Source organism: Rattus norvegicus, chromosome 5, assembly GCF_036323735.1.
Source record: "Rattus norvegicus strain BN/NHsdMcwi chromosome 5, GRCr8, whole genome shotgun sequence".
Lineage (NCBI taxonomy): Eukaryota > Metazoa > Chordata > Mammalia > Rodentia > Muridae > Rattus > Rattus norvegicus.
Genome location: NC_086023.1, coordinates 142865302 through 143442017, shown reverse-complemented (window position 1 = coordinate 143442017; position 576716 = coordinate 142865302). Strand labels below are relative to the sequence as shown.

At 49.5% G+C, this 576716-nt stretch overlaps 1 protein-coding gene, 5 long non-coding RNA genes and 3 pseudogenes across 9 annotated transcripts; 4 read left to right on the top strand and 5 right to left on the bottom strand.

Annotated features, from left to right (window-relative positions):
• The window catches only part of LOC108351107 (U1 small nuclear ribonucleoprotein C pseudogene), a 3660-nt pseudogene extending 3061 nt beyond the window's left edge, over nt 1–599 (top strand).
• Nucleotides 600–24138: 23539 nt separating this feature from the next.
• Hsp90aa1-ps17 (heat shock protein 90 alpha family class A member 1, pseudogene 17) lies at nt 24139–25473 on the top strand (annotated as a pseudogene). The gene has a single exon (NR_176835.1). The product of NR_176835.1 is annotated as a heat shock protein 90 alpha family class A member 1, pseudogene 17 (transcript).
• A 36109-nt stretch (nt 25474–61582) lies between these two features.
• LOC103692478 (ATP synthase subunit g, mitochondrial pseudogene) lies at nt 61583–63590 on the top strand (annotated as a pseudogene).
• A 109554-nt stretch (nt 63591–173144) lies between these two features.
• On the bottom strand, nt 173145–389576 carry Grik3 (glutamate ionotropic receptor kainate type subunit 3). Of its 2 annotated transcripts, none has more exons than NM_181373.3 (16): nt 389331–389576; nt 257140–257316; nt 245720–245977; nt 238695–238876; nt 236685–236738; nt 227962–228135; nt 226892–227035; nt 222227–222334; nt 218956–219069; nt 210736–210939; nt 195204–195427; nt 190424–190542; nt 187994–188211; nt 177345–177567; nt 176651–176941; nt 173145–174042 (listed from the first exon to the last, which is right to left on the bottom strand). In NM_181373.3, the coding sequence occupies exons 1-16, from the start codon at nt 389443–389445 to the stop codon at nt 173915–173917; spliced, it is 2733 nt and encodes a 910-aa protein (NP_852038.2). In that variant the 5' UTR covers nt 389446–389576; the 3' UTR covers nt 173145–173914. The 2 variants fall into 2 exon arrangements, with proteins under 2 accessions (NP_852038.2, NP_001106187.1); NM_001112716.1 differs by having other exon boundaries at nt 176691–176941.
• LOC108351031 (uncharacterized) lies at nt 320771–373889 on the bottom strand. Of its 2 annotated transcripts, none has more exons than XR_010066630.1 (4): nt 372858–373889; nt 372725–372771; nt 324055–372210; nt 320771–323955 (listed from the first exon to the last, which is right to left on the bottom strand). It is a non-coding gene; the product is annotated as an uncharacterized LOC108351031 (long non-coding RNA). The 2 variants fall into 2 exon arrangements; XR_001838069.3 differs by having other exon boundaries at nt 320771–330252; nt 335066–372210.
• Nucleotides 372700–375658, top strand: LOC134486989 (uncharacterized). The gene is made up of 3 exons (XR_010066631.1): nt 372700–372940; nt 373375–373447; nt 373568–375658. It is a non-coding gene; the product is annotated as an uncharacterized LOC134486989 (long non-coding RNA).
• An 11874-nt stretch (nt 389577–401450) lies between the features above and the next one.
• Nucleotides 401451–402987, bottom strand: LOC120103129 (uncharacterized). Its single transcript, XR_005505216.2, has 2 exons — nt 402621–402987; nt 401451–402328 (listed from the first exon to the last, which is right to left on the bottom strand). It is a non-coding gene; the product is annotated as an uncharacterized LOC120103129 (long non-coding RNA).
• Nucleotides 402988–460641: 57654 nt separating this feature from the next.
• On the bottom strand, nt 460642–465030 carry LOC120103128 (uncharacterized). Its single transcript, XR_005505215.2, has 2 exons — nt 464622–465030; nt 460642–463951 (listed from the first exon to the last, which is right to left on the bottom strand). It is a non-coding gene; the product is annotated as an uncharacterized LOC120103128 (long non-coding RNA).
• Nucleotides 465031–487982: 22952 nt separating this feature from the next.
• LOC120103127 (uncharacterized) lies at nt 487983–576302 on the bottom strand. The gene is made up of 3 exons (XR_005505214.2): nt 576095–576302; nt 533214–533297; nt 487983–488429 (listed from the first exon to the last, which is right to left on the bottom strand). It is a non-coding gene; the product is annotated as an uncharacterized LOC120103127 (long non-coding RNA).
• Between the last annotated feature and the right edge of the window lie 414 nt (nt 576303–576716).

Sequence of the window (576716 nt, the reverse complement as noted above, 5' to 3'; positions counted from 1 at the left end):
CACTGCAGTGGTCGGGAACACAGAGAGAATGTGAAAGACTCTTACTGGAAATGGATGGAAGAGCGGGCCCAGGCTGCATTTCAGCAAGCAAAGATCCCTCCAGCTCCATTCTCTGCTCCTCCGCCTGCCGGGGCCATGATCCCACCTCCCCCCAGTCCCCCGGGTTCTCCTCGGCTTGGCACGATGCCTGCACCCCACATGGGAGGCCCTCTCATGACGCCAGTGATGGGCCCTCCTCCTCCTGGGATGATGCCTGTGGGACCAGCTCCTGGGATGAGACCACCCATGGGAGGTCACATGCCCATGATGCCCGGGCCTCCAATGATGAGGCCTCCGTCTGCCCTAAGACGGTGCCCACACAGCCTGGCATGACCCCGCCAGGCAGATAAGAGCAGACACACTCTTTATCCTTTTGTATTTCCTGTTGTTTCACCATGAGATCGTGGCGCTGAGCCTGAGTGTTTCCTAGATGCACGACAAGGAACTTCCCTTCCTAACAGAGAGAACACTTCTGGACGGAGAAGTGATGCAAAAAGTGCGGTTTTCACTTGTATTGTGAAATGTGAAAATAAAATCTTCAGCTCTTTTAGTTAAAAAAATCTTATTATATATATTTTCTTTTCTTTCTTTTTTTTTTAAACAAAGTTCACCGCCACTAGCTAACTTGACACTTCTGCCACCTCACAAACACCCCTGCATTCACCAGCAACCAGTCTTCCCTCCTTGATCTACAACCCACACAACCACTGACCTGTTTTCTCCATGGATCTGCCTGTTTGAGTTACTTCATTTACATGAAGTCACACACAGGCAATTTGTGTTAGCATACACACACACACACACACACACACACACACACACACACACACACACACACACACACACTGTTTTCAGACACACCAGAAGGTTGTGAACCAACACATGGTTGCTGGGAATTGAACTTAGGACCTCTAGAAGAGCAGTCAGTGCTCTTAAGCACTGAGCCATCTCTCCAGCCCCATGTTTGCTTTCTTTAATGTGTTTAAAGTTTATCCAGATTGTAGCATGTGTATGTACTTTGTTTTATTCGTTTTCCTTGCAAAATAATGTTCCATTGCCTGGGTATACCACACTTGGTTTATCCATTCAACAGTAGATATTTTGTTTCTATGTTTTTACTATTGTGAATATTGTGAATATTTATGTACAAGTTTTGTGTGAATACTTTTTTTCTTATAAAACAACGTGAACATGTTTCTAATTTGAGTGTATGCTTAGGGAAACCTGGCTAGGTCCTCTCCTCATTCCTTGAATGTCTTCTTGCTGTCTTGTGGTATAATACACTCTGTCCTGACTTAAGGGATCGCCTGTTAATGGATGTTTCATTCATCCTAACCATTCTTTCAACTTTCAAGCTCACCAGTTCCCAAGTTTGTTTCTCTTGTGGGTGAAGTTAGCTGTCCTTCCTGCTCCAGATCTGTTTTCTGTGCTTCAGATCCTTCATATGCTCTCTGCCGGTATTTCTATTGAGTTATTGATTTTTTTTTGAAAGAGTCAAACTATTTACTCCAAGCTGATCTTGAACTCATGGTGCTCCTCCTGCCTCACCCTTCTGAATGCTGAGATTAGGTGCACACTACTATGTCTGGCAATTTATCGGTTCATAAGAGCTTTTCATGTTGAAAAACATGGACTGAAAAACGTTTCAACCAGATGCAGCTTCCAATTTTTTGTCTTTTACTTATCTTTTAGGCTTATGTATTTCTATTTTATCTGGATGAATATTTATTTTGCCTGCAGGTTTGCATTATGCACCATGTGTGTGTAGTGTCAATAGAGAACAGAAGAGGGCATTGGATTCCCTGGAACTCCAGTTACTGATGGTTGTGAGCCACTGAGCATTCTGGAACCTGAACTTGGGTCCTCTGCCAGAGCAGTCAGTTCTCTTAACATTGGAACCACCTCTCTGGCTCTATTATTTGACTTTTAACTTTGCTGATGTTCACTTCTGTCTTAAAGAAGTTCTCTATTTCTATAAAGCCAAATTAGCCTCCCCTTCCCCCTTCTGAGGGCTTTGTCTGAGGACTTTTCACAGAGTAAAATTATTGTTTAAAATGTATCTGCGGTTCCTTTCGGGCCAATTATTTCATTAAAAATGTTTCAATCTTTGACCCACCTAGAATTTGCTTTCATATAAAGTATGACAGGTGGATCTAATTTTACGTTTTCTCAATGGCTAATTGAATGTCCTAATGACATTAATAAGTAGTTCATCCTCTCCTCAATGATTTTGTTTTCCTTCCCAACTTTATCAAGGTACAACTGATAAATAAACATTATACATTTGGGATGCATAATATATTTTGATTTATGCATACATTATGAAAATGTTAGATCAAGTCAATCCATGTATCCATCACCTAATTATTATTATGATTTAAATATTAAATGTCCCTCACAGAATCATACTTTGAAATGCTTGGCCTCTTGTTGGTGGTTCTGGAAATTAGGAGGCAGGGCCTATGGTCACCCGGACATGTTTTTGTGAGTCTATTCTCTTGCTTCTTCTAATCTTTCACTGTGCTCCCCATTTGTTGGGATGTAAGCAGTGGTCCCCTACCACACACTCCTGCTACCATGATGTTCTGTTTAAGCATGTAGGGCCATTAAGTGTGTAGGGCCATGTGTGTTTATGTTCATGTGTGGCCTGAACTCTCTGGAACCCTGAGCCAGAATCCATTCTTCCTTCTGTAGCTACAGTGTAGATTTAGTGGGGTGTGTCTCTCAGATATTTTGTCAAAGCAATGAGAGGAACAGCTTTATGATTTAAATGTGAAATGTGCCTTGCAGGTGCATGTGTTTGAACACTGGGTCCCTGGATAGCGGTGCTGTTTTCTTTTGGAAGGCTGTGGAAACTTTAGGAGGTAGAGCCTCCATGTTGGTGATGGACCACTGAGGGGCCAGCCTTGAGGATAATTGTCTGGGTCTCGGGTTGAGCTCTTAGCTTTCCTATTCTAGCAGATGTGAGCAAGCTGAGACAACAGAGAGAGCTGTTCAGCACGCTCCTGCCTCCACAGACAGGGGCCGGTTCCACTGCTGTGTCTTCCCCTATATGACCTAAACAAGTCCTTTCTTCCCTGAGTTGCTTCTCGAAACTGTCTTAGGCATTTGGCCACAGCAACAGAGGACTGAATACAGCTACTGATACACTTACACATGATTTTGTGGTAAGATCATTTATAATCTAACCTGGTGTATTCCAGGTGACCAAAGAAATCAGTTCATCCATATCCAGGTTGGTAAAGCCATGAGTTAACTGGGGTTTCTTCTGGAGCATGGAAAACACTGCAGGCAGATGCATCACGGAACAGCCCCACCCCGGCACAGATGGGAGCTCCCTCAGGCTATCTGCATTTCCGATTCCCCATACAGCTTATGAGCGGTGGTCCCACCAGAGCCCCTCCGTCCACCTTCACCATCAGTCACTGATTATGTGACTTCCTGGTGGGGTCTCTGGACTCTCGTCTCAAGAACCTCATGAACTTTCTCCCTAATATCCAGGATCCAATGTTTCCTTCTGGAAGAAACAGTTCCACAATACATGAATTATTATTAACTACAGTCACCAGACTGCGAGACAGGAAATGGTTGCTCATCATGCCTGACAGAAGCGTTGCCTCCTTTCCCTGTAGCCCCTGTACCCCTCAGTCTGCTCTCTGCCTCTGTGAGTAAAACTCTTTTAGAGGCTAGGTGTAAGTGAAACCACAGAAAGGTTTCCACACCTGGCTTATTTTACTTGACATAATGCCTTCAGGTTCATCCATGTTGCAAATGACAGGATTCCCAGACTATTCTCCAGCTTCTTAAAGTAAGGGAGGTCTTACTGCAGGGTGCTGTGGATTAAATATGGAGTTGCAAAATATTTGGTGAGAGTAAAAACATTTCTGAATCTGTGGAGACCAACACTGATTCAAAATCAAATGTGTGATGAGGTATGCAGGCGGGGCTGGAGAGATGGCTCAGCGGTTAAGAGCACTGACTGCTCTTCCAGAGGTCCTGAGTTCAAATTCCAGCTACCACATGGTGGCTCACGACCATCTTTAATGAGATCAGATGCCCTCTTCTGGTGTGTCTGAGGACAGTTGATAATGTGCTCACATTGCTAAAGTAAATAAAACACCTTAAAAAAAAAAAGAGGTATGCAGACTGTGCTCGCTTGTTGTGTCATGTGACCTCTCTGTAGCCGTGGTTCAGCACACTGGACATGGGCTTTTTGCACTGTGCAGACCATCGTAGCACAGGACCCCAACAGAGACTGCCTGAGACACCTTGGCTCATCGTGGAGACTAGTCCGTGTTATGAACTGCAGTGTTCTTTACTGTTCGCACAGAGCTCTCTGCTCTTGTGCAAAGAGAATGGTTTCATTATAGAAAACAGGCTTTTAATATTTTCCTACTCCCCTTCTTCAGCATGTAAGTATCAAGTTGGTATAGCTTCGGATTATATTGTGTTTGAATATTTGACTTTAAAAATTGCTGTTTGAGTTGCTGACTCTAATTTCATAAAAAAAAATCAAATCATAAATGAAGTTTGGCTTGAGGCTGGGACAGACTTTCCAACAGTCTCTGAAGTGGCCCTTCATATACTTCTGCCATTTTGTGCTAAGCACAAAATGCAAAGCAATGTTCTCAGCATTGGTAATTATAGATCAATAATCAATAATCAATAATCATTGATACCAATCAACTCTGGAGATCCTCATGATGCTCTGTGTCCTCCAGCATCAACCTTCTTCTTTAATGAGAATAACCGAGCACACCCAACTCAGTTGTGTGCATGCTTGCATTTGTTTTTTAATGAGACGGTAAAATTCTGTACATAGTAAGGAATTGTTTTTTAAATAAACTTCTTTATGATTTATTCTCAGTAAACTTTGATTTATATACCTGTTTTATATCCCTGTATACCTAGAGTCTTGTAAAAAGTTCTTAGGTGGAAGGAGGTTGTACGTGGGAGAGAAATTCAGAAACCCTGCTCTGTTTAAAGGCTGAGAAGTGGGCTGGGAGACGGCTCAGTTGGTCATCGCTTGCAATGTGTGACTGAAGAGGATCATCAGCGCCCATACACAGTCAGACCTGCTGGTGTGCATTTGCAATCTCAGTGCTGGAGACGTAGACATAGGTAGATTCCTGGGGCTTGCTGGTCAACTGGCCTAATCAGGAACTGGCCTCTCAGGTCTGGGTTTGAGACTATCTCAAAAAACACGGTGGACAGCTCCTGAGGAATGGTGATATCCAGGGATGACCTCTGGCTTCCTCACTGACACACACACACATACATGCACACCTACACACACATGTGCACCTGCACATGCATGTAAAAGCTGCATGTTTTCCATCCTGTGTACATTCCACATTTTATTTACCCATTCATCCACTGATGGCCACTCTGTATGACTCTACCTCGTGGCTACTTTAATCAGTGTGAGGGTGCAGCTATTGCTTTGAGACTCTGGTTTCAATTCTGTTAGATGGAGAAATACCAGCTCAAACGGTAGTTCTTTTTAAAATTTTCTAGGGGTTGGGGATTTGGCTCAGTGGTAGAGCGCTTGCCTAGGAAGCGCAAGGCCCTGGGTTCGGTCCCCAGCTCCGAAAAAAAGAACCAAAAAAAAAATTTTTTTTTTCTGAAGAACTTCTGTAACTTTAATTTTTCAACCCTTATTTTTAAGGATGGTTCTTAAATGCTTTAACCTCCTTCTCAGCCCACCACCCACCAGAGGTAGTGGGAAAGAAAGGATACGGGGGAAGTGGACCTGTTTAGAAATGGTTCTTGGGAGCAACTCTCTTCTGTGTTGTCGGGAATTAGGCAGTTAAGTTCACAGGTCAGCAGGGGCAGCTCGATCCACTTGCAAACACCTCATGGATACACCAGCAGTCCAGTCTGGTAGAGTCGGGACAGTAAATAGCAATCAGCAGTGGTGGCACTACCTAGCAGGGACTGCCAGGCCTTCAGCCTCAGCACGAGTCAGCAGGAGGGACCAGGAGGAGTTCTCTCTGTGCTTTCTCAGGGAAGCGAAGATCAGCGAAGACTCGAGACCCACCAGCGTTGCACAGGTAGCTCTATAGGCAAGCCTGGCTCAGCCTCCGTCACTGTCTGTCGAGCCCTATTTATCCCCTCCAAATATCACCTATGCCTCAGCACGAGTCTGAGTCTGTGGAAGCCGCGGAAAGCTGCAGTTAGCCGCAGCACACCACCAGAAGGTTTTGGTGTGTCCCTCTCTATGGAGTCCCGACAAATGCAGCTCAACTATGGAATGTAAGGCAGACTAATACATGTGTGTCATTAGCAAAGAATCCTTAATCACATGCCCTTTCACGTGCTTGCTTTTAGCAAGAACATCCTTTCACCTGTGTCTGCTTCAGCTAAATGGTCCTTCACGTGTTCACCCCAGCAAAACACCATCCAACCGACTTCAAACTTCTGTACTCTTTTCCATTCTGATTGTACCGGCTACACTCCCCTAGTGTACGTGTATGTGTGTGTGTGCGTGTGCGTGAGTGTGTGTGTGTGATGTGCACGAGAGAGAGAGAAAGAGAGAGAGAAAGAGAGAAAGAGAGAGAGAGAGAAAGAGATAAAGAGAGAGAGAGAGAGAGAGAGAGAGAGAGGAGAGAGAGATTACTGAGGGTCGAACCCCAGACCTTGAGCATGTTAAGTGCTCTACCACTGAGTTCCTTCACCCAGTCCCTCCTCAATGATTCTCAGTGCCAGCTTCATCATCAAGGACCCTGTCACATGATTTTAGATTTTCCCATGTTTCTCATTGTGTTCTACTGATACGCTGCTACTGCGAATCTACAAGCCACCGCCCTATTTCTGTTCATTATTAAAGTTTCAGATAAATTTGAATACCTCATAGGGCTGGCCTCCCTTCCAGTCTCTTCCTTTCAAACATGCCCTGCCTGTGTTTGCACACTTGTGTTTTCCTATGAACTTCAGTGATATCTCCCGTTATTAAAATTTCCTGTCTGTGTTTTTACTAACAGAGAAAGGCTGTAGGTTAACTGGAAAAACAGCTTCCTAATGCTAATACTCTTCAGTCAAGATGTGAGATGTCTTTCCAATTGCTTGACTAATATATATCATACACATCCATATATATATATATATATATATATATATATATATATATATATATATACCCATGTTTCAGGTATTTTATCTTTTTGGTTGCAATTGTAAATGTCATCTGTTTTTCCCATTACATGCTCCAGCTGGTTGTCACTGTAAAAAATGGCGGCCGTTGGCTTTTGCATATTAATTTTGCAGCTGGTCACATCACTAAATTTCCATACTCTCGGTAGTCATGTACAGCTCATTCTTTTGGTATGGCGTGGATATGTTCCTGTGTTCTGGAGATAACGTTAATTTCACTTTCCTAGTTTTCCTGTGGCCTTTCCCCCAAGGCTTGGTGGTTAGTTAGACACATGGTCCTCCGTTGGTGATCTACAGATAGGTGGTGGGTGCTGCGGGATGCAGGGCCTGCTTCGGGGAAGTGGTTCCTTGAAGCGCGTCCTTGATGGGCCTGCTGGGATTCCTGTCCCCTGCTTTCTTCCTAGCCACTGTGACATAAGCATCTCTTACCCTGCCGTACACGTCTGTGGAGATGTCCTGCTTGCCACATCCACAATGGGACCAAGTGGTCACACACTGAAGTCTCTGAAATCCCAAGACACGATCGTCCCTCCTTATAAGTTAATCATCCCTAGTGATTGCCCAGGAGCTGGGAAGCTGACGGACACCACTGAGCCATCTCAATACAGATGCTTCTCAACCTACATCTTGATAAGCTCACTGTAACTTGAAAATAGATATGTAAAAATTGATTTATTGTACCATACCTAGGGTATCTCCTATCATAATTCAGCAGCATAAACATTGTAGAGTGTGAGTTATTACTCTTGTGATCACGTGACTAACCGGGAGCTGCAGCTCAGGACGCTGCCTAGCGTTGTAAGAAAATATCCTGTCACAATTGCTTGTCTAGGAGCTCTAAACATATAATCTATATACAGTTTCTATGGGTCTCACATGGCCATTGCTAGCCATGAAGTCAAAAGCCCTAAACTAAACTATTAAGAGTGGGTTGGTATGCGGTCCAATGGTTTTTCTTATCTTATTGCTCCAGCCAGTGATTACGGTGTAGACTGAATGCTGGATGCTCTAGGCTTGTCCTAACTTTAATGGAAATTCTTTTACTATTTCCTGATTTTATATATATATCATATCATATGTATATGTATACACATGTATATGATATGTATCATATCAGAAGTAGCTATTTTTTAGTAGTTTTTATTTCATTGAGAGGTTAAAAAGTTAAGAGTGGCTACTGTATGTAGATGAATTGTGCTTAAATCCTTGAATGCAAGTTAACAACTTTCCTGACACCTTCCGGTCTTCCTTTCTTCCTTCTTTTCTCCCTTCCTCCTTCCTTTCTTCCCTCCCTCCCTCCCTCCTTCCTTCCTTCTTTCCTTCCTCCCTTCCCTCTTTCCCTCCCTTCCTCCCTCCCTCCTTCTCTCCCTCCCTCTGTCTTCCTTCCTTCCTTCCCTCCTTCCTTGGCAGGGTCTCATGTAACCCAGGCTTGCCTTGAGCTCCATATATAGTCAAGAATGACCTTGAACTTCTTATCCTCCTGCCTCTGCTTCCCAAGTGCTGGGATTACAGGCATGTAGCACAATGCCCGGTTTATGTGGTATTGGGAAATGAACCCAGCTCCCCCCCACCCCCCCAACCCCATGCATAATGGACACACCCTCTAGCCACTGGGTTAAGTCCTCAGGCCTGCAGAGCATTGCTATGGCTCATGATGTATTTTCTTCTGTGCTGCAGGATTCTGTTACTATTTCATTTAGATTTGTTCCAATAAAATTCATAAGTCGGATTGCTATCCGACCCCTCTCCTTCCCTGTGTGTGAGACACACACACACACACACACTGGGCGGGGCAGGGGAGAGAGAGAGAGAGAGAGAGAGAGAGAGAGAGAGAGCGAGCGCGAGCGAGCTAGCCTGTTCTTGCAGTTGGGAATTGCTATTAGTGTTAATACTGTGCACACCTGGGGTTGGGGATTTAGCTCAGCGGTAGAGCGCTTGCCTAAGAAGCACAAGGCCCTGGGTTCGGTCCCCAGCTCCGAAAAAAAGAACCAAAAAAAAAAAAAAAAATACTGTGCACACCTTAGGAACAGAATCTAGAAACTTCCCTTCTTTTTCAATGCCTTGTAACATTTTAAACAGTGCTGGAGAGATCCACTTGACAGTCCCAACCTCACCCTGCCACTGCCATTTGGGGAGAGGGCTCAGTGGTAGTTGTCCAGTAGGGAAATTTACCACAGTCCTCTGAGCCAGGGCATCCCAGGTCCTTCCTCTCCAAATCCTGGGACTGTATGCTAGGCAGCCTGCCAGCCTTCCAAGTGAAAAGGTCAGCGCTAAGCTGCACGCAAGCCTACAGTCAGGGAACAAAGGCCTGGGCTTGTCAGGTTAGGCTTCGAGGTAGGCTGCTGAGGCTCCATTTGACACTGTTTCTCCTCCCTCTCTGGGTAGCTGGGCAGTCCAAGCCACCCCTACAACAGCAGCCTGATATTCCTTCTGTTTTGGGTCTCTAGATGGCCACAGGGCCTGTCTGGTCACTTCACCTTCTGTTGGGACAGTCTATGTCTAGTGACCAGTGGCAGGCGAGCAATGTCTAATCTTATCTATTTTGCCCAAGGACGCTTCTTGCCGACACTCCATAAACCCCACCTCATAAGCTGCAGGTATCTCTTCCCTCCTGCCCCCTCCTCCCTCCTGCTCCCGCCCCTTCAAGCCTGCTGGCACAGTTTAATTTCCAGCCCTGGTATTTCTTCCTAGCCCGTGACAACCTCAGGTGGAAGCAATTTCACCGTCTTGTAACTCACCAGGTCATTATAATTAGTATCCGGGCACCTGGGGCGAGGGCGGAAGGAACAGAAGAAAGAGTTGATCCAGCCAGGCAGAGAGCAGCCTCACTGGACGGGGAGGGGAGGTGTGGGCGCACCCTCCTCTGCTTCAGCTTGTTGGTAGGAGTTTCTCAGGGTCCTGAGTTTTCTGACTCTCTTTGCCTGGTAAGCGGGAAGTATACACCATCAGGAGGGGCAAGCATGGCCTTAGGCCCCCATAGCAGTTGTCTACGACTTGGTAGTGGGGCTCTAGGAACCCACCTCTGAGGCCTGGGTCAGGTGAAGGGCTTGGGAAGAAGAGGCTTAGTCCCTCTTCCTTCTTCCCCCAAGGTCCACTCTCCAAGGATGTGCCCTCTCTGGCCCTGGGTTACTGCATCTCAGAGCCTGAGCCCCACCAGGGCTGCTGGTGGCAACAGTGAAGTCAGGCTAGGGACACCTGGGGTATGGCAAGGTGTAAGTGGGTGGGTGTGACTCCAAGACAGACTGCATGTGCATATGTGTGTATGCATTTGAGAGGGACAGGGAGAGGGAGGGGGAGGGGGAGGGGGGAGGGGAGGGGAGGGGAGGGGGAGGGGGAGGGGGAGGGGGAGGGGGGAGAGAGAGAGAGAGAGAGAGAGAGAGAGAGAGAGAGAGAGAGAGAACGAGAGAACGAGAACACATCAGCCCATCAGGAAGCAAAACTACTCCTTATCCTGGGGAAAAGTTTGGGTTAATGGGTTATGACAGAAATGGGCTTAGAGAAGAAAGGAGCTTAGGGTTAAGATGTTGGGCCAGTGCCTCAGAGTTCAGAAGACTCCCTCAGAGGGATGGAAGTAACCCCAAGAAGCCTGGGATTGGAAGGGTGGGTCTCTTTCCCAGCTCAAAAGCCCAGTTCATTTTCACAACTCCCTGTCTGAGTCTCTAGGCTAAATATTTCAAATTCGGCTAGAGAGAGGCTGGGAGACTTCTGAGCCTCTGAGAGTGGGAGGAGGGTAAGGGAGCAAGACAGACTTGATCCCTGAGGGGGGGGGGGGCTGGTCGAACATGGGATGTGGGTTGTAGATACAAAGCGGATAAAAACACTGTTCTTCCAAACGGCTTCAGTCCCATTTCCAGCATCAACAGCAGCTCACAGCTATTTGTAACCCCAGTCCCTGGGGATCTGTCATGCCCTTCTGGTCTCCCTGGGCACTGCATACACAGATATACACATAAACAAAACACCCACCCGCATAAAATAAAAATAAAGGAAAACATTTAAATTCCAAATCCTTCAGAGACTCGCTCCGCCATTCACTCATCCATTTGATATTTACTGAGCCCTTGCTGTGTGGCAGGCGGAATTCCAGCACTGCGGATACAGCAGTCATCCAAGGAGACAGCATTTCTTCTCCATCTAACGTGGTAGGGGCCGGATCATCATGGCCTCCTCTGAGTTATGTGTCTAATCGGCTGTAGTTCAGGGTGGGATGGGGTTGTGAACCAGCCCATAGTGCTCTATGACAATAATCAACACAGTCCATAAAATACACCTGAGTTCTTGGTGGACACCACAGAAAGCACATAGGCAGTAAGCATTTGACCTGAATAGACTGGGTATCCTCAAGGAGGGGCCGGTCTATCCCTCATCTCCTGGTCTCTGTGCCTCCTTCCCACCCAGCAACAGAAGCGGAACTTACGGCTGAGTCACAGGGCCTGGGCTAAGGTGAAGGGTGGACCTGCTCCCACTCTGCTCCCTTCTGCTCTGGCTGGAAGCTCCTTCTGCTATCTGTTGTGGCGGGAGCCAGCCCAGCACTTGGGCAGCCTAGGTAAGCGCTGTGATATATCAGCAGCCCACATCCCATCTTAACCGGCCCTCCTCTCAGGGCTCAGGTCTGTCTGTCTCTTGTCCTCCAACTATTCTGTAGCTCAGAAAGCTCCCAGCCTTCCTCCTATCCCCTCCTCTTCTATCTTGTAAAAATTTTTTCCCAGTACTCCGAGGTCCCTGGGAGTATTCCCTAAGAAACTCTCTGATCAGTCGTGGAGGAATTGCTACTTGGTTTGGTCCACACTCAATTCGAGAGGCCTGGGCCACCATCCCTCCCAGGCAGAGCCTTGTAAGGGGACCACTTAGAATAATACCATTCATTGTTCTCTGTAGCCCCAGGGAGGGAGTGGAGGGGGGCAGGCTGAGCCCCCCCACTGGAGCAGGTCTGCCATTAGAACCCTGCAGAAACAAAGTAATAGTCTGTACAGAGAGCCATTTGTAATGTTGCTGTAATTCCCATGATTCATTAAACAGGAATGGAAAATGATAACATTTCCCCTGGAAAGAACCCTCTTCGAGGAGCTGCACGCTGCGTTCATTTGGCTCAGCTATTTGATTGACTAAGCATCTTGTTGTGCTGATGTGAAGAAGGCTCATGCCCAGCGCCATTTGCTTTTACATAGGCTGAAAGGAAGCAGGAGATGGGTCGTTGTCCCCGTCCCCCCTGTCCTCCCCCCCCGGGGGGGGGGAATGGAGGCAGGGTTTGACTTTGGAAGTGGATTTCCTGTCCCACCTTGGGTGGCTCAGTCAGGCATCTTCTACAGGATGAGGCCATTCAGGGCTTAAGGTCCACTGGGCCAAGACCTGTTCAGCATCCTCTCCTCCAGGAAGGGAGTACCAGGCCTGGCTTGGATCTGCCTGTGTCGGAGTCCCATGTTGACCCTACTCAGTCTTAGTGGGGCATTCACGTTAGGTCTCACAGCATCTAGCCCTCCTCAGCACAAGCTCTGGGAACCCTGTCTGCTTACTCATATCCCCCTTTGCTTCATGTGGCCTCAGGCTGCCCACTATCCAGTGTCCACTCTGGAACCCAGGTGTGGCCTTGCCTCCTTCTTTCTAAGTAGCAGCCAGGCGCTGGGGAGTCTTGGGATAGAGCCCTCCAGTGCCTGTTCTGTCTTAGCCTACCATCTCCTACCCTCCAGCCACCCCATACATCACTCCCATACTTGTGTGACCAGCAAGGCCTCTGCAGGTACCAGAGCCACTGACCTGGAAGGCCACCTCATAAACTCCCTGTTCCTCATAGGCTCACTCCAGATACTACTGGGTATGTTCAGGGACTTTTTCTTTCCAATGCATCTTCAGCCCCCACCCCCACCCCCCATACTGGTTTCCCTCTCCCATGTACCCCAGGGCTGTCCTATGGCCCACTCACGTTTTCTCTCTACATGCCCCCAGACAGAACTGCTTCTGCCTTCCTTTGTCCCCTGGAAGTCCCTCCAGCTTCCTGCCTGCATGGTCTCTGTGAGCACAGGGTGTGAACCACACTTCTGGCTTCACCGCCGGAAGTTGATTGGGTGTGTGGCGGTTTCTCAAGAGAGACTTAAGAGACTTCTGTTGCCACACTGTTCCCACTCTCTAGTCTTGCAGGGCCCGTCACCAGGACTGTCCTCTCAGGAAACTGAGACTTGCTAAGAGTCAGTGATACAGCTTGGGTGTATCTCCAGATTTCTCAGGTGACAGACATGGTCCCTGCTGTGGTGGTAGGGGGCAGATCACCCACCGACTCCTCAGATGACTTCTCCTGAGCTGGTCACTGTTCAGTACTGAAGCCATAATATAACCCAGCTTTCTGACTCAGAACTGCTCTGAAGCTTTCTACCACCCCACTCTATAGAGTGACCTTCCTAGAAATGCCATTGACCAGAAGCTGGGCAGGACAGAGACCAGCTGGCAGCCCCTCCTCCCAAGTGTGATACCAGGAGTAGAGCTGCTCGCTGGGAGTGGAGAGCAGGACTCAAGAGTGGGACTCTAGACCTGGTAGATCCAAGAGTATCGAGACTGTAAGGTCTCTCCCCACTCTTCTCCCATCCCCCGTTCTCTTTGGGCATCAGCACTGCCCAGAGAATGTCCAGCATCCTGAATCTACTCTAGTTGTGAACCCAGACAGGGGTGTAGGAGCTAGGCTCTCGCTAGCAGCACAGATAAACCCATCCTGGCTAGGTCTTTGGAAGTGTTTGATGGATTTACAAGGGTAAGGGCCGGTCTTTGTCCAGAGCTCCAGTGAGCCCTTCTTTATGGTGGGGAGGTCCAGCCCTGAGTTCTGGATCCCAACACCATATCCAAGGGCAAGTAGTTTATTGTAGAGGTGATCGGGAAATGTGATGGGGATGGGACAGTGAGGCAAGGTGGCACAGAAAGCTATAGAGTGTCACATGTTTACACTGTGGGAAAGTGTAATTCTGCAGGTGACAGTGTGGTCTTGCTCATGAGGCTGGCCAATTGGAGTTAAGAGCAGCCCAGATGGAACATAGCAGTTATAACTCGGGGTTATTGATGGGGAAGTAGACATAATAGCGTAGAGGGTTGATGTCTGCCCAGCTCTAGTTCATTAAAGGCTTATTGTGAATATAAAGGTGGTGTGTCTTTTATCTGGGAACTGAATGATCAAAGGCGGTGTGGAAACCCCCCACTGAGATTAAATAATTACTACAACGAAGGACTGTGGCAGGCATCTCCTTGGTGGTAGGGATGTGCAGCCAGAACACTTTTGGTGGAAGAGTAGAGTGGACGTGAAGTAGCCTGGGCTAAAAAACCCCTGAGCCTGTCCCAGCGCCCCACTTCCTCAAGTCTCCATAACCTTTTAAAGTAGGGAACCAAGTGTTTAAACACACAAGCCTTGCAGGGGTGGGATGGGGTGGGGCGTGCATTTTATATCTAAAATGTGACCTTTGGGGACCAAGGCTACAGCATATGGCCTCAGTGGGATGTTTAAGGGCTGCACCATCCCAGAAGGCACCCAATACACACTGACTGGTCTGAACCAGCAGTGAGACCCTGGTGCCATCTCTCTCTGCTCCGCAGTCTTCCTGGCTCTCTAGTGCCTCGACAGGAGGCCTGTACTCACCACGCCAAATGCACGCAGCAGGCTCTGTCTCTGAGGACCTCATCTCTCCCAGGTCTCCATCTGCCCATGCGGGAGCCCTATGCATCCCTTCCTGGGATCTAGAAGAGTAACAGTCTTAAAGGCTGAGGGCCAGGCTAGCAGGGAAGGGGTGAGGCAGACTAGAACGGCAGCATGGAGAGAGCAACAGTGGGAGACCAAGAAGGGCCACAAGCTAACCACAGCCCTTTGTATGCCAGTGCTCAGAACACCCGGGATGTGTTGGTCTCATTGGGGTTCGGCTGGAGGAATGCAGCCTGCCTTGCATTCCCCATATCACCTCCTCCGGGAAGCCTGCAAGGATTCTGCTTGCAGGACAGACCCTTGTCTTCTTTGAGGTCTTAGCGTTTTGGATTCCTGCTGGACATTTTGTGTTCTCTTAGGAAACGAACACTTAACAACATTCAAGCTTGCAAACCAGGAGACATCTGCATACTGTACCTCATTTAATGGCTGTGTTATTTCCATATTTCTATGTTGCCGAGTGACATAAGACAAGTCCATAAAACATAACAAGTAATTAGAAAGGAGACATGAACATAAACAACAGTCTGGTAAAAACAGAACTTTGTAATTGACGTGGTAACAGAGAAATAAAGCGATTCACTCTTCGTCACACAGGACCTGAGTAGAACAGGAATTTGAACTCAAGACTGACTGGCTTAGGTATGTGATCCCATCGCCCAATAGCTACCAAATAAAAATACTCAGTGATCGGTTTAATGTGAATTTCAGGTAAACTACATATATCTTTCTAACCAGCTTATCCGAAGTCCACACTTAACTGAGCACTATGGTGTAGGTATGTGTCACCCAAAGACTCCCATATTAAAGGCTGGGTGCCCAGGGTGGCATTACTGGGTGTGTGTTGTAGAACCTTTAGGAGGTAGAACTAGTAGGGGTCCTTAGGACATTGGGTGTGTGCCTTTGATGGGGATCGTGGAACCCTGGGCTGTTCCTCTCTTCTGTGTCCTCCAACTGTGATACCTGGCCTCATCTGATGTGCAAAGTCAGGGGACCACTGAGTCGCAAACTGAAACTTTCCAAACTGTGAGCCATGGGAAACCTTTCTTCTTGTGTAATTCTCTCAGGCATTCTGTTATAGTCACAGAAATAAGCCAGTAGGTGGCGCATCCTATGTTGGCAGGTGTTCATAACCTTCCAGCTTGATGACTGAACCTGGGTCTCTCATTTCTCTTCAGGGTGACCATATAGGAAACACCTTTGCCTTGTTCATATCAACTCCCCCCCAGACACCCCAGACCAGGCCTAGATGGTGCTCAGGGAATGCTACATGTGTGTGCTGGGTTCCAGGAAGACTCTGGCCAGTTTTGACTGACTTTGGTCTGACTTCTTTCCTTAGCAGACCCTGTGTGTTTTCAGAGATAATAGGCCCTTGCCTCTTCTTCACTGTGACTCTGATCTGTTCCAGCTCCGATAGCTATCGAGATCAGATCTCATCTCATAGGGCTAGCTGGGGCAGAGCTCTGGCCCTGATCTGAAAGTGGCCTTATGCCCCAGGGGCACGGGAGGACTGTGAGGGAGGACTCTGCAGTAAGGCATGTTACTTCCATTTTTATAGACAAGGAAGCTGAGCTCTCAAGGCACACGACTCAAATGTTTGGACATTGCAAAGGGATATTCGCACCATGGTGGGAGTGGAGCTCGGATCTCGGTCTTTCTGATTCAGAGGCCCCCTCCCTAGCTCTGGACTGTGGGCTCCTCTACCCTGAGCTAAGGAAGGGATGAGGCTGGGTAGGTGAAGGGTGGGTAGTGTCGGGAAGGGTCTAGGCAATATCCCAGCCAAAGACACTACTGGGAGAACACTCTAGGGGCCAAACTGTGCTCCACAAAGCCTCACAAATCTGCCATCATGGGTCAGGGATGGGGCTTTTTAGGCTCCTTAGCTGGCAGACTCCAGGCCGGTCTGGCACCGCTTTGGGCTTCTTTCACCTTATTGGCCGAAAACAAACCACGCAAACCAAAATAAAACAAAACCCCAAGTCATTCATCAGCCACCAGGTTAATTACAACTGAATTCTTGGTGCTTGGCTTTGAATTTCTGCTGGAGGCCCTTGGGGGAGTTTATCTGTGGTGCTTAGATATGTTTCAGTTCTTCCAGTTTCTAGATTCAGTTCAAGGTCAACTTGTTTAAGACCCAAGGTTAACTAAAGCCTTCCCTACTTCCAGCTCTAACTCTAATCTCTATTCCCATCTGCAGACTCCTGGGGTCTGAAGGCCACAGTAACCCACGGGCCCTGGCTCAGCCTTGGCTTCTCTTGGGCTCCCCTGAAGACAGGCCCTTCAGTCCTGCCACAGAGGCAGACATTCAAAGTCAAGCAACAAGGACCTGGCTGTGATTGGCCCAGTTCTGCTTGAAACTTGTCTGTAGATGGGAGACTATCTGTGTCCGAGCTAACTCTAAAGAGCTAGCCTGGACACTTGAGACTGCTTCCTATCAGCTTTGCCTATGAGGCTTCAGATCCTCTGAACTAGTTTGGGAAATCCCAGCACAGGGTTGGTTCTCCTCTGTGTACTTGGGTGGCATACAGGTACATATGTGTGGCCTAAACAAGTCATGTGTCTCTCTGGTGTGTTTTGGGTACCTCTACATCTTTAGACCACACTGGGAGTGCGTCCACGTCTGAGCCTTCCACAGGAGGGACCTGCATAAACTGGAGTATGTCCAGAGGAGCTACTGAGGAAATGGAGGGATTTATGAGTCCCTTTACTGAGAAAGGCTCTCGGGGAAGGTGAGCAGCAAATCTACTTCCCACTATGGTTGCAGAGGGCAGGACAGAAGCTCTCTATACCTGTCAGGATTCTGTGCCCTCAGATCCAACTCACTGCTGATTAAAAATGCCCGGAAAAGATTTGCATCCGTAACGAACACATACAAAATCTCCCTTGTTACTATTCCCTGAACAGGATGGTATGACAATTCTTTACATAGCATGCACATTGCATTAGGTATCTGCAGCAATCTAGAGACGCCTTCAAGCCTGCAGGGGCATGCATAGGTTACATAGGATGTGGTGCCATTTCCTGTGAGGCCCTCGAACATCATGGGTTATGGGGGATGTCTCAGAGCCAAACCCCATGATGTGGCAGGGCAACTGTACTCTATGTCAGGGTTGGGGGTCATGACAAAAGCATGCCCTGGCCCATCCTCTCCCATCCTGGGCTCTCCTCCGATAACCAGAAGCCATGAAATGATGTGTTTCAGTTCCCTGAGTCAGAAATGGACAGGCTGCTGGGAAAGTAATCTGCCTCTCGCCAACAGCTGCTCTGACTGGAGGCTCCCTCTCCCCTGCCTTCCCCTCAGAACACTGTGGTTTGACCTGAGGCAGGCCAGGCAGGCTTGGGGACACAGCCTCCTTTTCTTTGTTTTCCCTGGGGATAAAGGGGAAGAAAACCCCATCTCTCTCTTTCTGGAGACCCCGGGACCCTGTGGCCTCCTGCAGCTGGCTGTATCTGTACCCTTGTGCCACACTGCCTGTCCCTCCTCAGCTCAGCTTACTTCAAAAACAAGCTTATTTATTCATTTATTTATAAATAATATCTTTCTACATTGCCCAGGTCCATTTTGAACTCCTGAGCTCAGATGCTCCTCCTCCCTCAGCCTCCCAAGCAGCTGGGACTGTAGACATTCATGATCGTGCCCAGCTTTAACAAGAGGTATCTCTCTATGTGTTGTTGAGCACGGCATAGGAAAATCACCTTCCTCCACAGCCACCGTCTGGGAGGCATGGGAGATGACGCACCCACTAGGAAGTGAAATCAGTTTGTCAGATGTGCTGAGTTTCATGGGGAAAGACGAAGCTCTCATGCCCATGGTGAGAAGATCCCTCACCGTGAGCTTGGAGCTGGGGCAGCGTCTACAGCCGTGCACAGTAACCTCACCATTTTGCTTCCACTTCCTGTGCCCCATCACCCACCAAGTTCAGTCCTGGCTGTCCCCACAGTGTCATTCCCATAATCTCACAAAGACCCTGGGAGTTTGACACCTATTTCTACTGAATAGACCAGGAAGCTGAGGCTGGAGAGCTCAGGACACTGTCCAGAGTGACACAGACCACAGTGCTACGACTTAGGCTAGTTAGAATCGCCCCTCACCATACCCTTAATCTTCCAATGTCTGTAAAGCGGGGAAGACAAAGCCACCATTTATCTTTGTTCTATCCCCACGTCAGGGTAGATTTGAATTCAGGCCCCTAGGAGCCTCCCGGAAGGTAGCCCTAAGATCAGAGCTTCTACTTGGGTGTGGTGGTGGTACCTGCAATCCCAGCATCCAGATGTGGAGGCAGGGGAATCATGACATGAGCTCAAGGCCAGCTCAGATCAAATGAATCAAAAACCAAAATGAAACCTATCAGCCCTCCTCAAGCTTCTCTTGAAGTTCCTTGTCTTCACAGTTAGGTTTTCTCTGTTTTCCAGGGTCTAGGCACTCTAGGGGTGTTTGGAGTCTCCATGGGACCATACCGATTTCTGCCTACCATCTTGCCTCCCACCCCAAGAAATCTTTCCTGATTGAGTCCTTGATAACAGCCTGTCTGTCTCTCTACCTCATCATCAAAGAGTGCCTTCATCCCATTTCTTCAATTGTCTCCTATATGAGGTTGAATGTGGCCCCTCTACCAAAGCCATAGGCTGATGTTGCCACCCCCGGTTCCTCAGAATGTGACAGTGTTTGGAGACAGCATTTTGATAATTAAGTGAAATTTGGTTCTTATTTGTTTGGGGCCAGGGTCTCTCTGACAGTATATTCCTGACTGTCTTGGAACTCCCTGTCTACACAGGGCCTTGAACTCACAGAGAACTGCCTATCTCTGCCTCCCAAGTGCTGGGATTAAAGGCATGGCCCACCCAACCTGAAAAGCAGATCTTAGGATGGGCCCTAATCCGACGTGGTGGCTTCAGACTGAAAGTGTAGAGGGTTGGGAATAGAGCTCAGTGGTAGAATGTTTGCCCAATGTGCAGGAGGTGCTAGCTTCAATCAGAGAACGTAGGGAAGGAAATAAGGCAGGAAGGCAAGAAAGAAAAAAAGAAGGAAGGAAGGAAGGAAGCCAGCCAGCCAGCCAGGAAGGGAGGAAGACAGGCAGGCAGGGAGGGAGGGAGATGGAGAGATTAGGATACATACACCTATAGAGGTACAGTCTAGTGGAGACAGGAGGAAGGAGGAAGACAGTCCTCTACCAGCCAAAGAGAGGGACCCTAGGAGTCCTGTGGGTTCCTTGACCTGCAGTTCCAGCCTCAAGAACGGTAGGGAAATACGAAATGGCCGTTTAAGCCATTCTGCTGTCAGTACTGTTATGGCGGCCATAGAAACTCTACCTCTACACTTCCCTCTCCCACATCTGTGGGCCACCTCTCCTTAGATGGGGGTTCAGCTCCTGACTTCTATGCTGCTTGGCCAGGTCTTGGGAATAGAGGTCATGGCTTGCCGACATCCCATCTGCCAATGGCCTGTCAGAGCTGTGTTCCCTGGCTGACACTTCAATATGCAACCCTTCCGCCACGCCGCCCTCACCACATAGGCATTCTGCGCCCTGTCACTCCAATCTGCCTGCAGTCAGCAGCACAGTTTGCTCCGGCAAGATTCCACAGAGCTGACACGGAGAAACACCGACTTTGGCCGAGACAGCTACATTCCACCACTCTGACATCTCTCAGGCCCTGTGGACATCCCCAGAACCCTGGTTCACCAGCCCCTTCTTCTGCTGACCTTCCTGGCCAGTTGGGAAGTCTGGCTAGATTTCTTCTCCATCCCCTCCCGGCTAACGTGTCACCAGCAACCTGCTCACCACCACGGGCTCTTGGTGCTCATCTTCATACAGGACCCTCCTCGCTGTCCCTGCTCCATCCCACCTGCCCCTCCCCCTGTGCCCTATGCTAACTGCCTCTGCTCAGCCTTAAGACCCTTGGTGAGTGTTCAGCCACTCCCACAACACCTGCTCTCCACCTGATGTGTGCATTGCCCTTTTCTAACTGAGCGCATGTGGCCACACCCTGGCAAGGGAGGTCTCTCCACAGGTTGGCCAGGGCCCCACTGAACTGGTTATGTTCACGACACTCTGATTCCAGGAACACAGAATCTCCAGACATCATGACTGATTTTCTGCTTCTCTGGACATCAAGTGGGTATTCAGCCAACCAGCTCAACCCTGATGCTGTCAGCCTGGAGTAAGTGTCAGACCCTACACATTTAGGGATTCAGTCCTCGGGACTTGCACCTATGTCTGACACCAGGTTTAAGTTCCAGGCCTGTTGTGGGTTGAGGATACCCCTGATCTTCACCACACACTCTATAATGTGCTTGAATGGCTTTGCACGGCTTTGAGGGAGGGACATTTTACTTATGACAGAACAGCTCACTGTTAAGAATGCAACTCAGGGGCTGGGGAAAGGACTCCATCAGTAAAGTGTCTGTTGTATAAACTTGGGGACTAGACCCCCAGAATCCACATAAAGCTGGGCATGACAGCATGTGCCTGTAACCCCTGCCCCCACCATGCTGGGGAGATGAATGTAGGAGGGTCCCTGGATCTTGGTGGTCAGCCAGTCTAGCCAAAACGGAGCTCTGCCTTAAGTGAGAGACCCTGTCTCAAAGAACAAGGTGGAAAATATCTGAGGAAGGCTGTAGTGATGATTCTCAAATTTTGGTTTCTTAAAAAAACCACAACTATTGTAAGAATGCTTTCGATTTAATCCCAGGTACGGGGCTGCGGGGCTGCTCCCGACTGCCCACGCAGCCATGGATTTGCCTCGTGCTCTAGGAGAGCTGTGGTTTTGCCAGCTGTAGATAGTTTTGGTGACTGTGTGATGTGGGATTCTGGGAACTTTTCAGGGTCTATAAATGGTAGAGCCCTGCTGGGCGGGTTTGGTGGCGGTTGGCTGTGCTTCGTTACTAGTTGTGCTCAAAGGAGAAACAAAGGGAAAAAGAATTTAGATTCAGGGATTATTTTTTTTTCTAATTTCTCTCTCCCTGCTCTCCTTGTTTCTCCCCTATCTGGTGTTAGCAGTGAGTGAAACTGTGGGGTAAAGGGTGGGAAAAAGAAGCCACAGAAGATACTGGATGTCAGCCTCTCTCACCTCAACAAGCATGACACGTATGTGTGTGCACGCACAGACACACAGACACACACACACACACACACACACACACACAGATACACAGGGGCGGGGCAAGGAGGGAGGGAGGGGAAAGAGAGAGGGGGAGAATATAGCTTAAGTACGGCAGTCAAATCCAGAAGATGCACAGGATAAGGTATTGAGAAGGTCATACCAGGCTTTCCTACCCTCTCTGGATGCTGTGTCATCTTCCAGCATCTCCAGGCACCTCTTGCTCACCAGCCCCTCCCCCTCATTCAGCAGTTTGTGGAGATAGACAGCCATTGGCAGGCAGTTCCCACTCTGGTGTTAGTCATCTGTGATAACCTGATGATATATCTCTCTTCCCCTTTCCCTGGACGATGGGCTGTGGGGCTGCCATTTTCCAGTCCCTCTCATCAGGTCCTCTCCTGAAGCAACTTAGGGGTCCTCAGTTACTGGTAATCTTAGTATCAAGCAAAAGGCATTCTTATCACCCTGGAGAGACAAGGGTTTTAGGGGCTGTGTGCCAGGAATTGGGGGCAGAGGCAGAATAGGATATTTTTTATTATTCTACATACCTGTGCACCTATGTAATTTCAACAAATCTTCCTTTCCCCAAAGTAATGAATGAGTCAGCTTGTTGACACCAAATGTCGCCCCAGTGATCCTTTTGCCTGCACCAATTTCTTCTTTCGTCACTCCAACCCCTGCCACCCTCAAGTCCTGGAATCTAAATTCAGCCATTGATATTAGCTGTATGACCTTGACCCAGTCCAACTTGCAGTCTAAGCCTCAGTTTCTTCATCTAGGAACTAGAAGCAGCAAGATGGACACAGCATCAAAGCGTTGATGTGCGGAGCAGTGGAAGGCTGTATTAGAGTGAGTGCTTGGGAAACCTGGACATGGTTGGGCTCTGGAGTCCAACTACCTTGGTTTAGACCTAGGTACTGAACCTTACTAGCTGGACGGCCTCAGGAAGGTTGCTAAACATCTCAAGGTGTTACCTACAAACATGGAATTTCCGATGTATTTACTAGCTAGAATTATTCTGAGAATTAAGTGTCTTAGAAAGATTGGAGCCCCAATTAGACTACGGCACAGAACAAGTTCTATTTGAGCATTAGCTGCTAGTCTTAATGCAGGTAACCCATATGTTGCCAGCGATTACACACACCGCTGGTTCCATTTTTAATCTATGCTAGTAACCGTTAGTCCACATAGTTGTAGTTTGAGTTGAAACTTTGACTGTGATAGGATGTTCTCACCAGCCTTAGCACATGTTATCTTAAGCCCCGACCTCAATGTCCCTTCGGTGTCTCACCCATGTGTCCACAAAGCATAGACTGTATTGGGAGGAGAAACCCACCCTCCATGAGAACCAGTCTCCTTGTATTAGTTATACAATGGAAGCCCACCCACACCTGATTGCACCCAACCTTAGGAAGTAGAGTCTCAGAGAAGTGAAGCCATGTGCTCCAGGTCACATAGTGGGTGGGTTAACAGCCACAGTTCAAACCCCTGACTGACTGTAGTATTTGTATAAGGTCAACCCTGCTTGTGACTTGAGTTGTTCTGTTTCCAAGGTTTGGGGTTCTGCAAGCCCCCTTGCAACGCAAAGCCTTTCCTCTCAACACTCTCTTCCTGGAGACCCTCTCCCACATAGCCCCTCCCACATTCCTGAGTCATTCAACCTCGAGGCTTTTCTGCTGCCTACCCAATGTTGTTGTAAGTTAAGTAGAAAAGGGGTTGGAGGAGTAGCTCAGTGATTAACAGCACTGGCTGCTCTTCCAGAGCTCCCAGGTTTGTGTCCCACCACCCACATGGTAGCCATAACCATCTGTTACTCTAGTTTCTGGGAATCTGATGCTCTCTACTGGTTTTCGAGGGTACTAGGCATATACATGGTGTCCTAGTTCGGCTACTATTGCTGTGATGGAACACCACGGCCAAAGCAACTTGGGGAGGGAAGGGTTTATTTCAGCTTATACTTCCAGGAAAAAGTCCATTGCTGAGGGAAGTCAGGGCCGGAACTCAAATAGGAGGCAGGAGCTGATGCAGAGACCTTGGAGGAGTGCTGCCTACTGACTTGCTCCTCAGGGCTTGTTCAGCCTGCTTTCTTACAGAACCCAGGGCCACCAGTTTAGGGATGGCATCACTTGAAATTGACTGGACCCTCTCCTATTAGCCACTGATTAAGAAAATGCCCTACGGATGAGATGGTTTCTCTGAAGGACTACTGCACCAGAATGAAGGAAAACCAGAAGCACATCTATTTTATCACAGGTGAGACCAAGGACCAGGTTGCTAACTCAGCCTTTGTGGAACGTCTCCGAAAGCATGGCTTAGAAGTAATCTATATGATTGAGCCCATTGATGAGTATTGTGTGCAACAGCTGAAGGAATTTGAGGGCAAGACCTTGGTGTCAGTTACCAAAGAAGGACTGGAACTTCCAGAAGATGAAGAGGAAAAGAAGAAACAGGAAGAGAAAAAGACAAAATTTGAGAACCTCTGCAAAATTATGAAGGATATTTTAGAGAAAAAGGTTGAAAAGGTGGTTGTGTCAAACCGATTGGTGACATCCCCATGCTGTATTGTCACAAGCACATATGGCTGGACAGCAAACATGGAGAGAATCATGAAAGCTCAAGCCCTCAGAGACAACTCAACAATGGGTTACATGGCAGCAAAGAAACACCTGGAGATAAACCCTGATCACTCCATTATTGAAACCTTAAGGCAAAAGGCAGAGGCTGACAAGAATGACAAGTCTGTGAAAGATCTGGTCATCTTGCTGTACGAAACAGCACTCCTGTCTTCCGGCTTCAGTCTGGAAGATCCCCAGACCCATGCTAACAGGATCTACAGGATGATCAAGCTTGGTCTAGGTATTGATGAGGATGATCCTACTGTGGATGATACCAGTGCTGCTGTAACTGAAGAAATGCCACCCCTGGAAGGAGATGATGACACATCACGCATGGAAGAAGTAGACTAGGCTTCACCAGAACTATGTGTTTGATGCTTACCTTCATTCCTTCTGATAATATATTTTCCATGATTTTTGTTTATTTTTGTTAACATTTAAAACATCTGTGTGGCATGAAAACTAGGGGAAGGTAAAAATTTCTACATGTGATACTGTGATACTATAGGTTTGACTCAAGAGGTTGATAGAACGTTTGTTGTAAGACGTAATGTAACCTACTGTTACTGTTAACTATGTGGTCTGAAGTGTTTAGCTGTTGAGCTGGATTCCTTTAGTAGACCAAATTAAGATGACTTAAGTTTCATCTTAAATTTTTTTCATTCCCTGTAGTTAATTCTGCATGTACTAGTCTTAGAAGTAAACACAAGCTAAAACAACTTGACAGGAATTCCCCAAGTGGCTTGTTTTCCAAAGTACTGAGAACAAAACCCTAAGTTCCCCTAGGTCTTGTAACTCAGCAAGGCTTGTGAATGTGAAAATAACAGTGCCCAATCACATTCTGCTTTAAAAAGGTAAATACAGATGAGATAAAAAGAAAAAAAAAAAAAAAAAAAAGAAAATGCCCTACAGGTTTGCCTACAACCCAATATTATGAAGGTGTTTTCATAATTGTGGTTCCTCTCCTCTCAGATGACTTTAGCTTGTGTCAGGTTGAAATAAAACCATCCAGCACATCTGATACCCAGACATGAGAACAAACACTCATACTTATAAATTTTTTTTTTTGAAAAAGAGATTAGCAGAACAAAGCTAGACGATGTGGTTTGATTGTAATTCTAGCAGTTGGGAGACTGAGGCAGGAGGACTGAGTTCAAAGCCAGCCTGGGCTATATACCAAGACACTGTCTCTAAAACCAAAACAAAACTGAGACATCCCCTAAGATTTGCCACCTTAGTGGATCTCTGGTCCACAGTCTGGGATCTTTCACTCCTCCCCCCTCTCCCCCAGGCAGAAGGGAAGTCCTGGAGCTAGTGAGAACGAGAACCTAACAGTCAGGTTTGAATTCCACCCCTTGCTCTGGGGCTGCTTGGCCTTGGGTGTATTGGCTAGTCTTATATTACGAACTAGAGTCCTCTGAAAGGAGGGAACCTCAGTTGAGAGGTTGCCTCCATATGATCCGGCTGTAAAGGCATTTTAACAATTAGTGATTGATGGGGGAGAGCCCAGCCCATTATGGGTAGTGCTGTCCTTGGGCTGGAAGTCCTGGTTCCATAAGAAAGCAGGCTGAGCAAGCCATGGGGAGCAAGCCAGTAAGCAGCATCCCTCCATGGCCTCTGTATCAGCTCCTGTGTCTAGGTTCCTGTCCTGTTTGAGTTCCTATCCTGATTTCTTTTGAGGACGAACAGTAATATGGAAGTTTAAGCTAAATAAACCCTTTTTTTCACAACTTGCTTTTTGGTAATGGTGTTTTGTCAAAACAATTGAAACCCTAAGACAGATGGTTTGACAGATAATGAGCAGAAGGTGCTTTATAGAAGGCACCGTGTGTGAGGTGGCCCTGCTATGTGAATGGCACAGTCACATGATTCTACCTCTTGCTGGTAAGGCAGTTCCTCCATGTTGCATGTCCTTGGGCTGTAAGCTCCGGGGGGACAGAGCTATTTCTGAGACCCTTGTACCCATCCCCTTTACATAGGGTCTGACATGGACCTGTGGAACAAGCAGGTTTGGGTTTCAGCTCTGGCACTACTTCTGGATCCTTGGACAGTCACATGACCTCACCACATCATTGTGTAGCAATTTCCTCTGAATTGAATATTTCATTCCAGAGGGAAGCTCCCTAAGACTCATGAAGTTGTAAGGAAGGCTCCTTAAGGCTCAGGAAATAAACAGTCCACAAGGTTTAGGAAGTCCCTGAAACTTAGCACAAGTCCCCACCCTTCACAAAGTTATATAAGTAGTAAAGACTGCTGAGAAGAGGAGATCTTCTTCCTGTTGAGCTGTCTGTAGGTTGTGCAGAGGGTTGCAGCTTTCACAGTCTGTCACCCAGACTGGGGTGGTCTTTTAATGATGCATCTGTTTATGCATCTTCCATGCTCCTATGAGTAACCTCTTTCCCATACTTTGGAAAGTGACTCTAATATACTCAAGAGTTTACCAGTTTGGTGGTATTATTATTTTGGTCTGTTGTTGAGCCCTCGACAGTAGATATCTGTTCTTGTCTCCCCAGGTACAGCATCACACAGCACACACCTGACTGCTTTGTCTACACCCATTTCATGGTTTGCTGGGAGGACATACCAAGCAACTTGTAGAAATCATTTGACCCCATCTGCATCCAGCTTGGTACTTGTCCTCAGGTCAGCTAACCAGCATACCATCCCCTTCTCTCTCTCTTCTGGGCTTGTCTATCCTCCAGATCCAGGATTCTCCTCTCTGTCACCTGAGCCCCGCGCCCCCTGCACATCTTATAGGCAGCCTTTGACCTACAATGGTTCAACTTCTGACTATTAACTTAACGGTGGTGCAAAAGCGATTCTCAGTCAGTAGCAGCCACACTTCTGTAGAGAATCTTGATTTTCTCCACCTAGCAGTTTGCAGCACGCTTTTCTTCCTTCATACCAGCGAGCAGCAGTGAGCACAGCGTCAGGCAGCCACACACTCATGAGGGAAGACAGCTGATGTTCTGCAGTGTCTGCATCCCGAGCTGTGACACTCAGCAGGACAGGTGCGTTCCTGTATAAGATCCGTTTTTGGCCTCTGATCATGTCCACCTATGACAGGCTGAAATTCCCACTGTACGTGGAGGGACTCCTGTGTATATAACACATTCTTAGGAAACTATATCCCCACCCATGAGAGCCATGAATGTAGCCCATCACCCCCCACCCCCATTTTCTTACTTTCTCTTGGAGTCAAATTTTTAGAAGTAATAGTCTAGACACAGTTCATTCAAATCCCGCCTTTGCAGCTGCTCACCTTGGCAAGTTTCTTTCTTCTCTGTGCCTTGACTTCTTCACCCGTAGAGTAGCTTAATAATCTTCACCTCCCCAGTGCCTGAGATGGATGGAAGGAGTTCATGCTTGCTATGCACACAGCAGCCTGGCACAATGACAGCTGGAAGCAGAAGCCATTGCCGTTCTTGTTGCTTCGGTTCTATCGAAGGAGTCTCACCTCCCATGCGGTCCTTACCTGGCTGCAACCTGGTCCCTTCCACCACCTACCAAATGCTCTACAGTTTGGGTCACCCACTACCCCCCAGTGGCCACTCCAGCCACCTTCTGGGTATTGACTTCTCTGCAGTATTTGAGAAGGGTTGTGGCTGCAGAAGCCCCAGGGGTACATAAGCCCAGGGTCAAGAGAGCTCAAGGGACAGCCCTACAGTGAAAAGGGCACATGAGACAGGATATTTCAGTACTCAGTATGTGGCTAGCATACTAAGGGCAGCTCAGGGGCTGGTGACTAGATTTCTGTTAACTACCCCAGAGTAGCATCTGGGGTTCTCTGATGGATGACCAGCAGGACTGGGAGAGTGCTCACTGGGAAACAGCACCTTGTTGTGTGTGCAGCTGGGTAAAGGTGGCAGGAGGTGTGTGGGTTGGGAGGAGGGGTTGTTAACCCTCCATATTCAGTCCCTAGTCCCCAGGAGGAGGCCTTTCCCTTTTAGCTCCAGCAGCCTGACTCCCGAGTTGCACAGACTTGCCTGGTTTGATCTCTTATTTATTACAGAGAATATTCTCTGTCATGGTGAGTGGAGGGGAAGGAGTCTCGGGAGCCTCAGTTTTCACGGCTGACCTCATAGCTGGCCTGCTGCGGACCCTGGGCCTCTGATGGAGCCCCAACACTTGTTCTGTTCTCCATCCATTGTTTTCATTCATTAAGTGCATCAAGCACTCTGTGCACCGAGTCCCGATCCAGGTGGATCACTCGAGCAAGCCTGGAAACTTCCTGTGTCAGGTTGGAGGACATTCCTGAAAGCTTGATCCTCACCTGAATCTCAGCACCTGTGTCTCTTCCCTTAGATGGCAGTGTAGACCATGCCGACCACTTAAAGGATCTTGAGAGTAGAGGGGAGGGGGTGCCTCTCAGCCTGGTCAGATAAAACCAATCAATGTCTTCACAGGCTTCTTGGAGGTGAAGGTGGCAGGAGCTTTGGCACAGAGGAGGCGAGCGAAGCAAGCAGAATGAATGACACCAGAGTTCTTTGGCCTCGGAAGAGGGGTCTGCACACCAAGGAATGCACACAGCCATTAGATGCTGAGAAGGTCAAGAAACAGAACTTCTTTTGGGAGGTTCCAGGAGGAACTAGCCTGATGTACTTCCCCTTAGCCTGGTGGGACTGACTGAACTTCTGGCCTCAGAACTGTAGCAAGCACGTTAATGCTTTAAGTCATAGTCTGTTTAGGGTTTTGTTGCTGGGACGAGACTCTGAGTGACCAGGGCAACTCTTAAAAAAGGAAAACATTTAATTGGGGCTAACTTACAGTTTCAGACGGTTGGCTCGTTAAGGTCATGGAGGGAAGCCTGGTGGCATGCAGGCAGACATGGTGCTAGCGAGGAGCTGAGAGTTCTACAACCAGATCTGAAGGCAGCAGGAAGAGAGAGTGACACTGGGCTTGGCTTGAACATCTGAGACCTTAAAGTCTGCCACCATGACACACTTCCTCCAACAAGGTCACACCTTCTCCTGCAATAATGCCACTCCCTGTGAGTCTATGGGGGGTGGGCATTTTCATTCAAACTACCACATTCCACTTCCTGCCTGCCATAGGTTGTAGCCATATAATAATTTGAAATGCATTTAGTCCAACTTCAAACATCCTCGTAGCCTATTACAGTCTCAACTCTGTTTAAAAGTCCACAATTTCTGCCATGTCTCATGCAATCTCTTAACTGTAATCTTCTATTAAAAAAAATCAAAATGAAAAAACAGATCACATACTCCCAACATACAACATCACAGGATATACATTACCATTCCTAGGCAGGGAGGAGAACAGTGAGGAAATACTGGATCAAGGCAAGACTGAAAACCAGCTGAGCAAACTCCAAACCGTGCATCTCCATGTCTGATGTCAAAGCACTTTTCAAATCTCCAACTCCTTTCAGCTGTGTTGACGGCAACACACTTCTTTCTCTGGGGCTGGTTCCACTCCCTGTTAACAGCTATTCACAGCAGGTATCGCATGCCTCTGACATCTCCAACATCTCGGGTTCTCCAAGGCAATCCAGGCTTCATCTCCCCAGCTTCACATGATGGTCTCTCTAGGCCTCCATGCTGGACACCCCTGACACACACCTGGCCTCACTGGCTTTTCTTACTTGCAGAAGGAGATTCTATAACCCCTTTCTTGTATCCCTGCCTCTAAATCCAGAACCATGTACCTGAAACTGCTAAATTCTCCTGCTTTCTGGGACTAGAACATGGCACCCTTGTTCAAATACATATTTCTTTTTTTACCATCTTTCTGTTTTTGATGGTTTCCTTCACTGGCTAAACTTGGCTGTCCTGTCCTGGTATTTGCTTTACAGACCAAGCTGTCCTCAAATGCAGAGATCTGCTTGCCTTTGCCTCTGCCTCTGCCTCTGCCTCTGCCTCTGCCTCTGCCTCTGCCTCTGCCTCTGCCTCTGCCTCTGCCTCTGCCTCTGCCTCTGCCTCTGCCTCTGCCTCTACAGTGCTGGATTAAAGGTGGGTACTACCTAACCCTAAATTTTCTTTAATTCCTTTTCACAGACTGGAAGCTTAGCTGGGTTGGGTCTTGCCATCAGGTCTCCATTTCCTTTGTTCCATTTTATATCAGGCTTTAAAAAAATTGTTTAAAGATTTATTTATTTATTTATTTATTTATTTATTCTATATAAGTACACTGTAGCTCTCTTCGGACACACCAGAAGAGGGCATCAGATCTCATTTCAGTGCTCTTAACCATTGAGCCATCTCTCCAGCCCCAGGCTTTTTTTTTTAAGTCTGTTTATCTCCTTGAACACAGGATTTAGCTCCATTTCATCTCCTGGTCTCCCCATCCCCCTTTTCCCTCAAGCTGTACATTTTGTATCTTCCCTTGCCCAGCTTGCTCCTTTTCATTATAGATCTTCATAAGAGTGAACATTAATAACCACACGACAGAGTCGATACTAGGCTGTTCTGAGATTTTCTCTGCCAACTTTGTAATTAATCCAAAACTCTTCTTCAATTTAGCCTCAGGCAGACTCTTCAGGCAAGAGCAAAAAGAAAAAAAAAAAAAAAATCAGCCACATTCTTGGCCAAACTATCACAAGAGCAGTCTTTAGGCCACATACTAAGATTCTTCTCCTCTGAAACCTCTTGACCTGGATCCCCAGAGTTCAAATCACCCTCAGTACCGCTGTCTTCCATGTTCCTACTGGGATGGGCCATTAAGCCCCCATTAGATCATTCTACTGCTTTCCTAATCCAAAGCTCTAAAGTCCACATCTCTCAAAAATAAAATAAGATAAAATAAAATAAAATAAAAAAAAAATCATGGTCTGGCCTATTATAGCAATACCTCACTCCTGCTATCAATGTCTGTCTTAATTAGGATTTTATTGCTGTGAAGAGACGCCATGACCATGGCAACTCCTATGAAAGAGAACATTGAATACGGGCTTGCTTGCAGTTTTAGAGGTTCAGTCGCCATGGCAGGAAGCACAGCAGCAAGCAGGCAGACATAGTGCTGGAGAAATAGCTGAGACTTCTACATCTGGATGTGCAGGCAGCAGGCAGAGAGAGAGAGAGAGAGAGAGAGAGAGAGAGAGAGAGAGAGAGAGAGAGAGAGAGAGAGAGAAAGAGAGAGAGAGAGAGACAGTGGGCCTGGGGTTGAGCAGCTGAAATCCACTCCCAGTGACACACTTCCTTCAACAAGGCCACGCCTCCAATAATGCCACTCCCTCTGAGTCTGTGGGAGCCATTTTCATTCAAACCGACACAGTCACTAAGTACCCAGGTTCTCACAGTGGCAATGTCGTACAAAATTACTGCCCTCGGGCACTTCACCAGCTGTTAACAAATGGACATTTTTTGTGAGGATGTGACTGTACTGGCTGGTTTTGTGTGTCAATTTGATACAAGCTGGAGTTATCGCAGAAAAAGGAGCCTCAGTTGAGGAAATGCCTCCATGAGACCCAGCTGTAAGGCATTTTCTCAACTAGTGATCAAGAGGGGAGGACCCAGCCCATTGTGGGTGGTGCCGTTTCTGGGCTGGTGGTCTTGGGTTCTATAAGAGAGCAAGCTGAGCACACCAGGGGAAGCAAGCCAGTAAGTAACATCCCCCCATGGCCTCTGCATCAGCTCCTGCTTCCTGACCTGCTTGAGTTCCAGTCCTGACTCCTTTGGTGATGAACAGCAATGTGGAAGTAAACTGAATAAACCCTTTCCTCCCCACCTTGCTTCTTGGTCATGATGTTTGTTCAGGAATAGAAACCCTAGCTTAGTCAGTGACCCACCCCGCTGGGTTGTAGGAGCGACTTGGAAAGCTCCCTAGGGAGTTCTTTAAGAGCTAGATCTTAAAGAATGTTAATGAAGTGAAATGGCCTTGGGACCAAAGAGGAGGTTTGTGCAGAGGCAAACCTGGTCTGTGAAGTGAGAGGAAACATTTGGCTAGCTTGGTAAGCTAGTGAGCAGAGGCTCAGAGCCGCAGAGAAGAGGCAGGAAAGGTGGCTGCAGCCAGGGCACTTCCTGTGAGAAGGTTGCGATAATAATTAACCCCACAGAGAATGGGAAGCTATTCTAGTGAGTTACATGAATGGCTTAAAATCTCAGGTCTGCCCCAGACTTGTTGCTAGGTGACTTGTAGATCTTTCCACCAAGGTCTCAGTATGTTTTCCCAACTTTAAGATACTAGTTCAGTTGCACATATTGTCTGGGATACCAATTGTGTAAATTAACTGTGTGTCAGTTCTGAGCCTGAGTCTTGAGAGACCTCACACATTCTGAGATGAAGATGTGCCCAGACCATGAGTGGGTTTCCCCCAGACCATGAGTGACCAGCTCAAGCCCAACTAATCTTAACCAACACACAGACGCATATACTACGATGACAGTGATTCTGAGCCCTGCAGCCTTGGGGCGGTTTGTTATGTAGCAATAAAAAGTTAATATCTCAATTAGAGAAAGAGATAGAGAAGGGGTGGCTCAAAAGACACAAGAGAACCAAGGAGGGCCACAGCTATCCAGAGACCCAAGGGAGATCCAGGACATTGAGTAGAGCTTAGATCTGGCCACAGAACAGTTTTGAATCACACTGAGACAGAGCTGTACTGACTGCTGGGGTCCTGGGGGCAATGGAACAGAGAAAATGAGAGAAGAGGCAAGTCCTTTAAAGATGGTGGTTGTGGGGGAGCAGGGAGAGGGTCAGGTGTCCTGTAGGTGTTTTTTTCCAAGGATGGAGATACTAGCTGGGTTTGTTGATGGTTCTGAAACAGTCTGATAGACTGTTAAAACAATTAGAGGGGTTGGGGATTTAGCTCAGTGGTAGAGCGCTTGCCTAGGAAGCGCAAGGCCCTGGGTTCGGTCCCCAGCTCCGAAAAATAGAACCAAAAAAAAAAAAAAAAACAATTAGAGCCAGGCATGATGGTCCGTGGCCCGTAATCACAGCACTCAGGGGCTGAAGCCAAAGGGTAGCTCTAAACTCAAGGCTATCCTGGAACACACGGTGGGTTGAGCAGGTGAATGGCTGGAAGAGCTGGTCTATTTGGAATATGAGCTCTCTATCCCCTTTTTTTCCACCATTGAGACCAAAAGGCCTTGGCAATGGACTGGACTGTGTGAGCATGCTTACGTGGAGTGAAGGGAGAACAGCTTCACTTCCAGGATTTTCCCCGGAAGCGGGTGAGCGGTGAGCCTTCGCAGAGGGCTATAGTATGGACTCATTTTGCTTCAGGGATGCTGGGTCAGATACTTGTTAGAAATCCACAAGCAGACTCGAGGGAGGTCATTGAGAGTATGGGACAGGCAGCAGGGGTGAGGTCTCAGCTGGAGACACAAACTCAGAGGCCTCAGTGAACCAGGAACATTTAAATGCATGGCGCCTGCTGAGAGTGGTGTGGAGAGGGGAAGGCTGGCAGGTGGGTGGGTAGAGGTCAAACTAATACCAGGACAGTGGCCTTAGCTCTCTCCCTTTGCATGGTTGTGGGCCAGAGCTAGGAGGCATGCCCGGCATGTAGAAGATGTTTCACAGCATCAGAAGAATGTCCGAGGTCTGGGTGGGCCAAGGGCTGAGCATAGGAGGTTAGCATCCTGTAGCCTTTGCTCATCTACTTCCTCTGTCTGACATGGCCAGGAATACCCAGGACGGAGACTCTCAGCAAATCTCGATGTTCCTTCTACCAAGCCATTGGCCACTGTGTCTGAACCACCTGCGGCCAGCCTCTTTTGAGCTCTTGTCTACTGGAAGGCTGAGAGATTGCTTTAAATCTTCGTAGGATCCTTGGGCAGAAAGAGGACTGAGAGGGTATCTCACGAGTGTGGTTTGAACCCTGGGAAATTAATTGCTCCCCAACCTGCACCTTTCCTATTCACAAAAGGGAGACACCTGCTGGCAGGTTGCCCCACCCCCACCCCCACCCCCATCCCCACTCCCATCCCCACCCCTCCCCACATCTGGCTCTCCAGGATTTCTTGGACTGTTTTGCATGCCTTATGAGAATTTTCCTCCAGCGTCTGGAGATGTATGCCTGGCTTTTCTTCTTTGTGATCCAATCCCATTGGCTTTTTTTGGCAGCCCGGCAACTCGGAGCTTTGATGGTTCCCATGGGGCTGTAACTCTGCCCCAGCCGGTGCTGTTTTTCTGGACAGACTTTCCAGTAAGTCACTCCAGGGGAAGCAGAAGCAAGAGGCACTGAGGGAGCTGGCCCTGCCAGGAAGGGACAAAGCAGACCCCAGAGAATTCCCAACAGGAAGGCAAGAAAGTCTAGGGAATCCTGGAGAGAGGAGGGGTGGGAAACCTACCAGCAAGCACAAAGTCTTCACTTTGTAAAACAGTTTGAAAAGTGTACCAAAATGACCCGCCTTTGATCCCACCACACTGGTAACCGCCATGGGAACCTCAGGCTTTCTTATTGCTGCCCCGCTAGGACTCCCCAGGTGTTGGCTGTCTCTCCCATTCCCCTCCAAAGCCCTGGCCGAAAACTGGCAGCAGTCTATGAAGAAACTGCTTTCAAAGCCACCTTTCCCCATGGGATAGTCACCTGTGGTTTGTTTTGGCTTGTCCTGGCACAGCCAGGCCTCTAGATGCCCCTCCTCTTTCTTCCTTACAGGGAAGCCTGTCCAGAAACCATATTCTCACCACTCCATCATCCTGCCTACCTCAGCTCTGACTTCTTATTGGCATATAAGATCTCAGCAGCCCCTCACTGCTGAGGCTGTTCAAAGATTAGATGAGGGTGCTGGAGAGAGGCCAGAGGACCCTGGTTTGGTTTCCGGCACCCACATAGCAGCTCACTGCAGATCTAGCTGATCCAAATGCCTTCCTCTGATCTCTGTGGCACTGGGCATGGATGTGGTACCCATCCTTACAGGTAGGCAAAGGGCATATATATATATATATATATATATATATATATATATATATATGAATAAAAGCTAAAAAAGATGACATGAGATAGATAGCATGTCCCAGAGGTCCCAGCTCAGTGAGCCTGTAAGCCCTAGCTGACCATTGTCTCCGTCCAGCTTCCTTTCTTTCTTGCTATTCCTTTCTCTCTTTTCTACCTTTAGGCCATGAACCCTCAGGAGTACCACGCCGAGGCATGAGCTCCCTGTGGAAGATGGAAGGCTGCCGTTCTCATCCAAGCCCAGCTCCAGCTCATCTCTAGAGGGCCAGCCATCTGGTTTTTACCTAGAATGGAAGGGTTCTTGATTCACAGGCTTTCAGGGATGAACCCTGGAAAGTGCCAGGCAGACCAGCCCTCATTGTCACCTTGCTCAGTGGGTCTCTGTGGGCACTCTGTGGCCAGGATCAGGCTCCGCCCATGCTGTCTCTGACTTACCTGGGACAATGGGCAAGGACCTTTTCATGGCTGAAGGTTACAGCCCCGGGCCAGGGCCACTGATATGTAGGTTCATGCCTCACTCATTCTGGGGCCTCCTAGCTCCAACCCCTTGCGGGTAATCAGGGGTGCGCAGGCGGCCTTAAAACCATCAAAGCTGTCAGCAGTGGTTCTTTCACACCGATGGTCACTGATAGGCCCAGTCATTTCCCATCAGCCGGCTTACCTGATGCCACAGTGCCATATGCAAGTCAATTACCGTGCATTTCTCCAGGGACACATATCCAATCTGGGTCAGATACTATAGTATGCAGAAACTTCTAGGATTCACCTGACAGCTCCTGGCTGCCTGGGAAGCAGGGTCCAAGAGGTCTTTTTACTTTTGCTGTGCCAGCAGAATCTGGGCCTGGGCTCCAGGAAGCAGGCTCCTGTCCCCAGGACACTGGATGGCGGGAAAGGGCTTATGTGAATGCGTCCTTGGGTTCCCCTGGACACACATGACCTATGGGCTTTGAGGTCTTTGATTCAGGAAGATCTGGTGCTTATTCCTAAACTCTCCATTCACTTGCTATGCAGCTTCGGGGATAGTAACCACCTGCTCTGACCCTGCACCTTTTATAACCAGTAGTGTTGATCTCTGGTCAACATGACATCACTGCAGATGTGGTTCTCTTCTGTGGCCTGGGGGTGGATCTGGGGCTTCAGACATGTTAGGCAAGACCTCTACCACTGAGCCACACTCTTCAGCCTCTTTTTACTTTTTATTTTGAGACAGGGTCTCACTAGGTTGCCTAAGCTAGCCTTGAAGTCACTCTGGGGTCCAGCCAAGTCTTGAAATTGCAATCCTCCTGCCTTAGTTGCTGGGATTACTGGCCTGAATCACCATACCCTGCTCCCTGGGCTGCCCTCAGCTTCCTTTGGTTATCTGTGAGCTGGGCCATGAATGTCTACCTCACAGGAGGTTGGGATAGGTCCAGTGGGGACACCAGACACAATATCACTGTATATGCGGAGCACTGAGCACCCTGCAGCAGCGACGGGACGGTCTTGATGAGGAGGCTTTTAGGAGATAAGGCAGTTCTCTGTTTTCCTTTAATACCATGGCGGGGGAGAGAGAGGCAGACCTGGAGAAGGTAATCTGCATGCTTCATGATGGAGCTGGGATAAGAACTATGCATGATAAAGGCCCACTGTCCAATCGGCTGGGCTACTGGGTTCTTTTCACCGCGCCCTTCCACCCTGCCTGGCTGCATTGATTTACTTGAAAGTTTTAATGGGTTATAATTGGAAAAGGCCTGGGTGAGATTTGCATATTGATTTGACATTTAAGTATATGATTAAATAAAAGCTGACTGAGGTCATCACTTGACTAAATTGGCTTAATGAGTGTTGATTACCCTGTGCATGTTAATTTCATTTACTCTGATTACTCCATCTATCTTTCCCAGAGATCTATCAACACCTTTGACTCAATTGGACTTGATGGGACGCGAAGGAGGGTTGGGGTCAGCGGGTGTGGGGAGTTCTTAGTCTATCTGCCTGGTTACCCAGCTGTCCCTAGAGCCTGGGAGGCTCTCACCCACTGCTGTGTTCTCTTTCTCCCCGACTCCCACCCTCTCTTTCCCTCATAATCACACAAGCTTATCGCCAACCTCCTTTCTAACCAGGAGTACTGCCACTTTGCTGCCAGAGAGGAATCAGGCGTTGGCAGGGAGCAGAATGGGGGAATCTGTGACGCCCATGAGAAGTGTTTCTAGTTCCCCACATCATACCTTCCCTTCCTGACGTATACAGGAATCTGCCTCAGATGGCTGAGCCTTCCGGTGGCCCCCATGAGTCTTCTCTTCTTTACTGGTAAGGCAGTGTCTGCAAGAAAAAATCCCCACAGTGGGGCTGCATTCTCTGTTCTAGTCTTGTGTTTGCCCCTTCCAGATCCACTCTCTGGCTTAGTCCAGCCCATTCTGTTTCCTGTGCTGACCTGCAGGGACCCATAACTATGGGCTCTATTGCCTTCTGGCTTCCTGTGGGTGTTCAGCCAATGGGAGGCCAGCAGGAGATTGAAGGGAGGGAGGAGAACACGGCTGGATGTTTGTTTATTTCTGGTGTTCATCCCTGTTGGCTGAACAAAGGTCTCCATCAGCCACCAGGCGCTCTCGTGGTTCCTCTCAGTCTCTTCAGCTCTAGTGAGATAACGTAGTAACAGCTCCCTCCAGCTCTCCACAAGCCCGAGGGAGCCTCGCTGTTGACGCAGCTCCAGCTCCGTACACCCTGCCCACACCTTTGTAAATAGACCTCTCACTAGCTCTCCTTAAATCACCCAATTTGAGTGTGCCATCTGTTTCCCACTGAGACCCTAACTGATACAGCAGGCGACATATTTTTCCTTTCAGAAACCAGGACACACAGTCTGACAGTCAGAGAGCGATCGCAGAACACACCAACGAGCCCAGACTGGCAGAGTGCCTCCCCTGCCCTCATCCTGCCCCCACTGCCCCCGCCTGATAGAAGCATCACCATCCAGGACCCTTTTGCCCGCTCCATTCTCCTCACTGTCTAGACCAGCCATCTGGTCCTTCTGGAGTCCCTGGCCCCTACCTGGCCTCTCTCAGCAGCCACACTCCGCTCTATTAGAACAGCCATGGGATGGGGTGGAGTCAGGGAGTTCCTCGGTACAAGCTTTCTCACCCTGCCATGGTTTGTCTCCAAGATCATGTCTTCTGGATCCTTCTGTCCAACACTGCTCTCTCCTCCTTGGCCTGTCTTCCCAGCCACTCCAGATGCTGAGGCAGGAGGATTGAAAGGCTAAGACCTATCTGGGCTATAGAGTGAATTTAAAGCCAGCCCCGGCAACTTAGAGAGTCTCTTACAAAACGGAAAGTAAACAGGCCTGGAGAGATGGCTTAGTGGTTAACAGTACTGGCTGCTTCCTCAGAGGATCCAGCTTCCTTCCTCAGCACCCATATAGCAGCTTACAACTGTCTGTAGCTCCAGTCCCAGGAGATCCAGTGCCTCTTCTGGCCTCCCTGGGCATCACACATACTTACAGTGCATAGATATACATGCAGACAGACACCCATACATAAAACAATCAAAATATACTTACAGAATAAACAAAAACAAAGCAACAATCATAACTCACATTCAAATAATGCCACACTCACAGGTACTAGGGAATCAGACTTTAACATATTTCTTATATGGGGGAGGAGGGAGGGTGCCATTCAGTCCTTTGCAGCTGATATGAGATAACACACAGGAAAAAGGGTGAAACTGAGGCCAGGGGGGAAAAGACCTGCCTTCCTGGAACTGGACCCAGGGGGACACCAGCTCTTGCCTGGAGCCTTGAATAGAGGGAAGAGGTTTGGGTAATAGTTTGTGCAGGTCTCTCAAAAGCCGATGTTGGTTGCTGTGTGTCATGGCCCATGCCTGTAATCCTGGGACTCTGGAGGAAGGAACTGCAGGACTGTGACTCTGGATGGGGTTTGAGGTCATTGGGGGCTGCACTTGGAAAGGATTAAAGTTGTTTCCAAGAGGGAGTTGCTATGAGTGAGCCTGCACTTGAAGCTGCTCTCTGGATCCCACTTCAAGCTGTGATCTCTCCTCTCTGCTGCCCACCAGCCCCTGGCAGGAGGTAAGCCAACAAGAGAGGCCTTACCAGAACCAATACCACGCTGTTTGGACTTTCGGTGCAGCCAACGGAAGTAAGTAAACATGTTTTCTTTCTAAAGTTAGTTTGCCTCAGGTACTTACTCTAGTAGTAAAACATGTATTAAGACAACACAAACACGTACACTCTCACCATGGTATCTACTCTCTTATTTTATATAGCCCTATGAGGCCGGGCTTTGCCTATTTTACAGAAGGGAAAACTGAGGTCCAGAGAGATTAGATCACATACATAAGATTCTATGGCTGGGAACTAGGGTGTTTTTGGATGCATTTGTGAGTAAAGATTTTCTGTCAGGACGCTATAAAGCTCTCAGTTCCATCTAGACCCAGTTCCATAACAACTACCTCTTGGAAACAACTTCAATCCTTTGGCCTTCCGATGTTGTATTTTGTACCATGTAAGGCGGATATGAATGTCTTCGGCCTTGGGAAGCCAGCTGGGAATGCTAGGGCACTTTGGAGCTCTGGAAGGATCAGGCAGGTGCTGTGGTTTGGATCCCTCATGTCCCTGGCAGGCCCAGATGCTGCAGACTTGGTCCCCCCCTGGTGGCACTGGGATATGGCACAACATTAAGTTCGGACATTTTAAGGTGTGGCCTTAAAAGGGACAGTGTGATTTTCAAGATGACTGTCTTTTAAAAATTGGTTTTATAAACTTAAAAAAAAAACCTTGCAAATAAAGACATGACCTGGCAAAAATTAACCAGACCTAAAGTCTGTATAACGCAGTGAACTGCTATACAGTCAGAATTGGCATCTGGAATGGAAGCCGAGAGGCTTCACGTCAAATTTTACACCTTCAGTTTCGAATATATTTTATGCACTCATCTACTGCTCAGCCCAAAAAACCCAGGACAGAATTAGCACTGGAAAAACCATGAACTTTTCATCCTCTTCATATTCCTCTCCCTTGACTACACTTGGTTCTTCCTCAGCCCCTAACCTTCAACCCACTTGGTTGTCTTTTCTGCATATTATACTCAGCCCATGTGTACATTTCTTTACGTATGTACATATATGATGGGCCGGATTGCACACATGAGAGAGAACATGGCGTGCCTTTCTTGGTGAGATTGTGTAACCTCACTGAATATCATACATCCCAAGTTCATAATTTCCCTGCCAATTTTCACTTCATCTTTCTTTAGAGTTAACTGGTTCTAGTATACACTTATATAAATATATTGATGTATTCAAATATGTTTCTATTTGATAATATTCGTAAATACATAGTCTCAAATTTTCATTATCCATTTATCTGTTGATCCAGAAAGAAAAGAAGGAAGGAAAAAAGAAAGAAGAAACAAATGGGAAAAGGGGAGAGAGAAAGAGAGGGGGAGAGAGAGAGAGGGAGAGGGAGAGAGGGAGAGAGAGAGAGAGAGAGAGAGGAGAGAGAGAGAGAGAGAGAGAGAGATTGATTAGGACCCTGGCCCATTCCTCTCTGTCTCTGTGTCCCTGCTTCTTGGCTGCTATTGGATAAGCACCACACACTCATAGCCACTCCTCCCAGTTAGGTCCCAAGCGATGGGGCCAAGTGACTATTGACAGAAACTTCTAAAACTGAGAGCAAAACTGGATCCTGTTCACTTTTTAAGTTGTTTAGCTCGGGTATTTTGTCATAGCAAGGGAGAACTGAGCAGTGCAGGCATGAGAAGATTCTTGGGGGTGTTTGAGAATGTGGGATAAGAAACAAGAAATTGGGTGATGGGCAGGGCCTTGAGGCCATGGGGAAGGCAGCTGGAAAGGGGTAACCCGAGGACCATGTGGCCTCCACAGGCAGGAGGCTGGTGCTGGCTAATATGTGTGAGATTGGGCTGGGAAGGATTGAAATAGAGGTCCAATGAAGCCTAAAGAGGACTGGGTCTCTGTGGCTTTTGGAAACGTAAGACAGGGAACGAGTGTTATCCAGGAGGAAGCCAGATACCAGACCTAGAAAGAGAGTTGAGTCCCTACAGATCCCCGACCCTGAGCGCATGTTTGTCCCAGACCTGGCCACCCATGCCCATCTCATCTGTGAGCTCTGGAGTCAGCTCCTTCAGCTTCTGTTCGTTACTGAGAATTCCTGTAGCATCTCTAGGGCTTATGATGGGGGTGCGCCTGACTCTTGCTTACTAGGTGTCTCTACCGTCTGACCTGGCAGGGACTCACACAGATGACTCTTCTCTGGGTCTGTGACTCCCTCCTCTCTGGCCCTCCTGCCAAGGTTCACAGTCAAGGGGTGGGGTGGCGGTGGTGGTGGTGGTGGAACCCTTCCTCCATGAGGAAGAGGCTGTTTCCCAGGCAACTGATGGGGAGCAGGAGGGGTGGTTTGGAAGAAGCAAATGTCACCCTGGCTGCGCTGTGAATAATTCACAGCAGTGAGAACTGACTCACCCTCCAGTCTGCCATCTTCTGGAACCCTCTCGTGGACTCCTCCTTGGCAAGCCCCCTCACTGTAGTCTGCAGGGCTTCACTGATTCCTTGCCTTGGGCCTCTCTCCCTCATCCTTTATGAGCTTCCTCACCTCTTTCTCCCCGTATTTGGCTGTTTCCTCTCTACCACCTACTGTGTTGAGTGTACAGGGTGACTCAGGGCAGGGAGATAGCGTGTCCCAGGTCACATGGTTTTGAAGTGGGAGGAGTCTCTCCAGCCTGTGTCCTGGAAGTGGTCCTTGCGGTGGTGGCCGAGACTGTCGGTTTGAGACCTCCCTGAGGCTGCCTTGGGGTGGGAGAGAGGTATGGGGCTGGAGCAAATGATGTGGAAACAGAGAATTGTTCATTCTGGCTGTGTGCTGCCCTGCTTGCCCACCCATCAGGCATAGGGCTGGGTCAGTTTTCTCACCCAAAGACTACTGTATATCTGCCCAGAGCCATGGTTCCTCAGAGACTGCTATCCTTCTGGGACTTCAGGCCGCGTCTGAGGGAGCACAGGCCTCACTGGGGGCCTGCTGCTCTCTCTCCCCCACATGCCACAGTCTTGAGGGAGAAAACCCAGTTCTGGGCTGGGGCCCCAGAGCCTGAGGCTGCTCAAGAAGTCAGTGAGAGGCTGATGGACCCTGGGCGGCCATCAAACACGGTCACGTTGGTCTAGCTCTCTGGGTCAGGCCAGAGACAGGGATTCGGAGGCGCTTATAGACAAACTGTGCTGCGAGGCTGGAGGAGGCTGCCTATTCCTCAGTTCGCTGGCTTTGACCCAGACACACGCTGCTGTTTCAGAGTTGGATCATGGGATATCCAGGAACCAGGGAGGTCTTCCTGAGAGACAGTGTGTGGGGTGTAAGACTCCTGGGTAGTGCCCTCTCGTAGTGAGAATTTTGGGTCCAGTTACCACGTGGAAGATGGGGCTTTGAACCCCTGATAGCATCCACATAGAAAGTGATGTCCAGGAATCCTACAGCTTCGCATTCCAGAGAGCTCTGGCTGGAGCCCGGTTTAGATTTACAGCTGGAGGGGTTGAGGATTTAGCTCAGTGGTAGAGCGCTTGCCTAGCAGATGCAAAGCCCTGGGTTCGTCCTCAGCTCCGGGGGTGGGGGGGGTGGGGGGAATTTACAACTAGATGAGGGAAGGTGCTGGGGCAGGTACTGTGAGGCAGAGAGGATCGGCTGAGATAGGTGAGCTATTTCCTCCTTTCCATGCGTCCATGCCAGGGAGACACGTGATTGGGTTAGCTGAAACCAGGAACTGGGTTTCCTCTGTCTTCTTTCTCTCATTGGCCAATTTTCTGCATTTCCGATCCCTTTTGGACCCCTCTGAAACGCCACCCGCACCTGCCCACTGCCGTCTGGCTTCTCAGCTGACTTCCTGGAGCTGTGATTCCCGGCCTAGGTTCTCACCATCGCCCCTTTACTTCTCGCACCCAACCAGGGTCTCATTCTAAATCTGGGTGGTCTCTAACCCCAGCATAGTCACCTAGACCTCCCGGGCCTCCAAGAACCCACCAGAATTGCTGCAAGTAGTCATCCTGATGGTGCCCTCTTGATCCCCCAACATGGGACTGAGCCCTCCCCTGTAATCAGCCTGCTTACCATTCCAGCTTTAGAAGCGGTTGGGTTTTGCTAGGCCGTGATGAATGCAATTTTGTTAGCTGCCACTAGGTGGACTGGAGAGTCCGGGCTCGGTAATTAGAGACATTAAATAACAAGTCTGTGCATCAACAATGAAACAAACAGGAACCACCCCCAACATACACACACACACACACACACACACACACACACACACACACACACACACACACACACACACTCTCTCTCTCTCTCTCTCTCTCTCTCTCTCTCTCTCTCTCACACACACACGCACATGCACATGTAGCAGGATTTATTAAATAGCATATAGTAACCAATTTAATAACTGCATATAAAACGTGAAGGCTAATTTGGAGCAAGATGTAGAAATAGCCAACTGCTTAGGTAAATCAGGCATCCTCATTATCCCTTAACTGCTAATAATTAAGCTTAATTTTACTTTTACTCCTCACTCCTTTGAGCAATTTAATTTTGGCTTCTTTGAGCCATGTCTGAGCCCCCTGAGACCTCTGGTCAGCCATTCAAGGTGTTAAGCCATCTTCCTCCACCTTCCCCTCCTGTAGCTTTAACTGCCCCATGAAAGAACCTTATCTATGATTGCTTTCTGCAAATCCCTGGAAAGGCCTTTGGTCTCCTTTGTCTGAGCTTCCAGCCCCTACGTCTTCTGCGTTCAGAGTGCAAAACCGCAGAGCAAGGGAGCATGCGACACGCGTGCTCTATTTTCCCGGGGCTGTCTTTTTTTCTTTTTTCTTTTTTTCCAATTAAGAAAAGCGTTTCTTCTCTTGATCTCATCTCCTGGCCAAACCCTCCACCTTTGGAGCCATGTCTTGTCTAGAGACTGTTTGCGTCTAAATCTCGAGCTCCTCAGCCGACCTTGGTCTTTGTAGCGTGTTGGGTGCACGACCCCGTCACTGTGGCAAGCTGTTCTCTGTGATCAAGGTTTAGAGCTAGGGCCATTCCACATCATCTCGAATGGAGTCTTTTAAACTGTGGAGGAAAAACCTTGCAATGACATTTCGGACCGAGAGCCTGTGGGTTCCTCATGGGGGGCTGAGGGGGGAGGTGACCAGAGAAGATCGCAGGGACAGCAGGATGCAAAACACAGCCTCCCTCTTCCCTTCTGCCCTAGGAAAATCCCCAGGTGTTGTTCTTCTTGCTGTTTGACCCAGAGTCCTGACAGCCTTTGAGACCCAGGTCAGGAGCAAACCAGGGGAACTGGAGAGAAGGGAGGGGGCAGAAGCCCAATGCTCCATTTGAAGTTCCAGGCTTAGTTGAGAGCCAGCCATCTGGGTAGGCCATGCACACACTGTGCAGGGTACAATGTAAAATGAAAACATGGGAGTTCCTTGTTCAAGATTAAAAATGTCAAGATGGTCACAGCAGAGCTTCTGCTCCAACGGGAATGGGATGGGAGAGAGGCCAGAGCTTCCCAAGATGCCCTGGGGTTCAGAGGAACACCCTCTGAAAATCACCGGAAGTGGAACTGAATACAGGCAGAATATAGGTCACTGAATATAGGCAGGGTTTTCTAGGGAGTATAAGGATTTGGGGACAAGAGAAGGGAAGTCAGACAGGGAAGGAGAAGTCTGCAGAACAACTGGGCCTGGGGCTGGAGAGATGGCTCAGTGGTTAAGAGCGCTGACTGTTCTTCCAGAGGATCCAGGTTCAATTCTCAGCACCCACATGGCAGCTCACAACAACTAGTAACTTCCAGTCCCACCCGCCCTCTTTCTGGTCTCTTCAGGTGCCAGGCAAGCTCGGGGTGCACAGACATACATGCATGCAGATAAGACACTCACACATGTAGGTAAACTAAGTAGTCCTTGATGCTTCTGTGGACAGTGGGACCACAGACCTGCTGACAGGCCCGGTCTCTCTGCAGAGGCAGGATGCTCACTCTCTGGCAATAACACCCAGATGAAGTTTCTGGCTGAGGAGATCCGAGGCTCCTTGGTCCTGAGGAAGAAGTAGGAAGACACAGAAAGGCAGTCGAAGTATGATTGTCAGTACAAGACAGGTCTGAGGGCTGGGGAGGAAATGGTTTCTGCACCCCAGGAAGATGGGACAGGAGCCTCCTCTGGACCCCGACTTCCCCTCCCTGCACTAATTAGCTCCAGGTTTTAGTCCTCTTGAGGCCTAGTTATTTCCTGCTGCCACAGCGATCAGGGGTCTGGTCTGGGCTGATGAGATCTCTGGGGCCGTGGAGTGCGTTGTACGGAAGTTGCCGCCTAAGCATCTTGACGCCCTCCCATTTGTCACTGGCATTAGTCCTCACACAATGACCTGTCCGCTGCAGACGAGGGGCTCAGAGTTCTGGAGAACGGGTCCCGGATGGCCAATGCGGATATCCAATTTAGAATTTCCGTCCATTTACCAGTGAATTGCCCCAAAAGAACACCATTTACGGAGTTGACAAAGGCCAAATTAGATTTCAGAGCCTGGTGTGCGTGGGTGACAGCCGAGGGATGAAGCGAAGAAGTGCGCCAAAAGCTGCAAGCTCCGACTTTGCAAGTTTGCAAGTTTGCGCAGGAGCCTCGGCTTGCCCCACCCTCATCTCTCCTGCAGCCCCCTGGTGGGTTGGACCGCTTAGTGGCTCAGTGACTCATCTGTATAGCCATGGGCACTTACTCTGTGGCTCCTTCCCATTGAACCCGTGGCCTCTGTCTCATCCCATTCTCAGCACCTCTCCTTACCTCTCCCCCCTCCTTCTCTTTGGTTGTATTTCCTGGCCTCTAATTACCTCTGTCTGTTTTCTTGGGGTTCTGCCCTAATCTCTGTTCATTTTGGCAGGCTGCCTTAGCAGACAGGGATCCTTATTCTGTTTGATTGGAGGGTGGGGGTAGAGAGAATGTGATATGCTCACCAAATCCTATTTTATTCTTTCTCTGGGCAGATTGCAAGACTACTTTTTCCAGCCTCTAAACAGAGATGATGCTGGGGGCTGGTGAGATGGCTCAGCTCATAAAGGTGCTTGCAGCCAAGGCTAATGGCTTGAGCTCAATCCCTGGGACCCAAGTGGTAGAAGAAGAGAAGAAACTTCCACAGTTGTCCTTTGACCTCCACATGAACTTCGAGGTGGCTGTCTTAGGGTTCCTATTGCTGTGATAAAATGCCATGACCAAAAGCAACTTTTGGGGGGAGCAAAGAGTTTATTTCTTTTACACTTCTACATCATGGTCCATCATGGAAGGAGGATGATGCAGGAGGTAAAAGCAGGAACCTAGAGGCAGGAACTGAAGCAGAGGCCACGGAGGAATGCTAATTCCTAGGTTGCTTTTCTAGTTTGCCTAGCACCTAGTATCACCATTCCCAGGGGTTGTGCCACCCACAATAAGCTAGACTCTCATCAGTCACTAGTGAAGAAGAAGCACTATAGACTTGCCCACAGGCAAACTTTATGGGGGCACTTCTCAAATGAGAGTCCCCTTTCCCAGATGACTCTAACTTGTGTCAAACTGACACAGAGCTAGCCAGGACAGCATGTGAAGGCCCATACATACGCATCTGCACAGGCACACATGCAATAAAAACTAGGAAGAAGATGTTTAAGATTTAAAAGATGGAGACAGGTGTATGATGCTGGCACGAATGGATACTTGGACGAATGGATTTAGGAGAGGGAGTAATGGATGGTGTCCCGGTTAGTTCTTTGTTAACATGACACAGGAGGGAACCTCCTGTTCTGACTGTAGGCAAGCCTTTGGGGCATTTTCTTAATTAGTGATCCATGTGGGAGGGTTAAGCCCCTTGTGGGTGGAGCTATTCCTAGGCTAATGGTCCTGGGTTCTATAAGAAAGCAGACTGAGCAACCCATGGGGAACAAGCAAGTAAGCAGCATGCCTCCATGGCTTCTACTTGGGCTCTAGGCTCTGCTCTTGGTTCCTGGCCAGTTTGAGTTTCTGTCCTGACTTCCCTTGATGATGAACTGTGATGTGGAAGCATAAGTAAGATAAACCCTTCCCTCCCAAGTTGCTTTGGTCATGGCATTTCATCACAGCCAGAGTAAACCTAACCGGGACAGATGCCAAGTCTGCACTCCTCTGTGACTGCATCACATGCCCACGTACTTGCCACAGTCTCATGGTGTTGGGAGCATATTTATCACGCAACCTGCCTTGCCCAGCAGGATGTCAAGTAGACATTTTGAAATGTTCCATTTGTACATACTCTGCCACTGCTAAGAGCAAGGCACGCCTAACAATGCCCCAGACTCTCAGTGTCCCAGAAGAATAAGACACTTGGGTGGGAGACCAAAACTCAAATATATGGGTAGTAGTCAAGAGCAGTTAGAGCAGTCGAAACCCAGTCAATTGACAGACACAGAGTTAGGGGAGAGATGGTTGCCTGGGATTATCATGGCTCTAGGGATGATGGCACTGATGGCTGGAATGATGAGCAGGACCAGTTTATGCAGGCTGGGTGGGAATCTGGATGGGGCATCTTTGGAGAATGCTATGTCTAGGTATAGGGGTAGAAGGGTGACTGGTGCCATTCTGCAGATGAAAGAGAATGAGGCACAAAGGATTTAAGCTGCTTGATCGATATCATAATGACAGAGGGAATCAGATTCCAGTTCACTAAGGAGCATCCTGAATTCTGCCCAGCCTTCCCTTTCCTGGTCTCATCTCCAGGCTCTTGGATGATGCTTCCCTCTGCCTGTGCTGTCCCTTGTATAACTTTAGCTTTCTCTGCTGTCCTAATCCATCTCAGTCCTCCAGCATCTATTCTGTCTCCTTGTTAGCCAGAGCCTGACCACTATTCTCTGGATCTCATCAGTCTACCATCCCATGATCCTCCTGGTCAACGCCATCCTAAGGCCTGGGCAGATCCCACACCATTGTCTTCTTTCTGGGCTGACAGGTAGTGCTGAAGACAATGACAGGGTGTGGTTCACAAGTCGTTGTTAAGGGCACGAGAGTTGGTACCCGACAGACTCGGAGGCTCCCCTCCAAGGCTTGGCATCGGTGCACTGTATGTTAACATTGCTTATGGCCTTGTATCTTATGTTCTAAGTTACTCAGTTTTGCTGTGGCTCAGTTTCTTGGCCTATATGTGAGAGATAAAGAAGTTTCTCTCTGGGCTTTTAGTTGCTTATGGACAGATGCTTAACTAATGGACACTGATAATGACTTCCAACTGCTCTGTGACCCCAATTCCCCACCTCTCTCACCTTCACCTTCTTTACACCATGGTCACATTCTGAACATTGCTTCAGCCTTTGCCCTTTACTGTGTAGGTCAAAGACATCAACTATGAGTTCCTTCTATTTCTGGGGCTCCCCACTGGGCTTCTGGTTTTGAGGGCTCCCATGCCCTCCTCATCAGGTCTCTGCTCTTTTGTTCGTCTGTCTGTCCATCCATATATCCATCCATCCATGTACCCACACATCCATACATGCATCCATCTGTGCATGCATCCAGGCATCCATTTATCCATCTATCTATCTATCCATCCATCCATCCATCCATCCATCCATCTATCCATGCATTATCCATGCATCCATTCATCTACCATGCATTCATCCAGGCATGCATGCATGCATCTGTCTATCCATCCGTCCATAAATGCACCCATGCATCCATGAATCCATTTATCCATTCATCCATGCACCCACACATCTATCCATCCATCCATCCATGCACCCACGCATCCATCCATATATCCATCTATGCATTCATCCATGAATCCATCCATCCATCCATCCATCCATCCATCCATCCATCCATCCATCCACTCGAAGTCCCTGGCCTTTCTCCAGTGGTACAAGGCTCAGGCCTTTCCAGTCTCAGATTAGGCTTGGCAGAGCCGCCTCAGCAATTGCCCCATTTCTTCTCCTCACCTCATACTGCCATTCTGAGAAGCTTCCTTCCTGTTTCCTGTTTCCTCCGTGCTTCCTCCTCCTCCTTCCCACCCACTCTATTCTCCCTGCTGGCCCCACTTACACCACATTCTCATCAAGGCCACCAGTGACCCACTTATCCAATCTAGAGACACTTCTGAGTGTCTTATCCTAGTGGATCTCCTGGCAGCACCCGACAAGGTCAACTGCGCTGTTCTGCTGACTCTCTTCTCTAGGTCGGAAACACTGGCTTTTTCTGGATTCCACCTGTCACCTCTCTCCTCAGTCCTTTCTCTGGTTGCTGTGGCTCCTTTGAAGAACAGTTCTTGGCCCTTTGATCTCTTTCCTGGAGGAGTGTCTTACTCTTTTAACCCCGAGTTTTCAGTCCAGATGGGGCTCCCATGTACCATGCCTATCTAGACAGCGATTCACAGGTGCCTGGGTCCATGGTCCTTCCTCTAAATCCCTACTGCTATTTCATCTTCCCCTGTAGGTTAGTGGTACATCCCATCATATTCCCTGGCCTTGTCATTTTCACCTCCACCATGTGACCAGATGCTGTGTCCTGGCAAATCTACCTTCCCTAAGAGACCCTGAATGTGGCTGAGACTCTGAGTTCCCTTCCCCTTTCTCCCAGGAGCCTCCTCTGATTGTCACACACACACACACACACACACACACACACACACACACACACACACACAAACACCCCTCACTCTACTGCTTTCTTGTAGCAACACAGCACCCCAGCTGTGACATCATTGTCACACTTTCTGCCTGACTACAAGTTCTGTCAGGACCTGTTTCTGGCCTGGCTCTCTGTAGCCGAGGAACATAGCATGGTGACTGCCACATATCAGTGGCTTCACAGATCCCCGAGAACATGGTAGCAAGGGAAAGAGGGTGGGAATGAGGCCTACCTGGCCCATCTACTCGTCAGAACGAAGCACAGACTACCGAGCCCCTTTGCACACACCTCCCTCCAAGCCTCCTAAGTTCCTCAAAGGCTACTGAGTCTTTTGTTCTGTTGACAGGAGGCGAAGCAGCTACGAGCTCCTTAATCACCTCTCCACAAACACAGGGAAGCCTCATTAATCCCAGTGACTGATGATCTATTGTCCTCTGCTCAGGTCTCCTCTGTAGCTGGCCTTCCTCTGCAGAGGCCGATGCTCCCTAGGCTAGAGTGCTGCCCCTTCGCTCCTGCAGGAAGAAGCCTTGCACCTTTAGGGATGGTGCTCTGACCGAGTCTCCCTGCCCAGGGGAGGTCTGTGGTCTGCACTGGGGCTAGGGTGGGTCTTCCACCAGGTACGGGACAGTAGAGTTTGCAGAATCACAAGAGAAATAAGTTCACAGGGTAGGTGTGTGTGTGTGTGTGTGTGTGTGTGTGTGTGTGTGTGTTGTAAGGGATTTGCTCCATCAACTCTGGAGTCAATGGAGTTTGAAACTATGTGGCTGCAGACAAGTCACTTGTTTTTCCACGTCTTAGTTTCCGGGTGGGAAAAGAGAGGCAGCCTCGATACCCACTCATAAGGCTTTTCATTAACTAATGAATGGTCTTGACTTTGGCTTTGGTGCATCCTTTGCCTGCAATGGAATGCTTCGCACGTCCCATTTCCCATCCTCATCACAAACTAGGGTGAACCAGAGATTTGCTATGGCAACCGTGGGTTAGAGGATCAGGGTTCTCATTGGCTGCTCTCCGTTTGGTGCTTTGGGATCCTTAGAATCCAGACCCAGTGCCCTCCCAACCCAGGTCAGCCCCATGATATGGCTACAATGCTTTGCCCTCATGCCTGGGGTCAGAAGCCAGGAACTCTGGGTTCTCTTTCTGGGTTTGTTTCTGACTTGTGTGAATATGGGCCATTTGCTTTTTCTTTGGGACTCTATCTATAGAAAGAAGGAGCTGGTATAGAAGGGAAATCGATTTGGTTTCCTATACTACTCTTATGGTAGTAGCTGAGTTCAGGCTCAGTAGGACAGACTATCTGCTATCGATTATTGATGTCTGCAGTGGGTGTGGGATGGAGAAGAGGTACTCTGTGCATCTTGCCTTTGCTGGTTGCTTGATTTTGGAGGGGTTCACATACTTGATCTAGAAACTTCTCAGTGCTGTAAGTGTTCACAATGATACTAATCATCTAGACAAAATCTAGGCATTAATTCTAGGAAGCCCCATTCCCTGCACTTCATTATTACTCAGATTGGTGGGAAACAACATCTACTATAGATCCGTGGTATAGAGCATGTGGCCACCATGAAGATCAGCCTTTTACTAGGAGGGGAAGTGTATGATGTGACCATGACTAGCTGGGCAGGGGGCAGGCCTGTAAATGTCACAAAGTGCCAGAAGCAGGCAGGCCTATGAACTGAGGCCTGGAGTCAGAGGGGTTTTAGTCAATGAAACCAAGGGAGCCCTTCTCACGGGTGGCTCTTCCCATTTTCTAGGTGGTGGGGCTGGGACACAGCAAGCCTTTGTACTGGGAACTTCTGTTTCTGGACTGTAGCCCAAACCCTCAGCCATATTGGCCTAGTTTCTGCCGCAGCTGCCTCCTGAACATAGACTGCAGGTAAGATACAAAGGCCGAGATGACGTGGCCTGTGCGTGAGAAGTTCTAAAATCGCAGAGACATGAGGTCCTTCCAGACTGCAGGATTGAATGTAGCTAGAGCCAAGGGTAAGAGGGAAGGGGGTGCCATCCTGAAGAAGATACCATCCTGGAGGTGTTTTGAGAGATTATATGTCACAGACACAAGGGTCCCTGGCACGGAGGCTGCTGGAGGATTGATCAAGTTCATGAGCACAGAGCCCAGTCAACAATTAAGTTCATGTAACCATCTTTCTCTGCAAATTCATGGGAAGGCAGGAGAATGGATTTCCTTCTACTCTGAATTTATTATGTGCTAACTCAATCAGGATTCTTTTAGCCACTTAATTTCATTGCTATCGAAGAAGCCCTAACTCAACAAAAGTGTCAAGAAATAGAGTGGATAGTTTAAAAAAAAACTATTTTATATCCAGAAAGTGGCTTTTCCTACCTCCGCACCCAGAGTCTGCACTAGGATCCTACAATAATGAACATGTGTCAAGATCATGGATCAAGGTCATGGTTACGCCATCACTGTGACAGCTGGTCAGACAGTCCTGGGCTCCAGGTTTTTCTGGATGCCCTTGGGCAAGTAACAGCCTACCCATACCTCAGTTTCTCTATCTATAAAATGGGTACAGTTCCAATAGCCTTGCAGAAGTGTTGGAAGATTTAGCGAGGTGGTTGTTTGTGAAGCTGATAGCAAAAGAGAATAAAACAGAAGGGGTGCAGGAGCCACCTATTTCCACCTCTCCCCGAGCCCTGGGGTCATAGACATGTGTCAGCACACCCAGGGTTTTTGTTGTTGTGTTTTGTTTTTATTTTTGTTGTTTTTTATTTTATGTGCGTCCTGAAGATCTGAAATCAGGACCTCATGCTTCTGCAGGAATCACAGGGCGCACTGAGCTGTGGCCCCAGCCCCAGAAGGTGCGTGACTAACCATAGTTGACTATTTTGTCATCGGTGTGAGTGCCAACCCACAGCAACACCTATTGTGTTGCAGAAAACGGAGCTTGGGGATGAACTGTCAACAACACTCAAGATGCAGTCACAGAACCATGAGGGCCACAGCTATGGGGACACGAGGAGAGACCTGCACACAGATACTTGCGTTGTGTGGATTCGTCAACATGCAGATGTAGGAATGTCATCGCTGTAACATGCAGCCGTGGCTGCCCGCATGCAGAAGACCTGGAGCTATACCACAGTGGATAAACAGCCAGGGAACAGAGCTAGAGCGGGAACGTGCAGTGCCACACAGCTATGGCAATATATGTGCCGTGTTCGTGGAAGGAAATATCAGAGTGAAAATAGACGCCATCCGTCACAGTTAGGCTGACAGTTCCTACGAGGAACAGATAACAGGAAATCATGGGTCATATAATCTGGTTACAATTTCTTAGCGGGATGACAATACAGATGCCCAACCACATGTAGGCAGAGTAATAGATGTGTATTGGTCTGTGGGGACGCTGCCGCACACGGGCCAGGCAAGGCTGTTTCTGGCAGCCTATCCTGCCTGCACTTGGACTTCTTACCTGGGTGTTTAAGAGCGTGTGCCTGGACTTCATCGACAGCAGTGGATGTTCTTCAAGGGGGGAAATCCCAACAAAGGCATTTTTTTATGCAGGGCAAGATTCTGTATCCATGTGGCCTCTCCTCTTGTCTGAGAGTTAATGTCCAGGTATCCTGGGTTTAAACACTTGAGAATCAGAGCAAGGAGGAACAAGCAGAGATCAGACTTCAGTCTACAGTCGCCCCAATCCAGGCTGCAGCCTCCGTTCTCTTTCTATTAGCTGAACTCCAATTTGATGTGGCTTTTAGGTGACCTTGTTCTCCAAGCTATTGGAACAAATTTGATCATCTCTGTCCATCTTTTTCTTCCTCCTCTCTTCCTCCCTCCCTCCCTCCCTCCCTCCCTCCCTCCCTCCCTCCCTCCCTCCTTTCCTCTGTCAATTCCCCTGTCTCACTGTGGTATTGATATCTGAAAGCTTTTATTTTGGGTGAGCAAAGGCCCATTTTTACCAATGTCCTCTGAAGGTCATAAAGTCACTTGCAGGCGGCCTGTGCACAGGTCAGAAGTTCTGTCACATGGGGATGCTGGTGACATTTGTAGCCCAGCTCGTGCAGGCTGCAGTAGAAGAGAAGTAACTCCTTAGGGAGGTTGGTGTCCACTGAAGTTAAACTGATGAACTGACTTCTTCGTGGTCACGCTTTTGTGGACAAGCCTGGGACCCAGTCCTGTACCAGAATGTGTACCATAGTCAGCTATTGCTGTGTAACAAAATGTCCCAATGTTTGTTTATGGCAACAGTTTGTTACTGCTCATGGCTCTGCAGGTCAGATAGTTGGCTTTTCTGCCATGGAGGAGGCTCGACTGGTTTGGGCTGGGAACACTCAGGCCTTGATAGTTAGCTGGCTGCTCTGTGGTAGTGCTATGACCAGTGCTATAATCATGTGTCTCTCACATTCTTAGAGACAATTTGTTCCCAAGGCAGCATCAGGAAAAGGTGGGGGGGGCAGAGGGAAGTAGGGAGGGAGGAAGCAGGAGAATCTAGAGTTCAAAGCCAGCCAGAAACAGAGTGAGGTCCTGTCTCAATAAACCATGGATTGAGAAAGTACCTCCAAGGCAGGTGGTTGCCTGGCATGGGCAAGGGGTGGAGGGAGAGGAGGAGGGAAGAGGGCCCTTAAACCAGTCTTCTCTTTCATTGCTTGCAGTTGCTAGGAAGCTCGCTCCCAACCTTACCACTCAGACACTTGCATACATTTCCTAACATCTAGGCTTCCTGTGCCTGGAAGTTTGAAGTTCCCCGGCTGAGGGAAACATTGCTTTAGAGCCTTTAACTCATGAAAGAAGGAGAGTAAATGGATGAGGAACCAACACAGCATCAGTGCCCTCGCGTAAATACGGCTGTGTGGTGTGTGCGCGTGTATCCATGGGCTTCTTATTGCCATTGTAACGATTCACCACGAATTTAATGGTTCGGAACAGCACACACTTGTTATTTCATAATTCTGGAGGTCAGAAGTCTAAAATGAGTCTTGCAGGGGAGGATGAAGGTGTTTACAGATCTGTGCTCCTCCACAAATGCCCTAAGGAGGAATCCATTTCCTTGCCTTTTCCAGCTTCCAGAAGCATCCTGCCTTCATTGGCTCCTGACTCCTCTTGTCTTTAAATCCAGTAATAACACTTTTTCCAGTCCTCTGTGATTCTCTTTCTCATATTTTGTTGCTCAGGCCTCCCTCTCAGATGAACATTTTAATTGTCCTGAGATTATCCCTTAGATAATCCACGAGAATCTTCCCCTCTCAAGATCTGTGATTTTGTCTTTTGAGATGGGGTGTCATTTTGTAGTTCAGGCTGGCCTTGAACTCTAGATCTTCCTGCATCAGCCTACTGAGGACTTGGGTTATGGGCACACACTATACTGCCCAGTCATACCATGAGGTTCTTAATCAAATCTGCAAAGTCTCTCTTAGCACATAAAAGATGCCCACAGGCTCTGGGGATGGGATACAGATTTCGGGTGTGGGCGCTTACTCATAGCAGTAACCCACTCAGGGACTCTTTCCTCTCCCCTCCACATCCATTTCCCCTTGTCCTTTTGGACATGAGTGCAGCCTAGGCTATCTTGGAACTCGAGGCAACTCTTCTGCCTTAGCTTTGCTTTCCCTGCTTATGTCTCCATTTTCTCACATGATCTTGGGGATCTCATCTCAGGTAAAGCATTTACGCCCTTGGTGTTAGGGTCTATTTGGAAGAAACATGAGCAGTATCAGAAGCCTGTGAGTCTGAGTTACGGGTGTGTTCTATCTTTCTCACAGTCCTTTGAGCAACCAACTTTCCTACCTGCCTGCCTTCCTCCCTCCCTCCCTCCCTTCCTTTTTTTCTGTGAGTGTGAGAATATGTGGGGGGTGTGTGTGTGTGTGTGTGTGTGTGTGTGTGTGTGTGTGTGTGTTCAGGCATATAGGTTGATATCTGGTGTCTTCCTTGATCAGTCTATTTATTCTTTGAGGCTCAGCCTCTCAGTTGAATCCAGAGCCTGCTGACAGACCAGTCTAGCTAGCTAGCTTGCTCAGGGAATTCTTTCTCTGTCTTTCAAACGTTAGAGTTAGAGGTGGGCTGCCACACGGCCTGGCGTTTAGGTGGGTGCTGGGGAATCTAAACTCCAGCACACTCGCATGACCTGCTGCATCATCTCTCCAGCCCCTGTGAGCTTTCTATATTTTTATGATTATATTATTAAAAAAAAAAGAAACCAGTAACAACATGGTGCAGGAAAAGTACATGTATTTTAGAGCACAAATTCAGATGCAAACTCAATTCCTTATGAAGAATGTGTCTCAAAGCACCCCTGAGTCTCTGTAGTTTTTCTCTGTTATCCAAAGCATCCCCCCTGGCTAGTGTGGTGTTAGAGAGAAGTTTTTCCTGTCACCAGGGTATGCTGAATATTGGCTTCAGCACAGCGTTGGTGTCAGCACGGGGTGGGATACTCCAGACTTCTGGGATTATTTTGCTTAATAAGACCCCTTAGCTTTGCATTCCCGGGGCTTGTGGATTTCCTCTAAAAAAGTTCTCAGGTTCCAGGTGCAGTGGCTCCCATCACACGCTGACTGGGAGGAGTCAGAGATGGCTTCTCCTTGGTTAGTTCTGGAGGTCCTGTCCGTGGTCCTGACGCAGGCCCCAGACCTACAGCAGCAGCTGTCTGTCTGCCAAGAGGGCTGTTTAAGAAATTCTCTGGAGATGGAAAGAAAACAGAGTCCGTGGTTGGTACTGACTGGCCTACTTTAAAGATCAAGTTCGGCTTTGCTATTTAACACGTGGATTAATATCGGTGTTTTGTCATCTGTTGGGCAGTTGCTGCGCATGAGGTGGGGCGAAGTGCGTCCAGGGCACGGTTAGAAAGTCAAATTCCAGGGTTGACAGTGGCCACTGATCTCACATAGCTTCTCCGTCTTTGTTTCCAGTTTATTGGTGGTGAGATCTATGCATTACACATCCTACTTCAAATTAAACTTCTGATTGAAATGTAATCTAGATACAAGAAACACATAACAGATTTTAGGGATGCAGGCCAATGAGTTTCATGACACAAACCTGTCCATATGGTCAGGATCCAGATCAAGAAAAAAAATTGGGGCTGGAGAGATGGCTCAATGGTTTGGTTTCCAGAACCCACGTGGCAGCTCACAAGTGCCTGTGTCCAGTTCTAAGGGGCCTGACGGATGCACTCCTCTGGCCTCTGGGAGCATGCATACGTGTGGTGCATAGACGTACATGTAGGCAAAATACCCCTGCACATAAAATCGAAGAGAAAAGGAAAGGAGAGAGAAAACTCCTGATATGCTAGAAGCCAGTGCCTTACAGTCACTGTCTACCCCAAGTAGCCCCCATCCTCGTTTTGGGGGCCAGCTATGATTTTCACATGTCTTATTTCGAGTTTCATGTAGATGAACTAGTACACAGAACAGTTTCCTTCAGCAAACTGTGCAGCAGTGAGGCTGGTCTGTATCAAATTTAGTGTGGTTTTCTCTTTGTCCAATAGTCCATTGCACACACCTCTCCTATAAATAAATGGACAGTTTTTGGCTTTCATAGTTAGGGGACTGTAGTGGTTTATATTGTCACCTTGGCGGGATCTAGGAGCATCTCCGAGATACATCTATCTGTGCATGTCTGTGAGGGATTTAGGCTAATTAAGGTAAATTAATGTTGGGGGAGTGGGAGCACCATTCCATGGATTGTGGTCCTAGATCGTGTGAAATGGGGGAAAGGGGGCTGAACGCACACATTCCTCTCTCTGTGTCTCCCGGCTGCCTCATCTCCTGCTCTGGTGCCTTCTCTGCTATGATGAACTGAACCTCTGCATTGTGAGTCAAAATGAAATTCCCCCCTTAACCTGCTGCTGGCAGGTGTTTAGTCAGTGTGACGAGGAAAGGGACAGAGAGTGGTTCCAAGCAGAGACACCAAGAACATTCAAATGCACGTCATTAGGAAACAATTTGGTTTGAACCAGTCCTCTACATAATGCTCATGTGGCCTTACTACGATACCATTAATCCCACCAACTGAGAGGAAAGACCACCACTCAGATTAGCCAAATTTATAGCAAGCTTTATTATATATGCATGGTGTAGCGTATAATATATCAACGGCCTCTTCCTAAATGTGGAGTTTGAGAGGTCAATCCTGAGCACAAGAAAAGCCATGTTTTTACAGCCTCAAAATTGGGGTGGGGGATTCCCAGAGGAGTCTTGGATAGGAAGAAGCTTTCGGAACATGCCAACATCATTTGGCAGAACAACTTATGAGGTAGATGTAGGTCAAGGCTCAGTTGGGTGTAAATCAAGCTGAATTCCAGGATGGTTCAAATTCCAGGTCAGGTCAAATTCTAAGACACAGAAAGTTATGTTTTATAGAAAACAGAAACAAACTAATCTTGACCTGTAACAGGTTGGCTACTGATCTTAAGACAGGGTCAGGCCGTCATCGTGCAGTGGACTGAAGGCAGTGGCTGCAAACAGACGGGAGTTCAGCAAGCAGTTAGGAATTTGCAGGCTGGCACTTCTACTCTGAGCAAATGATGGTTTAATCAGATCCAACAGAACACTAGGTGAAGGGGACGATTTTGTTCTGGAAGATGTTATTCTGTGTGCCTGGATCCTAGAATGATCCCCACACAGCTGACCTATGACGTCACATAGTGTTTGGTACACACATATGGCACTGAGCCACACATGGGAGTGTTTGTTATCAGAACATAATGTAGCCTTCCCTGACCGATACAAAATCATTAACAATGAAGCATTCAGATCACAGAGGCAAATTGTTACTCCCTGACTGATACACTATCATCGATCATTAGGATTACAGAGGCGAGCTCCTACTCCCTCACTCCTAGTCATGTCTGAAGTCGTGTGGTGCCCCATCTGGTTCCTTACATGAGTTCTTACAGTTTGTGACAAGTGTTTAGATGATTCTTTTGAGAGTATTTCTTACTTAATAGTGACAGATAAAAAGCCTCATACCCTCAAGAAAGCACTTGTTCTCCCTGCCTTGGGAAAAAAAAATAGATGAAATAACTCACAGGAAACAATCCAGGCACAAACTTAAATGCATCTCTTTGTCAGCATGTGCAGCTGGAGACGAGGACTCTGCTGAAGATGGGGAGGCCCGAGGACCGGATGAAACTGGGCAGCCTATGGGATTTCCCAGGCACCCAATGTGGCTTCTGGGCTGAGGCTACCGGCTGGATTTGGGTCTCAATAATGAAACACACAAAGAATTACCTTTTTTTTATGAATTGTACCGGGGAAGATTTAGTTTCAATAATCAGCGACTTATTTAATGAAAACAATGTTTTATGGAAAAACAGTATCAGTGTCACTCTGAGAGGTTGGCCGCTTAACTGTGGTGCATGAAGGGTTTGGAGCTGAGTTACCACAGATTATCATAGACATGACAATCCCTTCAGGAGCAGCTGTGGAGACAAAGGAGTCGAGGGTGGGAGAGCAAAGTGACAATAAGAACAGGATGTCATTGATGTGGGTTAATATAAAATAAGACCGTTGGCATGGCAGACTTCTCAGTGTTTTATAACAAGTGTGTATACAGCTTTGGCAGTTACTTTGCAAAATAATGAAAAGGGGACTTGAAAATGAATCACACAGTCTTTTTCAAGCTGAGAAGTGAGTTGAGCTTTTTGGCTATTTTTTTTTAATGACAATTTTTATGCTTGAAATGTATGTGATAGAATCAAAAACTTTTTTGGTTGTTTGTTTATGAGACAGGGTCTCTCTATGTAGCCCTGGCTAGCCTGGCACACTCACTATGTAGACCAGGATGGCCACAAACTCACAGAGATCCTTTTGTGTCCCCTTCTCAAGTGCTGGATTACAGGTGTGTTCCACCATCCCAGCTAAAAACCGTTTAAATACATTAATTTTGTTTTTAAATGAGACCTTGAAGTCCTGATCCTCTCGCTCAATCTCCTAGTCCTAGAATTGTAGGCATGTGTCAAGTGTGACAGCACCTAAGAATCTCACAGTGGGAATCAGGTCTTTCTGTCCACCATGAGGTTTCCAGGGCTTGAACTTTCGTCCTCAGGTGAGTGCGGCTTGGTAAGTACCTTTACCCGCTGAGCCTCTTGAAGACCCCCTAGTGCAACTTTTTGTGTGGCCATGGTAGGTTTGTGAAAGCTAAGAATCAACACTGTGATAATCCCAGCCCTCGAGGCACTGAGGCTTATGAGTCGGTCCTAGACAAGCCTGAATGCACAGTGAGATCCTGTTCCAAAAAAAACTGAAAAAAAATGTTCTTGATGTATTTATTATTAACAAATCTCCACCAGCTTTTCCACTAACATCTCTCTTCTGTCCCGTGGTCCAATCCAGGCACACCCCCATTGCATTTAGGTAACTGAGATTTTTGAAAAGAAAGGAAAAAAAAGGACATTTTTCTCTGCTTCCCTCCAGTACGTCTGATATGTAAATAATAACCAAAAGAGAAATTATTTTCCAACAGGAACCAGTAGAGAGTATTTTTAAAACAAACATTTGGACGTGTTTCCATTGTTGTGTGAGTCTCTCTGACGGGAAGCATTTCGTGCATGTCACCTATTACAGCTCCTCTATATGTAAACTTTAAGAACTTGGAAGCAGAATAATTTAACCTGATTTATATATAAAAAAATCTTCCCAAGTGTTCCCGAACCTGTTTGCTAAAAATATAAAAATGTAACACCTTTTGATTAGTTTGTAAGAACTGCTGATTGACATTGGAGAAGATGGAAATCTGCTTGCTGAATTTCAACAAAAAACTTTGCATAATTGGTGGATAGGAAGGAAAAAGAACTGAGGATATAGTAAGCCCAGCCTGGCACTGCTGCCTTCCTATTTGGATCAGCACATCTTCGCCAGGGTATCCTTCTCTCTGTTTTTTGTTTTTTTTGTTTTGTTTTTTTTTCTTTTCTTCTCCCAGCCATAACATCAATTAAAACCAAGTATAAAAATAATCTGAATTAAGGAGCAGACCGTTGAGTTGTTGTATCATAAAGCTTTGCTTTGGAAAACTAGAGCATTTCCAATCACATGGTTTGCACAAATTTTTTCTTTTTTTGCGAGAGCAGAAAAAGTGCTTTGAGCCATTAGATGTATGCAATAATTTAAAATATTTTATCTTATCACTTTGATTCTGAGTAATTTCAATTATATCTTATAATGAATATAAAGAACCAGCGCAGCAGCATGGGAATATGATTTATAAGTGAGTGTACCAAACGCAGGCGCGCACTCATTTCGAAAGGACTGATGGGGGTGCCTGAGAGATGGCTCGGTGAGGAAGCGTGCTTGCTGCCTTTGCAGAGGACTGAGTTTGTACAGCAGCTCACAAACACCCGGGACTCCAGCTCCAGGGGATCTTACGCCCTCTTCTGGCCTCTGCAGGCACCTGCATACATATGCACACACATATTAAGTTCAACTAAGTTTTTTTTTTTAATCTGACATCAACATTCCATGCCCAGGAAGCAGGAGGACTGGGAGAAGAGCAGAACCCCCTTTTATTCCATCTTCAGCCCCAGAGCTTGGTCGAATATCCCCTAAAGTCCACCTACTAAAAGCATGGTCAGCAGTGTGTGGGGCTACTTAGAGATGGCAGAAGCTTTAGGAGGTGGGGCCCAGTGGGAGGAAGTGAGGTCATTGGGGGCGTGTCCTTGAAAGATACTGAGACCTCCACCCACTTCCTGTGATTCATGAGGTGGTCAGCTTTGTACCACTGAACTCTTCCTCACCACGGGCCCCACATCGGCAGAGCTAACTGGCTGTGGACTGGACCCTCTGATGCTGTGAACCAAAAGAAACCTTTTTTTTCTTTTCTTTTATGTATGTGAGTACACTGTTGCTCTCTTCATACACACCAGAAGAGGGCATCAGATCCCATTACAGATGGTTGGGAGCCACCATGTGGTTGCTGGGATTTGAACTCAGGACCTCTGGAAGAGCAGTCAGTGCTCTTAACCACTGAGCCATCTCTCCAGTCCCCCCCCCACCCCTTTTCTTTTAAGTTGGTCTGCCTCCAGCATTTTGCCACGGTGATGTAAAGCTGAGGTTCCCTTTAGAAGGCAACCATTCCACATGCAGTGGAGATGTGGGCACCCCGCTGATCTTGCTGCTGATATCCAAGGCTGTCTGGGTGCTGGCACTCTAGGCTGCTTGCCTCTCTCTGGTCTCACTTTCCTTAGATCAGGCAAGCGCCTCTCCTGCCCTGAAACCCTTCCTAGTAGTCGTTTTCATTGTCTTTTAGTGTCTTCAGTGATCTGAGGCCACGGCTGGCTTCCTCTTGCCTGGAAGGGCATCACTATGACAGATAATTGATAACCCATAAAAATGAATGTCATTTCTTCACCCCCAGGACTGGTTAGTGTGAACTTATCTGGAACAGAAGGTCTCTGCAAACATAGTTGAATGAAGGGTATTGAGAAAAGACTGGATCGCCCCCGTGGGCCCTGCCTCTGGTGAGAACTGCCTTTATAATGGACGAGAGAGGACATGTGCGTCCAGAGTAGAGGGTCTGTGGAGCCAGGCAGACTGAATGGGCATGGTCACCAGGGGTTCTGACTGCTGTCTGCATCTGGGCAAAGCAAGGATAGCTGGACTCCTAGAACATTCGGAGGGACTCTGCCTACACATGGTTTTACTTCTGGTCTCAGGGGCTGTGAGGGAACAGGGTCTTTGGTGGTAACCCTCTCAGCTTGTGGGCAACCTTGGGAAACCAGTACGTTCTCTAGCATTTGAGCCTTGGCTCTGGGAAGCCCTTCCCTCTCTGTCTGGGGTCACAACCCCCCTCCTTTTGTCACGTAGCTCAGGGGCTGGGATGGAATTCACCTGTCACGTAGCTGCTGAGTCTGACTTTGGATCCTCCTTTCTCTGTTTCCCAAATGCTAGGCTCACAGGTGTGCACCACCACGTCCAGTTGTATACATTGCTGGGGTGTAAACCAAGAGGCTCACCCATAGGTGCTAGGCAAACACTCTACCAGCAGACTTGCATTCCCAGATTTCTTTCCCTTGGGCTTCTGACTTCTGTATGGGCAATCAAGATGATATGTGATTTTCTATTAGATAGATTCCATGCATTAGCAATAGAGCCAGTCTGTCTGACAGATACTTCTCTGGGCAGAACTATGCTGATACGCATGGTAAAAATGACGACAATCCCACTCGTTGGAGAACTCACAGAGTATAAGGCTGTGTTTTAAGAGCACCATGCATTGGACATTCAGCCGGTGGTTCGGGGAGACGTACCTTCCACCTTAGACATTGGCCAAGTTCATCCGTGATTTTGTGAAGAAGGCACTGTCAATGGTGGCCGCTGCTGTGACTTACTTGTAGCCTTGATTGGCCACATTTTGGCACTACACCAAGGTTGAGCTGGTTCCCCCAACCCCTGGTGAAATCCCTACAGCTATTCAGAGCATGAAAAAATAATTCACAGGGCTAAAACTGGCAGCTTCAGACACCTTACAGTGAAGGAAGCTGTGCTGAACGGTTTGGTGGCCACTGAGGTGTGGATGTGGTTTTATGTCGGAGAGATCATAGGCAAACATGGCGTTGTTGGCTATGATGTTTGAAGACCAATCTTTAACTTCCAGTTTGAGTTCTTATTTGAATGTTCCTGGACCATGTGTAATGAGACTGCTCTCTGACTAAAATACTAGCTGTGGGGGAAAAAAAGAGCACCGAGCACACGGACTCTTCATCCCTTGCCCCATCACCATGGAGAGAAGGGATCATGATTAGTTCCGTTTATAGAGGGGGATAATTGAGTCTGTAATAGGTGATAGGATCTGCATCCCATCGAGAGCAGCAGAGCTGCGGTTTGAACTCAGACCTCTGATTTCCAAGCTTGCGTGCTTCACCTCTGTCCCCCAGCTTAGTAAGTCCCCAGTATCAGTTTGATTTGCTGAATGAATAAACCCTCTTGGTCCAGGCTCCGTGGCAAGAATCCATTTAGCACACGAGTCTCGTGAGCATGATGATTTAGCTTCACAGCCCAGAGCAGAGAGTGACCCCCAGAGCCGCTGAGGAGGCTGCAGGGGCAGTCATCTGGTGACAGGCAGAGGCTTGCTGGGAGGTAGCCCCATGGTCCCTGCCTTTGCCAGCTCCAGGGCAATGTCAGGCTCCTCTTGCCTCTGCTCTGTGTCTTCGTCCGTGAGCACAATGTACAGGCCGAGTTCAATCCATTTCCATCAGCCTCACTGAGTGTGTATCTGTGGTGGGGAGAGAGTGACAGAGGACAGATGGATGAAGGAGTGACTCGATCTACATGTTATTATTTTTTTAATTGGAACCAGTTGAAACTGAAACAACATTTTGGAGCCTAAAGGGTGTTAGAAAAAAATATCTTCAATTACCTTGAAATTTTCCTTCTGAGGGGGAAAAAAAAAAAACCAAACCGTTGCTGATAAACAATGGAGTTGTTAAACAAATGGAGTGTTATCATATTAATATTGTCAATACTAACAAATATTTGCACAGTGTTTTGCAGGCTACCAGACTGATTCATTGATACACCTTTCACTCAGTCACCGGCCGCCCACAAGCATGTGAATATCTAAGTAGAAGTGGCTTGGGCACAGTGGATAGGCTGTCAAGGAACACATTTCTGGGACGTCCCAGAGTTGGTTACCGCCTCCCTGCCGCCCCTCCACAGCCCTTGGTGGTAGCATCCCACTGATGCTTACCATTTGGCTAAGTTCTCTGCCATCCCCTGTGCCTCCACTACCCAAGAGCGGGATCAATGACCCCAGCAGCTCCCCTCATGTGTCTTCGGAAACCCTTCCCAGGAGCCTCAGCAGTTCCCCTTTGTATGCCACTGGCTGGAAATGAGTCACATGTCCAGTTCTGTGTGCTCCAGGTGTTCTGATCCAGGAGGTGTAATTGCCCACCTGGATTGGGCTCTGAGAGCAAGAAGGAGGGCAGAACGATGGCTGGGGGATGGGGGACACATCGTTTCTTTCTTCTGCAGACATGTTTCCTGTGCTGTCCTGTCTTGATGACAAAGGATGCACAGATAAGGGGAGATAGCTCGGCTGTAAGAGCACCTGCTAAGGACCCGAGGTAGAATCCCAGCACCTGTGTAAAAGCCAAGTGTAGCTAGGCACTTACGTGTAAACCAGTGTGCATGTGTGTGCATGTGCATGTGTGTGTGAGAGTGTGCACATGTGTGTGCGTGTGTGTGTGTGTGTCTGCATGTGCATGTGTGTGTGAGAGTGTGTGTATGTGTGTGCAGGTGTGTGCATATGCATGCAGGTGCGTGTGTGAGTGTGTGTGCATGTGTGTGTGAGAGTGTGCATGTGTGTGCATGCATGTGCGTGTGTGTATGTGCATGTGTGTGTAGGTATATGTGTGCATGTGCATGTGCTCATACATGCATGCTACAGGCACATGCATTCGCATGACAAAGATTGGATCCTCCACCATCACCCAAGGTTCAATGAGATACCTGTCTGTCTCTAAGGAATAAGGTAAAAAGTGATGCACCAGGACACCTGGCAGTTGTGGGAACAGATAAGTGTACCCCTCTCCATGCATACACAGGACACACACACACACACACACACACACACACACACACGGGCATGCATGTCTGCATAAATAATTCACATGGGGTTCTGGTGACATCTGTCTTATATTCCCTTCACATATGGAGAGAAAAACTGGCTCCTGTGCTTGGATAACTGGGCCCACTTGTCCAGAGTCCCTGCAGCGAAAGTAGATCCACAGTTCCATCCCACATCATCCCGAAGGCCTGCCCACTCCCTTCACACGAATCGCCTCTTTGCACAGATCTTACTGGAGCACCCCCAAGGAGCAGGGCCCGTGCTTTCCCTGGCAGGACACCAACAGGACTGTGTATTACGCCCTGGCAGTCCTGAGAACTATGGCGTGCCAGGCTGCTCCCCCAGGGTGCAGATGGGAGATGTGCCCCCTCTCTAGTGGGCAGGCAGGCTCCTGCAGATGGGCCCCAGATGGTGGCATTAGCTGAGCAGTGGATGGAGCCAGGAGAGGGGTGTTGGAAGAGAATAGAGAGAGCTTGGCCAGCCACAGGCTGGATGGAGAAGACGGTGAGGTAGAAGGATGGTACCTGGGAGTTGCGGAATTGCTCGCCCAAGATGGCTTGAGCTGGGGTTACTATGTGGCCCTGACCGTGTGCACTTCCCTCTCTGTGTAGATTAGCATGGTTCACTGTATAGCAGACACCAGTGAAGACACAGAATCCATCAGAGCCCCCTGCCTTCCCAAGAGGTGTTGAGTGAAGGGTCAAGGATATGACCTATGACCTCAAATGTCCCCCAAAGGCCTATTTGCTTGGTACAATGGTGAGGGGGTGGGAACTTCCATAGGTGGGGCCTAGTAAGAAGTTAAGTCATTGGGGGTGTGTCCTTGGAGAGACTATTGGGACCTTAGTGTCTCCCTCTTTCTACCTCCCACCCCACTCTATTCCCCCCTCCCCCCTCTCTCTCCTTGCTGGCTGCCTTGGGATGAATGGCTTTACTGCAATGTGCCTCGGCCTTGGTATGCTACTTCACCACAGGACCCAACCCAAAGCGAAGAGCTGCTGTCTACCTGTGGACCAAGATCTCCATGACCATTGCCCAAGTGAGCCTTTCCTCCTTCGTGTTGATTTTTCTCAATCCCGGTCTCATGGGATCTGGAGTGTGAAGGTTGCTTCCCATCCACCCACCCAGACTGGAGCATAGGCAGAGAGGGGCAGGGCATAGTCCTAGGGTACGGTGGATTCAGCCGGGAAAGCCTAGTACAGGGACTTCTACCTGGATAACAGGTCTGGGTGCCACAGAGAAGATTCTGTACTCACAACCTTCCCAAATCCCTTTGCCACCCCTGGAACCAGAGGGCCAGGGCCGTATGCCTCAAAGACCAGCTCTGCACAGCCTGCAGGATCAGGCTGAGAGATTATGGGCAGTCCTTTCTGTCTCTGGGCTTGCTCTCCATGCATGGAGACCTGGATGCTCTACCAGAATTCTCTTCTTCTTGTTAGGAAACTGCTGGGTTGGGGGGGGGGCACTGGGACCTTGTGTGGACACACTTGCCCTGGGATAGATGGGGAGCATGTGGGGGAGGACCTCTTCATGGGCCATGGTTTCCCACTTTCTGCTGGTTGGCCTTGCTTCCCTGCTCCAGTCTCAGCTTCTAACTCCCTGTCCCCTGCCCATCCCCCACTTCTCTGTGAGGTGCTCCTCTCTCCCAGTCTGCCTCTCCTTTCCCTAAACCGTTCTCTCTGTCACTCTCTCCGGCATCCTGGCCACCAGCACATGCCGACAGCTGCTCCTATGGGAGGTGTGAAGGAGCTGGCAGCTGAGTTTCTATAGCGGTTCTGAGCCAGGAGTCCCTGAGGCTGCTCTGCACTGAGGACGGGGGTGGCTGTGTCCTTGAGGGGAGAGAATCCCTTTGAAGGTGAAAAGAGGAAGGAGAAGGAACTTCCATTGGGGAGGGCCACTGCTAGGGAAGGTCAAAGCCTGTGGAGAGTTGGAAGCTAGTATGGATGAGGGACGGAGCACTGAGGGTGGAGGGCGTGTGCGCATGTGTGTGAAAAGACTAGAATGGCTCAGAGAGGAAGAGCCAGCTGCTCTAAGGCTCATCCTGCCTCCTCTGTCCCAGCATGGTCCCAGGCATCCACACAGGGCCACAGCAGTGGTACAAGCAGCCGGCCCCTGAGAGCCAAGCTGTAGATCTGGAAGGGTCCTCTGCCTTGATAGCTGGTGTCCAGAGCACATCTCTGCCCTGCCAAGGATGGTGAGGGACTGTGGAAGAAGGAGGGAGTCAGGGAGTGGGAGCCAGTATTCTCCAAGTCCATGGATGGAGCTGCTAGGCTGGGAAAGTGACCTGAATATCAAGGTCCTCAGAGTCTCCATGACACTGTAGGCTAGGAGCTCATGGTCCATTCTGTTTCAGAAACCAGTGCCTCCTAGAAAGAATAAACAAGGTACTAACTCCTACTCATCCCTCAAAGCCCTAATCAGATGTCCCCTTGTTACGAAAGTCCTTCATGACTCTGTCTTCCAGGGCATGCCCCTGCCTCATACCTACTTCGTCATAGCACCTCATTCCAATTGGGCCCCCATAATGTCTGTGGACCTATGGGCCTTCCTCATGACACTTGGAGTTCCCTGGTGGGGGGGAACTACCTGATTTAGTTTTCTGGTGTCCAGCATGAGGGACCCTGAGTGGGTTTCTCAGTCAGGCTCAGACCTTGGTGGCTTTGCAGGACAAAATACAGCAGGTCACGAACCATTCAGCTCAGTGGTCTTCTCTGAATACCCTAGAGTGGGTCGGGTTGGCCAAAGCTGCTGCTGCCCCTTCCTGGATCCAGGGCTTGATCAGGTGGTGCACAAACACCATGGAAAGGGGCTGCTTTGGGGACAGCTGGCCTTAGGACAATGGGATAGAAACAATATGAAGACGAGACGTCCCAGGACCCCTGCCCCTAGACCAGAGAGGGAGGATGTGACCCGAGGTGGGGGTGTCTCCCCATCTTTCAGCTGGCTTGTCACCAGCAGTCTGATGATGTGTCTGTCTGTCCCATCTTTAATTCTGCTAAAATGCAATTCCTCCACCCCCGGTCCCGTGTCTAATGAACTTGACATTCAGAGAAAATGTCTTCAGAAAAGGTCACAAGAGGGAGGTGGTATCTCCCTGACAGCACCTGCCCTTCCCGCTCCAGCTTTCTCCTTCAAGACAAGGAACCAGGACTCATGTCCCTTGGGGCGCCTGCACCCTCCACCTGCCACCAGTCACCACTTCCAGAGACTTTCCCCAGCCTCTCATTCTGCCTCCATTCTCACAGACACAGCCCAGGTCCTGTCTCATTTCCATGTTGTCATCCCCATTGGCCACGGAGGACAAAGCACATGGTTCCCAGCTCTCTCTTGAGGAGGTGGGTTGGGAACCTTGGGGACAGCTACCCCAACATTATCATGGCAGGCGTCTGCGTAGATGGGAAGAAAGGAAAGACTGTGCCCTGTGACTTTAACCTGATAGCGTAAGCCCCGAAGGTTGGCCTTGACCTTGAGAAATCAGTGAGTCACTGAAGAGCTTGAACAGAAGATGTGGCCAAGGATAACTTGTCAGACATCTCTGACTGAAGAATGGAGGGGGTGCGTGTGCATACAGGCCAGAGAGGCTCAGTTGGCAAAGGGCGGGGAGAGGAAGGAGTGGGAGCTAGCCACTGAATTCGCTGAGCTAAGAGAGGCAAGTAGGGGCAGAGGTGGGGAGGACAACAGTCACACACTGGTTGTAGCATACTGTAGCGTTCTGTCTACAGTGCTCTTGAGATGGAGGTATGCTACTAGGAAGGGCATCCAAGTCTCAGGCACAAGACTGTGCAAGGGCAGGTCGCCTTGGCTTGCCCCTGTAGCTGACGTAGGTTGCTGAAACGGGAAATGGTGTGCATGCAGTCTCCAAGGACAGGGTGAAGACTGAGCTACCACAGTGCCAGGGTTCGTTGAGGATGCTGGCTGGTGCTGAGAGCTGGAGGTCAAATAGAATCTGTACAGAAACAGAGGACTTCTAGGGAGATTGGCTGGCCCCTGCCCTCCTTGTTGGACAGGCAATAAGGATGCATCACCCACTCAGGGCACAGCGGAGAGCCTTCCTCGAATCCTGAAGATCACACGGTGGTTCACCCGCAAAGGCTTGCCTGCAGCTAGACCTTGGCCAGTGGTTGTACAAGGACTAGGTCCTTGTGGGGGTGGGAGCTCCTCACTAGATATAGCACCCGTCCTGGATATGCCTCAGTGGACCGTATACCTAATGGGTATATGGGACCATATACTCACCCCTCACCCTTCGGATAATCACTGCTTACAAACCTCAGGTCTTTGGGGGAAAGAGGTGTCATGTTCTTCTAAAGTGGAAGCTAAAGATGCTCTCATCCAAGGCCTGGACTTGGCACACATCAGCGAGACAGGGCGGTCCTGTCTGCCCCATTGGAGGTTTGCGTGTTTCCCAGAACATGGGAAGAAATAGGAAGAGGCTTTGGGAGATGGGAATCTGAACAACGTGGCGGGAAGATGGGAGATGAGCAAAAGGCGGCCTTAGCTGAGGCTGAGAGTTCCTGTTCGGTGTTCAGTGACATGCCAGGTTGTCTCCCTCTGAAACCTTTAGTAACGCTCTTTCGTAAGGAGCATTGTAGTGTCCGTGGTAAATAAGGCGGAGTCGAGCACAGGGCAGAGAGAAGGTTCTAGTTGCAGACATGAGCAAGTTCAACCAAGGAAGAAAACCCATACAGGCCACACCGAAGAGAACTACGGTTTCTGGGCCTTGTTGGGATAGCGGGTTTTTTGGTCACATGGGAGAAATGCATGCTGGGATCGTTTTATTCAATAAAGAGGGGATGAATCTCAGGGCTGGGGAGATTGCTTGGTGGGTAGGTGTCTGATGAACAGGCATGAAAACCTGAGTTTAGGTCCTCAGTGCCCTTGTAAGAGCAGGCGTGGTGGCTGGCATCTGTAACCCCAGCACTGGGAGCATGGAGAAAAATGGGACCAGCCACCCTGGTGGCATCAGTGAACTCCAGGTTCATGGAGAGATCCAGTCTCAAAGACCAAGGTGGAGAGCAACTAAAGAAGTCACCTGATGTCAACCTCTGGCTTCTCCACTTTCATGCACACAAGTATACATGCACCTGCACACACATAAAACCACTCATACACACACACTCACACACACTCACACACACACACACACACCACTCATACATATACACAGCACACACACCACTCATACACACACACACACACACACACACACACACACCACTCATACATATACACAGCACACACACCACTCATACACATACACAGCACACACACACACACACTCATATACACCACACATTACTCATAAATACACACCACATACACACACACAAACACACACCACTTATACACACACACTCATACACACACATCACTCATACACATACACACCACACACCACTCATAAATACACACCACATACACACACACAAACACAGACCACTTATACACACATACACACACACACACACCTCTCATATACATACACACACCACTCACACACACACATCGCTCTCACACACCCCCTCCCCCGCTATGAGAACAGTCAATGCCTGGTTGCCACTGCTAGCCTGGAGTGGGAGAGAAACCCCTTCTGAGAGGGGAGTCTCTGGGCTAAGCCAGGCACTCTTAAGGGGATGGAACACGGTCTCCAAAGCTGGATCGCAGTTAGGTGCTACCTTGGCCTCAGGAGTCCCTCCAGGGTTCCCGGTCCTTTATTGAGCAGGGAACTCCTGGGCAGCCTACCTGTTCCTTTGGCCAATTTCCTGGGTAACTTTTTCAGAGTTTTCCAAACCTTAGATTGCTAAGAGCAACATGATTGTCTAGTTGCTAAATGATCTGGAAGGAACTGGTTTCTTCATTAGTTTGGTTTTGTGGGGTTTGATTTTTTTTTTTTTTTTTTTTTTTTTTTTTGCTTTTCCTCTCTCTGTGATGTGGTTGGAACATTTTTCCCATCACAAGGCCTTTGCATAGGCTGCTTCTCCCTCTAGTCCGAATACCATTCCCTGACTCCCTTCTAGCCAATCCCCATCTATTTTTCAGGCTTCAGTGGGTTTGGCTTACCAAGAAACCACGTCTCAATTCCAGATTTCTTTCTCACAGGGCTGGATTCTTTTCCTTCAAATCCTCACCTAAGGGATTATGTGAACGGGTTCCGTGTGACTCAGTGGACTATGGCAGTGCTATGTCAGAGTTATTTCATTCCACGGCCAGCACCAGAGTAACTGGCCCAGATGATATGTTTGCTAGATATCTTCTAAAGTAAACAAAATTGTTCTTGTTTCCTAGAGGAAACAGATGATCCCACCTATGGGTTCTAGGATAAATGGGGCCCTCAGCTCTTGGGTCCCCAGTCCTGGCTTGCACCCCACCCCCAATAGTTGTCACACAGGAACAACAGTGGGAAGGTATTACTGAGACAAATAGAGCCTGGGACACAGTCTTAGAGACTGTGAGCCTTCCTCTCTGTAGCGTTCGAGATCTAACAGCCCAGGCACACAGTGAATCTCCCAGAGGAAGGGGAGGCCCTGCAGGCCTCCGATGCATTTATCTTGGGACTTATTGATTTATTGATTTTTGCAGAGCAAAAGCAGGTCTCGTGTTTATAGGTAATTCTTGGGGGGGGGAAATGCTGACCTACAGAATAAAAGTCGGAGTGTTTAGCTCTCCGTTTACGTTGGTGAAGACTGGTGCCCCGCACCTCTCCGCTTCCGCGTCCATGATTGGCTCCAGCCTCCCACTGAAGCACTCTCACCCAATCACCTTTTGTCTCAGCCCCTCTTTTGAGGTGTCAGTCCTGTTATTGGCTGAACACCCAGTAATTCCTCGAGGCTTTGACCGAAATTGCTTCTCCTGTGAGGTTTTCTTTGATCCTTTGGAGTTCCTGGAGCCCCCGTGTGAAGTTTTCTATCAGGACATGGCCACAGCGTGAGAAGAGTCGCTGACACGTCCCCTTCTGCTCTCCCGTAAACGTCCCAGTCAAAGAAGTATCTTGGTCGTGGCCAGTTCTTTAGTGATTAACACAGGACTTAAATAGTCATATATCCTAGATCGTGACACGAAAAGGAGCATGAAAAGACTTTCATCCTTAAAAACCAACAGTAAGAGCAGTGAACCACCCTCTCCTGCTCAGCCTATTGTAAAGCCCTCTGCCTTTCTCCGTGTGGGCCCTCTGCTCCTGCAGTGGACCCATCCTGACGCCTGGAGGTGGTGTACATGAAACAGGCGCAGGGTGCGTCTGGCTTTGGAGTCTTCAAACTCCAAGATCTTTGGCTTTCTTTTTCTCAAAATTGCAGTGTATGAGCTTAGTGTGGTGGTGCATGGCCTACACCCCCAGTAATCAGGAGGCTGAGAAAGGAAAATTTCAAGTTCAAGGCCCATCTGAACTATATAACAAGACTCTGTTTCAGAGGGAAAACTTTTTTTTTTTTTTTTTGAGGAAAGTTCTCACTATGTAGTCCAGTCTGGCCTTGAACTCAGAGATCAGTCTGCCTCTGCCTCCCAAGTGCTGGGATGTGCCACCATTCCTATCAGAAAAAAAATTTATGAAGGGATAAGGGATGGGGTAGAAATGGGCACCTATCTAGGCACAGGGGTAGGTGTTGCATATAGTGTGTGCTCTAATCAAGGTCACTGCCCCAGACTTCACTGGTCAATTTCTGGCCTTCCTCACACTCAGCCTCTCACAACACTGTCTCCATGACACCTCACTTCCCCTTGGTTTCCAGGACCCACATTGTGGCTAACAGATGCCTCATCTTCTCCCCTATAGGGTCTCAATGCTGCAGGAGAGGGTAACGCATGGTCCTGGACCACTTCTTCTCTAGGACACTCCACATAACTCCTGTCTTCTATGCTCTGCCTCTCACCTGAATCTAGACACATCTGCCCAGATCTCTCTCTATACATTCCCCCTCGAGGATCTAACAGGCTCCAAAGCCCAGAAGGGCCAAGGCAGATCTCTGACTCTGCTCTCCCTGAAGCCTCTTCTCATTTCAGAGAAGGAAGCATTTCTCACTTAGCTGCTCAAACTGAAAGCCTGTTGGTGCCTCACCACTTCAACTACAGCTGTAAGCCAGCCTCATCAATAGAGCCAGAGTCTGCCCTTACTGCCCATCATTTCTGCTAGTGTGCCACCATGGCCTCTCATGGGGACCATCACCAAGCCTCTTCACTGACCTCTTTGTCTTCTTGGCCTCCACCGACCTCCCAAAGGTCACTGACTATTCATCCCAACTTCTGTGTGACCTTAAAGCAATCAACTTATCTCAAAGATCAGAGGTACCCAAGGTCTTTCTTTTTCTGGTTGGATGGATATGGTGAAGTTCTGGGGTAGATCTAAGTTTGAGCTCACCAGGAAGCCACAGGCTCAAAAGAACCCTATGGAGTAAATGTATTTGGAAAACTAAATGTGTTAAACTCAGTGCCCATTATAATCAGATGTAGTAAATGTCAACTCTGCCTTAGATGAATTACATAGCTGATGACTTTCAAAACAGCCCGTGAGATGGACTCTTGGGGAAGACTCAGGGCGGTTAAGCGGCTCGCTCAAAGTCACAGCCACAGGGTCAACATCTTCAACCGTGGCTCCTCCTATCCTCCAGACAAGCCCCACACTTTTTCACTTTGCATGGCTAGATCCACAAAGAGCAGAACTCTGCCTGTGCAAAGAGTGTCCTTTAGCAGGAAGCCTTGGACTTGGGGCTGCACGGGGCTTTGGATCCCGGGCTCTTCTGTTTATAAAGGACTTGTCTTCACAAGCTGCTGAATTCCTTTCTTTGACTTGAAAAGTTGGCGGAGAGGGTAGCCGCTACCTCACCAGGTGGTGTGAAATCAAGTGCAGTATTATTTGCTAAAGTGTTCTGTCAACAATAACCACACACGAGCTCTACCCTACCACTGTGCTGTGGGGCACACAGGCCCAAAGAGGGCCCAAGTCCTGCCCCTTTGTATCCAGAATCACTGCATGTCCTTGTGGGTCTTATTTTTCACTTGTTTTCTCCCCAGACTCCCTCCCTCAGGGCTCTGTCTCTGTGTCCCACTACTCCTGCCTCATGGGAAAGCTGTTTAAATGTTCTCACTTGGAGGGAAATCTCTGCCAGGCAACTCCCATTGTATATTACTATTATTCTCACCCTAGGGAAGGCAGGAGAATTCTCAGCCTATGTGTATGACGAAGTTGGCTTTTTTGTTGTTTTGTTTTGTTTTGTTTTGTTGTTTGTTTTTAATGCACTCTTTTGTCTGGAGATAAGAGTTTCTATTGGGACTCTTCTGTGAGACCCAAGGCTTCTGTTTGTTTTCCTTTCTCTCCTTTATTTCCCCTCCCCTCCCCTCCCCCTCCTCCCTCCCCCTCCCCTCCCTCTTTCTTTCTTTCTTTCTTTCTTTCTTTCTTTCTTTCTTTCTTTCTTATGTGTGTGTGTTTTCCAAACAGGGTCTCTCTGTAGCTTTGGCTGTCCTGGAACTCTCTTCTGTAGTCCAGGCTTGCTTCCAACTCACAGAGATCTATCTGCTTCTGCCTCCCAACTGCTGGATGCACCACCAATTCTGGTCCTTGTGGTGCAGTCCCCAACCTGTCCTAGGATGTGAGGCTGGCACAGTGGCTACCTGTGGTCAGTAGGGAGCAGCAGAGAGCAGAAAAGAGAGCCACAAGGGCTAGTGGAGGTGAGGTGCTGCACCCTATATGGGGGTGAGTTGGGTGGAAGGGTGTGGTCACCGAGTCCACTCGTCCCTGCTTTCCAGGTCACATCCTCCAGACATGGCTGGATTAGACAGCAAAGGTGAGGGGATTGCCTCCATGATGGAGAGAGCGAGTGTGTAGCTGTGGAACTGACACGGAGACTCAGTTCAAGGCAATTAAGGCAAAATGAATGTACCAGCTCATACTGTGGATTCCAGGAACTCCAACGCTGGTGGACTGGTTCCCTCCTCCCTGAGTTGACAGTTTTCCTTTCTTTCTGCAGATTTGCTCCTTCTATGACCTCAGCCATGACCACAGAGCCAAGGTAGTTTCTGACTGCTGTGCTCCCTGATTCCTTGTCTTCCCCAAGTCTTAACTGGATCACCCTCAGAGGAGGACCTTTTATTGTCCTGGATCCTCCAGTGGCCAGGGGTTCTGTGGCCTCAGGCAGCTGTGACTGTGTCTCCTCTCAGGGTAGGAACAGCTGGGGACAGTGGGCAGACAATAACACAGCCTATAGCTGAATGACACTTTCTCTTTGGCCCAAAGGGCTCACTTCTCAGTGCTCCCCGACCCCAGTCTGCCTCCCTGGAGGACCATAGCATTTTTCCTCATTTTAGACTCTTGCCTCCTGGCCTTTGTCCTGTGAAGACAGGCCTGAGTATGAGGTCACCGTGAAATAAGTCTGCTCTCTGGGCAGGGGAGGAGAGAGGTCTGAGCTCCTTGGGAAGCTTCAATTAGAGTCAGCAAATGAGAGATCACTGCAAGCATTTTGCTGGAGACACTGTAAAAAGTGATTCACTTTGTGTCTGACATTTCCACAAAGCCTGAGAGCTAAGCACACGCTGTCTATACTGCCATAAATGTCACCATTTGAGTGTTATTAGTGGTGGCTTCTGACCTGTGGGGTCACCTGGTGAATCACAGACAGCAGGGGGATTATGAAGGCCTTAGGAACCTTGAGCAGTGTACTGGAGTCCCATGAAGAACTCTGGTGTCCTCTAGATGGGGAAGCAGTAGGGATGGAAGGTGGTGGCCTTTGGCAGTAGGATTTGCCAAGGTCTGGTGGGGAGGGAGACAAATGTTCCTTAGGGGGCAGGACAGAGACAGCTTGTGAGGAGAGAGAGAGAAGGTGGCTGATCAGTTGCCACGGTGCCCAGAGGATGGAGTCCCAGCCAGAAGACTGAGCCTGGTCAGACTTTTCGACCCCCTATTGGGGATTCAAGAATGTTCTGTGAAGAGGTCCTGGGATTCCTGTACTAATAATTCCCCATGAGCAAATGGTTATATGGCAATGTTTCCTGTGGGTGGCTGCATTCCTCTTCCGCTTCTGTACATCCAGAGTTCTTTCTTGAGCGTCCGGTCTGCTTTTGCCTAAGGGACACCCCCAACCCCACCTATTGGAAGGACCACAGGCCTCTCAGTCACCCCAGAGTGTGAGCCGCTAGTTCTTCATCTAGGCTCTGTTGCCCGAGTGTATGGCATTTCTCCCAAATCACGCAAGTCAAAAATATGAGCATCACCTTCAACTTCCACGACCGCCCACATCTGATCAGACTTCCAGTCCTCAGGCTTCCTCTTCTTAATGTCCGTCAAACACTTCTGGTATAGGTCTTGCCTCATGTCAGAAAAACCAAACCATGCATCCTCTCAGAAGGTGACAGGATGTCGGGGGGGCAGAGGTGGGGCATCTCCACACACGGGCATGTGGTGGAGACAATGGGAGACACGCCCACCGAGGGAGGGTGGCCGTCGCTGCACTCCTCTGGAGAGGGAAAGTGGGCATGGAACAGAACTGTTGACAGACTCCAGGCTGCTATATCGGGAAGATTTGACAACACACACAAGGAGAGAGTGAGGGCGCGTTGACGGCTGGCGAGAGGCGCGGGGGCTGGCTGGGGACGTGTCGCTGCCACCCACGCAGGAGGAAGTTGGGAACATATTGCTTGGGACTGGTGCCAGCCTCCTGAAGAGCCATCCGCTTTCCTTCCCTCTCTTGTCTCGGGCACTTGCTGAGCAACTGAGGAAGGGGCTGCCTGGTACAGCCAGGCTAGTAGAGGACACAGGCTTCAAAGGTACCAATGAGACGAGAGCCGGGATGTGTACAGAGAACTCTTCCTACCAGTCAGGATGACGGTCTTATCCATCCCATCCCATCCCACACAGTCCATTCTATCCCAATCAATCCTTTAATAACACCCTCCCACACATTTATATTTTGATCTCACGCTCAACCTAGCTCCAGACCCCTCCCCCCATCTTACCCTCCCTACGTGTATCACCCCAGTATTTTTCTTCCAGTTCTTCACCTTGAAGGGACAGGAGACAAGGGTGAGTTTGTATATTTGCTTTCCAATGCCCGGGATGGTAATTAATCACACTCTTCCCGCCAAGCTGGTGTAGAACCAACTGAGCAGCAGACACAGAAGCTGAGCAGATGGAGGTGAGGCTATCACGCGTGCTTCTTTTTTTTTTTTTTGGTTCTTTTTTTTCGGAGCTGGGGTCACGCGTGCTTCTGATGAGTCTGTGAAGGGTGAGGCCTGGAAGTGCGGCCACACTGGGCCCTAAGACCTTCTTCTTTATCCTCCCTTACCTTCTGGGCAAGGGTGGGACATCTGCGAGTTTCTCCCCAGATGAATCATTCCTTTTGGAGTCAGCAGGGTTATTTTAATTCCGTACCTCTGGGAATAAGGTGCGTTTCCAGTACCCGTGTAGAGTAAGACCTGCTGGGGATTAACCTGGAAGCGATTGCTGTACCGAGTCCACTTCCTCTGTCATGAGATCGGGAGAAGTAGAGAGCCTTGATTAGACATTCTCATCACTGATTAGGTGTTAGGAAGAAATGAGGAAAGGTGAAATAGCCTCCACTTAAGGTGCTCGATGCCTGCGCTCAGTTCATTGAATAAATGCTAGGGGATGAGAATTGAATCTGTCATCTTTAACTTCTCCAGTTACCCGGAGGCTCCTGCGACGTCACTTTACTCACTCTAAGGATCTCCCGGAGTCCTCTTGACATGGAGTCCCCATTCCCAGGGGATCTGTTGTCCTCTGGAGCAGAGGGTTAGGGGGCACCATGGCAGACCCTGACATCTAGAGGGTATGTATGGGGGAGAGGCCCTTGATGAGCTCTTCTCCCACCTCCCTAGCTCCTGTATGACCCCTCTGTCCTCCACATTACACCCCACCCCACCCCACCCCATTCTGGCTGGAACCAGGCTGTGTTTGCCCACTCACCCATTCTCTGGAAAATGGCTGTTTTGAGGGGTTGGCTGTCATGACCTTTGTGACCAGACAGCTCATTGCTCTCTGTGCCTTCAAAGGACAAGGGGATCTTAAATGCCTGAGGAAAAGCCCAGGAATTCCTGAGTTCTAGGGAGGATTTCAGGGTCTGTGATTCAATGTGTTTATGTTTGTGTTCTATATGTCTGTGTGTGGGTGTGGGGGTGAGGGTGGGAGTGGGTCACAGTCTGAAGGCCCTGGAGCAGATCTGTAGTAGGATCTGGAAACTTCCAGGCCATGAGGGGGAGACTTCTGCATATAAACTCAGATATCCACTCATGTTTTGTCACTTGCCACTTGTAACCACGGGGCAGCTCCTTGGGCTAGCTCTATGGCCCTGTACATTGGGTGCCTGAGGCCTGTGTGATTCCCTGCTGGGGTGATCAGTGAACTGATGTCACCGTCATCACCAAGGACAATTCTCACCAGTTATCACACGTGACTGACAGGCTGGGAGACAGCTGAGTTATGGGCTCAGGGCAAGGACAGGTCTTCTGGCAGGGGATGCCCTAGAAAGTTAAGGTGAGAAACTCTACCCACTAGGCCCCTGCCCCAAGAATTTCAATAACTATTGATAGAAGGTATATCACAGAGAGAAAAGACGCATGCAGAGAGCACACAGTTAAGGGGGCACTACCTAGTGGTAGGGATTTGTGCTGGCTAGTTTTATGTCAGCTTGACACAAGCTATAGTCATGGGAGAGGAGGGAGCCTCAATTGAGAAAATGCTGCCACAAGACTGGGCTGCAGGCAAGCCTATAGAGGATTTCCTTTCTTTCTTTTTAAAAAAAGATTATTTATTTAATGTATATAAGTACACGGTCGCTGTCTTCAGACTCACCAGAAGAGAGCATCAGATCCCATTACAGATGGTTGTAAGCCACTGTGTAATTGCTGGGATTTGAACTCAGGCCCTTTGGATGAGCAGTCAGTGCTCTTAACTGCTGAGCCATCTCTCCAGCCCCTATAGAGGATTTTCTTTTCCACCTCCTCCTCTCTCCTCTTCTTCCTCTTCCTCTTCTTTTCTCCCTCCTCTCCCTCCTCATCTTCTTCCTCTTTTTCTTTCTCTTCTTCCTCCTCTTCCTTTTCTTTGAGACAGGCTTTCTCAGTGTAACCCTGGCTGCCCTGTCACTCACTTGAGACCAGGCAGGCCTCAAACTCATAGAGACCCCACTGACTTTGCCTGTGTTGGGATCAAAATGTGAGCAGTAGGATTAAAGGATTAAAGGTGCAAACCACCACGGACTGGACAGAGAATTTTCTTAATTGGTGGTTGATGGGGAGGACCCAGCCTATTGTGGGTAAGAGAGTTGGAAAGCTCAGCCTGCCCACTGAGTCTCTGTAAGCATGGGCAAAGGGAGTCTCAAGGAGAAGGGCCACTTAAAGACGGGTTTGGACATCTCAGAGATGAGATCTAAGTTTCCAGATTCCTCCGAGTCCAGAGGTCTTCAATGCCCAGCTAAGACATTGGATTTGATCCCCAACCCCAGGAAGCCACTGATACCCTTGGACTGTGACAGTACAACAGCGAAATAACTGTGGGTGGCAGCTGGAGACTTTTAATCTTGCTGCTTCTGAACGGTGATACAGACAAACCCAGGTCTTCAGGGTGTTGTGCTGAATTGGAGTCTCTCTATACTGGGCCAGATCACTAGCCTGCGTGTGGATAGGAGGCCCCCAGTGGCCTGCAGGTCAGAGTCACCTAGAGAGTGGGATAAAAGAAAGTCAACCTCACTTTGGTCTCTGACACCCATTCCCCACAGGGGATCTCCTTCAGCCAGTGGGATCCTCTTGGCTCCACAGGGATACCCCAAATTGCTTTGGGAGGTGGAGTCTGAGACCTGGCTTTTCCTAAGAGTACTTGAAATATAATTTGCCATAATAATATTTTTCCCAGGTCCTTGGATGACGGCAGAGATGGAGGATCACGTGCCCAGCGTTCCGTTCTGAACTCATGTTTCCTGAATCGCATTTCTCTAGCCAGTCAGAAGCAGACACTCAGGCCAATTGTAATGATAAAGCCACCCTGCCACCACCATTGGACATGGCTTCTCGGCCATCCTGTTTCTAGTACGTCATTAAAACTCAATGTTCAAGTTCCCCATATCCATCACGGTGCTCATCAGCAACCTGGATTTGCCTGCTGCCACCTCGCTTGGGTGGGAGTGGGAGGTGGGCTCCCTGGCCTGGCTCCTCTGCCCAAAGAGGTTGGGGGACCAAAGGGGACAGTCCAGCTTGTTAAATCTAATTACCTGGCTGCAGAAGGCAGCCATAGCTCTTCAGAGAACCAGATCAACCCACCTTAATCCTCTGACTGCCTTTCCACCATAACGAGGGGCTGCTACCAGCTGCCTCGGCTAGATGGGCCTGAGTTTAATTGCTACCAAAATGTCAGCCCTTTCAAACCCACAGTATTTCATCACTTACCTTTAAAGAAGAGGGGAGAAAAAAAATCAATTTGGACCGTGAGTTCGGCAGCAAAGCCGGCAGAAAGGGCTGCCCAGTTCTTCAGGGGAGCTGTTCTTTTCATTAAAATAGCTATTTTTAAAACTCTCTCCCCCCCTCTCTCTCTTTAACACAAGATGAAAAATCCCAGCTACAAGAAGAAACCCTTTCAAGAGGGAATAATAATATAAAAAAAGAGTTTAAAAAAGCCCACTTCTAAAATGGGTTCCCTTTTTTTCCCCCCTCTCAAAGGTTAAAAAAAGGAAAAGAGAAAGGTTTTATTCTCAAAGGGCTCTCACATGTGTGATCTCATGTCACCACAGATGCGTGGGGTGGTGGGAGGGCAGATGTCACTGTCCCCATTCTATGGATGAAGGACGGAGGCCCGAGAGGCCAAAGACTCCTTGCTATGGGCAGAATGCACATCTGGTTAGAGGGCTGGACAAAGGTTGGTGATTTCTGCTGCCCTGATTGGTCTCCTCTTCTGGAACCTCGTAGCCAGATCCTAAACAACACCCTCCCTCCCTCCTCCTCCCCCTCCCCTCCTCCTTTTCTACCTCTTCCTCCTCTTCCTCCTCCCCACTCTTCCTCCCCCCTCCTCCTCTTCCACTTCCTCTTCCTCTTCCTCCTCCTCCTCTCAAGTCCAAGCTATTTACTCATTAACTCAGGAAGGCAATAAAAATGGGGGGCGGGCATTAAAAAGTAAAAACCAACCCACAGAGGCTCATTGGAGTTGAACACTCATTTAATTCTCCGTGAGATCAGAGCCATCCTTTCTTCCCCGGGGAGACTTTTTCCTCTCTTCCTTAGAAGAAAGGAATATAATTCTTTTGGAGATTGCATTCCAAGGAAACTGGTTTCTTAAGCTCCTGCCTGAAGAGGCGTTCCAAAGTCGGCAGACTAATTAACCCCATTGTTTAGAATTAATCACTTCAGGAATATGGGGAGTCAACAAGAAATGTATCAATTGGGGCTCTTAATAACCCCAAAGAAATGCCTCCATATAAAGACTTTTTCAAAACTACCACCAGCCACCAACTTCCCGGGGCTGGACAGCACACTTGATCCTAATTGACAGTTTATTAGCACCATGCATTGCCATCAGTTGTGACAATCCCCTCACCTCGCCTGCTGAAATGACACACTCTTTTATTGCCGGGGCAGGGGCTTGGAGGTTTTCATGAATGGAGATGGAGGGAAAGTGTCTACCGTATCCTGGTTTACGCTAGAGGCCAGTGGATATGGGGGCTCTGTGGCCGCATCTTCCTGTGAGCTGAGGATCAGTCAGGGATGCACGCCTGGGAGCTGCTGCCTCCCAGGATGGGTGCTCTGGAGTGCCCGGGGCAGGGAGTCGGGCGTGCGTGGATATGGTCGTAGAGCTTGAGAATTCGCTTGGACTCCATGTTGAGAACCATCTCTAATCCTTCATCCTCAAGATCCTTCCTTCCTTCCTTCCTCTCTCTCTCTCTCTCTCTCTCTCTCTCTCTCTCTCTCTCTCTCTCGTTTCCCTGTATAGCTCTGGCTGTATGGAAGTTGTTCTGTTGACCAGGCTGGCCTTGAACTCAGAGATCCGCCTGCCCTTGCCTGGGACTAAAGCTGTGTGCCACCACCACTGAGCTTAGACTTCTAATAATAATTTTGTCCAGAGACTGAGATGAATGTCAAGAGGCTCTCCCCAATTCTCCCTGGCAATCTCCAAACACCACTCTGTCTATGACTGCTCTGATGTGGCCTCCAGTCTGTCCTTCCATCTCTGTCTCTCTTCTGTAATTGCTAGGGACATGGTTTTGGTTCGGCTCTGCTAGGTGAGGTGGTGGCACACTTTCTGGAGTCACTCTTGTGCAGACAGAGAGGAGGAGAACTTTGGAAGGACATGGTACAGTCATGGAATGGGTGCTGCAGCTGTGGTGTGGCCTCTGAAGGTGGGGGAGACGGAGGCAGCTTGGCATGTTGCAGACTAAGGGAAGTACACGGCAACGTAACCTCACTTCATCAGTCTGTATTAGAGTCCCACACTGGGCAGCTAGTTTGGGCACAGGTCAGAGTGACATTGGGTGTCTCTGATAACAGGACAATAACAGTGACTTCTGAAAGGATTTTTAAAAATTATTTTACTTGTATGGCTGTTCTGCCTACACCTATGCCTATTCATGTAGTGCCAGTGGGTGCCAGAAGAGGGCGTCAGATCCCCTGGAGGTGGAGCCACAGATGGTTCTGAGCCAGCCTGGGAAAGCTGGGAACAGAACCCAGGTCCTATGGAAGGGCAGCCAGTGCTCTTACTGATGAGTCCAGCCCCTTAAAAGGAATTTTTAAACAGCGACTCCATTCTATAAAGTTCTAAGAACAGTAGAAGAGCCACAGAAGTGCCTAACCGCTCACTAATTGAAAAAGAAACCGAAGAAAGGAGTCAAGTTATTGATTATTCTCTCTCTGTGCAGTGTCACAAAAGGCCCAAGCCGGAAAGCAGTGTGAAAGGAAGAGAGAAGAGGGTCAGACCCTCCATATTGTTAGGGTGCTGCCATGACTGTGCGTCTGCTGGGATCTGACGACTTAAGGATAATCAAGCCACACAGAGTCTTACACACTTCACAGGCACTGAGTAATTTCATCCTCACAGAGGCTCAGAAGAGGGCCCGAAGGTTTGAGTGTGGCTGCTCTCCCAGGTTTCCTATGTTGGGAACTTGGTCAAGAGCATAGCTGCTCTGTTCTTTTAGCAGACTAAGACTTAGTAGTTCCCAGTACCCACATTGGGCAACTTACAACCACCTGTACCTCCAGCCCTTATGCTTTCTTCTGGCTTCCTCAGGCATCTACACATACACACACACACACACACACACACACACACACACACACACACGCATGCATGCATGCACACACCGATTAAAAACTAAGAAATCTTTTAAAATAACCTACAGAACAGTAGAAGATATTTGTAAATTATATAGCTTATGCAAATCTAGGATCTTGAATATATAAAGGGTTCTTGTAATTCAACAATAGTACGAAAACTCACTATTTTTTTTTTAAATCACCCCACCTGGGTGTGTGAAAACTCTACAAATTAAGGTTGAAGTCTACTACTGACCACATAGTCTTCTGGGGCTTGGCGTTCAGTGACCTCGTCTGGGAAATTCACATCCCCTTCCTGATGCCTCTACCTGTGGACTGTCATGTAGCCTCAGTTAGATTATAGGACCAACTTCTTTTCCCCATGCTACTGGGGCATTTCATTACCCTGAGCCCTCAGCCAATGACCTTTGCCCATCCTGGATGTTCTTACCCTCAGCCCCCTAAAGCTTTATAAAGCCTTGAATCACCCAAAGTAAAGTTGACCTACCTCCTTACAGCTAGTCCCAGTGTCTTACTCACAGGGCTTCTGAACCCCCATTCGTCATCGTCTCTTCTCCCTTTGTCTCCATGGACCTTGTTGACTAAAGATCTATGAGGGCTGGGGGAACCACAGTGAGGTCAACAGGGCAATGTGTAGCAGCCTGGAGCTTGCAAAGAGGCAGACTTAGTTCCTGAATAGGCCACCCAGCCACACGAGACCACCACTACCACCACCACCACCACCTTCCTCCTCTTCCTCCTCCTCCTCCTCTTCCTCCTCTTCCTCCTCCTCCTCCTCTTCCTCCTCTTCCTCCTCCTCCTCCTCCTCCTCCTCCTCCTCTTCCTCCTCCTCCTCCTCCTCCTCCTCCTCCTCCTCTTCTTCTTCTTCTTCTTCTTCTTCTTCTTCTTCTTCTTCTTCTTCTTCTTCTTCTTCTTCTTCTTCTTCTTCTTCTCCTTCTCCTTCTCCTTCTCCTTCTCCTCCTCCTCCTCCTCCTCCTCCTCCTCCTCCTCCTTCTCCTTCTCCTTCTTCTTCTTCTCCACCCCCAGCCCACCCCCACCCCCACCCAACTCTAGACCATGATGAAAGCCTGAGATGAACTGTTCACCTTCTGGATTAGACCTTCTCAAAGGACCACCTTGGTTCGTGATGCTGCTGAGGGCCGTATGTGAGTCAGTGGTCCTAATGTGGCCGGGGACTGGGTCAGTGTCCATGGCCCATGCTACTACCTAACACCAGGCGGTGTCTGTGGTCTATGCTGCAATCTGCAATATGTTGATGTCGATGTCTGTGGGCCATGCTGCCCCCAGGGGCCTTATTGATGTGCATGGCTTGCACTTCTACCAGAGGCCATGGTGGTGTCCATGGTCCAGGCTGCCTCTGAGGGCCATGTCTGGGTCTGCGGTCCTACTGCAGCCAAGAGTCAGATCCTTGGCCTGTGCTCAGGAACCATGAGGAAGCCTAGAGTCAGAGATCCCGCTCTGAAGAGAAAGGGAGCTACGTTGGCAGTGATATTGATGCCTGCAGATGCACACTTGAGAAAGGGACATGGAAGGCTTCTGTGACAACCCCTACCCCCACCCCAAACTCCACCCCATCAAAAAGTAGGAGGTCATCAAACGGGACTCTTAGAAGTTGTGCTAGGGATGCTGAGGTGTAGCTCGCCACAACTGATGGCTTCCAGTGGGGCTGCAGGGGAAGAGGGGCTCACTCTTTGTAGGAGGTGGGCTGCTGAGAGCTTGACCATGCTTCAGTGAGTTTACGGACAACACAAATTGAACTTTAAAAAAATTATTTATTTATTTTGTTGGGGAAAGGTAAGGGAGGGCAGACATGGGAGTGCTGGGAAGGAAGTATGATTGGGGTAAATGATATGAAATTCCCAAAGAATAAATAAGAACACTTACTTAAAAAAAATAAAAACAAGGAAGGGATGTGAATTTCAAATTAACAAAATTTTTAAATTTCAAATCTAAGTGAACATGTCTCAAGAGGCCAATGAGCTTATGATATATAAAACGGTAAGCTTAACACCACAACTCATTAGGGAAATTAAAGTAAAAGCCACAGTGAGATCCCACTTTGCAGCCAGTAGGATGGCTTTCTGAGAAACAAAATGGAAATACCAAGGGCTGGCAAACACGGGAAGACTCTGAAACCCTCACACATGGCTGGTGGGGATGGAAAACGGGGCCATCGATGTGGAAAGCGCGTTGGCGGCACTCCACAAAGTTAAACATGGGACTTGCTACCTCGACCACCCATTCCACTCAGAGATGTTTATCCGGGAAAGTTGAAAACATAGGCACCCGCAAGACGTGTGCTTGTTCACAGCAGCGGAATATCCTAGAAGCGGCAACAGCCCAGTTGTCTGTCCATCAGTGGGCGTGAGAATAAATGTGTTACGTGGGGTATATTCCTGTGTGGGGGGTGCTACATGATCCCAAGAAGGGAGGAGGTGGCGGTCCCTGATGAGCCTGGAAGAGAGAATGCTCAGCGAGAGAAACAGTATATAAAAGATCGTATGTGACAAAATCCCACACGTATAAAATTGTCTAGGGGTGGGGATGCCATGCAGACAAAAAGTAGATTAGAGGTTGCCAGGGGCTTGAAAGAGACGGGGGTTGCGTGGGCTTACTGTTGTGGACTGTGGAGATGTTCTGGGGTTAGATGGTGATGAGAAAACATGGAAAGGGAAGATTATACGATCTACAGTGTTAAGCTTTATGCCACGTGTGTTTTATTTCTATATTCTTACTTTCTCATCGGTATGACAAAACTCCTGACAGAAGCAGTGTAAGGGAGTGTGTTGGTTAGGGTCTATGACCTCGAAGAGACACCGTGACCGAGGCAACTCATAAGGAAAACACTTCATTGGGGCTGGCTTACGGTTTCAGAGGCTCTGTTCATTATCATCATGGCGGGAAGCATGGCAGTGTCAAGGACAGACATGGTGTTGGAGAAGGAGCTGAGAGGTCTACATCTTGACGTGAAGGGAGTCAGGAGGAGAGTAAGTCTTCCTCACTGGGCGGACCCTGAGCACTAGCAGTCCTCAAAGCCTGCCCACACCGTGATGCACTTCCTCCCACAAGGCCACACCTCCTCATGGTGCCGCTTCCCGTGGGCCAAGCATGTTCAAACCACCACAGGGAGGAAGGACTTGGTTTGGGCTCACAGCTCCAAGGGTCTTCAATTCAAGATGCCAGGCCAGGCATGGAGGGAGGAACGGCTCAACCTGTGTTCATACAAGTGTGAAGTAGACCAAACAGGGGCAGAGAATGTGACAGGAAGGAGGCAGGGGTGACACGCCCTTAAGGACACACCCAGTGACCTACTTCCTCCTCTGAGGCAGCACCTCCTAAAGATTTTACAGCCTCTCCAAGAGACCAGCAGCCAGGGAGCAAGTGTTCAAACACATGAGCCAGTGGGGAACATTAAAAACTCAAGTCATAAATGTTTCAATAAAAAAATAAAACCACTGCAAAAAGAAATTACAAAGCAGACCACGTTAGTCCCCAGCCTGGAACCTCTTCCAGGCTTTTCCGTTGTTCCTGAGGCTGCCCGGGTTGCTGTGTGCCATTTCCTCAGCCTGCCTGAGGCCTCTTGGTTCCTCCTTTCTGGTTTCCAGAATTTTCTCTTCTTCTTCCTTAAAGGGAATGTGTCTGTCTCCTCCCACTCGAGGGCTGACCCTTTGCACAGACTGTCCCCACTACCTGAAACACTCTGGTCTCACTCTCTGTATCACTCAAGTTTCCATGGCCTTCCAAACACATCAGGATACTTCAAAAGATTATAGATCTTTGCTTTTTCATTCTGCGCCACCTCTGTTTGTGTGTGTGCATGCACATAGGTGCAAGCATACACTCACGTAGACACACATATGCAAGTACACACATATATGTACCCATGGGGATTATTGACACATGGCTCCCTTCCCCACTTGACTCCAAGCCTTACTCACCAAACACCCTTATCCCCAGCTTCTTTCTGAGTGGGTTAACTTTCCCATGCAGATTTAGGAGTCAATGCTGAACTGGGTGTTATTCCTCCAGCTCAGACGGATTCATCAGAAATGAGGCTTAAAATGGGACAGGCTAGGCTGCAGCTGGACAGTACCACGGTAGTTTCTGCTTGCGGCTGAGGCAAGGGTTATGTCCAAGCTTCTCAGGTGCCTTGGTGTCCAGTCAGAGGGGAAGCTACCCACCCAGCACCACTGCCTTGCCTCCTAACCACGCTGGGCTGGAGAGGAGAGGCTGCTCAGCTCAAGCCACCAACGGAGTGTGGGGGGGAGGGGCGGGGCCAGGGGCGGGACCAGGGGCGGGACCAGGGGCGGGGCCAGGGGCTTGGGCAGGGGTGGGGTGGGTTCTGTGTCTCTGAACGTGGTTGTGGCATCCCCAGTGGGGGTATCCCCAGTCTTCACCCAGTTCCTTCCTCCTCTGTGGTGAATCGACCACACACGTCTCCAGTGTTCGTTTCGTGCTAGTATTGGTTGTGTGAAATAGGATAGCAGAGCGCCCTGGCCTGTTCAGATGTTCACGTTCAGGCACGTTTGAAACTCCAACCTGATTCCGCGTGGGCAGAGGGGTGCAGAAGCCAGGGAGGCCCTAGTGTCTGTTTCCCAGAGGGGAAGTGGGGAAACATTGGAAATAGACTGGGGTCGGCCGGGGATTGAAGTTGTAGGTATGTGGTGAGGAAGGAGAGACTGGACCTGGTGGCTCGTACCAGTAATCCTAGAACCTAGCAGGCTGAGGCAGAAGGATTGTTGTGAGTTAAGTAAGTGAGAACTCCAGTCTCGAAACACAAAAGCATGCCAGTGAGATGGTGGGGCAGGGGACTGTCTGGGCAGGTGACAGTAAGATAGCCGGGTAGGTAATCCCCAGACCCACACATAAAGGTAGAAAGAGAAAAGCAACAACATGGAGTTTATCCTCTGATCCTACAGGCACGATATGGCATGCATGCCTTTCCTTCATCATGCATGAACACACACACACACACACACACACACACACACACACACACACACACACACCCCACCCCCACCCCCACCCCCACCACCCATCACCACAATAGTCATAAAGTAAAAAAACCCACTCCAAGCCAAACCCAGCAAAACAAGAAACTATGGAAACTATCTTGTTTACCTTGGTTGCACGTCATAGATCAAATTAGAAAGGATATTATAATGATGACTCTGTAAGTTATACAGAATTGAGAAATATTGCTTTTCCATGTCAAAGGATGTGATTGCATTTGTTATTCTTTTCTTCAGCCTGTCTCTTTGTCTCTGCCTCTCTGTCACTCTGTCTCTGTCTTTCTGACTCTGTCTCTCTGTCTCTGTTTCTCTGACTCTCTGTCTCTCTGTCTCTTTCTGTCTCTGTCTTTCTGACTCTCTGTCTCTCTGTCTTTCCATGTCTCTGTATCTCTCTCTCTCTCTGTCTCTCTCTCTCTCTCTCTCTCTCTCTCTCTCTGTTTGTGTGTGTGTGTGTGTGTGTGTGTGTGTGTGCGTGTCTTGCTCTGTGGAAGGCCCTCTGGAGAAGTGTCTCCAGTCTTCCCAGGACACTATTTCTCTGCTGTGTGGTCTCAGAGTGAGGGAAAACCCGAATCCTCTTACATCTGTACATAGACTTTGCAAGGAACTGCAGTACATTTCCATTCTGCTGCTGACTCCCTGGATGGGCTAACCTCTGCTTCTTTCTATCTATCTATCAAGTGGGAACGGTAACACAACCTGGGTTCGGAAATACTCAGGGAGCTGACAGGTGGAAAGCACTTAGCGCTGTGCCTGCACAGAGCACACTCTCAAGAAAGTTCATCAAAACTAACCTTATGAGGGTGGTAAGATGGATCTATGGGTAAAGGAGCGTGCCGCCAAGCTTGATGACCCGAGTTCAAGTCTCAGAACCAACAAGGCAGAAAATACCTCCATATTAAAAAAAAACTTAGCTGTATGAACTACAAGATCGATCTCCCCACCCTCATAACTGTAAAAGCCACAACCCCTCCCCACCACTACCATGTGTGTCTATTCGAGGCCCAGGAAGCACATTCCTGGGTCTGCCCCTGAGGCACCACATCATCTAACACACATAATCTCATAAAAAATGGAAGAAAGTTGGGCATTAATATTTAACCTGTGCTCTGCATTGCTGATATTTTACAACGTGGGCTCGATTTCGAAATTATTGTTTTGGATTTTAAATAACAGGATGGTAACCTTTGTATAAGTGGCCCACACTCGTTTTATGCATTCACCCCGATGTGCAGCCACCTGGGTAGGCAGCTTGGGAAAGATCTGGACTGTTCGCAGCTCAGAACAGAGGCACGGGGGAGTGGGAACCTGCCTTACATCTCTCGCAGCTGCTGAGTTCACAATCACTGTGGATGAAGGCGGCGAGTGCTCAGAGATGTGGAGTATAATGGGCAAGATTGAGCACAGCCCTTGTCAGGGATGTCTGGGTCTCTCAGTTCTGCCACATAACAGCCCATGGGGAGGCTATGGGCCCTCAGCAGAATGCATAGCTGGTGCCTAGCACTGGGTAGCACGTTATGCAAGGCTGCAATGGTCAGCATTAATAGGTTTGGGCAGGGTTTTGTTTTTTCCATCTAGGATCAGTATTTGCAAACATCACCAAGTAACCCAGCATCCTGCCTACACAGAGGCCACACTGCCTCCCAGGTGGAGGGCTGAGGCTCTAGAACAAGGCCCCCTCCCCCTTCCCTCAGCTGTTAGTCACCCTCCCGCCCCCGAGACCTTAGAGAACATGTGTTTCTTTGTCTTCTTCCCACAGGACCATCCTAGGGCTGTACTGTCGCTTGGCTGGCAATTGAGCACTTTGGGCCTCAGTTTCCCCTTCAGTGCTTTGAGAATAATCATGAGATCTCACTTGTGTTGCTGTGAGGTTTAGAATTTGTCAGGCAGCGCAGAGAGACACACCCCACACCCCATGTGTTCAAGTCCATTCCTGGCAGCTGGAAAATCTGATTCCATTGTAGAGAGCAGAATGAGGTCCCCAGAGGCCAGTGGGGTAGGAGACGGCGAGAGGGAGGTCAGGCATAGACTTCACAGCAACTTATTAAACGGTTTGAAAGAAGCTGAGAAGTGCTTGTGCAGCCCTGGGACGAGGTGATAAATGTTCAAGGAGATGAAACACTGATGACCTGATCTGTTCAATATGTGTGTGTGTGTGTGTGTGTGTGTGTGTGTGTGTATCTGTGTGCATGTACATGTGTGCATGCACTTATGTGTGCATGCACTTATGTGTGCACCTGTGTACACCTGTGTGTGCACCCATGTATACCTGTGTGTATGTGCATCTCTGTGTGTGTGTATGCACATTAGTGTGTGTATGTGCCTCTGTGTGTTTGTGTGCACCTGTGTGTGTGCATGTGTGTGCACCTGGGTATGTACCTATGTGTGTGCATGTATGTGTGCATAGGTGTGTGGAGGTCAGAGGTTGCGTTGCGTGTCTTCTTCAATCACACCTCGCCTTGCTTTTTGAGACAGAGCTGGGGATCATCAATTTGGAGAGGTCGGTGAGCTCCAGAGACCCTCACTTTTCGCCCACTGGGGTTACAGCTGTGTGCCGCTGCACCCAGCTTTTCTATATGGGTTCTGGGATCCAAACTCACGCTTGTGCTGTAGGCACTTTAGGGATCATGTCATCCTCCAGCCCCACGTGTGTACATTTTAAACAATCACATCTGTGCTCTGTAAATATGCACAAGGATTATGTGCCATTAAAATATTCATTAGGAAAGCTCTCATGTCAACTGCTCCCTGTGTACTTGACAGGTGTCAGTTATGATTCTGACTTGTGCAAACAGGGTAAGCATTCCCTGCCCTTTTACTCCTACCTGAAGTAGTATGCGGGGGCCGAGGCTTGTCCGTCTTCATCATCCAAGAGCCTGCGGCAGGCGCCTAAACGACGGCAAATCCTCAACCAGACCTGTAGGGTTGAGACTGTGAGTCCTGCTCTGGAGAGGGAAACGGCTCAAGGAGGGGACCTAAGCCACACGGGTTTCTGGGACTGGATCTGGGCTTTTGTCGAGATAGCCTGCTCTTTCCTCTCTATCAGAAGCATGACTGAAGCCTTTCCAGCTCAGGGCCAGCTCCACCCAGCCCCAGAGCTCCTCACTGCAAGGGCTTCCTGCTCACACCAGGGAAAGCGGTCTTGCCAGGGCCATCCCTGTTCCAGGACCTCGATGGCAATTCTATAATTACCAGACAGTGATGCTTGGGATGGGACACTGACCAGGGGACTGGAAAGTGCAAGGGAGACCCTCCTATGGGGGAAGGGTGGCAGCAGCTCCCTGTATGAGAAGGCAAGTCATAAGGGAAAGTGCAGATTCAGAGGGAGGTCTGTGAGGGACGTTCCTGGCTGTGTTCCTATTACTTTTTTTCTTTCTAGAATGCTGTACAAATAGGACCAGCAGATTGGAATCTTGAACTTGAAGTATTTCAGGATCCTCCATAGTACTGTATCAACAGTCCCTATTCTTTGCTGAGTAATACTCCACTGTATTGTTGGGTCCCATTTCTCTGTCTATTCAGCTGATCAAGAACAAATAGCTTAGCACCCTTGATGGAGGTGTGAAAGCTGCACTTGTCTTAGTCACTGTCACTATTGCTGTGACGAAACACCATGACCAAAAGCATCTTGGGGAGGGAAAATATTACTTGGCTTACTCTCTACATCACTGTTCATCATGAGGAGGTCAGGACAGGAACTTGAGCAAGGCAGGAGCTTATGCAGAGGCCATGGAGGAGTGCAGCTCACTGCCTTGCTCTCCATGGCTTACTCAGCCTGTTTTCCTATAGAATCCAGGACCATCAGTTTAGGGATGGCCCCGCCCACAATGGGCTGAGCCCTCCCACATCAATCACTAATTAAGGAAATACCTCACATGTTAACCTTCAGCAGATCTCATGGAGACATTTTCTCAACTGACGTTCCCTCCTCTCAGATGACTCTAGCTTGAGTCAAGTTGACATAAAAACAAGCCAGTTTGACACTTCTCTGTGGGAACAAGGATAAACATTTAAAATGTGGTTAGCATGGACAACAATGGTCATGCTAAAGTGCATGGGAGAGCCAAGGAGGCCTACACAAAGAACTACAGGCAGCTAAGGAAGGCTAGAGAAATCTTCCCTGGGGAGGAGCACACTGTTTATTCAGTGCCAAATAGTCAGCGTAGAAGACATGCAAGTAACAGTAAACAGACCGAGTAGGATATAATTAGAACATATGTATGGTGTGTATGCATGTATGTATGCATGTATGTGTGTATGCATGTGTGTATGTGTGTATGCATGTATGTATGTGTGTATGTGTATATGTGTATGTATGTATGTGTGTATGCATGTATGTATGTGTGTATGTGTATGTATGTATGTGTATGCATGTGTGTATGGTATGCATGGTGTGTGTAACAATGATTAATGAAAAAAAGAAGGTCCCAATTTTGAAGGAGAACAGGGAAGGGTACATGGGAGAATTTGGAGGAAGGAAAGGGAGGGAGGAGAGGATGCTACTGTGTTGCAATCTTGGAAAATAGAAGAAATAATTTAAAATAAGAAGCCAGATGTGGTGGTGTACGCTTTTAATTCCAATATTCAGGAGGCAGAGACAGGAAAATCTCTTTGAGGCTAACCTGGTCTACAAAGGAAGTCCAGGGCAGCCAGGGCTGGCTACACTGAGAAACCCTGTCTTGAAAAACAAAACAAACAAACAAAAGGAAAGAAAAGAAAAGAATATGTATGGAGACTGTTAGGAAAGTATACGTGGCGTGCCAATGGACATCTGAGTATGCATTTTTGTATAAAGGTGAATTTTCATTTTTCTGCTAAGGAAAGACCTAGGACTGAGGTGGTTGTAATGTGTAAGGGAACAAGCTTCTTAGGAAACTATGGGTGTGGGGTGTGGGACGGCTCAGCTCTTAAGGACACACTCTGCTCTTGCAATAGTTTGATTCCCAGCACCCCTGTCAGGTGGCTAACACAGGTTTGTAGCTCCATCTCTGGGAGACCTGGGTGCCCTCTTCTGGCCTCTGTGAGCATAAGCATGTAAGTGCACAAACCCCCGCACATGGGCACACACAGCCGTATGTATTATACAAATAAAAATACATCTTGAAAAGAGAAACCGTCAGAGCGTCTTCCTGGGATAGGTGTACGTCTTCCGCATTCCCAATGCAGTACAGGAGATGCCCGTCCGCTCTGCATCCTGCAGGAACTGGTGATTATCACAGTTTACTGTTGTAAATAAGTTTGCACTCCGTGGATTGGATGGTGTCACAAAGCTTTATAAATGGGGTCGTTTCCACAGAAACTAGAGAAAGCTACCAATATTCCCTGGAGGGAATAACTGCATCCAAGACATCAGAACCCAGTGTTTAAAGGTTCTGGGTGTGGTGGGGGACTAGGGGGTAGGAGTGGAAACAACCCTCAAACCCACCCTCCATGTCAGAGTGCAGGGAGCCTCAGACCCCATCTGGCTTTCTTTTTTCATTCCACTTATGAGGAGACGGAGAGGAGACAAAAAGTTTGGTCCCCAGGGAATGGCCTTGCCTAAAGCTGGATTCCCAACAGAGAAGGAGTAAGGTGGGAGAGTCTTTTTTTTTTTTTTTTTTTTTGGTTCTTTTTTTTCCGGAGCTGGGGACCGAACCCAGGGCCTTGCGCTTCCTAGGTAAGCGCTCTACCACTGAGCTAAATCCCCAGCCCCAAGGTGGGAGAGTCTTTTTCGTGCCTCTGAGGCTGCGTCACAGTGCCAGAGGCTGATCTGGAGGCGGGTGGGCAGGGGCACGCATTTACCTCTTCTGGTTCCTTTGAAGAGAGGGGCTGTGGGATGAGGAACAGCTCTGTGTGGCCTGGAGACCGCAGAAGGATGGCAGGCTCTGGGGATGAGAGGGAAGCACTGGGGACTGCCATGCACTGATCATGTGACACTATTCACTTAACTGTTTGCAGGAAAACCCGCCATTTTCCATGGGCAGCAAAGTAATGACTAGGAGGGGCCCAGCCTGGAGTTCCCTCTGTCCAGAGGCTAGGGATAAATGAAAGTTACTGCCCATGGGGTTACAGTAAACAGGGCCTCCCAGGCCACGCACCCAGAGCTCCATTTCTACTCCGACTACGGCGCCCCAGCAAGAAAGTCTTCAGGATGATTGGCTGTTCCACTAGCCCGGATTCTGTGAAGGGCTGACAGTCATCTTGAGGGGTAGGGCTAGGTGTGAGCTGCCCTTTGTTGAGCTCCTTTGGGGCTATGGAGGAGGTCTCTGATTGCATCACTAGAAAGAAAGGGGAACAGAGAGGATACCTGCAGGGAGTTCAAGGCCACGCCCACCAGCACGGGAGAGCCCAGTTTACTGAGACCATATGGGCAGCAACTTCCACTCATCCCTAACCTCCTTGCACAACCCATCCCTTCCTGTCTTCCTGGCCCTGCATCTGGGTCATTCCTCTGACGGAAAGTGTGAGTCTGGAGGAGCCCAGGGTGAACACCCACCTCCTGGCCGGGAAGGGCGATGCCACTGAAGCATCTGCTGTCACTCATGTCAGTGAGGGTTGGAACCAGAGGGAGGTGCTGGGAAGAAAGAGCGAGGGTGGCAGTCTGAGCAGAAAGGGTGGCTCCATTGCCATAGGTAAGGGTGACACAAGTTGGGGAAGAGGCTGGGGAGCAGTGTGATCATGGATCCTCGAGGGGCAGAGGGACAGGCTCTGGAGGAGAGGGGCTTCAGTTTGAACCATCTCCTATTTATTTAGTGAAACACATCCAGAGAAGTCATTATGTTCCCCAGACCTCCAATGGTGTCTTCAGGCTGCGGTTGTGGCTTCCAGGCATCCTCTGGGACCATGACTATTCTCTCTCACCTTCCAGCACAGCAGGGCTGGTTCTTAGAGCCAAAGGTTGGGAGGATGGGGTTTGCTTCTTGGCTCCTCTCTGTCTTAGTTAGGGTTTTACTGCTGTGAACAGACACCATGACCAAGGCAACTCTTATAAGGACAACACCTACTTGGGGCTGGCTTACAAGTTCAGAGGTTCAGGCCATTAAAGTGGGAACATGGCAGCATCCAGGCAGGCATGGTGCAGGAGGAGATGAGAGTTCTACATCTTCATCTGAAGACTGCTAGAAGACCGGCTCCTCAGGCAGCTAGGAGAGGGTCGCAAAGCCCAACCCTCACAGTGACACACTTCCTCTAACAAGGCCATACCTCCTAATACTACCATTCCCTGGGCCAAGCATATTTAAACCACCACACCTCTCTGGCAACATTAGAAAGGATATTTGGACAGAGAAGATCGGTGCGGATCCCATCTGTAATCAGCAATGATAACAATGGTATCTTGGTGCTGTTTTTTGAGTGTTCGCTTCCCATCAGGCACTGTGTGAACCTTTCATAGAGAGCCCAGTTCCCAGACAGGGTGGAGGCACGGCTTGCTGAGGTAGGAATGATGAGGAAAGAAGATGTTAAGATGAGGAAGAATGGTTTAGCTGAGTCACAGTGTGAGTGGGATACAGGCCATCATGGCAGGAAGTCATGCAGGAATATGAAGTTAGATTCCTCATATCCTGATAGAACAGGAAATAGAAAGGAGATAGGAAGTGGGGGGCATGCCTCTGGTGACCTACTTCCTCCCGGCCTCACCTCCCAGGGTTCCACAGCCTCCCAAAACACCACTGGCCAAATGGTTAACCACGTTAGCCAAGTGTCAGGTTTAAACCATAACAAGGTAGCAACAGTGTAAGAATTGTGGCAGTGCCTCCTGCTGGGCTGACCACGGGCACAGACATTTCCAGGAAGTAAGTCTCTCCAAGGAATCCCTGGATGTATAAGTCTCCACATCCAGCAGCCACCTGGCCCTGGCCCTAGGAGCAGTCACTTGCTGCTGCTGCTGAACAGACAACAGATCTGTCACTGGACAAGTCCCTGAGCCAGAACAGCTGTCAGCAGAGAGGAGTGGCTACGTACCACGGCCATAGCAAGTTTGCCCTTGATTGTGACAGGCATAAATGGAGACCTCAGAATTTGTGGCTCTTCTCCCTGGATGATGGATGGGCTCTCCAGGCTCTGTTCCACCCCTTGCTGCCAGGGGAGGTGAATCTGGCTCGAGAGGTCTGGGTCAGAGGGCACTAATGCACCCTCCATGTGATCTGGGGACTACTTCTGTTAGTGGGCAGGGCCGGCCAAGACAAGGGCTGGCAGGTTTGAACCTGATGTCCACTGCGCCTATAGACTCCCCCTAGACAGCACCCTTTCCCTGCTTGATAAGCATTAACAGGACACAACTCTCCCTTCCTTGCCTCCTTCCAGCAGTGCATCCATCTAGTCAGTATTGGTGGAATGTCCGCCATTTGCAGGCACGAACTAGTGCTAGAGAAAGAACAGCAGACAAGTCCTCTGAGACCTGTGCCCAGCGGGGCTGAGGGACAGACGCTGACAAGCACAACAAAGGAACAAAAGCTTTGGGGAATTAGAGCATGGCCAAGAGTGACCAAGGACAAGTCCCTTAAGTGGTGACAGTACAGCGCTGGTCCTTTGCGTTTTAGAGTAAAAGTGGGGTAGGCCCAGGGAAGAGGAGATGTGAAGGACCAGAGGCAGGGGTGGTGCTGGTGGTGGTGATGGTGGTGGTGATGATGATGATGGTGATGATGATGGTGGTGGTGGTGATAGTGATGATGGTGGTGGTGGTGATGATGGTGATGATGGTGGTGGTGGTGGTGATGATGATGGTGGTGATGATGGTGATGGTGATGATGGTGGTGGTGATGATGATGATGGGGATGGGGAAGGAGATGGGAATGGGGATGGAGATGATGCATGCATTTCACATTGAAGAGCAAAGGCCTTCTGGCTGGGATGAATGTATGTGTGGAGGGGTGTCAGAGGTATCTGTGGAGGTACACCTTCCTGGGGCTTCTTCACAATGCAGGGAGCTAGAGGTTAATCCCACTTCTTGGAGAACAGGAAGCTACTGAGGAGAAGAGAGCAGGATGGTTTTGTCAGAGCAGAGGCCACCAGCAACATCCAAACCGACAGGAGTTTCCCAGCTGCCAACACACACCCAAGCCTGGAAAACTCAATGTGGCTTCTCGGGGATGTGGGGGGGGGTATGCTGGCCAATTAGAGCACACTAGGTCTGAGATCATTTTAAACATGTAAAGCTCTGAGGTAGTCTCATTACACACAGACCCATCCTTGTGAGCGTTCCTTTATGAGACATGTCAACAAGATCCAGTCTAGTCCAGGGAAAAACAGGCCACCACAAAGCCTCGGGGGCCTGTCCATCTGAAAACTACAGATGGTGAATGTGACGTGAGCGACAGAAGTAGATACAGGAACCTCCGAAGCCTGGGCGCGTTGGCCCAAAGGAATATTAACATCACTCTGGGTGGTGATGTTTCCTGAGGTTTGAGCAGCAGCCTAATTTAACACTGGGCTAGTGACAGTTAGCAGGGTTTGTGGAACGGGAGATAGGCATGTCACCTATAGAAGGGAGAAGAGCTAGCTGGAACTGAGGAAGGCAAGGGAGATTTTTTTTAAAATATTTTATTTATTTATTATATCTGAGTACACAGTAGCTGTACTTCAGACACAGCAGAAGAGGGCATCAGATCTCATTACAGATGGTTGTGAGCCACCATGTGGTTGCTGGGATTTGAACTCAGGACCTCAGGAAGAGCATTCGGTGCTCTTAACCACTGAGCCATCTCTCCAGCCCCGGCAAGGGAGATTTAAACTGTGAGAAATGTGTGAGAAACCTGATAGGAGCACGAAACAGCATGGACTTCCCACTCTGGAGCTGTGCTCAGTCCCTACAGTAACCTCTGCTGCCTCTGGGTGGGTACCCCGAAGTCCTATTGATGATGGATTCGCCCTTTAGATCATTTTGTGCAAGGAAGCAAGGGTTCTCTGGAGACAAAGCTGAGCTGGGTCTTGGAGTGGACATACCTTCAGGTTGGAAGTCGAAGAGGCAGGCTTTCAGAGATGCCAGCCCACCAAGGATCTCCTCCAGCTCCTGCTGGGATGACCAAACAGTGACAATCTAAAAGTAAAAGCTAGTGATCAAGAGGGACCAACGAAGTCTGTAGGCAGGCTCAGCTCCAGAAGACTACTGATAAATAGAACCGTATGAGGATTGTGCTAGCTTCCCCACCATCGCCGTCCCTGTGGTTTACAGAAGGATTCGGGCCAAGTCACATGGCTAGAGGCACAGACACATCTAAATTGCAGCCAGCCACTCAGGTCTCCTATGCAAACTTGGGTTGATTTGCTCAAATTGTTTGCTTGATGGAAGGAAGACAGTGCACACAGAGCCAAGCGACCCAGGGAAGGTTTATTGGTCCTAGTCAGATAGTCTGTGATGAATGAACGGTGGGATACAATGGCCCGCAGGACTTGCTAGCGCACAGGCATGAAGTGTCTTGAGACTAGGTGAAGGTCTAGGACGGTGTCACTATCCCAGAGCATGAACATCTCACACCCCAGGGTCTCATTCCTCAAATAGAACCATTCATGCTGAGCTGTGCAAATATCCACTTTGACGGGCTTTTTAAAAAAAAGAATTATGGCAAACTTGAAATTACAGAGGTTTGATATATAGTCCCAGTTTTCATTATATTTTAAAATGGAGACAATCTCCCCCAAAGGCCAGAATTGGACAGCAATCTCCCTCTGCAGCTAAGGTGCAGCCCTCACCTCCCACTCCCAGTCCCCACCACTCCCAGTCACTCACCTCGTTAACGCTCTTGAGCTCTGTGGTGTATGATTTTACACTGCCAGTGTTCACACCAGCGAGGGCAAGGAAGGGTGATTACCATTATCTGCAGGTTAGAAAGCCAAGGCCGGGAAGGCTCAGGGGGCTTGCCTCAGGTAACGGGCAAGGAAAGGCATAGTAGTAGCTTATTTCACCATCTTGTCTTCTTCCTCAAAACAAACAGCCCTTATTTTATTTGACCCGTGTCTTAGGGTTTCTACTGCTATGATGAAACACCGTGACCAAAGCAACTTGAGGAGTCAAAGGCTCATTCGGCTCCTACTTCTACTTCACTGTTCATCATCAAAGGGAATCCTGACAGGAACTCAAACAAAGCAGGAACCTGGAGGCAGGAGCTGATGCAGAGGTCATGGAGGGATGCTGCTCACTGACTTGCTCCTCTCGGTTTGCTCAGCCTACTTTCGTAGAGAATCCAGGACTATCAACCCAGGGTTGGCTCCACCCATAGTAGTCTGGGCCCTCCCCATTGATCCCCATTGATTATGGATGTATGGGTTTTTCCCCCTATTTGAGGCTCTCTCTGCTCTGATGACTCTAACATATGTCAGGCTGGCATAAAACTAGTTAGCGAAACCTAGTAACTGCTCAGATAAGAGTCCTTGCTGCTACATAGGGCTTTGTTATTAAATTGCCAGTGATTAAGTTGGCAAAAGTGTTATAATGACCTTAAAAAAAACTTTTTATAGAGTCTTTGTGAGTTTCACATGCACCCCAGTTCCATTCCTCTCCCCGCCCGTTTGTATCTACCCTCCACCCTTGCAACCTCCCCCCAAAATAAAATAAATAAATAAACCTCCCCAGCGTGGAAGCTGCATGTGTCACACAGGATAACCTTTTGTCTACACATCTTTATTTGCAAATGTTCATTGGTCTGATCCGAGGCCTCTGGCTTCTGCTACACTGTCAATACCGGATCCTCCTGGGGCTCCTCTAGGGTATTCTATTGTTACTTTGTGTCAAGGAACCTGAAGCTCTGGCTCTGCCGGACTTGTCCCTTCACATGCTCCAGCAGTTCATAGATGGGGTAAATGTTAGGGTGGGCCAACTCAAGCCCTAGATTTGGGCCTAGGTGGTAACTGCATTGCTCAGCTTGCCAGACCTCCTGTACCCACACCAGCAGCGTGAGCTCTCTCTTGCTACCCTGGCTAGTTCACCAAATGCCACAGCCAGCAAGGGACAGGGCAAGCTTTCATGCTTTCATGCCCTCAGTCTGACTCACCCATGCCCCTGCCACCAGGGCTGGTCTACTCTGCTTCCTAGGCAAGGTGCGAAGACCACTCTCCCAAGTGCTGTACCCAGCGAGGGGCAGGGCCATCTCTGCGTAGCCCTTAAACATGAACAAGGTCCCAGGAGATGTCCACATGGCCTTTGGTGGCAGCATGGGCCATGGACATTGACACAGACTCCTCCTGCTGCATGGCCACGATCCCAGACATGGCCCTCAGTGGACCAGAACGGTATTTTTAAAGCATCATTAAGAAGATGGTCTGTCTCTTGTTTCCCCCACTTGTCTTCATTCCTCATGCCCAGAATGCAGCTGTAGTGGATGGTGCTTTTTTTTCCAGCCGTATTGGGTCACAAAGAGACCTGAAGCTTGAAGGTGTGCTTGTCAACACGGCGCGATAAGAGCTGGATTTCCTGATGAATGCATTTATCTGCAATATCAGCCCTGGCTCACATCCTAAAAGGCTTCTTTTCTGATCACCAGGAAGGCGCAGATGTGTAAATCAGGCCTCAATCTCCACAGCAGATGCAGCGTTGAGGCCAGGATTCACACTCGGTCTTCCTGGATTAACAGAGCCCGGGTACATAATTTATTCCTCTGTCCAGCCTTCTGCTCAGAATTGCGATGGCATCAAATCTCAGGATTTGCCCTTGCCTGGGCACAGTACCCCTCGTTGGCAAGGACAAATAAGCCACCTGCATGCCTTGGCTATGGAGCCAGATGCAGACTTCTAGTCCCCCGCAAACTACCAGGCTGACCCAAACAAGGGCAATTTGGGAGTCACACATGTGGGATCTGAAGTCCCCGTGTCACCTTGCCGTACAACAGTGGACTCTAAGATTTGGTTCTGGGATGCACTCCAAGGCTGAATGACAGACAAAGCGTGGCTGTAACAATGCCCAACAGTAGGACACCTTCAGGCAGATCCCAATAGCCTGCTGAGGCCGCTGCCAGCTGCCACTGTTTTAACTCATGTAGGGTGTTCCCGTAGTTGACAAGTGTCCTTTTAGTTCACAGTAATGGATCTCTCTTGTTTAAGTGGTTGGGGCGATCAATTTTACTGTTGGCAGAAGGAAACCCACACGGGCAAGATATTGAGATGTCTCCAGGGGCCGTGAATGGATACAGCCTTCTGGCTGGAAAAATCTCCAGGTCTGCGCTCAACTGCCTCCAATCTTAAAAACAATCACAACGAAATTAATAGCGTCACCCGCAGATGCCGCGCCATCTTTCTTCTTGCTTTCTCCTCTTCCAAGTACGACCTAAGACGTCTCTGTTATCCACACTTACAGCTGCTCTGGTATCACGTCCCTCTTCGCCACCATCTCTGGGGACTGCTCTGGTTAAAGTCACCGGCTATGTCCTTTTGTGAAAACTATCAGGACTTTTGTTTCTGTTTCATACTCTTGAAGCTCTCTCTAGCTCAGTGGCTCTCGACCTTCTAACTCTGTGACCTTCTACAGTTCCTCACGTTGTGGTGACCCCTAACCATATACATATTTTCTTTGCTACTTCATAATTGTGATTTTGCTACTGTTATGAGTCATAATATAAGTATCTTATGTGTAGATGGTCTAAGGTGACCCCTGAGAAAGGGTCATTCTACCCCCAAAACGTCGAGACCCACAGGTTGAGACCCATTATTCTAGAGTCCGATGCTATTAGTTAACTACTCCTTCAGTGAAGTGTTTGGCTTTCTGACAAAAGGATCTTATGGTTTTCTCCTGTCTCTCAGGTCAACTGGCCTCTGTCTGAATCCTGGCTCTGCAGAAGTTCATCTTTGGTCTCTGCTCGCCTCCTCCCTTCCTCCTCTCTTCTTCAACTGTATTTGCTGGTCCGCAAGCCATCTCCTTGGGTCCCTATATTTCTCTGACGGATGCCTTCTTGGTCAATTTCCTCCATCTGTGAACATCCCCCTTTGAGATGGAGATTTGATGACAGAAAGTCTATCTGGGGTGCTTCTGTATTCGGAGGGGCAGAAGGACCAGCACTGCTCACAGCCCAGTTCTCAGTGTTATGATAGCCACAAAGACTTCCGTTGGCCCTGAAACCCGCCTTGGACCTGTGATGGCTCTTTAGGGTTATCCCGAGTGGTGGCCAAGGGAGCACAGGTTACTGGTAGGAGCTGCCCTTGGAGAGCCAGTGTCAGCTAGGGTGATGGAGTTTTCTTCTGTCAAAGGTAGCTTCACTTCTAAGATCTGCGCACTTAGAGTCGCCAGCAGGAGCCATGCTTGCCGAGGGTTTGGCGCTGATGAGGAAATCTGGGAGACCTTGTGGCACTCACAGTTCAGTCTCCAGTTGACAAGTGCAGTGCTATTGCAGGTTAGTGGCATGGCTGGACGGCTTCCATTGCAGCCCATCATTTGCACTATGGCTCTGGAACCTTCTCTGCACCACACCTAGCCCATGATTCTGGTAACTCTGCTCATTAATTCTACTCTGTTCCTGAGGGCCTGCCGACTCTGGGGAGCCACTGGGCATGGGCTACCTCAGAAGAGCTTGTTGAAAAATCAGCCCTTGGGCATGATGTCAATCTACCAAGTCCAGAGAGGCCAATCAGACTTCCCTGGCAACAGAGGGCACAACAGGCAACACAGAGACTACCAGGTCCCAGGAAGGCCACACTTAACAACCTGGAGATCTCCTTGTCAACCCACTGTCAGTTGGAGGGGGGAGGACTAGGTACTGGGGAGTTGGAGCCTAGAGGCCTGGGGTGAGAGCCCACATGTTAGGCTGTTGTATAGAGTGACCCCCCCATCACATGTAATCCCTGCAAGATCCATGGAGATCCTACTTCCTTACTGCAAGAATGAGCCTGCATCCTTCATGACTCAGCTCAATGAAAATCACACTCATCTGTTCATGCTTCTTCCACAGGCACAGGCACAGATATAGGTCCGGGGAGCATAGACACAGGCACAGACACAGAACAGACACAGTCAAATAACTAACAAATACTTGTGGGCCTGTGTTCTTACCCATAATCTATCTGCCCATGTCCAGGAAGGAAACTTCCTTCTGAAGTCACACACACACATGGACACGGACACGGACACAGACATGGACAAGGACACGGACACGAACACGTGTGGGTGCTCTCATGGGTGGTGCGGACACCTGTGCACAGCCATTTGGAGACCCCGAGTGAGGCCGTTAAAATAGCATCTGTGGGCACTTAACAAAGCAGTCCTGCTGGAGGGCAGAAGAACTAGGGCTGAGGGCTGTTCCTGCCTCATCGGGAGGGAGGGGTAAGCTTTCGCTCTTTCTTCTCTTTGGGGGCTGGCCTTCTGAAGCAGTAAGTATTCCTTCCCTGGTTCCCCAGAGACAGGACGGTTCTCTAAATACCAAGGCAAGCGAATGGAGGCTTCAAAAGGTCATTACCAAGCATTGAGAGGGTGGTATTTAGCTAAGAAGTGGCTCCTGGGAGCGGAACATCAGGCCTCGGTGGGAAGCCTTTGTTACTAGCCTTCTTTGCCACCTGGGTCCTTATAGATAGAGACTGGAGGACTGTGGCAGGCTCTGGCTGAGAGGAACAGAAATCCCTGCCCTTCAGGTCAGAACTGTCCCTGAATCTCCAGGCACAGTTTCCAGATGAGGAGGAGAAAGAGGAGGAGGAGGAGGAGGAGGAAGTGGAAGAGGAGGAAGAAGAGGAAGAGGAGGAGGAGGAGGCTAAGGAAGAGGAAGAGAAGAAGGGAGATAAGGAAGAGGAGGAGGAGGAAGAGGAAGAAGAGGAGGAAGAGGAGGAAGAGGAGAAAGAGGAGGAAGAGGAGCTACTGTAACCCTGGATAGCTCTGAACTGGAAGCAGTAATCTTATGAATTTACTGGGAAAGTAGCCCAGGGGCGTGCCCTATGTTTCCTTGGGGAATAAATGTGAAGAGTTGAGTTTCAGCTGCCAGCCAGGCTGACAGGATCCTGACAGGAGCCTGACAGGAGCCAAAAGGCCCATCTTTCTGTTTCCAGACCTGACCAGAGGATTCTGGGAAGGGCTGGCTATCCCTTCCTTAGGGCACACTTCTCTCCCTCCTTCATTGGTAGCCAGATGGTAATAAACACACAGACCAATGCAAGCACACCATGAGGCAGATGAGTTACCAGCTTGACAGATCCCTCTGAGGTCTTTCTTTGGGGCTATCTGGCCTGGGGGATGCAATCTCAAGGGCAGGGTGCTGGCAGAAGCCATGCCCGTGAGTGCTGCCTGCTGGTACAACTCCTTTGAAAGAGGAAATGGATCAGTTTCCTTATAGCCTGTGAGGACAGAGCACAAGCAAGGAGACAGGGCAAACATGGGCTGGGTAGATGGCTGTTCTTCATGTGTCTGTCCAGTGCTCTGACCTCCAAGGGAGCCCCTGCCTCTGGCTTTTCCTTTTGAATGGCTTCTGGGTACACAGACTAGGAAGATAGAAGGCAGAAGCAAATAGGGGGCCAGGAGTATGCTGGCAGGTTCCTTCCCTGCCTGGGTGTAGCCATAGGTCTCTAGAGGCCCCTCCATTACGGCTATGAATACAGTGCTATTTCTTCCTCCTGGCTCAGCCAGACGGCTGGGGTCTTAAGGTTAGCTAGAGGAGAGGAGAGGCAGTGAGCACTGGCATTTCATGCTCCTGCTCACACACCTGTGATCTCAGTCCTTGGGAAGCTGAGTCAGGAGGATTGCCAGAAATTTGAGGTTAGCTTAGGTTCCACAGTGAGTTCTAGACCAGCCAGCCTCCACTGAATTCTCAAAACCTACCAAGAACAGCAAGAGGAGAGGTTCATGGTCACGAAGCAGATGAAACCTTCCATTTGAGGAAAACTCGGGGTGACTGGGCTCCATGTCTCTGACCATGTGGCTCCCATTCCTAGGTGCTGCCAGGAGTAAGGGTGCCCTTAGCAGCTGTGCTCAGATGTGAGGTTGTTTTTCTGGGTCCTGTAAGACAGCAAGGGAGAGGTGCTGTTCAGGAAGCTCGCACACACGCGGACACACACACACACACACACACACACACACACACACACACACTCTCTCTCTCTCTCTCTCTCTATTCTCCACTGATGACGCATAATGCAATCAGATGACATTTAAATATTCATGTCATAGAAAAAGCATGCAGCTGCAAGTGTGAGACTCGTGGGCTGGGAGCTACACGCTGCACCCCCACAGAGCCGCAGAATCTTTAAGTGACCAAAGAGTTGTCGCTGATTTGCATCCTTCATTGTGGCGTCCTCAGTGGAAGATCTGTCCATTTCCACCACGCTGTCTCCACTCTAGTCCATCCTATGGGCAGGCATCCTTGCTACAGAACAATTAAAGTCTCCATCACCGCCCCAGGGAGTCTCCACCTGGTTTTAGCTTTGGCTCAGGGAGCATTGAGGATGACACCTCTGCCGATGTTTCCAGAGCTTTTCACCCAGGGTTTCCCTAAGACTCACTTAAAAAGACTCCAGGAAGGAGGTCTCGTTGTCCTTGGACTGGTGATCTTTGGACAAGTCTTTGACTGTGATTTCTTTTCTAAAATATTGATTTTTGTTTCATTTAAAACTTTTATAAGTATAGGCGTTTTGTCTCCATGGATACCCGCGCACCACACATAGGCCTGGTGTACACGTGTTATAATAGACCATTGGATCCCCTGGAACTGGAGTTGCAGGTGGCCGTGAGCACCATGTGGGTGCTGGGAATTGAACCGAGGTCCCCTGGAAGAGCAGCCAGAGCTCTTAACTGCTGAGCCATCTGTCTGCCCAACCTTTGGTTTGAAGTCAGCCCATTCTCCTGTGTCTCTACCCACTGTGCTACCCGCTCTTCCGGTTTTCCTTCAGACAAATCTCTTTGGCATCACTGCTTTTTCTTTCTGCCCACGAAGTGACCACAATTTCTACCTGTGCTACCCTTGACTCTTTCCAGCTTAGGCCTCTCCCCTGAACACTCGCCTGCCCTGCTGTCCTCTGTACATCTCTCCCAGGATGCCTTTCACACTCACCATGCCCTTCGAACTTATCATCTTCCTTCATGGTTTGTTCTCTGAGCCAGAGGATGCCTCCCTCTAAGAGCCATCCAAGCCAAAGAACTAAGACCCCTCCTTATTCCCTTCGACTCTCTTGTCTTTCCACTCATCATCCAGTCTATGAGACCCATATGCTCCTTTTGAATTTGTCTTGCCTTTCTGCTTGTGGCTTTTGAGACAAGGGCTCACTATGCTGCCCAGGCTGGCCTTGAACTCACAACTTTCCTACCTTAGCCTCCCAGGTGCTATGATTACAGTGTCATCTATGGTTTTTTATTTTCTTGGTGGGGCAGTCAAATGCCCCACAGCTGTAACACCAGCCTTTCTGTGTACGAATACAAGGACTCTAGGCCAGCATGGCACCATCTAGAACCCTGACAAAGCTTATAGTGTTGTCCTCGTTCCAACCCAGTCCTCAGTTCTCAGTCATACCTCAGGTAGTGCTCTGCTCCAGGGAGACCGCCCTCTGTTCCGTCCATCCATCAGAAGGAGCTGAACCTGAGCACATCTGGACGCCTAGGTTTCTTCTTTTTTGTCAATGGGAGTCAGTGGGGGAAAGGGACACATTACATATATGCGCGAGTGTATGAGAGTGAGTGTGTGCTGTGTGGGTATCATGTGTACATGTGAGTGTGCACGGGCTGGAGAGCCAGAATGATCAAGGAGAGACTCATGTCCCCCAGTGACACTTCCCAAGAGCCCGTCTCCTGCTGTGGTCCTCCCACTCCAGAGAACAAAGACTTTCCAGTTGGCTGCCGCCAGTGTTAGCTGAGACAAGGGTTGTACATCTCAATTTTTATCACGCGAAAATGAAATCAAGAATGTGGGAACAGACCCGGGAAAGAGGAGCGGGGAGATGAACGCTTCTCCACAGTGCAGACCCCTCTTCCCCCCCTGCACCTCCCACAAGAGCCACCTCTGTTGAGACAGCAAGCATTCCCTTTGGGGAACCTTCAAAGAAGGTGGCATTTACTTTCTGAAACACAGGGAGAGTTAAACGCTGTGACAGCAGCAAGAAAAGCACCCGGGAAAGGAAGCCTGTGGTGTGCTGCCAGCTCACGCGCTCCGCCTGCACAAACCTGCCTTGATGTTGCTGCCTTGACTAGACAGAAGATGTTTGCCTTCTCAATTAGGAAAGATCCACAGCTTCACGCCTGCCTGGGAGGAGGCAGAAGCACTGGGATTAGCACGGGGGAAGGACAAGGGAGGTGACAGAGTCAACAAATGTCTCCTCGTCTTGCTTCAGCCCCTGCCTGACCCAGAAAACATTTTTGGTTTCCTGGTGGGTCTTGCCCTTCTGCCCTCTCCTCCACCTTTTCACTCAATAAACTTGAACTCGGGGACTACTTCTCACGTCATGCAGGCTCTGTGGGTAGATCTAGGGTCACAGAAGAATAAAACAAGGTCCCTACCCTGGGGAACTCAGAGCTAGTCAGAGACTTATGGGAAAATAGATGAACCCAGAAATAGCCAGGCCTCTCCTGCCCCTGAAGGTGCAGGCCAAAGGACATAAAAAAATGTCCCCAAGGTTCCCACAGATTCCTGGGGGTTGTACCTGTCACGATTGGGCACAGACTGGACTCAACTCTGCTCTATGCTAGAGCCGCAGAATCTCGTTCTGCTTTTCCAAGGCTACGCCCACAGCAGATGGATGGATACGGTCCCCCATTGGTAGGGCTAGTTGAATGAGCTGCTTCCTGCTTGGGGCAGAGTGTCAATCACGGTCATTTTTGTCTCTTTGTCATTTGGAGCTGAGCATGGGCCTGCTTGCATTGAATTAACTCCATTTGCACATCTTCTTACCCCCCGCTGGCTCGACCCCCACCCCCAGTCGGCCCAGATGTGGACCTCAATTCTTTTCTTTATGCTCCATTAAAAAAAATTTGGCCTCACCCCTAAAACAAAACGTGGCTGGGCACACAAAATCTCAGTGGGTAGCGATATTTTCAAAGGATAGAAGAGGAAGGGATTTATATATTTGCAGAAAGCCACATGCAAAAGCCCATCAGCCACCATGCCCTCCGCGCCCCTTCTCAGGGCATTGTTTTCTTACTCCCCCCTCTGCTCTCTCTATTCGCCTTCTCCTGTTCATGGTCCCCCCATTCCCACCCCCCAACCCGGCAGAACAGTTTAACCGTCTCCTGCTTCCTTGTCTCTCATCAAATCAAGCCCTCAGGATCTTATCTCCCTCCCAGGGCCTTATCAAGGTATTTTCCTATACAAAGACACTCTCTTTTTTAAGAGGGATTGGAGTGTCAGATGGTTGTGTCAGTTAGGATCCGACTAGGGAAGGGGAAATCTTTAATGTGGGGCACTGGTTGCAGGCAGTGGAAGGGTAGCAGGGCCTTGGGGCTCTTTCACTGGACGATGCAGTAAGATAATACATGTGGATGTAGAGACTCTTCTCCGGGCCCGTACCTTGCAACCCTGCACTCCAATATCTGCACTGAGCATTTTTGTCCTTGTTAAATATTTATATGGTCACCATTAGGTGAGGAGGTCACTAGGTGAGGAGGTTACCTGGGGACAGCAGATGGGAAAGAGAGGTAGACTAAAGGCCAAGAGGCTGTGGTTGACCAGGGAAACAACGTGAACTTGGCTGGCTTCCGGGAAGGCCATCACATCTTGGCCCAAGATGTGATGGATTGGGGACGTGTTGGCTCTGTGTTTCTACTGATGGGGAAACTGGGTTCAGTGGGAAGCAGAGCTCTGCCTACACTTAGCAAACAAGAGCTGTAGCTGGGGCTCTGCTCCAGCCCGGTTGGTCATACCGGCAGCACATTATAGTAAGGATGATTCAAGAAGAACAGAGAGGATGAAGGGGCCCCTGAACCCACTGGAGGGAGACCCCAGAGGGTGATAAGTTCAGCTGGACAGAGCAGAACTGGAAAAAGCCTTGGAAGGACGGACCAACCAACAAGGGAGGCCACATCCGAACAGTTAGGGATGGGGATGTGGTGCCTCTACTTTTGTGGCAGAGAAAGTGGGGCAATTACTATGGAAAGAATGACTGTCAGGGTAGCTATGGGGTAGGAGGGGCCAATCTGTTCTCTAAACAAACCTGGTGGCACACATGCCTGTTATCCCAGAGCTTCAGAGGAGAGGCAGGTGATTCATGAGTTCAAGGACAGCCTGGACTACAGATCCAGACGCTGTGGCCAAAACAAACAACAAACAAAGCAGAAACAAACCTTAAGTGAGAGCCTATCCCTTACCCATTGATGGACCTTAACTAAGCTAGCCCCCTTGCCACAAGGAAAGGAGTACAGGCAATTGAAATAGCCAGTTTTAAGCTGGCGGTGGTGATGCACACCTTTAATCCCAGCACTTGGGAGGCAGAGGTGGGTGGACCTCTGTGAGTTCGAGGCCAGCCTGGTCTACAGGGTCTTCCAGGACAGAGAAACCCTGTCAAAAACAAAAACAAGGGGGAGAGAGAGAGAGAGAGAGAGAGAGAGAGAGAGAGAGAGCGCCAGCCCCCAGGTTAGCCTTGATCTTGTTTTATTGTTATGAAAGGGTCTCACTATGTAGCCTTTGCTGGCCTGGAACTCACTATGTAGACCAGGCTGGCCTTCAAGGCACAGAGATCTGTTTGCCACCATATCTAGCTACCTGGTTCTTGTTAAAAAAAATAACTAGATAATAAATGAATGCCAGTCAGAAGATGGGCACTGCCCTGAAGTCTGTGCGGTCTCCCAAACTTCGGGGAAGACATAAACCTGGCCTTGAGCGACGGTGGGCGCTCAGATGGTGGGTGAATGGACTGTGGCCTCCAGGTTGCAATGGTTTGGAGGTTTGATTCGCAGCCTAGCCTCGAGCGACTTTCTACCACACCTTCCTCTGTGCCATCCTTCTAGGGCACCACGGAAGGCATGCAAGGGCAGAAGGAAGAAAAGCTCAATTCCTGACCAGAATTGAGGCCACCTGGAATTTTCCTTCAGCTCAATAAAGGAGAGGTAACTCCTTGTCTTCCCAAGCCCAAGACAGAGTAATATTTTTTTTTAAAAAAGGATCTTGGTGAATTATTTCCCCACAGATACTAACAGACTGGGGTTTTGATCTCCCCTCAGATCCCCAGGGATCCCCTCTTGCGTCTCAGGTCCCTGTCCTGGTGCCGAGGCTTCCCTTGCTCCCTCAGGCTCTTCTGGGAACATGGTTTTTCATTTACGAGGCCGCAATATCTGTGCAGACAATCATCTCCCTCCCTCCGTTTTCCTTGGGCAGCTCGCTCCTGTTCATTCTGCAGCCAGGGCCTATTTAAAAGAAAGAAACTTTAAATTAACTTTGGGAGACCCGAAATGAAAGAAAACAAGCCCCTTCCATTCTTTCAGGGAAGGAGAGGGCTCCGGTGGCCTCGGGCCATCCTTCATTCCAGCTGGGGAGAAAGTGACAGAGTTCTCCTTGACCCCAGATGCCAGGGGCCACCAGAGTGCAGGGCTAACTGAAGGAAGGGGAAGGGAGAGGGATGGCTTAGGGGCTCTGCAGGGCTACAGGCACCCTGCATTCTCCATTCAAGGGTGACTACAGTGTCTTGTTAGCATCCCAAATTGAAAGAGGAGGGTAAGGAGGAAGAGAAGGAGACTAGCTAAGGCTGCTAACCTGGGAGCTCCTGGGAGGACACTGGCCTTCCTTGTTCTGATCTCAGTCCTGGCGCAAGGTCTCCCGTGAAGTCCCTTCCTGAAGACCTGTTCCTGGAGCTGCAGAGGAGAGACCTGGGTTGTGAAGCTCGTCCTATCCAATCCTCCACCCACTGCCATCCTGTATCTGGGTAGGCTAGGGTAGAGATAAAGACACTCAACAGATGCTGTGCTGGGCACAGGGCTTCACCAAGCAGAGGCAGAGCTTCAGCCCCTGCCTCCTGCTTTGAGGATCTTAGGAATGCATAGCTCTCTCTATCCCTGGTGACCATCTCTGGACATGCTATGATGCAGGATGGGTCAGCTGCCCCTGGCACAGGGAACCTTCCTTCCCAGGGAGGGTGACAGTGGATGGCCAGGTTGGGTCTTCTGTGGATGGGAGCAAACATTTCTTCTCCTTTCTTTCCTTGCCTGTGGTGAGATGTGGGAGGGAGCAGGCAGGCTTTGGAGGTACAGGTGTGGAGAAAAGCATCAGAGAAGCGCTGAGCCTGTTGACTCCTTTCAGTCTCCTGTCTGTTCTAGGTGAGAACTTGACCTCCCTAGGTCCTGCGTGGTCCTCAGTCCTTGCTCCATGGCTAAAGTATCCTGTTTAGGAAAGCCCCTATATGCATGACATATGTTACCAGGTGGGTGTTGAGGTAGGATGGCTGACCTTGACTGGATTGGAAAATACCCAGAAAACTAAGAAAGGATCCTTCTGGATGTGCATGTACAGCATCAACAATCACAAGAGACAGACTTCTGACAGTCAGAGACAACTGACTCGTGGTACAGTCTTTGAGGGTGAAACCTACGGTGAGTATGGGTGGCGCCATCCCTTAGGCTGACGATTCAGATGCAAGAAGGGGAGGGAAGGCTGCCAGCTTGGGCTCGCTTGGTCTGCCTCCCTGTCCAGCCCCACATCTCCACCGTGAATGTGTGTGGTGAGCAGCCTCCTCCTCCACAGGCTTCCGCCATGATGTTCTTTTCCATCTCAGGCCTAAAGCCAGGGAGCCCATGTTCCCTGAAATTGTTTTCTCAGCAGTCTCGTCATGGCGTGAAAAGTTGTCTAGACATGAGAGTTTTTAGGTAACATTCCTATCAGCAGCAACATCAGTTCCCATCCCACTTGCTAGGGGGCATGTTCATGACTACCAGTTCCATTGACATTCTCTCTCTCTCTCTCTCTCTCTCTCTCTCTCTCTCTCTCTCTCTCTTCAATTATTTTTATTGTGGCAAAATATACATACTATAAGGCTAACATTTTAATCATTTTCTGGCATATAATTCAGTGGCACGAAACATACCCGTTAATTATTTACTTCTCCCCTGTTTTCCAACATTCATATCTCCCCATTCCCAATACGCAGTGACTCCAAGTTCCTTCTTCCCCATCCCTGGCATTTGCTGGAATGCCTTCTGTGTTTATGGATCTACCTACTCAAGATATTTCCTATTAAAGGAAACATACAATCTGTTCAATTGCTCGTGCCTGGCTTCTTTCACTTAGCACAGTGCTTTCAAGGTTCATCCAGGTAGTAGCGTGCCGTGGTGCTCCTTTACAACAGCTCAGTAACAGACACGGGATAGTCCACACTGCTACCCATTTATCACTTGAGGGCAACCTGGGTTATCAATGCTTTTTGGTTATTGTAAATACTGTTGCTTTGAACATTTATCTGCAAGTCTTTGAACACCCTTTAAAAAGCATATCTTCTAGGAATAGTCTCAGGAACAGAATTGCTAGTCATATGGTAACTCTATGTCGGACTGTCTGAGGAACCCCCAGACTGTTTTCTTCAGTGATGGCATGTTACATGCTCACTAGCAGTGTACGGGAGGTCAGATTTCTCCATAGCCTTGTTTTGGGTTTTGTTTGTTTGGAGACAGGGTCTCGCTATATATGCCAAGGCTGGCCTTGAACTTGTGTCTTCTGGGACATGATTTATGGGTAAGACACTTGCCATACAAATGTGAAGGCTCGAGGTCAAATCCTCCATGCCCATGTAAATACCTGGCAGATGTGACAGCCCACCTAAAATTCCAACACTTGGGAAGCAGAGACAGGAGACCCTGGAACAAACTAGCCAGTAAGACTAGAAATATCAGCAAGCTCTGGGTTCAAGGGAGAGACTCTGATCCAACATATAAGGTAGACAGTGATTGGGGAAGCCACCCAGGGTTGGCCTCAGCCCCTCCTCCTGTAGACACATGTGTGTCCACACATATGTAAACATGCATATATACATCCACACACATCACATACACACACACACACACACACACACACACACACACACACACACGCACGCGCACGCGCACGCGCAAAGAAACCATTAGAGTTGTCTTAGTGGGTACAGAGTGAATGGTAGTGTTTCCTCCTCACCGTCACTTGGTAGACCAAGCATTTCCAACCATCCCCATTCTGCTGCACAAACAGACATGGCTCTCCTGGGCATGCAGTATTGACTTTCACTCAGGAACATCTGGCTTGATCCCTGACGGCTTTAGGATGATGCTGGAGACTGAGGGCTGAAGCCTCATGATGCAGTAATAGACCACTCCTGTAAAGAAGGCTGGACACTTATTAGATTGCCAGAAACGTGTCTCATGGGGAACTATTAGAAGTTGATTACAAAAGCCCGGGAGCAGAGGGGCAAGGTGAGGCTGAGCACAGACTGGGGATCCTAACTTGGGCTTTCCTCTGTTCCAGGCCGGTGGATTCCTGTGCATATGACCCTGAGAGGAGGAAGAACGCTGAGGCAAAAGCAGTGGGTTGATGGAAACCTTTGTGGATATCAGGATAGCAGGAGCACTAGCCCCTCCCCTAGCAGCCTCTCCCCAAGCACCCCCCTCTCCCCTCCCCTTCCATAAGACTTGCCTGACTGACCCTGTGTCCTTATTGAAATCTTCAATTTCATTGCCATGGTTTTAATTTGATTATTTAAAAACATCTTTTTCGGGGTTGGGGATTTGGCTCAGTGGCAGAGCGCTTGCCTAAGAAGCGCAAGGCCCTGGGTTCGGTCCCCAGCTCCGAAAAAAAGAACCAATAAAATAAAATAAAATAAAATAAATAAAAATATTTTTTTAGACAGGGTCTCACTATGTAACCCTGGCTGACTTGGAACTCACTCTGTAGACCAGGCAGGCTTCACATTCACAGAGATCCACCTACCTCTGCCTCCCAAGTGCTGGGATTGAAGTTGTGTGGCACCACACTCGGCTATTTTAAAATTTTTTGAGACAGGGTCTCATATAACCCAGGCTAGCTTTGAACTTTATGTAGGCAAAGATGACATCCTGATCCTCCTGCCTGCACCTCCTAAGTATTAGGATTAGAGATACGAGTTACCATGCCCAGTTTTATGAGATGTTGGTGTTACGGGTGTTATTAAGGGTCAGAGGCTAAGGATTTCCCAGGACGGCACTCATGCTAGGCAGGCTCTCTACCAACTGAGCCACACTCGCAGCCCATCCTAACGTAAATGGAGCTGCCAGTCATAGACAGTATTCATTGATCTAGGCACTCAGAGGGCAAATAAAGTTATAATCAATCAGAAACTCCCCGGAAACCATTAGATTGGGATTAGATGAAAAGGAGACAGTTTTCTGAAGTCAGCACAGCCACAGAAGCAGAGGAGGGATGGAGACAGGTTTGCAGGATATCTGAACCCCTGGATTTGGTCGTTTCTGTAGTCCTGGTTTCCACAACTATTTCCTGCGGCATGGTCATGTGACCCCAGGGTCTCTTCCTAGATGATCTTATCCGTGCTGACCATGGAAGCCTCTAGGGGCCACAGTGCCTGTGGAAGGGGCAGTGCCTGGGCAAAGGTGGTACTGCAGGGGAGGGATGACAGAGGTGTCTGGGAGGGAGAGCCACGCTGGGAAGACGAACAGCTCCCCTCGGAGGCAGCAAGGAGCGGGGGCAGCAGGTGGGAGGAGGCCAGGAGTAGAATTGAGCAGACTTATTTGTGAATCCATCAGGGAGCGATCGATGCTGTCGGAGCATTCTTTTTATTTCCACCCGACTTTACACCTTAGGCACTTTCCCCTCGAAGTCAAATGTGGTTTGGGAGAGATTTTTAATGACTGCATAGCAATCCATCATATTGAATCTACTACAATCTGCTCATAACCAATCCCCCAGGGCTAAGTGTTGTCAACAAATTGTTTACATTACTTATTTATTTATTATTCTACATCACGCAGAACCTCGTTGGAAATAAAAATCTGTGCATAATTCTAATTATATATCCTTGGAGGAGGGGATGTTATAGATGGAATTGTCTCATCAAAGACTGTGGGCATCCTAAAGCGTCTGAATAAATGGCCTTGCCGAATGCTTATGACAAGTCTTCCTCCCACAGTAGGAGAGAAGTTTCTTTGGCTCTGAACCCTTGCCAGCCCTCAGCACTATGATTTTAAAAAGCTTGGCTAAAATGACAGGCAAAATATATATCTCAGTGTTTTAATTTCAATTTCTTTTATTACTGGCGACGTTGAATTTTTCCCCCATCTATTTATTGCCTATTCATAGTCTCCCACTGTAAATGTCTTATTTATGTCCTTTGCTCCTCTTTCTAATGGGCTTCCGAGGTCCCCTCATTGATCTGTTACTTATTCCCCTTACTTGCTGAAGGTGTTACAGACCCCGGCTCGTTTGATTCTCAATTTTGTCTGTGAGAGTTTAATCGACACGACGGTTTGATTTTTACGGTTTAGATTTGCTGTTGTTTCCTTTTTGCCTTGTTAAATGAGTAAGTAAGTAAATAAATAAAACCACCAAATAAATATGTGTGTTGCATAGAAATACCTGCCTCCTTCAAAGCCAGGCAAATCTCCATTCCTATTGTCTTCTAGTTCTAAAATCTAGCAATTGGAATTTCCTCATTCCTCTGCCGTTCCTCTTGGTTAAGGTCAGTCGAGGATCAAGTTATTTCCCCTCTTTGAGCAATCACTTATTCTCCCCAACATCATGTGTTCGATTCTCACTCTCAACACCCACTGAGGTGTTGCCTTTTGGGTTGTTTGAGGTCCTGTGGGTTGAACTCTAGCAGGTGTCAGCCCACTGAACTCTGCTCCTCGGCCCTGGTTGGATTGTTTGAGGGGCTGACACGTGTTTCCAGGCTCTCTGATGTGTTCCCCCAGGTTCTAGTCAGACCTCCATTTTCACAGGTTTTGTACAGAGGACTCGAGCAACCTAGCTTGACTGTGACAGGCTGGTGTGCCTGGGCGGATCATGAACAGATTTTCGGCCACTGCTTCCTAAGCAGTGTAGCATCTCAGACGTCCATGTAGCATTAACATCGCAGTCATTGTGCTAAGTGGTGGAGCGAGGACTTAAAGCACGTGAGCACGTTGCCTGGAACCACCATGCCGTTTAGCAACATGAGCAGCGAACAGATTCCAGTGTCTGGAAGGAATCCTGGAAACTTCTCCTCCCCGCCCCACAACCCCAAATACCGAAGAATGACTGTATTTGACTTTTCTTCAACCAGAATATAGTTAGATGGTTTTTCTTTTTAACCTAAGGCCAGAATCTTTGTTTTCCAGTGTGGAGATTTTAGGCAGTGATATTGGTTACAAAATTGGTCATATAATTTTGCATTCTAGTTACACGGTATCTTTTGTAAAAGTCTTTCTTTTCTCTTCTGTTTGCCTTCTGTTGTTGTCATTTGTTCGACTCTTTTGGTAACAGGGTTTCACTCTGTAGCCCAGGCTGGCCTTGGATTTGTGCCAATTCTCCTGCCCCTGACTCGAAAGTGCCTAGATTACCTGAGCCACCATGCTCGGCTGTCTTTTGACTTATCTTACTCAATGTCAGGTCCCTAGAACTCAACGGACAGACTAGCCTATCTGGAGAGCTCCAAGCAAGTCAGAGACCGTATCTCAAAAGACAAAGTAGAGGACACCCTGAGGAACAACACCAGAGTAACCTGTGGCCTTGTGCTGGCGAGTTTATGTCAACTTCACTCAGGCTAGAGTCACTGAAGATGAGGGATCCCTAACTAAGAAAAGGCCTGCATAGGGTTGGGCTGAAGGCATTTTTTAAATTAGTGATTGATGGGGAGGGCTCAAAATGTCGTGGATGTTACCCCATTCCTTAGGCTGGTAGTCCTGGGTTCAATAAGAAAGCAGGCTGAGCAAGCGAGGGGAAGCAAGCCAGTAAGCAGCAATCCCCATGGCCTCTGCATCAGCTCCTGCCTGCAGGGTCCTGCCCGGCTTGCATTCCTGCCCTGACCTCCTTTGACAATGAACTGTAATAAGGAAGAATAAGCCAGATAAACCCTTTCTTCTCAGGCTGCTTTGATCATGGTGTCTCATCACAGCAATAGTAACCCTGACTAATGACGGAGGCCTCTACACGCATGTTCACACGTGCACACAGGTGCACCCACGTGAACACAAACACACAGAAGTCTACAGAAACCCCTCAGCTTCTGCAGCACACTAAGAGAAGCCAGAGGTCTACACCAGGGGAGCAGACAAGGCACAAACGGCACAGAAGAAAAGATCCACCACTCTGTCTGCTTGCAAACTGAGAGCATCTGAGACAGGAGTGGAGGAAAGAAACAAGCTCGACCTTTGTGATGACAGGAATAGGTTCTGGGATGAATTAAAGAGAAGAGCCCAATTGGTACAAAAACACATGGGTTGGTGATTCAGATGGAGGGAAATGGTTAAGAAATGCATGTGGGAGCCAACGGGCCGTCTGTCTGTTTGCTGCACCTCTGTTGCTTGCTGATGAAGTAGACACGTTCAGGAAACCTGGAGAAAGGTTCTGGTCCTGGCAGGAGGCTGCGCCCAAAGCAAAGCCGTCCTCATGAAGACCATGACAACAGCATCTCAGACAGCCCCTGTACCTATGCTCTCATGGCTGGAATTGACCATGTCCAAAAAGTGACCGCTACCAGGGATAGGAGGAAAATTGTCAAGAGGTCAAAGGTTAAATCTTTCACGAAACTTTATCTACCCACAATCACCCCAGGCCCACAAGGTACTCTCTGGCTCTATCCTTGGGGAGAACTTTTGTCAGTGAGAACATCGTGAGAGGCTGTCTCAGTTAGGGTCTTATTGCTGTGAACAGGCACTGTGACCGATGTAAGTTTTATAAAGGACAACATCTAATTGGGGCTGGCTTACAGGTTCAGAGATTCAGTCCAGTATCATCAAGGCAGGAGCATGGCAGCATCCAGGCAGGCCTGGTGCAGGAGGAGCTGAGTTCTACATCTTCACCCGAAGGAAGCCAGGAACAGACTGAGCATCCTCGAGCAGCTAGGAGGAGGGTCTCCAAGCCCACCCCACAGTGACACACTTCCTCCAACAAGGCCCCACCTTCTAATAGTGCCACTCCCTGGGCCAAGCATATGCAAACCATCACAGAGGCTCAGCTCCTAAATGCAAGGCCAGACAGAGGCTGAGGTCAAGTTAGAGGAGCAGTACAAGAATGGCCAGAGCAAATGGTTCTCCCCGAAGCTTCGTAGCTCTCCTTTTTGTTTCTGCCATTAAAAATTGAAAAAAGAAAGAAGTAATACATTTTTAAAATTAATTAATTTTGTAATTTTCGATGACATGTATGCATGTCTCTGTATGTGTGTTTGTGTGGCAATGTACACACGTGTACAGGTGTCTGTAGAGGCCAACCTCTCCAGGGCCAGAGTTATACAGAGCTGTGAGTCCCTTGTCTTGGGTGCCGAGACTCAAATTCAGGTCCTCTGCAAGAGGTGTTCATGCTCTTAGCTGCTGAGGCATCTCTCCGGCCCCGGGAAATACATTTAAAACCTTCTAACAGGCAAGGCTGACAAGGAGATAATTTTCCCTTGTTAGGTCTGGGAACATCAAGTGGTGGGTGGATGGGGGAGAGGAGGAGGGGCAGTGCTCACACAGCACAGGTGTTATCGAAGGCTTGGGGCCGAATCCGTGAAAACAAATAATAGTGTACCCTCTGACCCAGCTTGGCATTTGTCCTCCAAGAACACCTCTCGTGGGTCCGAAAGAAGCCAATGTAAAGATGTTACTTTTATCCTGGGGTGATAAGATAGCTGTAAAATTCTTTATTAGCTTTCTGTAGAGGGACAATCAAATAAACCAGGGGCCGCGCCACATCGTGGGTTCTTATGGTATTTGTGCCATCAAACTGAGCTCCCGGTCCAGCAGAGCACATGGGCATAGGGGTGACACCTGACCTGGCCAACTGAGCTCCACTCCCAGAACCCGTGGAAAGATGGAGGGAAGGAGAGAACCAATTCCACAGAGCTGTTGTTCTCTGACAGATGCCCCTACCCCCCAATTAAAAAGAGATATAGGACGGCAAGGTGAATTGTCTAATGATGAGGCCATTAAAAATCTGATAGGGTGCTGGAGGCCAACACTCATTATTATACATAATATTAATAGCTAGGTGTTTGTTGACTATCAAATGAAGGTCTGAGGATGACCAGAAGCAATGTTTTGAGGTCCCTGAAACAACAGAGGTGAGATTTGATTGGGGACAAGGTGCACTTGCTATTTATTTATTTATTTATTTATTTATTTATTTATTTATTCATTCATTCATTCATTCATTCATTTAGCCTGACCTATCGCTGCTGTGACAGAGGACAACAAACTTGAGTTTGAGGGTTTAGAAGTCAAAGCCAGCAGTGAAGGATAATGCCAGGGTGTTTGTGGGCCTGCATTCTTTTAGGAGTCTCTAGGAGAGGGTCTTCCCTTGTTTCTCCCACCTGCCAGGGTCTGCTGGCACTCCATGGGCACCTACCTGGGCCTCTGCCTCCAGCATCATGGCTTCTTCTCAGACTCTGACTGTTCTGCCTTCTTCTGGAAGGCCATTGTGATCGTACTGGGCCACTGCGACCGTCCAGGATCGTCTCTCCGTCTCGGTTCCCTCTATTCAATCACATCTGCGAAGTGATTACAGATCTTACTAAGTCTCACATGCCTAGATTGATGCAGGTCTCAGACAGGTCTGATGCAGACCTGGGTCTAGTTGAAGTCAATGCCACATTCCTGACCAAGGGGAACTGCGACTTCAGTTAGAATGAGTAAAAGCAAAGGTAACTAATTTCCCCACCCATGAGCCCTAGAGCCCACCTGGGAACTCTAGCGCTGCCATGCGATCTGATCATCAGCAATCTAACCGAGGCTATGTGACATTCTGCAGGTAGAGGGTCTGGGGGTTTCAACCTCCCCAGACAAGGTGAGAGAAGGAGAAGCTCTGCTGGCAAAGGGAGTCCGCCATTTGGCCCTGAGCCTGGGGCTTTTCTGTAATGTTAGAGTTTGACCTTAGCAGCAGGGTTTCCTGACACAGGCTTGTAATCCCAGCCCTTGGGAAGGTGAAGCAGGGTGGTCACAGGTTCTAAAGCCATGCTTTAGTGAAGAATGAATTTAAGGCCATCCTGGGCGTCAGAAGTAAACCCATGGGGATAAGCTAGTGTCAAGGTCCTAAGTTTAGTGCCCATTCTACCAAAAGAAAAGTAGGAAAGAAGGGAGAGAGAGAAGTAAAACCCCACCCCATGCCACCCCACCCTCGGCCCAACCATAAAATCTCATAACCGAGACTCTGACTGTTGTGATGTTATAGGACTTTTTAATCTCAAACCCAGCTTGCAGCTCTCGCTTCGTCCTTCAGTGTTTGTGGCTCCGGGCAGAGGCTGGCACACTCTGTGACCAACTAAGTGACACACATTTCCCACCGTTGGCCTCCACTGCAGCTTGTCCATTGTGCCATCAACACGTGACCAGAGCTACAGGCAATATTTGTTCCCGTGAATGAGCATGGCGGTGTCCCAGTGGAGGTGTGTTTGTGAAGCAGGTGGTGAGCTGATTTGATCTCCAACTCCCAGTTTGCCAAGCCCTTTTCAGAGCATCGCTGTCTGCTAAACACACAACGTGGGCCACATACATAATCTAAAATGCTCTTGTGCCCGCAGTTAAAGAAAAAAAAAGGGGGTGTGCGCACAGGAAACAGATGAAATCAACATATTTGATTAGATTCAACATATTCAAATATTATTGTTTCAGCATTTAACTGGTGTGGAAATGAGCGAGCTACCTCACAGCGGGGGCGGGGCCACAGTCACAATATCATTGTATTATCACATTCTCTTTCAGAGCAGACTGCCACCCAGCAAGTAATCAGTGACCCTCCATCGGTGGCTGCTCTATGAAATAGTTTCTTTGAAGCAACCGCTTTTTTTTCTTTTTTTTTCTTTTTTTTTTCTTTTTTTCAGAGCTGGGGACCGAACCCAGGGCCTTGCGCTCGCTAGGCAAGCGCTCTACCACTGAGCTAAATCCCCAACCCCCACTTTTTTTTAATTAAAAATTTAAATGTGGATGGTGGTGCTGGAGGGATGGTTCAGTAACCACTTGCAGAAGACCTGAACTCACTTCCTAGCACCCATATCAGGGAGTTCACAATTGCTGAAATTCCAGTTCTAAAGGAATCCTCTGATCTCCTCAGGCACACACACACACACACACACACACACACACACACACACACACACACACAAAGAGAAAGAGAGAGAGACAGAGACAGAGACAGACAGACAGACAGACATGGACACACAGACACACACAAAGAGAGAGAGACAGACAGACACACATGGACACACAGACACAGAGAGAGAGAGGGGAGAGAGAGAGAGAGAGAGAGAGAGAGAGAGAGAGAGAGAGAGAGAGAGAGAGAGGAGGGAAAGAGAACGTACACACAAATCTTAGCATGTGTGAGAGTGAGCACCCAAAAGAAGGAGAGAGAGCTGGGATATATTTAAATCTAAATACTATAGTTTTCAGTATTTTTTGACTGTTATTTAGTGGTTCATTTCAAACTGTGGATCTGTCTTTTTTAAAGATTTATTTCTACTTTAAAATTATGTGTAACTGTGCATGTGTGAGTGCAGGTGCCTAAGGCAGACAGAGGAGGGCATTGGGTCCCTGGGAACTGGAGCTACAGGTGGTTGCAAGCCGTCGGATACAGGTTCTGGGACCAGATTTCAGGCTCTCTGCAACAGCAGCACGTTTCTTAAACAGGGGGCCGGCTCTCCATCCCTGGGAGCTATTTTTTTTAAATACATGACACATTTCTTCTATTATATCTTTGATTGTTGCTTTGGTTTGATCTTTGGATGCGCCTTAGAAGTACTAATTATTTGCAGATGGATCTCAGCCATCTGTCACCCTTTTCCCCCACTTCTCCGTTGTTCTTCTTTTGCATTTTAATCTCTCTCTCTCTCTCTCTCTCTCTCTCTCTCTCTCTCTCTGTGTGTGTGTGTGTGTGTGTGTGTGTGTGTGTGTGTATCTGTATCTGTGTGTCTGGTGTGTGCATCTGTCTGTCTGTCTGTCTGTGTGTGTGTGTGTGTGTGTATCTGTATCTGTGTGTTTGATGTGTGTGTCTGTCTGTCTCCACAAGTCTGTCTATCTCTGTTTGCCTCTCTCTCTCTCTCTCTCTCTCTCTCTCTCTCTCTCTCTCTCTCTTTCTGTGTGTGTGTGTGTATGTGTGTGTGTGTGTTCTTCTGTGCATGAGTGTGCCACAGCCTGCATGTGGTGGTGAAAAGATAACCCCAAGTCTCAGTGTTTTTTCCTTTCCTTCATTTTTGCATGAGACGAGACATACAGTTGTGTATGCCAGGAGAGCTGTCCCCAGCTCCCTTCTTTAGGTAGGGTGCAGGATTCTGGAAATGCAGTTGTACTCAGCTTTATGAAGGTTTTAGGGGGTCCTCACACTCACAAGTGCTTTGCCTGTTTTTGTTGTTTTAATATCTTTCTATTTTGTGCTCTGGGGCAACTTTTAAGGTCTAACCTCCACATCACTAATTTCATATTTCTGTACTACATTATTTGGCTGATCCTGTAGGCTTAAAATGAAGATGTATTATTACAATATTCCCATACCTAGCCCTCTGCTTTATTGTTGCTGGTCTTTCTAATCTAAATCTCTTGTTTGGCACTGACTTTCTTCCATTTTAAATTCTGTTTATTGAGTGTAGAAATAATCCTATCCATTAAACTCATTAAAATACAATTTTGAAAGTTATGAGCTTTCTGGTGTATTAGTTAACTGCTGCCACAGAAAAGCCGTGTAAAAAACAGCCAGAACGTCATGAGAAGCATAGGCAGTCTGAGTCTGAGGCTCACAGTGTGGATTGCCTGGGGTGCTTTCCCCTCAGGCTGTGTGTTAATTGGAGTGGCTCCCTGTCTCTTTCTGAGACAGTGCCATCCATATAGTCTCTTGACAGAGGTCAGAGGTCAAAGGTCAAAGGTCACTGACAGGCAAGAAGAAACACTATGACAAGAAACCTGAGGTTCAAAACTCAGGTGGTCACTGAGGCCTCAAATCCACTGACCAGAGCTCATGTGACCATGTGACCACCCTCAAAATCAAGTTACCACTTCATCATCTATCTTTTGTTTTAAAGGGACACTTTGTAAAACCACTGTAGTAGACTGCACCAAACCTACTAGGTCTCCAAGGTTATAAAAAGAAAATAAAACTGATAACATTGTGTGCTGGTGAAGATGCAGAAAACCTGGTACAGTGCTGCTCAGAGACCAACAATGGTATGGCCCCTTTTACAAAGAGTGTGGGGGAATTTTATGAAGTTAAATATTCATCTGTGATAGCACCCAGCAAGTCCACCCCTAGGGCAGTCCCCCCCGAGGGGAGTGAAGATTTGCAGGATTCAAACGGCATTCTGGGGAAGGAAAGGCAGAGACAGAGAAAAGATGAGTCAATTCAAAAAACAAGCCAATGCAAAATTGAAGGCCACTCTTTAAAAAAAAAAAAAGCCTTCTGCTTCCTTTGGGACACTGTTTTCATGGTGGACTCTTCTCAGGATGCAGCAACATGGCCGCCATTTTGTATCACAGCGCCTAAACTGTGTGTGGCTGAATTTTCCCATCTCCAGATTCGCTGTTATATTTTTGAGACAGGTTCTTGCTAAGTAGCCCAGCCTAGTCTCCAATTCACTACAGCCCTGCCTATGTTTGGAGAACTGGATTAACAGCGATGTGCCACCATGACAGATTTTTTTTCCTCTCCAGCTTTGGCTAAAAAGAATTTCTACATAAACCAGGTGTTTAGCTATAATCAAAGTGGGTACTATTCAGTCCATCTGGTGGCCTATTTTCTACCTGACTTCAACCAAGGACAGTCATGTTCTACCCTACTTTTTGTGTCATTCCTGGCTGGGCCTGGCCAGCTAGCATCTCTGAGGCCTACTCAAGTCAGCACAAGGAACAACATGAGGGGATTTTGTCTAGGTATCCACCGGGAGCAGTTCCCAGCCTTGGGGAATCTCGTGGAAGAGATAACCTGTGTCTTTTGAGAACCTGGAAAAGAAACACTACTCTGGAAAAAAAAAGGTCGGGCTTCCAGATGTTGAGCACCAGGCCTCCAGATGTTGAGCTCACTAACACTGTTCCTGTCAAGGACAGAGGGGACAGGACCGAAGAAGTCCAAACAGGGACATTTCATACGTTCATCTTGCCCTACAGTGAGGCTAGGAATGCATTGGAGGTAGGAAGTATGGGTATTTTTTCCAGAGTGCCAGCCCCAGAGACCCCACTCTGCCCATTTCTTCCTTACTCCAAGCCTTCCTTGCCTTTCTGTACCAGCCCAACTCTGGTCCCCACAGATCAAGTGCACACGAGGAATCGGCAGAGCCTTGGCCAAGAAGGCTGCACCATTCTGCAGAGACAAGCACCGCAAAGCAAGTTGATGGGGTTGGCTAGTGCTGTCCATTCCTGAAATTATCTCCAGGCAGCCAGGAACTTCCTGCCGCTGCAGGTCTGTGCAGCACAGACGAGCACCCTGCTGGTCTCCTTGAGCCCACCTTTGGGGGAGGATGCCACAGGGCAGTGCTAGCATCAGGGCTTGGATAGGGCTAGAGCTAGAGTGGAGCCTGAATCACCCTACCTGGCATGTTGTAAGTCTTCCTGCAGGTATAGTCTCATCTGCCTTCGTTGCAAGCCCTTCAGTTTGGCCTGGTTGGTGTGTGATCTTGGCAAAGTCCTTCTCCTACTTCTCTGCTCTCCCTTCTTAACTATCCTGGAAAGTAACCAAGCCTAGGAGGGGAAACAAGGATTGGATTAGTAGGAGGGAGGGTCCCTTTTCTTCTCTGTGCCTCTCTCTGTTAAGCTTTGCCTGAGTTGAGCTGACCTCTGCCTTGTGGAGCAGGCAGAAGCCAGACAGGAGACCTTCTCAAGGTCACGTTCATGTGTCTCCTGGGATTCTATGTCAGGGAGGCCCCAACTCATGGTGGTTGAAGTGTACCCTTTGGGGTTTCCTTTGCTGTCCTCCAGTCTCCAATAACTTTGTTCACTATCCCACTATCCCAGGAAGACAGTGAAGGGTGAGTGGAAGTTGGGAGAGGGTGTAGGGGGAGATGGGGACAGGAAGAGTGGACTCACATGTCTGAGAATTTAATCAAAAGGATGCAGCAGTGGAGTACCCTGCTTTCTAGAGGCTCCTCGGTGGTCTCTGCTTGCCAGAAGGAGCTGGCACCTCTAGCAGAGCGAGGAGGTGAGGTGGTATAGCTCCACAGGGAAGGGACTTGGGAAGACATCAGTGGGTATATTTGGAGCAAACACTTGGAGGTGTCCTAGGCTCTTGTGCTAAAATATTATGGTGGTTCATCCAACTTACTGTAATTACTATTACCTGGCCATGTGACCTCCTTTTGCAGTAAGCAGCTGACAAGCAGAATTATGCTGATGACAGAGGCTATGGGGGGAGGTGTCTCAGTTAGGATTTCTATAGCTGTGATGAAACACCATGACCAAAAAGCAAGTTGGGGAAGAAACGGCTTATTTGCCTTACTCTTCCGAGTTACCATTCATCATTGAAGGAAGTCAGGACAGGAACTCAAACAAGGCAGAAACATGGAGATAGGAATTGATGAAGAGGCCATGGAGGGTGTTGCTTGCTGGCCTGCTTTCCATGGTTTGCCCAGTCTGCTTTCTTACAGAACCCAGAATGACCGACCAGCCCCTCCTCCATCTGTAGGTACTTTAGGAAATGCCTTACAGCCAGATCTTATAAAGGCATTTTCTCGATTAAGGTTCATTCCTTTCAGATGACTCTGGTTTGTGTGTCAAGTTGACATAAGAACAGCCAGCACAGGAGGAGACATGAGAAACAAGGGAAGATCACTTTATTCTATCTGGAGAGGAAAGATCTGCAGAGAGCCATGGTTTGAGCTAAGAGGCCATATCAATGTCCATCTTTGGGATTTTCCTCAGGACATATTTCTACAAATGAAATTTCTTTGTCAGAGGAGAGGCATCAGCCACTATTCTTTGGGCTGTATGTAAGAAGCCCCTCACTCAAGTCAGCTTTCCAAAGCAAGACATGCGATGGGGGCCTTTGAAAGCTCACTCTACTCACTGCCACCCCAAAATGGTGCAGGTCTACCTCAGGCCAGTTCTAACCTTCTCCTCATTAATGTCTCCGTGGCTGGGGAGGAAGTTATGGGGGCAGACACTCAACAGCTTGCTCACTCTAGGCAGACTCATGGATCTGACACACAGGCTTTGGAAGCCATGGTCTGCTACTGGCTGTTGAGCACCCAGATGGAGAATAAACCCAAGGGCCAGATGACAAAACAGTGGCCCCACTGTGGCTAGTTTCCAAGAATTTCCAATCCCTGTAGGAGAGCACATGTGTAGACAGAGTCGACACTGGGGTTGGCAGGTCAGAGCATCAATGTCTCCTACTGAGGCCACCTGGAAGATCTTTGGAAATGAGGAGCTTGAGACAGGAAGGGTGTCTGGGACCCTAGGGAAATGCTCAGAAGTAGATGTCCCTAAGAGGAGATGGTTGAAGGAACAAAGAGTGGTTGGTAACTTCCCATGCACAGATAGACACGAGGCTGAGAGTCTCCATGGGGATAAGCAATGGGGAGGGATGGTGTTTATGAGGCCTAAGGAGTTGGTTAAGAAGAACTATAGGGGGTGAGAGCCCCTGGTCAGGAGAGACTTAGACTTGATTTATGTGGTAAGAAGCCAGTTGAGAGGTCTTCGTGGCTCCCTCATAGTGTTGTCAGATAACTGAGGCCACTCAGATGAGGGTTTGCACTTAGCAGATGGAGGGACCAGGTGAGTCATGACAGGTAGCACAGGGTAACACCTTTCTTTTCCTGTGCCTTTCCCCCCTGGCTATCTTCCATTTCCCTCTCCCCCTTTGCTCTATTTCCTCTTCCCCCTTGTCTCCTTGGAGGATGGAGCTGCCTTCCCAGAAATAGAAGTTGAATGGGAAAGTTTTATCCTTGGCACGAGAGATATCTGCCTCACTCCAGAAAACCCAGTGTAAGATAAATCTAATTAAATCTGTTACTGTTCACAGAGACTAGTTTTGTGGGCAATTGACCTGTTTTATTTATTATGTAAACCATCATGAAAACCAAGCTCCATATTATTTATGCTAATGGAGGGAATAGGTAATAAATCCCGGGTGAGGATGTGGGTAGACCAGATGGTGCTGGTGGCACTTTGATGGCTGGTGCTGGAGGAGCCCATTTCAGAAGTTGCTCCCAACCCCAGAAGAAAGGCTGGGAGGTATTAGAAGAAGGTGGGGTAGAGTCTGGATGGGCAGCATCACTTACAGCAAATTGAAGAATGCTAATGAGATGAGGGGACCTTTCTGGGTCGTCCCTCCCCTTGAGGAAGCTCCAAGCCTGTGTCATGCGCCTTGGGAAGATGGGACTGGAATTAGATGATATGCTTCTAGTGTGCTGTATCCCAAGCAAGACTTCCACCTACACAGTGGCACTGGATTCCCATGACAATCCTGAGAAGTAGGTCTGCTCTGCCTCTGGTTTATAGCAAATGGAGCCAGCAAGAATTGGGGCATGTGAGTCTCGGGTCCCCTTTTGGGACTCCAAGGACCCGGTAATGGGGGAGATGATTTGATGGACAAGAACCATGACTTGTGTTCGGATGCCCAGCATACTTACTTGTAAAGCTGGTTGTGACCATGCAGGCCTGTGACCCTAGCATTAGGCAGTGGAGGAGGGGGATGTGCGCCCATATGTGAGGATGGAGATAAGAGGATTGCTGGCTAATTAGCCTAGCTGGAAAATCATGAGTTCCAGTGAGAGACCTTGCCTCAAGGGAACAAGGCAGAGAGAACACAACACTGGATATCTGTCTGCCCAGGGCTTCTGCAAACACACACACACACACACACACACACACACACACATACACACACACACACACGACAAAGAAAGAAGGGAATGGAACAGGAGGAAAGAAAGGAAGAAAGAGTTGAAAGAAGGGTGAAGCTGTGTGTGTGTGTGTGTGTGTGTCTGTGGTTTGTGTGTGTGTGGTGTGCATGTGCATATGTGGTGTGCATGTGTTTGTATGTATGTATAGTGTGTGTGAAGTACGTGTAGTGTGTGCATGTATGATGAATGTGTGCATGTGTGTGCATGTATGCATATGTGTGTACATGTATGTGCATGTGTGTACAGTGCATGTAGTGTGTGCATATATATGTGAGTGTACGTGTGTATGGTGTGGTGTGTGTGTGTGTGTGTGTGTGTGTAGGAGGTGAATAAGAATTGGAGGAGGGGCAGGGATGAGATGGAAAGACAAGGTGAGGAGGATAGAACAAAGGGGAAAGAGGACAGGAAGGAAGGAGGGAAAGAAGGAAGGAAGGAGGGAAGGAAGGAGGGAAGGAAGGAAGGAGGGAAGGAAGGAGGGAAGGAAGGAAGGAAGGAAGGAAGAGACATCTTGCTTTCCCCTTGAGAACAGCTGGCCCTAGATCTTCAAGGGGAAATGAGAATTAAGTGCAAGCCGGGATGGTCACACGAGGGCAGGAGCTGCTCCTCGTTATGACTGCAGTGAATGCAGAGAAGTAGCTAGCTCACCTCTTCTTCCCTCCAAGAAAGAGAAACACAGTTTGGGGGGTCAGAGTGAAGGATCTGAGTTTACAGTCACCTTGAGTGCAAGTAAGAAGGCGATCAGCCTGCAGCTGCCTTCCCAGCCCGCTCTACCCTTGTTGGCAAACCAGGCAGACACCTTTGCTTACCTCTGAATGTCGGGGGCAAATGCTTCCATTTTCTTGCCTATTTCAGGTCAAAGAGTCCAAGAGGGGAGACATTTAATGTCCAATGCTTTATTTTCAAGACAGATAAAGAATAGTTAGAGAAAGTATAGAGGGGAAAATTTACTAGCAAGGGTGTAATGAGGTATTTAGAGGACCTGAGGGTTTGGTCAAGAAGCTTCCCTTCCCAGATATTCCTTCCTGCAAAAGGTATTTAATGTCTAGTCTACCCTGAGGAGATGATATTCACCCATTTCCCACAATGAACAATCAATAAACAGTTTGGTACCAAGGACTGTCTCATCAAGAACCTTCATGAGGAGCAGGAAGAAGGTGTTTGTCTACATGGCTGCACTGCCTAAGCCTCCTGTAGAAGGCCTCTCTGTGCTCCTAGACTTGACACTGCTAAGCTAAGTCTCAGCTCCCCATAGCCCCAGCCCTGGGCTTGTCCTCAACCTGTGGCCTCCTCCATTCTCAGTTCCTCCACAACTTCCAGCGGCATCAAGATGTCCAGAAGTTTGGAATCCCCTGACTCTGGGCTCCTCATCATAGCCTATGGACTCCCAATCCCTGTTCCTGACTCCTCTGTGCAGTTTTCCAGCAGCAACAGGCTCCCCAGAAGTCAGGGAACCCCAGCTTTGGCCCCTCCTATCTTAGACTGCATTTTCCCACCCCCCCCTGAGTGGTGTCTCAATAGAAGTGGGGGGGGGGGTAAATGCAGTCTAGTGCTCTGCGCTCCGCCCACCCCAACATCGTTCCCATACCCCAGGCTGGATGTGGATCCACAGGGAGTGTCCTACAAATCCTCACCCTGCCTCATTGAAGGATGGACTTTTCATTCTTCAGGGTCTGTGTTGGGGAACTAGGGGGTCCCCATGACAGGTTAGTCTCTGGGGACATGAGCTTGGGACGGTAGGATTCATGAGGTTGTCTAGGAGGGGTCATCTTGCTTTCCTCCCTATCTCCTTTCTTTGGTCCAGGAGTCCCAGGCTCCTTCACTCCAATAAGTAAAGTGCTCATAACACAAATAGTAACAGTTGAGGTGATAGACAGAGTGTCAGCCATGGTTCTAAGAGCTTTGTATGGAATCGATCATGTCAACTCATGGCTCAAGACCGAGTGCTCCATGAGGGAAGGAGGTGAGGGTGGGGTTTTGTTGTTGTTGCTGTTGTTTGTTTTGTTTTGTTTTTGTTTTTCTGGTCAGAAATATCACCTAGTCCTTACCAAAGCAAGAAAGAATATAGACTTCACCTCCCAACAGGGTGCACACCAAAGAACTGGATGCTGTCTTAAATGAACCAGGAGAGCAGCCTGTCTATCCTGAGAGTCCCTGGTGCTTATATCGCACACCTTTCTGCCCTCCTCTCAAGCTTTCTCTTTCCTTGAGAATTCCAGTTCAGAAGACCAGTCACAGGGGCTTCTCTGTCCCACAGCCTCAGAACCCGAAGAACAGGGAGCTGCTGTTCAGTTCCCTCAACCCACTGTTCTACCAGCCGTCTCTCGCCTCTTTCCCCTTGTTCTCCACCCAGACTCTGGGCCTGTGGCTTCGTCCTGACTCAACAGAGGGCCAAGCAGAGGCTGTACAGACCTGGGGGCCTACACAGTGGTTAGAGGAGAGACCTACCAGGGAGGGCTGTAGTTCAGGTGGCGAGCGTCTGGCAGACTCAGTCTGGGTCCATGATAATGGTAGCAAGAAGTACTATTGGCTGTGGGGGCTCAAATACAATCAGATCACTCCCTGATGAAAATGTCCCATGGCCCTCCATTCCCCTTGTGACCTGGATGGAGCCATGCCGGAAGCTTCATTAGTATCTTGTTCTTCAGTCATTTGAACCATGTGCTGTCCGAGACCTTGAGGGTTTCTGTTCTTTGTAACAAAAGAGTCCCAGAAATGCTAGGATTTTTGAGACACAGTCTGGATCTTCAGCCTTGGGGCTCCTCTGAGACAAAAAGTACAACTTCACTCTTTGCTAAAAGGCCTCACTTGTCATTGTACAGCTAGGGAAACTAAGCCTTGGAGAGACAAGTTCATACAGGTTGTAGGCAAGCCTGTAGGGTGTTTTCTTAATTAGTGATCGATGCGGGAGGGCTGGTGGTCCTGGGTTCTTTAAGAAAGCAGGCTAAGCAAGCCATGAGGAACAAGCCAGTAAGTACTCCCCCTTCATGGCTTCTGCATCAGTTCCTGCCTCCAGGTTCCTGTCCTGCTTGAGTTCCTGGCTTCCTTTGATGATCAATTGTGATGTAGAAGCATAAACTAGATAAACCCTTCCTCCCCAAATGCTTTGGTCATGATGTTTCATCACAGCAATAGAAACCCTGGTTAAGTCAGGGAGGGAGTCAGGCCTCTGAGCCCCAATCTAGTGGTCCTCACCCACTGCAGATGCCTAAGAAGGGTGATTTTCCACTGAGAACTGCGACTTCCCTGCGTTCAGTGTGATGCTTAGGTAAGTCTTACACAGATAGGCTCAGCTCATGAATGGGGTTAATGCTTGCATCTGTCATAGAGAGGGTGGGAACCAGGGCTTCTCAGACCATCCCTGGCATTCCTGTTCTTTGTAGCACAATGACACTGCAGTACCCAGGGTCAGAAGCCATCGACGGGGAGGGCACCTGACATAGCCTCAGGACAGCACAGCCAGGGAGGTTGCAAGGCTCCCTTGTGTCTCCTCACTGTAGTGTGGGCTCACTGGGTCTTAGCCACATGAACCTACTCTGTTTCTGGACTGTGCCCAGCAGTGCCCAGCAGGGGCTATGCACAAAGTCCTCTCCATTCCTGCTCAGCCTTGTCATCCCTCCTCATGACTCAGGCCTCAGCCAATTACCATCTTCAGCAAGTGCTTCCTTACCTATCTTCAATAATTCAACAAATGTTACCTGGCCACAAATACATACAGCTTTCCTTTATGAGAATAACTGGAGCTTATAACGTCCCTGACACAGGGTAGATGGCTCTCTCTCTCTCTCTCTCTCTCTCTCTCTCTCTCTCTCTCTTGCTCTCTCTGACATATATGGCCATGGGTACAGAAAGACATTTGGATGCAGATCTAAGACACACATGTGCATACGCACACACACACACACACACACACACACACACACACACACACACTCACACAATGTCAGAGAAGCCTAAGTGTGTAGAAGACATAACCTGGACCAGTGCTGTTGAACTTGGGAAACCCAGAGCCTCAGGCTGCCCAAAGGGAACACCCATGAACATCCTTGTGAGCAAACACTGAAAACCAAGAGGGACAGAGGCCCCTGGAGGTCTGCAGAGAGTTCCAGGCAGCGAATGCTACAGATCTGGGGAGAGGAGCCAGGGGTAGTGGGAGGAAAGAGCTGGGTTGCAGGAGCTCTGGCTTGTGAGGAACAGTGTGTGGCTGAGAGCTGGAGTCCCAGGTGAGGGTTAGGATGTGGAATGGCCTCGTCTTTTAGGTCCCTGTGGGGACTTAGAATTTATTGAGGATATATATATATATATATATATATATATATATATATACATATACATATACATATACATATATATGTGTGTGTGTGTGTATACTGAGGATATGTGTGTGTGTATGTGTGTGTGTGTGTTATGTTTCTCAGACTGCATCTGTCTTATCATGTAGCTCAGGCTGGCCCTTGTACTAGCAGCAATCCTCCTATCTCAACTCTCTACATGCTGGGATTATAGGTGTATGCCACCACATCTGACTCTCATTGGATTTTGCAGTGAGACACCATTAATGCCTCTCAGGGTGTGGTACAATTCCACTCACGTTTTTGGCAGCTTCCGCTCGCCTCCATAGGGAGAATGGAGAGTGGAGTGCGTAGAAAAGTTTGGAAGCCAGGGAAACCAGGCAGTAGCCCAGGCAGCCTCAATGGAAGCCATCACCAGAGCCAGCACAGTGGCTGCCACAGTGGGGGAAGGGATGGTCTGAATATGGCATCAGTAGGGTTTGCCAGGGGCCTAGGGACAGGGGCCTTTGCTCATGGCCTAGGAACCTGGCTAGGGCTCCTGAGCAGCATGCATTGAACCAGGGAGGACCGGGGAGAGGGACTGGAAGGCAGCCCAGGGGGGTTCACATAGGCAGTAGAGAATCTAAGATGCTTCAGCCCATAGACCTGCCTAGGCAGGTTCCTAACTAAGTTCAAGGTCCAGAGAGGGGACTAGGGGCTGCATATCTTTGGTTTATAGAGGGTGCCTAGTGGCATATTCCTGGATGCGGCTCTCTATGTGGAGAGAGAACATGGAAGTGTCAGTCCCGAGCCCCATAAATTGTTCCCATTAGCCTCTGGGCTGTCAATCATCTCTTTTGGTTTCCCAGCTCTTTCAAAGGTCAGAATGAGTAGAGGGCTTGGGTCAGGTTTCTAAGAGCTGCTGTAACAAATGACTTCAAACCAGTGGCTTAAAACATGTTTATTCTGCAAGAGGAGCTTGAGGCCAAAATCAAGATGTCTGCAGGGATGCATGCAGCCAGGTTTAGAGGAGACTGTGCCTCCTGGGCTCTGGGACAAGAATGTGACCATGACGTTGGTGGAAGGACACCGTGCAGAGAGAACTAAGGGCCAGGGGGAGCTGGGAGCCTCCTCCTTCTATAGGAAGCTCATTCTCAATGCTGTTCTAGCACCTGGGAGTGCTCCCCACCTTCTCCAGCCAGAGGTGCCAAATGCTGATCCTGGTCTGGGCCCTGCTAAGCTGCTGTTTAAATAGTCAAAGATTAGTTTTCAAATTGACAAACAGAGCCCATCTGGAATGCTTGGAGCCTACTCCTCTAGGGCCTGGCTGAGCAAACCCAATTTAATTAGGACTGGTGCTTGGTCCAGGGCAGAGAGGTAAGGGGGAGGGGCCGCCACCTTCTAGCATGGTGGCTAGGCTGGCTGCCAGTTTGTATGTCTGGTCTGTTTGTCTCTCTGACCCAGCCCTTCTACCAAGTAGAAAGGATAGAATCAGGGCCTCATGCTGTCTCTTGAGCTCTGAATCCACACTCTTCCCAGAACCCTTTGGTTGCTCACGGATTCCCTCACTGCCTCAGACTTTATCTGTGTGAGCGCATGTCATCCTGTCTGTCTGTTCATCCATACATCCATCCACCTATCAAATAACTATTGGGACCCACTGTTGACCGGGTACAGTTTCAGGCACAAAAGGCCCTGCCCTCTGAAGCTTTCCCTGGGTGGGCACCAGATGTTGGCCCAACAGTTTGGGGAATGGATATTTAATTATAGTCTGTGAGATGTGCTCAGAAGATGTGCTGTTCTGAGTGAGCAGGGTCTTCATGTGGTTTCTGAAGGTGGGGTGCGGGCAGTCAAGGAAGGCTCCCCAGGAACTGGTATCTGGACTGAGATGTGAAGTGAGATGGGAGACAGCCAGGTGAAGAGAACGTGCTTGAATGTAAATGTGTGTTTTGTACATACGTGTAGAGGTATGACGCTCCAGGCAGAGGGAGTCCAGGGTGGAGGTGGGAGGAGAGAAGGAAACCAGCACTGGATACCAGTGGGAGGCTTCATACCTGGGCACCAGTACCAGCTGAGGCCAAACCCAGACTGGCCAGATGGATAATCAGGATCTCCTTGGTGTCTAGTCCATCGAAGTCCGGAAAATGCTAGAAGGCCTTGCAGGACTTGGAGAAGATTTACATTCTAAAGATATCAGAGGAGATGGCTCAGTGATTAAGGGCACTGACTGCTCTTCCAGAGGTCCTGAGTTCAATTCCCAGCAACCACATGGTGGCTCACAACCATCTGTGATGGGATCCAATGCCCTTTTCTGGTATGTCTGAAGACAGCGACAGTGTACTCACATACATTAAAGCTATCAGAGCTCCATCTGCTGCAGTGCTGTCCCCAACCCTCCCCCCCCCCATCACCTTCTGGGATTCCTTTGGTACTGTGTGACCTAACTCAGTTGTGTATTATGAATGTGCAAATGGATGTATGGAAGGCCTTTGGGCTCATGCATTACCCTGTGATACTGAGGATCCTGACAGAGTTTGGGTCTCAGATTTCCCAAGTCCTCCCCTTTGTTCAGACACCTGACTTCTCCTGGACCCCAGGGCCAGTAGTGTGCTGGCAAACAGTTAACACTGGGTTCTCCAGATGAGAAAAGGCCCCTAAAAGGCCCCCTTGTTTTGTGGGCCAATTCACTCACCAGGCCCACATAGCCAAAAATGCTACACACCTGACAAGGTAGAATACAGATCTGGGAGGAGCAACACAGCCATTTTCTGAGAGCCATTTAGGTCAACCCCAGCACCCTAATCCCTAAAATGCTCCAGTGTGGCCAGAGCTAGAACTGGGACCCACAGTCAGGTCAGTGCCATATTTGACCTAAGTTAGGGCTACTGGTTGGGAGAAGTGATGCAGGTTCACGCTGAGAGCTAAGACTCCAGTGTGCAGGCTCCTGGGATGGAATCCTGGTCTGCTATTACTGGCTGTGTGACTGTGGCAAGTCGCATCTCTGTCCTGTGCCTCGTGTCGTCATTTGTGCTGGAGGGACAGAAACGATAACCATGTCTCCATCCTGGAAGTGCCAGGGAGGTGGAATCAGACCAGCTTATACAGTCTTGGGATGGTGTCCCCCACACAGGAAGTGTCACATACCACCAGCTGAGACCTTGAGAACAACCATCCCTCATGGCCAGTGTGCCACGCCTACACTCTGGACATTCACCCACAGGTCCATCCCTTCCTGAGCTCAACCAACCACCCTGACTCCTTAGGTCTCTAGAATGGCCCTCTGGGACTCCTGGGCACCCTTAAGTCTATGTCTAGCAGCTAGCACACCTCCATTCCCTGTGTCCAGATCTGGACCCCGGATATGGTTCTTCAAAGACAGAGCCTTGGAAATCTTCAAACAGCTCGGATCTCAAAAACTCCGATTCTTTCAGAACGGAGGGGTAATTTATTATTTTATTTTTCTTGGATATTTTATGTATTTACATTTCAAATGTTATCCCCTTCCCCCCTCTCCCATAACCCCTTCCACTGTTTCTATGAGGATGCTCCCACCTCAACGCCCTGACATTCCCCTACACTGTGGCATCAAACCTTCACAGGACCAAGGGCCTCTCCTCCCATTGATGCCTGACAAGACCATTCTTTGCTACATACATGGCTGGAGTCATGGGTCCCTCCATGTGTACTCTTTGGTTGGTGGTTTAGTCCCCAGGAGCTCTGGGGGACCTGGATGGTTGGTATTATTGTCCTTCCTATGGGGTTGCAAACCCCTTCAGCTCCTTCAGTCTTTTCTTTCACTCCTCCATTGGGGTCCCTTTGCAGAACAGGGGTTTTATAATACATAGCTCAAGAACTTTTAGTTGGAGGGCTGTTGAGATGTTCAGCAGGTTGTGGTACTTGCCACTGAAACCTGACAACCTAAGTTCGATTCCCTAGAACCCATATAAAGGTAAGAGACGATCAACTCCATAAAGTCCTCTGACCATAGATATTACACACAAGTAACAATGATGATGATAAATTTAAAAATTAGTTGTCACATATTTGTTCAGTCTAATGAGATGGACAACTTTCCCAAACTACTGGGAAAATCTAGATATACTTAAGAACAGAGAAAGGAAGAGAGAAAGAAAGAAAGAGAGAAAGAAAGAAAGAGAGAGAGAGAGAGAGAAAGAAAGAAAGAAAGAAAGAAAGAAAGAAAGAAAGAAAGGAGAAAGCCAGCCCACGGAGCTTCAAGCGATAGGACGGAGAGATCAGTGAGTGTCTATATCATGTACTCATTGTTCACTGGGTTAATTCTCTTTGGAGAGTCCAATGATAGAGAAGATCTTGGATGTTTAGAAGAAATTAAAAGGGCTTAGCATTTAATATTTCTTCTTTTACCGTAGATTTTACTAAGGCCCTGTGTGAGGTCTTAGTCAGTCACAGATAGGACACTCAAGCTTTTGTAAGGATTTGGATGTGGTAGGGGAACCATAGAGTTGGTGAGAGGGGCTTACGGCCACCCCCAGGCTCCAAGGAGCAGTTATTTGGGTCATATGGTTGCTGTAGCCAGTCTCCCAGACACATATTCTCACTCAGACACAGAACTGAGGGTTGAGGGTGTCCCGAGTCATGGGGTCCTTATTCCACTTGTTCCTCCAAGAGAACTGCAAGTGCCAGGGAGGTGGAGGAGCTCTCTGGGGTGATGTCTCAAGTTCAAATCTCTGAAAGAAGTTTCTGAGGCGGCAGCTGAGCTTGGCCGTGTACCAGTCACTCTGCCATCCTTCAGGACACAGACGGAGTTGGCCGCAGACTGAGAAGGTGGCAGTTGGCACAACAGAGGTGCGGCTGGCTGGGCGGAGGCCAGGCTCCCTGACGGGTTTGCTTTCTGCCTGGTGATTACCCATTACTCCCGTCAGTGCCTGATAAACCGTTATCACAGAATTATCCGCTGCAGGCTCCGCATCAGTATGAAATCCATTACTGTCCGTCAAGCCCTGTGGCTAATGGGAAAAACCCGGCAGCTGCCCGGTGCGAAGGCGGGGCTCACACAGATCCACTATCTGTCCATTACTTCAGCAATCACACCTCGTAATGGAATCTCGGATGGGAAATGACAAGAAGTCCCAAGACGTGTCATTCTGATGGGCAGCTGGTGGGTGGAGCCATCTGACTAGTTCTCGAGTGTGGCAAGGAGGTGACCCAAGGGTCACCCAGCCCCCAACACCTACCCCATCAACTACAGGAGAGCTTTTCATTATGGCCTGTGAGCAGATTCTCACTGTGAGCCGATTCTCAGTAAAGAGCCAGGCAAACATGTGAATGGATAGAAGGATGGAATGATGGATGGATAGACGGACAAATGGATGGATGGACAAATGGGTTGATGGCTTGACAGATGAATGAATGAGTGAGTGAATGAATGAATGGGTGGACATATAGATGGATAGATGAACAGATATATGCATATGTGAATGGATGGAAGGATGGTTAGACGGACAACTAGATATGAAAATATAGATGGCTAGACAGATGGATGAACCAATGGATGGATGGATGGACAGATGGACAGACAGACAGAGTGACAGGTGGATGGATAAGTGAATGGCAAATGGAAAGATGGATAGGCAAATAGATGAATGAGTTAGACAGATGTATAGATGGATGGACAGTTGGACAGATGGTTAGATGGATCCCTAAGATAAATCCCAGCACAAGACCATCGGGAGGCTACCTCATTCCTGCTAGCCCTTTTCCTGGCCTGAGACCCTCCTTCATTCTCCTGAGGTCATCAGCTACCATGGGACCTAGAGTGAGTCTGGGTGCTGGGATTGGGTAGAACCTTTCATGAAGCCCAGCTCTGTAGCAGCCCTGCCTTAGGCAATGCACTCAGCTCTCTGACCTGTAACCTGGGAAACACCAGAGTCATAGCTCTTGACTGACACTCTGCTGTGCTGGGTGGCCTGGGAGGCATCTCCCATCTTGTCCCTTCCTGTTTGGGACCCCATGGTGATGACAGCAATATGTATTTCCTAGATGAACTGGCCAACCCTCGGCCACACCACGGACCAGACATCAGGAAAGGCTGAGGCTTCAGATACTTGCAGGGCTGGCACCTGGCAGGGCCAGCTCTGTGGCCATTACAGTGGGAAAGCGTTGGATATTTTTTAATTAGGAAGGGGAGGTAGACATTGGTTAGCCTTTTAGGAAACCCACTCTGCCTGCTATACGGAGGACAGAGAACGTGGGGTGATCTTTCCCCATGTTCCATCGTGAAACAGGCAAACAGTGAGAACCAGTGATATGGCTGGATTCAAGTAGCCGCCATGTTTACCTCATTTCCAAGCCTCTCCTCTTGCTCAGTCTGTTCCAGCCCCATGAGGCACTTTGCTTTGTAAGCACGCTAGGCTCTCCCTGCAACCTCGGGGCTTCACACCTGCTGTTCCCTCTACCTAGAATGCCTTTCCCCAGAAAGGTTCCTTCAGAAAATATGGATCTTCACCTTATGTCCCCATTTCTGTGAGCCTTTCCTGGCTGTCTGTTTTAAAGTGACAACCCCCTTCTTTATCTTCACTCACCTGCCTTTCTGTCTGTCCTCTCAGCTCTGGCTTCCTGTTTTTACCTTTTATAGGATGGGGAGCTTTGTCTCTTTGGTTGGATGCTGGGTCCTCGGCAATCTCTGGGTCATAGTAGACGCTGATTACTAATGAATGAACAAGCAGCATGGACATAGAGCACATAGGTAAACGCCGGAATTTGCAGCCTCTTAGTGCTCATGAGTCTTTCAAATTTAGCATCTCCTTCTTCCATTCCACTGCCCCTTGTCCCAGATAGCGCCTCTCTGTCCCCTGGGCAGGCCAGTGCATGCTCACTGCCAGCTCTGCCTTCTCTGCTTACCCTGTTGTACAGGACTGTCCCCAAACCAAATTACCACCATCTTCATGAGGCCATCTGTGTGCAAAAGAGCATCATAGCTGGAACTGATGGCTGCTGACCTTTCCTTATAGGAGATTATGAGACCCTCACCCAAGTACGGCTGAAGGTATAGACTAGGAAGACTGGAGAAGGGTTCCACTTACATCTCTCCCATGGAGTATCATCATTTACGCTGTGTGCTGACCTTCCAACATGGTCGTTTTAAAGACACCCACTCTCCTGCCTGCAACCCCTCACCCACTGCTCTGTAAATAAGATTAACAAACTCATTGGTACCCCAGGGTGAAATTTGGTAGAAGAGTACTTTGGGTTGTCATTGGGACCTTGCGAGGAGGGAGGTAGATGTTGCTTAGTACTTTCCAAGAACAAACTTCCTAAGACACCCCCTTCGGTCACTCAGCAGGTAGGGTGGGTTTCCTAAAAAGGGATCTTAAAAGGAAATCAACACTCTACCCTTCTTTCCTGATTAAAACCCCCCTGTGCATTCCCACTGTGATGGCCGTTGATCTGGCTCTGACGGATACCAACCCTGGAAACCATCAAGCCCTCCTGCCCTGAGTTCCCTTCCCAGAAGCCTTCTCTGACAACAGTGTCCTCTCCTGTGCCCATGATGCTCTCCCTGCAGGTTCTCATAAGGTTGGCTCCTTCCCCTAGCTGCACCTTAAGCAGGAGAAACTTCCTTAGGCATTGAGTTTGAGCACGTTCTCTTGTCTTTGTGGACTGAACTCAAATGAAATTATTTTTGTTGTCTTGCTTTCTTTCATATTGTGCCTCGCCCACTTCTACTGTATATATGTTCTTTGGTGGGAGGGGCTGGTGCGTCTGGCTATGGGTAGAACCTTGGTGCCTGATTAAAATGCCGAGTGACTGAAGGAGAATAAGAGAAAAGAAGGCAGGGAGGAAGGCAATAAAAGAGGGAGGGAGGGAGGGAGGGAGGGGTGGTGGGAAGGAGGGAGGACAATCACCACCAGGGCCTCAGCAGCTCTGTGTCCAGTCTTTCCAGCACCCCAGCCTCTGGGTCCATGAACCGCCCGCGTCTCACTTTAGATCTTCTAGTTGTTCAGAACCAATGCAGCCTTGAGAGCTTAGCTGCTCAGCCCTTCTGTCTGTGTCACCTGTCCTTTCTGTGCCCTTTCTAGTCCCTCAGCAGAAGTAATGAGCAGTGTGATTCTGCGTGGGTCGCCTGACCCTTCTGAGCTCACTTCCTTCCCTCTGCAGGGGTCTGAGGATGCCTGCCTTGTGGGGGGGTGGCGGCGGCAAGGCTGAACCTGTTAGTGAAGAGCTTTGCTGAGGACAGCTGCTCAGCATGGCATCCTAGAGATGCCACCTTCCTGGCTCATGGTCCTGTGTCCTCCAAGTTGTCACCTCTCCTCACTCAGCCTAAAGCCATGAAGCATGTCACCTGGCCACCTGCTCACTGCTCTGCTTCTCTTTGTCTCTTCTATGCTGGTGGGGCCCGGTCCCAGTGGATTCCTGTGCCCTCTACCTGTCACCCAGTGGCTCCACTACTCGACAAGATTATCCAGTGCCCACCCCCAACACTTACCTGTGTAATCCTGAGTCTCACTGGGACCATAGGGGCAAGCTTTAGGCTCCTGTCAGTGCCAGTTCATGGTTCTCCAACAGTTGGCAGGGGTGGGGGTTCAGAAGCTCCGTGAGTTCGTATGGTAAAATGATGACACTCGGACCAGCTGCTGGGGGGCTGGGGTAGAAATATCCAGGATGGGCAAAGGTCATTGGCTGAAGGCTTAAGGTACCGAGATAACTAGCTCATTAGCATGGGGAAGCATTCCAGGAATCTCAGGTGCTGCTGGACAGGTTCCTATGGGGGTGGAAGGGAAGGAAGTTGAACGTGTTATCTTAGCCAGGGCTATGTGACATCCTGCAGGTAGAGGCATGTAGGGGGTTTGAACCCCCCAATCAAGGTCAAAGAAGCCCTGCTAGTGAAGGGAGTCCTTCATTTTACTCCGAGCCCAGAAGGCTACCAGGACAGGGGTAGACTTTGACCTTAAGTAGCAGGACAACAGTTCTCTGGTTGTACTTTGGGGATGCTGGACTTTTCTCTGCTTGAGCAGAGGCACAGGAGATCGACATCTGCTCTCTGCCCCTACATCCTGGCACCCCCTTACCCTCCTTTGCCTTTCCGGTGACAGACACTGCTCATCAGGGTCCTTCATAGATACTTCCTGCTAAGTTGAAGTGTAGGGTGGTATTTACACGGTAAGTCCTTCTTCTATTGCCAGATCTCTGCCAGCATTTTCTCTTGTGTGTGTGTGTGTGTGTGTGTGTGTGTGTTTAAGATCTATTTATTTATTATATATTAAGTACACTCTGGCTATCTTCAGACACACCAGAAGAGGGCATCGGATCCCATTACAGATGGTTGTGAGCCAACATATGGTTGCTAGGATTTGAACTCAGGACTTCTGAAGAGCAGTCAGTGCTCTTAACCACTGAGCCATCTCTCCAGCCCATATTTTCTCTTGTTCCAGCACCTGTCCTGCCTCACCTTCCTTGTGTGTGCTCGGTGCACCATCTCCTGCCCAGCAGAGTGGCTCTGTCCTCGGCCACCCTGGCCAGCCCACACTCTGTGGTGGCTGTCTTCTTTCCAGTCTGTGTCTGCTACCAGGCCAACCTCCAACCCCGTAGTCATCTCCTTGGCCGTTCCCTATACACATTCATGGATCAAATAGACCCAGATGCAAGAGATATCCACGGCAACAGTCTTCAGTGTGGGACAGGAGACGGAGTGTAATGAGCAGGAGGGAGACTGAAGTCAGGGTTAGCAGCTCAGGGGCTGAAGGTCTTGTGTCCCAGGGGAGAAACCGGCTTCTTTGCCTCTGGGGCTGGGAGCCCAGAGTTACCCAGAGGGCCCAATTGGGCCAGCGATTAGTTGGGGTACACAGCTCCAGTGCAGAGCCTAGCCTGCTTGGGAAAGCCTATAACTTGCCCAGAGACAGCGGTAGGGAGCTGCCAGTAAGATCTGGAAGAGGCAGGGCTAAGGACGTGAAGGTTTGAGCCTAGCACATCCTTGTTAGGACACACTGAGGCCCAGGACCATGCCTGGGCATCGTCAGGTAGGTGCTTGTGGCTAAGTTTTGATGTGAGTGATCTAGTTGCCCTTCGCCCCAGTATGAGGCTGGGGATCACCCATCGTCTCATTTTACAGATGAGGGAACTAGAGCCTTGGAGTGAAAGCAGTGTAAGGTACAGAAGAATCATGATTCCACCCAAGGAGGCTGGCTCTAGAACACACCCGTCCGTCCACCTAGAGGCAGACCTGTGGGTGTGTAAATCCACCCCGGCAGCCAGAGACATACCTATGCCTCCTCCCCACACCCCAGAATGCACTTGTGAGTGCCTAAGCCCACCTGGGCTCAGGCCTGCCCATCCACGAAGCATCTTGGCTCTGATGCGCCTCTGTGTTCCTTGGAATGTCAAGTTGGGTGAAGTCAAGGCAGCAGAGGAGGGACCGCGGGTGGGGTTGCCCAAGAGCCAGTGAACAGCCTGCTGGCTTGGCCAGGCCCCATGGAGATCCCCATGCCAATTAGCAGTTTCATTAAAGACAATTGGATTAGAGGCGGCTGCTGTGCGTGTTGACTTAGCTCAATGGGAACAGGGGGAAGGAAGCTGAATCCTTCATCCACCCTTGCTCCAGTCTCAGTCAGGCATCCTTGGCTCTCACACAGGCTCTGCCTGCAGCCTTTCCTCTTCTGCCGCTCACACACGTTCTCTCCCTGGCTCTAGGACAGTACAGTGCCTTGCCTCTTAGCCCCTACCCAGGAGTCAAGGATCCCAGGAGGCTGGAGTCTAAACCCAGAAAAGCAGGACTGCGGAAGACTGAGGCTAGAGGCTAATGAACTAGGTTCTCCCTTCATCCATTGACCTCCAGGCTGAAGTGGGGATGCCCTAGATCTCCCGTCTCCTATTTCCTTCAGGGATGGCGCGGCAGGCTCCATGACCGGCTCTCTTATAATCTCTCTTCTCTTACTTCTGCACTTGCAGATACTTTGGTGACACCGTCTTCCACAGCCCTTGGCCTGATGGCATCTTCCACCCTCTGTCTGTTCGTCAGCGCCATCTACTTACCCTTTCAGTGTACCCGCCACGGGAGCCTTCCCACGTTACCCCTTAGATCATAACCCTGCTTGTTTCCCACTTAGCCGAGCATGGATACCGCCATGCTCAGCAAGTGCTGGGTGAGTCAGCGATCTCCACAACACTGTGGTTCTGTTACACCAGCCCAACTGTGCAGACTGGGAAACTGAAGCACAGAGCGGTTAAGCAGCTTTCCACGGTCACGGTCACATGGAGGGTTGGCGGTAGAGTTGGGTGTGAGCTGACTGGATGTCGTTTCACAGCCCCTGTGTGTTTGTTCGTTTGTTTTCTCTGTCGTCTTGAAGAGCACCCTCTTTAAGGACGTGGGAGGCCCCACAGGCCCTGTGCTCAGCAACCTCATTCAGACTCAGCCCATACTGCCCTGCTTTCAAGCCTAAAAAACAAAGGTCAGCCTGCTCCGACCCAGGCACAGCAGGGCAGCGGGGAGACTTCCCCAAAACCAGCAGCAGTATATTCCCACCCACTGCAGATATTAATTTGGGGGTTTATAGAAAAATCCATATGGTGTAAGTTATCGAGGGCGGCAGTTGTGGGGAGAGCCACAAAATCAATAGTGAGAGATGGTCCTATTTCACAGCTTCTGTAAACGGTGCTGCGGGGCCACACTGGGGCAGGTTCAGACTGGGGAAGGTCAGTAAACTACCAGGCCCCACACTGCTGGGGCCTCACCACAGCCCTGGGGAGGCCAGTCCGGTGCCTGCTGGGTCTGATTTGTCTTCTCCCTGGGCACTGTCAAAGGGCTCGGTAAATATTTATTAACACTTCTCTGAGGTGAGATTGCCTTCTTGGCAGCAGCTCCTCAGGCAGCCTGGCGGGGGCAGAGATGCTCCAACAGCAAAGGGCCTACCCAGCAAGGGTCACGTGGTCCGGGACTGAGCCCTTGGCCCTGTTGGGGACAGAGGGCGATCCGAGGTCTGGAAAGGAATCCGAGGCTTCGGCCTGCTCCTCCCCAGCTCAGAGCTGAACAGAGGCTTCCAGGCATACTCACTGCCATGCTAATGGCCTAGGGTCAGAGGTGGTGGGTTGAGCAGCGCTGTCCTGACAGAAATACAGTGTGGGCCACTAAGGCAAGCCATATGTGACACTTTTACATTAAAAAAAAAGTCCTCTCAGCCCACGACTGAACGTAGTAACAGCCCTCCTTTAACTCCCTGCATCCCACGTGTTATTTCACTGTAGTACACTGTGGTTTTCGGTCACCAAATGCCCCAAGTCTCAGCTTATCAAGATTTGGTTTGGGCCTGGGGATGAGGCTCAGTTAGCAGAGTGTTTGCCTAACGTGAACAAAACCTTGGGTTCCATCCACAACATCCCATAAAACGGGTGTGGTGGGGGCATCACTGTGACCCCAATACTTGGGAGGCGAAGGCAGAAGTATCAAAAGTTCAAAGCCATCCTTGGTTACAGTGAATCTGAGACATGGGATCCTGATAACAACAAAGGAAAGAAATGACAAGAGGAAGGAAGGACACCAAAAAGGGTTGTTTTGACTCTGTTTCCCGAGGTGGTAGATGTGGTGCACTAGGTCTTCTTAGGCCTGTGGTGAGCTGTGCCAGGCCTTCATGTCGGTAAGCATGTGAGAGAGAAAAGCTCCTTCCCAAATGGCCTGAAGTAAAAAGAGAGAAATTAAAAGAAGGAAGGTCCCACCATCCCCTGTGAGGACACGCCCCCTCCCCAATGACCTAAAGATCTCTCGTGAGGCTCCACCTCTTACCATTTCTACCACTTCCCAATGTCACTGTGCTGGGGAGCAAGCCTTCACCATGTGAGCCTGGGAGGGACATTTATAATCCAGACTCTCGTATGTGCACTAGCAAAATCAAACATCATGCAATGAGCTGGAGAAGCGGCTCAGCAGTTAAGAGCGCTTGCTGCTCTTGCAGAGGACCTGGGTTAGGTTCCCAGAACCCACACAGTGGCTTATAACTATCTGTAGCTTCAGTCCTAGGGAATCCAGCACCCTCTTCTGGCTTCTGCAAGGTACCAGGCATGCACATGCTGCACTTACATACATGCAGGCAAAACATGTATACACATAAAAATGGAATCTTTACAAACCATGAAGATATTTCACGACCCCTTTTGTTATGCTAATCTTTAAGCTTTGCTTCTTCAACCACATCCAAATTCAATCAAGCCACATTGTCAGTGTTCAGGAGCCACCCACAGCTCTCCTGTCTGACATACAGGATCTGCAAAGTCCTCTCAGGAAGTCCTCCCAGGAAGTTCTCTCAGGAAGTCCTCCCAGGTAGTCCTCCCAGGTAGTCCTCCCAGGAAATCATGTTTGTGCACAAGGCCAAGCAATGGCCTGGCTCAGGGAGGGAGTGAAAGGTGGCATGGCATTGTTGCCTACTGCAGACTTCTGTTCTCCAGGGCACAAAGCAGGATGGTGCTTGCCCAGAGCCTGCTCTAGGGGTAGTCACATGACTCTGTCTAGTCCCAAGAAAGGTCTGTGATAGCTATTCTTTTGGTTCTGAATGAGTGAGATTATTGTGTACACAGCGAACAAAATACAAGAACAGGTGGTGAATGGCAGACAGAAGCAGGGGACAGACAGCTAAACATAGTCTGCTCAGATGAAGAGCTAAACGTCATCTGCTTGGGTGCTCAGAAATCTAGAGATGACCAAGGAGCAAACGAAAGCTTGTGGCATCAGATCAGGAGCAAACACCCAGCAGAATCTGACTGTCCCTACAAAAGGGGTCTTAGAGAGCACTGGAAAAAAAAACATGTTCACGTTGGAAGTGTGTGGGGTCTCCTGAGCCAGCTTCTTGTTGAGCTCAGACAACACATGGCAATTTACCAGTGTGAGCATTGGAGCAGGGATGGGGACGTGAAGCTCTGTGTGTGTGTGTGTGTGTGTGTGTGTGTGTGTGTGTGTGTGCAGGTGCGTGTGTGTGTGTGTGTGCGAGCGCACATGTATATGGGCACACACTCATGTATGTAGAGGCCAGAATTTGACACTGTTTCTTCAACTACTATTTTGTACCTCTTTTTTTTTTTTTTGAAACAATGTATTGCTCTGAGTTTGGAGCTGGCTGATTTGGCTACATGAGTTGGCCAGCAAGCCTGGGAGAGCTTGTTCCCACCTTTCCATTAAAAGATCATGTTACAGTGTCCAGCCTTATTATGTGTGTGCTGGGAATCTCAACTCAGGTCTTCATGATTGCCTAGCAAGCCCTTTACCAGCTGATGCACATTCGCCTGAAAGGTGAAACTATGAGGCAGTGTGCCATTGACTATGTTGATCTTTGGTTGCCCCAGAGAGCTTGTTCCCACCTTTCCATTAAAAGATCATGTTACAGTGTCCAGCCTTATTATGTGTGTGCTGGGATTCTCAACTCAGGTCTTCATGATTGCCTAGCAAGCCCTTTACCAGCTGATGCACATTCGGCTGGAAGGTGAAACTATGAGGCGGTGTGCCATTGACTATGTTGATCTTTGGTTTGCCATAGGTGCCAGCAGTGGTCTAGACAGTTGCTGCACAGCAACCTGAGTTCAGAGGGTGACAGTGGCATAAACAGGTCATTGGTGGTTTAGCTTCCTGAGACCCTGAAGTTGCTTGCCACCACCTATAACTTGGCCTCTGTTCACTATTGTGAACTTATAGTTGAACCAAAGACTGTCCACCTATCACCCAGAGGTACTCAATGGTACCTCCTAAAGCCAGTCCCCTAAGTTCCCTGAATGAGGATAGACCTTGCCATATGGTCCCTCAGTCCTAGTGGGGGGTCCTGATACCAAGTTTCTGGCCTTTCTGATGATGTGGATCATGGTGATGGAGTATGGGATGGCCATGTAGCACCTGGCATGGGAAACAGGAGCTACTTGGCCCCAAGGGTTTCGAGCTGGGTGCCAAGGATGGATTGGAGCCCAGTGTGTCAAGTTGCTGAGGTAGGAAGGGAATCAGGATGAACCCTAGTATCCTGTTCTTATGCTTCCAAGAAATGTCCTCTTTGGGAAAGGTCCTTGTCACTCTGTCCCCATCTCTAACCCTTTCTGAGCAATGTCTGCATGGGTTTGGGAGATTGAGCTTGCTTTGTTTGAGTCCCCCAAACCCCAAGACAGGCTTTCTCTATATAACAGCCTTGACTGACCTGAAACTCACTGTAGACCAGGCTGGCCTTGAACTCAAAGAGATCCACCTGCCTCTGCCTCCTGAGTGCTGGGATTAAAGGTATGCACCACTACCATCTGGCTTTCTTCTCTCCAGATGTTTTAGGAATCCAGGGCCTGAACTCAGAAAGCCAGAGGCCACTGTGTACCTTTCCCTCAAAGCTGGGATTCAAGAGGCTTCCTATGACCCAGGGTAGGCCAGATGGTGAGGTGGGGGTGGGGTAGCCAGAGAGTGGTTAAGTTCAGAAAAGTTTTAAAACATGCTAGGTTTATGGCTTTACGTAGAGGGATCTGGAAGGAAGGTAGGTTGGAAGACAAGGACAGAGGACGGGAAAGCAGTTAGGAGGTGGCAGTTGGCAGGGTCTTGGGAGAAGATGGCTGAGGAGTAGGAAGAAGGGCAGGGCAATCTGAGAGAGGCGTTACAACTTGGTGGAGGAGTAGCGTGAGGGGCTAAGGGTCTCTGTCCTCCCGGGACCCCATTTGATACTCCTGCCTTGCCCTCAGTCTGTCCTAAAACTCTGGTCAGCTCATGTTTGTGAAGGCTCTACATCCTCCTGACATAGCCACGAGGCAGCCATCACTAATGGAGTGGCAGTGGCACAGAGGCCTGCTGTATTTGTCACCCTGGAGCTGGGTCAGTGCCTCTCTGAACCAAGGAAGTATGTGGGTGGCTGTTAGGACGTCTTGGTGGCTGTTTTTCATGCAACCTGGATCTCAGTCTGTTGCACTTCCATAAGAAAACAACAAATGGGAGGTCTGTGAAGATCAGATACTTAGTTCTCTCAGTTCTGGACTCTGGGGGTTCAAAGTCGAGGGACTGGCATTGTCTAGAAGAGCTGTTCTCTGCTTCCGAGGTGACACTTGAGGCATTGTATCTTCAAACGGTGGAAGGCAGAGGGCATGGTGGGGAGTCTCTGCAGTGAGGACCTAAATCCAGGCACCAGGGCTCTCCCAAGACGTTTTCACCTCCTCATAACTGGCCACACTGACTGTTAAGTTTCAGCACACATATGGTGGAGAGAGAAGCCCACCATTCACCACAGCATCGGTAATCATGTGTTCTAGGGTCCTAGGGTGTCAGCCCCAGGGTCCTAGAGTCTCAAGACAGACTGCAGATATGTGGGAGCCTCCCAAGGGGAGGGGCCATGGACTTCAGTGCAGAGTAGGAAGCTCTGACCTTTAATGGAATGCTAACCCCCTGTCATTAATGAACACTGTCCTCTGAGTCTCCAGGTATGTGTACACTTTTCAAAGCCACCTCTGTCCTCAGACTTTCCCAGTATCTTGGTTATTTCCAGCCAAAGTCATCCTCAGGCCAGGCACGAAGCTGTAGCAGTGTGCACCTCGGAAGGATCAACTGAGGCCAGTGTGGGTGAACCTCTAATTGCTGGGGACTCCAATGACGGCCACCGAGCGGTCTGTTACCACTCCTTATGAAAGAGCCTGCTTCCACAGGGGAGGGGAGGGTCATTGTGGAAGAGCTTCTGTGCCATGGAGCCTCTCTCAGCTGCTGGATATAGTCAAGATGGCTCTGGACTCGCCTAGAAAGTCTCACGGCAGCTGACCCGAAGGCTGTATGTGTGGCCACCATACAGAGGGGCCAAGAGAGGGTGTATGGTGGATGGCCAAGAAAATGGTTCCTTCTAGTCTCTCTCTCTCTCTCTCTCTCTCTCTCTCTCTCTCTCTCTCTCTCTCCTCCTACCCCTCCCTCTCTCTCCTTCTTCACCTCCCCCCCCCCTTTTCTTCAGTTTGTGGTGGGAGGAACTTTTGTGCACCACCACCACTGGTTTCCAGGGAGAATTGTTGCACAGCAAGAATGGCGTGGGTGGACCCGCATCTGTACTCCCTCACCTTCAAATCCACTTGGGAAGAGGAGGTGGGTTTGGGAGAAAGCATTGGGAAGGCACAGCTCAGTGCCCACTCCTCTGGGCTCCACCCGCCTGCTAGAGAGGTTTCTGCCTTCTTTTCTTCTTCCTTTGGGGTGTATTTCACAAGAGGGAGAGTTTGGTTTCAGTGAGGCTAAGCCTAAAGACAGGAGTCTCTTATTCCTGGATTATATTTACCTCTGTGCTAATGTGGGAATTTTCATCTTCTTTGATGTGGTTCTCTTTGGAAGGGAAGGGTGTTTTGATTAATTAATTTTATTGTGTTCTCTTACGAAGCGTTGGTGTTAGGGGATGGGGAGAAGACAACTCAATAAAATGCTTGCTGTGCAAGCATGGGCCCTACCTGAGTTTGATCCCCAAACTCACATAAAAGTTGGGCATGGTAGTACCAGGGTCTGTTACCTCAGTGCTTGGGGAGTGGACAGGAGGATCCCCGAAGTTCCCTGATCAGATGGCCTAGACAATGAGTAAGTTCTGCTTTCCTGCCTCAGAAAATAAGGTAGAAAGCAATCAAGGAAAGCATCCGGAGTTGGCCTGGGCCTCTCCATGAATGTGCACATATGTGTACCCATTTATATGCATGAGGGAGTGCGCTCGTGTGCGCACACACACACACACACACACACACACACACACACACACACACATACACACACACACACAGACACCTCATGTACATAAAATCATTGATATTGAAAGGTTTTTCATTACAAAAAAGAATATGGTTCGTGTTTTTAAGTGAGGGATTTTTCCAAGTGTTTGGCTTCCCATCCAGTGTCAGATATTCTGTCAAGAATTGACAGTGGTCAGACTCTATCACTAGGTCCTAGGTGACAGGGAAAAACCAAACCAAACCAAACCAAACCACCACCACCAACAACAACGAAAACAAAAACCCAAAGCAAACACAGGAAGAATCTTCTACCCTAGATGTGGTTAGGTAGCAAGGTCAAACATGTCCCCCAGCTGATAGGAAGCCTGTAGCCATTCACTACCACACGACCTCAGATCGGGCACGTCAACAAGCTGGGGTGCACTGGGGAATCCCATTCTTGAGGTTGAGTCTGTTTTTCTTGCTTGCTGTGCAATTTTAGGACACTCACTTAACCTCTCTGAGCCTCGGCCATCAAGTTTTCCTACCCATCAGTTCGTAAAGATCTCCATGAATCTGGCAACGCTGAGATTGCCTTAGGGTAGGTAGTGACCCGTGCGTGCCTGCTGGAGTCACTTGGATGAAGTGGTCATCTCACCGAGGCACAGGCTGAGGGAAACACCAGGAGTCCTGGATATGGCTGCCTTCCCCTCCTCCTTTCTTTCCATCGTCTGCTTGCACTACATGCAAAAGCCCACCCTACCACCCACCACCGTGGCCCCGAATGTGCTCCGTGGAGAGCATTCAAGTCCCAGCTCCGTGTTTGTAGGAGATTTCACGCCAACGCGGCTTACCGTTTTGACACCGCCAGATCGCGCCTCTTTATTTCGTTGCGGATTTGTGGGTTTTTCCTCATAAAGTGTTTACTGCGTATGTGAAATATAATCACGGCTTTATGAATATGAACTAGATTATTTTAATGATTGCAGGTAATTTGAAACTTAAGGGCAATCACATTTCCCAGACATCTACAGCGTTTTTGGAGACACGAGTGAGCGGTTCTGAACAGCCGCGGTCGCGCACGTCTGCCCCTCTGTGGTCTCCCCGCTCCAGCCCTGTGTTACGGTGATCTGATTATTGTAATTGATGACATTAGGAACCAGGAATCGCACAGAATAATGCGGGCGCCTGTCATGCCAGAGCGCTTTTATTCATTGTCAGCGAAGTTCATAAAGTTGAAAGGGAGCATCTCCGTGGGCTGCGACAGCACAGAGAGCTGCATTCAGTCTGTAACTCACCAATAAAAAGACGAAAATGCAGAGGCCCACTTGAATGGGCAATTGAAACCAGTCCTTGGCGCCCCTCCCCCTGCCCTGGACCCCTGGGTGTTGTATTCTGCCAACCCCAGTCAACCTCAGCGGGAATCCCCTTGCCCTGGGGCCTAAGCATTATCCACAGGGACCTGACTACTTTTGTTCCTGTCCCCAGATTTCAGCTGCTCTTTTCCAAGCGGATCCCCTCCCACACTGTTGTGGGAGACCCTCCTCAGTCTGCCTCTAGGCTGGGGAATTTTGTTTGTGACCGTTGAGGACACATGACTGGAACCTCTTCTAAGTCACTTCCAGAATCCTGGATCTTGCTTTTAAGGTGCAACTGAGATCTCTGTGGATTTTAAGTGGTCCCACTTTTCTCTCTCCCACTTCTTCATGTATGTGTGTGTATGCAGGCGTGTGTATTCACAGGCGTGTGTGGGAAGCCAGAGATCAACCTTGGGTGTCATCAACCATCCACTTTGCTTTTTGAAATAGGATTTCTCACAAGGACCTAGCGCTCTCCAACTGGGCTAGCAGACCAGTGAGATCCAGAGATCCGACCGACCCAACCTTCTGTGTCCCATTATTTTTGTCTTTTTACATGGGGGGTGGAGGATGGGAGATCGGAACTCAGATCCTCAAGTTGGTACACGACACACTTTACCAATCAAGCCATCTCCCCTCCATCCCCACCTCTCTCCTTTGGCTCTTCCTCTCTTTTGGGTGCTGAGATGTAACCTAAGCTCTTGTACTGAGCTCTGAACTCAGCCCCATCTCTCATTTTTGTCTTACAGCTGAGCATAATAGCCAGGCATCAATTACCGACTGCCCAGCGTGCAGGTGTGGCATTAACCCGCTCACCTAATGGATCCCTCCAAGTCACTTCCTACTGTGGCTTCCGGTATTCCCATTTTCCAGACAGAGACACTGCGGTTCTGTAGGGTTAAACCACTTGCTAAGGATTCAAACCCAGATTTGTGTGGTTCCAAATGGCCACAAAGTAGCTTCCCTCAGAAGGGCAGGAGGCAGAAAGGAAGCATTCCAGAACTTGCAGGTGCACGGTGTGGACCGGAGAAACCTGGAGAGCCTCCTGAGGAGTGGACCTAGGAGCTGGGCTTCACAGACAGACTGGAGATTTACCCAGAGCAGAGGAATTCTGCAGTGTGCGGAGGAGGGGGTAGGAAATTGTTCATCAGAAGCCCAGAATCCAGGGGTGTGCTAGGATGTTTAAGAATGGGACAGACCCCACCCCCCCAGCTACATAACATGTGACCTCGACTAGTAGTCACTGTGAGAGAAGACAGGAAGAAGGTATCAGGTTACCTCTCGGTCCCCCAGGCCGGGGAACAGAAGCTCTTACAGGGCAGTCCACTAACTATAGGGAGCCCCCCCCCAGACTGCTCTCCCCCACTTCCCCTCCCCCACTGCACCATCTGCCCAGAGCCTTGTTCTGCAAGGTAACTGCAGCTCTCCAGCTCTGGGAATACGGTGAAGGCAGGATGATTTTCTTCTCCTTCCTGCTAATTTGCTGCTTCTGCTTAAGCTTGTAAAAAGTTTCTGAGCAAAACCACCATGGCCTGCTGGAGCCCGCTGAGCCGCTGTAATTAAGCTTTGATTAGCCAGCTATAAACTCCCCTTTGGAGGCCAGCTTTGCCCTTGGAGGCCTTCTGTGGCATGACCTGGTCCTCAGGCCCCAGGACTCTGAGAACTTTCCCAGCCATCATGGCCCATGGGTGTGTATCCTCAGGAGTGGGGGTTCCCTCTCAGTATGCTCAGTCTTCTGAGACAGGCATAGCAGGGAAGAAATCCAGCCCCTCCCCACTTCCAGGAAACAAGGTGGGCAGGGGGACTGGAAGTGGGAGGAAGCCCCTGGCCTCTGTTTTATGACTGCAAACAATAGTTCTTGACCAAATCTATTTTTTCTACCGTCACAAGCTTGTTGCAAAGTCGGTTTTATGGGCGCACTAACCCGCCTTTTAAATTATCACCAAGTGTAATAAAAAGGCAGAAAATCATCAATTTTCCTGAGAATGTGAGTAAAGTGAAAGTTAGTTACATGGTGGCCTGGGAGCTGTGGTCCAGCTGTGTCTGTAATCAGAATTAAGGCCTGCAAGCCTCGGGGAAGAGCTGTGTTCCGGGCTCTCACTTGGGGGAGGTGAAACGGAGCAGTCCCCGCAGGGAGATGGCCAACTGAGGACTCACCTAGAGAGCAGCTAGAAGGGAGTAAGAAGGGCTCAGCGCTGAAGCCTCCAGCTCCCTGCAGCCTCACAGCTTTGAGGAGAGCCGGCTAAGATGGGCCCGGCTCTGCACCGGGAACAGGTGGTAACGTGCTGTAAATGTTTAGTAACTGGCTCTCCAAGCAAAGGCTGATGTGTAGTGTCTGCCAGGTTCTAGGCAGTAAACACTTGGAATTTCAAAGTAGCAAGTGGTGACGCCACCGAGCACAGGGAGCTGGGAAGAGGTGCAAAGCTGTGCAGGTGACATGTTTATTCCAGCCCGCACGCACACACAGAAGCACACAACCTCAAGGGCACTGGTAACGGGACAGGAGAGCGTCACAATTAAGACACTGTCCTGGATTTGAGCTTTTTTTCCCTTACCTTTGTTTCTGATACAATGTATTTAACTGTAAATGAATGTAATTGGATTTTTAATCATGGCCCTGTCCAACAGCTGGCTTGAAAATTCTGGGGCAATTAATGATGGACTCCCATGGGTTCGTGTGTGCCTGCTCCTGCAGCCCCCAGAGGGGGTCTGGGAGCCACCTGCAAGACCAGCTCAGTCTGTCTTGGTAGAGTTCAACACTCAGTAAATTTGTCTGGAATTTATGAATAACAGGTGGCAGGAAATGTCTCTTGCAATTTATTTTTCCTGATGGCAGGCCTGGTTCAAAGCCAAGCAGCATTGTCTGCCTGATGGCCAGAGCTGCAGGGACTGGGCCAGGTCATCCCCACCTAAGAAGAGGGAAGGAGCAGAATGGGAAGGGGTGGAGTTAGGGGTGGGGTTAGGGGTGGGGTTAGGGGTAAAGAAGGGAGGGGCGGGAGGGATTAGGAGAGGTGGAGAGAGGCAGAAATAGATACAGAGTACCCAAACACTAGACTTTAGCTCTGGGAAGCTGACTTGGGATGTTTGGCGTTGAGAACTGTAAGATACAATGTGAGTGACTGTGTACGTGTGTCCGTGGCTTAAGGAAAGGAGCACCCCTATGTCATTAAAACTTGCATTGTTTTGTGGAGCCTGGTAGTCCAAGCTCCTGGAAAGGCTTAGATAGGAGGATTTTCAAGGCCTGCGGGAGCTATTTAGACAGCGCCAATACCTTTTAAAAAGCAAAATAGGGCTGAGGGGGAAAATTTTATATATATATATGGCTCCTTGGTAGGTCACTTGCCCAGCTCACACAAGGTCCTGGATTCATCATCCAGTATCAGACCTAAAAGGTGGGGAAATTGTTTTAAAGTGAGTAAACCTGTGGTCATTCACCACAGCAGTGAGAGAAGCTATCACACTCCTGAGACAGGCCCAGTCCCTTGTCAAGCTCTAGCCTGACTCTGACCTACATCAGCGGACCTCGTTTGGGGTGAGAGTGGGGTGGTTTGAAGCTCTTGTTTTAGCCTTCACCTCTAGAGGTTTACCTCTCACCCCTTGAGTATTGGCTTGGTACCCCTAAAATTCAGCTCTGCTTCTTATCTCTTGAGGTTCACTTCCAAATCCCAACCAACCACCCTCTGTCTCCCCCCCCCCCACAGACCTCTTCCAGACATTCGAGGCCAGTGTGGCAGAATGATGGGCTCTGATTTCCCAAGTTTTATGGGGTCTCAGAGCCACATAGCCCCTCACACCTTATACTGGCCCTGGGAAAAGCCTGCTATTGTCATCCCTGGGAACAGAGAATGGGTGAGCTCTTTGACCACGTTCTCTAATGATTCCCACCAAGAGGGATGGAAGTACTGAACTGACCTGAACAATTCACCAATAGTGAAAGGCACTATCTGTCAAGCACCCAATGTCTGAACAGCAGTATGTTTCCATCTAAGGCACAGGGAAGACATCTCTTCCGCTTCATCTATCTATCTATCTACCTATCTATCTCCTTTCTTTGCCTTTTGTCCTCTCTCTTCTCCTCTCTCCCTCCCTTTATCTCTCTCTATCTCGGCCCCACTTTTCAGACAGGTGTGTCCAATCTGGCTTGGAATACATGATATAGCCCAGACATGCCTCAAACCCCACTTCTGGTACCTCTTCTGTCTTAGTGTTTCCATTGCTGTGAAGAGACACCATGACCATAGCAACTCTTCTAAGGACAACATTTAATTGGGGCTGACTTATAGGTTCAGAAGTTCAGTCCATTATCATCATGGCGGGAAGCCTGGCAGTGTCCAGGCAGGGATGGTGCAGGAGGAGATGAGAGTTCTATACCTTATTCCGAGAGCAAACAGGAGAAGACTGGCTTCCAGGCAGCTAGGATGAGGGTCTTAAAGCCCACCTTCACAGTGACACTTCCTCCATCAAGGCCACACCTCCTAATAGTGCCACTCCCTGGGCCAAGCGTATTCATACCACCACATTCATGCTGAACCCCTTGCCCCAGTCTTTTGAGTACTGAAATCATGGATGTATACCACCATGCCCAATTTATCAGTTTATTTCTCTTGTATCACTGGAGAGAAAATGAGGTGAGAAAGACTATGGGAGTCAGCACAGAAGAAGACAGAGAAAGATGATTTGAACCAGACTGTTGTCCAGTTCCCCTCTTCCCCATCCCTACCTCCCTCTCTCCCTCCCTCTCCCACGCTTTTCTACTTCTTGAAATAAGATCTCACTATATAGCTTAGAGCTTATCTCACTAGATAGCCTCAAAATTCTCACCCTCCCACCTCAGCCTCCCAAGGTTTTGGATTACAGATGGGAGCATCACCCCTAGCAGCACCAACCTGCTTTCCCCATAGTCTTTACCCCTTTCCTTCCCTCAAGCCTCACTTTGCCCCTCTGTGGGCTCAGGGCTGCAGGATTTCTCTGAGGCTCTGGAAATGCCAAGGTGTCCAAACACTAATCCTGACTAGTGTCCAAACACTAATCATTCTGACGCCAGTCTGAATGAGTACCAGCTGCCTGAGAATCCACTGGGACTTCCCGTTCCCAGGGTGTAGCAACCTCTTGCCAAGGAGCTCCCCTTGTTCTCTTCCATATCTGGAAACTTCTCCTGGTTCCTCAGGAGATGCCATGCGTCTGGGAGTACGGAGAGCTGGACATCATCAGGGACTGGCACCACCCATAATCCGGCCCCCAGCATTTCTTAGGAATGCCTTTTAAGTAGCATAGGTACCTATGTCTCCCCCGCACCAGCGCAGTGTCAGGATGATTGCTTCCAACACTGTTGGCTAGGGGGCAATCAAAAGTGCCTCATGGGCTCTGGGAGGTGAAAATATTCAGCATGGTAGTCTCGATATAGGGACAGACATGGAATTCTCAGAGAATCACTGTTGACTCCTCAGGGACCCATTCCCTGTAACCTGCTCTCCTGGTGGCCTGGGTAAAGGTTCTGCCTTCTTTATCTCGGCTGCCCTCTCAGGAAATAAAACACCATGCTCTTTCGATACAATTCTGTGCTATTTTGCTTTTTACAAACGTTTCCTTTTAAATGTGTTTAGTTTTAAGCTCCTCAAATCCTGTTTAAGTACATGGGGATAAGCCTTCCATGAATAAAGCAATAAACAGAAGAATCAGAGAGCTGTGTGCTTCCTTATCCTCTGTCTTTCCCCCCCCTCCATGAAGCTCTGACCCACAGCAGCTGGGGCGAGGCCCTCAGTCAGGGTGAGAGTTCACTACAGACCTCAGCCTCTGGGCATCAGGCCCATCTACTGCTCGGCAAGTGCAGCCTTGAATCACAGCTGGACTTTAGGGTCACCTGTAGGCATTTGTACCCATTCTTGGTGTCTCATTCAGTTCTCTAGATGCCAGATGGTGAGCCTGAGATGGTCAGCGTGGCTGCTGTGACTGAGTGAGCACTCCCGGGAAGAAGGGACTGGGGGAACCCCAGGAGGCTGGTCCAGAGGCTAAGCAAGGAGGACGTTACAACAGAAGAGTAGATTCAGGCTGACTCTACCCATCGGGCTCCAGAACAATGGTTTTCGACCTCTGGGTTACAGTCCTTTGGGGGTAGAATGACTCTTTCATAGGGGTCGCCTAAGACCATCGGAAATCACAGGTATTTACATTATGATCCACAACAGTACAAAATTACAGTTACAAAGTTGCAACGAAAAGAATTTTACTGTTGGGGGTCGCCACAACAGGAGGAACTGTATTAAAGGGTCGCAGCGTTAGGAAGGTGGAGAGCCATGGCTCTAGAATAAAGAGTCTATCATGTCTCATCTCAGGAAACAGGAGCCTTGCTGAGGCTTCCTTACTGGCAACTGGCTGAGCTTCCTCCAGTGACGCAGATAGGGAGAGAGAAGTATAACCTCATGGGGATGAAGGTGTCTGTGAGGATGAGGCTAGCTCATGCCCCAGAGCACTGGAGGGATAAGCTTGCTGTGGATCAGGTAGGGGGATAGCCTGGTCTGCCATGGTGGTTCTGCGCCTATGGAAAGGAACTTTCCTGCCTCTCCCCCCAGGGTGATGAGCCTGTAAGTTAAAGCAAACGCATCTCCCTGCACATCAGCAGCTCCCAAGGTTTCTCCATTAAGGTATTCAGAAAGTGAACAGATCTTAGCTGCCAGATGCTGCTTTACCTGTGGACTGAGGCTCCGTGGTACACACGTTCCTCACAGGAAGGAACCCCCTTTTTACTCAACGAGGCTTTATCCATCCACCAGGAGCATCAACTGCCCAAGTTGTTTATGGGGGCACACTGAGGGGCAGAGGCCTATGTCCTCTCTGAGGTATCTGCCAACACCTCCCCCACGTGCATCCTTCTGGCTATGACAGACATCTGTTCCTGAGTCTCAGAGGCCATACTACAATCAGAGACTGGAGGCATGCTTGCTAGGATGTCACCAAATTAACGACAGCCTCTTCAGTCACAGAACAGGAGCCAAAGGGGAGACTTCGGGAACACCTACCTCCCCAGGTTGGGCACAGTGGTGGCTTGTATTTCCTCTGTTGTACCTTGGGAGAGCATAGGACAGAAGCCAAGAAAGGAATGTAGAAATCTGAGTCAGGTTGAGAGCCAACTGTGGGTCTTGGGCACAGGAAAGGGCATGTGTCAGTGAGCATGAGGGAAGGGTCCGCTGAGGCCCATTCATGGCCAGCCTCTTCGCCTTCCAGACCTGCTAGTTTAGTCAGCTCTTGTCTCTGAGGCCAGGGTGGAAGGACTGTCTCTGCTGAGCAGAGGTAGAAAGAAGCACGGCTCTTCAGCCCATTTACTTCAGCTCAGGTTAGGCAGCAATGAGGAAGGCTCCCTGTTGTGGTAGAATCTCAAGACTGCCTTAACCCTGCAACCCCGCCATGACTGCTTTTCACAATAGAGAACAGAAGGATAAATTCATGGGAGAAATAAAGATGTCTATGCCAAGTCACTACAGGGACCGGTTGTGGTCTCAGCATAGCCTACCCTATCCCAATTAACGCAATTACTGTTTATTAATCACTTACCATGTGCCAGGTTCAGTCAGCCCTCCTCACCCATGGGTTTACCCAATTACAGGTTGAAAAATTAGAAAACAGTAGTGTCTGGACCTAACATGTAGACGGTTCCCCAGACAATACAATATCAGGATTATTGACATAGAATTTGCATAATGTATTAGATATTGTAAGTCATGTCAAGATGATTTAAAGTCAAGAGGGGATGCATGCCAAGTCCGTGCAGACACTGTGCAACTTCACATGAGGGGTGTTGAGCATCTGCGGGTTAGACTGGGAGAATCCTGAAGGCATGACCATGAGCCCCAGGAATGACTGCATCATGTTTAAATGCTTACCACACATCATCTCCCAAGTCCTTGGAGCAACATTCCAACAGGACCTATTGTCACAGAAGAGGAAACTGAGGCTCAGGGATGAAGCACCTTCCACAAGTTGTCACGTAGAGAGTCAGTAGTGGAACTGGCTCCAGACCTGTCAATTTTACTGCATCAATTCTAGAGAAGCCTGCTGGATTTTCTGCCCCATCAGGTACCCATGAGCACATGAAAGTTGTTCATAGAGTGTCCCAAACCTGAGTAAAGTCCCTGTGCTGTATTTAGTTCAAGGAGGAAGAATCAAGGGCTATCGGCACATAATGAGTCTCTGCTCAGTGGAGTTGACTTGCTGGTAGAGGACACAGCTGAGCACAGATGTGAAGGTGGGATTGCATGGTGCAGGTGCATGGTACAGGTGCATGGTGCAGATGTATGGTGCAGGTGCATGGTGCAGGTGTATAGTGCAGGTGCATGGTGCAGGTGTATGGTACAGGTGCATAGTGCAGGTGTATGATGCAGGTGCAGGTGTATGGTGCAGGTGCAGATAGGTACAGGTACATGGTGCAGGTGTATGTGGACACAAACATGTACGTGTGAAAGAGTGTAGCAGAGATGGTCAGCAAGGAGACAGAATAAGCTTGGAAGGGAGGAGAAGAGGACCAGGCAGAAAAAGCAAATACTTCTCCAGTAGAGATGTTGAGTATGACTGGTTTTCTTTATCCATTCAAAAGCCTCCCCCTCCCCATAGGTCAGGAGGACCCCACCCACTGCTACCCTGGCCACGAGCATAGCAGCATTCCTGGACTTAGTTTTGATTTTTGCTAATCCAAGGGCTGAGTCCCAAGTTGAGCCAAATAGGCAGACAGACACGTGTTCAATTCCAGATTTAACCAGTTCCCCATGGTGACCTTGAGCACGTCTTGGCTGTATGTCTTCATTTGATAAATGAAACAATCACGTTTCCCTGGAAAGCCACTTGTGAGGACTCCTGGTGAGTCCTCCCTGCCTTCCCACACTGTGACTGCTCCTGTGACGGTCCTGCTCCCTGTTGACAAGGGCAGCCTTAGGCCTCTGCCTTTGAAAAGACCCTTATGGGACCCGTTCCTGAATCCAGAAAGAGGTCCTGCGTGAGGGGGACTCAGGGGCCATCTGTGGGTGGCCCTGCCTTCATCTGGAAAAGAAAGAACCACTTGAGCATGAAGCTCCCCCAGCCTCTCCCAGCACCACATCCCCGGAGGGAGTCACAGACCCAGTAATGTATGGCTCCATTTTTAGATGTTGCCGAATTCCATTTGCTGGAGATCTGTGTTTTATTGCCGTATCAGTGTTTCTAAATTGCACTATATTTTCTTAGCTTGATGGGAATTTACAGCACCCGGATTGGAGCAAAATTGGGCTCTCCCCGAGGCTCGGAAATCACTGGGGTCGATTGCTATGGTTGCCGTCTCCCCCTCTGAGTGTTTCTGCTAATTATTCATATTAAGAAGGAATCTGAGTCTGAGAAGGGAGGCTGGCAGGCCCACTTGGGGGAGACATCCATCAGGACTAGGAGTCGGTGGCTGTTTCCTGCAGGATCTGGGCCACCCAGGAGGAGGTGGGAGGGCCAATGTGTGGGGTGCGCAAACAAAGATGGATTCCAGGCTGGAGAGCTGGGAGAGACCCATCTAAGAGCCAGCCACCGGCCTGGCACATCCGAGGGAATGTTAGACATCAGAATGCCAGGCTTAGTAACTGGAGCGGAAGGATTCTTGCCAGAGGACCCCTTGGGTGGTCTCCAAGCGCTTCCCCATCTTCTTCATTTGCCTGCAAGGAAAAGAGGCCAAGGGACACCAACTCCATTTTACAGATGAGGAAGCTGAAGACCTAGGGGATGAAGTCACGTGGTAGAGCTGAGCTTGCGAGCAGGCTGTCTGACTACAGAGGCGCTTGCTTCACCCCCATAGGTGGCTGTCTCTGCCTTTGGTTACTGTACAGAGAAAGGGAAGGACTGCTCTTATTTAAAGAGCTTCACTCCGCATGCGCCAGACATTGCACCAAAAGTTCCAGGCATTATCGTTTTAGAGGTGGGTGCTGGCCCATTTTATGGGCCAGGCTCAGGATGCTCCTCAAATTTGCATAGTCACACACGACTCCTATGTGGGAAAGCTGAGATTCAGCCTCAGGTGTATCTGCTCAGAACCACTCTGAGCCACCGTGTGCTCTCCTGCATCTGGTGACAAGGGCTCTTCCAATGTCTGCTGAGGTAGAACGAGCTGCCTGTCTCTGGGTGGCAGTCCTGGTGCATTCTGGGAGTCAGATGGAGCTGTCTGCGGCTGACATCCAGCAGACCGCAGGTTCGCACACTGATGGCCGGGTGCTTGGGCTGCACCTGTGTTTCGAAGTCACCGTCTTTCTGGCTCCCTTCTTCCAAGGTAGCATAATATGACTACCCGGGACATCGGACAGTGAGAGGAGAGAGTACCGGAAGTCCCAGCTGAGGCCCATCCCTCTGGCAAGTCCGGGCAGTTTATCTCACTTGGCAGTGATGCTCTGTCTAGAAGCACGTCTGACGTTCTGCGCAATAAAGTTAATGGACTTCTCCGTCGCGGAGCAGCAGCTGAATTCTCTTGGAGCAGATGCTGAGGGTTATGGATGTTCTAATTAGGAAGCTGCCTTTGGCATCGGGGGAAGGGATGGGAGGCCGGGGATGAGGCTGCACACCCTGCAAAGACCCCCTGCTGAGGCGCGCTCCTGGAGCTCCTAGAGCCAGACCCAACCTGCTTTTTCTTCTTCTTTCATCTTCTACTTCCTTTCCAGCCTCCGAGGATCCTCCATGAGCTGGACGGGCTGGACCAGGCCGGGTGACCACAGCCTCTCGGCTTAGAGCAACCAGCAAATGGGGTTTAGTGTCAGTGGTCAAATAAAACTTGCAACCAAGTTAATCTGACACATTTATTGATGTGCATAATTGTTATTGGGTTGCACTGCAATTAGGAGTAAATGGTAGGTCGTTCCTGTGAGCGACTGTAATTAGTAATTCACATTTTGGGGCCCAATCAAGTTTGGATCCCCACCCCCTCCCCTCCCCGTGTGGTGTCTAAATAGTTTGGCTGTGGCCTGCTCTCCAGTTCACTCCTTTGTTCGGTTAGCTTTTCATTCGCCACGTCTACAGACGAGAGGCTTCAGACCGGAGTCTCCTTCTGCTGCCTACTGGATCAATGTGGGTGATTCCTCTCTCCCACTTCCTACATCTGCAGAATGGGGAGAGGATCCCAGAGCTCAGAGAGTGGTGTGAGGTGAATCTTGTGAGCAGGAGAGGCATGCAGGGGTCCCAACTGACATTTTCTTATTTGTTATTACTATTTATGACAAGTCCCCTTGCTAAAGCGTCAGGCACCAAGACCTCTTAGATCAACCCTCAGACGGGAGGGGATGGGGATTCTGAGTGTCCTCTGGACACCTAGGGCTAGAAGGTCATGCAGGAGGGCACAGAGCTGGTGACACTGGGTCCTGAGACTGCTGGAACCTCATCCTCATCCTCATCCTCAGCTGGTGGATCTTGGGAAATACTTGGCCATCCTCCTCTTTCAGGAGATGAGTTGCTGGAGTTTTGAGACTGTGAGTTATGGGGAAGGAGGGTGCTATGTCTTGGATGTGTTTTAAGAGGTTCGTGTGTTGGGAGTCGGGGTTTTGGTGACTAGGTTTGAGAGTGCATATGTGGAGAATTTAAGAGCTAAGTCTGTGGTAGGAGAGATGGCTCAGTGGTTAAGAACACTGGCTACTCGTCCAGAAGTCCTGAGTTCAACTCTTAGCACTCACATGGCAGCTCACAACTGTCTGTAACTCCTGTTTTCAGGGATCTGACACCTTCACATAGACATACCTGCAGTTAAATCACCAACACTCATAAAATAAAAACACACAGATTATTTTTAAAAAGAGCTAAGTCTTTAGATCAGTTGGGGGAAGGGTTTACCCCTGAGAAGTCCCTGTAGGAAGATTGTTGTCAGAGCTCTCTCTGTTCCTTGGTGTTCAATGTGACATCTTGCCACCCCCTGAGCCCCAGTGCAAGTCCTGCCAGTGTTGTCAACCATGCTATGACATACCTGGATGGCCCTCACTAAAGCCAGATGAGGCACCCAGGAAGCCTCTGAGCCTCCAGACTATGAGATCCAATAAACCTCTGTTCTTTATAAAGCTCAGTCATGTTAACCTGGCTAATACACAGAGGAAACTGGTCTTTGCAGGGAAGTAAAAGGCTTCAGACACACACAGAGACTGACTGGATAAGTGGCTCCTGGGCTCTTGAAGAAAACTTTCTCTGCACACAGAAGCAGAGAATTCTCTGGGGAGAACATGTGCTCTGTTCTCATGACAGGAGCATTCCAGATGCGAGTGGGAAGGGGGCTTCTGTACCCCTTGTCCACTCGGACTCACAGACAAATTCTCTTAGAGCCCTTTAATACAGTCCTTCATGTTGTGGTGACTCCCAACCACAAAATTATTTTCATTGCTACCTCATAACTTTAATTTTGATACACAGGATTGTGAATCTAACATACATGTCAGATATGCAGGATATTTGACATGGGATCCCTGTGGAAAGGTCATTCAAATCCCCTCCAAGAGGGTCATGGCCCCCTAGTTGAGAACCACTGACTTCCCTCAGATTTTTCCAGAACTTTCCATGTTGCACTATGACACAATCAGCAAACAGCCGGTAGAGGTTGAGGATTTTTCACTAGGCAGGTCTGCCCTCAACTTTCCCAACGGGCAGGCCTATGCTAAGCTCTCAAGCCTGTGTAATTGTAATTCCCAGGGCAGTGAAGTGGCTTGGCTCTGACCACCACTTGTCTAATCAAGTGTGACTTGAGGAAAGAGAGCAGTCACTAAATATAATGGTGAGACACAGGCTCGGGAATCCCAGAGTCTGTGTGAACCGTCAGCGTCCTGAAATACTTATCTTCCTCTCCTATTACCTAGCAATGGTCAGGCAAGATCCCAACAGCCAGTAGAAGGAGAGGCACCCACAACTCTAAGGGCTACAGTGTCGGCCTTTTGTTTAACGTGGAGCCACAGCCAGGTAAGGAGGAACAGAAAGGTGTTGGATTGAAAGATAGCTGTCCATCATTGGGAGAAGAAGTCCTGGGGGGTGAGCATACCGGGCTTTACTCTAGGACCAGCAGAGAGTAAGGAGAAAGGAGGCCATGATAGGGGTGAGGTAGAGCCAAGGAAGCCATGGTAGGGGTGAAGTAGAGGGGTGCTGCTCATCTATCCATCCATCCATCCATCCATCCATCCATCCATCCATCCATCCATCCATCCATCCCTTCATTGAAGACATTAGTATTTTATGCAAGAATTCCAGCTCCATCACCTTGAACAATCTACTGTCTATCCTCAGCCTCAGTTACCTCATCTGTGGAACATGTGATTGTGAGGACTGTCCACTCGGATGGCGTAAACTGCTTGTTTAGGTCTGGCCTGTCAGAAGTCAACAATATATAAGCCATCTCCAAGGCAACCAGGACAGATGATGGGGACTCGGAGCAGGGGCTTAAGTATCAAATCCTCTCACTTCTGCCTTGATTTTGGCAGGTGACTCTGCACACCCCACAGGATTGGGGTGCTTCTCCTGTGTGATGGGAACACCCCCTCTGCTGCCTTGGGGCGTTCACATGGACAGGAAGGAAGAAATCCAAAAGCCATGTTCTGACCCTCAGCTGGGCTCCTGTCCCTTGCTTCTGTGCCCAGCAGCGGGCCTAGGAGAGGAAGTCAGGGCTGGGGGATAGGATAGGATGGCAGGCTGGACTAGATCCTGCCCCTGGGGACTTCCTCTGGAAAACAGAAGCTAAGTATTTAAGAAGCATCTGTCATTGTGGAAACAAAGTTGCCAGGCCATTTTTTTTCTATTCCTATTTTTACTGCGGGTTCATTATCTTATGCAAATGAGGCCGCTGATGAGGCCTTTCTGCTGGGTGGCCCATGCTGGGACCAGCTCCACTGAGGGGATTTATTGCCTGCCTCAGCCCCACACAGGATCCAGGATGTGGAGACCCCACAGAGATGGCTTCCAGAGCAGCAGCCCCGGCCTGAAACAAACCTTCATCTGGATTGGAAACAAGGCCCTAACACCTTGAGGTCTTTCACTTCCAAAGGCCCAACTGTCAACTCCGCAGGAGTCAGGCCTCTATCTCAGATTCCCCTATATCCAGAGCCTAGCAGACTGAGTGGCCATGCCAAACACGATCTAAGGGAAACAAAGTGCAGGAAGAAACAGGCAGTGTGAGCCTGTGTCTGAGACAGTCTCGGGCAGACCTGTGTGACGCAAGAGTTCTCGACTAAAGGTCAAGAGGGCTGGGGTGTGCAGCCATCAAGTCTTCAACGTCTTTGGTTGGACCCCTGCACCAGAGCAAAGCTTCAGGCAAAGCACTGGTCTGGTAATGGTTAGATAGTGCTGACAGTGTCTGCTGTGGGACTGCTTGATCGATGAGGAAACTGGGGTTCAAAGAGACCAACAACTTGCCTGGGGTCTGAAGGAAGAGATTCAGAGCCTCACTCAGGACCCTAGGCCTCTCCTACTCTAGAAACCAATACACCTTGCCCCCTTTTAGTCTCCCTGCTGTTCACAGCTCACCATCAGATTCCCTCCATCCCCCTGCAGCTCAGGCTTACTGACATTTCCCCCACCACCCCAGCTGGCTCTAGGCTGTCTCCCGGGCTGTCTCCTCTGTGATAAACATGTTGACAGAGCACATGTTCTCCCCAGGGAATTCTCTGCTTCCGTGTGCAGAGAAAGTTTTCTTCAAGGGCCCAGGAGCCACTTATCCAGTCTCCGTGTGTGTCTGAAGCCTTTTACTTCCCTGCAAAGACCAGTTTCCTCTGTGTATTAGCCAGGTTAACATGACTGAGCTTTATAAAGAACAGAGGTTTATTGGATCTCATAGTTTGGAGGCTCAGAGGCTTCCTGGGTGCCTTATCTGGCTTTAGTGAGGGCCATATAATGGTCGACGACACTGGCAGGACTTGCGTTGGGGCTCAGGGGGTGGCAAGATGTCACATTGAACACCAAGGCACAGAGAGAGCTTTGACAACAATCTTCCTACAGGAATTTCTGAGGGGTACACCCTTCTCCCAACTGATCTAAAGACTTAGCTTTTTTAAAAAAATAATCTATGTGTTTTTATTTTATGAGTGTTGGTGATTTAACTGCAGGTATGTCTGTGTGAGGGTGTCAGATCCCTGAAAACAGGAGTTACAGACAGTTGTGAGTGCTAAGAGTTGAACTCAGGACCTCTGGAAGAGTAGCCAGTGCTCTTAACCGCTGAGCCATCTCTCCTACTACAGACTTAGCTCTTAAATGCTCCACATAGGCACTCTCAAACCTAGCCACCAAAACCCCGACTCCCAACACACGAACCTCTTAAAACACATCCAAGACATAGCAACATTCACATCCAGCTTCCTGGACAATGAGACACAATTATGACAGGGGTTGTGGTTGGTAGCCGCTTTTCAATCTAGACTTCTAGACTCTTGGATTGCAACTCCCGTGTCTCTCCTTCCAAGTTCTTGTGCCAGGCTCAAGGGAAGGAGGCGACTCTCACTGCAACAGTCTGTGTTGTCTCAGGAGCCATTCCTCAGCCACCCAGGTTGGCTTGGCTTTCTCATTTCTTCCGATGACAGCCAAGTCTTCCTGCCTGAAATAATCACCCTGAACTGGGACATCAAATGTCCATCTCCAGAGAGTCACCCGCAGGGCCTTTTCCCTCCCAGCCGAGAATAGCTTAGGTGAGATACAATTAACCCCATCAGCTAAGACCAAAGGGACCGGATCACCTAGGGTCACAGCAGCTCAGAACCTGTGACGATGGTGTGTTATTGAGGTACATTATCCAAGAGAGGACAGGACAGAGATCAGCCAGTCTCGAGGTGACACTGGCACCCTGATGTCTGAAATGGAATCAGGAGCCTGAAGTAGCTACCCTGCTCAGAACAGGGTGTCCTTCTCTGGAGACCTGTCATCCCTGGGAAGAAGATGGCCAGCAGGGACCGCCTGTGACCTCTGGTTCTGAAGGGAGATGAGGGACAGAAAACACACCTCCGGAAGGGACCAATTTTCTAAAAACATTTATTTAAAATTTAAAACCATATTACTTCATACAGCAAACTGTGCACTTTGATATATCACAGTGTCTTAAAAAGGAAAATAATCAGATTTGTTTGGAAATTTATTTACATCAGCTTAGAATGATTGGCAAGTAACACAGTTACTATGAAACCCAAATTGTTACAAAATGTTTACAAAAAACTATATTCATAGAAATTCTGCATGTCCACAAAGGGCACCCCCTGAATGGCCCAGAGACCAGTGTGTGGGAACCTTGTTGAGTGGGAGGTGGGGGAGGGGGCGTCCAGGCACTCTGGTCTGGGTAGTGGGACAGGCCAGGGCTCTTGGAGTCCCATGGTGCTGTCTTGGGGCTCAGCCCAAGAGCTGGGAGCTGAGGTCCCCACCACGGAGGCCCAGCCAGGAAGTCAGCCCAGGCGGGATAAACTAGGGTTTCAGAGCACAGTGGCGTGAGGGCTCTTGGAGCCTCTGGTCTCTGTGGAGCCAGGACAGGACCCTCATCAGCGGCAGCTGGAGATTTAGATGCGCTTGGCCGTGGCTTGCAGGAGCAGGCCTGGCTTTTAAGTGCAGATGGCCTGAGGGCTGGGGTTGAAGCAAAGGGCAGACTGCAGACCACACAAAAGCAAAGCCCAGGTCTCCTCTCCCAGCACACTCTAGAGATGCTTGGACCCAGGAAGGGGCTGAAGGCCTCTGGCAACAGACAGATCCAGGTGTGGCAGGGACAGAGGTCTGTGACCTACCTGACAGGGGCTCTCTACCAGCTGTCCTGTTGGGAGACGAGCAATGAGGACTGGCAGACAGTAAGGGCTGTGCAAGGCCAGGCTCTGCCATCTTGAATCTCTCCGGTTCCTTGATAGCTCCCTCCCACCTTGTACCTGTCTCAGAATGAACTGGGGCAGACTCTTGGCTAGCATCTGAATCTATGGCTCTTCCTATCCTGGGAGCCTCTATTCTAGAAGGCGAGAGTAGAAGAACTAGATTCATAACTCGGTTATCATGATGCTGGATGAGCTTGTTGGAAGTGCCCTCAGGCCTTTCTCTTCAAAAGAGACACTCTAGCCATGATGTGTGGGCACCTTGCATAGGTGAGGCCTCTGCCACCCAGGATCCTCTGACATCTGGGCGATTTCAGATGCAACTTGACACCTTCTAGGTCACTCTCAGGAGGGATAAGGACAGGCCTGGGGAATATGCCTCCCTTTCCCTCCATCTTCTCTCTAGCACTAGATACTGGGATTAGATTGTGATGTTGGCTCAGGGATCAAGGACTAGCAAGGCCATGTTTCCCAGATATGCCCACTGTCCTGCCTTAGACAAACTCCTAGGTGGAGACTCCTCACCCATGGCGGTCCCTTCCCTGGTTCACCTGTCAGCTCCATGCTATTTTGCCTTCTTTGACATGGTCCATAGTGTTGATGCTGGCAAGGCCCAGCTTATTCTAGAGGGCTGTGTAAACCTGACCTTTCTGCTGCAGCCCCCGTCTCTCACTGGGTCCCCACCCATACTGGCTGGGTTCTGTACACTTTGTGTGCAGACGTGCAGGTAAGGGTTGTATACACAGGGGTTGTGGGTCATATATACACTGTGCATATATATAAGCATATATATATCTTACATTCATATATATATATATATATATAGTACAGAACATTAGCCTTCTATCTAAAACAATTCTGTGACTTCATGTATACCTCAGCTCTAAAATTTCAACTCCAGAACATGGAGACAAGAGGGCAAGGCCCCTTCCACAATGGCAAGTGATTAGGCCTATTCCAGATGTGCACCCTGCCCCAACAACCTGGGACATCCAGATGTATCTTACTCAGAGTTACACAGGACTGGACCCGATTTTCAAATCTGTCCACTGGACTGGGTGGATCCCGGATGTTAACTCCATATAGCTGTTTGTCCATGACATGAAGGCCCTTCCAGGTGGGCATCCACGCAGGGCAATTCCAGAGGTGGACCATGGAGCTTGTCGCGTTCAGGTGCTGGTGCCTACAGTAGAGAATGGCTTTGGTGTGTGTGTGTGTGTGTGTGTGTGTGTGTGTGTGTGTGTGTGTGTGTTTGTGGCATGGCCTCATGTGGCATGAAGGAGCAGCAGCAGCTGCACCCCACTTTCAGCCCTCCCTGCACCAGAAAGGAAGGTAGGTAGGAAGGGACAGATGGTTCTTGGTGAACAAGGGCCTGGTCTGACTTCGGCTTTCTCTTGGAGATATTTAATCAGCATGCCCCTCCCCCCACTGCATGCCACAAGGACAGGGCCCAGGATGTGCTCTTCCAGCTGTGACAGTCCAGGCTGAGGTGGGGCAGTCTCCTACCTCAGGAATTCTAAGTCCAACTCACTGGCCAACACCTCATTTTCCCTCGAGGGGAGCCACCTCGAGCCCCCACAGAGTGCTCAAATTTCACCATCTCTCTATAGCAGAGAAACCAGATGCAGAAGGTAGAGGCAGAAGGAGGCTCATTGTCCAGTAGCCCCCCCACCAGAGCCTGGACAGGGTGAGTGCTGCCCCTCCACAGGGCTAGTATATGTAGGTGGAGCTCGAACCCAGGCATCGTGGTGTGAGGCATCCTTCTATTCAGGACTGGCCTTATAGGATTAGACAGAGCTGGCCAGCCAGGCACCTGCTCAGGAATGCCCCTTCTGCCCCATCCAAACCAACCTCTGTTATTTCCCATTTGCTCTTCAGAGCATCTGTCTGCTCAGGTCTCAGCTCTGTGCACCCCTTAGGGCGTTGGGACAGGTTTCCATTTGAATGCTCTATCCCCCTCTTGATTAACTTCCCTACCTACCCTGGCAGAGACACAGCTCAGCTGGGCAGGGTGGTCTCCAGGGTGCTTGGCACTGGGTTGGTCTCTAGGACAAACACAGGACTTCAGCCAGAAGGCAAGCATTAGTCACACCTCTGGATATAAGGCTCGGGTGGGAGGGGAGATCCTGCAGCACACCACCCCTCTTCCAGGAAAACGTCTATAAACCATCCCCCTGACTGCTGTCATCCAGTCCCCCCACTGCTGTCACCCAACCCTCATTACCTCTATGAACATCTTTCCCACCGACCACGCCCCGCCTCTTCTCTCATCACAGTCTACATATGTGCATAGCCTTAGAAGAACATGACACGTCTGCAGTGTCATGCACAAAAGCACACGTGTGATATGGACACGGATGTGGGTGTGTATTATAAAACGGTTTTGGACAACAGAAGACAATGGTTAAGGACTACAGTGGATGAGAACGGAGTGGACAATGGTTTCATTAGAATCCTGTCAGCAGGGGTGATTTAAGAAAGGAAGGAAGGAAGAAGAAGGTTTCCCCTCTCAACAGGACACTCTATGAACAGCAAAGGAGAAGGCATCACCCCAGAAGGTGAGCCCCAGAAGGTGTCTCCCCATGCATTTTCCCATGAAGCCTTGGGAAAGCTGTGGCAAATGATTCCTCCCATAGCAGGCATGCAAACAAACCCTGGTACCCTGCCTCACTGATTGCTCTGCTGCCTCAACTCAGGATGCAAATTGGAATTTAGGTACATGTCTGCACATATATGGGTATGAGTACACGCACCCACGCAAGCACGCATACACTCACATGCACGCACGCTCCATTTTTACGACTCCTCCTGTACAGTACAAACATTAATGGGCACAGCAGTCTGGTCTGCCCTCCCGTGCTGTCTTCAGGGCTCACAAGCCTGCATAGGAGTGTGTGTGCACAGGCACTCACACAAGGACCTCTGATGACATGGCTTCTCCTTTTACAAGTATTTGGCTATACTGCAGGTTGTGTATTGGCCCCCATCCTCTGCCATTCAGTACATAGGTGCCCCCCCCACACTCTCACATAGACACACACTCACACACACATGCTCTCACACACGTACACATTCACACACACCTTCACACACTCATACACATATTCACACATTCACACTCATACACACATTTATTCATGCTTATATCCATCATATACTCACCAGAGCCCCATGTCCACATGGCTTCTCTCGTTTTTACATAGATGAGACTCTGTTGCAGGTCCTGACTGAGCTCTTTTCCTATTACACACACATACACACACACACACACACACACACACACACACACACACACACGTACGTCCTAAAGGGGGCCCTTAGTATTGCCTGCTATGGTGTCCATTAAAACCAGCTCCTGAAACTCTCACACAGAAAGCAAACACACAGATTGTGCGGCTCCTCTCTCCAGCCAGCATGGCTTTTCCTATCATTGTGTGCCCTGGGCTTGACTGCAAGTCTCTCTTTCCCCCCTCCCCCAGTGCAGCCAGTCAGCCAGAGCTCCTGAGAACCAGCGTGGTGGGAAAGATCACGTGTGCCCACATGGGGGTCCCGTGATTGACTGAAGGGGTTCCTTCATCTCTGCTGAGAAGACTTTAGATTTAGATGTAACTCATCCAAGCCTGGACCCCCTGGCAGCACCAGAAAAGTGAGGGAGTGTGGGTGACTGGTGTCCTCAGTTCTCAGTTCTCAACCCATATTGCCCACCCTGGTCCCTGATCAGAGATCAGCATCCACCCTTAGCTGTGGGGGCCCCAATGGCCCTGTCATGCTCTCTGTAAGGACACTTTTTGCCTAACCCCTCACATCTGAATCTTTCTATGACCATTACAGTTTCTAACTCCCAGAGATGGAACCAATGGGTCATCTGCTCACCCCTTTGGCTGTCCCCTCCCTTGGCTTCTCCTCTGGGTCTCCCTTAAATCTCCTAAGACCATAGCTGCTCCAGAAAAGAGACCAGGACCAGGATGGCCTTGTGTCTCTGTGTTGGGTCTTTGGTTAATCTTCCAGGAGGCAGCTACTCCTTCACTATCCTGGGGGCCTCTGGACGTCTCATATCCTGCCCCTGAAGGCTTTCTTTAGGGGGATCATTAGGTTGGGCATAACCAAAAAGTTCTTTGGGTCCCATCTGCCTTCTCCCACCTACCCCAAAGTTAGTCTGTGCAGTGGGGGGTGGGTGTGGGGACAGCAATTCCTCTTTTGAGGAGCTGTGGCTTGGCTCACATTTCAGCTGAGGCCGGTCTTCTCTTTTCAAGATGACAAAGGGAGGCCAAACTCAAATGGCCGGGACAGGAAATCACCAATGAGTAGATGGTAGAGAACCCAGGGTCCCTATTGCTGGCAAAGAAGTTGTCCTATTGGTTCAAGGGCCTGTGGGGTTTTCATGGAGCCCACATTTCTTCTGCAGACTTTCCAATGTCAACTGAGTCTTCGGACATTCCTTATGAAGGAGGGCACCTTCTTTGCTCTGTGCAGATGTGGAGAATTCGCTGTGACTACGACTTTCGTTCGCATTCCTGGGGACTCTCTAAACGCTCGTGGCTCAGGGACACTGACCCGAAGCATCTGAGACGGCAGTCTCCGTCCGAGTGTCCCCTTCTCCCATGCCAACCCCCCTCCTTCCCACACCTCTTTTCGTGTTGCCGAGGGGCTGCTGTCGGCGAAGCCACGTTGGGGAGGGCAGACCCAGGTGAATAGCCCTTAAGGGCTGAAGCTTTGCTTCTGTCCAGGTATGGATGGCTGCCTTGGGGCTCCCACTGGTGGCCTCCTCAGAACACCCTCAAGGCGTTCTGAGCTGGAGTCTCTGCTCTCATGGGTGCGTGCTAGAAGGCCTGGACTTGAGGGGAGGGAGGGAGGTGTAAGAGCTATCTCTGGTGTTCCGAGGCCTCTGCAGAGCCCTGGCCGAAGTAGCTGGCTATGGAGATGGTCGGTGAGTGCAGCCTGAGAGGCGTGTGCTTCCGCTGGCCTTCACAGCTTCAGAAAGCCACAAAAAAGACAAGAGGAGATGAAGCCCAAGCAGCTGCTGAGGGCCCATGGGTTTCCCCGGTAGGTAAGAGCTGATGGTTCACAGCCGGATGCGGGCAGCAGCTCCATCCCCAAGGCCAGCATGAGATGAGGATGTCCTTTCGGGTCTCCTTTGCCTTCCTCTGCGTGGACCGGGCCTGAAGTCCCCGCTGGACCCAAGTCTAAGGGAAGACAGGGGCTAGCGAGGTGCTGCAGCTCATGCTGTCCTTGCCTGGAAGCCTTCGGTCATTAAAGGTGTGCATGTTGATAACCGCATCTGTCTTGACCATCATAGGAGGCTGTGGCTTGTGCTTGAGACGCCGCTGGCAGGTGAGGGAGAAGCGGATCTCGTCGGCCACTGTGCTGCAGAAAGAGCGCTGCGGAGGGACAAGAGGTAGGGTGAGACAGATCCTCTCCTCCTCCTGATACTACCACAACGCCACCCGCGCCTTTTTACACCTACATCCCAACATCTCGAGCCTCAGAAAGATGACTGGGAAGTCCTCTGTAGACTAAGGGGGAGGGGCAGATGGTATCATCTTTGTGCTTCACAGAGAAGTCCACAGCAGCCTGAATGGCCTGCACTCAGAGCCTAAGGAGCTCTTATGAGCCTGCTGGGGGATTCCACTAGACTCTAAGGTTTTCCTCCCATGAATCCAACCTCTCTTACACTAGGCCTGACCTGGAATTGGGGCTGCAGAAGCCCTTGAGACACACCTTGGGTGACCTGTTCCGGTGGGCCTTCCAACTACTGTCTCCTGCTCAGCCTGTGTCTAAGGCGGGGGCCTGGTGAATAGGTCTACTTGAGGGCTTTCTGAACATGGTTCCTGAAGCTAGCAGAGGGACAGTAGGAGTGTGGCATCCCCACAGGGGTTTAATGGCCATAGCTCCTAAGATCAACTACTGGGGTCACCTGGACTGAGATGGTGCCCAGTGGGGCAGGATGATGGCCCAACTCAGACAGTAAGGCTATGAAGCATCATCGATGGGGTATGTAGGTTATGGTCCAGGGGAATGGAGGCCTCTTGTTAGTGATGACAAGCCCCCTCCCTTTCCTGCTCTATGTAGGACACTGGTCTCTTTAGCCTGCCTTTTTGCATTTTGTGTTTCCTACATACAAGGCTACATGCTGGGCATGAGGCAGGGAGTGGTGTCGAAGAAGGTGAGGACTCCAGGATCTGGGAACTGTCATCTAGCAATGGGACGGGAACAGACAGCAAGCATGTGCATAAGGAAATCCTCCAGCCAGTCATGGCTATTATGAAGAGGCTAAAGCCATGGGGCTGGAGAACACTGGCTGCCCTTTCAAGGACCCAGGTCCAATTCCCAGCATCCGTAAGTCAGCTCACAACTGTCTGTAAATCCATTTCTAGGGGACCCGATACCCCCACACAGACATAAATGCAGGCGAAACACCAATGAACATGAAATTAAAGAAGAAAAGGCTACAGTCATGATGTGGAAGAGACGAGTGGGGATGAGAAAAGGCTATTTAAGGAGGTGATATGAGTTAAAATCTACATGCCAGATGCAGCTAAGAATATGGTGTAGTTCAGGCCCAGGTAGGTGAACCGACATGTGCAAAGGTCCTGAGGCAGAAACATGCCGGGTATGTCATGGACTCAAAAGGAGTCGTGTGAGACGAGGTGAGGGAGAGGGATGGGAAAGAGCCTGTAATTTAGAATTCGGTTCAGTCTTAACAGGGATTCCTAAAGACTCTGGCAACTGCTCTTTCTCAACGTATCCTAAGTTTTAACTGTTCCCCGTTGGACATTTAGGCATTTACCCAGTCTTTTATGTTGTGGTTCATACCTAAACAAACATCCTTGCGAATTAAACAACCCATATCCTTGGCCACTTCAGACAACAGCTAGTCAGCCGCAGAGCCGGTTTCAGAGACTCAGTTTCCCCTGGAGTGGCCTTCTGGGATTGTACCTTTTCAAGCTCCCCTTAGGCGGTGGCTAACTCACATAGCCAGAGCTGTCTCTCCCTTCTCTTGGTTGACTTAGCCTTGCTGGTTGTTAAACAACTCCAGTCCATTTTGATGGATCTATCAGGCACTGATTGTAATGAGCCCTCTGCCTGTGACCCAGCGGCAGCCACACTGGGCTGGGATGCTTTTGAACTTCTGCCGGGAGAGGCGACTCCCTAACCCAAAGGCTCTTGGCTCAGGTGCACGTTTAAATCACCCCGTGGGCCTTCTTCAAACTCTAGAGTTAGGCTCTACCATGGGCCAATTAAAACAGACTCTCTGGGAGCGAGGCCAGGGTATTAGCACTTAAAACTCTCTCTCCATGCTTCTAATTTGCCACGGGACCCGGGGCTCCTGCCCCAACCGACCACGCTTGAATTAATCAGGCAGGGAAAGGCTAGCTTTACTGTTTGCACACTTGGGCCATCCCTCAGAACTTTGCTTTTTTAAAACTTTTCATTATGGAAATTTCTCAATATATGCAAAAGCAGACTGTACAATATAATGAACTCCTGGGCCTCTGTCACCCAGCTTCGACAATTACCCTGGGGGTTTTTAAGAGGGGAGCTGACATGGTTTGAATTAAGTTTGAAACAGGGGACTGGCTGCTCTGGAGCTCAGAGATGGTGGTAGAGAACCGTGGCAGGCAGGAGGCACCGTAGGCTGGGAGTCAGCCTGGGGGTAGCGGGGGCGGGGGCAGCCAATGTAGAGAGAAACGATAGAGGCTTAGGAGGCCACGTGGATAAAAGGCATGGAATTAGGCTCCTTCCACCTCCAGGTTGGATTGACAGAAAAGGTGTGTCAGCAGTGTGGAGGCTGGGGCATAGCTTGGGCTGCACACTGGCCTGGGTCGGAGTGGAGTAGGGGCTGATGGGAAAACATGCGCTGTCAGGACAGAGGAGAGCTGGCTGGATCCTGGTGGACTGGATGCAGGGGGGTGGACAGGATGGTGAGATGAGACAGTCGGAGTGCATGCCCTCAGGAGGACGAAACCAGCTTAGTCTTGTCCTTGCCTTCCTTCCCTGTCCAACGCAGCCTCCTCCAGGGCCTCACCTGCTCCCGTTCCGCTGTCTTGCGGAGTTTGTATATAAACTCGCCCACTGCCACCAACACGGACAGGACTAAGCCGGCAGCCAGGACGATGAAGATGCCGCCAATCTTCTGGATGCCCAGTGCGCTGGCCTCCTTGTTCTCCTCCTCGGGGCACCCGCTGCCTCGCCACCACTTCTCCTTCATGATGTGCAGCTTGTCCTCCTCCTGCAGCTGCAGAATGGCGATGGTGATTTTGTCCCTGTAGGGGGAGCCTGTGGAGGGGGAGGGGCGGTCAGTGGGGGGCGGTTTACCAGAGTTGCCTCTGAAGCTTAAAAAGGGGATTCCTTTCTATAAGGCCCCCTGTCCACGTCCAGGTAAGGTATTTTGGTGGGGAGGCCTGTGTGTGTGTGTGTGTGTGTGTGTGTGTGTGTGTGTGTGTGTGTGTGTGTGTTGCATCAACAGGGAGAGGGCAAGGGAAGGCTAGGCTGTCTCTGTCCTCAAGGCCAGGCCTGATCATGCCAGGGTTGTGTCTCTATCCCTCTGCTCCTGGCTGAGGAAACATCACCTTCCCAAGTTCAGTGACACCACTCTGGGGAGCCATTGTAAGCAGAGGGTGGAGGGGCTCAAGATCCTGTGTCTGCAGTGCAGCCCTCTCCCCTCGCCCAGCTCGCTCACCCATGGGCGTGCCGATGCCGTAGCCCTTGGAATCGATGAGGCCGCCGATCTGGGTGAGATTGCAGTTCCTTTGTGTGATGTACTCTATGGTCGTGGACTCCATGAGCAGAGCGTAGTCAGCTGTGAGTGTCCGCTGGATGCCCTCCTCATTGTTCTTCACCAGAGCCGAGGGCTTGCTGCTCATGAAGGCCCACATCTTCTCAAAGGTGGAGATCTTGGATTTCTGGGTGGCGAGAGAGGGGAACATTTAAACCAAGAGTAATGGAGCCCCTCCCCCATGCTCCACTCCCTTTGGTCACTCAGCATGGCTCCTGCCATCCAACTCTGGGTGTATTCTGTAGGGTGGGGGAGCACCACCATTGCATGGGTATAGAGGTGAGGTGGTGCTGGGCACAGTTGCAAGGCACTAAAGCTGGGGTTCAGACTCTGGCTTCCTTCCTAGTAGCCCTTTGGAACTAATTAATTAAACTTTGAGACAGGTTTGAGGCTAGCCCAGGCTGGCCTCACACACCTTAGGTAGCTGAGGGTGCCTTTAAACTTTTGATCCCCCTGCCTCTGCTTTCCAAGTGCTGGGATTAGAGGTGCGTGCCACCACATCTGGTTCGTGTGGTGCTGGGGATTGAACAGCGCTTCATGTATACGAGGCGGACATTCTGCCAACCTAGCTACAGTCTCTGTTCTCAGACTGACTTCTTCAACATGAGTTTTCTCCAACATCTGTCAGGGAATTAACAAGCAGAGACCTTGTTCTAAGGGCCTTATCTGTATGAACTCATCGATCGATCGCCGGGATCACATGAAGCACGTGTTATTAGTCCCATTTTGCAGATGGGGAAGCTGAGACACTGTTAAGTAATTCACCCAAGGCTATCCAGAGTTGAAATGGTAGAGCCGTGTTTCAAATCCAGACCCTCTGGAGACAATCCCTGTGCCTACCCATACAGCTGCATTGCATCCAAGTAACCACTAGGGGGCACACGTGAAGGTTAAGCTCAGTGGATTTTGATTCCCCATGTTACTTCAGGCAAAGCTGGCCCTCCAGCTTTTTTTTTTTTTTTTTTTTTTTTTTTTTTTTTTTGCACTCTGTGTCAGGAGAGGACTGAAGCATGGTTCTGGTCTGTTCTTAGTACTGAGAGAGACGCAGTGGGAGCTGCTAGCAGAGAAAAAGGCAGGTTCCTGGGAGTAGTGGCCTGCAGATCCCTGTGCTGGCTTCATGCCTGAGACCACAGGCGGGGTAGCAGCCTGGTGGGTGGGTTGCAGTGTCTGCTCTGGGAAGATTCAGGAAGGTCCTTGGGACCAGGAGAGAGGAGAGAGGGGTGTGCATAAGTGTACCTGCTGTCTGGTTGTGCACAAACCTTCCTGGGAACTTGATGTATGCCAGCTGCCTGGTCTCAATAGACACCAGCCCTGCCTTAGTCCCAGGGGAAGAGGTGGCTCTGAGAGCCCCATTGTATCGGCTGTTTCCAAGTCTGGCTGTGGCTTTCTGTGATGTCAGCCTGTCTGATTGGCACCCAGCCCAGCTCTGGTACACGTGACAAGATGGGTGCCCTCCCACAGGCTGGCACAGGCCTGGGGGAAGGGTAGGGGATCAGGCCATGGCTGCCAGAGCGGGCAGGGAGCCCGAGAGGAATATATACTTTCTCCTCTCTGGGTGCTTCTGGGCTCTGGAAGGGATGGGCGCCCTGAAACTGGCGGTCAAAGTCTACAGCACGCCCCAGGGAAGGAGGCCACAGATAGGAATGACTATCAGAGCAGCATTGAACCACTGAGTACTACAGAGCATGGAATCTTTCACAAAGTCGTTGCTCCCTGCCTGCAAACTCACGTGCCTCAAAGCCAGTGCACAAAGGGTTCTGATGCACCAGATCTCTAGGCTTCACCCAACCTTTCTTCGCTGCAACCATTCCTGTTCTCTCTCAGCTGCCCCACCCCCACAGCCACCTGCCTTCACCCAACTCTGCAACTGGCCAACTTCCAGTCTTCTTTCCACCTCAGCTCCTCCCCAAGTGCTCCCCTGCTAACACCTCTCCCCTCAGAGAGGATTCTCATCTCTGGTTTTTTCTGAGGCTCCAGATGTTTCTCATTTTCCAGATAATTTCTGATATGCAGATTCTCCTCTGGCAGCTTCTCCGGCCCCTCTTCCTGCTTGGCACGCGCCTTCCTTAGCACTGCCCAGTTTCTAACGACTCCTGTCTCCCGGGGGTCACACCCTTGTTCATTCTCCTCCTGAGCGTGGGCTAGACCTCTTGGCCTGCTTTCGATCACTCTCTGGTAGGGGTGGAGTGGCACCCCTGAGTGACAAGACTTTGTCTTCATCTCCTCAGCTCTTCTCCCAGGTGGTGGTGACAGTACTGTCACACAGAATCGATTAAGAGATCCCCATGCAAGCGACAGAGGACGGCATCTCAACTCAGTACACAGTACTTCTCTTGCTCAGTCCAGCGACCAGAGGGGAACTGAGCATGCACTCATGCCATGGGCTTAGAGGCCATGCCTCGAATGACTGCAGCCTTGGCTGACGGCTGGATCACAGCCCCGTGTGGAACCTCGGGCCAGAGGGCTCTCAAAACTCCACTGGATTCCTGGCCACCGAGCTGCCAAGTGACAGATGTTGTTTTAAGATGTGAAGTTTGGGGTAATTTGGTAAGCAGTATAACTAATACCCTCTTACACGCATGTTCCCAAGAGCTGCACCGTTCCTGATAGAGCTGTGTGTATAGATAACCACAAACGTCCATCCTGTAGCCAAATCATTCAAGTCCAACCAACCATCCCCACTTGGCCAGACACGCGCTCCTCAGATCCACGTGCATGCTGGTTGTTCCGACCTGACTGCTTTTCTCCTTTCAAAGACTCCCGCTCCTCAGCTGCCTCCCGTTCCTGCCTCCTGCTCCCCAAACTGTTTTCTACAGAGGTGGGAACCAGGGTTGAATGAGGCATCCAGACTCTCTTTTACCTCCTAAGGCTTTTACCTGTTATTTCATCCACTGTTAATCCATGCACGTACACATGCATCCAATAGTCTCATGCCCCCACCATGCCTGCATCAGTCCAGCCAGTCCGCTAATCCACTCATACACATATCCATCCCTTTCCTCTTCTTCTGGGCCATCTGCTCATTTCCCCTCCCCGACACTGTCCACATACTAGATATTGAGCTCTGACTCCTCATCTAACTTGTCACCTCTATTTGCCTGTTCCTTTTACACGTGTCCATCTACTCATCCTCTTCCTCACCGAGCCATCAGCTACCCATCCTCTCTCCCCACCTTACACCCAGCATGTCCACTTGCTGCCCCATGAAACTAGTCATCTAGAGCTTCTTAGTCTTGGCAAATGTGACCAGTGGCCCTTTCTGTGAGCCTGCCATACTCCTGTGCCTGAGAGTGTGGTCAGAACACCGATCTGTGCCAACCCCACTGTCTACTCTCCCTTCCCTCCTATCCACAGCCCCTGGGGAGGCCAACAGACATACTTCTTTAGATCGTAGTCCAAGGCAGGGAGCTCAGTTGAGTCTGGAGGATGTACTGAGGCGGATAGATGAACAAGGAAGGACATGGGAGAGCGTGGGACAGTTAAGACAGGAGATGACACCAGGAAGGAGCCTGCTGTGACAATGCCCTTCAAGAATTCCACCTTCCAGTTTCAGGGTTCTGTTTTTGGCTTTTTGTCACAGAAATTCTACAACCTGCTTCCCTTAGCTGTTCTTGACCCAGACCCTGGGTCCCATGGTCAAATACACGTGCCCACAGTCTCCTGGGACAGTTCAGTGATTCTGGAGCACAACCCTGACCCCCCTGATGACATGTCCACCGTAGAAAGAAGCAAAGCTCCTCTCATCTCTGTGGGCCCCCATCACCACTGCCGTCACCTCCTTGGGGAGTGGAGTCCCACATGCGATGGCCCCAGAGTCATCTGTCTGTTCTGGCTCTGGTGGGAGCCTTAATAAGGATTACTGCAGAGCCAGTCACCTAAATCAATTAATGGAATCGTTTGGAGCAGCCAACACAGGGCAATCTGCCAGGATGAAGATGCGTTTTTTTTTATCAGGAAAAATTGGCAAGAAAGGAAGTTCCAGGCTCACGACTCTCCCATTTCAGCCTCCTCAAAGAAGTGAATTGATTTTCTCCAACTGAAGACACTTAATCTTGAGAATTTAACATTTCTGTACAAGAGAATGTATATGGGGCTATATGTGCATATATAAACACGTATCTATCAGCTTTGAACGCAACCAAGTCTCAGAGAATGTGTGTAGAGAGGCAGCTGCAGTGTGATTCCAGGCGAGACTCTGGGTATTTTCCATTCTGAAGAAGAGACCTTTTCTTAGATTAATTAGCTTGCCTGTCCCAGGATGGGGAGTCTTTGGCCCCACCAGAGCCATGTCCTGGAGCAGTTAATCACTTCTCCTGGTTTATTTCTGTGGGCACCAGGAGGCCTCTCTGAATGCCCTGCCCCTGCTATTATAGTCCTAAGAGGAGCTGTGGCTTTTTCTTCAGAGGGGACCTAGAGATGAGGACTGCAGGTGTGGGTGGAAGATCACAAAGGGGTCAGCTCTACTGCATGGACCCCAGTGTCACACTAGCTTGTCTTCAAATGCCAGCTCTTTGTGCCAACCACATCTCTGGGCCTCACCCTTCCATGTCTGTAAAATGGGGCCTTTAAGGATGCTATTGCACCTGCCTGTCATCAAACTCAGCAAAGGAAGGGCTGCAATGAGCACAAAGTTCTGACCCTAAGGCTCTCTATGTGGCTGGAATTATTATTCCTCAAGGCTCCTCAATTCTCCTTAAAGCCTAGTTTTCCTACTTAGAAAGAGGAAATAATCTTCATAGTGCAGAACAGTTACGGAAAATAAGTGACACAAAATGGAGGAGGAGGTGGCTCAGTTGGTAAAGGACCTGAGTTTGATGCCCAGAGCCCACATAAAAAAAATTCAGGTATGGTGACACATGGCTTATAGTCCAATGCTAGGGAATCAAACAGGCGGATCCCTGGGGCTCACTGGCCCCAGCCTAGCCTATGTGGCAAGGTCCAGGCTAGCAAGAAATTCGATCTCCAAACAATGGAGCCTTAGGAAGGATGCCTGTGCTGTGCCTGCACACATATGCACATAAGATTCATGCCCTTGAACTCAAGGACCACATAAGCTCACTCACATAGACACACTCACATGCACACATACGTACACTCACACTCACACAGACACACACACTCAAAACAAGCACACACATCCATAAACACACACACACACATGCACATGTGTACACACATACACAAACACAAGCACACACACATGCACACACGCGTGTGCACACATGCACATACACGCACACATGGATCGGAACCTCAAGTGCTGACAGGCCAGCCCTAGCACGGGAGATGGTTTGAGTCTGGGCGAGACTGGAAGCCAGAGCCAGCCATCGCCTCTGTGTTCCAGGAGCGGTTCTGCAGGAGTGCCAACTTGAAGATGCCAGATCGTTCACATGTTCAAGAGACTGGAGTTGTGAATATTTCCAATGCAAAAGTCTCAAGATTCCAAAATGCTGACAACCGGCTTAAAATTTTTTTTCTACATCAAAGCAAGCAAAGGGTGGCCTCAGAATCATGTCTCTGAGGTGGATGGGCCTGCGCCACCAGTTGTGTTAGTAAATAGTAAGACTATTTATTCAATGTCATGAGATGTGTCCTATAGAACAGAAAGCCCTCTAAGCTGTGTCGAGGAATCCCCTTGTTAATCATCTCAGGAACTCTGTGGCATTGAGGACATCATTTATACCCAGTTTACAGAAGGTGAAACTGAGGTCCAGGGAAGTCTTCTGAAGCTTAGGCATTTTCAGGGACTTCCTTACCATCCTTGAACCTTGGCTGTACCTGCTCCTTCCTTTCTGCAATCTCCTAGAATCCTTTCTTTTGTTTTGGAGTCAGGGTCTCACAATGTAGCCCTCGCTGACCTGGAACTCTGTGTAGACCAGGCTAGCCCAGAACTCATAGAAATTCACCTGCTTCTGCATCCCCAGTGAAAGAATCCTTCTAAGACCTGACTCCCTGTCTCCTCAGCTCTCTCTGTGTAAATGGTCCTGCACATGGTCGGATAAGAGGCAAACATTCTACCACAAAACTCAGAGACCCTGGAGAAAGGAGAATCCAGGTGTCAAAGGTGCTTTCTGCTTGAGTCATCTGCCTCAGGAGGCGGAACTGGGGACAAGATATTCCCTGGCCCTGATGCTCGCTGAAGGCCTAGGAGCTCACTGACTCCTGGTAAATGGTCACAGGTAGGAACCAGTATCTACTTTGTCTAGGTGAGCAACTTGGGGGTTGAAGCAGTGAAACAACTTGCTCAGAGACACCTATCGGAGACACCACCCAGGACACATCCTGGTTGCTCTGACTTGAAAGCATGGTGCTTGATTGCATCGGGCTAGACCGTACTGGCGACTGCCTGGCTTTCCCGCCCTGCTTCTGCTGTAAACTAGATCTAGGGCTGTGAAGGGAAGGAGGGCAGCAGCAGAGAGCGGGCTGAAGATACTGGGGGATGAGGTGTGGGTAGCCTCCTGAGCCCTCCAGCTTGGGGAGATATCCACTCTTCAGCTGGCACCTAGGGTGTGCAGGGCAGCCTCTCCATGTCCCTTCCAGGTAAGATGCTGCAGTTGAGGCATATAAGGGGGGGGATCAGCCACTGGCAGGGAGGAGGAGGAGCCCTGCTTTTGAGGATTCAGACTCCCATGCTCCCCCACTACCCCTCCCCAGCAGACCCACTGTGCAGAGCGCCCAGCTCCACCACTCAAAGAGGCCACAATCCCAGCAGAATCCCTTCCAACATTCTCTTCCTTCAAAGCTGCCCAGCTCCCCTGCCAAGAGCTCACCTCCCCCACACACTCCTTTACATTTTTGCCTACATATTTTTACAGCCAAACAGTGCTTTCAAAGGCCTCCTTTTTCATCTCCTAATTAATTTTTATCTTCCAAGACGGAAGGGAGGACAGCACAGGAGACGCTGTTTGTGATGTCTGTTGCTCCCTGACAATTCTCCCGGCAAACCTCCTTCGGAGCCAAGGGGCAGATTCTAGACACCCAGCATCCTGCAAGCAGCTGGCTGAGCTCAAGGGGCTCGGGGCCCTGATGTCCTGCTTCGTGCTGTTCCCTTGATTATGGTCTACTCTTATCCATGGGAGCTTCGTTTACTTATTTGGGGTGTGTGTCTACACATTTGTGTGTGTGTGTACCCATGCATATGAAAACCAGAGGCCAATATCTGGTATATTTCTCACTTGTTCTTTATCTCTTGAGACAGGGTCTATCATTGAAGCTTTACTGATTCGCCTGGGCATTCTGGCCAGAGAGGAACAGAGGCCTTCCTCTATCTACCCCCACACCCAGTGTTTGCTAGGTGCCAACATGCCTGGCTTTTACATAGGTGCTGGGGATTTGAACTCAAGTCTTCATGTTTACGTGGCAAGATCTTTACTGACTGAGCCATCACTCTTTAGTTCTATGTACATGTAGCGCCTAACCAGGCACGTGCTAACCACAGAAATAAATGATCTTGTTTTAAACTTGGGGTATGTGGGGAGCACTGCCTGCTTGTTATCTGTGCTTACTACTGCTTACCTCCTGCACCGGCTCCTCCTGGCTTTACCACCTTTCAATCTTGTCCCTTCCACAGCACCAGACACTCAAAAACTTTATTAGTTCTCTGTGTGGCCAGTGTGCCAGGACTGTGCTGGGTTGTGGACATGGCCCAACCCACCACAGCTCCATGGCAGGAAACTGATAAGAAGGACAAAAGGTAGAGGCTTTTTCCCAGTCAGGTGTGGTTCAAATCCTAGCTCTGACTTTTTTTATTTGCTGTTAGGCGAGTCAATTAGCCTCCCAGAGCCTTGCTTCCACTGTGTGTAACATGAGGCGGTAATACTCACCTGTCTTCTAGGGCTGTTAGGAGGATGGCAGAGAAACAGGCGAAGTATGGGCACACGCCTGGGACAATGTGGCTGACTGCAGAGAAGTATTAAGGGGTCGGGGAGAATGGAAGTGGGGCTGGTCCAGCCTGGGGTCACTCTGTTGCTGTTTCTGGCAAATGAGCCTTTGAGCCCCATAGTCCTGGCTGGGTAGCAGATTCGGTGTCCCTCCTCTGCCCTCCTTACTGCAGGGGAGGAGGGTGGCTGTGCAGTGGCTGCTTGATGCTGAGGACTGGGGCTCAGTGGGGAGCTGGGACTGGGCTGTGAGAAGGCAATCTGAGCATCTCTGCATGGAGGGAGGCGGGGCCTCCAATCAGCCGAGATGAGCCTGCACCGGGCTTATTTATGCCTCTTCCCTTTGATCGGGAGCCCTGCTTAGAGACTGGCTCATGCCTAATGCATGAGATGCTCCAGTAGTCAAAGGGCTGGGCTGTGGCCCGAGGACAGGGAGTGAGCAAGCAAGCAGTGAGGGTGCATGTGCACACACACACACACACACACACACACACACACACACACACGAAAACATTCACATCCAAGCACAGATCTACATATGCACATATAGGCAGACTCTCATCCATGTCACATGTGCAGGGGCAAAATGCTCATTAACATGTGCCATCTACACACAGTCAGTCATACATGCGTGTGCATCCTGTCAGACTGACTCACACTCATGAGATTCCAACAAGTGCCTGACACCTCTGACAACCTTTTATTTCCCCTTGAGCTCAGTCTACACTGTGCCCTCCCCAGCAAATGGTGGGACCAGCTTCCACTGGCGATAGCTGAGTGCAAGGGAAGGAAAGCCCCTCTTTCCCCTTTTCTTTTCGGTATGTGGCTGCCTCCGGCCTCAGGAGAGACACAGGGAGCTGGCAGAAAGTGCTGGGACGTGAGCACCCATGGGATAAAGGCATTTTCCACTCTAATTTCTTCCTTTATTTCCTCAGGCCCCGTTGGGGCTCAGTCCATTTCTTCGAGTTTCCAAAGAGGCAAGGGCTCAGGGATGAAGAAACAGAGCCCAGAGTAAAGGGAAACACTCAGGCTTCCAGACTGGCAGAGGGCAGCTGATTAATAAGCCAATGGATACACCCGCACAGTTCCCAAAGCCTGATGCTTCCAAGGGGTAATTAGAGGACCACTTCTCAAAGCATCCCCAGCCGAAGCCCCAGCAGCATCTGGGAACTTGTTAAAATCCCCCCTTTCTCTCTCTCCCTCCCTCCCTCGCTCTTCCTCACTCCCTCTCTCTCCAATTCTTCCTCCACCCCTTCTCCCTCTTCACTCCCTCTCTCTCCAATTCTCTCTCTCCCTCCCTCCCTTGCTCTTCTTCACTCCCTCTCTCCAATTCTCTCTCTCCTCCTCCTCTTCCTCCCTCCCTCCCTTGCTCTTCTTCACTCCCTCTCTCTCCAATTCTTCCTCCACCCTCCTCCCTCTTCTCTCTCTCATTTTCCATCTTCTCTCTGCCTCTCCCTCTCTCTCAGGTAGCTCAGGCTGGCCATGTAGCTGGGGATGACCTTGAGCTTCTGATCTTCTGGCTTCAACCCCCGAATGCTCAGATTACAGGTGTGCACCACTATACAATTGCTTTGCTGTGCTGGGATTGACCCCAGAGTTTTGCGCATGGATACCCAAGCACTCTACTTCTATATTCTCGGCTCAGAAGGCCCATCATGCTTCCACCCTAGGCCTCCTGAGTCAGATATGTGTGTGTGTGTGTGTGTGTGTGTGTGTGTGTGTGTGTGTGTGTGTGTGTGTTTGGGTGTACACAGGACAGGAGTGTGGGCGGGGAGGTGACATCTTTTTTGATGACAGAGGCTCCGTCGTATTCAGACACATATTCAAGTCCCAACACCACTGGCCTAGCACCTAAGTTTTGGAGAGAAGCAGATGAGGATGGGGTCCAGCTCCTCCGGATGTGAGTCGTCAGGTAAGCCATTGATCTGCCGTCGGCTCAGTTTCCACCCATAGATTGGGAATAATTACAGTGCTAATCTTACGCGGTTTGAGGAGGTTAACAGAGGCTAAGCAAGGAGCAGTCTGGCCCACTGTGAGCACCCAGGGCTACAGCTATTGCTGTTCATCTAGAAGCACACTGAACCTACCCCTTCGTGGGTTCGGCCAGAGACCCTTGACTTCAACTAGAATGACAGAAAGGGAAAACCATGGAACTGAGCCAACACTTTCAAAACTGGAGGAGCAACAAAGTCCTGGCTCCTGTGAAAGCAGTCACCTAGGCAGGAGGAAGGGACTTTCTATGAAGACACTGGTATTCCAAGAGGAGGGGATGTGCCTTCTACTCTTGGAAATGGGCAGCTCACCCACGCCAAGTCAGCCTCTGAGAGATAGATGGACTAAGACCCCAAGCCAAGAACAGGGTACCAATGGTCCCAGGGCTGTCTGGGCCATTTCTCTCTTCCTGCCCTGTCCACTCCTTTCTGTCTATCCTCCTCCCATGGTTCACATGGTTTGCCTTAGCAACTTTCAGAACTTGAGACCAATCTATAGAGCTCATCATCACAGCTCCTTAACCTCAACGGGTTCACCAGGGAGAGGCTGAGTCTTGTGGTTAGAATCCAGGTCCTCTGGATTCTGAGTAGGGAGGGAGGGAGGAGGGTGGAGTTCCTGCTTTCTGCTCAGAGAAGAGCCCAGGAAGGTGAGCGCTGGGTGACATGAGGAAAAAGAGACTCTCACCTTGAAGAAGGTCATGGTGGCCCCATCCTTGACAGCACCGTACTCTATTTTGGTCTGCTTGGCCAGGTCATCGGCAGAGTCGATGGGTGACTCCATGCGCTCCACGGTCAGGAAGGCAGCCAGGTTGGCCGTGTAGGAGGAGATGATAATAAGGGTGAAGAACCACCAGATGCCGCCAATGATGCGGGTAGACAGAGCTTTGGGCATCAGTTCAGATCCTGGGAGAACGGCAGAGACGCCTTACAATGTGTAGACCACGGGTGCCCCCAAGCCTGGGTCATGACATTACCCGACACTCCCATAGATGCAGAGACCGTTTCCCCAGACGAGTGGATCAGCCCCACAGTCCCTCGATATCACCGGAAACTTGACTGAAAAGCAAATTCTTGGATCCACCTCAAAACCAAATGAGTCAATCACTGAAGAGAGGGGAAGGGAGGAGTAAACACTGTGTTTACTTAGCCTTTCATGTGAATTCCACATGTTCACACGCATGCGTGTGTGCATACCCACAGATGTGCACACGCACATGCACACACGCGCATGCATGATTTCAGCCTCTCCGATGCCTGTTTGTGGATCATGGTATAGGGGTCAGAACCTATGGGTTTTGGGGGAGGGGGGTCTTATAACCCTATTCCCAGTTCTCTGGGTGATCTGAGGCCAGACAATTCACTTGTTCTGGACCCTGCAAAGGATGAAGAATTGTCCTTCCTCTGTCCCAGCCAGAGGGACAGCGAAAATACTGAGATACCGCAACGATATGATTTGAAGAGAGACGCATCAGAAATACGAGCGGTGTACCAATATGAGATTGCTGTGAGGCACTTGGCAGGAGAAGAAAAATCAACATTTTTGGAAGCTCTTTGCTGAAATATATCACTCATCCTCCCCGACCTTGGGTGCGGAGCACAATTGAGACGGAACCTTCTAACTGAAGTAATTAACTAGCTAGCTTTCAAGAGATTTAAATAGTGAGTGACTCCTGAACTTTCCAGAATATTTGGACCTGCAATCTGAAAACGTCTGCTTTGATATGGATTTTATTATTTTTTTCTCTCTCTCTCTCAAAGAAGTCACTCAGGGGAGAGTTTTTTCAAACACTTAGGTTTTTTTCCCCCTCCTAATCAAAACCGTGCAGGGGATGCATCGGGACCCGGACTTTGAGGAGCAGCAGGCAGCATTGGAGAAGTTACGACAGCAGCGAGGGGGCTTCCGGGTCTTTCTCAACTGTCACCAAACAAAGATGATGGGCAAGGAAGCAAGGTGAGCCTTCAGGATGCTCATTAATAGCTGAGACAGATGGAGTCACTTCCTATGAAAGCTACTGTCACTTCCCAGCTGCAGGAGCCCATGGGTCAGGGGTGGAACAGGTCTGCTTCCTCCTCTGCTGCGCTTGCTGGCTTGAAGCTCCACAGTTGTTTGCAGCCCAGTGGACAGGTGTGTGATGGGCACCAAGGAGAATCTCCTCCCTCCCCCCCTCCCTCCCTCTGCTCTCCCTTCCTTCCCTCATTCATCTGGCATCTTCACCTTACCTCCGAAGACCAGGGTTCCTGCTGGGTTTTGAGGACCAGAGTGAAGCCTCAAGTGTAAGGGACAAGGACCTTGCAGTTAGGTCCCTTGCTTTCCTATCAGATCATCAGGCTTGGGAGCAGGTGCCTTTATCCACTGAGTCACCGTGCTGCACTCCTCCCCGTCCCCCCAACCCCACTTCTCTCCATGCCTTCCCCTGCTCCCCTGCTTTGAGACAAGGCCTTGCTCAGACTTACTTGTCTTTGACTCACATTAATCCTCCAGTCCCAGTCACCCAAATGCTGGGATCAGAGATACGAGCTACCATGCCCGGCTGCTTTCTAGACATTTAAACATCTTCGGCCATTTCTAAAAGGCTCAACCCATTCTCAGGGCCAGACAATCTTCCTCCAGGGACACTGTCGCTGATGTACAATGGCAGAAGTCCCAGCCTCAGTCAACCTCGCCTAGCCCTGACCTAACCATGTCTTGGAGGTTTCTTAGTCTCCTCAGTCATGTGCCCTCACAGCACTGCTATGTAGAGCCTCCTGCCCAGCCTCTCTGCCTCTAGGGTACCAACCCCCAGCTGGCTTTGATCAACTTTGTTCTGCCATGGAGAAGTCACCAGTCAGCCCGGCAGGCAGCATGGTCTTGTCTATCCCAACGAGAGTAGAAGGTACTGGGAATGTATCTCACATGACACACAGGTCAGGGTGGCTGACGGTTTCAGACCCTGAGCTGGCTCTGTCTACAGCAGTGGAGCAGGCTGTGAATCAGGGGTGAGGGCAAAACCCAGGGGGCCAGCTGTGTTTCCAGCCTTTCTGATAGCTGCCTCCTTAAGGCTGCTAGCTGGATCTGGTCAGGCCCAAGACCCCTCTGAGGAGTAAAGCTCCCTTCTGGGAGAAGGCAGACACCTACCTTGTTGCATCAGGGAGCCCATTCCAAACCAGAAGCTGTTGAGCAGCGTGAAGTTATTCTCCACCACCTCAGAGCCGGGGTTGCAGGGGTGGGCATCATACCATTCATAAGGGCTGAATCTGCAGCGTAAAGGGAAGCAGTGAGGGCAAGTTGCAGGAGACGACCACTAAGCAACACGTTACCAGTGTGGAGTACCAACCACTCCAGAGCCCCTTTGCTTCTCGTCTGGCTGGAGTGATAGGCAAAGGCCGACGGGGACCAGGTTTTCCCTGTCCTTCACTGCCAGTGCCCTTTTCTGGTTCTAAAGTAATTCTCAATCACCTCTTCAAATTAAAAGCGTGTGTGCCCTTCTACCTTGGGAAGCCGCAAGTCATTATCCGTCTAGGAAAACCACCCCTACAGGAGCATAAAGCAAAGTCCTCAAGGATGTTTATCAAAGTTTGCAATAGAGAGGAAAAAAAACCTGAAAATAACCTAAATGTCCTTCAGTAGGGAGATGATTAAATAAACCATGTCAGAGCCGCACCAAAATATCACACAGCCGTTAAAGAGAGCAGTGTGCGTGTATCACGATGTCCCCAGACAGAGAACCATTTTCAACACAGTCTAATGAAAAGAAGGCGATTGGAAATAAATACAACACAGCTGCATTTCTATAGGTTACCTCACAGAACCATTCAGCTCTATAGGTAAATGTATATGTGAATGGATATTCAGGGGTCTGGAAGTTTCCATCTATATTCCATACATATTGGCATGTGCCTGGGGGTGGGGTGTGGTAAGAAGGAATTTCAGCCAAATCTGTTACTTTATTTGTATGACATGAATCTTTTTGGAAACGAGAGAGTGCATTTGAATTTCTTGTATAATGACAAAAAAAAACCGAAAGGAAAAGATATTTATTATAAAATATTCAAATAGTATACAAGAATACGGCGAGGAAGCCTAAGTGCCCCATAAGCCTACCCCACGGAGAGAACAATGTGGGATTTAATTTGAGAGTTTTGTGTTTGAGTATATGAACATATGCCTGACGGGAAAAGGTTGCTCAAAGCTGCTACCCCGCACCACCCCTTCGAAGGGAGAGGATCCCCAACCGAGGGAGGGAAGCCTGGCTGACTGGCCAAGCTTTGCCTACGAATGAGTCGGTCTGAAGATGTGAGAGAGATGCAAAGAGATGGAGAGACTGAGACGTCACTGGGTCGGGCAGCTGTGTGTGTGCTGAGGGCTGACATAGGGCAGGGATGCAGGAGGCAAAGAAGGCCAGACAAGGCCAGGGGAGCTTGCTTCAGTTTTTAGTGTCACTGGGTCAGGACCTTTCCCAGCCCCCTTTTCAAGTGGCTGTGTTGCCACCCGCTGTTCCCAGGGCTCAGGGGAGGACAGTTCCACTCTCAGGAAGCAGATGCCCCATCAGATAGGGCATTTCCCTGTGAGGCTTCAAGCTGAGTTGAGGACTGTCAAAGGGAGCTGGAATTGGTTAGAGACTCTTACATCTCCAAGACGCTGAGGTTCAGCGGGGCAGGGCTGAGACACATTTGGTGGAGGGCATGAAAACCTTCGGAGAGCCAGGCACCGGAATAGATGCTCTGTGCAGTTCTAAGGCAGGGCCTGGGGCGTTTGGAGAGCTTGGTGGGCGCTTGTGTTCTGGGTAGGAGATTCCTTGCTGCAGGTCCAGAGACCCCCAGATTTAGGGGCACTGGGTACAATGCCTCCCTACTGAGTCTACACAGATGGGAACCTGGTACAGATCCAAGTTGGCGCCATGCAATGGACTTTAACAGGCAGAGGCCATAGGCCACTGGAGACACAGTCGGGGGGGGGGGGGATGGATTACCTAAGGAGGCCCTGGGAGGCCCACCTTGGAGCTGAAGGAGAAATTGTTAGACATAAGGCAGCACTCATAAAATCCATGGAACCTCGGCCTCCAGCTTCCAGGTAGAAATAAAGTTTGCAGTTCAGGGAGACCTAGGACTGGTCTGCAATGATTCTCACTGGGGACCAAGAGACCTGCACTTCTCTGGTCCTCTCCTGGCTAAAGGGCTAGGGGCAAAAGAAAGATAGGACCTGAGCAGAGCTCAGGGGTCCAGCTATCTATTTGTCTGTCTGTCTGTCTAATTAAAATTTGTATTACATTTATTTGTTTATCATATGTGTGGGCATGTGTGATAAGGCATGGATATGGGTGTCAGAAGATAATTTGTAAGAGTCTGTTCTCTCCTACTGTGTGAGACCCTGGGATACAAGTTAGGCCGTCTAGTTTGGTGTCAAGTGTATCTTTATTGACTGAGCCATCTCCTTGGCTGTTGGTGCTACTTTTAGTGTACACACCCACATCCACGCATGCACACACACAAAGAGAGAGGGGGCAGACAGACAGACGACAGACTAAGACATACATACACACATTAAAAAAAAATACCACATTACCCCAGGATCCTGTCATAGAAATTTCTATGTTGAAACTTGCTTCCCCTTTCCAGATCAGTCCCCCTAAACCAGCCTCTGCCCTGTAATCACTCATGTGTTTTAACACCACCCTACAGGTGGGCACTGAAGCTGACCCAGTTCCCACTGCTGGGGAACAAAGGTCCTGGGGGCCACCTCTGCGGCCACTGACACCAAAGGGTATCTGGGTCCTCTGGAGCTCTGCTGTGAAGACATTTTAGGTTCCAAAGTGTCACTCAGTGGCAAAGCTTTAAGAAGACAATTTCCTGGAGACAGAGCTGTTTATTCTGATGAATGCAATGGATGCCAGAAAGGCCTTTTGGCCATGTTTTCAAGGGTTGAATTTCCTCCAACCAAGGCAAGGTTCACAGCACTGGGTGCCCATTACAGTGTAGGAGAGGACTGGAACCTTATAGTGCAGAAGACAAGAGGACAGAATTGATGGTGGCTGGCAAGGGAGGTGCTATGTACGGTTAACAGGTCCTTCTTCTCTGTCCAGCCTAAGCCAGCAGGTACCCAGCGTACCCCACCCGGCCATCTGTGTGCACCGCAGTTTGCTGCTCCCTAATGCCCAATGCTGCCTTTAGCTTCAAGTGGGACCCTGCCAAGGAAAGCTTTGTGACTTCGGGTATTGACTTGACCTCTCTGAGCCTTGGTTTCTGCTTCTGTAACAGGGGGATAGTTCTCCCCACCTTACAGGACTGTTGTAAAGGGCAGATATGATAGCTAAGAGTTGTCCTGTGTGTTCCATGGGCGACCCATGTACATAGATGCCTTTTTCAGCTCTGTGGCCCAGACTTTCATCCCTCTCCTGTCTCTGCAGGTACCCCATGGCATCCTAGCCAGTGTAGAAAACCCCATTTCCCCTGAGCATCCGAGACTAGCCTTGGGAGGGAGGAGGCTGGACTCATACCCAGATGCCTTCAGCGGATGGACGGCCCATATCTTTGTGTGTGTGTGCGCGCGGGGGGAGGAAATGACACACATCAAACAAACAGAACTAAGGCTAGAAATGCTCCCGTCTTGGGGTGGGGGTGGGGGTGGCTGAGAGGCCACTGGAGCTTCAAGAAAATTAAGCTGAGAGCGCAGGAGAGCAGCTCGGCTTTCAAAGGCTTGTTAGACCATTAGTAAAGAGAGGGGTGAGGAAGACCTCGCTGTGAAGCTCGCTGTTGGCTGGGCTGAGCAGGCAGGGCAGCTGCAGCAGCACCCGGGCAGGCGGGCGCTGCGGCAAGGCCTGGGAGGCTGGGTGATTTTGCCTGGCACACTTTTCCTTTGGTCTCTATCTGTGCGGGAGGAGGCAGAGAGTGAAGGGAGCAGAGGGAAGGGGGGCTTTCAAAGGAAGCTCTAGAGAGAAAAAAAAAAAAAGAGGCGAAACACCAGGCCCTTGGATCTCAAATTGCCTCTCCAGAGAAGCTTCTCTTTACACTTTGTTAGGCTTTAGAGCAGAGAGGACCCAAGGAAAGGATGGGGTCTGGAGGGAGGGGTGGAACCTTTGCTGGGAGGGGCTGGGGAGCTTTCAGAGGGGACAGAGCAGTGGCCAAAGACACAGACAAAACCTCAGTGAAACTAAGTGCATATCCTGGATGTGTCTGTTACTACTTGAATAGCCTCAGTGGGTCTTAGGTGTCTTTAAGGGATGCTGTCAGAGAAAATGGAAGAGTGTCAAGGTGCGGACCAGCGTGCTTGACAAATACCGGGTACTTGATAAACATGGGCAGAGCCCGCTTCCCTGACGCCTCACTTCCCACAACCACTATCAAGCATGTACCTTTTCTGTTTCTAATGAATAATGCAACGGGTAGTCACAGAGCAAGTGTTGATTCCAGGCAGGTGGCACATGTGTGAACGAGGCAGTGTGTAAGCATGGATCCCAGGCATTCGTGCCTGGGTGCCGTGTTTCTGCATGTGGCATATGTGTAGCGGGTGGGGATTGGTTCTTCTGCTGTGTGGACTGCCTGGATACAATTTGTTCTCCATATCTTAAGCTACTCACTAGGCCATGCGGTGCACCTGGGTCTGGTCCGCTATCCCAGGTGCTTAGCTCAGATGCATCCCTGAGCACTGGCCTGGCTCCTCCAAGTCTATTCTGGGACTGAGAGTGTAATTACCATATCTCAGTGTCACTGGCATGGACCAGAAGGAAGATTGGGTGATTCAAGCCCGTTGGGAGGGGCACTGAACATTCTTCAAGGACAAAGAATCTGAGCTGTGGGAGATGGGGGAATGTCAGGAACCATAGTAATCCAAACCTTGGGCCTTCTGAGCCACAGGGGCCTTGTCTAGCTTCCTATGCAACCCAGATTGGCCCAGAGCTTTGGCCAAGGAACAGGCTTACCTGGCAATGACGAAGAGGACACAGCTGACACCCAGGTAGGCGAGTAGCACGTACATCCAGATGTCTGGGGACAGGGGGTTGAGGAAGGAGAAGACACTGGGGTTGGTGCCATTGGGTTTTCGATATAAGATGCTCACTCCGAGGGTCATAAAAGGCTTAGAGAAGTCAATGGCCTTCTCTCGGACATGGGTGATGGTCAGGGGAGCCACAGCCAGATCTGCTTTCTGTAAAGACAGACAGACAAACAGATAATGAGCAAAGCCTTGGGATAGAGGAGTTGGAGAACCCACTCATGGATCATGGGTTGAGTTGGTGCCAATAGCCTTAGTCCAAGGTCATTTAACTACTCCTGTGTGTGTGCATGTGTGTGTGTGTGTGTGTGTGTGTGTGTGTGTGTGCATGGCAATGTATGTGTAAGTGTGGAGGCTAGAAGACAACCTTAGTTTCCATTTCTCAGTTGCAACTGACCTTGTTTGTTGATTGTGACCCTCAGTCTTTAGGTGAGTTCCTGGCCTGGAACTCACCAGGAGGCTAGGCTGACTGGCAACCAAACTCCAGGAATGTGCCTGCCTCTGCATTGGGGTTCTTAAGCGTGTGCCGCCACACCCGGCCTTTCCTCCGACATGGGTTTTGGGGATAGAACACAGGTCCCTAACTGGACTGTTTCTCCAGCCCACTTATTTGAAGTTCGATTTCAACACTGACTGACCCTCTTAGCTGGGCCATGCCCAGGGTGTGAGGGAGGCAAGGACATCTATCAATACAGGCCAGTGTAAGCGTTGTTCTCCAGAGCTGATGGCTTTGAAGGAGAGGACTGTGACGGAAACGCACAGCTTAGTGATCGACAGGAAACGAGGACCACAGGAAACCCACAGCTTATTTCATCTAGCTGCCTCTCATTCCCTTCGTGACCACTTCAGCCCACTCAAGATGGTCATTAGATCCCAAAAGCGACGCAAAAGCTAGTCAGACAAAGACAGTGCCCTCCTTGGATCCTGGGGAAATGGCTCAGTTGGTGACATGGTGGCCGTGAAAGCGTGAGAACCTGTGTTTGGATCCCCAACACTCATATAAAGCTACTCACCAAACAGAGTCCATAATCCAAGAGCTCGGGTTATAGACCCCAGAGCTCTTTGGCCAGCTAGTCTAGCCAGGTGGTCAGCTCTAGGTTCAAAGAGAGCTCCTGTCTCATAAAGTAAGGTAGAGAGCTACTGAAGAAGAAAATTCATGTTGATACATGTGTGTGTGATACACACACACACACACACCACCATCACCATCACCACTACCACCATCACCCTCCTCCTCCTCCCCCCCCCTCCTCCTCGGATGTGGGTAGACAAGAAACCGAGGGGGCAAGTCCAAGGCTTCACTAGCATGGAGACAGGAGAGGGAACCCTAGAGATGGGATTTGTTAATATAGGCCATTGCATCGCAAATTTCATGACGGATGTTCTTAAGTTTGGTCTGAGGTTTTCCTGATTAATAATTTAAAAGATCCTCCCCCCTGTATCTTATCAGCAGCTCTCTTAACCTGAGGCCCCGCTAAGCACGGTGCTGTCCCTACGCCTTCACGTGGCCCACAGTACCTTGTCTCTCTGTCTGACTCTTCCCCCAGTCCTCACTATTTCACACGTGCTGCCTCTTCCAGAACCTCCCTGGCAGCCTTCAATTCTTGATTCTCCTGAAGCTCACTCTTTCCCAAGGGAGGGTTGAGCACTGCCCAGTGTGCGCGGCTGCATGTGAGTCAGGCATACAGCTTGTATGGTCACCGGTTCCTCGCAGGCTAGGGCTGTGCCTGACCCACCGTTCCTTCCTCCCCCTCAGAGCTCCCTCATAGGCTCTGCAATATTTAGTAGTCTTTCCTGGAGGAAGCTGCCTCTTAGGCTTCTGTGGGTATTTGTGCCTTACGCTGTGAAATAAGTTATCACTTCCCTTCCTTACACGGTCACAACTAAAGGGAAGAGGGATCCTGAAGGCCACTGTTGGTGACCCTTTGTCAGGAGGGAGCATGCTTCAGAAAGACCCTACCAAAGCAATGCCTCTAGGCAGCCACTTGCTGGCCTGACCAGTCCATCCACCCACCAACCCATCTACGTATCCACTCATCCGCTTTCCCTCTATCCATACTTCCGTTTACTTGGCCCCCACGACGCCCCCCCCATGTATTCATCCATTATATCTATCCTTCCAGCTACCCATAACCAATTTATCCATTTATCCATCCATCTATGTATCCACCAACCTAAACACCCATCAGCTCATCCATCTACCTGCCCACCCACATTCCTACCCACCCACCCACTATTTTATGAGATCCACCAGGAACTAGAGAGACAGCTGTCACTAACACGCTCTTTGCTATTGTGGCTCCTAAGATCTAGTCGGGGATGTGGGTTTCAATCAATGTGTTTATCAAATCATCACTAGCTTAGACTCTACTTATCTCCAAACAGGGATATGTACTTCAATAGAAATCGCATCAGCAGATAAGGGTTGATACGTGTGAGACTCCAGTCTAGACCTCCCTGTGAATGCCCCAGGCTTGGGAGACCATGGAGATGCTCTGATATCGCTATCCTCAGTGTTCATTATTCTCAGTCTTGTTCCCCAGTATGGATACTTGGCGCCTAAAGATTTGATGAACCTCAGGATCTAGGAAAATGCCAGCAGGATGGCCCATGGAATGCAAGATATCTGCCACCAAGATCGATGATCTCCTGAGTTGGATCCCTGGAACTTATATGGTAGAAGAACGAACTCCCACAAGTTGTCCTCTAACCTCTAAGCACAGGACATGGCATGTTACATGAGCATGTGCCTGCATGCACATATGCAAACTATAACAATAAAGGGATAAATATGAAACCAACCAGCTTCATGGAATACAGGGAGAAGCATGGAAAAGGCTCGTTGCACTGAAACCTTTTACAGATTTTTGAGGATGTGAGTTAGAACGTGCCTGGCTTTGTAGGCACAAACAAAAGGAGGGACAGGGCCATTGTCCTAACTCTTAGATGCCTCTCAGTTCACGGTTTGAACAAATGGACAAGAGGTGGGGGTGGGGGAGGCATGCTCAGAGACAATGAAAACTGTCCAGTACACACTGATCTAGACATACTATGCCCAGACGGGATGCAGGAATGAAACAGAGACTTCGTCCAGGGATCCCCTGCTTTAGATGTAGACATGACTCCTGGGTAGCACAGGAGCTGAGTTGAGCACCCTGAAGGACTCCTTCCGTCCTGATGTTCTAGGATCTTCTGTAATGATGGTGTGAGAGAGATCTAGTGGTCCTTTGAGTCTAGATCCCCGCCTTCCCTAGCCCAGTCCCTTCAGAGTACACTGTTTTGGGAGGCTCTCTTTGGCTAAGGTAGAATGCACTTTGACTCTGGCTGGTCTCTGGGTTTGCAGTGGCTTCTTCAAGAGAACCTCCAAGTCCCGGGAAGGAGGTGGGGGGGGTCCTCCTTGGACTTTTGACAGCAAACCACATGAGATCAAGGTGTCTGTGCACCACGCTTATTCCGCAAGAATGTCCCAGGAGCTGGTGAGGAAGACAGCTGGAGGCCCTAGCGTTGTCTTTCTCAGGGCCTTCAGCACCTCTTTTCTACTCTTCCTGCTTTCTGACTCTAATAGGGTTGAGCAACAGCGGTGTCCATGGCGGTCTGTGCCTACGGCAGCGAGGTAATTGGCCAACATGACCTTCTCTAGGAGTTCAGATGAGTGTTCTCCCTTGGGCTTCAGGAAAGGCTGGTATTCTCCACTTCATTTTTGGCTTAGGCAGAAAATACTATATTTCACTGTTGGTAACGATTTCCCCGAAAAAGGCATTATTTTGTCCAACTTCCCTTGAAAGATTGGAACAGATGTCAAGCCTTCGCGGTTTCGGTTCATTACTCAGAATGAAAGGCCCAGTCTTGGCGGCTCTTCCCACTCACGCGTACTTCTTCCAGTGAGATTCGTGAAATCACAGGCTGTCAGAGCTGGACGACAGACCTTCGGGAACATCTGCTCCAACCCCACACTTTATTACAGGGGGGGAAACTGAGGCTTGGAGAAGCTGTTTATCCTTTGTTCTCATGTTACACAAGTCACGACCATGAAGAATATCAAGCTGCCGACCCCTCCCCATATCCTCAGCCTTATAGGTGATACGTCCCTCTCCTGTCTCACTAAGGACCTTTCTGGACATCTTCTAGATGACTAGGCCAATCAGCACGCCTTCTGAGGATGCTGTTTTACTCTATAAGCAGCTTTCCACTTACCAAGGTTTTATTGGGATGTACCCAACTCTAGTCCTGCTCAGTGTGCCTTCCCCACGTGAAGCCATTCTATTTGGTTCCAGCCCCAGATCTCAAGCTGATGACAAGACGTACTTACCAACTCCAAGCTATGGATTCTGGCCCTTGGTATCCAATTATCCTGATGTTAGCCTGGCCCCTGAACTTGTTCCCATAATAAATCCTGAACTGCCTCCTTCCAGAATGGGATGGATCTTAGTTCTGGCAACTTGTCACTAATTGATCTTCTGGTCTTCTTTTTGGCTAAAGGTCTAGTTCCCAGGACCTGGCCCCAGCTCACTCCCTGGTTTGGGTGCCTTGTTGGCACTTCCTGTTGGATTCTCCAATATGGTCACCACTGGATTCTGTATCTCTATTCTCTGCCTCATGCTGGGAACCCCCAGAGTGCCTGCCTGCCCAGACAGCGAACTGTTATATTAAATAGCAAGAACTGCCATCATTACAGGATGCTGCCTATAGGCCGAGCATCGCTAAGTGCCTCATGAATTCCTCCCTAGAGCCCCAGGAGGCAGCAGACATCGCCACATTTTCGATGAAAGATTGGTGGCTGGAGCAGGCAGGAATGTTTGTTCAAGCTGGTGAGCGGCCAAGCCAGTTCTAGTCCTCAATTCACTATGACCTTAAAATCCAACACTTTACCACAGCACTGTCCATGAGTCAAGTATTGTGGGGTGAGGTGACAGAGGCAGGTAGCCTTAATTACATTCCAGTTCTGTGACTGTGACCTAATTTGGAATAAGGTATTGCAGATAATATTCTTGTAGAACAAAGTCACCAAGTTAAGACGGCATCATACTGAATTAGGGTGGCCCCCTCTCAACTATTGGTGCCCTTATAAAAGAAGACACGGGTATATAGGGAAGAATGTGCAACAATGGATACAGAGATAGTGCAATGCAAAGAAGCCAAGGAGCCCCAGGGGATGCTGGGAGGACAGAGCCCACTCAGCTTCAGAATCTCTGAAAGGAAGCAATGCTATTGATACCCTGATCTCTCATTTCTTTTTCTTTTTTCTTTTTCAGTATTACACCTTTAATAATGTTAGGGGGCTTTATAGTCTGTTTTCGGATGTAACTGTATATTGTTAATGGTCATACATGATCTCTCATTTCTGCCCAAGGAGACAACACATTTCTGTGGTTTGAAGGCACATGGTTTGCTGTCACTTGTTATAGCAACCCAGGAGAACTCACGCACCTGTCATCTAGACCCTGTGTAGGGTGAAGAGAGCCCTTCTGCCCTTTCCTCTTGACCCTGCTGACTGTGACCCCTGGGCCCTGTTCTGAGCCCTGTGCTGCATTCCTGGATATATGAATGTCACCTTGACTTCTGACCACACCTGTCACTGGGGCTTTCCTGGGATTTCTTTTGTAGCATTTGATGGGGTTTGGAGTCCTACAGCCATCCAGCTCCTTCTTTTGCCTCTACAGTGCCCGAGAAAACAAGCTACATGTCTGACAACCATGAAGCGACTTGACTCATCCCAGGAGCTCTGCCTGCTGGCTACCTCCCATGTTTCTAGTATTGGGTGTTATAGCTTGGATATAAAGTATCTGCTGAAAACCTCAGATGTTAAAGACTTGTCCCAAGTTGGTGGATCTAGTCATTGAGATCTCTCATGACGGGATACTGAGTGCCTCGATCTTATTAATCCACTGATAGATTTATACTTTAATAGTGTTATTGGAAGGAGAAACTTCACTGTGGGAGGTAGGTCACTGTGTGTGTGTGTGTGCGTGTGCATGCGTGTGTGTGTGTGTGTGTGTGTGTGTGTGTATAAAGGGTATTTTGCCTTTGCTCTCTGTTCATCAGAAGCCAAGAGGCTACAAGCCTCTGCCCCATTCTCCTGTTGCCATGATGCCCTTCCTGCTTCACCACAGGGCAACAGGGCAAGTTGAGCAAGCTGCTGAAATTTCTGAAACCGTGAGCTAATACTAGTCCCCTACTGAAGTGTTTCTCTCAAACACTTGTTGTGTAAGCATAAGGACTTGAGTTTGGATCCCCAGACCCCCCCCCCACAGAAAGTCAGTCTTGGCAGCATGCATCGGTAATTCCTGTGCTCCTCCTATGAGATGGGAGGGAGAGACTGGAGACTCCTGGGAAGTTCATGGTCCAACTTGGGGTATTCAGCAGTGTTGACTCTGTCTCCAAGAAACTGGGAGGTGAGGACCAGCATTTATGGTTGTCCTCTGACTCCCACATGCACACTAAAGGAGTGAGTGTGTCAGCACTCATGCATACACACACACACACACACACACACACACACACACGTTCATACACATACAAACATTTTTTTGAATGTATTTCTCTGTTTATCAGTGGTGAAAAACTTGATTCACACAGGAGCATCCTCAGCTTCTGTACTTCTCCCTGAGTGCTGTTTCTCTACCTAGATGCTTGCCATCCAAGCTGAGGAAACAAGGTACCTCTTGTAGAACCTGGGTAGCAACCTGACAACGCATCATCTGGGCCTCCCACATGTCTGAACAGACCCGGACAGGTGTGAGTAACAACCCGAGTACCAGCTGCCAGACCTGCCTCTAAAATTCACCTCCAGAGCTGTGGCAGCTTTGACGGCTGACTGAGCAATGATGTGTATGCCTTTCCCAGGCCTGAGAGAGGCCCCATTCCTACTTCCCTGAAGGCCCCACACTGTGCCAGTGTCTATCAGGAAGAATGGCAGGTCCAGTCTGCCCCAGTCACCAGAATCCAGGATAGACGGACCATCTTCTATCACTTTGAGTCCTCTCCCAACTTCCTGATAGTGATATTAACCCAGATGGGTGGGGTCTGTCCTGGCAGACCCCAAGGGGTATGACACTGGGACCCCCTCTCTTTGCAGTGGGCCAGATCCCCATCATACACCCTACAGTGCCTGCTCTTCCCTGCCTTGCTCCGTGCTGCTCTGATCACAACAGAATTTTTCTTTATAAGCTATTGTTTAATCTCTGGCTTCCCTGTCAGTATACAAGCTCCAGGAGGGCGAGGATTAAGCTTGTTCCCTTCACTGAAGTACCTCTCAGGATTAGTGCAAAGCCTGACGTCATGAGGAGTCTCTGGGAAATTTTGTTGGAAAAACAAACATTAGACTGTCCGCCCAAACTGGCCACCTGAGTTTGAGCCCCAGGACCCACATGGTAGAAGAAAACTGACTCCCATAAGTTGTCATGTGACCTCTACATACTTGCCACACACACACACACACACACACGCACGCACGCACGCACACACACACACACACACGCACGCAGACTCAATCCTTTCTCCCCTCCTGTCTCATTGAAAAAAAATTAATGAAAAGGTCATGCTTTGTCCTTCCTCCCAGCCTAATGGGCAGATCCTGGACTCAGTTTCCCAACTCTGCATGCATATTTTTCCTGAAGTCAGAATGACTGTGACCATTTGACCTGCATTTTCCCAGAGTAGGAACTGCTGACTATGGTGGCCCTGATGGGTCAATCTACAAAACTGTTCCTCTCTCTTGATCACTCGACAGATCCCAACACAGTCTCCACCTGCTCTCAGGCTCGCTTTGGGGAGAACCTGGGAACATCTTCAGTTCTTCAGAGCTCCCTGTCACTGCCTGAGGGCAAACTGGCTGCTGGTGTTCCTGTTGTGTTTTCCCTGTCATGACTTCCATCATGACTTGCTTTGAAGTGTGTACCCTGGCTCAGGGCTCGGAATCAGCTTGGGTAGAACCTTCTCTGGCCTTGCAAACAGGGCATGGGACTCAGGCATGTGGGCCAGAAGCAAGGCCTAGTTCAGGGGAGAGAAGAGACAGCACACCATCTAAGCACTAAGAGTGTCTCCTGTCATCTGCTACTCTGTCACACCCGCAGGCTGGACGACTAGTGCTCCCAGCCCTGTGGTCATGGCTTCTGCAGTGTCTTCACCATATTCATTACCACAGTCTGCACACTAGGGACCAGACATGATCTCATGCCCTCCTCGGGTTAACTGCTGCTGACTAAGGGGACAACAATAATATCCTTCTGCCTTGCATGAGTCTCTCAGACCTTTTTCTAGGGCAGTGTGTTCTCAACCTCTGGGTCTCAGTCCCTTCGGTAAATCTCTGCCTCCAAAAATGTTTACATTACGGTTCTTAACAGTAGCAAAATTACAGTTATGGGGTAGTAACAAAAATAACTTTATGGTGGGGGCGGTCAGCATACATGAGGAACTATATTAAAGGGTTGCAGCTAAAGGTTGAGAACCACGGCTCTGGGATGGGTCACACCAAGTCCCCACTCTCTCAGTCCTCAGGATCTGTCTAGAAGCCAGAGAAGCTCTCCTGACCAGCACCTTCCGCATTTGCAGCATTAGCCTGGCTGGAGACTCAACCCAATCTCCTGCTTAGATGAACTTACTGTGGCTGGAGACACACATCCATTATCGGCTCATTTCCAATGCCAGAATGCAACATCCCGAGGCTCAGGGGAGGGACCTTGCCTGTGTTTACTCCTGCATCCACGGAATCTAGCATGAGGCATCGAGTGATAGATTTACTGAATTGCTTGACTACTGTGCACACTGGAAGGCTCTAAAGATGCCGCTCCGCAAGCCCCTCCTCAGAATGATGCTCTCAGAAGTGCACTGAGCCATGGATGGTGTCTTCTGTGACACCCTGAGCCAGCAGACAATGTTGACAGGGAACACTGTGGTGACCAGTAACCCCAGGACTGGCATTCTGAACAGTTCACATAAATCTGACCAGATGGGGGACAGGTATTGGAAAATCCCCAAGTGTCAACAGTCAAGTCCTCCATCTATAGTCTGTGTACAAGCCTCGGAGGCTGAGAATTCCTGACAGTTTGACAGTGGTCTTTCCTATGCCTGGCATGGCTCTGTGATTCCCCAAGTCCCCGGGGAGGGCACTGTACCTGACTCCGAGGATGGCTGGCTGGCTGGACAAGTTTCCCTGTGTCATGGTATACATCCCATACTACCATCCCTCAAAGAATCCATTGTTTCTCATTCCCTCATGTGCACAGGGTGGAGATCTCCAGCACTGAGAACCACCATGCACTCAGCTACAGCCTCAGCCAGCCCCTGACTGCAGGAGACTTCAGCAACCTTGACTATGGCTACCCCAGTAACACCCTATGCAAGCCTGGACACCTCTTCCTTCTTCTCCAAGTCATAGATCAGACAAACACAAGTCATTGTCCTCTGTTTTGGTCTCCTCTAGGTACCCCCATCTTCCTTTTGCACCAGTGAGTGGCTAAAGCCCTGATGGTATTTTGCTTATCTGACCCATTGCTTCTTTCTGGCTTGGTCACACCTGCACCTAACGACACCCCCACCCCACCCCGCCGCCCACCACTGCCGGCCTGTTATTGGTTAGGGCCGTGTTCAGAAACCCTCATACACCAATCTCATGCAGGTATGGTCTAGAAACATCTAACCCCAGCTCCGGGGCTCTGGATAGTTCCCATGTTCACCAAGTTCAGTCAAGCTGCACAAAAGTCAGGGCCAATGCCTACCCCTGCCTGTTGTTACCACATGGGATGGTCCTAAGACACTATAGGGCTTTTGTACGGTGCAGAGTCCCAGACTGATCCACTTGCCACTGGCTGGTTGATATTGTCAATTTGATACAATCTAGAATCAGCAGGGAGACAAACCTCTGGGCATCTCTGTGAGGAAGTTTCTAGAGAGGGTTATTTGAGGTGGGAAGACCTGCCCTGAATGTAGACAGCGCCATCTTGTAGGGTCCAGGAGTGAATGAAAAGGAGACGGCTGGCTGAGCGTGGAACATTCACTTCTCCTGAGTTGTGTACGCTCTTGACTTTGTGTGCAATGTGACCAGCTGCCTACGGTTCCTGATGCCCTGCCTTCCCTTCCATGGTGGATGACACCTACAAACTGTGAGTCCAAACCTTTCCTCCTTTAAGCTGTTTAGTCAGGTGTCTTGTTACAGTGATGAGAAAAATAACTAGCTTCTCTTGCCTGACTCTGTCTTCCCCAGTGTCACCCTCCCTAGAGAAGCCGTGACAGGCTTCTATGTAGCTCTTTACTCTATGAGCCCAAGATGACAGTGGCGCTCAAGATCTTTGGGCTGGATGACCAGGTCCAGGATCCCTCTGCTGAGGAACTTGCTTGTCCCAGGCACTAGACCTGTTTCCCTGACCATCATTTTAGACTATGAAGTTCTCATGTGCCTGGCCCCTGCTAGCACCTGGTTGTCTGACCCCTTTGGTGGGCTGCTCCCTAGGCTGAGTTCTAGAGCTGATGCTTATATGGAGAATCTCAGTAGGACACTATGTCCTTTTTGCTCCACGCCTGCCTGCCTAACTGGTCAGCCACAGATTTACTTTGACAGCCTCTTAAGCTTGCCCAACACTCTTCAGATCTAGCTCTGAGCAATCTGCTGCCCTGACAAGGGTCCACTTCTGTAGCCATCTGCTTCCCCTGCCTTAACTGCCCTGCCCCTGAAGCATTCTGACCTGTCCCAGGAGAGCTCCCAGCATGCCTTGTGTCCAAGTGTACCAGCCCAGCCTGAATGAGGTAGATTGGGCAGAGCTTCTCCTGGATACAAGAACAGGGCTTGGGTTCCAACACTCGTGCATGTACACCAGAGTGAGGGTTGCTTACGGTGGGAAAGCAATGGGCCCAGATGAGGTCACAGTTTTGACTTCACCAGACCTTACTTAATGCACATTTTGGATGTGAAGGTGAATCATGGCCCACAGCCATGTCTCTGGACAGGGTGAGCAGTCCATACCCATTTATGAGACTTTCGCTCACCAATGCCTGCTTTGCGTCCAGGTGCTGGACAATGGCCAAGCCAAGTGTATCAGAGGCTTCCTGTCTAGGAGAAGAGTCAAGCAGAGGGTACAGTTCCTCCAGTCTGTGTCATTTCCCCTGACTGTACTCTGTGACAGGAGAGTAGAGGGGATAGCTGGGCATGGCTACTGCTTCACAAAGGAAGGGTGACATATCAAGGTTACCTGTGACCATTCTTTGTCCCCTATCTTGGTGTAAGCTTATCTAGAAATCAGAGGAAACTCTATGCCATACAGCTCAGGCATGAGCCTGGTCTTGTTGACTTCCTTACCCACACTATGCTGGCTCTCCTCCTTGCCAGGGTAGGTATCCTGGGCAGTTTCCCCCTTCATCCTCATCTGGCTCCTTCCTTGTCCTATGCTAACCACCTGCTGAGAATAGGTCCTAACATGCAAGTGACTCCTCTGGAGGATCTGTAGCCAGCATCTCCCCTGAGGTCCATGTTAGAATCCACCAGCTGGTCTTTCATCAGCGCTCTCCCCTCACCCCCATTCACCAAGCACAGCCTTCACGTCTCCTGGATGGGCCTCCAGCTCCTTCCTTTCCCATTGTGTCTCACCGCTCCTCCAGGCCTCTCAGCCACCTGTGCAGGCTGGCCCCAGTTTGATTCAAGAATGGAGTAATTTTCCTTCAGAGTCAGGTTGATGCTGCCCCCTGGCTCTCTTGATGTCCGTCCCTGGCTCCACATCCTCCAGTGGTGACCCTGAAGCTCTCAATACTAACATTAAGTAACTTGGCTGGGCATGTAGCTGTGTGATGGAATGCTGGCCTAGCATGCATAAAGTCCCAGGATCCACCCCAGAATGAAAACAACAACAGCAACAGCAACAACAACAACAACAACAACATCACCCCTCATTATCACCCAAGCCTCAAGGCTCCCTCTCTTGGCTCCCTCTCCATTTGTGGCCCTCTACTGGCTTCAGGCTCTCTCCTCTTGGGTCTTTTCCTTCTCATTCCCCAAGTAGGCTCCTGGGTACTTGTACCAGGACATGGAAACTCTGTATAGTAGGTAGGGGCTCCTGGTCTTAAAAAAATGCCAATGTTCCAAGAAAAGTGGTACCTTAATGTAGACCTCGGTGTCCTAGGAGTTGGATTTATGTGTGTGAGCCTCCAAGGTCAGCTAGGGAAGGTTGAGGTCCTGGACCACTAGGTCCTAGGTTACATGGAGCCGGATGACTGTGGCTGGATGACTTCTCTCACTGCCACCATGTCTGAGCACGGACACGTGTGATGGGGAGAGGGGAGGCTGCAACTTACAGAGTAGGCCACCTCTCACAGGTGAATGCTCACTGCGTGCAAACCGAGCTTAAGGCTCTGTTTTCATTTGTAGCCGGGGGCGGGGGGGGGGGGAATGGAAGCCAGAGGAGTTGGCGGACTCTTCTCTGTGCGAGCTGAAATGAGCTCAACCTGGAATCTGAATCTATTTCCATCAGATGCTAGAGCTGTCAGGACTCATGGGAGGATTGAAGGCCGAGAGGTGAGTAGAGACAGATGCCTGAGAGGGGATGAGGGGGAGCAGGCAGCAGGGACGGGGCGAGGTCAGAAGACACATGCACTTCAGTTTGCTGCTGTGCAGTGAAAAGCAACCTGGGAAAGTGAGTGTGTCTGCAGGGGGTGTCTGCACCCTCAGGTGCCCACCTCCCACAATGCTGGGTCAGCAGAATGTCAGGAAGGGTCTGCCCAGGACCTCCACATGGACCTGTGGGGCGGGGGCAGACACTTCCAGAGGTGGGAATCCATCATCTTTCCGCCTCCATTTGGATCCCTAATAAGGAAGTAATAATATTGCCAAGTCTTTACCATGCTCTCTATGAGCTAGTGAGAAGACTAATTATCTGACGACACTAATAAATGGTTATGATGTTATTAAAAATGGCACCAAGCTAGGATTAACAGGCTCATCAATCGTAGGGAATCGGGTTTAACAAGGTCTCCTGCCTGTCACACCCAGCCTCCTGGCCTTGATGGGTACCAGGTCTCCAAAGCACTGCTCAGCAGGTCAGAGGCTGTGGATGAGGCTCCCCGTGCTTCCTCAGCAGAGGGGCGCTGAGGGTCTGGCTGCTGCTGGCTTTCTCATCGTGTCCCTTTAGAAAGTCTGCCCTTCATAGTCTGTGGGCCACTGAGGCGCAGTGGGTGGCTGGCCCTCTTACAGAATCTCCCTTCCCATCTTCTTCCTTCCCGTCCCCTGTGCAAATGCTGGGCTTCAGAGCCCCACAAACAAGGCTTGGGGGAGCCGGTAAAGAGGAGGTGCATCCGGTCCTGCTGGCTCATTTCCATAATAATTACAGTTATTACTAGTAACAGTGACAATATGGCCTCCCATTTACATGGAAGCCTGTACCTCAGAAGCCCTTTCCCATTCATTGTCTTCCAGCCTCACAGTGGGCAGAGGAAAATGGAGCCAGTTATCGTCTTTCTCACTGTGGAGGCAGGAAACTGGAGCTTGGGGGACACAAAAGAACTCTTGAACAACTCCCACCCCGCAACGCATTCTCCAAGGATAGCTGTGAGGATAAAAGTAAGAACACCGCCATTAAGGACTGACACTCTGCCCGCTATCGCAAGCATGCCTGTTACCTGGGTCCTCACAGCACCCCTGGGAGGCAAATTCTGTGCATATCATCCCCCTTGACAGGTGAGGGGACAGACGAATTCAGAGACTGCCCAGGGACACACAGCCACCAAGTGTCAGCATCAGTATGGGCTCTTCAGCGTTTCACTCTCCTGCCAGGCTTCCAGCAAACCATGTCTGACATGGTGGGCCTATGTCAGACCTCTTGTGCCTCAACTTTCCTCCCCTCCATGTGCCTCTGAGGTCCCATATGGTACTTTCACCAACATCCAGTGGTGACCAAAGCCTGGTGAGGCTGCCTCTATCTGTAGAGACAGAGTAGTAAGGAGCCTAGGCACTAACTGGGATCATAGAGCATTGGAGACTGTCAACTATGAACGTGTCTCCTCCCTGGCTCTGGGGACAGTGTGGCCGCTCTTCTAGAGAGATGAAAGCTCAGGCCTACTTAGGTTCAGAGCCTTAAAAGACTCTCTGGCTTTGCCTCCAGCCCACCAATCGGTATCTGAGGCTTGGCTACTCTCTCCCTCTTGCCTCAGTTTCCGCTGTGGCATCAGTGGGCTGCATAAGGATGGGGGGGACCAGGTCTGAGGAGGGGCCATGGCAGGTCTAGTCCTTGACTCCATTAGCTGCAGGAGGATTGCTTTCAGATGGGTGTTGCTTCTGTACTGCTGAGGACTCCGAGATGGAGGTAGGGAATATCACATCTGTGCCCCGTGGGCCTGACAAACAGTACCTGGCTACTATAAGGTAAGTCCCACACCTTCCTCATCAGCCTTGGTTATTACTAATTATGCCTATAGACAAAGAGAACTCTGTGTGTGTGTGTGTGTGTGTGTGTGTGTGTGTGTGTGTGTGTGTTTGTACTGAAGAACTTCTCAGGTCACACCTCTTCTAAACATAAAAGCTGCCTCTTTTTTTTTTTTTTTTTGGTTCTTTTTTTTTTTCGGAGCTGGGGACCGAACCCAGGGCCTTGCGCTTCCTAGGTAAGCGCTCTACCACTGAGCTAAATCCCCAGCCCTAAAAGCTGCCTCTTGAGCCTCAGATCTGCTGGTCCAGAGCCTGAACTTCAAGACGGAGAGTATGTTTGGTGTTGGCATCACATGGATACCTGTAGCCCTGTGCTCCTGTCCCAGTGCTCCTGGGGTGGGTTCTGGGGTGGGCAGTGACATGTACATTTCACTGAGGAGGAAGCGGCTCTGAGGCTGGGTCACTTGTGCCCGTGCCCATAGCTGAAGGCCCCGATTTCCTTCTTGGCCTGTGACTTCCTTGTTCTCTTCCTCACAGTCTACAAGCCCAGCCTCTTACCTTGGGCTTCTCTCCCTTCACCCTGCCTGCATGGCTCCGTACTCCCCAGGTCTTCCCCCTCCAAGCAGAGTGAGAGGTTCTTGGTGCTGCCCGGTAGGTATAGTTTTACCCATCCCTTCATCCCAGCCCCAAGCCCACTCTTTGAGTCATCTGCCAAACCTATCAACCCACACTGGCTAGAGAAGTGACAGATCAGTTTGCATGTCCCTGAGTTGGGTGGCATATTTGTTTGGGGTCTTCAATCCCAGGGCTGGGATATCCTTCAAGGAGCAAATGGCCCCAAGGCTATAGGAACTTCCCCATAGAAGGCTCAGCCAAGATGCCTTGGGAAAGCCCCCTCATCAGAGTGCCCAATATGTGCACATAGTGGGCATGCTGGGAGGTGGACCTCCTAGGCCACACAGACCCAGCAGAGCTGGGCACACTTGGATGGATCTTGATCAGTCCCCAAGATCCAGCCTTCCACTGTCACCTGCTGGGATGCCCAGATGTTCAAATGGCACTTCACTGGAACCTCCCACCCTGTCCTCATCCCATCCTCCACGCCCAAGCCTTGGCTTACGTGGTCAATGAGTTCCTTGACCATGCCGTTCCACTGGCCCTTGTCGTCCTGTGCCCCGTACTTGCCGTCTTCCACCAGCCGGATCTCGTAGGAGAAGCCCAGGATGTGCGCCAGCTCCTTGAGCAAGTCGATGCAGTAGCCCTCGAACCGGTCATTGCCGTAAAGGGTCCTATCAGACTTGCGGAACATGACAAAAGGCTCCTCCTGTGGGAACAGAAGGAAAAGAGGGGCTAGGCTAAGTGGGTCTGCAGCTCAGACTGGCCTTGAAATCAATAAGCAGTTAAGCATGACCTTGAACTCCTGATCTTCCTGCCTCTACCTCACAAAAGCTGGAATTATAGGCATGTACCACCATATCTGGCCTAGGCTCTTGTACACACACACACACACCCCACACGCATTCATTGGGTGCATGTGTGTGTATAAATAGGTACATGGGCATATGTGTACAAGAACCTGTGGGGGGCTAGAGGTCAAACTCGGATGTCATTGTTTAAGTACCATCAATGTTTTCTTATTACTTTCATCCTAATAATAATAAAACGTGCATTAGACCTAGAGAATATTTTTTAAATATTCCTCCTAGCCAGTTTTGTGTCCTCACTCTTAGCACTCTGGAGGCAGAGGCAGGAGGATCTTCGAGGCCAGCCTGGTTTACGTAGAGTTTCAGGTTAGTCATAGTGACAATATCGAGACCTCATCTCAAAAAGAAAAACTGCTTAAAAAGAAAATTATTTGTATTTCTGTGGATGGAGTGTATATCATAAACTATTTTGAGTCCTACACTCTGTCCTGGAGACAGGGCCTATCACTGACCTGGACTGGACTGAATAAACTGGACTGGCTAGCTGTAGAACCGTAGGGACCCTCATTTCTGCCTCCCCAGCACTGGGGCTGCACGGCTGAGCCGCCACCCCTGGCTTTCTGTGTGATTCTATGGGTGGAGCTCAGGCCCTCCTGTGTACTCCTTTTCATTAATCATCCCATCTCCTCAGGTCCCGGACTCTTGTCTTTCTGACACCACTTCAAATGGCTTTGTACCTACAGCCTAGAAGCAAGACGAGGGCAAGTCTATTTTCTGAAAGCCAACTTGGTGGCTTGCAATGGTGCCTCCAGGGATGGTTCTCAGCACAAGGGGACGGGGCTCTGCTGCTGCTGACTGACATAGTTGCCAGTGACCCAGAACTGTCAAGAAGTGGGACAGGACTACCTGGTTCTATAGTACAGGATCTCTGCTGTACCAGTGTCCCAAGCCAGCATGAGCCTGATCTTAGGACCTGTTAGAGAATCACTCTTGGGCCCCATACTAGACCCACTGAGGCAGGAGCTGCCAGTGAGCTTCGTGTCCACTCAAGTTGGAGGACCATGCAGCCAAAGCCCTTCATCAGGTACGGTGACTCCCCTACTTGCTCAAGATTAGACAAGTTAACAAATTAGTTAACAGATTGGACACACCCCTTTCCAATACCACTCTTTTAAGGTCCTCTCAGCACCCAAGTCAGGATCTGACAGTAAGCCAACAAGTGGCAACTTCAACTGTATGTGGCTCCCAGGGATCAGAGGATCCTCAAGAAGGCAGTGTGTGGGGCCAGGGATGTCTATCCTGTGTCAGGCGCCTCTTTCCAGGTGAAAGGCATAGAGTAAGGGCTTAGCGCCATCTGACTTTTCAAAACCACACTCGTTGCTGTGCCACAAATGAAGAACAAGGAGAAGGCAGGAAGCTGTGGGGAGACCTTCATTCAGTTGGAGATGCTTGGAGGTAACATGATCCAGATGTCCCAGAATCCAGGTCAAAATGCTAGTCCTTGATTCTGTGGACCTCAAGCACCCATCCCCCACCCACTCACAACCCCCTGTGTGGAAGTTTGGAATGGTCGAGCTGAATCCCCCCCCCCACATTTGTCGAATTACTACGGTGCACCACGTGCCATTTTTTGACTCTTGTCAGTCTGTTTTGTTTAAGTCTTATTAGATGCAAAACAGATGATCACCATTTAATACATAATGAAACAGACTCAGAGAGGGTCACTACATTACCCAAGGCCACACAGCAATTGAAAATAGTTCCAAGGAGCTCAGTTTCAGATGTACCCAGCCAAGCAGCACTCCACCTGGCTCCTTTCCACTCCATCCCTAGGCTTAGATGGCCCTGAGTCCTGAGCTCAGGCTGAAGGCTACTATCTCCTCACTTGCTTTGATCTCCTGGCGCTCCTTTCTTGTCCTGACCCATCCTCTGCCCTGGCTTGCTGGCCACCTTCTCCTACACCCACCGCAGCACCGGGCTCTTGTCTAAACCCCTCTACTCCTAGCTGAGTGCTGTCCACTGACAGGATGCAAGCCCACAATAACACTAGTACTTGCATAGAGGGGTGTCTCAGCCTCTCCCCCATTGACAGGACCACTTTCTTGAGCCCATGGGCCCCTGGGATGGGGTGGGAGGTGGAAGGCTCTGGTGACCATTATTGGATGTCCTCAGGAGTGGAGACCTGACAGTGTCTCAGCCCAGCTTCCTGCTATGTAGGGTGGGCTCTTCCTACCCTAGCTCCCCAGTTTCCCAGTGTGCCACCCCACTTTATAATGACCCTGCTCAGGCTTTAGGGACCTCTTCAGGGGTTTCTGAGACAGAGAGTGTACCAATCTCCAAGGGGTTCCTGACCATCCCGGGACTCTGAGGACAATGCTTCCAAGGCTAGTCACTTGGGAACGTAGACCTTTGGGTTAGTTCCACCCTAGATCTCAGGGCCTCTGGTGCTACCCTGTAGTCAAGCAAGCAACTTAACATGGGGGAAGGGAAGTACAGATGCGTCAGTCAGGGGCTCAAGGCTGAATGAAGGTTGACCCTTTGACCCTTCCTCAGGTAATATGCCCCCATGCCCTGGAGATGGCCTGGAGGGAAGGCCACAGGTGGGCTGTCAGCCCATTTACCCCCTTGATGGATGTTCTTTTGCAGTGAGCGGGCTATACACTACAGTACTTGGTGGTCCTGACTTCACTCAGAGAACTAGAGAGAATTTATCATCTTTCCCAGGGAAATCACCAGGACCGGGAGAGATTCCCACTCCCTTCTGTAGAATGGAGATTCTAACAGAACTTACCCTAACAAGAGTAAGAATAAGATGAACCCACCTAGGAAAAGCACTTAGTGCCTGGCAAGTGTCATCTGCTGATATTACTACTACTATTGTTCTTATTGTCACTCATTGCTTCTTCCCATGCACTCTCTGGCCAGTTACTTCAGTGACCTTTCCTTCTTAGAGACCACACCAGGCATCATCAAAGGGTAACAATCATGGCCGCCAGCGGAAGTGGAGGGAATGGGAGTGGGAAAGCCCCTAAGACTTCTCCCTTCCTGACCCGCCCCCTCCACGCCCCTCCTCGGGCCTTAGCCTCTAAAATTAGCACTTCATTTGCAAAGCCGCCACAGCCCCAGAATCTATACATCTCCATCTAAATACGCTGCCTTCTGAGCAGCTGCAAAATGCCATTAATTTCGGGAAGTGCTTTGCGGATGGCATACATATTTAACAGCTGAAGCCCAGGGCATTAAAATGGTGTTCGCCTTAGTAATGCGTCTCCAGTCCAGCAACATTTCCTAGGGGGTAATTCTCAACTCCGAGACTACTTATTCATGGACTATTTCACAATTTATTACTGGAAATGTCCAGACAGCCAGTTCACCGGCTCCCTCAGCTGCTAATCGATTGCTCAGTGAAGGTGCCCTCAATTTCATAACTTCACGCTCTCCTATTGCTCCGGGAGAAGAGTCGTGGGACCAGGGGTAATATTTCTCCTCAACAAGTCTCTGAAAACAGGGGTTCAGAAAAATAACCTTTCCTGACTTTCAGTCACAAGGCTTCGTCTGGGTTCGCTACAATCACTTAGCAATAGAGAGGCCAGGCCTAGAGCTAAGCTTCTGCCAGACACAGGGCCAGGAGCTTGAAAGAGGAGGCAGGGAGAAGGCAGCTCCCAGAGAAGACAGATTCGGGGATTAGCCATCTGATAGTTGGGTCCCTGAGTGCCCTGATTCAGGCCATGTCTCCTGAGTGCACATATACACACAGGCAATGCGAATCACATGCTTCTGAGTTCTGTCTGCCTGACCCTGCTCGGACACACAAGTGTCCTGCTCCCGAGGCCTTCACCCCTGCTGGACAGAACAAGATAGGATGTTCAGAATCTCATTGCTCCGGTGGGAGGGCTCAGCATGGCCCCTGGCCTGGTCCTCCTGGCCCACATTTTGGTCTTGGCTTTCCCTTCTCCTGCCACGGTGTGCTGGGGGTGGGTGGGGGAGGGCGGGTCCGCGTGCCTTGCCGTTGAGTCTATGTGGGTCACGGTGTGCATACTGACTGCACTGGTGTGTATCCAGAGGCCATCCCGTGGCCCTTTCCTCGGATTTCACATCCACCCACGTGCACCCTGATTGCCACTCGCATTCACAGCCCAAAGTACCTTGAACCTTCAAAAGCAGGGCCCCAGGAGCACTCTGTGTGCGCTTGCTTCATGTAAGCTGAGGTTTGAGTGCATGCATTTTTCATGAGAGCATAGAAGAGCAGATCCAGAAGAGAGGCTGGGCCTGCAGGGAGGGTGCTGGGGTAGGCTTCCAGCTTCAGAATGGGGGTGGGGGGTAGAATCTGGCTAGTGATCTGAGCATCCTGATGGCACAGTCAGACTCCCATCCATTTGTCCATTCAGGACAAGGCATCCCAAGGACTTAACCCCAGAGGTTTAGAATAGAGACCAGAAGATGGGGCTGGGAAGCTCACACAGGCTGCTGTGGCCTGCCACATCCCTGGATGAAGGGAGTCCCCCTCAAGAGGGCTCTTGTCCCCTCCAGGTCCTTAGTCCCCAGGGACTGAAGAGTTTGATGTTTCAATCCTGTGCCCTTGGTACCTGTCTGTCACTCAAAGTGTGTTTGCCTGCCTTGGTAATTCCAGGAAAGAGAGGTCAGGGCCTGTGCTCCCAGCAGGAGGTGCTGGCCCTGTACACAGGCAGCCAAGCAAGGGGCTGAGTTTCCAGCCAGGACAGCTTTCCCAGAGCCAGGCTGATCTACTCCCTATGACTTGTGTAGTTGTCCTAGGAATAGATAATAAGGCTGATCCTAGGGCCAGGAGCTAAAGACTGTGGCCAAGAGAGGGGGTGAAGGGGTTGAGGCCAACCTGGAGGTTTATGTGTCTCTGAGAGCTAGAACTCTGAGGAGGTCCTGGGTGGATGTAACAAACCTTAAAACTATACAACAAAGTATAGACCCTGGGCAGATCAGGGGATGTGAGGTAGGCCCAAGAGAATGCACTGGGCTTGAAAAATGGTCAAGTGAGAATTGAATGTTCATAACACAATGTGCCCCAAATGCCAGGAATCATCACTCTGACCATGCTAAGTCTTGGTGAAGTTGAGGGCTCTGAACTTTAGAGCCATACACGGTCATACATGGTAGGCATGTTGTAGTCAACTTGAGCTCACTGGGTCGTGAATATGTCATCCGCAGCAATACATTGCAATGACTGCTTTCAGCCCGCAACGAGTTTATGAACATCCACCTTCTCAATCTAGGAGGTTGATGTGATCATTCCTGTCTCTTCCTTGTCAGGTAGGCCCCAGGTACAGAACAGGAGAGCCGTTGATTCAGACCCACACAGTACGTCAACAGAGAAGCCGGGACTCAACCCCAAAGTCTGTACTCTTAACCATTGCTTCTTGGCTGTTCCTCCAGGTACCAAAGAGCTATCGGCCATTTCTACCCAGCTGAGTTGAGGCTGAGGGGCAGCGGGGCAGGTGGAACTGTCTCCAGGCCATGAGCCAAGAGAGGCTTATCTCCCCACATCCTCCTCGGGTTCTTGGGAGCCAGCCAGTTCTCCCAAGAAATGAGCCCAGCAGGTTGGGGATCAGTGCTACTATGGTGAAGAAACTGAAGATGGACTGATCAGGAGGATTGGTAGCTTGCTTGATTCAGCTCTTCTCAGGAAACAAGGCAAAACAAACAAAACAAGAAACCCCCCTGTGCCTCTCTGCAGAACAATTCATACTCTTTTATTGGGAGGAGGGGAAAGAGCTACACAGACCAGGCTGACCTTGAACTTGCAGAGATCCACCTGCCTCTGCTTCCTGAATGCTGGAATTAAAGCCAGTTCCACACTCTGGACACAGGGGCAGCTGCCATTTCTATGACGTGTGATCTAGTGGCCATCCAAGGTGGGTGTGTTTTGTATCCTGCTGGGGAGTCCTCAGTTCATTATTGGGCCCTTTGGAGTCTTGCTTGGCGGTTGCGTGTCTCCACGGTGACTGTGCCCATCTCTCCTCCTTATCTCCAAAGTCACATTTCTCTCACCTCGTTTTTTTAATCTCGCCCCGCAAGAAGTGTTTTATTTATACCTCTCATTTCATGCAATTCTGCGTTTAATCTTTTACCACCTTTTTATTATTTTATTTTTACCCTTTTATATTTTGCCGTTGTCACACTTTCATCCTTTTGCTTTTTGACTTTTTTTTTTTTTTGGCTTGAACATTTTCTTTTTACCTTGTCTAGCCAGCATTGTAAATTATTTAATTTTTCATCTTCCTTAATATCTTCCCTTTTAATCTCTCCTCCTTTACCTCATTTTCTCTTTATTAGTTCCCGCCTAACCTTTCTGTTTAGCTCTCCTCTTGCTGTCCCCCATCTTTCCTATTTTTAATCCATGTCCACACTCCTTTAATGGCTCATCAGTCTCCCTTAAATGCCTGGGTGCTTTTTGTTTATTTTTATCATTTATATTTTCCATTAGCTTTCCTCCTGCTCCTGTTGAGGTCTCTTTGAGTTACCAGCTTTAGTATTTGTCTCCTTAATAAGTGGATCCCTAAAGACTGGAAGGGCATACGACTATTTGGAAGACTCCTTGGGTCCTTGCCCTGACAAAGGCAGGATTATACCTCCCTGGTTCTCTTCTTCCGGCTCTATCTGCAGCTGGCCCACAATACCTATTCAGTTTCTATGGTCTTTAATGGGATTTCTCAGTGACCATGACCCTGGAGGCTAGAGAGGAGACTCACTGGCTAAAATACCCCTCAACACATATAGTACTCCAGAGTCCTTGAGATTCCTAGAAGAATGGCGGCATTTCATAGTTTCTTCCCTGCTTCATGGTCCCCCTCCTCCCAGCCACTGAATACATACACAGTGAGTCACACTAGGCAGGAGGATGGTCTAGTATAGCCTGGTTGAATTGCCTCAGTTGGGGAGTCAGGGGAAGCCACCCCCATCCAAGCACCATGGAAAGCTCCCAAGCCTCACCCATGGAAGGCTTTCCTTAACCTTAATGGACCAAGATTGCTTTTGTGAAGAGGAACAAGTCCAGGTATCCGTGTATGGGTCTTACAGATTTGTTTGCTATGCTCTAAAAGATCTACTTGCACCAGAATTGTCCCCAAAGGGTTCAGCTTCTGCTTGGCTCCGGTGAGGCTCCTTTCTCTGGGGAGGGACTCCTCTGAACCTCTGTCTGCCTCTGCAGCCTCCTAGAAGGCAGCCAGTCACACACGAAGAATGGGTACAGCATAGGTCAATAAGGAGAGCAGTGGCTGCAAGCTGCAAGGTGCAGGGAGCCTGGGAGAGCCCACAGGCCACTTCCTGATTGAATCAGGAGAACAGTTCACGAAGAGAATAGAAGTCATAGAGAAGGAGTCTGGCTGAACTGTTTCAGCTGGGGAGGCAGGTGGGCGTTACCCACATCTAAGCATCATGGAAAGATGAGGCCCATTGGCTCATTACGGAGAGAGGCTGGGATGCAGCTCTATTCACAGGGAGAGGTCGCAGCCCCGGGCTCTCAAGATTTATAAACGCTGCACAGTGTGGCATGGCTCCTGGGGCTCTCAGGTATGGCCATAGCCCCTGCCACTGCTGGAGGGGCTCATAGTACTTGCTCAAGAGAAGAGCCTTGGCCCTGGGTCCTCCGGTGGGAGAACAGACCCCTAGTTGTGATGAACAGTGAAGTCTCTTTTGTGGTCCTACTAAGAAAGCAGGTGGCACAAACAGCAAACATGGCCTTCTCTTGGGGGACAGGAAGAGGTACCAACTTTCCTTTAAGAGCTTTCTGAACCTCCTTTGAAGTTTCTACTTTCTTTTGATCCACTTTGCTACCGTGCCCTGGTCTCCTGAGAGACTCCTAAGGGGTAACCAAGATGTGACAGGTGGGAATGGAGTTGTCTCTCAGGACAGATGGCCCTTCCAGTGGGGCCCGAGGGTCTTACCAGCAGAGTGGTGACGATGAGTGACCTGTTGGTCAGAGAGTCGGTGACATTAGGACCTCGGCCTTTGGCAACCTCAGTGATATTGAGACCGTCAGCTGGACTCCACACCCCGACCTGGATGGACAGACAGACAAAAACAATGGGTTCTAAGTCCTTCCTTTCTCCTCACCCACAAGGCCAGTGGTCACAGCCGCAGCCATTGTGATTGTGTGTTCTGCAGGTACAATTCTGACAACAACCCTGCTGCTCTCCCTCCACTGAGGAGACTCTGAGGTGTAAAGTTTTTCCTTTTCCTCTCACAAAGTCTCAGCTGAGGAGAAATGCAGAGGAACTGCAGGGAGCTGGAGAAGCAGAGCCAATGCCCAGCAGGGATGGAAGGGCTGAGGCTTCCTCCTGAAGGAGACACTGGGCACCCCGCTGCTTACCCAATGGGCCTCTTCCAGACCAGACACCTGCAAAGCCTGGACCACCCCAGAAGGAAGGCAACACTCCCATTGGGATGAGGGAGAAGCACCCCACATGTGTATACTAAAGGAGGAGCTGTGAGTGAACAAGCAGCAGGTGGCCCTCAACGGGGAGCTGTTGTGAATGACAACATAAGACTAGTGAACCTCATGTGGCTTCCCCCCTAAAGTGGGCAGAAACCCTGTCACCATGAGAACTCCTCACAGCATCCTTATCAATATCAAGTCGGAGGCTAAAGGATGGAGAGATAGGGCTTAAGTCATCTCAGGGTCGATAAGATGGCTCAGCAGGTAAACCTCATGCCACCATGCTTGATGACCGGGGTTCGATCCCCGGGACCCGCATGGTAGAAGGGCAGACCTGGCTCCTGAAAGTTGTCCTCTGGCGTCCACAGGTGCACAGTAGTGGCTCGACTCCACACACGCACACACAGTGAATAAATAAACGCGATACATTTTTTATAAGTTATCCTAAAGCCCTAGGCCTCTTGCAGGTGCACTCTGAGCAAACTTCCCAGCTGGGCCTCATCTTGGCTCCTCTCTCTCAAGGAAGGCATCAGCACGCCCACTCTGTCCTTGGCCCAGTTGGGGGTACTCAGAAAACCTAATCAATTAAACAGAGAGGCCAAGTGCAAACAACCCACTCAGAGAGCTGTGCGACAGATAGCAGGGAGATACGTAATTATGCTTGGGTAATTCTGCCTTAATCCTCCCAGAGCCACCGGCTGGAGCTAGCTGGATCAGCTCTGACCCAGCTTAGCAAACAGAAGGAGGCAAGGGGAGGCTGTAGCTGTGTTGAGGGCTCAGCATGCTCTCCGCCTGTGTGGACCACTGGGGCCACAAGGAAGGAGGCAGGCGGATGAGAGTGAAGAGGCTCTTTTCTAAAGTAGGCCAAGTTCAGTGCGGAGGTGCTGAGCAGAGGCCTGGGTGTTGAGCAGGAGGGTGAACTGCAGGAGGCCCTCGGCAAGCAGAGGTGGGTGAACAGCGAGGAGCCTCAGCCTTCAAGCTCTTCTAAGCACTGACTGGGTGTTCGGGTAGATTCTAGGCGTAGTGCAGGTTAAAGAACAGGAAAGAGGTTCTCTGCTCACGGGCTCAGGTGGCTATGACTGGGAGCCTCTAGTGGGCACCAGGCAAGCCACCCTCTATCCAGGGATAATAGAGTTTTCCTTGAGTATTAGCTACGGTCAATTTGTACCAGCTGCCTGGAAGGCTGTTGGGAGATAGATGCTGCAGGGTGGGCTCAGATGGAAAGAGTGCTCCAGTGATCAATTACTGATGCCTGCCACGGGCACAGGAGCGGAAAGCGGTGGCGTGTGTGCCATCTATCTACTATCCCTAGAATTTGATGCTGTCCCTAGAGATGAGTGGCTGAGAGAGCAACGCTAGGACAACTACCTGCCAGCATGTCAGCCATGGTACTGCTGAGGGGGAGGCTGCTGTCCAGCACTGTGAGCTTAAAGAAAGATTGTGGAGCCCATAGCGTATGCCTGGGGCTAGAACAGTGAGTGGGCCTCACTGATCCTAGGAAGGGCCCCTGCCCTTGGGAATTGATGCGCGCCTAGCATGAGGTAGCTGTGTATGAATTGTGAGGGTTCCTGGTCACCTCTCCCCTATAGAGTGATGGGAGGACTCAGAAGAGAGTTGGAGAGTCACGGCCATGAGTATATGGAGGCTAATAGAGTGAGGTCCATGCCTGGGGCAGGATCCTAGATAGCACTTTGACGGTTGGGGCGCTAGGGTGGGAAGATACCCAGAAGTTTAGGAGGGCAGGACCATGAGTCAACTGTGGAGTACTTCAGGAAGCTGAAGAGACTGGGTTGGGTGGGGAGGCCAGCTGAAGAACTTCTCAGAGCCTAAAAGGCCTTAACAAGGGCCGCAGCACACACTAGCTTGGAAGTGGGAAGCCATGTGCAGGGTGGAGCTGGTTCCATCTGCTCATACATTTAGGACGGATGAGGGCTCAGGATGCACGAGAGCGCGAGGTAAGGTAGAGACGGGTGTTACAGTGACCCTCTGTAGAGGCTGAACCATGCATGCAGGAAGGAAGGATGGGAGTCGGCCCTAAGGCCCAGTGACAGCAGAGGGTCCTCCAGTCTCCTGGCCACTGCTCTCCATATCCTATAAATGGCACATCTCAGGTGGCTCTCGGTGGACCAGCTGCGGTGGGATAGGTGTGGCTGAATTGTTGGCTTGTCCAGATGCTGTAAACTGGGGCCTCAGGTTAAATCCCCTTCCTGGCCCAGCACCCTGACTGTTTCTGTGTTGGTCAGAGGAGAGGCTCCGAGTCCAGATAGGTTTGCTTTCCTTGACCAAACATTGGAATCACTGGTCTGAGAAACTGGAATTTGGGGAGCTCAGACCCCAAGCACTTCAACATCTCTTTGAGGTAAGGAGTTTCTCAGTCTCCCAGACAAGCAACCTCCCCGTATTTGCTTAAATGCCTCCAGGGGCTGTGAACTTGCTACCCCAAGTAGGCAATCTGTGGAGGTTAGAAAATTTAGCCTAAGAACATACATGGCCTTATCTCTGACCCCTTCAGGGTCAGTTTGTGCCACAAGTCCTTGATTGTGCTTTCCTGACAGAGTGAGGTCATAGGTGTCTGCTGTAGCTAAGTCACTGAGATCAGCACCCTCAAGTGTAACAGGACCCTACAGTCTCCTCTGGCCCACAGCTCTGCAGAAGCCATACTGGATCATTGAATTTCAAGGGCGTGTCTGCAATGGCTCTTGCCCCTCAGCCCGCAGGCTCGTAGAAGGCACTTCCAACATCCCTGGCCCTCTGCTGAGCCTCCACCGGAACCCACGCACCTTCTCGAGGCCATCTTCCTTGAGGCTGATGATGTCCAGATCAAAATCAGTCCGCAAGCCACTAGTTTTGTTGAAAACAATCCGTCCAGTTAATCCTTCCCATTGAGCCTGAGGAGGGGAGAGGGCAGAGCGGCAATTCCTCGGGCTCATAAATCATCATTCAGTACAACTGTACAATGCTTCATTTTAATTACTCCTTGCACTGATACTGTTCCCCCAAGACCATGATTAATTAATAATCACCTCCATCATTGCTCGGGCTGTGGTGCGAGCCAGCGATTTCCATAAATTCTATTACGCTCTTTAGCCAGCTCTACACCTGCACCGTCTCGTGTACAACATCGATCTCGGATGCGCTCAAATGAGCCCCCGCCTCGGAGCCCTGGGAAGGGGGAGCCCGTGTCAGATCCCTGGAGAGGGCCGGGGAGGCAGGCGAGCAGAGCTGGAGCACAAGAGACTCATCAAAGGCTCTGGTTACAAAGTCGCATCCTTGAGACACTGACCCCAGAGACAAAGTCCTTCAACCTCCTGCCTCAGCTCCATGCCACGGTTGAGAACCCTGGGGTCCATGCTGGGGTCAACTCCAGTGACCATGAATACTCTCTGCCTCAGTCTCCTCAGCTAGAAAATGGGACTAATCATGGTATCCATCTTTCTAAGATGCCGTGAGAGTAGAAATGAGCCAGGAAACCCAGAGAGAAGGCCTGGATAAATAGCCGTTTCTGTTTCTTTGTTGTTATTAACAAAAGAGGCAGCATCAGGTAGTGCAGATGACCTTCTAGACCAGGGTGAGACAGCCTGAGCGAGGCCTGTCTGTGCCTGTGAATAGGTGATTAACCACTCCTTCCTGTTCAGGGGAAGAACTGCTACCTTCAGGTTCACCACTGTTGGAGATTGCTCTAGACTGTCTCTTTCCTGGGAAGTCTCTGAGCAACCATTCTTTGTGCACGTGTGTGTGTGTGTGTGTGTGTGTGTGTGGTGCACCTTCTTCTGTGTGTTTGTACATGTGTGCCTGTAGAAACGTGTGCATGTGTATGCAGATGTGTGTGGAGGTGAGAGGTCAATGTTGAATGTTGAATGCCTTTCTCGGTCATTACTTATTTAAAGTAATAAAAATTATTATTACTATCATGAATGTGTATTGCATACACATGTGTGGGTGCCCACGGCTGTTCGGAGGGTGTAGGTGTCATCCTCTATCACTCTCCACTCTTGAAACAGGCTCTCTCTGAACATGAAGCTTGCTCTTTTGTCTAGGGTAGCCAGCTGATCAATCCATTACTGGGCTAAAGGTATGTGCAGCCATACCTGGCTTTTATGTGTGTGTTGGGGATTTGAAGTTGGGTCCTCGGAATTGCAGAATAAGAGCTCTTGCCTGCAGAGCCACCTCCCCAGGGCTTTCATCTTATATTTTTGAGAGCGTCTCTCCCTGATTCTGGAGCTCACAGATTCGGTGAGGGCTGGTAGGACAGGGAATTGTCTGCCTTCCCAGCACTGGCGTTACAGATCTACGCTGTGCTCAGCTTTATATGTGGGTGCTGGGGACTCGAACTTCAACTCCAATGCTTGCATATCAGGCACTTTACTGCTGGAGTCATCTCCCTAGACAGAGAGGTGATTCCATAAGACACAACCGGTTGTTTGTATCACTTAGCTTCCCCAGTGGCCTCGAGAGCTGGCCAGGTGAGGATCATGATTCCCATGTTACAGATGGGAGCCATGGGAACAAGCCTGGAGGGAGACAGTATTGGGAGCTCCAAAACTTGTACTACAAAATAGGCAGAGTCAAGTTAGACATCTGGCCCTGGAGCCTCACCCCTTGATTTGGACCCCTTCCTTATTCTTTCTCCTTGGGGCTGTTGCTGGTGGGTATTTTGCAGGTGATGTCTTCTGGGGGTGCATAAAGCAGATTGGGAAATAGGGAGACAGCCAGTGGTGGCCAGGAAGGGGGGAGAGTGTTGTTTCTCAGCCAGGCTTGTGAGTGAGGGAATGAGGTGTCCAGAGGAGAGGGGTGGGAAGCAGGAGGTCTGAATGCCCATATCCTGCTGGCTGAGCACTGACTTGGACAAACCCTGCACTCTGAGCAAGGCTCCTGGACTCTCCCAGGAATGGGCCTCAGTACCAATCACATTTTTCAATTCCCAGGCCTCGGAAACTGATCTTTGAATCTCAACTAAAGGCCGAGAGGATCTGCCTGTTCTTGGGCAGTTTGGAATCCCTGTGGACTTTTCCAGATAATGGTATCTGGGTTAGAGGCAGGAGGATTGTGAATTCCAGGCCAGCCTGGTTACTTCCTGAGACTCTGTCTGTCTCAAGCCATCCTCTGCCCCACCTAAAAAGTAGATGGACGGAAGGTGTTCTAATTCAGAGGCAACACCCTTCAGCCCGAGAGGCTGCAGAACTTAGGAAGCTTGATCCAGCTAACAGCCCACTGGTCTGCAGGCCCTAAGAGGTGGTTGCAGTGCCCAGTACCATGCCTATGTGTATGATCATGACTGAGTACGATGGGTTATCGCTTTTCCTTTGTGGGTCCTTGTGCAAGGCCAGTCTCCAGGAGGCAGTTTACAGCAGAGAGTTACAACATGACCCTTAGGGAGCCCCTTGAACTTCCATTTTGACCTTGCAAATTGGGCATCATCATTGTCTCCATTTCCCGGATGTGAATACGGTAGTTCAAAGATAGACTGAGACACTGAGGAAACAGTTCAGTTAGTAAAATGCCTGACACAGAAGCCAGAGGTCCTGAGTCAGATCCCTAGTGCTCACATAGAAATGTCATGTGTTTCTGAATGTCGGTAACCCTAGCACTGGGTGTGCATGGGGTGGAGACAGTGGGATCCCCAGGGCTCTCTGGTCAGCTAGCCCACTGTGGAGGCCAGGTTCAGTGAGAGACCCAGGCTCAAAAATGCCAAGGTAGATGTTATAGTGGAAGATACCTGATATTTACCTCTGGTCTCCACATGAACATGCACATCTGTGATGTGCGCGCGCGCGCGCACGCGCGCACACACACACACACACACACACACACACACACACACACACACACACACGGAGCTGGGAAGCTAGGCACCAGGGGGACAGAGATTAAAAGCCACATCAGAGGAGGTGAACAGCTCTGCTGTGACTTCTTCACAGGGAGGCCCAGATTCCCTCAGGCTGGCTTCCCCATCCTCTGGCTTCCATCTCTGCTGAGGCCCACACCTTTAGGCGATCCAGTGGCCCCCAGGGAAATCTCAGCAGGTGTCTTCAGCTGCCTTGCTTCTGCAGAGGAGGCCTTCCCTGCCTGTCAGCTCCAGAGGAATTAAATGCCAGCAGGTGCGGCCTGTCTGTGGGTGGGTGGGCAGGGGCAGGGCAGGGAGCCACGGGCAGCTCCTCCCCGTGACATTTCCCAGCCCACCCGCCCCCTTCTAGCAGCGGCTCAGGACTCGCTAAAATGAAAGATGCTTCACACGCTCTGAACTCCGGCCTGGTATTTTCCAGCTCCTCTTGGAAATGCCAAGTCTTTAAAATGATTTACTGTCACGCAGTCAGACAGAGAGATGGGCAACTTGGAAACGGACAAAGGGAAGACTGGACTCTGCGGGGTACCTGGGTTCCGAAAGTGTCCAGTTATAGAAAGGACACGAGCATTTCGTGGCTACCCTTGCCTGGCCCCCATTGCACTAAGGAATTCTGTAAGAGATAGGAGTGTCCACCCCAGCCTGGGTAGGAGAGCCCCAGGACGGGGAATGGGACTTCTCTCCTAGGCTGGGCAGTGGGTAATCTGCTTCCCTTGGGCACTCATGGCCAAGCCTCATGCTTTACAAGCGGCAAGGGGTAAAGAGGTGGGGTCCCTGAAGCAGTGTTGGCTGCAGGCTCTCTGGCTAGGACCCAGTCCCAAAAGGATGTTAGAGTGACAGATGATGGGGACCGAGAAAAATCAGAGCTATCACACCTGCTGTGCCAGGGGAGGGGCACAGTTCTGAGAACAACCCTCAGCCAATGGCTGCCAGTAAATGGAAGGACTCTAATGTGCGCATGCGCGCGCGCACACACACACACACACACACACACACACACACACAGAGAGAGAGAGAGAGAGAGAGAGAGAGAGAGAGAGAGAGAGAGAGAGAGAGAGAGTGAGAGAGTGAGTCTGGACCTTTGTAGAGGGCTTCACCTGAGTCCCTTGGTGTTGGTCATGATCACCCACTCAGTCTAGCCCAGGATAGCCCTATCTAGACCTCAGCCTTTCTAGCCTTGTCTTCTTGCTAGTTACCGAGACTAGATACTGCTCAGGCCATGGGTTTCACTCTGTCTTCCCAACAATTCTGAGCTGAGGAACAGAGAGTTGGTCATCTCACTCCAAGCCACTTAGCCAGTGGTAATACACTGGCACGTGAGGTCCTGTGTGTGTTTGTCTACAGACGGGAGTCATAAGCCCTGTGTCCAGGGTGACAGCAGGGAGAACAGTGACAGGGAGAGAAGGTACTTTCATCCCTTGGACTTCCCGGTCCCCTTTGAGGCCGGGGAAACTGAGCCGCAAAGATGTGAGGTGACCTGCCTCAGTCTGTATGCAGCAGAAGCCGCTTCTGTCTGAGCCCCAAATCTGAACACTCCAGCCCTCTGCCTACTTCTGAGCCCTGGAGGCCACGGGGAGCTTCCTTTGAGGGGTGGAAGACTCACCTCCTTGATGAAGTTCATGAAGCGGCCACCGAAGCGCCAGGCCTTGTGCCGATGGCACTGTAGGGAGTTCACAGTCATCTGCGGCGCTCGCTGGTAGCACACAGACACAATGTGGACCGCATCGTAGAGCAGGGCTGCATCGGTCTGCAGAGGGCACAGACCTGACTGAGGGCTGTTACCATTGCATCTCAGCTCCTCTCCCACTACAAGCTCATGATGCCCTGGGGAGGGAGCAGGCCCTCAGGCCCAGAGAGCCCTATCCTTTCACCTGAAGACGGGCTGGCCTCAGTGGCCCTATTAGTCTATGGACACCTCTCTACTACCCTCTTCTCTGCAGCTACGGCTCCAGACCCTCTGCCCAACCCATCACCTAATCCCACCCACTCCTCATTCCTTTCTTGCCTTCCCAGCCTCACATCTGCCCTTCACAATCCAAATCCATTGTCTTTTGCTCCTTTTCCTGGAAGACATTTTTTTAATTAATCATTCCATTCATTTACATCTCAAATGATATCCCACTTCCTGGTTACCCCTCCACCAGCCACCCATCCCACATCCGCCCTCCCCCTTCCCTTTGCCAGTATGAGAGTACTCCCCCATCCACCTCCTACACTATCCCACCCCACCACTCCAGTATTCCCTACACTGGGGTGTCAAGGCTCCCCGGGACCAAGGGCCTCCCCTCCCGTTGCTGTTAAGCAAGGCCATCCTCTGCTACATATGTATCTGGTGTCATGGATCCCTCCCAGTACACTCCTTGGTTGGTGGTCTAGACTCTGGGAGAACTGGGTGGTCAGCCCTTGCCTCTATTAGAGGGAGCCCTTGGCCATGGGAACTGTTGTCCCTGGGGCTCTGGCTGATATATGGAGGTTCTATTACTAAAGGTCCTCAGTGACTAGCAAAAAGTCTAGAAAGGACGAGGTCTAGGCAGGTCTTGAATTGTTCTACAGGGAGAAGGAAGGAAAGAAGGAAGTGTGGAAGGAAGGAGAGAGAAAGGGAACAAAGGAAGGACTGAGGGATAAGGAGGGAGGGGAACTCCTGGGGTCTATCTGTCCATCTGCCTCCTGTACCATCATCACTCCATCCAGCAGGCCTGACTCTGCCCGGGGAGCTGCCTGTAGCCGCTCCATGGACCACTTCTCCACAATGGCTGAGACATGGGGGTTGTCCACGTTGAGTATGCGGAACCCAGTCAGGTTCACTCCCGAGTAGCGGTAGGGTTCCAGGTCTAGCGCATAGAGATCCTAAAGAGAGAGGAGAGAGCTTGATGTGGTTAAGGGTTTTCCCAGCTCCCCCCTCACCATCTGGACCTGGGTACCCCTGGGCTTGAATTGTGGCTCCCCACAGAGCCCTATGCATGAAAGGTGACTGCAGTACCCACAGGAGAATTGGATGAAGAGTCCATTTGGATTTCCTGAGACTAACCTCACATGCCGACTATGGGAGCCATAAGCCTGTTTCTTCGTCTACAAAATGGGGATCACTCCCCTTTATAGAAACCAGAGTAACTATCTCAGGATGGGAGGACGAAGGGTACTCAGCCTGGGCATCTCCAAGTGACACTGAAGGAGACAGGAAGGCCAGAATATTTTTTTTCCTTCATAGATAGGTGAATGCGGGCCAAAGGAGTCCACTGCCTTTTCCCCTGCTCTTTCTCATGGCTCAGGGCCTTTTCACCCTCCCTCCTAGGAACTGATTTCCAGAGGACTATCCACGGTAGATGGGAAGGCCTTGGCTGACAGCCCAGGAGTGCAGGATACACAGCCCAGGCAGGTCTGGTCCCTCTTGCACTTCCCCCCACTCTGGACAATGGGCTGATGAGGCAAGGAGCCAAGAGGCAGGGGAGTGGGATTAGCTGGCTGCCCCTTAGCAGAGAAGAGAGCATGTGGAGAGGTAGTTAGCCTTCACAGGAGCCACACAGAGCACTGCAGGTTCAAAGTGACTCCAAACTCAAAGACACACAAGAGAAACATCATGGTCTTTCGACATACGAAATAGTTGCTTGTAGGTCACCAGGGCTTCCTAACTCTGCCGGGCTAGGAACTGCTGTTAATGCTAGTTAAAGCCCAAACTTCTGGTTAACATGAGATTTGTGTCTGGCACAAAAAGGTCATCCCTAAGGCTGTGGTTTTATCACTTTGCAGGAGATTAATCAATCTTGTGTGTAACCCGCCCACTCTACTGTATGTCCCTTAAAACCCCAATACTCACGTCATTCCTCAAATGCCCTGCTTCATGCCCAGGCTGTTCCCTTCTGACTTAGAAACATTCGATCTACACTTACTTCAAGCTGATGTTTTGATTTTCAAAAATAAATACTTGGATAATGCAGACTGACTGCAAGCCAGGACTGGGGAAACTGAGTCCCTTCTCTGTTCTTTCTCACTTCACCAAGCTACTTTTTTATATTGACCTGAAGCCCACCCCACTTGACCCCTACCCCAGTGCTAGTCTCTGATCATCAAAAGGGCTAACAGGCTGGAGCCCGCGGAGCCAGACCTTGCACAGTGCTTGGGTGTCCTGTGGTCTCTGAGATACTCGCCAGGAGGACTCTTTTTTGGAAGGCATTGCATGTGTTCATCTCTCCTTCGCAGAGAAGAGGAACTCAGGCAAGAGAGTCTCATCCTAACTTGCTCAAACAAGTAGGGCCAGCCTTCTGAGACCACAATCATAGCGTGAATTCAACCAATCACAGCCTGCTCTCTGTAGTTCCACATGTATATAGGTATATGACTGCTCATGTATATTGAATAGTCAGGCTTTCTTTCTCACCATAATTCCACAACAATACAGTGAACCGCCCAGCACTTACACTGTACTGTGCACTGTGAGATATCTAGAGCTGATGTGAGGAGGATAAGAGCACAGATTAGTGATATGTACAGACGACACAATTTTATACCAGAGACTTGAGCATTGTGCTGTCTGGTTTCATGTCACCTTGACACAAGCTAGAATTTTCTGAGAGGAAGGAGCCACAATTGAGAAAATGCAAGTCTACTGGGCACTCTCATGGTTAATGATTGAGGGAGAGGATCGAGGCCACAGTGGGCGGGCGGGGCCAACCCTGGACAGGTGGTCCTGGGTTTTATAAGGCTGAATAAGCCATGAGAGCAAGAACGCCAGGAAGCAGCACCTCTCCGTGGCCTCTGCGTCAGCTCCTGCCTCCCAGTTCCTGCCCTGCTTGAGTTGTTGCGTTGACTTCCTCCATGACAGACTGAGATGTGGAAAAGGGCGTGGAAAAAGAAAACACCCTTTCCTGCCCAAGTTGCTTCGGGCCACGGTGTTTCATCACAGCCATAGAAACCCTACCTGTGGCAAGCATCTCCAAGGGGGTCCTGGAGCCCCCCACCCCAACTGTGAATGCTACGAATACCAAGGGACAACTCGCTATACGGCCTTGCTTCTAGGCCAGTGTGTGTGATGGGGAGGAAGTTGGGTAGGAGCAGAGGATGTAGGGAAAGGAGGAGTCAACACCAGGATGGCCAGAGGGTGTCTAAATGGTACCAATCTCAGTGGAGAGTGAGTTTGGGGACCATCACGCCATTTTTAACTTTCAGAGCAACTTCTTACTCATTTTCTAAATAAGGAAAGAGCGCCGGGGTGGGGGTGAGGCTTGCTGAAGAGGTACCTGAGCCACGAGGGCTCTGCCCGCAGCAACACTTCAAGAGGGAGTGGGTTAGGCAGGTGAGGAAGGCTTCCAAAGGAGTTCGGCCAGCTTCCTGGTCTGCCCACTGTTCACTGGCTCTCCCGTCATGCTATAATGAAGACTAAGGGTCTCCAATGAGGATTGGAGGCCAGCGCCATGTTCCCAGACTCCCCAGCCCACAGAACGGTGAGCTAGAGAAACTCTTTTGCAAGAGGCTTACTGGGACTATGGCATTCCACCACATGACCTGCTCGGAAACTCAAACTCTGTGTCTTGCTTTCCGACACCCATCCCCAGCTTTCACTCCACTGAGGCTGAAGCACCTCTGCCCTGCCCCACCTTCCCAAGCTTCTTGTCCTATGCCAGATGCTTTTGTACATATCCCAGCCACTGGACAGGGGTGGCTCAAAATGTCTGCAGCTGATCTTTTCGACTCAGACAAGCAGCAATTCTCCCTGGAAGTGTCTCCATCGGTCCTTTACTTACACGCAAGTCTACTAACGATCCATCTCTGACACGGGGACCCTGGCTTCCCTCCTAACAGGCAGCGACTGTGAAGGTCTGGGGTCCGACATCCTTATGAATTCCTAAGCATTCTTGACCCTCGTTGTGGAAAGAAGTGTCAGCCAGACTAGTAAACTCCTGAGTGTTTCAATGTTTACCTCCTTCAATGTTGACGTAAGTTGGGAGTAGTCTGGTGAATTGCCTGGGAAGGAGGGTGAGCTGCTGATGGAAGTCTGCTTCTAGACCTAGGCCTAGGAAGGCCAGGAGAGTGAGGCAAACTTTTGCTTTGCAGCGGTGTACGCAAGCTTGGGGCTGGAGCTGAGCTTCTGGCACCATGTCTGATGCTCACCCTTCTCAGCACGAGGCTCTCCCAACACTTGACAGAGGCTAAAATAGTAGCCTTCCCAGGGCCTCTGACTCAGTTTACCGATCTCTGGGCCCAGAAGGCAAGCTGACTCAGTATGAAAGATGACATCTCTGCTTTGGTGGGGAGCAGTGGTTCTCAAACTGAGTCAAGACCTTGGGGATGGCATATGAGATATCATGTGTATCAGATGTTTACATTATGATTCAAAGCAGTAGTGAAATTAGTTATGGTGTAGCAATGAAATAATTCTATGGTTGGGGTCACCACAACGTGAGGAACTGTACTCAAGGGTTGCAGCATTAGGAAGGTGGAGGACCACTGGTGGGGAGGCTCACGTGCTAGTGAAACTGCTCCCTCTGGTCCCTAGCTTCAGTAGGGAGTGTGGGGAGGGGGGTTGCTTTCTTTTCTTCATGGCTATGACAAATCCCTGTCGGACCAGCTCAAGGAAATAAAGGTTTATTCCAGCTTCTGGTTATGGACACTTGGATCCCGTCATAGTTAGGGGAACGGAGGAAAAGCAGTTGACACTGCAGAGGTGGGAAGGTGCTGAAATGAGTTCATACCACGGTGGACCCGGAAGCAGAAACTGTGGCAGGAACCAGGGGCTGTGTGTAACCCTGATGGACCTAGTTAAGCAGCTGGTCCTACCCCCTAAGGTCCCAGAGCCTTCAAAAATACTGCCACCTTGAGGCAGTCAGGGACAGTCTAGATGTAAGTTGTAATGAGTGGCAGGGCCTGGAGTCCTCCCTCCATGTTGGTCTTCCTGTCTGGGCTTCTCTACAACGTTTCCTATGGCCAGTGACACAGAGCACCCCCATCCCTGTGGTATGAGGGCAGTGACATGGAGAGCCAGAGAAGAGGCCTCTTTGTGTAGCTCTTGTTTTCGTGGTTTTTTGTTCAAACTGCCCTGGGCCAAGACCCTAAGTGCTCAACACGGTGAACTGTGGGCAACTCTGCGGCTTGGCAAAAAGTTGCATTTCCGATGCCAAATGTTGACACACTGAATTCACTGTCGACTGGGGACCTTTTAGCAACATTCAGCATAACATAATAGACTAATTCATTAGCACCCCATGGGTCTGGATGGGAAGAAGCCGATGCTCGGGAAACATGGCCTCAAGGAACAACAGATGAAAATATCTTTCCCATGATGTAACTGTTATTGCCGGGAAGTGGCATTAATTGTGATTGCTTATCTATTAATTTATTATAATTCTCTCTCTCTCTCTCTCTCTCTCTCTCTCTCTCTCTCTCTCTCTCTCCCTCCCTCCACCTCCAGGCTCTTACCTACACATGACATGCACCAGGGGCTCATCTGGAGCTGATTAGCACAGGGTTATCTGGGAATGGCTCAAAGCTGCCTGACATCGATAATGGCAGCTGGGGTAATTAAAATGTCTTCTGCGTGGGAGAAGCGACTTTGGAGAAATTTTTCGAGGGGAAAGGTTGATGATGCGTGTTTCCTAAGATAAATGCCAAATACCACTGCCCTTCCCAGTGTAGCCAACCACTGACCAATGGGCATGAAAAGGAAGAGTCACGAGATAGGACCCTGAGCCAACAGGGCTGGGAGGAAGATTCTGAAGCTGACAACAGGCTGTGATTGAGGGATGAGGACCGAGGGGAACTCAGTGGATGCCCTGACCCACGGGGGGTGGGTGGGGAGAGTGTACTAGGATTGTCGAGGATTCCCCCATAAAATCCTCTGTTTACGTTGTGGAGGCCACATATCCCTGGAAGGGCCTGGTACCCTAGGCCTCAGAAAGGGGCTGGAGGAAGAACGGTGCCCTAGAGCAGCCACAGGCAAGACCCAGAATAAGAACTTAAGCCTCTACATCTGTCATGTGACAAGACAAGTGCCATTTTCCTATCATTTTGGTGCGGAACAGATATCACACTCTCTCCCCTAGTGGCCTGGAAAGGGAAATCAGAGGATGCAGGCAAGGTCCTAAGTATGGGCGCTGCTGGAATTCATGAAGGCTCTGTTTACCCCATTAGTGTCAGTCACCATGCTGGACCATAATGGCCAGACATCATGAAGAGGAGACTAGGGACTCCGCAGTGACAGTTGTCAGCAGAGGGCTTGGCATCCGGAGCGCTTGCACTGGGGAAAGATCTGGCTGGCTGCCTGTCGCTGAGTCATCTCTCTGAGCCTCAGTTTCCATTTTTCTAGGGGGAGTCACAGCTCCCCTTGAGACTTGTTTTGAGGAAGGGAGGACACACAGGAAGCAAAAGCAGGAGGTGCTTAATGAGTTAACTTGACCCTTCCGTGGTTGTAAATGCCAAGTGTTGTTCCAAGCATCGCCCACTCTCAACGCTTTGGACACTCACCCTTATCCAGTGACAATGTTATTGTCAATGTTTTATAGATACAGGCTTGAGGCAAAGAGAAAGGAGGTCCCTTGTCTAAGGAACTGAAGCATCTTTTTTTGGTGGTGTTGTGTGAGTGGTATGTATATGGTGTAAATGGTGCATACATGTTGTTGTAAAATTATAAAAATAGGCTGTCTTTTACCCCGCTAGGTACAGCACTGTAGTGCCCCAAGATATCTGTTAGATATCTTGCCAGAAGCACACATCCCAATTCTGTGGCAGTCCAGGGTCCCTAGCTGACGCACACTCTCTTAAACTTAAATCGCTACATGAAGAACACACAACACAATAATCTCTGATCCAATTGATAAGATACAATTGCCCACCTAAACATACAAAGCCCTGTACACATCCATACCTTAAGAACATTTATAACGACCTGCAAATACACAGAGTGGAATCTTTTTTTTTTTTTTTTTTTTTTGGTTCTTTTTTTTTTCGGAGCTGGGGACCGAACCCAGGGCCTTGCGCTTCCTAGGTAAGCGCTCTACCACTGAGCTAAATCCCCAGCCCCTCACAGAGTGGAATCTTAACGTCAACCTCCATATTCTCTCCACAGCTACCCTGCTGTCTCCTCCTGTCTCTTCCTCCTTTCCGTTCCCGTCTCCTCCCCTTCCCTCAAACTTTTCTCCCGCCCATCCTTCCTTTTCATCCAATGACGGGCCTCCTTCTATCTTGTACCTGTGACATCATCCCACACATACACAGATGTCTGTGCAGAGACCCGAGGAAGACGTTGGGTGTTCTGATCTATTGCTGTCCACCTCATTCCCTCGAGACAAGGTCTCTTGCTGAATGTGGGGCCAGGAAGCCCCAGCAATCTCCTGTCCCCAAACGCTGAGGTTGAAAGTGTGCACGCAACCACGCCCATCTTTTTACGTGGGTTCTGCCGATTCAAACTCGGTTCTCGAGATCGAGCAGCGAGTGCTGATCGATCCACCTCCCCCTCCAAATGAAGCATCTTAATCCCAAATCAGACACACCAGAGTCCATGATCTTAACTGCCTGTTGCAAGTGATGATGAGAACTGAGCTTCCTGATTGCAGTCTAATTTGTATGGCGGCCATTCATCCACTCATCTCCCTCTCAGGCTTCACAGAGCACCTGCTGGAGGCCGGGCACTCCGTGGGGACCGCAGACAGCCTTGCTCACAGAGGAAGTTTCAGAACTTGTGTGTGAGCTTTGCGTCGGGTCGGGCCCATCCCTGTTCATCCTCCCAGCTCGGAAGTGAGGAGCTCAGTATTTGCTGATGGTTGTCAGGTAAGTGAACAGCTGCATTAGAGAAGCAAGATCTAGGATGCTCGGGGTACTGCAGGGTGGTAGACGAGAGGTGCTAGAATGCCTTTTCTGAGACCTTTGATCTCGACATCCATGGACAGCGGCATGGCTACAGAGGCACCGGTAGAGGTGGGGCCTGGGAGTGCTGCCATCTCTAGTCTTGGTCTGGAGCCCCAACAGGGATTGAGCACCTTGTCCTAACACCCTGATGACTTTCTAGGACACAGACTGGTGGAAAGTGACTGGGGTGAGGTGGGGCCTTGGGAAGAAAGTATCTGGTCTCAGTCCCCAGTCCCTGTCTCCCTTGAGTGCTTTCATCAGGTGTCCAGGTCTGATTCACAACCAGCAGGATGGCCAAGCTGGCCACGAGCTCTGCGTGGGCACAGTGTGCTGTGAATGGAGGTTGTGTGGCCATCAGGGTGTTGTGGTGACGATTCTGTGCTGGAAAGAAACCCTCGCGGGCAGCAGTGGCTCGCTGCTGAGGTATAAATCTGACAAGTGGCTGACTGGAAGCTAAGAACACAACACAGAGAGCTGTGAGGACATGGCTGGCTCTCCAACTCCAGTGTGAGGCAACCCTAACACATCACGGGAGAGCTAACCTGCATCCCGGCCTTTGCTTAGCCTCTTCCTTCTGTGTGGAATATCCTTCCTGTCTCCCCCGACTGCTGGTGCGCTCCTATTGATCCTTCAAGGCCCAGCTCAAGCACCTGCTTTTCTAGAAACCCTAACTCAAGCATTCCATCTTCTACCAGCCCTACGACTCCCAGTATCTCTTTGTGCTGTCTCCCGAGGTCACAAGCCAACTGTATCCAAGCCCGACATGAAGAGGAAGACAGAATGACCAGCTCGGTCCAGACGCTGGGTGAAGAACAGGAACTGGTGCTCTATACTGAACAAATCATCTAGAAGGTGGTAGGGGTGAGGGCTACAGGTCCCTGAACGGGGGATGGCAGGGAGGGAGGGTGCGGCTGGCCCCAAGGTTTGGCAGCTCAACGCCGGTGCCCTCTTTGTCACAGGATGCCATGATTCTGCTGATCTCAGACCACAACTAATTATTCTAATGGGTTTAAATGGCCTTAAATGTTCTCAGAGTTTGGACGGGACCCATCTGGAGCCGGCAGGTGGGCTGCTCCCAGTGACTGCAAGGGGCTGAGTTCAGCATGGATGCTGCAGGATCCAAGGTGGTCATTCTAGGTGTCCTGGGGGGGCCTTTGGCAGATGTGGGTGGGAGGGCAGTCTCTGAAGAGTGGCAAGGCCAGCTCTACACCAACTCCACTCTCACCCCTGGTCCTAATCAGCTTACCAAGCCTCCCAAGGAGGTAGAAACCCATTTTTGCAGAGGAAGAAACTGAGGCATGAAGGGCTGGTGACTTACCCAGGGCCCCCACAGAGAAGCTCTTCTCCACTGTGGCTCCAGAGATCATGCCCCTGCCTTTTCAAAGGTGGGCAGGTCACAAAGATTTCTTTGTGGCCTCACCTGGAGCAACACCGAGAGCCTTAAGAAGGTTTGGTTCTCTTCAACTCTAGCACCTTCCCCAGCAGGCTGGCCCAGGCCCAGATCAAGCAACCTTCACTCAAGGAGGTCCCACCCTGCCTTGCAGGACCCGGAGGTACATTACCAGAGTGGTGAAGATGAAGTGGTAGTATTCCGTCATCATGCCCATGGCCATGGCCTGTGGGGAAGCAGAGTGTCAGCTGACAGCGTGGAGTACCCTGGGAGCCCTCCACTCACCAGAGCAGGGGAGTTGGGGGACAGGCGGTGGGCTGTGTGGGATTATCTGCTCAGAGTAAGGGTGAGACGTTGGGTAGGACATGAACTGCCTGGCAGACAGCAAGGTTCCTGCCTCAATGTTTAGAAAAATCACCTGGGGGGAGTTTCCAGTGTGCAATTTGGGGCCACTTTCTCCAAAAGTCCCCAGTTCTGCAGGCTAGCGAGGAGACGTCCAGCTGTCTGAATTTTTCAGTCTGGACCTGTCACTCAGACGGAAGCTTGGGCTGCCTCAAGAGCCTGGCTCTGCATGGTTGAGCTCCCCGAGTGAGCCAGGCTTGAGAGGGATGTCCCCAGCATGAGTGTCCCCCAGGAGCAATGACACCTCCATGCTTCCCTGAGCCCATCAGGTCACATGACATACCACACACTCCTCTGGGGGTTCTTGCACAGCGGCACGAGGTCTCTGTGTGATGATGTATCTTGTGTGTTTTATTAGAAGTCTGTAATCTATAACACTAATGACCGTAATGCATTTTCTACAGAGTTCTTCAGAAAGCAGGACCCACCAAGGGCTCTGGAGGAAAATGTCACAGGGTCAAATATACCTTGAACTGCTGCATGTTCTCTGTCACCCTCACTGCACTGGCAGGGCTGGAAGGATGCCAGCAGCCAGGAAAGGCCTCAGCCTCTTTTAACCCACGTTCAGTCCAGGGTCCTCGTCTAACTGTTTTCCAGTCAGACAGACCTGGGGCTAATCTAGCAGGAAGACCCCGGCTGGCAGCTCTACCTTCAGCCCTGGTCTCTTCACTTGTCAACCATCTGTAATAATAAGGCCCTGCTTTCAGGGTCACCGAGGAGGGACAGACACCCGCTGAGTGACTCCTAGGTAAGGCAATGTTCTGACTGTCATTCTATCACACATGATGGGGAGAGAGGGGGAGCCCCAGAGCAATGCAGGTTACAGGACTTCTGCATGGGGATCCTCCACAGGGACAGGAGGCAGGCCCAATGCCAGAAACACCATCTCTGTTGTCCTGTCTCACTGATGCCCCCAGAGCTGTCTGAGGTGGGATTACGAATGAACTCTGTTCAGAGGAAGTAGTGATGGTGACTCTGTCATGTAACACAGAAGAGGACAGGCAGGACAATAGGAAAAAGATCTCCCGCCTGCCCCTTAGGTAGGATGCCATGTATCCCAAGCTGGTCTTGAACTTGTAGTGTAGCTAAAGATGACATTGAATTTCTGAGTCTTCTGCCTTTACCTTTGACTGCTAGGATTACAGGCACATGCCATCGTATGTGGATTGTGAGGTGCAGGAGGCTGAGCCTAGGGCCTTGTGTATTTTAATTTTAGGTAAGCAGTCTAACCAATTGAGCTAGATCCCTAGGACTCAGGCACTCTATGCCTCTTTCTTAACACCGCGCATAGCTACGTAGCCCAGGCTGGCCTTGAACTCATGATTCTCTTGCTTTCGATGTCAGTGGACCATGCAGGATGAAGAACCACCCTCTTCTTCCTCCATCATGGCAAGGCTCAATGCATTGTTTAAAGAGCCGTCTCCTAGTCATTAAGAGTAGCAGCAAGTGTCACAGCTATGGGGACTTAGTCACTGGGAGGGGCAACGAGACATCTGGGGACTGCACTGAGAAGCCAAGGCTCTCTGTGTACCCAGTGCACCCCATCACCAGCGTTCTGTTCTCATGCCTACCTCTCGGTAGCCTGGTGGAAGCGGGCTAGGAGGCAGTGTTTATTCTGGGGAAGTCTGACATGACGGGAACTGGAGTAAAAGGACCATTATACTGTTGGTATGACTGAGGCACATAGAGTCACAGTGGCTCCCCCAAGGTCTTACTGCCAGCTGGAAAGACAGCCAGGGTGCTCCCCCCCCCCAGCTCAGTTAAGTGCTCACCCACCTACCTGCTTGAGGATCTGGGCTGCCATGGTGTGACTGCAGTCAAAGATGATACGGAACTCCCGGCCCCGCTTCATCTCTTTGAGCAAGGGGCGTGAGTCATCGGAGTCGATGGGGAGCTGGCGAATCTTCAGGCGGATGTTGTACCTAGATGGAGCCATGATGAGCTCCTGCAGCCGGATGAGACCTGAGGGGCCCGCAACACAGAAGACACACATGTGCATGCATGCACAAACCATCTCAGGCATCTACTCAGATGCCTCTGTGTTAGCCTTCCTTGTTTTCTCCGTTCAGAAACAATTCCCTACCCTCAAACAACCCCCATAGCCACGCCAGCTTAGGAGCTCTTCCCTTATCTGCCTCTGCCTGGCCCCCATTTCCCCTCAGTCTGCCATGACTAGAGCACCATAGTCCCTGGCCCAGGGCCTCGACACTTAGGGAGAACTCAAACAACATTTTTGTAATTGGACAGACTTACTGTTTTCCTCTCCCCACATTGAAAAAAAAATCTATCCTCCACCTTGGCATTTTGTAAAACCACTTAATCTGTGGACTTCCAGGGAAAACAGAATGTCACTTCCTGGAGACAAATGGCTTGCTTAGGTCTAATTAAGTTCATTTCCTTCCCTATTTCAAGCTCCGTTCTTGCTGACTCCTCTGTGGGTTCTGGGAGGGAGGCTGCTTACGGCTCTATTGCTCCTACCCATGCCCACTGATGGAGGGGCCGAACCAGCCGATGGGTGCTCCCTCCCTCTCGGCCTTGTGCCTTCAGCCCAGGCTCTTCACATACTTGTGTCCAATTCCCCACTCTCATATCCCAGTTTTCCTTGGGATAAATAAATAGGAGATGTGCCCCCCCACCCCCCGCTCCCACCCAAACTCTGAGTTGATGTGACTCAGAGAGGATCCATCCCAGCTCTGGGAGTAAAGCCCACGGCATCAACACATCCTCTGGCAAAAGGAACAGTAGTTCTGAGATTAATTAGTGCCAGGTAAGAAACCTGCACTATCTTTCTGCAAATAAAGAAGGTGTAAGTCTGGGGTCACCACGTGCAACCAGAGATAAGATCCATCAGAGAATGGGGAGAAACGTGTCCTGATGACACACATGTGAACTTCTAGGTCAAACAGTACTGTAAACTGAGGCTGTCCTCTCAAGTTTTCATAAAGGCTGCCCGTAAGAACCACACACATGCACACATACATACACGTTTAAGCTAACGTGCACTGAATTAACGTTTGTAGTCAGTGGTTACAATGTTTCCTATCTGCACTGAACTAACTTTTGTAGTCAGCTGTTACAATGTTTCCTATCTGTACAGCCTCTCCCCACTCTGACGTTCTACTCTAGAATCCTTCCACTGCAATCCCAGTTTCCGAAGCAGTCCCCAGGACCCAGTCTAAGCCCATCCAGTTCTCCCTTTCCTTCGGGTTTGCTTCCACCAGCCTCCTGGGCTTGGGAACCAACCCTCTCAAAGAGCCTAGGTTCTGGATGCGCAGGTGGAAGAAGTCTGGTTTCAGCAGGTTTCTGACCTCCTAACACCTTCCTAGGCAATGGAGGGGATCAGTAGACTTCAGCCAAGGAGGGTCCATAAGCTATTCTTATCTCACCCAGAAGCCCAACTTCTCCAGCAGTTCCGGGATCTCCCACTGTTGCTGCTGGCCTCTCAGACCTATTACCTGAAGGCCTCCATGCTTACCACACTCCTGCCCGCTCCTTTTCCTGACCCTGTTCAGCATTACCAGGCCTGTGTGCTCTGGAGACCCAGATCATGAGGACAGGGATAGGTTAGATGCTGGAGTGGAAGCCACCAGGGCCGGCTTGTCAGCCAAGCACATCACCCCATGTAATGCATAACGACCCACATTCTCTAGCAGCAAATGTCAGACTTCCTTCCCATCAGTGTAGTCCCCGAGGATACTGTGGCTCCTCCTGGCCCACCTCCAGAGGACCGGGCTGTCTGTGTTTGCCTGAGACCAAGCTTTCTTTTGCCTGTCTCCTTAATCAATCCCTCCCAGAATATCCACACTGAATCACGGTTATTGGAACCGTGTGTTTTTCACTTATGAAGCACTTCTGTGCGCATACCCCCATTTAACCATCTCCGTCCGGAGCCACGGAGGCACGCAGAATGGGACCCTTCAGGCTGGTGGGATAGACAAGGAATAAGAGAGCCACGGAGGTTAAGGGACCACCCCTAATTTTGAACCAGGCCACAAATGGGATTGGGTTTTGAGAAACAGTGTTTCGCCTTCTAAGCAAAGACCTTTTTCTCCACCCCAAGGCTCTTTTCCTCCCTAAGCCTTTTCCTTTCAGCCCTGGCAGGAGTCTGTACACAGACTGGATTAAGAAATGGAAACATGTCGAGGCTCAAAGGTCACTCCTCCACAGTCACTCTCCTTGAGGCTACTACTGTGAAACGGAGGAGCCAACCTCCTCACCCCTCCCTAGATCCATACCCTTTGCACGGTGCTGGGCAGTGCCCGCCCACCAGGCTCAACGCCGTCATTTGGTTTGGTCGGCTCGATATTAGCAGGCATGATGGAACCCCACACTGGCTGATTCTCTTGCTCCTTGGCCATAGTTAGGACAACAGTGCCTGCGTGAGCCTGCTGGAGGACAGCAACACAGGGAAGAGAGCCAAGGCCAGCCTAGAGCTACCAGCAGGCAGGCAAGCAAGCTAGCCGAAACCAGAGGAGCAGCTGGCCAGGCCCAGTAAGCCACTGACCTTGTGGACTCAGGAGCTAAAGAAATGTTTGTTGTTTTAGGCCACTGAATTTTGGGGGAGGGCATTGTTACACAGCTTATTTTAGAAAGGGCTAACAGATGCATCCTCGGCTGGCATGCCAAAAGAGGCTGGCAATGTGCCAGTCCTCGTGACTGTTCAGAACCAGCCAGTGGCACTCTTGCTCTCATTTGACCATGCCTTGGAGTAGTGGGCATGGGCTCCACGAACTGAACAAGACTGTCTTCTAGAAGGTGCAGAGACAGACACATCTTGTTGACAAGGGCTATGAGTCACATTAAGACCATTTCCTTCCTGCTTGGGGTACTGGCCTCCGAAGTGACGTCTGGTGCAGCAGCAACACTAGTGTGCCAAGGAGGAGGAGGTCAAGAGGGTATAATAATGTCCACTCAGCACTCTGACCTTGTCAAGCTGCTAAATAAGCCTTAGAAATGTCCAGCCCACACCCCTTAGCCACACAAAACGAAATAAAGTGGCGACTGCTTAAATAGATTTGAACTGGGTCCCAACAGCTAAACCATGGACAGTCCTGTCCCCAACAAAGCCAGAGCTGGCCGAATACATTGTGCTTCCCACCACACGGTGGTCCAGCCTGGGGAAATGTCTTGGTTAGAGGGCTTCTGCTTCCCACTGTCTATTTTTGAATGCTGTATTCTTCAGGGCAACTCTGAATCCTAGAACCCATTGTTTTCTTGACTAAACCCCTTATCTCATTGCCTCTGCTCTAAGTACTTTTTAAACTGAACTGAATTGAGACAAATTGAAAATCAAACTGAATTAAATGCTAATGAAATACTGTAAGAAAAAAAAGTATATTGGGCACTGGGAAGGTGAAGAAATGAAGTCATGGCTGTCCCACTTTTTCTTTTTGGAACGGTTAATCAGATTACAGGAGAGTGGGGTTACTGGGATGCATCTCAGTGGTACGGTGCTGGCTTAGAGTGCCCAAGGACTTGGGTTTGATTTTTAGCATCTTGTACAAGGAAAAAAAAAAACGGAGGGGAAGATACCATCTAGAAGTCACTGTCAATTCCAGGCCATCAAGGCTGAGGATCAAGTGACGATGATCTGTGGGTAGAGCCGGGGCTGAAAGACCGGAAGCTCCAGGCTTAACCGTGAGCTCTGAGTGGTGTCACTAGCATGGCGCCTGCTAACCTCTTTGCAAAGCTATGCCCTCCCACCTCACCCACCCTGGAAGCCCTGAGCTCCTGGGTAATGACTCAAGCCAGCATCGGCTCTGCCCACTCTACCATCCTGTCCACATCTGTTTCTTCTCTTCTGCTCCCAAGTTCTCTTCGAGCAATCCCTTGATGTAAATGAAGTCTGGCCCCCTTTGTTCCTTTGGGGTCCCAACTCCACCACCAGCTTTTTGCTCTGTTTCCAGCCCTCCTCACACACTGCTCTCTGGGGTGTCTGAGGAAAGTCAGTTTTCGTTATCCCAGGGCCACATTCCTCAGCACCCAGTGGTGCTCCATGACTCACAACATAAAGCCTGAAGCCGGATGTCAGACCTGCACAGCCAGGTGAACCCAGTCTGTGCTGCTTTCCCTGCTCACACTCCACACTTAGGCTGGCTTCTCCAAACCACCCCCTGCCCCGCCACCGCTGCTCCCCCTGCTTCCCCACATTGCCCCACCTCCTCTACTCACACTGTCCCTTTCACCTGCTATGCCCGTGACATGCCCTGTTCTGTCCATCTATCTTCAAGGCCCAGGGCAAATCTCTCCCCTTCTCCGGTAAACCAGCACATACCGGTCAAGGACACAAAGCTCTCTCCCAACCCAGGTGTCTGGGGCTCTGTCATTGCCATTTGACTCTCAGCTCCAATGGCCAAGCGTCACCCGTGCCCTAGAGCCAGGCATCTGCTCTCCTAGAATATGATTAACTCCTCAAAAAAAAATAGGGTTGTGGCACCTTCATTTCTGCACCCTTAAACCATTTCCTGCAAGGCATATTAGAGTTTAATTCCGGATGATTTCAACTCACCCCAAGTCAGGTCAGCCAATGCTTTTAAAGTGTCCATGTTGTGTCAACCCCTGTGCTAAGTCCTAGAGGCACAAAAAACCTATAGTCTGGAAGCAGAAACGGGTTCACAGACAAATGTTTTTATAGAGGCTCTCAACCTGTGGTTGCTACCCCTACAGGGGTCCTCTTATCAGATATCCTGCATATCTGCTCTTTACATGACAATTCAGAATAGCAGCAAAATTATGGATATGAAGTAGCAATGAAACCATTTTATGGTGGTGGTGGTGGTGGGGTCACAACAGCATGAGGAAGTCTAGTTAAAGGGTCCCAGCATCAGGGAGGTTGAGAACCACTGGTTTAGATAAGAGCACCATGTTGCAGGGAAGTTAGAGGGTACTGGACACTGTGGAGTGTTGCCCGGTGGTGACAGAGCCTCAAGCTGGGATCTTAGGGGACAGCTTCTGAGGACTGCATGTAAGTCTGTAGCTGTTTTACCGGACTCTAAGATGGACAAACAGTATCCTGATCATTCTGTCTGTGGGCTTCCATGCTGCTACTCCTGGCCCCCATTAGGAGGTAATCAAGAGCTAACTCGGAGCTGCAGGTAGCCGAGTGCTGGAGGGCTTTTTAAGGCTGGATGCTCTACCTCTTGATACACACAGGAGAGCCAGGCCAGATGGGTTAAAGTGACTCGCCAAGGTCACTGTCTCTGAAGAGGCTGGGCTAAGAATTGTCTTGAGATTCAAGTCTTTGTGGGGGGGTGGGGGGGGAGAGGGGGCGGGACTCCCTCGGTGCTAACTAACACAGTGGCCTTGGGCTCAGACAGACCTGAAGGATGGTGTGGGCTGTGATACTAGCGGCTGACAGTGGGCAGGGTCTGTTACTTTGCTGAATCGGTTGCCTTGTTTCTGATTTACCACCACACAGGGTCACTGAGAGATTTGTGAAATTAAATGAGATGATTCTGGCACTCCTTGACTTGTGTGGTGCACACTGCAGTCTCTCCCGTGCACACATCTGGAGTTCTGCCTGCTCTGTCTTCAGAGAGTGAACCTCCCAAAAGGTGGCTGAAGATGAAGGCAGCTTGGCCAGTGCTTCTCCTCTCCCGGCCCTCCCTTGTTTACCCGTAATGCACATTTAGCCAAGACAGTGGCTGGGGATTTGACGCAGATCACAAGGTCCAAAGGAAAGATCCAGAATGTTGGCTGGATCCCCTAGTGACTATCTGTTCTAAGCTCACCCCAAAGGGTCCAGGACTTGGGAAGTAAAGGGTAACACACGATACTAAAGAAAGTTCTGGAAGTAAGTACCATGGTAGTTTTAGATGGCTGGGCAGGACTGGGCTAAGCAGGCCGGGTGAAGAGGAATGCGTGTTGATATGACTCCAGGTGGGCAGGCAGGGCATGGGTGCCAGACCAGTGCCTCTGCACCAGGGAGAGGGAGGGAGGGGGAGGAAACAGGGGAGGGGGGAGGGAATAAGGGAGTGGAGGGAGTCCAACATCAGCTGAAACTCAGAGACCAGGCATTCCCTTCCTCCTCCCTAGAGAATGAGACCCAAGCCTGGGGCCCATTCTACAGGCCTGGCTTAGCTGGGGTCAGCAGTCATGTCAGTAGACAGGAAGCAGGTTTAAGAGCACAGTTCTACATGAGTGTCTGAGGGAAGGCAAAGAAATGGGGGGCGGGGTGCTGTGTGCAGGTGTGGGCAGGATCGGTAGCTAACCTTCCCCTGACTTCCATCCAGGCTTCTAACATGCGTTCTTCCCTCTTTATTCCATAGCTTCCCCGTGAGGAGCTGAGGGCACAGACTGGCAAACCAGCCAGCAGGCGGGAGAGCTGGGATTTACACACAGCCCAGACACACTGCACAGCAGGTCACCCTGAGAGCAAACTGCGAGCAAACTGTGAATGGGTGCAGAGAATACACGCCTCCTGCATTTGGGAGGGTAGGGAGGTAAGAGTGTGGGCGGGTGTTGGGTGGCCATGAAAGTGTTAGCCCAGGTCAATGCTCAGCACGCATGGGCCAAGCACAGGTCTCAGAGCTCTGCTGCAGAAGATGATGCAGGGGTGCGGGGCAGAGGAGTCAGGTGTGAGCCAATGTGGGGTTGAATAAGGTGTGCATGGCTGCTGTGGGGGGAGGGGTATAAGAGACCCCAGGGAGCAAGTGTCAGTATAACTGGCTGCTGTTGGTGTCTGGTATACAATGGGACTTTCTCCTCAGAGACAGCTGTGCTAGGCAAGCAGACAACACTAATCTTGGGGCTCTGCTCCCTCACCCTCACCCCTGACCCCAAGCCTTGGCAGGTCTAGCCACCCACCTGTACTGTCATCATAGACTACGGTGGCTGACCGCCACTTGAGGGACTGGACCAAGTCGAGGATGGCGTGGCTGAGAGAGGCGTAGTCGGGGTAGAGGTTCACGTAGAAGGTGTCCTTGTTGTCCAGGGGGTGGTGCTTCCAGCGCAGTTGGATGTGAGGAACCTCCAAGGCATTGCAGATGGACTGGACGGCATTGGTGCAGGAGCCCTGGGATGGCCCAAAGATGGCTACCACACCGAGCGCCAACTGGTCACAGGCTACAACAGAGGAGGGTGACACGGGGTCAGTGAGGTGCTTAGTGCACTGGGAGTGGGCAGTGATTTTGAGATCCGCATAGACATGTGGGGAAAAGAGCCAGAGGAACCCTGCGGGGGTGTATGTGTGAGGCCAACTCATAAGTCTCAGTTTCTTCATCTGAGCAATGGGGTTGTAACAGTCTCTCCTTCATCTGACACAAGGGACGTAAAGAGAGATAACTATAAGGCCAGTTGTGGAGCGCACTGGCCCAGTAACCATGCTACTCAACCATTTTGTCTTTGTAAGTGGCATCCCAGCTTCCAGATAAACAGGAAGCAAACAACTACTGACTGGGGACTCCAGCTTCTGCCTTCCATCCTGGCCTGCTCCCTAAGATCTGATATGAACATCTCCCCTTTCTTTCAGTGATATCATCTGGATATTCAAGATGCTTCTTAGACCTCTGTCTATCTTCATTTCTGTTGCAGTGATAAAACACCCTAAAAGCAACTCAGGAGAGAAAGGGTTTCCTTCAGCTCACAGTTCCCAGTTACAGGTCCATGGTAGTGGGGAAATCCTAGCAGTGACTTCAGACAACTACTCGCATCACATCCACTGTCAAGAGCGGAGAGAAATGAATACATTCATATTCACTTGCTTGCCTGTGTTCAGTTCAATTTCTCTTACACAGTTTAGGAGCCTCTGCCTAGGGAGTGGTGCCACCCACAGTGGACTGTGCCTTCCCACATCTATTAACTTAATTAAAACAACAGACATACCCAGAGGCTAAGCAGGTATAGATGCCACCCTACCATGCCCACCTGAGCCAAGGTACCACTGTCATTTTTCTGCATTAGATGTCAGCCACCCTCCTTGTCATCTCTTCAGCATTTTAACAGCCAGAATCAACCTTCTGTGTGGCTCTTGAAGACCTACTTACTGCAACTTTTCTTCACCCCTGTTCTTATGATCACAGCTACTTTCCTACTCTATCTCTCACCCTTGTCTTTCTCCCTCACAGCCTTCCTGCTGACTTCCAGGACATTCCCCAAGCCCAGTGAGAACACTCACTCATCCCCTGAGCTATCCATCTGACTCTCTCCTTTCCCCCAGGTCTCTGCATCTGCAAGGTTTTATTAGGGAAGCCATCACTGGCCAGCCTTTAATAGTAGCTCAAATCCCCACACCCCCTAAGCACTATAACCCACGGAGACTTTGCTTTAAATATCCATCAAACAAGATCTCCAAAACTAAATACTGCAGCGTTAGGAAGGCTGGTACATTGTTAAACAAATTTTCTGTTTATCCTCCTACCATGATGAATGCGGCAGTCCCCTTTCCATCCCTCCTCTTTTACATACATGCATGCACAAGCATGGTGCATGCGTGTGCACCGCTCCCCCCACCAAATGTTGATAACTTTTAAAAAAAAGAACAGACAACTTTGCTAGGATGCTCAGACTGAAGACTTGACAGAATGACTTGTGTCATTCCCCTGCACTGCTCCAAAAACCCTGCCTCATGGGTCTCCACTCTGCTCTGGTTACCAAGGCTGCAGCATACCTTTTATCCTTACAGTGTACCCCTTTCGTGATGCTCCTGTCCTGGACCAAGGGCTGAGCATCATGTTTGACTGAGACGGGGGCAGCAGATCAGGCACAGAGTACACAGTGCAGAAGACAGTGTTGAGATACTGGTGTTGGTGCAGAGGACAGTTCTGGTGACAGAGCTGTCAGTGGCACTGCAGTCACAGAGATGGAGCCAGCAAGGATGGAAAGAGATGTGAGTGGACAGAGAAGAGGAGCTAGGAACGGTGCTGCAGCGGACCACAGCGCCAGTGGATGGGGCTGCAGCGGAACACAGCGCCAGTGGATGGGGCTGCAGCGGAACACAGTGCCAGTGGATGGGGCTGCTGGGGACCACAGCACCAGTGGGATGGGGCTGCAGTGGACCACAGTACCAGTGAGTGGGATGGGGCTGCCGGGGACCACAGCACCAGTGGGATGGGGCTGCTGGGGACCACAGCACCAGTGGGATGGGGCTGCTGGGGACCACAGTACCAGTGAGTGGGATGGGGCTGCCGGGGACCACAGCACCAGTGGGATGGGGCTGCCGGGGACCACAGCACCAGTGGGATGGGGCTGCTGGGGACCACAGTACCAGTGAGTGGGATGGGGCTGCTGGGGACCACAGCACCAGTGGGATGGGGCTGCTGGGGACCACAGTACCAGTGAGTGGGATGGGGCTGCTGGGGACCACAGCACCAGTGGGATGGGGCTGCTGGGGACCACAGCACCAGTGGGATGGGGCTGCTGGGGACCACAGTACCAGTGAGTGGGATGGGGCTGCCGGGGACCACAGTACCAGTGGGATGGGGCTGCTGGGGACCACAGCACCAGTGGGATGGGGCTGCTGGGGACCACAGTACCAGTGAGTGGGATGGGGCTGCCGGGGACCACAGCACCAGTGGGATGGGGCTGCTGGGGACCACAGCACCAGTGGGATGGGGCTGCTGGGGACCACAGTACCAGTGAGTGGGATGGGGCTGCTGGGGACCACAGCACCAGTGGGATGGGGCTGCTGGGGACCACAGCACCAGTGGGATGGGGCTGCTGGGGACCACAGTACCAGTGAGTGGGATGGGGCTGCCGGGGACCACAGTACCAGTGGGATGGGGCTGCTGGGGACCACAGCACCAGTGGGATGGGGCTGCTGGGGACCACAGTACCAGTGAGTGGGATGGGGCTGCTGGGGACCACAGCACCAGTGGGATGGGGCTGCTGGGGACCACAGCACCAGTGGGATGGGGCTGCTGGGGACCACAGTACCAGTGAGTGGGATGGGGCTGCCGGGGACCACAGTACCAGTGGGATGGGGCTGCTGGGGACCACAGTACCAGTGAGTGGGATGGGGCTGCTGGGGACCACAGTACCAGTGGGATGGGGCTGCTGGGGACCATAGCACCAGTGGGTTGGGGCTGCTGGGGACCACAGTACCAGTGGGATTGGGCTGCTGGGGACCACAGTACCAGTGGGATGGGGCTGCAGTGGACCACAGCACCAGTGGGATGGGGCTGCAGTGGACCACAGCACCAGTGAGTGGGATTGGGCTGCTGGGGACCACAGTACCAGTGAGATGGGGCTGCAGTGGACCACAGTACCAGTGAGTGGGATGGGGCTGCAGTGGACCACAGTACCAGTGAGTGGGATGGGGCTGCAGTGGACCACAGTACCAGTGAGTGGGATGGGGCTGCAGTGGACCACAGTACCAGTGAGTGGGATGGGGCTGCAGTGGACCACAGTACCAGTGAGTGGGATGGGGCTGCAGTGGACCACAGTACCAGTGAGTGGGATGGGGCTGCAGTGGACCACAGTACCAGTGGAATGGGGCTGCTGGGGACCACAGTACCAGTGGATGAAGATGTTGTCATAGCAATGATGGAGGTGATGGCAATAGAGGCAGAGATGGAGGTGACAGCCTGGACAGGGGTGACAAGAACTGTGGTGCTGCCGTCTGTGGTGGTCAAGGGTGATAGCAATATTCACACTGGACCCCATTCTCCCAACGGTGCAGAGCCTAGACCTACGTGGGCTCCTTCCCCATCTCCACTTCTTTCTCTGTGTCCCATCTCTACATCTGTTTCCTAGTCCCTGCATGTTTCTTCCAGCCTCTGAGGAACCTCCAGGATGGGAGAGCTCTCCTATCCACCAGGCCCAGGACAGGGGTTATCATGGCAGCGACAACAGCAGCACTGCTTCCAGATGTTTCCAAGGCGGCAGCCAACCTGGTCCTGGCAGTCCTGTGCATACACCGCAGTAATTACATTATTTGTGGCTTCAATTTTGAACCCATTTTCTGGTCGTTTTACAGTAACGTGATGGTTTGCAGTCATTGTAGGAGGCCCCAGCCTGAATACATCCCCCCTTCGATGGCAATTGTAGTTATAGCTGAAATTATCCCAATCAATTTGTGTCTTAAAAGGCATTGAGCCACCCAGAGAATAAGTGCAGGCAGAGGAGTCCGGGGAGCGCTGGGTCGATTCCAGCCTGCTCTGGACAGGCTTGGAAGGAAACACAGTGCTTTCTGGGCTGCTGGCTCAGAGCCTGCTTGGCAGACTCTCTTCTTTTAATTTTCCACAAAACATTTCAAAATAAAGGCAATAGTGAAAGTTCCTTTTAATGGGGAAAAGGCCTCCTGGGCCTCAAGCAGGAGGAAGGACTGATTCAGCCGGAGCTGCTGGGGTAGCTGGTGCCAGGTTTTGTGTTGCTGTGTCCCCTTGCCCCACATGACTTAAGGTGGATGGGTCCAGCTCAAGGGGTGGGAGGGAACGGTGGCGGTAATTTCCACCTGGAAACAATTGATTATCACTGGATTCCTCAGAATTAGGCCTAAGTGCATCTTCTTGGAAGGGTCCTAATGAAGCTTCTAAGGAACGCAGCCTGGAAAATCAAAGAGCAAAACAAGTACAGGCCAGAGGGGAGCGCAGCTCCTGGGGAAGATGGGGGATGCTGTGTTCAGTGGGAGTTGGCTGGAGAACTGCCTGGGGGGTCAGACAGCGCTGCTTCCATCTGTAGAACAGGGTGGATGGCTGACAGGTTTGAAAAACCGAGAGAGAGGCCACAGACTAAAGCACCCCCTGCTTACGTCTCTGTCTCTGTCTCTGTGTCTCTGTGCCTCTGTGTCTGTCTGTCTGTGTGTGTGCGTGTGAGTGTGTGTGAGAGTGTGTGAGTGTGTGTGAGTGTGTGTGAGTGTGAGAGTGTGTGAGTGTGAGTGTGTGAGAGTGTGAGTGTGAGTGTGTGAGAGTGTGTGTGTGAGAGAGTGTGTGTGTGAGTGTGTGAATGTGTGTGAGTGTGTGTGAGAGTGTGAGTGTGAGTGTGTGAGAGTGTGAGTGAGTGTGTGAGAGTGTGAGTATGAGTGTGTGTGAGTGTGAGTGTGTGAGAGTGTGAGTGTGAGTGAGTGTGTGAGTGTGTGAGTGTGAGTGAGTGTGTGTGAGTGTGTGTGAGTGTGTGTGTGAGTGTGAGTGTGTGTGAGTGTGTGAGTGAGTGTGAGTGTGTGAGTGTGTGAGTGAGTGTGTGAGTGTGAGAGTGGGAGTGTGTGAGAGTGTGAGTGTGAGAGTGTGTGTGAGTGTGAGTGTGTGTGTGAGTGTGTGTGTGAGTGTGTGTGTGTGCGCACGCATGTGTTGGAACCCAGAGCAACATGCCAGAGAAACTCTCTACCACAGGGCTCCACTCCTACGTGAGTCTGTTCCTTTATGGCTGATTAAAATCCCATTGTCTAATTATGGGCCAATCTGTCTGTCTCATGTAGACGGTCCCTTTGTCCATCTTCAGCTTTTTGTTTTTAACAGAACAATGGGTAAAGAGAGACATCCGTCTGGCACAAGGCTCAGCAGATGTATAGATACACCCAAGCATTGCTTTGGTGATGTTGGGTTTGTCCTACCAGTCTCGTGCCCAAGAAACATATCACAACAGTCACGTCTCAACCACGCACAGAAAATCACTTAAGATAGATCAGAGAGCCATACACAAAAGACACGACTACAGAACTCCTAGGAAAAAACAAGGGTGACTGTCTTTAGAATAGACAAGAGACCTCTCAACCAGAACACACAAAGTGTATTATTAATAAATCAGACTTCCTACAATTAAGGACTTTGCTTCTCACACACAAGATATAACTGCTAACAGAGTATTAAAGACAACCCCACATGTAATTAATACAGTACATATAGAGATGTATATATTCACACTGCCCCAAAATGGCTCTTATCAGAATATGCAAAGAACTCCTTTAAATCAACAAGGAAATGACAAACAGCTCAATTTTAAAAAGGTCACTGAAAGGTTCTAAAAAAGAGAAAAGGAATATTCAAATGAGTTATTCAACATTCAGATTAGCAGAGTGAAGCATGTTAGGTCTTATGGGGCAAGGGGACACGGAAGCACAAAACCTAGTGCCCGCTACCTCACCTGTTCTGGCTGAATTAGTTCCTCCTCCTGCATGGAGTGCCAGGAGGCCTTTCCCCATTAAAAGGTACTTCCCCTGCCTCATCATCAGATAGATATGTAAGAAAGGCACAATAAGACAACCACTTCACAAATCGAGCAGAGTGGTCAAAGTCTTAAAGCGTCTAACTGCCCTCCCTGCATGTCGCACAGAGGTAGAGCATCTGCCAGCCTTGTGCACTGCTGTGGGAATGCAGACTTGTGCGACCACCTATGAAACTGTCTGGCTGTACACAGTGACCTCATACTTCAACTCCTAAACACAAACTCGACGAACTGGGTATCCCTGCCCTGGAAGATAAACACCTGGCTGTTCACAGAAACACTGCATTAGGAACTCCGGAGTGGGAGCGACCTAAGGGATCATGGAGAGTGAGGTGCGGTTTTCAAAAGATCTCGAGTCCTCTGGTGGAATGGTGACCTGAGCACAGGACTGAGGAGTGCTGCCGGTCCAACCGTACAGACGACCGTCAGGCACAGGGTGTGAGACCCAATAAGTGATGCTCAAAATACAGATACTGAGTGATTCTGACCCTGGGACCTCCGAGGCCAAGCCAAGTCAGTGCATGGCAACAGCACAGAGCGGTGGCAGGCACACATAGGTAGCATGGCCACATGGGCCTAGACGGTCTCTGGCTTGATCTGGGTGCTAGGGTGATGGCTTGATCTGGCTTAGGTTTGTTTCTTCTGAGTACTCTCTGGCCAAGCCAAGGTTGTACTCTCCTCTCCTGCCTCATTTCCTGAAGTTTCCAGGTCTGGGCCCAGATTTCGAGGCATAAAGACAAATGGAAATCTTGCAGTAGCAGGGACCGGCCCCCTCAGCCTTTCTCAGCCTGTGATCCCTAACTTCTGCCACACGGCAAATGCTCACCCAGGGTTACTCAAGTGCATAGACTGGCCATCATACAACATGCCCCCTGCTTGCCATGTTACCCTCCCCGTACTGTTTCCAACCATCCTTCAGAGCACCATTTAGACGCCTCCTACTCCAGGAAGCCCTCCAGCTAGTGCCTCCTTCTATAGTAGCTGTTGGTCCTTTGACAGACTTCTTGATATCTTGGCTGTGACCTGTAGAGGGTGAAGGTTCGTCTCCCACTGAGATTATCAGGAGGAATCTAACTGAGTTCAGCACACCAGGAATTCGTTCATACTTTTCTCTCATTTGTATATTGGATCAAAGCATTAGTAATGGCGTTGGGCACCCTAGGTGTAGGCACAGGATAGGTGACTGGTTAGTTTTGTCAACTTAACCTAAACTAGAGAAACCTGGGAGGAGGGAATAACAACTATGGAACTGCCCCCATCAGACAGGCCTGTTGTCTTGATTGATGATGTAAGAGGGCCCAGCCCACTGTGGGTGGTGTCGCTCCTGGCAGGTGGTCCTCTGTTGTTTAAGAGAGCAGACTGAGCGCAGAAAGAGAGACAGTAAGCATGGTTTCTGCTTCAGCTCCTGCCTCTGATCTCTGCCTGGGCTTCCCTCCGAATTGGATTTGATCAGTGCTTTTAGCACAGCAACATAAAGCAAACTAGGTTATATAGTAGAGTAATGAAACATTAACAGAGCCCATAGTCTAGTGGAAGAGGCAGAAACACACACATCCTCATACACACCCCTTCCCACAATCACGAAGCATCACTAGTCAGACGGCATACCCCCTGGGCTGGTGAACCTATGAGGGTCTCTGATGTGACTCCAGCCCTCGCTGAGTCCCAGAGTTTCTGTGAATAGATCTGATCCTATATGTAGTCATTTGAGCGTGGCAGGAAGACGGATCCTTTGCTTTTCTGGTGCCGGTGGCAGGGTAGGCTGGGAACAAGCAAAAAGACCAGAGAAGCGGGGCTCCAGACTAAGCTAGGGCAGAATAAAGCTCGTGAATGTCAAACAGAACAGCTCAACACCTTGGAGCCTCTGACCTTAGGCACACATGATGGGTGTGTGTGTGTGTGTGTGTGAAGGGGACAATAGGGAAAGCTTTTGTGGGAGTTGAGCCCTGCCCTGATGGCCCTGTGGGTGGAAAACAGGAGCCAAGTGTACCCAGAGCCAAATCCCACTGTTTAGAGTGTCAGACACAGTCCAAGGCATTTAACAGAGGCACTATGTCACGTCGTAGGGGACTGAGGCATTTTGTCCAACACGGATGAGGTGGGAGTTGCTGGGAAGCCAGCTTGGACAGTCTGGCTCTACAGTCACACTCTGCAGACTTCCTGTGCTCAGAAGCCCCACAGTGGGGCTTTGGAAACAGAGCCATGAACAGGTAGCATCCTGGCCTCTCTGCGCCTGGCAGCCCAGGAGATCAAATGGCCTAAAGATGAGAAACTCTTTTGAGAGATGGGCGAGCCTCAGCCAGCATAACAGACATAGATGATGTTAACCCCAAAACTCAGTTTATAGGGGCCCGAGACAACGTTTCTTAGGTTCTCATGGTTCATTAATTCACTCAATAGTCACTGCGCTGAGCAGTTACTGTAGTCCCTGGCCCTTCAGGTGCCCCAGGAATAGATCAGAGATATCTGAAGAAAGTGTCCCCTTCAGTGATATGAGGGAGAAGAGAAAGTACATTAAAACACAACGATTTAACTAAAAATTGTGATATGAGCTTTGATGGGCTATGATATCACATTTCTGAAAAGATGACCTAGTCATTTTGGAAATGAGATTCCGTAGGCTCGAGATCTTTAAATGGTTCCATGGAAATCTGAGGTTCTATGGAAGCTATTTCCAGTTATCTAAGCCTTTAAGTTGAATTTGAATTAAATATATATGTAAAAATATAGTTCAGATATGCAGTCTCCCTCAGGATCTACAGGGAATTGGTTCCAGGACCCCCTGCAGATAGCAGACTGCCAGATGCTGGGTCCCTGGCGCAGAGGGGCTTGGTATTTGCATATATCTTCCACACACTGTGCCTTATGCTCTATAGTCTCGAGACGCCTCGTCCCACAATGCAATGCAAATGCTCTGTAAATAGGCGCTGTGCTTATTGTTTAGGGAAAATGACACAGAAAAGTCTATATATGTTTAGTACAGAAGCAACATTTTTTTTTCTTTTCTTTTTTCTTCCCTGGAGTATTTTTTTGGCTCCTGGTTGAAGGGTCCATGAGCCTGGAGGGCTCACTGTGTGTATGAACATGCAAATGGGTGTATGCATAGGATCTGTCTTTTAAAAGACACTAAAACGGGGCTAAAGAGATGGCTCAGCAATTATGAGCGCTGGCTGTTCCAGCAGAGGAGCTGGGCTCCGTTCCCAGCAGCCCCACAACAGCTCACGACCACACTCCCTTTCCAGGGGGATTTGACACCCTCTGCTGGCTTCTGCCGGCGCTGCATGCGTGTGGCGCTCAAACCTACATGCAGGCAAACACTCACACACAAGAACCAGAAACAAGTAAATCGTTTTGAAGAGAAAGTAACAAGCCAGGCAGTGGTGGTGCACGTCTTTATCCCAGCACTCGGGAGGCAGAGGCGGGGGGATCTCTGGGTTTGAGGCCAGCCTGGTCTACACAGTGAGTTCCAGGATAGCTAGGGCTACACAGACAATTCCTGCCTGGAAAAGCAACAAACCAATCCAAACCAAAACAACAAAAAGATTATAATGAAAAACCCATTGTGCACCCGGCGTGCTGTATAGCACACTGGAGACTGGCTGCTCACCCAGGCACTGAGAAGTAAACGACTGTCCTACGTGCTTGAAGACCCTGGGCAGTGGAATTTAAATGTGTGTGCTAATTAGCAAAGATATGGGGAACATCCGGTTTTTTTTTAATAATTTTACTTTTCTTGGATGTTTTACGTATTTACATTTCAAATGTTATCCCCTCCCCCCTTCTCCTACACCCCCTCTCCCCTCCCCATGTTTCTATGAGGATGCTTCCACTTCCGCCTCAACGCCCTAGCACTTCCCTACATTGGGGAATCGAGCCTTCACAGGACTGAGGGCTTTTTCTCCCACTGATGCCAGGCAAGGCCATCCTCTGCACCATATGTGGCTGGAGCCATGGGTCCCTCCATGTGTACTCATTGGTTGGTGGTTTAGTCCCTGGGAGCTCTGGTTGGTTGATACTAGTGTTTTTGCTATGGTGGTGCAATCCCCTTCGGCTCCTTCAGTCTTTTCTCTAATTCCTCCATTGGGGTCCCCGTGTTCAGGCCAATGGTTTTTTCTTATTTTTGTAAGGATTCAGGTGTGGGACAACTTTGATCGCACACACCACAACCTGCCTTTGTGAGTCAGGACTTTCTAGTGAGTCTGCAGACAATAGAAAGCACACACTTATATGACTACGGGGGACAGTGTCAGACTTCGGGGCTCGTCTGAAGGCTCTGGGGTCAGGTTGCTGCAGGCCCTGAGCGGCCTGCTGTGCTCATACGGTCTTTACGGCAGGCAGATGGTACGCTCTCGGGCTGTATCTGCTTTACACGTACATGACCTATGGCTGTTTCAGCTGGATGCCAGTGAGAGATAAAATAAGTTCCGTAGCAAGGTGGCTATGGTTACTAATAATGAGGCGCACATTTGAAGTAGCTGAAAGAGAGTGTTTGCAGCGTTCTTACCCGAAAGAAATGATAAATGCTAGAGATACGTGCTAGATGTAGTGGATGTGTGAGTTCCTCCGATTTGAGCAATCCACGAGGCACACACGTATCCAGACAGCACATCCTATACCGTAAACAGTTTTAACATTGGCCCGTTAATAAAGCTCACAGAAATGAAAAAATGGAGTTTGGATCGGAGGTCCTGGAGACCTTTGTTGACTTCCTCTCAGGCAATCTCAGCCCCTCTCTCCCTTTCTTCAGTTTCCAGGCACCCTTCCTAGTCTCCCTGTGTAGCCCAGGCTGACCTTGTGTTTGCTCCATAGCCCAGGGTGGCCTGGAGCTCATGATCTTCCCACGACTTCACTACGGTTGGCATTACAAGCTACAGCACCATGCCTGGCTAGCCTGGACCATGCCTGGCTAGCCTGGACCATGCCTGGCTAGCCTGGACCATGCCTGGCTAGCCTGGACCATGCCTGGCTAGCCTGGACCATGCCTGGCTAGCCTGGTACTTCCTCACAGGCTCCACCCCTACTCCTGGGGGATGGTACAGCCTGATCTAAACTGAGACAGAGTGGTGCCCCCGAGACCAGGTGGGGAAGGCTCTCCCCCAGGCCCACACAGTGAAGATCTGCTCACTCACCCTTCTTGGTGGCCTCAAAACTGTCATGGAAGTGAATCCTCTGAATGTCGTAAGTCAGGGTCGTGTTGGGCAGCAGAGTTCTGTTCCTGTTGATGATATTGGCAGAAAACCGAAAGGCGTGCTCCTCAGCGTTCATGACCTGGGCGTTGGGGCCGTCCGCGTACTCAAAGATTCCGCCTGTGAGAGAGGACAGAGCTGCGTGTGGGAGGCAGGCTGGGGAGGGAGCACGGATGCTCCACTCAGGTTTTCCAGCCGAGGCCTCTCACCCCATCGTTCAAGACCATCCTGGGTAATTCCCACGTTCAAAAAGTGTACGTCTTACCCAACTAGCAAATCCCCGCTAGCAAAATCTGACAGGCCGGAGTAAGATTACCAACGCGATACTGCTATGAAGACGCTTAATAGAGTTTTGGCGAGTAGAGCCTACCAGAATATTACAAGGCTAACGTGCCATGACCACATAGTTTTATTTCAAGAATGCAAGACCAGCTCAATATAAAGGAATCCACGGCTCCCATCCCACCACATCAATAGTTCAAAGGAGACGGAAATACGATTCACTTGCAAAATTCAGGAAGATGTCTCATGAAAAGTCAGCGTTTACTGCCATTAAGAAAAAAAATGTCTAGGAAGACATTGGCGGGAGAGACACTCCATTCACGCGACAGCCTTAATATCACACTCACTAATGCTAACGAAGCACTAAAGGCCTCCTTGTCAAAGGAAAAATTAAGAAAGAAAAAGTCTTGGTGAAGATTCACAGTGCTCGCCACTAACCAGAAGAAAGAGACTGGAAGTGAACGGAGAGGCTCGGCTCCAGCAAAGGTTCAAGTTACCTTTGCCCACGATGTAAATATTAATGTGACTGTACCCACCCCCGATTGCTGGCTCTCAGCTCCCTCCGCTCTTTCACAACCATCCCCGCCCCCGATTTCATGATTTTTTTTCATGCTATGTATGGGTCTTGCACAGGTGGTCACGATGGCCGAATGTTCCTGATGATCACGCCACAGTCACAGCTGTGTCACAGCCCGCCTCCCTGCCCTCTGGCCCTTACTGTCTTCCTGCTTCCTCCTCAGCGACACTCCCTGGGCCTCAAAGGAGCTGTCTCATTAGGGCGGAATGCTCAGCAGACACCTGTTCTCAGCGCTTTGGCCAACCATGAATCTCTGCTTTGACCACTGCATAGAGTCCACGGAGGCTTTGTGGACCGACGTTGTAATTTATGGGTGTAAGCAGGAAAAAGGCAGAAGGCGGTTGAACTGCTTGAGCATTTATCAAGTCATCGGTGGTAGATTTCACCTGGAAGGCCTGTGACAGCCCTCGCTGTGAGGTTTTGGGCAGCTTTACAGCACCAAGCATATATTCCTCCCGTGGAACATGCCTCAGATCCAATCAGGAATTGGCGGGATGCCCCGGAGAACCAATGCTACCACCGTACCAGTGGGAGCAATAGGCAATCAATTGATCAATCAATTAATCAATCCCCAACCACAAAGACAGGTGAGAGCGGTTACGGAGAATTAAATAGCTAGTCACCACCTTCATTTTGTTTTGTTTTATTTTGTTTCTACACAGGGTTTCTCTATGTCTCTGGCTATCCTGGACCTCTCTCTGTAGACCAGGTTGGCTCTGAACTCAGAGAGATTCTCCTGCCTCCGTCTCCCAAGTGTTGGGATCAAAGACATGTGCCACCACCACTTGGCTGCTTAGTGCCTCTTTTATATCAGCGAGAGCTCACAGGGAAACTTAACAGCATGCGGTTGTTAACATCAGCACGGATCTCAAACAACAGAAAATAATGCAAACACAAACATGCAATTCCAATATTTCACAGATGAGGAAAACAACGAAAACACCTTCAGCAGGAGAGATGACCAAGCCAGAGGTGGTGGCGCACACTTTTGATCCCAGCACTCAGGAGGCAGAGGCAGGAGGACCACTGTGAGTTTTCGACATGCCAGGGGTACATAGTAAGACCCTGGTGAGGGTCAGTGAAACAAACCGAGAGACAGAGAGACAGAGAGACAGACACATGTAGCCCCAATGCTTCTGCTCCTTGGAAAGTTAAGTTTTGGGTCTCGGTTTTCTCCAAGTCATTTCTCAGTTTACTTCAACTCGAGTCACAACCACAAAAAGACTTCTCTTGTGCTTGGAAAAACGACTCTCAAACGTGAAGGCTGAACATTAGATAAATGACTGAAAAAAAATGTCTTTACAGAATGATGAAAGGTGACTTGTATTATTATCAGATTTTAAAATATATCATTAAGCCGAAATAATTAAAACAGTGTTGTAATGGCGTCGGAAGACAGGGAGGATCAAGAGGACGAGATAAAAAGCCTTAGAAAGAGCTCAGGCAGAGACAAGTATCTAAAACATGAATGAGAAGGGTGGTTCCCAGCAGCAAAAAAAATGAATTATTCATTAATTGTGTCCTGACGATTATTCTATTATTTGGGGATTTCAGGTGTTTTTTTTTTCTTTCTTTTCCATACAAGGACTGAACCCTAGGGCTTCAGACATGCTGGGCAAGTGCTCCACCACTGAGCTATGTGCCTGGCTCTCTGGATTCCCATCTTCATAAATTAACAAGAAAATAAGAGGATGGTGAAAGAGAACACTATAAGATTGCCAAAAACAGAAAATGTGGACGAATAGCAAATAATGTTGAGGTGGAAGAAGCCTGCCCAACGTTTCAATAAAGTCAGAAAGTGTGGGGGAAAGGCTGGTTACTTTGGGGAAGTAACATTAGACTTCTCTGCCCCGAAATTGCCATGAACAACTTTGAACAGCAAGAGGCTAACCATGGACAGCAGCATAGAAGTCAGTGTCATTATCAAAAGCATTTAGCGTTGGCAAAGCCTGACACCCTGGTGCAAGCAGGACGAATGGGTACTCCATTAAGAAAAAAAAATGTTATCAGTGGATGGCAATAGGTGTCACCTTTCCTCCTAATTAAATAAACCCTTCCTGTTGAAATCAACAAGACGCCAGTGTAGCTCATCTGATGGGCAAAGGGAGAAGGCAGAGGAAAACACACGGGCACCTGTTTCTTTGTTGGCAGACGGGGAAAATGGTGCACACTGCTTTTCATAATGACCGTGTATGGAGAACATCTAGAAATACCCAATCATGCGTCTCTCCGTGGAACTGTAAACCTTTCGCAATATGACTCCTCATCAGAGAAACTTCTCTTTGGAACAGATGGAGGCCATTACAGAAGACGACAACCAATCAAAATGCAGAGTTGTGGAGCTCAGCCGCAGTGGATACAACCTCAGCGCAGCTCTTGCCCCTAGAGCTCAGAGCTCCTTGCACAAGAGGAGACAGAAAGAGTCAGAGGTCCAGGAGGTCGGGTCTCTAAGGAATGTCAGAGAAGCTAGACCCAAGACGTTCCACAAACATGAGCGTCTCAACAAGACCCGAACAAGCTTGCCGCCTTGTCAGACATGCTAACATAGAAGAAGGAACTCTCTCCAGGCCTCCATGCTAGACAAGAAGCACAGGCAACCAAGGAAGGCAGAGAGCAGGAGAAATTGTCTTCCTCAGAGAAGGTACCAGATTGGCGATCCAATAACAGTCAGCCCTCGAAACATTTTATATATATATAATATATTAATATATATTATATTACATTGACTGAGCAGGTTGTATTTCTATATCTAGAAATATATAAGTGTGAAGTGTTCATGAGTGTGTACATGTGTGTGTTTCATGCATATAATATATAATATATAATATACAATATATAAATTATACAATATATAATATATAATATATTACATGGACCAAGCAGGCTGTATTTTTATATTTAGGAATATATAAGTGTGAAGTGTTCATGGGTGTGTACATGTGTGTGCTTCAGTATATAATATATAATATACAATATATAAATTATACAATGTATAATACATAATATATTACATGGACTGAGCAGGCTGTATTTCTATATCTAGGAATATATAAGTGTGAAGTGTTCATGAGAGTGTAGTTGTGTGTGTGTGTGTGTGTATAATTAAAGGAAAAGAGATTGTGAATTTGAGAAAGACCAAAGAAAGGACCTAGGAGATGTGGAGGGAAGAAGGAGAAGGGGAAGTGATGTAATTTTATTAATATTCTCTGAAATTATTTTTTAAAGGTTTCTGTTGTTATTGTTTTTGTTTTTTGAGACAGGGTTTCTCTGTATAGCCTTGGCTGTCCTGGAACTTACTTTGTAAACCAGGCTGGCCTCGAACTCGGAGATCTCCCTGATTCTGTCTCCCGAGTGGTGGGACTTAAGTCACGCAGCACCACGTGCAACTATTTTCAAAAGTCATAGCAATGTGGAAATGTCCGTGATGTGTCTGCTGAGTTTTGAGGAAATGCTGGAAGGGAAGAAGAGTGGAACGGGATGGGGTGGGCTTGAGCCACTGGGCAAGGGGAACCGTCGCTTACCTAATACTGCCATGTGTCGTAGATAAGCCTTTATTTCAGTAATGAGCTTCCTTGAAATATTGCCTGTGCTCCACAAAATTGACCTGTTTTGGGTACATGGTGGTTCTGAGTAAGAAGTCATGCAAGCAGACCACAGCCCAATTTCAGAACTTCTCCCACTATCCCATAATAGCCATTTCACTGTTTGCCCCAGGAAACCACTGATTTGCTTTTTATCTCCATTTTTTTTCCTGAACATTTCATGCAAATGGAATCACATAGTGGATGTTTTTCTGGGTCTGGCTTCTCGTGCTCAGTATTTAGGTTTATCAGTGGTTAGCACATATCAGTACTAACTACCATTACTGAGCACCAACGAACCTCATTTCCTTTATCCATCTGCCACATTGCTTCCATTATTTGGGAAAACTAAAAGAAAAAAATGTGGCTTCCAGTTTCTGGCTGGCCACATGAAAAGCTTGGATAAAACTCACTGCACCATCTAATGACTTTTCTTGAGTCTGTATGCATGAAGCTCCAAAGCAACCATTTCCTCCAAAACTGGCCAGAATATCACAGTATATTGATTGAATCCTTAATGGGAAACGCAGACTTATGTGCTTAAATACTTGGCTTCCAGTTGGGAGCGCTGTTCTGGGAAGCTGTGAAATCTTTTGTATAGATATAGGGCCTAGCTATCCGGCATTGGACCACAGAGACAGGGCTAGAAGGTTATAGCTGGGCCCAGTTCCAGCCTGAGGTTTTAGCTTCCAGGTTCCTGATCTGACCCAGAGATATAACAAGTGATCTACCAGCTCCTGCCTCCAGAGATGGAGTTCCAGATTCTGAGCCTCCTCCACCATGAAACTAAACCAAACATAAAGCCTTCTGTGAGCAAAGTCTGCAGAAGTAGGGAGGGACCCGGGAGCAGAAACCATCATGAGCTCCAGTAGGAAAACACTAATTGCAATGGACACGTTGTTGGAGACCCACTGTAGATAAGCCTGAGGGACAAAAGCTTCACTGAACACCGTTTACCAGGTCCCCACACTTCTGGGTTCCACCCCCTCACCCCTGGAGCCTTTCCAGGTTCTCATAGTGAATCCTGGGGTGGAGAAATTCCCCTGTGTATTCAACAGTGGAAGGCAGCAGGGACGATTTTAAAACATGTCAAAGATTTTTCTTCCTCCTTACAAGGTCTCTCTCAAGGGAAATTAGTTGACTGGATCCTAAAATGCTGGAGCTTGAGGAGACCCTGATGGACCAGAGGGGAAGGAGATTCAGACTCTTCATGCTTCACCGGGGGGGGTGGAAAAGAGAAATACTTGGGAGGCGTCACTGGTCCTGGAGGAAAAGCTCAGGCTCACTAAATGACTCATGCTGGGTCTGGGAAGGTGGTCAGCAGGTAAAGTGTCTGCTTCACAATGGGAGGACTAGAACTCTGATCCACAGCACCATGTCAGAGCCAGGAGGGAACACCGTTCACCTGGAATCCCAGAACTGAGAAGGGAGATTCCTGGAATAAGCTGGCTAGCTAGAGCCAGAGAGAGGATCTGCCTCAGGGAATGAGGTGAGCGGTTGGGGAAGACTTTGAACACCAGCCTCGGGTCTCTACATGTGTGTGCATGTGTGTGCAAGCATGCCTGTGGGTGCACACACAGAAAACAAAATACAAAAGCAAAAAACATCGAAGGGGGGAGGGGAGACTGAAGGGGAAGAAGAAAGAGAGAGAGAGAGAGAGAGAGAGAGAGAGAGAGAGAGAAGACTGAAGAACATCACACACACATACTAGCAAAAAAAAAAGCACAAGAATCAGAATCAAACTCAGAGATCATAAGCATGTTGGAATTGTCCCACTAGGAATTCAGAACAAAATCCGTGATAATATGCTAAAGGGCTCTCGTAGCGAAGTGGACAATGGAGAAGATGATGAACTTCCGAGGAAAGGAGATTAAAAAAGAATGGCAGAGAGCAAAGCTCGGTGACAGAAACAAAGAGGCTTGGCACAGGCCACTGGCAGGCAGACTGGGAGCCTGAGGAAGCCTCAGGAGAAACATGCAAAGGCAAAAAACGAAGGTAGGCACGGGGAGGAGAAATCAAAGGGACGCAATATCTGAGAACCTCAGGTTTCAAATGAAAAGGGGGGGGGGACAGCAGGAGAGAGTTGCGAGAAGAAGAAACAATGAAAGCAATAATTGCTGAAAATGCTCACAAATTAATGTCAAACACTCAACCAAAGGTACAGGATGCGTGGGAAGCATCATTCGAATGACCCCTGACCTCCAGTCACACCACACTGTTTTCAAATAGCAGAAAGGGAAAAATTAAAAAGAACCCCACCAGGCTGGAGAGATGGCTCAGTGGTTAGAGCACCGACTGCTCTTCCAGAGGTCCTGAGTTCAATTCCCAGCAACCACATGGTGGCTCACAACCATCTGTAATGGGATCTGATGTCCTCTTCTGGTGAGTCTGAGGACAGCGACAGTGCTCCCATATACTTTTTTTTTTCTTTTTTGGTTCTTTTTTTCGGAGCTGGGGACCGAACCCAGGGCCTTGCGCTTCCTAGGTAAGCGCTCTACCACTGAGCTAAATCCCCAGCCCCTCCCATATACATTAACAAAAAAACCAAAACCAGAATCCTGTCAGAATAAGAATCCTTTCAGAATACAGAAGAAAAACACACCTTCTTTACCAACTAGCAAAGATGGGAATTATTTGACATCCCTAGACCACCTTGTTAAGAAAAAAGTGGAGTGAAATATTTAAACCGCAGAAGGAAATAAGCACCAACCCAGAATTCTTTAACTGGAGAAATTATCCTTCAAATGGGAAGAGAAATAGCAACTAAAATGAAGGGAATTTATTTACAGGAGACCTGCACTTCAGGAAACGTACAAAGACATTTAGAGAGAGGAGGAAAATGATGTAGGTCGGAAATGGGGACCAAAACAGAGAATGAAAAAAACTAAGGAAATTAAGTGAAGGCGAAATTATTTTTTTCTCATTCTGAATTGATTTAAGAAATAACCGCTTATTTGAAATAGTTAAAATCACACACACACGGAAACATACATACACACACACACACACACACACACACACACACACACACACACACACACACACACTTATAAGCCAAATAAATGACATCAGACGTCAGGATGGAAGGGAGAATTGCCATAAGAAGGTGCTAGCTTGTTACTTGGGAGAGAGTGTGAATTAGTTGTAAATGTGCTTTAAGAACTGCAGCAACCACTAAAGCAGTGGCTCTCGTCTGCCACCGGTGGCTCGAGACCCCTTCTGGGGGTGGGAGTGGGTTGAACGATCTTTCATGGCGGTTGCAGATCAGCCTATCCTGCATATCTGATATTTACACTACAATTCTTATCAGCAAATTAAGTAGTAACAAAATAATCTTATGGTTGGATGGCGTGGTGGTTTGAATAGGTATCCCCCCCCATAGACTAATGTGTATTAATGCTTGGGCCATAGGAAGTGGCATTATCAGGAGGTGTGGACTTGTTGGAGGAGGTGTGTCACTGTCAGGGGAGGCTTAGAGCTCTCAGATGCTCAAGCTACACCCATTGTGGTGCACAGTCTCCCACTGCCTGCAGATCAAGATGTTGAACTCCCCGCTACTCTAGCTCCATGTCTGCCTACATGGTGCCACGTTTCTCACCATGATGATAATGGACTGAACCTCTGAACCTGTAAGTCAGCCCCAACTAAATGTTTTCCTTTATAAGAGTTGCCTTGGTCACGGTGTCTCTTCATAGCAATAGAAACCGTAAGACCAAGTCATCACAACACGAGGGACTGTATTAAAGGGTGACAGCAATAGAAGGTTGAGAAACTCTCCTCTAAAGAGAGAGTACAGCTGACACTCTAAGAGATGGAAGGTTCTAGAATCATACAAACTGTTTGATTAAAGCGAAAGACGGAGAAAGAGTAGAAAACTAAAATATGACAGCCAGGGTGGCAGACAGAAAATGGTGAGAAACATGGAATTATTATTATGAAATTTGGCTTTAAACATTGGTGTCTCAAATGCATCTACAAAAGCAAGAAAAAGAAATAGACACCTGAATTAGAAAGGAAAGAATAATATCACCTCTATGTGCAGATATGATTTTGCATGTGAGAAATCTTTCATAAAATACCTTAGAAAGCAAGTTATGTAAAGTAGAATATTATGTCAAGACAGTAAAGTTAATAAAGATTAATAATGAATCATCTGAAAGAAAATTATAAATACAACTCCACCTCCAATGTCATCAAAAGTATGGAAATGTATCCATAAGATCTAAAAAAAAATGTAAGTTTTGATAATGTGTATATGCATGCCCAAGTGTGTACTCGTGCATGGGCACACACACACACATGTGCAAATGTGCTAATGGCGGCAAAGTTCAGAAGAAGTTGCCAGATCCCCTGGGGGTGGAGTTAGAGGAGGTTGTGAGACGGCCCATATGCATGTAGGAACCAAACTCCAGTCCTCTGCAAGAGTGGTATGCACCCCTGACCACTGGTTGTCCCTCCAGCCCCCATACTAATAATTTTTAAACAGTGAAATACTTGTAATTTGACTTAACCAAAGAAATAAAAGACTTTGATGATGAAAAGTACAGATCATTGCTGAACCAAGTTAAAGAAAATGTAAGTAAAGAGAAACACACCCTATGGGTATGGGCAGGACATTGTGATATCAAGGTATCAGTACTGCCCCAAACAGTCTATGGAGTCAATGCAATCCCATCGCAACCCCAATGTTTATCTGTTGTTGTAAAAACAGAAAATCATCCTAAAATCAACACAGACACTCAATTCTGAATAACCAAAACAATCCTCGCAAGGAACAAATTTAGAAAACTCTCAGCTCCTAATTTCAAACTTTCTCCTTACTAAATATAAAGTCTAAAACCAGACTCACTGAAGGAAATAGGGTCAAAGCAGGAGCATTATGGCATGGGATTGGGCGGTGGTTTACTTCGATGCTAACAGCAAAAGCATTGGCCACAGAAGATAAACCAGACAAACGAACTTCGTGAAAAAAAAGTGTGCATCCAAGTACACAATCTAGAGAGTGAAATGTGGCTGGCGAGATGGCTCAGTGGTTAAGAGCATTGACTGCTCTTCCAGAGGTCCTGAGTTTAATTCCCAGCAACCACATGGTGGCTCACAACCATCTGTAATGGGATCCGATGCCCATACATATGTCTGAAGACAGTCATGGTGTACTCATACATAGAGAGTGAAACGTAACCGGGAGCTTGGGGAGTGTTTCCCAGCCATAACCAAACATCGAGCTTCTAAAACACCTAAACAAAAGCCTCAATTAAAGCTGGATGCTATGGGCCTGGAGGATGGCCCAGGGGTTAAGAGCACTGACTCCTTTTCTAGAGGACTGGGGTTCATTTCCCACAAGGCAGCTCTCAACCATTTGTAACTAAATCTAGGGAATCAAATACTCTTTTCTGGCCGCACTGGGCAAATAAATGGTGTGCACATACATTTGCAGGCAAAAATACTCCTATACAAAGTAAAATGAATCTGTTTTTAAAAACCTGGATGATATGATTTTAAGGCTCTACGCTCCTCCCGATGCTCCCCCACATGGGGCTCATCTGATACACAGCTGGTGATACTAATCTGGCTGAAACCTTTAGTGGGTGTGGCCTTGCTGGAGGATGTAAGTCACTAGGGTGAGCCCCTGGGCTATATATTGCCTTTGCCACTTCCTGAACCCTCTCTGCTTCCTGTCGGCCATGGTGTGGACTCCTTTGCTTCACCATCACACGCTCAGCCTCACCTCGGGTCCACAGCAATGGAATCAACCAATCATGGACTAATACTCTGAAACTCTGAGCCAAGACCACTCCTTCTTTCCTTAAGGTGTTTTCTGTAGCATATAAATAAAGACAGGGGTCTAGAGAGATGGCTCAGTGGTTAAGAGCACTTGTGCCCTTCCAGAGGATCTGGGTTAGGTTCCCAGCACCCACATGGTGGCTCACAACCAACTGTAACTCTAGTCCCAGGGGAACCAATACCTTCTTTTGGTCTCCATACTGCATGCGCATAGTGTGCAGACATACATGTAGGCAGAACACAAATACATATAGTCCTGGCTAGATTTATGCCAGCTTGACACAAGCCATAGTCATCTGAGAGAAGGGAACCTCAACTGAGAAAATGCCTCCATAAGATTAGGCTGTAGGCAGACCTGGAGGCCATTTTCTTAATGCGTGATCGATGTTGGAGGGCCTTGTCCATTGTGAGCAATGCCTTCTGTGGGCTGATGGTCCTGGGTTCTCTAAGGAAGTAGGCTGAGCAAGCCAGCAAGCAGTGCCCCTCCATAGCCTCTCTAAGCTCCTGTCTCTCTCAGCCTCTGCCTCTGGGTTCCCGCCCAGATTGAGTTTCTGCCTTGGCTTCTCTCAATGAGCTGTGATTTAGGATATGAAAGTCAAATAAACCCTTTCTTTAACAAATCGCTTTGGTTGTGGTGTTTTATCGTAGCAATAGAAACTCCAATTAAGACGCGCATAAAATAAAAATAAATGTTTAAAATATATATAAAAAAATCTATGAATAAATAAGGACAGGAAGTCTGACTGACAGAGTGGATAAAAGGTTTGAACAGGCACTTTGCTTTTCCAAAGAAGATACAGAAAGGCCAACAAGGTACCTGAAAGATGTTCGACATCACTAATCTCTAGGGAAATGCAAGTTAAAATCACAGTGATGCAACTGTCTCACACTCCTTAAGACAGACACTATTGAAAATCCTGCTGAATGGTCTGGAGGAATGGCTCAGCTGGTTAACACTGTTGTCACCAGCATGGAGGCCACCTGAGCTCAATCCTCAGGATCCACGTGGTGGGATGAAGAACTGACTCCCACAAGTTGTCCTTTGACATCTGCATGTGTGCGCCGTGGAATGCACACACACACACACACACACACACACACACACACACCCCCTCCCACACATAGACAATACACACCTAAATGCAATTTTAATAATAAAATAAATGCAAAAGTGCATTTATGAAGAAATGAATTAGATAAAGAGTTGGGAAAATTAGAAATCATGTATCCTGTTGGTAGAGATATAAACAGTTCAGCTACCCTGTAGAGCAGTATTTCGGAAATAGAATTATTACATTAGGATATGGCCCAGCCATTCCATGCCTGGGAATAACGTGGGCAGAGATATAACATCTGTTACCGTGTGAATAGGCGTTTTACACACAATAAATAGTAAAAACACAGGGACAAGCCAAGCTGTACACCAGAAGATGAGATGTTAATCAGTCTGTGGTACCTATATGCCAGAGAATATTATTCAGTGATAAAAACGAATAAATTCCGACACATGCTATGACATGAAGACATCATACTATGTGCTATTAGACCAAGAATACAAACACTGTAGACTGCTTTCCTATACACCAGCAAAAAAAGGTGTGACTTGAAAAATTAAAAAAAAAAACCCATGATACTGTCTACATTAGCAATCAGAGAAAAGGAATGTTTACTAAATCCAGAAAATTTGTATAGGATCTATTTGAAGTAGACAACAAAGCTGATTAAAATCAAATCAAAGGCGTAATTTAAAACATGGAGCAGATCTTTGCCACCGGAGCAAAGACAATGAAGAAGACACAGATCACATATGTCTGGACATCGATGTGCAAAACAAAAAGATCCGGACATGGCTCCTACATCTTCCCCAAAATAAGAAGAGTCAGTCGTGTGACCTATGATACCTGAGAAAGTCACAAGAACGAGGTTCAGACTTGGCTGTGGCAATGGCTTTTTAATATAACATCAAAGGCATGCTCCCTAGAACAAAGACTTGATGGGCTGGACTCAATCAAAATTAAAATTGTGCTGCAAAAGGCGCTTAGAAGAGTGGAGAAAAGCCATGGGCCGGATGCTTTCAGGAAAGGACTGTTACCCAAAATGCACTTGAAATTAAGAAGAAAAAAAATAAACCATAAAAACGGGCCAAAGACAGAACAAGCAGCTCAGCACAGAAGATGCACAGAAGATGAGCCGGCTAAGAAAAGACACTGCATACTAGAGCGTCCTCGGAATGGAGATGGAAACAATGTTTTATGAGAATAGACAAAATCCAGAACACTGGCTGGGATGACTCATCCTCACTGTCAGCTTGCCTGGATTTAGAACCACCTGGGAGACACACCTCTAGATGTAGGTACCTTTGAGGCACCAGAGGGTGCTAAGAAGAAAAGACCTGCAGGGCAGCGGTGGTGGTGGGCACACACCTTAAATCCCAGCACTCAGGAGGCAGAGGCAGGCAGATCTCTGTGAGTTTGAAGCCAGCCTGGTCTACAGAGAGAGTTCCAGAACAACCAGGGCTATATGGAGAAACCCTGTCTTGAAAGAAAGGAGGAGAAGGAGGAAGGAAGGAAAGGAGGAAGGAGAGGAGGAGGAAGAAGAGGAGGAGGAGGGGGAGGAAGAGGAGGAGGAAGAGGAGGAGGAGGAGGAGAAGGAGGAGGAGGAGGAGGAGGAGGAGGAGGAGGAAGAGGAGGAGGAGGAGACCTAAACCTGGTAGACACCATTCTTTGGCTGGAGCCTCTGACAGAATAAAAGGGGGAGAAGAACGATTGGAGCTGAGCCCTAACATTCTCCTCTCTCTGCTTGCTGACACTAGGGGAGCTCTAACCACTCATCACATGTCACTACCATGCCTGCTCTGCCATGGTGGGCCGCATCTCAATCTGCAAGCCAAAACAAGCCCTTCTCCATTACGGTGCTTCCTGTCAGATATTTAGTTACAGCAACAAGAGAGGGAAGATTAAACCCTGCAGTAGCAAACACCGGTGGACGCTAGGAGCAGCAGAAACAGCCACGGATGGTGGGGACGAAGAACTCTGATGCCAGCTGCTTACGAGCCTCCATATACTCTTTTCAAGGTCTCATTCCGTGGCCTGGGACTCATCACGTAGCTCAGGCTGGGTTCAAACTCATAGCAACCCAACAAGAAAATCAAACACATGCTTGTCATTCAACCCTGCGGCTGTGCTCTTTGGAATTTACCCAAAGGCGCTGGCAACCTAAGTCTACCCAGAAGCCTGTGCAAAGGTATTTACAGCAGCTTTATTTAAGACTGATCAAACTGGGAGGCGACCAGGATGCTCGTCCCTGGGTGAATGGACAAAGAAGTGGGGACATTCACACAGTGAGAGGTTAGTCCACGCTTAATATCAAACCATGTACCGACCGGAAAGACATAGAAGAAACTTAGGTGCATTTTACACAGAGAAGCCAGCCTGGAAAAGGCTGCAAACTGGATATTCCAGCAGTATTCCAGGAAGGGATCATGTGCAGATAGTAAAAATGGTCAGTGATCACCGGGGGTTGGGGGGAGAGAGCTGCACAGGAGGAAGCACAGAGACATTTGTAGAGCACTGAGACAGCTCTGCATGACACTGCAGTGGTGAACTCGTGCCGCTATGGGTTTGTCAGAACCGTAGTATATAGTGTTCAAGACTGAAAGAGAACCTTACCCTGAATCACACGCTGAGACAGCGTGTCGGTGCAGGTCCAGCACTTGGAAGGAACATACCACTCCAGTGCCTGGCGATGGCCACGGAGGAGGCTATGAGCATGTATGAGCAGGGGGCATGGGAAATCTCCATGCTTTTTGCTCCATTTTGCTGTGAGCTGAAAAAACCTCCCTCAATTTAAGCCTATTGAATGGAGAAACCAAGGGAGAGGGGCACAGCAGGGTGTCGTGGGGTAGTTGGGCTAAATGCTTGCTTTGCAACCATGAGTTCAATCCCTGGATGCCATGTAACAAACAACAAATACTGCATGCCCAAACTGAAGGTTTGATGGCGCTGGCTTGCAATGCTCGTCTTGGGAGGCTGAGATAGAAGGACCCAGCCAGACCACTAGGTAAGTTTCAGGCCAGGGAGGAAGCTTGTGTAAAGAAGGTGGACAGCCCCAGAGGAACGACACCTGAGTTCGTCTTCTGACCTGCACGTAGACACACAAGCATGTGCATGTGTGTGAACATAAACACACACATACCCCCCTCGATAACATAATTAAGAAAATAGATTTTATGAAATGTCTTAAAATTAATAAATAAATGTATAAATAGGTAAATAGATAAAATAATTAATAATAAATAAATATTAAAATAAATAAAGAAAAAAGGTAATCAGGGGAAACAGCATGTTAGAGAGTAAAGAAGAAATCCATCCCTTCACAGAGGATGCTAGCCCACCAGTTTTAACACCCGAGGGCACACGCCTGTGAACCCGTGTGAGTGAGCGCAAACCTTCTCACACGAGCATGAAACCCGATGAGAAGAAAAATGGCGAAGGGTCATTTTCTCAGAGCAGTCACCTATGGATGGTTGATTTCCTTCCTTTCTGCCTCGCCGGAAAGTTCTTCACTGAGCGCGTACGCGCACCACTTCTAATGAGAAGTCACCACACCACTGTGTTTATGCGCTTAATTGGTCAATAAGTGGTCCAAAAGTGCCAAACGGCACAGTAAATCCATGTCTAAATGCATTGCGGTATAAGGATATCTTTATGAAATATTAAAAATTAGAATCCCCTCAATGTCCCAAAGCGAGAGCTTTCTCGGTATATTAAAACCCACCTGCACAGTGAGGCAGGTCCTGAGCAGAACAATGAGGAGAGAGAATGCTGAGATACAGAGAAATTGCTTTAAAATACAGGAGGCGTGGAAGCCATGGGGGAGGGGTGCCTAGGGCAGGAGAGGCTGCGGGCCCAAAGAGGCAGCCATGTGAGGGACACACACAAACGCAGCTGGTTGATCTCTCTAGAAGCATGACACAGTCTTCCTGATAAAACTCCTTTAAGGTTACAGTCCGAACAAGATGCAGAAGACTCGAGGTTTCACCATCAGGAAAGACACAGTTAACATTACTCAGAGTGGCTGCGGAGAGGGCTTAGGAGGAAACCTCTCTTGCAGTGAGAGCTAAGGGCCGTTTTCATTCCCAGCACTAGTGTTAAAGAGAGGGAGGGGGCGTGGCTTTGTTCCTGTAACCCCATCACTGGAATGGAGCAAAGGAAGCAGGCAGGGAGACCCTAGGATAGCTTGGAGCGGCTGGCCCCCAGCCTAGCCAAAAAATCCAAAACAGAACAAAACGACAAAAATCCGAGTTCCAGGTTTAGTGAGACACACCTGACCACTTATTTGACCTCCATACACTGATGCACACACATGTCTAACACACACACACACACACACACACACACACACAACTTCAGATGATAGATACTTCTTACAACTCCCTTAAACACTCAAGGAAATGAGATGAAAACGGAGGCAGGTAAGCCCAGAGCGCACTCAAGGGCCAGCATACGAATAACCCCAATCATACAGCCCTTCCTGTGCCATGGTCATAAACAGCAAGGAATTGTGAGGAATAAAAGGGACCCTACTCACAAAAGCAACAGAAAAAAAAATAGTAAAACGCTTTACAATAAATGTGCAATTCCTCCATCAAGCCAAGTACGAAACTTTACTGGGGGACATAAAAGAAGGCTTGAATAAATGGGGAGACATAACTTACTCCCGGAAGGGCTGGCTCAATATTGTAAAGATGTCAGTTCTCTTCAAATTAATTTATAAATTTAATACGATTCCAATTAAAATAAAAAAGGACACACCAGAAGGACACACACGGAAATGTTAACAGTGGTACTTTCTAGAAAGTAAAGAAACGTAATGGAGCGTGTGCTTTTGCTGTTGTTTGGCAAATCTTCGGTGGCGAGGAGAGGCTTGGAGAGTAGGAGAGGTTTTAAAACGCTCTTAAAGAATGCTTAATAGCACAGAGGGCAGCCATCGCCTTCCCTCAAAACGCTGCAAATAATATCATATGATACTTGTTTATCAAATGAAAATCAGGTTTAAAATATTTATAGCTACAGAAGGAAAAAAAAAGATGGAAGGTTTTGTATCCAAATGTTACGTTCCATTAAGTCTGGGTGCAAGGGGTTGATGGATTGTTTTGATCTTCCTGTTTTCTGAAGTTTTCCAAATCGTTTATAGCAAATATGTACTGTTGTTTCAAAATATTTGTACAAAGTGGGCGCGCGCGCTCGTGTGCGTGTGTGTGTGTGTGTGTGTGTGTGTGTGTGTGTGCGCGCGCGCGCGCGCACGCGCATATGCACTCGCACACGAGCAGAGGAGATGGCTCAGTGGGACAGAGCACTTGCTATGCTGGAATTTGAGTCTCGCATCTACGTGCAAAGCTGGAGCCGACTCCAGTGTTGCAGGCGTGGGGCGGTAGAGGTGGGGATCACTAGAGTTTGTTCTGGGCTCAGTGGGAGACCCTGTGTCAGGGGAATGAACCAGAGACTGACTGCAGAACACAGGAAGTCAGTCCTCTTCTGGCCCCTGCACACACGTGCACATATATGCTAAATTCAAAAGCAGACAAGTGGATAAATACCAAGTAAGTTGTTTTGTAAAGCCAATTAAAAAATAAACAATCACAGTACTTTGGAGGCAGAGGCGGGCAGATCTCTCGAGGTGATAACAGCCTGGTCTATAGAGTGAGTTCCAGGACAGCCAAAGCTACATAAAGAAACCCTCTCTGGAAAAAAAAAGAAAACCAAACAGACGAAACAAAAGCTCCTAGTCTGATTGTTTCGAAAGGAAAACTCTCAGTGCACATCCTAAGGCTATGGGACACAGGCCTTTTCCACAGGACTCCACAAAGGCTGAGACTAGGCCTCCATTATTCAGTTCTGGGAAAAACTGCTGACCTCTGTCCTGTGCCAACCCACCACCGGACACTCATCGTTTTCCTGTTTTCCATGACTGGCCACGACCAGTGGGCAGCTGGCATGTACGTGCTCCATTCTACACACAAGAGTAGAAATATTCCCCATTCGGGCTGCAGAGACAGAATGCCTTGCTCAGAGAGAGCTCCACCATGTTCCCAAGACTTTTCCATGCGCACAGCGGGGTGCACACCCAGAGCTTGACTGCTCCGAGGAAGACCTATACCAGCAAAGCCAAGAGTGTTGATGTGCTGAGGACTCAAACGGCAGCCGTTACAGGAGGAAACAGTATGATTTAGACAAACGAAAGGGGTTTGACTTTCCATATCCCAGGGCAGGTGTTGACAATCTTTTCTTTCTTTCTTTTTTTTTTTTTTTTTTTTTTTGGTTCTTTTTTTTCCGGAGCTGGGGACCGAACCCAGGGCCTTGAGCTGACAATCTTTTCTTGTAGAGGTCCGGAGAACAAACATTTCTGCCTTACTGAGCCAGCCGGTCTTCGTTGCAGTGACCGAACTCTATCATGAAGGCACCTCCAGAAACCAACGGATGTTTCAATAAAATACCAAACCTTAGCTGAGGTTACCTCATTCCCTCCCTGGTTCCCCGGTTTCCACTTCCTCTAACCTACCTTGCTCATCCCTCCACTCTAGAAACACCACAGACCTGCATCCATGGGATCTGACCTATGGGCACTTTGAGGGGAGGTGCCGACTGCACATCACTTTAGTTGGGGGAGTAGAAGGGCTCTAATCTCATACACACACAAACAGTCAAGAGTCCCCTTCTACCCTCTCCCTTCTTGGTGTACCCACCCTCTGCAGAACTGGGTTTCAGAAGCCCAGGTGTCTGGTGGGCTGGGTTCTGATCCAAGCCCCGCCCCTGTGGGGGGCCACAGGCCCCGCCCCTATGGAGCACAAGCTCCGCCTCTGTGGAGCACCAGCTCCTTTGGGCTTTTGCTTCTGAAGAGTGCTCCTGCCCCACTTGGAGACAGCTCCCTGATTCCCCTGGCTCATCTCCATTCTCTCCCTTCCCATACATTCCTCACGAGCAGTATTTAAGGAGGCTAATAAGTAGGTTGGCGCCGTTGATTAATGCACAATCTTAATCATGATTGCATAGTGTAATTGGCATTAATTTGAAGAGCCAGTTCATTATGAAAATAATTGTCACTGCTTTCTGCTTTAATAAAATGGAGCAATGACACCAGGGCCGCCAAGGAAATGGGGTAGGGTGAGTGTCTGTGTGTGTGTGTGTGTGTCCACGGGTGGCTTGAGACACAGCTGGGACACTGTCTTCAAATAAGCTTTTTCTTGAAAGCCCAGTGTGTAAAATAAAGGACAGTCCTGACAGAAACTGGTTGTGCAAGAGGACCACACTCAGTCCCAATCCCCTTTGTCACACACTCCTGAAGACCTCTACAGCCCTGAGAGACAGAGCCCTGTTTTGTACAAGAGAGAGGAGAGGTCTGGGAGCACTAAGTATATTGTTAGTACAACTAAGTGTCAAACTCCCTTCTGCCAACAAAGGCAGAGATGTCGCAAGGCTGGCTCCTGCCAGTTTTTGAGAGGCAGGAGTTAAATCTTCAGGGGTTTTTGAACTCAGAGCTTATACTGCTGGCAGGCAGCTTGAAGGCAGCCAAAGCGAGCGAATCCACACCATGGAAATCAGCAGAAGCTACCAAAGGGGCTTGCTCTGTGGACAGTGCTTCATCAGCAGGACGTTCTTCAAGTTCGAGAAGGCAGGGGGTCACAGCCTCCAAGCAGCTCTGCAGCTATGGGGTGTTCCACCCTACATGACATATAAAGCCCTCTCACCCTTCACCCTTGTCCCACAGTAGGAGGGACAGAATTCTCTGAGTCCCTGGACAGCCGTCTACCTCGTGCCTTCCTCCTTCGGTATGTGAGAACATGTATATTAGATTGGTATGTTTGTGGGTGTGTGCACATGTGTGTTTGTGTGCATATGGAAGCCCCAGGACAACCTTCGATATCTTTCTCAGGAGCACCGTCACCTTATTATAGACAGGGTCTCCCATTGGCCCGGAACTCATCAAGCGGGTTCAGCTGATTGGCTAGCCAGCTCGGGGCTCTGCTGGTCTCTGTCTCTTCATCACTGGGTGTGTTGGTTTTAATAGGAATGGCCCCCATAGAGTCATGTGTTTGAATGATCAGTTTTTAGGGAGTGGTGCTATTAGGAGATAGGGCCTTGTTGGAGTAGGTGTGGCCTTGTTGGAGGAAGTGATGTCACTATGGGGGTGGGCTTTGAGGTCTCCTATGCTCAAGCTATGCCCAGTGTGGTTGAGTCTCCTCCTGCTGCCTGTGGATCAAATTGTAGAGCTCTCAGCTCCTTCTCCTTCTCCAGCACCATGTCTGCCTATATCCCCCCATGCTTCTCACCGTGATGATAATGGACTAAACCTCTGAAACTGTAACCTAGCCCCAATGAAATGTTTGCCTGTGTACAAGTTGCTGTGGCCATAGTGTCTCTTTGCAGAGATGAAACCCTATCTAAGACACTGGGATTATAAGTACATGCCTTTTCGCATGTGTTTGCATACTCTTTGTGTTTGCACGGCAAGACTCTTACCGGCTGAACTCTCTCCCCAGCCCAGTTCCTAGATTTTCAAGACTGCCTTTTAAACCCTAAGAATGCACCCATTGTGGTAGGGTGTCTTGAAGACGTTATGAAAGCATAGCCAAGTTGGCTATAACTGCAGACGCCATCATAGAAGATATTGTTGGCTCTGCATACCTTATCGCCAAGACTAGACCCACTACTCCATCTCTCCGCCTCCCTGTAACCGAGATGGCCCCAGAGAGTTTCCAGGAACTTGGGATGAATAACGGACCCCCTCGCTGAGGTTTCTCTTTACTTTGGCCTTTGCAGAAGCAGCTGAGCCAACAGGTCCCCTAGCACAGTGAGCCTGAGAGATGCGGACATGGCCTGCAGCGAGCTGTCTAGCAGCTGGGCCCAGGGGAGACGCACGTTTCCTGCATTTACCCTGGGACTGGTTCGTCCTCAGGCAGCAGCCCTGCGCCTTCTATCCAAGCGACTTTGTTCTCTTTCTGAAGTTTCTCCGGTGTCCTAGACATTCCCCGAGATGCTGATCGGTGAGCTTTTCACCTACTCCTCTTTTCCAAGCTCTTCTCTCCCTGATCCAGACGCCTTTCTCCCTGCCAGAGCCCCCACAACGCTTTGCACCATCATGGCCTGGGAGAGTCAGGCTCTGATCTCAATCAGGCTACCCTTTGTGTCCACTCGGAGTTGGGGTGAGGGGGTGTGCACCTGACAACTTGCTTTTGGGGCCTCTCTGTGCCCTTGTCTCTGTGGGAGGAGGGGTAGCAAAGAGAAGGATACAGTGACTGGCTTTCTCTACTGGACCAGCATAGATGATGCTGACTGACAATAGTTTGTCGAGTTTATGATGGTGTGAGAGCAAGACAGGTTGAGTAGTAACTGTTTTGGAATTTTGACCTTGGCCTGGCATAGCAGTACCCAGCACCATACTCTCGCGATGCCAGAAGCAATGAGTGGCAGTTGTCAGCTGCACTCATCGACAAGAGGGAAATGATTGATATACCAGTGTCTTACGTACTCGGCGTCAAGTCACTGCGGAAGGGTTCACGCAGGTGATGCCTTTCCAATGTGCACTTACAATGGCCCCATCAGAAGTCAAGGGGTGTCTGTCTGTATGTGGTTTAGAAAGGCTGAAAACAGCCAGCAGAGTTCTGGGGATTGGCTTTCTACTGTTCTGGAAAAGGTGACGAGATGTATGTCTCTCTTTCCATCCACTCACTCACTCACTCACTCACTCACTCACTCACTCAAGCGCTCACTCATTCATTTGCATTTTCATTCACTACCCAGCTAATTACTGACCACACCTCTGAGCAGGTGGGCACAGTGCAGGTGCTAGGTGAGTATGAACAATAAAAGCAACCCCGCACTGCAGGAGCTCAAGGCTCTGACAGGAAATGGCTGTGGGCTGCAAATAAAGCACTCTAAGGGCTCAGACTTTCCTGTAATGATTGCTTGAAGCAGCAGGGGACTCAGGAGAAACAGGGCTGTGGCCGTTATAGGAGAAGCAACCTGTGACTTGCCCTGAGTCCAGATGTGGGAGGAGTACGGCAGCCAGGTACAGGGAGGCTGGCCTTGGTCCAACTCTGTGAGAAGAGCTTGTGTTTCCGCAGGGCCAGTAGGGAGAGGCGGAAGGAGGATGGAGGATGGAGGATGGAAGTGTGTGCTATAGGAATTGCTATTGTAGAACTGACCAGAGGTGGGTAAAGGTGGGGAGAGGGCTCTGAAAAGGGAAAAGGGTGTGTAGAAGATGAAACCATGGCTTAATTGAGGACATTACACAGTTAAGTCACCTTACACTGGTGCCACCACTCCCCCACCCACATGACCTTGATCAATTTCCTCTGTGGCCTCGTGTTTCTGTTGCTTTGTCAGAAATGGGAACACCAGTGCTGCCTACCACAGAGAAGTATAAATCAGCAAACAGGCTCAGTCAGGTCTCGGTAAGAGTGGGAAATTACAGTTATAGAGACTGAGGGCCTTCGCCTGCGATTCCGGTATCCGGAAAAGCCGCATTTCAGTTCTGAGGAAGGTCTGTGCCCGCCCCTAGAGTCCCAGGGGGGTACTCCTGATTGAGTCCTGGGGCCTGGTGGCAGTTGTTTTAATTGATCTGCTGTTATGCGGAGCTTTGTCTGTACAACTCAGGGACACAGAAGTCAAATACAGCGACATTGACCACGTCAAGAAGATGGCTGCGGGCTCCTGAGCTGCCCAGAGACCCTGATGAGGGATGGGCTGTCATCAGGCGGAGCAGCCAGAGCCTGGCTGCTGGGGAGGGGGCTGCACCAGGTGCTGCGGAGGGACCTGGGGATCGGTGAATGTCCTTGCCCGAAGGCAGCAAGATTGGAGATCTAGAACTATCACATGGGTCTCCTGGAGACAAGCGGGACATCTACCTTCCCAACAGAGCAGCCCCATAGCACACCCTCCTGCAGGCCTGCAAGGAGTTGAAAGACTGAACCTCTCCTGAACGGCTTGGCCCTCCTGTCCGGCCTCATCCCTTCAGTCCATCGAAGACCACTCTTCTCTCTCACGGTCCTCATCACTACCGCCACCCCCAACTCTGCCCTTTGCCTCATGATTCTCTTCAGAGTGAATGGCCCTTCCAACTCCCCAGTCACCCTCCCTACCCCAGCTCCCGATTCTGTTCTGAGCCTGGATGGCATTCCTTTGTCCCACCCGGAGGCCATCTGCAGACATCAGATCTGCACCCTTTCACATTCAATATCTCTGACCTTCTCTAAGAAGCACAAGGCCTGCTTGGCCAGTGAGGGGGCAGGTTACAAGTGCCAGCCACTGACCAGAAGGAGCTTCAACCAAGAGGTGCAGGATGTGAACAGACATGCGGCCACTAGTCCCCAGGGAGATCTGTGCAGAGCAGTTTCTCAGAGGTCCCAACGAAATGGTACCCAGCGCAGCAGGAGTCCCTAGTACTGTCCACAGCTCACAAGCTCTCCTGGCTCTTTTTCTTTCCTACCCTGGCCTCCCTGCATCTCAGGGTGCTGCTTCCTGGGATCATTCTCCAGATAAACTCTCAAACCCTCACCCTTGTCTGAATTAGGAGATCCCCTGAGCTCTGAGGGACTTTCCCTATGTGGCAACACTCTGTGGAGACAGGGTGTGTGCCCCACTCCACTCCCTCTCTACTTACTCTACCGTTGTCTGTCATCTGTAGGGTGAGGCCTACACTTTTGTCATTCAGTTACCTCCCCATTTTTCCCAGGGTCTAACACACTAGCAGAGAGGCTATCAAAGCACATTGTTAAGTAAATGCTCAAACACACACACATACCACACCACACACACACACACACACACACACACACCACACCACACACACACACCACACCACACCACACACACCACACACACACACCACACCACACACACACCACACACACACCACACACACACCACACACACACCACACACACACCACACCACACACACATACCCTCCACATAACACACCATACACACACACACCACACACACATACCCTCCACATAACACACCATACACACACCACACCACACACACACACTGCACCACACACACATACCCTCCACATACCACACCATACACACACACCACACCACACACACATACCCTCCACATACCACACCATACACACACCACACCACACACACACACTGCACCACATACACACCACACCACACACACATACCCTCCACATACCACACCATACACACACACACCACACACACATACCCTCCACATACCACACCATACACACACCACACCACACACACACACTGCACCACACACACATACCCTCCACATACCACACCATACACACACACCACACCACACACACATACCCTCCACATACCACACCATACACACACCACACCACACACACACACTGCACCACATACACACCACACCACTCACACACACACACCACACCACACACACACACCACACACACCACACCACACACACACACACTGCACCACATACACACCACACCACTCACACACACACACACACACCACACCACACCACACACACACCACACACACCACACACACCACACCACACACACACTGCACCACATACACACCACACCACACACACACCACACACACACCACACCACACCACACACACACACACACACACACACACACACACACACACCCTGCTGCTTGCTTTAAGAAGCTAATTCCAGTTCAGGCCTTGATATTTACATGACAAATCAGACAACATGCAAATACCCAGAGGGCCATCAGCAATGAAGACATCTGGTTAGGAGGACTGGGTTCCTGAAGTTCCTCACCCCTACCCAGCACTGAAGAGGAAACCAAGATTAAGACTCACTGAAAAGACACCTTGACCTACTTCTGCTTGGAGAGGGTCAGTGACTATGGATTGACATGTGGGCAAGTAGCTACAGAGAGGCCCTGCTAGTTGCTGACGGTGGAGGGAGTCGGTCTATAACCTAAGTAGCAGTATACCTGTGCTTTAAACGGGTGCCTGCAGGAAAGAGGGGCCAGCACCGAGAAAAGAGCGCTGCTCCATTCATTGGCCACTAGGAAACAGGAGTCGGCAGAGCTGAGGTAGGGAAGATCGGGAAAGAGAACAGGAGACTTCATCACTCCTATTCTCGTCTGTTTTAAATATCAATTGCTATGCAGGTTAAACACTTATTCAGATGCCTTTTAGCTTAAAAGCAAGCTAATTGATCTCTGGAGATCGAGAATGAACAGTGAAGAAACTGCACTAATTATAGAATCAGCTTCTACTCTCTGTTTTATTTTGTTCTTCTCCGACAATGCAGCCGGAGTGACAGAAATGAGCCTGAGGGAAAAAAGAAAAACCCCAAAAACACATGTTTTTACTACTTGATGATATCCAAACAAGTTCCCCCTCCTTCAACAGGGTTCCTGACTGGGAGGAGCCCCACCCCCAGGAAGGGCTCTTCTGCAAACTGCTCCCAGACAGGTGCCCTCAAAGGCGGAACCATGTGATGCAACAAAAGCCTGTGTGGTTGGTCGTCCCTAGCCAGGATCTACCAAAATTCCCAGCCCTCAGTCATGCACCCTCCAGGCCCCACCTTCTTATGTGGGCGTGGCTTGTTTGGGTGACCAATAGAGCTCAGGTTGCTTGGGCAGGGGCGGGAGCTTCCGGTCCTTTTTCTGGCAGTAGGAGACAAACATCTAGAAACTTTTTGAGTTGTGCTATGGTGCTCAAACAATCTCAGAGTTTGAAGCCTGTTCAGAAGTCGTGCTTAGGGGTGCTATGTGACAGCTTAGGCGAAGATTTCAGAATCAGAAGAGTTCTGGAATTTGAAACACTGCCAGTCCCAAGCATGTTGGATAAAGGGCACTCGACCTATACAGCACAAGGGTGAATCTTCTGTCCTGCCGGGGAGACCTCAGGGTCCTTTGGCTTCTCTTCTCATCCCTGCCTAGGCTCTGACTCCATCTTTGAACCCCTGGAGTGGAGCAGAGATTGATCACCTCTGGCTTTTTGAAGGAACAGCAACTTCAGTAGCCACAGCGGAAAAATGAGCAGGGCTTTGCTCTGCTCGCTGCGCAGTGAACCTATAAGGTGGGGAAATGCAACCCTGCCACACCGACTTGACAACCGCGGAAACCTTTTCTGGCAGATCATCTCACCGGAAAGGCGCTTTGGGGAATCGTTGTGTTCCAGTGATTTGGACAAAAGTTTTCCTTCCCCTTGCTTCTGAGCCACAAAGTCTAGGGCTAAATTCTCCTTTGTGTCAGTCCGCTGCACACACCCACCGGATGCCCAGCCTTGGGCAGAAAAGATGAAGAGGTCTACTTGTCCCCAGGGGGTACTGAGGAACCCGGGCTGATTCCCAGAGAGTTAGGAGGCTGGCTGATTTAAATGCAGCCTCCGAGCTATGATTACTGACGCGGCTCTCATTAGTGTGCCGACGCGTGTGCACACCTGGGCAGGTGTGGGCACACATCTTGCTTAGGTGGAAGCCCAGCAGGGTGGAAAGCCGGGGGAGCCAATTCATCAACCTCACGCTTTGTGCCTTTCTCCCCAGGGCCCTTGGCTGAAATAAGAGATTCTGACTTAATTATGATCATTAGCAAATGAGACTGCTTGAGTCTTCACAAGCTTGCGGCTGTTCAAAGGGATCCCCAGCGACCTTGTCATCCACTAACACCAGTGATAGAGACATCCGACCATTAGGCTCTCCCCTCACTGAAAGCTGAGGGAAGCCAATGCCTATGGATCAGGTGATTGACCCACAGCTGCTAAAACAGTGGGGAGACCTCTACTCCAAACATCTTGCTTACTCCCCAAATCTATAAGGCATTTCACAGTAATCTTTTTAAATTTTTTTATTACATTACTTACTTGATTCTGTATGTGTATGTGTACAGGTGAAAACTCAGAGAAAAACTTGTTCTGTTCACTTCTGTTCTTCCACCATGTGTGTTCCAAGGACCTCTGCTCCTGTCCCAGAGCTTTGTGTCAAGCACCTTTATCTGCAGCAGCATCTTTCCAGCCCCAGTTCATGCTAGTATTAAAGATCTGTTTGTTACTTAGTTCTGTCTGTCTGTCCTCCACCTTGCACAATAGGTAATGAACTCCATCAGTGTGCCTGCCTCGTCTACCTACAATACAGAGGGGTCATCCCATAAGCATTGCTTGAATATGAGTGAATATGCACGAAATATACGGATTTGTATAGGTGGGCATAGACAGCAAAACTCCAGGAAGGTAATAAGTGGATAGCAATTTTGAACCAGAGCTTCTGCCTCAGGGTGGCAGAAGGTGACACTGCACAAGGGTAAGAATATATAACCCAGGCAGGCCTTTAAGCACAGCGCTCTCTCTTTCTCTCTCTCTCTCTTTCTCTCTCTCTCTGTGTGTGTGTGTGTGTGTGTGAGCGTGTGTGTGTGTGTGTGTGCGTGTGTGTGTGTGTGTGTGTGTGATGCTCTCTCACAGAAGCATCTAGATCAGAAAACTGAACTCCTTTAGCCCAAAGCCAAAAAGACCCTTAGAGTTCTGCCTCATCATTGCCACACAGAGAGCCTAAGGCCGTTTATGACAGGGAGGGCAGCAGGTGATTTTTGCAAGGCAGGAGCTAAGGTGCAATCTCTAAATTTGCATCAGCAGCAACAGGGAAAATAAGTAGTTTTGAATGTTTTAAGATTGAGGTTTAAAAGTGTGGCTTCCTAAAATATGCATGCTGAACAAATGCAGAGGCTGGCCTTCCTGCTTCTCCTCCTGTGTGAGAGGCTGAGCAGGGAGACCCAAGACAAAGGTAGAGCCGGACAGACAAACATCAGTACTACACCTTGAGCCTGCCTTCCGAGTCTCTGCCATTTCCATTTCATCCTCACGAAAAGCCAGTAGGGTGGATCTTACCAGGTCTCCCTGCTTGCAGAAGTGGGAAAGAAGGCTCAGCGAAGTCAGCCATCTGCACGGAATCTCACGGGTTCTGCAGATTTGGCGGTGATGCAAGACTATCCCAGAGTGAGCTTTTCCTAAGCCCCACCCAAGGAAGGCTGTCCCCTGGAAGTCAGCCCCGAAACCCACAGCCCTCGGAATGTCAGGTTCTTGCCAGAGGCAGTCCAAGCTTATCCTTTCTATTGCACATGGCACGTCTCCTTCCCGTCATTTCCAATGAATTCTTTTATTGCCTTGCAAGGTTATAATTAACAGCAGATAAACCTATTTCCAAGTCTAGGCGATTGAGCCGTGAGACTGAAACGTGCGGACTTTCCCTCAAAACGACTGGCGGGCTGAGAGTCTCCTGATGAATGAGGCTTTTCCATGTGTGGTGGCCGCTTGTCTAGCTCCTCCTTTCCCACACAGGTGTGTCCTTTGATGGGAGGCTGTGAAGTCTGGGCTGTGACTGAGGGACAGGTTCTAACAGAGTCAGGGTCTCCAGACCTCTGTGGACATTCAGGTCCTTCACCGTGTCACCAACTCATAGTTACAGTCAAATTCAGGTCCTGCTTCCCAAATCTACTCTGTCCTTGGGCCTGTCATCCAAGGACACTGATGACCTTCTGTGTCCCAGCTGGAAAACATGGTGTCATCTTCACCCTGTCCACCCCTTCCTTTGTCACCGACCCTGCCACCTGCATGGCTCTCACTCTACACTTCCTGCACCAGCTTCCTCTTGTTCTCTCCCTCTCCCTGTTCCTCCCAGAGGACCAGGTCTTCATGAATCTAGCTGCCACCCCCACTCTGTCTTACCCCCCCCCCCCAATCTCCTCATGCAATGCACCATTTAGTCACACCAGACATTTTGCTCAGCCAGGCTAAGAGCTGTCACTTCCTCGTGACCTTGCTTTTGTTTAGTCATAATGGCAACATATTGGAGCACTTTTCACACATCGGACGTCGTGCCAGATCAGATACCTTCTGCACATCGGCTTGTTCAGCCCGGGCCATGTCCCTAAGTATTAGGCTCTCACTAACACGGACAGAAAACTGAGCTTCCAACAAAGATGGAGGCTCACACCTAGAAGCCAGATGTGCCAAGTGTCTCCTTCCCCCAGACAACACTGATCGGTAATTGATGACCTTGTACATTTGCCCTGTGGCTTTACCCATATCAATCCCCTAGACAGTAAAGCCCTCGAGGAATGAACTGCTCATTCTAGGCACAGAGGTAAATACATGGAGGCCATGTGAACAACTCTTCTGCAAGTTACCTTACTGATGACAGAAAGTTCACCTCACGCCTGCCGTATCGTACTGTTCGAAGCAGGGGAAATGCAGCCCGGAGCAAAGCGAGCCAGGTCCTGCTTTCAAGATGGCATCTGCTTGTGCCAAGAACTGTGAGGGGAGTGTGCAAGGCAAGGTTTTGGAGAGAGGCAAGAGATACCTGACACAGCAAGCATTCCCAGTCCCTAGGCACTGCAGACAATAGGCAGATGGGTGAATGTTCTTCATGGGCAGAAAGAGTAATAACAACCAATCACCAACAATAGGATACCCTTCTGTTGTAGATGTTGTGCTCTAAGGTCAAAGGATGAAGGGAAGGGTCCAAGAAGTTCCTCACAGGAGAAGAGGCAGGCAAGGCCTTTAAAGGTGAGATGCAGACAGAACAGGAGAGAAACTGCCCGATGGGCATAGAGTACACCTTAGCTGGGTATGAAAGTCATATCCTGCTTAGTCATCGCTCCTCAAGCAAATCTTTTTCTGCCTGTGGAACCTCGATTCTGTTCTACTATGTCACCAGGCTGTCTAGTAGCTAGGTCACTGCAATGCTACCTCATCTCTAGGCAGCACAGGAACACAAGAGAATGTACAGGTGGCGTCTCAGACCTTCCCACAGCCAGGACATCTGAGGTCTTCAGAAACAAAGTGACATTCTTCCTGGCAGGATAGTGATCTACAGCCAACAGTACTGAGCGGACAACTCTGGACTCCCAGTTCTCAACAGCAACTTGTATCTAACCCCAGGCTTTGCGTGGTTCTAAGTAAGAGTAACAGACCCATTTCTGAGGCTGGTCTCCTTACTGGGTGCCTTCTATGAGCTCACCCTGCCCTACCTGGCTCCTGCGTTTTATGCCTCATTTTTCCCAGAAGGACCAGAGCACAGTGGCCTGGCCCTTGGCTAGTTTGGTGCAGTACATGCCTCAGCTACAAACCAGCGTTACTTATCCCTCTGCAACTCAACTTTTACATCTGTGAAATGACAAATTCACCTCCCAAGACTTCTGGGCAGGGTAAAAGACGATGTTCTTGTGCCTGGCACAGACCAACTGCACCTTGCCAGTGACAGGCCCTCCTTTCTTTCCACTCTACACATGAGGTTCACAAGAAGGCTGGCCCCTGATGTGCACGATCTGGACCCAACTCTATCTTCTGTCCATGTCTGAGACCAGAAAGCACCTTCTGTCCCAGGAGAGATATCAGGTAGGTCCTGGCTTCTGTCCATTTAAACAAAGCTGAGTTACATCTTGGTACCACTTCCCTGGCACAGCAGCTCCCCTGTTCCAGCCCCGGTTCTTACTGGAGGATGTTGAACTCGGCTGCAGCCCTAGGTCTCTGTGTTCCTCTGGAAAGCAGCCACTCTACCCCATAACCATTCCCCATGCCCGCCCACTCCTGGCTTTTGCTCCAGCCACCGGCCTCACGCTAGCTGCCTGGTAATGGTTGGGGAAGTGAGCTGATGGGCAAAAAAGAGGCTCCATTGCTCTCTGGGACCAATTTGTGAATTTTCTGCGGCAGCTCTCGATCTCAGTTTCTGCCTCGTCCTTGCCTGCCTGCTGCTCTGCTCGCATATTCCTGACTGTTAGGAATCAGAAGGAGGCAGGAGAGGTGGGGATCAACCTCCACCAGGCAGTTGGCAAGGAAAGCGAATGCTTGTTCAGAGGTGGACTGGTCTTGTCTGGGAACAGCCTGTAGAGGGCTGGAGGGCCTGAGAGAGGCACCCCATGATGGGGAGTGGGGGTGTGGGTGCAGGAGTAGATCCAGAGACATCATCCACTTCATCTGAAACCTTTGCTGTCTTTGGAGCAGGTTTGGGAGCCCAGCTCTGTCCCTCCCAGACGGTCACAGGATGTAGAATGGCTGACCAAGCAGCCCTCAGCCACCTACAAGCTATGCAAGCTTCGTGATCTTTAAGCGAAGACCAAGGAAGTGATCTTAGAGTCCACAGTCCTACAAGAGCTCTTGGTAGATCACTGTGTAACTCTCCACTATTTTCCCCCTCTGAGCAGACTCTCCAATCACAGGGTTCCACGAGGATCTAATGAGATGCCACCATCAGCAGAGTCCCTGGAGAACAGAGCCCTTGATAAACAGCAGCCACGTTATTTTCATTTCCATATCCCACTGATCCTGAATCACACTTTTTTTTTTTCATTTTAACATCCCTGAAATCGAGATGGGTCTTGCAATAGATGATAAGAAGGCACCGTGTCATAGTTTAATTGGTGGCATCTTTTTTTCCTTAGGGAAGTACATGAAAGTCTGTGCTTGCAGCTGGCAGTGTCTCCGGCTTTAAGAAAACAAAACAGCTCCAGGCAGGGGGAAATGCTCCCACAGAGGACGGGACCTGCTTTGCCCCGAGAACACTGCACCGACCCTGGACCTTATCCAGGACAAGTCCTCCGTTCACCTTGGGGACACTGGGAGCTTCCAAAAGAAGCATGCTTAGCATTCATAAATCTCTCCAGGACTCAGAGTGAGAGGTCAGGGGGTCATAGAACCAGGTTGTAGAATACGGCTGTGCTGTGTGATGAAGCCCATCCCAGCACACCTCCAGCCCTTAAGATGACAGGAGCTTAGTGGGAAAGTGGGTTTAGCAGTGGAAGAGGCTCCCCAAGGATCACCAGAGTTTTGCTGCTTCATGGTTCCTGGGGAAGGGGGACAGTGAATACCCCTGAAGAGAAGTGAAGGAGGTTGGGGGGTGGGCTGTCATCCCTTAACCAAGTAACTTCTCTGTTGCCTCAGCTGCTTCAACCCCCCTCTTGAGGAATCCCCTCCTGGAACAGCTTATGGTCCAGCAACTAGACGGCCAAGTGTGCCAGACCACATGAGTAGACCTTGGGCTGCTGGAGGCTCCTACCCTCCAGACTGGTGGTTACAAGTACTGAATGGCTCACCAAGTAACCCCTTGGCTCACCATTCTCACTCCGACTTGCAGCCTTCCTGGGATGGATCCCAGTGGTCTGGGGTCAAGAGTATTTTATCGAGGAAGGAAGAAACTCTTCCTAGGTCAAGCACCAAAGGTCTTTCTCTCTGAGCCTTCCCAGGACATCGAGAGGTCAATGACGGTTCAGATGAGCTATGTGACCAAGGACCAGCAACACGAAATGCTAGAGCTCAGATCTACCCTTGCAGATCCTCTTCCAGCCTTCTCCGCTCCTTGAGCTGTGAGCAGTCTTCCAGCCCCTCTCATAAGCCACAGGCCTCAACCAAGCAACTATCAAAGGCACAGGTGGGAGGTGGCATTCGTCAGAAGCCATCAGGGCTGAGGCGGAGAGGAGCCATACTTCAGAGCAGCAGCCCGGGAGCGCACGTGGCACCCCCTGGCCCTCACCCTTGCTCCAAGAAACCATTAACTATGCAACATCTCATCTTGTTCCTGGGCAGCCGAGGGCTCTGAGTCACAGGAGGTGACATTACTTTCCAACAGGTAAGTTGTTCAACAGATGGGCAGTCGAGTGGCAAAGAAATACATTATTAATGTTTCTGGTTAAATTAACTGATTAAAACCACCCCAGGTAAAAACGTACATATCAGCGCTTTGCCCAACAGCAAATGAGGAATTAATGGAATATGGCTGTGTCTCCGTAATGAGACACAGACAGGGGCTGTCTGGAAAAGTTTGCTCTCTTCAGCTCAGCGGCAGGGGGTTGGGGGCAGGAGGCTGGATCTGCCTGTTAAAGAGACCTCTGCTAGATTGGCTCTGAGCAGGGCAGGAAACAGAGACCCCAGGGCTTCTTTGCAGTCTGAGAGAGCTGCTCAAAGTTTCTTGCTTTTCTGGGGGCTTACATGGGGCTCGAAGCAGAAGCAGCAGGCCACTAGTCAGAGCCTAGAGCACCTGCAGAGTGGGTTTAGAGTGGGACCTGGTTCTCTCCTGGTGACTTTATATAAAATCAGCTTGCTCACAGGGCCTCGGTTTCCTTATCTGCAAACAGGGAAAGAGAACACAGTCATAGGGATGCTCTCTTCCAACTCTTGCTTGCCTCCTGTAGCTTCTAGGTCAGAACCCAGTGTTCATCCTAGCCTCATCCCCAGTGGATAACCTTGTGGCAGCTGAGCCCCATGTGAGATGGATGCACCTCAATATCTTCTGCCCCCACATGGCTTTGAGGAAGACTCTGTTTTAATGCAAGCACAAGAAACTGCTCATGTGAATGTGACCATTGGTTGAACACGCTTACTAGATACATATGCACACACACGTGTTCTAACTGATATGTCTAGGCACACATACCTCACGCAAGCCTGCCTCTCAGAGTCTCACACAGCTCAGGACAAAAGTGTTGCTCCAAGGACAAGAGGATGACACGCTCAGATGGCAGACACAGTGGTAGGGCTGAGGGCCACAGGGAGGATGCTGCTGGCACAAGGGACTAAGGGCCAGTCTTCTCCTCAGTAAAAAATCAGTTCTATGCCAGGGTTTCAAGAGCTCCGGGAAGCTGTGACCCAATTCCAGCAGGAGTGAGAGTTTGCATTCATTAGCCAGGCAATCATACCCTAACCAGGGCTTTCCTTGATCCAGAGACCCACAGTGGCTGGAGACCACAGGCCCAGAGGCCCTGCCCATACTGGGTACACCAGAACTAAGTCAGGCGCAGGTGCTGGGCTGTGCTGGTAGCCCCGCCCCACCCCACCCCGCCCCACCCCGCCCCACCCCACGCGTACGTGGAGAGCTCTCCGAGGTGCTGATATCTGAGAGCGGGTAGGGATTGGCTAAGAAAAAGATGCTTTTCTCCTCTACTACAAAGTCAGCTGGCTGAGGAGAGAGGAGAGGAGGGAATGTTGGGTCCCACTGTCCTATCACAGGCCTCCGTGGCCTGGGGTGCCAAGTGAGAGAACAGGGAGGGAGGCACCAGTTAATAGCTGTCTAACAACTCCCAGCTTGCAAGGAGGCCTGCTAGGGGGTCAGCGCAGGCGAGGCGGTATCATTAGCTGTTTACCCTGAGAAAGTTCACACATTCTGAGGCCGTGCTCTCGAGCTGTCAAAAACACAGCATGCAGGGCTGGCAGCTCTGCCAAACTGTGCTCCCCAGGGCCCAGGAAAGCAAATATTTAGCAGGCGCCTGGCTCTCAAGTGTACGCACACACACCTATTCATGGGGGTGGGGGGAGGGTGGGCACACATGCCAGCACACAATTAAGGTCTGTGCAAACTTACTGGCCAGATACACAGAAACCGGGGCCACACATACCACGGACACACAAGTGTATTCGCAGGCCAATAGCATGCTGTCTTACAATATGAAGCAGTCACTATGTGTCGGAATCCTCTCCAAGAGCACGCCGACACACATCTGATCACTCAAAGGCACACGTATGCTGACATTTACATGCACAGACTCAGACTCGCACACATGTGCATTCACTGACATATTCTCTCACATTCATACATTCATGTCCCCTGCACAACAAGCCCAGAGCAGAGGGCTCCCAAGCTCTTTCCTCCCAGCAGCTGGACTGGCCCCCAGACATGTCCTTAGAGCCCTTCTGTAAGCTGTCTAGCCTTTGGTCAGACTACCTTAGCTGACGTCTATGACAGCTCCTGGCAATCATGGAGAGGCCGATGGGGATCACATCCAGATGGTAGCAAGACGCCCCAGATGTTGTGTGGAAACAAACAAGCCTGCTACAATCTAGAACTTGGCTCCATCTTGGCCCGGTGGAGTGCCCCTCCCGTAGGCTGGGAATACACTGTCACAAATGCAGGCAGGGTGGCACTGTCACAAGCCAAGCGTAGTTGAAAGAGGGTTCAGCTCTGGGATCTGGATTTCTTAACAGCCTTGGCCACACCACAAAGGCTCTCTGAAGCCCTTGGTCCTAGCAGTGCTGAGAAAGTGAAACTGTGCAGTGTTTGGGGGGTGGGGAGCGCGCACCTGTTGGAGGACTCTTGAGCAACACTCCACTTTCTCAGCCCCAACTAGCCTGGCCACTTAGGTAGCTGTGGCCAGACATGCAGCCCCACCCCCACTCCAAGGAAATACTGAACTCCCACCCTTGAGAGTCTCACTTACAGGCCTACCTTTGTACTGATTTTCAAGGTCACCGTCTCCCAATTCCCAAGGTTAATGCTGTACCCAGAACAGACCTACACCAGTTTTTCAAGGTCATTGCCCTCTGACACCCAAAGACACAGCATGTGGGTTTCAGACATCATTAGCTAGAGATCCTCGAGACCATTCTCTGAAGACCTCTAAGGTCACAGGGACTCTTAGATTCCTGGAGCCCCACTTCTACTTCAGGAAGGCTCTCCCTGGCTTCTGCCCTTTGCGCCCCCGGTGATCTTGACAGGACAGTAAATGTCTGATCAGAGCCAACTTTGTGATCCTCTGGTCAGCATCGCAGAGCAGACAGAGATAGGGAAGCACACAGGAGAAGAACTAGGCCTCGGGGCCTAGGAGACTGTGGCAGCTTACACAACGTGCACACACCAGGGTCTGTCCTTTACCCATCCTGTCTCCCTTCTTCCCTCCCTCCCTTCCTTCTCCTTCTTTCTTCTCTTCCTCATCATCTTTTCATCTCATCATCTTTTCTCATTCTCATCCCCCCTCCTCTCTCTCCTCCTCCTCCTTCTCCCTGCCTCCCTCTTTCCTTCCCCCATCTACACTGTCTGGGGGCACCAGGACAGATCAAGCTTAGACTTTCAGGATCTCATACTCGCTCCCATTTCTGATCTCAAGAAAGGATCCTGGCCCTCCTTCTGATCAGTTAAGTCAAGAGGGCTTTGCAGGTTCTCCTGGGGGAGGGGACGTTGCATGAAGGAGTACAAATAACCCCCTCCCCTGAATAGAACTGTAGACCTTACTGAGTTACAGGAGGAAACTCCTCCTGGGAGCCCGGTAGACACATCCCTGTTCCCCAGATACTACCTGAATTGCTAAGCAAGGAAAACACACACAAATAAAGTGTCTTGTCTTGACATTTGATAATTTAAATCCAGCATCGAAGGGCACCTGCTTAATTACACATGGAGCGGCGTGTGAACACTGAAACAGGCTCCAGGGGAAGCAGAGACCCCTGCCCCGGACTGCTAACAGCCGTGCAGCCCAGGGCGTACAGGCAGCCAGATCTGTCTTTGAGGTTAAATTAAAGCGGGAGTTTCATTTTTGACACAGCCTAATTCTTCTGGTTTCCCCCACATCTACCTCGGAAAACTGGGGCTTTAAGTGGTAAAGATGCATTGAATAGCAAATGCAATTCAACAAATATTATGACACACCGTTCATCACGAGCCCTAAATATTTAACGGTTCGACTTTATGGGCTTTTCATTGTGTTTTATTTTCACTTTTGCCAGATGCAATGAATTCCACACTAACAGGCCCCGTGCAGAGGCACCGCCGTGCCCTACTTTGCGGGAGGAACAAAGTGAATCCAGTTTAGGTGATTGTGACCTCGGGGATCGTTTCAGCCTTATCTTGGCTCTGCCCAGCTAGCTTCCCAGAAAGAAAAAAAAATAATCATAATAAAAGTGAGCTAGAAGGAGAGAAAGGGGAGGAGGGAGGCAGGGATGCAGAGGGTCGCAAAGCCTCCCTCGGCCAATTCATTTCTGTTTAATCCGCCTGCGCACTGTGCAAAGCTCCTTTGTGGTGGCTGAGACCAAAGGTCGGTAATGGATTTCAACAGGTTTGAGAGGCTGTTGACTGCTGGTGAGCTGTAGGGGAGAGTGTGAAGCCCCTGAGGGGCAGGGGGAGAGAGATAATTGGAGACCCCCAAGCCCCACTTTGCCCTCCAATTCTTTATTTCGAAGATGCAAGAAAAAACAGATTGCCTAGCTTTCCGCCTAGGCTCCCTGGGATCTGCTGAGCATGAGTCCTTTTGAGACGCTCAAGGCAAAAGGGTTGGGAAGGAGTTGGGGGCGCCTGCCAGCTAGCCTGACAAAAGGGACCTACCTGGAGGAGCTGGGAAGGCCTTGGGCCATCCACAGGGCTCTTTCAAGGTTGTGTCTCAGGAAGAAAGCAGGATGACTCCTCCCAGAGTAGGGGGTGGGAGAGTGAAGAGGCCAACAGAGGCAGACTCCGTGAAATTTCTCAGCTGGCCTCTGCCATCCTGGGTGTGCGAAGCAGTGGTAGTCATGCGGAGGCCTGCAGTGATAGGCCAGCCACAGCCACCTCAGCCTGCACCTCTGGATCTATGCGGACTCCGTGTCATCGCCCATAGCTTTCTCCTCAGGGCATCTTAGTAAAGAAGTGAGTCTGGGGCCGTATGCGGTGTGCCCGATTTGTTATGAACAGAACAGGGAGTGTCACAGAGGTGGGCGGGCATGCAAGCGTCCTTGGTTTTGGATTTAGCCCCGGCTGACTATCACACAGGGCTAAGAGCAGCATTCTACGTGGTGGGCGCATGTGTAGCCTGGCACATCCAAGCTCCAGACTTGAACGTGCCTGCATTGCTTCTCAAAACCCTTCTTGGCTGCATGCTACCTAGGAATCCAGCCCAGAATTCACCCTGGCCACTCACCCTGAAAACCTACCTCTTCCAATTTCTCCTCTATCAAACCCTGAAGGACCTGCAGATCTGACCACACAGGGCCAAGGACATGGCAGGTTGCAGATGAGGCATGGTATGAGTGGAGCTGTTACACAACAGCAGGACAGAGATGTTATAGAATGGGCCCTTGTGGCCTCCGAACTCCTGATCCTCCCACCTCTTAGTTTATGTAATGTAGGGGATGGAGGGGGTGGGGCGTGGGGTAGATCTCAGGATTTCACACATGCTAGGCAAGCTCTTTACCCAAGACAGAGTCCCAGTCGGTCCTCATTTTTCCTTACAAAGCTAGATAAAATGGATTTCTATTGCTTTCAAAGTAATACCAACTCAAAAACTGTCTAATCTGGATAGATTATTATTTTCTTAAAATTTAATTATATGAGCATCTTGTCCTGACACACCAGAAGAGGGTATTGGATCCAACTACAGATGGTTGTGAGCCACCATGTAGTTGCTGGGACTTGAACTCATGACCTCTGGAAGAGCAGACAGTGCTCCTTAACCACTGGGCCATCTCTCCAGCCCCCAAAACATTTTTATTTAGCTTGTGTGTATAAATGTTCACCTATATGTTCATTACACACATGTGAGACCTGCGGGAGCCAGAAGAAAGTGTCGGAAGCTTTGGAACTGGAATTACAGCCCACTGTGAGCCACCTTGTGGGTGCTGGGAACCAAACCCAGTTCCTCTGAGGGAAAATCAAGTGCTCTTAACCACGGAGTCCTCCATCCCCCTTGTTGTTGTTGTTTGCTATTGCTGCTGGGGGTAGGACTCACACACAGCCCTAACGGAGGCTGTCATGGACATCTCTGCATGCGAATGTGACCAGAGACGCTCACTGATGGATGAGAGACATAGGTGGATTTTTCTCAAACACCCCATTTCCAGTGACAGCTATGACTAGAGTCTGATCTCCTGTTCTCTCTCCGGCAGACATTTTTCCAGCCAAGGCTGACTAGGAATCTCTTGGATGAATGAGTGACTGCATGAGTTCAGTGAATTGTTCCATTTTCTTATGAGACTCTGACATCAAATTCTGAAAGAACATTAGAAGCTTTCTTCATTAGGACCGGCCCCTTGAGCCCCACTCCTGCCCCCTGCATGGGCTCCAGCAGCTACTTGGGTCGCAGACAGAGAGGCCTGCTGGCCCATGTCTCTGGGTTAGCTTCATTGGGCACAGAATGTTCCTAGGAACTATGTCTATCTTAGTCCTGGTCCGTCCAGGACTAAGCACTGTCACAATTGGGTCTATTTAAGCAGAGTCTCTCTTTCCTTCCAGAGATTGGAACTCAATGTATCCTGAGTTTCTGTAGCAGCGTGTTCTCATTCTGCTAGGTAAATTTGTTTAACTATCATGGCTGGCGTGAGAGGACTCTTGATAAATGAGGAATCAACAGGGAAACTCAGCAGAGTTGGGAACTGCGTAACAGTGGAAGGATCTTCTGGTAACTTCCGTCTCAGCCTGCTGTTCCCTGGGTCCCTCAACGTAAGCCTCTCACTCCTCACATCCTCCTATAATCTCCTCCCCCTGTTCTCCACCATGAGTCAGATTCATTTCACTCCTACCACTAAAATACGTTGCAACTAAACACGGATTTATTTACCTGTTCATTACCGCCTCCCCTAAAAGACTGCAAGTTTCACTGAAATGCGAACAGTGACTATTTTTGTTGTTATTGTTGGTTTTGTGGGACCAGGGGCGAGAGGGGAGCATTGAGCTGCTATATCCATCCCCACCATGGTTGTTTTACCCCCATCTCCACTCTTTGTGCTCACTGTAGTGCCAGCACCCAGTAAATGGCTGTCCCTGTCTGGGCAGGGACATTTGCCCTGGCCAATGTGCTGGAGAGCTGAGACCTTTCTGGGAGAGTCCTTCTTACTCAGCACTACACATAGTGAGCCCATCCCTAGCCTGCTCCATTGGCTGCCCCATGTGTCCCCTTCTGTCTGGCTCTCAGCTGCTGTATCTCTGGCATCTGGCATGGAGTCTGCTTCCCAGTTGGCTGGCTGGGGCTGACTCCAACCTGATTCTTGCAGGCCCCACTTCTCCGGTATGGATTGCCTACTGCGTCTCTGTCCAACCTGGCCCTAGTTGGACCTTCCTGGATACTCTATTCTGCCTCAATTGTTCTGCCTGTTCATCTGTCCCTCTGTGTTCTACCCAGTTCCTGATTCATGTTCCTTCTCTGATCTCGGTGCTTGCTATAACAACTTAGACTTATACCTCCCCTCTCCTGAGTTATCTTGTTCTCTCTTGGGCTTCCTGGAGAGCCAGCAGCTCCAGGTCTGCTGGCCTTCTCAGTTTGCTCCTCCTTTGTTCTCCAGGTCTTGGCAGTGAATCTGTGGGTAAGGGTTTCTGCTGATGGCTCTGAACTCCAAATTGGGTAATCTTCATTTCTTTTTTAAAAAATTATCATCATCATCATCATCATCATCATCATCATCATCATCATCATCAATGTATTCTTGTGGGGGAGGGGTACAGGTGTCTGCAGAGTCCAGAGACGTTCTATTCCTTTGGAACTGGAGTTACAAACATGTTGAGAAACCCTGTTGCTAAAATCGAAGTCTACCATTACTGAAAAGCCCTGAGCTCAGTGCAAAATGGTGGATTCCCTTTGTCAGCAGGGCTTCTCCTCCTCCGACCTTGTCTGGGGATCCAAAAATGCCTATACCCTCTCTCTGGGGGTAAGCTCGGTTAAGATTACAGGTTCAACTTCCTTTCTCCAGATAAGAACCTGTTCGGCTCGCACCGGAGATTCCTGGGAAGCCTCCCCATGAAGCATCTCAGTACCTTAGGCTTCAACCAATGACCTTTGCCCATCCTGGATATTCCTACCCACTTTTCCAAACTCTATAGCCCTCGATTCACCCTGATTGAAGTTCATCTGTCTCCCTAAAGCTAGTCCCAGAGATAAGTCTGATGCTTCCGTTGTGTTCTTGGGCCGTCTGAAACCATGTTCTTCAATTCTGCTCCCTTCCTCCTCATGGGCCAGCGGCCAACAGCCCCGGAGAGAAGCAATGACCACCCCAAACAGTTTTGAGTTACTTGATGTGGATACTAAGATTCTAACTCAGGTCCTCTAGAAGGACAGAACATGCTGTGAACTGATGAGCCATCTTTCCAGCCTTGCGGATGTGAGGCCAGGCAGTGTCTGTCTACCCACCATAGACTCTCCGGCACAGCGTCTGGCCCACAAATCTACTGTGAATGCACATGCTCAGGTAACGGTGGTGGGGAGGGAGAGTCATGGAAAAGCCCAGATCACTGCTTACACTAACAACCGAGCATGCCAGAGCACAGATTGAACACGATCAGATCCTGTTACAACAGCCTCAGATATGTAGAACCGCATTTACCATTCACTCTGCAGTCTGTTACAGTCTGTTCACATCTCAGATAACTTCTTTTATGAAGGGAGAACAAAGCCTACACTAACCGGCTTTGTCACCCGGAAAGCTAAGCTCTCTTTCCCTAATATTCTGGCAGCCCATGTGGGCCCATATGGCTGGGTTTGCAGCTTTAGACCACCTCTGGGCCGGGTGACTACACTTGGCTTTAAGTGTCAGCTCTCAGGTCACATAAATCACAGCCAAAACACTCATGAAGGTGTTTCCACCCACACGATCCCTCCAGCAATGTGTGCTGTGTCAACTGACTGCTGAAGGGGAGGAAGGACACCATGTGGACCCAAAAGGGTCTACGTAGTTCCAAACAGTGTTAACCTTCTGAAAAAGATGTGTGTGACCACTGATGGGGGATAGGAATCAGACACACACACACACACACACACACACACACACACACACACACACACCTTCTGCCCTGCTCACAATTTCCTTTATTTTTATTTGTTTTTCCATGGTTTATCTGCAGGTCTGTTGATCACTCACAGTAAACGAGTGTCTCTATTGAGTGAAATCAGAGGTGGAAAATAATCTGTCAAGCTACTTTGGCCAGCTTGAAGCATCAAAAGGAACTCATCTTACATGCTTTTTTTCCCAACATTCCTTGGGGCAACAGTGAGTTCTACATGAAGGTGTGTGGACCTCTGAATGCCAGAACTTCTAGCTAGAGGTGGTGAGGGAGGTTGCCTAGGAAAGGACTTGTTTCCGCCGTCGTCGGCTAGAGGGAGTGGTCTTCAGCGTCAGCACCTCCACTCTCCCTTTATGATTCTGTTTCTCCTGGGAGCCTCACCCTTTCCACAATCTGTCTTTATGTTCCACCCCCTCACAGAATGAGAGACCATTCAACTGTATCTGCAGAGTTCACTGGGCCACACTTACGGTGACAGGGCTACAATACCTCAGCAGCCATGACCTGAGAGGTTGCTCCTGGGGCCCCTCCTTTGCTCTCTGTCTCAGAGCCTCTCTGTGAGTGCATGGGCAAATGGGGACAGCAGGCATGCCTTGGGGACCCAGTACTGTCAACCACAGGATGTGGGAAAGCAAAGTTTTATCATCCTGGAGTTCATATGGTTGCCCCGGAGTAACCCTCTCTGCATCTGCCCTGGGTCTCTGTACCCATTCCCTGCCACACAGCTCGTGCTGCTCTTTCATGGCCGCTCTGCTTACTCTGCTTCTGTGTTGGCAGACACCGGTGAGGTGCCTCTCTCTTCCTGGTTACCTAGACACATTTCTGAATCTCACCTTCATTCAGAGCCCAAACCTACAGCTTCTGTCTGCCTCAGATGACCTTGAAAAGGGTGAGACTTTGCGCAGTTCGGGAATCCCACTGTGCTGGGCTTGCTGCTGAAACATTCTAGGACATCCACCTGCGCTCACCATCTCTCCCTTCCAGGCCTCACCCTGAATGTCCGTCACATCTGCAGATCGACTTTCCCTGACCTCAGAGCCCTCGTTCTTTCCCTCCACCACACTTACTACTAATTGTAATTATATTTGGAGGATATGAAGGTGACAGATCTCTCCCTGGGCCACCTTGATTCAGCCCCAGCAGACCCTTCCTCTCAGAGGAGGACGGTACGGGTACTCAACAGGCTAAGACGGTACCGTGGCTCTGCACACGTCACCCAGCAAAAGCACCCTAAGGCTCTGCCATCACCCTCTTTCCCCAGTGTCCCAAGCTCAAAGGCAGCCCTCCCGTCCTCTCTCCTCTAATCCGGCACCTTCCCCTTCACATCTGTGTTTCCTTGTCATATGTGGGGTAGCTCAGCTCTCTTCAGTTTCTTCACTCTTCCTCTCCATCATTCAAAGGGAAGACAGGAAAGACACAAGAAGGTCACTAATGACTTGATTTGAATTTTATTATGGGCATTTATCTGCCCAACGTTCTCAGTTTTCTTTGTGAGTTCCATGGTGTGCAACCTTTTGAATGCTTTGGTCACCGATGTACATCTGGCACCATGCACAGTCAGGGTACATGGCTCTCTAAAGGAACGTGGTTTGTTTTTTTGTCATTTCAATTGGAACGTCTAAAGCCCCTACGAACACAGTGCTGAGGGCCTATGCCCAGTTACAAGGTCACCACCGCTGGCTACACAACCCTACCCACCTAGCCTCACTGTCAAACTCCCAGCCACACTTACATAGGTTTGTGAGACTGGAATATCTGGGTCCCTGTGTCATCTCTGTGTCTAGGGAAAACAAGCCCTCTGTTCTCATTGCCTCTCCCCTGCCCTTCCCCCATGCCCAGGAAAGATAGGAATGACTGACACAGCATTAAAGATCTGGAAAGTTCCCTCCTGAATGATCTCACTAATGGTAAATTGATGGGATTGAATACATTCAAGTCGGAAATGATCCAAATATATGCTAATGAAGCTGAATATGCATTATTTAGACTAAAACAAACTAACTGCGAGTCAGGAAACAAAGTAGGTGAATTATTAGTTTGGCAACCCAAAGAATCGGGAAACTCAAGCACCATTCCAAAGAGCGGCAAGCAGGAAAATGTGGTTAATGAATTCCAAACCAATTAACCTCAAATGGATGGTTCACTTGAAGACCCGCCACCCCTCCCCCAGCTCCCCCAGGTTGAGGGCTGAAATTTTAAAAAGGAAACATGGAGTTGCAATGCACTTTTCTTGCTTTTCCCTTCCCACACATGCTCTCCTGGAAACTTGAATCTCAGGGGGAGTAGGGATGGTGGAGAAAACCACAAACAGATTTCAGAGCCAAGGAATGGGGCTATTTGGGCCAGGAGTGGGGGTGGGTAGATAAATAATGCAGAGAAGCTTCCCACCTCTTTGTCAGAGGAAACTATTCTCTGAGGGAGAAACTAAGCACGCTTTGGTGAGGAAACCTGAGCGGATGAAGGAGACACAAGGCCTCGGCTAGAACAAACCCCTTATTCTGGGGAAGCCTCTGATGAGAGAGGAAAAAATAGTGGAAAACAGCAGCAGGCGGGAGGCCAAGGGGAGCGCCCACAAATTACAAGGCCTTGAGGATAAGAGGAAAGGCCCAGGTGGGTTACTCCACAGGCTGGACTTACTCAGATCTTAAGAAAGGAGTGAGCTGGGTTTGGTGGTGTGCATCTATATCCCTGAATGTGGGAGTTGAGGCAGGAGGATTGAATGTTTGAAGACAGCTTGGTCAGCATACTGAGGCCTTGTCTCGGGAAGACAAAAAGCAAAAGAAAAGGAAAAAGAAAAAAAAAGGAAAAAGGGGAGGGATTGAAGAAAGGAAGGAGGGAAAGAGGGAGAAAGGAAGGAGGGAGGGAGGGAGGGAAGGAAGGAAGAAAGGAGGGAAGGAGGGAGGAAGGAAGGAAAGGAGGAAGGGAGGGAAGAAGGGAAGGAGGGAGGGAAGGAGGAAGGAAGGATGGAAGGAGGGAGAAAGGGAAAGAGGGAAAAAAGAAGGAAGAAAGGAAGGAGGGAGGGAGGGAAGGAGGGAGGGAGGGAAGGAGGGAGGGAAGGAAGGAGGGAGGGAGGGAAGGAGGGAGGGAAGGAAGGAAGGAAGGAAGGAAGGACAGACTGATTGGTTGGAGCTGGCCTGACTCTAACAAGAATTAAGACATTTGCTGAAAGTCCCCTTTGCTGCTGGTCACTGTCCTGAATGGAAGACACAGAAATAGTGGAGGAGAGATGAGCCTCCATCCCTATGTGATTTGGCGAGGGGCTATAGGTACAGAGCAGAAACTACTGAGGCCACATTCCTGCTCTCTAGGAACTGACCAGCCATCCAACTGAAAGAGCAGGTCAGACACAAGGGAAGAAGAAAGCAGGCAGCCGAGAGTCAGCACTTCTGATGGGGCACTTCGGGTTTGTAACGCATAATCAAGCCCCACATCCGTCCACAACAGCGGAGGAACTCAAGTGGCTGGAAGAGACGCTTTGTACCAGCCCCGAGGGCCTGCAGATGGATGCTGCCTAGGTTGCACCGAGCAGACTCTGGTCCGTCCTGGGTTTGTTAACCACTCCGGCCTGCATGCCCATACACTACTCAAAATGCATTCCATTAGGGATAGCTGTGTGCCTGGTCCAGGTCGTGAGTTAAGGACAAATGACAAATGTTCTTCAGATGTTCCTGGGCCGAAACGCACCCAATTTCGATGTTATCTGAGGCTGCAGAAAAGCTGGCAAAGATCAAAGGATGGGGTTGGGAACGGGGTTCCCTAGAGGAGGAAATAAGGACACTATTCCGAGGTCCACCATGGTAGCTCTCCTCCAGACCTAGCGGAGAGTCAGGATGGAGACAGGAGCCTCGCTGGAGGAGCAATGGGGTGGGGTATATACTCAAAACTCCTTCTTCATAAAGAGCAGAGTGGTGCTCAGCTAAATACAGCATCCTGGGAACTGTAGTAGTTGACTCCTGGACCATGCTTCAGTCTGCAATGATCAAATAGAAAGACCTTGACCCTGGCTGCCAGGAAGGAGCAAGGGTGTCAGCTAAGAATGCCACGGAACTGCAGTCCTGCTCACAAGGGGAATGGTTCTTTCAGCCCGGACTGACTCCCAGAGTTCTCCTTTTTCCTGCTGAAAGACCAGGAGATGAAACACCCACCCCCCATCTCGCCCATGACCTGGAAGGACTTTTTGTAGTTCACACCATTTTTCAGCGACGAGGCCTGTGTCACTCCCAGGGCCCACTTCTTTCAGGACGGCTGCCCTCTTATTTGCCAGGTCTGGGCTGAGTTCTCAACAAGAACTTATATCCTCCCACTGCAGCCCAAGTCTCTTGACCTAAGCAGTGGGTTGGGGTCAGCAGCTGACCTGAGTTTAGCCAACCTCATCCTTTCCTGGAGTTTCCAAACATGTCCTCTCTGATGGGGAAGTGGAGCAGAGGAGAACCTGGAGCTACCACAGGCCCTGACTCAGAGAAGCAGGACCCACCAGACAGGATGATGGAGGAGTCAGAGTTTGAGTCACTGCCTCTGACGGTGTCCCCTAGCTAGACCCACTCTGTCCTGTATGTCAGTACCCGCCATGACTGACACATCAGTTCTCAATACTCAGCTTCAATCATTCGCAATCACTCTAAGATCCTTTCGACGCATGAAAGGGGGACCATGAAAGAGCAGATCCTGGGCTGGAGAGATGACTCAGAGGTTAAGAGCACTGTCTGCTCTTCCAGAGGTCCTGAGTTCAAATCCCAGCAACCACATGGTGGCTCACAACCATCTGTAATGGGATCTGGTGCCTTCTTCTGGCCTGCAGGCACAAATGCAGGCAGAAGACTGTGTACATAATAAATAAATCTTTACAAAAAAAAAAAAAAAAAAAAAAAAAAGAGCTGATCCTATCTCCATTCACCCTGGATCACAAACACAAGACCACACGCCCCAAATGGAGTCTGAGGGGAGGATCTGGTCCCCAGGCATGATAAGAACCTGAAGGGAAGGCAGCAACCTTTTCCCAGAGGGCAGTGGCAGGAGAGGACAGAAGGTCTCTCAAACAAAACACGGGAGAGAGAACAGTGGACTTGGCCTTGTGGGTAGAGGATCAGCTCCTTCTGCAGACAGGCTTGATGCAGGCTACAGCGCACCTTTGGAGATGAGGTGGCACACAAGGGACAAGGGGCAAGGCTTGCCTCTTAGGAAGGACAAGCCCAAAAACCAATAGTGCAACAATAAGACTCAGCCAAGCAAGAAGCCACAGATCACCTCTCACCTTGGGTGAGCTACCTGGTGTCCACAATGCTTTCTGCGTTTGCCAGAATAAAGGCATAAGCAGTGATCTGTCATTGCCAACAATCCAATTGTCACAGCTATAGGGTTTAAAGTCAGGGACTGGCCTGCTCCACTCACTCCGAACCAAGCATAATCAGTTCGGCCATGGGACTGAAGAGAGGAATAGGTAGGAAAAGTACTTGCCAAACAGACATGAGGACTGGAATTTGACCCTCAACATCCACCTAAAAGCCAGGAATAGTGGCTCGTGTTTATAACCCCTGCACTGGGGAGGCAGAGACAGGTAGATCCCTAGAGCCCACAGTCTAGTCAGCATAGTTGAATCTTCGAGGTCCAGGTCAACAAGAGATTCTTCTCAAAAAAAATACAATTGATTAGGGAAGACAGTGCTAATTTCTTAGCTTCTGCACACACCAGCACACGCACACACACACACACACACACACACACACACACACACAAAGATCAAGATCACATGCCCCTCCTTACATAATGTGAGCAGAAGAATCTGATCACAATCTGAGGGGGTGACACACATAGCAGAGACAGGAGGACCCCCTGGGGGTGGAGAGCAGGTCCACTTGCCTCCCCTGAAACCATCCTGGACTCTCCTGACACAGTCATCCCCGTCCTATTAGAGAAGCATCAGCAAATGAGATCCCAGGGCCACCCCTCCTGTCTGCACCCACCGCCAAGGGTCTGCTTGTTCTGGCTACTATTTTTTTTGGAGCTGAGTATATGGCTGGGAACATGGCAGACAAGGCCTCTGTCCTCAGAGATTTAAATGACAGACAAGGGCACAAGCAATAAGCAAGTAAATAAACAGAGCAACGCGGCAATTATAGCCAGAAATAAAAATAGAGAAAGAACACTTTCCTGTCCAGCGTCTCATAGAGGAAATGGCCCAGAGAGGGTGGCTGAGCTGCCTAGGGCACAATGGCCCCAGGAGATCAAACCCAGTAGGGTCACCAGGTGCTATTTCCCAGCTGCTTCCCCACGGCCATTCCAACGCCCTGAAATGTTCTGGTGGCTCCATCCCAAGCTCTCCAACATCCTTTTGGGGGGTGACTCTGGAAGTATACCCACTCTGCCTTTACTTCTGCCGCCCCGGTTGACAGTTCCAGTAACAACACAGATTGCGCTGCTGGGGACTTCTGCCGTGCACACCTGTTGTCTCCGTGTAACAGAGCCCATAGAGGTCACTGTCACTAAAACATTCATGTTGAGAAGGTATAGGCTTTCCCATTCATGGGGTGCCCATGTCTCTGGGTTCCTGGAACATCTTGTGCCAGAATATTGTTTGGCATCTTCTCTGGTATTGCATAATACTAGAAATTTAACTGTGTTCTGTCCAGAGCCCTGGGGGGCCTCCATCCCTGATGCCATCCCATACCAGAGGGGTTTCCCAGAGAGCAAGTGTGGTGGTTAGTATTTGCTCAACCCAGGGAGTGGCATTATTAGAAGGTGTGGTCCTGTTGGAGTGGGTGTGGCCTTGGGAGTAGGTGTGGCCTTTGTTGGAGTGGGTGTGGCCTTTGTTGGAGTAGGTGTAGCCTTTGTTGGAGTAGGTGTGGCCTTGTTGGAGTAGGTGTGTCACTGTGGGTGTGGGCTTTAAGACTCATCCTAACTGCCTGGAAGTCAGTCTTCCACTAGCAGCCTTCAGATGAAGATGTAGAACTCTCTGTTCCTCCTGCACCATGCCTGCCTGGACACTGCCATGCTCCTGCCTTGATGAATATGGATTTAACCTCTGAATCTATAAGCCAGCCCCAATTAAATGTTGTACTTATAAGAGTTGCCTTGGTCATGGTGCCTGTTCACAGCAGTAAATCCCCAAGGCAGCAAGATATCTCCCTCTCATGCCCCTTGTGCCCCTATAGCTGCCTGACCCGACTTCCACACCAAGCACTGGTTCTGCCCTGCCCTTTTAAGTCGCTGTCCCAAGGATCTCTAAGGAAGATGAACTCCCACGTGCAGTGTTAGAAGCTCCTGTCATAGGTGAGAGAGGTTTTTCGTCTGAAAGAAGACAACAGCATTGAGTGCTGTGCATGCTAGAGAGAAGCTTATGCTTGTAATTTAACCTGGATGCACATACTGGTCGTGGTCATGGTACTGCTGTATCGCTCTGGCAAGCCTAGAACTTGCTAGGTAGACTTGTCTGGACTTGAACTTGTAGCGATCCTCGGGCCTCTGCCACCTGAGAACTGGGATCGCAGGTGTGCACATTATATCTGGACATAGTCGCTCCCTAGAAAACTCCACTGAAGGGCTATCACAGCACTGGGCCTCTGACTGGACAAAGGCCTAGCCTGTTCAGTTTCTGCTCCCACGAATGTCTTGAGTTCTTGGGCCTTATCTCTTTTGGCTAGAAGCCTTGTCCTTCTACGTTAGGTATGACACAAGCATGGATTTCCCTGATATAATGATCAAAACAGACACCGAACGGACACCATAGATTATAGATGGGACTTGAACCTAAGCAATCTGGGTAGAAAGGCAGATCAAGAGAGCAGCCAGTACCTACCTGTGTTTACCCACTGCTGATTCAGGCCCTCCCTGCAGCCCAGCCAGCACAGCTGGGTGGCAGCAGGCAGCCTCTTCATGCAAATTAAATAAAACAACCTTTTTATCTGTTGGCTGATTCCCTCTTTTGAAGAAAATCAACTACAAATTCATTTTTCGGGAGAAGCAATTAGTATGATGGATGGAAATGTCAGGGAAAGGAATCAGACGAGCTTAGAGGCTTGGACTAGGCCAAGCACGGCTCTACTGGGACAGGCGGTAGGGGTAGCTGCTTCCCATGCCTTTCTACCCCCCCTCCAGTCCTCCACCAAAAACTCCAGGATATGGTACTGTACCAAGAGCCCCCTAAACCCCACCCCACCCCCCAGCCACTGGTGGACTTTAGGTCTGTTTGAGGTAAGATGCAGCAAGATGTAGCTTGCAAATTAGACTCACACACCTACGGTGCCAGGCACTTTCTGGGGTCCTGTCACATGATCCACAATGGCCCTACAAAATAAAGACTGCTCTACCCATTTCATAGACAGAGAAACTGAGGTGCACGACGTGACTTGCCCAAGACCATGCAGCTCAATCAGAGGAGAGAATTAGGAGCAAATCTTAGTCTGCAAGATGAGCCCATCCATGGAAAGCCTGGTTTGGCTCAGAGCCCTACGGCTCGTTAGACATGTGCCCTCTGAGCCCATCTGTTTGCATCTTTCTGAGTCTGTCAAAGTTACTCAGCTGTTCCTAGCACAAAAGGCCAGGCAATGTTCACAAATGCTGGAGTTCCCAGTTCCCAGTCAAGGGCTTCAGCCTCAGCCCAGGGTTAGATCTGGAAAACAGGAAATCTTGTGGTCTTGATATAGGCTGCCCAGAAGGCCCTACGTGACCTCAGGTCTCAGTGATGTAAATTCCTCTATATCACACAGCAATAGAGGACTACACCAGGACCACTGAAGGGACTCACTTGAACCCTAAGGTACCAGCCCCGAGATGGGAGCCCCTGGCACTCAAGTAAGGGCCAAGCTGTGTCAGCGTCTGCCAGCCTGTCAGTTCTGGGGAAATCCTTCAGAGAGATGGGTCTGGGCTCAGACTTCAAAGGCTCCCGCGGTAAAGACCTGCTAATTGTCTGAAACACATTTCCACTGAAGTGCGAATTCTCTCTCTCCAAACCTCCCTTGAATTCCAGGAGAGCTCAAGCTGCAAGCAGCAAGGAGCTAAGAAAGAAGCTCCCTTGTCCACAGTTGGAGAGGACTAGAGGAGTCAGAGCCCAGACTCACCCCACCCCTGTGCCTGCCCACCTCCCAGAGGGGCTGAGAGAGTGTCTTAAGATTGATAATCTTGAACAATGGGACTCCTCTTCTGCTGAGGAGTAGGGTGAAGATTGAAAGTTTGGGGCTAAGAAGCTGAAGGTTTGGGGCTCACTGCAGCTCCTCAAGTTTCCAGGTGATAGCACGTAAAACATTTCCATGGAGTTCACTATGTGGCAACCACTGTCCTATTGGGGTGTCACTACCTACCTACTTCCCCAGAGTTCTCCTTACAACCAACCACATAGGAAAAGACCATTGTGCTCCATTTTACTGAGAAGGACACTGGAGGACAGGGAGTTTCAGTGACTCGATGAAGACTGTGGCCTTACAAATGGAGTAGACAGGATAAGTCCTGGCCTCAGTGCCATGAGGACTCCTGGCATCAGTGATGGTGTAGAGAGACATACAGCAAAAGGCAGCAAGCCACTGTGACCTCCTTATTCTGCACAGGACGGGTCTTTCTCAGGAGCCATCCCCAAGCAGGTGAGGGTGGGGGATTGAAGACCACCCACAGGCAAAAAGGAAGACACAGAAGTCACCATGTCTTCGAACCAGCCTTTCCCACTCTTTTCCTCTTCCGTATGGGAGACTCTCCAATCCCTACCAGCAAGATTGTCTTGGGCAGCAGAGCTGGCCAATCATTCCGTGACCCTGAGAGTGAATGGCTCCTTCAACTTTATGCCCGAGGCATCTCATTAGCTCTCCCTGGCCTAGCCCTGGAGATAATTACACATTAAGAATCCAGACCAGAAAATTCCTGGCAAGAGTAGGCAACAAGTGAGAAAAGTGAATGACAGAGAAATGACTAGTCGCTGAATCAATGGTATTCATTCATTCATTCATTCTTTCATTCATTCATTCTTTCCTTCTTTCACTGGCATGCAACATCCACTCTTGCCAGATATTGAGGGTCCACAATGTGCCATGCCCTTGAGTGTTTGCTGGCTAAGGAGGAACTAGCGAAGCTGGGGAAGCCTATGTGCCCCGACCTCACCATCCCCAAGCTGTTCTCCCTGGTATCAGGTCTACCCTGCATTTCCTGGAACAGGGATCTGGCTCGTCTTTGCCTGGCTCTTTGGATACAGTGGTACTTGAGACATCTACCCTCACCCTGGATACCCACACTCCAGACTGTCACCCAGCACCTCACATGGGGGCATCAGGATGGCACAAACAAGAAGACAGGGTATGTTGTGGCAGCTCCTACCTGTGGTGCACACAGCTGGCATAGGCAGGCGGTGAGGGGCTCCTTACAGGGCACCATTCACAGCCCTAAGAATCCCCAGGGCACAGGAGGAGAGGAGTTAGGGAAGAGATGGGGGAGGGAAAAGGAAAACAGTTTTCCCAGGGCTTGCTCTTATAGTAAACAGAACAGCTGGAAGGCACAGGCAAGATGCTCTCAGAGCACTAGAGAATGCTGTTCCCTGGAGACAGTATTAGGGCTGCAAAGGAGCGCCCTTCCTGGATGGCTCTTAGGCTGGAGGGCTTGAAGACATCCCATTGGCTTCTGCAGTCCCCTCGTATCCAGGACTGGAGCAAGAGACTGAGGGGTATGAGATGGAAGGAGTGTGTGTGTGTGTGTGTGTGTGTGTGTGTAGTCTTGCTCTCTCATGTTCTAAAGCAGAGCCAGATCAGAAGGGAGGCTGGGCCCTGGAGACATTAAGTAAAGGCTGCTGCTTGCACCTCCCATTCCTACTGGAAAGCCGCCTCCTCCCCTCTGCACAGTAGCCATAGCCATTCCCAGCTCCGCTGTTGCTTTCCAGGTCATGGAGTGCAATGGCTGGGAGCACCAGCTCTGTACTCGGAGATGAGTCTCCCTGATTCTTCATCTGCATAATGGGAGAGCTGCGCCCTTCACCTCTCGTGGCTGCTCATCTTCAAGAAGGTGACGTCTGCAGGGCCCTTAGCCCAGGCCTGGCACACAACCCAGGAAGAGCCTAGTACACCGTAGTTGGGGCCATCTTTATATTAAAGCCATTAGCAGGGACTGGGCTGACCTCAGTGCCCTCTCTGACCCAAAGGGCCAGCTGCCAATCTGTGGGCTGGGCCAGGCAGCACCCAGCCAGGCTGCCCAGCCACTCTGGCCAGTGGGCAGGAGGTGCACTCGGCTGGCCCCACCCTCTGGCCACAAGCCACACTGTTCATTAAGCAAATGGACCCAGTGATAGAGAGAAGCATGAGGTGGACACGAGCGGGCCTCATCAAAGGCGGGCGCCGAGCAATTTCCAGACCTAAGTGGAACCTATTTTTCTCTGCCGTGGCAGTTTTAATCGACTCCCATTGTCTCCAAATAAACACCGGAGTCAAAGCTATTAGTTTTCTGAACAATGTGCCAGTTTGGGGTGGAAAAGGCGGAAGGGGTAGGTACAGAAGGGTGTTGGGGAGTGAGCTGGGACTGGGTTGCTGGGGGTGGGAATGACCCTGTCATGTGATCTGGGCTCTCTATTTGGGCAGGGATGGGTTCTTAGGCATCTGGGCTCTCACTAGGGAATGGAAAAACCCAAGTGTCAATCACAGACCTTCAAAACTGGCAGGGACTCGCAACATCATTTAGACGGAGCCTTCATGAAGACAGATTGGAGGACACTGGAGATTTGGGAGAGAATACAGATGGCTCAAGATTGTTCCTCAAGTCAGGTTTGGCCTGAGCCTCTCAACTCAAGTATTAGTGGGTAACTCATATCCCTCGGCACGTTCGACTCCAGAACAGCTCTGGCTGTGTATAAACTCCTTTCCCAAAAAGGTAGAGTCATGACTTGTACTTCTGAGTTCTGTAAACAGAAGCCCAGAGAAGGTAGATGACGTCCAAGGTCACACAGGCGATGGACAGTGACTTTAGATGTTCTGCTCTTCCTGCTGTCACAGCCAGGTGACAGTGGGTTTCTTGTCCCTGTATATGACCCTTGGTACTCTAGGAAGATCCAACTTCTGGTGTACCTTGGATTCCCCCAGAATGACAAATGCTGGGCCCTGTCTCTATCTTATAGTGACAGTATTGACAGAAGTGAGAAGGGACCTGTAGCTCTGCGTCAGCTAGGTGGGGGTGGGCCTGAGGTCAGCCAGGGGAACAGGTACCAGTTAGCAGGAAAACTGGGGCTCCAGCTAGGGACTGGAGCAAGATCTGCACCCAGGGCCTCCAGGGTGCATGCTGGCACTGGCCACTCCACTAACCTTGCTTTGTCCCAGAAAAACAGGACACTTGCCCTTGGTTTGGGGGGACACAGAAAAAGTGTAGAGAGGGATCCTGGTCTTGAAGAAACCTAGAGCATGAGGTTCCAACAGGTGGCAGAGTCTATAAGACCCTCCTGAATCTCTGTAGGGAGAAAAAGGGTCTGGTCTTTCTGTGACTGTGGAGATGGTGGCCAGAGAGGCTGTGGTGAAGCTGAGTGGGCCTCTTAGATACTGGATGTGATAACATCAACTGAGACTTCCAGATAGGCCTGCTTCTGAAATACACATACCCCGCTGACCCTGGTGCTATCCCCAAGCCCCACGTGGGCAGACAGCCTTACTGCTGACCGTACCAGCAATAGCAGGGACAGCCACAGCCACAGCAATGGTCACTCACAGACCCTCATCTGTGCTCCTCCCTACATGGCTGGGTGAAGTCAAACACCTCCCCAGACACTGGGCTGCTTATGGTGGCAGAACTGAAACCCAAACCAGGACACTTTGCTGCCCCTGCCACTGATCATCAGAATGCCACTTCGCCTGGGAAGACCTTGAGACCATCACTTGAACAGCGATTTGATTTTCAATATCTCCTCCAAGGAGTGAGGAAGGGCAGAGCAAGGCACACCAGAGCAAGGATGAGGAAGGGGAGAAGAGCAGAGACAGAGACTGTGAGGGGTGGGAAAGGGAGAGCCCAGGGCACAAAGAGAGGGTGCTTAAGGTACAGAGAGATGGGGGGACTGAGCAGGTTGGGGGACTTTCTCCCCCACCACTCCGGGCTCATACTTCTCTGCAGCCAGCTTCCTTCCCACACACCTTCAGACCTGTGGCCTCTGCCCTCTCTTCCCTCCCCTATTATATCAGCACAGAAGCTCCTTCTCTCTCCCACCAGCCATGCCTTTCCCCATTGTTTTCAGTCTCCACTTCTGTACTAATCACAAATGTACCCCTTCCTGTCCTCCTGCCCTTCTGCTGTTCAGAAGGCCCTGGTTTGGCTCCCACCTACAGCATCTCCATCCTGGCTGCCGAGACCCTCTGAGATCCATCTTGCCTCCACCGGCCTGCCCTGTCTTCCACCTGCCCACCCTGCCGAGTTTTGTACACTGGGCTCAGTCCACTTGATCAAAGAGAATTCCCAAAGAGCTCGCACCTTCCAGCACTACCCATCTTTCCTCAAGGCGCACCCAGGAGCCACCACCTAACACACTGTTGCTTCTCCTATACCCCCTCTCTGACAAGAGCAGGCAAGGTTACAGCAGAGCCATGATGTGAAGCTCTCCACTGGCTACATCCCTGGCAGCCATTTTTTTTGTCAGATGCACATGAAATACTCCACCTCCCCACAGGGTGGATTCTCCCCACTCCCGTGTGGATTCTTTCTCTCCTCCCACGGTGTGGGTTATTTGCTACATCAACTAGTGACGCTTTCCAGTCATTCTGTCACACCCAACTCATGATACCGTCTGCCTGTGGTATTTGGACGAAATGAAACCTTGACCCATCTTAGGTAACCTCTTACAGGCAGTCAGCTCTTCACACCTTGCACCCCCAGATGGCTTGTTTCCCAAAGGGCCTGTATTTCAGCACCTGGCTCTGGGTCGCCTTCAGCAAGAATCGAAGGTCTGTATTTCTCTTGGCTCACCCGTCCATGCTGTAGAGCATTTGGTGCCAACCAGGCCACAGACAAGGTGCTGGGTTAACATTCCTTCATAGTGGCAGGCGTGAATGAAAACTTGACCCCACAAACATTTGTCTGGAGTCCACCCCCAACACCATACCTGATGACTAACCTCTATGGTCTGGTTATAGACTAATAGGGCCCCTACTATGTGCTAGGCACCCATTGTATACCATCCCGGACCACTGCAGATAGGCCTGGTTTATATGTGCTCCTATGATGGAGGGCAAATAGTGTTGTGCTAAGAGGAGACCTACTCTGTGCAGAATGAGCAAGAACAAGTTCCATATTCAGCCCTCTCTAGGTTAGTTAGTAACAGCAAGGAGAGGCGCAGGAAGAAGGGTGCACAGGAGAGATTAATAATAACTATTTATTCTGGCAAATTACAAGTGTGTGTAGGGCCATCTGTGCACACCACTCCTCACCAGCCAGCCTAGTGCAGGAACGCAGCTCGGCTCTAGGGAGCAGCTGGGCCCTCCATCAACCTGCTGGTGCTCCGGAGGTGTGCTCAGCCTGCCTGTCACCAGCTCTGCAGCCCACCATCCTCCAGGTGGATGCCGCCAAGGAGCTGTTCTAAATGCAGCCAAAGTTAGGCCCATGTGCTGTGGGGGGTGCCCCCTCCTACTGAGAGGAGCTGGGGGCTCCCTGGAAAGGAAGACCTTTAGGGCCTAAGGCACAGAGGCAGCTCCTGGGGCCCACTGAATGTCAGTCCGTGGCACTGGAGGCCAGCTCGCACTGCATGGGAAAAAGGCATCAGACATCCTGCTAGACGCACAAGGGCAGCTTTGTCCAGAAGGTAAGTGAAAGACCCAAAGAAAGGTCATTTCGACTGCACAGCTCAGCAGTGTGAAGAGGCCTTGGGCTCTGCCTGGCCCTACTGAGAAGCAAGAGGCCAACCTGGGCCCAACCCAGGCAGCAATGAGACTCTTTCCTCAACTTAGCCTTGACCTTGGCCTCAAATTGAACTTGGACTTTTTCTCATCTGACCTCTAACCCCAGTATAAGCTGAACCCAGATGCTACGGTGGCCTCCCATCCATGCCCTGGAGGTACTAGAGGACTGATACTCTCTCCACCCTAAAAGAGGCAGGCGGACAGTGCCTAACAGGGAAAGCCAGCCACATGGTCACAGGCCCTTGATATCAACAACCTGGGATATGAGAGCAAAAAACAAACAATACTCATGTATTAAAAAAAAAATAGGGGCTTGAAGAGATTGCTCAGTAGTTAAGAGTACTTACTGTTCTTCCAGAGGACGCAGGTTCAATTCCCAGCACCCATGTTGGGTGGCTCATAACTGCCTATAACTCCAGCAGCTCCAGAGGAGCTGGTCTCCTCGGGCCCCTCACACGCACATGCACACAGACATAGAGACGCACACAAATTAAAAACAAAAAGAGGGAGTTGGGGGTTTAGCTCAGTGGTAGAGCGCTTGCCTAGGAAGTGCAGGGTCCTGGGTTCGGTCCCCAGCTCCGGAAAAAAAGAACCAAAAAAAAAAAAAAAACAAAAAAAAAACAAAAAGAGAAATAACAACCGCAGCTGGCATTCGGGGAGCATTGATGGTACACAGGCACCATCTTAGATACCTGGTATATATTTATCCCTTCATTCTTTATCAGAACTCCATGTTATAGACAAGACAAGGAAAAGAATGACCCAGTAACCTTCCTAAAACTATGCAGTGCAGTCAGTAAATATCGGGGTCAGGGTTTGAACTCAGGCATCAGCTGGCTCCAGAGTACCTGTATGTGCTTATCACACTGGATTCTCCCAAGCCTGGGCAGTTCTTGGTTCAGTGCACATGTGCACATATGTGTGTGCATACACACACATACACACACACACACACACACACACACACGCACGCACACGCACATGCACACACACACTTAGAGAGTCAGAAACAGAGAGACAGAGAGATGCAGAGAGACAAGGAGAGACAGAGACCTTTATGATTGCAGCCCTAGAGGGGTGGAAATCAGAGCTCTGAGGAGAGATGCTTGCCAGAGTTAGCAACAGCTGAGACGCCATCCCATTGGCACTCAAACTACTGAATACCATAAGGGAAGATATTAACACTTGTAATGACGCCATCCAGCAAAACTCTGCTAGTGTCTCGGCACAGGTCCTTCTACTCTTCTTCCTGTTTATAGAGTAATATTCTCCAATAAAGGGCATACGCTACTTAATTCACTTGACAGGTCCTAACAGAGTTGCAGCCAGGCCACAGCTTGAGTGTGGATCCATCTTCCCACACTTCTGGATTAATCAGATTTCAGGGGAAGCAGCGGGATTGGGCATCGGGCAGCTCCAGGAAACGGGCCGTGTGACTAGACAGGGTCTGCTTGGATCAAGGCAAGTGTATTTATCCTCGGGGCGGCCTCCGTGAGAGATTGATGGCTCCCTGTGGCATAGCAGAGATGTCACTTTGGGGAGTCGCGGCTGGAGGATGAACACAAATGATCCATCTACCAACCACAGCCAGAGTCAAAATGAAAACTGAACGCAGGAAGTCTGGAGTAAGGCCCGTCGGGCCTCCACTATGGGCTACAGCCAGAGGGTCTCCAAAATGGTTGCCACGATTGGGTAAAGCAAATGTCCTCAAATCCAAAAGTAAGAGCTCCCAGCATGCACAGAGGTGAGGGGAAAGAACTGGAGTGAACACCAAGAGGAGGCAGTGCTGGGGCCAGAGGGATAGCTCTCCCTAGGTCACCCAGCATGCTCACTGTGGGGTCGGAGGTCAGGGAGGCTGCACCTGACTACTCCCTGAGGGTGCAGGAGCTGAGCCTGACACAGGCACTGGCCAGGCCCACAGCGCCCTCCACAGGGCTGAACTGGCATAGCCTGAACTCAGGGTAAGGAGGACTTCAAGGAGACACTCCAGAAAAGGACAGGCAAGATCCAGAGCCCCTCGGGCTTGCTGAAGGGACTGCGGACACCAGGGTCTTTGGCTTCCCCTCCCCTGTCTTTTTCTCCCCAGTGCTCATGTAGAGACTGGTCATGACTGCTAGGGGCCTTCTCCTCAGCTGTTCCGCCCCTGCCCTACTTATGTTGGCACCATGATGCCAGCCTCACACAGATTAATGAGGTCAGGCTGAGGACCCGCATTGGGGGACTGGCCTTGTTTCCAGGTGACCAGATACTTGAGCCTAAATTAACTCTGACTAGCCTTTGTGTTCTCCTCCTTCAGCAGGCAGGAGGGAGGGCAGGAGGCACAGAAGAGGAAGAAGAAGGGAAGGAGTTGGAAGGTGGGAGGAAGCAGGGAGAGGTGCGTGAGAAGAGGAAGGAAAGAGGAAGGAAGCAGCTTTAAGCAGGGCTCCCTGACTCCCGGCTAGGAAAATTCCCTTTCAGGTGGGCCTTGTCAGGTGACCTCTGTCTTGTCAGAGGAAGGTCAAGGAACACTCCTGTCCATGGGCTTCTTTAGCCCCCACCTTGCCAAAGCAGCACCATGCACCTGGCACTACTGGGCACAGCCAGGCTCCGAGAGAAAGTGACCTTCTAAGAAGGGTGAGGGACAGGGATTACTGGAACCATATAATACCACATAGCGATGAAACCCGATTTTCCTCCCTCATAACCCTACTTCAAGAGGTGTGTGTGTGTGTGTGTGTGTGTGTGTGTATGATAGAGAGAGAGAGACAGAGAGACAGAGAGACACAGAGAGACTTACACAACAGTGGGTTTCCATATGTTTTTTAAAACATCCTTAGTGTTAGTTATACCCCCATCCCCTCCTCTGTCCTATCCTCCCATCCCCCTCCCCACATCACTCTCCCTTTATTATTCCTTTTGCCTCCTCATTTCCTGTGGTCTTGCCTCCTTGGGGCAGAGTGTTGGTGGGGCCAACAGACAGTGAGAGGCATAGGATGAAGGAAGTCCCAACTACTGTACGAGCCAAGGGGAGGAGCAGGATGGGATGGAAGACTTGTAGTGTGCAGTTCTCATGTGCAGGGCAGGCAAAGGACAGGCAGACGCTCCAGGTGTGAAAGGGACGCTCACCTCAGGAGACGGCACGAGCCACACAGCATGAGGTGGGTGACAAGGAGCGTGGGTCACCTTCAAATGTCCACATTCAGCCCTCCAAGGAGAACAGCTTGGAAGAGAAGGCGGCAATAAAGAGGAGAAAGGCCATACCTGCCTGTCCCCCAAACCCTCACCTCTACTCAGCCCATTTGCTGGGCTCGGCCCAGCCCTCACGATGCCCCTCGCTTGCCATGGCACTACGGATACCATGTGGGCATCCCTGCCTCTCAGAGTTTGGGAGAAGCCAGAAAAGAGTGCCCAGTCAGTCTACCCTGGGTTCTGGCATGTGCTAAGGGATATTCAGCATGAGCAGAGAGGAATGCGTGCTTGTCCTGACACAAGCCAGGAGTAAGAACGGGAGATCCCAGGAGGCAGCCCTGAGGAAAAGCCACTGGGTTGAGAGGTCTCTAAGGTGTAGAGGGGGAGTTTGTGAGCCCTGCTGAGGGCTCCAGTCTCAGTCTCAGAGCAAGGGTGAGCTGCAGATGGTACGAGTTAGGAAGGGGGAGGGGCACTGCAATCCTATTTTCAGAATCTGCAGGTGTGAACGACTTGTGCGGTGGGTGGGGGCTTAGTGGCTAGGGCTCGGAGATCAGCTTGGATGGCAGTGGCCGGGATGTGCTGGAGGCAAAGAAGGTTGGGGAGACCTGAGGTGTGCAGAGAAGGCACTCCACAGAGAGATGAGGTGGGCAGGAAGCATCAGCAGTGACCAGCATGAGGTCCAGGCACGGGGGTTGGGGATTTAGCTCAGTGGTAGAGCGCTTGCCTAGCAAGCTCAAGGCCCTGGGTTCGGTCCCCAGCTCCGAAAAAAAAAAGAAAAAAGAAAAAAAAATGAGGTCCAGGCACTAAGAGGCTGTCTTTGGGGGACTCTATGTCTTTGAGATATCCCAGTTGGAGATGTGGTTGGACCTGTGGTCTGGTGGAGAAGAGGTATTCACATGGGCACCCCCCTCCTTCCTTGTCATCAAAGGTAGCCTAAACGAGCTCTCTGCAGGGGAAGGACAAAGGTGATGAGAGGTGATGGCTTAAAAGGAAGACTAATGGGAAAGGCTAGCAGAGGGAAGAGGATACAGAAGTCTTTTTGCCTCTCAGAGGCTGCCTTCACCATCAAACTACCTTAGGCCCCCATCTCTACTGGATGCTGGGCCAAGCCTCTGCTAGGGACAAGCTCTAGTCAAGAACAGGAGAGGGATTCTCAAATCTCTGGGTTGTGTTTAAATGACACAGAGGACACACTTTAGCTGAGGAACAGAAAGAGGAACCTGGCAAGGGACTCTTGAGGTGAGGGAGGGTTTCTCCAGCCCAGATGGAGACTGGATATTGCTTTTCTGGCAGAAGACTTTTTGGCACTCCCCACCTTGACATTCTGCACCACTCCTCGAAACTGAAGTCTGCTATCTTGCCATTCTACTCTCCTGGCCTCTCAGAGATGGCCAGGAGCTGACAGGCCATAAGGCTCTACTGAGAAAGAAACATGGAGAAGCCTAGAGCCGTTCTGGGTCTTGGAGGCCAGCAGCAAGCATGTGGGCTTTGCTAAGTAATGGGGAGTCACAGAAGGGGGCGTTCACAGGCACAGCTTTGAGTGGTGGATGAAGGCCTATAGCACATTTAGAGCTGGAGAAAGAACGGAAGCCAGAGGCGGGACAACAGACAGAGGCCAGGTAGTCCCACCTGAAGACTGGAAGATTGTGAACCCATACATGTAGCACAGAGACCCACGAGTGTGTCTGTGCACAGAATGACAAACAGAAGCACAGATATCTCCCAGAGACATTCAGGAACAGACACCCAAGCTCACACTGAGTAGAGGGGCCCTTTGACCCACAAGTGGAGGTACAGAATGGACGGGCGTGGATGGAAGGACATTCCTAAGTGTTTCCACAAGGGCATACAGACGTGTAGGCACCCTAGGTGGCAGCCTCTTCCTACAAGGACAGGGAGGAAGTCCTAGCCAGCTTTTCCCTGCATGGCTTCAGACCACACCGGGCTGGACAATAACAGAGGCTTGACTCACCTGGGCCCCAGCTCTCAGCAGTCCCCTAAAAGCAGAGTGGTGTGGTGCCCATAACGGGACTCCAACTCACTTGTTCACTGAAGTCCAAGAATATGCCAGCTGACTAGCTAGCTCCTTCCCCTCCTAAAATGGCAGCCGTGATAGATGGCTAATGGCAGGGCTCTGGGCCACTATCACCAACCCTGTCAGCAGGGCAGGAAGTGACAGGTATGGGACTCTAATCTCAGGTGGGCTGTACACATGTGAGCACGGCAGAAAAGCGCATGCATGCATGCATGCGCGCGCGCACACACACACACACACACACACACACACACACACACACACAGAGGCATGGAGGTTGACAGGTAGCACTAGTGTGCATACAGTCCCAAGACCAGAGAGAGACCCAAGTACTGAATGGCCCAACAGAGCCTGCATATAGGGTACACACCCCCATACAGACAGCTTCCCAGGGTGCACGAATACACACCAGGGGTGCTTGGATCCACACAGCCTCAGGAAGCACACCGCTTGTTCTTATGTACAACATGACAACAGATGGCTGGTCAACACCCTGACACATGCTACATGGGTACAGATGCCCTGCACGGATGTGCACCAACATACACTAGCACTCGTGTACACACAGACATCCACAGTTTCCCCCGGCCTCTGGCTCACAGCCCCGTCACCGTCAGTGTCGGTCAGGGGTTCCCTCCCCTCCTCCCCTCTGGCTTCTGAACAACAAGACTTGGGCTGAGTTCTGCCTGGTAGACCACAAGGGGTGGATGTGGCCTGCATTCAAGGCCTTCGGTGACTGGAACGGCAACATCTGGACAAGGATTCTCAGACCTGGGAACTGATAATGGACAGAATGGAGCATTTGTCTCAGTGACACCTCCTCCTTCAGACCTCTGGGCTTCCTCAGCAGCCAGGCTGGGAATAGCTGAGCCCTGGAAGCCCTGAGCCCAGAGGCGGAGGCACTGGTGTGCTGGGGCGGGAGCTTCAGCTATAGGCTTGAAAGGGCTGAGGTGCTGTGTAAGCAGAAGCCCAGAAGAGGAAAATTCCTTCACAAGATTAAATCAGTCAACGTAATATCTCCCCGCAGCCATTTAAATGACTCCAAGCCGCGACAGTGCAACTGCCACCGTTTATCTGAATGGTGGCCCAGAGGCAGCATTCCAAACATACCTAGGAGGGGGAGAACATGCCAAGCCCTTCCTTGGTACATGCAGACACATGGGGTTCCCGGATCCCAGGGAAAGGGCTGCTCTGGGCCATGGGGACCACACATTGCACCTGGTGGTTTTTTTTTTTTCCTTCCCCTACCCAGCAAGGCTCTGAAAGTGTCTGGGGTTAACCCTGCCAGACAACCTTGGTAGAGTTCTAGAGTGGAGTCTCCAAGACAAAGGAAAACACAGTCCTGGGGAAGTAACAAGCTCAGCTGTCCCTGAGCAATCAATGGTGGCTGGCGGGGGGTGGGGGGGAGTGTGTGTGTGTGACATGATTTTATCAGATCTACTTTACTGTGTAATCCTTTGCATTTCTGAAGTAAATTTTGAAGCTTTGCACCCTCTGTCTACAGATGGTACCCAACCAGGGTATGGGTATAGCTACGTTGGTTCCCTCACTTCCTCCAGACTGTTCTCCGGGAGCTGACTGAGGAAGGTGGTCCCACCCTTAGACCCTTCAGTCAGTATCTCTGGGACTGCATGGATAAGCCTGGCTCCTGGGATCACGTTCTTCACTCCTGGCAAGCTCCCGGACACAAGGCTGCCCCCTTGGGCTCTGCCTGGCTAGCTCTGGAACCTGCACAGCATGACCCTGCCTCTCTCACCCTTGAACAACCCAGCCAGGCACAGGAACTGAGCACCCCAGACTCACATACGAACACACACACACACACACACACACACACACACACACACACACACCCCTTTCCTTCCTCCCATCTGCCCTCAAGGGCCCATCATCCCTCCCTGAACAGACTTGTCTGCCTCAGTCCCTGGGATAGGGTTAAGGGGCATCCAGAGGCAAGCAGAAAAGGGACTTCAGCTTGAATTCTAAATTCTGAAATAGCCCACCACAAATTATCTTTGTTCTGACAGGCTGATTAGCATAATTATCCCATCAGAGGAGAAGGGGGAAAAAAACAGGATGAGGAAGTGGCAGAGAGACAGCCAGGGGCAGAGCCAAAGACAGCAACAGGCACTAAGAGACGAACATCTCCAAGGAGACTGCCGTAGCAGCATGAACAGGAATACCCAGAGACCCAGGCAGCAAGAAGCCCCTTCCTTCAGCAGCTGAGGACTAAGTGTGAGCCTCAGGGCCCATCCATACAACAGGAGGCTGACAGAGTGCTCTCAAAGGTCCTGAGAGCTCTACCTTGAACGTCTGAAGACATCAGACCTGGGAGGTGCTGGCAAGCCGAAGACGCCAAGAGGGCGACCCCCTAAGCTGCTGTTGTCCTTCCTTAAGACAAGTCACACATCCTTCCTCTTTCCCTTTAGTGACAGTCCAGGACCTGTGCATTCTTACTCTGTCAGGCACAGACACAGCAGCACCAAAATGCTGGAAGTCCTTGCTCACAGTGCACATAGCCTGGAGGAGTGCAGAGAAACCCAGCAGGGGACATTTCCCACACTAATAGTTGGTCTAATGAACAGGTGCTCTGGGGATGCAAACAAAGGACAGTTGTTCTGTGAGTGGCAAGTCATGGGAGTCTCTCAAAGCAAGAAGGCCCGTGAAGGGACTTAAAGAAGGACAACTCCCCGTGGGAGCAGGGGTCTGGACCTAGCGATGCTGGGCACTACGGCAAGGTCCCAGGATCCAACACATGACTCTCTCCACTCCTGTTGACCACAGAACCAGCTTAATATATCCTCACAGGACACATGACACAGGAACTCAGGCTCCCTCCTGCTTTTATTTCTCCTCCGGAGGGTTAAATGTCCCCCTAGTATGTGCAGCCAGAGGTCAGTCTAACTGGATCCCCCTTTTGGGGAAAGGATGCTTCTAGATTCTAAAGAAAGGTCAAGAAAAGGACACCAAGCAGCAGGGTCTAGACAGAGGATCAGGAGCTGGGAGTAGGAAGTGACACAAAGGATGAGGGACAGAGCTAGAGGGTGTCACAAAAGGGGACAGAATTTGGGAAGGAATTAAATGGAAAGGACCATGTTAGCTGGGGCCAAGCCAGCCCTGGGTCAGGGCCCCAGGCAGGAAGGCTGGAGTGACGGTAGGCTGCATGCCCAGTGTCCCTCACCCATCTGTCTGTCCGCAGGCGCTAATCTCAGGCTTCCACTCTGTTAGGCTGGCAGGACTCCTGCCCATTTGGCTCTTTCTGTGTGTCTGGAGGAGGTGGCAGGGGGCAGGCAGCAGAGAAAACAGCTCCGGGAATAAACACAGCCTCTGCTCAGCCTTCTGAGACCAGGACACTCAGGACACCAGGTGGATCGTGGCAGTCAAACCTGTCACACCTCCTGATGGCTCCCCCTGTGCCTGAGAGAAGGCTTTAGTAGTCGAGTTACTCAAGTGACCAGGAGGTCAAGGACGACTTCCTGTCCAGCACCGTGCTGGGCTCTTCTAAGCATTATCTTATTGAGTCTGCACGCCAGATCTCTGAGCTGGGTACCAGTATTCCCTCCCTTTGAACATCTAAGGCTCAGAGAGGCTTGGGAACTCACCCAAGGCTGCAAAGCCGGGAAGTGGTAGAAACCAGATTTGGTCTTTGCTTTTATCTTAGATTCCTTGTGATCTAGACAGAGGGGTGAGGAGGTGCAGGCCTCACTGTGGGAACACCCTACTTCTGACAGTGCAGGCCCTTTAGAACCATCCCCAGGGAAATGGCCTCTTGTATGCTGTCCAGGTTGCTATGCCCCGACCAATACCTCTGCGTGAGTGGTTGGATGCAGTGGAGGAGTCCTGGAAGGAACGGAGGTGTGCCTGGGGCTGATGTGCCTCTGCTCTCTGTTCAGAATTGGCCATGTCCCCCAGTGGCTCTACCCTCTGCCTTAGGCAGGCATATTTGAGGCTTCAGCATCTGTGAGAGTACCCATGAGTCCTTGCATGACAGCCACATCTACATGACTAAGGAGGACACTGAGGGGAAAGAGTCAGCTCCAAGAACTCCAAGTGACACAAGGTGGCCTCAGCATAATTACCTCTCTGTTTTCTTCTTTCTTTTCACTGTGGGTCAAGCACCAATCCTTACACCTAGCTAACATCTCTAGCCTTCTGATGGCTAGGGCTAGCTAGCTACACAAGCTGACTTAGATACCTTCTCATGCGCCATCATTGACAGATATTACAGCCACTCTCCAGAAAGCAGCTCCTGGTGCCCGCTGGATAGACGGGAAAGTCAGTGGAAAGAGAACTTGTTCAAAACCACATCTATAGCAGCCTAGAATCAAGGCCATTTGTATCCCTTACCCTGCCCTGTCCACAGTTCCTGTGATGTGACCAATTCTCCTAACACCAGCAGTACTGAGCTCGAGTCTCAGATGTCCCTTAAAAACATAATCCTAAGCTAGGGAGATAGCTCAGTTGGTAAAATGTCTTCTCTACAGGCATTAGAACCTGAGTTCAGATCCCCAGTGCTTGGGTACTGCAGCATGGATGTCTGTAACTTTGCTGCCGTTGAAAGACAGACAGATCCCTGGGGTTCGCTGGCAGGCCTGCTTGGATAATCTCTGAGCTTCTGATGCAACCTGGAGACTCTGCCTCAAAAAATAAGGTGGAGAGCAATCATGGAAGATGCCTGATGTCAACCTCTGGCCTATACATACATGCACACGCACATGCAAGCATGCCTGTGCACATACGCACAGACACAAGCACACACGCACATACACCCCACATATAAACCAAAGAGTAATCCTCAAGGGGCCCGAGGAGTAATCTGTAGTCCACAGGAAGGTGCATAGTTCCCGGGGCACTCATCCACACCAAGCTCTGTAAATGTGTCCATTTCCAAGAGAAGGATTTGACGTGGTGCTGATTCTCCCATCGTAAGACAAATGCCTGCTGCTTCCGTTTATCACACAGCAGAGCTGTGGAAGCGGCAGCTGAGTGGAGGGGCCCTACAGTGTGCGAGCGAGAGTGAGCAGAACCTGAGACTGGAGGCCCAGGCTCATCCCAGAGCCGCCCTCACTCAGTGACTGACCTTGGGCAAGTCACTTACCCATCCTAGGCTTCTATTTTCTCTTCTCTCAAATGAAGGAGTTGGATGATACGGTCCCCAAGGTCCCCAGTAGACTGAACCTTCTAGGAGCCTGTGATTTGGGTTTCAATTAAAGTTTAGCAGACTGACTCTCAGCAAATTTAATGACTCTTCAAAGTTGACTACGGCAGGCAAAAAAAAATTATAAATGTAATTTTATCAAAATGAGAGAAGATGAGCAAAAGCAAGCAAATAGCATTTTGGCGCAGAGACCACACTTCCCCGGCCTATAGCGAGCCTCTGCCCTTGCATGGGGGAGGGAGCAGAGGGGATGCTCTGGAGAGCACTTAGGTTTGTCTTCCAGATCCAGGGAGAGAGCAGGCCCTAGCCAGGGGCAGGGCAGGACTCTTGGGGTTAATTTGAAATGAGGGGGAGGGAGGAGGGAAGTCCCAGGAGAAAGTGAGTTAAGCCTACCTAAAAGAGGGACTTATGACAGTCACAGCCAATTCTTCTCCATTTGACCCAAAGGCCTCCCAACCTCCTGGAATTTGGCCTGGGAGACTCTGAAATTAGGTATTTCAACTCCAGGAAGGTTAAAGGGTCTCTATGAGCCCTCAATCGCCACCCCCCCCCCGCAAGAAACACTACAAAGAGGGTGATTTAAGGAAAAATACTATTTGTTTCCCAATTTACAAGCAATTACACATGATTTACAGCCCAGCCTGCCTCTTGCACAAGCAGCCCCGTAATTTACAAGACCATAAAGTCCGGGGGCTCCCGTGCTCCCGACACTGTAAATCTGGCCTGGATGGTGACTCCGGGTGGAAATGATTAATCTGTCCTTCCAGGGATGAGCCGTACAGCGCTACATTAGCAGGGGAAGCATCATGCTGAGGTGGCACTTCTCCGCCACACCCGTGACACCTGTTTTGCACTGGAAGAGAAATATGGTCCAGGTCCCACGAGGCCAAGCCAACGAAAGGTGCCAGCCTGGGATGCAAGCCCAGTCACTTAAGCACTGGTGTGCGTGTACCTTGTCTGTTGTCCTGAGAGAAGCCCTTAGCCCTCTCTCCATAGGCTGAGTTCCAGGCCGGAGGGAACTTGTGACAACTCAAGCAGGAGATGGAATCACACAGGCGGCAGCCAAGTGTCAGACACATAGGCCATGGGTTGGCCTGGTCTGAGGTTAAAGACTCTGCCAAGCCAACGGCGGCCTTGGAAGGTTCAGCAGCCAGCTTGGACTTCGTCAGCCTGCTTTAGGGATCTGCCAGGACAAGGATGGGTGAGGGGGTCAGCACCAGGGACAGCTCCTGAAACACTGGCCTGAGCAGAGATGCCAGGACTGCCATGGCCGTCCACCCCTCCTGAGCTGCGGAAGGCCAAACAAGTACCTGGATTGAAAGAAAGGCCACATGGCGTTGATAGAGGAGTTGGTCCTCATTCCCTCGAGAGCCCTGTCCCCTTCCTCTTGAAACTGGATGTCTTAAAACACCCTTGAATCCCTCAAAGACTTACTGGTAAGTTAAACTGTCCCCATCCCAGCACTTTCTCCACACCAATTCTGAGCTGAAACCCTGCCTTCTGACTAGATGGAGACAGATAAGTGGATGACAGGAATCACTGATATTTGTTGTGTTCTCGTTAAACATCAGGTCTTACGTTGTCCCCGCTGGAATGAATGTCCCACTTGACTCTCTGGATTGAGGCTAAAAATTCTTTGAAAGACCAGCAGCACCATGGAAGCTGTAGAAACGACTCAGTTTGGTAAAATGCTTGCCATGCAAGCACAGGGACCTGACTTCCATCTCCAGCAAGCTCCAAAAGGACCAGGTGTAGGAGCAGGTGCCTGAAACATCAGAGCTGGGGAAGCAAAGACAGGAATATTCAAGGGGCTCACTGGCCAGCCAGTCTATTCAAATTAATGAGTTCTAGGCTTAATGAGAGGCTTTGTCTCCAAAAGTAAGGTAGAGAGTGATAGAAAAAGATAAATATTAACCTCCAGCTTCTGACACTTGCCCATGCACGTGTGTGTGTGTGCGTGCGCGCGCGCACGCACGCACGCATTGTGAATGCCGACACATGCAGACAGACAGACACATAGAGAGAAGAGGGAGGGAGTGAGGGTAAGGGAAAGGAAAAGGGAGAGAGAGAGGAAGGGAGGGAAAGAGAAACTGAGGGAAGGAGAAAAGCAGACACCCCATGAAGCAGGTGGCATAAAACTCTGCTCCCCCCTCGCGTTAGCTAGCAGAGAACACAGGTATGCAGCCCCAGCCATCCTGTTTCCAGAGCCTGCCTGCTTCACCACTGGATGACAGTGACTCCATTAGATGAGCATGGTGAGAGTGCATGAGCCAGCAGTACACAGATCAGCCTTCAGGCCAGAGTTCTCACCCCCCAGCTCCTGCCACCCCTTTTCCATGGTCAGCTAAGAGATCTGGGAATGTGAGCTCTGAAGCCCAAGACTCCCTCCTGGTCCCAACAAAGCCCTGAGTATTTCCCATTCATTGTCCTCTGGCCTGGCCTAGCCTGACCTTCTGACCTCTGAGCACAGCAGCTCCCAGTTGCAGTGTGGCAGGGGTCCCTACCTCCTGTGGCACAGGACCCTGTTAGTGAGGAAAGAGCAGAGAGTGAAGTTCAGCTGTCGTCAGCTGGAGGGATCAAGACCAGGAGGCAAGACCACAGTCCAGGCCTGGAAGGGCACAAAATGAGAGCACAAGAGGCAGAGAGGACACGGGATGGAGGGTGACACTTGGCACACTAGGTCATACAGAAGAGTCCAGAAGATGCAGAAGGGTCATATACACGGAGAAGGGTCAGGGAGATGCTCCTGAGTGCTTCGTTAGCAGCCCAGCTTGGCCATTCACAGGCAGGTTACCTAGACATTCTAAGGCTCTGCTTACTCATCTGCCTAACGAACTCTGAACTGAAGGGCATTCTTCTGAGAGGGCATTGAGATGGCAAATCTGGAGCTACAGCGAGCTCTCAGCAGATGCAATTTTTAACAGTGTGGTCATGATTTTCACTGCCAGGGAGCCTGTCTTGAATCGCCTGGGCCAAGAGCATGGACCAGAGACGAGATTCAGCCTGCGCTGCCTGAGAGGCTCACCAGCTCTGTCAGCAGGCATGCATGGTGGAGGTGACCTCACTGGCACAGACCGTCCTCAGCATCTCTCTCTCAGGTAGGAGCAGAAAAACCTCTGTGAATTCCTACCATGGGGGTATGGAAGGTTCCTTCTTCTCCCCCTCTGTCTCCTATTTCCTCTCACCCTCTTCCTCTTTTCAGCCCTCTATCCAACTCTTTTTTTCTTCTCTATGACTCTTCAAACTCTCTTGCTTGCCTTTTATCCTTTTCCCTTTCATCTCCTGCCTCCTCTGCCCCACCATCGCCCACAGGAAAGACTCCCTGGTTGCTATGGGGTTGGCGCTTGCTACCCTGACACAAGGCAGGACCATCTCACTCAGGGTTCGGTTGGCTAGTCTCATCCCAGGTTAAGACATCCCCATCCTCTGAGCAGGAAGCATCTTAGCCGTTCTCTATGGTCACTTGTGGACAGCTCAAATAAAATTACCCCCATCCTTCCAGAGGTCCAGCTTCCCCCTCCAACTGTCAGCATCCCTATGGTTTCAGTGGCCTCGTTCTCCTTACAATGGGAACAAACCCCACTTCCCATCCCCATACCTGGCTCCAATTGCAGCCATGGTCTCCTAAGGCTCTTGCCAAGACTCCCAGGCCACTAACTGGAAGGCTGCATGGCTCATTTCTCTACCATCACGTGCCTCAGGGAGAGACGTGTCACTAGTCAACTCTGGGGACTGAAACCTCCATCTAAATCATACTTGTCCCCTGCTGTTGACAGTCCTCGGTGTGAGTAAACAGAGTGACTCATCCCAGAGACAGAGCCCAGGCACAGAGCCCTCCCTGCCCTCTCCAGGGGACCAGTTAAAGCTGTAGCCTCATCAAAGTGCCCAGTGCCATGCCGGCTCCCAAACACAGCTCTTTCAGCCTCCCTCGGGAGATCAGAATCATGGATGACAGCAAACACCACCTCCTCTTGCCCCAAATGACTCTGACTCCCAAGAGGCTTGCTAGAAAATGCCTTCGTTCAACAACACAGTCCACACAGGTAGGTTTCTGTCCAGGGGTCTTCTTGGAGGCTACGAGGGAGCCAGCCAGAGCAGCCACAGGAAGAAGAGAGAAACAGATACAGATAACTCAGGGGATCGCCATTCCCCCTCACAAACTATTGGAGGGGACTTATTCTAGTGACGATGGTGTCACTGCATACTCTTGAGACCAGCTCCTCCAGTGTGACTACCAGGAGGGCAAGCCTGCCACCTGGAAATAGAACTGGGGTCTTTTGGTTTTGGTTACAGAATTCCAATCTTGACAAACTAATTTCTCCTGCATAAAGTCTTCTTAATTTTTATTTATTTTTTGTGCATGTAAATGCATAGGTGTTTGTGCATATGCGTGAATACACACACATGTTCATGTACACACACATGCACACACACGCACACACACATGCACCCATGTTCGCACATGCACACACACATGCACACATGCACATGCACACACACACGCACACGCATACATTCACACACACGCACACACACACGCACCCATGCGGGCACATGCACACACATGCACATGCACACATACATGCACACACACACGCTCATGTACACACACATGCACACACACACACGCACACATGCACACACGCACACACTCACACCCCCCCACACGCACCCACACACACACACACACACGCACCCATGCAGGCGCATGCACACACATACACATGCACACATACATGCACACACACATGCACACACACATGCACACGCATACATGCACACACACACACGCACCCATGCGCGCGCATGCACACACATACACATGTGCTGCTGCATGTGAGTGGAGAAGCCAGAGGTTAATATCCACTGTCTTTACCTTATAGTTTGTGACAGGGTCTTTCACTTAGATCACAAACTTGGCTAGATCTTTAACAAGCCCAGAAGACCTCCCCATCTCTGCTTCTCCAGTCTTGGGATGCGTACTCTGGAATACAGCTTTTTACGCAGAGACTAGGGCCAGACTTGGTCCTCATGTTGTACAGTGAGTACGTTACTAACAAACTGTTGTCTCAGGCTTCCACGTATAGTCCGTGGTAGATCTGCTCCATCATCCAACATTCCCCCACTCACTGTTAGCATCGGCCATACTGTCAGATATGTGCCTAAGCCTTATTTTTTTTTCTTTTTCTCGGAGCTGGGGACCGAACCCAGAGCCTTGCGCTTGCTAGGCAAGCGCTCTACCACTGAGTTAAATCCCCAACCCCGTGGCTAAGCCTTATTAGTATACAAATGAAACCCCTCAAGCTGGGACAGTATAGAGTGGGGGGTGTATTGGGTGACCTATGTGCCTGGAGTGGAGGGCACTCACTATAGTGAGACTGTATTTCCTGAGGATGCCAGGAAAGCCTTCATTGCAGAGAAGATGGCCAAATGAACATTCGGACATACAGACTTCTCAAGGAGGCTCAGTGTCCATGAAGTCTTGGGTCCTAACTTCGGTCTTTTCAGACACATTTAGAGTACAACGTTCTTACAAAAAAATCACAGTCATCCACAGAAACCTAAAAATGTGTGTATAACTCTATTGTATAAGCCAAAATGATTCAACTGAAACCAAACATGAGCATGAGGTAGCATGTAACAAGAGCCTCATCCCCAGTGCTAGGGTACAGGGTGAGGGTGACATACAGAGCTGATTCATGTGGAAGATAAGACAGACACTGGACATGTCAGCTATCGCTTGCTAGGGACCCGTGTTTTAAGGAACCAAAGATGTAGAGGGCAGGAACAGAGGAGATTGTATAGATTAACAACACAGCTTCTGCATCTCAAAGCTCCCTTAGAACTGTAGAAGATGACTTTACTCCTAACTCCCTTGTCTGACCTAGGAGAACTGTTTGAGCTTTGTGTCTGCTGCTGTGATAAAAAATCCTGACAAAAAGCAATGCAGGGGAGAAAGGAGTTCGTCTTACAGTTCCAACTCACAGGCCACCGTAACAGAGAAGTCACAATGGCAGGAGCCAGAAGAAGCTTGTCACATTATAGCTCATTAAGGGCAGAGAGCAATAACAGCACGCATTCTGCTTGCTTGCTTAGTTTCTTTTCTCTTACACAGTTTAGGACAACATGCCTAGGGAATGGTGTTGCCCATAGTGGGCTTTGACTTCCCACATCAATTAACAATCATGACAATTCCTCCCAGACAGGTTCATGGTCCAACTAGATCTGGACTCTTCCTCAATTAAAACTCTCTTGTGTCAAGTTCACCATTAAAAACTAACCATAAGACCCTCCAGTGCTCTGTCACCTAGCTGGCTCATTCCCACATCATCAGCCTCCAGGTTCTATGGCCTTAGCCACCATGGTAAGCTCTCAGAGCACAAGTCACAGTTGATAAATGTTTTATAGGATGGAAGAATAATGGATGGATAGATCTAGTGGGTGGATAGGCAATTGAACTCAGTTGCGTGCCATCTGCTCTCCTGGCACTCCCTGCCCAAATCCATCTCATCTTTGCAAACCGGCTCCTGACACTTCTTCCCTGGGATCCTTCCTCCTCAGGTCTTCTGCACCACGGTCATTACCTTTTTGTTCCTAAGAAATGGGTCTGCTGACTCTCTGGAGGCAAACTGGGCCTAATTCTAAACCACTCTATAGTGCCAGTTATAAGGATCTTAGCTTCACAACTGGCTTTTCACGAGGTCTCCCCTCAAGTAGCCTGCAAATGTCCTAAGAAAGATGCCGTTCTTTCCTCTGGCCTGGTCCTGGACCACTGGGAAAGGCAAAGGAAGAGCTCTCAGGGTGATGTACTTATTACAAGAGAGATGCCCCAACCCACAAAAAGCAGGGCCCTGGCAAAACCTAGTTTACCTACCCTAGTATGCTGCTGGGTGATCTTGGGTGACTTATCTCTGGACCTCCAGGACATGCTCAGTCTGGCTCTTCTGCGGCCCCTCCCTCCACAATGCAGCTGTCAATCATGGTGCACTTTCTCCAGGTCATTGGATGGGTAATTGTCCAAGCTGGCAAGTCAGCAGTCATCTTCTAGGCCCAGACATGGACTCCAGGATGGGCATGTGACCAGCTTTGAGAGTCTTCCATGAGGCTTGGCAGAGGGAAAGTCTTTCACACAAATGGACAAAAGCCTGTGCTACAGAAAGAGTAGAGGAAAGCTACATCTGGGTCTCACAGAAATAGTAAAGATTGTTACGACCTGATCCTCTAGTTCTAGCAATTCCTAAAGCAGTCGGCACCTAGACTGTCCGATGGCGGCAGCCTGCTACTTCCTTTTGCTTAAGCTATTTTGATTTGGGCTTCTAAACTCAACATGGTGCCAGTTCTGTTTGCACCGCAAGGAAAGATGAGAAATAAGCAAGTGGTGTGGCCTGTGTGTCGGGGACCAGCTGTGGTTCCTCATCCTCTGTTCTCCCACTTTGGGTACCCACGTTCCATTTCACACCAGGCTGGAAGGATGATGGGAAGTGCAGAACAGGTGGGATCTGCAGGATCCTGGTCCACCTGGGAGTGGAGGTGGGGGACAGGTCCAGGTCGTCTCCGAGTCTCTTACTTAGTATGGCTACAGCTCTTTAAGACGAAGGCCTTCTCTGACGATTATCAGTGGAATACCTCTAGTGAAACATCTCTCTTAGATGATCTTAGCTTGTGCACATATATTTTATTGGGGGTGAACCAGGGCTATATATGGACCTCGGAAGGTGGGAAAGGAGTTTGCAGGTAAACGAAAATCAATGGCTAGAGCTTGAAGTCCTGTGAATGCCTCATTTGTGTGGAGAGGCACTCCAGGAATCCCAGGTACTTGCTGGGCAAGTACTTATGGAGGGGTGATTTGAACTTGCAGGTCTGCTGAGGACTTCTTGACCTTCCCCAGGTAGAGAGTGTGGGGGGCTGGGTTCTGGAGACAAGATCAGAAAAGGGGAAGTCCTGCTGGTAATGGGAATCCTCCATTTTGCACCTAGCTGGGAGGAGCTATCTAAAGATGGTAGGCTATGATTTTAGTTAGCAGGGTTTTCGACAGTGGCTTTCTCTGGGTTGGGGGGTTTACACACAGAGGCCAAGAGCTTGCCTTGATTCTAGGAAGGCTGCTGGGTGGCTCTCAGCAGCTCCAACCCTCCATTCCAGATCTCCAGGTGGGTTGTGGTGCAAAAGATGATCCTGCCACCTCTTCTCTGACAGAGTCACCACTGGCCACTTTCCCCCCTCTTTTTCTTCTGTTCATTATGTGAATGGAGTCTGGAGTTGAGAGACCTAATACACTGTTTGGGGTATGCAGGGGAAAGTCCTCAGTGCCCCTCTCTACAGAGTAGACCCCCTCCCAGGGCCTGGCAGCGCTGCAGTCAGAACCCCCTGCACCGCACCAATGGTAAAACATTTCTCTGAACAGAAATGAATCAGGGACCCAGGCAGAGGAGAGCTTGAAGAAGCATGGACGGCTTACTTAGTTTCAGTCAGCATCCCGACAGCTCTGCAGGATATGGCTCCCAATCTGTCTTCATAGGGCTCCTCCATATGCTTGCCACTCAACAAGGCTATTTTGGAAGAAACTCTACCAGACCTAAGTTAAGAGTCCCAAGAGCAGCCTCACAGGACTCCCACGTTGGTTGGAATGTTCTGGGGCCTGCAAGAACTCTACTCTCCATAGGCCTCAAGATCCAGACAAGGCTGGATATAGATAGATTCGATCGGAATGGACCACGTCTTCTTGGTGTCAGCTTCTTGGAAGGACATAGTAGGTGCACCCTACCCCAGACAGCTTCTAGATGAAGAAGCTGCCTAGTATTCAGTGCCCTTGTCTGGTAATCGCATGGTAGGAGGGCCAATGGAGGAACGGGCCCTAGAGAAATGGATATTATCCCAACAAGGTCCTACCACCTCCAGGACTTCCTCCCACTTCCTGTCAGGCCGGCTGACCCAAGTTCAAGGAGCCAAGTCCATGTCTTGACCCCTGTTTATGGTAAAATTTTTCCTGTAGGGTCTGCCCAATAGCCATCTACACTAGGCATGGATACTCCTATTCAACAGACCAGGAAACCGAAGCTGAGGGGAGATGTGATTTGCTCAAGCTGGCTGACAGTAGAGGAGGAATTCAATTCTGTGAGAGATTTTCCTCTACACCTTGGGCTGAAAGAGGGCCCTGAGCTCAGCTGAGGGTCCCCAAGGAGTCCAACTTGCCCGGTTAGGTTATCACCAATATCAATGTCATCTTTGCCCATCAGGTGTCCATTGACACCCAAAGTACAAAGATTTGAGGGTGACTCTCGCTGGGGTTCCCTGGGACGCAAGTAAAGGCTTAGTAGGCCCTGCCAGCTGGGCATCTGCTCCAAGCCAATAGAAGAAGAGCCAGTTTCTAGATGACTGATCCTATCACACATGCTCCCTTCCTAGGTATAAAATCCCCTCAGGAATTCCAACAGCTTTAGGGACAGCCAGAGACCTCCCTGCAGGGTTTGTCTCCCACCCAGGGCATAAGCTTGTTACATCTGTGCCTGGGTCTTTGCTTGAGATGCTCTTTTCTGTACAGTCAGGCCAGCCCCTGCTCTGTGTCCAGACATTAGCCTGTCACTTTAAGGAGCAGCCCTCTCCAAGCCCAGGTTGAGGTGTCGAAGTGTTTTTAGGCAGCACAGCAGGTGTTCACGGACGGTCAACAGCATCCGAGACTCACCTGATTTCAGCACAGCTGTAGTGGACAGTTCCCTGCACTGGGCTCTGCTGTTTTTCTCAGTTTGGGGGAGGAGGAGGGTACAGCATGGAGGGCTGGGGACTGCAGATGTGTGTCAGCCTTCTGCCCTCCAGCGGGATGAGTCTGAGGTGTGTCTACTCGGTTCTTCAAACCTTATTAAGAGTGAGCCCCAATTGCCCACAGCAATAACCAACTCAGTATGCTACTGGCTTTGATCCCTCTCCCACCACACAGTCTCCACTCCTCACTCCTGCTTCTCTTCCTGAATAAGTCACCTGCGCTCATGTCCTCATCTGAACTTCTACTCTCAGAAGCAATGGTCACACAGAGCCATGAAGAATTCCAACGGGGATGGGGTCATGGGAACGCGGGTTAAAACACACACTGTAAACGTCCCTTCCTGACCAACAAATAAATGAGGTGGTCCAGACACACAACGTGGTCCAGACACATAGCGGAATGCAACTAAGCCTGCAGAAAGGATGGCAATGCACCACGACACAGATTAACCTCAAAGATGCTTCAGCAAAGCAAACCAGACATAAAGGGGCATGCATCGTTTTATTCTACTTATGGGAAGTACCTACTATAGACTCATAGACAGGGAGTAGAGGAGAGGTTACCAGAGCCCGAGTGAGCAGTGGGAGAGAGGGGGGATGGGAGGATGGTTCTATGCGAGATGGTAGGAAAGTTCTAGAAATGGACAGTAGTGACCGTTATACAACACCAGAATGCACTCGGTGCCGCTAAACTGTACACTTAAAAAAATGGTAAAATCATGCTATGCATATTTTATAAATCCTGACCCACTATTTCACAGACAGAGTTGCTTAGGCCAAGCACAGCAAATCGACAAGCAGATTTTAAGCTTACTTAAAGGCAGATGGCGTGCTGGTATGAGGGGAAAGCAGGAAGGTGGGATGCCCGTGAACATCAGAGAAGCCTTGTCCTGCATCGCTGTGGGCTACACAGGCAACCTAGCCGTGCCTTCAGTGACACCAAATGCTTCCCTGACTGCTTTCCCCGCTGGCCTGTGGGTCAAGGAGCAGCAACCCCCAAGTCTGTTCCTCCTGGTGTCCCAGACTTCCGCAAGTAGTGTGTGTCTGGTAAATACAAATTGTTGATGCGAAGGGAAGGAGGGGCAAGCACAGAGGTCTCTAGGAAGAGAGGAATTCAAAGTAGGCAAGAGCTACTTCAGCTGTGCAGAGTCAGACTCAAAGAAGGAAGCTCTGTGCTCTCCCGAGTTCTCCCAGGAGCTCTCCTGAGTGGCAGGAGTGGGGTGGGGGGCAGTGTGGGGGGTAGGAGGGTGAGTGTGTGAGATGCTGGATGAAGATGAGCTGTTACTGACCCACCTAAGGCTCCTAGGAGAATCTCTGAAAACTAGCAGAGGGTTTGCTGCCTTTTCTTCTTTGCCAGGTCTCAGTCCAAGAGGGCATTCGGGGCCTCGTGCCTAGGCATTCACAGCTCTCTTTGTTTCACAGAACGATATGAAACCACCCAGTGAGTCCTTAGACAGAGAGACTCTCTAGCTGACAGGGGGTGAAACCAAGTGAACAGGGTTCCCCTCAAGCTCCCCCTTCCTCCAGGTGCCTGCCATCTTAACAAGAGAGGGTTAAGGAGCCCACAAGTTCGGTCACTCTCCAGATATACCACAACCCACCACAAAGATGGGAACTCAGAAACTTTGAAACCAACAGCTTCTCAACGTATTCTCTTAGTTGAGGAGACAACAGAAGCTGGTCCCATCTCCTGACCATGGTCCTCAGATCTCCCAGCTCCTCTCTCACTCCCTCAGGAGTGTGAAACATTACCTGTGCACTGGGACTTTTCATGAACTTTCCTAGGAGCCCTGCTTCCTGGGCAGCATAGACTGGTCCATCTCCTCTCCATTTGTGCACTCCCGTGAGCCACATCCCCCAGCACCTACAGAGTCTGTTCCTTCTCCCTCAACAATACAGTGAGAAGTGTCCAAGGTGGTATAACCAGCAGGTTTCACCACTGTTCCCAGCTGTCTCTCCCAATAAAAATGGCTGTCAGTCTCCTTTCGCCTTAGAAACCTGCTTGCTGCCGAAGTCAAGCAGACAAGGAATCAGATCCCATGTGGGCCATTGACCTGCTCCCTGCAAATTCCCCTCCCAAACCGGGCTCTGCTGACTTCAAGATCTGAAACCCTTCTGCCTCTATCTTGGAGAACCTGTAAGTCATTATGCTAAAGGCTCTGACAAGTTCTGCATAAAAGGAAGCCAGTGCTGGACCTTGAACTCACCAATCTGCCCTGATCCGGTGCACAGCTGGCTGTGGAGCCTGAGCCGAGCTGGTATGTTCCAAAATAGCTCAGTGTCTGGCAGGCCAGTAGATACTCAATTAACAGACTCTCTTCCCCTGACACTCCCCCTCGAAGAGCCAGATATGCAGAACATGTTGAAAATTGAGGTAATAAAGCCATTCCCTGTGAGGCTTCTTGTGACAGCTCTGATGACACTTTCAGGGGAGGGGGCTGGAGAGATTGAGGTCCCGCAGCACAGCTCTCTGGACCAGCTGGCTGATTCTAGGGAGGCTGTCCTGCCCTGCTGAAGGGGGCGGATGAATCCTGCCAGATTTGAATGCTTCCTAATTCTCCTGAGGGCTTCTCTGCTGACAGCCAAGACCCACCCACCCATTAGCAGGACTTGGTGGCCAGAGCAGCAAGAAGAGAAAAATCAGCGAAAAGGAAACAAGGCAATAAGCAAGAGTCCACCCACCAAGCGAGCCCCAGAGCCCCATCTGGAGCTGAGTCGGAGGGCGGGACCCACAGGGCAGCGCCTCCCCTGCCCGGCCAAGAGACCCAATAGGGCGGCCCTCCGCATCTCTCAGACCCCTCTGCACACAGCCTCCGTCACGTCCGCTGATTATGGCAGTGTTCCCTACTACAGCATAAACGAATGCATTATGTCTTTGTTATGCTAATGTCATAGCACGACGCAATTTAAATAGCACTTCCAGAGAAATTAAGTATGTTCATTGACACAGTGAAATGTTTTCACCCTCGATGTAACCTTCACAGATTCTGTACAAAATCCATCAGTCAGTGAGCTATTCATTTGCGAATGCTTAGCAATTATTATGCTAATGCCTCACAATGCATTACAGCAAATTCTCTGTAAGTGGCAGGAAGTGCAGCTGCCTGGCACGCTCCGCACCCAGATTACAGGGCATCTATCAATATACCGAGTCATCATTGCATCTTGGGTCCAAACACATTTTCAATCCAACCTTCCTGCGCAGACCACCCTAGTCTCAGGGACCGAGCTAGAAAGCGAATGCCAACACATCCTCTGAGGTCTCCGCATGGGGAGGTGTATCAGCAAGCTACTGCCGCGTAACAAACACTCTATGACTCAGCAGCTTACAGCAATCTAAGCACGCATTATCACTCAGGATCTGGGTCAGACCTTGGCTGAGTGTGATTGCTCATCTTTGGTTGTCAACATCATTGGGTTGAGAACCAGCTAAGAGGCAAGTCACTGGGCAAAACCTGTGAGGAGTTTTCTTTGCTGGGTTTACTAAAGTGTGAACACCCCCTAACCCCTCCTCCCATCTAAATGTGGACAGCATCTTATGTTGCAAGCCTAGATAAATGCGGTCTCAGAGGGGGAAAAAAGCTTTGTTCTTTTTGCTTGCTTGCCTTTGTGTCTTGCTGGTGAGTTCATCTACTCTGTTGCTGCCGATGCTGCTATTGCATCCCTTTGCCACGGGTCTCGAAACCTAACTTCTTGGGGTTACATGTGGTCCAAAGACCAGTAGATCTCCAGGAATCTCTGAATCTCTAGCATCAGATGGGGACTACGGAAGCATGTGGATGGAGCAGCTACCAGACTCAGCCTGTCTGGTGTGCAGCCACAGTTGGACTACTCAGATTAATCGTGTGAGCTAAATGTAACAATTTTCCTTTTATATTTTACCAGTGTGTGAATATAGCCCACTATGTGTGAATGTATGCTTGTGCACATGAGATACTGCAGTGGACATGTGACCAGAGCCCCACTAAGCCATGTGGAAGGGGGACAGGAAGAAAGCATGGGGAACCAGATCTGAGGCTGGAGGGATGGTTGAGATGAGGCCAATAAATAGAGAATCTTCTTCAATGCCCTGGCTGCTAGTATGTCTGTGGATTAAAGGGGCCACTATCATGTTTAGGATGGCTGCGTTGAGTGCCTAACCACAGGCTAGTTCTCAGTCAGAGGATGGGGGTGACTTGACCTCTCATGTCCTATCATCTAACATACTATGCTGGTTTGTATGCCAGTGGCAGGATTCCAAGAGTGCATGTGCATGAGTGAATTCTTTATTTTATTTTTAAAGATTTATCTATGTGACATGTGTGACTATTTTGCCTACATGCTAATGTGTGTGCACCACATGCACGCCTGGTGAGCTTGGAAGCAGGTATCAGATCTGCTGGGACTGTTACCGAGGACCGTAAGTCACCACGTGGGTGCTGGGAATCAAAGCCAGTTCTTTGCAAAAGCAGCAGGTGCTCTTAACCACTGAGCCATTTTTCTAGCTAGCCCCTCTGCAGGAATTCTTAGGCTTAGAAGGAGCACGGTGTCCCTTCTGTTATGTTCAGTTGGCCAAATCATCCAATTGGATTGGGCAGCCCCACTGAGGAAAGGGAAGTAGATCCCTCCTCTTGGGAGTTGACACTCAGACGGTGCAAAAATCCTGGGCAGAGGGAAGAATGGAGAGTTGGCCTCTTGCCATAACCTCTGCTGGAGACCTGTGAGCACATCTCACCACAGCTCCGGAGAGGCTGGTGCTAGCCAGTTTCCCCTGATGCCTTACTCAGCTGGAACAGTGGGGAGAGATGGATGAGCTAGAGTCACAGGGTGGTACGCAGCTCTGGTCAAATGCACCTGCAATTGAGATGAACTGGAGACTCCAGATCCCCTGCCCTTACTACAACGGAGCCACAACTTTGCGGTAGGCTCTCAAAGAGACATTCGTTCTCTTGTTGCAACCAATGACATGGTTATTGAGCCCACAGTTCAGGGTTAGGACTATGACTGAGAATCATGACCCAGTTCTGACCCACTTGAAGCTCAAAGGCTGGTTGGGGTCTCGTGAAACGAGCCACCAAGCCATTAGATTAGATTGTATAAGAAAAGCCAGAGCTCAGAGCACTGGTTCAGAAAGGCCCCCGGCCTGCATGAGCTAGTGCTGGGCCTGCCCCGTGTATACTCTTTCCAAGGGAACTTACTGTAACGGAGGCCATACTCAGCATCCTGTGCTCCCTGGACTCTGCCGATGAATAAAGAGGTCAGGCACTTGACCCGAAGACAGATGCCCTATGGCCTGGCTCATAAAGAATGGTTGAGTTAATCAGCTCGTCTCCTGGGAATATGAACTCATAAACAGGAGGGAGTCGCTGGCCAGCAGTGGCAGAAACTGCTGCTGAATCATGAAGCAAGGGCGGGCCAGAGAGGGCAAGATAGATCGCCCGTGCATAGCAATGATGGGGACGGGAGCCATGGGCTGCAGAGGAGAGGGAGGCCATACCACAGTTCCTAAGACTACAGTGCTCAAAGACGGGAGGAGGGATGGAGGTGAGAAAGAGAAATGGAGGGAACGTCTATCCTCCAGAGCGCCTGGATTCCAGAGGCTTTGTAGTTCATACCCGGGCTCGGCACACATCTTGAGAGGAAGGCCTCTTGTGCTGCCACTCAGTAAGTCCAACATGGCTCTCCACGCACTCACATGCCTGACCTGTCTTCATGAGCTTCTCAGGAGAGCTCCCTTCGAGGGTCTGACTTTATGGCTGCAGGACTGACAGGAAGAACCAAGCCACAGCCCCCCTTTCTCTACCCAGCATGCTTAAAGGGAAAAACTAAGGGGGGCAGGAAGATGCTTCAGTCGAGTCATGTAGTGTATCCAGGCCTAGACCGGGCCCTGGTTTCAAACTCCACCTGTCTCTGTGGCTTTCTGTCTGTCAAACTCATTTAGCTATGCCATGACATGAGAGACGTGGTCAGGGAGAGTTATGCCCTAAGTTCACTGTGTGCCCATTAGGTACCAAGTTGTCTCAGGTAAGGGGGATACCACACTGAACAAAGTCCCTTCTGGAGAATAGTTACCGGTCCAAAGAGTTGGCAACAGCCAGGAATCCGGCAGGATGTACTTTGATCAGTCCATGACAATAGCCAAGCTCTGTCCTCCAGACTGTTTCCAGGTCCTCCCCACTCTGACCTAGCTTCTCAATATTTGGTGTCATTAGCTCCACCAATCCAGTCAGGACAGCTGCCCCAAAGCCATGTTTCCTATACATGCTAACCCTGGCTTGTCTGGGTAGATGGTCAAGGTTTAGACCAGGTGTGCTGAATTTAATCCTCCAGACCCACCCAGTGTCAAACTCCACCTTCTCCTATGGCCTCCAGGAAAACAGAGTTCAACCCACCATCCAGAAAGGACAGCAGGAAGAGAAGCAGTTCTTGAGAAAGGCCACTGAGTCCCCAGCCAGAAGCCTTGGGTCCTTACTCTTCCGGTGTGCACCTGGGGTCTTGTTAGAAAGGCAGACAGAGCACCCTCTGGGATGAAGTTGGAGAAGGGCCTGAGGTGGTTTATTTAAGGGACCTCGAGAGCCATGCAGGAATTAGATGGTGTTCTGCCCTCAGTCCTGGCAAAGTCTCTGAGGGAAAGTCACTAGCCTTTCCAAGCCAGTCATTCATTGGTCAGGCATGGTGAAAGACAGAACAGAGTTCCACTAAGCAGTGTGGAAGAGGGGCAGGAAAGGAAAGTATAAGGAGTCAGATCTGAGGCTGAACAGGAGGGAAGGGGTAGGGAATGGGAGATTGCTGAGGGGAGTCAGCTGTTGGCTAACAAATAGAGCAAGGACGGCCCTTGACAACCAAAAGCCCTCTCCAGGACCTGCCATTCCCATTACAGTTACAGACCACCATTCCCCAAGAAGACCTAGCAGACCCTGGCTCACATGCTGCTGTGACTGTGCCTGCCCTAGCCCTGCACAGGGCACATGCCTGCCTTAGTGCACAGTTGCACATGGCCACGGTCACATTTCCACTGCAATCCTAATGCACACAATCATATATTCATACACAGTCCTCTCTTCACACTTCACAGACCCTGCAGTCACCTGGGCTATCATGGGCATGGTACACACACACACACACACACACACACACACACACACACACACAAATGCACACACCCTTGCCTACAAACATGACATTCTCACCCTGCCCTACATGTCCATACAGACTCTACTGTGGGGTACACGGAAGTGCCTACTGATGGCTGCTCTGCCCACTCTTTCCCTCATGTCCACTCCTGCTCACCTCTCACACCACCAGGCACAGGAAAGCGATTACGGCAGGGAATACTTGGTGAGCATTTTCCATGTTCCAGACACTGTTCTAAGGACTCTCTGACCTAGAAGAGGAGACCATGGCCATTCTCAGTCTGCACATCTGGAGGCACAGAGGTATGGAGGTATTTTCCTAAAGTCGCATAGCTACTAATCAGCAGAGCTGAGCCTCCAAGCCAAGCTCTTGACCACTGCTCTCTGCTGCTTAATTGCACAAATGTTCACAGCGTGCAACCTTCACACTGGAGGCCCTTCCTGACCCTCCAGTACATGGTCTCAGATCACCTCTGCACTCCTACCAGTTGAGGCATCTAATGGCACAAGACACTGCCACATACCAGAGGGCTATAACCTGGTCTCTGTCTCTCCCCCTGCTGCCCATTGTGGGGAGAGGATTCTGCTTTAGACCTGAGCTCCCACACACAAGAATGTGAGTGCAAGATAATGAGTGAATGGACTACATAGCCACACTGTAACATGATTATGTAACATGCACATGTGAACATGCAACCAGGAGCCATGGGTCCCCAGACTCACACACTCACCAGAAGGTACATGCCATCCTCATTCTCCACATTCTCATAGATTGTCACACAAGCAAACACAATTGTACACACACACACACACACACACACACACAGAGTGAGGCTCTACCCGACCCTCCCATGTTTGCACACTCACTTTTTCTTGTGCCTTTCATATACATGCATACACACATACACACACAGCCGCTGTAACTCAACACTCCCATTTACACAGCCACTGAACACACCCACGCACACTCATACTACACTCACCCTCATGGCACCAGCAGAGGGGTGAAGTGTGGGAACAGAAGGGAGTAGGGCGGCTACAAACTCAGGCTTGGTAACCTGGACAGAAGGGAGAAGGTAGCGAGTTACTCTTGAGGGACAGCCTAAACCCTTCTTTTCAGGTCTCCTCCTCTGCCAGACGAAGGGGCACCTTCACGGTGACATCATCTGACCATATGGCCTATGAACATGAGCCCTGCCAGGAGGGCCATCATGAACAAGCAAAGCACAGGACTGAGGGTTAATCAGGACAACTCAGGAGGAGCCAGGCACATGCAGGATGGGCAGCCGAGAAAGTTAAGAGGGACCAGGTAGGCAGGGCTCTGCACATCAGTGTCAGGAAGGGAAAGAAAATTCCTAGCCAAGTGTGATAATGCATGCCTTTAATCCCAGTACTCCAGAGGAAGAAGCAGGTAGATCTCTGTAAATGCAAGGCCAACCTAGGATACAAATCAAGTTCTAGGCCAATTCAAGGCTACATAGAGAGATCTTGTCTTAAAAGAAGGAGAAAGAAGGAGGAAGAAGAGGAGGAAGAGGAAGAGGAGGAGGAGGAGGAGGAGGAGGAAGAGAAGGAGGAAAGGGAAAAGGAGGAAGGAAAGGAAGAGGAGAAAAAGAGAAAAGAAAAAAATAGACATCCCTGACTCTCAGCATGCGTTGACAGAGAGCGACCCCCACAGTGGGTATTCAGGGCCACTGAGGCTAGGTGACTCTCAACTTTGGGAAATAGGAAAGACCTCAGACAACAAAGCAGGTCCTTTCTCTTCAGAGCTTTCAAGAGGAAACTGAGGCAAAGTACAGGAAGTCTGCTATAATTCTGCTTCTCTTATCCCCTCCTCAGGCCTCAGAGCCGTCTGTCCATCCCGAGTAATACTGACAGAAGCCCAGGAACCCTGGTGCTGCCTAGCAGGTGCACCTCTTCCTGCCGGCCAGTCCACATTAGTGTCATGGCCACGCACCTCCCTACGAAGTCAGGCTCAGAACACCGGCCTCAAAACACAGGCGTTCTCATGACTGAGGAAGGCCCAGTGGCTAAGAGAATTTGCATACATGAAGCCTCGGCTCCCTTTCCCTGCTGGGCAAGAGCAGTGAGTGTTCTTTCTGCCTCTGTCCCTGGAGCCATATCAAATGCAGCATGAGCTTTCCTTGAGGGACAAAGGACAAGTCTGGGACAGGCTTCCTGACTTGCAAGCACTGAGGGCAGAGGCTTTTCAAAGGCTCAGGAGAGTGTGGGGGAAGCTGTTATTAAACCTCAAAGGACCTGGTACTTCTGTCCCTCCAGGCTGCTCTTGGCCTCTGCCACGCCTCAGGCCGCCTACTGCAAAGCTAGAAGTGGGTTTGAGTTCCTCCCATCTGTGCCCACAGCACACTTGGGGCCTTCTCTGTCTGATCTCTCACAGAGTAGCCCCCAGCAATGAAGGATATGCACTCACCCTTCCCTCCTCACTGTAGCATTTATGATGGGGAAGAACATTAGCTCCTCCAGGCTAAAGCAGCTTTTCCCTAGGGTCCTATACCCAGAGACCCACACTTCCTGCTCCCTCATCTCTGAATTCCCTGGAGACTACTATAGCATCCACTCACTGCCCAGGAAGAGAGTCATTGGAGGAAGCTGTTGTTTCGGGGTTCTAAGGGTTGATATGAGCACATGACACCCACCCGGCAGTCTGCATTCATCCTCACAGCAGCTGGTCTGCCCCTCATTCTGTTCATCGTTCATCTGTTTGTCCATCTATATAGTCATCGATTCATCCATCTGCTCAGCTACACACCTGTCCATCAATTATGGTTAGTTTTAACTGTCAACTTGACACAACATAGGCTCACCTAGAAACAGTCCCAATGAAGGATTGTCTGCAACGGGTCTGTAGTTATGTCTATGGGGGACTGCCTTAATTAGATTAGCTGATGTGGGGAAAACCCAGCCCACTCTGAGCAGCACCATTCCCTAGGCAGGGCACCGAGAACTGAGCTGAGTAAGAATAGAGAACCCAAGCTGAGCATAAGCAAACATGCAGATCTCTCTCTCTCTCTCTCTCTCTCTCTCTCTCTCTCTCTCTCTCTCTCTCTCTCTCTGCACTGTGACACTGGGCTTGTAAGATAAAAGAAACCCTTTCTCACCTAAGGTGCTTCTTGTGAGGGTTTTTAATCACAGCAACAGAAATGAAACAAAAACAACACCCATCTATCCATCTGCAAATACAGCCATCCATCCATCCGTCTCATCTGCTCACCTACCCATCCACCTGTCCAACTCTCTGTCTATATATCCATCCACCTATCCATCTCTCTGTCTATATATCCACCCACCTGTCCATCTCTCTGTCTATATATCCACCCACCCGTCCATCTGCCCATCTATATATCCACCCATCTGTCCATCCATTTGCTCATCCACTTATCCATCCACCCATCCATACCTTAGCTGAGAATCCAGGACACTTCTGAGTTGGAGCTGTGCCAAGCAGTAGTCCCTGAGAACAAACAGACAAATCAAAACAGTCCCTGCCCTCAAGGCGCTCCCAGCCTGGTCAGGGAGAAGGCGGGAGACAGATAAATGACAAGATACTGTGATAAGTACAATTACCCAGCTATGAACAAAGAGATGTGAAAACACTTCAGCCCAAGCCTGGAGGAGTGCTTAAGAAAGGCTTGGCAGAGGAGGTGACATAGAAGCCAAGTCCTGACAAATGGATGGCAGCTTGGAAACCAGGGAGAGGACAGAACTCATTCCACCACACCTCTGAGGTGTCCTGTGACAGCCTTATGGCCACAACTAATAACGTTGGGGTTCCAACTAAATCCACTCCAGACATTAAGTTCAAACCTCAGTCATTTCAGACCTGGGACTAGCAATAGAGCCACACAGGAAAACAAGCACCCAGACCTCTCAAAGACACATCCTTCCCCTAGAGTGCTAGCAAGTTTATATAGGGGGTTGTGCTTAACTCAGGCTGGCTGGATGCTCCTTTGTCCTGTCGAAGCAAGTCTGACAAAGGCTGCACACAGCGCAGCATCTCACTGCCCAAGTCAAGCCAGTAGGCTAAGCAGGCAGAGTTCAACATCTTTAAAGTCATCAGATAGGCAGCGCTGTGGGTCAACTCCACAGCTGCCAGGAGAAGAAACCACTAGAACAGTTCTCAACGTGTGGGTCAAGACCCCTTTGGGGTTGAATAACCCTTTCACAGGGGTCACCTAAGACCATAGGAAAAAAACACAAAACCTTTACATTCTGGTTCATAACGGTAGCGGAGTTACAGTTCTGAAGTAGCAGCGGAAATAATGTTATGGTCGGGGGTCACCGCCACACGAGGAACTGTATTAAAGGATTGGAGCATTAGGAAGGTAGAGAACCACCGCCCTGAAAGCAAAACCTGAGACAGGGTTTGAGTTCAAGCCACCTTACTTGAGAGCTACTCCAGAGAATAGTGATGAAGAGGGAGGCGAGTGGGAGTAGTGGGGAGTGTGGCTGGACGGATCATCGCCACGAATGAGATGGGCTAGGGGAACCTGGGAGACAGGATGACCACACTCTGAGCTAATGCTGCCAGAAGGCAAAGGAGTAGGGTGTTTGTCCTCCCATCATCACGGGCTGAGGGCCACCCCCAACAACCTCAGGGGTCTGGGAAGGCCCTCAGTTAAGCACCTGGAGCAAAATCCTGCTGTGATGTAAGTCCCACAGACTACAGTACAGTGCTCAAACCAGTGCTCACGCCAGGGTCACCAACCGGAAGGGAGTGTGGGGTGTTGGGAGCTGTCTTCTGGTATAAGGAAAGTCTTTCATTTAGAGATATGCGAAAGAAACCTGGGTAATTAGGAAGGCACAACTCTGAGTGATGACTAAGAGACAATACAAGCACATAACCAACTTCCGCCCTGGCCCCAGCAAGGGACAAAAGGGTGGGCCTAGGATCCAAAAGGCGGAAAGGAAGCAAAATGCCTGGTCCAAGAACTGTCCTCTTGGGATCCTAGCACCTCTTGGTGGAGGGGCGTCAGGTAGGGACCTTATGAGGCCGGAGTGGAGGAACCTGGACAAACCAGTGGAGCACCTAATGAGCCTGACTGGGGCAAAAACCAGCCGCAGCCTGAGCCTAGATGGACGTCCAACCACAGCCTCTCTGTGGGAGGCCTGGAGATCCGCTCCAGGCTGAGCAGGGCGGAGTAACTTTCCTCCAGAGCGTGGCAAAGTAAAACTCCTCAAAGTGCCGAGTCACAGGAAACGCCGAGATTCTTCACACACAGAATAATGAGGCAATAAAACTCAACTATAAAGTTAAATAATTTACCATAAATATCTAAAGCTCTCAAATTATTCTCTACATTAACTGCCTATGTTTAAAATGATCTTTGCATTCACTATGTCACAGATGGCGAAAGCAGACAAGAGAGTCCTTGACAACTCTAACTGCAATTAGCCCTTCCCAGCTGTGGTGATTTAAAGGCCTTTTCAGTTAAGCTGAATGAAACACCCGCGCTTTATAAATAAAGGCTTTACCAGGCCCGACAATGAAGTATTTGAAACGTACAGGCCTGAGCCACCGAGGAGGAGTTGGCAGGGGAGGGCTGTCACCACATCCCCAAACCTGCCTCCCCACACCCTCAGCCACGGCCCCTCCCTCCTGCCTCACTCATTGGAGCTCATGCGTTCTCTACTCCACTCAAACTGCAGCCCCCTCCCCTAGTTCAGTCCACACGTCCCACTCCCACCCAGACGCACACGCATCTCCATTCACATTTCTGTCGCACCAGTATCCCTCTATACAGTATAAATCTTCCTCGTGTGATTGCAGCAGGTCGGTGTCTGTGTCCTACTGGGTGCGCGTCTTTCCCGAGACTTGAGTGGGGGGCTCCCTTCGGGGGTCTTTCAATCCTAGCACATGCGCACGCGCCTCAAATCTTCACACACACACACACACACACACACACACACACACACACACACACACACACACACACACACAGGGCATATAACTCAGTTGGTTGTACGTCTCTAAGGAACCAAAATGTGCTGGACCATGAGAAATTCTCTACTGTGTAAAAGTCAAATAAGGTCAGCTCTGTCGGTGTCGGCGGCTGAGTCCGGGGACCCTGGCCTCTGAGCCAACTGGCGCAGAAGGAGGAGTTATCTGTGCTGGGAGGAGCTGCCCTTCAATGGCACTTGAGCACCTTGGAGTCTGGCTGTGCATCACAAAGGAGGTCAAGGTTACCCTGATTGCCGCCAAACGTCCCTCCCGGGGGCCTGGCTAGTTAATTGCTTGGAGTCCGGTGAGGCAGAAGAAGCTGTCAGCAAAATGGCCCTGTGAATCACATGCTAGCATCTCTGGGATCTTCATGTTGATAAGGCTGGGCCCCTCCTGCTCCCGGCCAGCCACGCCCCTAGCACAGGGGGATGTAGCCAGCCCAGCCTGGCTATGCTTGGCCACCTAGGGTTTTCTTTCTGCCTGGGATACAGGAACCAGAGTTGGCCATGGCTCAGCCAGAAGGAGTACTCTGACTCAGTCTACCTCACACAGGCATATACAGGCAGAAATAACCATATCCCCTTTGTTGAGCAATTACTTTATTTTAAAATATTTTATTTATTTAATGTATATGAGTACATTGTAGCTGTCTTGAGATACACCAGAATCTGTTACAGATGGTTGTGAGCCACCATGTGGTTGCTGGGAATTGAACCCAGGACCTCTGAAAGAGCAGTCAGTGCTCTTAGCCGCTGAGCCATCTCTCCAGCCCCAGATGCTGAGATCTTTATGCCACCTGCAGATGCAGCAACTCAAGTAACTTGTGAGGTGTGTGTGTGTTGGGGTGGGGGTGGGGTAGATGTCCATAAGGCAGCAAGCTAACTCACAGTGCAGCCCGGAGCCTTACATCGGCCTAATAATCCCTTAAGACTTCACCCAGCGCTCCACCCACCTTCCTTAGAACCCTGTTTCTGAGGCTGGACTGTCAAGATGCCCTCTCTCCCCATCCTTCCGTCGCTCCACTGGATCGTTCAAGGCGAGGCTTTGCCTGCACTACTCCTGGGCTACCTCCTGGGTTCTCCATCATGAAATCTCCCTTTGCATCCCTTCCATCCTGGAAGGGCCAGGGCGTTTGCATCAGGACCAGCAATGTGCCCTATTCTCGAAGGCCAGGAGGAGTCCCGGTAGAAGCCAGATCCATAACCAGTTCAAGCCAGTGGGAGGACCAGCCAGAAGTTCCGGAGGAGCCTCTGGACTCCCGGGGCTGCAGTCCAGGCAAACTCTCCTACTTGTTTATCATACTTGAGTTCCAAGGAGATGTCTGGGCTGGGACCCAACTCACAAAGGAAGGAAACAACAAAATGCCTTCCATCTCTGATGGGGATGAAGGCATTTACGGGATCTGGTGCATCTTGGCGCGGGTACGAGGCATGGCATGGGCACATCAAAAACAATCCAACAACCTAGGCACCGAGCCAGGGTCGTGGGGTGAGCGCCAATCAGAGTCGCAGGGCCTGGGGAGGTGGCCCTGGGGGTGGAGCTGCCAGACAGAGGAGATGTACTTCCAAGGCCAGCCCTAGCTGATGCCATGAGCCTCTTGGAAAGAGTCATAGGTTACAGATATCTGTAAGGAAAGGGACCTTGGGCCTAGAGAGGAGCAGGCTACCTTTCACTCCCTTGCTGAGTTTGGGAACCTAAGGAGACTGACTCTGAAGGAGGAAAAAGGATCAATGAGAAAGATAACAGATGGAATACAGGGAGAAGCCAGGGGCTTCATTGATCCAGGCCTGAGAAGAGGGTGTCATCTATGGCCAGTGGTAGGACAGGGTCTCCAGGGGCTGTGTGGACAAGCTAGACTTCCTCCTGCAGGCCACACAGAAATGCTTATGGTACCCAGCTCTGTGAGCCAGAGGACAGAGGATGGGTATAGTAGCTTCCTAGGAAACACAGAAAGATGGGGACAGCACTGAGCGCATGGTGACAGGAGAGGCTGAGGGTGAAGGGTGAAGGCAAACAGTGAGGTGGAAGCATTTGACCCATGGGAGACAGAGGATGAGGGAGTTCTTCTTCTTGCCTGGGACTGTCAAAACTACTGGGGGCAACAATCAGATCTGTCCTAAGCACTTTATTTGTGTACACACACACACACACACACACACACACACACACAAATGCACACACATGCAAATTTGTATACATGTGTTCGTGTGTAGGATAGGTAAACCAACAATGATATGGGATAAGTAGGTCAGCACCATTCCCATTTTACAGATGAGAAAAAATGAGGCAGAAAGGCTAACCATCTTCTAAAGCCAGAGTCAGAGCACAGTTAGCCAGCATTAGAATCAGGACTTTTACCTCCTATAACACTAGAAACAGATGAGCCATGATAGCGATGGAGTCTAAAGTGATTCTGGGACCTCAACGGAGAGCTGGGAGAAGAGAGACATTCTAGAAGCATCTTCGCAGACATGGGAGACGAAGCCCTGGGTTTGGTGAGGCACTAGGGCAGAGGAGCATTCAGTGGCTCAAACACCAAGCAAGGTGATCAAGCAGGTGACCAGGTGTCATCTGCCTAGGGGACTTGGGGACTTGCTGTGACTGCAAGAAGCCAGGTCAGGAGCTGTGCTTGGGAGTTCACCCGTGGTGTTTTACTAGATGTGTGTCCTTGAGCTGGGCTTTCAGGTTCTTGAACATCTGTGCCGCTCCTCCACAAAGTGAGACATTAGTGAAACTCGGGGGGTACGTGGGGGCCTGGCCTGTTACTCACGGCAGCTCCCGGGTGTCCTTGCAGCATGAGAAGGAGTGTGAGGATGAAAAGGCTGAGACTTAAAAGGGTCGTGGTGGCACCACAGTGACCCTCGACGCTGTGGGCTAGCTAGCCTTTATCCAGCACAGTCTTGGGATCCCTCCTTCCACAGGTGACCACTCCACCATGCAGACTTCAGCCTGGCCCACCTACCCCAGTACAACTGAGTTCCTCTGCTCTGAAACTTTATTTTCTCTGAAATAGTATCCATCCCGTAGGGTTGTCGTGATCTTACACTCGGAATGGTGTCTTGAACACAGATTTCCATAAATGTCAGCTGTGACCTTCAGAGTTCCCCTTTCATCGGGTGGAACCAAGACCAATGCAATGCCCTTGGTTCTCCATGTAGAGCAGTGTGTGTGTGTGTGTGTGTGTGTGTGTGTGTGTGTGTGTGTACCATTGCCTTCTCTATTTTAGGTCATGTATTTCCAATAATGATAGAATTTTTGGAGGATAATTCTTATCAGTTGCAACACCACACTGAACATTCTAAACTTCCCGGAGAGAGACAGAGAGAGGGAGGAGGAGAGAAACAGAGAGAGATAGAGTTCTTTCCAAGACACCGGATTACTGCTGGAATTGGCACCATTTTCCACCCATAACCATTACTTGGAGTGATTTGGTCAGTGATTTTGGACTCCTTCATAAAACAGAACAGAGACACTTACCATCGGAAACCTGTGTTAAGCTGAGGGGACCGGAGAGAAGCAGTGGAAACCTTCAGTCTCACAGGTGCCTGGGCCCAGCACAGAGTGGTTTCCTGCAGATTCCGGAGCCATCGAGAAGCTCAGACACGTGGCTGCTGTCACCCAGGGAAATCGTAATTTCCCACCATTTTGCCTCACACGTGAATTTAATAAGCAAGCCTGTTCCTGTCACAAGCAAGGCTACTAATTATTACCACTGTTACAGGTCGTGATCCAGCCACACCTCCACGCAAAGGCAGTCCTCGTGTACCTTTTCTTCCCCTCTTATCAACCTTCCCATCCGCTCAAGATTCAAAAGATCGCCTGAGGCTGGCAGTCATCCGTGGGCTGACCAAGGCCCACGGAAAAAGCTGACAGTCCCACTAAATCCTTCTCCTTGGAATCTGAGGTGTGGTGCTATTGGCAAAGGGAGCTAGGAGACCATTCGGTGAGAGGCAGAGGCTGTGTCCCAAATGGCAGGCACAAGGCAAGGCGGGCAGTGTGTGAGAACAAGCTCAGGGGCAGAGGGGAAATGAGAAGACCTTAGGCAGAAAACAGGGCAGAGATGTCACGTCCATAGGAGCTCCAGGGACAACCTGGATTTTCAGCCCTTGCTCTCCCCAAGCTCTGAGGCCTACACTATTGTGGGGTGCTATGCACCCATGTCCAACAACATTCTGGAGATAACAAAAGGAAGTCTGTGTCTAGCAACCGAAACTCAGAGATCTGTAGTACTCTGACTCCTTCACACAGGGGCAGAACTGACAGCTCTGTCTTGGGAGACAAAGTTGGGCCAGTTACCGATCCATCTCATTGACCTTTAAAGAAGAGTCTCATGGATGTCAGGCTGGCCTTGAACTCCCTATGTAGTCATTCAGTGGAGGATGATGCCTAATTCTCCTACCTCCAAGTCTCTAGTGCTAGGGTCACAGGCACATAGCATCACGTCCAGTTTTAGATGGTGCCAGGGAGGGAAAGCTGGGCCTTGTATGTATCAGGCAAGCCCTCTCCCATATGAACCACATCCTGAGACTTCACTGTCCTTCTGGACACTTGGACTGTCTCCATTTTGTGCACATTACAGCCCAGTGACAGGTTTTCCAAACATCTCTCTGAACCCAGGTGCACTGCACCTCGCTGGTCTGAAGTTTAGCAGCTGCCTTTGCCCCCCAAAAGCAAGTTCAGCCTAGCAGAACTTGGCCTTGAACCTAACACAGCATATGATATAAGATGGATCTTCAATGATGCTGTGTTTCTGTAGATGGGGCTAGGGTGTCCCCAAATCTTGGCCTCAAGAAAGCTTTCTGGTCTGTGATCTCTGAAGTTTCCGCCATCTTCGGGCTTCTAAGAAGGCCCATTCACTCAACATTAGGCCATTAGGGAAATGGCCTTGGTGCCCAGGTTCAAAGCCTCCCACATCACTCACCTGGGATCTGCTTCTCTTCCCGAGGGTCAGGTCAGCCCACCCTTTCCTCAAGAGTCTGTGTAGGGGTGAGTGAAGCATCTCAGTGGCACTTGTCACCATCAACATGAAGTCCTTTTCCTTCTTTCAGTAGGAACGGGAAGCCTTTGACCATCTCTGGATCTCATTCTGCTATACTTTCTTCCCATCCCTTAGCCCATCCAAGGCTTTGCTCTGCACCATCAGCCCGAGGAACTTCAGAGGGAAGGGATCCCATAGGGGCTGAGCATAGGCTATACACCCATTACTGTGCAGGAAGGAAAGACCAGTAGCAACTGGGAAGGAAGGGGCCCACCATAATGGGAGCCAGAGTCAGTCACTGTCACACTGTCTACCCCTGACCACAGTGTACTTTGGGCAGGTCATCTAGAATGCGAAAAAGACCAAGTTCTCCTCCTTGTGGGCTCTGTGAAGGCTGGCGAGGTGTGACTCGCTCAACATTCAGCACCACGTATAGTAGGTATTCAACACACAACAGCTCATGGCGGCTGTCTCAAAACCTTCTCCATCAACAGACTCCAGGTCCTCTTTGGGAATAGTATGGCCAGGAATCTCGTCACAAGGCACATGCCATATTGATCAATCCTTCTTCCTTTTTCCATCCAGCCTCAATAACTCTTCCTAGAACAAAAACAGGTTCCCTAGGACTCGGTCCAAACCTGATTTTTCTTGGATCAATTTGCCAGTAGAGCCTAGGTGCCCACAGGACTTCTGTGATAATTTGAATAGGAAATGTCCCCCATGCGCTCAAGTTTGAGCACTCGATCTCCAGATGACGGTATTATTCTGAAAGGGTCTAGAAACTTTGAGATGCTAGGTTTGGTTAAAGGAAGTAAGCCTGAAATGGAGACAGGGTGGGTCCTTGAGAATGCTTTACCCCACTCACTTCTGATGAACTCTGCTTCCTGTCTGCCTCTGTCACACACCCCCACTGTCATGATAGTCCACTCAAGCTAATGGGATGGAGGGACTGTGTGCAGACCCCCTCCGTACCAGTGAGACCAAGGAAACCTTTCTTCTTTAAGTTGTCTCTGTCAGCCAGCTCCTCACTAAGACAGAAAAGCAACTTTCACGGTATTGGTCCCAGGATACCTATGTATATATAGCACGATCCAAGGCTGCTGAGTCCCTGGCTGAAAACACAATAATATTCATATGTCTGCAGTACTACACATGTCCCCCACTGCAAGTCACCTCCGGATGACAGAATAACCAACGAAATATACATGCTGTGCAAGTAGCTGTCAGACTGTACTGTTTAAGGATGACTGTAAGACGATAATAAAGTAGTCTGTGCATGTTCAGTGAAGGCTCAGTTTTGTTTTAAATACTTCTGGAGGGGCTGGAGAGATGCTCGCAGTTAAGAGCACACACTGCTCTTGTAGCAGCCTGGAGTTCAGTTCCCGAACTTACACTGGGATTACAACTGTCTGCAACTCCAGGTTCTGGTCTCAGTGGGTGAACACACACATACACACACACACACACACACACACACACACACACACACACACAGAGAGACTCACACACTCACAGAGACACACACACAGATACACAGTTACACACAGAGACACACACACTTACACACACATACACACAGAGAGAGACACACACACAGATACACAGACACACACACAGACACACACACACTCACAGACACACACACACATACACACACAGAGGTACACACAGACACATACACACAGAGACACACACACACTCACAGACACACACACATACACACACAGATACACAAACACACATACACACAGACACACACAAATACACATCCAGACACATAAGGACAGAGACACACACACAGATACACACAGAGATACACACACAGACACACATACACACAGAGATACACACACAGAGATACACAGACACACATGCACACACACACACACACACACACACACAAACACACACTCTTTTAAAATGATAAATACATGCAGCTCTGAGTGTTCACTGGTATAAGTGAGCCAGCAGTGAGCTCTTCTCTATGCTCCCCATTCCAGACCATTCCTGCTCGTGTGTCTACTTTCATGTCACATGTCACATGTGATAGTCAGGCTACACCCTCCTAGGTGTGGGCCTTACAAATAGATAGAGTGGCTTCCTCTCATTTTCTTGTCACATCCCTTCACTAGACACCCTCACCTCCCTGTCAATCAGAATCCAGTGGCAGGCTTCTCCTCCCATCTCATTCTCTTCACTCTGGGAACTGGACTGTCACCGGGACAGCTGGGGATGCTTCTATCTGAGGGCCAGGGGTGTGAGCTGTCCCATCATGCACTCCTCCTATATCTCTGGATCTCAGGTTGGTACCTCCGTTGTCTCTAGGTCAGCCACAGCCAGAAAGGTGTGGTGGTTTGAATATGCTTGGCCCATAGGAAGTGGCACTATTAGAAGGTATAGCCTTGTTGGAGGAGGTGTGTCACTGTGTAGGTGGACTCTGAGGTCCTATGCTCAAGCTCCACCCAGTGTGGAGCAGACCCTCCTCCCAGCTGCCCGCAGAAGCCAGTCTACTCATGGCTCCCTTCAGATCTGCAGATCAAGATGTAGAACTCTTGGCTCTTCCAGGATTGAGTCTGCTGGCACACTGCCATGCTTCCCACCATGATGATAATGGACTGAACCTCCAAAACTGTAAGCCATCCCCAATTAAATGTTTGCCTTTAATAAGAGCTGCCTTGGTCACGGTGTCTCTTCACATCAGTGGAAACCCTAATTCAGAAGGCTTCCAGTTTAGGATCCCAAGTGGCCAGGCGCTGATTTCCAGGAGGCTGTGGAAAAGTGAGTTGGCTCCAGTTTATCCTGGACTAAGAGAGAAGGAAGACCGTGACTGTAGGCAGGACAGGTGGTTTGTTGGTAGAGATGTGTCCCCTCCTGCCTTACTCACCTGCTTTCCCGCCCTGGTTCTTCCAGGGTTCTGAGAAATCTCTATTTCCTGTTAGAATTTTCTCAGTTTGAAGGGGAGGAAGCAAGCACCTACTTCCAAGGGGCTGCCTCTCTCAGACTGCAGGGCGTCCAATGGTGGATGCCGTGGTTCATCTCTATTGTCTCTTGCTGAGGTTCAGGATTGGAGTTAGCATCTCCTGGGAGATGGCGAGGCACAGCTCTGGGTATGTCTGAGAAGACATTTCCAGAAAGGATTAGCTAGATGTAGGTATCACTAACCCATGAACTGGAGGTCCAGAAAGAATGAAAGGGGAATAGAAGAAAGCCGGGCAGGCAAGCACCAACCTTCATCCCTTGTCTCTGCCTGTGGGATGCTGAGAATTGAGGGGATGCTTCTGCCACATGATCCTCACAGTGACATTCCAACCACAGGGAGGAAGTCTTGCGAGCATGGACAGAACCTTCTGGAAAAAAAATAGACCCCTCCTCCCTTAAGTTGTCTCTACAAGGTATTGGATAACAGAGATGGGAAAGCAGTGGGTGGGACTTCCTTTTTGCGACAGTGATACCCCAGAGAGGGTGACCTCCTCCCTGTCTGTCAGGGAGCATCTGGCAATGTCTGGAAACATTTTTGGTTGTCACCACTGGCAGTGAGGAGGCCACTAACATTCTTTGGGAGAGGCCGGGTGTTGGGGGACAGCAAGGAATTATCTGGCCCAAGATGGCACTGTCTGAGACTGGGTTCTCTGGCTATCTGAGATGAATCTCAGAAAAGGAGCTAAGAACTCAGGTTCCATGAGCTCAGTCTCCGGGGAACAAGTTGAACGCCTCTGCCCCTCCAGGTCAATACTAGAGGTAGAGAAGCATCATCAGCAATGTCCTAGAAGGAGCCTGTAGTGGGGGAAGGGCCAGGCACTTTTGGCGAAAGGCTGGCAAGGAGCAAGCTTTATGGCTTGTTCTGTTCAGAGTTTTAATTAAGCGTCTCAAATAAGGATTTAATTGGGCTGTAACAAGCCAGGCTATTGTATGCAAGAGAAACACCTGGGGGTTATTAGAAAACATTTTTAAGGCAGTAAAGCTGCAGTGAACACACACAGATGTTAAAACAGGAGATGTCATTGCGGAACTCCACGCCACTCCCATCCAGGACCCCGGGAAAGGGGCAGTGTGGGCTGGAAGGATGAAACCCAGGCTCCGACTACAGCCATGCAGTGCTGTGGAGGTTTAGCATCGAGGCTCAGAGGTAAGCTGCCACCAGCCTCTGCTTCTCAGGCCGCCATGGGGGAAAAGGAATGAGCAACCAGGCTCAGCCTTAGACGTGCTGGGGTGACCCTACCTGCATTAGGGGTGCCACCATGATCATGATGACCTAGTCAATGCCCCAGAAGGACCAGAAACAATCAGGCTTAATGGCAGCAGAGCCAAGAATAGCTAAGGTGGGTCCCAGATGGGTCTGGATGGGGGGAGAGGTCGACCAACCCATTTTAACAGCTCTTTGTCTCTCCCTCCACCACAATCTAAGCTCTGGCAGTCCGGGGATAAAGGTATGTTTTGTTCCCTGCTGTGAGATTCAAAGCAGGGGACAATGTTGGGCACATAGTAGGTCTAGCTGAATAAATGAGAAATGAATGGGTGGAGCCCAGGCCTATCTTTCACAGCCCAAGCTGGCCAGGTGGCTATGTCCCATTGGCCAGGCACTCTGAATCTCCACCCAACAAGAACAGTTTTCCATCACAGTCACCAAGGTGGCTTCTCTCTCTCTGCCTTGCCCTGGGACCTTACCAGCCTGCCAGACTGCAGGACCTCGGTCTTAACCTTCCTGATGACAGTAGCCTCCCCAAGAACCATCTCTGTTAGCTTAGTCTGCATCTCCAGCAGCAGCCAAAGGCCTCAGCAGGGAGGATCACCAGTGCATGTCCGTGGATCCATGAGAACTGATGTGTTCGCTTACGGCAGCAGCCTCTTCGCTCTCCATGCCTGGCATTTGTCAGATTCTACTAGGGAGTCCTGGGCCCGTCTCTTCACCTGTCTTAGTCACTGTTCTCTTGCTGTGAAGAGACACCACGACCAAGGCAACTCTTAGGGAAGAAAGCATTTAATTGGAGCCGGCTCAGTTTCAGAGGCATAGCCCCATTATCTTCGTGGCGGGGAGCATGGCAGCAGGCAGGCATGCACGGGGCTGCAGGCGTAGCTGAGCTGCATCCCCATCCACAAGCAAAGAGAGAGACCAGGCCTGGTGTGAGCTTTTGCAAAGTCAAAGCCCACCCCCAGCGACACAGCTTCCTTCAACAAGGCCACACCCACTCCAGAGAGATAAGGGCCCTGCCTCTTTATCTCTCTAATCCTTCTCAGATAGGGCCACTCCTTGGTGACTACAGCACTCAAATATAGGAGCCTATGGGGATCATGATTATTCAAGCCACCAAACTACACTCCTGATGACTTTGTGACATGAGATTTTACCGCCATTTTATGGGAAAGGAGTCTGAAGTTCAGAAAAGGCTTCTGGTTTCTCGGGGTAAAAGAACCTGGTATTGGAACCCTTCCCACACCCTATGACCAACAGCTGGGGTTTCCACTCAAGGCAATGGGAGGAATGGGATAAGTGTCAAGGTCTAGCATAGGCTCCAGATACAAGGTCTAGCCTAGGCTCCAGATATAGTCTCATACATCTAACTAGCATCTTTATAGCTCCCTCTAGACCTGTCTTACACTGCTGAGCTTCTGGAGACAGGGACAGAGACAAGAGGGAGGGAGGAAGGGGGGAGAGAGAGAGAGAGAGAGAGAGAGAGAGAGAGAGAGAGAGAGAGAGAGAGATGGAGCTGGGGACGAGAGCCAAAAGTGAGAAGTTTTGAGTTTGAGACCCAGATGGGAATGTGGAGGGTAGGGGAGGGTGGACGGCACAGGTGCCCAAGGTTCCAGAACATAAAATGGAAGGCAGGGTTAGTCTATTGCCCTGCCAATCCAGGGAGGGCAGTCTGTGTGGTAGAGTCAGGGAGGACCCAGGCACTCCAAGAGTGGATTTCACATCAAACACACTGTCCCAGCTTGGGCAAACTTTGTGTCTTCAGTGGTAAGAAAACCACACTGCAGGAGGCAGGTATGGTGGCCAGCTGGGGACACAGAACTCAGCATTGGGCTTTCCAGGCCACTCTCTGGGCAGTTCCTGGAAAAGCACCCCATTCTGTCTCCTTCCCACCCACACGGCCCCCAAGGCGGCTTTCCAGATATAGTGCTATTTAGTGCTCCCCATACTGGCCCGTTTCAGCGCCTAACATAGACAAGAAAACCCTCACTTTTATTGACTTATTATACTTATTTATTAAGTTATTAACATACATGAGGGGAGTGACGATGGTAGCAGTGCCAGGCTTTGTTGAGCACTACTGTATGCAAGTCCCCATTTTGAGGCTTCTCATACCTAATCTGCTTGGTGTTTCCCAGTCACCCGAGAAGGTGGAAGCTCTTAACCCAATTTGCCAAATGGAGAAAGTGAAGTTCAGAGAAACGAGATAACATATCCATGCTCGCACAGCCCTGGGCCTGACACCACGCTGGGTGCTTTATGTGAGCTTTGTCATGGGTGCCTGGGACTGTTTATTATCAGGGCAATAATTCCAGTTTATAGAAAAAGAAACTGCGGTCCACAGAGAGAGACGCACGACTGTTCAAAGACAAGCAGGAAGCCCAGCCAAGAACCCACCCTCACCCATCCCAATCCAAATTCTGTCTCCTCCTCCTTATGCTCCCTGGTCAGCCAGAGCCTGTGAGGATTGACATTCAAGGGCCTGAGGTCACACCGGAGAGAAGGTGAGCCTTGAAAATTTCAGCCAGATCTAAATCGCCTTCATGGTACGAGAAACCTGAGAGAGGTTCCCTGCTCGGAAACGTGCATTTGAGGGACAGTGACTGCATTGCATGGCCGCTCAACTTGTTTAGCACTTGTCCAGGAGAAAGAGCAAGACGAGACGCATGCAAGTGGGGGTGATAGGTGGGAGTGGCCCAGCAGGTCCCAGGCCAATTCCTGTCAATAACTTCTCTACAGTGCTCCTCCAATTGCCAGCCAGCAATCCATCTGGATGCAATAACCCAGAGAGACTTAAATGCTATCAGATGTGGTCAGTGTGAGAAATGTATGCTTATGTATGTACATGTGTGTGCACATGAGTGTGCATGTGTGCTTTGGGGTATCTATGCCCCTGTGTGCTCGTATGTGTGTATAAATGTATATACATATATGTGTTTACATGTGTACATGTTTGCACATTGTGTATGCATGGGTGTGTATATGCAGGTAATGTTATATGTATATGTGTGTGCATGTATACATGCATGTATGTAGATACAGGTACATGTGTCATGCATGGTTACATGTCTATGTATGTATGAATTGTGTCTATGCAGATATATGGTATGTGTGTGTTTGTGTATACACACATGTGAATTTCATCTGTGTGAGGTATATGTACTTATGTGTGTATGTGACTATGCATGTGTATCTGTGTATACGCGTGTGTATGCACTGGTGTGTATATGCAGGTAATGTTGTACGTGTATATGTTTGTGTGTCACTGCCCCCAGACTCTGAAAAATGAGCTTTCTGGGACAATTGCTCCATTTTATTATCACAACCCAAGAATGGCTGCAATAGATGAGAGGGCCCTTCATCTGCCTATTGTCAGAAAAAATTTGCTGGAATCAATTGTCCTAAAGCAAAAATCGATTGCATTTGGCAGTTGTCCTCGCAAATTTAATGAGCTTATATTCAAAGCTCCGTTGTGCTTAGGATTGAACTCAGTTACTCCCCAGGGCACTCCACACAGATCTGCAGGTGGGAAGACGCACAGCTCCAGTCTCAGCCTTCTTGGAGTTTCTCTCTGCTCCTCGTGAGGGCCCAGAACATTTCATGAGACAACCTTCCAGGCTAGAGTCAGCACACCACAGCACAGATCTGCTCACTCTCCATGGGGCAAACGGACACAGTACTGGTTTTCAAGGGGAAGAAAAACTGATCCCTCTTTTGTCAGTCAGAGGACAAAGTCCTTACTGGATTTCTTGATTTCCTCAAAGGAGATCCTCCCTCACTGTGCTTTCCCAACGCAGAGGCTGAGAGGACTGGGATCACGTGGTTCACCTGGGTGGTGACTTCAGGATGCGTGGCTGAGGGAAGAGGAAGTGAGGTGGGTGCAGGAGAGCTGTCAGGAGCAGCTGCATTTTCTAGTCCTTGCAAAGGCTAAGTTCCCCCCCACACCACTGGGTAACCCTCTTCCAGCATGATACTCCTGAGTGACAGCATGTGCTTGGCCACCACAGTGGGAGGACTTAGAAGGGTCCAAACAGACTGGACACAGCTGAGTACAAGACAGGCGTCACCAGTAACATCCACCGGGAGCAATATACGTATATCTTTTTTTTTTCTTTTTTTCGGAGCTGGGGATCGAACCCAGGGCCTTGCGCTTCCTAGGTAAGCGCTCTACCACTGAGCTAAATCCCCAGCCCCCACATATATCTTTTTTGAGACACGGTCTGGCTTCAAACTCTAGGTTCTCCTTCTTCAGCCTCCCCAGGGCTGAGATTACAGGTGTGAACTTCCACACCTGGCTCTGAATAGCATCATTCTAATTACTTATTTAAATACCATTATTAATTACAGCTCGCAATTTGTTAGGTATGCAGATTAACCCGGGTGTATTGATACATAACTTATAAAGAATGTCGGATCTACTGGGTGAGTGTTAAATCTGCCCTCACAGGGCATGTTATCGAGGAAGCCTGGTCATCACTGCTGGTGACTGACTGGGAATGGCCTCATAGTCACATGGATGTCAAACCCTGCCCGAGGTGGCCTCAACTATCAACTGACCTGCAGCCAGAGGTCTGAAGGAAAGAAATGGCATTGGGGGAGCAGGCTGACCCCCTTCTCTAGATATTCTGAACTCTCCCAGATGGGACTGTGCCCTTGAATGTCATGGCTTGGTTCCACTCTCACCTAAGTGACACCTTCAGGACTGGACTATGACTTACGGAATCTAGCCATGTGTTGGAAGGATGTTGTCTGTCTGAGTCCTCCATGTAAAACCCAGGATAAATGTTTCTTTTTAAAATGAAGGGTTAATGGGGAAACTAACTACACCTACACACACACACACACACACACACACACACACACACACCACACTAACACACACACACACCATACTAACACACACACATCACACTACACACACACTATACCAACACACACACCTACACACACCACACCTATACACACAAAACACCAACACACTCATCACACCACACACACTACACCAACACACATGCATACCTACACACACACCACACCAACACACACACATCACACCACACACACATCACACCAACACACACACACCACACTAACACACACACCTACACACACATCACACCACACACACACACAAACACACAACACACCAACACACACATCACACCAACACACATATCACACCTATACACACACAAAAAAAACACACAACACACCAACACACACACATCACACCAACACACACCAACACACACACACACACACACACACACACACACACACAATTTTGAGGCTTCCCGAGCAATCCCCTTCCTTCCTCTTAGACTCTTCCTACCTTCCTCCTGGAACTCCCAACCCCAAACAAGGTACCTAAGAGCCACCATAGCTATCACTCATCACCCTGGCAACCCTCCTCACCCACAAGCTCCTCAGATCCTGATCAGGTCCTGCTCTTCTGCCCCATACTGACACTGCAGAGGAAGAGAGAGGGGCTGAGTGACACTGGCTGTCTGTCAGGACCCAAAACCAATATAAGGGACAGCAGTGGAAGAGAGGAGTCTGTGGCCAACCCCACCTTCTCCTCGCTCCCATCCACTGCTCCTGCAAACTTCAGGACATCTTGTTTAAATGAAAACTCTTCACATCAGAGTAGAGGAAAGCCAGCCGCAGTAGACTAATCCCCACGCCCAGTGCTCTCTCTCGCTAGCCACAGGACCTTCGCCAGCCATTTCCTTATCTGTAAAGCAGAGTCGATAATCCCACATGATCTGGATATCACGGGGTGCAGAGGGAAAAGCACGCAAAGGGCTTGGGGAAGGATGAGGGTCAGAGACAGCATTGTCACTGCAACTGTCCTTTCTGAGACCCAAGGGAACCTAGGGATGTGGATGACTGGAACGGAGGACCCAACACGAGACTCCCAGACCCTCCCTCCTGTCCCTCAAATCAGCAGGTACCAAATGTAAAAGATGTCTCCAGGGCCATGAAGGAGTCCTTGGTCATTGTGCTCGCTCTGTCTCTATCTGTCTGTCTCTGTCTCTCACTGTCTGTCTGTGCGCGCTGCTCTGTGTGTGTGTGTGTGTGTGTGTGTGTGCTTTCTCTCTGTGTGTGTATGTTTGTATATGTGTCTCAGTGTGTGTGTGCATGCGTGCGCTCTCTCTCTCTCTCTCTCTCTCTCTCTCTCTCTGCATGTGCATGTGTGTCTATGCCCTCTGTGTGTGTGTGTGTGTGTGTGTGTGTGTATGTCCTGTATGTGTGTGTGCATGCACATGGGGTGTATACGTGTGTATGCATCCTCTGATGCCTTCCAGTGAGGGGGCATGGTATCCATGACTCAGGCATGGGGACAGCAGTGGGAGCAGCCATTATCTGAATGGCTGCAGACCACACTTTACACTATCCCTACTCCATCCCCAACCACAGTCTGCTGGACCCACAAGTGCAGAGCAGGTGAAATAGAGGGCCCCGTCAGTTGTCCCCAGAATGGCAGAGAGCGGTCACCTCTCTGGACAGTTGAAACCTAACCTTAGCCTTGGGTGAGGTACACAGTTCCTGCCTTGCTTCCAGGTCTCAGGCTTACCTCAGACCGCTGCCTAGCAGCTGCTTCCCCCAGGACAGCTTCTGTGCTGACAGAGGAACAGCAGTGGCCAGTCACATTCACCTACTGCCCTGATCCCCCATTCCCCCAGCTCCTGCTCTGAGCCCCACCATCGTCAGATCCCATGTTGTGCTTTCTGGGCTTCTACTTACATGAGCCCACCCAGGTGATGCCAGCCCCTCTAAGCCCCTCAATCTGTCCTGAGCAGATGATGCACGTACTGTCCCCTACCTGGGGTGGCATCCCTCCCCCTCTGCTCTACCAGGGCTGGTGCTGCCCCATTCTCCAAAAGTCACAGAGGAATTCGGAGGGGTGGAAAGTCAGGCTGAGGCATCTTCTTTCCACAGACCTCACGAGTGTCAGCCACTGGGCAGAAGCAGCTGTACCCTAGACATGTCCAGCGAGGAGGACACTGGACTGGTTCACCACAGAGGATCAGGAAGAGTCGAGTGTACTCGGGTATGGGAAGCTGCAAACGGCCATGCTATACTTCAGTTTTTAGCCATTAGGTCATCAGGTATTAACAGATCACCTGGTGTTCTATTTACTTTCCAAGGTGCCTGTGGTCGATGAAACCTGGTCCCTGTGAAGGTTTCGTCTTGTAGGGGTTTAGGCTTGCTACTGAAGATGAGAAGTAGGGTGGGTCAGATCACAGAAGACCCTGAATGCCAAGCCAAGGTTGGACTTTATGTTTATACATTTATTATAGGTAATAGGGAGCCCTTGAGGGTTTTTGAATGAGGGTAAAAGGACATGTATAGAGCCATGTCAGAATTTCTGGCAGGTCAGTCAGAGGGTGCTGGACCAAAGGGGCAAATGAGGCAGATTAAGCTTATGGGTGACTTTCTCTCTCTCCCTCTCACTCCCTCCCTCTCCTTTCCCCCTACTCTCTCACGGAAGGCTGTGGTCCTGTACTCTCCTGCCCACCTTGGAGCCATCCACAGAGGAGTCTCAGACCTTGGAGGGTCCCTCTAGCTTTCTTTCACTGGGGAAGGGGCTTTGCCTCAGCCCTTCAGGCTTAGTTCTATAGGAAGAGCAGTGACCTTAATAAAGCTCGGAGAGACAGAGGGACTCAAAGGCCTGATGAGACCTAAATATAGCACCAGGCCACATGCAGTAGAAGCCACTCATGAGCAGAGGCTTCTGGGTCCCACAGGGACCAAGGCCTTCTGTATCACAGCAGCTGGGCTAGAAGGAGCCAATGATCTTTCTCTGCACATGGAAACAGGGATATTTTCCTGCAAAACCTCACTGTGAAATGTGAAAGGAAGGAGGACCGTCACCGGCAAAGTCTGCTTTGCCCCAGGGATCCCGTGTGCTGTTACCTCTGGACAACGGGAGTCACCAGGCAGATATTATTGGGATGTGGATGCTGGGCCTTACCCTGAGTCCTTGGCTGGGGGAGGCTGGGTTGCCTCTGCCTTCAGTGAACCACTCCGCTGGTGCATAGGGGTAGGCCACCGCCTATTCTGAATATCTTAGCTGAAGCCCATTGATGTGCCCCCTTTGCAGGTGAAAAAACTGAGGCCTAGGCTGGTCACCATGAAGATTTGAACTAAGGCCTATCTGTACCCCGCAGAAGTATTTAGGTCTAAGACACTGTCCGTGGTGCTGAGCTACAAACGCTGCTACACGGCCCTGCAGGTATGTCTTTTTAAGATGTTGTGTGAGGCTCTAAGACTGTGAAGCAGACGGTCAAAGGGAGCAGGCCCACACTGCCGTCTCTGAGGCCTTTCTAGGGAAAGATGGGGGAGGAGGAGATCACGCAGGGAGTACCACTGCTTAAACTGTCACACGTGTGGGGCAAGCCAATGCCTCAGTCCCCTGTGGGAGTACAACGATCGCACCTGGTTAATGAGGGAAACTGAGGCAACGAGCAAATGGTAGCTGACTCAAGGTAGAGAGGAAGTAACAGAGAGGACACAGGTGTCAGACTTAGACCTAGCATCCCGTGCTACCCCTGAATTCTGTAGTGGCCTGGAGTGCGGGGGGTGGTTGGCTTAGAAAACCTGGATCAGTGGCCTGACCTTGATTGGCCACGGTTGAATAGGAACGGCCCCGCCCCATAGAACCATGTGTCTGAATTCTTGGCCCTTAGGGAGTAACAAAATTAGGAGCTGTGGCGGAGGGTAAGTGTGGAGAAAGCGAGTCACTGTGGAGGTGGGCTTTGAGGTCTCCTCTATGATCAAGCTCTGCCCAGTGTGGCACACGGCGTGACACAGTCTCTCCCTGCTGTCTGTGGATCAAGACGTAGAACTCTCTCAGCTCCTTCTCCAGCACCGTGCCTGCCAGGAACCTGCTGAAACTGTAAGCCAGCCCCAATTACATGCTGTTCTTTATAAGACATGCTGTGGTCTTGGTGTCTCTTCACAGCAATGAAACCCTAACTAAGACAACCACAGAGGGAAGAGAGGGTCTCCAAGCACAGAAGCTTGGAGACCTGAATGCATAGGGCCCGGGGCAGAGTTTCATCAGAAAATTCTAGATGATAACACAGGGAGAGCACACACACAACCTACCGGCTGTGCACCAGGCTCCGGGTGAAGCACCCCTTCACTCTGTCTCCTTTCCTGTGTCGTGTGCGATGTTTGCCTGTGTGTGTGCTTGTGCACACAGCTATGTGCATGCATGTGGAAGCCGGGTCGACACAGGCATGTCTTTCTCCACCGTGTAGATTTGAAACAAGAGCTCGTACTGAAATCGGAGCTTGCTGCTTCAGCTAGATTGGTGGGGCAGGATCCTCAGGCTCTACCCAGCACCCAGAGAGGTCTATTCGAGGAAGGGTTTTGTCTGCACTGTTCCGGGAACTCAGTGTCCTGCAGGGACGACAGAAACGGAGGGTGGGAAACCCAAGGCTTTGAGGGTAGAGAGTCCTGGGGCTGCTCCTAGCCCTAGTTCTTGTGGAGTCCTCTGTACAATGGGAGTAAGAAGCCAAGCTGCTCTGCGCCTGTGTAATTATGGAAGTGTCTGGGACAGTGCTGTGCACAAGGCTGGAGCTGGCTATGCCCAGGCTGTGCACTGAAGCTTCCTCTCGCTTTTCTGTGTCAGAATATGTGTCTTGTCATAATTCAAGGTTGGGGTGTTGAACAATGAATTCTCCTCCTTGGAGGTCCATATGGAGTTCCCACCCTGCCTCTTCTCACCCTTCTGGCTTCCACATGAAGAAGAGAGAACTGGGGCTTGGGCAGACAGCATGGGGCACCGATGAGCTGAGCCCTCCTGTGCTTCACCCAGGGATCTGCCCAGCTTGCCAGGGCCCAGCCAAACTTTGCTACCCTAGGATGCTTAGGTCAAAAGATGCTGTCCCTGACCGGCTGAGATAGACTGACTGCTGAGACACATAGGGAAATGAATGGCAGTCACACACTGGCCTGAATCCAAGGACATTGGAAAACTACAGCACCTCCAATCCTTGAACCCAATTCTACCTTTCAAAAGGAAGAGGAAAACTGTGGTCTAGTTAAGGTTCAGATTCAGAAGCATTGTGGGGTCAGATTCAACCTCCATCAATATTGAGTGGTCCCAAGGGGAGGGGGAAACCTTGAGCCTCAGTCTTTCCATCTGTAAAATGGATGTGTAAAAACAATGCTGGTCTCAAAGTGCTATGAAAATTAGGGTGTCTGATCAACGTGCAGTAATCCTCCAGCAAACATTCAGCTATTAGATTTGAATTGAGGAAGGAAAAATTTAAAAGTCATACAATTCATAGTTTCCACATGCAAATGAGTTAAGGATATGAGTATGCTGTGGGTCCCAACTACTATCTTATTATTATTTATAGAAAGAGGAAAACTGAGCCTGACAAATTTCCTTGGGAGAAAATATCATTTCCTTTTTTACTTAAGTATAGAATCTAAAGAGCTAGGGCCAAAGTAGTAATACACATCTATAGCTAGACCAAGGTGAGTGTGAGTGTGTGTGTGTGTGTGTGTGTGTGTGTGTGTGTGTGTGTGTGTGGTCCATTCGTGCAGAGTCAGAGTTCGGGGAAATGTCAGATTCTTGGAGAAGGAGATTTTAATTAGGTTAGAGTTGCCTCCAAAAAGTACTAAAATTAAATATGAATCCATAATGCATGGCATCATAGCTAATGGTATGCAAATGGGGCTGGGCCTGGCCAGCTGCAGCAGGAACTTAGGCGATCGAGGTAATTGGGAAAAATGTCCCTTGGCCCAAAGCCACAGTCCTGAGGATGTTGCGGGAGAGAGCAGGGCATGGGTGTTGGGCCTGATGGGGCAGCTAATGTCTCTTTAATGGGAGGAGGGCGGCTAATGTGGGGACTGCAGTGCAGGGGAAGAACCACACCACTGAGGAAGGGGCTGGAGACAGGACCAGGCCAACTCTGCACAAGGCCAGCTGCCTGGGAGGCTTGGGCTTCCCCTGCAGCCCAGGGCTCTGACATGAGGACAGTTGTGAGGCAGGAGGAAACCACACACAGCTGGCAGTCTCATCTGGGTCCTGCCTGGTCTGCTGGGCAGCTGTGTAATGTTGAATGTTTCCCCAATACTGGGCTCTGTTACCGGGGTAGAAAGTTAAGCTCTGCCCTCTGGCAGCCCCAGTTTTATCTGGGGTCAGGCTGGGATAAGAAAAATATTTAGAGCTGTAAAAAACGGGGAATTACTGTTTTCGTTTCTGTTGGAGAATAAACGAAGCAGACCGTGGTGATGGACACCTGTAATCCCAGTGTGTGGGAGGCCGAGGCAGGAGGACTGCTGTGAGTTCAGGGTTAGCCTAGCTACATGGTAAGGCTCTGTCTGAAATAAATAAATAAATAAATAAATAAATAAATAAATAAATAAATAAATAAATAAGGTAAAGTAAGGTAAATAAAGTAAGGTAAGGTGAGTACATATCTCTATGTAATATATAGACATAGATAGATAGATAGATAGATAGATAGATAGATAGATAGATAGATAGATAGATAGATGATAGATGTATTCTTATATACTTGGATCATATCACCTGCTCTTAGGGAAACTGCGGCAAGGTCAAGAAGTGAGGGGTTTGGGGGCTGGAGAGATGGCTCAGCAGTTAAGAGCACCCAACTACTCTTCCAGAGGTTCTGAGTTCAATTCCCAGCAACCACATGGTGGCTCACAACCATCTTTAAAGAGATCCGATGCCCTCTTCTGGTGTGTCTGAAGACAGCTACAGTGTACTTATATATAATAAATGAATAAATTTTAAAAAAAGTGAGGGGTTCAGGATTTCAAAAGTGATTCTGCTTCAAGGACCTGTTCTCTTGTCAGGAATACCACTGCGAAGTTAAAGACGCTGCTGGCCGGCACAGTGGCACACATCTGTCACAAAGCCACAGTCTTGGAATAGCTGAGGAGGATGGAGATGCCAGAGCCAGCCTGGGCTGATTAAAGAGGAACCAGTCTCCAAAGGGGGTTTGGGGTAGATGGTCTAGAGCGGAGGGGGCTCTATTCACATCTACCTGGGGCAACAGGGAAAACAGTCAGCCTCCCAGATGTGCCCTGAAACAACTGTACGTCTTCGTCAGTCAGCTCCCTGGGAGTCAGTCTGCAGATGGCACCACAGTCAAGCTGAGGAGGCAGCCTTAGCTCCTTTCCAGCTCCACAGGCCTGTGACCGGCCCAGCACTGGGGAGAAATGCCCTGAGCGGTGGTCACGGCAGCCTTGTGAACCTCAGTGCTCTAATCTACAGAATGGGGAGCCTAACAATACAGTGTGACCGTCACATGAGCAGGCGATGCTAGCTCTGTGCACTAGCTCCAGGTGACACGCAGTGGCTTGGGAACTACATGCATCCGATCATTTTATCCTAACTGGGCAATGAGCTCCAGTGGGGCTGCCCTGCAAGACCCCACTGCCCTCCACACCCTCTGGCTTCTCTCTAGCCTCCTTCACCGAGGGATGAGATGCTAAGAGCTTGAAGACAGTTGTGAGGTGTTCTGCATACCAGGATCACGGTCTCCGGTCCCTCCAAACCGAGAGCTTTCCTGCCTCGGATGCCCACCGTGAAGGCTGTTGTTGGATCCAAGGGCCTCTCGAGCACCAAATTCAGCAATGCACATAGAAAGTTCCAGCAAGGATCAGGGACTCAAAAGATGCAACATTTTAGAAGCACCCATGGGTCCATTCTGACTCCTGACCCCCTCTACACAGGAGGGGAACATGGTGCTTGTGGATCCCAGCAGGATATGGGTCTAGCAAAGGCCAGGCACAGCAGGGACAGCATGGACTATCAAAAAAAGCAAAGTCAATTCCTTGGGGGGGCCTGATGGGTAAATGAACTCACACCCCATCCACCCTCCATACTTCTAGGTCAGAAGAGTACCTGTGTGTGCTCTCCAAACTGTCAGAGCCCTGTCTGAGCAGGTCCCGGCCTAGGCAGGAGAGAAAATATAGGTCTGGAAAGAGCTGCAAGGTTTTTGAGATGGAAACGCGTCCAGGCCCTTCCTCTGTGAGAGAATGAGTGCCAGAGGCCTTTGCCTATTGAGCTTTCATCAAAGTAATTTATTGATCAATACAGAGAACATGGCTAGTTCAGCGATTTTTGTAAAAAATCACCATGTGTTGAATACAAGGAACACTTTGCTGGATTGTGGCATGCAAGGCCCGGCAGGATCGCCCGTGTTTTATGGCCTTCTGGGAACCGGGCCCTGGCAGTCACTTCTCTGTGCCTTTATCTTCAAGACACCAAGACATTTGGACGGAGGGAAAAGATGAGTCAATCCTCCAGATGTTTCGTCTACCTGGCAACAAATATCAAGACGTCTCTCGAACAAGGTCAGAACAACAAGCTGGAGCGAGGGAGGCTGGGAAGAGGAGTGGGTGTAAGGAAATGTGTTGCTCCTTCTCCACTCCCAAGGCCGAGACAGAGCGGAAGTGAGGGGTTGCATTTACCCAGCACATGCTTACCAAGGTCCCCCACCCCCACCACGCACGGGGATGACACTTTGACACCTGGAGTTTCTTCCGCGTTCTCGGATGATGCTGGTTTTGTGTTCCCAGAGTGATGGAGCCACAAAAAGTGAAGGTACACTCCCTGTGTGGAGGGTTCTCTCACTCAGCTTTATCTAGTTTGAGTTGCATTCCCGAGCCTCAGTTTCCCTATGTGCAAACTTAGGGGGACCTATTGGAAAGCACTTAAAGCCTGCCAGTGAGCAATAAACGATCAACAGGCATGGCTGCTTCCAGTAGACGCGTGTGGTTCCATGGGGACCCTGAAGTGTCACCCCTCTCTCTGAGTGAGATCCTCTCCCCTCAAACCCTGGAGGGACCCAAGGAAAGGAGTTAGTGCCTCCTGTTACTGTGGCTGCTGCTGCAGTGGGAGATGCTAGGTCCCAGGAAAGGTACCTGAGAGGTGGGGACCATACAGATCGGCTGCCTCTTGGAGGGGTAAGGGACTCAAGCATGACTCCCAGACACTGGGAACAATGAGAGACACTGAGACAAACTCTCCCAGAGCTGAGTCTCCACTCTGGTCTCTCTGGCCACTGGCACTCTCCTAGAGTCAGGACCTCTCCCTTCCCACAGTACATTGTGGGGTCTGAACACAGTCCAAGGACACAGGGCTTAGACAGCAGGCCGAAGGTCCCCTCCTAGTTGGTGTCAGGACCAAGATGTTCACTCCACATCTCTGATGTGACAGCCAATACCATCAGCACTATATCCCTAGAATGGAACTTGTCTCCAGGCCAGTTAGGCCAGATGTCTTAAATCCCAGACTGGAACAGTTGGAGGCGCAGGATCCCCAAGTTTGGATATGGGGGATAATCCACATATCCAACATGTATCCCAGCAGGCAGAGAAGCAAAGCCAGCCCTGAACGCCAAGAAAGCAGAGGCCCTATTTGATCCAGAACTTAATCCACTTGCACAGAGAGCTGGAGCTGGGCAAAGAAAACACTGCCCAGTCTCATCTGAAGCTTCCCGAGCCACCTGCTCCATCGGGCCAGCAGGATGATATGACACGCCTGCTCCAGGAGAGCCGGGGATCCTTTGTGGAGAGTCCGTCCTAGCAGTCACCTTCTGACGCTGTCCACAGAGCACTCCTGACTACACACAACCCCCACTCCAGTTATAGAGAATCTACTGGGTGGTGAGAGCTATCCTGCTGCCTGAACCTGCCTTCTAGCCACGATTAGTCCCATCTCCTGCCCAAGCAGAAGGCTTGGCTTTGCAAAATTACTGTATAGTCCAGAAGGAGACTGGAAAGGGTGCATGCACAGCCAATTATTGGGGCCCAATAAGTCACTGAGACCGTATTAGAGGGATGAGCCTGCGGCCACTTCAAGGACCACGGAGAGTGAACAAGGCCTGAGGTTGTTAAAATGCTCCTGCTGAGCTTGACACCTGCACAGTGTCCTTCTGCCTCAAAGACACCGTAGTGCTTGGGGGTGTATCTCCACCCAGCATGTCTTCACTCAGGGCGCCATCCCCAGAGCAGTTCCCGACGGATGATGGGAGGTAGACCTGGGAACATCAGACCCATGCTGCCTGCTTCGCATCGCAGGCCAGGGCCGGTCCTATCTGGTCCATCTCCCTTCTGACTGCCACTCAACCTGACTTACTAGGATCTATCAATTGCCCACTGGGAGCAGCTGGAGCAGCCACTGGGAACCAGCAAAAGGGGTGACACTGCATCCAGGCAGATCAGTAACCATATCTCAGGGACACCCAGCCTGGGCGTCTCACTTACTAGCTTTCCAAGGCTCCTGTTCCTTACCCAGAAGGCAGGGACAACTGCACCGGAGGAGACTATGAGAGTCAAGAAGAGATTGGTAAGGAATCTGGGCACTCCGTAGCTGTGAAACTGACCCCAGCCTGAGACCAAATCCCTCCCTGACTTAGAGAAGCTCCTTCCTGTCCGAGTGGTGGGTGGGGTCAGCCAAACAAGTCAGAGAGGGCAGGCGGGAGGAACAGTCCTGTCTCGTCCTTTGCATCCTCCTGGAAATAAAAACACAGGTCCACAAGACACTCCGTTCCTCTCTGAACTCCACTGAAAGTCTGCGAAGCAGGACATGGCACCCTGTCATGAGGGGTGATTAGAAAACAGGGTGGGGACTGTGGTGCTGGAGAATGTGCAGAAAGAAGGTATGGGCAAGTTCCAGTGTCCGAAGGTTAGATGATTAAAAATTAAATAAATAGATAAATAAATAGATAAATAAATGTTTAATGCAATTAAAATTCAATTGACCAGAGGGACACAGATTTTAAAAAAATTAGCTATAAAAACAGACAGACAGACAGACAGACACACACACACACACACACACACAATTAGGTTCACATTCCTTGAATGACCCCACAAACAGTGGGTGTGCTGCTTTGTTTTAATTTAAAAAAAAAAAAAACGTTTTAAAAGCCTAAAACAAAACTAGCCTAAGGCAAGCAAAGAGGACCACAAGACCTCCAGCAAGACCAGTGGGACAGAAGAAAACTTCAGTAGCCATGAGTGCTCCTAAAATAGCTGGTGGAGGGTTCCAGAGAAGCTTTGGGGACTGGGAATGAGAGATGCTTCCATTCAGGCTTCCCAGAACAGGTGGGGCTTCTGTTAGGCTTGCAGTATGAGGGAGAAATGATTGACAGGAAGCAGAAGAGAGCACTGAAAGTGGGGTGCTCAAGGGGCACAGCATCAGAGCTAGAACCTCTGCACCCCAGCAGAGCTGTTCACATTGGGAATGAAATGGTTCCTAGGGGGTCATAGCAATGCTCCCTCTGGCTGAGGGGTTGGGATGGAACACCTTCAGTTGGAAATCCAGAAGGATCAGGAAGAATCCAGAAGGTCAGTATCTGCTCTCCCAGGGTCTACTGGGATTGATTCTAGGATGAAGTGACCTGGGAGTCCGGAGAGGACTGCTAAGGGGGCCAAGCTAGACCAGGAGAAAGGGATGGGCAGTAGGAACCAAAGTAGGAACCTGTGAACCTACCTCCTCACAGCTCCGACCACACTGGGGCATTGAGGAGTCAAGAAAAGCCTTTTATGCAGCTTGTGCTGAACAGACCCACTCACCCAGCTTCTTACTAAAGAAAAAGATACATTCACACACACACACACACACACACACACACACACACACACACACACACACACACACACCTCTGAACATCCCTGATAAGCAGGGCAGGAGGGCAGGCCAGGGAGTTTCCACATCTTTTGGTGGAGGTAACAGTAGCAACAATGTGTCAGAACATTGCACCGTGTCCCCACCCGTGTAATATGGCCAACTACAAGTCCTCATTAGAACTAAAAACAACATTTAAACAAAGAAGTAAGTAAAAGTGCTTTACTTCAAAAGTAACCAAGTTTCTGCCTCAGTGGTGCTCAGGAAAGCATTCTGTGTGGGCAGAGTGAGCAGCCCCTCTCTGCAAGAGTTAGCCTCATTATGAGGCAGGGCTGCATCCCACCTCTTAAAGGTGCTACAAGCATGGCATGACTCTCTGGAACATTCTTAGCACAGTGCCTGGCACGTGCTAGGTCAGCAATGGGTCACCGTTGTCAGTGGGTCGCTGTTGTCTGGATTCGTCATTTGACTGTATTCACAGAGCCATCTGGAAATTAAAAGTGAAAAGGAAGAGAGCCCAGTCCAGACAGCTCACAGAGCCCATCCCCACGAGTCCTTGCCCTGTGGACTGTGATCTCTCTCCTCTGCTCCATCTGCTAAAGAGACGTGAGATCACTCCATGCTCAGCATACAGAAGGGCTCCTCATCCATCCCAAGCTCCAGACCCCAAGAAGATGGTAAGGGCCAAGCCAGACAATGACCCGTCACTTTCTTTCTCAGGCCTTCCTGCCAGGTCATTGGAAGGCCCTGGTACACGGCAGGCCCAGCTTGTAGCCAGACACACCGGTTGCTGTGTCAAAGCTGTGAGATGGGTAGTATGACATCTTTACAGGGCTTGTTCTTGGGCAGTAGGGGACAGAATTTATTGTAAATTTTCAGTTCAGAGTATGGAGCTGTGAATGGGGCTGAAGGTCTAGTGGCATTCATAATGCACAAGGTTCTGAGGATGCCTAGAGACATAGACATAGAGCTCTCAGTAGGGCCAGGGCTCTCATACATACCCAGCCTGCATCCACTACATAGATCCAAGGAAAAGGGGCAGTCAGGCCTATGGGAAGAGATCAAGTCAGCGAATCAGGATGCTTGCTCTGTAAAACAGGTTCATCCATCCACAGATGGCATTTCCTTCCTCACCTGGACCTCTGAAGCAGCATCCAATAGCCTCAGGCTGCCACTGAAGTCATGTCCCACAGCCACCAGGATGATGTCTCAGAGATGTGAGTTTGGTTCTGTCTCTCTACCTCACAAAGTCCTCATGGCTCCCCAGTGTCCTTAGGATCCATCCCAGAATCATTGTTGTCACTCAAACATCCTCCAGGAGGGTCAGGTGGACACTTGCCCACACCACCGTGCTCACACTTGGACTTTCTGGAGGTTTCCAATGTTGGTTTGAAATGTTTGAAACTGCTGGTATTCAATCGAGCTTGCCTACGAAGCTGGTGGTCTCACCCAGGGCAGCTTACACCACTGCCAGCCCTTGGGCATTTGAGCACATTATAGCTGCTAACTGAGAACTTTTCCGTCATTCCTCCCCACTTTCCCCTAACTGCCCTCTCTTGCTGCTTTGAGACTCAACTTGGATGCCATTTTCTCAATCCCAAACTTTACTTCTGGAAAGTTCTTTGATGTCTGCCTCTCTCTCTCCTGCCAGACTATGAGCTTCCTAAGGACAAAGATCCTACCTGCCTTGATCACCTTGGTACCTGGCACAAGACTGACCCACAGTGAGTACAAACTAAAGCCACCTGTTGTGAGCCACCACCCTGTGAATGAAACTCCAGCTCTGATGATTTGCTGCCTGACCTCAGGACTTCTGTCTCAGACACCAGTCTCTGCTCCTACAGAAGGAAGCTCCACACATCAGAGATGGGAGCCAAGTATGCTGAGGTGTACGGTACGCTTCTTCGACATCTCCCAGACTTCCAGCTGGCTACAGCCACCAGTTCCCTCACTGACCCGTGACACTGACGGCGTCACCAAGATGAACTGCGGAGGCAAGGGAGTGTGAGTTCTGAGTGTCCTCGGCAAACGCCTTCTCACAAGAGTTTGGCCTCCATGGGGTTAGCGTAAGCTGGCGCGGCCTTGGTCTTTTCTAGGAACTCGAAAAACCTGGATGTCCTCAGCAGCCTTAGTCATACAGCTGGGCAGACTGAGGATTTCAACAGCAAGAGAATCCCGGGCTCCTCTGTGATGTCATCAGCCAAGCTGTGTGTGTCTCCATTCCAGGAAGCCCACCCACCCCATAAGACAGTTTACTGAATCTTCAAATAGCGCTAAACACAGACTAGCTGATACTGGTCAGCACCCACTGGTCTCAATCCTGCAGGGACCTATCCAGCCATACTTGTTATAGATCCCATACTCATAGCCCATACTTGCTACGGACCTCAGAGATTTTGTTCATTACATTTTTATTTATACTGGGGTGGGGTGCACATGTGGAGGTCAGAAGATGACTTGTAGGTGTCAACTCTCCTTCTACCATGAGGGTCCTGGGGACTGGACTCAGGAAGGCTTCCTTGGTGGCAAATGACCTCACTGGCTGAATCCTTTCGCCAGCCTGAACTTAGAAATCTATAGACAGTCCCTCTTGCCCTCTTGCCTTCATGTCTTTAAGATCCTGTCCTCATATGTGTATATCTGTGTGTGTGTGTATGTGTGTGTGTGCGCGTGCTCGCGCGCGCGTGCATGTATACATGTCCATGCATGCATGCATGTGTGTGCAGGTGTACGGGCATGGACATCAGAGAACAGCAATTTCAGATGTCATCCTTAGGAATGTCACACACGTTCTTTGGGACAGTTTATCTCCAGGGTCTCTCACCGTCCTGGAATTCAATAGGTTGAATAGGCTGACTAGCCAGTGAGCTCAGAGACCCTTGTCACCTCCTCAGCACTGGAATGACATGTGTGCACAGTGGCACCTGGCACTGTCTATGTGGGTTCTGGGAATCAACCTCAGGTCGTCATGCTTGCAAGGCAAGAGTTCTCCCAGCTGAGCCATCCATTTCCTTGGCATGATCCAGGTACTCAGTCTCCAAAGCTGTGTAATGGGTACAGCACACACTGTACCCTATTCCCCTCGGGTGGCAGAGACTGATATGAAGAAAGCACTACCTCTGAGTTGGAAGAGGAGTTTACCAGAGGCTCAGGCTGTCCTCAGGCTCCCTGGCCAGTACCAGCAGCAAAACAGCTCACAGAAAAAGCTGCCCTTTGCCTGATGAGCCAGGCTGTTAGACCGTCTGCCCTCCCCAGCCCCAGGGAGATTGATGCCTGAACTGACGGATCACTCCAATGTATTAGGTAGATAAAGAAATTGATTATTCCATAAATCATTGTCTCCATGAAAAAGGGGCCAATTTTTAAAAAAAGAAAATATTATAAATCTGTCCAAACCCCTGTGAGGGAAAGTATGTAGCCATTTCAATTTAATTGTCTGAGAGCTTCTTTGCTGTAGCTCCAAAAAGAAAGGATGTGGAAATAAATGAGTCTCCAGTTAGAGAGGTTTCTATGCCCTAAGGAAAGGCCAGGCCATGCCCTGAACCAGAGAGCTTTATTTACTTGCAACAGGAAGAATGCAGATAAACTAGAAGTAACAGAGAATCCCATCCCTTGGACACTCAAAAAGTGGATGCTGGGGGCTTGGGAAACGACTCAGTAGGTAAAGTATTACATAATCATGAAGACCCGAGTTCAAATCCCTGGTACCCGTGTAAAAGCCAGTTGTGGCTACAAACATCTGCAATCCAGTGCTGGGAGGTGGAGACAAGCAGCCCCCAGGGTCTTGCTGGCCAGACTGTCTAGTCAAAAGGCCACTCTGCAGGTTCACTCTTGCATAGGTGAGCTCTCTCTCTCTCTCTCTCTCTCTCTCTCTCTCTCTCTCTCTCTCTCACACACACACACACACACACACACACACACACACACATAATCTCTTCCCTTCTAGTAAAGTTAGAATTCTGTCTAGGGAAAGGAAAAAAATGAATCTCTAATTAGAGGAGGCTGGAGGGGGCTGCAGGGGGCTGGAGGAGGCTGGAGGAGACTGGAGGGAATGGAGGGAGCTTGAAGGGGCTGAAGGGGACTGGAGGGGGCTGGAGGGGGCTGGAGGATGGGGCATGAGAATTCCTGACAAAAAACAAATTGAAAAAATATTATCTGGAAGGGGCAAGGGAAGCCAGGAGGGCAGAAGCAAAGAGGAGCCGAGAAAGATGGGCTTCTCTCCCATGTCTGCCCTGGGACAAGGAGCCCAGCTCTGAGCCTCTCTGGGCTTCATTACTTTCCCCCAGAAGATAGAAAAACAAGGAAGCTCCAAGCACAGGGCTTTGATGCAGGCTGTCCACGCCTCAGTGTGAGGGACCACATTCTTATCACTACCTGTATCTCCCACGAAGACCCTGAAATGCTCCCCAGCCCAGGATGCAGCTGCACCCCACCCCTGCTGTTGCCTGTCTGTGCTCTTCGACACAGAGTGGGCGCTCCACTAATGTTTGGTGAATCAATGAGTCAGCCCAGAACCCATGTGAAAAGGACAGGAAATAAACACAAAATTACAAACAGCATAAAAATAGCCACATTTCCAAAGCAGGGTTTTTTTCCTTCTGCTTTCTTAAAGGAAGAAAAAAAAATTCCCCAACCCCTTCATTCTGACGTTTTTTCAAGCCAGAGTCCCCAAAGCAGCTGTAACCGAGGCTGCCACAATCCACCCTCACACTGCATGTTCTAGGTCTTTCTATCTGTTGTAGGCTTCTGAGGCCATTTTGCCTCGGATGTCCCAAGAGCCCAAATGGCAAGTCCTCTGTTATTCTGACATGTGTGGTCTTCTTTGTCTCTTTGGGTTCTAATGCAAATGCTCCCAGTCAATTCTTGGTCCCCTGATGATTGACAAAGACTCCCCCATGCCCCTCCCTCTGAGATGTGTGATCCTCTCCCACTGCTTCTTGTCTAGGATTGGCTCTGCCATACCCAGCCCTGTCACCAGGTTCCTCCGACACATCTAGGTGAGGATGCACCTGGAGCAGGAGCTCTTTGAGGGAATGCCGCAAAGCTGTGACACACTGGTTTCCCATCACCTGAATGAATAGTAATTTTATTTATTAGCAGAAAATAAGGTTCTATTACAGGTGTGCGGGGCTCCACGGCTCAGGAAACAATAACACAGAAAACACGTTTAAGAAATCACATTTAGCAGGATAAAACTACATTACGGAAGCCCACTTACCAAATGCAATGTGAAAGATGATGCCGGCAGGCCAGGCAGAGACTCGTGGTATCAGGTGTAATATCTGACAGGCAGATGTTCATGCGTTTTGTCATCTGCTCCCACTCCCTAGCAGACACGCTATACATGGGCGCCAAAGATTTAAGAACGGTTTATGTGGAAGGGGAAACGAGGAGAAATCTACCCAGCGGCTGCATCTTCCTTAACCGTGAGTTACTGGACTCTAACAAAATTCCCAGCATTTCCTCAGCAGCTGTGGGATTCTGAAAAACAGCTGTCCTGCATGTGAACAGCAGAGGCCTAGGGGACCCGCCACAGAAGGCAGAAGACCTGTTTAGAATGGCTATACCAGAACTGGAAAGAGGAGCCCTAGAACCAGAGTTAAGTGCCCTATGCCAGAAACAGGCTGCTCTCCATGGTGCTGAACACAGGGAGTCCTGGGCGACCCTCCTAACAGGGCTGTTATCTGGGAGGAGCTTTATCAACACATACAGACCCAATCTGTATTCTCTCTCTGTGCAGAGGTCAGTACTAGGGGTTGATGCTTCAGCCTCGGCTCAACACAGCTCTCCAAGAAGCATAGAACAGGTCGCTTCTCGTGTCTTCAATACCCTTATGTGTAGCATCCCAACACTGGCCATGCCTCCACTGGTGTTCTGGTTCTTCCATAGACCCTGGCAGCATCAAACACTATGACCTAGTCTCCTCCATATAAAAAGGCCTTCCCAGAATCATTTGGAAGACGCAGACTCTACTTCTTTTAAAAGAAGGAAGGGATTCAGTCTCCCGACGGAGGCTTCACTAACCCTCGCTCCCCAGGGATCAGCTGTAATTCAGTTTAACCTGAATATGAGCTCCCCCATATTTTATTTACGGATTCGATGTTACGAGACATCTAAAATAGACGGCTGTCACCTCTATTAAACTGGAGGAAAAATGGCCTGGTCAGCAACAGGCTCTCTCTCGCTGCTCATGAAGTGTCACCTGTTTCCCTATGGAAGGATGTGAGAAAATGCTGGGCCTAGCTCTATCTAGAAGGGGGCTGTTCCTTTCTGCTATGTCTGTGAAGGGCATGGGGCGGGGTTAATGTCATGAACTCATATCGCTCGCAGCTACACCGTGGTTGCAGACAGGTCATCTAGACACTCAAGAAGGGAGACCATCACCAAAGTGCTGTTTCCCTAGTGATCAGGAAAGACTGCTGTCACTCTTAGGACTTTGGACAAGGAGCAGCTGCCAAGCCTCCACTTGGTAAGCTAATTCTACAGAAGCAACCCCCCTGGGACATCTCTGGCAAGTATACAGTCCGTGTATACACATCCGCACGCTTAAAGCGCTCAAGAAGAATGATGCACATCCTGAGTCTCCAGGATGACAGCTAACCTCTGTGTTACCCCTCAGCTGTCAGTCTGTTGTCTACACATCCCAGCAGGATCCAGAGAGGTGGTAAAGAGGGGAGACTGGGAGAGGTGCGAGTGGGCTCAGCCGTAACTCTGCCTGACAGCCATCCTCAGTGATCGGACTGTTAAGGACCAGACAACACAGGTTCATATCCTTAGACCGGCTCCCAAGAGACAAGCAAAGATGCTGAGGGGCAAGTGGGGAGGAGAGAGGTGAGGCCAGAAAGGCAAAGGGGTCGAGACTGCATCCTCACCCTCTTCTGGAAATGGACAGCTGTGATTCTCTCAAGGGGAGAGCCATCAGGATAGAAATCAGACAATGTATGAATGTCTGTTTAATCCTAGACTTGGAAAGGAAGGGTTCACTGACCCCAGCCACTCCGGTGTAACCCAGTAGACTGGACGGCGAAGGTCTCGATATAGAGGAGACCAACCTGAGTGTTGGGAGAATACCAGAGGCCTCACAAATACCCTGCAGGTTGCTCATTAAATCCTCTGGGATGAGACAGGAAAGGCATTGAACTGAATGACAAGGCAGTTAGGTGGCCTTCTGTCCACATGACCATCTCCATGGACGGGTCTATTTACTCATCTTCTATGATGGGCCAAGCACAAACTGTGCTGGAAACAGAGTACAGCCGAGAGTGCCCCATGTCCACCTTGTGCTCATTATCTCCACAGCGATTGAGAACAACACAGCCACTTTACACAGCACAGTGAAAGGAGGCTCTGGGGACTTGCAGAAGTCAGTGGAGGGCAAGAAAGGCTTCCTGGAGGAAGAGACATGTTGGCAGAGAGGTGAGTTTGAATAGAAGCTGGCCAGAGAGAAAAGCAGGGCAGACGTCAGGGGTGAGAGTGGAGAAGCAGGGCTGGAGAGACGGCTCAGTGGTTAAGAGCACTGACTGCTCTTCCAGAGGTCCTGAGTTCAATTCCCAGCAACCACATGGTGGCTCACAACCATCTGAAATGGGATCTGATGCTCTCTTCTGGTGTGTCTGAAGACAGTGACAGTGCACTCATATAAAATAAAATAAAAGTCTTTAAAAAAAAAAAGAGTGGAGAAGCTGAGAATCCTGGGAAGCCTCAAGCATTTACTGGAGAGGCAGAGAAGATGTGAAAGGAGGATGGGTCACGCCTGAGTCCAGAGACACTGGCCTTCCTTTCCAAGTCTGATGGCATGAAGCATGCTACACAACTTATTAGGCAGTCCCCCCAAAGCTTTAGCTCTCTGAACAGGGGTCCCTAGCTGTAATTCATCTCTACAGACCCCATAGCGGAAGGGGATGTTGACATCTGTAGCCACTTTCTGAGAAGGGAGTTGTGGGAACAGGCCTGGGTGGTTCACCAACAAGAAAGAAAGAAAAAAACACAGAAAGACTCTAAAGCAGGAGGTCAATGACAGGCCCTGCCTTGAGCATGAGAGAGGCCATGGACTAGCAGTGAATTCTGGATGCCGTAGCACATACCTTTGATCTGGAGGCAGAGGCAGGTGGATCTCTAGGAGTTCAAGGCCAGCCTGAGCTATATGGTGAGACCGTGTATCAAAAGAAGAAACAGACCCCACGATCTCAGGAGACCATCAATGTGGTTTGCTAGCAGCGTAATAAAGAGACATGGCTTCTCAAATACCTGAAATAACCGGGAGCTGCCAAGGCTAAGATCCAGGGAGGTGGATCTGATTTCAATCCTACTGATCTTGAAAAACAGTTGGTACAATGGCAGACTGTACTGGTGGAGCTGGCCGCCTTCGGGACAAAAAAAAAATCTTTTATATTCGTCAGGATACGACAGGGAGTGCACCTCCATTAGGTTCAAGGTGATCTAATGGCAAGAGCAACAGGGAGAAGCTACTGAATGCCTGTATGGGGATTTCTAAGCACTTCCTGTGCATTAACCCAATCTTTATCAGATGCTGGGAGATGGGTATGATCATTGTGAATAGTATTTTGAAATATGAAACCATTTGCCCAAGATCACACAGGTGGGAAAATCACAGAGATGGGCTTTAAGGGTAGTCTGTTGGACTCAAGAACCTGTAAACTTATTCACAGTACTCAATAGAAAAAGTTTATGCTGTCCTTGTTGTTGTTTTGACACACGTGCGTGCGTGCGTGCGTGCGTGCGTGCGTGCGTGCGTGCACCCACGAGGTCGCCAGGCCAGCTGGTTCTCACAAAATCCTATGGTGTGAAAGCTACTGTTCCCATAAGATTCCAGGTAAGGGACTCTAGACTGTGAGAAGTGAGTCATCCAAATTCACACAGGCAGGAAGGAAGGGATTTTAGGGCCAGAGAGCTGGATGCTGGAGTTACTGTTCCCGAGACAGGCTCCCATCACCTCCTCAGAACTGCAGGCAGATGTGTTACAGCTTCTGAAGGAGGGGTGTCTGCAGCCAACATGGCACTAAAGAATGGGTGGACCCTAGAAGCAGCAGGCTCCCTGAGACTGGAGAGAGGCTCTGGTATTCAGGTAGAGATGGACTAAAGGAAATCCTCCACCGTGTTGTGACAGTGGTCTCTCAAAGGCTGACAACCAAGGTGGACATGATGGCTCTCCATCATCCTAGCACTCCGGAGGCTGAGGCAAAAGGATATTAGGGAATTTGAAGCCAGGTTAGCCAATGCTTTAAAGTGAGACACTGACTCAAAACAAGGAAGAAAGCAAGCAAGTGAAGCAGGTGGCCAGAGGAAGGGGGGAGGGGTAGAGGGTGGGAGGGAGGGAGGGAAGGAGAGAAGGAGAGGGAGGGGAAGGGAGGAGGAAGGGAGGAAAGGAGGGAGGAAAGGGGGAGGGAGGGAGGAAAGGGAGGGCACAGATCTCAGGCCTGCAGCACCTTCTTTAGCAAATCCATAGGCCTTACCCCTGACCCCCTGATGGCAGCCCCCTGATGGGGGGCTGGGGTCCTGGTAGTCAGTGTTTTAAAGAGTTCCCTCTGATTCTGATGAATGCTAATACTGGAGAACCAGAAGCCCAGAGTGACCCTGGAGCTCTCTGCAGCCTGATTCTTCTTGGCCTTAGACAGGAAATGGGATGCTTGGAGTCCTGGGAAGTCCTTGGCTTTCCGCTCCCGCTTTTCCGCCCAATTGGGCAGCTCTTAGGAATAGCGCATTCAGTTCTGCAAAGCAGAGGCAGGGAGGCTTTGCAGAGGTCCCTGGCGTGGCCATATTTAAAGAGCTCGTTCCTGCAGTTTTTCTGAGAACTCTATAAAACCCCTTCTACCAGCAGCCTGTGTTGAATAGCAGGGGACTTAATTGTCTCCTATGGACTGGAACCCTCTTGACACAAACAGGAATCTCAGCACTTCGTTCCTTTTCCCTCTGCCTTCCTTAACCACCATTCAGTACAGCACCAAAGGATCTGGAGTAGAGGCTTGACACGCCCCCACCCCACCCCACCCCACCCCCAGTCCTACTGGGTTCATTATCTCCTATCCTCACATCGGCCACAAGGACTCCCTCCCCAGCTTTTGCCTTCATTACCTGGCATCACAATGTCTGTCCTTCTGACTCAGCCTCAGACCACCTCCCATCTCTACTGACCCATCCAAGAAACAAACATTGAACACCCTATTTAAGAAGGGCTGGCTGGGGGCTGGGGATTCAGCTCAGTGGTAGAGCGCTTACCTAGGAAGCGCAAGGCCCTGGGTTCGGTCCCCAGCTCCGAAAAAAAGAACCAAAAGAAGGGCTGGCTGACCAGAATTCCTCAGACTAATCCCTCAAGAGCATCCCATCCGCATCCCCTGGGTCTTCCCAGCTCCGAGCACAGGCTTTTAAAAAAGCATTTCAATTAAAACTGCTGCAAATGCAAACGCAGCGCCCCGGGCTGCAGGTGTGCGATAAATAACAGTCCAGGAGTGTCCTAGGAGGGGCTCCTCTCTTGCCCTTGTAATGGGCACAGCGACTGGACTTGCCCAGTCCACATTGGGCAACACTGGGTATGCGTGCAGTGAGCAAAACACGTAGGGAGCTGCACGGAGCACAAAGCCCCGAGCGTGAGCTTCAGAGCCAAGTCTGATGGCAGAGACACGGCTTCCACCCCCGGGGAACCTTCCTCCTCCTCCTCGGTTATTAAACGTTAGGCTTTGTACAAAGAGATTCACACATGTTATCACCTTTAATCCACACCACAGCCCTGTGAAGGTGGTACTATAAGGCCCAGCCATACATAATGTTTGTAGGTCAAAAGGAAAAGGCTAGACTCTCACTAAAGAGGAGACAGAGGCTCAGAGGGGAAGTGACTCAGCCCGGGTCGTGCCACAAGCGCGCACACACAGGAGTAGATTCACACTGAAACGCCAATCAGCTATATCTCGTCAAACCCAGACACCGTTATTTGGAGGTGCCAAGAAAAAAAAATACCATAAGTAAACTCAGACATGACATGGGAGGCCCAGGCTGGCTTCTATGCGGAAAAACATAAAGAAAAAAAAACTAGCTTATTATCCATAGAATACTTCAGAAGATAAACTTTGGCAGTGATGTGGGAAAGGTGGCCGTGGGCAACCTTGGGCAGATCCTTCTCTAAAGCAGATGGCAGAATCACAAGCATTAGAGAAGGCCCACACCCATCTATCCGCACCTAACCACAGTCAAGGTCAAAAACACTAGCAACAGGGATCTTAAAGGTCCACAGAAGCAGAGCCAGCAACCCAGGAACGTGTGCTGGGACTGGGCTGTGAGGAGAAGGAAATGCCAGCAGGAGGGACAGCCTGGACTCTGGAAGTAATTCCAAGAAACAGACCAAAGTCGGTTGGGGGAAGGGTGGCACAGAGGGCTTTGAGGCCGCAAAGCTGTAAAATGTGTTGAAAGGGAAGATCAACAAAATCAAACAGCCTGTTGCCTTCAACTCCAGTCCCCTGGCCCCTCCTACCGCCTCACCTCTCCAAGCCCCATTGGTTAGGATGGTGTCTAGCAGCTAAGCAACTCTAAATCCTAGAACCTGGGAACCTGAAGCTCACCCAGAAGAAGGGGGCGGGGCTGGATTTAAGGAGGCATTCATTGTTACATCTCTGAGGCCTGCTCAAAGTCCTCATCTTTTGGGAGCGTCCTTAAACCCTGACAGCTGGGGAGCTTCGCCCGTACTCCAGTCTCTGAACTGGTCTCTGACTATAAAGGAATAATAGCAAAGATGTGATGTTGATCATCGGACCGTACGCCTTTCGAAAGGACATCACGATTATCTGACTCTGAGAGACAGGCATTCTACATCTCCCTGCTTTGCAGAAGGGGAAGCTGGACAAGGACAGTGTGAGGACCCCTCTCGAGCCACTCTTGAATGTGTCACCGCTGCAGTAGGTTACACAGCTCCTCCATTCACTAGCAGAGTGGCAGTTGCTGACGGCAACCACTATGCCCTGTGCGTTGCCCACCAATCTCGGTTCCAAACCAGATAGGCTCCATTTAGAAGATGGGCATGTGACTCCTGCTTAAAAATAGAACAACATAAAAACCATCAGTAGCTGGGAGAGATGATGGAGCCGGGAGGGGATGAGATGGGGTAGGAAACGGGAGGTGAGGCAGGGGAGAAAGAACAAAGACAGCTTAGGGGTGACAGAGGCTGGAGGTGCGAAACACACAGGGGCCCCCCCTCAGGGCTCAAAGCTTTCCCAGTCTTTGAGGATATCCTGGGAAACTCCCGGGAAGCAGAGGGATTTCTGAGTAGACTGGCCTCAATCACAGACGAATCCAGCCTTTATCTGGGGCTTGGATTAAAGCTCTGGACAGTCAAAAGGCCAAAGCCAAGTGGAATACAGAAAAACATGAGTGTGTGTCTCCCTGGACATCCATTCGTCTTCAGGGAGGTGAGCCTGATACTGATGCGGCTGAACAAGGCACCGAAACCATCCCAGGCGAGCCAGAGCCCCAGACTCACCCAGCTAGCTCTTGTTCAGCTTCCAGAACCGTGGCCATGGGGACCTGCATCTAAGCACTTTATAAAAGATCGCTATCTTCAAACTACACAGCCAACTCCAGGTACCAGATCTGGAGTCTATCTGACTGCAGTTCGAGTCCTGGTATCTACTAAGCACTAGCCCTGCGTTTCTGGGCAAGCGAGTTCACCTAGCTTGGTTGCTTTGTCTGCAAAATGGGGGGAGCGGCACCAGCAGCATTGTAGAAACTCAATCAGATAATGGAGGGAAACGCTGCTGCAGCTACATTTATTGAGCACCTACTATCTCCCTGCTACTTGTCATTGTTTGGAAAGCACTCCAAACAGCTTGGCAGCTATTAAGTGCTCAATAAACTATGGCCATGGTATGGTGGCTGCTTTATTATTTTGATTACGCTCCAGACTCAGTGGGGCCCCAGGCTGGAGACTCGGTGGCCATCCGAGCACAGACACACTGCCCTCTGGTGCTGCCGCTGTAGAACCAGCACCTGGAAGCAGAGCACTCCCAGCCAAGGCCAAGGCCAAGGCGCCAGCTCTGTCTGGCCCTCTGGAGGACTCTACGTTCCCCGGGCTCCACCTCTCTAGCCTCCAGAGGATATACACCAGGGTCTTCGGTTTGCAGGCTCCAGAGATGGGCCTTATTCTGGGATGTCAGTTCTCTGTTGTCAGGCAGATCCTGAGGACTCCCATCCCCCTACCCACTTTTACATGACCCAGTGTAGGATCAGAGCTCAGGCGCTTCTAGCGGGTCCTGAGCAAGGATGACCGGGCTCAGGTGGCAGCTGTAGAAGGGAGAGGGGGCAACTGACCATGAGAGGATAGGGAGGCCTTGCCTCTAGTGCATTATTACCAGCCCTAGCCACAAAGCACAGATCTCTCCCTCGGAAACCTGCAGCTTCCCTTCCTAGGCCTTGTCCCCTGAGGAGCGGTAGTTCTGTTTCTGCAGGATACTCTACTTCCCAAGGCTGGAACCCTGTGCCTGTGCGATCACTGGGGCCCCCTAAGAGGCTCACAGTTGGGGGCAGGGTCACAAAATATGCTAAAGGGAGCCAAGGACTCCAGTATTTTTGTAAGGGTGAGGAGCCTAGAGCGACCTCTCGAAAACCTCCTGTGACTCGGCCCATCCTACAAAGCCACATGGGGGATACCCACGACCTTGGAAGAGCTTAGCCCAGCCTGGCTCAACCCACACGAACCTAAAAAGCCCAGGACATCCTGATGCCAAAAGACCGGTTCGGTGACACAGTGCGAGCATGGAGGGGGAATTAAACTCCAGCTGGAGAAGGAGGGAAGCCTGGGCTGACAGGAGCAGCTGGGCTGGAAAGTGAAACAGAAATTCCTCAAGTTAATGCTTTCTAAGGCCCCTCAGGCCACTCCCAGGTTTTGTCTGAAGCTATTTACTTCTAGGGGGGAAAACCCTATTGATCTTCATTCAGCGGCTGTCTGTTCCTACAAGGTGCAACGTCTCCGCACATCGCCAGTCAGGAGAATTCCTCATTGTTCCACACGCAGTGACTCTCAAACTCAAGAGAAGAGTGTTTGGGACAATGTGGATGATCTGATCAGAGAAGGGGCACATGGGAGGGGGTCCCATTGCCCCGAGAAGGGCTGCTGGACCCCTGCACATTCGGAAACGGCTTAGCTCTGCCCTGTCTGTGGAGGCTCCAAGAACGCAGAGCTGGGCGCGCCCTTCCCTCCCACCCCCTTACACCTGCTTTATGTCTCTGCAGTCATTTGGCTTCGAATCCCCCCACTGGCTGGCCAGAGATCAAGACCAGCCACCGAGCTTCTCATCACACACACACACACACACACACACACACACACACACACACACACACACAAAGAAAGACTCTCCAGGCTTCCCCAGCTGCTGGTCACCACTGCCTGGCTCCTTTTCAGATTCCGAGCGGCCCCCAATCCTACGGTATGTCTGTAGTCCTAGGAAAGATCTAAGCAGGAGACCTACATTGATGACCACCATTTCCTGGCAGTCCACTCTAAAGGGAACTTGAACACCACGATTAGGATGTCAACCGAACTGTGTACTATGGGGAGGCCAAGGAGGGAAGAGGAATAGAATTATATCAAAGTGATCCAGTTCATTAAGAGCAGAAAGACCAGGAAACCCAAGACTCTGTGCCCACGGCCCCTCCTCTTCAGCTTGGAGATTAAGAACCCATAAATCCAAATCCCCATGGAAGATCACTAAGTCCTATTTAGCCGAGAAGACCCTGAGTCTAACTGCTTATCCTAAGTTAAGACCTGGATCCATCCAAACAACAACAGCGATGACAATAATAGTAAAATGCAGAACAATATGTCTCGCAAGCCTTCAATGGCAGCCCTTGATAATCACACACAGAATACATCTTCCACATATTCATATAAAATAATCAATGATCATTTTTCCCCTGCAGACTACAATCCAATTACTCTCTCTCTCTCCCTCACTCTTCTTTGTTACTTGCAAACCATCCAAGCAATCAATGTCTTGACCTCTCCCTCTGATAGACACAATTACAAAAAGACAGAGCAGTGCAATTCATCTATTCAAGGCAGATTGTTTGAACACTCTGTCACACTGCTGAGCTATCCGTCTCCTTGTCTAAGAGGGAATCTCAGTCCCTAAAAGAGGCACAAAGAGAAGGGGCGGGGAACACACTCCCCAGGCCGGAGAGCACAGCTTGCACCTGCAGGTAAACCCTCTCTGGTCCTGTGCTCAGCGACGACGCCTGGCTGCTGGAGAAGGGATTCGGGCTTCAAGCTCCAGCAGCTCCAGCAGAAGCACCCGGCATGCTTCAGAGAAGCTCAGTTTCCAGGGCCTCGATCCCTGCAGCCCCAGCCAAGAGGCCTCAGATCCCAGAGATGGGAACAGAGAGACGGTCAGCATCCACTCTAGCCAAGGCAGTATCTTTAGGTTGCAGCGTGACCTCCCTCCCCTCCTCTTCCCTCGCTCGCTCTTTGCTTCCCGCTGTCCAGTGCTCTGCCTCCAGCTGAGGTTCAACTTCAAGCTCTGGAAGGACAGAAGCTAAGCTCCCCAGGCAGCTCCAAAGAAGCCCAGAGGCCTCAGATCCTTCCCATCCTCCACCCAAAGCTGGCCCTACTCCAGTAGTCACGTTTGGCATCAATACAGCACCCCAGTCTTCGGGCTGGGAGTCAAATAGGGCAGGGCTCTTGGATATAAATGGCCTGGGCCGACACGCTAATTAATCCTGGGGCTTAATATGAAGAAGATTAGATGAGAGGGGGCTCTATCATCCTTAACTGCGTTATTACACTGTGACCCAAGAAAGGGACAGAGGTTTGGAATGTGTTCTTCCTATATACTGTCCCAGCGACAAGGGCAAGGGAGGACCAGTTACCCTGCCCATTTGCAGCCCGTACCTCTGAGGCTGTGGTTAACCTGTTCCTGTCTCTCTCGGCCTCCAAAGATTTCCATTCCTGAAACTGGGCTGGAAACACACCCATCCCACCCTCTGGAGGGGGAAGACCAGGGAATATAGATCTGCAAAGCACGGGGGGTGGGGTGGGGAGCACAACACCCTTTGAGGTTCCCTTTCTATCTCAAGGACACTCTACCATGAAGGCCCCCTAAAAATCACAAGGACTGAGAGAGGAAATAAAAAAAGCAGTGGCCCACTACTAAAAGATTAGCTAGAAAGGTGACCAAGCCAGTACCGGGGCAGTAATAGAGACAGGAAACATTCTTGGCAGCCCAGAGAAACCTGGACTTCAAAGGGTTAAACTTGACTGTGAGGGCTGTCCCCAGATTCCCCACAGGTGCCTCGCCTACTCGCCTCAGGGTGTTATGCATGCCCATCCTGGTCCGGGATCGGATTGTAGGCATGCAGTGCAAGACCTCAACATCTGCAGATCTGAGCATCGTTTTCTGCCCCCATTCTGAAGCTGAGTTCAAGAGGACGTGGCTCCAGGGAGAGAGAGCGCGAGAGGATTGCCTCCTAGGAAAAACCTCAAGTACATATAACCAAGCCTAGCCAGAGTTCCCTGCATCATCACACCGCCGGCCACCCAAAGTCCGCTCTTGCAGGAGCAAAGACGGCTCCTGGAAGAGAGCCCCAGAGGAGGAGGAAGGTGGCTCTGTCTGGGTAGAGCTCCGTTGGCTGCGCACCAGATGTTGGTGTCTCACGAACTCAAGCTGCCCGGGTCTCCGGTCTGGCACGGGCGGCCCGCGGTAGCCGAGGCTCCTCCTGGGTAGCCCAGCCTGGCTCAGTCCTGCGCAGTGAGTGGGCTAGGGCCTCGCGTGGGCTCCCGCCCAGTCCTGAGCGCTGCCGCGCAGGGTGCCTCCGGCGGCCACAACAAAGTTAAAGCCCAGAGTAAGAAATCTGCAGCGGTGAGAGAATCGGAGAAGCCAGAGCCCCAAAAAGCCGCGCGCAGACCGCCAGCCGCCGCCAGCTGCGGAGGGATTTCGGCTAACTTTAAAAGCCACTCGCAACCCTCGGCCGCCGTCCCTGGCTGCGCTGGGCTTCCTTCTGCGCTTCCTTTTCTCAGACTCTGTTACTCCTCGTCCAAAGAGGCCTGGGCCTGGGGGACCCGCTCTCGCGACAAGCGGGGGACTGCCCCTCTCCTGCCCCGTGCCTGGGCCAGCTAGGGGCAAGGAAATCCGCAATCCTAGTCCGGCGAATCCATCCCCTGTACCCCCTGCCCGTGCCTGCTCCCAAGGTCCAGAGAGGTGCCCGTGAGGGGAGAGAAGTTGGCGCCTTCCCCAGGGCTCCCACTCTGCGCAGAAGCCAGTCCCAGAACTAGGTCTGCGGCCATCCTTGCTGACAGTCGCGGCGAAATTCCCCCGAGGCGCTGGCTTAGGGCTAGAACCTTCGCCACACTCCACTGCGTCGCCCTCCCCAGAGCGTACCCAGGTCCCCTCGCCACAGCGGCCCAGTTGCCTCCTCCCCGTAAGGAAGGCCCGGCGACCCGAGCTTTGGAACTTTGTCCTCCCCGCCAAGAGCTCCCAGCAGACACCCGAGCCCTGCAGCCTAGAGGGAGGTTGGGACAATCTTTCGGATCACGTTCAGAGCACCACTACCCCCCCAATTCCCGTCCCCACCCGAGCGCGCAGAGACCCCCGGCTCTAGGGGAGCCCTTACCGATCCGGATGACGTGGGGCATCCCGCGCGAGTCTGGGATCCAGAAGGCGCACACGAGGAACCCGGCCCAGTATTCCCAAACCAGACTCCGGAGGCGCCGCCAGGGAGCGGTCATCGTTGGGCGCCACCGAGCGTGCCCGGGGCGCGGCCGTGGCGGGCTCCCTGGGGCGGCAGCTCTAGGCGCGGGCGCGCAGCAGCCCCCGAGGCGCCGCCTGGCCCAGCCGCCCGGCTCCCGAGCGCCTCTGCGAGTGGGGGGCGCCCCGCGGCGCTGCGCACATCTTACTGGGGGGCCGCCCCGCCGGCGCCCGCCCCGCTTCGGCTGCCGCCCACGGGCTGCCCGCGAGCGAAGGCTCCTGGGCTCCGCCCGGGCTCCGCTCGGACTCGGCTGCGGCGTCTCCGGCTCGCGTCGGCTCGGCTCCCGCGCGGGCTTCCCACCTGCCCCGGCTGCCGGGCGGGCTTGCACGCGTCTCCGGCCGCTCCTCCTCCAGCCGCCGCCGATGCTATCGCCCGGGCTCGCACAAAGCCCCGGAGTGGAGTTGCACGCGCGCACACACTCCCTCCCAGCCCCCTCCCCCGCGCCCTGCCTCCCGCCTCCCGCACCGCCCGCCGCCCGCGCTCCCTCCGCGTACTCCCCCGCGCACACACGCTTCCCACTCACACTCGCCCGGGTGCACACTCGCGCGCTCACACCTGAGCAGGGGGTGGGGAAGGGGACCCTGGACAGGATTTGGGAGGGGGAACGCCCGGAGGATGGAGACTCTCCTCCGCAGCCCAGACGTCCCCATCTGCCCTGCCGCCCCCAGGGCAAGGCAAGGAACCCGGGAGCCAAGCGTAGAGCGGCGGAGCTGGCACCGTGAGCCGGGAGACGGCGGCAGCCCAGCGGCTGGATTAGCTGGAAGAGACGCGCCCGCCTGGAGACGAGAGACCGGGAGCCTGCCGTCTGCGGAGCCTCGCCTTTCAGCTCCCACGCGGCCGACGCTGGCTGGACGGCGGCGGCAGGAGACTGACCTGGAGCTGTTTTCCACTTTTAATCTCCAGTCCATGGGAAAGCAGGGCTGGCCCTGGGCTTGGAGGTTTGGGGAGTGGGGGTGGGAGTAGAATTCAGAAAACTGTAGGTGCTGGACAGGGGGTGCGGAGCTTCAGGAACTAACCCGGAGGGAGAGACCAGGCCAGACCCTGTGCGTGAAAGGTAGGACTTGACCACGCACTATCAATAGGAGGACTGCGGAGAAGGATCGCCAAAGCCTTCGCTTCCGAGGGCCGACGGAGTTGGAGCCCGCTGGTTTCTCAGTCCTCTTCCGCAACTATGCGGGAGGAACTGGAGCCCCCTCCAGGATTCCTCCTGAGAAACAATACAGAGAAACTGGTTTTTCCATGGGACAGAGTAGGATATGTAGGGGAGAAAACCGAAAGGGTTAAAAAGAAATGTTGTTTATTACCAATAATAAATTTTTTTTCAAGTGGCGCTGGGTGTCGAGGGAAGAGAAGGGCCGTGGAGCGAGGCAGGAGCAGGAGGCTGCGAATTACGGAGCTAGGCGAGTTTAATGACCTTTTTGACAGAGACAAAGCGGTACCGATACAGTAGATAAATAAACGGATCTGTCACCGGGCAGCGGCTAGGCTGTGTGCGAATTTATTTTTCTCATTTAAATAATTTGATCTATTCAATCATTTCCAATCTCTCCCATTTGCCAGCTGCCTGGTAAGAGCATGGCCCCCTACATCTGAAGAGCAAATCTTTAATTTTCCTACAAATAGATAATGTGTTGCACTCCAAACAGGCCTGTTAATTTTGCCGTCTTTTCTTTCCCGCCCTATGTGGGCGCAGGGCTTCCAGGCATTGTGTGGGGGTTGTGAATAAGGCAGTGTAGCCAATTAGCAATTAGGAAGGGGCTCCTTCCCATCTGAACTTGCACCAGTGGTCTTGGGAGCAAAGACTTACTGGGCTCTGCCTAAGAAAAGAGAGGTACCTAGTTCCAGGACATTCTTGGTGATCAGCTCTTATACAGAGGTCTCCATTTGCCATAGTTGGGCTATCCCTGGAGCGAGAATGGCTGGTTCCCCAATCGTTCCCTGACAAGTGTTGCCCAAAGAAACAGGCACAGACACACAGATCACAGCTTCAGGGTTGGCAGTTGGCACCTCTCCACAGGGCCTAGAGATCTTACAGGATAGGCCTCCAAGTACCTAGCAAGGAAGCATTCAGAAGAAGGGAGCAGAGGACCCCTAGGTGGTCAGCTAAGAGCCTCTTCACTAGCGACACACCCTGGCACCAGGTTACCTGTCCTCAGATTCCACAGCTTATTTGGTTGGTTCCTGGAACCAAAAGGACCTGGGTTTTGGGGGGTTTTGTCTCGTTTTGTTTTTGAAGGAAGATAATACCTGACAGGGAAAGGGCAGAAAAGAGAGCAGCTACTCATGCCTCAGGCTGAGTAACTCTAAAGGTGGCCTGTTCTGCAGGTAGAACGGTGCTCCTACCCACCCCAACTCCCCCCCCCCCACTACCCACGTGAGAGTGGCTTGTCAGGAAACTGAAGAAGCAGAAGGTAGAGCTGTGACCACAGGGAGGAACACTTCTGAAGCCAACTGGGGTAAAGAGCCCTGAAGAGTGGGGGAGATGAGCAGGCTCCCTAAAGGCTAGCTGAGGATGAAGTAGGACATCTGAGCTCTTCCAAAGGCGGGAGGAGGGCTCTGTCCTCAAAGCCCCCTCATCAGCACTCCCTGGAAACAGGCAGCCGCATCCCCAAGCAGTGAATCTCCATAGCCAAGGATGGAGGCTGGTCTCAGGCTCCCTTTCATTTGCAATGGGCGTAACCTCCTGGCTGCAGTGATTGTGCTCAGGCAGGGTTGACAACCCTGGGGTAGGTCTGATTAGAAGTTGCTATCCCCAGCCCAAGAGCCTGACACTTGTTCTTGACCCAACTGCAACAGGGCATCTGCAAACACAGCAGCTTCCTCCCTCTCAGCCATGGGGAAAGGGTAGGATTACAGACACACACACACACACACACACGCACGCACGCACGCACGCACGCACGCACGCACGCACGCACGCACGCACGCACGCACACGAACCAGCCTTGACAAACAGTCGTGACTCTCTTGATTACTGTACATTTTCCGTGGTCCAGGAAAGGTACTCACAACCTTGTCTGTCACTTAATCTGGCCTTACCCATGACCCTCCATAATAGTCTTTTGTTATTTTTCCACATTACAGTTAAAGAACCTAAACTTAAGAAGTCCAAAGACATACACAGCTTGCTTCCTTCCTCCTTCCCTCCCTCCCTTTCTTTTCTCCCTTCCTTCCTTCCTTCCACTAATATTTATTAGGCATTACTGTTGACCAGGCTGGGTTCCCACAGGCTGTTAAGTTGACAGTATTGCCCCTGTGGTGTCCAACACCACCTGGACTGAGCGGAAACAGCTCTGTCAAGAGCCTCCTGGCCCCAGCAGAAACCCCTGTAGCCTCTGGCTGCCTGAGGATGGGCTGAAAGCGGAGTGGAATGGGGGTCCTTAGCTGGAGTAAACTGGAGAGCACAGCCCTCGCCCCTCCCCCAACTCTGAAGAGAGCTCTGCTGTCCTCTCTCACCAGCCTCTCCAGGCCACCCCAGAACCAGCAGATAGCAGGATTGGCACGATCTCAATCCCCCTCTCTGGAGATTGGGAGCCGCCAATCCTGGCTTTTGGAATTGTTGGTAAACAAGCCTACCCACCAGCCAGGCCTCAGCTCCCCGCTCCCCCACGAGGCAGCCAGCACTGGATTTATGAGGCCTCCAAACCTCATTCAGACTAATGCAGCTTTTCATTCCCAAATAAAAGGGGCCGCTGTCTGAAAGGACAAGTGCTCCCGAATTTCATTAACATCCCCTAAAACGGCTGAGCTGGCCCAAGCCGCTGCCAGCTAGATTCATGCCTCCCACTGACTCACAGGTGGGGGTGTGGATAAGGTGTTGGAAGAAGGGGGCGATACTGTTAGGTCCCCCCCCAACCCCCAGCCCCTCCCTCTACTCCCTACTTCTTTGGTTAAGGAGGGGAGGCCCCAGGGGTGGCCAAGCTAGCTCTGTCGGATGAGTCCCCTGTGTGCATGTTTTGTTTAGACTGATCCACTCGGCTCTCAGTCCCTCCACAATCACTGTGAGTGATGAGGCCCTGGGCTCGAGTTACTGAGATTCATGACTCCGCTTCCCCGGGAAGCCACTGAGCAGAGCGCGCAGTTCCTGAGTGGAGATTCCTAGGACTTGAGTGCCCTCTGCTGAAGCCTGCTTATTGTCAACTCCTTTGCAGGCAGGTGCTGACAGGCTGGACACTGTAGCCCAGCCTGCCCGGGGGGCTCTGGACCCTTCCCTCTGGGTTTTAGAAAAGGGCCTACTGGGGTTACACTTTGCAACTCACTCTTGTGATGCTTTGGTGAGAGAGAGAGAGAGAGAGAGAGAGAGAGAGAGAGAGAGAGAGAGATCGCTCCCCTCTTGCCTTAGGGTTTCAGGCTTGGAAAGAGACAGCTGCCACCCCCTACACACACACACACACACACACACACACACACACACACTCACACACACGCACACACGCACACACGCACACACGCACACACGCACACACACGTGATCTCTATTGACTTCTTAACATGGAGGACTCCATTCCCAGGCCCCACTCTATTTCTCTGTACCCTCTCACTGGTCAAAAGCATACTTACCACAAAAGCAGAGATGTGACCTATAGCCTTAAGACAGGCACATCAACCTGGGAACTTCATCCCTTCCCCACGTCCCAAGAACGAAAACAACATAGGCCAACAGCTATCCAAGCACTCGGTGAGCCAGTGAGAGTGACATCACCTTAGATTTTTGTCAACAGCCAAAGCAAGTTCATTCCCACTGAAGTCAATTCCTGTGTTTATTGTCAGCTGAACCCGCAGCTTATTTCTCAGCGGTGAGGGAGACAGGTAGACAAGCCATCTGAGGTAGGTTATTTTTACTGACATCTGCTCTTTAATGGTTGGGGACAGTTCTGGCGGAGAAGTAACTGGTACACAGATATACGTACTCAGAGATTCTTATTGTATGCGTACACAGTGGAACAGCTGCTAATGGGTAAGGGCGGGGGAAGCCATCGCTGTGAGGTGAGGCTCCTCCCCACAGGAGCCAGCACTTCCTGGCTTCCTGACTGGGGACCTGCAGTCGCTAGCTGGCTTACTCCAACAATCACGCGTAGTCCCTGATTTACTCATGCAATCGTTCGTTCACTCACTCATTCATAAGATCATTCATTTTTATCCCCTTAGCCAGCTATGCACCCATTGGTTCATTTTTTTTTTCAATCCCTTACCAAATTCTCCCCTCACCCATTCCTAAGGTCAGTCTCTAATGAATTCACCCAGCCCCCCCCCCCATTGATCCACTTAGGCATCCACTTACCAGAGGCTCCTGCTTGTTTGCTGGCTCACTAGAGCCCTCGCTCACTTCTTTATTCATTCTCTCACGAGCTCCTTCATTCACACATTCGCCCAGTCATCTGCTCCTTTGTCATTCATCAGTCCACTCCCTCAGTCACAGGTCCTTCACCCTCACACACTTCCCCAGCAGAGCCCCCTGCCTGCTGCTTATCCCAGTCACTTGGGGCTGAACCTCAGACATCATCCAACCACTTACGCCAACCTGGGACACCTCGGGAATGTGGTGAACTCCCCACGCAGCATCCTTTAGAGCCCTGCGTCCTCCTGCCTCTCACTGTACCATGATATTCAGTGACCTTCATGATTCAGCTCTGATCTCTGACTCTAGGAATGGTCTAGCATCTGTCCTCCTCACAAAGATGAAGGAGGTCCTGAAAGACCCAGCGTCTGTGCCTGGTGATGGATCGGACACTGGGGAGGTCACGTAGAGCCACCACAGAGAGCCAGGAGTCACACTGGCTTCCAGTTGCAGCTCTCTCCTCTTGTCCTTGAAATAACCCAAGTCAGTGAAAAATGGTCCACATGTGCAGGAATTAAACAAGCAAATGAATGAGGTAGTGTATGAATGATGTGCTCTCCCCCCAAATAAGTAACGAAACACATTTCTATCCCTCAGGTTCAGCGCTGCCTCTGTTGGTTAAAGATTCCATCCTCTCTCATATCTTGGACTCTCCTGAGGGGAAAGCCAGAGGCAGGCTCAGAGGAGGCAGGAGGCAGATCTAAAGCAGCAGTTGGTCAACAATTTGGGTGGAGAAGCGCCTCCCCAGGAGGCCCTAGAACCAGTTCTCAGTTGCACCTATCATCGGCCCCCTCCTAGGCTGCCACCAGCCCTCCTTACCGAGAAAGAGACAGAGTGCCCTGGGAAAATCCAATCTCTGAGTGATAAGAAAATAAACAAGTGAACTTCTCCAAGTTTGCCAGACTTCCCTGCCCGAGGCCAGCTTAATTAAAGTTGATGTAGAATTTAAAAGTGGGAAAATAATTAGGGCAAGTGGTAGAAAAGAGAGAGGAAGGAAAACATTGTTTTGTTTTGTTTTGTTCCCTCTTAATTATGCCACAGACTGTCTCTCCCGAGGATCCCATCCCAAGGCCGCCTTCCGCCAAGATTCCAGCAGGTGGTCCACTGTGTGAGTGGCAGAGGCACACCTGTGCCTTGCTGGCACACAGGTATGATGCTTCTCTGTTTGCCACACAGGCGAGGCGGCCAGCAGCCAGACTAATAGTGGAGAGAAGCACGTGCCCTGGACACTTAGAAGGAAGAGCTGGGAGGAGGCTGAGGCAGCAGGGTTGAGGAAGATGCTGCTGCCATCCCACTGCGGGACAGCAAGGAACGGGCACCAGGGTGCAGGCGTAACCCTACCAACAGTCATGGATAGCAGATCCCCAGTGATATATCCATCCCCTGTCCCACCAAGTTCCAGAAAGAGAAGATGTTTCCAGCAATGGGCAGATGTTGGAGAAAGCATTTGGGGTTTGTGCCCAGAACAGGCAGCCAAAATTTCAGCCACAGCAGAGGATGGGAAGTATGCCCACTCCATACACAAGAACCTCTTCCTGCGATGTGCCTTGTGTTTTGTTTGTTGTTAGGAGGCCAGAGAGCCTCCTAGAATGACAAAAGGTAGAGATAGCCTGGAGAGGCAAAAGCTACAAGTCTCACGGGGGGGGGGGGGGGGGGGTAGAAAAGGGTGGAAGAAAAGTCCTCAAGATTTTTTAAAAGGAGCAAACTTTTCTCATTCTATGAGAGAAACGAGAGAATCTGTCCCCAGAGCTGTGCCTCTCCAAGAATAATTCATAGGTGCAGATGCACGCCCCTGCCGCATGCACGCGCACACACACACGTATATCACAAAATTCTACCATCCACCTAGAATGAAAGGAACCACACACTGCAAAGCCAGGTCGCCTGGCTACAAATGAGCCCTACCCTCCTAGGGGCACATTCCTAGCTATGGATCTATTTTCTGTGCTTCTGCTTCCTATCTGTAAAATGGAAATAATAATCTGACCTGCTCTGCAAGGCTGCTGGGAGAATTGAGAGGTTGGTAGGTGCAGTGTGCTTAGGGATCGTGTCTCACACTGAATGAAGGCAAGTGACATTTGGCAATTAACTGATTCCAGAGTTGGGTCCATGGGGAAACGCTATTCTCTAATCCTTAGTAAGAAGCACAATATTCTTTTTTTTTCTTTTTTCTTTTTTTTCGGAGCTGGGGACTGAACCCAGGGACTTGCGCTTGCTAGGCAAGCGCTCTACCACTGAGCTAAATCCCCAACCCCGAAGCACAATATTCTTATGTGTGTTCCTACATGTATGTGAGTGCATACACCACACACAGAGACACACACAGACATACACACATACATACACAGACACCATACACACTACACACATAACATACATATACTACACACACCACATGCATACATATTTACAAACCACACATACATACCATACACACTACACGCATAGTATAACTATATACTCAGACATTCTACACATGCATTTGACATATAAATATACACTGTATACACACACACACACACACACACACACACACACGCATGAATGCATGCACATGTACTCTCACACAGGCTTCTCTCCTAGCTGCTACTTTTGGGGGTTTCGTGGGTTTTTATTTTTAAGGCAGAGTCTCACTGTGGGAGACTTGGTTAACCTGGAGCCTCAGTATGGAGATCAGACCGGCTTCAAACTCACAGAGGTTGTCCTGTCTCTTCCTCTCAAACAGGAGGATTAAAGGTAAATGTCACCACACCAGCTCACCATCCTTCAACATCCCTCGGCCTCCCTCCATATGGAGCCCTCATTCCTACTTGCTTGGATACTGTTGCCCTTTTCCTGTGTCTCAGTAAGACCTACTCCTCCTCAGGGAAGCTGCTGGACCTCTGAGGGACACTTGAGAAGAGCTATTTAGAAAGAGAAGTCCCTGTCCCTAGCATGGGGGCCTGGAAGATGCCAAACCAGGCATCAGCGGGTCTGGCTGCTTGATGTGAGGACCCCAGTGTTTCTGGGGGCAGAAGAAATAGAAGCAGCTGCACAGGCAGTGAAGAGGGGCCTGGGGGCAAGGCTGGGACCATGATGGAGGAGGTGCGCTGCTGGAGCCAGTCTCAGCTCCGTTATCTCTGAGGCAGCAGGAGGACGAGGTGACAAAGGACAGAGCTCTGGCAATCAGTTAATCCAGGCTCCACCGTCCACCTGGGTTAGGTTGGGTTGGGCACCAGTCTCATTCCTCTGACTTGGCTTCCTTTCATTAGGAAGACTCAGCCAGCCAAGTCTCTTTCCTCTGAATGTGCACACACATTCCTTCTAAGCTGCAGCACACTCAGAACTTGGGGACAAGTGAGGGACCAGATTAGAGGACAAAGAACAGGCATCTTCACCCTTCAGGCATCCAGGGAACTCTGACCCAGCCTACTGACCCACGGGGCTGAGGGACAGGAGGTTAGCAATGAGTCAGGCAACTTGGCCCTGCCTCGGGGAGGAGAGGAACACATGGGAGGCCTTCCCAGGTTTCTGTATATTACTCTTCTGCTGGATGTCCCTGAGAAAGCCTCAGGGCACGTGTCTCAGGGAGTCAAGAGGCCTTGCTAAAGGGGTTGCTGGTGATTACTCTTGTGAGCAGAGGCAGGAACCGAGAAAGACTGAGATGTGGAAGAGAAAGAGTCCTGAAGCTCATGTTTGGAAGCTTGAGGCAATGCCCACATCTGCACACACACACGCCATTGAGAAAAAATAGAAGCGGGTTTCCAGATCATCCAAGGGAGAGCACTTTAATAGCAATCGCGGTACAATCTACTTCCCAAACCTGCCCAGCTGCTTCCCTCACCCATTCATTATCGTCATTCCAAACATCCCTGGAAATCCACTGTCCCGGGTAGGCTGAGGGGATACAGGATGGCTGTAGAGTCACCTGTGGGGATTCAGGAGATCAATGTGAGCAAGCCAAGGTGCACAGGCAAAGGCAGGGGGATGCCTGTGAGTTCCTGGGGCCAGAGGAGAGGATAAGAAGATTACACCCAAGGGACAAAAGAGCGCTCTGAGAGCTCACAGCAGAAGACAACCCAAGGCCTCACATGCAAAGCAGAGCCCACGGCACAGGCCAGAGTGGAGGAAAGCAGGTGGGGGTTCGGTGTCCTAGGGAGGAGCAGGTGAAACAAAGTCAAAGACGTGGATATCAAAGGCAAGGCCTCTCCCCCATAAGCGGATCTCAGCTCCCAGCAAGGGAAACACTGTTGTGAGTGGAGATGCTACTTCGAGAGTAGCTGCTGCAGACAGCAGGAGCTGGAGGACAGGCTTAGCATCTTCTCATAGGAAGACACCTGGGCTTCTGTGAAGTTTCAGAAGCGGCGTTCATGACCCCCATGGGGAGATACAAGCAGTATACTAGTAGGGCACCTAGTACGTGTTCTGTGGCAACCTACCCTGCACAGCTCTGGATCCCTGTTCTTCAGGAACTCTCAGGACACCTGAAGAGCCAGGCCTGGCAACAGAGCTCCCATACATTAGACCAAGCACTCCCAAGCTGATGCTATGGGAGCCGAAGAGGCCCCAGCAAACACCAAAGGATTCCTTGATCAAGATCAGCACAGGAAAGGCCTGTTGAAGGAGCTTTTCTAAAATGGAAAGAGAGAGATGAGTGTTCTGTTCCTAATCCTCCAGGTACTCCTGGATAAATATGTCAGGTGAGCACTGAGCAAGCTTTACTCTGCGCCCCTGACTACCAGCACACTGCAGCCATGAGCCCTGCAGTCAGGAACTGAGAGTCTGACAGAAGTGTGTGTGTGTGTGTGTGTGTGTGTGTGTGTGTGTGTGGCTTCATTTAGGTATCTTTTTCCTAATAGAAACACCCTCTGTTTGATGGCTCCTATTCAATGATTTCTGGTAATTCTACATAGTTGGGCAGCTAACCCTACAATTTAGGGTTAAAGCACTTCTGTCATTTCTCCTAATATACCTTAGAAGCCACCCACCCCCTTTTCTTAATCTAAGAGACTCTGACTCAGCATTTGGGGAGTGGGGTACTTCAGAACATCAGTCTTTGGAGACGGGTAGTCTCTGACCTACCTGTTAGAAGAAGATTCTCCAAAATACAAAAGAGAGAGAAAAGGCATTCTGTTCCTAACCAGCAAATGGCTCCCAGAGAAGACTCTCAAGGTGTGGGGTCATGAAAAAGCAAATAATAAAGAGGGTTACTGTTGTAGTCCCAGGACTTGGGAGTCTGAGGCAGGAGGATCGTGAGCTTAGAGCCAGCCTGAACTACACAGAGAGTCACCTCCCCTCTTCCCCTCAAAAAGATAAATGATATTTATAGTCACCGAGGGCTTGCTTCATGTTAAGCCCAGTTCAAGGCGTTTGACATGAATTAATTCTTCAATCCTCACAATTCTTATTCGATGGATAATGGAGACCCAGTTAAAGAGCGGTCTGCCAGGTTCTTAACCCAGACAGCCAGCTCTCGTTGCGTAACCTCTAGATACACCACCGTTCACAGACTGCACTGTCTCTTCTTCTATGGGGCTGTGTCCACTGCCCCTCCATCCCCTCCACTCCTCTCCCCTGCTACTCAAACAAGTCAGCTACCCTTTCATGCCTTTGGGCCTTTGCACAAGCCTTTCCTCCTTCCTAGATTTCCCCACACCCTTTCCCTCCACTGGGGCCTCGCCATTGATGTTTCAAACTCCAGCTTCAATGTCAACGCTTTTGTGATCCTTTCTTTAAGTTCCCCAGACAAAGTCAGTCCCCGCCTCTCCCCTGTGCTTTGCTGGCATCTCAATTAAGGAGTGGATTTCCTTATACCACAATGAACAACTTGCCGCCGACACCGTCTGGCGCCTCCCTTTGACCATGATCTCCAAATCAAGGACAGTGGCTGCACAGTGTCCACAGCCCCTGCAGTGCCTGAAGTAAGGCATTGGTGAAGAACCATAGTCCAGTCATGAGCAAGGGCGCTATGCAGCAGGCTACACAGCCGTCTCATTTTAGCTTCATGGTAGGAATCCTCAATTGTATCAGTTCCTCCCCTCCAGGCCCTCTCCACCCCAAGGCCTGAGCTGCCATTTTTTTTTTTTTTCAAACAGTAGAGGATCCGGTTTCCAGCCATCATAGAAGCAGTGACACAATTTATCTCCTCATCTCCTGAGTGCGAACACACGATCTGGGCCACAGTGGACAGTTGGTAAAATGCCGGTGCAAGTGTGTCAACGAGGCGTCATCGGTAAAAGAAGTCTGTCGGGCGGGCCCCATCTTCTTTCTGCTTAAAGACGCTGGGATTTTTCCTAACTCCACTTATGCAGGAGGTTAATTCAAGTGCTTTCTAGCTTCGTAAGCAATAAACAACACGGTGTTGGGTTGAGTCGTTCAGCATGCCATATTGATGGATTGGGGGTGGGGGAGGGGCCGGGGGCGTCACTAGGTACAGCATTACAGGGAATGTTGTATGCCCTTCCTTAATTACTTTCTTCCCTTTAATTAGATGTTGGAGGAGGGGTGCCCGGGGGAGGAAGACTGAAAGTCACTGCCAAGAGGAAGAGTGTTGGTAGCATCCTGCTGTGTGATAGGACAGAAGTCATCAGTAGGTCATAGGGAGCAAGGAGGGGCCGTGTCCTCTATAGATGGACCCTAGCCATAGATGGTCCCAGAAGCATCTACTCTCTTTGGAGTCTTTCCTGTCAGAAACATTGCTTTCCACCTGCTTATTCCCTCTCAGTTTCTCTCCTTCTACTTCCAGAAACAGGTCCAGCCTCTTGCTTGCTGCCAATGAACCTATCCTGACTCACCCACTCATAGGACTGTGACACACAAGTCCAATATAGTGGCACAGCATGGGGATGCTAGAGGATCTCTTCACTTGTCCTGGCAGGCCAAGAGCTCTAGGGTGAGTCTTCTTCCTGTGAAAAAGTATCATTAGGCCCTGTCCTCTATCGAGAACCCCCAAATGTCCTGATCAGGGTGTCAGAGGCAGGTAGTGACCTACAGGCAGAGATGGCTTCTCATTGGCCTCATCAGAACCTCTTAGGGACTGACAGACAACACAAATGACCCTCGGAGAATGACATCCCTATCCCCACCTCCCACCCAGTCCGGAGAGCACAACTAGAAAAGCACACCAGCAGGTGTTTGATGCCGGTGAATCTTTTCCCAGCACCACTGCAGACTAAGCAGAGATTCAGTAACCCCAGAGCTTGCAACACTGCTTCCCAGATTGGATCCAAATCCACAGGGCAAGCGGCACAGCTGCTGCAGGCATCAGGCATCAGAAGGTGGGCAGCTTCCTCAGGCCGTGGTTGATGGGTACCCGGTGGGGCCCACCATCCCTCGCTCAAGCCAGCTTCGTGTGCCAAGCCACTTCCTCTTTTCCCCACTGCCTGTGGGGAGAGGAGCTCCAAGCCCAGCCCATCTGCCGCATTTTCCCCGAGACTCCCGAGACGATCCAATTCCGCACACCAGATGGGAAATAGCGTGTACATTTCGGGTGGTGATTAGTGTTTTTGTCTTTTTCCCCAAACGCTCCCGTTAATGCAGCTCCTTCCTGAAAGTGAATTGGAGAGACTTCAGTTTGACGAGTCTCATCAACCTCTACCTCCCACCCCCGCCCTAGACGTAAGCCCCGCTTTTTCCAGTTCTGCGCGCAAGAACCTCCTGCTCTGCCTCTTTCTGCCTCCCGCTGCCCCTCTCTGCCACCCCCTCCCCCCGCTGCCCCTCTCTGTCCTCTCTGCCCCTCTCTTCCCTCCCCCCCACCAGCTGCCCCTCTTGCCCTCCCACTGCTCCCCACTGTTCTCCTCTGACCCAGTTGGCATCTTTGTCCCCTTTCTGCCCCTCACCTGGCACCACCAGTCCTAACAAGGGCTCATACACTGCAGAGCAGAGCCGAGCAGCACAGACCACAGCCCTTCTAGTCTGCCAAAGGCGCCAGAGGAAGTAGGGTTTGGGGAAGCCCCAGAGAGAGCGCTCCCTGGCAGAGAAGGGGCAGGGTTAAGCAGGTCTTCTTGCATACAGTGTCTATCATCCATCACCTCATGAACTCTGAAAAGGAGGTTAAGACTCTACAGATGTTACAGGATCCTTCTCCCGGTTTAAAGTTTGAGAGGAAGTTCATATGGGATGTCAGATGCTTAAGGCCAGAACTCATGTATCTTTGAGCCACTATGTCTGAGATAGTGGGTGTCAGTAGAAGCTGAATGAAAGAGTAACAGACAGTTGAACGGCAGGCTCTTTGCGCGTGCTATTCCGTGCAGTATTCACATGCTCACACGCTTACTACACTGCTTCTCTGTCAAACCAAAGAACCGAAATTAAGAAAATACATATTTTATGTAATGCCTTTGCATATTTATACAACATATAAAACATGTTTACATAGCATGTATATTGCATGAGACATTCTGTGGCACTTTCCCATGTTGTCCTTCCCGCTGGGTTTTCAGCACTCTGTGTGATTCTCAGAGAGCTCAGAGAGTCATGCTCCCAAGGTGACCAACAGCAGAGAGGGAGATTTGAACCAAGCCAGAGAAGCCAAGGAAGCAGTGTGAATGAAAGATATGATAACTGTTTTACAAACAAATGCCAAGCATAGGACTTTATGTATATCAGGAAAGTCCTCTACCCATTGAGCTACATCCCTAGACTTCTTTTTATTTTTCCTTTTTTTTTTTTTGTTTTTTTGTTTTTTGTTTTAAGACAAGGTCTTGTGAAGTTGCCCAGGCAGGCCTTAAACTTGCCCCTTTGCTGCGAGGCTGAGAGTGTAGGCATGTGCCACGAGGCTCCACACTTGTGCTTTTACAAATGGTTTTGTTGTCTCCAGTTCAATGGATGTGCCAGGAACCAGTGAGGTTCTGGGGAGAGAGGACTGTGGGAAGGAGCCCAGGACCTTTCATGGAGATAAAGATGTAGAAGAACCTGAATGGGTGACGGTGACACTGTAGCCACCATTAGGTCTGCCGGGACTTTAGGGAAACTGGAGGAGACATTTTTGGGCCCCTGGTTTTAGATCTGTACAGATCATCGTCCTTTGTGGGTTGAGAGAGTGGGAAGAAGTCTGTGTTAGAGGTATGTATTTGATTCTGGTTTTGCTTCGTTTCCTGGAGGAGAAAGAAACAGAGGGCAGAATGAGAGCCTTAAGAGAGATAATAGACTCTGGAAGGAAGAAGCCAAGACTAGACCCCAGAAACCCCATTGTAGTGCAAACGATTTAAGCTTATCCCCGACTGGCTTACAAATACATGAGACTCAAACTATGGCTATTTCATTTGGCTTTGACAATTCCTAGGGTTGGGGGGTCATCTACTCTTCTAAGTGCAGGTCTGGCTACCTCCCAAGCAGTGTACCCCAGATTCTTGCTGTTTCTCCTGGCCATGTGATCATGGTCCATCTCCACTCATGGCCTTCTCCTCCTTCTCCTTCTTCCTCTTTTCTCCTGGTGGTCTCTCCTCCTCCAACCAGGTCACTCCTAACCCACCTACCTCTAATCCCTCCAGTAATTGGCTGTAGCCAGTTTTATTTAACCAATAGTTTTAAATCAAGGAACAAGATTTGCACAACCAAAACTTGTAAACATGGGAAGTCGCTCATAGGCTTAGACCAATACATAACAGTAGACCAAACTTCAACACCCCATTACTCAGGTGGGGATGGGAATCAGGCATAGGAGTCCTTCCTTACACACAAACACATGAGCTCACACAAAGCATTAAACACTATGTACATGCACTCACATGTGTATCACATACAGCATGCTCAGAAGCATATGTGCACACACACGTAAATGTATGTACATATCCTCACACATGACAGAGTGACACTTTACAAGCAAGTGATGTGCAAAGTTGGTAGGGTGTCTACCTAACACCCACAAAGCCTTGGTTTGGATGATCAGCTCCTTACAAATGGGGTTTGGTGCTGCGTGTCTGTAATCCCAGCACTTGGGAGATATGGCAGGACAATCAGAAGTTCAAGGTCATCTTGGCCTTTATAGTGAGTTGGAAGCCATCTTGGACGACTAGAGACTGCCTCTCAAACACAGAGTAAACAAATGAAATAAAGAAAGTTCTTCAGGTAAAGGGAGGACGGGCTTGAGGAGGTTAGACCTTGCTCAAGGGTTCATGGTCAGCCCCTGCTTGGGTTTTTCCCAATGCCCCGTGCTCTGCTTATGGTGACCTCCTGGCTGTGGACAAAGCACTCAGTAGGTCAACTTCTTTGCATTGCTGTTTCACAACACTGATTTCAAAAGGAATACATTCATCCCCCAGAGCCCATGACAGGGGTGTTACAGAGTGGGGGAGGCAGCCTGATCAGGAGATACCCCACCAGCCTCTGCCAGTGGCTACAGATTTGCTGTTATCTGGAATGATGGGGAGAGAGGGCAGATTCCAAATGGCAAGTCTGCTGCCTCCGTCCTCCCAGGTCAGCTCTACCTGATGGCTCTGCCTGTCATGTGCCCAGTCCTTTTGCATACAGGACAAACAGCCCCCGAAGACCATTGCCTATCCTCAAAGAACCCACCGGGGGCTTCCTCTGTGGTCTCTGACTCAGGGACAGTCACAATGAATGTGTTAGATTAGTCCCTGGAGAGGTGACCTGGAGTAGAGCCAACTAGACAAAGGGTTACTGGGTACAGAAGAGGCTCTGGGCCCCTCTGTTTCCTGGGTGGATGGGTTAGAGCCAGGGACTAGAGAGGCCAAGGTACAAGCTGTCAGGAGCCTCTTTCTCAAGTCTTCCTCAACTTTGCCAAGTCTGGCACAGACTGCTTCATTCCCCTGTATCTCCTCTACTCTTTCTCATGAGCTCAGGAAAGTTTCTCAAGTTGTTGGGCTCAGAGTTTTGTGCCAAGAGTATCTGGAATGTTCTCTGCCAGCTCACACAATCTGAATCCCTAATCCCAAGACTGAAAAGGGAAAAAAATGTAAGGCTTAGAAAATCTGTCTGTCTGCCGGTAGAGATATGCATAATCTCTTTTACTTTGCAGATGGGGAAACTGAGGACCTAGGGGCATGAGGTCAGTTGGATGGAATGGAAGGACTGCCTGGTATTTGGGGTTTTTTAATTAATTAATTAATTAATTAATTAATTAATTAATTTGGTTCTTTTTTTTTGGAGCTGGGGACCGAACCCAGGGCCTTGCGCTTCCAAGGCAAGCGCTCTACCACTGAGCTAAATCCCCAACCCGGACTGCCTGATATTTGGGCTGGAATCTAATACCATTCTCTGAACTCTGGCTTTGCCTTTTGGTGACATGGCGTTAAACAAATTGCCTAGTCTCAGTTTCCTCATCTGTAGAATGGTCTAGTAACACTGTCCTGAGACTTAAGGGGATTCTGCCCACGCTGTGTAGACTTTGGTGTCACAGGTAGAGTAGCACAGGTAGCCCTTACCTGGGAGCTGCACTTGACTCCTGGTCTCTTGCTCTTGTTTCATGGCTGTTGTTAGAAGTGCTGGGAACTGAGCCCACAAGCCTTGCATGCAAGGCAAGTGCTCTGTCACCGAGCCAGGCTGTAGACCTAGCTCTCTTGCACCCTGTGGTATGAGTTGCACCTAGCAAATCACTGAGGATTTTCAGCTGGGTCTGGCGCTATCTTTTCTGTCACTTTTACTTAGGCATTGGGTCTGGACCCACGCCACCATGCCTGTGTATGCAGGCATGAACAGATGTGTGTCTGCAGCTCTATGCAGCTGACCGAGCCATTGCCAATCTGTGTTCTTGTCACTAATGGAAAAGCCACTGAGTGACCAGAGAAGAGGGCTGTAAGGTCATGCTGGGTCTTCAGGCCAGAGATGTAGTGCTTTGCTAAGACCAGTCCCGTGCATGCCACGTGAACACTGCACACAGACAGGCAGGCCACTTGGGCTGGAACCTGCCTGGTTTTCAACTGGAAAGCAATTCCCTGCCCAGGAAGCTTGGGAAATGGCTCCTTTCCTGGCCCATCTCCCTCTGCCTGGGTTCTCAGAGCCTTTGATGGTTGTGGGTTCCTGGGGTGGGGACTGTTTAAAGTGTTTCCCAGCTGTATGCATTTCCTCAGTGCCCCCTCTCTTATTAGCTCCTATATAACTACAGGGAGGGGGTGGGTTGTCTGCAGGCCAATCTGGCTTAGCTGCCTGCTCTAAGCTTACCTCTGTTTCCTCTTACAGTGGTCACATCTCTGAGACATGCAGAATCAGGGCTGACAGCCAGGCTAGCTATGACAGAGAAGGGAAAAAGTTAAGGAGAGCTCAGGGAGGGTCTGAAATGCTCTCTGATACCCGACACTGGGATCTGAGTCTTGCTCTGTAATTTGGAGCAGTAGATGCTAGGGATGGAGACAGGAAAAAAGAAGTCACAAGGCCCACAAACCTGCCCCATAGGACATCAGCCAGGGACCAAAACCTTCTTACCCAGAGGCCTTCCCTCTGAACATCAGAAAGGGCTTCTGTGCAAGGGCTAAGGCTGTCTCCACAGCTCTATATCATTCCTCGGACTTAAATTTTTTATCGTTGGTCATTAAAATGCAAATAACCTCAAGAATAGAATCCAGTGAAATCTCAGGGGCTCTGAGTAAATCAGATCATTTCCTGAACTCGGGATGGCTTGAGGAACGAGACAGGGCACAAGGTCACGCTGTTCAGTAGGAGGAAAAGTAGGGCAGGGTTGCAAAGATTAGACAAAAGGACAGGGGCATATTTAGGATCCCAGGCTCCATCCTGTCCTCAGAAGCAACGTCCTAGCCTAACAGAGGAGACCCAGATTCTGATTCAGAGATGAGATACTCCCTAGATACCCCAGAAACAGAGAGTCCCTGCTTTCCCTCCCTTTAACTGTCCTGTTGAGCTCCTATAAGGAGCTGTCCACAAGCTGTTACTTTTGCTTGTGTCCTCATTAGCTTAATTGTCAGATTGACACAACCTAGGGAGAAGAGAACCTCAGCTGAAGAAATGAATCTGATGGTTCTATGGTATGTGTGTTGGGGGATTGTCTTGATTGTTAATTGAGTCAGAATAGCCCAGTCCACTATGGGCAATGCCATTCCCTAGGCAGGGGTAAGCATGAGCCTAGTGTGAGAGCCAGAAGACAGCATTCCTCCATAATTTTGCTTCAAGTTCCTGCCCCAAATTCCCTCAGTGGTGTATTCTAATTAATAAGCTGAAGTAAATTCAGTCCTCCATACGTTACTTTGGGTCTGAACGCTTTCCATCCATCTTTCCATCTGCCCCATCCACTGATACATATGTATGGAGAACCCACCTCATGACAAGCACGTGTCTAGGAGCTGGAAATGAGAAGTGAAATAAGCCAGCCCGCTGATCCCCAGCCTTGTGAAGCACGCACTCAGGTACAGAAGCTCACCATAAACACATGGGTAAGTACAAATGGTGAGAAGTATTCTCACTTTATCAAGGAGGCCCAAAGATATTCCACAAGGTAAAGCTGGTTCCCGTCGTTATTATTCATGTTAACAGTGATGCTAATGTTCATTAATCACTTACTATACGCTATGCAAATGGATTGCATTCCCTGTGGATTAGCTTGCAATTCTGTGTGGTGGATGCGATTCGCATCCACATTGTGGAAAGGAACTGCAGGTTTGGGGCAGGACAAAGGTAGGCTGCTCAGGACAGCACAATTTCCAGGTGATAAAGCCCTACCAAAAGTTACCAAGTTCCAACCACCTTACCTTGATACCATGAGCCTAGCTTCCATAGCCCCCTAAGATGACTAAAAAAAGCTTGAGGTGCCTGAGAAACTCTTGAGGGGGATGCTGAGCTGATATCAGTTATCCAAAAATGGTAACCCCAAAAAGCAGTTCAGTCCCAGCTGCTTAGTTAGTCAGAGGGCTGGCTTAGTCCCACAGAGCAGTGGCCACATGTTCTTTATCTCGTGTGTGTGTGTGTGTGTGTGTGTGTGTGTGTGTGTGTGTGTGTGTATAGACAGAGAGAGAGACAGACAGAGACAGAGAGAGACAGAGAGACAGAGAGATACAGAGGGAGGAAGATAGAGAGATGGAGACAGAGACACAGGGAGATACAGAGACAGAGAGAGTAGACACTACACATGTCATAGAGAGACAGAGAGACAGAGAGGGATGGAGATAGAGAGACAGAGATACAGAGAGATACAGAGACACAGAGAGAGTAGAAACTACACAGGCCATAGAGACAGAGAGAGACAGAAAGAGAGGGAGACAGAGACACAGAGAGATACAGAGACACAGAGAGAGTAGATACCACACATGCCATGGTGGCCATACAGAGTTCAAAGGACAACCTCAGGGGCCCGCTTTCACAGTCTACCTTGTTTGAGACCAGTCTCTTGCTGTTTGCTGCTGCATAGCCTGGCTGACTGACTCAGGAGCTTCCAGGGAGCCTGTTCACTGACCTTCCACCCAGCCATAGGCTTACACACCTACTGTGCCTGTTCTCCTGGGCTCGAGGGTCTAAGCACAGATCCTTGTGCTTGCCTGGCAAGCTCTTTCCCCACCGAACCATCTCCCTAATCCCTGGCTGCTTTGTACCCTCCCAGCTCAGTCCCTCTGTGTCACACCTTGTCACTGGCAGCCAGGGACACCTGGTTTTTGGAGTTCTTGCGAGAGCCCTAACCCAGAGCCTCCTGTAACTTCCAAAGGCGGAGAGACAGATGATTTCATCAATATAAGCCTTCACCCTGGCTAATGGGTCTGAAAACTCGAGGAGCCAGGACTCTGCGCTGAAGCATTCATAACTTCTACGTCCCAGTGGCTCCATTGATCGGAGGACTCTGTTCACTTCTGAGAGATCCTGGGTGAGGGGGCAGGAGCCAGCCCCTCCACAGTGCCGCCCCCACCTCGGTAATAGCTCATGATTGCCGATCAGGCTGCCGGCGGCGGGAGCGAGCCTACAAGATAACTGATTGTTCATAATTGTCAACCAAATTGCATCCATTGTATTGAGCCTAAAAAACAGAACAGAAGGAACATCTCTTATTGATCCCTTCGGGTTACAAACAAGATGCGACGGCTCCTCAGAGCAGGAGACAGGGTTCACATTGATTTTTATTCTTTTTCTCCTTTGAATAACCTACACTGGAATCTGAGAGCCGATTTTTAACCTGGAATTTCTGAAGGTCTTACCTTCCTGGAGGTTGTGGGAGAGGGGCTGTAAGGGTACAGCTACGGATGTGAGGCTCAGCTGAGGAACTGGCTTTCTAGCCTACGGGAGTGAGGGTGACCCACCTTCTCTGACCTCCATCCTCTCCCTTCAGTCCTATCCCCACCCCCACCCCACCCCACCAGTGGCGAGGCTTCTCTGTCAAGGGCGAGCCCCTCCACAGTTCCCAAATTGAAAGAACTGATGGGCTGGCAGAAAGTGGCCAGCTACTGAGTTGGTACTTAAGTCTCTGTCTCCTGAAAGAATATCTGATCAAAATGGAAAGGCATTTAGCTCCCGCTCCATGCTCTCTCCCTTCTCCACCTATGATAACACACAGAATCCAGCCTTTGTCCCACTGGCAAACGCAGTCCTAACAATGCTTAGGCAGGACCCTCGCACTTCACAGACAAACCGTGCTGTCTGCGGCCCATGTGAGCAAACAGGGTCAAGATTCAAAGTGCCAGGTGGGGGTGGGGGGTGGGGAGGGAGTTGGGGATTTAGCTCAGTGGTAGAGCGCTTGCCTAGGAAGCGCAAGGCCCTGGGTTTGGTCCCAGCTCCGAAAAAAAGAAAAAAGAAAAAAAAAAAAAAAGAAAAAAACAAAGTGCCAGGCAGCAGGTACCATGGGCACAGGGCAGCTTTGACACGAATCCCACCTTACCAAAAATGGAAGGTTTGCTTCCCAGATGAGCAGGATTGAGAGCCGGCTTCATCAAGCCCCTGCCTTACGAATGTTCTTCCCTGTTCTGGGTGTTCCATCCCCAGCCGGGGGTCCTCGGGCCTGGTGAAGCAAACACCAGCCCCTGTCCTTTGTGACGGACAGGTGGAAACTCAGAAAGACATCCTTGTCCAAGGCTGCACAGGCAATAAGTGGTGAGCTGCAGGTTCAAACCTTGCCCTTGAGCTGTGGTTTCAAACCTCGCCCTAATACGTACCCGAAACCCCGTGCTTTCCTCACCGGTCAGAGACATAGCTCCCAGAGTAAATGCTAACGATGGTAAAGTCCCATATTATGGAAGCAGATCAGTCATGGCCTGAGTTGGTTGCCATTTCCAAGAGACAGTGGCCATTGTCCCACTTCACAGGCACGGAGACTGAGACATGCCGGAATCTGGAGATGCTTTTCTCTGTTCGTGAGGGACCCTTTCTCAGGCTGGCAGATTCAGGGGAACTTTGGCAGTAGGCAGGCTGGTGAGCTGGCTGGAGAGTTAGAACCGGCAGCCAGTCATGACAGGATAGGTCCTGCTGGGTCCTGCTGACAGAACTCAGTGTGGTCCCAGATGGGGGATGTCTTCTGAGACCCTGGGGAAGGGCTTGGCAGGAGTTTGGAAGCCTGCACTTGCCTTGGGCTAATGAGGATGCCGCCTGGCAGGGCAACCATGAGAGGCTGTTCAAGCCCTCACAGCAGGCCGGCCAGCTGGGAAGCAAGTGGCCAGCCTGCCCTCCTGATCTTGTCTCCACAGTTCCGGAGCCCTCTGGCCTCCCCCTGATGGGTGGGCCTGGACAGCAGCTGTCTCGTTAATAAACATCTCAGCCATTTAGAGCCAAGCTAGCAACAGCCTGCAGTCACTGAAACTCCAAGGATGACTTTGGGCCTGAACTGTCACCACATGTGATTTGCAATGCTTCAGCCAGATTCCTCCTGGCCAGTACTTTCTTAAGACTAACCAAAAATCTCTTCAGCGGCTCTTTTAAACATCCCATCGGTTACGTTTGTGCTTGTTTTGATTGGGTTTCCATACCTGCTTTATTTGAAAACCCTTTTTTGGATCTTCACAGATAGGAGTAGATGAGGACCTTTAGGTCACCTTGTGTTTGATGGCCCAAACCTGGGAACAACTCCAACCACACCAAGTCTAGGAGATAGCTATGGAGAACATAGAACATCTACATATGCAACCATCTAGAGGGCTCAGAAGACACAGCTTCCTGGGCTCCAATGTCAAGAATCTCAGATGCAAGGAGGAACAGGATGGGGGTGGAGGGCCGAGGATTTGCATTCCAACAAGTTCCCAGATGATGCTGAGAGAAGTTTACCAGCCACTTGTCTAGACTGCAGAATCCTATGCAGACATTCAAAATAGTGCCCTAGAAGAATGTATGTTGATTTGAGCCAACGCGCCCAGGAGACGCTGCAAAGGAAAGCAGAGCCTTGCCGCTCAGCAGCCTGACGATGCCGTCAGCATAAGTATAAATATAAGTGCACACACTCGCAAAGAGGAGCAGGAGGCGTGGATGGGGCCTGGGCAGGAAGCAGGATGGGGCTTCAAGGAGCTCAGAGACAGGCTGGCTTAGGCATGCTCCTGGCTCTGCCTCTGCTCGCTTAGTGCAAATGACCCCCAATAGACTAGAGTGGCCTGAACCTTCTTTTTCTATTAGAACTCTATAGGGAAGTTCTGTTGGCAATCCATGTCACAGATGAGGGACCTTCCTCCAAAGGCCTTGCCTGTCCGAGTGACTCTGCTTGCTGCTTCTGGATTGCTGTGGCCATAATACATGACCAAAACAACTGAAGCTTCAGGTGTTCATCGTGGTGGAGAAGGCCTGGGAGAGCCTGTCATGGCTGCTGGAGTGTGTCGAGACTATTCACATCATCACAGGCCCGGAAGCATGGAGGAGATGGGCACCAGGTGTAGCCTTCAAAAGCCTGTCCAATGGTTCATGTGCCCTAACCAGGCCTCTATCTCCTAAGGAGTCTATGGGTTCCCAAAGCAATCAGACAAGCTGGGAAAGCCAAGGATCAAAGTCTGGCTCTGTGGGAGACGTTTCACATGATTGCACATGGCTGTGGGGGACAGCAAAACATGATTGGCTGCATTTTTCTAGTAAGAGTACACACACGCACACGCACGCACACACACGCACACACACGAACGCACACACACACACTCATACCTTATAATATACAATATACATGAATACTTTTAACAGTGAGAATCTGTGCTTTGTGGTTGGTTTTCTGGGATTTTTCATTTTGTTTTTAAATTTCTCAATTTGCTTTTTTTCCCTGGGTTTTACAAGTTTCCAGGTTGAACATATGCTGCTTTTATAATTAAGCAAAAGCCAATAAATATTACATGTGTACTAATTACCTCACCAATTCCCCAAGTTATTTTGTTCACATTTCTTTAAACACGTTTAAACGAAAACTTCAAACCCTTAGAATTGATGAGAGCAATTGTTTTTAAAAAGGTTTTTTAAAAAATATTTATTGTATTTATATGAGTACACTGTAGCTGTCTTCAGACACACCAGAAGAGGGCATCGGATCCCGTTACAGATGGTTGTGAGCCATCATGTGGTTGCTAGGATTTGAACTCAGGACCTCTGGAAGAGCAGTCAGTGCTCTTAACCACTGAGCCATCTCTCCGGCCCAAGAGCAATTGTTAAATGCAGACTAAGGGCCTGCAATATGGCTCAGGAGATAAAGGTGCTTGCTGTCAAAGCTGATGACCTGAGTTCACTCCCTGGGTCCAGCACTCATGCACACACACAGATAAGTCTTATTTTACAATTAAAGGCAGACTAAAATCCTGGGACCTATAGACGTGGAGCCTGTTCTCAGTCTTGTCACCCTTTGATGCTAACCGTAACAGAAGCATAGTTCCCCAGCTCCCTGAAAGACTCCATCCAGAAGGTTCTAGAGCAACTGGTTCCACCAGAAAGGCCCTGGAAATTGGTACAAGACACACTGGTGAGGATCAAGCTCATCTTTTTAAAAACCAGGCTCCAAAGTCGAGGTCCCTGCTAAGACAGAGAGAGATGGCAGAACTGAGCCTCAGTATGTCCTGTTTCCCCCTCCCTCCTGGAAGAGAACGGCCATCAGCCCAACTGTGATGCTACCACCTTCTGAGCAAGTAGGAAAACAGAGACACGGACCAGAGGTCTCCGACCACGAGGGCACACAGGGAGTCTGAATATGACCTCCAGTCACTTCCCCAATACTCGATTTGCCTCTCCCCAGATGGACCCTCTCTGTCCCCAACCCTCTGCTCTGCTGGAGTGTCCCCATCTGGGTCCTCGTCCCCACTTCCCAGTAGAACACAACTGTAACTTCTGCCGAGGTGTGCCTAGGTGTCATCTTGCTTAATCAATACCTTCACAAGGTAAGTTGATCTCTTCTTTATAGATGAGGCTATTGAATCCCAGAGGGGATATAGTCCCAGCCCGAGGCTCAATGAACCAGAAGATGGCATAGAGAGATGGGAATCAACCAGGTTTGCTTGTATCCAAATGCGACCAGATGGCTTGGAAGCGTTCTTCTATCATTCATTCCCTCAGCCTCAAGTCCGCGCTCCTGACCTACTGAGGGAATAGTCTGCTCTTTACAGCCCACGGCTTCAAGGTCTCGACTTCACCCGTCTGCCACTTCAGTCTTCTTGGTCTTTGAGGCCTCATGTGATCGGCTATTCCTTTCTTCTCAAGCGCATGTCCTACCATGTTTCCCCTAATTGTCTTTGCACTGGTTAGGTTGGACTGAAGTCTACAGATACAATTCAATCCCTTCTGCCACAGGACCTTTGTACATGCCGTTTTCTCTACCTGCCTTACTGAATTTCCTTTCCGTGCAATTAACCACACTTCGGATGCCAGCCCCAAGAGTCATCCTTAGGGAAGCTTTCCTAGTTTCTCAGATTCATTCCAGCACCTCCGCTGGCAACCTCACACCACCAAATCCCCATCCTTCATAGTGCCTGTCAGATTTCATTAGACCTAGGCTTACATGCTGATTTGTTTCATAGTTTGCTAGCTGGCCTGTGAGCCCGCCCAAAAGGTGGGAGGCAGATCTATCTCGCTCTATCATTCTTGGCTCCTCGCTCGTACTAGGAAGAGTCCGAGTGAGTGAAACTATTGCTCTCTTCCTTCTATGCCTTCAGCACCCCTTAGGTCTGCTCCACAGAGCCCTGCAGGACCCCTCCTCGCTCTGTGTTCCTGGAGTGTCTTTCTCGCCAGCTCTCTTTGTGTTCCCAAACAGGCTGTTTGGGTTCCTCCCTGGAGCACCACCTTATGTAGGTGTCCAAAAACAGTGGGTAGCCAAGGAGAAAATGGCATCTTTGGAAAAACTGCCTGAACTCCCTCCTGGACTCTTGCTAAAGTCTAGGTGGGTGTTGCTTAGAGCCTGTGGGTGTTCTAGGACCACAAGGAGGCTCTGAGATGGAAATTAAGGCCATCAGTTCTTGACGTAGGTCTGGGCCAGAGACCAACCCACTATGGTCTGTGGACATCTTCCCAAATGACTCCTTTGACCATGTGATGAATGCCTTTGTAGGGGACAGAACAGTGGCATGGGGATTGGGGCAAGGTACTAGGAACATCTCACTCTGTCCTGTACTCTCTGGTTGAGACGTTTCTAATAAAAATGGTTTCTGAGCCAAACCAAGTTTAGTCCAGGCTAGAGTGAGACCCTGTCCTCTTTGACTTTGCAGAGATATCTGACATCCACTTTGGGCTGAGGAAGCTTGGGGACCCTGGAGCATAGGAAGGCAAGAGTCTTGAGGACAACTTGGATTGTCTTTTGCTTCAACAACAGTACTTGGGTCGCCTGTCGTGGCCCCTCTAAGGTAGGATTGCCCAAGGAAAACAGCATAGCCATGCTTCAAGGTTCAAAGAAGGTTTTCCTTTCGGTGTTATTGGTTTTTTGGAGATAAGGTCTCCCCTGTGTATTCTAGGCTGGCCTCAAACTCACAGCGATCCTTCTATCTCAATCTCCTGGAATTAGAGGTGGGCACCACCATGCAAAACAATTTTCTATGTTCCAAATGAACAAACAAGCAAACAACCAACTTTTGAGATGAAACGAAATGGAACTCTCAAGCCAAATCTGTCTGGCCACTAGATTTGATCCATCCCACCTGAAGTTTCATTGTTTTTATGTGTAATCAGTGTGAGCATGTGTGTGGGATCATACTACACAGTTTCTCAAAATCAGCTATTGGAACCTCTTGCAAATTTACAAGCACCTTTCAGCTTGGTGTGGGCTAGCCTCGTTCTGAGTGTGTGGACACACTGGGTTGGTGACTTCGGTATGGACAGCAAAGGAACTTCCTTGATAAGGAGCTTCACCTCTGGAATTCAACAGTGATGCCTCCTGATGCCTCCTGGGATTTACTCTGTATCCCCTCACCCACATCCTTTTAATTTATTTGTACTTGACAGGGGCCAAGCCCTTTAGTGGCCTCTGGTGTGATATCTTGCATGGGCTCCTCATAGTTTCCCTGGGAGGCTGTGCAGTCAGTCCTATGCAATGTCCTTGCTTTCTCCCGCCCTTCCTGCCCCCATCCCAGACTTACACCAGCTCCTACATTCCCCAGCATGGTCTCTTCAGCACCCTCACCAAGGCACAAGAAGGGCATCCTTCTCAAGTCACCTCTATCTTAGCCCTACTTCCAGTGACCTATAAAATCCATCCCTGGTCCTATCAGGTGTGGCTCCACCACGGTTACCCCATTCAGGGCCACCATCCCCCTCCTTTCTCCATACTAATAGGAGCATTTGTTAGCAACAGCCCCAATAATTCTCTCCTGGGCTTCAGTACCCCCCCCCCCAGAACTACGCATAAACTCCAAACTCCTTAGTGAGACATTTCCAACCTCATGCAGCTGATTCAGGCTCCCGGGGTACTCTGTGTTCCATCCTCTGGACATTTGCATGTATTGGCCTCAGTCCTTCTTTTACAACTGCGCACGCGCGCGCGCGCGCGCGCACGCGCGCACACACACACACACACACACACACACACACACACCCCTCCATGATAATGTGATCTCTTTGGAGACTCTTTTCCTTCTCCTTATAAACCATGCTTCTCCCATTTTCAGCTATGAATTTATCATCCTGTCTCCTCCTCCTTCTCCTCCTTCCTCTTCTTTTCTTTTTCCTTTTTTCTTTTGTGATTCAGGAGTTTATGTACCTCAGGCTAGCCTCAAGCCCCTTAATAGCTGAGGATGACTTTGAACTTCTGCTCCTCCAGCTTTCACTTCTCTAGTGCTAGGATTATACCATGCCTGATTTAACCATTGCTGGGGTTTGAACCGAGGGCCCAAAACACACTAGGCAAACATCCTACCGACTGAGCACCATGTTTCACCCTTACCTTTCAGGCATCTTCTTGTCTGTTTTCTAGGTCTTATATTCTTCGTTTCTTTTTTTTTTCCCCAGAGCTGGGGACCGAACCCAGGGCCTTGCGCTTCCTAGGCAAGCGCTCTACCATTGAGCTAAATCCCCAACCCCCTTATTCTTCGTTTCTGTACATAGGTGAGTCCTGTGAGAATGGGGCTCACAGCCTTTGCAACACCCACCCCAGGGTAGCTGCAGCTCACAGCCGCTGAATGACTGGGATATTTGAGTCCTTACTACTTAATCTCTGCAACTATGAGCAAGTCACTTGGTCACTCAGATGGTCATGTCCCTTAGCGATAAAATAGAGAAATGACCACCAGGAGACTGCTAGTCTATACTGTAGCAACGGCAGTCCTGTGGTCTTGTAGCTTATTGTGACAAAGATTGCTCCCTTGATCTCCTGCCGTGAGGGCTACAGCTCACCTGCACTTGGCTGCACTTGGCTGGACCTCACACATCTTTCCATCCCAGGTCCAAAGATGAAGATACCACTGTGGCTTAGCACAAGGTATTTTTCTTCTTCTTTTTGATGAGGATGAAGGAAGAGAACTAGATGTTCTTAAAAGGCCTCTTCTATACCACCCATGCATATTCCATAGCCAAAGTTAGTCACGTGGCCAAGATCGAGGTCACAATGGTAGGGGTCACACAGTCCTCTTGCGATGAGAGGAATTGGAGAGTGGGGGCAACTATCCAATCTGAGGCAAGAGCTAACACTTGGGCAGTGCTCACTCTGTTCTGGGCATTTGGGGCTGTTACTACAAATACAGGGGCAGGGATAGAGACAGGGAGACAGAGGTAGGCTAGACAAATCACACGGACAAGGTCACAAAGCCAGCACATATTTCCTGCTTACATCCCGGTCCTGCAGCAAGGCCTGCTCTCTGCTTCTTCATGGTGAGTGGTTGTTGATGGCACCATGCCTGAAAACCACTGAGCCCACTGGTCTCCTGTGCTGGTTTCCCACTGGTGGCTGCTACCAGAACATTTTCTCCTTCCTGTCTGGAGGATTGCTCTAAATCTACACATGTGACCTGGGTCACATGATATCAGACACTCACTAGAATCTAGAACAGGTAAGGGAGGACACAGGGATTTGATGGGAATACTGGTGTTCCCGTTGAGGTTAGAGGTCCTTGAACTCACATGTCCCTGCAGAGGGAACACAGATGGTCCCTGGAGCCTAAAGATGGCCTTGTCTAGCTTGAAAGCCTATGATTCTCCTGGCCTAAAGACTCACCCTCCTTAATGGACACAAGAACCAATGTTAAACCAGTGCCATCTGGTCAGATCTCCACAATCCCTGCAAACCCATGACGGATGTGTGCACCCGTGAAGGACATCCACACCCACGAAGTATGTGCAGGCCATCTCACAAACGAAGAACCTGAGGTTCAGAGGAGCAGAGCTGCTGGTCGGGGACACAAGCCAAGAACTGACAAAGGCAGGAGCCAAACACAGCCATATAGTCCACATTCCAAAGCTGAGACTCTTCGGATGGAGGAGCTCTTGTCACTAAAGATGAGCAAACATGACTGTCCTGTGCGGTGCAGTGTTCCGCTGAGACTTGTTCCACACAATTTCACATTTATCGGCCTCACCTCCAATGACAGAGCAAATGCTATGTCCTCAGGCACGGGCGCAGGGCTGGGTTCATTTTCTGGTTTCAACCATTTGGTGGCTCATAAACGTGTTCACACATTCTCTGATTCACCCCCTTTCTGTTTATTGAGTTATTTAAATGTAGACTGTTTATTTAAATTCATTCTTCAGGTCCCTACCAGACAACATTTCCTTTCCTGGGGTTCTTGCTTCTGCTCAAATTAAAAGCTCGTCACAGATAAGATACTCCCGCTGGACATGAGTATACACAGAGTGTAAGAGGAGATCTGAGGATGAGGTGGCTTCAGCAGGGGAGGTGGTGGTTCGAGAAAGGAATCCAGACACGGTGGAGGTGGAGTCCACAACAGGGAATCAGGACCACTTCTCCCATGAAGCCTCAGAACTTGGGAACCAGTGGGTGAGACAGTATGTGGCTTCTTCCTCAGAGGAATGGAGGAATCACAAAAGGAACAGACAAATGCTTCCACTAATCATAGAGTGTGGAAAGATGCTATGAACCCTCCCCTGTCCCTGGATGACAGCCAAGGGTCCCCTCATGGAGGTCTGCTTGATATCTTAAGCAGAGTGTACTGGGAGACCTAAAGAGGCTCGGAGAAGGCAGAAACTGGGAAAGGTTACATCTGAATTCAAATCTATATAAAAATCTGATACCATCATACACATCTGTAATCCCAGCACTCGGGAGATTGGGGTACCAGAATGAAGAGAAGCCAGCCTGCTACAGAGTAAGATGTAGTCTCAATCATTCAGTCAAACATACAGATAAGACATCTCAAAAAGCAATGCTATCTCACAGATGAGATGTGCAAAACCCAGCGTCTGTGGATCCAGGGCCATCTGTATGACCCACCAAACCTTCCTGCCTGCCCAGATGTTGGATGTTGAAGAGGCCCAGCCAGAGGCAGGGAGAGCAAGAGGGAGCCCAGGAACAGAAGGGTGAGGGGAAGGAGGAGGAGATGTTTGCCAAATGATTAAAAAATTAAAGGGATTTTTATGCAGAGAAAAATATTTAGCTTGGCATTGTCTTCTCAACCAAACGTTGGCTTCCAAGAGAAAACACTGGTGTTGGCAGCCAGCAAGTGCTGAACGGAAACAATTGTTGCCTTCTCAGCAGCGAGTGCCTTTGTTTGGACTGGCGGTGCCAGGGCCAAAAAAGAAAAAAAGAAGAAGGAGAAAAGAAAACAGAACTGCATCTTCAGAAGCTGTCCTGATTCCTGAGAGGCCTCAGGAAATAGGGGGCTCGCCTCAAGTCCATTGTCCCCCAAGCACCTGCGAGTCTCATAAGTGATTCTGAACAGAATGGCCATGAACTTCTCTTAGGGTCTGGGAGTGGAAGGCAGGAGGCAGGTGAGAAGCAGGGGGTGAGGGCGGGAGGAAGGAAGAGAGGGAGGGGGAGGGGCTGAGTGGTGAGGGCTTAGCCACAGCTGCGGGTAAGTAGAGGGTGGTGGCAGAGTTGAGTAAAATTCTGCAACAATGGAGCTCTCCGGGTGGTGGTGACTCCCGTGTTCCTAAGTCCAAACCTGGCAGAACCTGAGGAGTACATGCCCTGCAGAGGCCTGTGACAGTCACAGCGGGACTCAGCCGTGGCCTTGCAGCCTCTCTCTAGCCACATGCTCTTCTGTACTAGAAATCCTGTCAATTCCCCTTTATTTGAAGTAGGGGGAAACTGAGGCCCAGTAAAGGACAGGGCACGACCCCAACTATAGTCCAAAGGATGATAGGTTAGAATTAGGAGGCCACAGTCTTACCTTAGCAAATAAGCCTGCGGGTTGAGGACCCTGGGCTGATTGACATTGTTGGACTTATTTAGAAAATTTTATGACATTTTTTAAATTGTGTGTGTGTGTGTATGTGTGTGTGTGTGTGTGTGTGTGTGTGTGTGACCGCACAAGTGAAGGTCAGAGGACAACTTCGTAGGAGTCAGCTCTCTTTCTACCACGTGGGTCCGGGTCCGTGATAACAGGAGGAAGTGAAGAAAGTTGTTGTTGTGAGGGGATTAGGAGGGACTGAGACCCCGCATGCAGAGACTAGATGCGGATGATGAACAGCGAGCCCGCTCTCTTTGTGGCTAAGCATCTTACAGCGATCCCGGGGAACAAGGTTAGGCAGGGAACGGGGTGGTGTTGGCTCCTCTGCTCCAGGACCCTTGACGTTTTTGTTTTGAGACAGGATTGCGTGTAGCTTAAAATGAATGACCTCAAACTCAACTTCTGATCCTCCTGCTTCCACCACCCAAGTGACAGAATGACAGCCATGTGCCACCATATAAAATTGGGAAGGAACCTGGGGCTTGTGAGCAGGAACACTTGCTATAAAGCCCATCCGAGCTGAGCACAGACAGATTCTGCTGAGAGGAGTGTTAAGAGGTGGGTGACTGTTGGAAGGGAGCAGGGTGGGGATACCCAATGACAGAGTCAGGCTAGCGAAGGCCTCCCAAGAGGCCTCTAAGGGGGTCCCAAAGGGTATGTTTTTTAAACCTCCGATATTTATTTATTTATTTTAAAGATTTTATTTTTATTTTATATAAGTGAGTACCCTGTCACTCTCTTCAGACACACCAGAAGAGGGCATAAGATTGTGTTGCAGATGGTTGTGAGCCACCATGTGGTTGCTGGGAATTGAACTCAGGACCTCTGGAAGAGCAGTCAGTGCTCTTGACCATTGAACCATCTCTCCAGCCCCTTTATTTTTGTCTTTTATTTAATGACAAATAATCAGAATCCAAAGGTTCTGATTAGAGCAAGGCCAGCTCCTGTGTTCCGCTGGGGCTCGCCTCGAATCCTACCCCACCCCCATCACTCTAGGTGGAACTTGCCTGGTTTCTTCCTCCCCCCTCCTCTTCTTCCTTTCTCTCTCCTCCCCTCCCTCCTTCCTTCTCTCTCCCTTCCTCCCCACCTCCTCCTTGCTATGGGCATACGCATCTCTGAGTTTTACTTATTTGGGTTGTAGGGTGTGGAGACTTCCCTCAGCTCCATCCCGTTTCTGGGATTTATGAAGGTTTATTGTGTGTGGTCTCCCTGCCTCCGTTTTTCATCGCTCTGTGAGGTGCTGTTCTATCATGGGAGATTCGCCACAATTCACCCAGCCATTCCTCCAGCGTTGGGCTCTTTCCAGATGCCAGCGGTTTTTCTGTTTAAGGACAGACTTTGTGAAGAGTGGATGTGTTTGCCTTGACTGCACGAGGAGCTCGGCTGCTCTGTGCCACTGAGCATGTGTCCCATGGGGCAGGGGTGACAGGGTCTCTACACATCCATATTTGGGGAGGGGCTGCCAGGCCACAGGGCGTTTGGGTTGCTTGGTTTTGCAAGACAGTTAAGTGCTTTGAGGGACTGCTACCAATTTGTAGTCCCCTCACTCTCGGCTCTCTACCCTCTCCTGCACAGGTATCATTACGTTTCTGTATTGTTACCAGTTGAATGGACAAAAATGGAACCAAATTGTAATCTTCTCCCAATATCTTCACAGTTTTCTGCACCCTCACCTTTTAGATTCATTTTCCTAACATCTCAACAGTGACTACCCGGCTTGGCCTGGGATGCTTGGCCAGAACCAGCCCAGTCCCTACATCCCTTTTCTGAGCTCTTTCTATCCCCCTCCCCATATTCCCTGGCCACCACTCCACTTTCCTAAATCCAAACGAATGTTGCCATGACAACCAGCCAAAGCCTAAGCCAATGGGGGGGGATGTACCTGGCCCCTGGGCTTTCTAAAGGGCGTCCTGGGGGGGCAGGGCTGCAGCACTGCTGCTCTGTGCTTTCTGCGTTAGCTGTTTCTCTGTTTGGATAGCCTGGCTTTCCTCTGACCCATCTAGTCCCTTACTCACCCAGCTTCTGGATCCTTCGTGAGACTGGTCTCTAGGTCAGGGAGAGAGGAGTCACAGCCCAGCCAGGTGTAAGCTCACTATCCAAGGTGCTGTCTGCCTGAGGCTTAGCCAGTGATTCCATGCTGCTTGTTGGAGCCCCTCCAAATGCTTAGCGGGGACCAGCAGGAGCTGTCTGCAGGCTACCTCACCCTTAGCCCTATGTGCCTGGGAGACACTGGTCCAGCCCCACGCCCATCCCCCATTGAATACAAGTCCTGGCTTTATTTTGAGACCTTGCAAGACAAGGCTTCATCCCCTCAACCTCTCACTTCTCTTCAGTCCTGTGCCCAGCACCTTCAGCACACATGTAGTCCCACTCAGCTGGTCAGAGCGCAAAAGACCTCCATCACTGTCTGCAGAGGTGGCTGGTGCCAACCCTCAGGCACAGGTGGAGTCACCGGGTTGGCACCGAAGGCTCATTAGTCAGACCATGGCTGACACTTCCAAGTTCATTTCCTGCTTCCACCTTTGGCTCCCCTCCCTGTCCCCACCTCCCTGTCAAGTCAAGGATGCTTCCTGCAACTTCCCTTGATTAAGAGGAAATAAAAGCACTTGAACTTGGGGCTTCAAGTTCACATTCAGGGCTCTAGGCTTTGTCTTGGCATCCACTTTCCAACCTAATTGCTCCGCAGAAACCCTCCACCGAAGGCCAGGCACACTGGGTCCTAGCATGTTCTTAATAAATATTCGGTAGACAAAAGAAAAAAAAAGAGTTTTGTTCCCTTCCCTGGCAATGCAGGTTCTGGGGAGTTTCTGAGCTGCCCAGTGTGGCGTGCTCCCTGCTGTACATCCCTCTCAGACCAGCCAGTGTCAGTCCTCCCATGCTAGCTAACCCTTGTTTGTCCAAGAGCTCGCTCCCAGCTCATCCTAAGTCAGCAAGAACCCAAGAACCCAAGTTAGGCACAGTCCACACTCTCGGCACTCAGGGAGGCAGGACAGCCTGGTATCGGGGAGCATGGCTTCCGTTTAAGGGTGGTCTGTGTAAGGCTTTGCACTGAGACTGAGCCTGTGCGTTGCACACTCTCCCCTGACTTGCCTGCCTCCCCCTCCACCATTCTACCTTGAAACCCAGTGTAATTGCTCAATCTAATTTAATAGACATGCCAATGGCTGCCAGTGGAGTGAACTCCGCGAGGCCTCCCCAGGGGCAGGATTGACAGGCATGTTTGGAACCTCCTGTGTCCTGTGCGGGTCCTCAGTCTCAGCACTCAGGAGGTGCTGAGACAGAGGGGCTGCAGCAGTGGCCCACACAGGGGTCAGGATGACCTCGATGAAGCCTCTTCCCACTTTGGTCAGGGAGCAGGTACAGAAAGGTACCTGTGGGCCGTCTTTCTCTGGCATCTGCCAGGGATGGAACAGGGATCTCCTAAAAAGACTCCTAGCTACAGAGTCGATATAACTGATCAGTCCTTGTGGTGTCTCACATGTCTGCTTCAGCTCCAAGAAGACCCAAAGCCTAACCTCAGGAAATTCTCCTGTGCACCCTTCCTCCACACTCCTATCCCGATCCCATCATGCCACTGTGATCCACCTCACCCTGACAGTTCTTGGTCAGGTCCTGCTCCTGGGTTCCTGCCAGTTCTTCGAAATCCCCCCTCAGTATCCCTCACCAGTGCTTGGGACAATTTGTGTCTGTTCCTCATGGCTCACTCCACAGCATGCTGCTTCTCTTGGTGCTGCCCCAAAGCATCTTCAACCAAGAGCTCACAACAATTCCACTTCACCGAAGTCTGTGAGATGGAGGGAGAGGTGTTGCCCTGTGGTGCCAGTACAAGGCTGGTTTGGAAAATGTGATCTTGAGAGTCCCACTTCAGAGGCTGGAGAGACGGCTCAGTGGGTAGGGAGGGGCATTTGCCACCAAGTCTGATGATGAGAGTTCAATTCCCAAGTTCCACAAGGTGGAGGGACAACTGACTCATGAAAATCATTCTCTGACCTCTCATGTGGGCCATAGCATAGGTACTCACACACACACACACACACACACACACACACACACACACACACACACACACACACACACACACACACACAAGCTATAGATTACATGTATTAGAATGCATATTCTATGTGATACATACAAATTATATCTAATACATATTATATGCAACATATATGGATATGGATATGGAGATAGAAGTAGATTAGATGTAGATACAGATTCTCACTTCGCTGAGGCACCTTTCACCCTGTTAGTCCCTCTTCCCCATCCCTATCCCCTCTACTATCCATACTGACTCTGAAATACCAAATTCTTTCACACCATTTTGCAAGCAATTCGCTTTATTTCTTCCTGCGGCCTTCTAACCTACTCTAACCACCACGGAGCTGGGAGGACTGCAGTGGGGATCACCTTTCCCCTCAAAGCCCTTAAGCTGCTTCCTGGACAAGAGAGCCCTTCTGGAAAGAGGGATTCCATGTCTGGCTTTCCAAATGGTTTGCCAGAGCCAGACATTGTGTGTGTGTGTGTGTGTGTGTGTGTGTGTGTGTGTGTGTGTGTGTTGGGGGGTTAGGGGGGAGGTCATCTGTAATTCTAGCACCGGGAAGACTGTGGGAGGAAAAAAGCAAGTTCAGGCCTCCTTGGGCTATAGAGTGAGTTCAAGGCCCACCTGGGGAATTTAGTGTCTCAAGATAAAAGGTAACAAGAGGGCAAGTTGTGAAGCCCAGTGGCATGGTGCTTGCCTTGCGTGTTAGAGGGCCTAGGTTCAGTCTCCAGCTCTATCAACAAACAACACTTGTCTCTTGGAATGGACAGGGCCTTGTCTCTTTAGCGTGCTTTCTCAGCCCTGCTGCTCTGCGCTCTTCAGAACACCTGGGGAGTACAGTAGGGACACGTTTCCATTCCTCACAGGGGCTCTAAAGCAGGCAGGAGCAGCTGCAGGCACACTAGCAACAAAGAGGAAGCAGCTTCACGGGGACACCAGCAAGGAGCCAGGACAGTTGGGGAAGAAATGTCCTGAAACCCAGAGCTGATCCAGGTAGACTCCAGGGACGAGGCTGCCTCTCTTGGTGGTGAGTGATAAGCCAGAAGCAAATGTGGGCTTGGAAGGCTAAGTGTGTGTGTGTGTGTGTGTGTGTGTGTGTGTGTGTGTGTGTCTATGTCTGTATCTGTGTGTGTGTCTGTATGTGTGTATGTCTGTGTGTGTGTGTCTGTGTATGTCTGTGTGTGTGTCTGTGTATGTCTGTGTGTCTGTGTGTGTCTATGTCTGTATCTGTGTGTGTCTATGTCTGTATCTGTGTGTGTCTGTGTGTGTGTATGTCTGTGTGTGTGTGTCTGTGTGTGTGTCTGTGTCTATGTCTGTATCTGTGTGTGTGTCTGTGTGTCTGTGTGTGTCTGTGTGTATGTCTGTGTGTATGTCTGTGTGTGTATGTCTGTGTGTGTGTGTGTGTGTGTGTGTGTGTGTGTGTGTGTCTGTGTATGTCTGTGTGTGTGTCTGTGTATGTCTGTGTGTGTGTGTGTGTCTGTGTCTATGTCTGTATCTGTGTGTGTGTATGTCTGTGTGTGTCTGTCTGTGTGTGTGTCTGTGTCTATGTCTGTATCTGTGTGTGTGTCTGTGTGTCTGTGTGTGTCTGTGTGTATGTCTGTGTGTGTATGTCTGTGTGTGTGTGTGTGTGTGTGTTCTGTTCTTCCAGGCTGTTGTTGGTGATGGGAACTTTGGTCAGGAGAGGGCAGGAAGAGGAGAGGAACAAAGGTTACACACAAAGGGAACAGCCAGGAGGGGCTCAGGAGAGGCCTCAGTGAAAGAAACCAGGGAGCAGCCTCTCATTTTTCTCATAGCTGCCATGGTAACAGGAGGTAGCCTGCCTTCAGGCCCATCTTACAGATGGCAAAATAGAGTCTTTGTAAGTGGCTCCGCAGATGCTATTTGGTTTCTATTTTAAGGTTTATTTTATGTCTTTGTTTACTTTGGTTAAATCTCTTTGTACCTTGGTTGGGCCACATCTCCTTAGAGAGTGGTGGCCCCAGCCCCTCCCCCCTTGCCCACATGATGCAGACTGCTGCCCAGATTTTTGAGAAACCCTCTCCAGCTGGTGACAGACCCCTCCAGGCCCCAGACAGCTCAGGCATGCTATAACAGCCAGCGGGGAACGTGCCTAATCTCCAAAGAAAAGCAAAAGAAAACGGATTACAGAGCAAAGACCCCTCTCCAGCCAGAGATCTTCAGCAGTTGCAGAGAAAAGGCTTAGTGCTGGCAAGGACCCTAACAAGACTCCGATCTCCGATCTCCTGTTGCTTGTCCTCACCCTCTGGAAGGCTTTCAAAGCCACCAGGAATGGAGGAGGCCAAGGATTATGCCCCTAAATGTTCAGAGACCTGAATGAGGGATTAGCTACTTAACAGCCATTGACTTCAATGATCTCCAGCTCAGGGATCTTCAAGCTTTCAGAAGCTCCTGGTTTTCTCTGCATGTATTACACGCACACATGAGTGAATGCCACAGGGGTGAGGGCAGATCCATGCAGATATAGGGTACCCCTATGTGGCGTCTGTGCCCATGAGGAAAAGGGGTACGTGTCTGTGTGTTCAGACACTAACCTAGTGTCTAGGCCCCTATGCCATGTCAGCGTACTCTCCTGAGTATTTGTCTTTGCTGTGCCCACATTCGTGCACGGCTCTGCGCTGTCTGTTTCTATGTATGGTCTTGTGTGTATGCTTGTCTACACATGGGCACTGTGATACCCCAGGCCCTTTGTGTGTGTGTGCTTGGCCTGCTTTCTTGTATGTATGTTGAGTCCTCACACAGTTGCCTATGCAGGGCTGCCTGCCCTAAGAACACCAGCCTCCACCTCTTTGTCCTTGAACGCATCGCATGTTTCGCCCCTCTGGGCTTCTGCATGAGTGTGCCCCATGCCTGAGACCGGCCGGCTGTTTGCCTCTGCTTCTGACATTCAAGTACACATTCCCTGCTGTTCGTTCTCCCAGCATCCTGTTGATTTCCTGCAAAGCCTCCTTTCCATTTGATGTTCTCTACTTATTTTTTTTGTGTTAAATTGTCTTTCCCTCATCTAGTTAGCACTAAACTCATTGATTCAGGGACTTTGTCTCTCTCCTCTCTCCTGCCGTCCTCCATGTCTGGTGTTCTTGTGCGTATGAATTCTGTCTTGTGTGTTCTTGTGTGTAGGAATTCTGTGGGCGTGTGTGTATGTGTGTGTGTATGTGTGTGTATGTGTGCGTGTATGTGTATGTACGTGCTCGCACAGGCACCTATTAGTGGGTAAATACGTCTTTCTGTATGCCTGCCTACCTGTTTGCACAAGTCTATGTTCTGGTATGTGACGTAGGCACCTGTATATCCATGTACATATGAGTAATACATGCGGATTATAAATGGAAAGTTTTGTTTTGTCTGCTTCTGTCCCAGGTCCTGGATAGCAGGGAAGAAAAGTTGTCCCAGAAAAAGAACATGCAGTGACAGCAAAATGGACTAGTGTCCTACCTGGCCCTGTCTGTATCACCAATGAGGAAGAGGTATGGGGCAGCTAGGGGCAGGCTGAGTCGGAAACCACATGGCCAAGAAAAACGACTGGGCAGATGTGTGGTAAGAACTTGCAGAATCCTGTTCCTGTATCAGGGTACTCCTTCGTGAGACCCCATAGAGACCACCTCTGGGCTGTATCTTGACCCAGGTTCTAAGATCTGTGCTAGTAAAGTGCTCCCGTGGTAGTGAGGACCCACATCTTCCCTACAGATCAAGAAGCTAGGGATCCCCTGCTGGATTCTGAGCTCTAAGAAGGCAGAGATCTGTCTCTGTTGCCACAGTATCTTCAGGATAGACAAGAGCTTGACGAATGTTCATTAAATAAAAATAATTGAGAATGAATGAATGAATGAATGAATGAATGAATGAATGAATGCTGCTCCCGTGTCCAAAGGAAGAATGACTTCTTCTGGACTTTGAAAGCCAAGAGCAGTGCCTCTCACACATCCTCCCTCCTCAACCCACCCCTGCACCACACCACACCCCCACCCCCACCTCTGCAGGACCTTGAAAACCCTTCAGCACTAGCAGAAGCTTCGAAAGCAAAACAGAACTCAACTAGGCAAGAGCTAATAAACAGACGTGGAGGGCTGTGAACCACGCAAACCTGGTCAGGCCAGCAAAGCCTAAATAAAGCCTGCTAATGAGACATTCTGGGAGCCAACAGATAACAGGGTTTAAAGAGCTGCTAATCGCTGGATTGAGGGCCTGCAGAGTCCTTCGGCTGGAATGGTTGAGGAGGCTCCTGCCAGCAGGTGTCTGCTATGGGGAAGGCGGGGGGGGGGGGGGGGGGGCAAGATGGGAGGCTTCAAGGTCACTCTGCCCCTCCTGCAGCTTCCACTCCAGCAAACAGCAGGTTGGGAGCTCACTTCACCCACCCTCCTCTTGTGCTGCTGTGAAGGGAAAATGGCAGAGCCCTGGCAGGTGAAGTATGTTCCCTTTGGGTTTCCCCCTTCTCTATAGTTGGGGTCTGCTACAGGAGAGTTTGCCCCGTCCATCCCTGTGGCTTAGCAGACCCTAGTTAATGATATTAGCTCAAGTTTACCGATGTGCTGAGCATATAATGTGTACCAGACATGAGGAGAGGCACTTCATATATTACCCCCTTTACAACCCAGGACAGACCTCCCTTGGCCCATTTACCAGATGAAGAAACAGAGTCTTTGAGGGTTAAGTAGCTTGAGCTTACAATTACACACGAGCAAGTTAATGAATGACGCTACATTAGTGGATCTACTCCCAAACTCATTTTTCTAACTTACAGGCTTCCAGCAAAATGACTCCACACCCCAATCAATCAATCAGCCCCAAGTCACAAGATTAGACAGGACCAGCAAGTCTAGAATTTTGTCAGTAGCTCAATCCTTTCCGGCCAACAGAAACCCTGCTGGGAGCCGCGGGAGAGCTACTTGGAAAGTCCCATACCTTTCTCCGTCCTTCCGTGGTGGCAGCCCAGGCTCTGCCTTCCTGGGGTTCTGAAGTGGTAGAGGAGAGTAGGTCTAGAAACAGGAAAGGGGGTGAAATCGCCATCCATTCATTAACCCAGAAATCAGCTAGGTCCCCCAAAATAAAGAGAAAAGGCTGCCTGGGGAGAGTCCTGCAAACCCCGCACCCCCAACCCTCACCCCCAGCAGGAATCAGCCCTGAGCTGAGGTCCTGCACTAGGGGCTGGAGACAGAAGCCCAATTCTGCATCCACTGCTCCTGGGCTTCCCCAGCCTCTCTCCTGGGAGTAACTAGGGAGAGCCAATGGCCTGGACGGAGAGCCTTTGTTTGAAATCCTGATTTATGCAGCTTCTCCCGGCAAACTATGCATTAAGTTGCCAGGGAAGATTCAAAATTGTAAAATAATTGTGGTGGTGAAATTATTCACAAATCCATCCAGGCCCAGAGTGTCAGGAAGGCGGTCAGATTTACGCTGAGCACACGGTGGTATAACTCAGGCTAACAGATAAGCCTGTTATGCCTTTGACAGAAGCAATTCCCCAGAGACCACTGGGGAAGGCCAGGCCAATTATATACCCAGCCCAGGGAAAGGAAGGAAGGACTGCTTACCACCAATGGTGGCTTGCGGTGACAAGAGGGACAAGCTGGTCCTACTGGGAGGGGCCTTGATGACTCCTGAGCATGCACAGAAGGCCAAGAGCTAGCATGAGGGTCATGTGGGCGGTTAGGGACATCTGGGAGGAGAGTGGGTCCGGTCCAGTTCTGAAGCCAGCGTCAGTGAGTCAAAATAAGGTCCTTCTACGATGGGGCCATGGAGGAGACTGTGGGGCCCTTCCAGTGCAGAAGTAGAGCATGACCATTCCTGGCAGCTACATCCATTTAGGCAGATCAGATGGTGAGTGAGCCCTGTGGGTGCTGTTAAGATCTCGCTAGTCAGGTTTTACCTAATATCATCACCATCGCCATTACAGCATCACCATCACCACCTTTATTATCACTACCACCATCATCACCATCATCATCATCATCATCACCACTACCATCATCACCATCACCACCACCACCACTATCATCATCACCACTACCTTTACCATCATCACATCATCATCACCACCACCACCACCACCATCATCACCACCACCACCACTATCACCATCACCACTACCTTTACCATCATCACCATCATCACTACTACCATCATCATCATCACATCACATCATCATCATCACCACTACCATCATCACCATCACCACCACCACCACTATCATCATCACCACTACCTTTACCATCATCACATCATCATCACCACCACCACCATCATCACCACCACCACCACTATCACCATCACCACTACCTTTACCATCATCACCATCATCACTACTACCATCATCATCATCACATCACATCATCACCATCACCACCATCACCACCATCACCACCATCACATCACCATCATCATCACTACCACCATCACCACCATCATCATACCATCATCATCACACCATCATCATCACATCATCATCATCATCATCATCATCATCATCATCATCATCATCACGACCATTGCCATCCCCTCTATTTTGCCAATAGGGCCCTTTACCAAGGAAGCAGGCATCTTTCTCCCACTTGAGAAGTAAGTTGTTCACAACAAAAGGGCACATCTTGCAAAGGCTCTACCGAGATTTCCAGAATGTCTCCATGGACCCCTCCGATGGAGTGACAAGATGGTGGCTCTCAAGCCTTACCATGCACACAAACCCTATGAGGATTCCCAAAATCCCAGACTGCTGAGCTCTAGTCTCAGAGTTTCTGCTGTACATAGCCAATGTGGGGCCCGAGGGCGAATGTTCTGACCGATTCTCAAATGGTACTGAGGGTCTGCTGGCCCCTGAGCACACAAGCGAGTATCACAGAGCTTAAGAGGCAGCCATGGAGGCCGGGGGTGGGGCTCCACTGACAAAGTGCCTTCCTATGGAACTCATGAAGAACTGAACTCAATCCCTAGAACCCAGGAGCAGCAGTACACACCTCTAATTCCAGTGCTGGGAAGGCAGACAGACAGATCCCTGGGGCTCTCTGGTCAGCCAGCTTAGCCAAATCAGTAACTTCAAGTTCAGTGAGAGACCCTGTCTTAGATAGATAGATGGATGGATGGATGGATGGATGGATGGATGGATGGATGGATAGATGGATGGATAGATAGATGGATAGATAGATGGATAGATAGGTAGGTAGGGTATGTATATATGTAGGTAGGTAGACAGACAGAAAAACAGACAGCCAGACAGATAAGGTAGAGACTGATTGAAGAAGACACAAAGCATTGACCCCAAACATCCACACACATGCATACACGCCTGCATACATGCATGCACCACCATCCCCATATATCCTAGCAAACAAAAAAAAAAAAAAAGAGGAAATGAAGCCTTGTTCTATAGCCATATGACCTGTGTTCAAATCCTAAACTCCTATACTTCCTGGTTGTGTGACCCTAGACAAGTTGCTTAACCATTCTGTGCCTCAGTTTCACTGCCTGTAAAATGGGTACAATAATAGCAACGTGGTCATTACGAATGTCAAATAAACTGGCACATGCAACACTCCTGGAGGAGTGCCTGGCACATGGCTAACACCAGATCACTGTGACCGAATGAACATGGGCTTCCACTGCAGAAGTCTCATCCAGCTCCTGCAGCCCTAACTTTGTACTATGGAACCAGTTCACCTTGGGTTTCTAACACTTGACATCTTTTTTTTTTTGGTTCTTTTTTTTCGGAGCTGGGGACCGAACCCAGGGCCTTGCGCTTCCTAGGTAAGCGCTCTACCACTGAGCTAAATCCCCAGCCCCTAACACTTGACATCTTATGATGCTGGGTCTAGGGACCCTGTGGCGAGGGGCCTCAGCCCAGACAACCACAGCCTGGGGAGGCAGACCACTGGGTTGGTATCAGGAATTGAGTTTCTATGCTACTGCTTCCTCCAGCTAATACTGGGGAAGTCAGTTTTCCCTTGTGAGACTGAGTTCTCTTTCCCTGGGAATAGACAGGGTCTGCCTTCCCAGCGGGTGGCCAGGCCAACAGTGTGGCTAGAGGCTCACAATCTGTAACACAGCCTCTGCCTGCTGCTGTGCTTAGAGGGAGGGCACGCTATGTGGCCACAGGCTGTTTATGGTACTGTTCTGAGCAGGGCCAACATTTATGAGACCCCCTGAAAACTGAGAACTGTCTTATGCTATCATAGTACACCTGGAGGCCGTGCCACGGACATGGGACCTTGTGGGCATGGTTGTCTGCACCAGAATTAGATCTTTAAAGTGCCAGCACTTTATGGCTTAGAGCACACATCTCCAGGATCACTCCTCCATTTTCTAGAGCAGGGGTCCCCAACCTTCCTAACACTGCGACCCTTTAATACAGTTTTATGGTGACCTCCAACCATAAAATAATTTCATTGCTACTTCACAACTATAATGTTGCTACTGTTATGAGTCACAATGTAAATATCTGTGTTTTCGGATGGGTTGGGGGTTTACTACCCACAGGTTGAGAACCACTGCTCTAGAGCCTTCCAAAGAACTAAGTGGACCTGAGGCATCATTGTTGGAAAGTTTAACTGAGGTCCTGGCACACAGGGCTGATTCTCACCTTTTAATCATCTGGAAATCGGTAACCATAAGTGAGTCTGAGTGGGATCCTCACTGCTGCCACTGCTGCGGCCACCACCATTGCCACCGGTGGCGGTGGTGGTGATGATGATGATGGTGGTGGTGGTGGTCCAGGAGCCATGCTCTGAAAAGAGAGGAAACACGCAAGGACTAGCAGTGCACATACTCAGAGGAGGGTATTGAGCTCATGCAAAAGCTCAAAGGAGTCCACAGACTCTGTCCCTGGGGCTCTGAAACCTTTCCACTCCAAGCCACGTGTATCGCTGGCTCAATTCCACTCTCCAGAGGCCCAGAGGCACCTCTAGGTCACCCAGAGAAGTGAGGCCAGGACAGGCCTTCTACTGCCGCCCTTCCTGGTAGGGCAATGAGGTGTCTGGTGCTGCTGCTTCAGCTGCCTGCTGCTGACCCCCAGACACTCCGGTCTATGACTGTTGTCACCATAATCCATAGGATGATCACAGTCCCTTACACAGTCAGGGCCACAGAGACAGAAAGTCATGAGGTCTGTCCTCTGCAAAGCTTCTAGGCCGGGCGCTTGCCTCCCAGAGACTGAGTCTCACTTGGTGTGGGTCTTGAAGACTTCGGGGAGGATCTGTGGGGAGACAGTGGTCTGTGATCTGAGAGGAAGCATGGTAGAAAATCAGAAACAGCCTCTGACACTACACAGTGCTTGTAACTCCAGACATCGATTTTTATCACAGAACACAGGAACAAGCAGGGCAATGTCAGTGGCTAGAACACAGCGCACGTGGACATCTTCAAGATGAAGAGTTGGGAATGAGCTGGGAGGTGGCTCAGCGGGTGACAGCACTTGTGACACAAACAAGAGAACTTAAGTTCAAGTTCCCAGCTTGGCATAAAAGCTGGGCATGGCTGCATGATGTACCTGTAACCTCAGTGTTGGAGGCTAGAGAGAGGCAGGCAGATCTTGGGAGCTTGCTGGTCAGACCGATGAGTCACTAAGACCCCATCTCAAGGAAGGAAGTGGAGATTGGTAAAGGAAAATACCCAGAGTCCTCTTCTGGCTTCCCCATGTGTGCTTATAAGTGTACACACAAACACACAGATACACACGTACATACACACAGACACACAAACAGATATACACACAGACACAGTCAGACACACACATACAGACAGACAGACAGACAGAGATAGACACACACACACAAACAGATATACACACAGACACAGACACATACATACATACATACATACATACATACATACATACAGAGATAGACACACACAAACAGATATACACACAGACACAGACAGACACATACATACATACATACATACATACATACATACATACATACAGAGATAGACACACACAAACAGATATACACACAGACACAGACAGACACATACATACATACATACATACATACATACATACATACATACATACAGAGAGATAGACACACACAAACAGATATACACATAGACACAGACAGAGACACAGACATACAGACACAGACAGACACATACATACAGATATATACACACAGACACAGAGAGACAGACAGACAGACACAGAGAGAGAGAGAGAGAGAGAGAGAGAGAGAGAGAGAAAGAGAGAGAGAGAGAGAGAGAGAGAGAGAGGGAGAGAGAGAGAGAGAAGAGAGAGGAGAGAGAAAGTTTCAAAACTCTGCCTGCTTTGAGCCTTGCTCAAAGGTGGCTTCTGCAGTGATAAGTTTGTCCAGCACCTCCCTGTGACCTAAGGTTCAAATCCCCAAGCTCTGTCATTGTCACCATCAAAGCTGCAGACCAGAGCCTTCCTAGTTTAGATGTAGCACCTACCCCCACTGCAAACAACTCCTACAGCATATGCTAATAGAAAAGGAGGGGGCCTCCTGGGGGTACTTAGGACAAAATAAAGTTATGAGATGGGAATCTTCATGGTGGCATTAATGGCCTGCCCTTCCTTCCTCCCCTCTCCTTCCCCTTCCTCCTTCCCTCCTTTCTTCCTCTCTTGAGACAGGGTCTCATATAGTCCAGGCTGGGCTTGAACATCTGATCTTCCTTCTAAGCCCTAGGATTACGAAGTCACCACTGTGCCTGTTTTATGCAGTGCTGGAGTTTGAACCCAGGGCTCTAGGCAAGCAAGTATTCTCCCAACTGAGCCACATGCCCAGCTTGAGTAGACTTAATACAAAGAGGAAGAGGAATGTGAGCAGGTTCACCTGCGCTGCCTCTTCATGGCCCCTACTCTGCCATGCTGTGGTGCAGCACAGAGGCCCTTACTGATACCCAGCAGATGCTGACATTCTGGAACCAAGAACCAAAACAACATCTACCGACTAAAAATGACTTAGGCGCTAGTATTTTGTTATAGCCACAGCCACAGACAGGATTCAAACTCCTCTTGCTTCTTGATCTCCATCTTACAGATCCAACTCAATATACTGACGTTCTATGAGGTGGTCAGGGCCAACAATACAAGCATACACAGGTCAGGTCCCTGCTTCAGAGGGGTCCTGAGGGAAGGAGACAGACATCTAGCCAGAGTAGGCCCATCTTGGGGGAGAGATGGAGATGGGGGGGCTCCAAGGAGGAGGGATCAATTCTGCTGGAGGGTGGGGGGCATTCACAGAGAAGGTATCATTGGTTCCTGGTTAAATGAATGAAAAGAAAAAACGAGGTGAAGGGTTGGTCACGGGAGGTGGGAGAGGGCGTAGCTGGATTGAGCTGGGCTGGCATGGAGCTCTCAGATCTGTGGGATATTTACCAACATCCCTGCTTTCTACCAACTTTGCTGACAGCTGCAAATTGTCAATTTTGCACCAAGTCCCCCACCCTCACCGCCCCCATGGGTGCAAGGGGCAACATGCTGGGCCCAGCAGCTCAGAAATTACATTCAAGGAGCTTGCTTGAATGCCAGGCCAATGGTCCTTTCCACTGCAGCAGTGAAGTTGGGTTGTAAAGGATTCTGAGTGTCACACAGGAGAACCAGGGCCTAGCCCCGGCGTCCACACTGCTCAAACACTACTGTCAGATAGCCTCTACTCGAGTGGGAGCTGCTGGCCAGAGTCCAGCTGTGTCTCTGTAATCCTGTGTTCTCATCTCAAATATGCACGACTTTGATGGCTTTTACAGCCTACTCCCTAGTATTTCCGCACTTGTTTGTGCGCGAAGGTAATAACAGTCTTTCGCTCAGTCATCTCAATTCAATTGTTCAAAACGAATAAGAAAGCAGGCACCTGGGAGATGAGGCTCATGCTTGCCTGGGGTTCACTGGGGTTCAGATCCCCAGGCAGCGGTGGGCACCCACCTCACCATCTTCGGCCTAGAAGAAACAGTTCATATTAAGAGTCTGTAGGGTCCAGCCACGCTCTTCGCCCCCAAACCCCGTCATTGGAGGGGAGGTGTTGAGGCCACGTAGCAGTGGACTCCATCCCTTCCAGGCAGAGGACATGGAAGCTACCCCACTCTGGCTCCTGTTCACGAAGAGGTTTTACATCGAGTGCCTTTCATTCTGAATTGGAAGCTTTAATATGTTTTCCAGGAAGCCCTTTTATGTGCCAATAAAATGGGAGCAATGATAGCAGGTGATGAAAAACAGCCAGCACCTTGGAGACAACGTGCATTTAGGAGGAGTGGGTACCCCACCCTGGAGTGACAAGATGGGGCCTTTCTTGTTCATCTAGACAGAGATGAGCTCTTATTAAAGATATGCACAGCCTTTCATAATTGTTGTGTGTGAACACAGACTCTGTGTGTGTGTGTGTGTGTGTGTGTGTGTGTGTGTGTGTGTAAGAGAGGTAGGGTTTTTCTTTTTTCCTCCGTTTAACAGGAGGTGGGCACGAGCCAGGGCAGGAAGCCATGGCCACTGGGACAATTAACCCAGCATTTAATTGCCTTCTCCATAGACACCAAAACCCTTGCTTTTGTTGGAGTTGGCACTAGCCATGGTACAAGAGGGTTGAGAAGTGTCCCCTCCTCTACTCTGCGCACACAGTGGGAATCTCTCATGTCCTTAAGGAGGTGGGCTGTGGTCCCTTCAATGTTCCAGGACAGCCTTAGTGGATGAGACTCCTTCTCCTCCTGAGGTGGGGATGTTAGTTACCAAGGCAGAAGCTGGGTCAGCTGCTAAACCTATATGGTCATCACACATTGTCTGAGTCTAGTCATAACCAGAAAGTGCAGAGCAAACAGAGGTCAAAAAAGCCAGTGCCCTCCTCTGAAGGCCCAGCTCTGGTGGCTTGGTGGGGTGCTAAGTGACAGGCTGGGTGGGTCTGAAGTCTATGAAGTGAGTGGGGTTCATTGTTGTCCTTCGCCAACAATGCAGACTCAGACAAAGGCACAGATAGATGGCACAGGGTTGCTAGAGAGCTCTGGGCTCTCTCCTTGGCTTTGCCACTCATACAGGACTTCCACTCAGTGGCTCTCGACTGAGGGGTGACTTTGCTTTCTCCAACCTGGAGACCTTAGGCAAGCTCCGGAAACCTTTTTGGTTGTCATGACTGCGGGCTGTGAAGAGATCTACCATGGCAGGCACTGAATGACCAAGGCCTAAGCTACTGTTAGACTTTGACTAGGCAGGGAGTGGTTCCACAACAGACTTATCAATCCATGGTGGCAACACTATGAAGTCTAGAAACCCTGCCTTAAATGGGTTTGTAAAGCTCTCTGTGCCTCAGTCTCCTTGTGTAGAAGAACGAGGTGACTTTAATAGCACCCTCTCTATCAAGCTGCTGTGAAGTTTAAATGAACCTATATATATCCAACACAGAGAAAACATGACAGGAGATTACTCTTTTTTTAATTGGATATTTTATGTATTTACATTTCAAATATTATCCCCTTTCCCAGTTCCCCCCTCTACCACCTCCTTACCCCCTGTTTTTATGAGGATGTTCCCTCTCCCTCCTACCCACCCCCCACCTCACTGCCCTGGCATTCCCCTACACTGGGGAATTGAACCTTCACAGGATCAAGGGCCTCTCCTCCCACTGATGTCCAACAAGGCCATCCTCTGCTACATATGCAGCTGGAGCCATGGATCCCTCTATGTATACTCTTCCGTTGTTGGTTTAGTCCCTGAGAGTTCTGGGGGTTCTGGTTAGTTGATATTGTTGTTCTTCCTATGGGGTTGCAAACCCCTTCAGCTCCTTCAGTCTTTTCTCTAACCCCTCCACTGGGGTCCCTGTGCTCAGTCCAATGGTTGGCTGCAAGTATCCTCATCTGTATCAGTAAGGCTCTGGCTGAGCCTCTCAGGAGACAGCTATTTCAGGCTCCTATCAGCAAGCACTTTTTGTTGGGCATGTCAACTAATCATCTAAGTTAACAGAGAAAGTGAGGGCTGGGGGAAGCTAACAGGTCACTGGGAGAAGGGAGGCAGTCCCTAACACAGGCTGGTTGGGGCGGAGAGTTAGAACTGAGCAAACAAAGATGAAGATCGGGGGGCTCAGGGTAGTGGGGGTCTTGAGCAGTTTCCACCAGCTCTGGATGGCACCTGAAGGCTTCCTGCATGTAGGGCAGACAGCAGGGGAGCAGGTAAGCGGAGGACCCACCCTGTCCGCCCTCAACTACAGTGGCTCCCACTCATGCCCCGTCTTCATCTACCCCACGGGGGTTCTCCAATGTCATACGGCAGCTATGAGGCACCCTAGACAAGGGCCACCCCCGAACCGGTCACAGAATGGGGACTGGAAACATCCTGGGACCTGAGTCCCAAGAGGCACAAAATTTTGCATTGGATGATGGAGTTTTTCCAATCTTAAAAATAGATGAGGCTCCACCATCTGCAGGAAAATGAACGAAGCTGGGACGGATTGATCATATTAAGTGAATTAAGCCTATCTCAGAGAGAAAAATTTCATATTAGGAGCCCTTTCACACGGGGCTCCTAGATTTCACATAGACACATGAAATATATATATATATATATATATATATATATATATATATATATATATATATATATATATATGACCAGAAAGTAGACATGTGGGGTTGGGATTTAGCTCAGTGGTAGAGCGCTTGCCTAGCAAGCACAAGGCCCTGGGTTCGGTCCCCAGTTCCAAAAAAAAAAGAAAGAAAGAAAGAAAGAAAGAAAGAAAGAAAGAAAGTAGACATGAACTTTTTAGGGAAACAGAGGATACCAATGCAGAACAGAAGGAGGAGGAAGGGAAGAGAGAAGTGGGTGGGGTATACTCAACACGCCATCATATTCTGAAAGTATTTTCCCGTAACACCATATCACATGCAAGGTATACAAACAAGGGAAGCATCTCAGGTTGGGTTTGGTCCTGCAATTGTTCAGTCGTGTCCCCCAAAGACAGATCCACCTGGATCCACAGAGTGTGGCTTTATTTGGAATTAGAGGTTTTTCAGAGGTACTTAAGGTCGTACATGAACTGGAGATGGAGAACCATTCTGGAGTAGAGTCGTTGTCCCTAAACCCAGCAACAGGCATGCTTTAGAAGGGACAGAAAAAGACACAAAAATAGAGAGGGCAAGGTAATAAGATAATACCAATAGTAACGATGATGACAATATTTTTATTATTTTAAAAAGCTGAGACTGTAGCCTTCCACTGGCAAAGTCTTGGGGCCTGGGGATGGCCGACAGGCTCAGCAGTTGGAGAGCATGGGACAGGCCCTTCCTCAGACACTACAGAGAGTGGATACCTTGATTTTTCATCCAGATTGGAAAAAAACGAATTGTGGTTGTGCTCGTGCGTATGACAGACCACCCCACCAAAAAAAAGAAATTTGAGTATTTTTAATCTGAAAAGCCCCAAATCTGATACAGTCCGGTATACCCTGCAAGAAAATTCTGTGTACCCTGTGAGCATATTCTGGAAGCTAAACGACAAAAACTAAATCTGAACTCTTCTGGTTCTAAACCTTTCTGATGCAGATACAAGACAGAAAACCATTAAGGCCAAAAGGCCCCATTGTGAGCAGCAGTGCAGTCCCATGGCTGGCCCTGGCCCAGTTATGGGCCAAAGCTTTCGACATGTTGTCCTCAGATAACATCCTTGAGCAGGGGCCTTTCTTTCTTGCATCCAGCGCACTCTACACTTGGCAAGATCAAAGTCTTTGTACCAGTTAACAAGGTCACTGGATGGCTGGTTAGGCGAAGGCAGAGTAAACAAAAACTGAGTGGAAGTAAAGAAGAAAAGAGAAGACCAGAAGAATGACCGGAGCTTTATTAAGTGTCTGAGCTATTTAGTGGGAAGGAGCTGAAAAGAAAGTGGTTGTCTATTGAAGGGGTTAGGGTACAGATCCTGGTCTCGCTGTGTTGATGTCAAACAACCATCGTCAGGGTGGGCACAAAGCTGGCTCTGGTTTGTGGCAGCTGAGAGGCAAGGGCCAGGCAAGTAGGAGAACCCAGGCTGGGGAGAGAACAGTTCAATATGGAAAGTGTTTTCCTCGCAGCCAGGGGTGCCCATTTCCAGCCCTTTTCAATTTGCACACTTTCCCTCCAATGACTCCTCGAGGGTAATTACGGTTCTTTTCACAAATGAAGTATGGAAGATGGGAGAGGCAAGGGCTGTCGATAGCCGGTTCTGCAGGAATGCACGGGTCTGTCTCCAGGAGACACGGAAAAGCATCGATTTCTCTTCCTGGGGGAGGCAGAGCGTGAAAGGAGGGCGCTCTGGGCAGAGACGCTGGGCTGGGGGACATTACCTCCACCTCCACAGGGGCTCTCAGTCCAACAACTGATACTACTGAGCCCCGGAGATGAGCCGAATAGGAGAAGGGGTCCTCCCACCCCCTGCAAGGGCTTGATGACACATGGGATGGGAGTGTGTTTGTTTTTGTTTTATTTTTTGTGTATACGTTTTTTCTCCCTTGGATAAATGATAACCAGGGCCCGAGCTGCAGACAGTGAGATGTTCCAGTGGTCCAGGAGCCTGCATTTCTACCATAGACTCTGGCAGCCCCTTGCAGTTTTGCACAGTAAACAGCCACAGGAGGCTACTGATAGGGATCTGGGATCAGACATCCACAGGCTGGACAAAGACACTGAAGTTTGCAAGACGAAAAGTGTACAGTTGTACACTTTTGCTATTGGCTTACAACGGTCCCTGTCCCACAGCTCAGGGCTGTGCACGGACAGCGAGCTCTGTGTCTGCATCAGGCGACACTCTGATACCCGGGTGCCCCTGTCCAGGCTAGCTCTTCAGCTCTACACCCTGCTCAGGGTTCTACAGTAACGCCTCATCAAATCCCCGCAGGGTCCTGATGAGGTCGATGCTGTTTTCCCTATCGGCTGTTGAGGAAATGAATGCTGAGAGTTGTGAAGATGTGTTCAGGGGCGATGGATTCAGGATCTGACATGGAGATGAGCTGGCTGCAAAACCCGCTCACAGCCCCTGCTTCAAGCTGCCAAAAAAAGGATTGTAAACGGACGGGTTTAGCATAGTAACTAAGGAAGGTGGTCCTTTCCCAGGTACGGTGGGATGGCGAGGCTCCAGAATGGCCTGCAGAACTGAGGGCAAGAGGAGCAAAGGCACCACCAGCCTGTACCCTGCCCCTTTTTGACTGGACTTCAAGTCCCTGCCACTGGACTCAGCCCTTGATATGAAGAATCCATTTCAGTCCATGCCTACCGTCCTGTCCCAGCTGCCGCTCTGTCCCCTGCCCATTAGAGATGAAATCACCCTCACAGTGGCCCTGTTCTTGCCAACGCCTTCAACCTCTTTGTCTCCCCCACACGCACACCTTATTCAGCTAAATGCCAAGTCGGGTTTAATCTAACTGATCCCCTCTTTATTTATTTTCCTGCCGAGGTATTGGCTTTCTAAGGGGAGCAGGATTAGAAGAGGATAGACTGTCCACAGTTCCGTCTCCACCCTGGGTCAGACCTCAGCTCTGACAGCGTGACCTTTCATGACCTTCCCTGTGTCAACTCCGTCTGCGGCTCTTCCAGCCCCACCCTCACTGGCCTGTTTGTCTGCACAGCCCTCATCCCCGACACACTGCTCACCCTCAGAATCTGATGCCTGGGAGAGAAGGAGGCCAATCACAGGGGCAGGAAGCACTCTGACAAATTAATGCCCAAATCTTACTCCCCCCACTCCAGCTGTGTGATGAGGTGTCATTTACATGCAGTAAAACCTGCCTGTTTGAAGTGTACGATTCAGTGATTTTTGGTATACTGACAGGGTTGCACAACCATCACCTCATCCAGTCTCAGTAAATTCCCATCACCCACTTGTAATCGCTCTGGTCCCCGCCCCCAGCCCAGGACCACCGCTAATCTGCTTTCTGTCACTCTAGATTTGTCTGTTCTACACATTTCATGTAGATGGAATAGTTCAATCTGGGGCCTTTTGTGTCTGACTTCTTTTATTTAGCAAAATGGCTTTGAAGTCCTTCTCAGGAGCACCTGACAATGTTAGTCCTCTTTCGTTGTAGAATTGCGTGGGTCTAACACATGTACTTAGGAACCTACTGCAGAGGGATCTTTGGGTTCTGTCTACATTTGGTCTGTGAAGAATAACACCACCATAACAGTACGTAAGTCTCTGAATTCACACGTCTCCCTCTGCCTCGGGTGGACAACTAGACTGGTACCCAGATCTTGTAAGCTCAGCTGCATCTTTCTAACCTTCATCCCCAGCATCACTGACTGAGGTGTCTCCAATGGTTATAGAATTCTTTGCCTGCTCTCTGTACTCCCTCGTGTTGCTTTTGGGAGTTTTATGCACTCAGACTATTCTCTCTCTCTCTCTCTCTCTCTCTCTCTCTCTCTCTCTCTCTCTCTCTCTCTGTCTGTCTCCTCCGTCTATCTCTCTCAATCTCTCTGTCTCTCTGTCTCTCTCTGTTTGTCCCTGTGTCTCTGTCTCCGTCTCTGTCTCTGTCTCTGTCTCTCTCTCTCTCTCTCTGTCTGTCTGTCTGTCTCCTCCGTCTATCTCTCTCAATCTCTCTGTCTCTCTGTCTCTCTCTGTTTGTCCCTGTGTCTCTGTCTCCGTCTCTGTCTCTGTCTCTCTCTCTCTCTCTCTCTCTGTCTCCTCCGTCTATCTCTCTCAATCTCTCTGTCTCTCTGTCTCTCTCTGTTTGTCCCTGTGTCTCTGTCTCTGTCTCTGTCTCTCTGTCTCTGTCTCTCTTCACAGCACTAGGTTAACAACAAGACTGTTGTGTTGCTATGAGGACAAAATGATAACGTTAGGATGGACAGACTCTAAGGACTCTAAGGTGGCCTCAGGACTCCCTCTTCCTGCTGTCCCACCCTTTGGTAATCCCCCTCCCTTGAGTGAGGTTGGGATCCATGACATGGATCACTAAGACCTGGATTGAGACTACCAGCTTGACGAGGTACCAGCTTGGCGAGGTAAATGGTCTTGTTAGAAAGGCTGAAGTGACAAGCTACGGGTTCCAGTGGTCAGCAGGGGCCTTGAGTAGCCTCTGGAGGGATGGCCTATCAGTGGGTCTCTGGAGACTATACAGAAACTCTGGCAGATAGTTATCGAGGAGCTAAGGCCTTCGGTGTCGTTACCACAGGGAACTTAGTTCCATCAATTCCTAGAGGGATTCCTTCATCAGCTGAGTCTCCAGATATGATGTGTCTCAGTTCCATGTTTGGAGCCCATGAGACCCTATGCAGGGGACCTTGCAGTCATATCAGGACTCATGAAGACTGTAACTAAAGAAGCGCGTGCTGCTTAACTTGTCTGCAGGAACTCAGCGGCATAAAATGAGCACAGATGAAGAGCTCACAGGGAACCAGCGCCCCCTGAGCATTGGCTGGTGCTGGTGGCCGCGGATCAGCACCTTCCCTTAGCTCCTACGAGCTAAACCTAACCCAAGAAATGGGCAGAAGGAAGTGAACCTCCTTCCCTTGCTGCCTAGTATCTTCCCATGTTCCTGTGTTTGCTTCCTTCCTTCTGTTCACTCCACTTTGCTGACCCCCTCCACCCCTCCACAGAGACTGTTCTCTTCAAAGTCACCAATCACTCTTAGTGGGCTGCATCCGGTGGTGTTTGGCTTCTCTGTCATCTTTGATATCTTTGACTAGAGAAGCGTAGAGCTTTGTCCAAGGGAGACATTGAAACCAAGCCCCTTTCAGAAAGGCTCCAGGTCGACCAAACCTATCAGGGTTGGTGGCTCCTAGTAACCTTCATTCATTCATTTGCATCCATTATCAATCCACTTATCCATCCATTCATCCATACAGCCTTACATATGCTTGCACACTTTTTGTATGTTGCAGATGGAGTAACTGAGACTCTCAGTAATAGAGGCACAGTCCTTATTGTCAGTGGAGAATCTGTGTCTGACACAGAGGGAGATGTTGATGCATAAGTGAGCAGCGGAATTTCAGAGTGGTGTGAGCTATGACAAGGCCAGGTTGAAGGAAGAGGGAAAGACTAACTACGCAGGCCAGCTTAGACTGTGTGATCAGAGAGGGTTTCCTCTGTGGATGACTGGGGCCGGTTGATTGTAAGTTGGGCAAATAGGCACCACAAAGGCCGCCATGTGGGAGAAATACCAGAGTGTTCAGGGACCAAAAGACTGGGGACTAGGACAGGGTTGTGAGATCAAACAGGACAGCCATCAGCTCAGCTAGGTGACCCCAGCATGGGGACAGGGAGCGTGATGGTATTCCCAGGGCAGTGGCGAAGCAGCAGAGTTGAGAGCAAAGAAGTCGTTGACCTGATTTTTGTTTTGAAAAAAAAAAAAATCACTCTGGTGGCTGCATGATGAGTAGATTATTTTGCAAGGGTGAAATCAGAAGATGAGTTGGATGGTGATTAGAGGGCGTGGGGGAGAAATCAAGGGGGTTCTTTGACAAGGGCTATGGGTCAGGTTTCCCAGGATACTGACCCTGCAATCCAGGGCATTTGTGCAGGTCATCTATTGGGGAGTATCTGGGTCGTGAGGACAGTGGGACTGAGCAGAGCAAGACCTTTGACCACAGCAAAGTTGCAACAGAGCCTCAGCTGGAAACTCTGAGCCCTGGGAGATACCCTGCATCAGGAGAAAGAGACAACCAGGTTCCGATCCACCAGAATAGCCAAGTCCTGGATGTGAGGTACAGGCTTAGTGAGGGACAGAGCCTTGGGTACAGGCTGCACTTTAGTTGAAGGAAGCTACCGGAGAAGGATCCTGCAGTTGTGAGGTGGGTTTAGGCACACCACAGCACCCACCCAGGGCTGACAGGCAGAGAAGGAGAGAACCAGCATTCAGAACATGAATCTCAGTGGACCTCACAACTGGCCCAGGGGTAGGAGAGAACAAAGGGGATAAAAACTGTAGGTTGGTGTGAACTGAGGCCAGGAAGAATTGCAGCAGGGTGGAACACTGACTGAAAGGAGTCGGTTGCAGAGGGGCAGTTCTTGGAGGACATACAGTTAAGTTTTGGCCATGTGCTCCCTAAATGGCCAGGGGGCACCCTTGACATACTGTCAGCCTTGCAGCATGGCTAGTCAGCCTGGGACCAGAAGAAGGTGAAAGGTGAAGACACAATTTGAGGGGAGGGAGGGTATTGTTCCCTTCAAGCTATAGAGGAGTCTGCAAAGACACTATAGATTGGCCAAGAAGCAGAAGGATCAGGAGTAGGCAAAGTGAATACCATGACCATTATATTTGGTAAAATAAGGATCGCCAAGAGTCTTTTTATTTTTAATTTTTTAATTAATCAACTAATTAATCTATTTATTTTGGGAAGTCTCATGGAGTTTAGCCTGGCTTTATATTCACTGCGCAGGCGAGGATGACCTTGAACTTCTGGACTTCCGGTCTCTGTCCCTTGAATGTTTGCAGGTGTACTTGAAGGATTACAGGTACATGCCAACAAGACCAGTTAGCATGGTGCTAGGGATTAAGCCAAGGGCTTTGTGCATTCTAGGCAATGCTTATACCAACCGAGCTACATCTCCAGCTTTTTCAATATCTTCTTTATAAAGGGCCATACTCTTTAACCCAGACTGGTTCAAACTCACAGCAATCCTTCTGCCTCAGCCTTCCTAGTACTGAGATCACAGGCCAGACATGACCTTACTATATCACCCTATTGCGGAGTCTTTCCTTAAGGAACGGTGGCGGGGGTTGTGGGGAGGTCAAAGGGAGAGTCCAGGGTGGAGATGTGGTCAGAGTTACTGTAGACCGTGGTTTGCTATGTGTTACTCTGCTATGAGAGAAAAAGAACCAGACCTGCCAGCAGATGTCTGACCAACGGAGTTTAAAAGCTAGGCTTGCCCGCAGCCTCCTCGTCCACCCATGAGGATGATGAAGCAGAAAGTGCTTAAGAGGATGAGCTGGGCAGAATCCAGAGCATGGATGCCGAGTTTGGACATGGTGGGCACAGGGGACCTGCATCTGCATAGCCAAGTACATGAGCAGACTGGTAAAGAAGAACGCTTATTTTCTTCTGAGGTACGACTGCAGGGGAGGGGCACCTAAAGAGTTTGCTAAGCAGCTGAGACAGACAGTGCTGTTCCTCATTTCCCAGCATGCACTGGGAAAGGCTGGGGTAAGGACCTAGCATCTAAGACTCTTCTTTCCCCAGGGGTTGGAAGGAAGCTTGGTGGGCACACTGAGCTCAGAGGAGGCCAGTGGGACACAAGGGCAGGAGGTCTCTTCAAGCCATCACCTCTGCCCCTCTTGCTTTGAGATGGTCTTGGACCATGAAATTGAGAAGCTTTATGGCTTAAGACGGGGCTGTCTAACCACAGGATGGAATTTCCTGAGCCAAGGTCACCTCTTCTCTAGACAGCCGTCGGACAAAGTCTACCCATCTTCTCCTTGCAGACACCATCCGTTCTGCCCTGAGATCAGTTTCTTTCCGACCCTCGCAGCTGTGTTTCAGATTTACTAGTTATGACAAAAACAGTCATAGTTCAATGGTCCTGACTCCACACTGGCTTTCATATTCAGATGACCTAGCAGATCTTCATGCCAATTTATTGATCCCCATCGGTTGTAATAAGCGGAGCTGTATCGATCACTCCTTTGCGCGTTCTGTTCTGAGGACTGAGCTGTCTCTAAATCCAGAAGTCACCTTCATTCAGCGTCTCTTCCTCATGCTCCTCTCCCCTTTTAGCCCCAGCCTCCTCAGCCTCTCCAGTCACATACCCCCTGGACCTATGGCAGCTCTGGCCTTATATATAGAAGCATGTTCTTCCCTGGGCTCCCTTGTCTGCTGCCACATCTATCCATGTTTTCATGACCTCTACATCCCTCTCATCCACTGTACTAGTTAGCTTTATGTCAACCTGACAGAGGCTAGGGTCATTTCTGAGAAAAATACCTACTTCCAATTGGCCTGCAGTTAGGTTTGCTGGGCATTTTCCTCATAATTGATGTGGGAGGACCAAGCCCACAGTAAGCATTATTATTCAAAGGAAAAGGCAACTGAAGCTAGGGGTAGAGGCAGGAGGATCTCTGTGAGTTCTAGGCCAGCCGTGTCTACAGAGTGAGTTCCAGGACAACTAGGCCACAGAGAAACCTTGTCTTACAAAACCACCACTACCACCAAAAGAAGGGGAAGAAGAAGAAGAAGAAGAAGAAGAAGAAGAAGAAGAAGAAGAAGAAGAAGAAGAAGAGGAGGAGGAGGAGGAGGAGGAGGAGGAGGAGGAGGAGGAGGAGGAGGAGGAGGAGGAGGGAAGGAAGGGAGAGAAGGGGAGGCAAAAAGATGTGAGACTGGGTTGTTGTTGGGGGTGGTGGCATTAATCAGTCTTCCTGCCTTCCTTCCTGGTTTCTGCTTCAGTTCCTGCCTCTGGGTTCCTGCGTCTGGGTTCCTGCCTTGAGTTATTGCCTTGATTTCCCTCAGTGATGGAGTGCTACCTAAGAAATAGAAAATGAACTAAACCCTTTCCTCCACAAGTTGCTTTTGGTTAGTGTTTTATCCCAGCAACAGAGAAGCAAACTAAGAACCACAGAGCTCTCACCTAAGCTACAGGCCAAGTTCCAATCTCTCCATTTAACTACTGTCACAAGTCACAGGTCACCTCCCCAAAGCAACCCTTCCTGACCACATGTTCAAGGTCTGCATAAGCTTATTGTTGCTTTGACAAAATACTCAAGAAAACCAAGGTAAAGGAAGAAGGAGATTTGTCTGTCTGTTTTCTTGTTTGGCTACTGGTTTCAGAGGTATCAGTCTATGGCATTGGTTCCATCATCTCTCAGCCTGTCATGAGTCGGAGTGTCATAGATGGATGGTCGGTGGTCTGGTTGTGGTGGAAGGAAGCTCCTCCCTTCATGGCAGTCAGAAGTAAGAGGGCAGGGGAAGAGGTCAGGAGGCATGGGCAAGATACACACTTCAAAGACATTCCCCTTCAGTGACTCAGTTCTTCTACCCAGGCCCCACCTAATACCCCTGCTCAGTATGAGCTCATAAATGAATGAGCCCATTGATAAAGTTGGCCCTTTCATAGCCTGCTTCCCTCAATAGGACCACAAGCCGGAAACCAAGCTTCCAACTCGCGTTCCCCTCTGGGGGATGTGTCATATCCGAGTCGTAGCAGCATCCTAGCCTCTGCACAGATTCCAGTCTTATAATACTAATTGCAACGAGCTTTGTTTTTAATAGCAATTTCAGCTTCACTGCTAAATTGAGCATAAAGTGCCGAATTTCCATCTGTCCCTGGCCCCTCTACACACTGTCAATGTCCCCTGCCAGAGTGGCACATTTGCTGCTCTTGATGAACCCCCCTGGCATCATTATCACTGAGGGCCCATGGTTCACGGTCTCGCTTGGTCATTTTGTGGAATTCGACAAATGTATAATAGCATGTGCCCACCCATGGCCGCATCACATGACACATTCTCGAACTCCTCTGCCTGGCCAGCACTCTGTTCCCTTGTATTTCCAGAGACCACCCTCTCTAGCTTAGCAATGTGACTTCCAGTACTTCCATGTCTTTTCATGTTTAATAGCATATTCCTTTCACCACCTGAATAATATTCCACGGTGTGGGGATACCATAGTTTATCATCCGTGCATTTACTGAAGGACACACACGTGAATTTACAGGACTGTCAATGTATATCTGTTCTCCTCCTCCAGAAACTAGAGATGACTGTGTCTGTGCAACCGTAGCACCGAGCAGAGTATCTGGTAGACAGTCGATTTTCAGGGAGGGCTTGCATGATCCTGGAATGATGGTTTAGTTGTCAAGAGCATACACTGCTCTTGCAGAAGACCCACGTCCTGTTCCCAACATCCACGGCAGGCAGTTCGCAAACGTGAGTAACTCAATGAAGCCTTGGTAAATGAGCGGCTGGACAAACTAACTGATTAGTGGTAGCCTTCTAGTGACATCAACCTTTTTGTGCCCGTAGAGCTAAATGTGACCTCTCCTAGTCCTGCCCGTTGACAAGCTGCTGAATGACTTGAGCTCTCCTGACAGACATCCATCTGGAACAAAATCTGATAATGTCTGTGTCCTTCTCTCCTCTTCCTCACTCCCACACCCAACTGCTCCCCCCAGCTTCTATAGCTCTCTCCTTGGGGTGTTTCACCAGACTCTTTCCACTCTTCCCTTTCCTACCATGTTCTCCCCCAACCCCTGAATTTCACCTGAATTATTTCAGCAGCACCCCAGACCTTATTATTATTCCTGCTATGGAGTTTTACATACCAGACGTCTCAGTTGCTTCCCCAAAATGTCCCCCACCTCCTCATTAAAAATTTGGAACAAGCTCTACCCCCTCAGGATTACAGTGGACCACCTTACAGAGACGTTTCAAAGGTGCTCATGAGCCAGCCCCACACGTTTGTGAAGCTCCAAGGAGTTCCTAGAATGGGGAAGCCCAGTAAGCAACTGCATTCTATCCGTTACTGCCACATAACCTGGAGAGGAGATTGTGACGATGCGAGAGTTGTCACCGAGTGTCTCAGGACCAGGTGCATGCCATATGAAGCAGATCCTTCTGTCTTTCCCCAGATGTCAGAGTCTGACCCAGCGGAGGAGGCCTCAGAGAGGTTTCATTTCAATGGTAGGGTCATCCTGAACAGATGGGGCTTGGGCCTCAGGAGAGGCATGAACACCCTTGTGTGGAGGAGTCCAGTCAGAAGTGGAGATGGTTTTGTGTCCTGGCTGAGGGTGGCTCACTTGGATCCCCAGAGTTCAGCGAGCTTCCTCAGGAGTCATGGCGGGGGTCAGAGGATTTCATGAGAACCTACCAACACATCAGTTCTATGAGACGAAGAGAGCTGCTCAGGGACAGCTCCAAAGTCATGCCTTCAGCTGCTGAGTCTGATGCTCAATCCCAGCATCCCTTGCACCTCCCTGACAGCACTCCTTTCCAGCCTCAGCTATCGGATGGCCCTCTGTTGGCTCTGGTCCATGGAGGCCATAGCTCCATCTCCAAAAACTTCCTATTGAGCTCCCTTTTTGCCTCAAATCTACAGATGTGTGAGCGTGTGTGCGCACACGGGTACATGTACACATGTACAAGTGCATGTGTGCACAGGCACACACACACACACACACACACACACACACACACACACTTCTCTTCTCAGAAATTGTCCATATCCTCAGTCCCCATGTTACTGCTCCATCATTAGCTCCAACAGTCCAAAATTGTTATTTCTGGCTGCATGGTTCCTCAGGTCACACAGACTCTGGTTCACACCTCTACTCTGCTACTTACATGTGACCAGTATTCAACAAACCACATGTCCCTTTTGGATCCCGGTCACCTTATCTGTGCCTTGGAGACAATCGCATAGTCACCACCATACAATGAGGCCAGAAGCATCCCCAGCAAGATGCTGAGCCAGTGGTGGCCTCTGAACAGCACATTTGCTGTCCACGCTCTTTCTAGCTTGCTTGTTTCCACACCACTCCTACATGCTGGCCCAGCCGCTCCTAAATCTCCATCAAACCCATGCCCAGGATTTGTCACCTATGAAACCCAGCACGTCCTCTGGGAGCATCATGGAGCCCAAGTCTCCATGAGCCTTCTCCCTTTGAGTTTGCATCAGCATGTCTGCTCATGGCACAAATGTTTGATAGGCTGTCAGTCTCTGCCTCTTTGAATTTGTTTTGGGTTCAGTTCTCTTTGAGTCATAATCTCCCTGTGGATAGGACCACAGGGCATCCTTCAACTAGAAGGCAAATGGGTTGGCTTCAGGAAACTTTAAAACAGCTTGGGGTTGCAGGGTCCTCCACAGATGTTAGTTACATAAGTAGATGGGTGGGAATGAAAGTCGCCCAGGCCTGGGCTCTCAGTCCAGCAGTTTTCTGTCTGTGTTCTCTGAAGCCCCAGGATGATGGTCTTATATAAGGGAACTTTTGTAAAGATGGCCTGTCCTCAGTCTCTAGAAGCTTCCCCATCCAGCTCTCCTCTTGCCTCAAATCTTCACACACACACACACACACACACACACACACCACACCACACATACACACACACACCACACCACACACACACACACCACACATACACACACACACCACATATACACACACCACACACACACACACCACACACACACACACCACACATACACACACACCACACATATACACACACACACACCACACCACACATACACACACACCACACACACCACACCACACACACACACCACACATACACACACACCTCATATACACACACCACACACACATACACCACATACACACACACCACACATATACACACACCACACACCACACACACCACACACACATACACCTCACACACACCACACACCACACATACACACACACCACACATATACACACACACCACACACCACACACACATACACCTCACACACACACACACCACACATACACACACACCACACATATACACACACACCACACCACACATACACACACACCACACATACACACACACCACACATATACACACACCACACCACACATGCACACACACACCACACATACACACACACCACACATACACACACACCACACCACACATGCACACACACACCACACATACACACACACCACACATACACACACACCACATACACACACACACACGTACACCACACCACACACACACACCACACATACACACACACACCACATATACACACACCACACACACATACACCACACACACACACACCACATATACACACACACACCACATATACACACACACACCACACCACACATACACACACACCACACACACACACACACCACACCACACACACACACACCACACATACACACACACACCTCATATACACACACCACACACACATACACCACACACACACACACACCACACATACACACACACCACACATATACACACACCACACCACACATACACACACACCACATACCACACACACCACACACACATACACCTCACACACACACACCACACATGCACACACACACCACACATACACACACACCACACATACACACACACCACATACACACACACACACCACACACATACACACACACACCACACACATACACCACACACACACACACACACACCCTTGAAAGGCCTCATTACAACAGGAGACCAGGTCTTGCCCTTCTCTGGTCAGCATCAACCCTGTTGGTAGAGGCCTCAGTGGGTTTCCTCTGACACCATCTGGACAAGCTAGCCTCTGCACTCAGGACTTGTGGACACCCGAGGAAGCTGGGGGTCCCTGTTGACTCCTGGAAAGAGTAATTGTAGAAGCACAGACCAGGAATTGCCAGCTGTGACGGCAAGGGCAAGTAACGTGACCAGACCCAGATTAGCCCAGTTGAGCTTGAAGTCACCAATCCAAGCAAGAAGCTTGAGGCAGGGCCATGTCCATCCAAGACAACAAGTACCAGATCACTGAGCCTGGCTCGAGTGACCAAGGACCCAGACCATCCTACAGACATGTATAGAGTTCATGGATCACCTCAACACACATAGACTAATGCACACGTGTGCACATGCTCCCATAAACACCAGTGATGAACTTGGCTCCTTGCCCCCTCCTTCCCCCTGGGTCAGGCTTGGAAGACACGGTTCAGTGACCATTTCAGGTAAAGCCCAGGCCTCTGAAGCCCCCTAGTCTGGGTTGCAGGTTTGTCGAGTGTCCAGGGGGCAGGCTGTGCAGCAGGTTACTGCTTACTTGTGACTGGGCAAAGGGGTGGGAATCTGAAGCCCTTACTGCCCATTCCCACTCTCATTTTAATGAAATGGCACCCCCCAACCCCAAATCTTCCTAAGGTAAGAGTGAAATTGATTTTCCCTTTTAACTCGAAAGCAAGATAAACACATGGCACCCTTAGGGGCGGAGGGGAAGCACTTAAAATAGCTCATCTCTGGGAGCAGGCTGCTGCATGCAGAGTTTGGCATAGACAAGGGCTGAATGTAAATGGTAGAGAGGCAGCTGGGCCCCTCTTGCCCCGGGGGAACAGGTGAGAGTACACCCCCATTCCCCACCTCTGCATCAAGGGACAGAGCATCAGGGTTGACCCTGTTTTCCAAGGCTGGCCTGGGGACTGTTCTTCCAAATCATCTGGACACCTCAGCCACAGCCCTGCACAGTCAGGGGCTTATTGCCCCACCAGGTGCCCTGGCAGCTCTCATATGTCTACCCTTATTGAGCCCATAGGTGTTCCAGCGACCTCCCCTGCTGATGGAGGCACCCCCACCCATCTCCTTAGCAACCTGAGTCTGCCCAGACTCCTCAAGGATCAGAACAATGAGTTCATCTTCTCCCCTATCTTCACCCCTGAACCTTCTGCCATTTCTGAGAAAGCCCTGTCTCCCCACCAAGTGGTACCCAGCATCTGGCTGGCTGGGGTTAAAGAAAACTGCAAGTTTCCAGAAAGGATGATCCACTGCACAGTTCTATGTGAGATCAGAGAGCTGGGTTTGAGTTACAGTCTGCTCATTACTGCCTGGTCGAGTCACCCACTTTGCTGATGTAGTCCCCGAGTTAAAGATAGATAGGGTCTGTAGCCATGAGCGGAGCATCTCAGGATGGCACAGCTATGAGGAAATATGCCCACTTCTCACGGACGACGTCTCCAAATCTGTGCTGAGGGCAGAGGGGGATAGTTAAGGTCACAACAGTGTCCCAGTGAGTTGGTAAGTCAGCTAGTCACTTTGCAAACTCTGCCTGCCCAACCATGGGCCAGAGACAGGGACACAAAGCTAGTCCCTAGATTCCTCCCACACCAAAGAAGTCTAGAGACTGGCAGGGAGGTAGACCCACCAGTAAGGCACCCTCCTTGTGAATGAGTTGTTGCCTGGGACTACTGAAGTGGCCTCCTGTGGTAGATGGAGTCTACCCTGCCTCCTCCCCCTTTGACTTTGAGCTTTGCAAGGCTACTGGCTTTACTTGACGGATATGGGTAGAGGTCCCTGCACATCAGCGCTGAAGGAAGTTTCTAACACCTGCCTGCTTCCACCACCATGCCCTGAGTGTCTACCCACCCCCGGAGAGGAGTGTGGCATGAGTTCTAGAATAAAAACAAATCAAGTAACTAGACACCCATCTGAAGCCGATATAAGAGGTTTGTTCAAGATCAGAGAAACCACAACCAAGGCAGACCCTTGAGTGTGCATCAGTGGGTGCTGGTGTATAAGTCACTGATGTCTGTGGGGCAGCTTGTTGGGCAGACGAAATCTGACTGATACACTGGGCATGGAGGGCCAGAATCAACAGGGAGAACAGGGGAGAGCCCTCAGATAGAAACAGCATCAGGAGAAGGAGAAGAGACTCAGTCCAGGAATGGAGGTCAAACCTATGAGTCTAAGACGTAAGGACAGAGGTGGGCACTGACCTCGAGTCCTCAGATCAGTGACAACAAATATCTGGGATGCCACACCCGAGCACTGCCCATGGCATTACAATTGGTGGGCACTGGAGTTCTAAAAGGGACTCTTGGTTGAGTACAGCAGGGCCATTGTGCCATAGAGAATCACTTCACAAGTCTAGACCAGAAATTGGGAGGGGGGACAGGGGGAAGCCGTGAGTCAGAAAGAGAAGCTGCAAGGTTAGAGGACCACTTGCCTGCAGAGCTTGGGGCAGGTGAAGGACCAAGGTCCCATTAAGACCTGAGAGAGAGAGAGAGACAGAGAGAGAGAGAGAGAGAGAGAGAGAGACAGAGACAGAGACAGAGACAGAGACAGAGAGACAGAGAGACAGAGAGACAGACAGAGACACAGAGACACAGAGACAGAGAGACAGACAGAGACAGAGACAGAGAGACAGAGACAGACAGAGGCAGAGACAGACAAAGACAGAAAGACAGAGACAGAGACAGAGACAGACAAAGACAGAAAGACAGAGACAGAGACAGACAGAGACAGACAAAGACAGAAAGACAGAGACAGAGACAGACAGAGACAGAGAGACAGACAGAGACAGACAAAGACAGAAAGACAGCGACAGAGAGACAGAGACAGACACAGAGACAGAGAGACAGAGACAGAGGAAGACAGAGACAGAGGAAGACAGAGACAGAGAGACAGAGACACACACAGAGAGACAGAGACAGAGGAAGACAGAGACAGAGAGACAGAGACACACACAGAGAGACAGAGAGAGACAGAAACAAAGAGATAGAGACAGACAGAGACACAGAGAGACAGAGGCAGAGAGACAGAGACACAGAGACAGACAGAGGAATACAGAGACAGAGACAGAGAGACAGAGACACACACACACACACACACACACACACAGAGAGAGAGAGAGAGAGAGAGAGAGAGAGAGAGAGAGAGAGAGAGAAAGAGAGACCTGCCATGCCTTGCTGAGCAATTTTCAAAGAAACCAGGAAAGCCAGGGCTATGGCAAGGGCAATGCCTTTCTGTGGTGAGTCAGGAGTTAGGCCTTCCTCCACAGCTGCCTACAAGGATGCTTCCTGGAACCTAAGGTTGTCAGAGGTTACTATGAGCAGGTCGGTCTCTAATGGAATAAGTCCTAACACAGTGTCCCCGGTAGCCAGGGTGGTTGTGGGCCCAGGTCCCCAAGCTGCTGTCTGAGCATCACCAAATGCCCACCACTCGAGAGCCGAGTGGAGCCAACGCCTCTCTGGCATTTCAAACTTTTATTTGTGCACTCGATCGGATATAGCACTGCCGTTTAACACACCGCCCGCCAATCTATATTTATTGACATGGAAAGATGTCCACAACATATTGTCGAGAAGAAAAAAACCATTTTCTACAACAGCATGTGGAGTCTGCTCGTGCTCATTTAAGCCGGCGTGCATATGTGTTTACAACCAGACAGAGGGGCCTGCGGAATCTTCCCCAGAGTGGCAGGAGTGGCTGATTCTGAAGGAGTTGAGGGGTAGGATTTATTATTTTCTTCTTGGTTCATTTCCGTGACTGATTCTTATAATAATGGACAAAAGAAAATTACCAAACATTTTTTTTAAATCCATTATGTTATTTGGGCAATTTTATAATGTAGGACACGGGCTGAGAGAATTGGCTGTGTTCGCTGCCTCCCTCTTCCCTTCCCCCTCCCCCGTATCTGAGTATCCTCTAACTAATGCTTTAGAGTTGCAGCTCTGTGGCCCAAGTTTACTATACCAGGAAGAGGCACCTGGAGGGCCCCACTCACACCCGGTGCTTGGAGAGTGCTGGAGTTGGTGGGAACCTCACCTCAAGCTGCACACAAATGACTAGATGAGGACCACAGCTACCTTGCCACACAGTCTCCTCGGTATAGAATAATGGTTCTGTTAGGCCCCTGTACAACTTGGAGCCCTGGTAACTTCAGTTCACATTTGTCTTAACTCAGACATCTACCTGCCTGTCTCCCTAAGAGTGGCCAGCCATAACTCACGGGCCCTACCGTATCTATTCTATGTCTATGTAGCTGTTGAGCTAAGAACAGGATTTGGCCAGGTGGTGATGGGTCATGCCTTTAATCCCAGCACTCGGGAGTAGAGACAGGCAGATCTCTGAGGTTGAGGCCAACTGGGTCTCCAATATAGTCAGGGTTATACAGTGAAACCCTGTCCTTACTCCCCCAGCCCTGCCACCAAAGAATAGTATGTTAGTTTGCTTTTGTGTGTGTGTGTGTGTGTGTGTGTGTGTGTGTGTGTGTGTGTGTGTGTGCATGTGTGGTGGTGCTTGTTTTAGAAGTTCTGGTGTTTTCACATACTCCATGGTGCCTGTGTGGTGGTCAGAGGACAACTTTTAAGAATCATTTCTTTCCTTCTGTCAGGTTTGGTGGCAAGTGCCAAGTAAGCTTCTCATGGTTCAAGAACAATTTTAAAAGGAAAATTTAGCTCTCAGTTCCAGAAGTTTCCCCAGTCATCTGGCTCCCTGCTTTGGACCTGGGGTGAGCAGAACATCACAGCGGGAGTGTGGAAGGGGCAGCCGAGACTTCAGGCTGCCCCCCAGAAAGCAGCAACAGGGTGTGTCCTTCCAAGGCTTCCTCCAGCAGGGTCACCTCTGACTCTCCACCATCTCCCAGTAACACTGCCAAATTAGAAACCCATTAGGGGCTTGGTCCATCGTGCAGATGGTGCTGGCTTTAAGCTGGGGACCAAGATTTCAACTCAGGAATGTTTTGGGGGGACACTTCAAAGACAGCTCAAAACAAGTGCATTGTTTTTAAGAGAATGAGATAAAGAGCAAGTGGCAGTGACCACGTGTGGCCCACGGAGTCTAAAATCTTTTGTCAGGTGGCCTTCACAGGAATGGTCAATACTGGATCGGGTACAGGGCACAGCAGCAGCCTGGTGGCACCTTGTCTATTTTGGAAAGTGGCAGCTAGTGAGAGGGGGAAGCAATGCTCTCCGAGGCCCAAAGCTGCTCTGTAGCTCTTGGTTGGCACAAGGGTTGGCAGTGCAGATACTCCTGTCAAGTTCTCCTGGGAAGGGAGGCAGGGGTGTGGTTAAGACTTCTGGGGTCGCCCTCTTCCAGAAGTTGGGCAGAAGGGAAGAGCTTGCCCCCAGGATGCTGTTACCCTCACTTTCAGAGGAGCACACCGGCCTCTAGGACAGAGTCAGCATTTGTGAGCACAGAGCAGAGAGCACAGGCCTGAGGGCCCCAGGTCCTAGCTTCGCCTGCCGATTTGCTCCTGAGCTGGCTGTGGCAGAAGGGTCTCTTAGACCATCAGTGACTTGACTCAAGTAGGGAACCATAACTGGTACCAGCTTCTTGTTCAGCCAATGAGGGCCCTGGGCCTCGTGCACAGTGACATAGGGAAGACCACACCAGAAGGGTCAGGCACCATCTTGCATGAGTTTGCAGGAGTGACCCAGTCTGCAAACGGCAGGTTCAGGCTACCAACTCTTTCTAGTTCTAAAGTCCCCATCCCCTTCCTTCTCTATGATGTTGCCTCATGCAGCATGTGGTGGCTCTCTCCTGGCTCTCTCTCTCTGGGGCACCCTCTTCCCCACTTAGAGATGCATCAGCAAGGGAGCTGCATGTCCAGCTTCTACCAGCTCTGCCCCAGAGACTCTGAGCCAGTCAAGTGTGGCAGGATCCAGTCTGCCGAGACAGACTAATGAAGCAATCTAAAAACAATTGTTTGGAACACACAGACATCTGGGTAATAATAGACTACAAGACAACTGACCAGTGAATTTTCTCAGGGCCACTAACAGAGCAAACTCTACCTCGGCACATGCAGAGAGAGCATGCGACTCACTGGGGCTGAAAGCGTCTCTGTGAGAGATTGAGACAGACTCACCGCACAGGCTCAGGGTTGGTCTGTGTGCCTCTGTAGTGCGTTCTCTCTCTCTCTCTCTCTTTCTCTCTCTCTCTCTCTCTCTCTCTCTCTGTGTGTGTGTGTGTGTGTGTGTGTGTGTGTGTGTGTGTGTGTGTGTGAAACGCAGACACATGCTTAACAGCACTTTCGTTTCTCATCGACATGCATGGTACATGTATGAAAGGACACCCATGCAGTTGCCCACTCAGACATATCCACAGAGACACATACGTGCAGATTGTGGCAAAACGTGGTTCCAGTTCTCTACCGCACACTTTCTCATTGAGGGAGTAGAATTGATTTCCCTGCCCTTGACTTTTTCAGCTGTATGTTTTGCTTTAACCAATACATTAGGGTCAGTATGACAGAGTGACCATTCCAAGGCCAGGTCTTAAGAGGCTTCTTTTTTTTTTTTTTTTTTTTTTTGAGCTGAGGACTGAACCCAGGGCCTTGCAATTGCTAGGCAAGTGCTCTACCTCTGAGCTAAATCCCCAACCCCCTTAAGAAGCTTCTTAACCACAGAAGGAGTGTGCCTGTGCAGGCCACTGGTCTCGGCAGGCAGACGAGCCATGAATGGAAGAGAGCTGCTCCCACAGGCCAGCCAGTACAGAAGTATGTGGGCTGAGAAGAGGGGTCATCTTCTAAACCAGTTGGCACCCAGATCCATGTGCCCAGAGACACAACAGCCCCGTGGTTGTGCATACATGAACACCTGCATCAGGGGACATTGCTTTGCACACCCACATTCTCCGGACAGTGGCGGCGCCCACAGCTGGGTGAGGGCTGCCAGTGACACAAACCTGTCTCATTCTCACCTTAACTCCCATAGCCTCTCTTACATCATTGCAGAGGCTAAAAGCGAGAAGCATTTCCCCCAAAGGGATGTATAGCTTCAGAGTACAGAGATTTTCCCCAAAGCCTCCTTTGAGCGTATCTCCCAAGGACCCAGAGTTCATTCCCATCACAGCTTCCTCAGGAGGGAGGAACCGGCTGTCACCTGTGACTTACAGCAAGAACAAAGGGAACTGCAGAAGTGACGTGGGTGGGGCGGGGGGGGGGTGTTCTACTTGTGGGGGCATCTACAGGGCACATGCAAGGTCCTGTTATACTACACCCTGGGCAGTTCCCCCCCAACCCCCAGCCCGAGGTGAGCAGGTATCCAAGTTCCCAGTGAGACTGGTCTCAAGAAACCACACCATGTGAGCTGCCCCTGAGCTGGCCTGGGGTGTTCATATGACAAAGCCTTGTCTGTTTCCCCTTGAGGTCGGATGACTCAAGTTCTGGGCAGATGCCACAGCTTCTTGAACATTAGCAACTGAGTGTGAAATGGGTCCTCTAACATTAAAGGGATGTGAAGGGGTAGGAGAAGAAAACTCAGACTCCTAAACTGAACTGCCTGGATTTTTATCCTATGACCACCATTCATGGCAGATATAGGTCTCAATCTCTCTATCTACAGACTAGAGATGAATGCCACCCCTTCTTGGTAGGGCTTGGGGAGGATGGAGTGGTATGCCCAGCATCAAAGGACATCCCTTAGAGCTTGGCAGGCCTTATTGCTTGGCTGGCAGGCGGGCCAGCAATAAATGGCAATCACCACTCTGACCACTCCAATTAGTTCCTGAGGGCTGGAGCCTGACCTTGGCTTTGCTCGGTGTTGTACATATGCAGCGCCAGAGTCGGGCACAGTGTGCGTTCCATAAAAGTGTTGAATGAACGAACTAATGAGTGAGGCTACAGTCCCAGAAGGAGAGTAAGAATGAAAAGCCTCCAGGGTTGGTAGTGATGTGGTTCAGGGTTGAATTATAAGAGAACAGCTTCTAATAGTCACAGGTCACGATGGTGTGTGGCAACTTTATTTATGGCCCCCTCACAGCTGTGACTTCTGCAATGGTCCAAACACATCTCCCTCTGATAGCGACTGACTCTGTTATGGGGTCGTTTTTGTTCTTGAAGGGACGAATTCAGTCAAAAGACAGTTCGAGCAAAGGTTTATTTAGCAAACCAAAGCGAAGCCAACACTGCAAAGAGAGGAGTGGACTGACTCAGGCTAGAGGAACTTAGTGGGCTATACACTGTGGGTTACGGATACGCTTTGAGAGTATTTGTGAGTTGATTGACACATATATATGACAAGGTCACTCTTTCCCCTCCCAAACCATGGTAGATGGGACCACCCTTTTAGGGAGTTCTTCATAAAATCCTCTAGAAAAGCTCACAGAGCAGGGGACAGGTATCTAAAACCACAGTGCATATCATATTGCATGGTAGTGACACCAGACCTTTGGACAGGGCAGACCCTTTGTTAGTGCACACATGCGGAAAGATGCCTTGGTGAGTTCATTCCTGATCTGGTGGGAACAGCCTCACCACAACTTCAAGATGTTCATCCACAAAGGAGCCACTGGGCCAGCAACAGATACAGCTACCAAGATGGGGCCATGGTTTCCCTCGGTTACCTTATATCTAATTCTTAGCCTGCATGGTACAAAATCCTCATCACTTCCCATTTCAGACTCAGGGAGACGGAGGTTAGCAGTGGACAAGCTTCTCCTTGAAGTCTGACTCCTGGTCACTCTCTACCCTTTCTAGAACTGTGTGAACACATTTGAGACCATCTACTCTTCTTCTTTATTTGATGATGAAGTTAAGGAGAGTGGCCACCTCAAGACCACATCGGGGAAGGGGCAAGACTGAGGCATACTGAACTCAAACCCAAGGCATGTGAACTCTCTGCAGCTGGCATATGGTATAAGGTACATTGTAATTTACCCAGCGCTACTTCAGCTCACTGAGAAGACTTCTCTGATGTGGGGTTGGCCCTCCATCCATTTAAGACCTACCCGTTTTTGTCTCAAACTGTCTTCCAACCATCCCATTCCCCATTGGGTAGTGGACTGGCTTCCATAACTCTACAGCAAGGAGGGAAGAGATCTCAAATAGCCCAAGAATGAAAAATAGTGTGTCCTTGAGAACAGATAGAAGTCAAAACCTGTCCATCAGAGGTTACTATCATCTTCTCTGTGATAATAAAAATTGCCTGTGGTATAGAGGAAACCTGAGCTTCATCCATAAAGTCAGCTCATCAGTGGAGAGAACCCTTATGATCAAGATCTCCAGGGGACTGCCTCTCCTTCCCCAGTGGATCTCTGCTAGATATTTGGATCCCTCCGTTTGATGGCATTCCCTTACTGTTGCTATCTGTTCTTTCCCTAGGAAGCCTCAGCTGTGCTACCCATTGCTCTGCCTTCCACTCTAAGGAACTTCACTGACTCCTGACTGACTCAGTCGGGGTTTCTCTGCCAGTTCCTGCTGGATGCCTTCTGCACCAGATTTGATGATGGTTTTACTATCTGCTTCTATCACTCCTATTCATTCTTTGACGTTGGCTTACTCTATACTCAATAAAGCCACTCATTCAAAGCAGATAGTATGGCCACCATGGATCATTCTCGGGGCGCTCCAGAACAGTCTGAAGACTGGCACTGACAGCTGAAGACAACCAGTGCCTAAGCCTCAGGCATGGCAAGAAACCATCCGTGTGTGCACGTAACTTGAAATACCTGGGTGGAGAAGGAAACTTGTATCCCTCCAATCAGCAAGCATGCACTAAGCGCCCACTGCTTGCCAGTCTCTTACATAAACATCTGGGCTTATAAAGATGAGGTCACAACCCTATTCTGGTCAGTAGATACTACCCCCCAGTCCTGGCAGAGCAGAAAACCAAGAGCTCAAAGCCTGAAGCATGGTGGTCTACATCCCTCCAAGACCTGTCCCCAGTGACCTACCTCTCCCAGCTATGTCACCTACTAAAAGGGTTCCACAGTGTTGCCCCAAAAGACTGTCAGAAGTAGGCTAAGTGTTCAGACACGTGACCCTGCAGGGGACATTTTGGAACTAAAGCAGAGCGGGAAGTGAAGGTTTATTCTGCTCATGGATTCAGGGGTTCTGTCCACTGTGACAAGGAGGGTGAGAGAACAGTTCATACCATGGTGAACTGAAAGACAGTGGAGCAGTAACCAGAAGGGTCCGGGGCAAGAAGCAGCCCATAAAGATGTCCCCAGTGAGCAACTTCCTCCAGTTAGGCCCGTCTGTTACAGTTGCAGTGCCTCCCAACACAGATTTTCTACTCCATTAGTGGCTTAAGTCTTCCTTAGGTTAGAAACTTCATGACTGATGGAAAGATCTTCAAAAACAGGTCCTAAACTGTGCTTCAGGAATCCTCTGAGCATTTCTCCACCTGGTCAACCTGGCAATCAAACTATACAGGCTGAGAACTGGCATGTGGGACAGAAGGAATAAGTGACTCTCAAGCTCTGGGCTTCCCCAATCTCCAAAAGTCAGGAGATCATTATAAATCTACAAAAGAGAGAGGGGTTGGGGAGTGGGGAGGCAGATGGAGTGGAGAATCCGGAAGATGGGTGCAGCCAACCTCTGCTGCCCCTGAGGCTGGAAGACTGAATGATAGCTTTGGCATGCATGTAGGTTGAGGGAAACTGAGAAGGGAGAACATGGAAGCCTGGTAGCCAGGTTTGAGAAGGACATGGGAGAGAGAGGCCATGACAGTTTGGATAGTGGCTGCCATCTTTAATCCGCTCCTGTCAGAGTTTTGCTGTCAAGGGAAGTAGAGAAATCAAGGGGACCTGGGCAAGAGAGGGCCAGAGATGGGCATTTTAAAGATGGGCTATGTAATTAACTGTGTTTGTGGTGGAATGAACCACCCAGTCATGGCAGAGAGGGAGATAGAAGGACATTTACACTGTGGGCAGAGGTGAGAGGTCAGGGTGTGGGGTGGGGCTAAGGAAGCCCACCTCTGAGAGCTTTCATATTTCGGGGAAATAAAGACCAAGGTCATCAACTGACCTGAAAGCCACCAAAGACAGCTGTGGGCCATTCATCCTTGGGTCCAGGCAGAGTTGCCGACTGTAACTTGCTGCACCTTTCTTACTTAATGGGGACAATGAGTGTCCATCTCCACAGCATGGGGAGTGTTCCCGAAGCAGCTCACACTGCACTTTCCCAGAAGGACTTTTCCAGAATCAAATTCTGAAAGTCCAGGTTGGCCTGTCCCAACTAGAGCAGGCAGGAGGCAGCAGGTGCAGGATCCAGCAGGAGTCTCCTGCAGGGATCTTTCTGGAGGCGATGCCTGCAGCCAGCCCTGCTCACAGCCAGTGACAAATCCTGTAGCCAGGGCCACTTTGTTGTTCTGCTAAACTATATGATTACATGTGTCAGTCCCCTCAGAGCAGGAAAGCCCGTCTTCCGGTGCCTCCAGGTGCCTGTGCTGTGAGAAAGAAGAAACAGCTGCTAGCTCAAGCCCTTGCTCCCTCCCAGACCCTGGCTTCCAAGCATGGCTTCCTACAACCAGTGGCAGTGAGATGGGACAGCACGGAGACACATTCCAACTTCAGCAACTGCAGTCGGTGTTTAGGAAGCTGGCTCTGCCAGTGGCTTTCCCCCACCCTCATACATGGAATCCTAAAAACAGCCACAAGCCAGCTTTGATATTGCCTGCATTTTACAATGACAGCTGGCCCTGTGGCTCAGAGAAGTGATGTAAGGGGTTCAAAGTCACCCAGCTGGGAAGGGGTGGAGCTAGAACTGGAAGTCAGTACAATCTGTTGATGAAACCTACATCTTAAACCTTGGCAGACCCTTCTTCCCATGAGGACAATAGAACCTCAGAGGACCCAGGGAAGATGTCCTTAGTTTTCCCCCTGGGAGAGTCTTTCAGAAGAATTGGCAGCAGTCCCCTTCTCTACCCTTTTCCTCTAGTCAGTATGGCCAAGCTCATACTGTCTGGGTTTGAGTCTTATCTTAGCTGTTTATTGCCAGCATGAGCTTGGACCCAGCATACAAACCTCCCTCTGTCCATCTCTATAAAATGGTCCTGACACATCACCTCTCTCCCAAGGGGATGCAAAAGCCCCTGTCATGCTCAGGTGTACCCTTACCCTCTCCTCACTCTCCAACCAGGCCAAGGGCAAAGTCAGCCATCTCCTCCTTGGTCCCGGACCCAAGACTATAACAGATGCAGCCTCCCAGGTGGATCACGATTCTTCGTTCACCTCTGTCTCCAGATCTGTGTAACACAAATATCAAGAAGAGAACGCGTTTCACCTTGAAGAAAGGCTTGCCAGGAGCTGGGAGTGAGGTGCAAAGCCCTCGCACCCCGCCCCCACCCCAGCTTGGTAGCAGCGGCAGGCACCTGTTCTCTTTGGAGGAAGCTAGGAGCTCTGCTGATGCAGTTGGAGTAAATGCAAATTGGGAGTGGGTGGAGACTGGCTGCCAGGAGCAGGGAATGTGAGGGGTGAGACGTCAGTGCTGCTGGGAGAGGATGTGGTGCCAGTCCAGAAGCCGAGCCTGAGGTCAGGGCTAGAGAAAACAGATGAGAAGTCCCTGAAGACAGAGGCAGCAAGGAGCCAGCCTAAAATCCCAACACGTAAGAGGTGGAGGTCAAAGGATCAGGAATTCAAGGCCATCCTTAGCTATAAAGAGAACTGAATCCAGCAAGTCCCTGTTTCAAAGGGAAAAGAAAGTTCTGTAGCAGGAAGAACCAGAGAGAATATGGAAGCCTGACAAGTTAGAATCTGGGTGGAGGCTGGATGGCCAGAGGTGGCCACCAGGTCCTGCAAAGACCAAAGGACACAATGTTCTTGGAGACAAGTTCAGTTGGCAGGCCAAGACTCTAATGCTACCTAGACATGGGAGAGAAGTAGGTCATTTGGCTCTGTACCCAGAAAGCCATTTGCCAAGGATTATTGTAAACCTTGTGTCGGGGAGGTCAGGGCTCTAGGAGGCCTGGCTATTAAAAAAGAAGCCTATATTTCTATATTGCTATTGTATGGCAGGCCTGAGCCCTCACATAGATGATCCTGACTGATGACCATGGTTACATAGGACTTTGAGATGTCCCAGCAGGTCTACCAAGCTTCTTGTAGAATATTTCCAGTGATACATCATGGCTCCCCCATGCCTCCTGCCCCCAAGACAGCTCAGAATACTGGATACTGAAAGTGGGAGTTAGATGCCTGTATTCAACCTAGAGGTGAAGTGGCTGGAATGGGATAGAGACAGTAGGAGACAAAAGGGGAGGAGGGAGGAGAGACTAAAACCACATAGGTATTCTTGAGTGGACTGTCTTATAGAACACAAGAAGAGCAGTGTTTTCTATCCAAGACCAGAAAATTGTGAGGTCCCCTGAATGTTGGCTCTCCTAGAAGATGAGGAAGGAAAAAAGCAGAGATAGCTCTAGCAGGCTTGGGACCAAGATGATGGCTTAACTACACTCACCAGTCCTCCATACTCTGTCTGTGGCAGACATCACTAATCAATCATGGCATTCCTCGATTGACAAGGCTGGATTGTAGTTTCATACAATATATACTCTGACGAAGGTCTTTAGATCCCTGTAGGTGCAACTGCCAGCCATAGAAAACTGTAGAGGCCCTTAGAAGGCCTTAGAAGGCCACACTTGGCCCTGGAGGTCAAGTGCAAATTCTAACTCAGTCTTAAAGTCACCATCATTGTTCATTCATTGGCTTAGGAGCCTATTAGGTCATGGGGTGCATTTGAGATCAGGCTTCCTGCCTTTCGTTCTCCTGGCTCTGATTGCAGGAAGCCAGGGTTGGAGGTAGGAGCCCATATCTTGTCTTCACTCACCCAGGACCCTGCGTAGTGCTCTGGTATTCTGGTATTCTACCTTCCTGCCTCCCGGGACCACCCTACTCAATGACTTGGAACTATGCATAATCAATGAGAGGGATGCTGGTAGCAGGTTTCTGTTTTAATAGCTGTGCTGCCAACCAGGGGGTAATACAAATAACTGCAATTGTTCTAGAACACTCAGAGCAAGTAACCAGACAAGATCTTCACCAGGGTGAACAAGGGCAACAGGAGACATCATCATTGGATAGGGACATCGTTAAGGCCTGAGTCAGCCCTGTAAGCCGCTCTGTCTCACGTTATTCACAAGACGGTCGGTCCTATGGCAATGTGGTCAGGATGTGATTGGCTGGCTTTACATAATGAGGAGCCACATCCACACTGTAATCAGGCCTGGGAAACACCCAGGAGTGTATGGTGACTCGAGACACGAATCCTGGAATGATGTCCTTGTAGAGACTCAGAGACTGGCTTTAGGGTGCAATAGTTAATGAGCCCTGCTCCAAATTTGATTCTCTAATTTGGCAAGTTTTGGAACTCCAGCCTTCTCTCTTCTATTAGAGGGAATGTTTAGATGAGGTGGCAAGCACACTGTAGCACCCCTACCCTCAATCCCCCAGCCTTTGTCTGTGGCAGACATCACTAATGGATCACAGCAATCTCTATTGTGTAGGCTACAACTCAGAGCTCCAGCCAGCATAAAAGAAAACTTTATCACCAGTTTTACTTTAAAAATATCTTTTTGGATGGAGAAGACACAGTGGGTACAGCACTTGCTATAAAAGCCTGAGAACCTGAGTTGGAATCCAGACCACCCATGTAAACAGCTTCATGGGGCTGTGTGAATAGTGACCCTAGCTAGCATCAGAGGGAACAGACAAGGATCCTGAAAGCTTGCTGGGCAGCCAACCAAGCCAAAACGATGAGCTTCTGGCTCAGTGAATGATCCTGTCTCAAGACAATAGGGGCGAGATACCTATTGACACCTATAGAGGAAGACACCCCAATACCATGCTCTGGCCTCTGTTGCTTGCTTTCTTAATAAGCCTTGAAGTGGGCGCATGCACCTATGCACAAACGTGAATGCCACACCCACTACAGATAAAATAAAATTAATTAAATTAAATAAAAGCATCTTTATAAGGATTGAGGGTACAGTTCAATGCTAGTGCTTGCCTAGAATGAGCAGCTCCCTGGGTTTTGTTCCCAGAATGCGACGTTGTGTGGTAGGAAAGGAAGAGGAAAGGAGGGTAAGGAAGAGAAGAGGAACCGCATTTTCCAAGGAGGCTGGACCCAGCGGGGTTCTTGCCTCTAGTGACTGACCATGCGGGAGCACCTTAGCATTTGCTGTATGCACATGTCTGTGCTAGTCAGGGCCCTGAAGAGAACTGTCATGGTTCCAAACAACAAGATGGAGGCCATAAGGTCAGACACACATGCTCCCCACAGAACCCTGCTGAGCGCTGCTTGGCTGGACAGTGGCAATGGGTGCCCGCTCACCTGAGTCTGAGGACAGCCACCCTTCCCTCTCCTTCAGAGCACTTCAGACTGGCTTGGGTATACACTCTCCACAGACCGGATTTCTGGCCCCTCCCTCGGAAGTTAAACTGTGGGCACAATGAATGGAAAGAACCAGTGGGCGGTCCTGAGCACTTATTCTGGGAGAAGTGTTTCTGGAGCACAGTGTTGGCATAAAGGTGAAAAGGGAGAGAAAGATAAAGACAGACAAAGGATGAGGAGGAAGATGAGAGAGGGGAGAGGGAGAGGAAGAGGGAGAGGGAGAGGGAATGAGGGAGAGGGAGTGAGGGAGAGAGACAGAGAGAGAGAGACAGAGAGAGAGACAGAGAGAGAGAGAGAGAGAGAGAGAGAGAGAGAGAGAGAGAGAGAGAGAGAGCATATCCCTTCAATTGACACGAGCTTTCTATTAAAGTCCCCTTGGCTATAATTTTAGGCTTAGTTCTTTCACTTATAAACAAGGACCCAGATAGATACCAGTGCACCTCAGAGACTCCCCTCTCTCCAAGAAGAAGACACACGTATGGGTGGTTCTGGAGGCCAGCCCAGGAAGGTCCCTGGGGGGAAAATTGCATTGACAGATCATCTACCATAAGATGCTGGAAGTCTGAGTCGGTAGGACATAGGACTGACATGGCAGGGGGCTGCATGAGGAGTCACACAGTTGTCTAAGGACAATTCATGAGAGTTTGTTCTTTCCTTCTACCACACAGGCTTGAGGACCAAACTCGCATCCTCAAGCTCAGCAGCAGGCACCCAGAACCCCTTCTACCCCACCCCTGCAGGATACTCTGAAGACACTCACACTTGCCTGCTCCGTGCTGGGTGCCTCTGAAGCTGGTGAAACCAAAGCTCTGGCAGGGGAGAGGCGGGGCGGTGGCAAGAATATCCTCAGTGGCAGAAGTAAAAAGTTCTAGCACACAATGACGTCACAGCAGACGTCCCCAAGGAAGAGGGCGGGTGAGCAGAGTCAGGTTTCCCCAGGCTTGTTAAGAGTCACTCTTTCACCGCATCTTTCATTATCGTGACAGCTCTGTAGGGAGAGTTTTGCATGTAACATGATTTCATTGCTAACTAGCCAGGGCTCTCCCAGACAAGTTTGGCCAAGGCATGAGCTGAGCACTGTACATCCTGTCATCACAGGCACTGTGTGCTGATAGGACAGTTCAATTTGGGGTTGGAATTCTTTTTTCTGTGTCCTGGTTCCCCCACCCCTCTCAGCAACTCGGTCCTATAATAAATTATGTCCTACTTAAGACGACCAGAGTGGGTTTTCTCTGTGATGGACAGCTCCAAGTTTGGCCTTGGCTTTCCTCCCCACCCCCTCTCTCTGACAGTGTGGTGCTGTGGCTAGCAGTATTAAGGCTGGTTAGAAAAGCATCCAGTTAAATCCAGGCTGCATCATATCTTGCCTCTGAGTCCCAGGGACCAGGATTGAAGGGGGCATCTCCATCCGCACATGTGATTGGGGTCTGGCCTCGGGTAACCCTCTGAAGCTTTAACAAGTTCCTATATGCAAAGTGCATGACGCCAGACAGAGCCAGTGCTGCGTGAGGACGGTGATTACAGTGCTCACCGCACCAACCCCGGCTTCTCCCCGGCTGTGAAAAGTCAATTTAGGAGCAGACAAAAGAACATTCAAGGCATAAAAAAGGGGACCTTGGCAGTCTTGAAGGTGAACCACACCAGATGAAATAAAACAGGAGTTAATGCAAGGTCTCAATCTTCAGTAAGGAGAATCTGAACAAAGACGGGAGGCCGAGACACGGGGCTTGATTGTAATGTATATGAGGCAGACATGTGGGCTTTAGAGAACTGATCAGTGTACCACTGGTGTATGTGTCAATGAAGGTCCAACACCGTCTGTGGCTGTATTAATAGAGACCAGGTGCATAAAAGACGGAGGTGTAAGAATGGTTCTAATTGGTGTTGGTCAACGTACATTACCCATATTCAGCCTAAGTCTAGGAAGCCTTACCGCGATGGGGTACATTCATAGCCGCTTGGTTCACAGGAGCAAACAAGATGGGAAGACCAAGATGACAGCTAATAGTCATGGCTCTCTTTTTACACACAGGAGCTGCTCCAAACCTATTCTTCACTCTGTGACAAGTAGAAATGGGACAGACTGTGGAGGATCAGGATCAGGCTCAAGGACAAGCCATGGAGGGCCACAAGTGTCCCTAGAGTGGCTATGATGAGGTTCTTTAAGGCATTCACACCAGCACCAGCTTCTCCCATATATCACTACTTGGTTATAGAGTTTACCCACTGAGGCTAAAATACTCTCTTTAACGGACATAGTGATCAGTCTATAGGAACCCCACAAACCAGTCTAGCTCCATCTGGACAAGAAGAGGACAGAGCATCCATGTGTGAAAAATAGTCATACCCCCACCCCACAAAATAAGTCAAACTTATTTCTAAATGAGCGGAGAGACCCAAATGTGACCAGTGAGGCCTCCCAGAAACAGACACAGCCCGGCCACTTCTTTACCCCAAAGGTACAGGAACCTATGTACCAGAAAGGATTCAGTCTCCATGATAGAAAGTAAGCTAGTTACTCCCCAGATCTTAAGGCAAGCTGTTATTCTTGAATAAAAGACTACATTTCCCAGGCTCCCTTGCGGTCAGATTGGGATCATGCGGCTGAGTTGAGGCCAATGGGTAGTGAGCAGAATGAAAAATTAGCCTTCCTAGGCCAGCTGTTAAAACCACTGGGGAGTGAGTATCTCTGGGCTCTCCTGTCTTTTCTCAGTGACTTAGGAGACATGAGTTAGGAATGGTGAAATCCCCAGACAGGAGAAACCTGGATCTCCGAGTCACCAGTTGTGGGGAGAGCAACCTGCCCTCTCCCCAGACTGCAATAGACACTAGCCTTTGAAGCTGGAGGTGCTGAGGAAACACGGTATAAAACTGGAGGCTAGCCTGGTCTGCACAGTGAGTTTCAGGCCAGGCAGGGCTACAGAGCTAGACCCCGTTTCTTTCTTTTTTTTAAGCTTTGTGGTATTGAGGGAGACAGATGTCCGTGCACGGCAGACTGTCACCCAGCCTGACTGTTTCTTCATTGTGGTCTGGAGCAATCCAGGTTAGAATTGCCTGATGAGATGACTAGGGCAACCTCTTCTCAGTGTATCTCAGAGACTTGGAATCACAGACCTATTGGAGGCCCAGGAACTGCAGTCTCAGCAGACTGCCTAGTGACTCCTATTCTTCCTGACGCAACATGACTCAGTGTGTGACCTCCATCCTCGGAGCCCATGTATTACTTAGAGTGAGAAATAGTCCTGCCAGGCAGAGTGGAGCTGGGTCAGCCTGCCACATATCTCCAGCAGACGCACGGATGCAAATGGTGTGATTCTAAATTTCCACCCCAAGGTCCTTTGGGGCCTGGAACCTTCCTCAGAGAGTTAAAAGGTGACATCTTACCGTCTCTTCATAGATGGATGGAAGTGGTGCGTGCCTTTAGTCCCAGCACTCAGGAGGCAGAGACAGGTGGATCTCTGAGTTTGAGGCAAGCCTGGTCTACAGCGCTAGTTCCAGGAAGGCCGGGGCTACACAGAGAAACTCTGTCTGTGAGCAAATAAAAGGTCTTTTCATGTGCTTTAGAGGGCACTTTCCTCTCCAGATGTTAGTGGAAGTGTCTAGGAGATATTTCATCCCTAGTTCTAACTCTCTGCACTCCCGGACACGTACACTGTAATGAGTGAATCAGGTGGCAGGCACTCCAGTAACCTTGGAGTGTCTGCTGTGCTCCTTAGTACCCAGCTTTCTCTTACCCTCTATCTCTAGTGTGGGACTGTGGGGGTAGGGCACACGCAGTGTTATTTGACCCTCCTGTGTGCCACCTCTTCATCAGGGCACAGCTCAGGCACTGAGTGGGTATGTCAGTGTTGATCATGCCAACCTCTCTAATGTTCAGCTTCTCCACTACTGGTTCTGAGGGGTATGGGTGGGGGAGAAAGGGAGTCAGGTGCAGGCTGTACCTCCAGGCCGAGAGTCCATGCTGCTCAGTGACAACACCGAGACTCACCTGTCTATCCTCAGAGACCCTGTGTATCTCAAGGCCTTGTGTAGAGAGTGTGAGAATGATGTGTCTCAGGGCAGGAACACAAGAGTTAGGTTGGTTCTGATTGAGTCTTGAAAGACCTGAGTTATCCTAAGTCCGTGTCTTCTCCTTGACCCCTACTGCCCTAGATCTGGTCTGGTCTGACGTCACTGTGTTCTATCGACCCATCTGGAAACTTAATGGAGTTATAAGGAGCAAGACCATGCTGCCTGCCCCTTGTGTAGCCTGTGATTGTCCTGCGAACACGAACCTTCCAGAAACCATGACCTGAGCCCCTGGAGCTGCAGTGGGAATGTTCGTTACTGTGTGACATTGACTCTGGATGTACAGCAGAGAATTACACCGCCCTGTTGAACTGAACAGCCCTAGAAATAAGTCTCCTGCAGCTTCACAGAGGAGGCAACCTTACAAGTCAAATAGGGGGAGAGTTGTAAAACAAACACCTGTTTTATCTACAAACACATACACACAATTCGCAGACTTTGTTTTTTTTTTTTAAAGAAAGCAGGTCAGTGACAAATCCAATTTTGGGACAGAGTCCTGGGGGGCTGGAGTGTGACCTAGGCTGATGGGGAGTCCCCACTAGGGTTTCCGTGCCTGGGGAATGTTCTAGTTCTCAGACCAGAGTGAGAATATTGGTCTTCATTTTATTATCTTCATAACATATATGCCTTATATATTATGCATGTGCTTTTATAAGAATCCGATGAAATGAAAGGGGAAACCAGCACCTTCTGCCTGCACAGTGTCCTACAAGCAGTTCTGTGTCTCAGCCATAACCCCAACATTATCCCCAACTGTCACAAGGACCACAGTTAAGGGTTCACAGGACACTGGCACCAGTGTTTGCTTTGAACACTCAGCCTACGTAAGTAACCACAGTTACCCCCGGCTGATGATAGGAGACAAAGAACTATTTCTTACCTACATTTTGAGAATGGGGAAACTGAGTCAGTGAGGTTACCTTGCCCAAAGACAGAAACCTATTACATGGAGGAGCCAGGGTCCAAATCTAGCATACCTGGCTCCTAAAGTTGTGTTCCTAACCACTGGGTGGCACATCCCCTCAGACCACAGTTCTCCTGGTTTCTCTTCCTGGCTCTTCTGATGACTTCCATCTTCCAGACCATGAACCAAGGTGGAGCTGCAACTGCAGACCCACTCTGTGCAGCCTGACTTCATATCACCAGAAGCAGACGCAACAATCCCCATCCCCTCCCCTACCAATCGGTGGCAGATCCAGTGAACGGCCAGGATCCGTGTTCAGCCTACTGTCTTAGCAGCCCCCCCCCTGGGGGGGGGCACGAGAGCTCCTCTCACCTTCCTCTCTATCTGGTCCTCAGTAGGCGGGGCTCCTGCTGTGCACAGCTCCATTTGGTGAACAGGTCTCTGATGGCCAGTGCCTCAGCCTCCTAGAAACAAACCCCACAGAAGGCTTCCCGAGCAGGGCTAGACCCTGCATGACAGCAGCTGCTACTTCTGTTCTCTGCTCCCCTCAAACATGAAGGCTCTGAGGTACCTCCAGGGCCTCACTTCTGGAGAACAGAGACTTAGGAGCCCTGCCAGCCTCCTCCACCCTCCTGAGTCCATTCCATTCCAAGCGTCTGTGACGGCACCACATTGCAAGAGATATTAATTGCTACATTAAATTCTATGATATTGCTTAAGAGAATGTTCATTTAATTTCCTTGCAACTGTGGTCAACCTGATCTTTAATCGAAACTGACAGGCACAATTTAAATCAGGTAGCAAGCTCCCCCCATCTCTAAAAGAGCTAAGAATGGCATGAATATTAAACGGGTCGGGACAGTTAGCAACACTAATACAGCTTAAGTCGGAACAAGCCTGGCTGTAGCTTTTAATTATTCATGCTCCCCTGGTAAGTCAGGCCCTGACAGCAGTGTCACACAGAGTTCAGGAAACTTCCTCGATGTGACATGAAAGACGAGGGGGTGGGCTGGGGAGGCAACGTGGCCCAGGGTCCTGAGTTAGGTCCTGGCTCTCTAGGAGTAATTTGGCTTAGAGAACATGCTCTGGGGTTGTTCCTGCAGTCAGATGTTGGCATCACTTAATGCTGGATGCTAAGTATCGGGGGATGGAGACGGCAGGGCTGGGGATGGGAGGGGTTGTGTATGGGCATACACCCACCTCAGAGAGCTGGAAGCACAGAACGGTAGAATAGGCAGAGACGTTACAGAGACAGACTTATCTGGAAGCAACATATGGAGACAGAACCAGACTCCCATAACAGACACTGAGAGATAGTGCAGGGACAGGTAGTCAGTCAGCCCTGTACCGGGGCCTGTCTGTGGTCCATGAAGACTAGGATAGAGGGTGGGTACTGGGGAGTAGTGTAGCCTAAACTGCCCTGTGTGTGTGTGTGTGTGTGTGTGTGTGTGTGTGTGTGTGTGTGTGTGTGTAGACTTCCCTTTATAATCCAGGCTGCCACTAAACCTATGACCATCTCCCTACCTCAGCATCCCAAGTTCTGAGATTACAGATGTGTACCACCACACCCAAGCTCTCCAGAGAAAGAAGCTATACCGGGTGTGCCCAGACTAGCAACTGGAGATGAGGGGGAGGTGCTTACCTCGAAGGCACAAGGTTCTGCCGCAATAGGAGCTCCCACAATGTATCATGGGCGGTGTCAGGTTCCTAAATCACTGGAGCACCAAAAAAAAAAAAAAAAAATCAAAAGCGCCTGCAGCAGCTTGAGTAACCACCAAGGGTGCTGATGGAAAAGGGTCATGAGGACTAGGAACACGCTTCAGGGAAGCCAAAGGGGATAGATCAAGTTTAAACCTTGCCAGAGAGGAAGCAAGACCTCGTCGAGAGAGGACATGCAGAGGGAGAGGAGGCAGGAAGAAAGCTTAGGGGGGCAGCCAATAGGGAACTTGCTCAAAGCCAGCGGGGATCTCTGCTAGCTTCCCCCCTCCCCCCCCACCGCAAAGCCAGGCATCAGTCATTCAGACACTCCTCAGTGTCATCACCCCATTCTCTGCTGGGGTATTAAAACAGTCCAAGGACCCTCTCCCCATCCACGGTGCCTCAGTTTCTCCATCCTCCAGTGTGGTGTAAAGACTGTGAAGTGGGTTATAAGTCTCAGTTGAGTTAACCTGAACTACAGAAAGATGACCACATTCCTGACCCAAATAGAAGGGCACCCTGTGTGGTCACTTTGTACAGCATGGTAATGGGCCCCTGCATTAAAGCATATACCCAAGTCTAGTCTTCCCAAAGCGAATCCAGGCAGGCCTCCTGTCTGGTTCAGCTGGACAGAACCTGTTTTCATCTCCCCTTCTGATTACCCAGGCGAGGCTCCTTAGGGTGGGCCTTGTGGCTGAAGTTTGCCTACAGTCTCTTGGCCTGCTCTGACTGGAGGGGAAGGCAAACGGAGAGCAGCCTGAACGTGTTTGCCCTCTGCCGTGGGTGACATTTACACACCTAGAAGCAGGGACGGGCGTGGAGGCTGGCAAGCCATCCAAGTAGGAAATCATGTGTCCCCAGTGCTAGGTCAGCAGACTTAGAGGGTTTGGGCCTTGACATCTCCATCTTCCTGGGACACCAATGTCCCTGTCCCCTCCCAGGACCAACAAATATTTCAGGTGTGCCTGAGGATGTGGTTAGGGACGTGGAGGTGAAGTGCCTTCCTGGCCAGGCTCTGGCGAGGGAGACTGAAAACACAGCTAGGCTGGCAAGGATTTCAACGTGGTGACAGCAGAGTGGCTAGTCAAGACCGGCTACCCTCTGAGAATGAAGGTGTGTGTGACTGTGGTATAGGCCACAGGCTCACCCAGCTTCTGTGTCTTCAGGCAAGGGGCAACTGCAGAGGTGAACACAGAGGTGCAGTGCCGGTGGGGGGCCAAGGACAAGCGAGTCTAGACACAAAATCAAACGGATGTGAAGTGTGAGGTCTCTGCTAAGTTACTTAACCTTCTCTGAGCCTCACTCAGGACAATCGGGAAGCACTGACCGAACCTGGCACCCAGTATGGCCCCTTCAAGCGAGGGCCTCTGTCCTTTCTTTTATAAAGAGACTGATAACCAAGAGCAATAGGAAGCACAGCCCCTCCCAGCCCCTGCTTCTCAGAAGTCAATGATGCAGGCACTGGGCCTCATGGCAAACAGACAGCTCTGTAATAGAGAAGGGCATCGAGGCCGTGCAAGGCTTCTAGAATGTGAATAACGTAAGACAATAGATAGGACCTCGGTGTGGATGGACCCACACAGGCTGCCCGGTTCAATCAGCAAATTTGTTCTGCTGCACACCGGGCGCTGTGATAGGCCCTCGAGACGAGACTGAGAAGCAGCCAGCAAGGTCCTTGACTCTACCAGAACTCAAGCTGTGTGCTGCCACAGTGGAGTCCGGACCTCGTTAAGGAGACAACGGTGGCTGTGGGTCACGTGGAGATGGTGCCCTGCTGTATGCTGGCAACGGGATGGATCCTGCTTGTAACTGCATCCTTCTTGGGTCAGTCCTGTGAGGAAGGCACTCTCAGTTGCCTATGTCACCAAGTGGGGAAACTGAGGCAGAGAGTTCAAGGTCAAGTCTTGGGTCCAGGTCACAGGACTAAGCAATACCCTTCATCGTATCCGTGAGAAGCGCTTCCTCCAGGTTGGTACATGGAGTGTGTGCATGTGTGTGTGTGTGTGTGTGTGTGTGTGTGTGTGTGTGCGCGCGCGCGCACAGTGGGGGTTGTGGGTCTTCATTCCCACAGGGCAAAAGAAAAAGGAAGCATTAAAACAAAGGAGGGATGTTACAATAGAGAATCAAACAAGGAATATATTCTAATAAGCTTGGCATTTAGCAGGTGCATAGTAAATGTTTGCTAACTACAAGAAGAGAGCCATGTGGTGTCACTTTTTCGGCTGACCCCTTAAGAATGATAACTAGTCAAGTAAGGAGCTCGAACGCCAGTAAGTGCAAAGGCCCTGTGGTAGACAGTTTTGGCATGATGGAGGGTTTGGAGAGGCTCTGGGCTGAGGTACAGCAGACAAGCTATAGAGTGCCAAGAAGGTAGGTGTCAGGCATCCTATCCCCGGAGGCCACTAGGGTGAAGGGATTGGAATCTTAGGTGGAATCTATTTCCCTTCCCCTCCAATCGGACCTGCCATCTGTTGGGACCAATAGGAAGCCACGGAAGTGAGAATGTGGATTTCTTCACCCAAGCCCTCAGTTCAACATTTGCCACTTTAGAACTCCAGCTCCCTCTGGATGCTCAGTGCTGGCTGGGAGGAGCCCTGATCCAGGAGGGAAGTGAGGCCTCTGCAGCTCCAGCTGTGCTTCTAGCTGCAGGCAAGTATGTGCCTGCTTACCATCACCAGGTGGTCACCAGGTGGTCACCAGGTGGTCACCAGGTAGTCACCGAGTGGAACAGAAGAACCGGCCTGCTGAGCCCACTCAAAACCCTTAGAAGAGAAGGGGATGACCACTGTTCCAGGGTAACCCATTCCACATCCTCAGGCCCCTGGCACAGGATAGATCCCGGGTGAAGGCAGCCTCGGGCGCATGCTTTGGACTAGAACTTGGCAACTCTGAGGTGCTTTGCAGGCACGGTGCTAGAGAACATTTTCTCTAGCCCCAGTTGCTGGTGCCAGTGTATAACTCTGTACAGACTTCAGACCATTCTCCTGCCAGCTCCTGACCTCACCCTGGTGACCCTGCACACAGAAGCTGTGCCCATGCTGCTTCCTGCCATGCCGTCCTTACTGCCCCCAGAATACCTCTGGTCCAAGCCCCAGAGTCCATGCCAGCCTAGGGGCTTCTCTCAACCCCCCACTCCTAGGGATCAGCTACCCCTCCAGCTCCCCTCTGCACTTGGATGTGACTCACTGACCTTTATGAGTTGGAGACTTGATGGACCTGGTGTTTTATTAACCTAATAAAAAGGCAGCCGGGTGCAGGGGCTTAACATTTCTAGAGAGGAAGGCTCTGCCCCCCGGGCATTGGGAGGAAGAAATACTGTCTGGGGCTGAGCTCCCCCAGCTCCAGTCCCAGGGACTTCTCACAGGAGGCAAAGAGCAATTCATTGTATTCTCCATCAAACAGCACCAGCGAGCTCCAGAGCTTAATTTAATTTTGTAATCAGTGCAGGCGCAGGCAGAGGAAGACTGCTCACTGTTTTTTTCACGTTGCTTTTTTAATAGGATATCTGACAGCACACATAATACAGTGGCTTTATGCAATAAAGAATGCACATGTACACACACACACACACACACACACACACACACACACACACACACGAATGTACAGCCAAGCAGCAGCCTGAGAGTAAAAGAAAAAAAAATCCCCAATCTGGAGGCCAGAGCTCTCCTGTCTGCTCACTTTGTGGCTTTGGTAAGTCTCTTGTTCCCTTGTGCCTCTCAAGTTAATAAGAACATTGTTTTCATGTTTCCTCATTTTTTGATGAAAATAATAACCAGCTAATATTTATTGCGTGCTTCATACAAGTGCTGGGGAGCGTGCAAAAGATTTTGCGGATCTTTGGACCAAGCCTACTGTGAGCATCCCATTTCTCGAGGAGAGATCTGAGGCACAGAGCGATGAGCAGCTTGCCTGATGGCACACAGCTTGGAAGTGATGGAGCTGACCCTCAGTCGGGCCTTGGGTTTGAAGCAACAAATTCGGATCCTAGGTGTTTTAGCAGGAGCAGGTCATTGAAAGGCTGGCAAGTGGCTGGGGAACCCTGCTTGTGGCTGAGCCCATGAGGAAGTCACTTCTGCTGTCTCCACCCACAAGTGTAGCTATATGGGCATGACGGCCAGGACGGCTGTATGTGCATGACATGGTGGCCAGGACATACCTTCCATTGCTGCACTGGTCTTGCCACTCATGCCCAGGAACCCCAGCTGTGCTTGTTAGTGTCCTAGGACAGCAACCGCCTTCTGTGGGAAGCTTTACTTCACTGTCTTCTATCTAGAGTCCAGACAGGGTGTGAGCTGGAGGAACGGGCCTGAAAGCCCGCAAGCATTGCTCCTCCCTTGGGGTCATGGTACCACACTGGAAGCTGTCCAGAAGGAAATGGCTCAGAAAGTCTCTGTGGTCACAGCAAAGCGATGCTGTTCCCAAGGGAAGATGGCCAGCAGGCAGACGTGAACTTCAGTAGAGCCAGAGGAGCCCATGTTGAGAAAGAGTACTGGATTTAGGGTGGTGTCAGCCGGAGACAGGGGATGTTGCCCTTCCCCTGGACAGCTCTCCATCTGACCCTACCTGCTCTTGGGGGTTAGAGGTGAGTTGGCACAGAGTCAATGACACAGACTCCAGGAGCAGGTGATAAATGCTACAGCAAGCTCATCTGAGCACTGCTGCAGGCTCCTTTAATACCCTGCACCGGAGCCCCATTGGTCCCAAGAAAGACTTTCTTGTGAACAGCAGTTCCTGATTGGCTGGCATTGTTTGCACTAGCAATCCTAGGTCTCTCAGGCAGTCCTCAATTAGGTCCTCCTGTAGGAGATGCTTTTGCAGCTGCACAGCTCCCAGCGTTTACACAGAGGCAGCCCCACCATTCCTGCTACAGTGGGAGACAGATCAGCTGGTAATGTGATCGGTTCACAGACATGAGGATCAGAGTGTGAGTCTCAGAACCCACAGAAAAGGGATGGGTGTGGTGGCGCATGCTCTGTATTCCCAGTGATGGGAAAGCAGAACCAGACGGATCCCTGTGGCGCTTTAACCATCCAGCCCCAAGCAAGTGAAAACTCTGTCTCAAGGCAACAGGGTAGGGCCAGCATCATGGCTCAGTGGATAAGTGTTTGCTGTGAAAACATTACAGCCTGAATTCAAGCCCCTGGAGCCCACATAAATGTGGAAAAAGAACCAACTCCCAAGGTTCCGCCCTAACCATCACCTTCACACACACACACTGTAGCATGCCCACACTCATACATCATGCAAAGCACTAACACAATTATATCAAAGTCTGAGACAAGGAGGGATGGCGCTCAATGTTGACTGTGGCTGACACAGACATGCCCACACACACACACACAGGAGCACACACACACACACACACACACACACACACACACGCACGCACACACACCAGCACACACACACAAGACACTGGCTCAGTTTCCAATGCAGAGTGAACCTCTCAGTGGGGTTTGCTAGGGCTGAAGGGACGCGAGAATCAGAGGCATCAGAACAGAGAACTGACAGGTCTTCGTAGGCACCTGCTAGAACTTATCAGGGCAGAGAGAGAGAGTAAAAGAGTCCCCGACCTAAGTGTGCACCATTCTGCTAGGGAGTTAAGCCATTCTCAGAAAGATAGAGAAGCCCTCCTCCAAGAGAACAAAGACACCATCCTGGGACTCGATGGAATGCCCAGGCTGAAAAGGACATATCTGGAGCCATCCATGTAGAGAGTCCTTCCTTTGCCTATCACATGAGATGACCTTAAGTTTGACACTGTCCACATAGGCTCAGCCACTGCAGTCCCACCTCTGATCAGGAAGAATAGAGAGTTGTGCCCTGCACCGGGCTCCTGTGGGCAATCCATATACGTTTCTATGCCAACCTGCCTCCACCAGCAGCCCACTGTTGCCCCGGGAACCCTCACGAGCCCTAAGTCAAGTTCTCTGTTCCCTCTTATCACCCATCCATCCCCTGGACCAGAGCCCTGTGGTTCCCTCCCCAGGTGACCAAAGCCAGCTGGGAACCATGGTAGCACCTGCCATTCCTAGCTCTACACCTGCCTGTACCATCTTGCCTTGGACACGGGTGGGCCAGTGTCAGACTATCAGCCATACCTGTCCCTCAAGTCCACCTCCTGCCTGCGTCCCAGAGTCTGCCCCTAGGATGCAGAGCCTCGATGAATGGGAGGAGCATCGTATGATGCTGTGAGCTAGAACCAACCTCCAGGGACACTGGCCTTAGTAGCCACGGACCTTGAAGAGCACACTTTTTTCCTTATGAAGGGATGGTGGAAGGATTGGATGACCCCACATACATCATACCCGTCACCAAGCCTCATTCGTGGTACCCTGATTGCCAGGAGCATGTCTGCTGTGCCCGGCACCCTGCTCATGGTCAACCTCAGAATCTGTAAATAAAGAGGACAAGGAATGTACTGCTGTCGGGGACAGAGTTTCTGACAGAAGCAACTGAAAGGGGAGAGTGTTGTTTGGGCCTCTGGGTCAGATGGCACGAAGGTGAAACTGAGCTCTGGCGGTGATGGTTGGAACTAGAGATAACATGGTTCATCAGGCAGCTTCTGATATGGAGGCCTAGCCTTTGACCATGAAGGTCTAACCTTTGACCCTGAACCCCAGCATCTGACCCTAAAGGACTAGCCTCCTGAACCCCAGCCTCTGATCCTAAGGTCTACTTCTGTGGCTCAACATCTATCAGCTAAGCCCCATATGTCGAAGGTTTTACAACATCCCAGAACAGTCCCACCATCTTGAACAAGTAAGTATCCAAGTGCATGAGTATCCAGGGTACATCCTATAACCAAACCATGACACAGATGGGCTGCTGTCCCATCGTTTGTCTCTTTTGAGGGCCTAGGAATGGAACCCATGTCCTTGAGCATGCTGGGAAAGCACTCTTCTTCCACCGAGCTGTGGTCCCAGCCTAGCATGCTTGCCTAGGTTCCAAGAATTCTTGGAACTCCCTTGCTCATGTGTGAAATCAAGGAAGCATGTCCGCATGTACATTCAAATGCAGGTCAGGGTGGCCGCGTGGGTGTGGTAGCCAATCTCACCGCCTGGGCTCTTGCTGGGTCCCGCCAGCGACAGGCAGCCTCCTGGGCAATGGTGGAGCTGTGTGTGGAGTGGGATACAGCATCCACATGCACCTGAGTATTCGAGCGTTGAGCTTGCGACTGCACAGCTGTGACAATCAATCGACATCATTTGAACCAAGGCAGTTTGTCAAGTTTCTGGGCTGGGCCATCCATGCCCTGCAGCTTCTTACGGACCCACCCGGGTCTACCTAAGTCTTGCATCTGAAGGAGGGAGGAAGTATAAGGCTGCCCTGTACACCTCCTGTGTCTGGGCGCAGATGCTGCAAGCGACAGGGAGTGGAGAGCCAGCCAGAGGCTGGGGGAGGAAAAGTCAGAGACAAAGAGACACTGCTGCCAAGTCCTCTCATCTCCAGCAGGGAGAGGGGCATGCAGAGAAACTGTGAATTTCACAAGTTGAGCTGGGGACAGGTGGCCTCCGGTGCTGCTGTTTCTGCAATGGAATACGGTGTGTGCATGCACCTGCGCGTTCGAGCAGTGGGCTTATGAGTGTGCATCTGTGGGCACGTTAGACAGTCGCTCTGAGAGTCCCACCCCACAACAAAGGGCACAAGCAAGGTTGAACTCAAAACGGGCCCTTCAGGACTCCACAATCTGGTGGCAGAGGTAGAGAAGAAGAAGGAGGGCGCCTAAGCAAAGCAGCAGTGCCCATGCTGCGGAAGTGCAAGTTGGCCGCCTTCCACACCGCCCATGCCAAGTTTCCTGAAAGCCATCCCACCCTGTCCAGAGGAAGAACAATCACGGCACAGTCCCCAACACTGAAGCTGGTCCTTCCATGGGGTTCGAGGCCGTTTCCAGTCCAGGGTACTGATATTTTATTGATTATATAACAGTCTGTGGATGATGTGGATGGGGGCATCAAAAAGCCGTTTTCCCCAATAAAAAGCTAATGCACAAGAAAGAAAGAAAGAAAGAAAGAAAGAAAGAAAGAAAGAAAGAAAGAAGGAAAGAAAGAAAGAAAGAAAGGAAGGAAGGAAGAAAGAAAGAAAGAAAGAAAGAAAGAAAGAAAGAAAGAGACAGAGAGAGAGAGAGAAAGAAGGAAGGAGGAAGGAAGGAAGGAAAGGAAGGAAGGAAGGAAGAAAGAAAGAAAGAAAGAAAGAAAGAAAGAGACAGAGAGAGAGAGAGAGAGAAAGAGAGAAGGAAGGAGGAAGGAAGGAAGGAAGGAAGGAAGGAAGGAAGGAAGGAAGGAAGATGTTTCCTTCCAGCTCTTCCCATGGACCAGGCCGCCCTGTGTGGGTAGCTGGCATCTTCTCGGGTCATGCAACAACAGCCCAGCAAGTGTCTCTATGCTCAGAACTCAGTTTGACACATGCCAAGCACAGCCCTGCCCTCCTCCCCCTCACTCTGCTCACTCAAGTTGGAATCCTGCTCTGGTAATTCCCCTCCTCCTCTGAGGGCCACAGGATTGGAAGAAAGAGACACACAACTCGGTCACTCTTTTCATCAGATCATGGAGCTGTCATGGCTCCTGTTGGCTTCTCAGTTTGCAGCCCAGAGAGTGGATGCTCCAGGTATAGGAGGCCAGGATGGTGGCAGACAGGAAACAGCCACCAAGTTCTCAAGCTGAAAAAGCCAGGGTCAGCCCCAAGACGCCGGCCTGCAACGGCCTGCAGATGGTTACTTCACCCGGCTTTTATTTTGTTGTCCACGCTGAGGCTGTGCTCTGCCTGGGACAGTGGAGATTTCTCGCTCCTCTCTGGAGTAGGGGAGGGACGCCCACAGCGCAGTGGCTTGCAGTAGAAAGGAAAGGAGAGGCCAGGTGGGTGGAGGGAGGAGGTGTGGGACTTGGAGGGCAGCCTGGGCTACATAGAGAGACTCAGCCGCAAAAACAACAAGAAGAAGAAGTAATAGGAAGCCCAGCTCGCCCAGAAGTACAATTAGCAGCGCAGGATTCCACTTGAGTGAGCAGGGAGTGCGGGGGAGGAGGGAGGGCAGGGGCTGTGCCTGGCATGTAACAAGTGCTCTGAGGAGCACCCACAAAAGACAGCTCTGAGAGAAAACAGCCGCCTGTGTTAGAAAAACAGGTATGGGCCCCGGGAGCCAAAGGAGCGGCAGCAATGCAGGAGGCAGGGGGTGGGGCCTATCCAAGGAATCTAGAAGGAGCTGGGCAGAAAGTGGGGACAGGGCTCAGCGCTGAGAACTGCCTTCAGCCTCTAGCAGACCCAGTGGACAGGTTATGACGAGTTGCTGACCCTTCTATATGTCCCCTCTCCCTTTTTTTGAGAATCACCTCATGTTTCCTCTTTGGTAGACACTCATTTGCCTCATCTTATAACTGAGGAAACTGAGTCATGAAAGTAACCCCCGGTTGTGAGGTGCTGGGCGGGCGTGTGGCTTGTTCGACCAGGTCTCTGACCAGCTGCATATAGGCTGGGGAAAGAAGGAGCGCAAGATTCCGTCCTTGAGGGGCCTGAAAGGAATTTAATGTCATGACTAGGGCAGAAGGCTCAACCTAGGCCCCATAGACCTTTATTCCCCATTTGTTTGTTTGTTTGTTTGTTTTGGTTCTTTTTTTCGGAGCTGGGGACCGAACCCAGGGCCTTGCGCTTCCTAGGCAAGCGCTCTACCACTGAGCTAAATCCCCAACCCCTATTCCCCATTTCTTAATACTTATCCTTTCTTCCGGTGGGTGTGCGTGAGTGGCGCTGGAATCATGGACCCTGCCCCCTATCCCTTAGCCTGAGCCCTGGATAGAACACTCCTATGGCGTGTGCCCAGTGGATGGGAGATCCAAGACTGACAATGGAGTCACACAAAGGCAATATCTATCATTCGGGAGGCAGGGGTCACCTAGAGACAGTCCACACCACCACCTTCCTCTCAGCACCACCCTAGGCCAAAGTCCTAGGCCCTTCAGTCTGCCCTCCTTCACTTACGCTCCTGCCAGGTCATCTCACTCCTTGGGCACTGTGCCAGCTCCCATGGTCTAAAGGTCATGCCCATTGTACAAATGGGTACACTAGAGGCTTCTGGGACAGCTGTCATGTACACGGTCTCCCACCCTCACTACACCCCTTCATTCAGTCACTCCAGCTGTGGTAACTCCCCAGTGTATACTTGTAGAAGGTGAGTAAAGAGGTTTGACCTCTGCAGGTCTCAAGGACACTGGGTCAGGGAGGACACACAGAGACCAGATGGTAGGGGCTCATGAGCTGCACAAGAAGTTAGGGTCCACGGTGGGGTGGAGGCTGTGTTCATGCCTTAGATTAAGCCTGGGCCTGGGCTTCTGGTGGAAGGCCAGCTTTGGCTACTCTGAGATGGATCTGGGTGCCGCCCAGGATTCATCCCTGACTAAGGCAAACCTACTCACAACAGACTGCAATCCTCGAGGTTCGGGAAGTCTCACTCCCCCAGGGCTGCTGTTCTGCAGGAAGCCAGCACTGACTCGGAAGCCTGCTCTCAACAGCACAAGTGATAGAGAGAAGTACTCCTTCTAAAGCGTCTTAAAAATAAGATCATGTATGTATAACTACACATATATATTTAGAGAGGGACTAGGACAGATGGATGGGTACTCGGCAGAGTATTTTTAATCCTGGAGTCAGGATTATATAAGGATGGAGAAGAGAAACTCGAAGGCAGGTGGTGAGTCATGTGGGCAGGCTGGGAGGCAAGCCACACCTCCCTCCAGCTCCACCAGCATCTGCAGGTGCCAAGATTCATTCCTAGGACCACAGCAAGGAGGGAGGAAAGGGACCCTGCTCTCCCTGCCCCCGCCCTGGGTAGGGAGAAGAGCATCCCTATAGGTGGGCTGGCTTCCTGCAGGGTTGGCAGGCCTAGCAGAAGGAAGGGAGAGACAGGCAGGGGCCAGGCATTGCCTAGTCACAAAATCTGAGTCCTAGAAACACTCATCAATTTCCAGGAAATTGGAAAAGGCCTTGGAGATATTTTCAAGTGAGTACTTGGCTCTGAGACGCAGATTCTCTGGCGTCCTCGCCATCCTGTACTTTGTTGAAGGAGTGGGGGTGGGGAGAATCCTGAACAAGCTGTCCAGAAGGCACATGCAGAAGGACCACCTGGGGGGTGCCAACAGCAGAGAGCTCTTCTCCAGGGTCATGAAGCCTTTGCTGAACCCAACAAGCATGTGTGAAAGAAAGATGATTTGGGGTGATACGCCAGGAAACGTATCTTCCCTAGGAAGGAAGAGGAACCGAAGATGAGTAAAGAGAGAGGCTGGGTGTGTCTGTCCCTAGGGTTCTAGAAGAATGCCATCTGTCTGGGAGGTTTGCAGAGTCATGCCTGAGGTAGGAAATGAGAGCCAATGGCAGAGCAAAGTCATGACCCTTTGGAATGCTTTCCTTTGGATGGTTTTGGATCCAAAGGCTCAAAGCTGCCATTGGTGGGCACCCACACCCCTTCCTGTGAAGAAGAGCTCCCATGTATGTCCTCTGACTCCCGTGGCTCGTACTGTCATTTGCTGAGTTTTGAAGGTTGCAGCATCATGCCTGTCATGGGCGAGCATAATCCACTCATCACCCTACACTCCCTTCTTACAACTGGTTTTGCTACTTTGTGGGTTTTTTCTACTTTTATCTTCCTGGCTTCATCCCAATCACTAGATAGGAGAGAAAGAAGGACAGAATGGAGAAAGAGAGAGATCTCCAAATATAATTTCTTTCTTCTTGTTTCTTCTTTGAGTACAGCTACTGACAAACCACAACCAACCCTCCCCTCCCCAGAACAAACAACAGCCAATCACCAGCTCTGCCTCTTGGAGGCTCTGAAAAGTTCCCAGAATTCCAAATGTCACACAATCGCAGAAACTATCTGCAGCTGGCAAAGCCACACCTCTGCTAGAGCACGAGGCAAATCACAGCTGCCGAGGACAGTCTGAAGCAGCCCTAGATGCCCATACCTGAGAGTGAAAGGAAAACACATTCTCATAATATTTGTGTTATTTAAAGGAACCAAAATTCCAGAACTCTCACCACAGCAGAGGCTTAAGGTCAGTGGCTAAACTGGACTTCAAATCCTGCCTCTGAGACTCCCAACTTCAATCTCTGATTTGATTGAATAGATGCGCAAATCCCACAGGTACTACCCTCCAGGGCAGAGCCCTTCTCAGAGCTTGGACACATACAGGCTACTTGGCAAAAGCCAAGAGAGGAGTCAGAAGATACAGACACTACCCAGAGGTAGCTTCATTCCTCTTCAAGTCAGCCACAAGCAGAGCAAGAAAATAGACTCCACCCTTCAACCCTTAGGAGTGGGTTTGCAGCAGCAGTTGTCCTGGGTTGTTTCTTACCGCCCTTAATCATGGGCAGGGAAAGGGGAGGGAAAGGGTCCATGCAACTCAGAGGTGCCTTCACCTACCCAGGAGGCAATGCTGTTCACCTCAAAGGAAGTAGAGCTTTGTGGTTCCCATTGGGAAAAAAAACGTAATGGAAGATTCAACATGACACAGTGCATTGGGCAAAGTCTGGGGGTGGCCTGGCCTCTGTGCTGACCTCCCACCCCCCCTCACATTGCAGTAAGAAAAGAGAGATGGAGATTATAGGGTGGTGGGGCTAGATAGGTGGAGCACCTGAGGAAGGGTGATTGATGTGTCAGGGAGAAAGAGACAGTAGACAGACAGGGAGCTGGGAATGACAGTGGGTAGCCATGAGAGACAGAGGTGTGGAAACCTACACCATTGAAAGAATAGCAGAGAAGAGCTCCGAGGGACAGGACAGCTAGCTGAGCAGACATGGAGGACTTGGAAGTGAGCAGACAATCTCTTAACTTCTAAAGTTTCCTGTCTGATCAAACCAAGGGCAGTAGAGGTGAGAAGCCTTCAGACATGGCAACCTTGGTAGCAGTGCAGCCATACAGTGAGGCAAGGTAATAAACAAAATTCCTAGCACCAGTGGCCTGGGAGATGCTGAAAGCATCCTAGAACCATCAGTGATCTGGGAAGGGAGGATGGGAGATAGGGGAGAAAGAAAGAGAACATCAAAAGAGGACATGACACGAGAGAAGACAGGACACACCAAGGCCACCAGAGAGATGCTGGTGTCAGGGAGCTCGAGAAACAGAAGCAGGATGAGAAAGAAGACCAGAAGCAAGGAGGAGAGACCATAGGGTCAGGGAGGTCAGAGACCAGATGGGACCAGCAACGTCAGCAGAGGTAGAGAAAGACACAAAGACTTCCAGGAGCAGAAATGCCCAAGATAAGTCTGACAGTCACACAGTATGGAATTAGACCCTTGAGCCTTCCCCTAACTCTGTCAGCCTCGACCTCCTTAATTATCAAGGGTTAATGTTATGATCATCCCTGATGGGCCCCAAGATCTGAAAGATATTTGTCTACCAAACAATCTGCATTTCATAAGAAATAATTAATTTCGCTTCCCATTTTTTATTCATCAAAGACGTCAATAGCTGGCAATCAGTGCTCCCGATCAGCATGAGAGCGGGCGCTTTGTCACACCGAGTTGCAGCGGTGCCAGCCCAGCGCAAAGGAATCTGTCACAGGGTCATCAGCCTCACGCCGCCTCATCACAGGTAAAACGCTTGTGTTATGTTCCAAGAGATGTTGTCAGCAGTTCAAAGGACGTGGAGAGATCCCACTGCCTTCACAGACCCCTGGATCCAGGGTCCCTATTTTCAGATGACAGTCCAGAATGTCCACCAAGTTGTGGGATGTTGGGCTGCACAGCGTGTTGAGTCTCTCCTTCCTTGGGAGCGCGAGGCCAGAGATGAAACACGCCTTCTGTCCGAATAGCACCCTGTAGCCACTAAAGCAGAGGTTCTCAACCAGGGGTCAGATGACTCTTTCATGCCCGTTGCCTAGAACATTGGTAAGCACAGATATTTACATTATGATTCATAACAGTAGCGAAATCGTAGTTACAAAGTAGCAACAAAATAATTCTATGGTTGGAGGCCGCCTGGTCATGAGGAGCTGAGTTAAAGGGTCACAGTATTAGGAAGGTTGAGAGTCGCTCTTTTAGGGCAACAGGAATCACACTGACATTTGGAAAATTGGGGTAGAAAAATGGCAAGTTCTCTGCTAGCCTGGGATTCGTTGCAAGACACTGGCGCTCAGGCAATCAATCAGTCAGTCAATCAATCAACTAATCAGTAAGAGAGGACACAGTGCTTCGGCAATGCTTTACTCATGGTCTTCCTTCCTGCCCACCTCCCCAGCCAGGCTTCTTCTGTGCCTAGGATTCTTTTCTCCTGGCCTCTCATTACTTGACTCACTACCCCTTTATTCTTCTCAAACAAATCTCCAGAGTCCCCTCATTATCTTCCAAACTGCCCAGAGCCATGACATCTCCATGCAGTAGGAACAGTGTAGTAAAGTCAAAGCCTAGAGGACTTCCAGGAGACAGAGAACGGACCTTTCAGGAGGCATGGAGCCAGAATGGGAGGTTAAGTGGGGAGGCAGAGAGGCCCTCTTGTAGACCAAGGTCAGGAACTGAGACGGCACAAAAGTTGTTCTTCAACCTCACTGGACAGGGCTGGACTGCAGAGCATTCTCCCTGCAGGGCTCCTCAGGCCTGGTGTACGAGTGCAAACCTTGGCCTCAGAAGCTCAGGGTAGCCAGACCCTACCACTATCCTTGCCACTATGCTCCATAGAGTTCCCCCGCCCCACCCCCTTTCCTAGTTGGCTAAGCTGTCAACTTGACAGAGTGCGGTTATCTGAGGGAGTCTCACCTGGGGGATTCCCCCGAAAAGATTGACTTGTGTCCATGCCTGTGGGGTAGATTTTGTTACTAATTCATGTGGGAGGGCCAAGCCCATTGTAGTATTACCCTTGGGCAAGTGATTCCGGGTTATATAAGAAAGGGGGCTGAGCATGAGGCAAATGGAGCAAGCCAGTAAGTAATTTTCTTCCACAGTTCCTGCCTCTGCTCCTGCTTGAGTCCCTGCCCTAATGTCCCTCAATGACAGGCTGTGATTGGGAATGTGAAACAAGTAAACCCTTCTCTTCCCCACCAATAGGAAAGCAGAAAAGCAAACTAGATCTCAACATCTCTCCCTCCCTCCCTCCCTCCCTCCCTCCCTCCCTCCCTCTCTCTCTCCCTCCCTCCCTCCCTTCCTCCCTTCTTCTTCTTCTTCTTCTTCTTCTTCTTCTTCTTCTTCTTCTTCTTCTTCTTCTTCTTCTTCTTCTTCTTCTTCTCTCTCTCTCTCTCTCCCTCCCTCCCCTTCCTGCCTCCCTCCTTCCCTCCCTCCCTCCCTCCTTCTTCTCTCTCTCTCTCTCTCTCTCTCTCTCTCTCTCCATTCACAGTTTTTCGTCTCCTCGCTGTTTGTACATGTGTGCTATCTCTCTTGACTTGAAAGCATCCAACTTCACGAATATTGGTGACATTAACTCCCTGACTGAATATTAAAATTAGGAGAAAATTTTATTTGAAGAAAGACTTGAACAAACGTGGTATCTGGGGAGCCACGCACTCCCCGCTCACTTTCAACCTTGTCTATAATTAATTTCTACTTAGAAATCTTGTTCATTTATTTATTCAACAAACATTTGCTGCCTGCCTATCATGTGCTGGGCACTACCTTACCAGCTTGTGCACTACAAAAGCCAAAATGCAGCCCTGGCCTTTTAGGAAGCAATAACAAGAACAGGACAGGGATCAGAGGACTGGAAAGCAAGGTGTCTGGAACAGACCTAATGGAGCTGGGGTCTGAGAGCTTGGGGTACGCATGGCAAGGCAACCAGCTGACACTCTCACAGAGACAAAGGTCAAAGAGAACAGGGAATGATCTTGCCCAAACCTGAGGGCCACAGGGAAGCTGGAAAAGGATTGAAGAGAAAAAGAGAATCTGCAGACAAAATACATAACCTAGAGAATGAGCGGGCTGCTCATGAAATGCCAGAGAGTGTAGGGAGTGGCGGCTGTATGATAATGAGGTGAATCTGGCACCCTCCTAACAACAGTACTGAGCATGCGTGGAGTTTTGCACCTGCAGTCAGTCTGCCTGGGGCGGTACTATGCTAAATGGGAGTTCATGCTGCGCCAATCTCTGGAGGACAAGTAGCTGGGATGGCAGTGGGGTGACTCGTGCCCCACCAATCCCTGAAAGAAGATTAGCATACTGTTGTGTATATAAGCCGAGCGGCTTTGCCACTCGGCGCGGTAACACTTAAAGCTGTAACACTTGGAGCTGTAACACTTAGGGCTGGCTGCCGCCTCCTCCCTGTATCAACAAAGAAGGTGTCCTGCAGTAAAGGCTGTTGAGAAGAATCCAACCGTGTTGCGTCTTCCTTGCCGGACGAGGTGGGCGCGACAAGAGAGCAGTGGACTGTTTAGAATGGGGTACGGGGTGACGGAGGGTGTGGGAGAGGGGACGGACTGGAAGAACGTAAAGAGCCGGTGCTCAACACTAGTGAGATTGTATCTCTCAACTCTGTCCTTGGCCCCTTTGAAGAGGGTTTGACAGGGAATGACACCAGAAGTCTCGAGTGCAGGAAGGACCCTTCTGGCCTTCGGGGAAGCTGCTACAATCATTCAGGTAAGACATGAGGAAGGTCTGGATGAGGGTGTTACAGATGGAGGAGACAGGTTGAAATGGTAACAGCTAGAGACCATCTTCAGGACTCAGACCGAAGGGTCAGGGGTTCATCAGCTGTGTCACCATGCTAGCAGCCTGTCTGGGTTGGCTGTACTCTAGCCTTGGGCTCTGGATTTGGGGGCTACAGGACAGCAGTGGCCCCACCTCTCATTGTGGGCTGCTCTAGGGGTTTCTGGACGGGCTTGCTACTTGTTACTGGGATTGCTAACAGCAGTCTTTGCTTGCCTCTGCATTCAACAGAAGTGGGGTCCTTCCTGCCTTTAGCCATTACAGCTCTGCTTAACCTAAGCTCCGTAGGACACCCTGAGCACCTCTGCTTTATTCAAAATCTACCCCTAAAGTCGCCTCTCTCTTCCTTGATTATCTCTCTCCTTGTAGCTCCAAAATGCCACTGCATTCCAACCTATCCTTTCACCCAATCAGGATGGAAGTTTACGTTGGTTGCCAAGGGGAACTGTGCTCTTTAGTTACCTCTTCAGCCATCTTTGAAGCTCACCACCACTGTGAAAGTTACTTTGCATGAAATTCTAAAGGGGTGCTCATTAACTCGATTATGCTGGCAGAAAGAGTTCTAACCAAGCTACTTTGAAGGGAAACTTCCCCCCCTCTTGAATATTTTAGATGTATTTTGTAGCATAGAATTGATTAATTATTAAAGCAAATTGCGTAGTGGTTCTTTTTCTCACGAGGAAAAACAGATTGAAGGGAAAGAGGGAGTGAAGGAGAAAAGGGGGGATGGGGAGGGAAGAGAAAGAGGGAAGGAGAGGGGGGAGAAAGAAAGGAAGGGAGGAGGGGGAGAAAGGAAGACTACTTGAGCACAGAAAAACAGAAATGGGTAAGTAGAGGAATCACAAGGCAGGGTCAGAAACGGAGCCATTACAGATAAGTTCCTGTTGGAGACACTCTGCTGTTAACTCTCATTTTGGGGGATGTCTATGAAACTAACAAAGCCGTGTTTACCCTTCATAAACTATTTGAGCAAGTGACATCAGCATCAGTCCTGGTTTCTGTGCTCTCCGAGGCCACCGATGCTTCACACACCCCTTCTCTGCCCAGTATATGGTATGTCTTGCTGCTGTTGACCGGGATCATGACTCCGTCATGATTGGTGTGCCACCCACCTTCTCTGCTTGGGACACAGAACTTGTTCTAATTCCCTCTCTTCCTCAAATACAGAAACCCCAGTGTCAATACTTTAAAAAAAAAATCTCTCACTGACGAAGAACCTGTCAGATCCGGAGATGTCAGTATAGTTTGATGGAGGGGTCGACTGGAACAGGAAGAACACCAGCTCACATCTGACCAGAGAAACAGCCATGCATGTGTAGACTGCTGGTCCAGGATCACAGAGAAGAGCACCAGGTTCAGGGCCATTCCTCCACCAAACACTGAGCCGCGCTTTACTGTAGAACACAGAACTCAACCACACAGTACCCACAGAGGGGCTGGGAAAGCGCCTGTTAGGCAAGCACGAGTGCCTGAGTTTGGATCTCCAGCCTCCTGTAAAAGACTGGCCTAGGTAAACCCAGTGCTATAGGCTGGGGTAGAGACAGGTGGACCCCTGGGGGTCAGTGGCCAGCCAGGTAGAATCGATGAGCTCCAGTTCAGAGGGAGACCCTGTCTCCAAACATAACATGGAGGGCTGGCAAGATGGTTCAGTGTGTAAAGACATTTGCCACTGAGGCTGGTGGCCTGAGTTCAATCTCGAGATAGAGAGAAGGGTGTAGGATGATGTCACAGGTGAGGTAAGGATAAAAGGAGGCCTGTCATTGGAGGAGAAGGAAGGATGGGCGGGAAAGAAGTTTGAAGGAAGAGGAGGAGACTAGGGGAGGGAGGAGGAGACAGGGCGGAGGAGAGGGAGAGAAGCCATGGCAGGTGATGTTAAGATTCTGCTCTGTGTATTTACAGGTTGTTATCAATGTTCCTAAGGGATGGATGGTACCGGGCTTTGTGTGTTTAAGTAGGTAATTATATCTTATCAATTGGGTCAAAGATTATTGTGTTGTGTGTTCTTTTATGTGAGGGTTTGAGTGTAGGAAAGTGTGCGGCTGAGCTGTGTTTCCACCAAGATATTTAGCAGATATCTTGGGCACCGCTGTGCGGACCTAGCGGGATGAAAGACAACTACTCTTTTTTATTATTATATTTTTACAACAACAGAAGGGGTCTCACAGATATTCTTCTGAACACTACTCAACTACCATGATGCACACACGCATGTGCGCGCACCTGCACACACACACACACACACACACACACACACACACACGGCCTGCATCTCCACTGAATAAATAAAAATGTGATTTTAAAAAAGATTTATTTGGGAGCCTGAAAAGATGGCTCAGTGGTTAAGAGCACTGACTGCTCTTCCAGAGGTCCTGAGTTCAATTCCCAGCAACCACATGGTGGCTCACAGCCATCTATAATGGGATCTGATGCCCTCTTCTGGTGTGTCTGAGGACAGCAACAGTATACTCATATACATAAAATAGATAAATCTTTTAAAAATATTTATTTTTATGTGTGTGTATGAGTGCCTTACACCTGTGCACACACCCATATACAACACACACGCATGCGCATAGACAGTGTTGAGTTTACTTACCTTCAGTGTTCGGTTGCATTCATTCTTTTCAATTGGAGGGCACATGTGTGCCAGTGTGTACATGGAGTGGTCAGAGGCCAGGGGCTGGGGGATTTGGTTCTCTCCTTTCACCATGTAGGACCCAGAAATTAAACTCAAGTCATCAGGCAGCCAACACCTTTACCTGCTGTCTTAGTGAGGGTTTCTATTGCTCGGGTGAAACACCATGACCAAAGTGCCCTGGGAAGAAATGGTTTATTCACTTAAACTTCCACATCATCATCAAAGGAAGTCAGGACAGGAACGTAGCAGGTTGGGACCCTGGAGGCAGGAGCTGATGCTGAGGCTGTAGAGAGAGCTGCTCACTGGCTTGTTCCCCATGGTTCTCTCAGCCTGCTTTCTTATAGGATCCAGGAATACCAGCCCAGGGCTGACCCCACCCACGACGGGCTGGCCACTCCCCAATCGACCACTAATTAAGAAAATGCCTCCCTGGTTTTAATGGAGATGTTTTCTCAAATGAGGTTCTCTCCTCTCAGAAGACTTGAGCTCGTGTCTAGTTGACATAATACTATCCAGGACACCCACCGAGCCATCTTGCCAGCCTTCAACGTCTACACTTTTGCAAAATTTGGGTACTTGTTCTGGGCCAGGCCTGGGCTCACAGTTAGTAGTAACAGGTCTGGAGCTCTGATCCAACTCTGAGGCAGCTGCGGCTGCGAGTCTGGAGTCCCTTCACATGGTGGACTAAACACCATGGTCTCCAGGTTCCTGTTAGGACGCTCCTCATCCTCTGATCATGTCTGGTCTCATATTCTGCATGTTCTACACTCATCCTGAGAGGGAGGGAGGGAGGCAGGGAGAAAAAGAGAGGGAAGCAAGGAGGGAGAGAGGGAGAGAGAGAGAGAATGACAGAAGCAAATCGTTTTAAAAGAGAAAAAAAAAAAAAGCAAAAAGCCACACAGAGCCGATGCACTGCCAAGCCATCTTTCACTCCTGTGCGTTATCTCACAGCCCTTGTTGACACACTGACATATTTCCCCTCGTCGCAATCAAAGCAATTGTAGCATCTGCATTGTGGTTCCACTTAGTGTCTCCTCATAAACCTTTCCCCAGTCGCTATACAGTCTCCGTAATGATCATTTTTAATGTCTGTGTAACAAATGGATGCAGCGTGATTTACTAAACATCGCCCTAATTGTTGAACGTTTGTGCTATTTCCACTTTTTTTTTTCTTTCATAGATTCTGTCATGATGAGCGCTTTTATGCAGGAGCTGCATGGGGGTGAGGGAAGGGCTTTGCTGTCAAAGGGAGTTGAAAACCTGCTCTGCAACTTCCCCAGCTGTGTTGACACCAGGGTTTCCCCCAGGGGAAGGGAGAAAGTGGGTGATGCCAGGGCAGAGGGTGAGGGCTTTAGAGGCTGAGGGGAGGATGCAGCAGGGCCTTCACAGCTTCCCCACAGCTCCTGGCTGGGCAAGGGCGGGTGAGCGAAAGGAAGTTTTCTGAAAGATTCTTTCTCCTTTCTCAAGTCTTCTGACCCAAGTCCTCTGTTGGGCAGTGAATAGAAGCTGGAATTCTGGGATGTCTCGTGAGAACAGGAGGTAGGGGGACATCCCATTGGCTTCCTCTGGGCTCTACAGCTTGAGGCCAAGAGTCTTGAACTACTCCTAGACCAAGAAAGCTTTCTTTGGGCTTCTTCTCTTTCTACAAGAAGGTTCATTCTGCTTCCTCTCCTCTCAAGAATATTCTTGACTGGCCTTGAACTCCATAGGTCATTGAAGATGACCTTGAACTTCTGATCCTCCTGCCTCCACATCCTGAGTGCTAGGATCACAGGCATGCCTGGTTATGCAGTGTTGGGGTTCAAACCCAGAGTTTTGAGTATGCTAGATAAGCACCCCACCAAGGCTACAGCCCCAGCCTCTCCCCTTTAATCTTCTCTGCGGCTCCATCAAGGTAGATGACATGAAAGTTACCAAATTTCTGGACTCTTCCAAGGTTTGTCACAATCTTTGCTTTGGAAAACCCCGATAGTCTGTGGGATTTCACCTGTTCTTGTCTCTTAAGGATCGAGCTACCTGGGCTCAAAGATGCATCTAAAATATTCCAACAAATCCTCTCATGGCTTCCAAGCTCCAGTGGATGACTGTTCCCAGGAGGTCACCTGACTAAGTATCTCCTTCGCAAATGTGGTCCTTTTTCCACACCAAGACAGCAAAAGGAAGCCACGCCCCTACAGCTCCCTGCAGATGTCCATGTTCAACCCCATCTCAGAGAAGCCCCAGGTTAAGTGATAGAAAGAGAACGGGAGCTTGAGACAGCCCACCACAGGCCTGCCCGGGTCCTTCCCTGTCCTGCTTACCCCTAGAGGGAAACCATCCTTCGCTACCTCATAGGGGTCTCCCTGCAATGCTGGTCAGTAGAAGAAAGGGCCAGCTGAGCACTGACAACCTGGGGAAAGTTGCTGACTGCCCTTTCTTGGCTGTCAGGGCTAATCAACATCAGGGCAGTTAATGGAGAACACAAAACCTATTTAAAAGCTACATTTACCACTTGGCTGGTTCCATTACATCGTGCAATATCCAGGTGCCACGATTCCTCTCAAAGTGTCTGTCTCGATGCTTCCTTGAGCTGCCGAGGTTAGGAAGTCACTGCCAAAAGCTACCCCAGGAGGACTTCTCTCCCCCCAAATCCCAACCCCCACCCTTACTGCAGCTTGTCTTCCAACTCAAGAGCAGAGGCTTCCCAGCCCATGGAGCCACCTGCAGTGAAGATTCTGAGGCAGAACTCTGCCTCCTGCCTCTCTCTCAGGGCCAGAAAGATGTCTCATCCTGGCTATGGCAACCCTGTGCTTACAGTTGGCTGTGGTGACCACTTTCTACATAATCATATAAAAGACTGTGGGGTCCACTGCGCATGAACTACACTGGAGACTTCAACCTCTCTAGCCCTCTCTGGTCTTGGTTCCAAGGTATTTGAGAAAGGACATTACCATGTCTTCTCGGCATGGGCACCTCCTATTTCCCCACCCCAGAATCGGTATTGCTGGAGACCTAATGGGTGACTAAAGACCTGGGTGTTCCATTTCAATGAAACCTGAATCCCCTTGCTCTCAGTCATTCCTCCCTGACAGCTCTTCCAAGGGGTACCATGCCACCCCGCCTCATGTACTCAAGCACTTCTACACTTTAATACAAAACTTGCTTCACGTGGGCTTAAGAATGTGATTCAGAGGGTAGAGTGCTTACCTGGCACACATAAAGCCCTGGGTCCTATTCCTAGCACAGAGAGCAGGAAGGCATGTGTCCGTTAATCCCATACTCATTTGGGGGGATGGAGGTGGCGGTATCAAGAGTCCAAAGTAATCCTTGTCTATGCAGTGAGTTGGGGCAGCCTGGACTACACAAGTCCCTGTCTGAAAATAAACAAAGAAACAAAAAAATCCCACAGCTCCACAGAAACTTCATGCTAAAATCCAGGCTCTGAAGGGGCTCGGTACTGGCATTCATTCATCCAATAAAAACGCTCTGACTTCCTGCTAGGCAGTGTGTGTGGCCCAAGCATCCAGTGAGAGCAAAGCCTGTGGTTTAGAGGCAGACCAGGGCAGAAAAGGGACAATCAGAGAATTACCTGCAGACTCTGAGTCACATGGTGAAGAACGGGTATAGAACTAGAGAACAGGTCATGGAGGGCTGGGAGTCACCAAGACTGTGGTCAGTGACATCCTCAGGGAGGCCCTTGGGGGCAGTGCCTTGCCTATGCTTTGCCAGTGCGGGTGTTAACTGCACGGAACACACAATTTCCTAGAGTCAGGCCACGAGGAGATTCCCTATCACCATACCTAACCTTTCAGCCACCTTTAGCCTTCTGCTCAAGTTGAGGAAGACCTCAAGTACTTTCTCCCACAAGAATAGTGTCAGCCTGGAAGGAAAATCCTTCCAGAGTGTCCCTAAATGGTACAGGTACTCTTCTAACAAGCCAAGGACTCCGTTGATGGAATGAAGGACCTGCCAGCCTCCTGCTCTGATGCTCCCAGACTGGTTCTCTTGATGTGCCCACCCCTCTGGAAGAGAGGAGGTGTCTTGGTTAGAGTGTCTATTGCTGTGGTGAAACAACCCGAGAAAGAAAAAAGGATTATTTTTCTATCTTATGCTTCCGGGTGACAGCCCATCGCTGAGGGAAGCCAGGGCAGGAACTTGAACAGGTCAGCAACTTGGAAGCAAGAGCTGACACAGAGGCCGTGGAGGAGTGCTGCTTACTGGCTTGCTCTTTCTTGCTGTAGATTTGCATGAGAGTATTCAGTAAAAACCATGTGACACCATCAATATTAGATTCTCTTGCAATAGCCTCTGCTGAAGATACTAGCCTCAGGAAAATTCTAGGGACAAGGGCAAAAGCAGCCACATTCCTGGCCAAAGTATCACAATAATGGTCTCTAACCCTGTTGTTAATATTCTTCCCTCCTAAAATCTCTTGGGCTGAGCTTCCATAAGCCACATAGCTCTCAGTACTGTCTTCCAAGCTCCTACTAAAATGACCCTTTAAGCTCTGCTTACAGCATTCAACTGCTTTCCTAGTCCAAACATCCAAAGACTTCCACATTCCTCCAAAAGACATCATGATCGGTCCTGGCACAGCAATACCCCAATCCTGGTACTAATTTCCACCATAGGTACTTTTCTATTGCTGTGGTGTGTGTGTGTGGGGGGGGGGGTTTAATAATCCACTAAGGCCAGGCAAATAAAAGCATTTAATTTGGGGTTCATGGTTCCAGAGGATTAGACTCATAATTAACATGATGAGAAGCATGGCAGTAGGCAGGCAGACAGGCAGGCATAGCACTAGAGGAGTAACTGAAAGGTTACATCTAATCCACAAGCATGAGAAAAAGAGAAGGGGGCTGGGGGGAACTAACTGGGAATAGAGAACTAACTGAAAATGACTGAGCTTTTGAAATCCCGGTGCCTGCCCCCAGTGACACACCTCCAACAAGGCCACACCTCCTAATCCTTCCCAAACAGTTCCACTAACTGGAGACCAAGCATTCAAATGTAGAAACCTGTGGGGATAATTCTCATTAAAACTACAAGAGGTGACAGATTCCTGCTGTACAGGAAGCTGAGTTCCAGCAACCTAGACTTCCTAGCAATCAATGGTTCCTCTAAGACCTTTCCTCTAGGGAACTGCTCAGCTATCATCCATCCTTGCAACAGAAAGCCTGCTGTACTACAAATATTTTTAATCGGGGTCTTGCTGTGTAGCCTAGGCTGGCCTTGAGCTCATTTTCTTCCAGTCTTTTCCTCCCAAGTGCTGCAATTACAGGTAAATTAAATGGAACTTGATAGGATGAAAAGAGACCCTATTCCGTTGACCCATGAGGAAATCTGGAGACTACACACACTGGTGACATCTACCATGTTTCCCCCCAACACTTGCCTATCAGCTCAATCTACATCCCTTTATCTGGCACATGACTGGGCCATAGTGTAAGTAGAAGGCCTGGTTTCAGCAAGATGAAGGCTGCCAGAGCTTCATCCACATAAGCACATATTCATGCAGCACAGTGCAGGTCAGGAGTTAATTCCAGGAAGCCTAAGCTTACTATGTGACTTCAAAAAGACCCATTTTTCTAGTCTCATTTCTTCTTCATGTAAAATGCAGGATTGGAGAGATGAGTCTCACTGAGTAAAGGCACTTGCTGCCAAGTCTGACAACCTAAAGATCCCCAGGACCCATATGATAGAGAAGGAAACTGGTACCCACAAGTTCTCCTCTGACCTTCACATGCACATGTATGTCTGCCCCCACATACCATAGATAGATAGATAGATAGATAGATAGATAGATAGATAGATAGATAGATAGATAGATAAATGTAATAATTAACAACATCTTTAAAAGGGTATGGCTAGGTCTATGGCTTTCAGGTGGTTTTCTGTAGGACCAAACGTCCCCTAAAAGCAAAGGGAAGGCAGATACAAGGATATTATCAAGTTGATAACAACTATATCTGGTTTGTACTAGGCCCGCTGCAGCGAATACCCTAAAGAACTTGCTACTAAAGCAACTTTGAGAATCACTACAGTGATGGTCGCTAAGGCTTCCATCCCTGGTCTTCCAGCCCTGACAATTCTGTAATTGATGAGGGAGTAAAATAATGTATGCGAAAGGGGTTCAGAGCATGGTTGGGGCCAGCAAACCACTCCATTATCACTGCTGAGAGGGCCAGGAAGTGCTCAGAAACCAGAAGCCTTCCTCTGCCTCCTTCTCTTCCTCTTCTTCCTCTTCCACCCCCTCCTCCTTCCCCTCTTCCTTCTCCCAGTCTTCTTCTTCTTCTTCAAAAAAAAGGGGGTCTCATATCTCCCAGGCTGATCTCAAGATAACTATGTAGCCAAAGATGACCTTGAACTGATTCTACTGCCAGTGCTGGGGTTACACAAGGGGACCTCCATACCTGCTCTTCTCCACCTTCCCTCCTCACTCTCCTCCTTTTCTTCCTCTTCTTCCTCCTCTTCCTCCTCCTTTCTGTCTCTGTCTGTCTCTCTCTGTCTCTGTGTCTCCCTGTGTCTGTTTCTGTCTCTCTGTCTCTGTCTCTGTCTGTCTCTGTCTGTCTCTGTCTCTGTCTCTGTCTCTGTCTCTCTCTCTCTCTGTCTCTGTCTCTGTCTCTGTCTCTGTCTCTGTCTCTCTCTCTCTCTCTCTCTCTCTCTGTCTCCCCAACCCCCTTACCCTCTGTTCCCTGGTCTTTCTTGCTTTGTAACCCAGCTTGGCCTTGAACTCATAGCAATCCTTTTGCCACAGTCTCCTGTGTGCTGGGAAGTATGCTACCACACCAAGAAGGCCTGCATCTTCTCACCCTCAAATTGAGGATTGTCAGCAGAGTTCCTTGGTAGCTACTCAATCCAGAAAGAAAACAGAGAGAGTGGGGAGTGGCAGGGAGGACCTAGGACCCTCAGATGCTCAGCTACCAAGAGGAAGAGGCATAGACCCCAGCCTAGCAGCCAGCTCTAAGCAGACCTCCCCGTCTGGTTACCATGGAGACAGATTGCATGGGCCCAGGGCACTGGTCCCTCCTCCAGAGGCAGCACCAGCTCTGTTGATTACTTGTACTGAAGGTGTGGAGGTGGGCACCTCTACCCTCTCCTTGTTTTCTCTCCTGCTACCATCCCTCTACCTCTGCTCACCCTGGGGGTTCCGAGGCAAACAAAGGCCAGCTCTCCTTTGGGTCCAGGCAGTGGGCAGAGTTTGTAAAGGGCCTGGGTACCTCCGTCATATCAAGCAGTTGGGAAGGGGTGTGGCGGGTAGGAACCAGAAGCAAATGAGTTGAGATTTGGAAGACGTAGGTGACCAGCTCTGCTGTGGAGGGCTGGGTGGGTGATAGGGGAAAGACTGAAGGTGGGAGACACAGCAGAGACTGCCAGAGCCTCTGGAGTAAAAGGAGACCAGGCCTTCACAGAGACAGCACATAGGCAAGGGACTGGAAGAGTAAGCCTGGAGTTCCCTGGATTCATTCTTGGATCTAAAACCTTAGGGCCCTCGAGGTATGGAATAAGACAGCTTAGCTTATCCCGAGACCTCTTCTCTAGAAAGCTTCTTCTAAAGACCCTATCTAAGGGAAAAGCACCCAGGATCAAGGCTGGGTATAGTTACCACACTACAGAACCATCTAGAGATTTCCGTGCTAAGTCGCATGGCTCAGCATCATAGAGGTCCCGCCTCTTCCATTAGTCTGATTCAACTTGATATCACACAGGATTTGCTGTAAGCAAATCCAAGCTGGATCCTACTATGTAGCCCAGACTATCTTCAAACCTAAAATTCCCCTGCCTCAGTCCTTCAAGTACTAGGATTATAAGCATGCACAGCTAGGCAAAAAATTATTAGAATTGATCTAGCTTCGTGTTTTAAAGTTGATCTTGGAACCTCTCTTCCTTTCAGTAATTTTGGACATCTCTTGCAGAGTGTAATACAGGGAGAAGAGGCAAGACAGAACAGAGCAGAGACAGTTATCTCTGTAGTCCTCCTGTGGGTCAGGCCTAGTCAGGGAGTACTTAACCCAGACGTGGCTGTGTACATGAACACATCATGTGACTTAAAACAGTGAAACCCGTCAAAGACCTGACATTTTAGTGTGAGAAAGTAAATACTGGCGGAATCCATCCGTAGTTGGAAAGATGTTAGAATTGTTATGTGGTTACAGTAAATGCCCCCAGTTCTGATATACCATAAAAAACTATTTCATCCTTGCTTTGAAAAAAACACATGTATGGGCCAGAGGTTGTGACACTGGCCTGCGGTCCCAGCCACCAGGAGGCAGAGGCAGAAGGATAGAAAGGCCATGGGAGGACAAGATGGCTCCTCAGTTAAGAGCAGTTCTTTCTTGAGACCCAGGTTTGGTTTCCAGCACCCAGGCAGCAGCCCACAACCACCCGTAACTCTGTGAGAGCTACTCTCATCCTCTTCAGGCCTCTGCATGCATGAGATGCACATAAACCTCTCTCTCTCTCTCTCTCTCTCTCTCTCTCTCTCTCTCTCTCTCTGTGTGTGTGTGTGTGTGTGTGTGTCTGTGTGTCTGAGGACAGTCTAAGGCACACAGTAAACTCAAGTTCAGCCTAAACAACTCAGTGAGACCCTGTCTCAATGTAAAAATGTAAATTAGAAAGAGACTCCTGATATAGCTCAGTTGTAGAGTTCTTGCCTAGGGCAAGGTCCTGGATACAGTATATAGTTCAACAAAAATCAATACATATATACATATGTATACACACATACATGTATGTGTATATATGTGTATACATATATATATACTATACACACATATACATAGGATTTAACTAGTACTTATTATAAAAATAAAGCTGGAGTGAGGCAAACACAGAACAGTTCCCTTTTTTTCTAGGGGGCCAGATGCAAGAAACGATTCCCTGAATTAGTATGAGTTTTAGTCAGAAATTAACAGCTTGCTTTGAGTGACCAGGCAGTGCGTCAGGCTTCTGAGTCTCTTCAGGTAGACCTGATTCCCTGCAGACATCCAGTAGCTGGATTTGTAGGGCTGAACCCTGGGAACCGTGCCACATCTGTGGAAGCTTGGTTCCTGAGAGAACCTCCCCACAGAAGACACCTGTACTGGCTCTGGGACAACTCTGCCTCACAGTCTCAACTTCCACAGGCTTCTGCATTGCTGTACTGTCCCCCTGGTGTAGGCTGGACCCTCCTGGGAGGCTTTTAAAACACACTGACATGAGTCCATTTCAGACATTTCTGACTGAACTGGTCTGTGTCTAAAAGCCAGCCAGGCTGAGGACACCAGTGCAGGCCTAGAGTAACGACACCCAGATCTTGTGGATTTTGACACTAACTGATGCGGGTGCCCCCGAACTCTTATAGATTGGGAGCCCTCCCAGTGGAAAAACAGCATGGGGGTCGGGCTGTTGGGGTGACTCACAGGGCAAGCAGATGGTGGGTCCCTAGCAACAAGGGTCCCAGCTCCTGAACCACCCCCATCCCAAGTTTGGGAGAAAGCCACTGTCAAGAGGACTCTGGGCAGGAACTTTGCAAATGAAGACATTGCCGCTCACCAAGTGTTTGTTTGTAGGGCTAAATGACTTCATATATTTGGAGCTGAAGGAACAAAACCGCCTCGAGACACTGTCATTTTGCCTGCTGCAGTTGATGGGGTTCACTCTTTTCTGCCACGGAGGCACAGGCTGCAGCTATTTTTCTTGTTTTTAACCAAACACTGCGGAATGCGAAGCATCAATTTTTTTTTTTTTAAGTAGGTTTCAGACTGAGAAACCCCTAATCCGTCAAGTCATTCACTTCCAGCATCATAGTTACTCCTACCAGCCCTGCCCTGGCCTGATTCCCACTGCTGTCCCTCCACCCCATCCCTTGGAACTCAGTTCCCCTCCCCAATCCCTGCCCAGCAGCCTCAAAGAGAAGGACCCTTCAGGTCTTTCCTGGAAGACAGCCTTGAGGATCATTCCATGTCTTCTGTCTTCCTCTAGCAGGGTCCAAGGAACCCTCTCTGCCCCTCTGACTACTCCCTTGCCTGGAGTTCTTTTAGCCCCAGGCAAGAAGGGCACCTAGAGCCTCGGCCCTACTGAGCTCGGCTGTGCTGGTTGCTCTCTGCACACCTCTGCGGTCCCATGAGTGCTCCCCACCTGATATGTGAGCTACCTCGGTCTATAAGCTCTGTCAGGACTGGCAGGCTGAGGCCAAGTGCTTGAATGCATCAGACTTTCCTCTGACCATCTCTGGCTTTGTCTGTCTCATCTGTAGCCCTGGCCTCCTGGATTCACTTCCAGGAAGTGTAGTTCCTCTGACCATGTCTCTCTATGTGATCTGCGTTCCGATTCAGAGTGCAGGTGAGGACTGCCCCTCCCCCACATTTGTGGTACCTTCCCCTACTTCTGGAACATGTTACCACCATGATGAGGACTGTCTTTATGCCTGCCTTCTCTCCTGTACTAGAAGCTATTCGTGTACTAAAGACCCAACTCCTGTCCACTGCCATCTCTCCATGCCAACTTTGTCATTATAGGACAGTTCAGTTGAGAGAGCTTCTCCTCCTCCTCCTCCTCCTCCTCTTCTTCCACCTCCTCCTCCTCCTCTTCCTCCTCCTCCTCCTCCTCTTCCTCCACCTCCTCCTCCTCCTCTTCCTCCTCCTCCTTCTCCTTCTCCTCCTCCTCCTCCTTCTCCTTCTCCTTCTCCTCCTCCTCCTCCTCTTCCTCCTCCTTCTCCTCCTCCTCCTCCTCTTCCTCCTCCTCTCCCCCTTCTCTTCCTTCTCTTCCTTCTTCTCTTTCTCTTCCTCTTCTTCCTTTTCCTTCTCTTCCTCTTCCTCCTCCTCTTCTCCCTCTCCTCCTCCTCTTCCTCCTCCTTCTCCTTCTCTTCCTCCTCCTTTCCTCCTCCTCCTCTTCCTCTTCCTCCTCCTCTTCTCCCTCTCCTCCTCCTCTTCCTTCTCTTCCTTCTTCTCTTTCTCTTCCTCTTCTTCCTTTTCCTTCTCTTCCTCTTCCTCCTCCTCTTCTCCTTCTCCTCCTCCTCTTCCTCCTCCTCCTTCTCCTTCTCTTCCTCCTCCTCTCCTCCTCCTCCTCTCCCCCTTCTCTTCCTTCTCTTCCTTCTTCTCTTTCTCTTCCTCTTCTTCCTTTTCCTTCTCTTCCTCTTCCTCCTCCTTTTTCTTTTCATCATCCTCTTCCTTCTCTTCCTCTTATTCCTTCTCCTCTTCCTTTTTCTCCTCTCCTTCCTTCTTTCTCCTCTCCTCCTCTTCCTTTTCTTCCTTCTCCTCTTCCACTTTCTCCTCCTTTTCCTCCTCTTCTTCTTCCTTCTCCTCTTCCTCTTCCTCCTCCTCTTCTTCCTTCTCTTTCTCCTTTTCTTTTTCATCTTCCTCCTCCTCCTTCTGAGACAGGATCTCACTATGTAGCTCTAGCTATCTTGGAACTCACTATGTAGATCAGGCTAGCCCTGAATTCACAAAGATCTGCCTGCCTCTACCTCCCAAGGCTGTGTCATCACAGCCTCTCAAGAGTGGCTTTTCTTGGGAAGCCCACACTCATACTCTAGGGTGTGCCTTATTCTTTCTGAGTACCTTTATGTCTCTGTCTCTCCCTTCCTCTCCCCATCCCCAACAAGGGTGTGTATGTGTCTGTGTATGTACGTGTTCATGCTTGGGTATGTGCATGCTTTTGCATGTGAGGGGAGATGGCAGCTTAAGGACAATCTTGGGGATCACTTGGGGACCTGTTTGTCTCTGCCTTTCTCTGTGCCTCTGGGGCTGTCTGTACCTCCACACGTTGATTGCTAGAGACTAAAGACATTTCTCCAGGCTGCTTGGTGAATTGGCATACATAGCTAAGACAGTCCCCCTGCTCCAGGGGCAGTCCCTGTGTTCCTCTGAGGTCCTCTGAGCTTGGCCAGTCTCAGCTTCCCTCAGTCCCCACATACTGAATGCTGTCAACATTCTCCAAGATGGCAGTGGTACAGACAGTCATGGAGGCACAGAGGAAAGGAAGTTGGCCCTTCCTGAGGACATGGGTGACAGCTAGCATGCTCTGTCACTTGCTCCAGCTGGGTCCCATAAGGCCACAGTCATCTCTGAGGAAGCACTCAGTAAGGAGAAGACATGAAGCCCAGTGTGGTCCCTAACCAGTTTACACCCTTCCAATGGTTCCTCTTCCCTTGGGCCTTAAGTGGATTTCCCACAGTACTTAAGATGGGGACCAAGGCCAGCATCGAGAGGCCCAGACATTCTCTGTACCTCATTCAGTGCCCAACTCATGTCCTGAGATCCACTGTATCGCATATACTCTGCTGGGTCCGCCAAGGCTTCTGTTTCTTACTTCTGCACAAATGAATAAAGACACACAGCAGCCATGAGTCATCTTAGTCCCATGCCGGGATGGCCAGCCATGCCTGATTCACAGAGAAGAGTCACTCTACTTCCCAGAAGGCTCTCAGGAACCTTCTGGAAGCTTAGGCCTATCTAAAAGACAAGTCTGGGGACCACAAAGCAAGGTCACATGTTGACTTGGTTGGGGTGTGCACCGCTGCCACCTCCCATGAGAGCAAGCTGCTATACTGGATTCTTAGCATCTCAGGGTACAGACCTTAGCCTTCTTGGTGGCAATGCTGCTTTGCTGCCCTAGAAACTTGATCCTGTGCACCAGCTCTTGCTTCTTCGAGTTTCCAAGCATTGTTCAAAAAGCCAAGGTTGGAGCATGCCCATGCCTAGCTGCAAGGGAGTCTGGGAAGGAAAGTTGGTAGTGCATTTGCTTTCTTGAGTGGAAGTTGCTCTGGTCTCAATTGGTGACCCTAGGGTAGGGATTCCCATGAATTATGGAATTAAAAAGAATGGAAATGTCTCCAACAGTGACTGTACAAGTGAACCAGTGAGCCAAGGGCCTTAGGCAGTGTCCCTCGCTGCTCTGACTCAGTTTCCTCACAAGTTTCTCATTCTCAAACTCTGGCTTTGAGTTTCTTATTCATTTCTTTTTTTTTTTTTTTTTTAAAGATTTATTTTTTATTTATTATATATAAGTACACTGTAGCTGTCTTCAGATACACCAGAAGAGGGCATCAGATCTCTTTACAGATGGTTGTGAGCCACCATGTGGTTGCTGGGAATTGAACTCATGACCTCTGGAAGAGCAGTCGGGTGCTCTTAACTGCTGAGCCATCTCTCCAGCCCCTCTTATTCATTTCGAATACTGGATATGGAGTGATCCATGAGAGGGAAATCTTCCAGATGTTTCTGTACTAGTAAAGGTAGCCCAGGCGACACTGCCTAACACCCTGATCTCAGAGATGTCACATTCCAGAGACAAGAGTTACAGTCAGAGGTTCTTGGCTGCCCAGTGCCGTGGTCACTTTCTTTTGTCTCATGGGGATCCTTGAACTCTGCTGGAGAGACTATGGGTCAGAAAGAATGGCTGACAAATTGGCTGATCAGGCAGAGGTCAAATTCCAAGGCACCCTGCTTTAAGAAAAGGGCTCACCAGCCATGATACTGATACTTATCCATTTGCTAAGGACTCTGTTTGTGCAACTACCAGGTATCAGACCCCATACTAGACTCTGGAGCTATGGCCATAAATAAGACAGGAAAGCCCCATGACTTGTTTGCATTTATATTCTAGTGGGGGAGACCCAGGAAATGGGTAGAATGAGAAAGATGCTTCCAGAATGTGATCAGGCTACAAAGACACTAATAAACAGACACAGTGGAGAAATGGAGGAGCAGGAAGGGAAGACCCCTCGGAGATGACATTTAAGTGGAAACATGAGTAACGGGGGTGGAGAGACTTGGCAGAGAAAGACAGGTGCAGAGAAGGAGAGAGCCTACGGAGCTGTGGTGCTGTCAGAGATGTGCCCAAGAGGGGATTGTCAAGCCACAACACAGTATCTGCCTTTGATTCTGTTTGGGGGCCTGGAGGAAGGTGAACTGATGGCCCTTAAGCCAGAGAGTGGTGTGACCTGGTTTGATTTGTGCTGTCTTTGGGAGATAACATTGTCGGATGTGGGGATTGTAGGATTATCAGGGGAGCAAGGTGATAACAGAATGAAAGCAAGCTCTGATTCAGTTGAAAGGAAACAGCCAGAAATCATGTCATTAAACACTAATGTGGATGACAGATCTTGCTGGAACCATGACCAGGACATGAAGCATGTCTTGTTGCAGAATTTCAAGAGGAAAGTCCTTAATAAATCACACCCCTTAATAAATCTCACCACACTCCCTGCTGTGTGGCTTTACAAACAGAGGGACTCCTTGTTCACGTGCATGTTCATGGTAGATTGGCTTGGGGTCTCTGCTCCCCTCAGACACTCAGGGCTGCATACTGACAGAGGCCCACCTCGAGGAACCCTCCTCTTCAGTCACGGAGAGAGGAGCAGGTGCTGGGAGCTCTCATCTTCTCTGAATTCTATCACACCTTCTGTTCCCTGCCCCAGCAGACACATGTCTCCCTATAGCTGCAGAGAAGCTGGGAAGGACAGCTTCCCCTGGGGTCAGAAGGCAGTGGTGGGATTAATCAATCTTATCCACGTCTGCTGTGAGCTGATAGAACAGACAAAAAACCACAGCTTTTCCGCTGGCCTCAAACTCACATGTATCCAACATCTGAATCAGCTCGGGTACAAAAACCACTTGCTTTGGGATGACTGTGGTATTGACTGGGTTGCACTGGAAGGGACTGGGCATCCAATGATGGGAGTTATCCAGATTCTGGTCTCTTGAAGTCAAGAAGTTGAGTTGATCTGCTGCCTCTTTCTTTCAGCATGGCAGTGTCCCTCTCCTTGCAGAGGACAGAGGTCATTGCAGGCCCACACTTGCCTGGATAGTTAAGCAAGCTCCTTGCATTACAGTGAGATATTTCTAGTGGATATTTCATTCATATATATATAATTTTCTCTAATAATACCATTTTTAATAATCATAGTTACACTTTGCCACCAGACACATCCATCCTCACACCCCCACTCTTATGAGCACTTTCATATGTCTTAATTCGTATGTCATAACTAATGTAGACCTCACCACAGTCCCCCCTCACATGGATATTAGTATCACATTTTACACATGGGGAGACTGAGGCATGGGGACACTAACTCACCTACAGTATAACAGCTAAAAGTGGAAGATTGAGGATTTGAACCTTGCAGCCTGGCTCAGAAGCCCTGCTCACCAGCTCTGGATCACACTGCCTTGGTTAGACCATGTGCTTACAAGGTTAGGCCAAGATCTACACCCGCACCCAAGCCCCAGGACCAATGGAAAGAGAGAGATGGATTTAAGGCCGCCCTCTACAACATCACAGGAGGATGAGTCTTCCCTGCATGACCACAAGCAGAGCCTGACTACAGCACGGAGCAGCCAGTGCTAAGCCAACTTACAGAAAGAACGTCTTTGTCCCCAACCCCTCCACTATTTATTGGCTTGATATTGGGGGGTGGCGGGTTGTTCGTTGTTTTGTTTTGTTACCGTAACAAGGATATTTAAACGTCTATGCAGATGACACTCAGCTGAGCTCAAAGAAAGAAAACAGAGGGTACAATAGGTTTTCCTCTATGAAGAACTGATACTCCAGTCAGTAAAGCAGACAGCATCCCACAGTCCGCACATTTAAAGGGCGACATGATAGTACATGCTATCGGAGACCACGGAGGGCCGTAGTGGAGCAAGCGGGGGAGGGTTGCTGAGGAAGCTGGCCAGGAAAACTACATACAGCACTGCAGCAGCCTGAGGAATTTGTTTTGAAGCTAGTGGCAAGGGCCAAACCAAGCTGACTGCGGGGCACTGGAGCCAGGAGGATTCTGCCAGCTCTGCTTGGGGACATTGGACAAAGGTTGTATGCACGTAACTGGACAGGCACCATGCAGCAGGGCCTGTCTTAGGGAAAGCTCCCAGGAGAGCAAGCCGAGAAAGAATGTGAGGATCCCAACAAGGAAAGCAAGTGGAAGGTGAGTCCTGGGGGGTCCTCGGACCCTGCAGAAGCCATGCCTGCAGCCTGTAGCAGCAGCCCAAGGATCTCCAGGAAGCTTCACAAATCCCTGTCAAACCCCTTGGAGGAATGCTAGACACGAGCGTTTTCAGTTCCGTCACCTCCAAAGCCACCACCTTCCACCACGTGTGCGTGCGTGCTCCATGTGTACACATACCTTACATAGCTCCCTGCTGCAAGTATCAGGATCCCCGACCATGTTTAAGTCTAAGGAGAACATATTCCAGGGGAGGCCGGGGAGCTGCTCTTCTTTGCTGTCAGGGAACAGCCTGTGTGTAGATAGGATCCTTCTCTCCCAGTCGTGGGCCACAGACCCGGGGCATAGCCTACTGCCTCTTAGGTCTCTCATCATTGCTGCCTCTGAAAACCTATGGCCTTCCTCCACCCTCCAGCTTTGTTTCCACCTAACAGCTACTTCTTCCCGCTGATGTCTTCTGACCTGATGCCTCTGGTAAACGCAGTTGATTGGAGGAGCCCCGGTCACATAGTTCTCAGTAGCTACCTGCAAGGGAAACTGAGAATATAAGGTGAGTCTAACAGTTAGACCCTAGCTTGGAAGGCGGGACTTAGGACAGGAGCCACCATTCTGTTTTCACAGGCGTCTGGGCTGTGTCTGCCGCACACATGAACACGTGTGCATGCCTCTGTATGTGTGTGTGTGTGCACGCGCGCGCGTGCACATGCCCGTGCACATCCATACTCCCAATAATACTTCTTGTGTTGAATCACCAGGGATAACCTAACTTCCCTTCCTTCTCTGGCTTCTGAGCCTCCCATTCAAGAAGCACATCTTAGTTTTTTCCAAAGCCCTCCTCTCCCAATTGCAGAGTCTGCCCACTGGGAAGCTTACAGAGGATGCTACATTGGAAACCATGCCCTCCAAGGGGAAAAGACTCTTCTCAAGGTGAGCCGAAGAAAACCCAGAGAAGCCAAGAAAGGAAAGAGTATGGAGAGTTAGAACGGAAAGCTATGCTGTGTCCAGTTCAAGGAAGAACCAAACGCCAAAAGATGACATGGATTTAATCTTTGGGAAAGAGATAAACGGAAGCTTTCTGAACAGAACATTTTGACTGGAACCAGTATACTTGAGCCTGCAAGAGTCCAGCAGGCGTGGGTTTGAATGAGAACTTATTGCAATGGCCTTTGGATTAGAGTGGGAAAGTTCTGCGCGTCTTAAAATCTAAAACCTGTAATTGTAACATGAAGAAACCATGAGTGTCCCCTTGAGATGGTCATAGACTGAGCTGAGTATAACATTCTTAGAATAATCCAGACTCACAGGGAGGGCTCAACACAGGTCAGTCACCTCTTCTGGATGTCGAGACAGAATCTGGGAACTTCTTTTAGCATCAGTTCACACAGCAAAGGGAAGTGGGACAAAGCTGGGGCAGAGAGGCTAGGGAGGAATCAGCTGGGTAGAAAGAGACTAGCAGACAATCCAGCCAGTGGTCAGCCTCCCAGCCTGTGAGGACCATCCCCAGAGGCTGGATGATGTTGACTGGCTGGTTTGGTTGGACATTACGGGCTCTCTGATCCTTATGGCTGTACTCTACTCAAGTTTATTTTTCTCCTCTTGCTATTTTCTTCATAATGAAAGCTTAGCTTATTGGGGTTTTTTTGTTGTTTTGTTTTAAATCTCTTCTTGGTTAATAAGGGTGCTAATTACCATGAATCCCTCAAACCCTGCATCAGCTTCCACCCTGTGTTTGTTTTGTTGTATTTTCATCTTCATTGACTTCACAGTATTTTCTAGTTGGCCTTGGGAATTTTTCCTTCGGTGTAACTCTGGGCTTTTCCACCCATGCCCCTGAAATAATCACCCTAGACTTTTTACATATGAATAAACGCCTAGGCCAATTGCTTTGACTCCTCTCCTACTAGCTCATAAGCCAATCATCCCCTTTAAACTAGTCTAAGTCACACACATGGCTAGCTACCTCTCCTTCACTGTCGTGCAACTGTCTTCCTCAGAGTCTGAGGGAATCTCTTCCCAGACCGCAGTCTATCCCATAATTCCTATCTTTCTCTGTCTGAGGTCCCACCTTCTAATCCTGCCTCAGCTCATTGGCCATAGGCTTTTTATTGACAGGTGATGCTTCCACACAGAACACAAAGATTCTCTGCACACGTCTTTCCATCTCTCAGTCATTGGGAACATGCTGTTTATCAGGTCTGCTACTGCCTTGCACCTTCTGCCAGTTTCCAACTTAATTTCATTGTGGTCCTAGAACATACTTTACATGGTTTTGATCCTGCTAAGCGTATGGACTTGCTTTGTGCCCTTAACAGTTAACTTATCCTGGAATGTTCTATGTGCACATAAAAAGGCTGTGCATTTAATGTTGACTATGGGGCTTTCTACAGATGTCTGCTCTGAATATTGGTCCAACTTTTCCTTGTTATCTTATCCTTCGATATTTCTGTACACCAATGACTAGATAACAACTTCTCCTCCTCCTCTTTCTCCTCCTCCTCTTCCTCCTCCTCCTCTTCCTCCTCTACCTCTTCCTTTTTCTCCTCCTCCCCTTCTTCTCTTCTTCCTCCTTATTCTCTTCTTCCTTCTCCTCTTCCCTTTCATCTTTCATCTCCTCTCCCTCTTCCTCGTTTCCCTCCTCTTCCTTTTCTTTCTTCTCCTTCTCCTCTTTTCCCTCCTTATTTTAATCTTCATTAAAAAAAAAAAAAACCATGGACTTATGTGGCCTAAGCTGGCCTTGAACTCCATATGTAGCTGAGGATGACATTGAATTTCCAATCCTCCCACTTCCACTTCCAGAATGCTGAGATTACAGGTGTGAGACGCCACATTAAGTTCTGGGAGGGAAGGATTTGACATGAAACCTAGTGTCTTGTACATGCTAAGCAAGCACTCTACTGCCGTGTCCTTCTGATGAATTGATCCTTTATCATCATAAAATTCCCTTAATGTTGGCATAGATTCTGCTCATATGGAGTCAGTGTACTCCCTGCAGCTGTCTTTTGGTTACTTTCCCATGATTCATCATTTTTCATCTTTTTACTTTCAATCTATAATATCTGGGTCTTTGAATCTAAAGTGTGTCTCTTAAACACAGAATGCAGTTGGATCACGCTATTTATTTATTCATCTTGGCAATCTTGGTCTTTTGATTGCAGCATTTTGTCGCATTCATATTTAATATAATTGCTGGTAAGATGGAATTTGTCAACCTAAAATTTTCTTTTTGTATGTTGTGGTTTTATTTTTGTTTTAGATATTTATGTATTCCCACATCTTTCCCTTGCTGTCTTCCCTTGTGTTAGATGGATATTTTCTAGGGTTCTATCTTAATTTATTGTTTCTTTTTAGTAATTTTCTTTGTAATCGTCTTGGGGTTACAACTGTTATCTTAAGTTTAAAAATTTTGGTTTGGGAGCTTGAAAGATAGCTCAGTAGTTTAAAGCAATTGCTGTTCTTAAGGGGGACCTACTTTCAATTCCTAGCACCCACATAGTGACTCACAACTGTCCTTAACTCCAGTTCTATGGATCTAAGCTTCCTTCTGGCCCTCAGCATACACTAGGCATTTACATAACACACATACATATATGCAGGCAAAACACTTATGCACATATAATAAAATAACGAATGAATCCTTTTAAAAGTCAGATTATACTCATTACAACTTAAGTTTAATGGCATGCACTCTCCGCCTGTGGTATCTCTGCCCCTTCCTGTTTGCCGTTTGGTCTGTCTGCATCACAGACTCGGAACTGATCGGTCCACTGTGTTTTTAGTCACAGAGTAGCACAAAACTATGGAGAAAAATGAACCAGTCTGTCTTTTCCATTTACTTAGATGGTTCTGTTGACCTTTCTCTGTATTTCTGTGTGCAGATTTGGGGACTGTCTTGTGTCCTTCTGCTTCTGTTTAGATGACTCCCAGTAGTGATCCTTACAAGGATGCGCCTGTCCCATCTTTGTTTCTGAAACATGGTTTTGCTGGAATGTCTGCATTTATCCTGTCTTCACTTTCACCATGAAGAACATGCCTTCTCCTTCCTCTGGCCTCTACATCTTCCGATGTCCTATGAGCTCATGCTGAGGAAAATAGAAAAGAGTGTTGGACAGCCTGAATCTGGAGTTACAGGCAACTGTGGGCTTCCCAGCGTGGGTGCTCTGAGGACCAAACGCTGGTCCTCTAAAATAAAGTAGACTATGGTTGTAGCTGCTGATCCGTCCCTCCAACCCCTTCCCATGGTTGTTAGTGGCAAACAGTCCACAAACAGAGTGTCCCACTGAGTAAGCCTGTCAAACAAAGAGGAGCCCTGGACATGGGCTTTTCTAAAGAGCTGCTTGCAGTTGTGGCAACAACAACTCTCTGGGAACAGAGCTCCTGTGAGAATTCCAAACCCTTCTTCTCTGCCTAGTGACTGCTCAAACTCTGGTTCCCACAGCCATGGGGCCTGTAAGTCTGTTGGCAGTTAAGGTTGCTTCAGAGCTGAGGATGAGGTTCTTTCTGAGACCAAGGCATTTCTTTTGAATTAATGTCCTCTGGGTTGTTGTAAGCCTGGGATTCATTGTTGGGGTGCTTAACCATTTCCTGATGGATGCTCTGATAGTTTTTTTTTTTTGGTTCTTTTTTTTTTTTTTTCGGAGCTGGGGACCGAACCCAGGGCCTTGCGCTTCCTAGGTAAGCGCTCTACCACTGAGCTAAATCCCCAGCCCCAACTCTGATAGTTTTATGGAGGAGATGACTCAGAGGCTCTCTCTCTATCCACTTGGAAGTGCTTCTGTCTCGTGCAAGGTTTAACTGGGGCCCAGCGTGGTCCAGTCTTTATGTTATGAGAATCTTCCTGGACACAGCATTGAAAACAGAGTGCAGGGAGACAAGTAGTATGCGAGGGACAAGTGGAAGTTGCCAGCACTAGCGTGTCAATATAGCATGGTCTACAGAGGTAGAACAGCCTGGAAGACTCACCAGGGTAGTGGTTGGCTTTTGATGGTAAGGATGATGGTGATGATGATGATGATGATGATGATGATGATGTCGTCTAATTTTTTACTTTTCGTTTTTGGTGTGTATTATGTGCATATGTTTATGTGATATGTACATGTGTGTGTGTACATGCTTTGGGGGTAGGAGCACATGGGTGTGAGTGTGTGCATATTAAGGTCTCAGGATAATGTCAGATTTACCCTCCATCATTTTTCCTTAATTCTATGAGGCAGGCTCTCCCAATCAAACTCAGAACTCATCGATATGGCTATGGAGATCCTATCTCCACCTCCTGAGGCTGGAATTACAGGCAAGCCACCATCCCACCCAGGTTCACAGGGTTCTGGGGAATCTGAACTCAGGTCCTCATTCTCGTTTCCAAAAGTATTTAACCAATGAGTTTCCCCATACCCCAGTACCTTGGCAGTTTTTTTAAAAGACCAAATTCTGTTCTGGATCCCAGCAGTCATGGGTCATACAAGGTTAGAATGAGATCCTGGGTCTACAGGGAAAGCAGGTCCGCAGGCAAGAGGCCCAAAAAGTAGGAAGAGTTAGGCTGCTGTTAATCTTTAGCCATAAAAAAATAAAATAAAATAAGTAAAGAAAGGAAGAAAGGAAGAAAGAAAGAAAGAAAGAAAGAAAGAAAGAAAGAAAGAAAGAAAGCAAGAAAGCAAACAATGCTGAGAAAGAGACCCAGCCCTGATGGGGGCTTAGGGGAGGAGGATAGGGCTTGGAGAAAGGCGATGAGGGGTCCTATGCTGTACCTTGGCCCTCGACTACAGACAGCTGGGGGCCATCAGAGCTTTGCCTTCAAGGGTCCTTGGGAAACATGGGTTGTGCCGGGACCCAGCCTCTCCTACCTTCTCAAGAGGCTGCTGCCTCTGCATTGTGCTTCTGTAGAGCCTAGTGGAGAAGCCAGGCCCCGGGGTGAAGTGGCTGCTTTCTTCTCCATTCCTTTCTCTCCCAAGCAATTCTCTGAATAAGCTTTTGTAAGTCTCAGATGTTTCTGCTTTTGTTCAGGTCTAATCCTTCCTATTTATCCCTCCTCTGGTACCTGTTTATTATGTCCCGTTTCTCTTTGGGATGCCAGGGCTCAGCAGATCGGCCTCAACTGATCCTATCTGCACTCAGGCAAACACAATCGTACCTGGGGCTTGTCATCTAGTGCATGTGTGAAAAGGCCGGAGAAGAAGAAGAATTAAGCCAGCTCCACCAAGAACGGCAAATGCAGAGAATTTTTAAAATAAACTGGAAAGCCTCTGAGAGAGCCCATTCAGAGGAGCTCGCAAAGCCCTTCAGTGGAGACACAATGGCACCCAGTGCATTGGCTTTCACAGCCCCGTCCCTCCGCAGATAGAGAAGCATGTGGTCTTGGCTCTTGACTGCTACTTGGAGGGGGAAACAGTCTTCCTTCCTGGGTTATCAAGACAATGACTCATGGTCTCTCGAGTTTAGGCATTTTAGAGATTGTAGCCAGGTAGCCCTGCATAGGGAGTGTTGCAAAATGTAGGCTGAGCATCACATGATAGAAAGAATGAGAACTCAAGAACCCAGATCTTTACTTTCTTGCTGCCCTTGCCAGGATCTATGGAGACAGATGGGCATACCCACACTGTCTTGCATTTGGACTTTTAGTGCCATGTCTGAGCCTGGGGCCATAGGAGTCTGCAAGGGACGTCTTTGGGAATAAGACAAAGCAGAAGAACAGACAGCATTTGGTTTTTCCCTGGGACCAAGTAATCTCACGAGCTACTGTTTATGGCAATGCTAAAAAGACATCATAGTCAAGCCCACCTGTGTAGGGACATGCATTTTTCCTGACACCCACTGTTCCCGCCAAACCCCCACGTCCTCACCTGATTCTGAAATGGAGTGAAATGGGCTTTCAAAGGTCCTCAGAGACAACCTCGTGCCATGAAAGGTTGTGGCTCTGCAACTCACTGCCCATGGAACCCTTCAACTCCTGGAAGAGTGCTGTGGTCTCTGATACAAAGATGAATTAACCAAACTGTCAGATGATACCCCGGTAGCTTGAGGCTACAAGGCAAAGCTCTGGAACTCCTGATTTGGGCAAGACTCTAGCTCAACACAGTTCCCAGGGTGCCGTGGGGACTGCCCATTCCCCACACTCCGGATGGATGTCCCAGGTGCTCCTGCTGCTGGGTGGGAGTGGAGGGCTGAAGTCCTGTGACATTCCTCATGCCTCCCTGAAGTCACCACAAACGGCTCCTTTCACAGTCGAGGCTGTGGCAGCGGCTTCAGGCGCCTTTGCCTTGCAGGATTGACATCAATCCTCATTGAAATCAAACTCTCTCTCTGAAACATGCTCCAGTGGAGTGGAATTTTCTGCTAAATAAGGTGTTATTAACCCAGCTCCCGGCTCCTTGGGCCCAGGCTGAGCTCAGCAGCATGGAGGCCGCTCCAAGCTGATGAACCCACTTAAATACCGATTAATAGGCATTGCAGCACTGGCCCAGGCAGGCTTAGTGAACCCTGGGCTCCTCAGGCTTCAGCGCCAGAAATCTCAGACTCATATCTGACTCTCATTCCAGTCCCAGCCCCTCAGAGGCTATGTAGTCTGGGGAATGAGGGATAGCAGAGGGGGTGGGAGGAGAAGGACATGGGGGCGGGGCTGGAAGACCTGAGTTCAATGCCCAGAACCCACTTTTGAAAAGGCAAGGTGGCATAACTCAATAGCATGAGTTATAATCCCAGTGGTGGGGAGGTGAAAAAAACCAGGGCTTGACAAACAGCCACCCTAACCAAAATGGTGAGTAACTAGCAAATGAGACCCCATCCGTCTCAAAATAAACAAGTAAAACCAAGGTGGACAGCACCTCTGGAAGGACACCTGAGGTTGACCTCAGGCTCCGGCATGCACACACATTCTGGCATGTGTGTGTGCATAAAATATCTTTCTTTTCTCTTTCAGCTCCTTTTCTTGCAAAGCATCAGTCTTCCGAGCTTTTCCAAATGGGAAGCCACAGAATAAGTGCAATCCAGGAGGAAGAGTAGTGTGCCCTCCCCAACCATAACTGCTCTGCTTTTGGGTGATAGGTGGGACCGCCACCCTGACAGTGCTGTAACAAGCCACGCAGCCATGCAGACTGGAGGGCTGAGGCAGGATCCCAGCGTAAGGTTACTCTGGTTCTTATGCAGCTTGACGCACGGTTTGATGCCTCTGGTCTAATCATTGCAACCACATACAAGTTCAGTGTATGTAATTCTCAGAGACGAAGCTTTTAGTGCCGGGAGAGCCCAAGAGAGTCCCCGTTCCAAGCTCATTTTACAGCTGACGAAACTCAGGACCGGAGGGAAAGGTCACACTCAAGGTCACCCAATCCGGCAGCAGCAACGCCAAGATTTCTGCCCAGTTCTGCCAACTCTCTCTCCTCTCTGCAGCTGTGCAACGGTCCCGTGGATGACCTGTGTTTCTTCCCCTCCAATGACACAAAAGCATCGATAGACACAAACTAATAACCATATCTGCACGATTTCTCGTCTGCATATTGCAGAGGGTACATAGTCAAGTGGCATGTTATTGAAGATCAGAAAACATCGCATCAGAGTCTCCTCACTGCAATAAATGGAAGTACACATATTCATCTTTTCTAGACAGCTGCTCCCTGGGTATTGGCCAGGTATTGGACCCAGTGCTGGGTGTGGGCTCTATAGAGGAGACTGCTTGGGAGGTGCATAATTCTTAGTCAGACCAACTGACACGGAGCGATCCTACAGCTGTGTATGTGGGCACACGGAGCGGGGGCAAACGATCGTGCGCATGCAGACAATTGCAAATGATGTTGTGTGATCAAGTCCAAAAAAAGAAGGAATACAGGACAGCAGAGGCACAGATGGGTGCCTCCCGTCTGCATGGCTGGTCACAACACTGTCAGGGTGGAGGGAGCCTCCCCGTCACCCACATACAGAGTGGCGATGATGGGGAAGGGCACACTACTCTTGCTTCCGGATTGGGCTTATTGTGTGACTTACTGTTTGGGTGTGTTTTATCGCACAAGGGTCACTCAAGGGACACTCGTTTTCTCACTGCTGTGACCAAATACCTGACAAGAAGCATCATAAAGGAAGAAGGATTTATGAGGGAAGACACAGTCCATTATTGAGGAAAGGATGCTAGAGTTTGCTTTTCTGTTGCTGTGATAAAACACTGACCAAAAGCAACTTGAGAGGAAGGGGTTTCTTTCATCTTGCACTTCCTAATCGCAGCCCATGACTGAGGGACGTCATGGCAGAAACTCAAGGCAGGAACCTGGAGGCAGGAACTGACTCAGGGATTATAGAGAAATGCTGCTTCCGGTTTGCTCAGTTACCTTTCTCGCACTCATATCAACCACAGTGGCCTTTCACTTCAATCAGCAATAGAGAAACTGCTTTGCAGACAAGCCCAAGGATCAAGCGATCAGTTTGATAAAGGCAATTCCTCAACTGAGGTTCTCCCTAGTTTGTGTCAAGTTGACAACTAACCAGCACAGAAGGCAAAGTGGTCGGAATGCGCAGCCTGAACTCTTCAGAGACCAAACAGGAAGTGGGGCTAGGCTCTAATACTTCAAACCTCACCCACAGTGATCCACTTCCTCCGGCTCCTCTAGGTTCCACAACAGCGCCACCAACTGGAGAACCAAGTATTCAAACACACGTGACCGTGCCTGGGGGCGGGGGGGGGGCAGGGGCGGGGGCGGGGAAGGGGGCAGGGGCGGGAGGCTAGGGGGGTGGGGCTGCAGCATTTCACAGCCGAACACCCCACCAAGGAGCTGACATCCAAACATCCAAACTGTAATCTGAAGAATGAGGAAAAACCCAGCCATGCAAAAGGAGAAAGAGGAGCAACCAAGCAGAAAGGAATGGCATTGGGTTTTCCTATCATGGACAATGGGGTGAAAACATTTTCAAATTAACACATGCTTATTGTTTTAGAGTCAGGGAAGCAGTCGCATTCCCTCCGTTAATTGCCTGGCTTCTCAGAGCTGGTGCCATCGATCAGTCTCTGTGCTGTGCTGGCCTCTGTTTCCACACCATTTGCTCAATGTGTGGCTGAAAATGGACCCTTTAGCAGGGCAGGGGCACTGCTCCCCTTTAACCTCTGTTACCAGACTGGTCACACACAGATTCCATCTCTTTGTTGCTGTGTGAGCCTCAGTCTCCCCACTTGTATAATTGGGGGATAATAAAAGCAGGACCTCAGATGACTGTGGTGAGGTTTAAACAAAATTATGTATGTGCAGGTGCTGCCCTGGTGTGGGATGAGCTCTGCTCCATATATGTGGCCTCCTGATGACAGCAAGTTCCATTCATACAAATTAACCGCTTTGTTCATAGAAGGGTGTTGGCAACTTTGCTTCAAATCAGTCTTTCCATGCACACTACAACACAGAAGGGTGGAATGGGTTCCTAGGATTATCTGGGGAGCCCTTGTCAGCTCCCCAATTTTTGCTTTATCTCTGTAAGTTAAACCTTCATTCCAGTTCTCTCATTTCAGTCATCTGAGGTGAATTCTACTTTTTTGGGGGGCACTGAATGATCTGGTCACATTCTGCAGACTCAGACCCAAGGGTCCATGGTCAGCCATGGTGACTTGTCTTAATAAAACTGTCTATCTAGCCTCTCTGATCGGCCCCAGATCCAAGATTTCCCTTTTGCTCTGAGTGTCTTAGAGTTGTAAGTTCCTGCCCTGTCTCTACCTTCTTGACCAGTGCTGGTCTTTCTAGGACTGGCCTTTGCCTCCAAGTCACTGCCATGCCAGGCTTTGCCCTAGAAAGCAGCTTAGTGGGGACCTAGTCCTGGACTCTCATCTCTGTTCACACCTCAGGACCAGAGCTTGCCTTCTGTCCTCCATGGCTTGGCCTCCACCTTAGCCTTGGTCTTAGCCTCCGAAGCTGTGATTTTTTTAACCATGTCCCAGGGCATCTCAAAGAATGTATTCCTGACAGGTGGGCTGCCACAGACTTAAAATCTCAGCACTCAGGACACGGAAGCAAGATTAGAATTCGAGGCCAACATGGGCTAGAATGCTGACACTCTCTAGACAAGTGGAGGAAGAATTATCATCATCACCACCACCACTATCATCACCACCACCATAATCACCACCACCACCACCACCATAATCACCACCACCACCATCATCATCATCATTTCTGGTGTCTGCCTTGAGTCCCTAATGTTCCCACAGTTCTAGAATGTTCTTGGCGTCCAGAAAATCTCGAAAGCAGCTTTGTGTGGTTTTGCTCTCTTCTCCCCAGCTCCCTCTGGTCCGTCCAACACACCTAGTTTCGTTTCATTTGCTCAGCAGGGTCCCTGAGCATCTCCTGCCTCAGGACCATTAGACCAAGGAAGCTCAACAATGTCAGGAGATGTTTTAACAACCGTTCCTTCCGAAAGGCCAGGACTCCAGGGTACAATGGCATAGTCCAGAGGCACAGGGTTCTTCTGGAAAGTGATCAGAGATCAAGGTCTGTGATGTCTGAGCCTTAGAAATGCATCAGATGCCAATGCCTTGGACTAGAGGGACAGGGATGGGCAGACGACTCCAGACAGGGGCCGCTACAGAACCTCGGGAAGTATGCACCATGGGGGGACAGGTAGTGAGTGGATCATGGCTGCCCTCGGGCTTGAAGCTCCATGTGTAGATGAGTGATGAGAGAGGGTCCAACCAGAGAGAATAGGGCTATGGGAATAGTGGTCAATGACTAATTTGGTTTGGAAAGGCCTGTGGACTATCTACTTGGGCCTGCCCAGTTAGGTGAAGGGTCTTGATGCATAGATAGAAGTTTGGGAGTCAAAATCTGACCATGAACACCAAATAGGAAAATAGGAAAGCTGAACACAGAGATGACAGGCATCAACATTTATGAAGAATGTTCTGGAAAGATGAGGGAGGTTCAGATGTGAGTGAGGCAGGAGGATGTCCCATCATCTGGAAGCCAGGTCAGGAAAGAGTATGGAGGAGGAAGAGGCCAGTAAGGAAGCAGAAGTCAAAGCAAGTACAGCTTGGAGCAAGGCTTTGTAGCTAGCTCGAATCCCAGTCTCCCTTTCACTTTCTATACGGCCTTGGACAAGGTGAGTGGCCTCTGAGCCTGGCTTCCCTCCATGTGAAGAAAGGCAACAGCACTGGTGTCTACCTCCTAGGGAAAACACCATCACAGGGCTCAGTGGACAAGGCTCCATGTGAAAACCCCAGTGAGTGCCCAAGCTCTCGGGAAATGGCCTGGATGTGGCTGGCAAGAACAAGACATCCCTTGGTGAGGTTCCAGGGAGCAATCCAGGACATAACAGAGGCCCACAGGAGTCCTAAGGGGACAAAACCCTTGCCATTGCTGCAGCATGTACTTGGGGAGTGCAGACATGGATGCTCCCCAAGGAAATAAACTGAGAGAGGGGCTGAAGAGGGAGCAACCTGAGTGAAGGCTGAGAGAGAGATGGCTGGCCATCGCAGGGACCAGAAGGTCCCTACTGCCCTCGGGTGCCAAGCTCAAGGGTAAATGGTCCCAGGACTGGACAGCAACCACAGACACGGTCCTGCACTGTGCATTACAAACACGAGAATGCGATCATTAGGTGATTATGTTTTTAAGACCCAAATTGTTTCACTTGTTTCCCTGCCAGCTTTCATTGGGCCATCAGTCATTCCCCACACAGATAGCATTTCTTATGTACATTGACAGAATAAATTACATGGTCCTCATCCAGCAAATCAACATTACAGGGGAACATTATCTTCTGCATGGTGATGCCTGGGCACACCATAAATCCTAACCAGGTTTATTACATCTGTCTTGTCATAGATTCATTTTATTGAGAAGTAGAGGGGTTTTTTTCCAGATTAATAATCACACATTAATAGATGAGATTCTTTTTTGGAGAATTGTTTTCTTGGGGTAGCTGAAGAAAGGGCAGTATGGCTTCCAAGTGGTGTCCCACCAGAGGCTGCTGCCATAAGGATGACCTTGTCATCCTGACAATGTCCTTCAGGACTGGGAACCAGGAACTCCTGGGAGGACTCTAGGTCATCCATTGATTCCCCACCACCACCACCACCACCACCATTTCCCAACTCTCTCTAAATGCCAAATTCTGAAGCTTTCGATGTGGTGTCAACAATGTATCATTACATTGAACCAATCCAGTGAATGTTTGGTGAGTAACTATCATGCAAACCAATGAGAGCTGACCCACAGAAGACTGAGGGCAATTTTGGGTGGGTTCTTGAGTCAGGCTTCCTGCCTGCCTGCCTGCCTGCCTGCCTGCCCTGAAGATGTCTTGTTAGCTCTGCATCTCCTTCTCCTTTTGTGCTAAATGATCTGATTGGACCAGACCAAGCTTGGAAAACTACAGCTGGCTTGCAAGGTAAATCCAGCTACGGCATGATTTAGTAAGTGAGGTCGCAGGACAGCCCTGCCCATTTGTGAAGCACGGATGTGTGGCTGCGAAGAAGACTCTACCCTGCAAAGCCTATAATATTTAATCCCCAGACTTCTATAGCAAATGTTTGCTGGCCTCTGGACCAGATAAACTCTAGGTGAACGAGATTTGGGCAAAGCTATGGCATGGCACTCAGGTGCACACTGTGGTATTGATTGGAGCACACTGTGTCAAACTCATTCTTGGAAATACCTTATTTCATTCTTGCAAGGTCTCAGTGGCAAGATTCTACCCTGGAGGTTCTAATGCTCATCTGCAGGCAGAGACAAGGTAGAAACTTAAGTCTTATTTGGCACCAATTTCTTACATCTTTGGACACTGTGCCCGATCAAGATGTTAATTGGTGAGTGCCAGGGAAACAGGGAAATCTCTCAGGAGACCTGACATTTGGCATATAGAATGTTGAAGAGCAGAGAGGAAGTGTGATTAATCTTGCTGGACCTGGTAAGAACGTGATCCCACTGTCGACTGCCCTGCCTCTCAGTGGGCGTTTTCTCCCTTTAGCCTTATGGTCAAACTCTTCAGTTGGTTCCCATTCAACAGATGGAAACGCAAAGTCCAGAGAGGCAGGTGCTAGACCCAAGGCACATGATGGTTAAGCTGTATGTGTGTCTGCAGTGAATGCTTTCAGCTACATTAGACCGGCTGCCCTGGGCTGAGAGAGAAGGGTGGAGGGATGCTTTGGGGCTTGGTATCAGGTCCATCCCTGGGCATCAGAGTGTCAGAACTCCAAAAGAAGGCAAACCTTGGGCAGGTGGGAGCATCAAAGTTCCAGCCCTAGCTGTCTGGGGGTTATCTCTTGGCCCTTTCCTGGTGCAGCCAACTTCCTGCCTGAACAAAGCAGTCTTCTCAGCCAGAGAAAAAGCCAAGGAATACACACACACACACACACACACACACACACACACACACACACACACACACACAGAGAGAGAGAGAGAGAGAGAGAGAGAGAGATTCTCATCCCCTCCCCACCTCACACCCCACATCTCCACTCAGTCCTACTCTCTCAGTCCCTCCCACACAGCTCTCCTGGCCCCTCCCACAGGTCTCTCCTGGCCCTTCACAGGACTCTCCTGATTTCTAGCCCCCCAGAGCCTGGTCTCTGTCCTCACAGGGACATCTCATGGATCAGCAGACAGCCCCCCATGCCCCGCACAGTCTAACTCCTTTTTTTCCCTGGAATCCTGCTCCTTAGACCAACAAAGGCGGCCCCATCCTCACAGAAGCTTGGCACCCAGCATTGAAGTGAGCCCGAACACATTTCTCTCTCTCCTTCAACATCTAATCTATTAGCTTTCAAACTAGTAACAGGATCCCATCTCTTCTCACTTTTGCTGCTACTAACCTGGCCCTAGGCCACCATCAGCTCTGACTCCAGCCAGTTACCTGCCTGTCTCACTGCTGACACTGGGCAAGAGGATCAGTGGGGAAAGCTTCTTGTTGCTCAAAATGTGTCAACACCTCATTTCCTACTCATGAACCAAATCTCACAATACCAAAAATACCCCAATGGCCCTGCTATCCCTGCCCTAGCCACACAGCTCTCTCTCTCCTCCATCACCCTGCTGGGCCTCAGTTCTCCTGTACCCTACAGAGCAGCCTCCTGCTCAGCCTCAGAGGAAACACGGCCCCTAATTGCCTTCCTGGACCATCTTGCAGCCCAGGGTCTCTGGGCGTTCCCGGCCAGCCGTGTGCTCTTCAGTAAGATATCCATGGACCCTGGCAGGTTTGCTGCAAAAGTCAGCGTGTTTCGTGTGTCTTCCCTTCCTGCTTCCCCGCCTGATTTCCCTCTGTACCAGTGACTTCCAGCTTGCTCACCGGTCCACTCTCGCTAAGTGATAGTGAGCAGCTAGCTCACTAAGACGTAAGCTTCACACAGGCAGGACTTGGTATCTGTTTAACTCATGGCTTTACAATAGCACGCACTCAGCTTAAGAACTTATTTGTTGGGGGTTGGGGATTTAGCTCAGTGTCAGTGGTAGAGCGCTTGCCTAGCCTGCAAGGCCCTGGGTTCTGTCCCCAGCTCCGAAAAAAAAAAAAAAAAGAACTTATTTGTTTGGTGGCTGTATATGTATGGGCCACATGTGGGGCAGGCTCTGAATGGGTGTTCCTTCTGCCTCTGTTCTAAACTTTGCCTCCCTATTCCCTGCCAAGGGCATTCTTGTTCCCCTTTTAAAGAAGGAGTGAAGCACTCGCATTTTGGTCATCCTTCTTGAGTTTCATGTGTTATGTGCATCTAGGGTAATTCAAGCATTTGGGCTAATAGCCACTTATCAATGAGTGCATACCATGTGTGTTTTTCTGTGATTAGGTTACCTCACTCAGGATGATATTTTCCAGATCCATCCATTTGCCTATGAATTTCATAAAGTCATTGTTTTTGATAGCTGAGTAATATTCCATTGTATAGATGTACCACATTTTCTGTATCCATTCCTCTGTTGAAGGGCATCTGGGTTCTTTCCAGCTTCCGGCTATTATAAATAAGGCTGCTATGAACATAGTGGAGCACGTGTCTTTGTTATATGTTGGGGCATCTTTTGGGTATATTCCCAAGAGAGGTATAGCTGGGTCCTCAGGTAGTTCAATGTCCAATTTTCTGAGGAACCTCCAGACTGATTTCCAGAATGGTTGTACCAGTCTGCAATCCCACCAACAATGGAGGAGTGTTCCTCTTTCACCACATCCTCGCCAGCATTTGTTGTCATTTGAGTTTTTAAAGAAGTGCAGGCCGACAGGAGACGGATGTAGATCTCTCCTGAGAGACACACCCAGAATACAGCAAATACAGAGGCGAATGCCAGCAGCAATCCACTGAACTGAGAACGGGACCTCCGTTGAAGGAATCAGAGAAAGGACTGGAAGAGCTTGAAGGGGTTCAAGACCCCATATGAACAACAATGCCAAGCAACCAGAGCTTCCATGGACTAAGCCACTACCCAAAGACTATACATGAACTGACCCTGGGCTCCAACCTCATAGGTAGCAATGAATAGCTTAGTAAGAGCACCAGTGGAAGGGGAAACCCTTGGTCCTGCCAAGACTGAACCCCCAGTGAACAAGATTTTTGTGGGGAGGGTGGTAATGGGGGGAGGATGGGGAAGGGAAGCCCGTATAGAAGGGGAGAAGGAGAGGTTAGGGGGATGTTGGCCCATAAACTGGGAAGGGGAATAACAATCGAAATATAAATAAGAAATACTCAAGTTAATAAAAATAAAAAAAAGAACTTATTTGTTTACATGTGTGTGTCTGTATGAGTATGTGGGTTAGGTGCACGGATGTACACACCTGAGCCTGCACACAGACACCAGAAGAGGCGTCAGGTGTCCTCTCTCATTATCCCCCATGGTTCCTCAGAGGCAGCGTCTCTCCTTGAACCTGAAGCTCAGGTCTCAGCCAGGTTGGACACTGGCAAGCCCCATGGGTCCTCCTGCCTCCACTCATTGCTGAGCACTATGGTAATAGGCCTTGGTGGAAAACGTCCAGCTCAGAACAGAACTCTAGGCTTCGTGATTATGGAGCAAGGACTCTGAACTGTTGAGTTAGCTCTCCAGCCCCTATATAAAAGTCTAATCATTTTTTATGCTGTTCCTCTACATGGAAAGGGAGTGTATTTGATCAAACTGTATGTTTCCTCATGTGAAAGGTGGATGAAGCTGGTCCCTTACTCACAGGTATCGTTAGGAATGACTGACAGCCAGAAGAAGGCTAATGAAATGGGGTCTGCAGAGTCTGCCTCACACAGCCGGACCACAAGCTAAGTTCCCTTGCATGTGAGATCGAGCGCAAGGTGAAGGTGCTTGGCTTTATCACTAACAATGGCTCTCAGGAAAGATCCTGCTTCTCCTTGTACCCTGGTTGCCTGTCTGGACTACATGGTATTGTTTTAGGACAACTGAAGAAGATGAAGTACAAAGGATGCTTGGCCTGGGACCAAGATCATTCTAATGCAGGTGACATTGAGGCTAACAAAGAAATGAAGAAACATACCCAAGAGTACACCTGGGAAAGAGGCCCTCGCCCGGGCTTGCCTTCTCTGCTCCCTGGCCTCTTGGTGGGTAGACTTCAGAGCAGCCCAGGCCCAAGCAGGTAATATGTAACAGTCTGTCTGTCTCTCTGTTTTTCTGTTTTTTTCTTCTCTTTTTAGCATGAAAACCCGCCCTAGCACCTCTCATTATCCACTTCATCAGTCTCAAACCGTCAGCTAATTGCGTTCCCCAGCTGCCCCTCCCTCCTGCCTCTTCACGGAAGCTCAACAGAGCACAGCTGCCTCCCTATTTGGGGCTCCACTGGGGAGATACAAACAAAATGTAGCCTACGGTACCCTAATGCCTTCCCTGGGCACCTCTTCTCCACTGACCCTGTTTGTTTGTCTCTGCATCCCCACCCCCAGGATCATGGATGCAGGACAGCCCAGGAAGGGGGGGGCCCCGTAAGTGCTGCCTGGACATGCAAGACTTCACTGATGTTGCTAAGTCTGTAGCCTTTGCAAAAGGAAAACTCAGGAGGTTTGCTTGATCCTCATTCCACCTCTCTGCAAGAGGTCACTTTCCAAAGCCTAGTGCAGAATGCAGCCAGGTAGATGACAGAGGAGACCAGAGAAGAGGAGAGATTGGCTGGGGTTTCAGGTGTGGGCTTCAGTAGAGTCAGAAGGTGAGTAGAATGCTTGGGTCTGTGTAGCCGCCACCTGATGCTTAGCCATGCATGGGTCAAGGCTAGGCTGCCTCACAAGAGTGCCTGGTGGGAGAGCCGGGTTGCAGTATTGGAGATCACAGAATTCTGAGCCATGGGGGTGCCATAGGAGAGGGGAGATCTTACTGAACACCTGTATTCAGCAGAGACTCCCAAGGGGGGACCCTTCTGCACCCACCTAGAAAAACCCAAACCAATCCATGACAGAACCAAGCTGACTGATTAATGAATTGTGCCCAGAGAACAGAATCCTCTTTAAAATAAGTCAACAGAACTCTAGATCCCAAGGTTCTAACCATAGTATCCAACTCATAATTTGTGAATTTTTTTTAATACAAATCATCACTGTGGTGCTATTCTAATGTCTTGGACCCCAGCACTCAGGAGACTGAAGCAAGAATTTGGATTTGAAGCTAACTTTAGCTATATAGCAAGACCCTATCTCATAAACAAAGTAAAAACACGAAACAGCACAATGTAATCTATAACCAAGAAGAAAATCAAGAGAAAGAGACCTAGAGATGACTCAGGTGTCAGATATAGACATAAAGGACTTCAAAGCAGTCCCTCGAAATATGCTCAAAGATTTAAGGAAGAACGTATATACTGTGACTGAATCAATGGGGAAACCCAAAGGGGGAAAATGGAACATATAAAGAAGAATCAGGTAGGAATGATAAATGGAAATAGAAAATTTCAATGTTAAACAACGGGAAGCTAAAAAGAAAAGTTCAGTGAGTCCTTGAAATTAAGACAACTGTGGGTCCTGGAAGAAATTCTAATGCTAATAGTACAGATAGAATTGGAACCCACAAAAGAGAGATGGATGGGTGCAAGTAAGCTGCAGGCCAGGACTCCATGTTTGCAAAAGATAAAGCACATTGCCCAAAGTATGCAAAGAGCCCTGAAAATGCACCAATTAAAAGCTACCCAGTTAAAAATCCAAAATACTTCAGTGGTCACCTCGGCAAAGACGATATGCAAATGATATGCAGATGATATGTAGATTGAAAGTCACTCAACATCACACAGCAGCAGGCAGTTGCAACTTAAGAACTCCGTACATGTTAGAATGGTCCAAACGAGACGATGCATGGCCTGAGTTTATTAAGTTGACCAATACACGATGCACATATGCACCAACACATGGCTTTGCACTGTTAAAAGACATTCATTAATTATCTGTGGGTGGAAACATTAATTTAAAGGGATGGCCTAAATCCAACATCTGACAGCCCCAAATGTTGACAAGGAGACAGAGCGACCGTAAGTTTAATGCACTGTGAGTCTGCACGTGGTTCAGTCGCTTGGGAAGGCAGTCTTGCAGTTTATTACAACACTAAATGTGCATTTCCTGGCATTTGCCCAAATAAGTAAAAACCTTGTGTCCACCCAAACCTGCCGAGTAATGGTTATTAAAACATAATCGGCATCAGAGAGGCTGCATCCAGCAACTGCTAGGAGCAGATGCAGAGACCCACAGCCAAACATTAGTCAGAGCTCACGGAATCCCATTGAAGAGGGGGAGGAAGGATTGTAGGAGCCAGAGAGACAAGGACACCATAGGAACATGGCCCACAGAATCAACTAACCAGGGCTCATAGGGCCTCACCAAATCTGAAGGACAGTCGGGGAGCGTCTATGGTTCTGACCTAGGTCCTATGCGTGTTATGGCTATATGGGTTTGTGTTCTTTTGAGACTCCTAAGTTTGAACACGGGCTGCCTCTGACTTTTACCCCCTGTCTTTCTGACTCTTTTTATCCTACTGGGTTGCTCAGCCAGCCTTGATAAGAGGGTGTGTGCCTAGACTTGTTGCAACTTGGTAGTTGGCCAACTCTTTTCTGAAAGGAAACAGAGAGGATTGGGTGTCGGGGAGAGGAGAGGTGTGGGGAGGAGGGACTGGGAGAATTGGGAGGGAAAACTGTTGTCAGGTTGTAATATATGAGACAAGAATTAAATAAATGAATATCCTGATTCATAATCACCAAACCTTGGATATAAACAGGATGACCTCTAATAGGTAAATTAAACAAATACTGACACATCCATTCAATGAAATACTATTCAGAACTGAACAGAAATGAGCAACTCAAGGCACAAGACAACATGGAAAAGCCTGAAAGGCATGTTACTGAATGCAGGAAGTGAGTCTGGAAAAAAAAAAGGACATTCTTTATTATTCTAATAATTCAGCACTCTAGAAAAAAAATAAAACTGTGGAGTTTTGAAAATATCAGAGGTTGTTGGCTAAAAAGCAGAAAGAAGGCAGACACAGCTGGGAGACTTGCAGCAGGAAGACTGTTCTACAAGACCATTCTGTACTCCTGTGGTGGTAGACACGGGTCAGCACGCATTTGTCAAAACCCACGGATTGTATGCCACCAAGAGTGCACCTTAAAATAAGACACGCACTTTGGTGATAACAAGGTGTCAATGTTGGTTTGTCAGTTGCAATAAATGTACCACAGGGATGGGGAATTGTGACCGTGGCGAAGTCTGTGTGTGAGAGGGGATGATGGGCTACATAGGAATTCTACATTTTCCACATGGTTTTGTTGTGAACCTAAAACTATCATACAAAAAAGCAGATTTCTTTAATTTTAAGGACAAAAAAACTGTTTTAGATGGGATGATGGTGTCAACCCAGGAAAAATGTAACTAAACCCAAACAACATAAACAGGCTCCCTACACACACACGTACATTCACATGCATACACACACACACACACACACACACACACACACACACACATACACACACACAATGGTCTCCTCCATGGCATATAATAATCAAATCTCTGGAGGAATAAAAAGGAGAAAAAGTAAAACCCCAAGGGCAGTAGGAAGAGAAGAGACAATGCACACAGATAGGAAGCAAAGATTAGAAGTTAGAACGTCTCCTGATTTACCATGACATGGTGGCGGTCAGAAGGCAGTGAGGGACTCAGATGAAAGAAAACCAACTCATGATTCTGAACGTCTGTGCTCAAAAATAATTCAGAAGTGAAAGCAAATGAGAAAATTTGAAAAATAAAAAGCAGGGGAATTGATTAGCCACAGATATGAACTCTAAAATGGTATAGAAATTCTTCAGGCTACTGTAACAACACGAGATGGAGCACGGGTCCCTGTCAAAAAGAAAAACACACGGAATTGGGGTCTTTGAAGGGGTGGAAACAGCACAGTGGAAACTTCCTGGAATCTATGAGGGTGACCCTAGTGAGGACTCCTAGTAACAGAGAACCCTGAGTCTGAATTGGACATCTTTGGGAGCCAAGCGAAGCTTCCAGTCATGAGATTGGGTTGCATTAGGTGGCGAGGGGGTCCAGTGGAGATCCCTAACCCAGGCTGATGCTAGAACAGAAGGTCACTCTCTGAACTCACAGCAGGCCCCGTCGATGAAGACGACACCCTCACAACTCATTGGACATAGAGAGGTTTGAGCTGTGTCTGCGTGAAGCCTTCACGTCTATGTTTTAGTATGTTTAGTATGACTAGGTACTCTGCAGGCTATAGGGAGAGAAACCTGGACACCAACCCAGCCACAAAACCCTCAGCCTACAATCTGTCCTGCCTGCGAGATGTGCTGAGGCAGTGACGGCGCAGAACTTGTAGGAATGGCCAACCAACATTTGGTTTAACTTGAGGCTCACAGCACGGGAGGGAACCCATTACCTCCACTGCCGGATGGCCAGGAACCAGACTGGATAGCTCAAAAACCAACCCAACTGGACAAAAAAAAGAAAAAGTCAATGAAATGATTCCTAATGAAATTCTACTATATTCAGGGATCAGCGTCTTGTCCAGTTGTCATTAGTAACACTTCTTCCTGCGGCAGATGGACGAAGGTGTAGAGACCCCCAGACAGACATTACATGGAAAGAGAGTCTAAACGGAAGGTCTCATCGGGTGATAAGGGGACCTCGAGGAAGAGGGGGAGGAAAGATCGTGGGAGTCAGAGGTATGGAGGACACAAGGAGAGCATGGCCCACCAAATCAACTAATTGGAGTTCATATGGGCTCACAGAGGCTGAAGTAGCAAGCAGGGGACCTGCATGGGTCTGCACCAGGTTCTCTGGATATGTTATGGCTGTTAGCTTGGTGCTTTGTGGGACTCCAAAAGGCGGGATCAGGTATACCCCTGACTATTTAGCCTGCTCTTGGGATTCTTTTCCTCCCGCTGGGTTACCTTGTCTAACCTCGATAGAAGGACTTTTGCCTTGTTTTACTGTATCTTGTATTTGTCATAGAAGAAGAGAAGGAGGAGGAGGACAACAATGAGAATGATGATGATAACAACAACACAGTGACCAAAGTGGAGTCTACATGAGAAAAGAAAAAACTTTCTTCCTTCTTATTTTTCCCAGCTAATATGTATGTATGTAGTGTGTGTGTGGATGTGCAGGTGTGTGCATGCAGAGCCTAGAGATCAATGCCAAACATCCTCCTCTATTGATCATGAATATTTTAGAGTCTCTAATTAACCTGGAATTTACTGCTTGGGCTGAACAGCTGGCTAGCAAGCTAGCTCTGGGGATTCTCCTGTCCTCACCTCTAAGTGTTGAGAGCAATGCCCTTGAAACCCACCATTATTGATGTTATTATTATGGTTAACATTAAGTATGACTGGGTTCATGGAAAATCCCCAGCCAGCTGCAGAAGACTAATACAAATCTGGTGGTCAGGATGAATAATGATATGATAAGGTTCTGACCTTGCTGAGAAATACATCTGACGTCAGGATGCCCAATGTGATGACCTGTAACCTTTCTGAAAAACCAACATCCTGTTGACATCAGCTGAGCACACGAATACTGTGTCCTTGGCCTGAGTAAATGTTTCCCACTTCCCACCTCTCTCGATTACCCCTGTTATGGTATAAATTCAGCCTTGGGAAAAAATAAAATTGTCGCTTTGATCAGACTCTTGTCTTGGCATACTTCTTTGTGTCTCTTGTCCCCAATTCTCTTCCAGGTACCCTCTGCGCCCTCGTTGACATCTAAGGAGCAGGGTCACAGAGGCATGCTGCATGCCTGTATTTTACATGGATGCTGGAGACCAAACTCAAGTCTTCATACCTGCAGAGCAAGTTCTTTACTCCTGGAGCCATCTCCATAGCCCTTAACTTCATTTCTTTTAAATAAAATGTATCGTTTTATTTTACTTAAGACAAAAGTCATACTGACTAGCAGGAGTTAAATGTAAAAAGTAAAATGAATGCTAAAGTAAAATATAGGAGGGAAGAAACAGAATAGAATTCAGAAAAGATTCTTACACTATATATGGAGTGAAGTAATATGTATCAAAGGTGAGCTTTGACCATGTAAGATCATGTGATCAGTCGGCCAGATGGGTTAATGGGAGAAGCATGCTTACCTCATAAGCCCGAGGACTTGAGTTCAGATCCCCAGAACCCACACAAAGTTGGACACAGTATCACACGTATGCAGTCCAGCAAGCCTATAAAGGGAAGCAGAGACAGAGGATTCGACAGAAGTTTGTGGGTTGGCTAACATGGCACTCACAGAAGTAGACAATAAAAGACCCTTCACAAATGGTAGAAGGCAAGTACCAGCTCTCAAAGTTGTCTCTGACCTCACATGCACACACCCACACTTACATCAACTTACCTGCACCCCCCAACACACACACACACACACACACACACACACACACACACACACACTTTTTTTTAATGTCTCGTGTCTGAGACATGGTGGTGCACATCTATGATCCTCACACTCAGCATTCTGCGGCACAGAGATTGTTACTTTGAAGCTAGCCTGAATTACACTGGAGGATCCTATTTATTAATTAAGCAATTAAAATGCATTTAGATGTTCCTAAAACAATTACCTTAAAAGAGACATATTTTTAAAGATATTAGATGAGTAAAACCTAGACTATTGACTGGGAACATGGTTCAGTGGTAGGGTACTTACCTAGCATCTGTAAGGCTCGGGTTCCATTCCCAGTACCATATAAAACTAGAATATTAAAAACTTCCAACAACCCAAATGAGGCGGGGAAAGTAGGGAAGAAAACAAAACGTAACAAGAACACAACATAGGCATCACATAGCAAAATCATAAGTTCAAAATCAGCTAAATCGATAATCACACTAAATGTAAATGAACCAAAAATTCCAATGAAAAGACAGGAATTCTTAGAAACAAAAGCAGCATATAATGGTATCTTATAAGAATAGACGACGGTGAAAAGGATACACCATGAGAACATAAATTCAGAGTAGCCATAATAATATGAGAGAAAACAAATGTAACACAAGACAGTTGGAAGATAGTCAAGATAGAACCATGACTGTGAATAGCTATCTAACTCTGAGTCTTAACAGATAAATGAAAAACAGCAGAACAGGACCAGCAGTGTGTTCCACTGTATGTAAGTCATGACACAATGAAAATTAGAGTGTGTATTTGTGCGGACACAAACCTCTGCGGCTCAAGAACCAGTCTGGAGTGCAAGATCAAAGCCTAACCAGTTACCAGGAAATCTCGACTCCATGTTTCAAAGGCATGAGCCAGAATTCCAGCCTCTCATTCCCAAGCCAGGGAGGTGTCCGGCAGCTGGGGCATAAGGCAACAGTAGTTCCAGCGAAGAGTTGAGTGTAGTGTCCCCTCATATCTGCAGCTTCACTGCCCTCAGTTTAAATTGCCCACAGTCAACCACAATCAGAAAGTATTAAGTGGCAATTTCCAGAAATGAGCACCTGATAAGTTTTAAATTCTTAGCATGGTGATGAAATCTCTTGCTGTCCTGCTCCACTCCACCCTGAATGTGAGTCATCTTTCCTTATCTATACAACACACACAGCTACTTTAGTCACAGCTATCTCCTCGGCTATCGGCTCACAGGCTATCGGGTCGGGATCACAGAGCCTGTGCTCACGGAGCCTTCAGGAAACATCTTAACACAAGCCTACATGGCTCCCACCCCTCTGTTTCATCATGCAGGCATTGTGTCACCTCACACACTCATGGGGGAAAGGTGACCACAGTACAGCAAGTCGCTTTAGAGAGACAAGGCACACAACCTGTGTGTGTCTGTCTGTGCACGTACACGCATGCATACGTGCGCCTGCCTGGGGAGGGCAGAGCTCAGTGTTGTGTCTTCTTTAATTCCTTCTCTGTGCTGTGATTTGAGATGGGATCTCTCACTCACTGAACCTTTAGCTTACTGACTCAGCTAGGATAGCTAACCGGAGAGCCCTAAGGAAGACCAGAACTTATGGAGCATACCAATAAGGTCAACTTTTTAACTTGGCTTCTGGGTATCCAAAATCAGGTCCTCATGCCTTCGCGACAAGCATTTTACTAACCGAACCATCTTCCCAGCCCCTATAAATGCCTCTTTTTCCCCTTTTCCAGGGCTGGGGCTTGAACTCAGGGCCATATGTGTGTTAGGCAAGTACTTTTCCACATCTCCACCCCCATAAACTGTATTAGAGTACATTACACTAGTCTATGACCGACATTCTCAATACTGTCTTATCTAATTCATGTCAAATTTTGTGATAAATATGCACACATAGGAAAAACCATAGGGCATAGGTTCACAACTGGCAGTTTCCATAGGGTTGTCTTAGAACAAACCCCTGTATCGTTAACCATGAGGGATTTGGGGGAGGGGTATGTTGAAAATGCTCAATTGTAGGTAACACACAAATGACGCAAGAAAGCTGGCTTCCTGGCTCAGCATGTCCACTTCCTTCACAGAGGACGGAAGTGGTTTGAGACCCCGCATTGTCTATACACGTATAACTTCCCAGCTGTCCTACACTAGATCTTCAGGCTATCACAGAGTAATCCCTGGATACAGTGTAGCCACTGATCACTGGATACAAGCTTGACAGAATGATTGAGTGAGTGAGAAAATTAAAGGGAGGGGAAGGAAGAAAAGAGGCAAAAGACGAGAGAGCCAGGAAAGACAAAGCTTCCAGTGTCCCCAGATGAACTAAAGGCATGTGGTGGGGACCATGAGGTCAGAGTCAAACCCCCAGCTTGCTGCTTCTATCCTAGAGTCTCTTAGGATGCCTGCAATACCATACTGGTTTGCTTCCTCCCAATGCTGCCCTGTCGCCCACCAGCGGGACAGCAAGGCCCTGAGTGCTGTGGTGTCTCACTGCTGCCTCCCCCCAGGACTTCTCATCCCTGGACTTCAGAGTGTCCCATACTAAATCAGACTTTTGTCTGCCAGAGTCCAATCTCAGCTCCTGAAGAAAGAATCAAGAGTCATTGATCGAAGACTCTTGCCTTAATTCCCTACCCCTCACCCCATCTCCACAATGAACCATTTCGCAGACAATGGCCATCATCACAGCCTTTGTGCAGGCCCAGGCATCCTGAAATTGAGCCTTCAATCTCCTCACAGACATGCACAGGAAATGGAAAATCTATGCCTGTCCCAGATGGCGCAGTGGCTGTTGGTCCCAAGGCACACAGGAGACCTGCTTCTGGACTGCAGAGAGAGTCGATGGCCTGGTCTAGCCTGAGCAGGTGGAAACCTGTCTCCCACGGTCACCCTGCAGGGTGGGATTAGCCTCACAGCTCCTCTCTTGTATTACCTAGCTACTTGCTACAGGACAAGGGACAACATAGTGTGTTATCTCCTGGCTCAAACCTGGACAATCCAAGCCCCAGAGTCCTGTTGCAAGACAGTCTCCGGGAGAAGACAATGTTCAAAGAAGTAGGTTTATGAGAAGGAAGTCAGACAGTGAATGCTCCACCTAGGAAATACCTACCCTTCAGGGTACTAAATCAACCTGAGGTCAGAGACACCCCTCCTCCTAATTCCCAAAGGATGGCCAGGAATATTTCTGACTCATCCATTCAAAAAGTCACTTCTGCGTAAAATGCTGTCTGGTCCCCAGAGGGACTCCCAGCTATGTTGAACAAAACCTTTACTATATTGAGATAGTTGGGGACATTTACTTAGGAAAGTGATATTAGAAAATACAAAGAACTTACTGTTAATTTTTGTTAAATATGATAATGTAATTATATAAGAAAACATCTTTTTATTTATGTGCCCTGTTGATATGGAGCAGAGTAATATCTTGGATTTTCTTCCAAACGCTTTAGCACAGAGGATAAAAAAGGAAATGAAAAGGACAATAAGACAGAACCCAGGCTCGCAAAATGAGATGCTCTGATTGATTAATGATGCCTGCCACAGCAGGGGCAAGAGGCAGAGGGTGGCGACAGATATTAGTCACCTATGCACCATTCTGGCTGGCCCCTCGTTTGAGGGATAAATGTCTGTCCTGCTCCTCCAGCCTTGCTTAAATGATGCTTTTGTTGTGTATCGATTAGCTGGGAGTTGATATGTTTTTTTAACAATCCAGTTTATTCTGTTTCTGCTCCGAGACAAAGCTAAAATAAGAGCTATCAAGATCTCAGCTCAACAACTGCCATTATTCACTGAATTTTATATAAGGATTCGGATTTTTTTGTTTTAGAGTTAAAGGACTTCCGCTCTCCTTTCCTGCAGGGAGGAAATGATATCATCAGCAACCAGAACTGTGGCAGGCCCTGTGCCCAGTGGACACTCACCTCATCTGGATAACCACAGTGCCTATCTCCACACCCTCGCTCCCCACCCCCGCCTTCAACTAGGGCTGTGTTGACCCTGAATTTTAGGTCAGATTGCAAACAGTTACACAGGGTCACCCAGAGGTGACTTGATGAGTTAGGAGCTAACCTCGAGCTCTCTGATTCCAAAGACAGTTGGTCAGACCATCTGCTTTTCTGCCTCTCACTGAATGCCTGGACAGGCAAATGCTACAATTTGGGGGCCACACAAAAACAATCCAGAGAACAGGAGCTGTCTCAGTGAGTATAGGGCATCCACTGCCATGCTTGAATACTGAGTTCAAGGCCAGCGCCCCATGTGATGGAGAGAGCCAGTTCCTGCACATCGTCTTCTGACCTCCGTAATGCACCTGCACATGTACATGTAAACAAAGAATGCTGGAGGCTTGTAAATTGGACTGTCAGGAGAAGAGGGGCCAAGTTAAAGTTCTGCTTGCAAACAGGTAACTCAGGGGGTGCTGAGTGTGCTAGCAGTGGGAAAAGGAAGCCCTAGGGACAGCCTGCTAAGGAGAGGGGACACTTGGGGAGCAACTGAGCCCAGTTGCTTTAAGCCACCAGGATGGGGCTCCCTCCTCTCCAAGTTCCAGTTGACTGAACAAGCCACCCCCCTTTAACCCCAAACATCTAGCTCGTTTTGAAGCCAGCGCTCTGTCAATTAATAAAAGGTACAAACTGGAAGACGACATCGGCGAACCTGGAGACACAAATCTGGGGCTCTATAAATAGAACTCTTTGTTGTTGTTTCAACCTTGTGATCCTCCTGCCTCCCCCTTCTGAGTGTTGGGACTACCGGTGTGAGGTACGACAATCAGCAGATTCTCATCAGGTGTGGCAGGTGTGGGGTTTTATTTTTTCTCCTTTCCTGATGATCTAAGGAGAATCAAAACTTTTTGTATGACTTTTGCTATTTTTGTGGGGTTCAAATTTCTATCAGGAGTGGGGCGTTTTACCTGTTGTATTTGCTAGGGAGTGCCTTCAACCTAAAATTCAAAACCCTGGCATAGGATTCAAAGGCACTGCTCACGAAAAGAATCTGGCATTGTACGGGAAGTGAAATCCATAAAAACACAGAGGAGGCAGGTTGCTGTTCTAGAGTTTTCTATGCTCCTTGCTGCTGCTTTTGTTTGCTTCTTTTCCCTTTTGAAAGGCCTCCCCAGGCCACACCCACAGTTTGGGGTGTTTTTTTGTCTTTGTTTTTGTTTTTAGAGAGATATCTGGGAATAGTTTGTGATAGTTTGAGATGAAGCATATAATACCAGTGAGGAGTTTAGAAGTTGCTTGCACGCCTGAGTCTATGAGAACCAGGAAGGAGCTTGCGGAAATGGCCACTCATAACTGTCTCAGCAAATGCTTGTAGCTACAACCTGGGCTTTGGCATGGACGATCTCTGTGCCTGGCACCTGCTTGGTTTTATGACTTGAATGTGAAATGTCCTCCTCTGGGCTCCTGTGTTTGAACACTTTGTCTCCAGCTGGTGGCACTGATTTGGAAGGTTATAGAACCTTTAGGAGGCGGAGACTCGTTGGAGGAAATGAGTCTCTAGGGCCAGCCCCTTGAGGTTTGATAGCGGTTGGCTGCTTCCTTTCTTCCTGGAGATACAAAGTAACCAGCCACTTCATGCTTCTGCCTCCCGGCTACAGCCCTTCTTAAACTAAGCCAAAATAAGCCTTCTTCCCTTAAATTGCTTCTCAGTAGGTGTTTGGTGACAGCCAACAGAGAGTAACTAATAAGAGTTGTAACTGTTGATGTCCTTTACTGACTTTATTTCTATGTGAAAATGCAGGGACACACTAACAGTTGCAACAATGGCTTTGGACTGGTTACCAGACGTTACTAAAATGTCATCCATGTTTGATAGGGCTGGAGAGATGGCTCAGTGGTTAAGAGAGTTCGCTGCCTAATCAGGAGGACCCCAGTTCTGATCTTAGCACCTACATTATGCCAGGTGTCCCAGTGTACTCCGGTAACACAGCTTCAGTGGACGCAGAGACAGGAGGACCCCTGGGGCTTGCTGGCTTCCAGCCAAGCCAAGGAACACCGAGCCCCAGGTTCAGAGAGAGCCTTGCCTCAAAGGAACACATGGAGAGTGATTAAAGAAGACACTCGACCTCAGTGCCCCCACACACACCTGTAATGCACACACACACACACACACACACACACACACACACACCCTCACACACATAAATAAATAAACAAGTAAACTTCCTAATAAGATTTCTATATGTCTAAATTCTACAGCCTTTCAAAACCTACTGTCTCCTTTAAATCTAGAGAGTGATAGCCCAAGTCCCCCAATTGGTCTGAAAGAAAGCCTAACCCTTAGTCAGCTTATTTCCCCAAGGATGTCCGAACTCTCCTCCCACCCCTCCACCCCTGTGTCCTACAAAACAGTCCTGGTTTGTCACATGAAATTCAAACAGCCCCCTGGTTTCCCACAGCTTGGACCTGAAGTGCTGTGGCTTCTGGCAGCTCAGTCCTGCTTCCCCCATTGCATTTCTCTGGATGGTTTCTGCTCTTGTGAAAGTCCCATCCTAATTCCCCCAAGCGCATCTAAGACCAGATGGTCACATTTAAGGAAACTTTATGGAAGGCTTGTGGGGAGCAGGCGGGGACTGCAGTGGGTGACTGGCTCTAGCTCGTGCTGCAGCTGCACGCCTTACTGTCAAGGCATCTCCTGTGCTACTGGCCTGCTTTCATGGCTGGAGAGTTTCATCCCCTGCCTGGTGTTCTCTGAGATCCAATAAGAGGGTCATGGAAACTATCTTCCCACCCTTCCTCCCATGACGCCCAAAGTAGCAATCCACTGCTAATGCATTCCAAGATGGTCTAATGCCTTACTGCTCCCAAATTCCATTTCAGAAAGGAGGGTTTGGTATCATGATTATAGAACCAACATTATATGAAAAGACTCATCTCGGGGCTGGAGACGTAGCCCAGTTAGTAGTGTTTGCCTAGCACGCACACAAAGCCCTGGGTTCGATCCCCATCTCCACAGAAGCTTAATATTAGGACACACACCTACAATCCCAGTATTTTCAAGGCGAAGGCAGAAGGATCAAGCTATCAAGGTCATCAACAGCTACGTAAGGAGCTCAAGGCAAATCTGAGATGCTCAAGATACAGTCTTGAAATTAGCTAATCAATCAATTTATTAATTAATGAAAAGATCTGTCTTGAATTCAGATGTAATTTGCCCTCGAGTTAGTGACAACTTTTTGCCTCAGAAAACTTCCTAAGGGAGCTGTGGGTTCTGAAAACAGTTCTGAACTGTCAGTACCAGGTTCTGCCTTGATAATTGGAGGTTGTCTTCAGGCCTAGAAACAAAGAGGACCTGTGTAGAAGAAGGACCAGAGCAGCAGGGAGGACCTGTGTAGCAGGGAGGACCAGAGCAGCAAGGAGGACCTGGGTAGCAGGGAGGACCTGTGTAGCAGGGAGGACCTGTGTAGAGGGAGGACCTGTGTAGAGGGAGGACCAGGCTTCCTCTTTATGGTCTGCTCTTTCACACCCATCTCCTCGAAGCACGATGTCTGTGCCCCTGCACCCCAGAACCAGCTCTTTTACACTGTGCTTCCCGTGCTGGACAGACAGGAAGTTTTGGATCAGGCTTCCAATATGCACTGGAGAAAGAGCCTTTGGGGGCTGCTGTAGTGTCCTTGTGACCTTGTAAAGGAGACGAAGCAGAGGCAGGGGACAGTATGTGACAAAAGGCAGGATGATAGATACATCCCAGGGTCTACCTCTTGGGAAAGAAGAGAGAGAGCAGAGTACTCGATGGTACCTTCAGCAGTTTATGTAGTTCTGGTTCCCCTCTGTGGAATCCATTGTCTGGGGCTGGAATGGGGTGGAGCAGTGGGATGGAGGGGACAAACCCACTTTGAAAACGTTTAAAGCCCCTTATCTTGGTGTGTTTTCCTCTCAACTCCTCAAACTAGAGCATGTTTCCTCATTCTCCAAGGAGAGGAAGCGATGGGCTGGCAGCCATGGCCTGAAGCATGCTTCCTGAGTGGGAGCTGCTTATAGAGCCGTGGACTCCGCATCCTTGTCACCCCGCAAAACGCAGCCTCTGAGTTTGCATCAGGCTTGTCTTTATTTTTGTTTTGTTTTGATGAAAGCTTAGAGGGTTTGTTTCTTGGTTTTGGATGGTGGTTTTTTGACAGTTGGGAGAGGGGCATGTTTCTGTTTACAGATTTTTGAGTCAGAGTCTTACCACATAGCCCATGTTGACCCAAACTTACAATCCTCCTGCCTCAGTCTTCCATGTAGCTGGGCCCACAGGCTTGTAACTGATGTGCTGACACTGTTCTTCCACCGTCCATATACTTCGCCATCTGTGTTGACTCTGACGGTGAACATGGCTTTGGGTCTTCGGTTCCTCTACTCAGTATTAACCATATTCTTCACTACTGTTACTTGGAGTTCTTCTGCCCGAAAGTCAACACTGGCTGGCATCCATTCCTTTCCCCATTTTATTACCTTGATTTCCATTTGGGTGACGCAGCTCCCTCTATAGCCCCTGCTTCCTTGAGGAGACCCAGAAGTAGGGCCTGATGCCTGATCCTTACGCCCCAAACATAGCAGCTGCCACCCTAAAAACACCGTCAAGTGTTACCAGTGCAGGCTGGGAGCCAAGCACCTCTGGGTTCTTGGACTCTTATTCAGAGAATCAAAAGCAAGGGCTCGTGCAGACTTGCACAAGAAGCCAAATAACTTTATGTGGAGCTAAATGATAGCGCAGATTAGACAGGGCTGCATAGTCGAGATTACATGTGCAAGACACATTGGCCATGGGCCACATGACTGAAGATACTCAAGGGTCCCAGACTGGTGTTTTTCCATGGGGTCTAAGGTAAGGAGGCACTTGTTACTGAGAGGCACCACCGTGTGCTACACAGACTGAGGTAGCAAAGGAATGAAGAAAGGACCCAGAGACGCTCGGGGAAGCTTGGATTGGGTGTACTGAACTCTAACTAACTGCGGCACCCCGGGAGCTCAGCGTGTTTATTATGAACAGTTAAACAGGGAGGCAGGGTTCATGGCATTGACAGTCCGTGTTCTATTACTATGAAGAGACAAAAGGACCATGGCAAGTCTTATATGGAAAGCATTTAATTGAGGCTGGCTTACAGTTCAGAGATCTAGTCTATAATGCCATGGCAGGAAAGAGGTGGCACACGGGCCAACATGGCGCTGGAGAGGTAGCTGTGAGTTGTACATCCTGATCAGCGGGCAGCAGGAAAAGAATGAGAAACCGGGCCTGGCTTGAGCATCTAAAACCTCAAAACCCACCCCCCAGTGACACACTTCCAACAAGGCCACACCCACTCCAACAATGGTGCCACTCCCTATGAGCCTGTGGGCCATTTTCATTCAGACTGCCTCAGGCATACAACTAAATCAAGGAGCTAGGTTTAGCTAATCCTGGTAGAAGCAATGTCTTGCGGAGATATGGTGGGCAATTTCTGCACATACTATCAACATTTACACTCAGACCAGAGGAAGACCTTACCATTCTTCTGAAGCTCACCTGGGGGAAGCATTTGCCAAGTTCTCATTGGTCTGAGGCTTTGGTCCTTAACACGGTTGGCTCATGTCAACAACACACACCCACTCAGGACTTCACAACTCTACTTCCTCTGCTCTCCACAGGGTATAGTTTGGGTGGTTCTTAATTTTGATTGATAGACCAGGTTATAGAATTATCTCTCTACTGCACAGGTTCTATCCCATAATAAATAAGCTTTTAATAATATGTAGGCCCAATTAGTGCATAGGCATAAGATGATAAATAGGGGCCTCTCCCTAAAAGATTACTAGAGGACAGAGTTTGCCTGCACCAAAAACCAGTTCAGTCTGACTTGGTCATTCTATTCTTCATATCCAGACACAGAGAATATGCTTGAATAGAAACTGTCTCAACTTTATTGCTTCCAGGAGCAGGGAAACTCATAGAATTGCCCAAATATAGAAATGAGTGTAGCCTAATGCAAGTGTCAAGGGGTTCTGAGGTTTCTGGGTGCACTGTTTGGAGGTGTATGTGTGTGTGTGTGTGTGTGTGTGTGTGTGTGTGTGTGTGTGTGTCCAGGACTGAAGCACACAATCACATAAATGAAACACCTGGAAGATGAACTAAAAGAAGAGATGGACTCTATTAAAAATAGTTGAGGACTTTCATGTACACTTTTATCAATGGACAAATCAGCCAGACACACCCACCCCCTGAAAAAAATGAGGTCGAAGTATACTCTAGTACACACTTGACCAAATGATGTCAGAAAATCACAGTGCATTTCATTCAATAGTTGCAGACGACAGCATGGTCTTCTCACCAGTACATGGGACAACTCCAAGATAGACTGGTCACATGTTAGGGCAAAACCAAGCTTCAGCACATAAAATAAAGTAACATGTCAATTCTTTGATCATAAGGTAATAAAAATAGAAATTAATGAGAAACTGTAGTAGTGAGACAAACACACAGAAATCAAACAATATTCCCTTGGCTGACATATAGGTCAATGAAGAAATCAAAAAGCTGTTGAAAATTTTCTGTAAACAAGTGAAAGTACATTACACGGCTGTGAGATACTGCCAAAACCTAAGACAGGAGAGCCTACATCAAAAGAGGGGCAGGAGGAAGCAGGAGAGAAAGAGAAGAGGAAGAGGAAGCAGGAAGAGAAGAGGAGGAAGAAAGGGGGAAGGGGAAGAGGGAAAGGGAGGAAGGACGATTTTCATTGAACAGCCTAATGATGCAGCAGAGAAAATCTGAAAATCAAGAACAAAAACACATAAATTAGAAGGACATAGATAAATAACTCTGATAAGAGCCAAAATAAACTGAAACGACAAAAATTCAAACTGCCAAAGAAATGATTATTTGTTTTTGAATAGTCGTTTTGTTCTGTTTTGATTTAAGATTAAACAAAATTGAGGGGCTCAAAATCACCAATCAAAACAACCCTTTAGCGACACTAACTGCTGTGGCTGTCATATGCCATGCACTGGCTCGGGCTGGAAGCCTTGGTCCCAGCTGCTGGCACTACTTCAGGGGGTGCAATACATTTTCTAAGGTGGGGCCTGGCTGGAAGGAGTAGGTCCTGGGGTATGGCATTAAAGGGCAGCATGTCGCTGGTCCTCTGCTATGTCTGCTTCCTGACTTCTGTGATGGGAACATGTCTACTCCACCCTGCCCTTCTATCATGGCCTTCAGCTCACCACAGAACCAGGGCAATGAAATGAATCAGCCAAGGGCTGGCGCCTCTGGACCATGAACCCAAATAAACTTTCCTATGTTGTTTTCTCAGATATTTGTCACAGTAATACACTGAGGGAGAAAATCCAAATAAAATCAGACTTGGAAAATCAAGACTTTATAAGCAACACCATGGAAATACAAAGGGTCACTGAGGACCTTCAGGGAGGATTGCATCAGGAAACAGGAAAACCAAGGAGGAGCAAGTAAATCTTAGCTACGTGTAATCTACTGAAACCGGACCATTGGCTACCACAAGTCAGAATAAATCAATAACAAAATTAAATACCTAATAAAAGGCTTCCATATATGTATAGCCAACTATTTTGTATATCTATCTGTTTTTTTAACTATCTGTTTTTTTTTTTAATTTCCACAAGGTCCATGGACTCTTTCTTTATTACATTTTTTAATTTACATTTTAAATGTTATCCCATTTCCCAGTTTCCTCTCTAGAAACTGTATCCCACCCCCTCACTCCCCAAACCCCACTTCTATGAGGGTACTCCTCACCCACCTATCCACTCCCTTCTACCTCCCTCAGTTTCTGTTGCTATGTCCCCCTTTTCATTTCTGATTTTGTTAGTTTGAATACTGTCTCTAAGCCCTCTGAGTAGTCTGGCTAAGGGTTTATCTATCTTGTTGACTTTCTCAAAGAACCAGATCCCAGTTTTGTTGATTCTTTGTACAGTCCTTTTTGTTTCTACTTGGTTGATTTCAGCCCTGAGTTTGATTATTTCCTGCCTTCTACTCCTCTTGGGTGAATTTGCTTCTTTTTGTTCTAGAGATTTCAGGTGTGCTGTCAAGTTACTAATGTATATTCTCTCCAGGTTCTTTTTGGAGGCACTCAGAGCTATGAGTTTTCCTCTTAGCACAGCTTTCATTGTGTCCCATAAGTTTGGGTATGTTGTACCTTCATTTTCATTAAATTCTAAAAAGTCTTTAATTTCTTTCTTTCTTTATTCCTTGATCAAGTTATCATTGAGTAGAGCATTGTTCAACATCCATGGATATGTGGGCTTTCTGTCATTTTTGTTGTTATTGAAAACCAGCCTTAGTCCGTGGTGATCTGATAGGGTGTGTGGGATTATTTTTATTTTCTTGTGTCTGTTGAGGCCTGTTTTGTGACGGATTATATGGTCAGTTTTGGAAACGGTACCATGAGGTGCTGAGAAGAAGGTATATTCTTTTGTTTTAGGATGAAATGTTCTATAAATATCTGTTAAATCCGTTTGGTTCATAACTTCTGTTAGTTTCTCTGTTTAGTTTCTGTTTCCATGATCTGTCCATTGATGAGAGTAGGGTCTTGAAGTCTCCCACAATTATTGTGTGAGGCGCTATGTGTGCTTTGAGTTTTAGTAGAGTTTGTCTTGTGATTGTGGGTGCCCTTGCATTTGGAGCATAAATGTTCAGAATTGAGAGTTCATCTTGGTGGATTTTTCCTTTGACCAGTATGAAATGTCCTGCCTTATCTTTTTTGATAACTTTTGGTTGAAAGTTGATTTTATTAGATATTAGAATGGCTACACCAGCTTGTTTCTTGGGACCGTTTGCTTGGAAACTTTTTTCCCAGCCTTTTACCCTGAGGTAGTGTCTTTGTCACTGAGGTGTGTTTCCTGTATGCATCTAAATTCTGGTCCTGTTTATGTATCCAGTCTGTTAGTCTATGTCTTTTTATTGGGGAATTGAGTCCATTGATGTTCAGAGATATGAGGGACCAATAATTGTGGTTTCCTATTATTTTTGTTGTTAGAGATGGAATTATTTTTGTGTGGCTATCTTCTTCTGTGTTAATTGAAAGAAGATTACTTTCTTGCTTTTTCTAGAGTGTAGCTTCTCTCCTTGTGTTGGAGTTTTCCATCTATTATCCTTTGTAGGGCTGAATTGATGGAAATACATTGTGTAAATTTGGTCTTGTCATGGAATATCTTGGTTTCTCCATCTATAGTAATGGAGAGTTTGGCTGGATATAGTAGCCTAGGCTGGCATTTGTGTTCTCTTAGGGTCTGTATGACATCTACCCAGGATTTTCTAGTTTTCATAGTCTCTGGTGAGAAGTCTGGTGTGATTCTGATAGGTCTGCCTTTACCTGTTACTTGACCTTTTTCTCTTACTGCTTTTAATATTCTTTTGAATTTGGTGTTTTGACTACTATGTTACAGGAGGAATTTCTTTTCTGGTCCAATCTATGTGTAGGTCTATAGGCTTCTTGTATGCTTATGGGTATCTCTTTCTTTAAGTTAGGAACATTTTCTTCTATAATTTTGTTGAAGATATTTACTGGCCCTTTAGGTTGGGAATCTTCACTGTCTTCTACACCTATTATCCGTAGGTTTGATCTCATCGTGTCCTGGATTTTCTGGATGTTTTGGGTTAGGAGCTTTTTGTGTTTTACATTTTCTTGGACTGTTGTACCAATGTTTTCTATGGTATCTTCTGCCCCTGAGATTCTCTCTTCTATCTTCTGTATTCTGTTAGTGATGCTTGCATCTATGACTCCTGATCTCTTTCCTAGGTTTTTTTTATCTCCAGGGTTATCTCCCTTTGTGATTTTGTTATTGTTTCTATTTCTATTTTTAGATCCTGTATGGTTTTGTTCAATTTCTTCACCTGTTTGGTTGTGTTTTCTGTAGTTCATTAAGAGATTTTTGTGTTTGCTCTTTAAGGGTTTCTACCTGTTTAGCTGTGTTGACCTGTATTTCTTTAAGGGATTTATTTGTGTCCTTAAAGTCGTCTAACATCCTCGTGAGATGTGATTTTAAATCAGGATCTTGCTTTTCTGTTGTGTTGGGGTATCCTGGACTTGCTGTGGTAGGAAAACCCAGTTCTGAGGATGCCAAGTAGTGTTGTTGTAAAAATATAAAAATAAAAATGTATTGATGGTCTTTTACCCCGCTAGGTCCTCACTGCGGTGCCCCAAGATATCTGCTAGATATCTTGGCAGAAACACAGCCCAGCCGCACACTTTCTTACACTCAAATCCTCACATAAAAGAACACACAACACAATAATCTTAGATCCAATTGGTAAGATATAATTGCCCACTTAAACATACATAGCCCGGTACTATCCATCCCTTGATAACATTAATAACAACCTGTAAATACACAGAGCAGAATCTTAACATCACCTGCCATGGCTTCTCCCCTCTCTCCGTCTCTCCTTCTCCTCCTCTCTCTCTTAGTCTCCTCCTCTTCCTTCAAACTTCTCTCCCACCCACCCTTTCTTCTCCTCCAATGACAGGCCTCCTTCTATCCTGTACCTGCCTCACCTGTGACGTCATCCTACAAAGTAGCCTTGGTTTCTGTTGCTTATGTTCTTGCACTGCCTCTCGCCATCTGGTTATCTCTGGTGTTAGCTGGTCTTGCTGTCTTTGACAGTAGCTTGACCCTGTAAGTTTGTGTGTCAGCACTCCTGGGAGACCAGCTCTCTCCTAGAGGGATCTGGGCACAGAGGGCTGTGGCTCAGGGTCAGCTCCAGGAGCAGACAGAAACCAGAAGGCAGGTCTATGGACTCTTAAAGAGCCCTGGGAAATGAAGATTCCAGTAAGTCTTAAAGAATTCAAGAAGTCATGGGAACCAGGAAATAGGGAAGAGCCAAGAATTGCCTTTCTTCACTCATCATAACATCTTCCACCTAGGGCTGGATATTTACCTTAGTCACTAATCTGTTGCTGGACAGCTGGATTATCTTCATACCCTGGCTAGTATGAACAATGTTACAGTAAACAGAGAGGCGTTACGTCTGAGGTCCTAATTTCATTTCTACTGTGTGTGCACATACACATGTGGTGGTGGGGGAGTGGGTGTATGTGCATGTGTGTGTGTGTGTGTGTGTGTTGCTGGGAGTTTTACTCGCTAGTCCATTTCGAGCTGTGCTCTGTACGAAATGTGAGATGCAGTCCAGTCTCAGTTTTCTGCCCATGGACACCCAATTTCCCCAGCATTGTTTGCTGAAGTGTTGCGGGCACTCTGTAATGCACCGACTTATTTTTAAGCTGTCCGTTCCAAACCATTGGTCTGTACACGTGTGTTCCCAACAGGCTTATCTCTCTGCAGGTTTGTTACACACGGAAAGCACACTGCCACCTCCAGCCTCCCCGTTCTTACTGAAGTTGGTTTGGCTGTTCAGAGTAGTTTTATGCTTCTGATGTTCAACATCTGTCTCCCACTAATACGGCTAAGTTCATTCCCAAGTATTTTACTCTTTTCCCCCCTTTTAGACAGCTCACCCATGGTATATAGAAAGCTCAGTACCTTCTATACATTGATTTTGTGTCATGCGACTGTATTGACTTTGTTCATCAGCCCTCACAGGTTTTTATTTGTGGAAATGGAGTCGGAACCTCGAAGATTGCCGCGCCTCTATGTTCATGGCAGCATTGTGCATAATAGCTGAGCTATGATAATAGTGTAAGTGTCCATCAGCAGACTCATTTTAGCCCTCGTTGGAAGGCATCCCACTTCGTGAAAGAAGCCAGATAGAGAAAGGAAACACCACACTGAATCTAACCTGTGGGGTCGGACGCCATCACACACCCACAGAAAAAGAGTAGTGGTTGGGGGTTTGGGGGAAGGGAGTGCACGGAAGATGTCAGCTAGTGGTGCTAAGTCCTTACCTCACACAAGATGAGAATGTTCTGGAACTCTAGTGCACAATGTGAAAACTACATTTAACAATAACCCTTGGATTCTGTTAAGAGGGCAGCACATTTTCTCAGGGGATTCATCTAAGGAAATAAGGAGAGGAAACTGATAAGAACATAGGTGAGGTGAGGGACAAGCTAGTTAGCACGGCTGCAGTGACGGAATCACAAGACATACATATGTGATACGAACGTGTCACAGCCTGCACTGCAAACACATGATACTCTATTTGTCAATTACACCGTAACAAAGCAGGGTGTCTGAGACCTCTGTCGTCATGGGTATAAATCACCTCAGGTGCTCATCTCAGCAGCAAGCATACCGAGCCTGAAACAAGAGAAGACTGGCATAGGGTAGCCACCATGGACAAGCACTGGCCTAGTTTCATTTCTGTTGCTGTGATAAAATATCCTTTCCAGAAGCATCTTAAGGGAGAAAGAGTTCTGTTTCACCTTATAAGTCCAAATTGCAATCCATTGTGGAAATGTCAAAGCATGAATTTCAAACAATAAGTCACAACAATTCACAGTCGAGAGCAGAGATAAATGAAGGAGTATATGCTAACTCCCTTTGTTTGCACTCAGCTCAATTTCTCTTCTCTTTTATGGTTCAAGCACTCCTTCCTAGGGAATGGTGCCGACCACAGTGGACTGGGTCTTCCCACATCAATTTAAGGCAATTCCTTACATACACGCTCACAGGCAGTCCCTTACTGAGATTCTTCCCAGGTGGTGGTAGCCTCTGCTTTGCTAACAATTACAACTAACAGTCACAGAATTGATGGCTCCTCAGTAAATTACAAATAGAGTTTTCATGTGAACCAGAAGTATTCCCTGAAGAGTTAAGACTCTCACAGATATGTTTGTACATAAGTTATTGCATCATTATTCATAATAGACAAAAAGTAGTCCCAGCCCAAGAGGGTCACTGTTAGATTAGTAAATGCCATTCTGTATATACATGCAAAGGAATATTAGTCAACATTTAAAAATGAAATCTGTTAAAGGAAGGAAACTCTGACACATGGTAGATACCACAGCAATGAACCTTGGGTGCATTTGGTCTGATTTAGATGTGGCTTGAGGGCATCACACAAGAGTGGGTGGACTGGAGCTAGTGCAGAAGTATTGAAAGATGGGGTCATCTGTAAGGGGTGGGGGCTTCTAGGAGTCCTCGTGTCAGTGGGAGCACTGCCCTCAGAGAGAACTGAGAGTGAACCCAACTTTCAGATCCCGAGTTGTCCTCACTTCATATTTCCAGATGTGTTGGGGGTGATCTTTTTGTGCACCATGCAAAAATTGTCCTCAAATGTTGAGTTCTGTGAGGGCAGAGAGTTGAGTGTAGACTAGACTTTATTATTCATGTGGCTACATCATATTTTGTAAACACTCCCTCTCCCACCTTCTGATTGGCCCAATAAAAACACTCCCTCTCCCACCTTCTGATTGGTCCAATAAAAAGCTGATGGTCTATAGCAAAGGTGGAGAGAATAGGTGGGACTTCAGCAGAGATAGGAACTCTGGGAAAAAATCAGGCACAGGAGTCAGGAGTGGGAGGGTTCTCAAGGGAGATGCTGAGGAATAAGCAGGCCAGGGCAGAAGGAGAAGTAACTAACAAGCTACATGGAAGAATTTAGATTAGAATAAACGAGTTAATTAAGTTATACGAGCTAGTCTGGAATAAGGGTAAGCAAGGTCTAAAGCTGTAATTAAAAAATATGTCTCCATGTCTTTATCAGAGCTGGGGCTGGCATAGAAAGTCCATTACAGTTACATGATGATCCTTTCCCCCCACTTTTGTTCACTGTTGACACCCAATTTGTTGGGGCCTTCGCAGAGGCTAAACCAATGTGGCTGTCAATCTCACACCTTCAACCTCTAGAACCCTGAATTAAACAAACCTCGTTTCTCTACCAACATGATCATGCCCCGAGTATTTTGTTAGAGTAGTTGTGATGATTAAACTTCATTATCAACCTGATGGGAAGACAAATCTCTATGAGTCTTTCTAGAGACTCAGAAGAGAAGATCCACGTGAAATGCAGTCAGCACACTCTGTGGGCTGGGGACCCCAAGAATGCAATGGAAAAGGGAAGGAAGTGAACTGAATACCAACATTCATCTCCCCTCTGCCTCCTGACTGCAGGTGCAATGTGACCAACCATGTCATAAACCAACGTCCCCCCTGTGATAGCCATGCTTTCCTCTCTTTTCCCTAACTGTATCCCTTCAAACTAGGAGTCAAAGTCAACCCTTCCTTTGGTTGTTTCTGTCATGTATTTGGTGGGGGAAAAGGAACTGATATGGTCCTACTAGAACAGCATTAGACCAAGTGACATAAGCCAGGCACAAAAGCACAGACACTGCACTGCTCCATTTACACACATCAGCGCAGACATTGGATGACTCCATTCACACACATTTGCACAAACACTGGATGGCTCCATTCACACACATCTCAGGTTGTAGGATTCATAGTAAGGGGTAGTTGCCAGAACTTGGGGAGGGAACAGCTCCACTTCCTCTTTTTTTTTTTTTCTTTTTTTTTTTTCCGGAGCTGGGGCCCAAACCCAGGGCCTTGTGCTTGCTAGGCAAGCGCTCTACCACTGAGCTAAATCCCCAACCCTGACAGCTCCACTTCCAAAGACAGATGAAAGGTGCTGACTTCCCCTTCTATGGGCATGTACTGAATGTCTCAGAACTTACACTTAATAATGGATAAGACAGCAGATGCTGTGCTTTCTGTATTTTATCATAATTTTTCAACAAAAAAAAATTGCCTTGGTAGGAAAAACTCAGGTTAATGGTGACAGAGGGAGAAAGATGAGGGACTGGGCTGCAAAAATGGCTGAATGTTTAGGGACAAAGAGATACAGCTATACTGGGAAAGGTGCCCACACTGAGCCATGAAACAGTGCAGTTAGCATGCTCGAGGGCCTGTTTGAGCAAGTCGGGGGTGGGGGGTGGGGGGTGTCTCACTATCCTGGGGCTGAGCGGGGCTGAGCAGATGTTGGCATCCTGGGCATTTAATGGGGCTGTGTTCCCAGAGTCTGCTACAGTGATAAGACATTAAATGTAAATTTCTTGATGTTAAAATAACCGGTTAAGGAAATTTCAACAGGATGATATGAGTTCCAGGGATACTGTGGATCCAACGAGAGAGTGTGAACAGATGGAGGTGAAACACTGGCAGGCCTGGCCCAGGAGAGGCATCACAGCCCTGGGGCAGGCGCAGGAAACTTCTAGAACCAAAGCCTGTTTCCCTCCTCACCTCCACATGTCTCTCTAGTGCTTAGTGGAGAGGCAGCTGCAGGGGAGAGGGACGAGGACACACATTTACTCAGTGAAAGCACCATGGAAAGCTGCTACCTCTCTCTTGCTTTGTGCAAGGGCAGCTTGTAGCTGACACATGAGACCTAAGTGGGAATGCTGGAGGGCAGAAGGGGCTCGGTGTCTCTACCTCAGTGATAAAGCAATGCACTCCATCAACCACCATAGGCAGCAAGATTCTTTTTTCCAAGGCTTTGACTCTGTCAGAACTCTGTAAGGCAAGACTGGAGACATGGGTCAGTGGTTAAGAGCACTTACTGCTCTTCCAGATGATCTGGATTTGGTTCCCAGATCCTACATGGCAGTTCACAGTCATCCTTAATTTCTGTTCTAGGGGCTTCAGCACCCTCTTCTGGACACTGAGGGCATCAGGAACACATGTGACACACATATGTGCATGCAGGCAAAACACTAAAACAAGTAAAAATAAGTGAATCTTAATAACCCAGGAGTCTAACAATCACCACTCATAACAAAGTCAATGCTGAGACCTCTGGCACTGACATTTACTGAGCTTACAGAGGGGAGAGAATCACAGCATCCCCAGGTGTACCAACAGTGAGATTGTCTCAGAAAATGGGCTTGTACTGCTTTGAAACAGGGCCTGGATATGCCCTCCAACCCTAGTCTTTTTGCTAATAGAACTGAACCCATGAGTACTGGCTGAATCAGTGGATTCTGGAGTATCTTTGCTAACAAACAAAAATTAATAAAGCCAGAGTCTCAAGAAAGAAGGCTGCCTACATTGTTGCCTGACAGCAACTAACAGAGGAGCCACAGCTAGCACAAAGGCCATCTCAGTCCTATTGAAAAGAGTGATGACAAGGACATCCTTGGCAATTATCTGCTCAACATTGAAGTACTGTGACCCTTCCTAGGAACCAAATGGACCAAAGAGAATTTATTCCAAACACCTTCTCTTAATGCCTTTAATAGTTACTCTTTGAGGTTGACCACACTCTCATGGATGGCCATTCCACCATCCTTAAAATTGATTCTTTAAAATTCCATGTGTTCAGCAAAACTGGCATAATAAAGCAAAAGCAAAAGAAATGAAGATAAAGAAAATAATAACAGTGATAGTCTTGAGCCCTAACATAATGACAATTACACTAAATGTAAATGGTTCAAATATACCAAGTGAAAAAGGAAAATTGGCAGAGAAAAAAATTTATCAGCCCAACTATGTGGTATCTTCAAGGAACTCATTTAAAAGCAAACAAACAAACAAGGAGGGTCAAAATAAAATAAATCAGAAAGATTTCATGTGGATGTCACTCAAAAGAAGATCAGGAACTGTTGGATCAATGACAAATGAAATATGCTTAAAGAAGATTGACAGAAACAGAAATCAATATCACATGCTGCATAATGGTATGTGTTTATCAAAAGTTCGAGGTGATTCTACATTGTTGTGCACCCAATGGAAGAGCTTCAATGCCTATGCACCCATAAACAATTGTTAACCTCATTCAAGCAGAATTTATTCTAGGAATGACAGACAGGTTCAATAGTTGAAAACTTATCTGTATGGTCTTTCTTGTCAACAGGCCAAGGGAGCAATACTGGAGCTTTTTTAACAGTTGGTGTTGAAGTAACTATTGTCTACACGCCTTCTAACACATCCTATAAAAATCCATTTAATAGATCAACTTGAATAGAAGACACTGAACTGTGAAAATGCATATAAGAAAACAAGAAAGGAAATCTTCTGAGCCATGCTTAGTGAAGACTTCTTAGACACCAAAATCTTGATTCACAAAAGAGGAGAGTTAATAAGTTAAACTTTACCAAAATTATAAAATTTACTCTAAAAAGAACCATGTTCACAGAATAAAGACAAGTTAAAGACCGAAAACATTTAAAACAAATATCTAATAAAGGACTAGTAACCAGAAATAAATAAAGAATTCTCAAAACTCAACACTGTGCCCCCTCACATTCTTTAGTATAGCTACAACACTATATCATAGAGGATCATAGGTGTAAAGACAAGGAGAAGCTGGAACTTTTGGGCACAGTTGGAGGGAATGTGAAGTAATACAGATGCTGCGGAAAACAACACGACATCCCTCAAATAATTAATAAAAGGAGAATACAACCCATTGGCTTCACTTCTGACCCTAAAGAATTGAATATGGAGTCTCAGAGATACATGCACACCCACAACCCCAGAAACATTATTTAGAATGGTGAAAGGTAGAATCAAATCAGACCTAGTGACAGAAAAATTGATAAACAGAGGAGTATTATTCAGAATCAAAAGAGATGACAATTCTGACAAAAGCTTCCAAACCAGTGAACCTTGAGGATCTTACATGTAGCAAATAAGCCAGTCATAAAAAGGTAAATTTCCATGATTCTGCTCATATAAAATATCTAAAAAAATTCAAATTAAAGTCAAATTCTTAGGAAGGAGGAGGAAGGTTATCAGGAGTGAGGTAGGGAAAATGGAGAGATGTTTAGAGGGCAGGGAGTTTCAGTTTTGTAAGGTTAGAATGTTGTGGAAATTGGTGTGTGATCATAGATATGTACAGTGCTCTTGAACTAGGCACTTTAAGATTATTAGAATAGGGGTTGAAGAGAGGGCTTCATGGGTAAAAGTACTTGCCATGCCCAGAACCCACATAAAAACTGGATACAGTAGTATCTATAATCTCTAGAATCCCAATGTCCCTTTCAAGAGATGGGAGGTAGAGACCAGAGAATTCCCAGAAGCTAATGCCAGGATCCTACAATGAACAATGAGAGATGTTGCCTCAAACAAGGCAGAGGTAAAGACCCATGCTTGAGGTTGTCCTCAACTTCCACAAATGTGGCCACACAAACACATGCATACACAGACATATCATACACTAAAATATTAATGGTAAATTCTGTTGTTTACCTTTTACTATAATTTTTAGAAAAGCTCAGCCAATGAGAAGATAGAAGACATGAACACGTATTTTACCAAAGGTAATAGAAAAGTAGCAATTAAGCTCATAAACTTCAACATCCCTAACCACTGGGCAGTGCAAATTCAAGCTACAGAGATGCCTGGCACAGCCATTTAGGCCTGTCATTCCAGTTCTGGGGGAGGGAGGACTAGAAGTAGAAGGATCAGGAATTTAGGGCTAGCTTGGCTACACAATTAATCTGATGCCAGCCAGAGTTACATGAGACCCTGCAATGCCCTTCTGGGTAGTGGCCATACCAAGTGCTGGTGGCAATGTGGAGAAGCCAGATGTCTCCTGGATGTAAGATGTTGCTATCCTCTGAAAAATAGTAGAGAAGTTTACTTAAAAGCTAAACACACCCTGAAGCATACAAATCTTGTTTCTGCTCCTGGACTCTTATCCCAGAGAAATGAAATACAACCATACAAAAATACACAGTCCACATCCAGAAACAACAAAAATGTTCTACAGTATGAACATGTTTTAAAAACCCTAGTGAAAGCAGAACTCCCCCATGGAGGGACAAGGACAGCAACCCACCTACAAAACCTTTCACTCAAAATGTGTCCTGCCTGCAAGAAGTACAAGGACAAAGATGGAGCAAAGACTGAGGGAATGGCCAACCAATGACTGGGCCAACTAGAGACCCATCCCATGGACAAGAACCAATCCCTGACACTGTCAATGATACTCTGCTATGCTTGCAGACAGGATTCTAGCATGGCTGTCCTCTGAGAAACTCCACCCAGGAGCCAGTGGAATGAGATGCATAGACCCATAACCAAACATTAGATGGAGCTCAGGGAGTCTTATGGAAGAGTTGGGGGAAAGATTGAGGGCCCTGAGGGGATAGGAACTCCACAAGAAGAGCAACAGAGTCAACTAATCTGGACTCTTGGGGGTTCCCAGAGACTAAACTACATGCACAAAGAGCACACACAGGCTGGATCTAGACCTTCCCACACACATGTAGCAGATATGCAGCTTGGTCTTCATGCAAGTCCCCCAGTAACTAGAACAAGATCTGTCACTGACTCTGTTGCCTGTCTATGGACCCTGTTCCTCTAACTGGGAGAGGATGTGCCTAGTCCTGCAGTGACTTGATGTGCCAGCTGGGTTGGTACCTAGGGTCACCTCACTCTTCTCAGAGGAAGAGAAGGGGGAAGAACTGTGTGAGTGGGGACTGGGAGCAAGGGGGGCTGTGATTGGGATGTAAAATGATTGATTGATTGATTGATTGATTGATTGATTGATTGATTGATGGAAAGACAAACCAAAGTACCCTGGTACGTCAACACTAGAAAGAAGAGGGGAAAATGATTAAAGCACATGGCACCTGGATGTAGCTCAAGGTCAGAGCGGGGATGAAACCAAGATCCAGTGTCCCAGGATATACAATTCCATGTAAATAATGTCCCCTGATAAATTAATCCTCTAAGTTAACAAACATAACATTCCTTAAAAATACTAAATGATAAGATTGGAGAGTGGGGCAACAATTGCCAAGGTTGTGGGAGTGGAGAGATGCTGACCACAAAGGAGGAGGTCAAGGAACATTGGCTCTGTGTCTTCATTGTGATGGCTACGTGATCCGTACAAAAAAAGCAAAACAACAACAAACAAACAAACCTTCACAGCGCTAATCCATGCTCTCTCTCTGATACTGATATCCAGTTGTGATGCTATGCCAGAATTAAACAAGATGGTTGAACAGGTGAAGAGTCCCAAGACCTCTCTCCCTTGCAATTTCATGTACATCTATAGTTATCTCCAAATAAAACAAGGATTGAAGAGCTCAAGGCAGGGCTGGGGATGTGACTCAGTCAGTAAAGTATTTGCCTACCATGCACAAAGTCTTAGATTCCATTCCCAGCACTTCATAAGCCAAGAGTGGTGGTGCACACCGTCATCCCAGCACTTGGGAGACGGAAGCAGGAAGATCAGAGTTCAAGGTCATCCTCAGCTACTTGGCAAGTTCCAGGCCAATGTGGGCTATGTGAGACCCTGACTTAAAAAAAGAAAAAAAGGAAAATTATATGAGCCCAATAGCGGTCTTTTTCCAACTGTCATGTGAATATGGGTGAGTGGGCCCCCTTGCCAGATGCTGTTGAGGCTGTCACTGTGCACAGGGTCACCTTTCTGGCAGATGAGGAGGCATCTTCTAACCACCATAAACTGTTGCCACTTGTGTATATGTGCAGGTGCAAGGTGCAAGCCCACGTGTATGCTGAGGGGCAAAAAGGTTGTAGCTGGGAATCAAACAGCCTTGATTCGATGTGGATGGGCAGGGCTAAAGCAATATCCGTAATACCTGGCAACCACTAAGACCATGACACTACACTGCCTATGTCCCTAATTGAAGAAGTGCTAAATTTCTGCTTCCACATTATTTAAAACAATCTCTCTCTCTCTCTCTCTCTCTCTCTCTCTCTCTCTCTCTCTCTCTCTCTCTCTGTGTGTCTCTCTCTCTCTCTGTGTCTCTCTCTCTCTCTCTGTGTCTCTCTCTGTGTCTCTGTCTCTCTGTCTCTCTCTGTCTCTCTCGTGTGTGTGTGTGTGTGTGTGTGTGTGTGTGTGTGTGTGTGTGTGTAAATGTGAACACATACCTTTGTTTTTATGCAAGCTCACGTGGTCCCTGACTCTGCTGCTGGTGAAACACATCAGTTGGGAATAGTCTCACCACATCTCAGGAGTTTTAATGGGCTCCTATTTTCATCTCTGTTCAGTTGAAAATATTTTCTTATTTGCATGGCGATTCCCTCTCTGACCTGAGGGTTGTTTGGTCATGTATTCCTTCCCATCTCCTCAGACCCACAGCCTGGCTCCTTGCAAATGTGTTCCAGCCACTGCTGCATCCTTGGAGCCGCTGGTGGCAGATGCTGGCCTAACACTGGTGACTTGCGTGCGAGCTGCAAGTTGACTGAGCTCTTGGCCACAAAGAGCAAGACAAAGTTCTTCAAATGTGGACGTCTTACTGAGCCAAGAGTTAAACACCACACACACACACACACACACACACACACACACACACGCACGCACACACACGCACGCACGCATGCCCCTCCCCCCCTTTTTTTTAATGAGCAGCACATGCTCCAGTTTCAAAGGCACTGTGGCTGTCTGATGGGGAACCTGGGGTTTGGGAAGGTCAGGACAGGTGTCCCCAGCTGTGGGTCCTTCATGCTACCACCTGTCTGGGCTTTGTCCTTCTGCTCTTTGTCAAAGTGAGGAGTGACCTTGGGGGCTACCAGGGAACAGGATGAAAAGCTTCTCACTGAGGAGAAGCCACAGCAGGCTCTAGATGAGCTGCCCTGCACTGCCTACAATCAAAGAGGCACCTGGGGCGCTAGGGATGAGGAGGACTGGGGAGTTGGGACTGCACACTGCCACCACAGGATGGGGAAGGGCTTGTCACAAGTCTGGAAATCCAGGGTGAACTGGCCAAGCGTCACCTGGGCTCTGTGACACAGAGGGTTGGGAATCAGAGAGCCTGTGGAATTGGTTTCCAGCACTTGGCTGACCATGCTGCCTTTGGGATGCCCTTGAGCTTCCCGGCTTTGGTTCCCCATGGATGCAGAGAAGAAGCAGAACTAGATCTTTCTCTTCCTCACTCTGAGGGAGTGGCCTGGCCCCTCTGACCCTCAGCCTGCCACATGTGGACAGAAACAGATAACATTTGCCCAGTGAGGAATCAGTAGCTAGACCAAGGGTGTAAGAAAGGCAAGTGTTGAGAATTGATGTCACCTGTTCTCCAACAACTCAGCCTGACTTTAGGAACAAGGTCATAGCAACAGGGATGAATTGTCATCTTCTTGGTGCTCCACCCTCTACCAACCCTCAAGGAACTTGACCTGCAGCCTCTGCATACACTATCCTCCTTAGACATCCTACGCCTGCCTCTACAACCCTCCAGAGGCTCCTGGGTGAGTCCTGGGTACACTCAGGACACTGGCCTCTGATGCCCATGCTCACCGAGAGGTCTCCACTTTTACAGCAACTCTCCAAACACAATGGGAGTGTCTTACCAGGCCAAGGAACTTCCCTTAGAGCTCTCCATGGTGCCAGAATGCAGGGACCTGGTGTTGCATAAAGCAGGGATACTAGCTCCTCACCAGGACCAGGACTAGAGAGAGAGACACTTGGGGACAGGCTGTGTAAAGAGTTCTGAGTGTCGTCCAGCTGTCAACCCCACACTTTGCATCTCTCTAGTCCCATTCTCGCCATCACTGTGGAAAAGTGTACACACGGACAGTGCTCAGAATGCTCAATCTTTGCCCATGTACAGACGACATGCCCATGCCTAGGGCAGCTGCTTGCCCCCACACACAGATGCCTACTAGATCAGATGGAAGAAAATACTAGAACGCTCTGCTAGGACCTGGGAAGGAGCATTGCTGAAGGAAACTAAGGTGCACACTGAACCCAAGTCTGTCTGTCTCCCAGCTCCAGCCTAGGTGTGAAGAAGGGAAGGGAGGTGCATAGTGGGTGAGGGAGAAGCAGAAAGGAATCATGGGAAGTCCCTGATTCTCAGCCCTTGGGCCCTGGGAGGCAGCTTTATGTTGTCTAGGATGCCTTCTCCTGTATGTTCCAGCCAATAAAACAGAGACATTTATTTTTCTTCCCAGTTACAGCCTCCTGCCCTCTGCCCTCAGCTGAAGTTGCACTGGGATCTATATCTCTAGAGAAACCCTCCGCTGAGCATGGGTCCTCAGCCCTTCCCACAGCCTATAAATGATGTCACTGTCTTCTTTCTTAGGTGAGTTTTTCCAGGAAGATGTTAGGGACCCAACATGGATAAGCAGACTCCAGTGTTTTGTTGGTTTTTTTTCCTGGCTCAAGTCCTAAAGGCTCTGGATCCTGGGGGAGACCTCAGCTCAACTTGCCTAGGGCTGGGTCAGCATGCCTCTGGGTCTGATGATCTCCACTTCGGTCTGTTAGGATTCCAGGCACGGTGCAGCAAGTCTCGACTCCTTGACTGAATTAGCCACTTACACAGGTGTCTGTCTGCCAGGTGACATGCTGCTGGAATTCCTAAAGGCCCCTGACTTATTCTAAAGGCATTTCCAAGCCAGATCCCAGACCTCACTAACCACACACGGACCAAAGCCTGAGAGTATCTACCTAGGATGTGGGGAAATAACAGGGGGCAGAACAGTGGAGGGAAGAGCTGGACATCCTCACTTCATCCCCTCCCCCACATCCCAGGCCATCCACCCTGTGGAGAGCCACAGAAGTAGGAGTGTGTGTGGTACCCCCGTGTTTCTGTTCACCCTCATGGACTGACAAACCACTCCAAGCTTAGAAGATTCATATCTACCCATCTCTTGAGAGTTGACTGGGCAGAGAATGACAGACTTGGCTGGGTGCCTCTTCTGCTTCACGCAGAAGCATCTGGGTACACAGCTGGGCCAGGCTGGGAGATTCCACTTTGTTTCTTCGTGTATCTCATGTTTTAAAGGGTGACAGAAGGGTTGGGGTTCACTCTCCATTTCTGTGAAGTTCCCACAAGTCATGATCTTTCCATGTGGTCACCGTAGGACATAGGGCGGTAGTCTGGTTTCTTACCTGGCAGCTCTGGGTCACAAAAGGAGAAGCTTCCAGACTTTCCTAAGGCTCAGCCTAGACCTGGCATTGCAACAGTGCTCTGTTCTTCTTTTTAAACTAAGTCACAAGCCAGCCCGGACTTCCCAGGAGGGAACCATCCAGGAGCAAGAGGACCAGGAAGGCAGAATTAGTAGGGTTCATCTTTGGAGTCACTCCACCAAGGAGGAAGAATGCTTTGATATGGCCTTAGGTTCCATTGGTGATTCAAACACACACACACACACACACACACACACACACACACACACACACACACACACGTGTTGGGACATGGCCAACCAGGCAGATATAAAACCCTAATGTGGCTTGAGATGTCTGTTGTACAAGTCAGGTGTGATGGTGCACACCTGAGATCCCAGCATCTGGGAAGCTAAGGGAGGAGGATCGTGCGTTTGATGGTAACTTGCCTTAACAGCTGAGAAGAAAGAGGAAGAGGAGGAGGAGGAAGGCAGAGGGGAGGTGGAAGGGAGAGGTGAAAGAAAAGGGACAAATAGGGAGGAAGAGGGAGAAAGGAAGAAGAAGGCAGGAAAGAAGTGACTTCCACTTCATAAGTTCAGAGTAGTGAGTGTGACGATTCCCACAATGGTGACAGGTTCTGGTTGGGATCCTCAATTTTTATTGTAACAATATGCCACCTGCTCTGTTAACTGTCAAAACATACAAATACCTGAGGGAAACCCCACTTGACAAGTTCTTTCCCAAGAACATAGCCTGGAGCCCACTACCACCCTCTTCTACATCAAAAACTCTCTCAGAGAAATGAAGTCTGTGACAAGACCCCTGACTTGTTTTGGGACCCCAAGCTGCCAGGTGAGAAGCCAGACTACTTCTTGTAGCTACCCTTGGGAAAACCCAGTCTGCTCCCTCAGAATCGGGACAGTGCCTGCAGGGTGGCTGCAGCCCACGCCTCTGCCTTCTCCATCTCTTGCCTCTGAGCCTTCATTTTCTACCGTTCTGCACCCTACTGTCTGTTGAGGTTGCTATAAGCCTTCCTTGGGAAGGGATGGAGAAGGAAGGGGTGGCCATGCAGACTGACTGAAGCAGTAGACTTGGTGTCCCTCTAACAGTAACCCAAAATCTGACACAGCTGCAGGAAGACCTGGTGACGTCATCTAGAGGTGACCCACTCAGCACTGGCACTTACTGAGTACCTGCTGTTTGCCTAACCGGTTCAAGGCTTTGAGGTCCCATCTGTGAACAAAGCAAGTTCTCTCCAGGAGGACAGAGGGTTGGAGAGGTCTGACTAGCAAGAACAAGATGGTTTCAACCAAAAACAAAAACAAAAACAAAAACAAAACAAAACAAAAAACCAAAAACAAAACAACAAAACAACAAAAAACAGAAGATGAAAGTGGTCAGGGGAGTGAGGGGATCTGCTGCCCTTTAACTTAGGGAACTGAAGGGAATATGGTTTACAGAATCGATGTTTGAATTAAAACTTGAAAGACAGGAGGGAAGCCTCTGAGGGGCTTCCAGGATTAAAAACAGTCTATGCAATGGGCAAGATGGTGTAAAGGGAGGCCTGCCATGCCAGGAATGGTTCTCAAAGGAACGACTCAGTGGTCTGCAAGATCACTGTATTTGTAGAAAACAATGTCCTTATTTTCTTTAAACTTTTTCTTGGACAAAACATTTGTATGCATTCGGGGTGTGCACCGTAGGACTTGGTGTATTTAAACACCGAGGATCAATTAGACTGTGCCCGGGCCTCATCTCACTGACCTGCGGGTTACTTCCAGCTGGTTTCCAGGGTGCATGTGGTACGCTCCCCTCACCGTTTCTGTACAGCCCGTCTCCAGAACTTGCCCCTTCTGGCCAATCAAAGCTCCATCCCCACAGGCGTGAGCTTGTGCGATGTTGAATTTCGTTTCACTTGTAAGGTATTCCCCAACTCCACCCATGGTGCCAGAGAGAGAGAGAGAGAGAGAGAGAGAGAGAGAGAGAGAGAGGAAGAAGGAGGAGGAGGAGGAGGGGAGGGAGAAGGAGGAGGGGAGGGAGGGCGGGAGAGAGAGAGAGAGAGAAGGAGGAGGAGGAAGGGAGGGAGGGAGAGAGAGAGAGAAGGAGGAGGAGGAGGGGAGGGAGGAAGGGAGGGAGGAAGGGAGGAAGGAAGGAAGGAAGGAAGGAAGGAAGGAAGGAAGGAAGGAAGGAAATGCCTATTCCCTTTTCGAGACTGAATAGTATTCCAGAGAGAGACTCTAGCTCATGTTTTCTTTCTTCATTCACTTGCCAGTGAACACTTAGGTTGAGTCTGTGTTCGCTAAAGTGAACGTGGGAACACACAGAGCGATCTCTTCACTACTCAGTTCATTCCTTCGAGTATAGACTATAAATGGTATTGCTGGATAATGCCTCGGTTCTCTTTAATTTTTTTTTTTTTTCTGTAAGAGCAGTATCGATTAAACCCTTGTCAACGGCGGTCTCCAAGCATTCCCTTTCCTTCAGATCCTCCCTGACCTGTTGTGGTTATCCTTTTAATAATGGCTGTTCTCACAGGCACGCCCACCCCGTCATGATGTTTATGAGCATATGATTGGTAAACATTTGAATATTAGAAGTGTAGGGTTTTCAGTTGGTTGCTGCTCAGGGTATCTCTTCAGCCCTGCTGCTGCTGTTTTAGCTGGATTGCCGGTTTGCTACTCATCTGTAGGAATCCCTTCTACACCGAATTCCAGCCCCTCATTGACGTGTGGTCTGCTTATCCCTTCTTCCTTAGATTGTTTTCTTTAGGCCGCTGACTGTTTCCCTTGCGGGGGAAGCTCTCTAGTTTGATGTGCGGTCCCTGTACCTACTTCCACTTTGGTTGTGCTTTTAAGGTTGAATCCAAAGAATTTTGGCCTAGAAAAGGGCAGGTAAGCTTCCCCATTGTCTTCTAGTAGCTTTCAGTCTTTAAACCACTTTGAATTAATTTTTGTATGTAGCAAAAGATAAGCTCCATCTTCAATCCTTGCCTGTGGGGATCATGTTTCCCCCGGCACCATTCATTGAAGGGTGCTTCTTCCCAACTTTACTTCCTGGCACCGTATGCATAAGTGACTGGATCAGTTTCTGAGCTCTCAGTTCCGTCCGTTGGTCTACCTATAGACGTTCACGCCTCTGTCAAGCTGTTTCACTCCTATGACTTTGCAGCATAGTTTGTAATCAGGAAGCACGATGCCTGCAACTTCGTCATTCAAGATTATTTGCGGGGTTGGGGATTTAGCTCAGTGGTAGAGCGCTTGCCTAGGAAGCACAAGGCCCTGGGTTCAGTCCCCAGCTCCGAAAAAAAGAACCAAAAAAAAAAAAAAAAGATTATTTGCATTGTTCAGTCTTTTGGGGTGTCATACACACAAAATTTGGAATTTTATGTGAATTTTTTTGTTATTCTTTGAAAAGTATCTTTGAAGGTTTTAAGAAGGATTGCATTGGATCCATAAATTGCTCGAATCTACAGCATTCTAAAGCTGCAATTCTCAATCTGGAGAGATAGCTGGACACGCAAAAGTGCAGGTGAACGCGTAAGGTCCAGAGTTCAGATCTCCAGCACCCACATCAATGCCAGGTGGGCACTACTCCTCAGGGTAAGGTAAGATGGCCACTGAGAATAGCCATATCCGAGAGCTCTGAGATTGATTGAGGGGCCAAGTGGATAAGTAATCAAAGTTGATTTCCTGCATCAACCCTAGACCTCCATGTGTACCCTCAAATGTGCAAATAGACATACACATATGCACACACGTGTGCACACACACTGATACTCTCTTTCAGACACACATACACACACATTCATTCATTCTGTCTGTTTCTATCTCTGTCTCTCTCTGTCTCTCTGTCTCTCTGTCTGTCTCTGTCTCTGTCTCTCTCTCTCTCTCTCTCTCTCACACACACACACACACACACACACACACACACACACACCCTGGACAAAATGATATGCAAGTACTGACGATCTTTCTGCTTGTGTTTCTTTCATTTCTCTCATCAGTGATTTGGAGTTTCAGTCATAGGTTTTTCTCTTAGTTTAATTTACTCCTAAGTATTTTGCTTGCTTTGTAGCTTTTCTGGTTTTTTTAGGTCCTTTTCAGACTCCTGTCTCTTTGTTGTATTCCTGAGTTGTCTGTGTTCTCTTGTAGCTCACTGAGATCCTTAAGGTCACCTTAGTTTCTTTTCCCGTTGCTGTGATAAAATGCCCTGACAAAAAGCAACGTAAGAGAAGGAAAGGTTTGTCTGGGCTCACAGTTCAAGGACAGTCTGTCAGGCAGGGAAGTCAAAGCAGCCGGAGCTTGAGTCAGCTGCAGAACATTACAATCCCAAGCCAGAAGCAAGGGCAATGAACACTCATGCTAAGTTCACTCGATTTCCTGCAGCATCCAGGACCCCAGTGTAGGAAATGGCTCTGCCCAGAGTGGGCAGCTCTTCCTACCTCAGTTAACACAATCAAGATAACCTCCCATAGGCATTCCCAGAGGCCTGTCTCCCAGATGATTCTAGATCCTGTCACATTGACAACAATAACTACCACAAATGTGATCATTTGAGTTTTTCAGGTAATCCATAACTTCCTACTTCTTTAGGATCCACTACCGGAATTCATTTTGTTTCTTTGTCGGTACCTTAAGTCCCTGGTTGTTCATGATCCTGTGGCCGTGTATTCCTGTCTTCCCATTAGGAGCTGGCAACTCTTCCAGCTTTTATATTCTGCCTGGTGGGGTGGGGTGGAGGTCCTTCCCCTGTCAGCCAGCCTGAAGAATCTGGGTAAACCATCTGGTAATGCTTAGAGGTGGTGATCTCAGGTAGGCTGGTCTGCTGCTGGGTCAGCAAATCAGAGTCCTAGAGCCTACATCCAGAAAGACTGGTCTAGAGCCTAGGTTCTCAGAGATAAGCCTCAGGGGCTAGATGTGGGATCCATGTGGAAGAAGGAATTTATTAAGAATATGGGGTCATCCCTGCTGCTTGGGTTATAGGAATAGACTTTGACTCTGTCCACTAGGGATAGGCTGGGACTGAGGCAGACCTTGAGTATAGTCTGTGGAGATTGAACTAGACTACACCTGAATAAGCATGACATTTAGATCCATAGAAGTAGCCAGAAACCTGAATCGGTAGGGTCTGTCTGGAGGACAGATACACGGGTGCTGATCTAGCACGGACATGGAGCCTGAACCCACAGGGATGAGACTGGGTCTGAAACCTGAGTCTATGGCAACTGGTCATATACTGAGGCTTACTGGGCCAGGCCTAGACAACGGCTCCAGTAGAACATGTGCCAGTGTGAACGTACCTAGAATCTAGCTCTGTGCCTGCTTCTGCGGATATTAACCTTTAAACTGGGTTTTCTCCATGTGTTCTGGGACCTAGGTCTACAAGAGCCAGCCTAAAATTGAAGCAAGTCCAGAGTTACATGAGCCTTCCAGGCACCAGGGTCTACAGAGCGCACTGGTCACTGTGTCTGCTAGAATGTGGAGAACACAGTAGACAGCCCATATCCTTCAGGACTGGGCTGGAGCCTTGCCACAGGAGCAAACCTACAGCTATGTCTCCAAGAACCTGCCTGGCATTTGTAAAGGAAGTGAAAGCAGAACAGAATAAACTAAACTGTAGTAGCACCCTGCACCCAAAAGAAAAAAATATTAATGCATTGCTCTGTGGAACTTTTGTTTCAGTTGTACATAGAAGTGATCAACTGGAAAGACTACAAAATAAACTGCACAGTGCAAATTGTGGTTGGAATGGAAAACAGAGCCCACTATGTGGGAAACAGGAGGCAAAGCTGTGGCTGCCACAAGCAGTCTAAAACAATCATGAAAGACATACATGGTATGCACTCATTGATAAGTGGCTATTAGCCCAAATGCTTGAATTACCCTAGATGCCTAGAACAAATGAAACTCAAGACGGATGATCAAAATGTGAATGCTTCACTCCTTCTTTAAAAGGGGAACAAGAATACGGTATCCTTGGCAGGGAAGAGAGAGGCAAAGATTAAAACAGAGACAGAAGGAACACCTATTCAGAGCCTGCCCCACATGTGGCCCATACATATACAGCCACCCAATTAGACAAGATGGATGAAGCAAAGAAGTGCAGGCCGACAGGAGCCGGATGTAGATCGCTCCTGAGAGACACAGCCAGAATACAGCAAATACAGAGGCGAATGCCAGCAGCAAACCACTGAACTGAGAATAGGACCCCCCGTTGAAGGAATCAGAGAAAGGACTCGAAGAGCTTGAAGGAGCTCGAGACCCCTTATGAACAACAATGCCAAGCAACTAGAGCTTCCAGGGACTAAGCCACTACCCAAAGACTATACACGGACTGACCCTGGACTCTGACCTCATAGGTAGCAATGAATATCCTAGTAAGAGCACCAGTGGAAGGGGAAGCCCTGGGTCCTGCCAAGACTGAACCCCCAGTGAACTAGACTGTTGGGGGGAGGGCGGCAATGGGGGGAGGATGGGGAGGGGAACACCCATAGGAAAGGGGAGGGGGGAGGGGGATGTTTGCCCAGAAACCAGGAAAGGGAATAACACTCGAAATGTATATAAGAAATACTCAAGTTAATAAAAAAAAAAAGAAGCACTTGAAAAAAATGTAAATAAGATATACTCAAGTTAATAAAGAAAAAAAAGGAAAAAAAAAAGAATCATGAAGCTAAGGGTGCTGGAAATGAAAAGGCCAGGAAGAGGGACTGAGCGACAACAGGAAGTACCCATTCCGATGTCCTGGGAGCCAGGAAGAGAAGGCTACTGCTGCCGAGGATCCTGGGAGGAGGAAGGTGGTACAGTGTGATCCCTGTGATCATGACCTGGTGAACGGGTCAAAGCTTGAGGTCAAAGCTGACTCTCAAGGTTCAAAGCCAAGCAGAGAGAACAGAACTGAAACCACGGGGACTCCTGCAAGGTGTTTTGTCATGCAGTGAGCAAAGCAGATGAGGTGGACACTGGGGGAGTCCCAGGATCTCCTTAGGAGATGGAACTGAGCCCCTACACACAACTGATTCTGTCCTGTCATGTCCTGCTGGTCATCATAGTTCCAGAGGAATGGGAGGAACTGGGATTTTTTTTCTCCCTGTCCTGGGCATGGAACTCAGGTCCCTGTGTGTGTCAGGCAAGAGCTCTACTACAGAGATACCATCCAGAACAACGACACTCCCCCCAACCTTCTTCCCAAGGATACAGAGTTAGGTATGTTTTATAAAGAAATGGAAGGGGGTTGGGGATTTAGCTCAGTGGTAGAGCGCTTGCCTAGCAAGCTCAATGTCCTGGGTTTGGTCCTCAGCTCCGGGAAAAAAAAAAGAGAGAGAGAGAAATGGAAGGACAGATGATGGGAGAGAGTATGTTTTCCTTTACTAAGAGCCCATGCTGAGTCATCAGACAGGTCTTCCCAGCTGGACACATCTCTGAGACTCAGAAGCCCCATATGTAGAAACATGGATAATAATCTCAAGGATTGAGGTGGAGAACAAAGGAGATAACAGATAAGATGTGGCATGCAGTATTGGGTACAAAGAAAGTGCTTAACAAATACATTTGCTTGTCTCTTCCACCTCTGCCTTCTCTACACAATGGTGGAGAAGGAGGCTATTCCTTCTTAGCCCCCTCACCATTACCCAAGTCTGCTGGCTTCCTTGGGAATGCCATAACTTTGCTGCCTTGGTCCTCTCTGGTAGGAGAGTGTTGTATAACAATTTCCTCAGAGATACAACCTTTTATCTTGGAAGCTTAAGGTCTGGGCTAAGGTAGGTATCAAGATAGCTCACTGCCTATCCGTCTGTCTGTCTGTCCATTCACCACTATCTACCCATTCACCTATCTACCTCTATCCATCCATTCATGCTCTATGCAGTCATCTGTGCACCTGTCTATCCATAGATACACCACCAACCACTATCCTTCCATGCATCTACTCAACCGTTTATTCATTCATCTATCCATCAAGTATTCATCTGTCATCTATCAAACTGTGAGCTGCATTTAGAGCTGGTTGTAAGATCCCCAATGTGGGTGCTAGGAACTGAACCTGGATCCTCTACAAAGATCAACAAGTGCTCTTAATCACTAAGCCCTCTCTCCAGCCCAAGACAGTATTTCTTTATCTGTGACTCACAATGCCTTTTTGCGTAATAAAGATGTTCAAAAATGTACAGTGAATACATTAATGAAAAAGCATAGACATGCGGATGGATGGATGGATGGATGGATGGATGGATGGATGGATGGGTGAGCAGTGAGCCTTCTTGGTGCTCACTTCCATCCAGACCTTAGACTTTCTCCCTCCCTGAGGCTACACACAACCTGGGCCATCGTTCAAGTGAGCAGTGACACAGCATAGTTCACCTGGGCTGGAGAGAAACCTCAGGAATTCAGAATGAAAATCCGGAGATCCTTTGGGGTCAAAGAAGCACCCAGGGAGAGCCTGGCTCCATGCAAACCTGCAAGGAGCTTCCGTGAGAGAAAATGATTTAATTATCAGAGTGTCACCAAACAAATTGTACGCCTCATTTTTGGGTACTTAATGCTTATGGTAATTAACATTACGGAGATTTTTCTTCTCTCTTCTATTTATATTTAGGTTAGCCATTCACAATAGAGCTAAAATTATTTCAACTAATTTTAGGTGCTCCCTCGCCATTGCCCCTCCACTGCTTCTCCATTGCTGCTCCCTAAATGCAATCTTTAACTTCAGAGACAGCCAAACACAGGACAAATTGGAATCAATGCTGCCTTTGTCTTCGCTAATAAGCGGCTGCCACGCAGAGAAATGCGGAACTGCTAATTGGCTGCTCTCAATGGGGGAAGAGACAATAGTGGGGAGGATGCTGGGGATTAATTATAAGTTTGCCTTCTGCTGGCCCTGGCTTGCAGTGCATCTAGACTGGGCCTCCAGATCCACCTTCAGAAACAAGGTATCACTCTGTCCTGCCCGGAGTTCTCCTGGGTTTAAAAATGCGACCTGGGCACAAAAAGGTCAAGGGAAGGGAAGGCGACCATGAACACTCACAGTGTGTGGAGGAAGAGGGAGGGGGCTCAGGGAGGTATACTCTAGGATGGGGATACTGTGCTCACATGCTCACGATTGAAGCCCTAAGAATGTGAGGAGACTAAGGTTCAGATAGGGACATGTAGGTAAGCCCAGCTCCTAAAGGAAGGTGCACACCCACGAAAGCAGCCAGGCACGAGGACCCCTCTGGGCCTGCACAGGACTCGAACTGCACTTGATCCAAGACTCACATCCTGAGATCTGCTGGAATAAGGCAATGGGCCAAGCCCACTGACGACGTCCAAAGACAACTAGTCCACGTCCCTGCCTGCTTGCCCCTGACCTTCACTATAGGCTGAGCCCGGAGCAGTATGATGACCCAGCGAGGCTAACACAGTTAATGCGGCCAGAGGGCACGGATTTTTGACTTAGGTCTACTGGGTGGAAAAACCTATGGCTTGAGTCTTCACTCCACACTGCTTAGCAGTCATATCTCATGTGGAGACAGAAAATGATGTCAGCGAAGGGTCTCTTTCTAGAACTCCATCTTAACACTGCCACCTTAAACGCTTCATCACTCTCCCCCTAGGCCCTGACCTTGGGGCTTAGGTGAGCAAAACAGAAAAACCAAACATTAAATGCTTGCAGCTAACGTCCTTTGGAAGAGAGAATTCCTGTGTTTTGAGATCGTAATGCTCTTGGGAATGGCCTCTTTTCCTTAGCACTTCTGAGTACGCACATCTATGTAGGACTGATTGATTCTTACAATTGGGCTATTAAAACCTAACTAGGCCGGTGTGAGTCACACATTCAAAAGAGGAGACGGTTTCAGTATGTGAGTGTGCTCTTTTTCTTTTTCTTTTTTTTTTTTTTCAAGTTTCCTTTTGTGCTCAACTCAGAGAGGAATATTCAAAATTCAAGTAATGAGGTATTCATGGTGAGTCTCCCTCCTTGATGCCCAGGGTAAAAATAACATAAAATGTTAGCCCTCTCCCTGCTTTCCAGTGTACGCGCAGGCTGGCTCGTCCCATATGCTTACCTCTAAAATTTGAATACGGGTAAAATTTAGAGAAATTACCTCAATTCCTCGGTACATTTGCGGATCGATTAAGACAGGGCCCAGCTTTTTAAGTCGTCCCCAGCTTGTGGGAACCGCAGCCCACATCTGCCTGGCAAACAATGACCAGCTGTCAAGTTTAGGAACAGGCTTGGCAGCGTTTGCTCACCTCAGTAGCCAGTGCCACCCGCTGGGCCCTTCCTTCCCAGGCAGCCTTACCAACCTGCAGGGGCCAGGCCTCCTGCAGGGCATTAATGGTTCTGAAAAGCACTCGCTGCCTTGGGAGCCAAGCAGATCTGCCTGGGCATCCCCCAGTGCTGTCTCCTCCTGGTTAGGAGGCCCTGGTTAGGAGGCCCTGGGCGAATGATCTCACCTTCTTTGCTTTGGTCCCAGGATGGAAGCGGTAAGACACTAAGTAGCCCGAGTGTTGTGAGGAGGGACACAGTGTCCCCTCCCTATCTGCCTGGTAGGTACCCAGTGAGCTGTAGCTATACCTTCTGTTGTGTTTGTCCTTCAGAAGCCTCCAGACTGCCTAGGTCCCTAGGAAGGGAGGCTTGGAGAGCAGTCACTGTGCCTGGCTCCTCCCCTCCTTTCTGTCTTTGCCCCTATGGACCGCCCTGAGTAGCTACCTGACCTACACAACGCCTCAGAGCATCCCAGTCTCCAACAGTTCTGTTGAATGTGACTGAGGGAGTCTCTCCAGCTGTGTGTCCCTCCATGGAAGGTTCTCGAGGTGGTCCTCTGTTCATCAGGGACTGGGACACACACACACCCTTCCTCATTTGAGCTGATAGCAACTTAGCAGTCACCAGTCCCAGTACACTGCATGCCGCAAGGTTCCTACCTGCACATTGCACATACCTTTATAAATCAGGCGCATCTTATCCTACACGGGAACACCCATCTGTTTCCTGCCAAGAGTCCATAATATGTGTCCTTCCTTTCATCTAATTTCTCCAGGACTTACAGGATAGGGAAGGAGGTCCCAGAAAGACCTGGGAGTTTTAATGCCACCTCCTCCAAGAAACCCTCCAAGATTACACTAACATCATCTCTTTTCTTCTTAATTCTCCCTCTCCCTCTCCCTCTCCCTCTCCCTCTCCCTCTCCCTCTCCCTCTCCCTCTCCTTTTCCCTCTCCCATTGTAGGAATATTTTTCCACACCCCCTTTTGCGACACTCTAGCACCATTATGGCTGAGACAGAACTACTGTTGCTGTCTCTGACCCTGGCTCCCACAACTCTACTTGCTCCGTCTCTCCCACCTAAAGCACGCAATTCCACCCCAGAATGCAGAGGTCTCACTCACTGGCCTCAGGGTTGTGGAAAGTGTCCTGTTCCTTGTTTTCCTAAATTAACCTCTGAAGGGTGACCAGGCCATTGGGGACAAATTCTGAACTGATCTACAGCCCCGGGGACCTCCCTGGAGGAGATTTGAGCTGGTCCTGTTCTCATTCCCTCACGAGAGCTCTACCCTAGACAAGGAGAGCCCAGAGCCGATAGCTTAGGCACCCATGACCTGACAATGAAATGGCCTCATACATGAGAACACACCAGGAGCTGATGGGATGGGGCCTACATACAAAGACAGAGACTAGTCAGTCGGACAAGTTCCAGATCCTGGAAGGAGTGCACTGGAGAGAGAGATAGGAACAGAGACAGAATAAGTAACCTGAAGACCCTTGAGCAAGGCCCTGTTCTCAGGACCTTAGCCTCCCGCAGAAAGCTAATGGCGTTAAGTAGGCAGCTTTGGAGGTCCCTTGTAGTGAGCCTTCCTGAAGGGTGGACCTGCATGGATGAGGAGATCTGATATCCCCTACTTCCCATCCCCCACTCAGGCAACCCAATAACCTTGAAGGTATCTCCAGGAGCTGGCTAGGGAAGACAGAGAGACCCAGTCTGCTTCGCTTGCACAGAGCGAGCGCAGGTGTGCCAGATTCCAAGGGAGCAGGCAGTGAAGTTATGCTGGCTTCTCTTGGCTTCACAGAAGACCCCGATGCTGAATAAGAAAACAGCCAAGGGCCTGAGCTTGCCCTCGGATCCCCCTGAGGGTCATATGCAGCTCTTCCCTCTCTGGGGCCATGGGTGCGTGACTTAGCTCTCCTGTCTGCCTCCTGTCTTGTGGTGCTAGGAGCTGGTCCCCGAGCCACAGGAAGAGCAAGCCAGCTCCACAGGGGATGCCCCAGCCAGGTGTGCAGGGCTGTGCTAAGCAGCCTGCCAGCCCGACAGATGGCAGAGCAGAATTGCCATCCATCACCACTGTAAGTGGCCAACTCTCTCCCAGTGTCCCAGACAAATGACTCCTCTCCTGCCTCCTCCCATCCCCATCCATCCACCGCTCCTGCCAGGCAGCCGGGTGGAGCTGGTTACTGAGTGTGTAGACTGTGGGGGAAGGGAGAGCAAAGCACCACGTGGAGGTATATCTGTCATCAGAGAGCCAGTCGCTAGCACCGTGGAGGGGAGGAGACATCACATGAGGGTACCAGTCCCACAGAAGTGTGTGTGTGTGTGTGTGTGCACGTGTGCACGTGTGAATGCCATCTACCCACTAAGAGCACCACACAGGAAGAGATGTGATCTGACCTTTCATCCCGGTCAGTCATGGCTTCAGTTCTTGAGAACAGCCACTCAAGGCTCCTGGGAGAGTTTGATATCTCCACTGTGTCCCTTTATGCACCTTATAAGGCACAGGACTGATTACAGCCCTATCAAGTGTCAGTCAAACAGCAGGTCACACGTCAGCCCTCTTGGCCCTGAGTCAGAATATCCTAACACTGCAGGTCTGGTCATCCCACGAGCCCTAGCTCAGACAAGTGTCAGGCAATTGAGAACCCACTTGATGTCAAGACATTCAAGCCAGTGAACTGACTGGGTAACTAGAGGCTCCACACTGTAATTCTGTCCCAGTGACAAGGGCAGTTCTAAGATCCCTGCTGAGTATGACCTGGAATACTGCATCTCAGCTCTCCTGCTTCTCAACTCTGGTGATTGACTTAATTCTGTCAGAGCCTCCATTTGTCTCCTCTGAAAAGTGGAGCTAGGTAGCCCACTCCTGCAGGACTTGTGCCGTGCCAGGCCCTCCCAGAGATGTGACATGAGGACCATTATAAGTGCCTCAGATAAACCCCAGACATTGCAGGATAGCTGGGCCAGCAGACAGTTGAGGGGAGAGGACCGTAGCCCTCCCCCAACCCCATCTCCCCACCTCACCCCATTACAGGAGCAGGGAGCAGAACACAAGGAGCTTATAGTAGTTGAAATGAAAATGGTCCCCATAGGCTCATAGGGATAGGAGGCGTGGTCTATTAGGAGGAAGCATGTTAATGAAAATGGCTCCCATAGGCTAGTAGGGATAGGAGGCGTGGTCTACTAGGAGGAAGCATGTTAATGAAAATGGCTCCCATAGGCTCATAGGGATAGGAGGCGTGGTCTATTAGGAGGAAGCATGTTAATGAAAATGGCTCCCATAGGCTAGTAGGGATAGGAGGCGTGGTCTACTAGGAGGAAGCATGTTGAGATCTCAGAAGCTCAACCTAGACCCAGTGGCTCACTCTTCCTTCCTGCTACCTGAGGATCTAGATGTAGAACTCTCCGCCCTTCTCCAGCACCATGTCTGCCTCTGTGGCACCATGCTTCCTGCCATAATGGACTACATCTCTGAACTGTAAGCCAGCCCCCAATGAAATGTTTTCCTTTATGAGAGCTGCGTGGTCATGGTGTCTCTTCACAGCAATAGACATCCTAACTAAGGCAGGGGTCAAGTCTATGATGGCTCCAAAAGGAAGAGTTCATGCATTTCAACATCACTGGAGCCTACCAGCACTACCACCACCATGCACCACCATTTTTCCCTTCCTTCCTTCCTCCCTCACCTCCCTTCCCTTCTCCCTCTCTCTAATTCTGGGGACCAAATTCTGGCCTCATTCATTATATAAGAGAATGCTCTACTACTGAGCTCAACCTCCACCCCAAGACAGTCACTTAATTACAATAGACCTAATATTTCGTTCCTCCTTTCAAATGCCAGGGACCCAAGAACAAAATGTGGAGGGACCTGAACTGTCCGTTCCTGTGACTGTGAGCTCTCAGACACCCATACGTCCTTCTAAGCCCAGATCTTCTCCACCTCCTAGGTGCAGACCTTCTCAGACTCCCGCCTTACACACGCTTTCCCCCTGTACTCCTGTCCTATGAAATCCCGTTCTCTCTCACTGGCTGTCCCAGGCAGCTGTACCTCTCATTTCCACCCCCAAGAGATTAACTCGATGCCTAAGACACATAGAAAATGAGTGAATTCATTCCTTCATTACTTCAATTATCTTTAAAGTCCTATAAGCCAGAAGAGTTATACAACAGGTTACCAAAAAATGACCTCAGTTAAGCTGTATCCACAGAGCTCTGGTAGGAAGAGCAATGGAGATGAGAGACGTGCTCTTATTCTGTATTGCTTGAGAAGAAAACCAGATGGTAGAAACCGGAGAGGAAATAGAGTCTTAAAAAACCAGGAGTCGTGAAAGCATTCAAGGCTAGAGAGAGGAGCTTCAGAGTCCCTAAGCAGAGGGGCAGAGGGAACTTGATACCTCCTCTCTCTAGGGCCCCTTCACAACTCCGCCATCCTCCCCAGCCCAGGGCATCCTGGCTGCCCCACTATGTCCCATCCAATGGAGACAACAGACCTCTTAGGCCCCAGGGAAGGCCTGAAGCAGCAGGTAGAGTCTCCAGGCCTACACGGATGACTGCTGGACCAAGAAGTCACCTGGACCCACAGGCAGGCCACGTGATGTTTGGCAGGTTCAAGCAACAGGCTGGTTCAAGCAATTAGACATCCCTAAACAAATCTACTCCGGCTTTACATTTTAAGCTGCTTACTTCAGGGAATAAACAGTAACTTGTGGTCTCCGGGTTGATGCAGCGTCTGATTTTTCTCACACCTTTGGGAGCAGGTGAGACGAGCTTGCTCACACAACTCATTCATTCCCAGGGTTCCTAGCCACACATGCACCAGTAACGCATCACAATGAGGTTAGAGGCAGACACTCCTTCATCAGCCCCAATCTGCTTTCTCTGGATCCAGCCATCCAAGAAGAAGCCTCGCCCAAGCAGTCACCTCCAGTGAGGTCTTAGAAAAAAGCCAGGCTTCCTCTGTAATTTCCTCTTGGACTCCCACCGCCCCCTCCCCTCCTCCCCGGCTAATTACAGGAAGAATTGTTATGCTAATTATCATTACTCACTTCTGTGCACAGAGTGTGGGGTCTAAATTTAGACCCCTGCTGCTGGGGGCTGAGGATTCACACGGTGCTGAGAAAGATCCTCTTTAGAAATGGAGGTTTTAGGGCACAGGCTGCAGAAGAGTAAATGGGAGGAGAGCTGAGGTCACAGCCCATGGCCCTGCATGTCCCATCTTCTGGTCTCTGGGAAGTGTTGCCTTGCAATAGAAGGCTTACCTGGTGGGCTTTCTCTAAAGGGACAAAAATCCATGGGTTTTGGGCTG

Bases quoted from the DNA above. Each gene is read 5' to 3' on its own strand.
- Grik3 (NM_001112716.1), bottom strand. From the start codon at position 389,445: ATGACCGCTCCCTGGCGGCGCCTCCGGAGTCTGGTTTGGGAATACTGG. The intron at 195,428-210,735 runs GTAAGCCAAGGC...CTGTCTTTACAG, and splicing joins TCAAGGAACTCATTGACCAC to AAAGCAGATCTGGCTGTGGC. The intron at 177,568-187,993 runs GTGAGAGTCTCT...CTCGCCACCCAG, and splicing joins CCACCATGACCTTCTTCAAG to AAATCCAAGATCTCCACCTT.